We start from the raw sequence: 536387 nt of genomic DNA, 5'->3' as shown, positions 1-536387 counted from the left end.
GTCAGTCAGTCAGTCAGTCAGTCCTCCCAGACAGTCAGCCAGTCAGTCCTGCCAGAACAAGCCAATGGCAGAAACCAGGGCACCTCTTGCAGAAACCAGAAGTAAGGGGTTCGGAGAACTCATGAAGGGGAGCAATGGGTGGCCAGTTGCCTTGTTACACCTGCCCTTGTCCATCTGGTTCTCCTGTTCCTAAATGACTTTTGTAGTTTAAATTGCATTATATTTCCATGCAGGTAATTTTGAAATGATAAACAGGAAAATAAACATGGTATATCTATTTGAGTACATATACATGTCTACATAATGTATCTACATGTTTAAAACTTCATCTTAAGCATCAGCTTTAACACTGCATAGTATTCTACCAGATGTGTTTAAGCTGTCCTCTGTTCATTCAGATTTATGTGAATGTATTTGTGCATAATCTGGCCATTTCCCAAAGGTGGATTCCTAGAAGTAGGACCATGTGCTAATGACAACTTGAAGATTGCTGATACATACTGTTAAACTTCCCCCAGGAAGTCCGTACCAGTGTATGAGAACTCTGCCTTACTAGTCTCCCCAACACTGAGTATTAGCAAAACTATACAAACCACCCCAACCTTCATTTACAAATACGATCAGGCAAAAAAAGAAACAGCAGATGTTTGAAAGAATAAATTTGCACAAATGAAAAGAACCCAGATCAATAAGTAGAAAAACTAACTCTGAAGAAATCATATGATTCAGGGGAAGGAACAGAGCTTTACAATTTCTTGTTCATATCCTCAGAGAAATGTGAGAAGATATTGAAACCATAAAACAAACTATAGGCTGCTATGAAAAAAAAAGCAATCATTGAAAAAGACATTTCTTGGTAATTAAAAAAAATAGGGTTTCCAAAATGAAAAATTCAGTAGAAGTTGATGCCAGATGCCCTTATGGAAATCACCCAAAATGTAGAGCAAGAAAAAACATTAGAGTGACTCGCTGCCTGGTCTGGCCTGTCTGAACACAGAAAAGAAGGCAGCTTCCAGAAACTAGTGGAAGAAAGGTAATGAGTAGGTGGAGAGAAGTATGTGGATGGAAAACAGCCACGTCTTAAACAGAGTCGAGAGAGCTGGCGCATCAGGGAAGAGAGGTTTCTATGCATCACTTAGGGTTAGAAATTAACCAGCAGAGGAATCAAAAGTACTGGTAACCATCAAAACTGTGGGTGAGCCGAAGAGATGGTGTAGTAAATTCCCCTTTATCAATGAGATAAGGGATGCTGCTGAGATTTTTTAATCCAGAATTTAAGGTGTTTGCATACGATTGAGGTTCTAAAGATCATCACCAGAAACGTTACAAGTTAGAATCTTTCATTTTAATTTCAAATTATTACTTAATGTGTACTTTCCCATGGTACAGTCTTCTGTATGGCTGGAATGTTTCACTAAGTGTATACAATTATTTTATAAAAATACAGATTACATTTTGCCAAGTCAGGATGACTCACCAGGCTTTTTCAAACATGCAAATGTACTCTTACACTGTCTAGAAGCAATGAACTAGGCGTAGTGTACGAGGCTGCACGTGGAAAGAGAGTTGGGGGCTAGCCTTTGAAACCTGTCCCTTCCCATTATTTGCAGGAGAGCCCTTTGGGGAGCCTGAGAAGGCTTTAAGAGATTCTGTGATGCTTTTCCACGGTGGATCCATAGCTGTCAATAGGCGGGAAGCATACATCTGGGGCAGGGGACAGAGAATCTCGTTGTATTTGGGGGAGTTCGTTGGAGGGGACAATAGGAAGTAAGGGCAGATAGCAGAGCAAGAGGTGAGGCCAGAACTGTGAGGTGAAGGGTCCTGAAGGTGGTTAAAAGGTCTAGATTTTAGCCACAGATTCACTTGTCAGAATTTATTGAAGAGAAGGAGAAGACAAATTTAACAGATAAAATACTTTTAAAAAAACACACAAACCTTTTCTGGCTCTCACCCAGCACTATTTATTTGTCATGGTCTTCTGATGATAACCAAAAAAAAAAAAAATCAGTATTTTATTCTAAGGCTTTATGCCCATAAAATTACTCAGTCCCTACCACACTGAGATACACACACTCACCTGTGAATTACTCCTCTGCGGGAAGAAAAACCTTCGCCTGCAATGAACATCTGTTGGCTGGCCCACAGCTACTCTACGAATAGTTCAGTTTTTAGGGACCCCGCACATGGGAACCTTTTTGTTATGTATTTTTCCTGGTTGTCCATATTAGAATGACCCAGAGGCCCTGTGTCCAAAGTTACTGGAGAGCAAGCTCAGTGGGGACTGACTTTGGACTCAAAATTACATTTCTATCATGTTTATGTTGGAAGAGCATAATCTCACCCCTTGACTAAAGCTTCCTTTTTTGATTCGATCATCTTATGAAGTGATGTGGATAAGGTTTAAAAACATTTGCTGTCTGCTAAAAAGAAAGAAATACAGGGCTTATCCTGGCAGAAGAACAAGACATACGTAGAGTTATCAGTCCCTCCACTCTTTCAAACAAGCATTCAGAGGCCACCAACGTGTCTCCCCCAGACAGTCCAGTGAAAAGCAAGGGCCCTCCCTCATCTCAGAACTTCCAACACCTTACCTCCCTCACTGCAGCTACTAACATACATTTTTAAGTGAAGCATCCCTTCTAAGTTTATTCTTATGCTGGATCAAAAATAATGAACTAGATTTATAGAACTGTGAAAGTGTCACCCATAGGAATCCAAGAAGTAACAGATGCCCAGAACTTGACTCTTTCCTAAAACATTCTCCTTTGGTTCGAGGACTGGGAGAAGGCTACATCAGGGAGTGTCATTTTAAGAGAACGGCAAGAGGCTTTGTGTGACCCCCTTGCCATCTGGTTTACTCGATTGCGTCGGCCATCATTCTCACCTGGCAGCCTGTGAGAGCTCCTTGGTTATGCAACCTGGAAGCTGCCAGCTATCTCGGATTAGGTACAGGCAGAGACTAGCTTTTAAAATGATTTCTTGGACTTTAGTTTCTTTGCTTCCTCCACAGCCATCTGGAAGAAAGTGGTGCCTGCGGCGAATCAAACTTCCAGACACATTTTAATTAAATAAGAATGATATTTGGAACATGTGTTTCTATTAAAATAACGCCTGGGTCAAAGTGGGTGAATGTCTCCGGTTGCCTTCCCAACCACTCGCAATCCTCTTCTCCAAGATCTTAAGCGATAAATGGTACCTTCACCACTGTGTTGTGGGGACAACTTGTCTTGCCGTGAATGCATCACTCTGTGGGTGTTCCCCATGAGTGAACACAATGTCAGCACACGCCCCTGCAGCTTGTAGACACCAAAAACAAAAACAAAAATCAAAACAAACTCCAGAATCCATGGGCTGTGTGGCTGCCCGTCATGCTGAATAACTTCAAAGAATACTGGCCAAAAATGCCTTCTCAGAGGATCGGGTGTCTTTAGAAGTGTTATCAAGATGGAAGCAGCAGTTATTCAGTGTCCATTTCTGGGGAATTTGATTTGGGCTACAAACTTGGACAGGGACAGCGGGCACAGACTTCTTGTCAATTTCATATTTGAAATGAGAGAGAAGTCACTGCTTCCGACTTGCATGGAGAGGATGCGATTTAAAAAGCCTTTCTATTAAAGAATGGAGGGTTTTATTTACAAATTCAGGGGAAATTGACTTGAATCTTCAAGAGATGTCATGGGTTAACTTTTAGGTTCACAGCGTTCTCCTGATGAGAATGCGTTCCTCTTCTCACTGCCATCACTGAAAGGAACTTGCACAGGGAGTTTAGATTCATGCTCTAACGGTTTCTCAGGTCCAGGCAGGGCAGAAAAAAAAGTGTATGTTTAGCCCTTTTCTTTTCTAGGCAAAAGGGAGGAAGGAGCATTTAAGAGTGTAGGCTCTGGAGTCAGACCAACCTGGTGAAGGTCCCAGTTCCTCAGCATCCTAGCTTGACCTTGAGCAAGCCACCTAACATCTTTTTCTCGCTGTTTCCTCATTTTTAAACTGACAATGGAGCTAACACCGACGGTGTAGGTCCGCTGGGAGCTACTCATATAGTATATGGAAAAAAAAATGCTTAGCAAGGTTCCTGACTCCTTACTGTTATTTTAAACCTCCACAACCTCAACTGTAAAGAGAGGATAATTATTTTGCCCGTCTTACCATGTTGCACATAACATTTGCCACCTTGTTTGGTGGGTAATAAGACCTTGATAAATATTAGCTGTTATTTATTACTCTGACTTTGCAACAAAACAGCAATTATAATACCGAACACAGCCTGCAGAATGACCTTCAGAAACACTGCCCTCTAGCGACACATCTAAACCTCCCATGTTCCCCCCTAGGTTGGAGGCTCTAGTTCTACGCCCTTTTCTATTTCAGGTTGATGCTATAGGTTCTGCTCAATCCTTTAAAGGCGCGCTTTGGAAAGAGTGGTCCCTGCTGGCCTCTGCTGCCCGGGCAGGGCAGCGGGGAGCTGGGTACAAAAGGAAGGATAACACACCGGCAACATGAGCTCCGTGTGTCCTCAGGTCCTAACGGTCCATTTGCTGCTGTTCTCACTGTACTGTTGACCTCAGCCATAGACACAGGGTTTCCTTAAACAAACTCAACCTGAATGATAATGAAGAACCAATGAAACAGCAAAGCACAGAACTATCTTGGGCATTACTGCACTACGCCACGGCACTGTCGGATCACTGTGGGCTGCAGGGGCGGAAGGCTACATAGGAGCCCTGACCTTTACAGCAGGTCCTGTGTGAGTGGAGCCCAGGGAACTAAGGCTTATTTAGCAGAAGTGCACCTGGGTGCTGCAGAAACCACTGGCTCCCCACGGCATCCAGGTGTTCACGGACCAAGATTGCCCTAAAACAAACCGGGCAGTTTGGACCCCATCTAAAGCAAACGCAGCAATGCAGTAGCTGAGGGCAACCTCTGCATCACATGCTTGCATGTCATCCGTTACATTTTTATGGTCTTGCTGCTGTTGCAGGAAGCACACTGGGGTAAAGAATGTCTCCGGCTCTAAATATGGAGGGAAGTCCGCAATTTTATAACGACTCTTTAGAATCTTTTGCTGCTATTACCCAGATAATAAAACCGAAGTGTCTGAGAGTAGAGACAAAGAAGGAGGTGGGGCCTGTATTGCCTAGATTTCTATTTCCACTTTCTACTGGACGTTTTGGTTTGGGACCCTGGCATCCAAGTCTTGGCACCATCCTCACTTCTCCCAGAAGCCTCAGCTGGCCTTTTTATTAAGGTCCAATTTTCCAGTGGTTTTCTTATTGAACCAAGTGCCCACTTTCTTAGCACTTACCGCACTGCATTACATGGGGAGTCTGGTTGTTTAATTAATGTCTCTTTTGTGCACTTGACTTTGAGGTCCATGGGAGCCAGGGCCCTGTTTGCTTTTGCCTAACATCACATGCCCAAATTTAGGGCAGGCCTGGCACAATGCAGGTACTAAGTAAATGAAGGAAATGGAAGATCATTCATTGCTGGCAGTTAATGATGCTCAGAGCTAAAGCTGTCACTGAGCAGAAATGGATGTGGCCTGTCGTAAAAGACCTTTCGACCCCTTCACTGCCCATCCCTCCTGACTGTCTCAGGGAGATCAAGGTGCTCAGGGTGAAGCATTGCACTGCTGTGCCAGAAGAGGGACAAAATGCATTTTGCCAGAAAGGGGAAAGCAATACCTCATTCTTCTTTCTAAAACCAGGACCTGGCTTTTAAGGTTTCTGTGAGGTGACAGTGACTTTAACTCAACTCCAAAAGTAAACTTTGAATTGGGTCTACATGACTAATTCAGTATTATTTTGGTTGTATGTAAGTAGTTGCTGAAACAACTTTCCCCCTAAAAGATAATTCAACACACTCTACAGGTCTGATTACAAGGTTATGGCTCACATAGAATGCTGCCCTCAGGACAGCACGTGACAACCATGCCAGTCAGGGCTCCCTGCACTGAGAGAGGGAAGGCCGGGGAGGGAGACACAAAAAAGCAGTGAAGAATCTCAAACAATAAACTTCAAGTAAAAAAATCTGTTTCAGGATTATATACTGCTGAAGTCCAATCACAGCCTCATCCTTTCGATCTACAACAGAAACATCAGGCCCTGCTAGGCTCACCTATGTTCCCCCCAAAATTCATCAAGTATTTTTAATAAGAAAACAAATGGGGTTAAGGAATAAAAGAAATGGTCAACAAACAGCTGCCCTTCCTTGGGAGGAATATGGAATTATTGTTCCCTTCCTTGGGAATAATTATTCCATATTTCCTGTAAGAAATCTGTCTTCTCAGCCTTGTGGGTTAGGTAGGGCTTCAGCCCATCCAGCCTGCCTGCTGGCCTTGGACATTAGGTAAGAATAAGCGTATCAAGTAAAGCCTACGGATGATACATGGAAGGGAAGGGCAGAGAGAGAGAGAGAGAGAGGCCCTAGGTTCTTAATGATAGCATTTGAACCACTATATCAAGACCCATCTAAAGCCAGCCCTACCCCTGGACTTTTCTGTTATGTACATCTATACATTTTCTTTATTTCTAATAGGAAATTGAAAAGAAATGATCCTTTTTCTCAAGGAAATTACATCCTATTTCCATGAGGAACATGTTACACTTGTCATTGTAAAAAAAAAAGAAACTGACTTCTTACTCTCTAAAAATGAAATAACATTTTATTTTCGGAATATTTTTGGTGAAGAGAAATCATTTAATCTGCGCTTGAGGTGGTCCAAGATAAGCATAGGAAAAATATTTATAGATGTTCTTTTTAACAGTCGGTGCTACAAACCAAATGACTAATAAATCACAGTGTATTTTTCTGTGCTGCAGAGGGTTGTGGCATACAAAGAACTCTAGTGCCTTCAGCCTAATGAAATACTTACGATGGGGTCAGATAGCACTAAGGGGGCAATTAAACACCTGACAGCAATAGTTCTTTAGGTTTTGTTTGATTAATGAGTACAATGATGGTCTGGTAGTCATTATCTAGTGGTTAGAAATGAGTGTTAAACTTTCTGGCAGCCACATGCAATGAGTAATGTCCAAAACAGCTCCAACTGGCTCCAGGAAACATGACCTATATAGGCTAAGGAATTTTAGAAAATCTCGATCAGGAATCAAGGCAGGACCTTAACTACACTGAGCCCCATTACATGCTGGTTTCTAAAAGATTAGCTCTTGATTACTTACACTCTTCCTTAGGAGCTTCTCTTGTGAATGTGAACAGCAATGAGAGCTCAAAAAACATCAGTGTATGGGACTGAGTTTCTGACACTCCATGAGTCTCACATCTTACGTCTGAGTTCTAAGATGACTGTGCTATCTCACTAGTAGATAGACTCTGTCTTTTTTTTTTAACTAGATTTTTTTACCTCTATGATGTGAGGACTTTTTAGACACAGCTAGGATCTAGTGCTCCTGTAAAACGTGTTCGCTCAGTGCCTGCGTGTCCAACCTGCCCTGTGAGATTAATGGCGCTCATGACACAACTAACCCACCTTACAGACGCAGTGAATTTACTTCAACGTAATGACCTTTGCTCTTTTGTATCTGTCATGTTCTGAGTAATGTAGTTGTCTTCATTTGTATTTGAGTATATGTATCACATTATCCCCACATCTTGGTTCACCAATCACCTGTGTTGTTTTAGGGAAATAAAAGGAACTGTGTTATTATCCAGTGCTGATAAAGGAAATTAGTCTGAAATTAGAGGTCTTATAAATTTCCTGACAGATTCCTGTTTCAGAAAGCTGATGAACTAGAAGAACTGGAGGGAGAAGATAGAATGAATTTGGTAATTCAACAGCTAAACTATCAAGGCTTGTGAATGACCTTAAAAAAAATCAACTTTGTTTTTGAGTGTATCAAAACTTGAGGTTTTGCGTACATGCAAGTTATCCCTATAAACTATACCTTTTGTTAATTTTCATTTGACTATGCTTTCTTGAGTGGGACAGAAAGGGATGAAATTTGAGTCATTTTACCAGGAATGTCCCCAAGACAAGGTTAATTGACCCTGGAGGTAAGTGTATGCTTGCCTCTGTCATAGCATTAGATCACTCTACAATTGCAGTTACTTTTTAATCTGCCTGCTTCTTACAAAGCTCCTTGAGGATAGCAACCATGTTGTAACACACAGAATAAACTCAATAAATATTTGTTCAATTAACAACTAGGATTTACGCAGAAGCGAAATAGGGAGCCAATTAACTTTACAAATTCCTTAATAATATATATTACCAGATGTACTTAAAACTATCTTGCAAAACACTTGATTTGAGGTGTCTTCCTATTGGGTGGATTCTTATGCTTTTTTGAAGCCAACTATATTTGAACTTATATTTAAGGAATCCCAAACTCTTTGTAAACATTAATTCAAGGAGCATCGTTGAGTTCTTGCTCTGCGCAAGTTTCCATGCTATGTGCTAAGAAAACATGAGTTAAACACAACTTCTACCCTCGACCATTAGATGGGAAAATAAATTATTGTAACATAGTCTGAGAAGGATAGTGATGCATGTGTAAAATACACACTTAGCCTAGAGGAGGAAAGCTTGCGCATGCTCAGATGCGTCCAAAGACTCCCTGACAGAGGCCACATCTTAGCTGAGGTTTCAAGGATGAGGAGCCGGTGATTAATGAATGAACAGTGGAACGAGGGGAGGGAATCCTCCTGTGCAGACAGAACAATATGTGCACAAGTACAGAGACAAGGAGCATCAGATTGGAGACAGACGTGCAAGTGGGGGTGTGTTGCAGAAGGTGGTTACAGAGGCAGGCAGGACACGTTGTCATGCAGGGCCTTGCCGGACGTGCTAAGGAGCTGCACGCAATTCTACAGCCAAGACAGGGACAGCCTCATATTTGTCTTTTAGGAAGCCCACATCTACGGCAGGAGGAGGATCGGATGAGAAGAAGACAAAGCAGGAAGTTTACAAAAACAAAATCCGAGACAGCGCCAGAGGGAATGCGGAGGGAGGGATGGACTCTACAGGTCAATCGGCAGAACTTGGCAGAAAGTGTATGTGGGGTGGTGGGGAGCATGACACTAGGTTACAAGCATCTCGTTACTTTTGAAACAATTTAGACAAGTTCTTTTGTGTCTCCCCTGATCAATAGAATTATCTGAGGAGTTGTTTAAAATCCTAATGCCCAGACCCACAAAATCAGCCTTTCTGGAGGCGGAAGCCCACGTCTGCCTGATTCCAGTGTGCTCCAAGACTGAGAATCACTGGTCTAGACAGAGATACTTCCCGCAAGCTACTTGTGGAGAAAATGAGAGCTTGAGTGAAGGATGGAAGTCACAGATAAGAGGAAATAGAATCCAAGCTCCCGATTTCCATCCAGGGGCCGGACCACCAGACGGACTTACACCTGGGACTGTCAGCAGATCCCAGACCTGAACGGACAAGTCCGATCCGCGTGTTCACTCACTCACGCTCCTGCACGCCCAATACTGGCAGAAACTGACTAGACTGAGAAATAGAAGATGCTTCACTCCCTAAAACAGTGATTCTCAAAATGATAACTGATTGGGAAGACATATTATTTCTAAACGTAAAGCCAGAGAACATATAATACAAGATATAATTTAATGGTCAAAGCATTTACCAAGTCACAGGAATTCAGAGACATGAGAGTGAACTTGGGAAAAGATCACCTGGGGAGGGGACAAGACTCATCAAAATGTAAACTTGTAATTCCTAACTGTTTGAATTAAAAGTGATCCCCCTCTAAGATCCATGGCCTTAAAAGAGATAAACTAGAGGTTGTAGGGGATGCTCAGTGCACAACCCAGGGGAATAACAATGTATGTCACCCACTGATTTATTATGTAACTTCATAAATCATGGTTTATTAATTCTGCAAAAGCTGCTCCCAGGAGCTGCATCACAGGGCTGAGTTATTGGAGGAGAACTTCGCAGGCAAACACGGCAGCACAGGGAGTGCTGAATGAACGACACACTGAAAGAAACAAGGGCAGAAAAAAATTGCTGGAAGAAAACCTATGACTCCATTTAGGTGGTTCGAGAAACTGTGATTTGGGGAAAATGCTCCTTTGAAAATCTGTGTGTTTCAGTGTATGTGAGTTTGTGCATTTAGCCGCCTGTTCTGCTGAGGAAACCAAAGGTAGATGTCCAGGTTTTGTCTCCTGGCCTCCGGGAGGCGGGATGAAGTGTGTTTTACACCGAGTGACGTGTCATCCATCAGAAGGCTGCTGTCACTCTGGGCCTTGATTGATATCCCAAATCCTTGGAAAATGATGATATATTATTCCGAATGTCAGTTTCCACGTAACTGTGGTGCAAAGGTTTTAAAGCTGAAAGGAGCCTTCAGAAAGATCATCTAGGAAGGACCCTATGGTCTTTAGAAAAGGAAATGGAGACTGGGGAAAACTGTGAGCCTTGGCCGGGATCGCACGGCCAGGCCCCAGGGAAGTCGGGACTGGATTCCAGGGCTCAGATGCACAGCAGTGTCCCTTCCCCTGATTGAGCTAATGTCTTCTTCAATTAGGCTGGATTATGCCATATAGATTACTGCACTTGCTAGACAACCTCATTTATTACCCAAAACAATGCAGGATGTTAGGAAGACTGTAACACAACAGAACGGTGATGTGCTAGGCACTGCTGCTTATAAAAAAGTTACGGGGCAAAAGCTCAAGAGAATAATAGGATTAAATGGTTTGATCTCAACCAGCTGACAAACAAAACTGTGGAGTAAGCAGGGAGATTGGTTGAAAAGCTATTTGCAAAGATTTCAAACTTGTTTGGCATCATCTAAAATATTTGCCACCTATTTCAAAATCTTGGATCATTGATTTCCTTATGATTTAACCAGATTCACATGCTCAGCCAATGACAAATATTTCTTTCATGCCTGCTCTGCACTCTTTAATCCCATTCTCAGTGATAAGGAAAAGAATACCCCAAATTTGTTTGAATTTGCAAAGCAAAATTAGCTAAAGATAAAACTTTATAATACCCACAAGATTAATGTTTCCAATATAAGATGCTTATTAACAGAGAGCATTGACTTTCTGTTCTAGATAGATAGATAGATATGTACAAAGATACAGGTGTAGACATAAATATACATATATATGTACGTGAGGGTGTATATATCCCCTTAATCTTGACTTGGTTCCTGGAGCACAAAGAAACCAAGCTATTAAAGAGTAAACTTTTCCTTAATTTGGGAATATTAACCCATTAAGTCTATTTAGAAGCTGAGAAATTCTTGGATGGGACAACCTTTGAACAAAAAGTGAATGAAAATGCATAATTTAGTGGATTGCTTATCACACACTACAAAAGTAAACCTTGATTGAGTCAGATCAGCTTTTATTTAAGTTCACACCTTTCAGCAACAAGGTCCAGTGCTTCCAAATTGTTTGCCTTCGGATAAAGTTATATGAAGCTAGGAGACCAGGTTACTCTGCAGAGGGGTGCATCTCAGAGAGTCAAAACAGTGCCCTTTGAGCAATTGGAGGAGGCAGCACCTGTCTGGACTGAATTCAGAGACGTAAATGTTTGTCTGGACCGATGCTAGTGTCTGAAAGACGACTGGTAGTCAAGTATTCATGTCGGTCCTCTTAAAACAAACTAAACACACAAATAAAAACTTGTTTTTCCTCATTGCTTAAGTAATATATATTCATTTTAGAGTAATAAGATAATGTAAGATAGTGATTCATAAAAATGGGAAGAACTCACATTCCTATCACCCACACAGATAGGTACCATTATGCCGAGTCCTCAAGCCCCACATGTATTTTTTTTTTCTAAAGGGGAAACTTGGGTCATATTATAAATTTCATTACTTGCTCTCTTTTTTTCTCTCCAAATACAGAAATAGTCCCCATTTATATAGGTTTAAATACCTGTATAATTTTCCTTTGCAAAGATGTATGCTTCTATTTTACAAATCCCCTAGTGCTGAGCATTCTGTTTAGTTTCAATTTTCTAATAAAATAAGCAATGTAGAACGGAATTTCTTTGTAGGTAAGTCTTAAAACAAATCCATGACTTGTCCTATTCCTTAGGATACATTTTAGAATTCCTAGCTTAAGAAGATGCTAATTTTTATAGCTTTTGATATTATTTCTACCATACTTTGCGGACAGGTGATACTAAAGAAAATCCCACAATGCTGCCAATGGTTTAGTTTAGTCTTTGGCAGTTTGACAGCAAGAACTCAGCAGAGGGTATTGTTGTATTATAGGTCCTCGTATTAAATGGGACATTCAGTGAGAACTTGTTTCCCAGATAAGCCATGACAGTGTAACATCACAGTGCTCCGATATGGAGGCACGTACGACGGGTCCCTGCCCTCAAGACTCTCAAGTCAAGAGACGACAGCTAAAAAGCACCAAGCCTACAAAGAACAAAGGACAAGTTTAAGGAGAAGCTATTTTTAAAGAGAGCCGGGTTAGTGCAAACTGTGTGCTGAGCGACTTTGCCTAGATCAGCCGCAGGATGGACACTTCATGCAAATGAGTGCCTGGGGCTACTGAAGCTCATTCCTCTGTAGCTCTGAGCAGGCTGGCAGCCGGCTGCTTAAATTTTAGTAAGTGATTCGTGTCTGCATAAAGGAACAATGGAGCAGTAATTTTTCTTTTCTAATGGTCGATTACAACTGTCCTGTATGTGCACCGATAACAATGCATTCTTGCCCATCCACATCTTTGAAATGCCCTCCTCCCACGGAGGCCACTGACCTGGGTTACGCAAGAGTACCTTGTTTTTGTTATATTGGGGCCCCGTGTTTCCTGCAGGTATATGCGTCATCACGATTTTTTCTCCTGCTTATGGCTATTTTACAAGATTAAAAAATGCATGTGAAGCACATATCATCAATCCCCAATGTCACTTAACACAACCGTGTCTGTTTATGCAGCTGCTGACTCCTGAGATACCCTCCTGAGAGGGGGACAAAAGTTCCGAATGTACCTTTTTATAAATCCCTGGATAGGACACAGGTCGACTACAAAAAAATTCAATATTTTCAACTCAACAAGCCTTGCCAACAGGGGCAATGGCTATGCACACACTGGCCAATAAAAAGATCTCTGCTTCAGGCATCCTCTTGAAAGCAACAGGCTGTTTGGAAAATAGGAGGTATTTATTTGTTCTAAGGAAACTGGAGTTTTGAAGGGTTGCAATACTTGGCCCTCATTGTTTGGTTTAGTTTGTGAATAACAGAATCTGGACATCAACCAGTTCTTAGTGGATCTTTTTAACTGGAATTTGTAGCATCTCCCTACCCCGGGGGACTTCCTTGCTCTGCACAGCTGCACTGGCCCCCACCCACTTCCTGCCTCAAGTCCTCCTGGGGGTGCTTCAGGCTTTACCCCACTTCCTCTGCCTCTTGCGAAGCAGCTCAGGAACCATAGTTTCCATCATTTGCATTGCCTGACCCAATAATCCCATGCAGTAGATAAACAGATGAGGGAGCTGTATGATCAACTATCAGGGACCTGTCAGAGGGCCCCGTCATTTCTGAGGGGCCACACGGCACTCTGTGCCCTTCTTATGTGGGAAGAAACTTCTCTAGCAATCAGTCAAGAACAGGCCGGAGGAGAACTTTCTGCAATGACCTCTGCTGAGGGACGGGAACTTCCGTCTCGGCGGTGGGGTGGGAGGGAGGCCGTCAGCGCCCTCCACTGGGCTGTCCCCAGCTCTCACCAAGCTCCAGGTTTCTCTTACATTTCTTTCAAAGATCTTCTAGTTAAAGGTTAGTTTCTTTCATTGTTGGTGAAGTTTGAGGTGTGAGGGGAATTCTGTTGATTATGGAAGATCAAATCCATTGTCACTCAAAATGCACGTAGTTGGTAGAACTGTGGGGAGCAGTCCGAAAAATGTCTGTCCTCCCCAACCACGTCCTATTTCACAATGAGCTCCTGAAATTCCCCTATGACTGTTCCTGACCATAAATAAGTTCACCATTTCTTACTGTGTCCATTCAACCAATAGCTCTGGAGCTACTTCTCTTCTGGACACTGAGTCTACAGCAGGTGCATGAAGCGACATCCCTGTGAGTCCCCCCACCTGCCCCCTGCCCGGCCCCCAGCTCCCAGCACAGCAGGTTATCAGGTTTTCCTCTTCCTGGCACCCGGGGGCCTCCCTGTGGACCCCACACGCAGCCTGAGGGGATGATGGAGACCAAGTGTGTGGTAAATGGAAGTTTCCCCCAGAATTTCCAGAATTTCCCCTAGGTAATACTGCCAGGCTCTACCCATTTACATAGCAATGGGTATTTACCACAGTAGGGCCTCCAGGCAAGGGGTGTTGGCCATTCTCTCCTCCTAGCCTTTCCTGGCACCTCACTGGTCTGGTGCCCATCAGACACCAGGGACCTGCCCTTGGCGTTCTGCAGAAAGGGGTGGGCAGAGAGGTAGAGGGGAGCGTGCACTGCAGCCAGAGGGGATGGGCAGTGAAGGGCCTGCCTAGTGAACCCAAGAAAACTGTGAGAAATAAATCCCTTTAACCCAACCTGTCCTTCCCCTTGTCTTACTTTGGTTTCATGAGATTCACAGGAAACTTGTCCTGGGAGGAGAACCCCCTTCCCCCAGTGCTACCCCAAGTTTGCTATAGCTATGGGGACTGCTCTACCTGGGGCTGTGGGGCACATGGGGAAGGAGGGACAGGGATGCAATGAGCAAGTTACTGAGCCATTTGGGAGGACCAGAGGCTGAGGAGGGGGTGGTTTCCAGCAGTCCTGGACTGAACTCCCACAGTGGGGTGTCGGCAGCATTTTGGGGTGAAGTTTGAGTGATGCAGGAAAGCAGGGTTTGTTGAGAAGGACTAGCCTAGGGTTTCTGACTTGGCAGCCTGCAACAAGATTGACAGCCACTCTCACCGCTCATATATTTACCTGCAAAGCACTTTCAGCCTGTTGACTTCCCCCTGCTCTTGTTCCTTAACAGTCTCTGCCACACGGCAGCCAAAGGAACCTAAAAATGTGTCAACTCCTTCTCAATACGTCCACTGGCTTCTTGCCACACTTAGAAAAAAATCTAGGCATTCACCTGCACTCCAAGGTCCCAAGTTAGCAGGTCCTCAAATCGCCTCTCATCTCCTACCACTCCCCTTTCTCTTGCTCAGCCACGCTAGACTTTTACTGCTTCAAGTATTCCTACCTCTGATGTTTTCTTTGTCTATTTCTTCCCCCCATTAAATATCCCTTGGTTAGACTTAGGACTCTATTCGGACCTCACCTTCCCAGAGAGGCACTCTCTGACCACTGCTATCGAGAATAATACATACTGACTCTCTTCATCCTCTTTCGCTGCTTCGTTATGTATTTCCTAGCACTTATCACCAGCTGCCATTCTACTTTTTATCCATTTGTGGTTTGTCATACTCACCAGAGCATAAGCACTATGAGAGCAAGGGTCAGCCTTCTGGCCACTATTCTCCCTTCACTGCCTAGGACAGTGCCTACACATAATAGGGAATCAATAAATACATGATGAATGACTAAATTAGCCAATTAATTAACTAGGTAATACTGTCAGGCTCTATTCAAAAAATTTATCTGTTGAAAGATTTGGATTCATATGTGCAATCAATCACAGAACTATTTAATCAGTGTGTACGCGGTGCTAATCTTATGCTGATTTCACTTTTCTCTAGCTAACCAAACAATGCAGATGACTCATTCTGTGACTGAATGGAAACGTATTAGTCATTTAATGTAGAAATAGTACTTCACTGTGATGGAAGTTAGAGGAGTAATAGGTCATTTAAGATGCATAAATGGGAAGAAAATACCTTCATTCATTCATTCATCCACCCACTTATTCAAGAACAATGAGTCGGTTCCTTCTGCACACCAAGTTGGATGGCGAGTGGTGCGGATGCGTGAAAACAGCACATTCAGCCCGTACCCCTCAGGAAGCCAGGAGTTTCATGAAGTGTCCATTCGGGCTCTCTAACAAAACGACTATAGGCCAGGTGGCTTATAAACAACAGGAGGTTATTTCTCACATGTCTGCAGGCTGGAAGTCCAAGATCAAGGCACCAGCAGATTTGGTGTCTGATGAGAGACTGATTCCTGTCCTCATAGTTGGCCATCTTCTTACTGTGCCCTCACATGGCAGAAGGAACCAGAGGGGTCTCTGGAGTCTCTTTTATGAGGGCACTAATCCCATTCACGAGGGCTCCACCCTTATGACCTAATGACTCCGAAAGGCCCCACCTCCAAATACCATCCTATTAGGGGCTAGGTTTCAACATCATATGAATTTGTGGAAACAGAAACATTCAATCTATGGCAGACAGATAAACTAGACAAATACTAGGAAATCAATTGATTAAATTGTTTAGGTGCTAGAACGGTGGCTTACCACATCCCCTGAAAGGATATGATTGTGGCAATTCAACCTGTTGTAGGGAATAGAAAAGTCATCTCTAAGGAAGTGACATCTAAAACTGAAAAGGTAAGAAGTGGCTACCTAAGTCAGGAAGATGGGGGAGCAGCATGCTCCAGGGCCCCGAGGTAGACTGGAGTTTAGTGTGTTACAGAAAATGGAAAGAAGATCCAATATGACCTGAAAACAGAGAATGAGCAGGTGCAGGATAGGAAATGAGGTCGGTGATAGGAGCTGGCTTGTGGGGCCAACAGAGGCACATCAAGAGATTTAAGAGATGGTGACATGATCGTACTTGTCTTTTAAAAATATCACTTCGTCTAGGGTGTGGGGAGTAGATTGAAACACAGCACAACTGGAAGCAGAGAGACAAATCGGAGCGCTATTTGAAGTAATCAAGACAAGGTGTTGTGACAACTTGGACTAGCGAAGTGATGGAGTGGATGGAGAAAAGTGGACGGATTCTAAAACTATTTAGGAGGTAAATTAGAGTTTTGTAACTGGATATGGGCAACTAAGAGAGAAGAAGGTGTCAAGAGTGGTCCTGTCTGTTATAAGTTAAATGGTGCCCCCTCACCCCATCCATTTGTTGAGGTTCTAACCCACAGTACCCCAAAATGTGATCTTATTTGGAAAGAGGCTTACCGAGGTAATTAGTAAAATTAAAATGAGATTATACTAAAGTAGGGTAGGCCTCTAACCCAATATGACTGGTTCCCTTTAAAGGGGAGATTTGGACACAAGACATGCACACAGGAGAATGCCATGGGACGAGAAAAGTGGAGATAAGACAATGCACCTACAAGCCAAAGAACGCCAACCGATGGCCAGCAAGCCGCCAGAAGCCAGGTGAGAGGCATGAACAGATTCTCACAACCCTCAGAAGAAAGGAACCCTGACCTTACCTTGGACTTTCAGCCTCCAGAACCACAAGACAATAAATTTCCCTTGTTAAAGCTACCCAGTGTGTGATCTGTTCCACTGACAGCCCTAGAGAAACGATATATTGCCACTGTTCCAAATCATGTCCCGTAACAGGATGCCCACTGAAGGACAGTGGGCAGGCCTGCAAACACCTTTTCTCACCTCTCTTGCCACAAAAAAACCTCTGCCTATCAAAGACTTTCCAAGAGCAGACTGGGGAATCAAATGCATAGCCTAGAGAATAACTCATCTATACATCCATCCATTCATCCAGAAATAGCCATTCAACTAGTGTTTCCTTGAAACCAACCCTGGTTCAAGATCTGGATGAAACTGGAAGTATTATCCACACGTATTGAAAGAAAGCACTTGTTTGGGGCGGTCAGGAAAATTATAGCCAAAATCTTGGATGCAGTTAAACAATGAAAAAATTTGGCTGACCTCCAAAAAAGCATTCCTAATAATAAATGCTCTTATTCTACAAAGAGCTTCCCAGAGGAAGTGGTAATAATCCCATAGTTTGAGTCACTGGAAATTTTGCCGGGCAGGATATTCAATAACACACTTTGGGGAACAATCTTAAATTATAAAGGCGAGGAAGTAGGCTTACTTCATTTTTCCATCTTTATTTTCTATAAAAGCTCCTTGTGAGGACTTCCACAATGTGGGTGGCCAAAGTATAGTCGCTGAATGCTACAGTGGAAAATGGATCAAAATGTCATGTGCTCTTTTCACTCCTATTTCTGACTTTTGTTTGCAAGACTGATCCCCTGGCCTCTTTCTCCTCAGCATTATCAATTAATATGTTCCATTTTTCCATATTTCCTATTAGTGTCTTCGTACCTAAATTTCAGAGGTTTAATTAAGATATGGAAGCTACAGACACACATTTGTGTTCTGGGTTCACACATCTTTTGGTGTACCTATAAAAATCATCTTTTAGGTGCAAACAGTCAAGAGATTTTGTCCAGTTCCCATGTCTTTAATGAGGTTTTAGTATCACCTCATATTATCAGCAGGAAATTAGCAATAAGATAATCCTCACATTTTCTTGTGAAATGCTTACATTTTGTGTTTAAAGAACTGAGTTTTAGCTTCCTGGCAACTATTAAATTGCTTCACAATCTATTTCTGCATTTCCAGGTGTCCTAAACGGTGGGGAAAAGAGGGCAATCTTAGGGATACTAACTAGCCCAGAGAAAAATACAGGAAAGCTTTGAAAAGGGGGTCTCCTTCCAGACAAACTGGCATAGAGGAGGCTGCAGGGAACTCAGTCCTTAGCAAGCAAATTGTACAAGGCAAGGGAAAGCTTGGAGCATCAAAGTTTTGTTTTGTTTTAAGAAATCAAGAGGCTGCAGCCAGTCATTTTTTCAGTTGCAGGAATATAAAAAATTGTCATTGCTGCTAGACTGCTATGGGTTTTAAGGACTGTCAGATTTTCTATCCCCTTCTTTACTTCTCCCAAACACATCCTGTAATAGGCATTACACAATTAAGTCTGGACGCTCATCAGCTGTGGGAGGGAGAGGGTCAGAGATCCTGGAAGCATGCAGTCAGTGACACTGGCTGAAGGTATGCATTCGTTTCCTAGTGCTGTTTTAACAGTTTGTCGCAAACTTAGAGGCTTAAAACAACACACATTTATTATCTCACAGTTCTGTGGGTCAGGAATCCAGGCTGGCTTGCCTGGTTTCTAGGCTTACAGTCTCACAAAGAAAAAAACCAAATGTTACTGGAGGAGATCTGCTTTCAGCTCATTCCGATTGTTGGCAGTTCCATGTGGTTGTAGGACTGAGGTCCCTATTTCCTTGCTAGCTGTTGGCTTGGAGTGATTCTTAGTTTCTAGAGGCCACTGTCATTCCTTGGCTCAGGCCTTTAGCTTCAAAATCAGCCGTGGCAGGTCAAGTCCTTCATGCGTTTTGAATCTCTGAATCTTCCTTTCTACCTCAAGTCTCTTGTTTTCCCATTGCATCTCTTTAAGTATTCTGTGTTCCTCTTGTAGTTTTAAGGGTTCATGTGATTACACTGGGTTTACCAAGATAATTTCCTATTTGAAGGTCAGCTGATTAGTACCCTTACTTACATCTGCAAAATGCCTTCCTAGCAGCACCTAGCTTAGCGATGATTGATGAGCTATGGATGGAGATCTTGCAGAGGCATCTTTAGAATTCCGTGAGTATGAGGAGCATGCCAGGGACATGGCTTCGGGCCCTCTGTGTAGAACAGGATGTTAAATCATCTCTTTTGCTGCCTTGGAGTTTCAAGAGGCTCTAAATATGGAGAACTAAACAGCAGGTGCCAAGCACTCCCGCATCCTAATGAGCTGTTGGACACATGCTAAGCGGTTATAAAATTGGTCGAGCCACAGTCGCCCATCTCCCAGTCCTGCTCTCTGGGAGAAGGATCCACGGGCACTGAGACTGTTTCAGAGAGTGTTGTCAGTGTGGGGTGCATTCTGAGCTCATCAGCACCCCAAATGAAGGAGATGGGCAAGCTGCCTTCCACTTGCAGCCGAGGAAATGGGGTTTCAAGGCAACCATTCGGAGAATTTGATGCTCATTCCCTAGAAGCTGAGGAATGCAGAAAAAGTTATGTGACTTAGGCCTGGCAAGGTGAAAATGAAAGGCTTCCCCTGCCTGACGGAAGACGGAAAAGCCACACCTACCTTAGGAATACCCTGTACTTCCGAGTTTGATGGGCGACGAGAGACACTTTGAATTTCCCAAGGGCTCAGAGTGGCCCTATGGACAGAACCAGTCTTGGATCCTTTTAAAGAGGACTCTGCCCAAGAGCACCTTTTAAAAGGGATGAGATGGCCTAGCAAGGAGGCAGGTGACTGAGAGGAAAGGCATCAGAGCCAGCCAGGGGAGGGGATTCTAGGAGAGAGAGGTTCATGGGGGAGAGGGCGTCCAGAAAACCCATTGGGCAGTCCACAGAAAAAGAATCAGAATTTGGAATCTGACATATTCGGAAAGCACCAACCCCAAACCAACTGCATCAGCAGAGCCAGGCCATCCTCTGCTCGTTTACCCTGTTGTACCTCTGCTACCACTGGGGACATGCAGAGGACAGAGGGGAGCAGCAGCCCCTGTGAGCTGGAGGAGGGGGTAGAGTTGATATCAGAAGAGACTTTGTGATTGCATCCTTATTGCGCTGGACTGGCCCAGCCCTGGACTGGAAGAACTATAGCAGTACCCTAAGATTTCATCTATGGCTAAGCAAAGAACTATTTCACACAGAAAGCTTAAGAGAGAACAGTGATAACAAATAAAATCGGCTTATGTCCTCTTAAATCAAGCTCATTCAAGAAAACAGTTAGATGTTTATGTGCCTCATTAACTATTGCCATCACTTTTATACCAGAATCATTATTTTAATTGTGATGAGGTCATGTCTCAGCTTTCTCTTTACCTATTTAAACAATATTCATTCATTTAACTGGATACTCTAGTCATCTTTGAGCATCTCCTGAAAAATGATCTCTCTCTGACCTTCATTAAGCCAAGATAGGTGGAATTATCTTGGCTACAGGTTTTGAAACTGCACTCTAAGGGATGCTGAACAAAATGGCCCGTTATTTCCAGCTTAAAAAGTTATACAAGGAAGGGTAGCTTTCCCCAAGGTCTCTTTGCCTCAGTTAACAGGTTAAGTTTGAATCTGATCAACCCACTACCAGCTCTCTACCCTCACAGAGCCCTTCGCCCCACGTAGAGACAACTTGGGAATATCACTCCGCATCTCCTGTGGTCACCCGTGATCCCCTCCTCCAGGGACCCACCTTCACTTTACCTTTACTACGTTCCAGCCTTACTTTCCTCAAGTCTGACAAGTACAGGCCTTATTTTGGAACCCCTATCCAACCCGTCTCACTCCTCCCTGATACGCAAGGCCTCTGCTAAAATGTCAGTGCGGTTTTGACAGAAACACTACCATTGCTGCATATCCCAGAAGGATAAACTTGGGAAAAGAACACCGCCATCAGAGCACAGCTCAATTTACGCACCACAGCCATTTTTGACAGCTATAAACCTGGCCTGCAAATAGAATATTTTATGGCTTATCACTACCTTTAAAGTGCTTTTTAATAGACTATGTAACTGAGAAATATAAAAGTGAATTTTAATTGCCCATAAATGAGTTTTTAAGATACTTAGGAATATCGGGCATATAAAATGCAGGTGATTAGATGAATTATGCTGCTCAAACTGATACTTAATTTAAACGGCAAAGAGCTATTATATATATACATATATATATAGTATTAAGACAAAATTCCATGAACTGAGCACGAGGCCTGTTTTATTTGTATCCTGAATAGGCACAGTATCACCTTTCGTGTGTAACAGTATCACTATGGATGGTGCAAAATCATGCAGCTGTGTGCAACAGAGATTTAGGATCTAGACGCATTTGTCAACACCTTCATGCACTTCGTCATCCATTATTGCACAAGGCTTTGACATTTACATTCTTCTGACTTTATTCAGTGTGAACCACGCCTTTTCTGGCTTCTTCTTTGTCTTATCATCTCCCTGCGTCTCCCTGCTTCTGTTTCAACTCACCAGAGGAAGAGCTTAGAATGGCAATTAGACAACCCTTCACAACGTTTTTCTCCTGCCCTTGTACCATGTCAGATCGTCAGACTGCCCTGCCCTGCAAGCCATTTTCTCATGCAACACATTCAAAGTGAGCGAACCCGTGAAAGTATAAAACCCTGGGCCTCTGGCCCATCCTGGCCACTGGATGCCAATAGCAGCTCTTGAGTGATGCTTGGGTCTCTGCTCAAGACCTTTCAGGGAAGTCAGTATCCAGTGGAATGACACTTGCAAGGCAAGATCGGGACAACAATTTTCATAAATGGGTCACAAGAAGATTTCTGGGAGTCATGAAAATGCTTGATAGGGAGACTTGAGCTAGTCCTGAGGCTCCAGAAAGTTCCCCTGAGAAACGGACATCCAGTCTGAGACGCGGAGGGAAGTATGTTACCCAGTATTGAGTAGAAGAACATTCCAAGCTCTTCAGCAAGAAGGAACATGGAATGTTTGAGGATCTGGTCGATTAGTGGGACTGAAAAGAGATGGTGGGGGAAGGTGGTGGGGCCAAAGCAAGAGAGATTCAGATATTGCAGGGGGACAATTAGAAAGAAGCGAGAGTGGATATGGAGAGAGAGTCTAAAAGCCATGATGATAATCGGGTACAGAAGCGATGTTGGTTTGGACTCGCCTCATGACAGAAGAGACAGCAAGGGAAGGACGGTTAGAAGGTACATGGGACACTGATGATTAATTGCACATGGTGGGTGAGAAAGAAGAGGACACGTCTGACTTACACACTTGGACACGGCCATTCACTGAGCTCTGTATGGTCGGTGGGGGAAAACTAAGGCGCCGGGGGTGGAGGGAAGAGATGAGGTCTGGGCTTACTGAGGCTGAAGTACTTATGAAATATCCAGCTGCAATGCTGAGTAAACCATTGGCCTCGGGCTCAGAACAAAGACCTGGACTGGGAATATAAATGGGATGGTAACTAAAGATGTCATGTGAAGACCAGGGTAAAAGAGGTTCCCTAGGGAGTGCATATAGAAAGAAATTAGATTTTTAAAAAGAAGAGAAAGAAAAGGGTCTCTGACAAGCCTTAAGGACCTGGGTAGAAGATAACATGTTGGAAAAGCTAGAGTTGGGAGGATACAACAGCAAAATGCTGTATCCCAGAAGCCAAGGGAGTGGAGAATATCGGAAAAGAGGAAATCACCAGCAGAATAAAGCATAATGAGGATTACAAAGATCTATGTAATTTAGGGACAGGGAGGTCTCTGGGGATCTTACCCAGAGCCATTTAGAGAGTAAACAGCATGAGTAGGAAAATAATAGCATGAGTTCTTAGTGCTTGAGAGCTGAGCAAGTTCATTGCATAGACAGCATTTTGGAGTTGGTGTGACCGGACGTCTGGTTTTATCCAAGATAGTTGCAGGTTGGCCTGCTGTCCTGGAGAAAGCATCAAAAGCTCCCTCCTTCACTCACAAACGTGTCCCGTCTTGAGGGATAAGTCATGCACCACACTGTGTGAATGGGCAGGGGCATGGTGACGGAGCAGCAGTCCACAGCTCTCCGGTCCAAAGGGGTGGCAGCACAGACCTGTGCACGAAGCTTCCTTTGAAGGCACACACGGCTCTGAGTGTAACTGTCAGTTCTGCCCCTTACTGGCTGTGGGACTCTGGGCAAGTTTATGTAAACTCTGTGCGGTGAGCGGGACTAACATTTCAGGATAAATGTTTCCTGTAAAGGACTAACATGTGATGCTCAACCAGGGAGTTCCCTTCTCTTCGTTCCCTCTGACTTATTCTTTAACAGTTATTACAATGGTTCTGTTTCATTTCCTTCCCTCTCCCTACTCATCCAAGAGTAACTCAAAGACTTTTGAAAGAGGAACTTTTTATTCCATATTTCTAATGCGCACCATGTTCGCATGATGTTTCTCTCTTCAGAATAGTTGGTGACCTGGGCATTGTACTGACATCCAACTCATTCCTGTCCATAATTTTCAACAGGTACTTATTAGCTGTTGCTCAGTGGAATCTGTAATTTTCAGTAAGTAATTTGCTCAGTAGACTATGCATCCCATGCTGGAAGCACTGCAAAACACCACAGAGGTATATGATGTGATGCTTGTGCTCAAGAATAGTTTTCTGTAGCGATACAACATACTATGCATAATATTTTTACTGCAACTATTCCTGTCCCTTCTGCTAATGACTATCATTTACTGAGAACCTTAGACATATTGTGCTAGGCAGCTAGCACATCTTACCACATTAAATCTTGACCTTGTGCAAGGTATTATGCTATTGTTTGATTTTGCAAATGAGGAAAACTAAGGTTCAAAGAAGTTAAACAAACTGCTCATACAACTCCCAAGTGTCCAAATTGGAGTCTGAAATCCTGATGTACCTAATGCCACAGCCCATGATCTTTCCATTTTTCAATGGAACACAGAACAAATAAAATATCATCTCAATTATTTCACAGTTGAATTAATATGCTCTTTATATATGGTTTAAATGTTCTAAATGAGAAGACAAAAAATCAATTTCTAAAAGGGTAAGGTGACTCTAAGTATGTGTCAAAATAAGTGGGACATTATAAACAGAAGTCAAAGTGTGTACTTACTAAGGATGCAGACACTAAGTGCTGGCTGGGTCCAGGAAAGACAGAGAGTATCCACCCCAAACCAAGGCAACCATGCAAGCTGTTTGGAGAGAGGGGACTGAAATAGTCTGGAAGAATATTTTATGCAAGGGATTGTTTAAGATAAGCAATGAGCTTCAAACATGTTAAGTTTTACCCAAGGATTTAGATGTATAGATTTTCAGCATCTCTCATTGCCTGAGCTTTGACTGTTTAAAGCAAATTTTCACTTTACATGCCCTTGACATCCATGGATGGAATCAGCCCGGCTACATTCTAATAGCTCCAAGTTTACCAGAAATCAACTCTCAAATTTATAAGCAAGCATAGGTGCTCAGGGTTCAAAATGACAGGGTTCATTGCCGTTTACCAATAGCACATCATTTGCTTTCAGCTCCTGCCTCTAGCACTGAGATGGTACACAGCCTGTTGCATGATTTAAAGTGTCCACTTAGCCCCTAGCTGAATATTGCTTGACTTTCATCACTGCTGGAAGGTCGCTTCAAGTGCAGACTCGGCCACTGTGGCATCTTCTGCAAATCCGTGCTGATTCACAGCAAGAGTGCCCCACCCGGACCTCGAGCCTTTCATCTGAGCAAGACCGCAGCTTTTCCTGGCGAAGATCCAGCTCTCTTCTGCTCCTGTGGCGGGTGTGCCGACAGCGGGGCCGGAGAGGGAAGTCCAAGGAAGCATTCGATTTGCACTGGGAGGAGGGCGAGGGTTGAAATCTGCCCCATAAAACACTGTTGCAGTTCTGCCTGCTCGGGGCACAGGGCCGCATCAGGGGTGGCGCTGTGGTCACACCCGCCCTGTCCAGCCAAGCAGGCCCCATTTTTACAGGCAAGCCTTCTGGAAAATGGAAAATGTTGATATCATATGGGTGTTGCCTTTCTGCTGAAAGCAGGCGGGCTGTTCTTCTCCAGCCTGTATTCCATGGCAGTGTGCTGTGGATCTGTGGCCGCTTTCACAAGTGGACTTGAGGCTGTGGGAATTTTTCTAAAGGATTTTTCTCCCACCACAGTTTACAGTGAACATAAGGGTACTGTCAATATTTTCTCCTAACTGCCACTTCTCCATGTCCTGTGGTGTTGATGCCTCCCCCACGGCACCCCCAGGCACGCTGCGGTAGTAAAACCTACACGAAAAGGTGCTCTTTGTTGTACTTGACATACACGGGAGTAAGCTGTCCTGCAAGGCCTTCAACGGAGGGCTGTTTTTCATTCATCTTATCATGTTTGTAATTACTTAGTCATTTGTGTAGTTTCTAAATACTGTCTTCTTCCCCACCATGCTGTACACTCCAATGAGGTCAGAGACTATACCTGCCAAGGTCACACTATATAGATTCAAAAACTTGTGTTTTCTGGCACACACTATGGATGAAATGTATATCCCATTTATCTTCCCCACCCCCAACCTAGGCTACCAACTTCACAACTAGGTCAAGATTGTGAAAACATACGTAAATATGAAATGCTTGATCTTTAAAAATTTTTTTCAGTTTTTTGGAAAATTACCTCTAGGTATGGAGGAAAAGTAGGTCAAGCCTTTTGGGCCCAAACAGAGGAAGATGGTTGATCTCAGGCAAACTTGCTGATGATTGTGATGTATTTCGAAGCTGTGTGAACATTCCAGAGAATGTTGTAGGTATTAACTCGCTAGTCAAACCACAGAGAAGTCATGTTTCTGTTCCCACCTCCTTAATTTGCATGGATTTGTTTTCAGAGTTCCAGCCACTGGTTGAATCAGACATCCATACAATAGTTATTTAAGTCACCAGCTCACTACAGAGTGGGTGACATGTTCGCCATCAAAATCAGAAGTCAACAGGCCAACACCAAACTCTTTATCAAAATGTACATTTGAACTAAACTTAAATATTGATCTATTCATTTATAGAATGAGAGGCCCTACAAAATGGAAAATCATGTTCTTTCTATAAAACTTAGTAAGAAAGAGGGTAATGTGCAAGTATTAGGCATCTTGCCGTGTTCCAGAAACTGTTCAAGGTGCTGCATCAACCCCCTCAACCCCACCCCAGGGGGCCTGCAGGCAGAGCTCGGCACTGCAGGGTTACCCCCGAAACTTAAGATTAATGGATTTGCTTTGCTAGGCTTTGAATTTGCTTGAGACCCATCACCCCTTTCTAGTTTCTGACCTCTCCCTTTTGTAATAGAAATATTTTTCCTATGCCATCCCACCATTATACTTCAGAAGCACAGAACTTGTCTGGTTTCAAGGTGCACGGCTGCAGAGAATTTTGCCTCAGTGTATGATCATACCTCCAGTCTCTTTGATACCTGATTTAGATGCCACTGAGGTGGCACTTTGGACCTGAGATTGATGCTGGAATGAGTTAAGACTTTTGAGTTTGTTGGGAACGGGTGAGTGTAGTTTGCTTATAATAAGGACACAAATTTTGGGGGGCCGGAGAAGGGAATGTTATGGACTGAATGGTGCCTCCCCAAAATTCATATGCCGAAGCCCTAATACAATAGCACTGGTGTCCTTATGAGAAGAGGAAGGAACACCGACGGCGAAAGGCTAGGTAAGCACCCAGTGAGAAGGGCGCTGTCCACAGCCACGATGAGGGGCCTCAGGGGGATCAACCCTGCTCGCTGTTTGATCTTGGACTCTGAGCCTCTAGACTTGTGAGGAAATAAACATCCGTTCTTTAAGTCACTCAGCCTGCGGTGTTTTGTTAAGGCAGCCCAAGGAGAACAACGCATCATACAAGTAGTAACACTCATAGTTTCTAAAATCAGTCCACCCTTCTAGACAATTATTATTATCCCATTATCAACAGTCATTTCATGCCCCCCTAGTGGGCAACCACGTAGCTGGCCATACAGAACTAAGAGACAGTAGAAATTAAGTCTATAATCTCCTTAGGACCCAAATTATACGAAAACAATGGTCTTCAAGATACATCTGGGTAAGAATAAAACAGCTAACAGCCATGATAAGGAAAGAAATAATGAAATTCAAGTAACAACTAAGTAGAAAAATCTTTCTCTTTTGCTTTGGAATATATTATAGAATTTTTAAAAGAGTTATTAGTCTTTTATTTGAACTAATGTAAAATGTCTTTGAACTCACTCAGCCACACCAAACTGGTTAATGGAGGAAGAAGCCGGGCTTCTGTCCACATAATGGACCAGACGAAGCATTTGCTTATGAACAGTATGGAATGACTGGATTTGTACTTTGTGGGGTGTATGAAGTCGTTCTCTGCTAAGTAGGGAAGGCATTCGAGCAAGAGGAAATTTCCGTGAACGTGTGATGGAAGGGAGAAGAAGGTGTTGGGCAAGTGTGAGATCCCTGTTCTGTTCCAGGTAGATGCTGTTGGCAGGAAGGCCCTCCCAGCGCAGGGCTGGGGGAAGGCGTAAAACCTTTGTGCAGAGAACTACCAGCGCTCAAGAAGAGAAGTCAAGGGATGCGAAGGGCCCTTGGAGGTTTCCGAGGGCGTCTTCTGTTTCTCCATTTCCCAACCACCTTTTATAAATTTTGTGTACATATATATTTCAAACACATATGTTAGATTATTTATATGGATTTACTATATGTAATAATTTTATTTATATATATATAAATTTTATAGGAGACCATTGTAGGCTAGTACCGAAGGGAATAGTCTGTCAAGAGAAGGGAGTGAGGATTGCTTTGGGTGGGGACAACAGAGGAGGCCGAGTTGGGGCGCCCCGAGCCACCACCCGTCTGCACCCAAGCTTTTGTCCTGCGGGAGGTAAATGCTCCCAGGAACGGAACACAAGGTGGCGCTGTTGTATCTGCGCTAAACTAGCCGCAGCCCAGCCCTTAGAGCTGTTCCTAGATTTGGTCTGAAAGCGTTCAGTGCCTGAGGCTGGAAAGGAGAGGTTTAGCAGCGTCCCTACCGTTTCAGACAATTTCAGACAAAAAGCCAAGTAGAAAAGGCGCAGCACAGGAAGTTCCTTCCTTCTGTGGAAGCTTCTGGGGAAACCATCTCAACATAAAGTTAAAAAGTGCACATGGGTGCCTTTTGTACTCAGTCACCGAAGCATAAGACGCCAGGCCTGCAAGAGAGGTCGAGATATTATCCCACCCGCTTCCCTATTTTCATTTATGAAATGATCAGCCAATTACACTTTCTTCTTGGTTTTAAATTTTCTTAAGGAAGGAAATGGGGCAAATTAACGATCCCCAGTACCTGCCAGTTCTCCCCTCCGCTACGCTCCGCGCTTCCCACCCTCCTCTCTCCGAATTCACACGCAAGGGGTAGAGAGGATTTCAGCTGCAGGCCTGCCAGCGAGCAGCCTGGGAGGACAGGAAATCCGGGGGCTTGGGTCCCCTCCCTCGCCTGGACAGGGCAGCCCCAGATGGTGCATCTCAAAGCGGAGTGGTCAGACCCGCATCAGGGGGAGAGTTGGATCGCAGAACCACCGGGGAAGCTTTTTTTTTTTTTTTTAGAAAAAATAGATGCCTTTCAGGTTCACGTGCACAAAACTGCTCAATCAGAAAATTCAGGGCAGGGCCTAAGAATTGCACTTAAAAAACAAAACACAAAAATGAGGGATCTTTTTCCCCCGAAAAACCTCTTTGCTATCTCAAGTTAAGGACACTACCTGCAAATTCACGCACAGGCAGCCCGGCACAGGTCTCCTGTCTGGTGAGCAGGCACCACTAGGTGAAGTAACTTAAATCCCATCGCGGCTTGAACATTTTCAGGCATTCCCTATACTAATGCCCTTGAAAAAATTAAATTATCACAGGTCCAAAATGATTTCCTCCTCACTGGATCCCCAGTCCTTTGAACAATCAGTTGTGCATGGAGCTAAAACCAATGTTTTCTAAATTGTTTATAGCCACGAAACAGGAAGGTCCAGGACTATTACTGCAGTTACAAAGAAATCTAATAAGAACACAGGTGTTACATGAGCTATTGTTATATATACTATACTTGCTTCCTACATGCTATTTTATTTTCCTATAATTGTAAACGATGATTGGTCGAAATTTATGAAAATAGTATTGTGACCGTTTCAGAGTTTATTCTTCCAGAACTGGAGAGTTACATTTTTCAAGCTAACTATTTAGCCAGTATATAAGTTTATAAGTCATATTCTTGTCAAGTCAGCTGTTAGCAGATTCACTCACAAAAACTCCTCTGGGAAAATTTGGCTTTCTGACTTTTAGACTTTGTCTAATTTAGGAAAGTGAAATGCAATGACGATACAATTCAGATCATTCACACCCCAAACGTCTCCTCTGAAAAAATGAGATCATTGAAGCTACATTTATTTACTCTGGCTGATAGTATTGAGGTAATTAATTCTGCTTCCTGTTTCCCCTTTGCCAATATAATGTGACCTCAATGTTATTTTCTAAGTAACTCGATTAGGAGATTTGGCTTGCATACGCAACTCCTGCAAATGGGTAATTATTCTAGCAAACAGAAGCTAATACTTTTTGCAAGCCACAGTCTTGGTGTCATTTTCAAATATTTGGTTCTTATTATTTGCAGCTTAAAAGCCATTCACAAGTCTAATTGATTTGTTCCCCAGCAATCTGAAGATCAATGCTTCCAACCCCATGGAATGAATACATAAAATGATGCAAGAAGCCAAGATCAGCATTTAATTAAATATTAAGGGAAGTCATTGTTGGAGCTAAGCTCCAATAAATGCCTTTTAGGTAATCTGTCCATTCGACCTTTCAAACCACCTCTCAAAATTTGTCCCAGTTACTACTGTTTATCAGTTATAATTTCCATATTCCTCTGCTGCTCCATCATTCTGTTTCAAATTATCTCTAAGCCTGTGATTCGCCAAATAATTACATCTGCATTTCCCTGATTTTCCATGAGTCTGTCATCCTTTCAAGATCACTCACAAATGCATTTGTCCCCTTTATCAGAAGGACACCAGCGCCACAGCTCTTTGTCTGCTGCAACTCCCAAGCCCAGGGCATAAAAACAGCTGTGTCCTCTAGAGTGCTCTGAACCATTCAGAAAAAAGGTCTGTCCCGGAATCACCATCATCTGCAATGTCTTCTCTGAAAGCAAGGCACAGGAAAAACCTCCAGAACCGTCAGTGACCTCATGAGGCACAGAAGAAAAGAATATATGCTCACAACAATACAGCGTTTCTTTCTTGTACGGTGGGGACTTCTTTGAGCCCTGATTTTTGTTACTGGACTTGGGCCTGGTGGTGTGGTCGCTCTGAGTAGGAGGAAATCTGCCTGAGGACTCAGCATTTTGCATCTTGAAGCAGGCCATCTGCTTTCAAGGCCACCTCTGAGTGCTGTCTCCCAAGGACCACCGAAGATGCGTTCTTCCTGCAGGCTGAAAACCTTGCTCCTTCTATGCTCAGAAGCCCTCCTCAGTGCTGTGGGTGAACCGGAGGTCACGATGTCAGATAGCAGCTCCTCAGTCAGCAAGTTTTTAGCTCTGTCCTTCATCAACTTCCCGAACTTCTCTGGCTGGAGAAACCTCACCTATAAAATGAAAACCCTATCTCCTTCTCAGAATTGTTTGCATGGAAATAATTCAATGAGATGCAACGCTCTGGCACAGTCTGTAAGTTGTGGCTGCTGCACGGATGTCAGGAGTACTGGCTGTTGGGAAAGCCCGGACCTCAGGGGCACCCAGCAAGCAAGTAGTGGAAAGAGAATGTTAAATCTTCTACATGTAGATGTTCAAATGAAAACAAATGAAAGGCTATTAAGCCTTCATGATACTCAATACACAAATTAAAGCTGATGCCTTTTCTAGGTCTGCATGTGAAGTGGTCACGGGACTGGGTACCTGGGACAGGGCCACCAGAGGGGTGACAGCGGTGTCCTCACACATCTGTAGGCATCCTCACATTGCAGCACGCTGTTTGTGCATGTGCCATGTGGCGGGCAGAATAGCAGCCACCCCTGAAGATGTGTGTGTTATAATCTCTGGACACTTTGACTAGGTTTCCCCCTATGGCAAAAAGACTCTTTATAGATGTGAGTAAGTGAAGGATCAGGAGATGGGGAGACCATCCTGGATTATCTGGCTGGGTCCAATGTCCTCACCAGGGTCCTTCTAATAAAAGAACACGGGAGCCAGAGTGTCCTAGTAGAAAGATGTGACAACTGAAGCACAGGCCAGAACGAGATGATCGCCGGACAGGCCACAGCCCAGGGAATGAGGGCACCCTCTGGAAGCCGGAGCCGTCTGGGAAGCCGCATGGCCCTACAGCCTCCGTGAAGCACTCAGCCCACCAGCACCTGAGTTCAATCCAGTGAGACCCATTTGGGGCTTCTGACATGCAGAGTGGTACAATCATAACTGTGTTGTTTCAAGCAAACTAACTTTGTGGTCATTTGATACAGGGGCAATAGAAAACCCACATTCTGTTAAGTGGGTTTGTAAACAGCAGTTTCTGGTTTTAACTAAACTGATTGTCACCAAATGGACAAACGTCCTCTAAAGTGATTCCTACAGAGAAACCGTTGCTGAAAGACAGCTCTGATCATGCAGGCCCAGGTGAGCAAGAAATGGCAGCGCTCAACTTGACTTCTCGTTCTGAGGTCAGAGCAATGATGATCTAACACCCTGAATCCTTTTGTTTCCACTACAATAATTTTTTTAAGGGAAGACAATGGTTTTCATGTCATGAATACCTGAAATAAAAGTAATATGATATTACTTTTAACATATGTTTTCCATCTCTATGAAGTCTTTTTTAAACTCCATGAAGTCCTTTTTAAAATTAACCTTTTTACTTCATAATAATTATAGAGCCACTTGCAGTTGTAAGAAGTAACCCCAGCACCTTCCATCCCATTTCCCCTAGTAGTGACATCTAGCCTAACTATAACTGCAATATCACAACCAAGACTTTGACATTGATACAACTCACTGGCCTTATAGATTTCACCAGTTTTACATGCATTTGGGTCTGTGTATTTTTTGTACTTATATTTTACATTTATACAGAGGAGAGAAATGTGAGAATGTTCCGTGGACAACCCAAGCCAAGTAGCACTGAAAGGAGTTTTATAAGAAATCAATACAAAAAAAAACTGCATGCAGTGTTTTATCACATGTGTAGATTCATGTAACCACCACTAGTCAAGTATACAATGATTCCATCACAAGGTCCCATCACGCTACTCATCTATAGTCACATCTACTCCCCTCCCCATTTCCTCTTAATCTTTAGCAGCCAGTCATGTTTCCAGCTCCATAATTTTGTCATTTTAAAATTATTACACAAATGAAACAATTTACTACATAACTTTCTGACACTGGCTTTGCTACATGCAGCACACTCCCGGTGGGATCCATCCAAGCAATTGCTTCTATTAGTTTTTTCATTGCTGCCATATCAAATCACCACAAATGTGGCTACTTAAAAAACACACATTTATTAACTTGCATTTCTGAAGGTCAGTCGGCCCCTCGGCTTAGAATCTCACAAGGCCTAAATCAAGGCCTGCATTCCTTTCTGGAGACACTGGGGATGAAACTGTTGCAAGCTCATGCAGGGTGTTGGCTAAATTCAGTTTCTTGCAGTTGTAGGACAGAGGTTCTCACTCCCATGCTGGCTGTCAGCTGGGAGACAGTCTGCCCAAGAGGCTGCCTGCATCTTCTTATGCTTTCCATGTGGCCCATCCCCAGCAGGAGCAGATGAGACCCTCTGACACTTGGAATTTCTCTGACTGGTCGCCAGTTTTTACTATCTTAAGTTGGGAAAGAAACCTGAAGGCCCGCGTACATTTCTAATGTGGCATTAGCTGACGTTCCCTGGATCCATTAAGAATTCCTAGACAATACTCCCTATAAAAAGATTTTTCCTTTTATTATACATTGGACAGCAATTTACGATCAGGGCTACAGCTTGAAACCTGAGACGGCCACAGAGGAAAGAAACTTGAGAATGTTCCATGGTCCACCGAAGCCAAGTAGCATTAAAAGGAGTTTCCCAAGAAATCATTCATTCATTCAGCAAGCATTTACTTACATAGTCAATGCACCATGCTACCTGTTGTGACCTCCGATACATACAGTCCTTGTCCTAATGGAGGCGCAGCTCAGCGTAAAATCCAGGTCAGCGAAGAAGTAAATGCAAAGTTGTGTCTCAGGGAGGGGACAGAGCACTTGAAGCACACACAGGGCATGTGTTTGAGTCAGGAGTCATTGGGATGCGAGATACTGAAAGTCACTAAGGGTAGCAAGCACTGGCAATTTAATATACGGGCAGAGGTAATTCTCAGGACACCCAGCAGGTAGGAAGTAGAGCTGTCAGGAAGAATGGCAGCTGGTTTCCGGTTCTTTATCTTCCTGAAGCATTGCGGTCTTGCACATTTAATTTTTTCTGCTCATCTCTTTCACTTTCTGTAACCTGGCATTTATGATTATGATTATTGTTATTCTTCGTTTCTCCAGGCATGTGGTGAACTATGGAATCCCCACTGGAGCACCTCGGCGGAGTCTACGTCTTTTCCCTTTCCTAATATGAAGTGAAATGGATTATTATCTTAGGTTCCAAGCCAGATTCACAGGAGAGAATCTGACTGGCTTAATTTAGCTTGTGCACCCCTGTGGGCTAAGACACTTTTAAATTAGAGCGACTTCAAGGGATGTTATAGGCTGACTAGGGGGTTTGGGGAGAACAGCCTAAGGAAATGGCAACTAGCTGAGATGGCAGGAATAATTTTATCAAAAGCTGGGAGAGAGCACAGCACCCGCGGAGCCCTGAGAGTTCGGAGTGGCTGGAACTTAGGGTGGGGGTGGAACAGGAGACAGATGAGAACTTGAGCTTGAGAGGGAAGAAGAGGCCAGATCTTTACGAAGGACCTTGACAGTCTCGCTAAGGGGTCTGCTCTGGTGAGGTGGTCGCCCACGATATAAACTTTAGTGCTAACAATGCTGTCCCCCAGATCACCTCTTGTGACTGTACTGATTCTAATCACATCCTTCAGAAGACTAAATTAGGATCCTTTATTTTGGTTTATGGCCATGTACTTTCTCTCTGTTGTCTTCCAGTAACTACCCTTTTCTGACCTTTCTCTGGATCTTGCTTGAGATGCAGGGATGCAGAATCATGGTTTTGCATTGAGGTGGAAATATGTTTAGTTTCCATTACTTCCAGGGATGTCTAACATGTCTTCGACCTGTCTGAGGTACTGGGGGAAAAAGTCTAATACCTGGACTGAACCGTCTACTTCCATTCCCAGAAGAGGATATAAATAGAGGAAAAAACAAACCAAGGCATTAGGATAATTTGTGGATTTTCAGTTTTCATTCCTTTGAGACTTAACCCCAAGCATGACTCAGAAGGTCATAAGATAACAACTTGGAAAATTCCATTTCATAGCGATTTCTCCTAGAATAAGGGACAATAGGCACTGTGATAAGAGATGCCGACAGAAGAGATGCCAATTTAGTTACTTAAACTTGGTTTGCATAACTTGTCTCGTACAGGACATTCCTGTGTTGTGAAATATGTGGTGACAATCTCCACTCCCACCTCATTTGTTGAACTATACAGGCTTTTCCAGACTGTTTCTTCATGTCCATCAATCGTGACTCCAAGTTGAACTGACTTTCTACTACCAGTCTCCCCTCTTCCATGTGTTTGAATTTTTCTATTAGTGTTTCCAGTTGTACCTTCTCATTTTCACCGTCCAATAAGCCTTGGTTAGAACTGGCTTACTGAATTTCTTTCTCATCATTTTATCTCTGGACTGCTTAAAGATACTTTACTGCACTCAGAGCAAAGAGATTCAATATCTATTTAAGAAATCGCTTGGAAAGGGATAAACAGGTAGAGTGACTTTTAATGGTGGCTTCTTTGCCTTCCGGGGCTTGGGCCAGGGTCAAAGCAAAGTCAGGTTTAGGTAGGACTTTTGCTACCTTGTGCCAAACAAGAGTACACTCCATGGAGTTAACCCTCCGGAGGACAGCATGAATGGCTGTCACCTCTTTGTGCCCTGAAGCCACAGGAATAGCCTCACTGTGGCACAGGTTCTCTCTCCCCTTGTTTCTGGGCGTGTGACTAAATGCACGTCCAGGGGGCTGAGTGAGTGCCTGCTCTGGGATTTCTGTCTCCCTGCTTGAGAAAATAGAAGTTAACTAATTCTCTGGCGAAACAATGCTCTTCTGGGTAGATCCCTGGGGGCTAACCATTTTCAATAATTCAAAACGAAGCATCAATTCCAGTTTAGAGAAGAACTGGTTCTCACTGAAATGTTGACTTTCGAACTTTAAGAATTTGAATCCAAGAGTAAAGGACTAGAGACACTTTTTAACCTCAGGGCCAAATGTTGGAGCTCTGTTCTGCTGCAGTTTTTCCTTAGCAAATGTTTTGGTGCTGGCTCCAATCTGTCACTGAGCTGACTTTTACCCAAACTGGCACTTCGTGAATAATTCATATTTATGGAAGTACAAAGTCCATGAAAAAAATATTATTTTTGCCACTGACTTGAATAGCCAGGATATGTGTCATCCCTCAGCATTAATTTTTGATGGCTTGCTCCTTGGATAACAGAAAATGAGGCCACAGAAGGCTGAGAGAGCAAAATATACTCTTCCTTTTATACATGGAGATATACAACTCCAGTTTTCTCCAGAAAATATAAAAGAACATTTCGCTGAACACATCAAGAGCATCTTAGAGAAGGAACTATGGCACCAAAGAGTGACAGAGCCCAAACAGATGAGACTGAAACCAAAATACGACGGATACTTCAACACTAAACAAGTACCAAAGAGATTAAACGCTCATTAAGCTAAATTCTGCTTTGTATTATTCGCAACAACTTTCCCCTGAAGGATTTCAGGGGACTTTCCAGATCTCAGGGATATAACCCAGCAAGCTTTCTATTACATTATGAAATGACATAGTACAAAAAAGTCATAAATACCTTCTTCATTCATGCATCCAACTTCATTTTCATTTTCTCGATTCATGAGATAAAATCTCTCTACTGTTGTGGTTTCACTGGCTTGAAAATAAAAAAGAAATATAAACACACAACCATAACAATATAGAGTTTTCAGTTTTCTCTATTTTTTATTTAATGCAAACAATCCTAAAACAGATGATTTCACCATTAGCTCTTTGTTTTAAAAATATAAGTAAAATAAATGTGCATATGTATATATGTATTTTTCCTATCCTACACTAAACTGTAGACTTTGCCAGGCTGTGGTAGGTACTCATCTTCAAGAGTATGACCAAGGGGGTTCTCCCTTAAAAGATGAAATTTTCAATCATGATGCTAAGAGCATTTCCTTAGGAGTAGAGCAGAGAGGCATCATAACATGGAGCAATGATTTGCCAATTTGCAGAATTCACACAAAAGGCAAGACTTTGTGATGGTTCTGAATGTTTAGTTCCAAGCCAATTCTGTGTTGACAGACAGGGCAGAGAAGCTGATTAACACCATCTCGGTGGCGTAGTGTTCTCAGATATTTTTGTTGCACTTAAAAAAATGAGTCTGCTGTTTATTTATCAGGCATGAACCACACACACGATGGCAATCCTTCCCTGTACTAGTGATGCCCTGGGCTTGCCGGACTGGCCTTTTTAGGAGTTCTGGGGCAAAACATGCTTAGGTTTCTCAAACAGCATTAGTCCCTTGAGGAATAAACAAGTACCCATGTCCTCATTTTCAACAGGGAAACTGGGACAGGAAAAATTAATTTATAGCTATATCTCTGTTTAGAAAAACAAAAAATAGAAGAGGAAAAAGAGACAGTTTTCCAGATAATTGATGTGAAACCATGTGACATTTTGATTTGTGTAACTGTTTTAATATACTTTGTATTTGCAATTCGTGTTTTAGTTTTAGGGGCACAAAAGGATTAAAATATTGAGTATTTTTTAACTTTCTAATTCCACATTTCAATTGCCAGACACCCTTAAGTTATTATAGGATAGAAATATAGCCAGTAATGGTATTTTTAACCATATGTAAATTTCACTGTCTTCCAAATCTGGGAGAAGAAATAGAATACTGTTACGCTTGAAAGAATAGTTTGTAAGGTTAAAAAAAATCATTCATTTGCACTCTGGCTTCATGAAATTGACATGACAGAAGAAAATCTAGAAGCAGGAGTAAATTGGTAGTGAATTGAACCTCACGGCATCATTAAACAGGTGTATCTGACCACCCTAATCAGCAAACTCTAACTTGAATAATGAGAAATGCAGAAACAATGTGTATAGTTTTCTTTCTAAATGAATAAATAAAGGTGAATAAGGAATGGACCATGATACTAAATGGAAGAGCTGAAACTACAAAACTCTTAGAAGAAAACAAAGGAACAAATATTCATGACCTTGAGTCAGGCAGTTGTATCTTAGATATGACACCAAAAGCAAAAGTGACAAAAGAAAAAAGATACATTGGATTTCATCAAAATTTAAATCTGTTGTGCTTCAAAGGAAACCACTAAGAGAGTGAAAATATAATCCACAGAATGGGAGAAAATATTTGCAAATTATATGTGTGAGGAGGAACCTGTAACTAGACAATCTAAAGAACTCTGAAATTCAACAATAAAAATAAATAATTTAATTTACAAATGGGCAGAGGATTTGCATAGGTATTTCTCCTCAGAAGACATGGAAATAGCCAAAGGCCAATGAAAACAAGCTCAGCATCATTAGAAATTACAGAAAATCAAATTAAAACCATAGATACCACCTCCCACCCACCAAAATGACTAAAATAAAAAAGATAGAAAATAACAAGTGTTGATGAGGATATGGAGAAAGTGTAAGTCAATTGCTTCCATTGCTGGTGGGACAGTAAAATGGCATAACCATTTTGGAAAAAAACAGGCTTATAATTCCTCAAAATGCTAAACAGAAAGTTACCATATGACCCAGCAATTCTATTCCTCAGTGTATACTCAAGAGAATTTCAAACATACACAAAACCTTGTAGCTGAAACTTGATATCATTATTCATGATATCAAAAACTATAAATGACCCAAATAACATCAGCTGATGACTGGATGAACAAAATATTGTACAGCTGAAATTTTATTTGGCTATAAAAAGTAATGTGAAGTACTGATGTATTGCAATATAGATGAATCTTGAAAACATTATGCCGAAAGATGGTAACACAAAACACGATGTATCGCATGACTCCATCTATATGAAATGTCCAGAATAGACAAATTCATAGACACAGAAGTATAGCAGTGATTTCCAGGGTCTAGGGAGAGGAAAGCATGGGGAGTGACTGCTAATTGGTGTGGGATTTCTTTTTTGGATAGTGAAAACATTGCAAAATTAGGGCTGATGGATATATGACTCTGTTAATATGCTAAAAACTACTCGTGTTCACCTTAAAATGGTGAGTTTTATGGTATATGAATTATAATATGGCAATTTTATTTAAATTTGTGACTGAGTCCAGTTTGAGTGGCTGAAATGTGGGGCAGAGAGAGTTGCAAAATAAGTGTGACCAGTTCCTTACAGGGTACAGAATCTTTACTATGATTTCTTGAAAGAATGCTCTGAATTCATATTCTGTGTTCCTGAACTGGAATGACTCTAATATATTCAAAGTATAAGAAGAAGGGGTCACTCTTCTGAGGAAATTGGGCAATACCTTCTGAACACATGAAAAAGGCAGCAGGTCACTCCATGCACTTTGCATAAGTTAATGTTTGAAATCAAGTTGAATTCCAGAAACTGTGAACGTCAGCTTAAAGCACAACAATCCATCAGAGCGCCAATCAAGTTGGTTTCTGCTGTGAACTGACTTCTTTCTTTGGAGTAAAAAATCACATTCATTCAAACTCAAAAGACTTTGAATCAGTTGCTTATGGAATCATGGATATTTGTATTAAACATATAGAATCTCACCGATAATATATACCATTATGTATTACATATGTGTATATCACACACACACATACACACATATAAATACACACAATCTTAGAAATTCTAAGTGAGTCATCTGGAGTAGTCTCAGATAAAGAATGATTTTGCTTAAAACTGGGACTAAAAATGATTTATTTATTCCTTTGGAAAAGCATAATCATTGTACTTAATCAGAAAAAAGTTATTATTACAACTGTTGAGAATAAGCTATCACAAAGATGTTTTCCTTTGCTCTTGTCCCTGGTATAAAGTTCTACAAGTCTATGTGAGCATGTTACCTTTTTAGTTTTATTCCAAATGGTGTTCGGGGGGCGGGGGTAGAAATTTTTAGTTCTAAAGTGACACTGGCAAAGATTTCATAAATTTGGGCAACAGATGGTGCGTAGTATTTATGAGCCCAGTTGTTGAATGCTTACAAAGTGACTCATGAGCTGATAGCTGTTTATTGAAGGGGAGGAAATGGCTTTCTCTTGTTTAAAATGTTGTTGAGCTGCAGAGAGGAGGCAAATCTCACTCAGCACTCAGTCTGTCTCCTTTCTAGTTTTATTCACAACAGGCAAGGTTTCTTTTGTTCAAATTATTTATCGCATCTAACTATTCTTTTAAGAGTTTTTATATCCTAGGCCAGATTTTTACTCCCAGTGAAAGATGCCTGCAATGTGTTTGCATGACTATGCTGTACCCTGTTTTCCATATATAAGAAAGCATGTCCACATACGTGGATAAATTCATTAAATTTGCTTGTACATCATATTTGATTTGAGTAAACCAGACTGTTAATGTTTGGGTTTCTTTTCATCACAAGACGAAATTAAAGTGGAAAATGAAGGAGTATAATGCTATTCACAGATTCTGAATGACAATTGGTGATGAGGTATGTGGTCGGAGGGTGGGGAAAGGGTTTTAGCAACTCTTGGTCATTGAAGTTTGTAGGTCAAACACTATACATGTGACAATGATGTGATCTGAATCTTGACTATAGCTGGTGACTATCGAAGGCTGCCCTGTGGCTTATATTTTGGAGTAGCATTATTATGAGCATTGTAATACGGGTGCATTTTTGTTTTAATTGCCACTATTATTTTTGATAGTTAAGGCCCTTGCCAGACTCAAGCTGATGGGAGGGTTAAGGGCACTGAGATTGTAAAGAGGCAGGGAATTCTCAGATCTACAGTCTAATCTTTGGGGGGAAATGTGAGAACCAAAGATTACGAGTTTGATGTTCAGGACTGAAAATGGAGTGAATACTAAAAAGCCCAGATATTTTAAGATGACAGGCTGAATGTATTCATCTGAATCTGCGGTTCCTTCTCTGCCTGCTCCCTCCCCCTCTGCAGAGCTGTGTGACACTCCGCAGGGGAAGCTGTTGGAGCCTGCTGTGTGAAAAGCTGCTTGAGGAACAAGATTGTCATTCTTCCCCAATAGCAAAGATGCCTAGATATTTCATGTTTAAAAAATCCAAGTAGCAAAATTAAGTTGATTGTGGCCACCCAACACTAGTCCACCTCTCTCCCCAACTTTAGAAGAGCCCTCTGACCTCACCTGCTGTCAGGGAAAAGGATGATATTGCTAGAATCTTTCTAGCCCAGACTAGACTTGATTTTGCATTCTTTATGGATTTGGGGTATGAAAGTATGCAAAATCATTTCAAACTCAAGTTTGGAATTAAGGGAAAAGATACAGTTTGCTACCTTTATGCGTGTATCATTCAAATTATTCCTTGAAAATTATACCTCATTTTCTAAGGTGTCACTTCTCCATGGCAGAAAACTGCATAAAGGCGCCAGGTCTGAGGTCTGAGACTTAGTATATAATAATTTTGGACTAATGGTTCTGAATTCCGTGTTGTAAAGTATATTCAGATCAAAGATAAGGGCCAGGTCATTTGCCATCCACAAAGGAGAAATCTCATCTTCTAGCTGGTGTAGCAAACTATGACCTGAGAGCGACTGCCTATAATATTTGCCATCCTAATCATTGCCATGACTGAAACTATGACCTGACTGAATAGATGGAGGCACCTCTTTCTTCCTGAGAACTCACACAGGTGCTGCTCAAGGATGCTTGATGCACGAGACCAAAGAAGGGAATCAAAAACCCATTGCACCCCTGAATAGCCTGCCAGCTGCAGTCAAAGCGTAATTGCTTTAGCTGTGACGTGCTAATAAGTTCAGGATTCCTCTTCTGCAATAAAGTTTCATATCCTGGATGCCTCTCTCACTTCTAGTTCATTTCTGGTATAGGAAGAGAAAACAGTAGTTTAGTGTGTTCAGGGATTGAGCCCTGCAAAAAGTGTCCACTGAAAAGGAATTTCTGCACAAGGACACCTGGAGAGAGAGGATGTTTCACTCTTACCCAATAATCTCTGGTTCCCAGGCCTGGATAGAAAACAAACATCACTATTTCCTGTTCTTTAACATGGAGATCGTGCAGGATGTGGAGGAAGATTAACTGAGCTGATGTAGACAGGCCCTCAGCATGGCACCTGGCTAATAGCCTGTGCTCAATAAATGGCAGCAGCATCTATTTTGCTCTTATTAAAATTAATCAAAACAGAGACAGAACAACAACTCACTGTTATGGGAAAAAAAAAACATTAGGAATAAAGAGACAAGGCAAATGTAATCCCTTGCTCTACCTTTTGGCATTTATTGACTTCAGAATTAGATGAGTCATTTAAAAGAATTATAGAATTTGAGAGCTGAAAGGCACTTTATTCATCCATTTGTTTAACGAACATCTATTGAGTACCTACCATATGTCCTTGGTGGATATGGAAAAATGACAAGACACCGTCCCTGGACACCGTCCCTGCCATCGGGGGACTCACACCCTAAAGGGAATGGCTTATGGACGATGATGCGACAGGCGAGAAATGCAGTGAGAGGGACGTGCAGAATGTTTAATGGATGGAGACTCAACTCAGTCATTGACCTGTGAAGTCCTCGTGGTTAGGCAAAGCTACCCGGAGTTTGTAAGCTGAATTATATACATGATGATGGAAGGGTTCGAATTTTTATCTATAGCTGCTTAGAAAAGTATGTAACTTGCCTAGGATCATAATGAGACAGGTTCAGACCTTCTGGGGGCAGGCAGTTACCAAAAGCCAATGGGAAGACCTCGTGATCCACGGTCAGGAAAGGCCCTGCTCACTAAAGCCAGATGCCTGCCTTGGGGGACTAAGACCACCTGTGACTGTCGAGTCCTATAAGGCAGGGTTGAAGCTCAAGACCAAATATCCAATAGTAGATAATATTTTGGCAAGTAGCAATAGTAGGAATTCCAGTCTAATCCAGAAGGTGGATAATATTAGGATGTGGTTCTGGGATATAGTGCATTCAGAGTCAGACTCTAGTCGGTGATGGAGAGAATGGAATATGGAATCTATCTCCTGGGAAAATCTGAACCCTTAGGATGGATATCAACAGCCCTAGATAAGCAAGCTGTGGTTTAGCTAAAGCCTTAGAGGGTTCCCCAGAGCAGAAGGCATGGGATCCACAGGCTGTGGAAGGGGGAGAAGTTTGGAGACCATTGCTAAGTATTAGGTCAAGATTGTGAGGATGTGGAATGAGCAGGACATGTTCTCAACCACTCTCATCACCTGGCCCTGTGTGAGGCAAGGCCCTGGCGCATCTGATCCTAGCTCTGGACGGTAGTACACATGGATCAACTTACTAAAGGGTTGATTTCTGTCTCCACTGCATCCTTAACAAGACATAAGGTGATGCTAGCAGAACTTAACCCATTGGACACGCAGATACTAGTGTTTATCCAGAGCTGCTAACTGAGTGCATCTCCAGTTTGCTGGATACCCAGTGCAGTGTCTGAGAACAATTTGTGTAGACCTATGTGCATGATGGAAGGATATGTGATATGAAACTGGGAGCATTTGCCAAGTGCCTGGGTGTATGTAAAATCCCTTCTAGGAGATAGTGAAGGAGTCGCTCTTGAGAAATCATGTAATTAAAAACATGCTTTTGGATATGAGCTCTTTGAAGCCTAGGTTAAGGCTTCTGAGGGTCCCACAGGCCTTCCTCTGAGCTTGCAAACCAGCAGATACCATGGCTGGTTTCCACCACTCACCAGCACTCTATCACTTGCCACTGCAGCAGGCATCACAGCTGCGGCGGGCCCAATCCGCACCCCCTACGGGGCGGGCACTCTCCTGCACCTCAAGGACGCAGAGGATCACAGTGTGGATGAGCTGCTCACGAGCTGTGCTCTCACAGTTTCACATACAATCATATCTTTCTGCACCAAGACTTTATGCTCACTCTCGCACTACTCATTTTGGGCTATTAGGATTGTCAGTGTAAAATTACTATTTTAGTGAGCAGCCACTATGTTGGGTATTTTAGAAATATTAGGTTGAATCTTTGAAACAACTCTATGACCCAGGCAGAATTATTAGCTCTATTTTGTAAGTAACTAAACTGAGGCTCTTAGAGGTTAAACAAATGGCCCCTAGAACCAAGAACTAGAAAGGAGCTCATCTACTTCTACTTGATACCCAACCCAGTGCTTTCCCGTCACTATCATAGTTTCCACACATTTGTCACAGGGCCTGACCCACCATTTGGACAATTTCTACTCTGTAGCAAGGCGCCCTCTAATGAACTTATGGACACCCTTTATTTCCTGAGATACTTAACAAAAGCAAGCAGGAAAATATAATAAAATGAAAAACAGGTTAAACAGAAAAGCCCAGTGGAAATAAATAAAAGGACCCTTTGTAGATTACCTACATACATGTAGCTGGGAGTACCAATTACACATACGTGTATTACCTGTACACACTGTCAAAATGATACAACTTCACTGGACAGGAAAAAAGGTGGGAGGCCTCAGCCCGTTCACTGGGTCTCTGAAAGCCAAGCCAATGCCATTTTCCACAAGAATGATCTCAGACGGGAGTGTCCAGGGCTGGGATCTGCCCCACTGTGTTCCCTGAACACCGCCGGGCAGACCCAGAGCTGCTGGTGTGGAAATGCAGCCACGGTCCCCAGAACAACTTACTTTGAGAAGGATGCTAAACACGGAGCCAACTCACATGTAAAAACGCAGGGTGTCCTTCACTTTTCCAAAGTAGGTCCTCTTACCCCTAGGAGAATGTTAATACTCCTCTTTTTTTAGAAATGTTCCCTTTTTGGATGAAAAATGTTCAAAGCCAGGGCAAAGCAGCCTTACTTGAGATAATTCAGGAAAATAGCTCCAGGGGGTGGGCGTTGAGAGGAGGTTTGAAAAACTGCCGAGAAAAACACAGAAAGGCTATCTTAGAATCACTTCCTTGGCTCTGGGATATCTCTTTGTTGTGCGGTCAAGGCAGCTATTTAGGGGTTTTTATGACAAGTCAGGGAAAGTCTGACTTAGTGTTTCCTGGGGAAGGCGAGCGGAGAGGGGGTGCGGGTGCTCTCGCGCCTGGGGCCGGGGCGGACAGAGATCTCCACCTCGGGCAGCCAGCTGGGGGGATTACAGTTCTGGGGTCCGAGGTGAAAAAAAAGCAAGGTTTGCTACAGGGAATTTGTGAAGCTTTTGATATGTACATTCCCAAGGAAATGAGACCCAGAAATGGAAAAGCCGCCCCCCCCCTTGGGAAAATCTCTCAGATCAGAATCAGTACAGGAGAGCTCGTGACCAGCACTGAATTCCTGTCCACCTTCCCCTCTCCGCTCACCTCCCAATGAGACAGGGACCATGGGTGTAGTCAGAGTAGGGTGAGGGTGGAATATTTACAGTCAGAGCAATGTAACAATGGGCAAAGAAGTTCCCAAAGTCTGTGCTAAGCATTATGCAAAGTTAAGGTCACACTAATTCTCTAGGGTAAAGATATAGACATCTTCAGTGAGGTCAGTTAAAGGTCAAAAGGCCAGGAGCAACTTGGCCTGGAATGTTTGAGTGTTCTGCAAGGGTATCAGCCTGACCTGTGACCCCACTGTCAGCCCTGGCAATCAGACTATGACCCAGCCCACCTTGAGGACAGGGCAGGTGGTACAAGTCCACACCCCTAAGCCTTTATTTTGATGTTCTCGAAAAATCCTCAACAGCCTATAAAACCCCCTAGACCATGCACCACTAGGGGCTCTCTTGTCCCCTCCTGGCATGAGCCAGGAACTCTATTCTCTCACTTTATTTCTAAATAAAAGCCTGTACCTTGCTCTCCTACCTTGAGTGTTTGTGAAGCTCATTCTTCGGCTTCGTGAACAAGAACCCTGGCATCACCAATGCACAGCAAATACCCATTTGGGAGCACTCGGGTAATATGTGCTCCACATCTATGGAGAGTCTGTTTTTCCAGACAGGCTCTGTGTCCTTTCTGTTATCCTGGGGAAGGTGCCAGCCTGCCTCTCTCTACCTCTATCCTGTTCAAAATAAATGAGAATTGTTCTCCAGCTTTTCACAAGAGATAGACTACAGCTGTATCAAAGTAGAGATACACACACTACTTCCAGAGCCATGGGGGAGAGGAATTTATTTTTTCTGGGAAACAAACTTGAGTATGTCTGTGACTGTAATTTTTTTTGGTCTTCTTGTGGCCAGGAGGTGACACATGTTTATAAATAGCTTTACGCCATTTTTATCCCCAAATCCACACCTTTCATCTCACCCCTTGAGGTCTCTGTAGAAAAGGTATTAAGGCAGAAAATACAAGGATGGCAATACAGTAATACATTAGAGGTGTTTCTTTAGCTTATATAATGATGTAGATTTGCCCTCTCTGAAGGTGAGGTTTAGAAATATGGAAGGAAATAAAAGGGATTTCATAAAACCTGGTGAGTTTTTAATAATCTCTTAAATTCCCCTGAACAGGGATCAAGGTTATTTTTCATCTGCAAGGAGAGCAACTTCACTCTTTCCAGGCTAAAAATGTCATGGTCAAAACTATTATTGGCCACAAGACCTTGGCAAAATTTCCAGAACAAAAGTCAAATATAGAAAAAAAAACCCTTCAGAATAAATAGTAAAGTACACATCAGAACAGAGTTTCTGAGTGTGGAAACAAACAATATTCCATAGTTGACTGTTTCTGCACAATTATCACATTAAATGTCACCATACCAATTAACTTCTAAACCTAAAACACATTATTCAGGTTTTCTACCCAGTACAGAAAAGGAAACTCCAAATATCACAAATCTGTGTCAGACATTCCTCAAATTGTTCTCAAATAGATTTTGTTTAGAATAACAAGAAAGTTGGTTTTCTAGGCATGGTTCTAGAAATAAATACCACTAGGGTATCTGGAAAAAAATGCCAGTACCAACAGGGTGTCTCTTTGATCCAGGAACTCCGTAATGAGAGGTTCTTAAACATAAAAGATTTGTGGTCACTGCTGTCAAACACCGCAACAGGCTGAGTTAGATTAAAGAAAGCCTAAAAGGCATATCTAGGTTTGAAAATCTAGGAAGGAGCCGACAAACTGATCCAAATGGCTGCTGCTTCCTACGGTGTCTGGATCTCCAACATCAGAGTGGTGACCACTCATTGGGGTTCTCTTTATTGTGGGATCTTGGCCATTCAGAGGCATCCTTTGTCTCAGGAGCTTGCTTAGCCTGGGCAGGAGCCACTCACGTAAGGGGAACACAGTGAGAAGAATTAAGCACTTACCTTACCTACTTATTTATGGCCAGGCACCTTCCTGAGATAGGGGAGAGAGGAGCTGATGACTAGTAACCTAGTGTAAGAACCAGCTGAAAGCATAGCTAGTCAGCAGCCATCTTTTTTTCTCTTCTATCTACAGAACTGAGTATTCTCCGGACAAGTGCCTAGGAAGGGCCGGGCCTGGGATGTGGTCTTGAGTGTGAGAGAAACGACCCTGGCTTTTCAGAGCTCTTATGGAATGCGGGGAAGACAGGCACTAACCAAAGCATCTCAAAATGATTTTTTTCATGTTAAGTGTTAATGAAGAACAAGATGTGATGGGTATATGGTTTGGGTATCAATCTACATGGGGATCAGAAGGTTTTACTTAGAAATTTGTGTTTATTTTGAGATGGAAGTCTGATAAATGAGTCAAAGTTGGATAAAGAGCAGACAAAGGTTCGGCCTAGCAAACGTAAAAGGTATTGGTCACATGACAAGGAAACTCCCACTGGGAGAGCCTTTCTTTCTCACATGTCTTCTCTGGTTTTATTTTCTAGGAAGTTTCTACTCCCTCTAACTGGCCCCATTGGCCACCTAGCACCTATGTGTGTGTGTGTGTTTTAAGACTTGGTTTTTTTAGAGCAATTTAAGATTCACAGCAAAACTGAGAGGAAAGTACAGATTTCCCAAATGCCCTTTACCTCCACATGGGAGCCTTTTAAAATAGGACAGAATCTCATCTTCTTAGGGCTGGTGCACTTAAGTGTCCAAGCACCTAGAAACGGGTTAGAATAAATAATCAGGGCCATATGGGGCTTCAGCATCCCCGTGATTCTAGATCCTTAATTCTGTAATTACAGGTTCTTTTTTCTTACTAGCAGGACTGAAAATAAGGCAGGAGCTGGCTTTAAAGAGTCAGAAAGTTTGGGTACCTGAGCAGGAAGGGAAGCCCCTCTTCCAGGACCCGTTCTGGTCTCGCGCAGGCGGAGCCCCCAGACATACTCACCCCACGAGAGCACCGCCCCTGGCAGATAACAGCGATGGCTTTTGTGCCTAGGCTCGGCAAGGGTGAACGACCTCAGGCGGCACTTAGGTTCAGAGCTGAGTTACAAAGCTCAGCAGAAAAGGAGACGTGGGGCCGGACCCAGGAATGTGTTTGGAGAGAAATCACCTCAAACTCTGCTCACCTGCAGTTGTGTGCCCAGCCACTCGGTGGGTGAGCCGCAGGGCTCGAGGGGTTACAGGTGGGGTCCCGCGTGGGCCTGTGGGCTCGGTCCTCTTCCTTTTACCCTTGACCCAGCTGCATGTCCTGCGAATCCTTATTTTTTGTCACCTGAGGATCCTGTGAAATCTGACACAGCTCAAAGTCCATGTTTTCCTTGACAATGAATGCATGATACCCTTGCAAGTGAGGACGTCTTTTGATGGGCAGGAATTATGACCATTAGGGTCTGAATAATGAAAATTAGTAAGAATAGAATTGAAATAAATAAGAATAATTTATTCTTAGGATTAAATGGCAATATTCATAAAGCTCTTAGAACAGTGGCTGGCACTCATCTACATATACGTACACAGACAGGGAGCTCACCATGGAGGGGGAAGCACACAGTGTAAAAGCTGTATTTATTTTTTGAATAAATACATATAATTCTGAATTGTAGCCTGGGCACTTTCCTCCTGTCAGTTACACTTCAGACCAAGACATCAAAAATCCATTTTTTTATTATGTGTTAAATCTCAAGTACAATGAACTGAATAAAAGAAAGAGAAGTCTTTGAGAACGTTAGTCCTACATGAAAATCGAAGACAAAACGTCTTGCCAATGGGTTTCAGCCCCGGGCAAGTTCACTATGGATTCAATGAGACCGAGGAATCACAGTGAAACATTCTTGGGGTGAAAGGGTTTATACTCAACTTTATTCCCATGGTGGCAGGTCAATCACTGCCACCCGTCCACTCGAAGCGAGTCTGCATGCAGCAAGCCCATCTCTGCCTCTTTATGCTAGTGAGCACCCCTAACAATTCCTACCCCAGCAAGCACCTCAAGCTCAGCTTTCCTGCAGCCGTGCCACCATGTCTCCCAGAGCACTCTGCGGAGCTCTTTATATAGAGTCAATAGCAACGCATTGCCCACACGTGTGCAGTGAGCTAGCCAACCAGGGCCAGCTGAGAATCCTGGCCACAGGAACCTTCACTTTATCCACAGCAAATAAGAGGCCTGAACCATAAAAATCAACACATTAATATACTCGACGCTGATTAGAGCAGTGCCTCATAAATTTAGATAAAATGGGATTTACCTGGAGAGCAAAAACGCATGTGGAACATGTAATGCTTGGCTAAAAAAAAAAAATATTTTTAACTGGCTTAGCTATAATACTAAAAGTGAAAACTAGAATCCAGTATCTTAACCCTGGATGTCAGCAATTGCCGGGTGGGGCTGTGACCTTCCCAAAGGAAGACTCCACAGTGCCCATAGTTCCTCATTTCTTAATTCAAAACTGCAGGAAATAGCCTTTGGATATGCAAACATTTGTTCCTGATCACCGGTCCCTCTTCTAGAAAAAGAACAAGAGCTTTAAAGTCGCCTTTGGACAGGCCCAGGTGGTTAAGGCCTACAACAGGTTTCCCTCCCCCCAGGAGCTGGGACCCTGCTGGCGCTGGGCCACCACACCTCTTCTGGATTTATTAGAGGGTGAAAGCCAGGTGCTGATAACCTACGTCCTGCTTCTCTGTCTCGGTGGCCAGCCACGTGGACGAGTACTGAAGAGTCACTCGAAGAACCACTGCAGCCGCCTCCAGTGGCTGGGCTCACTGGGGGGCTCACCATGGGAATAAAGTTGGGTATAAACCCTTTCACCCCACTGTTTCAATTGTCTCCCAGAAAGCAGATGTGGACAGGAAGGCCTCCAAACGTGTCTGGCTGCCACGGGGTCAGAAGGCTGACAGGAATTGTCTGGGCTGCTCACTAGCGTAAGAGCTGTGGGTCACAGAAATGGGACCCCAGTGAGGTGCCCCTGCAGGCTTATGGCTCAGGGAGCACCTGATTCACCAAGTCTCTCCATCTCTGCAGGGAATGTGTAACTGGGGTGGCTGGAGGGGTGTTATGAGAACGGCTGTTTGAAGTCCCCCTAGGCATGCGCTCACAGGGCAGTCCACCTTTCCACGCAGAGCTCATTTGGTTCCAGGAGGAACATGAGAAATCTGTCGTTTGATATCGGGACGAAGGAAATAGGAAAAAGGAAAGATGAGAAGGAAGAGGGGACTGGCCGGGGCAGATAATAGGAATTTAGGGACTGCTATGATTTATTGCATCAGCTCTCTTTTGACAGGAACTGTGCCGGGCCCTTGATTTTCATTATTGTGTTAAATCCTTCCAAAGACCCCATGAGGTAGACGTTCCTATTTAGTTTTGCTGATGAGGAAATCGAGGTCCACAGGGGTGAAAACACCTGCCCACCCAAGGGTGAAAACTCAGGTCTGCCTAACTCCACAGCCCCCATCAACCTCATCCCCAACATGCCATCTGGAAAATTCTGGAAAGCAGCCTTCGTTAAAGACTGTTGAGTTAAGAGTAGAAAGCAATCAGTCTCACAGCTAATAGCAGCTCATGTCCTGAGGTGGGGTCTAGACGTTTTCCTTTGCCCTGGCAGCCTGTAGACAAAAATCTACCTTCTTGTCATATCAAATGAGTTGTTTGAGAAGACAGAAAAGACTAGGAGCTTAAGGCATTTGAAGAGGACACTGCCTGGGAAGAAAGGACAGTCCCAGAGGCAAGGTCAGAGGCCACTGTGATGTCAGGTCATTGACCACGAGGAGCCGCTTTAACCGAGCAATCTTCTGCTAGACTGGTAGTATTTTAACAGGAAAAATAAAAGCATTGGGAAGGTTTGACCTCCTTTCACTTCAAAAATGCAGGTTCTGTTTATAAATTGTATCCTGCCCACATCTAACCTCTGGCAGCCCCAAACCCAGAAAGTCGTGACCTCCCAAACTCTGCTGTGTACTGGGGTGCAAGTCTTGCCTCTCCACAACCAGCCACAATTCTCTTGTGACTTTCACCCCCATTGATAGTTTGAAACATTGTCACTGTTTCAATTGTCTCCCTTTTACAGATGAAGGAGGCGAGTCACGAACACTATCCTTAATAACAGACATAAACAGAGAATCCCATTCTTTGCTTTACAACCGCATGACCCGGTTTGTACAGCAAATTCTGGAGGTGCTCTGGGTGGATGAGCAGAAGGACAATCCACGTGGTGAACTTGTCAGTGCAGCTCGTTGTGTGTTTAGAGCTTTTCCAGGGGCACCGCTCTGCAGGGACAAAGGGTTGAGCAAATTGGCTTTTCTGTGTCTGGCGTATTTTGGACTTTAATGGGGAAGATTACACTTTTTAGAGACAATTAAAGTGCTCCTTGCTGCAAATAAATTCGAGAGCTCTCCCGGGAAAAAGGATCTTGGCCTTTAATGAGAAAGAGAGATGTTAATTGGATATGTCAGCAGTTTTCATGTTTCAGCTGTGGGTTTAGTTATAGCAATGCTTGGTTCTATGCCATTGGAGTCACAGTCAAACTCTCGGATGGCTACTGCACTTCTCTCGGCCCCTGAAGCCTGGGGCCCCGTAGGAGAGGGATGGAAATGTTCCCAAATTCCTTGCCAGTGCTGCGGCCTCCTTGGACTCGTGCCACACGCCCTTTGCCCTCTTGGACTCTTGCTCTGTCCTGTTAGCCCTTCCCCTTGCTCCTCGGATTTCTCAGGGCTCAGTTACCCACCTCTAGCCCACCTTACTTGTTTATGCAGAACAGTGTGGCTAAGAGCAGCGACTGTGTAGTCAGACTGCCTGGGTGTGAACCCCAGTCCGTCTGTTTGTTCTGGCTTTGTGAATTGTATGAGATACTTAACTTCTCTACGGGCTTCTTGGGAAAACGGTGATACTAATAGTACTTTCCTCTGTCACGCTCACTTCCTTAGAGGCTAGTGTCAGCTTAAGGCCCTGAAGGCCATTTGGACTAACAAAATGGATGCTGAGGCAGCGATACCACAGTGTCTCTTAGCTAAAGTCAACACTAGGAACTAAGAAAAAGAAAGACAATGCTCAAATATATCAGATAACAAATGAAACAGGAGACATTACAGCTGATAACACAGAAATACTTAAGGATCATAGAAAACCACTATGAACAATTATATACCCATCAGTTACATAACAGAAGAAACGAATACATTCCTAGAAACATACAACCTGAAGTCTGAATTTCTAGCTTCTTTTAAAAAATGAGAAGATTGGGCATAATTCAGCCCACATTCCAATTAGGATCAATTGCTGTGGAGTAATAGCTCTTCACAAGCATTTACGTCCTGTTTCTGAATTTGTGCAACTCCCTCACTTTACAGAAAGAGCAACTGGGACCCAGACAGAACCTCAAGATTTTCCTGGGCTTGAACCTGGTTGTGCAACCAGAACCAGAAAGAACTTGAACACGGGTTTCTCTGCTGCCCTTTCTGCTTCAAGGCGCTGTCTTTCTCTCTGCCTCACCTCCATGACTAACGGTTCCCGTGATGAACCTCTTCAAGCTAGTGCCTAGCAAAGACCTCAGAAGGCACGAACGGCATCCAACTCTAAGTGAAGTGTAAGTCAGGGCTCAAGTCTCAACATTTGGATTTTCAAGAGGTTTGATTATTTAGGTTTTTTTTTTCTCCCAACCTCTGTTCTTTTCAGTGGCATGTTGTAGCAGGTGGATGTGAAAGTAACAGCAGATGTTTTTCTGATCATCGTACGTCTACATCCCATGAAAACACATGGGCTTCCTCCTGGTGGTGACTTCTAGTTAGCTAGGTGGGGAGAGTCCACCTGAAATATTATGCCAGTGCCACAGATGGATGCAGTAGATTTTCATTTTGCCCTCGGACCTGGAGGGACCTAGTTAACAAACACGATTGTACACTTGTGACTGTGAGCTGCATTCCAGTAAAGCATCCCGTGGGTTCATAGGGAGTAGGGATGTTCTTGGGGGACACTTGTCTCAGTGGAGACATGGAGTTTTAACTAGGGAACCCTCACCCCCACCAGCCACAGCAGTAGAACTCCACGAGAAAGCTTTGTCTCTTTTCTCAACATGTTGTTGAATTGCGATTAGTCTTTCTTGTTCCCCAGGAAGCTAATCAACAGAACAATTTCCTCTATATTTTTATGAATAAGAGGCCCATCCCTACAAAAGCATGCAAACTTCAGATTGGCTGGAGCTGTTTTTTTTTATAACCCTTTTCTCCCCTGGGGGAAGCCTGGGACCTCACAATGAGGTGCTTTGTGAGCCTCACACCAAGGTGGATTCAGCATCTCTATCGCAAAGAGCAAGTGCAGATGGTGACAGGCTGTCACGGAAGCCACTTCCCACATGGGCTTCTCCCGACCAGCCTGGATGTCTGGGAAGAGGCGGCTGGTTCCTCCTGGTGAACCGGGTGCTATGACAGATTAGACTTTTACACAAGAAAACAAATCCTGCACATTTGATGTACTGCTTTAAACTTAAAGACCTCTTCAGACCTGAGATCGTAAGGTAAGCAGCATTCAGCCGCAATTCTTGAACTTTGAAACTGTGTAATTGGAGGACATTTCTTGAGATTCTTTGTTGTTTAATGTAAAACTTTTAACGTGCTGCCTGTCCGGCTGCCCTTAATAATAAGAGCTCCTGGTCAAACATACACACACAGTTCTGATTTTAAAAGACCAGAAAAAAAAGAGCCACTATTCAAAAAATAAAAATTCTTCCATAATGAAATTGTCACGGAATTTGTTATACTTTTAAATTTGCCTGGAAGAGTGGTAGAATCCAGGATGGGCTTGGCTTTCTCTTTGCTGTCAGTCAGCGTAGTCAGGATCCTTTAAAACAAGGTCAAATTATCTTTGCCACTTGAAAATGGGTCTGTGTGCAGGTCAAATCCCATAGGTTGTAACCAAATGTCAGTCCAGATCCGCGGATCTTTACTGCAAGGATGGCTTGGTGCTCACCTAGGCATGGAAAGGGATTAGGTAAGAGTATTTTCTGCTGCAATGGTGTTGGTTGCTGCCTGGCAAGACATGAAAATGTGCTGGTCAGGTGTTGCTGTGTGCAGGCTAGGTCCCTGTGATCGGGGCAGCTAACATTGGAAAGCTGGAAGCTATTACCATGCAAACAAACCAGAGGTGTGTCCAATGCAAAATCACGTAGAACAAGTTCAACATTATATAAGGCAATTACTTGTCTAATGTGGTTGACGAAATTCAGGGTTTCTGTAGAAGTTTACAGGAACTTTTAATGATTTTGTTTAAGTTTGATCAGGCCCAAAGGCTGGAATACTAGATGCTTTTAGCTAGCTAAGTGATCCATTTCACTGTAAAATATTTCTCTGTTGTACGGGAAGATGAGATGTTGAATCTCTTTGCGTGCTCTGGAGACGGTATAGGAGAAGCCCTACTCTGTAGCCACGCTGCTGCTTTAAATCTTTGTGCAGATGTTTCTGTTTGCCTGCTTCAACCCCCCGTCAGTTGCCTGGGGATGAGTTAATCGTGGGTATCACAGACTTGCCCTGAGATCTCCAAGCACTTTGTACCCTTTCACTGCCAGCACCAATGCACAGCCCCAGAAAGTAATCAAGATTCCTGCTCATTACTGTCTGCCCGACCTGGGATAGTGGGTTATGGGATATATATCAGCCCCCCGGAGCACATTCCTGTTCTACAGGGTCCCTCCGGTCTCCAGGCTGAGAAGGTGGTCCCACAGGTCCTAAAGCCACCCCCACGCCCAGGCCTTCTGCCTTTCAAGTGTAAGCTGCCTCCCCTGGCCCCAGGTGCTTCCACCCACCGAGCCTTTGGGCCACATTACTGAACAGCTACATGCAGTTTAGACAAGGTACTCATTCACTCTAAGGATTAGAAGGTTGAAACTACCTTTGGCCTGAAAGAAAGAATATTTCTCCACCGGGCACCCAATAAGGAATGTGGTGGCTCCCTAAGAATTTTTCTCCCCCTCTTGTTGCTGTTTCTTGCTCGTCTCAGCAAACATTTTTTAAGCAGCTCCAGCAAAATGTAATGTTGACGGTCCCTAAGGAAATGAGGCTGGGCTGTGGACTTTGGGCAGCCAGGACACCCACGATACCCGACTTGGAAGGGTAAAGCACTGGGCTTGGCTGGCATTCCAGCATCCCATTGCCTTGCAGAAAGAGTTATTTTTAAGCTTGACAACATCTTTACACATCTGCAATGCAAATATCCTGTATGTGAGAATAAATATTTAAGCAATGTGTGAGCTTCACCGACCAGACACTAGATCATAGCCATTCTTAGTAATTCCTTTTCTTGTTCTAATAAAAATTAAAAGCAAAAAAAAAAAGGGGTGTGTGTGTAGTGGGGAGGTGGTAGAGAGGAATAGAGAAACAAAGGTGAAATAAATTGCCTGTGCCAGCTCAGGAAAAATTGCCAATCCAGGGGACCAGAAAATTTTGCTCAGGATTTCTCTATTTCTTTTATCAAAGATGACATCACCTTCACTGGCCCTTGTGTTCTTCATCTTTGACAGTTCCAGGGGCTTTTCCTTGTATCTGTGCTCGGACTCTGGTTTCTCAGCATAGGAACATTTGGGGGGGCAGTTCCCAAAGGACAGGCGAAGGCACCGGAATTACAAGCGCGTGGAATAAGAACCCTGTGTCACTTTCACAACAGACCCTGATGAAATCATCACCCTCACAGAACTCGCACTTAAGGGATGTCTCATTTGCTCTAGAGCTAATAGCTCCCTTTATTTTTGTTCTAATCAGAACTGTTGAGAGAAAGCAAAATATGGACACAGATACATGAGGTATAAAAAGGGTTGCAGGGGAGAGGGTGGGGAGAAAAAAAAAAAAGGGTTGCAATTCTGTCCAGTAATACACAAAAATGACCAACTTTGAAAAAACATTCACTGGCATCATTCCCTGGAACCTAGATTGCTTTTAGGAAGAAATTTTCTGCTTGACCAAACTGCTTCTGGTCAAATTGCTCTTAACCAAATTAAATCTGACACAATCAGTGGGATACAAGAGTTCAAGGAAATACAATAGACAAAATTCACATGACCTTTGGTGGAGTATTGCAAAATTCCTTCATGATATCATTGGAGACAAGATTAAGAAATATGAGCTGAATTAGGCAGATTGATAATTGTTTAAATGAACATACCTAAAGGATGTTTCATTGCAACAGGGGTGGGGGAGACAGTCTGGTGGCTTGCAGCAAACTATTTTTGGTCCTATCCCAATAAATACTTTCATCAGTACCTTGATAAGTATATATGTAATGAATCACTGGATGTAAAGTCAAAAAGAATGATACATTAGTATGATGACATCATCAAAATCCAAATGGATCCTAACAGGTTGCAATAATGATCTGAATCCACCTAGACCTACCTACGTAACTATGATAAATATAAGGTTATATACTTTGGTCCATAAGCATAAATGTGTAAGTATTCATTAGAAGAACTTGTATTTGCGGAAAAAACTTTAGGGTTTTGGTGATACTAAGTTCCATATGGTATAGACAAAGAAGGTGATGTGATCTTCGATGTCATTGTTAGAAGTATGAATGGATATGCTGTATGCCAAGCCCATGTCCTCTGAGCTAGCTATAGTGCAAGCCTGTAGTCACAGTTCCATCTGTGTGATTTTTGTTGCTTATGAATACACATACCATCCTTGACTACCCTTGAACCCCAGATGGACCCATCCAGATGATGACTTCCCACTTCCCACTCCAAAAGATTTTATTTCAATGTTATTTGGGTATTTATGGGTGACTGTGGAGAGGAGGGTAGTAGTTAGTCTGGCAGGGCAGGAGAAATCTTCACGTTTCTATAACATTAAGAATAATGATTAGATTTTGCGGCAAAGCGTGGTAGGACGGTTAGGGCAGGGACAGGGTCATATAAGAAAATACTCTTCAAATCATGACAGTTAATGAGCATCAAGATTTCCAAAGGAGTAGAACAAGCTGTAGAAGTCTAGAAGGACCCAGGGAGTGCCAGGAGATGGTGTGCAAGCCACCAGCTAAACGCTGGTGTGAACACCCTCTGCAATGATGTAAGGCCTCGGGACAGAAGGGACACCAGCGGTGAGCTGGCTCTTCTGCCTGACCCACTGTTGAGACTGTTCATCTCTTTGGTGGAGCCCTCTGCATCCCGTGTGATTTGTTTCTACAAAGGCTGCTTTCCTGTGTCTGCTCCCTTCTCCCACCTGCATTTGCAGTCACTGCACTGGTTGGAGGCAGCCTTTACTCCCACCCTGCAAGTGGTTCTCAACAGGCTGTGACTTCCATTGTTCTTAAGTCAGTGTCACTGGAAAAAAGGTAACACGTCATGTGGTTTGGGTTTAGATCCAGGCCCTGCCACTTGCCTGCTTTGGGTAATGCCGTTGAGTTTCCTCATGGTAAAACTAGAGATTGTGCTAGTATTAACCTTTAAGATTGTCATGAGAATTAAATAAAATTATGCCTGGTGTCTGAAACACTCAGTATAGTTTTGAATTGCTACCATGGTTGGTTTCAATTATCCCCTCTGCCAACCCCGCTTACGCCTGAGCTTGAGCAAATACTGATGTAAAGTAGCACAGTGGCGTTCAGGGCTGGAGCAATCATGAGGACGACACGACCATCACTGCAATAAAAGAGGGGGCCCAGGCAGCTTCTACAAATGGTGTTCAGAAGGCAGTTGAAGGACAAGAGAGGGCAGAGTTTCCGGCCACTGCCTCACTCAGGCCCACGCAATATTCTCTCCGGTCTCCATCTGGAACCTACTGCTCGGAGCAGAAAGCCAACCTCCTTGACTTGAAGAGGACCTGAGCCAATTCCTGGGATATTCGGGGACTACGTTGCAGACAGAAATTCTTTTTTTCCTGAAATCTTAAGAGAATAATGTACTCAGCGTCCTTGTACGTTGCAATACAGCTTGAACAATCATTAACTCAGTCAATCTTGCTTCATCTACAGTTTCCTAGGATGCCCACACCCTGACGTTTTTTTATGCAAATCCAAGGCATCGTTATTTTATCTATAAGTATTTCAGTTTGTGCCTTGAATAAGACTTGATTTTCACACTTTACTTTTTTTACTCAGGCCATGTCCATTTTTGATGGATATTTAAGACAATTAAGTCCAAAGTGCTTCAGCGCAACAATTATTCAGCATTCATTAAAAATGGTAATTTTGTGATGGATCGCATGAAGAATACTTTTACCAATGAAGAGTTATCAAGCTCTTCTCACATTTTTATATCTCTGAAATAGGATGAATTTTACAGTTGATGTCAAGTGACAGTTTAATTGACAGGGTTATTTTTCTTTCTTCATACATAATATATAATCACCCATCTCAGAGGATGATACCTTAAAATGAAGAAATGCAATAGTTGGGAAGATAAATACACACACACACACACACACACACACACACACACACCTAAAACTATGTACTTACCTGCCTGTTCACACTCTTTCCTATACATGTCTATATGAACAAAAAACATAAAATAAAGTTCAATTAAGTACACAAGTTCTGAAAGAGCAAAATAGGTATTTCTGACACCTTAGGATATAAACTGGGAAGTGGAAAGGAGGTAGAAACCACATAAGCATTTTATCCCGAAGGGCACAGAAGCATACCTAACAGGGCATATGAAGCCTGAAATTCTCAAGACAGAGTTGTCTGCAGTGTTAAGGTTTCCAAAGTGAAAATCCCCCTTTCTTTATCATCACTGTGGTCCTCTCTCATCACGTTAGCTTTCAAAGCTTTTTAAATAGAGGTAACAGACATGCATGGTGTGGTAAATATGAAAAGAAAGGAAAGGGGAGACGTGTGGTGGCCCCAAGGGGCTGGGAAAACACATCAGTTAGTCAGATGTGAAACAGCTGGTGCATTTATGCAACTGCACTGTCTCTGTATCAGCTGGTTTGACAGGCAAACAACATCTTTTGGACATTTTTAGAGCTGTGTGGCAAACAAGATTTTTAAAAGCCTGCTATGACAGGGTGTCCAGGATCTAGGACCAGCTGGGTGACTTTGGGCAATCAGTGGAGGATTCTCTAAGCTTCATATATAAAAAAAATAACAGACTAAAGAACTTACTGGTTACACTAGAGGATAAGCTTCACGAGGGCAGGGATTTTTTATGCTTGTTCACTGCTGTTTTTCCAGTACCTAGAGCACTGTCTGACACATAGTAGGTGCTCCATAGACGCTGAATGGTTGAATGAATGGATGGATGAATTTTAGTTCCCAGACTCTGGGACAAAGGCTACGGAAGAGAATTTATTTCTAGTAACCAGAGTTGGTCCAAGAATGCTCACTAAACGCTGTTTAAATTGAATAGGTAATGTTGCCCATATCTGTATATGATTTAATGCTCTTCAGATATACATAGATTCTCTTGTGGTTAATACAAATTTTAAACCATATAATTAATATTATGTAACATTTTGTGAAATTCTTCAGCAATATAAGCAAACACTATATAGCACTTAGTTTGACAGATACCCTAAGCACTTTAAATGTGTTAGCCAATTTGCTCTTCACAACAGCCTAGGAGGTACATACTTTAATTATCCCTATTTTGCATGTGATGACATGGAGGTAAATGGGTGAAGAGAAGGAGATTGCATTCAAATTCGAGCAACCTGGATACAGAGTCTCTGCTCTTAACCACCAAGCTCTAGTAATTATTGCCAAGGAGTCTTCTTTCTAGCCCAAGTAATAACTCCTAAAATGACGTCAAGATCACGTCCAGCTCATAAATGCTGTGATTTTATATAGTAACTCTTGATCCATATATTAGTAGCAGTAAAACACGCGCACAAAGTGCATTCACAGAAACATTAGCTATTTCTCCTGAGCTCCTTGGAGGTGATATATACATTTTCCTCTGGTTAGAGATTAGGAGGATTTCCTTTGTTCAGAGATTAAGAAGCTGTGGCCTGTCATTCCAGAAATTCTGCCAAAAATCATGGGGTCAAAGGAATGTGTAGACCTTACAACATGGCTTAGTCTCATTTTAGCAGCAGTTTCTCTTCCTTCAGGGGCAAGTCAGGTTATTGCACGTCTTGGTTTATTCCAGGTCCCTGTAGTCAAGGTCAGAGTAAACTGGCACATTTAGCCCAACAGCTTACACTGAGCCAGCCCAGTGACACTGACTTATGACCTTTCCCCTTGGGACCCTCATTCACCATTAGTTATGATGGCCAAGAGACCCTAGAGAGAGTCAAAGCTTGGAAGTCATTTTACTTTTAGACTAATGGTTCCCTCTTCCTTCATTTCAGATCAGTCTTATCTCAATGTCTTCCAGTTGGTTAAGCATGACTTAGCCTCATTGTTGGAAGAAAAATAAGAAAGCCAAAATAAAGATACACTTTCTCCTGTGAAGGAGAAAAAATATGCTAGGCAGCAATTACTCCATTGTCTTAAATGATCCTATTAGGCATAGTCTTTCCATCAAAATGAACCGGTACAAAGCAACTGTCAAGACAAGGAAGCTGGTGGAAAAAAATACTGTTTTCAGTAAGCTGCTGGTCCAAAGAGATGATTTAAACGTTCTTATTACTTTCTTTGAGGTACAAAAATAACCATTAGTTCTTGATCATAACAAGATCAAATGTCTGTGCTTTGATTTTCGTATGTATCTGTGTATTGATTTTCTTATTTCTTGTCCTTAACTTCACAACTTCCTGAACGTTTAGTACCATTAGATCAGGAGATCTTGACATGTTTTTTTTTTAGATCATATACTCCTGGAGAACCTGAAAAATGCCACAGTGCCACGCCCTCGAAGGTTTTCATAAATTGCACAAAAAGTCAAGGGGTTCAGGTATTCTCCTATTCCCAATTCCACTCAACAAGGAATAGAGAAAACATGATAAAAAAAAAAAAAACCTTAGCTTAAATAAGCAACAGGGATTTGCCTTTGAGGAATCTGGGTGGTGTTGGGTGCTTCGCTGATGGGGCCTGACCTTGCAGTGGTGGGGCAATGACGCAGACCCCGCCACCCTGGCTGTCCTGTATGCTCAGCACCATGATAGTCACAACATAGCTTATAAACAGCTTCGCCTGCCCCGGTGTGTTGTATCCGGTGTTGCCAGGTGGAGTAGGGCAACGCTAAGGGTGGTAACAGAAGTGTAAAGCGTGCAACGGACTTGCCCCAAATCACAACAAAATAGAAGAACAAGATAGAGGGCCAGGACTGAAGCAGTAAGCTGTGAGTGTCTTACAGAGAATGTCCATCAGGTTCAAGGTCGACAGCAGTTCCATATTTTTTCAGAGAGAAAACCTCTAATGAAATGTACTCTGCGTTTGACCCCTGCTGTTGATTTGTTTTTTCTCATTATGACACCAAAAATTCAACAATTCTAAAAACGAATTGATTGTGTCTCCTACTAAATCCTAATTTAGTGGATGTTACGTGCGATAACAAGCCACAAAGAGAAAAATTACGTGGAATGAAAACAGCCCCCTGCGTAGTTTCACTTGGTGGACAAGGCAGGGGGATGGAGAAAACAGAGCTGGAGAACCAGCGCCTGTTCCGCCCGCACAAGTCCTTCCTCCCGGGGGCCCAGGGTCGGCTGGAAAGGCCTTACGGTTGCTTGGGTCAGACAAACGTCTGTGTTTTATCTCTGAAGGGACAAGGACAGACAGCAAATGAGGACTCACCTCCGTTTGCACAGGGCAATGCCCACCTCCTTTCCTGCCGAGGCAGCCCTTGGTCACCTCCCTTTTGGTCATAAGCTGCGGGCTCTCTTCAGAGAGGGCAGGGGAGCCTTGTCATTGCTAAATTGGAGGAGGGACAGATGCTGCATTATCCAGTGTAGGCAAGCAGATGAGCAGCTGATCTCACTCAAGGAGTTTGGAACCACGGGCCCCTCATTTCTGTATTGGAGAGCTTTGAACTAGATCAGGTCTGAGAGAGCCAATCGCCTCCCTCCTTCCTCGTCGCCTCTTCTCTCTTTCTCTCTCTCTATTCGGAAATTGCAAGCAGGGAAATGTATTTGTACATAGTTAAGAATTTATTGGACCCCCTCTCTGCCCTGACAGGCTAGATCCTCCTCCAAACCATGACACAGGATTTCATCACTTTGGGACAAACAAGTTTCATTCTACAGACTGAGGAGATGGGTGTTCAAAGGGTTAAGTTTGGGGAGAGGCAGTTTGGAAGCTCGAAGTGATTTCTAACGATGCCTCCTCTCAAATACACCAAACCGCCTTCCTAGACATTCCTGTTGGGAGGAGTGGCTGAGCTAAGGGCTGCATGGGAGTGGGGGTACACATGAAGGCCACCCCAATGAGGATACATGGAGGTGCTTTATGCAGAGTTGACTATAGCAAGGGGGTCACCCCCCATCACACGCATTTGGCCGAGACTCAAAGGCAGGTAGAGGAGTGGAAAACCATCAGAGTGGAAGAAAAGGGAGGCTTAAGGTGTGTCTTGATTGGAGGTGTTGGCATGTGGAAGCTGCAGGAGGGAAGGCTAGCTGGCAATGGGACATCCTATGAACATTTTTGGCTAATTCGTCCCAAGTTAGAAGCAGGGATTAAAAATCGGGAAGGTGACCGTCACTGGCCAAGTTCCGACTGTTCTGGGCCTATTGCTGCAGAGGTCTGGGTTCAGCCTCCTGGGCTTGTGGCTGTGGAGGTTGTGCATTGGAGCCCTGCCATCGCATATGGTCTGGCCATTGTCAGTGTGCATATTCAGCATTTCCTCATGCTCTTAAAATTCATAATAAAAAAATTCACAACAAAAATTCGATGTGCATATTTCATCTTTTGCACAAACAAAATGTACAGCGGCTAAACATCCAGTTTGCTTACAGCACAATGGACCCAAACTAGACTCATCCTGGACTGTGTACAATTCACACACGTATGCTATGGTCTCTGTTTGTTAGCTACAAATGTTGAATATATTCTTTCTCCAAACAAAGCAAATTACTGGAATTACAAGCATAGTTGAGATAAATATTTTGAGGTGATTTTTTTTGAGTCTCATGAGATGTGGATGAAAAGAGAAAGCATATTTTGAATTTCTGTGTTAATCTGTCTTTCTTCCAAGGAGATCAAATCCCTCTGCATCCTTCTAAGGGCAAATATAAAAGCAAGATCCCTTTTACAACTACGTACATCAAAGTTAAGGAGGAACTGGTCCAACATAAATAAAATGCTGATATACTGTAAATTTATTTTTGGAACCAGTGTAAAGCTCTTACTTCAAGGGACATTTTTCTCTGAATATTTTTCATTTTGTAGTTTAGGTGTGTTGCACACTTCTCCACATAACTATGAAATACAAAATAAGAATCCACTGTGTACGAAGGGCTTTCTTTCACATCATTAATTTCCTTACCATTGAATTTATCTACCCATGAAATTATTATTCTTTAAAAATTTTATTTAAGTTGACAACTAAAACATCGTGTTAGATAATTTTTTTTACCTTTTAAAAACACTTGCATGTAACATTTCATTCGTTAGAGTTCTATGAGAATGTAATATCTCCATGCCCTACCCTATCCCCACCCATCCCCTACTCTTTGGCTAGACGTTTGGAGCAATTACAGTTGATCAAAATTTAATTTTTGAAAAAATGACCTTGAGTGTGATTTGAAAGGTGCAAAAAGGTAGCTGTGATGCCTCTGTCTTGTCCCTATTGCGAAAGCAAAAGCCTTAGAATGACACCACAAACTTAGCACTAACATTTTTATCCCCAGAGACTACGCGCCTGACTTTTCCCATTGCTGAGCAGTCCTCTAGAGCCCAGGCAGGCACCAAGACCACAGCCGAGACGTGAGAGCTCACAGGATGCTCGGGCAGAACTTCCTGCAGTCTTCGGGGTCTGTGATATTGACTCCCAAGTACTCAATAGATCTTCTTCACCTCCCTGCTGGGTGCTGGGGCAACATTTTTCCCTTCCAGGGACCTCTGATGGAAAGATGCAAGGAAAAGAGCAACAGGGTATATTTATTTCATCATGTTGCATTTTGAGATTTTATATGGCTAACCTGGAGATGATTCTTCTCAGCCAATGAGGAAAAGCCCTTGAGAGAGGATCGGCTGCTTTCCAGGGCGGCTCTGCAGCGAGAAGGGACAGGACCATGCACCCGGGGCGATGCTCTCTTTGTGTTTGCAAAGTCATCGCGTGAGGCTTTATTCCTGCAATTGGACTTAACTGGATGAACCCATTTTACATTTGCCCTAATAAGCTTTGTGACCATTTAAAAAATCATTACCATCTCTCTGAGAGCAGCTGGCGTCAGCTATTGCTCCGATGTGAACAAGACCGTCTCAATAGCCCTCACAGATTTGTTAATTCAGTCATTTATTCAACTACCCTCCTGTGAGTACCCTGTATCGATACCAGCGTTTTCAACAGAATCATGGAAAGGGAAAGAAGGAAAGGCACAAAAATGAAAAAAACAAATTACTGTTTTCTAGGAGCCTAGAGTCTAGTACTGAGATAAGGAAAGCAAATGGGGCAAGGGTCATGCCCTTGTAAAATCTCCTTAGCCCACCTTATTCCTGTAACTTAATCTATAGGCTCTTCTTCCTCTTTTTCCAGCCCCTTAATCAATTAAGTAACTTTGTAATCAGGACAGGAAACAGACCTCCGAAGTGTAAATGAACGTATATGGATACAGAATGCCGAGATCTGAACCAACACACCAAACTAACCCCATTCTGAAGACAAAACTTCAAAGGAATTATGAATCACCTGTATGCATCATGCCTTATGCTGACCCTAAAGGCCCTATAAAACCCCAAACCCTCCACTCTTAAGCCTCCTCTCTGAGGTCACCTGCATGCCCATCTGACTGTGTACCGACTTGTATCAAATAAACTCCTGTTGCGTAAGCCCACTGCACTTCTCTCTGAACTCTTTTCCATGATAATAGATGTCTGTCACTTTGCTATTTCATTCAGTTTTCTAGTCACAGCACAATCCTTTTCTCTTGCCCTGTTTTATTTCAGACCAGTAAGGGAAGTGGAAGTTCTCAGAACATAATCTCAGTCCATCCAGTGCTCCGCGGCTCCCCCAAATCCTGGGGTGGTAGGGGCTTAGTTCCCATGCTGTGCAGATTCAAGCAGACACTGGACACCAGGTGACCCTGGCTTTAGGAGCTGGCAGGGGATGTGCCCGACGCTGAGCAGGAGTTGGATGAGCTTCCCTTTCCTCCTTCTCTTCCTTGCTCTCTGATGTCTATTCACAACTACTCTTGGTTTAACAAATTCCTTCCTTACCTACACTCTCCCGACCTGGTCAAGAATTCCTTCTCGATCAGAGTCAAGAATCCTGCCCTGTCTGGGTTATGGTTTCACCTGCCGTGCAGGGACAGACCCCCCTGGGATGCGGCCCCCCAGAGACAGCGCAAGCACTTCCTTGTTAGCTGATGGTCGGATCTGTCATTGTCATGTGATCGTTGTATCTTGAAATTAACTCTTAAATTTAGTGTCTCTTTTCCCTTTTTATATTAGCATAACAAAAATATCCCAACCCCATTCATTTCTGCTCCAGTAGCTCTTCTGGGATAAGGGTAAGTTTTTATGGCAGAAAGAAAGCTACAAGGTCAAATTTTTGGAAAGTTAGTCTCCCTCTCTCTCTCTCAATAGGAATAATCATCAGTAACTCACAGGCTTTTCCTGAAAATCAAAGGAGATAAAACAGTCATCCAGCATTGTTCCAGAGGTGCAGAAGGCACTCAGTGAGTTTGTGTCTCTCCCTACAGCAAAAGGGAAAAAAGAAATACAACTCCCTCTCCATGCACGGCTAAGAAGCCTGTTTCCCACTCTTTTCTCCATCTCAACCAGGACACTTACATATTCATTTCCTCCCATTGCCAGGAGAGGCTTCCTCAGTTACATTTCTGGGAAGGGCATTTACAAGCCTACCTGGAACCTGGGGATCTGTCCTCTGAAGGGGCTCATGATTAACTGACAAAGTGACAGTCATCTGACAAATACAAAAGCCACCTGCCAAAGCCAACATTAAATGACAAAAGACTCCAGGTCTCCCGTGCTTAGATACAGAAGGAAGTGGTGTGTTTCCAGTGAAATATTGAAGGGAACCGCCAGGCTGCTGGGTGAGTGAGGCAGGCAGCCATACCATTAGTGCCGTTTTCCTTCCTGATTCAAGATACACTAACACCCTCATTTGCATGGGCTATTAGAAAATTATTTATATTCTAATTACAGGCTATTTGAATATTGCATTTATATTCTAATTACAGGATCTTTTGAAAGCTCATTTATTTTCAAGAGCCGACTGTGATTTAAGGAGAAAGGGGCAGCAGTCAGAAGCTTTGGGTACAACCAGACTTGCTGAGTAAAAATCAAAATGAGAAATGATGCCCAAGAAACAGAAACCACTGACATTTGTGGGTCTGTTAGGGGAAAACTAGACAAAACCACACAGAAAGAGGAATATCTTTCACTCTAATTGAAACAGCAACTCATGGTAGATTGGACAACAGCTTTAGGACACTAGCAATACAACCCACCATCCATCCTTGAAATCTCTCCCCCAAGCAAGACCCCCAGATAATTTTTTGCACTGCAAATACTTAGGCAATACTGGGGGAAAAAAATAAGCACATATACAAATTAGTGTTTTAGGGAAAAAGATTTTGAGATCAATGTCTGGACTCAGTAACTGCATTTTTGTAGAATGTGTTGGTCTTCTGTACAGGCGCCTCGGATATAATGTTAGGAGTTACTAAAGTGTTCATCTTAGAAAGAAGTACAGCACTAGAACCACAAAATGTGAACAGTGCCTCCTCTGAAATCACACAGGTGCTTCCCCAGCTTTTTCTTAGCGTCCTCATTTTTCCACTCTTCTGTGTCCCACTGGGAGCATAAAGAAAAACAAACAACAAAAACCACTGGACAAAGAGTTGAGAAACCCGTGTTAGAGATCTGACTTTGTCACTGTTGAGCACAGTGGCAATAGGCAAACTCCTGTGGGAGGCCTCCTCCGACCCACTGCTGTGCCCAGGGAGACTGGCTCATTCCCTCCCTTCTGCTGCCCAGGTAGCCATTTTGGAGAACTTTGCTCTATTGCAATGACTTGCGTACATGTCTGTTTTCTCTACCGCTCATGAATTCCTCGAAGGCAGGGACCTTGTTTTGCTATTAGTGAGCTTCATGAGAACAAAGATCATGGCTGTTTTCAGGCACCTGTGCACCCCCATTTCCAGGACAGCCCTGGCACAAAGCAGAGTTCAAGGGCTTGGACCTGCTTCCCCATCAGCCCAATATGGCCATTGCCCAAGTATTCCCATGACTGACCTCTGCCCTAAGCCTCTTTAGCAAGGCTGCTCTGACCACTAGTTACTAGTCACCCTCCTAGTGCCCCCAGCCTGTCACTCTTTCTATCCCTTGGAAGCCTTTGTCATTATCTGTTGTGGTCTTATCTGTTCACATGTTTCATGTTTACTTTCTTTTCTCCTTGGAATGGTCAACTACATGAAGGCAGGGAGCTTACCAGTTTTGTTCATTATTTTACCTCCAGAATTTCAAAAAATGTCTGGTTCACAGATATTGGCAGAATGAGTGAGTCTGTTAACTGAGAATGAATCTGTTAACTGTTATAAGCTCAGGGGGTTCCAATCAAACACAATCAGTCTATAATCTCTGAGTTTAAGGAATGGAAAAGTGGTTTCTTTTCACAGAATACCTGATTTCCACAGGGCCTACAGACGTATGTCTATAGAAGGGCACCTGTTGCAACACTTCAGCCGCTGGAAATACTCTGCGTGTGCCTCCCGCCAATGTCCTCATCCTTCAGCTGAACAGAGCAACGCTGCCTTATTTTAGGAACACGTAATAAAAGCTCATATGGGATGTTATCTGCCCATCAGAACTCTATATTTTTATTATTAGTTGCTATCTCATTATCCTTACTGTTCTATCCTTGTCTGATTTTTTTGAGAGAATGCGGTTTTAGGGACACACATATACATAGAGTTAGTGGCAACAATAAATCAAGTTGAATAGAATCTAGGAGTTAAACTATGGAAATATATATCAGCCTCATGTAATTTCTGCAGAACTGAATGACTTTCTGTCCTAAGAATTTCAACTAAATGAGTTGCTCCTATATTTCAGGAAGTAAAGCCTGTTGATATGATATTTCCAAATGTGTAGGTTTAATAACCTTGGAGGAAGATGTATCTCACACTGAGTTTCCAAATCTACAACTCAAAACAGGGTAAAATATACAAATATGAAGGAACCCAGATTTATTCAAACATATGAGAACTAGACAGGAATAAATATGTAATGGAGTCATTAGATCCCCAAGAAGATAGCTAAATAAAATAAATGAATTAATAAAAATATAAATTTGGTTAAAGTTGAAAATTGATAGCTTTGAATATAAAAAAGATAAAAGAAGTACTAACACTATGATTGAAGTAAATCAAATTCTTATTTAAAGAAGTCTGGAAGACTGAGTCCAATACATGGTGTTTCATAAATATCACATTTTTTTTTTTACCTGTTAACAAACTTGACCCTGCAAAAATCAAAATTCAAAACTCAGACCCTCTTCTTTACAGTTCATGTGAATCTTACACAACAATGCAATCAAACCAATTCACCTCATGTTTTAAATGACTTCCTGGAAGCAAATTATCGGGGTTAGCGCAAGTTGTAGCTTCGGTGAATTTCTTTCCATATGATAAAATGTCTGAGTTGATTAGGAACTGTCTGTCTTTCAGTCTAAAGTAATCATCAAAGCCCTTGAATACACTGCAAAATAATAAGCATGAACTGCTAAGAAGCTTGGTAGAAAATGTCGTGCAAGTTGAAAGTTTGGTGACATGTCGGTGTTTCGTGCAGATTGGTGAGACTTTAAAGTGGGTTTCCAATGAGCAGCAGGGGCAACAGGATGATATTTATATTCCAGGCCTTTCAAGTTATGATACAGAAACTGGGCATTTTCCAGATGGCTGCAGGTGAAAATGTGTCTTGTAGATATTTACCCCACACTGAGAGCAAGTTTTGCTCTCATTTACAACCTAGGCCAGCGGAGAGCACTTTGAGGGTGCAGGTCACCCAAATGACTCCGCCACTCACCCTCAAAAACCTAAACCGACTCTGTTTCCTGTAATCCAGGGGTGGAAAAAATTGTTGAATGGCACAGAGTCAAGAATACAGGCTCTGAAGTCCCCCTTCCATCATTCAGAGCACACCGCCTCCTACTGGTGGCAAGCCCTTGATTAGTTTTAATTTATCTGCGTCTCAGCCTCACCTCTAAACAGATGATGGCAGTGCCTACCTCAGAGGTTTGCCATGGGGCTTCAGTGAAACAATGGTGTCTGGCATGTAAAACACTCCCAATGAAGGAAAATGAGTATTACTCATCCCTTCATGGTGCTTTCAGGAATAGGGTTGCTGCTCACAGTCTGAGTTGAATGTTCCTTTCAGAAGGATGCAAACAGAGCTGCCAACCGGGGCAATGAACCTGGGGCCCCAGTGACCCAGCCAGTGTTTTGACATAGGCATCTTAAAGCAGCAACAATACCCTGTTGTCCTGACTCATTTTTGAAGATACAGTTTCCGGATAAAATAGCAGGTGCAATTATTTCCTGTTCTTCACATGGGAGAAGAGACTGCTGAGAAAATTAGCACCTTTCCCACAGATGGCACTTCAGACTTTGACACAGAGAGAAGGTGTAGTATCTGAGTTTCCTGAATAGTTCTACAATTGGGGTGCCAATATCCCAGGTTTCCAGGGAGAGTCCCAGTGTGTGCCTGTTGCTCTGGTATCCCATGGGTTTAGCACTCCATTTGGCTCCTAAAAATGTCCCCGTTCGGGTGATGCATTTTCTAATTTCCCCACTCAAAATGCAATCTCAACATGAGTCTGGAGAGAGAAGTTGCCGAGACTCCAAGTCTTTCTTTCCATGAGAACCAGGCAAAATCTTATTTCTTATATTCTTTAAATTAGAGGCCTACGGGGAAGGCGTGGGTCAGGATCTCCCCCACGCATCACAGCTGTGTTCACTCCTATGTTCTGAGCGTGTACAATGAGCAGTGATCTCATGAGTGTGCTAAGGGCATTGAATCCATTTTCTTACAGCTCTGCGAGGTGGGTCTCTAATTTTCATTCAGTGGGTAAGAAAATTAAACCAAGAATGTAGAAAAGGAAATGGAAAGATCCAGGTTCAATAACGGAGTTCAGTGACCCGGGACAGCCTGGCTCCGTGGTCTGTGCTGTGTTCTGGATTCTTCAGTACATCCTGTACACGGAGGGCAGAGTTCACAGGTGGGCCCTGTACAAGGGTTCCCTGAGGGAAGCGTTCTCTCTAGCGAAGCATTTCCTAAAGCAAGGGGAAGGACTGGGCTCAATTTTTGAAATAATATCATCCCTTTTGTTTTATTCTGTAATGTTTGGTAAAATAAAAACTGTGTCTCAAATGTCCCTCTTCGGTAGTACCTTTAGGGGAGGGCTGGCTCCTGGCTGCCTTGCCCTGCCCTTCCCTGCAGGTCTTTCGCCTGCCAGCCACCAGCAAAGGGAAATCATGAGGGAAATGACTAGGCCCACGCAGAGCGCACCCGGCAGTTCACCTCATCACTCCACCCTTCATTTGCAGCTGACCCATTTCCCTGGGGCATGAGGAACATTGTTTTCCTCTCTGTCACAAGGGCAGTCCACCCATGTGAAAGAGAAATAGGAGAAAGGAATGCATGTGTGTACGTGTGCGTGTGTTTAAAGAAAGGCAAACCATAATTTGGATCATTTAGTTTTGTTCCAACACAGAAGCAGTGCACTGAATTGATTTGCCTCTCAATGACTTTTTAGACTCCTTTTAGGATTCTAGACCTCGTGAAAAGGATTTTTGGTGATATACAATGGCTTTGAGGTATCTATTCAAATCAAACTTCTGAAAAAAAAGTTTTGGAATAGATAATCTTTCAAGTGTACTTTCTTTTTTTATTTTATTTTGGTATCATTAATCTACAATTACATGAGCAACATTATGGTTACTAGATGCCCCCCATCATCAAGTCCCCACCACATTCCCCATTACAGTCACTGTCCATCAGTGTGGTAAGATGCTGTAGAATCATTACTTGTCTTCTCAGTGTGGTACAGCCCTCCCCGTGCCCCCCACCCCCTACATTATGTCTGCTAATCGTAATGCCCCTTTCCCCCCCTTGTCCCTCCCTTCCCACCCGTCCTCCCCAGTCCCTTTCCCTTTGGTAACTGTTAGTCCATTCTTGGGTTCTGTGAGTCTGCTGCTGTTTTGTTCCTTCAGTTTTTTTTCTTTGTTCTTATGCTCCACTTTTCTTTTGTAAATCAAACGTTGAAAATACCATGGGGTTGTGGATTTAGGGATAGTTCTGCAGTTCTAGGAAAGGCCCATTGATAACCATGAGGAACAGTCTATATATTTACTAGACGGTTTCTGCCACTGGATCATTAAGGCGTGCTTTCCCTGTGAGGTTACTGATGTGTTAGTTCCGAATTTAAAGGAGTTCTGACATGTCTTTGGCAAAGCTTCCAGATGCTATGGATTGCTGCCACTCAGAGTTCTTTCCTTAGGGCTGTACATCAGGTTGTAGCCTGAATAGAGGACATTAAAAGGTCTAACTTTCTGATATAAGGTAAGAGGGAAATGAGGTTACTGAAACAGTCATATTTGTATGGTGGCCATCTTTTAAGGAAAATTCTTCTCGATATTTAAAAACTATCCTTAAATTATCAAATGTGGTTTTGCCCTCTGGCAGACAAAAGAACAGCGTTTTAGAATAACTCAAGGGCCCATTTGACTGAAAGCTGCAAACAAATGCGGTCTTGTCATCTCCGGATCCTCCTGAAAACTGTGCAGAGTTCAGAGATGGAACTCCAAGGCAGTGCTCAGGAGGGAAAAGGAATTGCCCACTGTGCCAGCTCGCTTGCCAATGCCACCGCAGGCTGCGAGGCACGGTCAGTCAACTGTTCCCGGATTGTGTCACCCTCTCTGCCTGGCTTTGGATGCTAAAGTCTTCCACTTTTTGCAATGGGCTTCTACATAAAATGATTGAATAATGAAACTTAGAACCAGCCTAAGAAGAGAGCATGTAATCACATCCGCCTATTTCCTTTGTAACATTATCCGAAGATGCATCAAACATAAGCTAGCTGTTCTGTGCAGCAATTACATTTTTTAAATGGTGCCAATCATTCATGTGCGTTCCTCACAGAATAAAAGGCTGCAGAGGCAATCTAGGAAAGACATGAAGCAACGAATGTGCTTTTTTTCATTTTTCTCATGGTTTAAGATCCATTAAACTGTATGACGACTAAGCAATACACAGGAAGGTATATTATTGAATATATATATATATATATATATATAATACATATACAAAGAGAGGGAGGGAGAGTACTTAATTTTGTTTCTTTGTATTAGGAACACCTCAAGTCCATTTTCTGAGGAACGCAGATGGGATACAATCTATGATACTGTTTACAAGAATCTTCTATTAGCTCTAGCATTCATTTAGAACTTCCACTTACGTGCCATAAAAAAGAGGGTATCATATGGTTAAAGGTAACCATCTAACCATCAAATCTTATGGTAAATAACATTAGGCAGCATTTAGCTGACAAGAGGAAATTAGAATGTAAGGATTTTCTAAGTGCCCAGAAGGGCTAAAATGCAATGGATGGCATGGCTGAATAATATAGCTAATATTATCAAGCACCATTTTGTCATTACCGTCATTTACAATTCAACACACCCCTCTTAATAGGAATTAAATGAATCTTTCGGGTAATTGCAGGGTAAGTCCATTGTGTGAAATGAAAAACTACTACCTTGGGTGAATGAATGACACTCTTGCCCTTGTGAAGCAATGAGGGCGTCATTTTCCAGCACTACTGCTGGGTTTATGCAGGTCTTGGGTTACCATTTCACTGATTTTCAGTCAGTTCTGTGAATGATCACTACATGCTTGAAAGATGTTATGCTTTGCTCATTGCCTCTTCAATAAAAATGAAAAAATTACAATATAGGACATCATGACATAGTGATCAGTACACAGAAAACCATGAGACTTTATCCTTGTAGAAAAATAGGTAGCTACTAGATTTATTTCCCTCCAAAATATGCTTTTCTAGCAAAGGAAAACTGCAAATAACAAGGTTGGTAAATAAAATATATACCAGTGAAGAGAAATGATAGTTGGTGGTAACTTTGCCCACATTATTTTCCTAGAAAAGCTTTGGATTCCACTTTGATTCCAACTGATTTTCTGCACTTGAGGAATAAGACATTTCTGCTTTGGAGCTCAATTTCTTCCTAGACACATCCAAGCTGATATAAAGATATCTAGGTAGATTATAATACAGTGAAATGGAAAATAGCCTACAAATGATTGTCTGAAAATGATTCATGGCTGTAATTTATGTCAAAAAATAATTCTGACAGGATACTATAGACTAACTCACAAAATTCTAAATAATATCTCTGGCCAAAGTCATGTTAAATATCTGATTCACTGGTTCATTAAGGCCAGAATATGCAGGAACATGATTCAGAGTAAGTAAGCAAGAGCCTAAGACTAGCCTTAATAACTTATTTATGTTCTTTGACTTTAAGTAAATTGCCTGTATTGTGCTGATCACACATATTAGCTATAAATTGACAATGTCACAATCAACCTACATCCATTTGTGACATTTAGTAAATTAAACTGATGAGTGCAAATAGCGATGATTTCATTCTGATGAAAAAAATTGGTTTCTTTCTGCAACACTATGATCGGGATTTATTATTACAACCATTGCCTAATAAACTTTACTGAGAAACAAAATCAAATTCTTTTTATTTAGTTATTTTTATTTTTAATTGAAATATACTCGATGTACAATATTATATTGATTTCAGGTGTACAACAGTGACTCAACAATTACATACATTACTAAATACTTGCACAATAAACGTAGTTGTCACCTGTCAACAAAGATAGTATGATATTATTGGCTATAATATATTGACTATTATTTTGTGATGGATGATTTTCTTTTTACTTCAGATGTAGTGGAAATGTGTTCTCATGAAGGTATTCTTTCTTTCCACTATCGTAACCATGATTTTGACCATGATTACTGTTGGCTACTCACCAGACATCATGAAAAGATTCTAACCTGGTCTCTGAGTATGGCATTTTGAAACCTGAAAGTGTTCATATCAACATATCTAAAGATATAAGGAAAAATTAGCAGCTTCTAGCATCTTAATTTTCATTCTATTCTAGAAATGTAAGACTTCAACTAATCCAAGTGCAACAAATAGAACTGCCATTGAGATTTGATTAAAATAAATAAGCAAACCCAAATAGTTCAGGTTAGTTCTAAGCAGCTGCATTTTTTAGTCCAAAGCTCATAGCTGTGTCCACCTATCTGGTACAATGAGTCATAGGAATCAGCATTATGACGTGGAGTGCTAGCATTTCCTTAGTCATAAACAAGATGAAATCATATCTCTTATATACACTAACCACCAATGTAAGAATATGAAGAGGATATTCTAAATCCTTTTAGAAAATAAAACTGAAATCAAACTCCTTTTATTCAATATTTATTTTTATTTTTAATTAATGATAAATAATATTATATTGGTTTCAGGTGTACAACATAATGATTTAACAAATACATTACTAAATGTTCACATGATAAATGTAGTTGTCCGTCAACAAAGATATTATAATTTTATTGACTATATTTCCTATGCTGTACTTTCATCCCCGTGACTAATTTATTTTATAACTGAATGCTTGTCCCTCTGAATCCCCTTCACCTACTTCACTCACTCCCCCTCCTTCCTCCCCAGTGACAATCACCAGTCTGTTCTCTGTTTTTCTGAGTCTATTTCTGTTTTGTTTGTGCATTTGTTCATTTATTTCTACTTGATTTTGTCAACATTCTAGATAACTGTGGTTTTGATTTAGCACAACACCTGGTTATTTTGGGAACTCAATCAATGGTTTTGAGGATGGTGTATATTAGATGAAGACTAAAAATGCATGTGGCATTGTGAATCCCTAGTGCTTCTGCTAACCAAGGATGATGGGTAACAAAGAGAATACCAAGGAAGAGCTGCCTAAAGGTCATAAAGTCAGTGTGATGTGTTTAACACTGCCCTGCACTGATTACCACTGCGGATCTTTGCCACACCGGAATGACGGGTAGGGGGTCTTGGAATCTAATTTGCAAAGGCTGGAACATGTGTTTAAATGCAAACTTGCATCTCAAAGGAATTCATAGTGAATGCCAACTGACTTGTTTTTTGTGTAAGAAGATCCGAATCCTTCTTCCTCAGGAGTCTGGGAATGTATTACCTACAACAATTAAGACAAGGTTAAGAGAGGTGTTAGAAAACAGATATTCCCTCCTTGCATCTAGCATATCATAGCCAAGGAAGTGATGAGCAACGGTGAAAAAAGATTAGGATTGTGGGACTCTCAGATTCTCAGGACACAATTTTACAAGCAAATGTGTGTTTCAGAAGGTAGCAATATGGGCTAGAACCTATCTAGTCCTATGAAGAACAAGGTAAAATCCCCCAAACTTGGGTGTCTATAAAAACTCTTCCCCGTTATTTAATTTTTTTTCACACTTTACCCTTGAATAAGACTCTCTTAGCAAGTCAAAGGGGGTAAATGTTGTGAGGGACTTGCAGAAATGTCATTCAGAACTCAGGATGGGTCTTGAAGAGTGGTGTGTTGGGTCGCTGTAGGAAAGATAAATAACTACACCTCTGCAGGCACAAGCAATATGTAGTGGTGGCAGCAGGCCCATTGGAGTTCAGTACCAGGAAATTACCTTTTCCCTAGACTTTAGAGTAAATCTCTCCTAGGGGCTAGGAAAGTGGTGGAGTGGTAGAAAAGAGGTCTCAGAGTAACCAAAACAAAATCTCTTGGGTCTCATTAAAATAAACGGAGGGTAAGACGTTTTTGCAGATGTAAAGAAATGAGAGGAGCTGAGCCTCCCTGGCTAATGAGTGGGGGACCAAAGGACTGGGGAATTTGCAATCTAGATCAGCAACTGCTTTCTTGGGAGGGGCGCTCTGGGAAGCATTGCATTTCTCTGCTCCTCTGGCATCTTACCTTTAAAGCAAGCTACTCAAACTTACCTCATGGGGCAGCTGTGAGGAAACATAATAAAAGCAAATCTACAAAATTTATATAAACGTGAAAGAGCAGCAAGGCCTGGAGGATTGTATTATGTGAGTTCTACCTGATTCAATAAAAGGCTTTCATTTGCTTTGACGTGCATTTGATTCCTTTTATATCCATAAACCAAATGATGCTGAGCTTGTATTACTCATCTAAAAGAGTTTGCAAACCTTGTGAAATTGGGCCACATTAGAAACAAATTAAAGATTTACAACACAAGATAGTCTTTCTGATGGAATGGTGCCAGAGAGAGACACAATGAAACATTGAGACAGCTTTGAGTTTTTTTCTCCAGCAATTCCTTGGCTCTTGGGAGTTCCAAAACTGATGTTAAAACTCAGCAGTATTTCTTTTCTTTTTGTTTTATATTCTTACCCATATCAAGGTACCATCTTGCTGAGCATATGCTTAGAAAAAAGAAAGGCATCTAGTGTCATCCATCGTTCTGAGATATGTTATTTATCTAAATGAAAGTAGATTTAACTTAGAAACTATAATGTTCCCTAGAATACATGCATATTAGTTTCTAATTGCTTTCTAATTAGTTTTTTGTAGACTAATTGTAGTCTAATGAGTTTCTAGTTTTGACAATAAAGTCACCGTGAAGGAGTTGAGTATGTTAAGGCCAAGCGACAGATTTGTCTCTGTCCTGAGATCTCTGACAAACGGGAACATAAAAGACTTCAGCCGGGTAGCAGTGTTTTCATTTTTAAATAAGACGACAATGAGAGCAGTTCTTGGCAATTTTGTTATTAGTTCAGTGATGGAGGTTCAGCGTGGCTGTTAAAGTGGGCACTTTCTTAGCCTTCCTCCTTCAGTCCTTGAAAGTCCTTGATTTCTCCAAGATACCCCTTCTGCACGCAGAATGGGTGGAGTTTTGCAAATCTGACTCTGATTGTGTGAGGGTGAGGTTCCTGCTAAGTAAAAGCCAAAGTCAACTGCCTTAATGCTTATTAGAACAGGTTCATTTCAATATAATTCTGAGAAAAGAGGAAGGGACCCATTCTGACTCACGCTGAATATTTCAACTTGAACTTGGAAGTTGCTCAGAAGCAACTTTCTGGTCTGGAGGGAAAAAAATGGCTGAAAGAAAAGTGAATAGGCTATATATTAATGAATACATTTATGAGTGCCATGTACAAAAGAGAAAGAATAGAGGCATCCCTGGTTTAATTTCTGGGATAGACAAAAGGATAGCAGCCCGCTTACAGGGGTTCTGACAGGTGGCACTTGTTCTTGTGTGGTAGGAAGAACAGTTATAATCCAGGTCCCAGCTCAGATATCAGACAAGTTGGATGACTCTGGGCAAACTCCCTTGGTTTAAACTAAATTGTCCATAATTACTCTGGCCAAACTGATGGTGATAAAAACATACATGGGGATAGAAACCTAATTCAGCCCTCCAGTTACTTACATCCAAGTAATGAGATTCACTTATTTAACAAACACCACTGAATATCTAATGTACTGGCCTTGGGGCTCTCAAAGGAAATAAAAGGTACAACTGTGGTGTCCCTGTCTTCTTTCACAGATATAAGTTTATACACTAGGTCCACTGTTGGGCAGGATGTTAGGGATTCAGATATGGGTAAGGAAGCTCTTGCTGTTGAATTGGATGGAAAAGAAAAGAGTTCACAATGTTCCATTTCAAGCACAGTGACACAGATGAGCCCCGGGGGGTATGACCATGCAACAGCATGAGAGGCAAGATTGCTCTCGGGGTAGCAGACACTGCGGCTGAGACTTGAACGTTAAGTGAGCTGTTTTCACAAATATTTTACTAAGTATCTTCTCAGTACATGCCTCTGAGTCATTCACTGGATTGCACTGCTGCTCGGTGCTCCAGCCTATGAATATATCACAATTTGTTTATTCCGTTGAAGGACATTTGGGGTATTTCTAGTTTGGGTTGCTTGGTCTGCTTCTAGGTTGAGACTGTCATGAATAAAGCAGCTGGGAACACTCTTGAACATGTCTTTCTGTGGGCATACATTTCCATTTCTAGGGGTGGACTTGCCTGTGGAACGCACATCTGCCAAACTTTGCCAACTACCTCACGTTCATTTGCAATGTATGGGAGCCCCAATTATTTCACATTTTCTCCCACAGTTGTTCTATGTCTTTTTAAAATTGTAGTCATTCTAGTCGGTGTGAAATGCTATTTTGGTTTCGTTAACATCTCATAGGCACCTGGGTACTGTTCATTTCGTTCAATATCTTTCCTTTTCTGACTGGATAATTTCTATGGCTCTGTCTTCATAGACCCTTTCTTCTGAGGGTAAAATCTGTTTTGAAGAGCATCTAGCAGATTTTTCATTTCAATATCACATGTTTCAGTTTTGGCATTCTGTTTCGAGCAATATTTATTTCTTTGCTGGTATTCCTCATATGTTGGCTTATTATACTTTAAAGTCTTGAACATATTTATATTGCCTTGTTTAAAAGTCCGTACTTCCTAATCCCAACATCTGAGCAATCTCTGGGTCTGTCTTGTTGGTCTTGTTTCTTGTTGCTTTTTTTTTTGCCACATTTTCTTTCTCTTTCTCATGTATAATAATTAACAGATTCTGCACTCAACATTGACATTGTGGGTAATACATTGTAGGAAATCGAGTTTACAGTATCTTTCATTAAAGGAGTTACATTTTGTCTGGCATACAATTAAATTACTTGGAATCTTCTCTGTCCTTTCAAATGTAGTCTGGCTGTTTGTCAGGCTTATCTCGTCCGGGTTTGTCTTCAGTCCCAGGATATGACCCTTATCTGGGATGTGGTCTTTGCTCATAAGATATGATGCCTTGGGTGTCTGAACTAAATGCTCAGGATCCTCAGTGATGTCTGCCACTCTAACTGGGCCACTTCTGTCTTCCAGCATTGTGTAACCGTAACCTCTGCCTCCTATTTTGTTTTCAGCCCTGAAACAATCATCCTTTTACAGTTCTCACAGAATTTTCCCCTCTGAATGCACAGCCTAGCCCTCTGCCAAGGATTCACCAAAAACACATGCAATTTCTTAGGATCCCTGCTCTCCTCTGATCCCTCATTTCTGGAACCTGTTCTGAGAGTTTTAGATGCTTCAGTGTCCTGAACACTCATCTTAGCCTCCTTCTTAGCAAAATCATTGTTCTCTGTTTGGGCTCTATCTCCCTGCATGGTAGCCGCCAATCGCCAACATGGCCCCAGTGGGAAGCTAGGACAGACATGGGACTCATCTCACATTTCCTTATGTCAAGAATTGTCTGGTGTTCAATGGTTACAGATTTCATATATATTTTTCCAGTTTATAGTATGCCAGAGAACAAATTTGGTAGTAGTAACTCTCGTCACAGCTGGAAGAGAAAGGCTCACTGTTTATTTAATTTATATCCTTAATGCCTAGCTTGCAGTCCTTCAGTGTAAGATGGATGGATGCATGTATGAGCCGATGCATGAACAGTTGAATTAATGGAGTCATGAGTGGAAAAGACTTGTTAGGTTTTTCCCCAACATTATTTTGCCTCCGTAGCACTTTCACAATCTAACATGATATATTTTACTCTTTCTTGCTTTGTTTTCTTTTTGCATCACACCCACTAGAATTTAAGTGTCTCAAGGACATGATGTTTATTTCCTTTGTTCACTCATTTATTCCTAGTTCTAGAATAGCGACTGGCACATACAAAGTACTCAATAAATATGTACGATCAGAGTTGATTGATAGATTTTTAAGGATGATCTGGTTTACTTTTACAGAAACATGCTGAATAATGAAGTAAAGTTGAGCAGGTATAAAATCTGTGAATAGATAGTCAACACTTTTTTAAGAGTCATTTTTTATTATTATCCTATCATTTTGACTAACAACCAGAATGTTCATTCCAGTTCTACCAACCCTTTTTCTGTCTCTTACTACATACACCAAATATCCTTCTGCCCTAGAAACTTTGGTGTTCCATTGGCTTGGAACCATCTCCCTGCTCTTTGCATGAATGACAGCTCCTTACATCATTCAGAACAGAATTCAAATATTGCCATTTCAGAGAAGTCTTCCCAGATCTAGAAGAGAACCACCCCCACTCCCAGTTTCTCTCTATCACAACACCATGCTTGATTTTCTTAAAAGAACCTATCCCTGTCAATCATACTATCCGATTTGTACATATTTATAGTTCTGTCTGTCTTCCCAGGTGATAGACTCTGTAAGAGCTGGACTCTCATGGGACCTATTCTAATACCCAGAACCTACCATCCTAGGCTCTCAAGAAGGTTTTCTGATTGTAGGTTTCCAAGATGGCCCCCATGATCTCCACCCCTTGGAGTTACCACTATGATTATGTCATGCAACACAGCAAACGGATTTTGCAGGTGTAATTACGGTTACTAGTCATTTGGGTTAAAGAAAGGAGACATGTAATCAAATGAATCACTTGCACACCTTCAAAGAAGAGAGTTCTCTCTGGTTAGCAATTGAAGAGAAAGCCAGCGATTCCAAGTGCAAGAAGGATTTGCTGAGCCGTTGCTGGCTTTGAAGACGGAGGGCACCCCTTGCAAAGACCGGGGAGCTGCGAGGAATTGAATTGAATTGAATTCTTCCAATAACCACATAAACTTAGAAACAGATGTTTCTCCATGGCCTCCAGTTAATTCCGCCTGGCTGACACTTTGATTTGGCCTTGTGAGAACCCAGTCGAGCCTGTCAAGACTTTTAACCTGCAAAACAGCGAGGTAAGGAATGGCCACTACTTTAGGCTGTTAAATTTGCGGTGATTTGTTATGAACAATAAAAAACTAATAAGCATTCAATAAGTATAGGTTCTTTCCCTCAACACCATTATCATGCTACCTCAAATAATTTTTTAGAAGTCCTTATATTTTTCCAAAACAGGACAATATTTAGGTAGTCCCCTAATTCCCAGGTTACTACTTGTCCATTTTATGGTCCATTTTCCACCTGCTACCCTCTCACTGTTAGGGTTTCAAGGCTCTGATCTGATGGATTTCAATAGTATCAACCGTGAACCTCATGGGGATGATTCTTTTTAGATAGCCCCATGTTAGCCAAATTCTAGCTCTTCATTTCATCAGACTGTTAAGCATTTTCTTCCCCATCTTCATGGTATTTTAAAATTAGCTTTCTGAAGCCAAATCCTACTTCCGCCCTCCCTGGGGAGTTAGGAAGGAGAGGCCCTGAGCGCAGCAGCACCCACTGACATGCTGGTGGGTGTTAACTGTCCTACTGGGGCTCCACACTTGGATTTGGAGACAACCTGTCTTCCCTCTCAGCCCTCACATCCACCCCATTAACAGCTACAGTCAGCTTTTGGCTTATAACATCTTCCCATCTGTCCCTTCTTCCTATGCTCATGCCTAGATAAAGTCTCCTAAATATTCTCAATGCCTCTAAACTCTCTCTTCCCCTATCCATTCTGCACCATTACATTGTCTAAGACAATTCTTTCTTCCTATTCAAAAACCTTAAACGACTCCCTATTGCTTGTAAGAGATAATAAACATTCTTTAGCTTATGAGCCAAAGCTCAAAGTAATCTGGTTCCAACATATTATGCAACCTCATTTCTCAAGCACGTCTCTATTTATCGTGCACAGTGACCTAATAGAATATTCTCTGTGCATGCCATCCTGTTCCTGAGCCCTTCACCATGACATAATGGCCCTCCACACCACGCCTCCTCTCAATTTCCTGCAGCACTGACACTTTCTGAAAACCTGTCATCAACTCAAGCGCCTCTTCATTCTTTAAGTGATCTGATATCACTCCTCCGCTATGTACTATATAAGCACCGGGTATACACTGGTAGCTTACTTACAAGAAGAGAAGCAAACCTGATGAGCACCTACTATGTGCCGGACAGTGTGTGCTGGGCACCATCATCTCATTTAATCTTTACAATAACCTCATAATGCTGTTGTACCGACCCAAGCTCACACAACGAGGTGATGGAGGCGGGCGTCAACCCCAGGTGACCTACATTTAAAAATAAAAGCAAAACAATAACCCAGCAGTGGAGTAAAGTAAGCCAAGAAGACAAGGATTCCCTGCCTGTAGTTCCATTTTAAACTCCTCCGATGGCACTGATAAGATCAGGTCGTATTGCACTTGTTAATACAAGTCTCCTATTTCCACATCTGCATCCACGTTCCTTTAGGATTTCTTCTTCTTCCTCCTGCGCCAAAGCCCCTTTTCCTGGTTCACCTTTACTGATCATTCAGGTCTCGAATGAAACATCCTTTCCTCAAGAAACCTTTCCTCATCGGCTCTAGTTACATCTCTCACTGTACATTGTACTTTTTCTGGGTAACATTGTTGCAATTTAATTAAAGAATATTCTTGTAGTTACATATTTTATTAAGTCACAATATCCAGGTAATTACTTCTTTAATCCCTAAAGCATGAATGAATTTAAGAGTGGATACCACATCTCTTTCCTTCACAAGTATATTTTCAGGACCTCCCACAGTAGCTGGCTAGTGGTCAGCACAATTTAAATATTTGCTGAGAGAATAAACAGTTTCCCAAGTGCCTAGGACAGTGGCTATATCACAAACCTTTCTGTGCCCTGCCCACACTATCACAGAAAACATTCTCTTTTTGGTGAATTGACAGAAGGATGGATAGACAGATGAAAAATTCTCAAAAGTCCCCTAGTCTGAATTTCTGAGAATGTTCCAGCCTTCCAAGAATGATAAATACATGGAAGACAGAGCAGAAAGTTTTATTATCTAATATTCTTTTGTTGCTGAGTACTTAAACCACCAGCATCCTACCTGTCCCTACAGATTTCACTGCAGACATTCTCTCCCTTCCTACTTTACTTCTTCTAATTCTGGCAAAAAATGTGTCTTTAATATGCTTGGCATAGCTGCCTCTGCAGAGTTAGAAAATGTTAAATGCAATACAACATAAATAATACAAATAATGAATACTACTATGTTAACATAAAGCTGATTCATTTGAGGACTAGCAGCCTCAAATTTTGTTTCAAAGAAATTAAACACTTGGAGATATTATAGATACACACAGTTAAACATTCATTGGTCTGAATAGTACAAGCCATGCAAAATTTGTTTTCTGCCATAGGTATTTTCATCTGAGGTTAAACACCAACCACACTGAAAGGCCTCTTTGTTTGGGTGCAGTGTCATGCTGTTGGCATGGTACCTAGATGTCAAGATGCTATCTCTGGCATCGTGGATTTAAACAGCACCACACTTCACAGCAGCTTAATTGTGCTGTTGTTTTAAAGACAGATTTGTGCCAAAGATCTGGTGCTCTGCAGAGGGTGCCAGATGGTACCCTGGAAAGCCTCTTCTGAGAAATAGGTGGGTGTTCCAGCTCACCATCCTGCCCAAAGGTGAAGCCTTGGGCTCTGTCCTCTCCAGAGAGGAGTTCTCAGTGGAGAAGCACTTTTCTGAGCATGGAAAATATTTTTCTTCCATCGGTGCCAAGTGCATAGTAAGCACTCAAAGATATGACTTATTGATCTTTGAAGTTAAAAAATCAGTATCTCCTGCCCAGTCTCACTCTGAGCATCAGCTTCCAACTGCCAACTCAGCAGCTCTTCTGGAACCTCTGCTGCTTAAGAGTCAAAGCAGAGTCACTGATTCTTGTTCACTCTCCCAAACCATGTCCTAGGCCAAATCAACTCCCACCCGGTCCTCCGTGGCTCTGCAAATGGCCACTATCTGCCTAATTGCTCAAGATAAAGGCAGCGGGGTTCCCCTGGATTGCTCTTGCTCTGTAACATCCCACTCAAACCCACTAGTGAGTTTTCTTAACTCCACCTCCAAAACACACCTCTAACCCAATCACAAACCCTTCTCTGACTGATTCAACTGTGGCCCAAGCCAACATCCTTTCTTGCCTAACTGGCCTCTCTACTTCTACTCCTGTCCCTTCAAAGTCCAATTTCCACGTAGCAGTCCCGGCATAGGAGAACCCCCTCTGCTACCCCCTTCCCATCACTCTCCACTCCGCAGCCACATGGCCCTTGTCTTTGACCCTCCAACACCCTGAGCCATTCCAGGTTCCAGGTTCACGGGCTTGGCACTTGCTGGTCCTGCTTTTAAAAGGTTTATCTGTCACGTCTATGGGGGACTTTTCCTTTCTTGTCTTTCAGACAACATTTCAAACACATGTACTCAGATTGCCCTGCCTCCATGGCCTTCCATCATATTATTCTGATTTTTTTATTATTTTTCATAGCACTTGATTATATCTAATAGTATTATTTGCTCACTACGTGTATTGTATGTGCTGCATGTCTCTCCACTAGTTTGTAAGCTCCTTGAGCTCAGACAGTGACTTTGCCAGTCACTCTGTGTCCCAAACATTTAGAAGTGTGACTAGCTGGCTGGCTAAAAATGCAAAATGCAAGCTCGTCTCAGTGGGATGAAGCATTTCCCTGAGTCCTGATTCTGACATGAAGCTGCCTTTTATACAGAAGTATGTGGCTAGGGTCAGCCACAGCCAGGATGAAAGAATCAAAGTTCGACTTTCCAGAGGAAGAAAATACAAAACTAAACTAAACAAAACAGAGACAATGTGTCCACAGATAAAAGAAGCCCTTAGGCAGCACTTGGATGCCACCTGAGGTCTGACTTCCAAGGGAATTCTGGGTGCACCTAGGGAAACTGGGGCAACAGGCACCCAGGCAGCTACCTCTCTTTTGCCAGAGCAGCTCTGCTTTTATCTACAGTATTTTTTTTTTAACTGTAATTGGCTTCCGCAAAAGGGGATGTCTGATAAATAGGATTCCTTCACTGGAAAAGAATGTGACTGTTTAATGCATTTAAAAGTCCTCTTCTGAGCCTCCAAAAATAGATATGAGATGAGTTTCTGATAATCCACACTTCTCCCTGCTCTCTGGCCCCACTATTGCTGCCCTAGTCGAGACCCCCTCCCCCTTCCTTTGGGCCTGACAGTGTCTGGGGGCGTCTCCTGCCTCCTTGTGTGTCCCTTCCGACAACCCTTTCTTCACTCTGCTGTGAATGAACATCACTGTTCCATGCCCGACTCTGAGTTGTCCTCCCCCACCCACCCGCTCCCCTGTGGCTCCCCGGGGGGGTTTGTCACAAGGACTCATGTTACACTCAGCTCCCTGGCCTGTGACCACCTGCCCCTGGCTCCCTCCTCCCCCAGTGTCTCTGTCACCAGCACACTGCCCAGAACAGTCACACTTGAGTTTTCCCCGGCTGAAATGCTTCCTTCTCATGCGTGGCTGTGTTCTGGCTATTCTCACACCATTTCCACGTGGACTTGCTAGTGGAAATCCCACCCGTGCTCCCTCGGGCTTCCGCACTTGCCACCCCCACCCCACCTTTCCTCAGCCTCAGGGACATCATTTCCCTTGCCCCCTCTGCCCACACGCGTCGTTTGCATGGCTGCTGTGACATTGTGCCAGCCTGTTTTCCTCTCTGGACTGTAGAAACAACCTGTACTCATGGGGGAAGATAGGATTGGGAGCAGAAGAATCCGTGGCCGGTCCCCCTTCAACTCAGACTGCTTCTGTGAGCCGGGACTTACCCTCTCTCAGCCTCAGCCTCTTTAACTATAAAACATATACAGTAAGATCTACCTCTTGAAGTTGGTGTCGGTGTTGATGTACATGAAATTAATTTGGAAGCCATAAATGTGAAGTATTTCTACTCCTCTGTGCAGCCTGAGGCCAAGGACCATTTTCATCCATCTTTGTACCTAACCCCAGCCCCAGTGCATGCCGGCATCTCACAGAGGTCCATTCATTTACTACAGTTCTGAGAAAAAGAGAAAGGACTCATTCTGATTCAGACTTAATACCTCAACTTGAACTTTCAAGATGCTCGGAAGAGCTATTTCTGATCTGGAGGGTGGGGGTGTGGGGGGTGGGGAATGACTGGAAGAAAAGCTATTAGGCTGTTTATTAACTAACAGATTGCTTGGGGGTTTGTCCAGGTGAGCCTCTGATAAGACCACCATTAAGTTAGGACTGTTCTGGGTCTTTCCTGTGTTCTGAGAAGTCTATCCCCCAGGAGTTCTGGGAGCTTCCAGCTCAAAAGCCCTTTGAGAAAGAATTGGAATGAGGCATTTGCACTAAGTCATGTACAAGTTTGTCTGACTGCCAGGGTGTACAGCTAGTCAGGAGGAAAAGGAACCGGGCTTCCTGCAGTGACACTCCATGGAGAAGTCCTGAAGGATCGTCCGGTCTCTGCAGCCAGGCTTGGATGATGCAGGTGGTAGGTGTTTCAGGAGACGCTGTGCTTGTCTTTCTTCTGACCCACCTTCTTTTTCATCCTGTAGTGCTGGGCCACCGTGGCTGGTCACTCAGGTTGTGCACTGAACAAGAACATACATAGGAAGATATCATTCACATAATAAATTTGCACATACTTGGCACATCCTTTTTTGCGTGTGTGCAATTTTCTGCCAAAGAAAATTCAAATGTCTTAAGGAATGGGTGGGACTTTTCATTTAGACTAGAGGAGGCTCTGGCAAGGCACCTTTAGATGCGGAGGGCTGTTGAGGGTGGAAAGAATTTTGTCATTAGGATCCCATGAATCCTATTTAGGATATCCCTGCCCAACAGCCGGTCTGAGGCTGTGGAAGGAGTTTCCCTACTGATAATGGTGGGAAAAGTGCCAGAACCCAGTGGTCCAGAAGAGACTGCCTGAGGCCTGCAAGCAGGAAGCAAAGCCGGACAAATGTGGGTCTGTAGGGAGCGTGGAAGTTCCCAGGCTGGGGCAGGTGGCCTGCTTGTACTGCCCTCTCATAGGGCTGAAACTCCCACCATCAGAGCACATCAGAACCAGACCATCACTATGTCTTTCTTCCCATCGAACCTAGGAACAACTCTTTAACGGCTATCATTGTGTCTATCCTGCACATCCCCTTAGAACCTAGCGCAAGTCCTGGTGCATCGGACTTATTCACTAAATCAGTTGATTTAGTTGTTGACTGATGCCTAGTCTTATAAGTTTTATCCAGGTTTCCCATTTTCTCCTCATTCCTTTGTGTTTTCTCCCCAGACTTGGGGGTTTTCCACAAGACGATAACGTTTTCAGCAAACAATATAAACCATCGCTCAGCACACAAGTTAGAAAAGAGCATGGCAGGAACCCTGCGGCCCAAAGAGGAAGTCTTCTTTCCAGCACCGGGTCTCCACCCTCCCTCCATCTCCGAGTCATCAGAAGTCATTTCCTACACCCTAAAATTCAGGACATTGATCAAGTCAGTTAAGAAGCTTTTATTGTAAGCTTGCTGAGTATAAAGGACTGCCTTTTACTCTGGGAAGGGATTCAAAGTCTTCCCCCAAAAATGCCATGCTTGTCTAGCTGTCCGCATGCAACCCCTCTGGCACTCTGACCACAGCCCTAATTCAGGTTTATGTGCCAGACACAGAACTTCCGCCTTTCAGATTCAACAAGGTCTTCAGACCACGGCTGTCTTGCATAATATGGAGCTGCTATCAGAGCAGCTAAGGGTGTATTTACAGTGTGTTTGGAGAACGCTGTGCAAAGAATAGGAGGTGTGACTGGCTGGGAGTTGGAGAATTGACTTCCATAAATCTAAGACCCCAAAAAATGCCTTTTTTGTTCAAATGCTGGAAAGAGTTTCTGTCGACCTTTTTGCTTCATTGAGATTTCTTTTAAGTTTTCCTGGTAACCAGAACCAGGTTTCACAATGTGTGTCGCCCCTGGCGCACGCCCGGGGAGGGAGGGCAGCTTGCTATTTCAGTAACCGCCCCCCCCGCCCCCGCCCCGCGCGCTGCGAACCGGGGGGCCTGCCAGCAGGTACCCTGCCAAACCAAACAGGAATCAGTGCGGACAATAGGAAGATTATGTGGTGGAAATTGGATACCCCGCAATGGGGAACCCTGTCAATTATATTTAGTTGCGGCGTCTTCCCCGCCAGACCACAGAGCCAGCCTTCGCTCCAAGCATTCAGAAGACGCCTTTGAGCGGAAAGGTCAGTGGGTGGAGCTGGAACAGGGCGCCTTTTCTCTTAGAACTTCCTGTGTGTCTTGCTGTCTGGCCACGAATCTTTTCGCCGCCGCTGTGCCCTTCATTCACACCAGTGTCAGAGCCCCCGGTGCTCCGGGAGCGGAGAGGGGGCAGAAGCGGGGTGCGCACAGGGGCGGCGAGGGGCTGGGGGCTCGGCCAGCGCGCTCCGTGCGCGGCCCCGGGGCGGGCACTGCTCACCCTCCTCCCTGCTGCTATCTGCACCCTTCCTTCCACCTGCAGGGGAAGAAAACCAAAAACAAAACGAGTGTCAAACACACAAAACACCTGGGTTTTCCATGGAGCACTGCACGGGGTAAGCGCACCGGTCCACTCCCAGCGGCCCGACTGGCCCCTGGATGGATGGTCACTGTTGTAAATCTCAGGCCGAGGGGCGCCTGTCCCTTGCCAGCCGCCTGCCAGGCTGGGCCAGGACCCCTGGTGTGGAGGATGGTTCCAAGCCTGCGCTGGAGGCCACAGCGAGCTCTGTGCTGGGTGCATCCCTCCGTGTGAAGGATTCTTGGCTCCCTGGGTCCTCTTTTTTTAAAATGCAAAATCAAGTAAGTTCCCGTTTTAACAATGAAACAGTCCAGAGTACAACAAATAACAAGACCCTCATGTACCCATCACGTGATGTGTAGGTGTTCCTATTACTGGAAACAGATCTTGTTCGTTGTTTTGTTTAAAAGAAATAAAACTTTGAAGATACAGTAAAGCCCTACCTTCCTGCCCCTCTTCCCCAGACAGTACCTCCTGAGATTGGTGTGGATCATTGCAATGTGGCTTCTAGACTTTTACCATGTGGTTTTATTCATATACATATGTGTGCATTTGAACATGTTGCATCTTTTTTAAACTTACATAAATGATAAATTTTATATTTTTCAAATTTTTTATGCTCAACCCAATGTTTTTGAAATGTATCAATATGAATATTGGTGAATTTAGTTTTTAAATTGTTTAATATACTTTAAAATTTAAAAAAATATGTTTAAATCCCATCTCCTATTCAGGGGCATCTATTCCCCCCAACCCTTTTTTTAATTACAAAGAATGCAGTCAACCTGCTTGCACATTTATCCTATGTCTAGTGTTTATTGGTAGACCCTCAATAAATTAGAAATACAATTGCTGAGCTGTGGTTGAATTTCCACTGGCAGATTGCTCTGAGAGGGCTATACTAATTTACAAGCCCACCAGCAATGTCTGACGTTTTCACCAAAACTTGGTGCCAACAAATTAATTGTGTTTGGCTGATCTGAAGGTTATAAATGGTACCTCCCCATTTTATTTTTCAATTCCCTGATAACTAGTGAAATTGAGCATATTTTCATATGCTTTTGTCCTTTGCTGTTGTAGCTTTTTAAATGGTCTGATCATATACTTGCCAACATTTCTACTGTGTTATTTATTATAGGGATTCTTCTATAAATTTGGGATTTATATGTGCTTCCCATCGATTTCTCAGTGTATGATTTTCACTTTGTTTATGGTGTCTTTTAATTTTTTTTTTTGAGAGGGCATCTCTCATATTTATTGATCAAATGGTTGTTAACAACAATAAAATTCAGTATAGGGGGGTCAATGCTCAATGTACAATCATTAATCCATCTCAAGTCTAATTCTCGTCGGTCTCCAATCTTCTGAAGCATAACGAACAAGTTCTTACATGGTGAATGAATTCTTACATAGTGAATAAATTTTTACATGGTGAACAGTACAAGGGCATTCATCACAGAAACTTTCGGTTTTGATCACACATTATGACCTATAAACAATCAGGTCAAATATGAATATTCGTTTGATTTTTGTACTTGATTTATATGTTGATCCCACATTTCTCCCTTTATTATTATTATTATTTTTATTTTTAATAAAATGCTGAAGTGGTAGGTAGATGCAAGATAAAGGTAGAAAATATAGCTTAGTGCTGTAAGAGGGCAAATGTAGATGATCAGATGATCAGGTGTGTGCCTATGGACCAAGTATTAATCCAGGCTAGACAAGGGCAGCAAGACATCCACGGATGCAGAAGATTTCTCTCAAAGCAGGGGGGGTGAGGTTCTGAGCCTCACCTCTGTTGATCCCCAAATTCTCACCTGATGGCCCCCCTGCGACTGTGCCTGTCTTAGGTTGTTCCTCCCTTGAGGACTCTTACCCGTCTCTGGCTAACCAGTCATCTTCCGGGGCCATACAGGGAAATGTAAAGTTGGTAAGTGAGAGAGAAGCCATATTGTTTGAAAAGGTTAGCTTTTTACTTCTTTGCAGATTTATGCCCTGTGGCTTCTATGCCCAGCACTTGTCTCGAGGTATCTTTACCACCTGGAGGAATTATGATACTCGGTAAATTCGATATGAGGCACGAATTCTATTTAAGGGTTGTAATTAGGAAGAAAGAAGAAAAGCTACAGATGTAGCATATGGAAGGAAACATGGGAGGATTGATTATTTCTTTGACATATCTTCTTGCAGAGTACCTTAAGTATGTATAGGTTTTAAACTACTAACTAATTTGCACACACATATTAACATAATAGGAATACGGTGACATAAACCAAGCAAATCTATAGTTACCATCCATCTCCAGTGAAGCCAAGAAAACCATTTAGGTACCCTAGGCATTTGTGAAAATTTGTCTATGATATGATGGATATTGTCCAACTGTACTTGAACAGTCTGAGAGAAGTCAGACAAATTAAAGCAGCCCATTTCTGGGATCTGTTCACATCCCGTATGTTCTTTTAACCGTAGATAGTCTATAGTCATAAGATTTTGGAGTGCTACACCTTGCACCCCTCCCAACTCCTGGTTGAGTTCCAACAGTACAGATCCGGTCAGATTCGTTGTCTCACTGTATGCACATGCCAGCCTAGACAGCTCCCTCCTCATTCCAATGGCAAGTCCAGGAAACGGTGGGGTGGACGCAGCCACAACCGCAGCATCATCTGGATCCCTGTGGAGGCTTTTTGATGATCATCCCCCGGCACGAGTCCTCCAGAGAGTGCTGATGCCGGAAGCTCCTCCTCATATCGTATCTTATTTCATTTTCTGGGTATCCAAGCTAGGCCTTGATCTTCTGCATAGAAACAAACAGACCCTTTGCCCACACTTTGACATGCCCTCTATACCACTGTGCAGAACTCATTGGAGGTCAGCACACAGTAAATGCTTTTTTTTTTTTATTAAGAGAAAGGAATATTATCAGAAAAGAGTACCTCCATAGCTGATCATCTGACACCCTTTAAGTGATCAACATTAAGGATATTTAAAGCATGCGTTGATCTTTGATTTACCAATAGTTTTATCCTATCAAGGAGTAAGGTGTCTTTTAATTTTTAATGTAGTTAAAATTTACTTTTTAATGTAGTTGAATTTATAAATCATTTTCTGTTTTATCAGTATTTTGCAATTTTTTATAGTAAAGAATTCCTTCTTTGGTTCTATTCTTCCATGCTTTATTCTGATTTTTTTAACTTCAGTCTTTAGACCATCTGAGGTGAATTTGTGTATGTGGATAAAATGAAGGTCCCTGTGGCCAGGATTCCCACCTGGCCCTGGTTGGCTAGCTCACTGCACACGTGTGTGCAATGTGTCGTTATTGACTCTCTATATGCAAAGAGCTCCGCCCAGTGCTCTGGGAGACACGGTGGCAGGGCTGCACAGCTGCAGGAGAGCAGAGCAGAGGCTGGAGTGGTGGCAGCACCCAGGACAGAGATTAAGACGGCTGTGTGGGCAGAGGGGCCCAGAGTCAGAAACCAGCTTGCTGCATGCAGACTAGCTCTGAATGAATAGGATTTTAGTGATTGACCTGCCACTGTGGAAATAATGCTGGTATAACCCTTCCAAGAATGTTTTACTGTCATTTCGTCAGTCACATTGAATCCATAGTGAACTTGCCTGGGGCTGAAACTCATTGGCAAGACAAGTATAATGAAATAGCTTAATTTTCTCTTTTTATATATGGATAATCGATTATCCCATACAATTTGTTGAAGAGTATATCCTATCCTCACAGATTGATGTCGTCTGCATATTCCAAGTTTCCTTGTATTTGTGGTCTATTTATAGATGCTCTCACTGATCAGTTGTCTATATTTTTAAAGTTCCGATAGTTTTATTAAAAGTCTTATTATAAATTGTTTGTCTTTTTTTCCTCCTCATCTTCCTCCTCCTACTTTTTATTCTTCTAGATTTTCTTGGCTCTTGTTGGCTTTTTACTTTTCCATAAGATTTCAGAGTCAACGTGTCCAGATCCTCGAAAATTCCTGGTGAGAATATGACTGCAGTTATATAGAATTTATGAATTAATTTGGAAAGAATAGACACCTTCATAATACTGAGGGTTTCTATCCATGAAAACAATGTATCTCTATCACTACTGTCTCCTTTTATGTCATTCAATGAACTTTCATAAAAGTTTTCTTTAGGAATATTCCACATTTTTGTTAGATTTACTTCTAGACAGTTTATCAACTTAGCAATAAATTTATATTCTCTGATTAGTTGTTGCTTATTTTTACTCATGCAAATAATATTCTTATATTATTCCCAGGTCTTAGTCAAAATCCTGAAGTCCTTATTCTAATAATTTGCACAAGTTCTAGGCTTTTGTAAGTGGGCAGTGATATCAATGGTGATGGTTTTGTCCTGCTTCTCTGATACAGGATTGTAACCCTGCCCACCACCTCCTCCACCTGCATCTTCAGAAAGAAACCGATGGTTGGGAAGCTTTCTCATTCCCCTTGGGAAGCATGAGAAAAACATGCTTTTGTTTTATTTTTGATGTGGACATCTATAACAGATCTAAAAGTTACCTTTTAAGAATGTTCCTGTTTTTTCTAGTGGGGTACTAATTTTCCTCTTCTCATGACTTTTTGTTTATTTTTCAGCCCTGGCTTTTCTTCATCTCTTAAAGTAATGATTTGATACTTCTCACCCTCAACTGTTGTTGTAATATATTAATAAAATACCCAAATTTAAGACTTAATCATATGCAGGACTTGATTTTCTAACATATTCTCTAGAATTTTTATATTTATGGTTATGAGTAAGACTGGCCTGTGGTCGAATTTTCCTGTACTGCCCTTGTCTGGGTCAGTCAAGAGATTATGCTGACTTCCTAAAGTGAATTGGATTATTTTTCCTGTTGGTCTGATCTCTGCGAGAGTTTGTGTGGAATAAATGTGATCCATTTGGGAGAATTTGCACATAAACCATTCTGGACTGGAGATTTCTTTTAGGGAGGTATATTTTGAACCATATTGTAACTCCAGGGGGAAAATAAGTTCCCAGTCCAGGGCAGATAACCTTTGAAGCCAAAATCAGTTAAAGGGAGAAATGTAGTGGAAGAATTTATTGCTTACAAGCAGTCACCCACTTCTACTCCACAGGTCTCTCAGGACCCAGCTGCAAAAAAGGGGGCCCCACCAAACCACTCTGGTCCAGATACACCCTCACTCCCTGACTCTTACAATCACTGATTGTTGTGGAAATGGACTACTCTCCACCCCTTGGAAACACCTATTGACATGGGGATGCACTAAGGCCAGGTGAGAGATTCTGGAAATACTGCAATTTTACCCATGCATGGCTGTGGGTCTGCTCATATTTCATATGTCTTCTTGAGTCAGTTTTGTTAAGATATATTTTTCTAAGGCAGAGCTCAATTCATCACAGGCAGTATTGTAAAATGCAAAATGGTGTGCTTAGATGTTGCTGTAGTGTAAAAACTGCTTTCACAGGTACTAAGTACTTACTCTCAGTTTCTATACTTATTTCATTTCAGACTGGTAACCAATAACTTGCAGAACAGACAGCTGACCATACTTTGAGTAGCAGTATTCTAGGAAATCACCTATTTGTCAAACTTCTCAAATCCCTTAGCATAGAACATGGTTTATGATAGTCTCATATTATCTTCAAGCATTATTATTATATGTGTATTTTTATTGTTCAATCCTAGCAACAGGAAGTGTGGGATAGTGGAGATTTAGTCAGAAGCACCAGCTTAATCCACGACCTTGGCGTTTATGATTTGGGGGCAGGTCACTTCTCAGAGATTCATTCTCTTTTGGAAGTTTAGGTCAGAGCTTTTAACATTTTTTTCAAATCCCTTCCTCCTCCAGTGAAAAACATTTCTTCAAGTGAAGCCTAACTGTAAAGCATATTAAAGAGGCATTGCATTCCCCACCGTCTCCCTCCTCCAGGAAGCCCTTAAGGGGCTTCACAAAGCCCCTAGGGACAGCACAGTTGGCTACTGCCTGTTTACCTTGCAAAGGTTTTAGGTGAAGCTTCCTTGAGTTGGCATCAAGCCAAACAGCCAATAAAAAAATCAGCCAAAGTGATTGCATTAAGCATGGTTTCCTTGAGGCCAGAGAGAGCCTTGCAGGTTGCCTAGCAACAGAAATTAAGGTCTGCTGGCCACAGCGGAATGAAAAACATCGTTTGAAACCTGGGAAGAAATGGTTAATTGAGCTTAACCCTTATTCTCTGTCATGATTACAATAGAAAGATCCAAAGGGCAACAATTTTCTAGCTCTCCACTTCACATGGCAGTCACCCACCAAAAGACAATAGTGGAATTCCCATTTTATTGAACATGGAAGGTGCTAGCAACATCTTTGTTTCCTCCATCCAGGTTTTACTTGAGGAAGGAGAGGGATAACAATGTAAACATTTCCCTCTTTCCTACCACAGTACGTACAGGAAGATATTCAAATGCAACGTTTGCTTTTGGTCTTTTTATTTTTTGTTTGTTTTGGGCTGTTTCAGCACTTTTACCTTTGGCAGTCCTCTCCCTGTTTTGTTTTTTGTGACATTGGCTTTTGTGAATCCAGATCGGTAACTTCTAGAATGTTCCACACTCTGAATTTATATGATTGTTTCTCCATAAATTGATAGAGGCTGAACATTCTGAGCATGAAAACTACATAGGTGGTATTGCATACTTACTGTATCTCATGAGGTAGCAGGTAAAGTCAGGTGGTTTCCCTATTGGAGAGGCTATCTGACCATGTAGTTAAGATGGCGATTACCAAATGTAAAGGTACAATTTCCATTTGTAATTCCTAAGTCATCTGCATTGGGAAACTTCGAGATCATAAGAACATTCAGTTCCATAACCTGCCAGTCAATGGTCTTAGCATCGGTTGTTGATCTTAACCTTGCTAGAATCATTAATAATAATGAGAGTTGAAAAATGAAGAATTGTTTTTAGTTCTATTCATTCATTCCACATTTAATTCTATTTATAAAGAAGATTCTTCTCTTTCTCTGTCTCTGTATCTCTCAGTCTCTCAATGTGGTTTCTCTGTGCTTCCTGTCTCTCTCTCATTGCTATTTTAGTAGTCACTGCACATTGTCTCTAAACCTTGTTGTTTTTGATCTAAATTGCTCCATAAAAAGGCCTTCTTTTGGAAAATGTTTGTTGTTGTCAAGGCACAGTGATTTAGGGTTATTTATTTGTCTGTGGTGTCTTCCAAAAGCTTATTGAGGAGGGTAGAGTCAGTTACTTCACCTGAGCTTCTATGAGCGATGTTTTTATTTATTAGTAAGGAAGTTGGTGAACGATGTTATTAAGTAACTCATGGAAACAGAGACATGTCAATAAACGAAAAAAGGGAGTAGGAATCTTTTCTTTAAGGGTGTTGCTGAAGCCCTCAAACTTATTTGATTTCAGGCTAAAGAAAAGAGTTTGAGATGTGTTCCTTGGAAGTCCTTGGCCCCTAAATGAAAGGGTCTAGTTCCAGTGCAGAAGGAGTTCACGGAACATATGAAAGGTTGGCAGGCAGTGTTTCCTTAATTGATGTTTTTTCAAATAAATTAATGAGGGCAAAAATAAACTTAGTTTGGGTCAGGATGCTTGAAATAAAACCAAGCACAATAGGATAAGAATGGAGCTATTTCCCAAGGGAAGTTGAAAAAGAAACCACTGGATGATTTTTTAACTAAAGTTGCCACAGTTGAAATTCCCTCCTTGTAGATATCGCTCCCAGGAACTTTCTTACATCAGGGCCAATTGTGAATATTCTCTTAGTTTGTTATACAGGAAAGAAAGCTCTTGAGATCCAGATTTCTTATGATAATGAATCATTCAGGGCCACTGCTTTCTCTGCATAGATTTACAAGTAAATCATTCAAAGATGAAAAAAAGACCCAAATCCTGTCTTGTGACATCTCCAGAATTTCTGTCTAGAAGTTTAAGGATGACAGTTTAGGAGCTAAGAGACTCGTCATGGAGTTGTGTTTGCATTTCAGGCGAAGGGTTTTTTACTTAGTTTATATATTAAAGGTCAATTAAAAAATCAGCAAAGGTTTTTGAAAATGACATTACTCATTCTTTGTCCAAGAGTGTGAAAGTATCAGTTATGTTCATATCACAAAAGGGGGAGAAGTTGCCAATGGAAATTATGAAAAAGCCAAAACTTTTCTCTTATCTGGTACCGCCACTATTTGTATACTTGAGGACCTTAGTCTTAATAGGGGTGGTAGATGCTGAAGCAAATAATTATAATAAAATATAGTATTAGAAGGGTAGGTGACGTTAATGAGTTAACGGTGCTAAAATCATTTGAGTTAGAGCCTTACTCACTAGGGTGCAATGAGATTTTCCTTCGCAAGCATTCCGAGACAGAGTTGGATTCAGAATTTGACAGAGTTGGATTCAGAATTTGGTCCTCTGTCCTCTATCCTTTTATTTCTATCCTCAACTCAAACATTCATAGGGAAACTTCACACTTGTTAAACCAGTGTTTTCTCTTACTTGCAACTGTTTAGGGAGAACTAAATTTAAAGGGGTCATGGGAATGGGTATAGGGTACAAAATCTCTAAGGAATAGAGGTCAAGAAATGATGAGAATACTGGCTTAGCAGAAAATGACTGGATTTTGAGCTTCTTGAGGGCAAGAATAAAATATCATTTATCTGTATTTTACCAGTGTCTACTGCTGGACCCACCACATTGGAGGACAAGGTAGTGTGACTTAAATGGGAAGAATCGTGATAATTCTCTTAACCAGGAATGTAGAAATTCAACAGAGTAATTTTTCAGTGATAATATATACTGAAGTATAGACATTCCATTATGCTATATATATAATATATCACTCTGTGGGTTTACAACCTAAACCATGACTTAATGAAGTTTAGTAGAATAACACGTTTTGAAAGGATATAAATATAAATCTAATTTAATGACTTAACCTTTTTACTTAGGGCTTTTTGTCCATAATAAGAATAACAAAAACATCAACAATTAGCCTTTGAAACAAAATGATTGAAGGAAACATAACTTTTCAGTTTTCTAGGATGAATATATGCTTTTTCAATGTATAAGCAACTCCTAATGACAACAGTAGCCATCAGCTTAATAAAGCACAGCTTAGAACAAACTGCCAATTCACACATTGTGTGTTGATTCACTGATAGGCCTTGGACTTCAGGCAGTTGATTAATAGCTTTAAGAGCCTATGATTTCAAACTACAAAGCCCAGAGAGAAATAACACGCTAATAGTAAGCAATATATGAATGAAGAATTGACTATTCTAACAGTAAGTTTCAGCACAATTTGTAGAGATCCAGGTAGAAGCTATGTTTGTTTCTTCGTTTTAACAGAGGCATCTTGCAGCTGTTTGTAGTTTGTAGGAGAGGTTTTCAGGGTATGATTAAATCACTGGGCCTTAAAATCTAGCCATTTCACAGTTGCTAAACACCGTGCCATGCTGACACGAGTCCTTTCCAAATGACTGGTTTATTTTTCCACAATAAACTGTAACCAGGTTTTTCACTCCCCTGAGTGAATCTGTTCTTTAGGGTACACAGTAAGTCATTTGTTTAAAGAAGATTCTATCGGTATATGCACATCCATCTTATATTCAAGATTTTCACTGTTTTTAGAAAGACTTAGGTATAATTGAAATTAAGGGTAATTTCCTTCATAACCTTAAAGAATTTCAAATTCTGTTCTCATTATAATTCAAATTACCTATTTAAAAAAACCATTTAAACCTAGTGATCCATTTTATTTTCAGCTCATCATATCTTTATCTAAAACATTATATTATGCCAGGGAGAGGTTGTGAAAGTCATTTAGTGGATTGCCACAGTTGATGTGTTTCTCTAGATGATCTCCGTACTCAAGTCTTACTGGGTAGGGGTTTTCTACTTTCTATTGGACTTTTATGCACTTTTTCTCCCCCAAACTTATAAGCTCTCTTTCATAGATGACAAAATAACGTTCTCTGAAAACCCCATTTAGTATAATCAAATTCAAATTCCTTTTATTATCTCTGAAGTACATACAAAGAGGAGAGTGCTGACATGATACTGCTCAATATCAGATTTAAAAAGTAATTCTAAAACAGTATGGAGGCTCCTCAAAAAATGGAACACACAGTTATCCTATGTTCCAGCAATTCTACTTCTGAGTATGCACCCCAAAGAATTTAAAGCAAGGACGTGAAGGTGGTTCGTACATCCGTGCTCCCAGCAACGTTATTCACAATAGCCAAAAGATGGTTTACCCAAACAATGGAATATTATTGAACTTCAGAAGAAAAGGAAATTCTGGTAATGCTACAACATGGACGCACCTTGAAGACATTTTGTTCAGTGAACCCAATCAGTCACAAAAGGACAAATACTGTATGATTCCACTTATAGAGGCAGAAAGTAGAATGGTGGTTTCCAGAGATGGGGGGAGGGGGAGGGGAGTTAGTGTGTAATTCATACCCACTAAGTTTGATAAAAAAGTTCTGAAGATGGATGGTAGTAATGGTCGCACAATATAAATGTACTGAATGCCACTGAACTGTAACTTAAAAATAATTAAAATTGGCCCAATTAAAAAAATTAGAAAGTAGTCCTATTTTAGTAAAGTCTGGTGAAAAAACTTTAAATAGTACTGTTTTAGCAAACTGTGCTCCTAGAGGTTATTTTAGCTTTTGCGGGATTTTGTGAGGCTGCCAGAAATGAGATGATTAAGGCAGAAAGAGCCTTGGCAGAGCTGGGACTTCAAATAAGACCTCTAGTGGGGCTTGGTAGGCACCGTCTAAAGACCACGATTTTTCTGCAAGGCTCAGACCTTAATGAGCATCTTCATGGTTAGATGGGGAACAATTATGGGGATTAGAAGCAGGTGCTCCTGGAAGAGCCCAGGTAGCTGCTGTAGGCCCTGGGGTAAGAGAGACGGGGCTGATCCCACCTCCAGAGACATGGGACATCCTGGGCAGTGAATCCTGACATAGAAATCCCATCCAGAGACTGGGACACACGGTGGTGGCAGGGGCTGGGGAGCAAGTATAGGAAGAGCTGGTTCCAGGAGCAAGGGGGAACTCATGGGCACTTGGGGCTCATGTTCAGAGAATGTAGTCATTTTGGCTGTGAGCATGACCTCTTAAATCCTACCTAATTTAGGCAAGACCAGCATGGGACTGAGTCTGCAGGTGGCTGTCAAGCAAGTCTAGCTATTCCAGAGGAGAGGATTCGGAGGTCGTGGGTGCAGAATGGGTAGAAAAGCTCAAGTCAGATCCTGAAAGTTTAAAGAATGTAAACATCTCCCACTCCACTATCTGGCTGAACACCCGTATCAGATCTTTGGCCCTGGGTGGGTTGGCCCCTCACGTTGTTGAGCATCTTTGCACCTCTTCCCATTCCCCTAACCACATCATGATCCCCATATCCCGGTGGTCTTCTCTTTTCTCTGCTTGGTGTTTGAGCTCCGTATCCCCAGGCTAACCCCCTACCACCTCCGGATCCACACCAGCCTGCTCCCGCACAAAACTTTCTGAAAGGGCTGGACCTTTAAGTGCTGCTTTCACTCTACTTGGTAGGAATTGTGTAATAAACACTTGTTGAATAATGTTGAAAACTTCCCCACCACATAAAACTATCCCAATGTATTGTTTCTCAGCTTCTCAGTGTGTCCTGGTGCCAGAGAACTGGCCTGGGAAAGAATCAGAGTCTCCCTAATAACAACTTCTATGATCTTAAGCAAGTGTCTCATTTCTTTGTTGCCCCCCCTTGCAAAATAAAATGAATTTTTAAAAGTCCTCAGAAAAGCATTCTAGTTCCAAAATGTTGAATTGTCAGAGCTCACAACTGTACAGCTGATATCTGGAATCTTCCATTCTCTTGTAAATAATTGGTCTCTGGCAAGGGCAGGGGGCCCTGGGATTCTATTTCACTGCCAACCTCCTAAGCAATACAGGGTCCCTTTCTAATCATCTTCTGATTCTCAGTCCCTCCAGATCTCAGGTCTGAAATAAACTTTTGAGTTTTTTTAGGAAGCTACAGTCAGAAACAAATGAATTAAACATATGATATAATAGTTTGAATACTGATGTTAGCTTTAAAAACGATTTTTATTTATCAAATACTAAAGATTTTATCCATATGCATGAATAATGAAAATTTCATCTTTTAAGGCCAAATGCTTGAAACCTAGCTATTGGTCTTAAAGCTAATGAAAAGCGTAAAGCCATTTGGTTTCGTTGCTTTTTAACTAAAATAAAGTGAACCAAATTCTGATTAAGCTTTGGGAGGGAAAAAAAAAACCTTCAGCATGGATGACAAATTATAGGCCAGATATTAGCTTCCTATGATTCAAAACCATGTTGCTAAAAAGCTGGCTGCCAGCAGATCTTTAATTACTATTATTAGTAAAATGGACATACAACCCTAATGTGTAATATGGATATAGAGCACACAATTAATATAAAATGCATACTAAAAGAGTTTTAATGAATGAATGAGCATCAGTATTGCATCAGCTTTCTCAAGTCAGAGCTTAAAGCTGTCTGAATAATAGATTTTTATGTTTCTTTTTTTTGTCCTCCATCTATCTCAGGGCAAGAAATTAATTTTTCTTGTTCCAATGTCATCCCTAGATTAATGACCGTCATATGTGGATCCTCAGATGCACAGCCATGTGTAGCTTCTGAACAATGAATAGAATCATTTTTCTCACAGGATACAATTACGATGGGATATCAAATAGATTATGATGTTTTTTTCTCAGAAAGAAAGACTGTCAAATTTGTTCTGGTGGCAGTGGTGAAATGAGACTTAGAAACACAACTGCCTCTCACTTCCGTCAGCCTAGCTTTGTTGTGGATGCCATTCCAGTTTAGAAAACCTACAGTGACAACAGGACCTCAGTGCAAAAAGAAAATAAAGGTCCCTGCCCCCCAGGCACTGATATTCTATAGGGAATATATGACGCCAATAAGAGCCACTGATCTATGCATACAACACATGCAAAGAAGCATTTTTATTGAAAATGAGTTTTCAAACTGGCGTTTCATCCTTTTTTTAAAACATATAAATAAGATGAAGTTTGAACAGAGAGTTTTCTTTAATAAAATTCCTACCATGTTATTCCAGACAATCACCATGAGCGTGACCTTCCCACCTAGAAGTCAGGGTGAAGAGAGTGAATGTGGAGCCAGAGATCCCGAAGATGTGGATTCTGACTACTACGTCTGCCCTTGCGTTGCAGTGAACCTCTGCAGCTCTAAGGAAGAACATGTAGGAAAGCCTCTAAAGGGGGTGCTAGTGACAGGAGCCAGCATGTCTTAAAAATGAATGAACACAAAATTCCAAGCTTAGTTAGACTATAAAGAAATTGCAAGCATTCCATTTTAAAGGACTTTTTTCCTTAATACTGCTCTGCTATAAAGGTGCCAAGAACCTTTTTTGTTTAATTAATGTTTGGAGAAAATAACTTTTGCCCTCAAAGCCTCATAGGTTTAATGCCCCATCCACATGCTTTGGGAATTCAAATTATTTTTTTCCAACGATGTAGGGCTCTGATGTATGAATAATTGGTCCGAGAAATAGAACAGATTGCCAGATTTAGTTCAGAAATCAGTAGGGGAAAAGAATGGTGTTGAGAATCGAGAATCCCTTTTAGTTAAGAAGTTAAACGCGTCTGTCTCTTGCATTAGACTGCTGTATGAATCCTGGGGTCGCCAGCACCTGGTTTATTGTAGGTGCTCAATAAAGTGCTTGTCAAAGGACTGAATAATAGTTCACTGGGGGTGAACAGGTGAAAGAGCAAGTGAGTGAAGAATGAATGAACGAATGAATGAAGATTTAGCAGGAGGTACATTTAATACTGGGGGGCAGTGATTCTTGAACTCAAATTGAAGATGAGTAAATGCTTCTTAAATCCAGTCTGACATAACATTCGTAATGTGCTACTTCTGGCCCAGGGCCTCCTCAAGTTCCTTATTTCGGTCCTGACAATGGTGCTGAAAAGAAGCAGTTACCTTCTCTATTTTTAAGCCATTATCTTTCAATCAACTTTTAATTACCCTAAAGGAGGAAAGCAGTGGTGCAGACAACCCCCAAATCTCTTGTTGGAATGCATGATATGATGCTTTTCACAGTAGTTTGCCTTCCTAATTATGTTTGGATTAGGTTTCTAATGTTCTTCCTGAGAAACCCCTTAGCAGAGAGGACAGCAGGGCACCCAGCTCAAGAACACAGCGATCAGGGGATTGAGGTTGGCTTTGACTGACCCATCCCTTCACCTAGGCCGTCCTTTTAAAAATGCATCGCGCTAAGCACTTTGAGGCATTCAGAGTCATGGCAGAGTTTCTGGGTTCATCATTTATTCAGTGGTCACCACTGAGAATCTATTAGAACATAAGTACTTTTCTTGGGGCTTCAATACAGGGAGGACGAAGATACAATCTTATATAATGAAGAATGATACAGAGGCTCCGAATTCCAGGAACTCACTGCCTACCCAGCAAGCTATCGGTGTGTGACCTTTATCAATGCAAGGCAATATGTGCTAAATAATAAACGGGCCACAGGAGATGGAAGAGAAGAAGAGGTCATTGAAGGTGGGAACAGAAAGAAACTACAATGGAAGGGTGATTTACGCTGGGTCTTGAAGGTAAATAGCATTTGAATGGGTGGAGAAAATTCAGAAAGGTTCTCTAAGACACTGCTGTCTAATGGAAACGTAATGTGAGCTACATATACAAATTTAAATTTTCTGGTAGACAGTTTTAAAAGCTTAAAAAGAAGTGGGTGAAGTTGCTTTTAATAATAAATTGTATTTAACCCGATATATTCAAATACTATTATCTTAACATGTAATCAACATAAAAATCACGAGATATTTTACACTCTTATTTTGGGATAAGACTTAAAAATCTGGTGTGTATTTTATACTTGCAGTACATCTTGATTCAGACTAACACATTTCAAGTGCTTCCGTTCAGTCTTATGTCACTAAAGGCTGCTATATTGAGGAGCATAGTTCTGGATTCTTGTTTGTCCAACTATGGTCTGTGGATCAGCTGCCTTGTCAGCATTTGGAAAAAGATTAGAAATGCAAAATCTCAGGCTCCACTCCAGCCCTGCTACATCAAAATCTGCATTTTAAGAAGATATGCAGGTAACTCCCACATGCATCAAAGTTTAAGAAGCGCTGGTCTAGGCAGGGAAAAGTTGTGACCAGCAATCTGGAGCTGGGAATGCTGAAGAAATGTGTAAGCTCCAGCCATGGTCAGAATGTGTGAGAAGTAGGACTTAAAGGCACCTGGGTAGTTTATAGGGAATTTGATAAAACCATTTTAATCTTGAGTGTTCAGTCTTCAAAATGAAACTAATACTGTCCATCTTGCAAGACTGATGTTAAGGATTAGAGACAGTGTGATAAAGTGTTGACATGATGGTCCTAGTCATGAAAGCTTTATATAATGCCATTACTGATGGGAAATAGACGAAGAATAAATAGGGCTGCAAGAAATTTAACAACAAAGAATGTGACTGAAACTCTAAGACAACTGACCAAATAAGGAGAGCATTAGTGCTGTCACATGTCAGGATTCTGTGGAATTGGCAAAAGTCTCAAACCAGAACTAATGTCAAAGTAGGTTCGCAGAAGGTAGGGTAGGAGACAGGAGTCACACATCATGCACGTAAGCCCACTGTGGTCACCCCTCATCAAAATACGTTGCACAACTTTGGACAACTGGTTTACCAAAGAATTAATGAGACTGAAAGGCTCAGATAACAGGTCCTTAAGCTCATTTTCCATCTGGCCCTTTCCCTAAGTTGGCATGTTGGGTCTAGACACCTTATTCCAGCTGTCAAACTGCTCAGTATGTCTGGGAATATTATCCAGCTGTAAGGTGGCCCCGGGAGCTAGAAGCCCACTCATATTATTGCTGCAAGATTAACAGTCCCTCCCTTCTTCTAAGGACTGTGTATCAAAAATCTCAGCTGTGTCCAAAAGGAAAGGGGCTGGGGAGTAACTGGTAGATAATGGAAAGATTGGTTTGGGAGGCACAGGATCATGGGGGTCGCAGCTGTAGCTATGCCATATTAACTAGCTGTGTTTTCCTAACTCAGAAGTTCCATCTGAGGCTTCAGCTTCCACGCTGATAAAACAAGGAGCTTTAATATGTAAATCTCTTCTGTCATCTCCACTTGTATTTTTATTTGGCTTTTTCCAATTTTATTTTTGTGTGTGTGGTAAAACATATATACCATAAAATTGAACACTTTAGCCATGTTTAAGTGCACAGCTCAGTAGCATCGAGCACGCTCACATTGCTGGGCAGCCATCACCGCCCACCTTAGAACTTTTTTATCTTCCCAGATTGAAATTCTGTATCCATGGAACTCTGACTCCCCATCCACCCTCCTCCAATCCCCTGAAAATCACTATTCCGCTTTCTTTTTCTCTGAATTTGGCTGCTCTAGGTTCTTTGTATAAGTAGAATTATATAGTATTTGTCTTTTGTGACTGGCTTATTTCACTGAGCATAATGTCCTCAGGGTTCATCCATGCTGTAGCATGTGTCAGAAGTTCATTCCTTCTTAAAATTGAATAATCTCCCATCATATGTATATACCACATTTTGTTCCTCCATGTCTGGGGGCAGTGGCTTGTGGTTTGAAGATCTGGGTTGCTAGAATTCACAGTAGTGGTGCCCAAACAGAGGAATGGAAGCATGGGTCAAATTTCTGGGACTTCTGGGGTTAGTGGTCCCTTGCTCTAAACACCAGAGAAGAGAACAGGACACAGCCAAGATAATGCTTTTGGCATAAGGCTGACTGAGGCCAGAGTAGAGTCAGAGGCCAGAGAAAAGCTGATCTATCACAAGGCAGGGAAAATGTAGGCTCAAATACTGGAACCACTAAAAGGAAGGTCTAAGGTGGAGCTCGGCAGACTGGGGAGATGCTGAAGCCCACGGGGGCTGCACGAGAAGTAGGACATGATGAGGCACATTAGGTCCTCAGTGGGTATATAAGTCAGAGTTTCTTTGGTAGGAAGATCATCCCTTGAGCTTGACGTCAAGTTTCAACCCTTATTCAGATGAGTTCCCAGAGTCCAAAGGTTCACACCGTCAACAGTATCTGTTTCCCTGTGCCCCATTTACATTTGATAAATCTGTGCACCACTGGGCTTATGAATTAGTAAATTATTGCCAGTTAGGAAATTATGGCTAAGTAGTGAATTTGCTTAAGCTAACAGTGACGGTTTCTGCGAAGTGAATATACTGACCAGCCAGTTACTTCCACATAGCAGCAGCAAACACAAGGCAGTGGAAACCATTTCCCTGGTGTGCTTTAGGCCTGTGAAATTCATTTGCTTTGAACAGCGTCCCAAACAGGCAGTTCACAGAAAACCTTCAGGGCAAGGGGAAGCAGAGTTGAAAAAAGTGCCCGGACTCATTCCTGCTGTCCTGACTTTTCCAGGAAATGTTTGATGAATCGGTAGAAGCTGACACTGGGCAAAGGCTATAAGAAATGTGATCCCTCTCCTTGTCATAATCTCACTGCTGTTCTATGGCAATTAGAAATAAATGTAGGTTGCCAAGCTCCTCTTTGAAAAGAAAAATATTTCTCATGGCCTATTCAGAAACTTTTGTGAGAAAGAAGTTAGGTTGAGGGTCATCACCTCAGGGCATTCTGAACATTGTATATCCTTTGCGTTGTACCACAGGAAGTCAGGGCCCTACAGTTTTTAAAGGCCTGTTGGCATGTTTTTAACTCTACCCACTTCTGTTGGGCAAAACGTGGGGAAGAGAGGACTTCTAGCCATGTTTGAGGGTGTCACACTTTTAATGTTCAGATCTCCATACTCATCTGTCTAAGACAATGTTATGAAGGAAACATAGACTAATCAAAAACATTCCAGATTTGCATATCCAGCTTTGCCACTTAATAGCTATGTAGCCTCAGACAAGTTAATCTGTCCGCTTTCTCATCTTTGTTTGTACACTGATGGTTGGTTGTGCTGTTAAATGATAATGTGCTAAGAATGACTAGTACATAGTAGATGTTCAATAAATGCAGCAACCTTCCCTTACTGTTTTGTTAAATTTAGGAGTATCTATTAATTCATTCATCAAGTCTTTTAGTATACAAATTCCCATTCATATATATGTGACTGTTATTATTGTAGTCGGATACAAGTCTTTATCAAATCATTTATTGTCAATATTTGTTATTATCTTTTCCATGAAGTACTTCAGCATTAAAAATAATTCCTCCTGAGTTCTGTAAAATAAATCAATTACTTTGTGTTATAAATACTCATAGTCTAAAGTTATGTACAGTATTTGTACATAGGTTGAAGAGGACATGAGTTAAAACACCAGTTTCATAGTGCAACAGAAAGCAAGTGTGAGGACTAACAAATTCAAGTGGATATTCTGGTAAACCCTTATTTTTACACAGGATGTAATATGGTTACTCCATTCTAACTAATTGCCAAAGCAAATTATAGAATTGATTGGGGCCCATTAAGAGTTCATAACACCCTAAAAAATACATTGACTTGAATACTTGTCAAGTGTTTTTATTTGGCGTTTCTCAGATCTACTGCAGGGTTTTGGCAGAAGCTTTGGGTGACTATCCACTGAAACTTCTCTAACTGTTACATTTTAGGACCACAGTTCTAATGAAAGATTGATAAATACTAAACATTGAAATAGTCTGACAATCATTCTTCTGTTCTTAAAAGCTAAATGATGGAAGAAATGAGCATGAAGAGTTTAATTTAAAAATTAATTGTCCAGAAAATTTTCTATTTTTGATGTATTTTAATAAATCAAATTATATATATATATATATATATATATATATATATATATATATATATATATACACACACATACATACATACATACATACACACTTGGTTGGCAAGTACTGCATTAAACAGGAGAACCTGTATCTTTAAGGCCATTGAAACGGCAATTTTTCAAGGAATATTAAAATGGAGCTTCTTCAGAGGTGGGTTTCGTAATAAGTATTCATTTAATTATTACGGTTTTGATATCTCTTTGTATTTCCCTGGGGGAATTGGATAAATATATATGTATGTGTATTTCCTAATTTTGAAGTAATGATATTACGAGTCTATCTTAGTGATGGAAAATCTGGGCCATGCTGGCCTTGGATCAGTTGATTTCCTTCTTTTCTGTACAACTCATCCACGTTCCTCACACCCTTAAAAAATGTTTGGCTTGTATGTGGTTTTTAAAACATATTTTTAAATTAAGACTATTTTTAGTGCAGGATTAGGTTTACAGAAAAACTGAGCAAAAGTACAGAGTTCTCACATACTCCATCTCTCGCCTTCCCCTCTCCTGGTACTGTTTAAGTATCACCAGTGAGCTTACCAGAGTTGCAATTACTCAGCTCTAACCCCAGTTAGAAACTTTGGGGTTAAAGCCAATCTGTTCTAATAAGCCTTCCTGGGACTTCCGATGCATGCTGTTTGAGAACCACTGCATAGGAGAAATGCGCAGAACAGTCCAGTTAGTAGGTGTTAACATCTGAATTCTCAAGGGAACATTACTTTCACTATATATTTTGATACTCAGGTAAAGCACCCTTCCAATAAGACACTGAGAACAATCCTACAAGCTTCCAAGGAAATCTAGGTACTCAAGCAAAAGTTCACTCTCAAGGGAGAAAATATATTGATTTTGCTATAGAGAAATGTTTGATTATACAAAATATGCCACGTAAACATATCTATATTCAGTCTGAGGGTTTCTGAGGCTACAGAAATTTCCTTCACCTATTTTTAAACCAAACAGAAGCTTGTCTATCAGACGCCCATCCAAGCCACACAGCCTGGACCATATTCCCGCCAAGTGGGACGTGGGGAACCCGGTCATTCCAGACTAAGGAACTGATGCGGGGATGCCTGGGAGGGGGCCAGTGAGAGCAAAAAAAAAATGCATTTTTAACCCCCTGGGCTTGAATTAGAGAAAGAACTCAATTTCTTCTCCATCCAGAGTATAGTTTGCAGCTCACACAAGCAGCTTCCGCTTCCAAGTCCCGCAGAGTCCCGCGCGGGAACGACGCAGGGCGGAGACCGGGCCCCTCCCTTCCGGGGGGCGGGAGACAGGAGAGCCGGGGCCGCGGTTTCTCTGGAAGGTTCCGAAAGGAGCGCGCGCCCCCTCCGCGGGCGGCAGGAGACTCGGCACCAGATGGCGCTGCCGCACCGAGAGCCGCGGCCTGGGCAGCTGGGACACGGGAAGAGGCGTCACCGGATCCCTTCCTTCGCGGCCTTCGCCGGAAATACGCGCCGGCGCCAGTCCCTCGTCCCGGATATTAAGACTTTGGGAGGGTTCCCGCGTTGGGGTGGGGCTAGAATCGGAACCGAACGGCGACCGTCGGCCGCGGGCGGAAGCTCCGGGCGGTGCCAGGGAGGGCGGGCTTCCGGTGCGCGAGCCCCGCCCGGGCGGGAGCGCGAGGGGGCGGGGCCTCGCCATGCGCTTGCGCACTTGGGGGCGTAGTCGCCGCCGGTGTGTGCTCCATTCTTCATCTTTGCACGTTTGCTCGCTGGCCCGGCGGGGCGGAAGTGGTGGCGTAGTAGGTTTGGTTTTTCCTTCCTCCCGCCTGCAGGTTTTGGATTTCTAGCTGTGAGTCAGGTTTCTGGAAATATTTGTGGAAAGTTAATGGTATATGAGGTAAACACTGGAGCTGTAATTTCCCTTGACTCCAGCGGTCCGGGGCCAGCTGGGCGCGGTCCCGGCGCTGGGCGGACCCTGCCCTTCCCTCCAAGTCTCTCCCCAGCCCGCCGGATCGCCCTGGTTTCCTTAAGCATCACTCCCGAGGCGGTGGGGATGTCACAAGGCAAAGACCTCGGGCAGCTGGACTGTGGGGCCCAAAACATTTTTAGATCATTTAAGGAAGCGTGCCTTTTGGCTTTTTAAGCAGTGTTTCAGGAATTTAGGGAGTTCGTTCACATTTCCGTGTTTGTCAGAGTATGCCTTTTATGCACGTGTGTTTTATGGTGTGGTCTTGGTCTACCAAATTTTCTGTTTTTCAGCTAAAAGAAGGCCGCTTGTATAACGCATTCCAAAGGAAAATTCTGCCCTTTTACAAGGTACAGGCAAACCACTTTGAATAGATGGATTGTAGCAACTCATCAGTGCCCTTTGTTTTGTTTTTAGATGTCAAATGGAAGCAACCAAATGCTTTGCGAAAATAAAACGTGTGCATCTGTATCCACTGTGTTTTGCTTTTAGACTGTAATTCTGCAAGTGTCAGCTGTAAGGGGCTCACTTTTCCCAAGAAATTTCTTTAGATTTGGTAAACACTTTTACTTCCGTATTTCAGAGCTCTTTCCAGCCTGTACTTGTGACAGCCCAAATGAAAGAAATAGAGCCTTTAAGCAGATAAGTAGAGGAACAGGAATGGACTGGGGGATCCAAAAAAGTTAGATTGTGTCTAGTAGCCAAATGAGGACATTACCATTTTCTAGAAAACCTTTTGGTGGTCTTGGCAGTAGGTTGTGTGAGGAAAGCTGCTGTGGCTTGAGGAGTGCCATGACGTGCTCATGTGAAAAGTCAAGGAAAAAATGTGGGCAATATTACAGTATCATCTAGACTGACCGGAAAAATAGGACAAGCAGGAAGCAAGACGTCCAGGAAAATAAAGGAAAGAAGCACATAATGGAAAATACTATAAAATGTGAAATAGAAGGTTAGAGCTGAAGATGTAATAGGTATGAAAAGACACTAACTTGGAAAACAGTACAGGAAAAATAGGTTTTGGATGTCATATTGAGTGTGTAGAAAAAGGACTAAATTCATTTCATCATTGGGTGATTCAGCTTTGGATAAATTGTGTTTAATTGAGGGAGTGCTTTATTTTGCCACCATTATGCTAGTAATTTACAGTAACAGCTCTCCACAGTTTAAAGAATCCATCAGTTCACATTGTTATCTATTTATTTATACAAATTGTGGCATTTAAATCACTTCCCTGAAAATACTTCAGTTCGTTTGTTCCTGAGTACAAAACCCCGATCCTGGATGAACTATTGGGTTTATCGTTTCTATGCTCGCACCCAGCAGCTTAACAATTGGGTGGGCCTAGTAATCTCCCACCTAAGGAGGCTGTCCACCTGGTACAGTCATCGCACACCTTTTCTCCAGTTACTTTGCTGGATTCTCTTAAACCACGTATTTCAGTCATTCTCCTCCCTCCTGAAATTACCAACTGCCTCAACTAATGATTTTCCCTTTAACTTTATTAAAAAAAAAAAAAGTTGAGCCTATGCCAAGAATTCTCCCATTTTTCTTCTCTACCAGCATCTGCACTCTTTAAGCGTCTTCCCTTATTTAGAAGGATAATGGTTCTTTTTATCAAATGTCTTCACTTTAGCTATTTGCATGGGGTGTATGGTTAATTGCATTTTTGTGAAGTGTGATTAAAACTTATGCCCATTTTGAAAATTGAGTTTTTCTTTTTGAGTTGTAGAAGTTAATTACATAATTATATGCACACTTTTTTCTTGTTATTGCAGTATGATTAACATACAGATAGCTGTAGGTATTTAATGTATATGCATGATAAGTTTGGAGATAACTACATCCATGAAACTATCACCAGGATATTTGCCATAAACATATCCATCACTTCCAAAAGTTTCCTCCTGCCCTCTTTATTTCTACTTTGTGATAAAAACACTTAACATAAGGTCTACCCTCTTAGCAAGTTTCTAAGAATTTCATACACTATTGTTAACCATAGTCACTGTGCTTGTACAGTAGATCTCTAGGACTTACTTATCTTGTATAATAAACTTTGTACCCCTTGACTAGTACCTCTCCATTTCCATTTCCTCCTGTACATTTTTTTTGTCATAAGTTGCATTGTGAATATTCTTTGCCCTGTTTGAGACCTGTCTTAATTTTCTTAATGTCTTTGAACAGCAGTTTTTTTAAATTGTACTTTTCTAGGAATTTGTACATACTATCCAAATATTGAAGTTCATTAGCATTAGTTGTAAATAAAATTCTCTTAGTATTTTTTAATAGTCATAGTATATTTGCATTTAGGCCTATATTGAAGGTTAAATTTTCTGTATGGTACAACAATAGGAGTTGATATTCATATTTTTAAAAATGAGAATCTAGTTCTAGCAGCACGTGTTGAAAAGAATATCCTTTCCTCCATTAAATTATCTTGGTGCCTTTGTGGAAAATTAATGGATTTTCTGAATCTATTCAGTTCCAATAGTAACTATATGTCTATCCTTATGCTACCTTATCCAGATTTCTTTTTTCTCAGAATTGTTCTGCCCATTCTAAGTCCTTTGCATTTTAACATAGATTTTAGAATTGATGCTTCAACTTCTAAACAAGCCTGCTGAGTTTGGTTGTGATCCTGTTGAATCAGTTGGTCAGTTTGGGGATAATTGACATTTTAACAATACTGAGTTTTCCATCTATGATCACTGCATATCTGTCCATTTATTTTGGTCTTTAATTTCTCTTTCTAGTTTTTAGGATACAGGTCTTGCACATATACTATTCAATTTATTCCTAAGTATTTTCATGTTTTTTATTATAAATGTATTTTGAAATTTCCAGTTTGAGTCATTGTATGTTTCAGTTCTAGAATTTTCATCTGATTCTTATTTATAGATTCTACTTTTGTGAAATACTGAAGTCTGTGCTTAATAATACAATAGGTTGGATCATCTATGGATGTGGTTTCTATTGCCTTTTCTTATTTCTGTTTCCTGACAGGCCCAGAAATTCTTATAGGATTGCTGTCTTTTTCTTTTTATGGAAAAATTACGCTCCAAGTGATGTTTTTTGCTTCCATTAAGGATTTGCTTTTGTTTCTCTTAGGGAGCTTGGCCAAGAGCAGAACACCTTAATTTATATGGTTTTCAGTCAGTTAGGCCTGGTCTCTTTAGGTTCATTCTTACCCGTAGGGTGGCTTTTTCTGTATTCCAGAGAAAAGCCTGAGGTGTCCCAAAGGCTGTTCCTCCTTGGTTGTCCTTGAACTCCAATATTTATTTTCTCAGAACTATGGGACTCCTAGAACCTGTTCTCGGCTTTCCTGTTCCATAGCTGCCACTTGCTGAGTGACTTACCAGTCTCTGGAGCAGCTTCCAAATTGGCACATGAATCAAGGGGAAAAACAGTTGAATAGGGTTAGACTGTTTTGCACTTCTGTCCAGGATCTTGCCCTCTCAAGACAGTATCACAAAAGCCCTTTTGCTGTGTTACGCAGCTCTTCTAGTTCTTCACAGTTAAGAGGATAAGTCTGATTTAAAACAAAAGAAAACAAAGTCCCTAATTGGCAGAACTGGAAATCCCTCTCAGTCTGAGTCTCAGTGATACTAATAAAGGTTAGTACCCTTTTTCTGTATTGGTGTCACTACTAATTGTCCCTAAATATTAGAAACAACCCAGGAGACATGCCAGTGGCTTTCTGTCTTGCTTCTGGAGGTGTCTCTGGGGTCTCCTAGGAGTGATACCCTCTTGCCACAGACAGGTTCCTAAGAAATACTCTTAGTTCTTTTTAGAGTTTTCCTGCCTCTGTCTTCCGCCCTGCGTTCCTGCTAAGGGCCCAGGATAGCTCTGCCTCTACCCAAACCAAGCATTACTATGCTGTAGCTTTAAATTCAATCTGTCACTTTGGTACTTTTAAATTTTTAAGTACATGTTCCAGTTAGGCAGGCAGAAATGAATCATTTTGTAATTTTTTACAGATATCAGTAAAGAAATACATACTCCCCTGACAGACAATGGATTTGATTTCTTACTGTAATTTCAAGCAATAATTATATAAAACATTGCCCACCAGTTTATGGTATACTGTAGAAGGTTCAGAATGGACAGGACTTAAGCCCAGATTCTCCCACTTCTTGTGAAGTGGAATTAAGCAAATTATTTAAGTTTCCTAAGCCTCAGTTTCCCTGATCTTAAAAAAAGATGTCTACCTTCCAAGGTGATGGTTGGGTTAAAAAAGGTGTTTTTTGTAAAGTGCCTGGCACATGATAGTTTCTGTTATTAGGCATAACATTATTTATGTAGAGAGGCAGTTTTAACTTCAGGGGGAACTGGTCAGCCATAATTTGTCCCCTTGGCAGCAGTATTTCAGAACCTATAGTGTTTCCAGATTTCTGGTGATCCATAGTTCGCTTTACTCAGTAAACACTTAACTGAACTGCTATTAAATAGCGAACAGTGCGCTGATACACTAGGATGCGAAAACACGGAAGCAGCAGCTTGCCTCACAGCTATGTAGACATCGCCTGTCCATTGTATTGAAAGCAATGATCAGAACTGTTCTGAAAGTTTTATCACCCATGGGGTTCCTGTTCAGGACTGCAGTTGCATTCTCTTGCTGCTATTTAATGAATCTTGAATAATTTTTGTTACTTAGAATAAAATTTGCTCTGATAGAATAATCTAGAATGAAGTTTAATGTAAAGCAGCTCTAAAATGTATTAACTTCCAAGGGGATTTTGTTCTAGTAAACCAATAGAACAGTATGAGTCCAGTTCCACCATGTGGCAAAATGGAACCTGAGCTCATGTGTCCTCTGGCATATTAACAATTATCCTGACTTGTCCAGAGGTTGGAGGAGTGGGTGTTATCGAAACATCACAGGAAGCTGTGTTCAGTGTGCTGGCGGAAGGCTTTCCTCTTTCTTTAAAGAGGAAAACCAGTTTTACAATTGAATGTTCATAAAAAGAACTGCTAGCTTTTTCCTTGTAACTGCTCTCCAGATTGTTGTAGCTCAGAGGTAGTTGTAAGCCCCTTCAAAACACACGTCTTCATTTTTTATCACATTAATGCTCACATCCATCCCTAATGTCTACCTAATTCCTACCCTACTAAGGGAGCATGATAGTTATGCAGGAACTATGGACTGAGTAATTTTATAATCTCCTCAGATCCAGTAAGAGATTGACCTGTGATGAGGAAACACCATTCAAAACTGAATATTCTATTTTCTGAGGCTTGTCTTTTGGTGGTTTGTTTTCATTTTCTAAACATGTAGAATAAACAAGTGTAGCTTGGAACAAATAACATTTAAAAATACCTTATAGTGTTGACCATAAAATTATCCAAATCATGTTGTACTGATGAAATTTCCTAATTTCCTTTCTTTAAAAATGCGTGTGTAAAGAAGTCATAACAATACAGTTTTGTCATCTTACTCACCATTTCTGTCTTGATGTGTCATTTTGTTTTCCACATTTTAGTTGCCCGTTCTCTCCCTGTATGACTGGGATGGGCGATTTAATTGTATGTCTTCTGTAATGGGGTAAACGTGGCTTCCTTGTTCTCTTGGAACAGTCACCTATTGACTTCATTTACATGTACACACAAGCAGTGAAATGTCAAGTCTAAAGCGGCTTTCCCATAACCCTGCTCTATTCATGTCCTAAAAACCCCCAAATGCTCTTCCTTCAGATCATGATGAGGTCAAGCTGGAGTGTTAATCTGACCTCTGTGTGATCTATAAGGGATTGCTCAGTCCTATTACATTCCAATAGTGTAAGTATAGATCTCTGGCAGTCATCTTGCCTTTTATAATGTGCTTAGATGGGATCAGTAAAACAAATGTCCCTTTTATTTCCATGAATAGGGTCATTGTGGAGAACGAAGAAGAAGCCATAAATAAGGGTGCAGCAATCTCTCTATCCCGAAAACACAAATAGTCAGATTGAGGGCTGGAATGTACTTACTTCAGCTTCTGAGATAAGAGGAAGAATATAAGTTTCTTATGTTCAAAATGAAGTTGACCTTAGTACAAAACTGCTGATTTATTCTAAGAACTACGTCTCTACCCCGCTTTGTCATATCCCTTTAATTCATAAAACTGACTTAATTTAAAAATCAAAACAACACACTGACATTTTCTCTCAATGATCTGCTTCTGGAGTTTTATTTTTAAGTTAATTGCCTTTGATTGTGGTAAAACTTAAATTACAAAATGTCTTTTACTTAAGTGTATTAATTTGAAATTGTTGCTGTTCAAAAATAATTCCGTATAACTCTCCCTAAAGTGCTTTTACATCATAAGTACTTAATCATCATCATGATAGGATATTTAATCAGCTACTCTACCTACACTGCCTTTAAATGATCAATGTCAACATTCAAATGAAGACTTGAGGCTAAAATTTCCAGTTAGTACCTTTTTAACTTTTTATTTTTGGCAAGGCATATTCAGATGTATGGAATAATGAAAACCCATTTTTTTGCTTCTTGTAGTTTTTCTGTAATTTGGGAAAATTATTAGATTAGAAAAGAATGATGTCTTCTTTCATCAAACACTGCATGTAAATTTTCCCTACTATCCATCTTTGGGGTTTGTGTTCCTTTTGTACTGAATAGTTTGAATGGTACACAGTAACTTACAGACTAATGAAGGGAAATCCAGTTTTTATAAAATAATGTTAGAATACCCTCTCTCATGATATTTCCAATAAGCACCAGTAATTAGATTAAGAAGAAGGTAAATATAACCAAGACCATTGAAATATTTTATATTCATTTTTAACAGTTTTTCAGCAGTTGATTGTGGAAAAGAAATATATTAGAAAATAAAATGTTCTTTTCTGCCTACAAAGCAGTGTAAATGATTACGCACTTCTGTCATTAAAAGTGGGGAAAAAAATCAAACATCCAATTCAAGTATCTTTAAAAGAAGGATTAAATGGCTCAATTAAATAATTGAGAAGCATGAGACCTTTTTAAAAACGTTTAATTTGAAAGTCTACCTGTGGAATTCACATTTAAATCCAAAGAGAAAACATACCTTCTTTTCTTTCTTCGTCACCAGCTGTTTCCCTTGTTTTGTGCAGAATACTCTCGCGCTGCCTGGAGGAAGCTTCACACGCGGCAGCGCATCATCCTGTTACCATGAACCTTTCATTGAGCTTGAGTGCCATTCCAAAGAAGATACTCTCATTCTAAAAGCCTGATACCCGAAAACAACATTTTTAAAGGCTTGATGCTTTATGATAAGAGACTCCAGGGCATCAAATAGAGACCTTCTAGTAATAATGAGAAATCTAAGACTAGAAAAAGTGAAAGTTGACTAGTAAAGGATGCATTCTCAGGGTTGCTGATAGGTTTTCATTGCCTACCCTCAAAGGATTCCTCTTGTGACATCCTAACTCTAGTTATTGATCAGTCATAAAGTATTGAAAAATTCTAGGCACAAAGTTTTTTCCAGTATCCTGATGAGTATAAAACATGTTATGCCCTTCCTTTCTAGGACCTTTGAGGATAAATAGAGGAAAAAAGACACTCATCTAATAGAAAATACCTTATAATCAAGTGAGGTGGTATCTCAAACTGTGATAGCAGTGAAGGGCATGATAATACGAACCACCATCCGTTCAGGGATTAGCATGTGCCTAGAGCTTTTCTTCAGGGCTGGACCAGTGTTGAAAGAATTGGGGGAAAAGACCCAAGTTTATATGGCCACTACTGTAACAATCTGGAATTGGCATTCTTGGGCTTGACTGATATTTAAAGTGGGCTCTTTAGATTCTTCTGCCTGGAATCTCCAACTATAATATTCTAAGAAGAGCCCTTTTCTCAAATGGTTATTTAGGACTTCAGCCAACACTTAGCTATGGGTGTCTGATGAACTGACCCCACCAGATCTTTTCTGTTGAGGTCTGATTGCCCTTTTGAGTGGCACTCTCCTTTAAGTATATCTCTTGGGCTAAGTAGTCCCTTTTAAGAGACTTCTTGGCTGGTTTCTTCATCTAGAAGACAGGTGTGTGTTTCACAAAAACCACTTGTCCTTCCTTGACCTGGCTCCGTGTACAAGTACAGTTAGCTCCTAACATGGCTGTTTCTCTCTGCAACCTTAAACGAACATGACCCCTAATACAGTTTTACATTCCTCATGTATGAATCAGACTAACTCATAATCCCATGAGATGCACATAAACAATTACTCAGAAGTACAATTTTTTCGATCACTTCAATGACATAAATGTCTCATTTTCATGAAAATAATTTTGTACATACATCACTCTTCACAAACCTCAATTCTAGGTGTATTAGGAGCTTAAGAGTGAAAGTCAAAACTTTAAGACTTTTAGAATGTTTTTATGACCTAAAAATAGAAGAATTTCTTAAAGAATGCTTAAAAAAGCACAAGCCACACAAGAAGAAGTAAAGGGGCTAGAAGAAATGCTAAAAACTGTCATTCAAGGAAACTTTTGAAATAAAAAGGGTTTGAGGTCACATATTGACCGTTATACCCAGATGGACTAACATTAAAACATTGTGGTACAATTACAGGGTTTTAAGGAAAGATAAAATATTCCTTGAAAATCTAGGAGGAAAAATACAGGTTGGTAGTAGGTTATAATTAGATAATCAGACTTTTTAGGAGCAATACTTTATGCTCAAAGAAAATAAGATTCTCTTATTTCTTTAGGATTCTCAAAGAAAGAAAATATAAGTCAAGCATTTTGTACCCAGCAAAACTGACTTTCAAGTGAAAAAGGCAGAAAGAGTGTTTAGCTCTTTATGAAGATTCAGCTAGAGAATGAGCTTCAGGTAACCAGTGACCAGAGAGACATCAACATAAGGACTGGTGAGCATTCAATATATAATTCTTGGTAGAAATAAGAATAAATGAAGGCTAAGAGGATAGGAATATAATATATAATGGCTAAAAAAAATGGGGAGGGAGGGAGAATTGGGGAGAGCATAAGAAAAAAAATAGTGTTTTTAGCATTCATGTTGGTGATAGTATTGTGATCTTGAAACTATTTGTAATAATCTGTTACTATGGGTAATAGGTAAAGACAAAAGAGTAATTATGGGATATTCTAATTCCACCGTAGCTATGTCCTTGAGAATCAATATTCTTAGTGGAAAAAGAAGGTGAAGGTGAAACAAATGTCAGAGAAAAAGTTCTGTAGTCCAAAATTTGAACTGGAAGTATCAATGTGAACTCTGAAGTACTTCTCTCTCTTTCCATTGAAAACAACTAGAAACATATGCCTAATCCCGTAGCAGTGACTACCCTATTGGGCAGTCTTGAAATACAGTTCTTCATTCAGAGAACTCAGGGCTTCAGGGGACGAAATGTACAAAATGAGCCGTATCAAAACACTACTGGGGTCTCGAGAGACAACTTGAAAAGGCTTCTGTTGGCCAAACATAGGACCATTTGAATTGCAATCATGTGAATAACTGTAATCGATTGAAACTTATCAAATATATTTAAATCCATGAGTTCATAATGATATTAAAAAAAAAAAAAACAACAATCACTTTTAGGATGATAGGGAACCCATTCATTCTCTTGGAAACTAATAAATGATGTGGAAGACTCAAGCATTTATCCTGCTTTCTTATGAGCTATAACACTGGGTAACCAAAGAAGAAATGAGGAGAAATATCTCTGTATAAATATATTCCAACTCATAAATGAAAAAAGGAATTACAATATTACTGTGTTGCAAGTCCCAATGAATTAATAAATGTGGGTATTTAGCATCAATGGCTGCTAATATTAGAAAGACAATCACACATTTTATACCATTTGATGGAAGCTCTTAGCACTACCTGTAGGTCTTGCCAAAGGGATTGAACTCAACTGATTCAACTGTTGTTTTTCCAAAAAAAACAGAAGACGAGCAACAAGTTAAAATGTACTATTGAGCATGCAGTTTGCAACATTCAGTCTGGAAAGCTCATTGGAGTGCAAACAAACTCTTGGGTTTTTCAGCAGATTAAAATGTAGCAAAAGTAAGTTATAGATTAAAAGAGTTAAAAGATAGTAAAAAATAAAAAGGGGCTAGATTGAACTTTAGCATCTAGAAAGACACATTTGACTGATAAATCTATGAAAATGCAAGGAAATAATTACTGTAAAAGTCAGGATAACAGTTCCTTACAGGAGGAAGGAGGAGCTTGCAATTGGTTTGGAGCACATGGAGGGGTTTTGGTTGGAGTGAGTGGGGGACAGAGTTCTGGGAGTTTGGCTTCTTGACCTGATGGTAGTGAAGAGGGTCTTCACATTTGATTATATGCCATGCATCTGTTCTGTGTGCTTTTCTGTATTTCTACTTTATTGCACAACTAAAAAGGTTGTTTTGAAAAATCATTTGCAAAAAGGGGAGGGGGCAGAGGCAATGGGGAGCGGAGCCCCAAAGGAGAAACGTTGGAATATTAATGACGATGACATAAATGACTTTGATATTTATGTGTCTCTCTATATTTTTAACTTTCTCAGTAGTAAAATACAACAAAGAAAACCTGCAGGGTTCCCATTACCTACAGAGGAGAGTCAAACTCCTTAATAGGTGGCTTCTTATCTGGGGCCCCATTTATCTTTCATACATCATTTGCTGCCATTATCCCCTGGGCACCATCAGATGGAGTCAGATAAAAACCTCACTCTTCTTTGAACATGCTGCATTCTTTTTGTGCTGTCATGCCTTTGGGATTCCCTTCCCCTGAAATACTACTGATCTTTCTTCAAAACTCAGTTTAAAGGTTATTTCCTCTATGAACTCTTTCTTTTCCCCAGGCGGAATTATTTGGACTTCTGTGTTCCCATATCATTTTGTATATACTTTGACTGAAACCCTTGTAGTAGTATCTGTCTACATGACCCTTTCTCCCTAGGCTGGAGCTCTTCAAAAACAGGTTATATTTATTTTTGTTTTCCCACTGTTTGGACAGTGCTTGGCCTATAAGTGAATGAATGAATATAAAGAGAAAGGAATTGAATGGCTCCAAAAGTATTTTGCCTAAGGAAGCCACTGGGTGCAGGGAAAAGAGGCAGATGCCTAAATCAGTGACGTCTAGGCAGAGAATAAAGCCAAGAGACTACAAAACCTTGTCCTGTATGTCACTATGAGAGGCACAACTGCATTAACAGGAGTCTTCTGTGTTCTCACATTTCATGCTTTATTCTATATCCACCTTCAGCGGATCACACTGAGGGATTTGGAAAAGACATTTGTGTTCTCCAATCAGCATGGCAGTGACTTTCTTAGTCTGTTTGTGTTAGGTCCCTTTTTTACAGTATTAGGAAGGCCCTCAGGGAATATAACACAATTAGAACTCTGGCTTCCTGAAGTCCTAACAATAGCTTGGGTAAAATATGGGCCAAAAAATAAAAAAGGAAGTAACAAATAATACCCTATTAGCAGGTTCTATTAATATTCCATTTCAATCCAATGAGGTGGCAAAGGCGTTGAGAACTTAAGTCACTTGCTCAGGTCACAAGACAGTAAACAGTGGAGCATGACCTGAGCAGAGGCAGTGGCAGTACTTCCCTACCCTGAATGTGAGCCCTTCTAAAGAAATGGTGGTTATCATTATTGTGATGGAGAAGAGGAATCGAGTCCGTCCAGCAGTAGGAATATGGAAAACTGGGAGGCCCGTCTCAGATAGATGTGGAATTAAGTGTATCCTTCTTAATCTAATTAAGCAGGAAGAGTCAATTAGTCTCATTTATAGGAAGAACAGATAGAGACATTGTCAAAAATGAATTCAATGCAATTATTTTAGCTCGGCTCAGGAGACTTTCACATGTGCTTAAATTTCTTCTTTGTGTTTTTACTGTTCCCTGAAGGTTAATTATACGAGCTTCTATTTTGAGATACAGGACAAATCTACTACCAGAAAAATAAACGGCACTTGGACTTCCCAGTCTGTGCATCACTTTGACTTCAGCTCACTTCATTTATATTTAGGGCCAAAAACTGATTTCACGTTATTTATGCCTATTGTTGTAACTGCATATTAATAATATTTTATATGCTTAAAAATATAGATGTTTCTTTATAAATGTTGTGCTTTCCTCTAAAAAACTAAATGTGATGGTCTTCAGTTTCCAAATCGGTTAATTAGTAAAACTCTTTTTTACAGATGAGGATATTAAAGAATGACATGCTATACTTTCAAATAACACATAAAAACCAGAATATTATTTATTATATTTTAGAAATGTCCTAGAATTTTTTAGGTAAGAGGATTACCTGTATTTCCATCTTTCTTTCTTTTTTTCTGAAATGAGCGAGATGAGTAAAATAATTTGCTCTTTGTCTCTCCTGGCCTAGGCAGTCATAAACAGTGTACTACTCCATTCATATTTGCATAAATGTAAATATCTTATCTTGGGAATTTTTTTCCCCTAAGCTCTCTATATATGAAGTCTGAGCAAAGATTAAGAAGAGAGTTTTCTTATTGGTTTCCTGCAATTCTATGTCATGGCTTGGTTATATGTAGAAAACATTCAGTGATTATTACATTAGTGAAGTCTAATATTCTGGGGCTAATACCTATACACAGCAACCTTTGGGAATGACTGTACGGATAGCATTAAAATTTTTTTTTTGTTCAGGAGGAAAACAAAGAAGCATTTTTAGTAATGTATGAATTACAAAAAGGAAGTAATGGATAAAGACTGAAAAAATCCATATCCGGAAAAATCGGCAACTATTTTCAAAGGGGAGGTATAAAGTGTGAGGGAAAATTCCTGTTCAATTATTTTGTAGTTACAAAAATTCCAAATTAAGCGGTTAAAACTATAGGCTTAGAATAATCCAGTATTGTAGTAGAGGCCAAAATATAAAAGAAAAATTCCAATTAAAAAAATGTTTTTCTATTTTTTTGTTCCAAACAGGGATAAAACCTAATTAAATATTTCTTTGGCCCTGTTATTTTTTTTTTTCCAAAGAAGAAAACAGTTCTCTTCCTCCTGGCTACCGGGGCTTCCCATTTGTAATGTTTCTAATAAAACACTTCAAATGGCTGTCATTTTTTAAAAACTCACATCTCTTGATCCTCAGAACAGCCCAGAGGCAGAGAAAGTATTATCTTCACTTTTCTGTACTTTTACAAATGTATTATTCTTTTATCTATTCATTTACCTGTCATGTACTAGCATAATAATCATTAATTCATCCCTTACCATGTGCCTGGCACTTTTTGAAAAAAAGTGTTTTACATGTATAAGCTCCTTCCGATCCACTTAGAACAAAGCATTGTTATTTCTGGTTTTGCAGAGAGGCGGCTGAGGTACAGAGAGGTAAAGGGATTCGTCAGTAGTTACATAGCAAGTGAGGCACAACTGGGCTTTGAACCCTGCCCACTAACTCCAGGGCTGGCATTTTCAATCACTCTCCTGCTCTGTAGCTGCACAAGTCATATTAAAGCTTATGGTCTTATGGAAGAGACAGTCAGCGAAAAACATGGAAACAGTTACTTATTCATTCAACAATTATTCATTGAGTGTTTACTCTGTTTCAGACACTGTGATGCTTGGTGGTAAATTAGACCCTGTCTTTACCCCCTTAGAGCTTATAATTTAATATAGAAGCTGTTCATTAAGCAAATTATAATAGTATTATGATACAAATGAATGTCTTGATAGAGGAGGTGCAGGAATCCACAGAAATATCTACAGGGGGTGATGTAAGTCTTCCCAGAGGCAGGTAGTGAGGAACTGAGATCTAACAAAGGAGTTCACTTGTCTGCCTCCCCACTGGGTCTGTGTGACCAAGTAAATCCTAGGCTCTTTCCACTAAGTAACATAAATAAAATTAGGAACAGGAAAGCAGTGGTACATGAAATAGTTTAAAAGTGCAAGAATCTATATAGGTCTGCTGATAAATTTGAAAGACTTTGTAAAAAGCAATGCTATATTAAAACATATATTGTCAAAATTCACCCAGGAGTTACATACCAGAATAGACTGAAAACCAGTGGGAGAAATTAAACAAGTTATTTTAAAAAAGTACCTCCCCTAAGGGCAAGTTTTATCTGTGAGTTCTTTGAAACTTTCAAAGAATGGGTGACTCTCACCCAATATAAATTTTTTATTTCTTATTTATAAAGATGCATAGCTTCCATATTTATGAAACTCACGTCTTGATGCAAAAACTTGACAGAGGACAAAAATGAATTTGGGTGCAAAAATACCGAAGAAAAAACCAGCTAACCAAATTCAATAAGATTAAAAGGAATTGCTTATCATAACCAAGCACTTTTTTGACACAGTTCATGAGTTGGTGTCATGAAAATAAGGATGGTTTGAGTAACTGTAAATATTACTATAGTTTGTTGATAAGTCCAGTTACCTAAAGGCATTTGATAAATTCCAACATTCATTATGATAAATCATCTTAAAGAGTAGAAGGGTATTTTGACAATATAATACAGTAATGCATGGTTGGCTGAATATTATTAGATTATTATAATTCATAAATTAAGAGATTAAAGGAAAAAATTTTGATCATCTTAACAGGTGGAGAAAATGCAGTCGGTAAAGTTTTGTATCCCTTCATATTAAAATTTTTTATCAAAAGAATGAAACTTCCCAATTAAAACAAAATTTAAAAAACCCTATACAGTCATTGTCCCACTTAAATGAGGAAGCATTGCCAGCATTCTCCTTCAAATCAGAAGTTGAGATCAGGGTGTTGTCTCTCACCACCCTTAGTCAATACTGGCCGGAGGTCCTAGACTAGTAATAAGGAAAATTAAAAAAAGAAAAGTAAAAGGAGTGGAAGGCAAACAAAACTATCATTGGTAAGAGTACAGAGACAACCGTCCCAAATATACATATTTAGTAAGAGTCCTTACAAATGTTTATGGATGCAGCATCGACTAAGAAAAATCAGTTGAATTTCTATATACCAGTAACAACGTAGAACATGTAATTTTCCAAGAGGATATTATGTGTAACGGTGTCAAAAATGTAAAGTGCCTTAACATACATGCAGTCAGTGCACTACGGAGCATACCCGAGCCTGGTTGTAAAGGTCGATTCCCTCCTGAGGCCACAGCTCCATTTCCTGGTCTCCACAGGGATCCATCATCTGTTGGGCTAAAAGGAGCTGAAGGAGGGCCCACAATGGAATAGACTTGCTGGGATTGCAGGGCAGGCTGTGGCTATGGGGCGGGGCAAGGCTATAAAGAGAAAGGGGGGAGGGGAGAGGGAGCACAGACAGCTTAGGGACCTCTGAGAGAAATCAGGAGATCTCAGCCTTCTCACGGGTCAAGCAACTGACTGACTCTCTAGGAATTCTTTTACAAAGTCAGACCAACAAGACTGACCTCACCATTGCTGGGAAGAAGAAAGTCAGAGAGTATGTGTGAAAGTATCGTACACAGGATCTCGTGTTTAATATTCGGTCGCTGAATGTTAATTTTTTCTCAATATGATACAGTACCTAACTTCCCAAAGAAAAAGCGCTCTGTCCCCGAGTCTCTGAGTTAAAACAGCAGTAGTGTAACCATGGGGCTTTCACGCAGGGCCAGACAACTTGCTTGCTGCATAGGCGCCAAAGCACCTGCATTTTCCAGGTGAGCCCCCAGCAGTGTCCTCTGGGCAGCTTCCACACTGGTCTGCACCGGCCAGAGAAGGGCCATTAGCAGCCATCAGGAGAGTGCAGTCCTCACTGGTCACGTCAGTGGCTGACTCATTGTATCGTCAGCTCTACTGGCTGCCTGTTCAATACAGTCTAATTTTTTCACTGTTTTTCTTGAATTTAATAACTTTCATACCTTTAAAAGTCACTGTGTACTTGAAGTAAGGCATGGATGGCCCCATTAGCTTCTTCATGGCTTTTTCTCAAGGGCAGAAGTGTGTTCACACTCTCCTTTGTCTTTCAAACGCCCTCTCAGACACATTTTTGAGTTAGCAAATTCCTATTAGAAAGAATGAATCATGAGATTCTCTCAAAAAGGTAAATATATAGAACATCTAACAGTGCCTGTCAAAGAAACATCAGCTACCACTGTCAGCACCATCTTATTATTATCATCACATTCGGTTCTTCTCCCCGCAGGGCGGGGGGTTGCCTCAAGCAAAGTATGAGAATATAACTTACAAGCAAGCACAGTTAACCACTCTGCTCAGACTTGGCGTGTTCCTGGGTCCTTGTGTTCCATGGTCAAATATGCCAGGCGCAAAGAAGTGTTCAATAAGTATTAGGAAGTATTGTTTTACAAGTGAATAAACTAAGAGTGGAGTAAATTAAGTCCCAGGTTATATAGCGAGTGTTCAGCAGTGCCATTCACACACGAATCTGTTTATTCTAGATTTTTTATTCCCTTCCCACAAAGAACAATCTGATGTTTGATTAGAAACATTTTAGTTAAATGAAAAATTCACATTCCAACCTCTCCTGCTTTGGCACAACTTGATGCTATTTCCAGAAGGAATAGACCAGAACATTGCAATAGAGGCTTCTAGGTCATTTCTATAAGGAGTTTGGACGTAATGAGATGAGGATGACTTCCAAGTGGTGGGAAGAATCTTTAGTAAGACAAACCTAACTATGCCAGTTCAATAAGAATTTATCCAACATTCTGGGAAAGGACTTGACTGTGTCTGAAAGTTAAGGCTTTCTTTCTGTTAATGTTTTTAATCAGTTTAGCTCCATAGCTAAACTTCAGAAATATAATTTTATCATTTGTTTCCTACTATTACAAAATCTATAGATTAAAATATTAAAGCTTAAAAGAAAAATGTAGCTCTGTGTGAGCCACATCTTACTATTTCAATTCTTAAAACACCTTTGGTTTTTGCTTTTTAAAAAGTTTTAAAAAGTACGTATTTTACCTTGGTAGTTTAAAATTACTTTTAGTTTACAAACTTACCATTTATAAAAAGTTTTCAGGCTTTACTAAACTGAATTCACTGAGCCTAATCATAAATATCTTTGGAAAAATTATTAATAATTAGGCATATTCTCACATTTTATGTTTATTTTCAAAACCATGATTTTAAAAATATGTTTAGTGACTAGTTTACTCAAATTATTGCCTAGGAACAATTCTTCATGTATGAAAAAAAAGTTAAAAAAATTTTTTTTCTACAGAATTCTATAAGCCTGAAGATTAGGTTTTTTTAAATCATCAGAAGAAAGGAATTTGTAGAAATAAAATTCTTTTTATTTCTGTAGCTCACATTAGACTCCAGAGTCTTGATGGTGTGCTAAACCAGATGTCAACTGGAGCTCAACCAAAAACTAAAGCGAGTAGCTTGGTTACAGAGTATTCTGGGTGGAGTGTTATGTCCTACTTGGGCGGTGAAGTCAGCACCACATTCATGCATTCTCTATTACTTTAAAAATTTTTAATTTAGCATGAAGTTTGATTGGTTTTTCAATATTTGTGATTTGGAATGAAAACATATTGTTGCTAATATTTATAAAATTGGGACAAGTGCAATCAGTGATTTTGTTAACGTAAAATGATTAGTTCATTGCAATACCTGAAGACATAGCAGTGGATTGTATGCCCTTCAATTAATTCATTCATTATTAGTGAAAATTCTTGCTGCAGTTGGAAGTCTCCTTGGACTATTAATGACTTTCCTGTTGGGATGGTCCATAGCCCACTGTTCAGGGTTTCAGAAATGAGCATCAGGTCGGGGAACATCTGCAAAACAACAGCTGCAGACATTAACTACACTTTAAATAATTGTCTTTGTCCTACAAAGCTAAATAATACCCAGGGCCTTTTTTGTTATGTCTTTTAATACATTTTTAATGAGGAAAATTGACCAGCCTTTCTTATAGATATTTTACAACTTTTAATCTTTAACTTTTTTTCCAAATCCCTAACATTTTTTCACATTTTTTATTGAATCTGAACGTCCAGCCTTATAAATTCTGACGAGTGTTGGATATAGAGGATGTTAGTAATAATTGGCAAGATTTTATAGATTTGCTTATGGTTCTTGTTCTTATGATGCTTTGGCTGCTTTACAAGGTAAAAAAGCAATAATAATTTTGCTAATAAATATAAAGGGCAAACATTATGTGTCTTCCTGATAGGAAACAGCAGAAGCTTTGAACATTACCTCAAAAGAGGTAATTTAAGAGATTACTTACAAAGCTATGGGCAGGTTAAGGGAAACCAAACCAACAGTTCTGAGATGATCGCTCAGCAGGATGGTCGTCCTTCGAAGAGGAATGCATCCCCAACCAGATTGCAGGCTGACGGGGCAGAGACGCAGGGTGGAAATACCCATCTCTCTCCCTCCCAGCTTCTCACTTCCCAGTGGGGCCTCCCACTGGCTGACTTCAACAGGAAGTCCAGAGGGAAGGGCGCTCCCTTAAACTATCCCTTAGAAATTGTGCCCCATGAAGCAAGATGGAAAAGAGCAGAGAGTAGTTCTACAGGGTCAAATAGAAAATACTTAACACACATTAAAATAAAGATAGCATGGTCAGCCACCATGATTAAGAGGCGGGGGAGGGCTCAGATAGGGACCTACCTGCAAAGCTAAAACCTCCAGCTCAGCAATGCCCTTAGGAGTCTAATGTGAGCCACAGATGTAATGTTACATTTTCTGACAGCCACTTATAAAAGAAATAAAAGGAATAGGTAAAATTGATTCTATTCATATATTTTATTTAAATTCATATATCTAACATGTTATCATTTCAACATATAATCAATACACAAAAATCACCAATGAGATAGGACTTTCTTTTTCGACTCTGATCTCCTCAAAGTCTGCTGTGTATTTGACACTTACAGCATCTCTGCCCTCAGATGAGGCACATTTCAAGTGCTCAATAGCTGGTGTAGACAGAGCTGCACTAGGTGGTCAGCCAGGAGGAAAGTCCTGATGATAACCAAAAGCATTCACTCATTCGTACCCTCTTTTTAGTAATTTTTATGAATAAACAATCTTATAGAACCTAAGGAAAACTGCCTGTGGATAGTTACTCCCAAGAAATAGACCGGTTAAGGAAGGTTCATGTGACTAGGATAGAATTTGCTGAGTTAGGCTTCGGGTAGGTAGAAGGGGGTCAGATTTTACTTTAAATTAAAGGATGAACTTGGAGGTCATTCAAAGGTGATCTTGGTTTTCTTGAGTATATATAAAAAAAAAATAAAGATCTGTTCCCAGAACAAGAATGGTAGTAAAGGTGAACTCCAAACAGTGATTCTAAAAACTACAGGAATGTTTGAACCTGGAAGGCAAAGGGGAACATCCTGAATCTACTATTCATAACTACTTCCCTGAGGTTGAGTGAGCCCCAAAATCTCCTTTCTGCAATGGAAAAAAACTGTATCTATATGAAGTGCTTTATTAATTGTGAAACTCAAAACTATGCACACGTGCATTATTGTTACTGGCCAAAGAAAGGGCTGTTCTGTGGAGATGGGCTCTCAGGATGCCTACCAGGAAAAGCCATCATCCCAGAGCATCATTCAGTGTTGGAAATTTTTTTGAATTAATTAATTATTTTGTTATCATTAATCTACAATTACATGAAGAACATTATGTTTACTAGGCTCCCCCCTTCACCAAGTCCCCCCCACAAACCCCATTACAGTCACTGTCCATCAGCACAGTAAGATGCTGTAGAATCACTGCTTGTCTTCTCTGTGTTGCACAGCCCTCACCGTGCCCCCCACCCTCCAAATTACACATGCTAATCATAAGGACCCCTTTCTTTTTCCCCACCCTTATCCCTCCCTTCCCACCCATCCTCCCCGGTCCCTTTCCCTTTGGTAACTGTTAGTCCATTCTTGGATTCTGTGATTCTGCTGCTGTTTTGTTCCTTCAGTTTTCCTTTGTTCTTATACTCCACATATGAGGGAAATCATTTGGTACTTGTCTTTCTCCACCTGGCTTATTTCACTGAGCATAATACCCTCTAGCTCCATCCGTGTGTTGCAAATGGTAGGATTTGTTTTCTTCTTATGGCTGAATAATATTCCATTGTGTATATGTACCACATCTTCTTTATCCATTCATCTACTGATGGACACTTAGGTTGCTTCCAATTCTTGGCTATTGTAAATAGTGCTGCGATAAACATAGGGGTGCATCTGTCTTTTTCAAACTGGGCTGCTTCATTCTTAGGGTAAATTCCTAGAAGTGGAATTCCTGGGTCAAATGGTATTTCTATTTTGAGCTTTTTGAGGAACCTCCATACTGCTTTCCACAATGGTTGAACTAATTTACATTCCCACCAGCAGTGTAGGAGGGTTCCCCTTTCTCCGTAACCTCACCAACATTTGTTGTTGTTTGTCTTTTGGATGGTAGCGATCCTTACTGGTGTGAGGTGGTATGTCATTGTGGTTTTAATTTGCATTTCTCTGATGACTAGCGATGTGGTTGGGAAATTTGCTCCCCAGCTGGGTAACAGAGTTAGTGGAGGTGAGGAGGGACTGTCTTTCTGCTGAGGGCAGTGTTAGATTTATTTTATCACAACATTTGTTACCCATTTTTAGAGCCTCCAGCCCATTACTCTCATATGTTGAGTGTGAGGGCATGTATAGCTCAATAATTAGGTTTTGTTTCCCATCAATGTGGGCTTTTGTTGGCTTCATAAAAGTGATAAATGGCTCTTCTTGGATACACAAAATAGAGATTGGCAGGCAATTTAATGTTAAGATTTCCCAGTAGAACCATCACTACCAACAAGATCACACGCTGACCCTCCTGTACTAAGAAATGTCAAAAATAAGGCCACGATTTTTATGGTCCCCATTTTCTACTGCTCCAAAGGCTCTTTTCTGCCTTTCATGCCTCCTGTGCCAGCTAGAGCTGCATTTCCCTGCTTGAATCCCTTGGAGACATAACACGGATGCTCCTGAAATGAGCCATTTCAAGCAGCTCCAGGTTTTGCAGAGACAGTTGTGCATGTGAGAAAAATTACTTTCTCGGAAGCTGGTTTTGAAAGACACGCAAACATCCTTACATCAGGTGCCATTGGAAATTAGCGTGCTCAGGACCTTTTACAAATCGCATATTCTGCAGCACTACTGTCGTCATAACAGCATGCATGTTTTCTCACACGTGATCCTGTTTGAGCTTCACAATGACCTTGGCAAGGCATGTGAGACACTTTGTATTGTGATTTTTTTTTTGATACTGGATCTGAAGCCCTGAACATTTGAATGACATGACATGTCACATAGCTGATCCTTAACATGACCAGCACTCCAGTGCATCCTCTCCACCACCTCATCTCCTGTTTTATACCTTTGTAAGTTGTGTTTTCCAGGCCACGCAATCTGGAAGCAATAATTGTAACCATAAACATTCATTCAAAGGCTTTGCTTCATTTTGTTATAACTTCAACCCTACAATTTCTGCCAACCATTTTTAAGAGTCTTGGGGTCTTTTATCCCCCTAGGAGCCTTGGCAGGGATGAGGTGTGGAGACAGGAGTTCACAAATATTTGGGACTTGAATTTGATGGGTTCCATGGGAGCAGACACCGTTTAATGATTCAGTGATCCAGGTGGAATCTGTGATGTCATCTACCACTGCCTTGTATCACGGGGCATCCGAAACCTTCCAAAGGAGCTGAGGCTGCGCACGTGTTCTGCCCCCTCACTTGTCTGGTCCACAACGGACTGTCTTCTGCACAGCTCTGAGCGCCAGCTGCAAGGTCACCGCTGAGTGGGGAAGTGCCCTTTGCCCCCACCCCACCCCCAGCTTCCACTGTTACAAATGTGGTTAAACACTGCCCTCCACAGTCTTCCTGGAAACGTCTCTTTTTACTTTTACACCCTCTTTCCTGTGTTTGCCTCTCCCTGAGGGACATGCACACAGGCCGAGCCAGAGAAGTGCGCTGGTCACAAGCCGCATGCTGTTCCTCCAGGTGTTGCATCCTCCGGGGATGCCCCGCGGAGTTTAAACCCAGCTAGCCTGCCTTTAGATGAGTTATTTCCCTGCATACGCTTAGATCCTCAGCCCACAGGCTCCGCTGGGCCTACCCTGCCTTTTTTTCCTCATTGACCAGGTGCATCACTAGTTGAGATTATCAAATGAAACCTCTACATCACAACTGCTGGAGCAATTTTCCCCAGACACTCCATTTTCTCAGGTGTGTGTGTATGTGTCTGTGTGAGTGTGTGAACACCAATTGAATCAAAGTCAGATTCTTCTGCCTGAATATCAAGGTCCTTTACCAATTATTCATTTTATCTTTTGTTTTCAAGCCCCTTCCCTCACAGGAGGCCAGAGAGAATTTGTGTGTAATGGGTATTTTCCACATATATCAATGGGTTATTTAAGTCAATGACAAGCTATGGGTGACAGATTAGAGACTGATTTTCTTTCTTAGGTATGTTTCCAGATATTTTTATTAGTGCTTAAAATATTTTTCTTCAAGCTACATGACTATTGCTGATCGTCAGTCTTTTTCCATCTTCTCTTCCTTAGGAAACCCTCACTAATTAGCACAGCGTTGTGTTGGTTATTAAGCAAACAAAACTGGCTCAGGAGCTCACACGCTAAGGAAGGTTATAGTGATTTAGACCTGTTCAGTAGAAGGACATGTGGATCCTTGTGTAAATACACATCTTAGCATGAAAAAGAATCTGAACTTAGTGTGAGCATTGGTTTTATGTGGTCTAGAATTTAAGACTGAATCATGAGAATTGCATATCCAGGGAGGATACGGCCATGTTAAAAAAATAAATCAGCACTCACTTCCTTTTTGGAGAAACTTCAAGAAGGAAATGAGATTTCCTACAGTCGTGCTAAGAGGAGGAAGAAGTTGAGGTTTGTGGAGGCCACTGAGTCACACAGTGATTTGTGATGTGAAATCTGCAGCTCCGAAACAAAATGAGACATTTTTACAGGTGTCAGAGATCAAAATGAAAACTGTATTGCTGATAAAACTAGACTGCAGACCCTGCCTTGGGCCCCAAGTCGCCTTCCTATTTTCCCCTTCCCTTTATCCCGAGTAGCACTTACCCACTGGTCGCCAGCAGATCAGCTGGACATTTCTAGGCCTCCTCTACGGAAGAGGGGGGCTGAGGAAGGACCGTCAGAGAGCTCTTCCAAGGGGGGCTGTGAGCAGAGTGGACTGCACAAGCCTAGTGACTGTTCCCTAGCCCACCCATCACGTAAGTGAGGAATTAGGAGACATTTTCCATAAAGGGCCAGAGAGCAAATATTTTCAGTCTTTGAGACCATATGGTCTTTGTTGCACCTGTTCACCTCTGTTGTTGCATGAAAGCAACACCATGTAAATATGTAAATAAAATGAGGATGGCTGTTGTATTAGTTAGAGAGGGCTTCCATAACAGAAGAACCACAGAACAGGTGGTTTACACACCGAAATGTATTATTGTCTCACAGTTTTGGAGGCTGGAGGTCCAAGCCCAGGGTGTGGGCTGGGTTCTTTTTTCCTGAGGTCTGTGAGGGAGCATCTAGTCCAGGCCGTGCCCCTAGCTCCTGGGGTTGCTGCCGGTCTTTGGTGTTCTTTAGTCTGTAGACACATCCCCTTGATCTTTGCCTTCATTGTCATGTGACATTCTTCTTCACATAACTATCTCTGTCCAAATTTCTCCTTTTTTACAAGGACACCAGTCATATTTGATGAGGGGGCCCTCTCTACTCCAGTATACCCAGTACATCCCATTATATCTGCAATGACCTTTCTGCAGCCTAAGGTCACATTTGAAGCTCTGGGGGCAGGACTTCAACATGTGAATCCAAGGGGCACATAGTCCAACTCATAACAAGGGTATGAAATGATGAATCTCATATAATGTCATGTGTCAAGACCTATTTTTTTCCCAACCATGTAAAACACATGATGTCTGTGGGCCATCCAGAACAGGTCCGGGCTGTAGCTTACCCCCTCTGAGATAAACCACTCCTTCTCCAGAGGGGAGGGCTAAGTGCGGGAGGAAAATGTTCCTCTGGTCCTGATCTCTCAGGGGCGTGAGTGGGAGTTCCCTGCCCTCTGTGGAAATGAGAGGTGGGGGGGCATTACAAGGGTCCTGTATCGTTTAGCCCAAAGGACCCTGGCTAGCGGGAGACAGAATGGGAGGCACTAGGAAGGATGATGGAATGGGCAAAACAAACAAACAGACAAAAACAAAGGGAAAAAAGCCAGGAATATAAAATACATGAGAAAACCGAGGAAAGGATTGGTAAGTATAACGCACAGTCCTAATCTTGGGGTGTTTAAAACACACAGTCCTATAAAGAATTAATGAGAAGGAGGAGCTGACATAAATCCACAACTTGGAAACCTGGAGAGAAAGGTCACGCACAAGTCTAGACCAAGGTCACAAGAAGGTGTCTGAAGCACTCGCTGATTTTAGAACAACAAAAAGGATGAAACAAAAACCACCTTTCTTCATTCTAAGGCCTCTATCTCTTCTCTGAGACTGTTTTTCCTGAGAGCTTTGTGATGTTTTTATAGTACTTTCTACTCCACAGCTCAGAGGAAATGCAGGTGAGACTGATTTCCATTGTAAAACTTTGCCCATCTAAAGGGTGGGTTAGTGTCGGTAGACAGGTATCCTTGTAGCCAGCAGTCTGCTTTAGGCTCTAAATTTCCTGTGATTGATCTTAGTCTTTAGTTTTCAGTGCTTTCCAGTTACTATATGTCCTTTATTATGAGCTTTTATGAGTCAACAGATGACTGGGTGGGGGGAGGGGGGAATCCTTTTAAGGGACGTGACACCCTCACCTGCTTTTCACCTGGAAAACTAAAATCTGCTCCAATGTGAAGTCAAAAACAGATTACATGTACTTTGTTCTTTTAACCCTCCTCCTGGCACGGCCTTCATGGATTTATAATTTAACAAGGGCCTCTGAGCTTCAATTAAGGGTCAGTTTTTCCTATAATAGCCATAAAAAGACCATTTCTGCATCTCTTACAAAGCTTTTGTTAAAGACTGTCAATTGTATCATTTGGTATTAGTGTATGGAGAGCTAGGTAATAAGTTATTCCTAGACTTTAGTGCTAGAATTAAGATACTATCTCTCTGATGAGCTATCTCCTTTAATTAAGATAACCATCCGATGGAATTTTTCAGTACTCACATTGCTTTGCGTTTCAGGAGCTCAGTACTTGATTCCAGCAGTTAAGTCAGCTTAGGATTTTCATTTCAACTCTCTCCTCAATCACTTTATGATTTGGATCTTTCAATTTTTAACTTGCTTTGTGGTTTTAGTTTATATGAATAGTGCCTTTAATTGCAAAGAGACACACAACTTTTTTGAACATATGTAAGATATAAATAATTAATGATTGGTTTTCATCACTTTGTCCAGGGGGATTATCCTGAATACAGATTTTTGTGACCTTAGTTGCTTTCTAATGCCACCTCAGGGCACAATGATGTTTTTTTCTCACAGATTCCTGAATCAATGATTTCTCTCCTCAAATGCTATGTATGTTAAGGAAACAAGTGCTTGCTGGACTCCAGAAACACACAACAGCTTTTTAAAAGAAGAAATAATTATTTTAGGTGGCAGTTCATTTATTTGTCTTTGAAAAAAATTAAAATTAAATGAAAGTCACTTTATTTGGTTGTGTTCATTAGGATTCCTTTGCTTGAAAATGACAGAAGCTTAACTCAGATTCATTTAAGTGCAAAAAAAGGTATTTGTTGGCTCAAATAATTTGGAAAGCCAGAACTTACCTGTATAGCTTTAGGTACTGCTAGATCCAGGAGCTCAAACTAAGACTCTTCCATTCGTCTGTCTGCTTTGTACACTAGCTGTTGGCTCCATTACTGGTCAGGCTCCCCCGACAGTGTAGCAAAAACGACGAGTAATACTTCTGGGTTTACAGTGATTGTACTGGCTGCTGGCATTTCTGGTGAAAACAACACAAAATCTGTTTCTCAACAGATCCAACAAGAGTGCCAGGGAGAGTTTCACTGGCTTGGCTTTGGTCTTGAACTTAATGATTATGGGTGATGAAATCGATTACTTACTTGGCCCCAACTCTTGAGATGTGTCTGCTCCTAAAGCCGAGAAGGTGGGATCTGCCCAACACAACCACTTGGACCCAAAATGGGGACAAGATAGTTCCCAAAGAGATTCCAGGCTGAACAAAACACAGGTTAGCTGCATCTCCCATTATGCTTCGGTCCCTTGGCTGCCCAACACCTATCTATACCTTCTTTCCCCTTTATGAAATTTCCCATATGGCCCTGGATAGTGTAATGCAAATATACCTCCACAAGGAAAATTGCCCCTACCTGTACCCTAAAGGAAGACAATTCCTAGGTTCATGCAGTTACCACTTTCAATTTTAATCCCAGAATTGCTAAGGGTATTTTTCGTGGCTGGGTCTAAACATAGCTCCTCATGTCTAGGCAACCTCTGGCTAAATGGTATATTTATGTATATCACTGTACGGAACCCTGCCAGTTAACAGTGGCAGAGAGAAAGCACACGCTGCAATGGAACTTCCACTTGGAAAGGGGAGAGAAGGGCGAGCACTGAGAGTGACCTCAGGCCCCTGTGATCTCCTGCTGGAAAGACCGAGCAAGGCCTTCCTGACCTGGCGGGGGAGGGAGTTCTTTGTTTACTAACCTGGCTGGCCTTCATGGCCCTCTGGGAGGAGCTGCCTTCTGTCCTGCATAGCTACATAGCAGCTGGACATTGGGGAGGATCCCATCCTAACAGCTATAACATGGCAGTTCCTCCATCCTGTTGGTACATGTTTGGGGGCTGAAATCTGCCTTGTGCTTTGGACATTCTTAGGTCTGTTTGGTGGGCCTTGGCAATGCCACTGGCTCTCCTGATAGAAGTGTTGGTCTCTTTATGTGCTGACTAGTCCCTGGATTGACTCTTGCGTAGTCTGACCCACCGCTCTGGCTGCAGCCCTCATGAGTCCTCCTCTGAACATCATTCTCAGAGCTAGTCAGACAGCCGAAACTGTAAATGCAAAGGTTCCCTTTTTGGCCTGAGCCCCCTGCCCCTCCCACAGGGGGATGCAGTACTCTTGACAGGTAGGATCTACAGTGCATGTTGACCTCCTCTTGATCCAGCAGCAGGGTCAGCCGCTTGGACTGAGAAGGGCAGGGGTTGCTTTTTCTATGAAATGCTCAGTCAGAAAGCCGATGTCCTCCACATTGATCAAGTCACCATAAAGAAAGGAGGTGAATACTAAACACAATTCACTCTTGGGTATATACCATCATATAATGGTTGAACATACACTATTTCTGTAGGACAGCGGTTCCCAGATATTTTGATCTCAGGATCCCCTAACTCTTAAAAATATTGAGGACTTTAAAGACCTTTTGTTTGTGTGGGTTATAGCTACTGATACTTAGTATGCTGGAAATGAGAAAATTCCTATATTAAAAATTAGAACAGGAATTTAAAATTACTTCCAATAAATTCATTTAAAAAAATAATAAATATTTTATTTATTTTACAATATTTTAATGAGACACTACTGTGTTTAGTGAGAAGAGTTTTACATTTATTTTAAACTAGCTACTTTGTCACCTTTTTCACATTTTTGCAAATTTCTCATATCAGGCTTAATAGAAGACAAATGGATTTTTATATCTGCTTCTACTTCAGTTTATTGCTATATTGTTTACAGAAAAGTATATTAAAAAAATCTAGCCTCAGACAGTTATGTAGTTCGACAAAAGGAAAAATATTTTAATAGCCTTTTTAGATAATTTGCATATTCATTTATACTACTCTAAAACCCATACAAGTGGAAGTTCTTGACATGTAGAGTCTGAAACCATATGAATGAGCTTTTCATATCCTATTAATGAAAATCTGTTGGTCAAATTTTCCCTTTGAATGTATCTTTAACCATGTACAATTTTGTATCATAATGCCTCCCTTATTTAGAAAATGTCAGTTATGCAGATCTTCCAAATATTGATACATTTCATTATATAATATCAAAAAATCACATTCATTTACATCACACAAGTCTCGGTAAAGTCTTTAAATATTTGGAAGCTGTCAAGCTCATAGTGTTGGATACAAGTTTTCCAGGATTCAAATTCTCTCTTAAAAGCTTGAATTTTATCATTGGCAACAAATACTCACTTTCCTTTTAAGGATGGTCTCCCTTTGTTAATTTTTTAGAAGATAATTGTCAAATTCCCAAGTAAAAATGGTCCTCCATGGAAAAAGCATCTCGTTCAGCTTGCAACTCAATCATACATGCATAAAGCCAACCATCCTACTTTCCTGCACAATAAAACTGCTTTATGCTTACTTTCAATATTGTCACACAGAGTATTAAAAAGATGTATACTCAGGGTTGAAGTTTAATAAAATAATTTTTACTGCTTCATCAAGGACATTCTTTTTTTTTCCACTTTTTTTTTTTTGAGAGGGCATCTCTCATATTTATTGATCAAATGGTTGTTAACAACAATAAAATTCTGTATAGGGGGGTCAATGCTCAATGCACAATCATTAATCCACCCCAGCCTAATTCTCATCAGTCTCCAATCTTCTGAAGCATAACGAACAAGTTTTTTACATGGTGAACAAATTCTTAAATAGTGAGTAAGTTCTTACATGGTGAACAGTACAAGGGCAGTCATCACAGAAACTTTCGGTTTTGATCACGCATTATGAACTATAAACAATCAGGTCAAATAGGAATATTCATTTGATTTTTATACTTGATTTATATGTGAATCCCACATTTCTCCCTTTATTATTATTATTATTATTATTATTATTTTTAAATAAAATGCTGAAGTGGTAGGTAGATGCAAGATAAAGGTAGAAAACACAGTTTAGTGTTGTAAAAGAGCAAATGTAGATGATCAGGTGTGTACCTGTAGACTATGTGTTAATCCAAGCTAGACAAGGGCAGTAATACATCCACAGATGCAGAAGATCTCTCTCAAAACAGGGGGGGTGAGGTTCTGAGCCTCACCTCTGTTTATCCCCAATTTCTCAACTGATGGCCCCCCTGTGACTGTGCCTGTCTTAGGTTGTTCCTCCCTTGAGGAATCTTACCCGTCTCTGGCTAACCAGTCATCTTCCGGGGCCATACAGGGAGATGTAAAGTTGGTAAGTGAGAGAGAGGCCATATTGTTTGAAAAGGTTAGCTTTTTACTTCTTTGCAGATTTATGCCCTGTGGCTTCTATGCCCAGCACTTGTCTCAAGGGATCTTTACCACTTGGAGGAGTTATGATACTTGGTGAATTTGATATGAGGCACGAATTATATTTAAGGGTTGTAATTAGAAAGAAAAAAGAAAAGCTATAGACGTAGCAGACGGAAGAAAACATGGGAGGATTGATTATTTCTTTGACATATCTTCTTGTAGAGTAACTTAAGCATGTATAGTTTTTAAACTACTAATTAAATTGCGCACACACATTAACATAATAGGAATACAGTTACATAACCAAAGCAGATCTATAATTACCAGCCATCTCCAGTGAAGCCAAGAAAACCAGTTAGGCACCTTAGGCATTTGTGAAAATTTGTCTATGATATAATGGGTATTGTCCAACTATACTTGAACACTCTGAGAGAAATCAGACAAATTAAAACAACCCATTCCTGGGAACTGTTCACATCCCATATGTTCTTTTAACAGTAGATAGTCTATAGTTGTAAGATTCTGGAATTCTACAACTTGCACTTCTCCTAATTCTTGGTTGAGTTCCAATAGTATAGATCCAGTCAAATTTGTTGTTTTACTGTATGCAAAGGCCAGCTTAGATATCTCCTTCTTCATTCCAATGGCAAGTCCAGGAACTGGTGGGATGGATGCAGCTACAACTGCAGCATCGCCTGGATCTTTGTTGAGGTTTTTTGATGATCATCTTCTGGTATGAGTCTTCCAGAGAGTGCTGATGTTGGAAGTTCTTCTTCATATTGTATCTTAGTTCATTTTCTGGGAAGCCAAATTAGGCTTTGATCCTCTGTATAAATACAACCAGACCCTTTGCCCACACTTTGATATGCCCTTTATACCATTGTGTAGAACTCATTGGAGGTCACCACACAGGAACTGCTTTCTTTTTTTTTTTTTTTAAGAGAAAGGAATATTATCAGAAAAGTGTACATCCATAGCCGATCATCTGACACCCTTTAAGTGATCAAAATTAAGGATATTTAAAGCATGCATTAATCATTTATTTACAGTTAGTTTTATCCTATCAGAGAGTAATCCCCCTTCTCTTTCTTTCTTTTTTTTTTTTGTTATCTTTAATCTACACTTACATGAAGAATATTATGTTTACTAGGCTCTCCCCTATACCAGGTCCCCCCTATAAACCCCTTTACAGTCACTGTCCATCAGCAGAGCAAAATGTTGTAGAATCACTACTTGTCTTCTCTGTGTTGTACAGCCCTCCCCTTTCTCCCTCCCCCGCCATGCATACTAATCTTAATACCCCTCTTCTTCTCCCCCCCCTCTTATCCCACCCTACCCACCCATCCTCCCCAGTCCCTTTCCCTTTGGTACCTGTTAGTCCATTCTTGGGTTCTGTGATTCCGCTGCTGTTTTGTACCTTCAGTTTTTCCTTTGTTCTTATACTCCACAGATGAGTGAAATTATTTGGTATTTCTCTTTTTCCGCTTGGCTTATTTCACTGAGCATAATACCCTCCAGCTCCATCCATGTTGCTGCAAATGGTACGATTTGCCCTCTTATGGCTGAGTAATATTCCATTGTCTATATGTACCACATCTTCTTTATCCATTCATCTACCAATGGACATTTAGGTTGCTTCCAATTCTTGGCTATTGTAAATAGTGCTGTGATAAACATAGGGGTGCATCTGTCTTTCTCAAACTTGATTGCTGTGTTCTTAGGGTAAATTCCTAGGAGTGGAATTCCTGGGTCAAATGGTAAGTCTGTTTTGAGCATTTTGATGAACCTCCATACTGCTTTCCACAATGGTTGAACTAATTTACATTCCCACCAGCAGTGTAGGAGGGTTCCTCTTTCTCCACACCCTCGCCAACATTTGTTGTTTTTTGTCTTTTGGATGGCAGCCATCCTTACTGGTGTGAGGTGATACCTCATTGTAGTTTTAATTTGCATTTCTCTGATAACTAGCGATGTGGAGCATCTTTTCATGTGTCTGTTGGCCATCTGAATTTCTTCTTTGGAGAAGTGCCTGTTCAGCTCCTCTGCCCATTTTTTAATTGGTTTATTTGCTTTTTGTTTGCTGAAGAGCGTGAGCTCTTTATATATTTTGGATGTCAAGCCTTTATCGGATCTGTCATTTACAAATATATTCTCCCATACTGTAGGGTTCCTTTTTGTTCTATTGATGGTGTATTTTGCTGTACAGAGACTTTTCAGCTTAATATAGTCCCACTTGTTCATTTTTGCTGTTGTTTTCCTTGCCCGGGGAGATATGTTCAAGAAGAGGTCACTCATGTTTATGTCTAAGAGGTTTTTGCCTATGTTTTTTTTCACGAGTTTAATGGTTTCATGACTCACATTCAGGTCTTTGATCCATTTTGAGTTTACTTTTGTATATGGGGTTAGAGAATGGTCCAGTTTCATTCTCCTACATGTAGCTGTCCAGTTTTGCCAGTACCATCTATTGAAGAGACTGTTATTTCACCATTGTATGTCCGTGGTTCCTTTATCAAATATTAATTGACCATATATATTTGGGTTAATGTCTGGAGTCTCTAGTCTGTTCCACTGGTCTGTGGCTCTGTTCTTGTGCCAGTACCAAATTGTCTTGATTACTATGGCTTTATAGTGGAGCTTGAAGTTCTCAGGATTGCTTTGGCTATTTGGGGTCTTTGGTGTTTCCATATGAATTTTTGAATTATTTGTTCCAGTTCATTGAAGAATGTTACTGGTAATTTGATAGGGATTGCATCAAATCTGTATATTGCTTTGGGCAGGATGGCCATTTTGATGATATTGATTCTTACTAGCCACGAGCATGGGTTGAGTTTACATTTCTTAGTGTGCCCTTTAATTTCTCTTAAGAGTGACTTGTAATTTTCAGAGTATAGGTCTTTCACTTCTTTGGTTAGATTTATTCCTAGGTATTTTATTCTTTTTAATGCAATTGTGAATAGAATTGTTTTCCTGATTTCTCTTTCTATTGGTTCATTGTTAGTGTATAGGGAGGCTGCAGATTTCTGTGTGTTAATTTTGTATCCTGCAACTTTGCTGTATTCTGATATCAGTTCTAGTAGTTTTGAGGTGGAGTCTTTAGGGTTTTTTATGTACAATATCATGTCATCTGCAAATAGTGACAGTTTAACTTCTTCTTTACCAATCTGGATTCCTTGTATTTCTTTGTTTTGTCTGATTGCCATGGCTAGGACCTCCAGTACTATGTTAAATAGCAGTGGGGAGAGTGGGCATCCCTGTCTAGTTCCCGATCTCAGAGGAAATGCTTTCAGCTTCTCGCTGTTCAGTATAATGTTGGCTGTGGGTTTATGATATATGGCCTTTATTATGTTGAGATACTTGCCCTCTATTCCCATTTTGCTGAGAGTTTTTATTATGAATGGATGTTGAATTTTGTCATGCTTTTTCAGCATCTATGGAGATGATCATGTGGTTTTTGTCTTTCTTTTTGTTTATGTGGTGGATGATGTTGATGGATTTTCGAATGTTGTACCATTCTTGCATCCCTGGGATGAATCCCACTTGGTCATGGTGTATGATCCTTTTGATATACTTTTGAATTCGGTTTGCTAATATTTTGTTGAGTATTTTTGCATCTACATTCATCAGGGATATTGGTCTGTAATTTTCTTTTTTGGTGGGGTCTTTGCCAGGTTTTGGTATTAGGGTGATGTTGGCTTCATAGAATGAGTTTGGGAGTATTCCCTCCTCTTCTATTTTTTGGAAAACTTTAAGGAGAATGGGTATTATGTCTTCTCTATGTGTCTGATAAAACTCCGAGGTAAATCTGTCCGGCCCAGGTGCTTTGTTCTTGGGTAGTTTTATGATTACTGTTTCAATTTCTTTGCTCGTAATTGGTTTGTTTAACTTTTGTGTTTCTTCCTTGGTCAGTCTTGGAAGGTTGTATTTTTCTAGGAAGTTGTCCATTTCTTCTAGGTTTTCCAGCTTGTTGGCATATAGGTTTTCATAGTAGTCTTTAATAATTCTTTGTATTTCTGTGGAGTCTGTCATGATTTTTCCATTCTCATTTCTGATTCTGTTGATTTGTGTTGATTCTCTTTTTCTCTTAATAAGTTTGGCTAGAGGCTTATCTATTTTGTTTATTTTCTCGAGGAACCAGCTCTTGGTTTCATTGATTTTTTTCTATTGTTTTATTCTTCTCAATTTTGTTTATTTCTTTTCTGATCTTTATTATGTCCCTCCTTCTGCTGACTTTAGGCCTCATTTGTTCTTCTTTTTCCAATTTCGATAATTGCGATGTTACACTATTCATGTGGGATTGTTCTTCCTTCTTCAAGTGTGCCTGGGTCGCTATATACTTTCCTCTTAGGACTGCTTTCACTGTGTCCCACAGAAGTTGGGGCTTTGTGTTGTTGTTGTCATTTGTTTCTATATATTTGTTGATCTCTATTTTAATTTGTTCGTTGATCCATTAATTATTTAGGAGCATGTTGTTAAGTCTCCATGTGTTTGTGAGCCTTTTTGTTTTCTTTGTATAATTTATTTCTACTTTTATACCTTTGTGGTCTGAAAAACTGGTTGGTAGAATTTCAATATTTTGGATTTTGCTGAGGCTCTTTTTGTGGGCTAGTATGTGGTCTATTCTGGAGAATGTTCCATGTGCACTTGAGAAGAATGTATATCCTGTTGCTTTTGGATGTAGAGTTCTATAGATGTCTATTAGGTCCATCTGCTCTACTGTGTTGTTCAGTGCTTCCATGTCCTTACTTATTTTCTGCCCGGTGGATCTATCCTTTGGGGTGAGTGGTGTGTTGAAGTCTCCTAAAATGAGTGCATTGCAGTCTATTTCCCTCTTTAGTTCTGTTAGTATTTGTTTCACATATGCTGGTGTTCCTGTGTTGGGTACATATATATTTAGAATGGTTATATCCTCTTGTTGGACTAAGGCCTTTATCATTATGTCGTGTCCTTCTTTATCTCTTGTTACTTTCTTTGTTTTGAAGTCTATTTTGTCTGATATTAGTACTGCAACCCCTGCTTTCTTCTCACTGTTGTTTGCCTGAAATATGTTTTTCCATCCCTTGACTTTTAGTCTGTACATGTCTTTGGGTTTGAGGTGAGTTTCTTGTAAGCAGCATATAGATGGGTCTTGCTTTTTTATCCATTCTATTACTCTATGTCTTTTGATTGGTGCATTCAGTCCATTTACATTTGGGTGACTGTTGAGAGATATGTACTTATTGCCATTGCAGGCTTTAGATTCGTGGTTACCAAAGGTTCAAGGTTAGCCTCTTTAGTATCTTACCGCCTAACTTAGCTTGCTTATTGAGCTGTTATATACACTGTCTGGAGATTCTTTTCTTCTCTCCCTTCTTATTCCTCCTCCTCCATTCTTCATATGTTAGGTGTTTTGTTCTGTGCTCTTTCTAGGAGTGCTCCCATCTAGAGCAGCCCCTGTAAGATGCCCTGTAGAGGTGGTTTGTGGGGAGCAAATTCCCTCAGCTTTTGCTTGTCTGGGAATTGTTTAATCCCGCCATCTTATTTAAATGATAGTTGTGCTGGAAACAGTATCCTTGGTTCAAGGCCCTTCTGTTTCACTGCATTAAGTATATCATGCCATTCTCTTCTGTCCTGTAGGGTTTCTGTCAAGAAGTCTGATGTTAGCCTGATGGGTTTTCCTTTATAGGTGACCTTTTTCTCTCTAGCTGCCTTTAAAACTCTTTCCTTGTCCTTGACCTTTTCCATTTTAATTTTAATTTTTGTGTCTTGGTGTTATCCTCCTTTGATCCTTTCTGTTGGGGGTTCTGTGTATTTCCGTGGTCTGTTCGATTATTTCCTTCCCCAGTTTGGGGAAGTTTTCAGCAATTATTTCTTCCAAGATACTTTCTGTCACTTTTCCTCTCTCTTCTTCTTCTGGTACCCCTATAATACAGATATTGTTCCTTTGGGATTGGTCACACAGTTCTCTTAATATTGTTTCATTCCTGGAGATCCTTTTATCTCTATGTCAGCTTCTATGCATTCCTGTTCTCTGGTTTCAGTTCCATCAATGGCCTCTTGCATCTTATCCATTCTTCTTATAAATCCTTCCAGAGTTTGTTTGATTTCTGTGATCTCCTTTCTGGCATCTGTGATCTCCCTCCGGACTTCATCCCGTTTCTCTTGCATATTTCTCTGCAGCTCTGTCAGCATGTTTATGATTTTTATTTTGAATTCTTTGTCAAGAAGACTGGTTAGGTCTGTCTCCTTCTCTGGTGTCTCTGTGATCTTGGTTTGCCTGTAATTTTGCCTTTTCATGGTGATAGGAATAGTTTGCAGAGCTGGGACTAGTGACGGCTGGAAGAGCTTCCCTTCTTGTTGGTTTGTGGCCTTCCTCTCCTGGGAGAATAGCGACCTCTAGTGGCTTGTGCTGGGCTGCTGCACGCAGACAGGGCTTCTGCTTCCTGCCCAGCTGCTATGGAGTTTATCTCCGCTGTTGCTGTGTGTGTGGCCTGGCTGGGGCTGCTCCTCCAAAATGGTGGAGCGTTGGAAGGGGAGCGGCCGGAGGCTATTTATCTCCATGAGGGGCCTCCGTGCTCCCTGCTGCCCAGGGGGTGAGCGTGCCCAGAGATCCCCAGATTCCCTGCCTCTGGACTAAGTGTCCTGCCCTGCCCCTTTAAGACTTCCAAAAAGCACCTGCCAAACAAAATGACCACAAAAAAAAAAAAAAAATGGCCACTCGTTTTTCTTTATTCTCTGGCGCCAGCCTTGGGCACCCGCTCACCGGACTTGCTGCCCTGTTTCCCTAGTATTGGGGTCCCTATCCCTTTAAGACCTCCAAAAAGTGCTCGCCAAAACAAAACAACAAAAAAAAAAAGAAAAAAAGAAAAAAAAAAAAGGTGGCCACTCGCGTTTTTTTTGTTCTCTGGTGCCGGCCCCCGGTACCCGCTCACCGTTCTTGCTGCCCTGTTTCCCTAGTATCCAGGGCCCTGCGCATGCACTTTGTCTGCATTCTGGTCCGGATGGCTGGGGCTGGGTGTTCAGCAGTCCTGGGCTCCCTCTCCCTCCCTGCTGACTCCTCTCCTCCCGCCCGGAGGTGGGGGAAGGGTGCTCGGGTCCCACCAGGCCAGGGCTTGTATCTTACCCCCTTCGCGAGGTGCTGGGTTCTTGCAGGTGTGCATGTGGTCTGGATGTTGTCCTGTGTCCTCTGGTCTCTATTCTAGAAAGAGTTGTCTTTGTTTTATTTTCATAGATAAATGTGGTTTTGGGAGGAGATTTCTACTGCTCCACTCACGCCCCCATCCTGGCTCCGAGTTTCAAGGACATTTTTAAGTGAAACTTGTACACTGTTACTCCCCTGCTGGTGCAAGGCCTTGAAGAGCACAATGACCACAGGTGCAGTCAGGGCCACTTGTGTAAGGATCACCAACTTTACTCACCACTGTTTTGCACTATCAGTACAAGTATTAACATAATAAAAATGTCAAATCTCTTTACAACAGCATTGTAAAGAGATAACTTTGACCTCACAAACCTCCTGAAAGTCCTCAGAGAGCCCCAGGGATCTGCAGGACACACTGTGAGAACTGCAGCTATTCTTGTAAGAATTGAAATAAAGACATTTTACTGAGATCCATCATAGACCCATGTGCATGAGCCTCTGGTTTGGCCTGTCTCCTGATTTTTATCTGTCATTTTTGTCATTGTGACAACATATCAAACTAGACTAGCTCTTCTGTTCTGGATTTCCTTTGGAGAGTTGTTGCAGGGGGAGCGGTAATCAATTTAACTGAAGGAGTTAAGTCAGGAAATATTGATCCCTGGCAAGCTTGTTTGCCAGACAAATTTTTTAAATTTCTTACTTTCCTTTAAGATGTTTAAGAATGCTTAAGAATAATTTTAAGAAATAATATTAATGTTTTGATACTTATATTTATGCAAAACCATAAATTTTCCTGGCTAATAAGATTTAATTTTGTCCATTATGAAATTTCATTTCTATGAAATGGCTATGTCTTTCTCTAAAAAGTTTTGTGACTTAATCCTATATGAATTTTTAATAACTTATTTAATTACATGCTGAATTTTTTTTTTTAGGAATAGAGAAACCCGAGTTTAGACTCCAGCCATACCATTTGCCAACTAGTTGATGTTGGATTTCTAACCATCCTGAGCCTCAGGTCCATCATGTATAGAAAAAGGGGTATTTTGGATCAATGCTATAATGGTGTCATCAGTATGAATCTTAACGCTCTGTTTGCCACGTAGAAGGCACTTAATTTTCATTTCCTTCTTTCCATGCATTTACTTTCCCTGCCCATACTTGCAGGAGCAACAGGCTTTCTCTGCGTTAGGATGGGAGGGTTAGCATTCTCCGTTCAGGTCTAGCTGCACACCCCAGCTGCCGTGAGCCCTTATTTGGACAGCAGGCTTCCTCTGAGAGAAACCAAGGTGCAGGATGTAACTGAAGGTCTTTGCTGCAGAAGTAGACCTTTCTAGCAATACCTCCAATAGAGCAATCACTGCCACCGTCTTCCTGACGTGATTCATCATTAGGGGAACACATGGGGAATCTGGAAGGGAATCAGGGCGGGTGGAGGAGGGAAGTGGGATGAGGCGGGATTTCTGTGGTTGTCATTTAGGTCATTTCATAAAACTTTTTTTCAGTTGTTAATACTCTTTTCCTTGAAGAGCAAGCATCCTATAATCACAACATTTATCTGACAATCCTTAAAACAAGGTTGTCATCCACATCACACAAATTTAATAACTAGAAAGTAAATACATGCCTCTGTATCATGATCTTAGAAACTAGAATTATAGTTAGAACTTCTGTCTTCACTGTTCATGCTGCCCTCATGAGAGAATCCGTGCTGTCGTTGTTCCGCTTTATTAATACTTGGCAGCCCTTGATTCCTTTTACTGCTACATATATAAGCAAAATGTTGGAAGAAGTCATCTCAGCCTGAGGCAGAAAGGATTTCATCAAGCACTCTATCGAGTGCATCTGAAGAAAAATAACAAGCCAAGAGTACCCAGAATGAATTTATTCAGCAGCAAGCAAAATTGTTCATTGATCATCTCTAAAATATTCTGCTCAGATGCTGTTCAGGCTAATGCTTAAAAAGGCACATAGCTAAATGATATCAGTTGGACACCAGACAGCACAGAAAAATTCTCATACATACAAATATTCAGAACTATGGAAAATTATCCATCCCATTTCCCTTTTCAGGTGGTTTTCTGATTCTTAGCTTCATTTGGACTCTTTTAGAAATTGCGTGATTAATTTTACGCATTAAATAATGTAAATTAGGATGGACTGACAATTTGGCCTGAAAAGAAAGCTGGCCGAGGTTTCAGGAAGCTTGGGCTCTCAGCCTTATTTCGACTCGAAAAGCTTGTAGACTCATTCCAATCGCTTAACTTCTCTTAGCCTCATTTCTGTCATCCATGAAAACAAGAGTATTGGGCTAAATAATGTCTGAGTTCATCCATGTGCAGTGTACTCATAATAGTGTAGTTGCAATAGGGAGAATTTGGTAGTATTTCAAAGTTCCTCTCTCAATTAGTATTTCTGAAGGATTGCATATGAAAATATGAAGGAGGCACAGTGAATGTGTTCTTCGCCATTTTATATCATGACGTGTGGACCATAGCTACATGTAGTCTTTCCTGTTCACCCCTCCTTATCTTTCTCTGTCATTTTCAGCATTTTTAATTTAATACGAGAATCATTTGTCTTTAATCTTACAAGGGTGTTACTTGGAATTGTCATTTTATATGTATTACTTGGGTTCCTATTATAGCAAGCATTTAGCCTCATTCAGTCTTACTGGTTATCTAGTATAACTAAAGGCAATCTTATCTTTTTCTCATTATAATAGCAGAGAGCCTATTATCTCTATCTCAAAAGTGCAAATATTTTAAAACGTCGGCTTCATTACACACAGAAATGTTCTGAAATAAAGAGACCCTAAGAATACCTAATGTAAAGTGATTACAAGATTTTGAATTTGAATCTATTTAACTCCCACCCATATCATTTCCCTTACAACCTTTTTGTGAACAGGGCTAACAACATTTCACTCTTTGGTACAAATTGAGCAGACAGGAATTATAAGTCCCTACAATTAAAGCATAACAGTTATGATGTGCTTCTAAATATTTTATGTTGGTTTAAGGCTTGTGGGTAAAGGTGTTATTTTTCTCTGTTTGCAAGGAAATAGAAGCTTTAAAACTTCAGCTCGATTATGTGGAAGTGTCAATACATCCTAGTTGGTTTTACTAAAATTGGTCTGTGAAACCACAGCTCTTTTTTATTGGACACTATTTTAATGACTATACTTGTAACAAGTTTGCTGTTGTTAATGCACCCTGTTTAAAGGGCTCTTCATTTCATATTAAAGAGCCTTGTATATCTGTATTTGTCAGCTGCCACAGTGTAAAGCAACAGACAAGAATCATAAAAGTAACCACGTATCATCCAAATCATTTATCATTTCAGTATTTCAAGGATTACACACTTCAGGAAACCCTTCCACATTTAACCTCATCTTCACCAAACTCAGTCCTCTCCATGGAGAGTGGGTCTCATGGCCCTATGAGAAGACATGACAACACCCAGTATATTTGTCACTCATTGGATGTGAAAACATGGCAATTAGCTCTGAATAGAGGGAGACAGACTGATGGTCTTCATAGCAGATAATACATAGAATAAGTAAATCAGCTAATTTGACCACCAAACGAACTTGAAAGGTTTTCATACTGAAGAGACAAATAGATCAGTGTGAAGTTAATTAAGAGGGGTGACTTGATGGGTTAGCTTAGTGATTTAGCACTACAAGCTAGTTTTCCTTTAACTATTTTTCTGCTCTAAGGAAACCTCACTTTATCAAGAGGGAGATTGCCCAGGGATAGTCAGCAGAGCCTAAGCTCAGACTGTGGTTGGGGGTGAGATGCTCATTGACACAACTTGAACTCAGTTGGCTGATAGTGGGAAATGAGATGTCAGGCTCAGAATAGTCCCATAGGTGGTCCTCTAGACAACGGACATCATTCAGAGAACAAATCACACATTTAGTCCTCAAGGAACGGAAGTAGACTGTATGTTTTTGGTTACGTCTGGGTGTCTAGCACATAACAGCAACATACATTTGAGTGTGAAGTAGCATTTTTTCAGGGCAGCAGTTAGATGAATGATTTTGGAAACTTAAAGTTCTCAGAATATGATGGGACTCGTTTGAAGCTGTCTAATTAAGCAAGCATGTTTTGTATTCTTCTCAAAGTTGCTAAGGAAAGCCACGGTCTATTTTTCTTGTCACAAAAATGAATAACCACAAAGGAAGTCTGGTGAAAAAATAAGCTCAAACAGATTTCTCTTAGAAAACATCTGTTTCTTATATACCTGGAGTTTAGTTGAGAAAAATGGCACTTGTAGGACAATAGCAACAAGAGTAGATTATCACGTATCAAAATATATCCTGAAATGAAACTACAGAGTCTAAAAAAGTCAAAGATACAATAGAGTTTGAAATTTGCCATTTGTGATTGAGAAAAAATGGCTCACATTTTTTTCTTCGTTTAAAAACAGCAATGAATATTTATCAATAGCAGTGGCAGCATATGAATTTAAACGCACTTTTCTGTAAGTACCACTCTTCTAGGTATTGTACAAAAAGGGTTAACAGACAGGAGAGCCATTTGGGTGCTGAACACTTAAACCCATACTGTATGTGCCTGGACATACAGGTTGATTTGGACAAAGGAATAATTATGACATAGTGTCTGATGTGAATTATTACTTGAGTAATAATATTAATATTGCAATAATAAGAAGGGAAATTTCATAATCGAGTAGGATGATATGTTAGGGAGAGATTTGCATATGAAGAATGAAACCAAGAGGAAGTTTCTACCATAAGAATAGTTTGGGAACTGACCAATTATTCTAAATAATTCCATAATAATATTGATAATAGTAACAATAAAAATGAAGCACTTTATACGGAAGTATATTTACTATGCTACTATAATTTCCTATTTTAAACTTGCTTCAAACACATTATCCTTTATCTGGAAAAAAATGATAAAGCATTAAATATAAAAAGACTTAATTCACGATGAAAATGGATTTAAGTCATCCATTGTAGAAGAAAGGTAAAATACAAAGAATAATACAAAACAATTCAAAGACCATCCATGACCTTCTTCTTCCTACCAGCTTTTTTCAAAGGTAATATATACACAGCAAGCATTTCTATCCTGTTTAGAAGATGGAAAAACTGAGACCCAAATATTTAAATATTTTACTCAAGACTAATAAGAAAGTAAGTGATCCACATGAAGGAAGTGTTCACATCTTTCAATCCTTTAACTTTAGGTCACGCTGCCCTTGTAAATATTTATCTTTTACCCTTGAGGGCTTCTCAAATAGTACCATGTAGAGAGGGGCTGATGTTATTTGTTAGCATTTCTGTAACAATTCTCTAATGCAAAACACAAGTACCTCTTTCCAAAGCTTTAAGTGATATCAAAGAAAACTTGTCAGAATTCTCAATATTTTTCAATTTGCAGGTACAATGACAAGAATGGATAAAATAGGGAAACAAGTTGATTTCTCATTTTATTCTCACATACTGTATATTCTCTCAGCCTTTTCCATGATGTACAGGAGCTGAGCTACAAATGTCTGGCATTGCTACACGTGAAAACCAAGCTCACAGTGAGGCCCAGAGCTAAAGGAAGTGTGGGCAGGAAACAGAGTCACTGAGTCATGTCGTGGGAATGTGTGGCTAGTGAGCTCTGAAAGCATTTGGCTAAACGGCACTGTTGATTTTGGAAGTTTTGTTGTGGGAAGCCTAAGTAAAGTCCTTCCCTTTTGGGGTACATCTGCTTTTATGTTTTCAGCTGTGTTTAGTGGTTTGGGCTAGGTCTTTCTATCTTTCTCTCTTTTTTTTTTTCTTTTGGTCTGGCAACAGAGCAAACCTTGAAATGGTAAGCTCTCTAGAGTGCATCACATAAGCTCTGTGGCAGCTGTCCTGTCTTAAGTGACCAGCTGGTCAGCCTTATTTTGCTAACTACAGGGGGGAAAAAGGAGCCAAGGCCTCCAGTTCAGTCAAAAAGCTATTTTGCCCAAGTGTCCATCCAGTCCTGCTGGGGTTACAATCCTACCAGCCAATTCTGTTGGCCCCTGTTCTATCACCAGCTTTCTTCTCCCTGGTGTAGACAATGACCCAATGCACTGGGTCAAAATAAATTGCAGAAGCTAGTGCGAAAGCCAGAGGAAGGAGGGCAGGCGGGCCTAAACTCTGATGGTTCTGTTAGTAAGTGCTTTTCATGTGCGCTTACACTTCCCTCCCTCAGGAATGGAGCTGCCCAGTGCCCCTTGGCCCTGGCTCCTGGCCCACCTTCCAACGCCTGCATCCATACTGCCATTAACCCCTGTTCTTCCAAGTGTTAGTTAATTCATTCAATTCAGCTGCTGTGTATGAGCGGCATAGTAAATGTCCCAGGGGCTGAGGTACAGAAGTAAAAAACGATGTCTCTGTCCTCTGAGTACTAACAGTAGTGATGTAAGAAAACAATACATGATGCTAAGAAAAATATATAGTATGCTGAATGTCAATAAGTGCACTGGGGGACCCAAACATATATGGTCAACTAATATTTGATAAAGGAGCCATGGACATACAATGGGGAAATGACAGTCTCTTCAACAGATGGTGCTGGCAGAACTGGACTGCTACATGTAATAGAATGAAACTGGATCACTGTCTAACCCCATACACAAAAGTAAATTCAAAATGGATCAAAGACCTGAATGTAAGTCATGAAACCATAAAACTCTTAGAAAAAAACATAGGCAAAAATCTCTTGGATGTGAACATTACGACTTCTTCATGAATATATCTCCCCAGGCAAGGAAAACAAAAGCAAAAATGAACAAGTAGGACTATATCAAGCTGAAAAGCTTCTGTACAGCAAAGGACACCATCAATAGAACAAAAAGGTAACCTACAGTATGGGAGAGTATTTTCACAAATGACAGATCCGATAAAGGCTTGACATCCAAAATATATAAAGAGCTCATGCTCCTCAACAAACAAAAAGCAAATAATCCAATTAAAAAATGGGCAGAGGAGCTGAACAGGCACTTCTCCAAAGAAGAAATTAAGATGGCCAACAGACACATGAAAAGATGCTCCACATCGCTAGTTATCAGAGAAATGCAAATTAAAACCACAATGAGATATCACCTCACACCAGTAAGGATGGCTGCCATCCAAAAGACAAACAACAACAAATGTTGGTGAGGTTGCGGAGAAACGGGAACCCTCCTACACTGCTGGTGGGAATGTAAATTAGTTCAACCATTGTGGAAAGCAATATGGAGATTCCTCAAAATGCTCAAAATAGACTTACTATTTGACCCAGGAATTCCACTTCTAGGAATTTACCCTAAGGATGAAGCAGCCCAGTTTGAAAAAGACAGATGCACCCCTATGTTTATTGCTGCACTATTTACAATAGCCAAGAAATGGAAGCAACCTAAGTGTCCATCAGTAGATGAATGGATAAAGAAGATGTGGTACATATACACAATGGAATATTATTCAGCCATAAGAAGAAAGCAAATCCTACCATTTGCAACAATATGGATGGAGCTAGAGGGTATTATGCTCAGTGAAATAAGGCAGGCGGAGAAAGACAAATACCAAATAATTTCACTCATCTGTGGAGCATAAGAACAAAGGAAAAAATGAAGGAACAAAACAGCAGCAGAATCACAGAACCCAAGAATGGACTAACAGTTACCAAAGGGAAAGAGACTGGGAGAATGGGTGGGAAGGGAGGGATAAAGGTGGGGAAAAAGAAAGAGGGCACTTCAATTAGCATGTATAGTGTGTGGGGGGCACGGGTAGGGCTGCACAACAGAGAAGAGAAGTAGTGATTTTACGGCATCTTACTATGCAGATGGACAGTGACTGTGAAGGGGTATGTGGGGGGAACCTAGTAAACATAATGTTCTTTCTGTAATTGTAGATTAATGGTACCAAAATAAACAAACAAACAAACAAATAAATAAATAAAATAAGTGCACTGGGGGGAAAAAAAGGGAAAACAAAAGCAATATGGGGTGGGGAGTTGGTAGAAATGGAGAGTTTACAGCTCTAGATAGGGTGGTTGGGGAAGGCTGCCCTGAGGAGGTGGCATTTGACTCAGCATGGAGGGGAAGCGACTGTGGTACTTGTACATTCAGGACTGGTGCTCTGGAAGGAATTGTAGCTCCTTCTGCCCCACTTCCAGGTAAGCAGCTAACCCTGGTCGCCTAATATGCTGATGAATATAGATCCCCAAACTAGTTCTTTTTTGAATGTATCACGCTGTCTGCTGAGGATCCTATACCACGTTATTCCAGGTCTTGTGTGGTACCAACCTGCTAATTGTCTCCTAGCCTCTTCCACTAAGCCCCACTTTGGCCTCAAATGCAGCCAACCACCGGCCAGTTTTTGTGAATGTGATGGAAACTTTAACTTGGGGTGGGGGGGTGCTAAAGGGTTAGAGGTCGAATAAATCTTATATTTGGATTTTCTTTATTTTTTTCTTTTTTCAAATGTGCACTTTGCAATGTTTCATACAGTTGATACAGGAAATAACACACTTTTTAAAAAATTGGTAAATTCTAATTTTAAAGTAATTTTTAGTTTATAGAAAAACTGAGCAGAAAGTACAGGATGTTCCCAAATAATGCTTAGCCCCAAGTGCCCCCCCACCTCCCCACCAGTTTCCCCTATTATTAACCTTTCTTTAGTGTGGTTTGACTATGGCTATAATTTACATTAGGGTCCACCCCCTGTGTTGTACAGTTCTGTGGTTTTTGACAAACATGTAACCAGCTTTACTGATCCTGTGATGACATATCCACGTGTGGTGTGGATGCCAGGCACTCTGCCAGTGGAGATATTCAGATATAAGGCATCACCACCACCTCAAGTTGCTGTCTGTGAAATAAGAGAAGCTCCCAAGTGAACAAATGCAGTCAGTGCTGTTTGGCTATGACATTGCTGCTGGAACACAGAATTCAATTCAACCTGAGGCAGTGAAAGAACGTTTCCCAGTCAGGTAATAACAAGGTAAAATACAGAGAAATGAAAAGAAGCTAGCAAGATGACTAAGGTATTCTGGGAAAAGGACACCAGGTGGGCAAACATTCAAGAGTGAAAGAACCTGCAAGCTTCTGCTCCTCAGTGTGGCTAGAGCAGTGTGTGCCCAGGAGGGTGACAGGAGACGGGCGAGAGATGGACGCCGGAGCCCGTCATGGGGGCAGGCACTGCCAAGGAGCTTGCATTTATGCTGAGGTCTTGTCATCACGGAAGGGCACCATTAGGCTCGCATTGTCCAGAGATCGCTTTGGCTGCGTCGTGAAGACTTCACTGGAAAGGAAATCACACCCAAGGCTTGTACAGTCATCCAGTCATTCAGTTGTTCAACAATGATTTACTGAGGTCCTACACGTTCCAGGCCTATGCTAACCATGAGCAATAACAAAATAACACAACAAAAAGACCATATAAAACAACAATTTGTTAATCAAAATAGGAAGGGGGTGGAGTGAGTGGGGGGAGGCAGGTATAGTAAGAGGATGGAAGTCTGCCTTGTGTGTCCAGATTAGTTACTTTTGAGGAGGAATTTGCCTATTCTATTTTTAAAAACTTTTTGATGAAGTGTCATATGCACTTCAGTAGAAGAATGTATTTTGGAAGTGTCCACCTTTTCATTTACATACTTTTGCAGCATCTAGACCAAAAAAAGAACAGCACCAGCCCCCAGAAGTTCCCCTTCACATTTCCATCCAGTCACTAACATTCCTTAACTACTAATGTTAGTTTTTTATTCGTTTTTTTTATTTGTTGAGTAAATACAGCATGAACTCCTTTGTGTCAGCTTCTTTCACTCAACGTTAGTTTTATAAGATTCATCTAAATTGTCCCGTGAGACAAAGCACATTCATTCTCCTTGTTGTATAGTATTCCATTGAGTGAATATACTGTGATTTATTTATCCATTCTACGTGGCTGGATATTTGTGGTTTCTAATTTGGGGCTTTTACAGTGAGCTTTGGTGCACATACGGTTCCTGGGCGCATCCAGGAGCGGCGTTCTTCAGTCGCAGTGTGTACATATCCAGTTGTGTGGGTGCTGCCAAACAATTTCTGCCAGTGCTTTACCAGTTTGCACTTGCACCCCACTAAAATATGTTTGCTAGTGTCAGTCTTTCTCATTTTAGGCACTATGTGCCATGGTATCACACTGTGATTTTAATTTCCATTATCCTTGCTGACCAACAAATTTGAACATGATTTCATATGTTTATTGGTCATGTGGATATCTGTATGTCTCTTCAAGCATTTAGTTCATTTTCTATTGGGGTCTTCAGTTTTCTTTTGATGTGTAAGATATACTTGAATTTATATGTATTTATAAAATGTGTGCATATCCTCTCCCATCCTATGGACTGAGTTTTCATTCTTGATATCTTTTGGTGAACAGAAGTTTTAAATGTTAATGTAGTCCAACTCATCAGTCTTTTTATGCTGAATGCCTTTTGTGTCCCATTTAAGAAAGCTTTGACTTCTTCATGGTCATGAAGACGTTCTTTTACATTTTCCTCTAAGATATTTATAATTTTACTTTTTCACATCTACATCTGGAATCCATTTGAAATAGATCATTTTTGTGTGTGTGTCCATTTTCACCAATTCCTAAATATGTTTTCTACTTCACACTGGAGAGACTCAATTTATTTATTTTTCGTTTGTTGGGGGCAAGGCCCATACCAAGTGGGTGTAGTGGGATTAAAGGGAGTGGAGAGAATGTGGTCAGTCCTGATGAGGAGAATGTGACAGGTGTAAGGCCCTTTCCCATCTCATCTCTCCAGTGAATGTTTCTTTAGCAGTCCCACCCAGTGTGTTTTCTGTCTCTTTTGAAATTTGACAGCACTTATTGTCTAGACCAGAGCTTCCCAGCTTTTTCATACCATGATACTTAGGGAAAGTAGCCTTGTACACAGTGTGACCTACCAGCTCCACTCCTAGATGGATTCAGAAACCCATCTGTATGTGCACCAAAGCTCTTGTTATAGAAGTTCCCAGCAATGTGATGGTGCTGGTCCAGGGACCCCACTTGGAGAAGCACTGCCTGAACCTCGTAGCTCCCAGCACAGTACCTTTAAACACTGATGGATTGCAGTATCTTTTGATTGTGTGAACGAGTCAGTGAGAGAGGGAAAAAATGATAACTCTTATTTATCCTTAAGGATTTGATGTAAATACCTACTCCTCTGTGAAGCTGCCTCTTACCCTTCAAGCCAGATTTAACCTCCCTTTTTTCCATATTATCCCTGAAACTTATAACTATATTCATTGGTGCACTCCACACATTTTACTGTAATAATCAGTTCACAGACACATCTAAAAAGTATGTATTTTAGAGTCTGACAAATATACCTTCAAATGTGAACTCTGACACTTAATAACTCTGTAATACTGAGCAAATTACTTAACAGCTCTGATGTTAGTTTCCTGTTTTAAAAATGTGGACATTACTTATTCTGGATTTTGTGTTACATAAGGGCCTATTGTAGGACTCCTTCCATTCCAGACATCGACCCGTCTCTCTGGGGCAGGGTGCTGTCCTACTCATTTTTGTATCCCCTGTGTTTAGCACTGTGCCTGGCACATGGTACATACTCAGTAAATGATGAATCAACAAGGCAACCAGCAAGCCTATGTATTTTAGTCCTATTTTTTTTTCAGATCCTATAGTTTCATTTCAGTGCATGTTTATGGAGAAATTACCCAAGGGTCGAGCCTCTGAGGCCATGTCCCACCCTTTCAAGGAATCCCTGAGCTGCATGAGTTTGAGGTAGACTGGTGTCTCCGGATACCTTTGAACCAGGAATGAGCCAAAGATATACTAAAATTTAGACAACTTCACATTGCTCTTGGACTTGGCCAGGACTAAATTGGAGCCCAGGACTATGGAGAAACCACAGGATGAATAACAGCTTGTCTATACATATTCTCTTCAGTGTTAGACCCTCTCCCCTCGCTTCAAGAGCCTCAGGTCCCATCTTCACATACACATGACTATACACCATCCTCAATGGATTGGAAAGCTGAAGATCTGAGGGCATTTCCCAGGTGCATTTTTGCTGCATGACGGCTTGTTGCATGTTTAGTTTTCAGTATCAAACAGTAAAGCTGCACTGAGTTAGTTACATAGCTGTGTTGGTAGGCGTCAATAGTTCTCAGCTGGGTGATTTTGCTCCGCGTCTTCCACCCCCACTGGAGGACAACGGGCACCGTCTGTAGGCACTCTGGGTTGTTATAAGTCACAGCTGGGGTGGGAGGCGCCCCTGGCCGCTTTGGTAGAGAGTAGGCGTGCTGCTGACGGTCCTGAGCAGGACAGCCCCACACCCACCAGCTCCGCAGGACAAAGGGTACGCCAGCCTCAAATGTCGGTGGTGTCAGGGCTGAGAAATTCTGACATGTGTTTTCCTTCATTGTAATTAAATTTTGGGGAAAAAAATTACACACTGATGACAATGTTCTAAATAAAAAAGGCTGGTTATGAGAAGTCTACCCAAAATAAAAAAACTGACCAAATCTACACTCTTGAGGAGATTACCCTATAGAAAGGAAAGGCACCATCCGTTTTGTAATTGGATGAAAAGCAAGGTGAGTATAACATAATTTCATTTGCTAAGATTTTATTTTAGAAGTGAATTCATACACATTGTGTCTATCTCTGAATAATTGACTTTTATATAAAGCATTTACAAAGAAAGCATATTCTTTCAGTATAGTTAATTTTATTTCCTATTTCAGCTATCCAGAAAATAGTAAATCTAGGTTAGAAATGTCTGTAATGCTCCTTGGCTTGTGAATGCTGCAAAGAATTGCATTGATTTTGAAAGGGAGGTTTCTTAGGGAGGTCACTTTATTTTGCTTTAAAAAATGAAATATGTTTGTCTTCATTGCAGATAGGCATAAAATCAGCTGGGTCACATGGCTTATGCCCAAAGGAGCCAGAAAAAGCAGGGCGCCTAGTGTGTCTGCGCGGTGAATGCATCCCCTCTGGTGATCAATTACTTCTGAAACACAGCCATGCACATGTTCTATTTTAGAATGGAAAAGAGCCCTCTGTGGGAGTATGAGACATTCCTTCCCATTCTGAAGGAGAACTTACACTGTGTCCAGCAAATAAAAAAGAATTGGGAGTTTCTTTAAATTGATCTGTGTGCTTAGAAGGTAAGGATGGAATATGGTGATTCAGCCACCTTTGTGATGCATTCACAGGATCTGGCTGCTGCCCTGCATGGCTGGTTTCTATTTTTGCATCATGCAGACAAATCTTTGTGGGGTATTGCTGCAAGCAGATCTCCGCCTCTCTGTATGTGCATGTATGGGAGGGTGAGTTTGTACTCTTACCTTTTTCTGTGGGAAAAAAAAAAGCATTTGGCTAAAAATCTTATGCATATTTTAGCTAGTGGTGACTCTAAAAACAGGAGACCTGGTGTCCTAGGAACATCACCTCCCCTGCTCCCCAACCGCCTGGAATAGATTCTTTGGGATGTTAGGGCCAGGTTCCCACCTCTGTCAGTGTCATTAGCTCTTTGTAAAAGATCCAAGTGATCTTCAGCCAAATGTCTCGATTTCCTCTCATGTAAAATGGGATACTAGTGCCTGCTTTTGTCATCTTAAGATCTTCATGTGCAACTAATACCTTTATTAAATGTTCTTACCCCTCTGCTCTGATGTTACCTCTTTGCCAATGTTTCCACTTCACAATTGTGTACTTAATGTCCATGGAAGTACCTGGTAGACTTTGTTCCTTGAATATTTGTTGAATGAAATATGTTATCTCAGTTTTATAATAATCTCTATTGATACTCAGGGTAAGGGGGATTCTGTGTGAATTAGACTTCCAGTGAGTCAATAAGCCAAAAAATTGAAAATATCTCTCAAAAGTGTCTAAAGAGAGAAAGCACAGCACCCTAACTTTGATTTTCAAATTGTTAGGGTTCACATGTGATAGGTGAGAGGGCATGATATAGTACTGGTTAAGAAATGGGCATTGGAATCAGGCAATCTTGGGTTGAATCCTGGTTCTGAAACTTACTTGTAATGTTGCACAGATTTCTGGAACTATGTAAGTACTCCCGTTTTGTTTTCTATAAAAGAGGAATAGTAATAACATTCCTTAGAGTGTTTTTCTGAGGATTAAATGAAGGTAATTCATATGAAGTGCTTAGCACAGTACCTGACACATAGTAAATCTGTAAATTAGGTAGGCTGGGCTTGATAACAAGTAGAAGCCCCAAATAAGTTATGACTCAACACCTTAGTTTGAGGCACCTTTTTTGATTAGTAGGTGGCTCATCTTTACTTAGTATTAGAAAGGGAAGAGTAAAGAAGGCCTTGGACATCACTTCTGCTCAAATCCCATTGGTGTAAATCACTCATATGGAGAGGAAAGAACAGAGGGTTGCTGAGTATTACGAGTACCAATGGACTAATTGAAGGGAGGGAGCAAAAACAGATAAAAACTAAAGATAGAAATGTTTTTTAAAAATGTAGTAATATCAGTGTCTTTAATATAAATTAGGCACGAAGGAGGGCAAGTAGGATGGGAAGAGAAAATGATGAATTCTGATTTAGAATATCGAATTAGAGGTCCAGAAGCACATGCACTTGGGAAGGTCCCTCAGGAATCGGGGGGTATAGGATTAGAGCTGGAGGAAAGAGTTCAGGGTGGCGATAATTTCCTTGGGAGTCATTCACACAGAACCAATGGTTATGTCCCTGTGATGAGCCGCATTCGCTAAAAAGACATAGCGTCAGTTTTAACTTCCCTTCTTTCTGGATCCTGCCACTAGTTTTGTGTAAGAAGCAAAAGTCTGGGACTCCTTTGGCTTTTCCAAAAGGTGACTGGAATGTAAAGACCTTAATGGCTGTCTCCTTGAACAGCAGTTCAAGATACCCTTAAGTCAGCCTCAGAAATTAGAGAGTCCAAAAGATGTAATTCAGACATGGTACCAAATATATTTGCCATCTATAATGTGGAGATAGTAAAAGCATCAAGTATCTACCTCATTAGCTGTGAAGATGGAAACAGATGGTACAGGTAAGCGTGTGTTTGGCACCTGGTAAGTTCTCCCACCCTGCTTAAGTACTTCCAAATGATTTTCATTATTATTACTGTGCCCTCAGCCTAAGTGCACAACCCAAAGACATCCAGTCTGAGACAGGTTTGATGAGCACCCTCATTTGGTCCTGGAAGAGGGTTCTTGTACTGTGCTTAGGTGACTCCCGATTTCAGTGTGAACCCCTGATAGGGATCCCCCCCCACCATTTTCTACAAAACAGTGAGTTTTCAGCAGATTTCCCTTCTGTGTAGCATCCTCGTAGAAAATGAAAGGTTCTGTTACGCAGCCATGGATTGTTTTTGCCCTTGGGAAAATTCTGGTTCTAATTTTTGCTGTTATGTAGACCACAGGTCAGGAAGAAATGCCAAGTATGAGTTTCTCTTTGGGATTGTCCTAAATTCGCTTCTTTAAGAACTTCAAAAGGCTTTTGAGTACACAGAATCCTTCTGGTTCCCAGAGTACTTTGCGTTTTTGTTGCATTTTCTGCTTAAAAGCAATTTAGAGAGATCAACTAATGATGTAATATCACGCTGCTTCGTTGGGTTTTTGTTTATAGTTACTGTTTTCACTTCAGGATTTTCGTTTAACTTCTATCAGCTTTTGGACTTTTGTATGATATTAGTATGCAAGTACATTAGGCTTACTGAGATAAAAAAGCATAAATAGATGGTAAGCACATTCGTTTCGTGCACGTAATGTTAAGGGCGTAAGTCTAAAAGTACTTTCTAAGTCCTTACTAGAAGCACAGGGGAGCATTTTATAGTTTATTCTCATTTGTTTTCTCATTTGTTAACCACATTAACCTAACAGCTGACAGTAATCTGGTTATGGCAGTGCGAGCTTATGCACCACTTTATTTCCTTAGGAAAAATAATATGCAATATACAGAGTAATTGGCCGATTTTTTTCAACCAACCTGAAGTGTGTCTGTTGTGTAGCTCGTGTCAGTTCTTCAGGTAGGCAGTGAGAAGGGGTGTGGCGTGAATTCATACCAGGCAGGCCAGGTCCTGTAAATGCCATCCTGAGCGCAGTGGGAACCTGTTAGGGAGCGGGGAGGAACATTATCTGCTGGGTCTGTATTTTCAGATTACTCTTGAAGGGTGACTGATCATAATACAAAAATGGGAACAGGAGAACCAGTAGGTCCAGGCACAAGGTCATGGGGAGTGGTGGAAATGACATAGAAATAATGATGGTAGAAATACAGGATAAGGGAGGAAAGCGGGGTGTTGGGTACACTGGATACAGGGAATGAAGGAAGGAATCAAGGATTATTCCCAAGGTTTTGACTTGAGTAGCACTTTTACAGAGATGGGAAAGACCCACGGTTATAACAGCCCCTGTGATCTGACTTCCTGCTAGGCTGGGGTCTTCTCACAAGCAGGTACCATAGCACCTGAGGTGGCATTCAGCACATAGTAGGCATTCAGCACGTTGCTTTAACTGAATTAAGAAGTGAGTGTAGTATCACTATGCAGAAGCGGCCTAGGGGCAGGGTGGGGTGGCGTGGGGGTGGCAGGGTTTCTGTGTCGGCTTTACGGGCCAAGGGCCATGCCACCTGGAGACAGATTCCTTCCACCTGTGAGCTTGTGTTGTGTTTGATCAAAGAAGCTTTGGGGGGGCATGTATGTAAGATAATCGGCTTGCTGTGTAAGCGGGATTATTTTGTGCTTCGTTTAGCATATCTTTCTGCTTTAACCATACATGTTTCTTAAAATTACTACTGAAATGTTCAAATATAGACAAAACTATAGGGACTGGTATAATGAAACCCAACATATCCATCCCATTGCTTCAGTAATTACCAAGAAACTAGTCTTGTTTCATCAATATTCCTCCCAGCCCCTTACCAGCTTAATTTGAAGTAAATCCCAGATTTACACCATTTGATCAGCATGTATTTTAGTAACTATTGACCTCCTAATACTTTATTGCTTGCATATATTCTAAGACCCCAAAGGGGTAAAACACCAGTTCGCACCCCACTGCACAAAGCTCGAACGAGATGAACTGTGCCTGCACGTTTCTGTTTGTTTGGCTTTGCGTCTCTTGGCCTGTGTCAGCACAGGCACCAGGTATCTGACTGTGTCACCATGGTGAGTTATGTACAGCTGTTTTCTTCTTTTTCCCTCTTCGATGCTTCCAGAGACTAGGAAATCGTTTACTTACTCATTTGTTCACCGACTAAGTACTGGCCATTGACTGAAAGTAAGGCACTCTGCTTGGCACCTTGAGAGGCATTTTAAGATGGATTTCATTCCTGGAAGAAAGAGTAACATCAGTATAAGTTGAGAGGCAAAGGGCAGAGTGTCTGAACTGGGAAATGGGTGCCTGAGCAGACTAGACAGAGTTCAGGGTTTCCCCACCCCCCAGGAGGCAGGTGAGCCCTGATTAGCACACGCAGGTGGAGAAATGACCCTCTGCCAGGGGAAGCACCACCGTAAAGGATCAGAGGCAACCATCCCAAAGTTTACAGAGGGCGGGGAGGAGTATGCTCTGTCTTCAGCTAGAGTGAAAAAATAATTGTAACTCACGGGGCACTGGACAGAGTACTCAAAGGGAAGAGCTTAACTAATGGGGAAATTCAGCCCTGGAATAAAGGCTGCTCTGATTCCACAAAACAAAGCTTTAAAGCAAGCTTTGGAGAAATTAAATCGTTTTCATCTAACTTAACTGAATCCCAGAACAAAGCTAAAGAATATTTATAGGAATACAAAAATGTCAGCATCAACAAGGGAAAATTCATGAAAATTGGCATCCAATTAAGAGTGGCCAGGACATCAAGGAAGCAAGCAAATATGACTCATAATGAGGAGAGACCTTAATAAATAGAAGCGTACCCAGAAATGTCCCAGATGATAGAATTCTTAGACATTTAAGCCATCTATTGTAACCACATTGCATGTGTTCAAGAAGCTAAAGGAAGGTTGATCATGTTAAGTAGAGACATAAAAGATACAAAAAAATATCCAAAGTGAACTTCTAGAAATGAATATGGTAAAAACCACAAATGCATCGCACAGGACTGATTGCAGTTGAGATGCTCCAGAGGAAAAAGACCACCGAGTGAAACTGAAGACGTAGAACCATCCAAAATGAACCACACAGAGAAAAAAGAGTGCGGATGGGGGGAAGAAAAAGCACGCCTTGCCAAAGAAGAGATACAGATGGCACATAAGCACAAGACAAGTACTCCGTATCATATGTCATCAGGGAGATGCACATGAAAACAGCAATGAGACACCACGACACACTTATGAGAATGACCAACATCCAGGACACGGAGGGCAAATGCTGGGGTGGGTGTGGAGCGGTAGGAACCCTCATTCGTTGTTGGTGTGAATGCCAGAAGCTACAGCCACTTGGAAGGCAGCTGGGCAGTTTCAGGCAGTACTGAGCATCCACTTGTAATGCAGCAATCGTGCTCCTTGGAATTTATCCAAAGGACTTGAAAACTGACGACAAAAACCTACAATCAGTGTTTAAAACAGCTTTATCTATAATTGCCCAAACTTGAAAGCAACCAAGATGTCCTTCAGTACATATAACAAATAGATTAATAGATAAAAAAAACTGTGATAGGCTCAGACAATGGACATTACTCAGTGCTAAGAAGAAATAGATAAATAAACTGTAATACATGCAGACAATGGACATTATTCAGTGCAAAAAAGAAATGAGCTACTGAACCACTAACAGACATGGAGGGAACTTGAATGCCAAACTGAGAAGGCTCCGTACTGTTCGATCACAACGGAATCAGGACATTCTGGAAAAGGCAAAACCGGTACCAGGAGGTCAATGGTACCAGGAGTTATGGGAGAGGGAGAGGCGAGTAGGCAGAGCACAGAGGATTTCTAGGACAGTGACTCTGCTCTGTGTGGTCCTGTGATGGTGGATACATGGATGCATTTGTCTCGCCTGTAGAACGTACAACACCAGGAGCGACCTCATTATAAGCCATGGACTTTGAGCAATGAGGATGTGTCAGTGTAGGTTCAGCAATTGTAATAAATATGCTACTCTAGTGGGGAATGTTTATTGTGGGGGAAATTGTGTGTGGACAAGGGTATATGGGGACTCTCTGTACCTTCTGCTCAATTTCACTATAAACAAACTTTCCTAAAAAAATGATATCTATTTTAAAACATCAGTTATCTATAGGATAACTTCAAGCAGCCAAATATACATGGAACTGGAATTTCCAAAAGGAAAGAAAAAAGAGGAAAAGAGGAAAAACTGTTTGAAGAAATAATGGCCTCATTTTTCCAAATTAGATGGAAACTTCAAATCAATAGAACCAGGATCCTTAGTGAATTCCAAGCACAAGAAATTTGAAAACTACACAAGGTGCCTTATAATGAAATTATTTAAAACCAACGATAAAGAGATAATCTTAAAAACCATTCCAGGAAAAATGACCCATTCCATACAAGGGAAGAAGATAAGAATGACCTCAGATTTTTGTTTGAAAACAATGCAAGCCAATGGAGCAATATGTTTAAATACTGGGAGAATAACTATCAGACTAGAACCCTACACCAAGGAAGGTTATCTTTCAAATAAAGGTAAATAATGATTATTTTGTGCACAAAAAGACTAAAGAATTCACCAACAGCAGACCTGCACTATAAGAAATATTAAAGGAAGTCCTTTAGGCTGCAGGAAAATGATACCAGATGGAAATCCGGATCTACACAAAGAAATGAAGATCACTGGAAATGATAAATATGTGGAACATGTAATTAAAAACATTTTTAACCTCTTTAAAAAGAATTATTTAAAGCAAACACAACAACAGTGTGCTGGAGGGTTTATAAAGGATGTCAGAGTAAAACACATGATAGTAATAGCACAGAAGGAGGGGAAAACGGAAGTATAGTGTTGAAAATTTTATATACTGTGCATAAATTAGCATTTTAATTGAAGGTAGGCTGACAAAGCAAAAATTTAAACTGTAACCTAGAGCAAGGACTAAGAACGTAATCAACAACAAAACAACAATGAAAACCAAAGAGGTATAGCTTGTAAGCCGAAATAAGGAGATAAAATGACACCCTAAATATTTAAATAGTAACGCGAAAGAGGATAGTTCAATGGTGAAAAGATCGCCTCTCCAGCAAATGGTGCTGAGACAAGTGGATATGGATATCCGTATGCAAATGCAAATAAAGAACTCTCAGAATTCAGTAATGAGAAAACAGTCAACTATTAAAAAATGGACAAATGATTTGAAAGGTACTTCATCAAAGTAAGTATACAGATGGTAAGTAAACAGGGAGAATAGACTCCACATGGTTAGTTACCGGGGAAACGCAGATTAGATCCATGAAGGATGAAGTACCACCGCACACCTAGTAGAACAGCTACAGTTAAAGAGACTGACTACGCCATGTGTTGGCAAGGGTGCGGAGTACTTGGAGCCCTTCTCCACTGCCCATGGGAACTTAAATTGTACCACCTTTTGGAAAACAACTGGGCCATTCTTGAAAAGTTAAACATGCACATAGTGTGATTCCATCACTCCACTTTCATGAGAAAAAGAAAATATCCATACAAAAAATTATACGTGAGTGTTCACAATAGTTTTATCTGCAGGAGTCAAAAACTGCAGACAAGCTAAGTTTATTCATTCAACAGATGAATGAATAAACAAATTGTTCTGTCTCTGTACAGGGGAGTTCTACTCAACAGTAACAAGGCATCTACATTGTCCTGATGCATAAGACAGTATAGATGAATTCAAATGCCTTATGCCAAGTGAAAGAAGCCAGAAAAAGTAGAACATGCACTGCAGAATTCCATTTATATAAAATCCATAAAATGGATTTGATGCTGACCACCTGTATGTAGGTCTCTCCATCTCTTAATTTTCCATTTGTATTTTCCTTCGGTGGTCTTCTTATCAAATTGTATTTTTTAAGGAGGTATATTGGATGTTCCTTGAATTCTTGCAGTCCTAAAACTCTGTTGTTTTTATACTTAATGGTACAACTTGATTAGGCCTATGCTTCTGGGGTAACATTTTATTTCCCTAAAACCTTTGTCAACAAATGTCTAGTTTTTTGACATTGAGGGTTCTCACCCAAATGCCTATGCGATTCATTCTTTAGAGGAGAATATGGTCATTTCAGTGGAACTTGACTTGGCTTAGTTAATGTCTGCCAAGAGGCAGAGATATCAACGTAGGATTAGACATGCAAGAGATTAACTGAGAAAGGGGACAGGGAAAGGGGACAGAGCCTCCATCCTGTGCAGGAGGTCTGGCACCTGTGGGAGGAGAGAGGGAAGGAGGAGGCGCAGACAGCAGTGTAATTCCAAGGAAGGTGTGGCCAGGCCAGTGGGAAGTCCTGGAGCAAGTTATCTGCAGATAGTGTCCTGCCTCTGGCTAGAAAGGGCTGGTATCAATACTGCCACCAAATTCATTCACTGGATGGGAGCAGCCTGCAGGAGCTCAGCCTCAGCACTATGTGAATGTGGGACCTGTGGGGGAGCAGTAGCTTGGTAACCAGAAGAGCTGAGCAGTGCAGGTTTTTATAGCTGCCACATGTAGGAAGCCCTTTGAATTAGGAGAGGAGCCATTAAGAAAACACAAGGAAAAAGAATCATCTTTCATTTGTTCAAGGACTGTCTATTTAGCTTGTAGGTTTCACATCAGAAACTTAACTGCATTATCCTTTAAGTTTCTTCCTGCTACATTCCTTTTGTCCTTTTCATTAGCTCAAGACCTTTATGCAGAGGTGGGCAGAAACAGAGAAGCAAGAATTCAAGCCATTTTGTTCTGCTGTTGAGATCTGAACAGCAGGATCAAGGATCCTGCCTCCCCACCTGTATTTTTTAAACTATTTTTGGGGAATGTTCTTCTTTCTTATTTTTTAAATGGTAGCATGCAACAGATTATTTATACAAGTGTGTTTGTCTAAAGATGACATTGTATTTTCGTAGGTAACAGTTTTATTAAAACCCCAGACCTCCATGAATATAGATAAAAATACTATGTTATATTATTACCTCCTACACGTCATCTCTTAGTGACATTTTGTGAAACTATTGATTTTTCTGTGCTTTTCAAATTCAGAATGAAAAGAATGCTGCAGACGAACCAACATCACCAGTGTTTTCTTCCATAACCAGAAGAAAACACATTCTTAAGGCCCATTTTTATTTCTTAAAGCACCCAGGAACCCTTCAGGAAGTTGCTTGAACCGGGGCCAGACAGAGGAGCAGGTTGTCCAACTTGTGACATTTTCCAGGGTTGTGTGTTCAGAACCTGGTGACCCAATTCTTCTCTTTTGGCCTGTATTCAGCTAAACAAGTCTGGGCCTAAGTCATCAGGCTTGTGAGGCATTTTCTTTTAAACTCAAAACCACTCTTATGAAGAAAATGAGGCCTTGAATGAAATATGCCACTATAATCCTCTATAATCTTAAAAGCTGGCAGCACTGGTTTATAAAAACAGGCCTGAAGGCCAAGGCAAACAGGCCTATGAAGCAGCCAAACCCAGAGGGATGTGGCCCAGGGAGGCCCGCCACGGGGTAACAGCCAAGCCAAACTCTTGATTTTGGTTTCTTGTCTATGCACACCTCAAAGTGAGGTGGGGGGTATGGTCACCAACGGCCAGAAGTGGAATGTGATAAAGCGACTCCTTTGCCATACCTTCTTCAGCGGTGGACAGTATTTTGAAAGTTAGGGATGAAACTGAATATACTAGCTGAAGAGAAAGATATTTTCATGTAGATACCCAAAAATGTCCCAGGTTACTTGTTTATTTAGAATGCATAGATTAAGCATATTATGTGCCCAATGTGGTCCTAGATACTATAGATGAGAGGTGGTACACGATTTTTCAATTTTGTCGTTATCTTCCGATGAGGCCTATGTTACTCCATTTTTACATGTATGGAAACTGAGTCTCAGGTGAGAAAAGTTGCCTAAACCGATGTAACTAGTGAGAGTTGGATTTGAGGCTGAAACCCAGTGAGTCTAATTCATAAACCCAACTGTTTCTCATACACTCTAATGCCTTAAAGGAAAGAGAGGCAGGTCTTAATTTTCCAGTACTTACAATTCGCTCTAGGAGAAAAGATGAGTTTGCAAAATAACTAGAGCATAGTTTTACATTTATATAAGTTCTAAATCTATTTGAGTGTGAGACTACAGTCCGAGTGCTGAGAGGGCATGGAAGAGGGGAGCATTAGTGTCGCTTCTCACATGATAAACAGATTCCCCCGGTGCCCCCTCTCCAGCTTCCGCCCTCCCTCATCCTGGCCTTCACCTCCCTATAAAGCCTAGAGGCCCTCAGATGTGTACGCCCCCAGCTGTCTGCCACCACTCCCTGCCCTAAGTCCGCATCAGCTGCCACCCTGTCAGGGCGCCTCAGTCAGCCTGTCAGCACCCACCTCCTTGTCTTCTTCCCCAGCAGGCCCCGTGCTGCTGGGTGCAGGCCTTGGGCCCCTCAGGAACTCCTTGTCACCGCAACTGCAATCTACACTGAGTTCTTTCTCCCTGGGCTCCGAATGTATTGAAATCTCTTCTAATTTACAAAAGGCTTCCATCAGACTGTCCGCTGAGGCTCCTATTCCTGAGGCTTCGCTTCCTTCATCCTTTCTAGGTCAAACTTATTGAGATGAGATTACTTTACTTCCCATTTAGTCCTTAACTATCCTATTCAAATTGCTGCCCTCAGGCTCTAGCCAAGGTGACTTCCTAATTACTAATTTTCAGTATTTTCAAAGTTGTCAGTTTTCCATCTTTTCCTATGAACCTATTCCTCCTGGTTAGAATCCTCCCTTTTCCTCTCTCTTCTCTCTGGCTCCTTTCCCTTGGTCATTCCCTTCAGCCTCACTCATAACATCATGCCCCAGGCCTTTGTCTTTGCCTCTCCTGGTCTCAGTTTAATCACACTTTCCCAAAACAAGTCCATCCTCTCTCAGCCCGGACTTCTCATGGACAATCCATATTCACTCAATCCACACCACTTTCCTCCACTCACCTTCTTTACAGAGCCCCAACTGTGTGTCCCAGTCTCTACAAACTCAGTGCATCTAAAACTAATATTCCTTACCTTATACGTCACGTCCCTCACCACCTCCCCTGCTGCTCATCTTCATCCTTGAAATGCCTCCGTGAACCCCACCCAGAACACCTCTCCCAGCCCCCTTCCCTGCTCTCAAGTCCCTCCTAAATCTGCCTCATACCGCCAGTTCCTCACATACAGTCTAGCCCAGGACCTTTTGTTTCACCCAGTCTTGGTCTCTTGTAACAGTGCCCGGACTTGTATCCCATCCCTTTCTCCCCCCATCCATTCCTCATGCTGCTTCTGGATTCACCATTAAAAAACCTACATTTTTGGAGTTTTCATCATCCGTAGATTTCATTCCCAACTCTCTAGTACAGCACGCACGCTCCTTTGTTAGCCAGCCCGTTCCTTTATTTCTAACTCCATCACTGTATTCTCTTCCCCATTACTGATTGACGGCAGTCCTGGAGTACTCACCCTCTCCTCTGCCCCTTTCCTTTGTTCATGCTGCTCCTTCTCTTTGGAATCCCCCTGTCCCTCTTGCTCTCTTTAAGATTGTTCTTTAAGAGTCATTTCAAGTTGTATTCTCAATATAAACCTCCCCTGATTTTCTCCAGGAAGCCCACTCTGCCTTTCTCTGTGCAGAAGTGTGCCCTGCACATACCTCCGTTGGTGTACGTGTTCCTAGGATCACAGCCTTGTTGTTACGGGGCTGTCTTCTGTTCCAAACTGCGATCTCATTCAGAGTAGCAAACTGAATTTCATTCTAATGCAGCTCAGTTTTTAACAGCACACCTAAATGTAGTGCAAGTTCTTTCACTATAACTTTAAAGTGTTCTTAAGTGTTAATTGCATTTACCTATATCAGGTAATTCTGTATCATAATACTTACTGAATAGCTTTTTAGTTTGCTTGTGTGTATATGTCATCTCTTCTCCTTCTAGATGATCAGCTCTTGGAGTCTGTACTCACCCACAAATTATCTTAGGGTGTATCAGTCCTTGCCTAAAGTGAGATTGTGGAGGCAAGATATTGGGAGTAATTTTTACTAGGTCTGTGATATTGTTACTTGGCTAGAAAATCCATATGTAAATTATTAAAACACTTTCTATGATTATTAAAAAATTCTGAACTAAATGAGGGGAATAAAATGTTTGATTTTGAGCTAATAAATTCATGTTTCCATTTCTCTATTTCTCACAGATTAATCCAATGGTTTTGCTTTCGGATCTTTTGTTTGTCACTTTGAGTGTCTCATAATGTAATCTTTCTGTTCTTACTATCTAGTCAATGCTTGTGTAAGTGAAGTCATTAATTTTCAATTCCTCTAACAACATTTAATGAAAATGCCTATGATATATGTCTTATACTAGTATATTTATACTATTGCTTTGATGCCTCCAAATAAGCAGTGACATCTTCTAGAGGACAGGGTCAGGAGCTGGCATGTCAGAATCAATCAGAGTCAGGGGGCAGCCCAAGTCCAATGTCTAAGTTGGAGCAAAACCGTCAGCACAGGATCTAAAGGGAGGGACACAGGAATTCTGAGCAAGAAAGACAAGAAGACTCGTATTTCAGATCCGTGGTGCAGAGACAAGACGAGCATGCGGAGGCTTCCATGCCTGTCTGGCTGTCCCAGCATCATGCTCAGCTGCTGCTTCATACAGGCTCCTGGCAAAACCTGCCTTGAACTGAAGGATTGGTCAACTTTGCCTAGAAAGAATGGCATGAAAGATGGAACTTTTTAGGCCCTTAGGGTGTTTCACATTTCTGGAAAGCTTACTTCAAATATTTATCCAGATGCAAAAGTCTTGGATCATTGTTTTAGAATGAACTTTATTAACTAAACTGGGTCCAGGAAAATGCTATTCTCAGTTTTGCTTTTAAGAAACTTCATTTTCATGTGATGCATTCCTTTCTTCCTTCATTTATTCATTTCTGGGACTTGGTCCAAATCTTAAATAAAACATACACAGAAAGAGAGAAAACCAGGGGCCTCTTTATGTAAACTAATCAAGAAGGAAATGAAGCCACCCAAATGTGGCCTATGCCATCTGTGGTCTGTGATAAATAGCAAAACTGCCCTCATACTTTTTCTTTAAATGTTAACTGTAAAATATAAAATCCTTTTTATTAGCACCAGATGTCAAGAATGCTTATTAAAATGCCATGGTTTATTAAATAACATCATTTTAAACTCACTGAACTAGTAAAGACCTTTTTTTTTCGTTTAGATTAAATGTCTGAAATTATGTATTACTCACATCTATTCAAACATGTGAATACCAATATACATATACCAGAATTTAAAATTAGGAGTAGAAAGATTTTATACATCATGAGCTGAATTGAAATATTTTTAAATCTGTGAAAGTAGATTTTCATATGACTCTTAGTTTAAGATTGGGATTTTTATGGAGTACTGAAATAAGCATTACTTTATAACTCAGGTCTAGAGGAATTCAGGGAAGACCAAATAAAAATAAAAGAGTAGATTTTAAATTGTATAAAATTGGATTCTCTCTTTTTCAGAAGCTTTTTCTTTAGCTTTCATAGCATAGTTACTTGTGAGGAAATATGTTATCTTCTGTGTCTCTTCACATCCTCACCAACTAAGAGTTACTACAGGTTTCTCTCAACCTGGGTCAGGGAAGGGATGGCTTGGAACCTGTATATAGAATTTTTGAAGATATAACAATTTTTAGAAACTTCTCTGCAAGGCCATACTTGAATATTTTGAATTCAAATTTAATGTCAGTAAATGAGAATTAAGCATGGTAATTAAGGAAAATTATATTTTCATTTTATTTCTTCATAAACTGATACTTTGGTTGAACCTCTACTCTTAGCAGGGCTCCTTGAAATGACTCTGGAATTGCAGATTATAATACTTTTAAACATTTCCTCTTTTTCTTTCATTTTTACATATAGTTTATATATGACCTATTAGGTAATACCATGAGAAGGTTTAGGAAAAAGCTTTTGGAGATGTAAATTTACCTACATCCAAGTCAGTCAGCCTTAAATTATTTGGGCTGAAGTCACTGTGTAATACTCAGATCCTTTATATTTATCTGAGGAAACTGACTTTCTAGTGGTAATCTGATGATTAGCCAGATTAAAATTAGGAGTAGAAAGATTTATACATTATGAGCTGAATTGAAGTATTTTTAAATCTGTGAAAGTAGATTTTCATATGACTCTTAGTTTGAGACTGGGATTTTTATATAGCACTGAAATAAGCATTGCGTGTTGCTACTTAGTCATTAAGCTAAATCAAGGTCACCACTGAATATAATTTATTGAGTTTGAAATCAGCAGGTGTCTTCTGGGCAAAGTAAAAAACAAACAGTAAAATGGCTTAGGTGTTTACCTAAGAGTTTATTTACTGTGGGATTTTATCTGCTGCCTGGGCTTTAAAGGTTTACTATGAGGGCATTAGGAAAAAAATGGCCCCTTTGTGTTTCAAGAGCAGCAGGTGTTGAAACAACTTTCTGGTTTAATTACAATAGTTCTTAATCTGTTTACTGACTTGATTGATCATCCAATGCCCCAAGGACCATAGCCTCTAAATAAAAGTTTATCTGCATGTTTTTATGATTATCTGGTATTGTTGTGTTCATTTAATCTGCATATTTGTCTATGTGGGCAAAAGGTACATGTCTGGGTATATTTATTCCAAAGAGCAATTCCATTTTAAATCCAGCATTATCATAAAACAAATTCCTAAAATGTTGTTATTCTTAGACTGTTCATGTGAACATGAATTTATAGTTACCATGGCTTTAGAGATGTTAGAAAATTAACATCTTCTGGGAGATCTCACCAAATGAAGCAAGTGACTCTTAAACACAATTCACGGGAGTTTACTACAATTTATTCTTGAGGTAATTCTAATAGTTCTAGAATTCCTACATCTCCAGTTTGGATGATTTACCTGACCCCAGCCATCTGTACAACAGAAAGGAACTGCCAACCATCCAGCATAGTGCTATCAATGAATATTTCTGTATATTGACTAAGCACTCAACAAATACTTATTGAATAAAATATTGAGAAAATACATCAGTGGTCTGGAGACATTTAATCTAACTATCCTGACATCAGTGAATGACATTTTCCCACGTTCTGCTACAAAGTGTACCCTTCCATCTTTATTTTTCTGGAACTGACTATAATCTAGTGTCTCCTTAGGTAAGTATAAATAATTATCTCCAGGTCAGTAGCAGTTCCTTTATTGCCTGACCATAAGTCATATTTTGGATTCTGGAGATAGTAGAGATATCTTAGAGATATCATATTCTATGAATGTGTAATATTACTAGGGTCTAAAAAGTTCCCACCCTATTATTTGGGTCTCCAAACAGAGGGGCTTGCCGTGGAAGGTAGTGGGAGATTAAACATAACAAGTTGCAGTAGAAGTGTGTGCATCTAGGAATATTTTTGTGTGTCCTTTTAATCATGGAAAAATACACATAACAAAATTTATTTTCTTCACCATTTTAAGTGTACAGTTTATTGGCATAAATGCATGAGTCCTTGCTGTAAATATACATTGTCATGCGACCATTCCCACCTCCATCTCCAGAACTTCTCCCATCTTTCAACACTGAAACTCCGCACCCGTTAACAACAGCTCCCCATTCCCTCCTCCTCCCAGCCCCTGGCGCCTGGTGATGTTTAATGAAGCTGATTATGCTAAAATATTGCTGTCCATCCATACGGAAATGTACGGTCATCATCTCATTTGTGAATATTTCAGAACTGACATATGGAAAATCCATAGCATAGAATTATTTTTTGCCTCATCGATTTTCATGGGAAATGAACGTCCCTACCTCTGCTTCTAACTTTTCCTACTATTGAAATAGCTACATGCACAACGGGTTCATTTTCACGTATCTCCAACACCTTTGGACTTTAGTAATACTTCGCAAAGATTTGTAACTTTTCAAGAACACTAACTTTTGTGGCTTTAATGTCAGGCATCTAATTTCTACTTTTCTTCTCATCATGACACTTATGAACACTTTTCTTACTCCATATACATTTATATATTTGTCAGATTCAGACTCTGTGTACCTTTTAATGCAACATTCTATATTTAGAACCAAGTAATACTCAACCATACCTTTGCCAAGTACTCTTTTTTACCTGGGTACCCCTATTTCACCAGGTTGCATTGGTTTATTTTAGAATCAGATAATCTGGCTTTCAGGTCTCCTGTCAAATATTATTTGCTAGTATTATTAACATAGGAGTAATTCTTTAGCTCTCAGGCTCAAGCACTGGTTGAGGAATCCTACGTACTATGTTGTGTTTCCTTTTTAAGTCCTCAGGCTGAAATCTCTCTGCAGCAATTGCTCTTAGCTCAAAAGTGAGAATTTTAAACAGCCCTACTGGGTTATTTCTATGTTGTATGATTATAAAAACATGATTATGTCACTTCGAAAATGGTTCTAAAATACTATGTTGTGGTCACAAAACTTATTTCACTTCTTAGTTTTGTTCTCCTTGCTTTCCCAAGTCAGATAGTCATTAAATAAATATGCTTCCCAACCAAGTCAGAACTCTCTAAATATGGTGTACCTCTGTAGTGGGGCTGCGTTCTTCTTAGAGCAGTAAGTATCGACTTCCTTGGTATTATTTGAGGGAGTGTTCCCCTCCTCTGCATGCACGGTCTAAGTTTTGCTGTTAGACATTCAGTACTTGGCCTTAGTCATCAGATGGTCCTCTTTAAAATGTGAATATCCCCGGAAACAGCAACTGCTGTCATTGTTGGTCACCAGCTGTTTTGTGGATTTGCTTTTACCCAGAGTAAGCATGAACAGAGGCATAGAATAGGGTGAGAGAGATAATTAAAACGAGGGAATGGGGGGGAACTGTGGTATCCAGGACAAAGCATTAAGTGCATCAGTGTGTGCCTCTGTCGCCCCCGACTCCTGCACAATACTACTCACTTGGTACTTTGAAAAAGTTAATAAATTGTAAGTCCCTGTTTTTTATTATTCCCTTCAGAATAATCAACAAATATTTATTGTGTGTCTTGCCCATGCCACACTTGCTGCTCAGCACATCACACGAATTATTGTGCTTACTTCTCAAAGCAACCCCATTTGACTGATGAGGAAATGAGGCTCAGATTAACTTGGTAACTTTCTTAACGTCACGCCACTAATAACTGTCTTTCTGATTGCTAAGCTTATGATCTTAACCTCCAAATTATATTTATTTTTAGGGCAATGGGGAACCATTGAATGGTTTTAAGAAGAAAAATGACATGATTGAATTGTATTTAGGGAAGATCACACTGTATGTGACTTGACTAGACTGGTGGGGGATAAGACTAGAATCAGGCTAGAAGTTAGGGAGCTGTTGCAATTATCTAAGTAAGACCTGAATGTTGCCCAGGAACTGGCAGTAGGAATGAAACAAGTAGATGCATTCAAGCAAGATTGGGAGTAGACGCCAACAGAATGTACCTAGAAGGACAGGAAAGAGTCAAGGATGATTCCTGAGGTTCTGATTTGAGCCGCCAGCTAGATGGTTGTTTCAGTCAGCTTGGGTTGCTTAACAAAAATACTGTAGACTGGGAGTCTTAAACCTCAAACATTCGTTTCTCAAAGTTCTCGAGTCTGGAAGTCCAAGGTGAAGGCACTGGCAGATTCAGTGCCTGGCCAGAGCCTGTTTCTTGCTTTGCAAATGACTGTCTTCTCACTGTGTTGTCATGTGGCAGAGAGAGAGAGAGAGCTCTTAGCTCCTCATCCTCTTACAAGGGCACTAATCCCATCTGGGGGCCCCACCCCACAACCTCATCCAAACGGAATCACCTCCCGAAGGCCCTGCCTCCAAATACCATCACACTGGGGATTAGGCTTCCACATGTGCATTTGGGGGGACCCAAACATTCAGTCCATCATGATGGCGATCCTATTTACTCGGATGGAAACACAGAAAGGAAAGGGATCAGTTTAGGGCTGGGTGAGTGTGTGTGTATGAGGGGTGGACAGTGTTGAGCTTCACACACAGAGTCTGAGGTGTCTGTGAAATGTCCAAATGTAGATGTCCAATAAGCAGTTTCCTGTATTGGCCTGGACCTCATGGAAAGAGACATGGACTGGAGATATAAACCCATAAACCCAGAGCTCATGAGAATATGAGTGCAAAGCAGGGAGAGAAGGCCCTGCACCAGGGGCTGACCAAACAAAATGAAATAAAAGCAGATGAAATCGGCATGCAAAGGGGCCCAGGAGAAAGAGAGCCACCAAGACAATGAGAAGGAACTGCTAGAGAGAGAGAGACAAGCAGTGGACAGAGTGGGAGGACAGAAGCTCAGACACAGTGTCAGGAAGGGGGACAGGGAGGGGGCACTGTGCTGCCTTGGCTGCTGCAGTTACTGAGAGACAAGGGGAGGCAGGCCTGGCTTGAACAGGGAGGAGGCTGGCGGCGTGGGGCCAGTGGAGTAGAAGAGAAATACTAGATTTCAGTCCTCTGCTTCCTAAGTGGATGCATAGTGTAGTGTCAGTCTTTACACACAGAAAAATTAATGTAACCTATCTTCCTTGTGAATGAATATTTTAATTCTATTACTCCAAATGATTTATGCAGCCTTAAGATCATTCAATCCTCATACCCAAGGGAGCATTTTATTTTTTTTCTGAAAGCCACTGATTCTAATTTTACAATCTAAGTTTTTTCTCAAACTCAATGATATTTTTCTTGATGCAAGCAGTATAACTTTGAGATATTAAGAGAATTGTGGTTTTTGTTACAGGTGTCCTCTGACAGACCAAGTAAGGAGAGAGCAGGTAAGTTTCCTTGATGAGTAGTATGCTGTGCTATTTGTCTAGAAAGGTTGTTTGAAGAGCCCCACCTAGCTACTATAAATTTAAGCATGCTGTAGGTCTTGCTGAATAATTGAGAGTCACAGTTTGATGTTAAATTAGAACATGGCCAGTGCCTTGAAGACTGGACTAGTTCACTTAGTTTTAAAATAGCTGTCATGCAGCTGTATTCTGGGTTTAGTTCCCATTTTGTACTGTTGGTTTCACACAGAAATTCCTTTGCATAACCATTCTTTATCTTAAAATATGTACTATGGATTAAGTAGGAACTAAATAAAAGATTGCACCTATACCCAAACAGCTGCCTAAAAGAGGAGCCCTCTTGACAATAACAACAGGTAGCAATTTTTACTTGCATAGCCTCTGTATTTGGAAATGTTCTGTGTAAATCAAAATATTTTACAGCTTAATTTATTGAATTTATTCCAATGACTACATAAGATAACAGCCAACAATTCCCTGAACCACCACCTCTTACCAACTGTTTAGCAGCTGTTGTTTTATTTGAATAGCTCTTTATTTGAGCAGTCCTGATGGGCACATCACTCTGAATCATCTCATTTGTCCTTACTTCATATGGTCACTTAAATGCTTATACATAGAACGAAACTACTTCATAAACCTTGTGTGATTCATTGTGCATATTATTCATATCTTGAAGGCTATGTGTTTCTGGAATAGTTCAATATAAAATTAAAACTTCTCAGAGTTTGTATCTTTAAAGGCTGTTTTTGAAATAATCTTGTCAAATACTGCTATTAAAAAAATGATACTATGATGCTACCCTTATGTGGAATGGTAATCATCATTATTTTCAGGTTCTTTTTCTTTAATCTGTTGGAGAGCCAGTTTTAGTTTATTATTCAGAAATCCCAGTTCTTTGATCTCGTGGGGAGATTTGTAAGGAGACCTTTACACTGGACCACCATGCAGTGACTGGCTGGGCCTTCATCATGAAAATGTCTCCAGTGAGTGTACCGGGCCCGCCGGCTGTACCACTGACACCACCAAACAAAATTTGCTCCTGCTGTTCTGTGAAACGCTTGTAGCCTCAAGTATGCAGAATTTTCCCCATTGCACTTTTATATTTGAGACTTTATGTACATAACCCTCAACTACCTGACACCTAAGTGAGAAATAAGCAAAACCCCCTTAAAATCGTGTGAATGTGACCCATTTGTAAATTATGCCCTAAGTGGAAGCCTCTGGGCTTCATATCTCTTGTTAAAATTCCAGCTCACATTCAAGGACTTGATATTGTTTTTACGTCAGCAAAGAATGTGCTTCACTCCAGAAATGACCAAATGAGGAATTTATGCAAATGAGCAGCATGTGAAGGTTTTAGATAAACAAAGTGTTTCTCCTGGAGATCTGATAACTAGAATGTGATCATCTATTTTCCTTTTATCACAAGCATGTCCAACTTGTTATAGTTAAAGGGTATTTTCCATTATATAAAAGCTGCAGTTAGGAGAATAAATAAGAAACAACTGCAGTGAAGGACAAGTACTTCCTGGCTAGGAAGGACAAGTACTTTTCTAGAAAATCTCCAATGGGGAGGTTTAGCTGTGGGGGCTCTGATGTGGTACAAAGTGCTAGATTGGATGTGGAGCTTACCTATGAGTATTCAGGTATCATGCAGTGGGGGGTTAGTCTACATGAGACTGAATTTTTAAATTGCTCATCCACTCTGCAAGCTAGCATTTTATTTTGGCAGAAAAAAATTGAATAGGCAAGGAGACCAACAGAAACTTGAAGAGTCAAATCAGTTTTCACAAAAATACTTATGGAAGCACTCTGGGAGTAGGAAATATTGGTAAAGGATGTCTGAGAACAATTTTTCTGCACATGTAAATCAGAGGAGAATTGTTGAAGCCTAATTCAAATTTCCATGCAAATGCAAAACAGTCCATAAATTTGAGTTTTTTTTATTACAATAGGCGTCTTTTATTAACCTTATCTTTCAAATTAAATAATTTTCATAATTTGTATGTTTAATAGTCATTCCTTTCTGCTGTTTGTAAAATGTTAAGTCAGCTCCCTCATTTCTGTCTTTTTTTTAAAAATTAAGGTATCACTGATATGCACTCTTGTGAAGGTCTCACATGAAAAACATTGTGGTCACCCTACATTCAACCATATTATCAAGTCCCCCCCACACCCCATTGAAGTCTCTGTCCGTCAGTGTAGTAAGATGCCACAGAGTCACTACTTGTCTTCTCTGTGCTACACCGTCTTCCCCGTGACCCCCACCCACACCATGTGTGCCAGTCATAATGCCCCTCAGTCCCCTTCTCCCTCCCTCCTGACCCACCTTCCCACACCCCTCCACTTTGGTAACCTCTAGTCCCTTCTTGGTGTCTGTGAGTCTGCTGCTATTTAGTTCCTTCAGTTTTGCTTTGTTGTTAGACTCCACAAATTAGGGAAATTATTTGGTACTTGTCTTTGTCCACTGGCTTATTTCACTGAGCATAAAACCCTCCAGCTCCATCCATGTTGCAGCAAATGGTAGGATTTGTTTTCTTCTTATGGCTGAATAGTATTCCATTGTATATATGTACCACATCTACTTTATTCATTCATCTACTGATGGACACTTAGGTTGCTTCCATACCTTGGCTATTGTAAACAGTGCTGCCATAAATATGGGGTGTATATGTCTTTTTGAATTTGAGATCTTGCTTTCTTTGGGTAAATTCCTATGAATGGAGTTCCTGGGTCAAATGGTATTTCTATTTTTAGTTTTTGGAGCATCTTCCATATTGCTTTCCACAATGGTTGAACTTATTTACATTCCCACCAACAGTGTAGGAGGGTTCCCCTTTCTCCACATCCTCACCAGCATTTGTTGTTCCTTGTGTTTTCAGTGTTGGCCATCCTAACTAGTGTGAGGTGATCTCTCATTGTGGTTTTAATTTGCATTTCCCTGATAATTAGTGACGCAGGTCAGGTCCGTCATTTCTCTCTTGACTCCCCATCATTGCTTCTTGGTTGAAGTGTCGAGGACCTCTGTATGCTTTCCCAGAGAAGGAATACGGCAGCCCGCCTGAAGAGGCCATTTATACCTGATGGAGGTGTAACACGACATAGAAGGATGTGACCGTGACCCAGCCTTACTGTTTCCCTTGTGAAATGATTCCTGATGAGTCTTTCTTGTGCATTAAAACTACCTGTTTCACATTTTCTGCTGGTCTTAGTCACTCGTGAGAGCTCCGTGTGAAGGAATAGCCATGCCAGGCAGAAAAGCGGAGGCATGATGAGGTGGTCTAAAGGACAGTCATGGTTAATTGCCTTCACGAATAGATTAAGAATGTCACTAAATAACCACATTCTGTTCTAAGCCATTTAAACTGTCTAATAGGACCCAAAGATCTCAGTTTACTGATGGAAGAACCATCTACTGTGGTATCAGAAGACTAGATTATCTGAGTTCACACCTCACATGCTGTGGTCTTTGTTGGATAAAAAGCCAAAACAGAAATGAATGGTATATATCATGATATGGCTTCCCGAATGGAATATAAGCTATTTATTTTTGAAAAGTGGATATAAATGTTCAGAAGTATAGGCACCCATTAACAATTAACCCAGGTAACTGTGCTTGACATAGTCAGTCTTTAAATTCAGTTTCTGACTGTTTGTATTTTTCATTTCTTCAAATTTGCAAATACGACACTAAAGCCACATTTTAGTATTGCTTACTATCAAGAATATTTGAATCTGCCATTGATATCCTGTTCTTAGTATGAAATTAATATTTCATTTCAAGACTGTACACCTCTCTCTTCCATTTAGTAAACCATTTTCAAATAAAGCCTAAGGAAAAGAAGATCACATCTGAAGAAATGACATTTTCTTCCCTCAATCATTTCTCAAGGGTGACAGGACAAATCTAACAATTTCAAAAGAGGCTTTTGGCACTAGCTTCTCACGCTTTCTGAAAGTCCCATAAGTACTTTCTGCCTGCCTAGTTTCATGTATGGCAGTGTCTTGTGAGACCCGTTATCAAGAACATGAAGGACACGTCACAAATAGAATTTCCCAAGTATGAGAGCTGTAGAGTATGCAGGGGACAAAAGGTCCAGCCAGACCCAATGGACATGACCAGCAGCACGGACAACAAAGTGTCACATTCCTCTCTTGTGCTGTAATTTAATTGTGGTGACAAATGCCCAAGCCCAAGGTACACTTGGTACCCTCACCAATCCCAATTGGAAATTGTAGGTTCATTTTGTTTACATATATATATATGTATTTACTTTTTATGTTGAGGCATGTACAATAAAATACCCAAATCTTAGTGTCCCGCTTGACACATTTTAACATGTGTGTGCACTCACGCAACTACCGCCAAGATCAAAACATCAAACTTTCTCACTATTTTTTTTTCCCCTGGAAATGATAACTTCACTTCAATTCATCAAGCGTTTATTGAACATCTGTTGTGTTCCAGACACTGTGCAAAGTATTAGCAAAGCAAAGATAAATGAGATAAAATTTTCCCTCTTGCAAGAAATTCACTTAACTTAAATCCTCTCTCTTAAGATTTATTCACTGAAACCGGAGCTTTTCTGTAAATGTGTGACTATTCAGTGAAATTTACGATAACATACTGCTAAGTTTTAAAATTGTGATTTGTTGTGGCTATGTAGAGAGAGGCAGCTACTGTGCTGCAGCACTGTGCCCACAAGAGGCAAGAGGGAGACGCCAGGTGTGCCAAAAAGGGCCTTGGTCTTATCTGAATCTCATTAGTGTGAATCTCCATCAGGAAATGCAAGTGCTACATAGAGCTTAAGAGCTATATGCATCTAGTCAAAGTACATCTTTCCTTCCATATTTGATGTGTGCCACTTTATTCTGAATATTTCTCTGTAGCCTTTGCAAGCTGCCAACTTAATTACAAAGGGGGACAGGAGTGTGGTTTTGTCCACCAGTTCTACTCCTGGCAGCTGGAGTTCAAGATCTCCAGGGCAGGGCTTCCCACACATTTACAAAAGAGCTCTGGGCAGCAGAGAGACAGGGAAACTGCCAGGCCGGCAAATATGACATCTGTGTCAACTGAAGGTTTGAGGTGGCTTTCGCATTGCTCCTACTCCGCTGCAAAGGCTAGTCTGTGACTCTCAGCAAGGCTGTCTCCTCATCGTCCAGCTTAAATGCCATCTACTTTTCAAAGTCTTTTCTACCCACTCGGTTAGAAGGGGTTGACTCCTCCCCACATCAGCTTCTGTCTCTACAATCTCTTGTGTCTCCTTCACAGCACTTGTCAGAAGTTGTCATTTCTCCCCGCCCGCTTTAATTCTTCCTTTCCACAAGACTCCAGGGTCCGGGTCCTGTTCATGGTTTCACCCCTTGCCCCCAGCGGACTGCTGCTGTGCAGCACTCGAAGACAACTTGTCGGCTAAATGGATCTCTGAATAATTGTTTTGTATCAATATAATTAATTAAATGCCATCCAGAAAAGTATATATAGCAGAAAGGCTATTTTGTTTATCTAGTGGTTTTGTGACCCTGTGGGCACCTTGCTGAGTACCAGTTTGGAGAGGGTAAATGTGGGATATTAGAACATGGAAAATCGGTACTGATCGAGTGCCGCCCGCTCTCTGCCAGGCAAACATCCTGATACATTCTTTATGACCTTTGATTCAATCCTCAGAATATAGGAGGTCTTGTCCTCACCTCATACATATAAAAAAGTAAGTGTAGAGGAGGTTAAATTGCCCAGTGAGTGGGGAAGGTAAGCAGAGTACGCGGAAGGATCAAACATAGATCATTTCTATTACATTTAAATTTCTGCTGAATTTTAAGCATATTAAAGACATAGGGGGGTTCCTTAAAAGCACAGGAACATTATTTTTGCAAAGATGACTAGTGAACCTTTATTTAAGTATCTCCTTATACATGGTAATCTTTTATAAAAGAATTGAGCTCTGGAGACCAAGAGCAAAGCGGAGGAAGAGGTTTGGTCTCACTGTCGGTGGCGTTGCTTCCCAAATATCTCTAATGAATCTCGGGCTGAGCAAACTCCATTTGATAGAAGACCAGCCAGTACCTGGTTTCTCCCTTTCGTGGTCTTTGGGAAACGAGGCAGTTTCTCCTAGAAGACGGGACACTTGAAAAGATGAGATCATGACCAGAAAGCAGAACTCAGTTGAACAGTTACAATACTTGGTAGCTAATTTGTTGGCCACAGGGAAAGACTATTATCTTGTTAAAAGAATCCTTCTTTGATAGAATCAATAGTTTCCTCAGTCAGAGACACTGAAGTATCCATTTGCTTTGTTGCTCAGTACTGTTTATCTCAAATAATAGACCTTGGCTGAAAAACATCCCTTTAGTTTTATGTCTTAATTTGTTTCGTGATCTAAAAGGAAAAAACTGAAAATTTTTATTCAGTAGCAATATGGTTTTATCTTCTTATCTGCTATCTAAAAAAAAATGGGTCTCTCTACTTTTATGTACAGGGTATTGATTCCTTAAATAATGTAATTTTAATGTTGGCAATTAAGTATTATTTCATTCTGAGGCTCTACAATATACCCACATCTTGTAAATAGATTTGAGATTAGTCAAGGTTTATTTTTATTATTCTTGAAACAGCCATGTCTGTAAAAAGTGCATTAAAGAAAATACCAGCGTTAAAAGACAGCCATAATTTTTCCTTTTGAAATTGCCTTTTATAAGTTTGTTATATTCAAATACATAATCTTGGAAGTATTGTTCATGCACCATTATTTTCACTGCAATTTTAATAAAAATGGATGAAATCCCATGCAAAAATTAAAGTTATACTGACTGTAACATTACTATAGATGTGATGTGTAACTTTGATGTCTATTTATCTCATTTGGAAATACTGACAGATCCAAATGATTTCTCATGGGCCCAAGTTGTTTTGTGGAGCTGCCCCTTCCTCTAGGCATCCCTGCAATTATTGAAATGTGGACACTTTTATGAGATACTCTTCTAACCCAAAGGGCTGAGCATATGCTTAAAAAAACGGAGTATTTTTCCCCCACACAATTTTTTTACAGAAATTCAGCATTAAATGCTAGTCAACTAACTCCCACCACTTTATATAGATATCTTTTGTTAACATCCTGTGAAGAACGAAACAAAGATTCCAAAATCATGTTAGAATATGACTGCCTTCACCAAAAACTAGCAAGTGACAATTGCAGTTCCTCTCTCCTCCCCTCCCAGCACCCGAACTTTCCAGCACTACCTCCTCTCTGTTTGCCAACAACGCCATCCCCCCCTTTTGTTCTCCTGCACATTCGGCTCTTCCACACCTCACGGGAGATGGGAGGACAAGACCTTCCCTCACCTGTCCACCTGGCAAACTGCTCCTGCCATTCGAGAGGCAGATCAGAGGCTGATCCCTCTTTCCAACTTTCTCTTCATCCCTCAAGCCCAGTTAATCAGTCAGACACCTTCTGATGTTCCCGTTGTGGCTCCTCTAACATCCGACGACTTCCCCTGTCAGCTCCTTGCGAGAAGGTACCAGAACTTATTCTTTGTATCTCTGGTACTTGCACAAACTCTCTTGATAAGTTTTTGTCCAGTGAATGAGAGAATGAAATAATTATTCATTTTATATTTGTAACAACCCTGAGAAGTAAGCCATGTGGTTATTATCTTGACTGTACAGACACTGAGTTTAATAGGTATTAAATGATTTGTCAAAGTTTATGCTTCTGTTAACTGATAAACAAAATTAAGATCAAAACTTCAAATAATTTTTCTGAAACACTATTGTTTGTTGTTTTTCTTTCATCCTTCAAATTTTTTTCCCCCCCATGAACTTGATTTTTAGGTTGGTTATTTGGAAATACATATGGTCCCCAACAGTGCTGTCTAATATGAATATAATGCAAGCCATAAATGAGAGCCAAATACATCATTTAAAATCTATTAACCTCTTGTAAAAAAGTAAAAATCAACAGATGAAATTAACTTTAATAACATTTTCTTTAGTAAATATCTCACTTCAACATAAAATAAAAATAAAAATTAGTAATGCTACATTTCACTTTTTTACACTATATATTCATAATCTGGAGGGTATTTCATTACTTGTGGTACATCTCAATTCAGATCACTCATATTTCTAATGCCCAATAGCCACCTATGTCTGGTGGCTACCATTTTGGACAGCATGAGTTATAACATCATTTTTAAGTCACTCTGATTTGCTGTTCAATGTGGTCCTGTGGAGGGCAATACTGTATGAATTAATTCCAGGAAGTGAGAAAATGAATATCATCTTGGCATGGCTAGTGAAAATTTAGTAACTCACTACTGTGAGTTATAGTGCCTTTTCTTCCAATATTTTGATTTAAAATACTTACAGAGACTGTTGATTTCCTTAATGGAATTATTGGAAGCACTCCTACATTCTCCTGCAATCCAAAATATTTTTTATTTTACCTTTCTTAACAAAAGTAATGAACATTGTTTTTTCAGAGACGGAACCTATCATGGAGAGCAAGTTACTGAACTGTTTAAGCTTCATTTTCCTCTTTTGTGAACATAAAGAGCAACATACTTATTAGACATAATTATTATGAGGGTTGTGTGGAGTAATAGAGGAACAGTTCTGCATACAATGCCTACTTGAAGTCAGTACCTAGGGCAATTGCATACATTACTGTTATCAATAACAGCCCCACAAAGTTCTCATAATCATCTCCAACCACAACTTACACTTCCTGAGTACCCACATGATGAAGAATAAAGCATTTTAATGGTGAACACAAGTCCATAAACAGAAAAGAGGGAGAAGCCAAGTGTTCTGACTTTTAAGATATCGAAGCTCATTCTTTATGTGTTATCTTGGATAAGTCAAGTTCTGTTTTCTTACACATAAAATGTAAAAAGTGTTTTGTTACAATAACAGGAGTAGAGTGAACACTCAACAAATATTTCATGAACAGTTTTATAACAAACAAACACACTGTTTATTATGCTGAAAGGCAACTTATAGAGTAGATACACATAATTTCAAAAACCAATATAATGCCTTAAGTATAATAAGTGAAATAAACATAAAAGAAATTTGTAATCAAAGGATTATGTACTTAATTTGAAGCATCCAGCCTGATTACCTTAGAAGATATAGTGAAATAGTCTGATGCTTATACTGAATAGTTTTGAATTTTAAAAAAGTAATAATATGAGAAGCCATTTGATAGAAGAGTTATAGAAAAATGAAGGAATGGAGGCAAAGGTGGAATTAGAATAAAACAAGGGTTGGGATGAGTACTGACAGACCTGTGTGTGTTAACAGGCAGAAGAAAATAACCATGAGTAAAGTGAAGACTAGATGCCAAGACAAACTGTGACTGTTAACGTGGAGAAAATGAGAAAAATGAAAGTATACAAATGAGCGGGGCTTTGTTTATACGCAGTGTCACAATACAGGCGCACCTCATTTTATGGTGCTTTGCTTTATTGCACGTTGCGGATACTGCACTTTTTACAAAGTGAACTTTGGCCCTGTGTCGAGCAAGTCTATTGGTGCCATTTCTCTGCAGCATTTGCTCACTCCATGTCTCTGTTGTCTTTTGGTAATTCTTGCAATATTTCCAACTTTCATTATTATTGTATTTGTTAAGGTGATCTGTGATCAGTGATCGTGTCTCGTTGAAAGCTCAGATGATGATTAGCATTTTTTAGCAATAAAGTATTTTTGAATTATGTGCATTGTTTTTTAGACATCATGCTCTTGCACACTTAATAGACGGCAGTATAGGAAATAGAGTCAACGTAGCAGAAGCCTATAGTAGACATAGGTTTTATGTGCACAGGGAAACCAGAAAGTTCATTGGACTCACTTTATTGCGAATTGCTTTATTGCAGTGGTCTGGAACAAACCCATAATAATTCCAAGTTGTACCTGGAATTAATTCCCTGTGTTAAAACATAGGACAAGGTAAGAATTGTCAACCTTAAAAATAATAATAGCCAGTTATTTTACCAGCAAAAAGAGTTTATTTGGGAATAGCAGAGGAATGGCAATTCGAAACATGCAACCTACAGGCAAGTCTAAAGAGACAAAGGGAAGGTCAGCTTTTGTTAGGTCAGGAGGAAATTGGGGAGGGTTGTTTTAAACAAAAGTTTGTGGGAGGAAACAAGAGTTCAAGGTTGTGGCAGTTTCTCATTGGTTGCAAGTGGTGTTATATGTTAGTCATTGGCTGCTTTGTTACCGGGTCAGGGATGGATCTTCCTTCTTTTTCTTAAAAGCAGAAATTGAAATTCCTACTTGATCAATGTCCTCCCCTGTCAAAATAATTTTTATCTTCCTTCTTCTGGCTCTGCAGGCTGTACCCAGTGATAGATGTGTTAAAGCTCCCCCTTCAGGACTTTGCAACTCCAATGTAATTGAGGTTTCCTTTATTTTCAGAGAACAAAGCATCACCAAAAAGCTATCTCCTTCCTTGAAATTCTACCACATGTCAAGGCATGTGGTCAGTCGCATATTTTAAAAAACACTGGAGATAATCTCCTTCCACGTGCTACACAATATTGGGGATGGACTAGAAAAAGAAGCTCTACTACAAGAAGCTGTAGAGAAATTGTAAGCAATATGTGAAAATTGTATCGAAACACCTATGTAACTAAACACTAGAGGACACACACATAGGTGGCTGTATTTAACATTTTAAAATAATGACAAAGTAAGGCTGAATATTAGTCTTCCCACCATGTACATGGTAGTTTCATTGCTAGAAAACTCAGTGTGTATTAAAATCATATAAAAACAATCTTCTGTTTATATGTAAAATGGGATTAGGGTCTATTCTCAGAAGCTCAGATAACTTATATGACAGGGGATTTGGAAGTCATGTAGAACTCACGGCAATTCCTCACGGTTCCTGGGACACAGGCTGTCCATGGCTTTCAGGATGCTCCCCAAATTCTAGGTCAAGTTCCCAATCACTGCAGTAAACAAAAAACACTCCCCTCATTTCTTTTTGCCCCCCAAGATGGTGAAAGACCTCCATTTGGAACTATTGTTTTGGAGAGAAAGAGCACCCTCCCACTGGGGACTCCCTGTACATGTGCCCCCATCTAGCAGCATGCTCTGCATCTGGGGACCACCTAGGATGGGCCTCAGCATGCATGTGCTCCCTGTTCCCTCAGTTGTGTGGTACCAACCTTGGTGTGCCAGTTCTGATGGTCCCTAGACACTTGAAATGCTTGCTGGAGATGCTTGATGGCTTTGAAAGAATCTCTTTTCAAGGAGAAGGTGTAGGCTAGGCTTCACACTGCCTACAATTCTAGTCAAAAAAAGAAAAAAAACCACCATTGAATAAATGAATATACAATGCATTTTATTTGAATCATTACATATTTGGTGGTTTTTCTTTTCACTGAGCTCTTGTATAAAGTGAGACCACAATTTTTGCTCATCTTTTGAGTAAATTAGCTCCAAAACTCGTATCAAAATCCATCTGTCGTTTGATCACGATCAGCAGCTCAAATTAACAAACTCTCAGACTCAGATAGGATTTTAGTTCATCTTTAAAAGCCGTCCTTCAATTGTGGAAGCAAACCAATTTCTCTTCTGGAAAATTCACTAAAGGCAAGCTTGTCAGACTTGCCTATTTTCAGTAACATTGCAAGATTTCTGAAAGGTACACTTGAGCTATATAATAACATCCAAAAAGTTCACTTTTTACATATAAAAATACATCCGTATCTCTACTGTTTACGGTCATTTTGGACAACTAATTCCATGTTTTCTGTCAGGTATGAGTGAATCCAGAAACTCTGGCCATCAAATTCCTGAGCAGCCCAACTGCCACTTGCCCCACTCCCTTCCCCACCTCCCTGACAAACCCCACCTTACTCCCTTCCCCCACTACCTTATGCTTCTCTCCTCACAGGCTTCACTTGGGCTGCACGCAGGACATCCTGCGTGTGCCTTGAAGCCCTGTCTGGGCACTTAATCACTTCACTTTCAGAATCATTTTTTTTCACAAGTGCAAGGCAGGTGGAATGAACTGTAGTAATGTGCATAGAATGCTCGGCAGAGACCCTGGCACAGGGTAGGTAGTAGGTGCTCTAAAAGTGAGCTCCTTTCTCTTCCCTTTTAAGGTCTTCAACTCATAATCTGTAAAACCACTGTCTTTAAGACCAACCCAAGTTCCACCTTTGAAAATGTCCCTTGAGATCTCATTTGGAATTAATCATTCATTTACAGGTGAAGAAATTGGGTACAGAGGGATTAAGTAACTAGCTCCGAGCTTCCTGACTAGTAGCGGTAGAGCACGGATTCCAGCCAAGGTCATCTGGTTCTAACTGTGTGTTTTTGTTTTTTTTTAACTGTAGCAGAGGGTTTTTTTAAAAAAAACAAAACAGCTTTTTTTTTGAGTTATAATTTATTTGCCATACAATTTATACATTTAAAGTGTACAATTCAGTGGTTTTCAGTATATTCACAGAGGTGTGCAACCATCACCACCATCAATTTGAGAACATTCTCATCATTCCAGAAAGAAACCCCACCCCCATTAGCAGTCACTCCCCATTTCCCGCTCAGTCCTCCCCTCTAGTCCCAGACCACCATTAATCTGCTTTCTGTCTCTATGGATTTGCCTATTGTGGACATTTTGTGTGAATGAGGTCCTACCATATGTGGCCTTTGGTGACAGGTTGCTCCATAACCGTAATGCTTTCAAGGTTTTTCGTGCTGTGGCGTCTATCAGTACTTCATTTATATTTCCTGCTAGATAATATTTCATTGTATGGATAGACCACATTTCTTCTGTTTATATGTAAAATAGAATTAAGGTCTAAACGTTTAATTTATCTATTCATCATCTTACGAACATTTGGATTCTTCCCACTTGTTGGCTATTATGACTAATGTTATTATGAATATTCATATACACATTTTTGTGTGAATATATGCTTTTATTTCTCTTGGGCACATCCTTGGAATGGGTAAATCGTATGGTAACTCTGCTTAAAGTTTGTGAGGAACTGACAGACGGTTTCCTGAAGTGGCTGTACAGCTTAAATCCCCGTCAGCAGTGTTATGAGGGTTTCAATCTCTCCACATCCTCACCAGCACTTTTGATTATCTGTCTCTTTCATTGTAGCCGTCCTAGTGGACATGAAATAATATGTCACTGCGCTTTTGATGTGCATTTCCCTAATAACTAATAATGTTGAGGATCTTTTCAAGTGCCAATTGGCCATTTGTATATCTTCCTTGAAGAAATGTCTGTTAAATTTTTTATAAAAGACTTCTTTAAGATCAATCTTAAAATTGGGTTCTTTCCAAAGTGTTGAATTGTAGGAGGTTTTTAAAAATTTATTCTGTTATACAAATCTTTATCAGATGTATAATTTGCAAATATTTTTTCCCATTCTGTGGGTTTTCTTTTCACTTTCTTGAAGATGTCCTTTGAAGTACATTTTTTTTCATTTTAATGAATTTTAATGAATTCACATTTTTCTGTTTTCTTCATTATGTTGCTTACGTTTTTGGTGTTGTGTCTAAGAAGGCTTTGCCTACCCTAAACTGAGGTCATGAGGATTCCCTCCTTGGTTTTCTTCTAAAGGTCTTGTAGCATTAGCACTTACACTTAATCTCTGATCGCCTGGACTTAACTTCTGCGTGTGGTCTAAGGAAGGAGGCTGGTTCCATTCTTTCTGCAGGTCAATATCCAGTTGTCCCAGCGTCACTTGTTGAAGACTATTCTTTTCTGCACTGAGTCGACACTCGTTGAGTAACAGCCTGTGTACCGAATTTCCGTACTGCCCTGCTGTCATCGTTCCTGTCCCCTGCTGAGCAGATCCACTCATCCTCACAAACTGCTTTTGCTTCTTCGTCAGTGACACCACGCTCTTCCGTACTTCCCTACATCCTTCCAGTCCGGCTGGACCCCAGTTCTTGATCTTGTCTGCCTGCCAAACCCCTACTGTCCCTGAAGACCAGCGCAGACGGGGTTTACTTTGTCTAGCTTTTGTGGCTTTACCTCTAGTACATTTCTTAATCTTTTAAAATATTTTGCTTTTCATACTAGATCATTATCTAGTTACTGACATTTCCTCTGCTTTAAAAAAAAACTCTCATTCACTTTCTCCAAGCACTTGGCACAGTTTCCAGCACATGGTAGACACTACAGATACAAATCTGTCGAATTGAATTAATGAAAATGGCCTTGGCCAGGAATCTTAGGGCCTATAAGAAATTCAGGAAGATCCTAAAGAAATCAAGTATTCAATAAATATAAATTAATAAAAATGAAACTGCCACCCACAGCAAAAACATTATCATTTTTTCATGCTTCTGATAAATTTCCTGCAGACTTACTACTGCTGAGAATAGAGAAAGCTGGTGAAAATTTTACACACTGATAAAATATTTTGTGAGCTAACGTACTTTTCTAATGTATCTTCCAGACTGCATTGCTGAAAATATTTTAATATCAGTTATGCTAATGCCTATCTCTCACTTAGTTTTTATAGCATATCTTAAGAATGTTTTAGTTGCCGATCCTCACTCATTTTCAATGCATATGCTTTTGGCCATTATCTTTAAAGAAAATTGATAGATAAAGCTGTTTATGAAAACAACTTTATACACAGCCAAATGAAACTGAGGTCTGCAGATACTAGATAATAATAATAAAATGAGAGAAAGACATTTTCCCAAAGGCCGTTTCAACAACTGCAACCAAAACTCCTAAGTCAGACATTTTCATTTCTTGTAAATTTTCTTTAATTGATGTTTTTCAAATTAGAGAGTACTATACACTTGTAGAAACCAATGAAACAACATGATAATGTATAAAGTAAGTTAATCATCTCTTCTCTGATTCCTACTGCCTCTACGAAGCAACCGCTTTTGAACAACTTTTTGTTCACAATATTCCATTTTCTCTTACAAATATTTACACATCTATAAACATGCACAGGTATCTATTGCTGTGCAACAAAATATCCCAAAAGAGGTGGGATGGGGTTATTGGTAGCCATCTTTTCAGATAGTGTACCCCAACATTCATACCTAGAGGTCAGGTGTTTTGTTTTTGGGCTAGATGAAATGGAAGCATAATAATATGTTACTATTAAACCCTTCTTCTTAATAACATATTATAGATATACTTATAGATTAAATATATCTAATTCTAGCTATCTTCCTCTAATTTCTTTATGCATATTACCCACACATATATGTATGATTTTAGTGAACTTCTTCTCTTCTCTTTTTTAATTGCAGTTTTAGAATCCCTTTCTTCCTTCCCCCCTCCACAGTACCCTCTCTCTCGCCTACGTAAGATAACCCCTGTTGGTAACTGATGTGTTTCTTTCTAGACTTTTTACTTAATAGTTTGTGTAACTGTCTGTTGAACAAAAATAAGATCACACTGTGCATTATTTTTGCACCTTTTTCTCCCTCATTCAAAAATTGTCATTGAAACTCCAACAAATCAGCTGGTATAGAAAGATGGGGAAGGGGCAGAGAGAGACAGAAAACATTTCATTGCTTCCTTCCCCATTTCTATCTCTCTCTCTCTCTTTCTTTCTTTATCTTTCCCTTCCATTCCTAAAAAATATTTCTAACTTTTTATTTTGAGGTAATTACAGATTCACATGTAGTTATAAGAAATAATATATATAGAAAGATCCCATGCACGGTCTATCCAGTGTCCCCCAAAGATAACATCTTGCAAAACTATAGAAGAGTATCACAACCAGGATAGTGACATTGTTAGAGTCACGATAGAAAAGATTTCCTTCACTTCGAGGATCACTCATGTTCTTTTTTTAGCCACACCCATTTCCCTCCCATTACTATCCCTCTTTAACTTCTGGCAGCCACTATTGTTTTTTGTCTTTTCCAAAATTTTGTCATGTCAAGAATGTTATGCGCATGGAATCCTACCATGTATATAGCCTTTTTGGACTGACTCTTTTCACACAGCGTAATTCTCCTGAGATTCATCCAGTTGTGTGTCAGGACTTTGTTTCCTTTGGTTGTTAGTAGTATTTCACAGTGTGGCCTCACCACCATTTGTGTGATCATTCAGCCATCAAAGGTCATCTGGGTTGATTCCAGTTGGGATCTATTATAAATAAAGCTGCCGTAAAATATTCATGTAGAGGCTCTTATGTGAACATAAGTTTTTATTTCTCTGAATAAATCCCAGGAGGACAACTGCTGGGTGTACAGAAGTAAAGCTCACTCACCGATTAGAGGCCCAGCGAAAGAAACAGATCTGTTGGTCCTTGGCCTTCATCATTATTCTCATCATTACCTCTCCTGAGGTTTTTCCCGAAGATCTTCAGAATCTTCAGAGGACCTGTCGTGAGACTCTGTACTTACAAAAAAGCATGAACGTTTCTATCACTTGGTGACAAAATGTTTCCGAGAATCAGATGACAGATGTATGCATCTGTTCTTCTACTGAAGCCTGGACAGAGTCCGAAGTGCAGCTGACCGTGCAGATGGCGTCCTCATCAATACAGGATCACGGAACAGCCTCAGCCATTTGCAAATTGCGTCCTAAGTCACCCAAAACAACCCAAAATGCAAAGTTAAAACCAAGGAGTTTCAAAGCACCAATTCAGTTAGTTTACAGAATAAACTGGTTTAAAGAAGAAGGACAATGAGCAAAATGATTTTTCATTACGTGAAATACTCCTAAGGATAGTACTTCTGTACTTAATTTTCCATTCAAAGAAACCTTCCTTTTTCTATGGCTGCTGAAATCAGGAGCTCTCTTAGCTCATCTCCGAGTGGGAGATTCTTCCCACCTTCCCTGTGTTCCTTTGGAACATCTGCCTCGGTGTTGCCGAAGTGCATGCCAGGGAGCTGCCTGCCAGGATGCCCGCACCTGGGGAGGGCCAAACGGGAAGTCAGTGGCAGAAATGCATTTGAGGGGGTGAGTGTCTCTGGAGAGTGGACAGTCAACTGAAATTTCAGTTAAAAGTATGGAATCTGAAGTGAATCAGTCCACTTCTGGCGAATAGGAAGGGAAGTGGCAAAAGATATAACAGAGAGGATGAAACTAGCCTCTGCCTGCCATCTGCCACATGTATGCCTTTTATTCCAGAAAATGGTGCTTATTTCCACTAACAGGAGCTTATTCTGTTAGGGAGTTTTCTAAATTTAATTAAAAATCTGTGGTTTATTAATATCTGTTATTTCTAGTAAAACAAATGATATGATAAATCTTACTACGTCCCAATATCTTGAAGAATTCATATAGTTCAGGTCAGAAATGTTGCCATAAAACAGATAAAGTCATAGATACGGTAGTGGTAGGACTAGCAAATTAAAGAAGTAATCCTTTTGAAAACCTTGATAAATACTAAGTTATTGAGGCAGTTTTAATACTCAGAGCATTTGGCATTGGAGAGGCATGGCTAGAAAGAAACATCACATTTCTAGAAGTTGTAAAGAAAATGAATCACCGTCTTCCTTTAGCCAATAACACGGCATCCTACTGCAGTTTTGAGTTCGGGCTGCAAGGAGGCTGTGCCCCCCCTGCACAGTCTCATTCTAAGCACAGACAGCAGACCTTTTTGCCCAGAGGATGGAAGCGATCTGTGCGGATCTGGAAAAAGATGAGCTCAGGGCCGTCTGTGAGGCTCTTACGCCGCCCTGTTTGTGAGGATAGTTGAAAAGAGAAGGTTGAAATGATGTGGCTGAAAGAGCCTAGAGTTCTCCTCTAGTGCAGGCAGATGGTTTCAGCCACCCCTCGCAAGGGGTCTCCTTTTGTAGAGGAAGGGTCTCCGCCAGCCCAGAGGAGACAGAAGGCCAAGCCTTTTGGTGGGAGCTGCAGGTGGTCAGGCCAGTGACAAATCTTTGGTTGCCAAAAAGAAGTTTCTGGAAGGAGATAAAGCCTTCTGGCTGCAGGAGTTCATAACCTTGGCCTTTGGTTGGAAATGATGACAGCATCCTAACTCTGATTCTGTTGGGCTGTTACTCAGATCAGGCAAGATATCCCCGTTCCATTTTGTCCGCATATTGTCCCCATTAGCCACTTCGCTCACAATGAGCCTTTTGAAGAAGAGGGTGTATAGTAAGTTCCTGCTTTCTCCAGCTGCTTCCTGCTTCTACTTCCATGTATATGACCACTAATGTCTTCCATGACACCAATAACATGGAGGCGGTCGAATATCTTAGAAGATTGTCAGTAAATTGCTTGACATCTACCTGCCTAGTCATTTATCACAAGCATATTCCTAGAATGGAGAGGCACACACAGCTATTGATTTTTAGTAAGCTTGCATTAAGCACTTAACAGGAGACAGCAATACATTAGTAATCCCCTCAGCGTTCTTCAAGTTCAACTAAAGTGGCACATTAGAGGAATTCTGAGATGCTGTATCAAATACACACTGCATGGTGGAGGACACAACGGGGAAAAGAGGAGAAAGAGAACAATAAATGAGAAAACCAGGGAAAGTTAGACTGTAAGAAGAATGTGCTGGAAAAAGCTGTGGCTCTAAAGGTTGACATTTGTGTATAACATAAAGGGATGTTGAAATTCTAGAGTGCCTTCCTTCCTTGGTAACGTATTTGCACTTTCAGTTAAGACTGGTAAATATAAATGACTTAACCTTGTTCCCAGAAGGATGTTAGTGTGTCCTGACCTGCCATGTTCTGAAATGAATTTGCCTCCATTTGGTCAGGCAGGCACTATGCTAACTTCTATTGTCCGTAACCAAGTTCTGACTATAAGGTCCAGAGTGAAGAAAAAGGTAACCTCGTGATCCAGGGCTTTTCTTTGTCAGCAGAGGGGAAACAAGAGTAGAAAAATCTGACCATTCCATCCCCTGCCCTACGGAATCTGTAATTCACAGCTCAGTTCGTCACTGAGCAAGACATGATGATGCATTATGGGAAGGAGAAAACTTGCAACCTCTTCACTCTCACCCTGTTATTTAAGGACCATTCTCTTTACTCCCTCACTCATGGCATAGTGGTTAAAAGCACAGATTCGGGTGCCACACTGTTTGAGGTGGCACTGTGGCTCCAGCACACACCAGCCAGGCAACCTCGGGGAGGTGACATCTCTGTACCCTCATATTGTTGTGCAACCAATCTCCAGAAATTTCTCATCTTGGAAAACTGCCCTTTTAAGCAATAGCTCCCTTCCCCCACCCCCACCCTAATTCCTGGCAACCTGCATTCTTCTTTCTATTTCTGTGCATCTGACTACGGCAGGGGCCTCCTATGACTGGAATCATACAGCATTTGTCTCTTTGTTCCTGGCTCATTTCACGTAACGTAATGTCCTCAAGGTTCGCCAGTGCTGTAGCCTGTGTCAGAATTTCCTTTGCTGTTAAGGCTGAATATATGTCACATTTTGTTTATCCACTCATCAGTCAATGGGCACTTGGGTTATGTCTACCTATCCCTTTATTTTAAAGTAGCTCACATCTTATGAGACCAAGGTATGACGACTCATACGCTCGGAATGAAATTGATTTTGTGTTCTCTTTAAACTTGAGAATGAAGCCTATTTCCTGGAGATGAATAATCTGACTGTGGCTCATATGACCACAGCCCACTTTGTGTCTCCCATCATATGGGTTGTGCAATACGAATATGCTAAACAAGACTGAACTGTACACTTAGAAATGGTTAAGATAGTGGATTTTATTAACTTACCACTATTAAATTTTTTAAATAAAAATAAATAATAATGCAGATTCTGTGAGAACAGGGTGAGATTAGGGGGCATTCGCTACTGCAGTTTTGGTGAGAGTGGGTTTTCTTGGGTGACTTTGCTGTGCAGAATGAACCACCGCCTGCCATCTAGGTGCTTGAGGCAATGTTGTAGCCTCCAGACAAGCCTTCCTAAGATGCTCTTGGCTGCCACTTGAGAAGATAACAAAGCTCATCTGAGCTCAGAGGTAAGAATACTAAAGGCCCTCTGGGTGTATGTATAGTCTGTATGCTTTGAAAAATGCCTGCCCCGCTACAGAAATCATAATTTCCATCTGAATGACACTCTTCAATAGTATTTTTCATGATTATGATTAAGGTGTTTCTGTTACTGCTCAAGAAAATACCCTCACGATAGGAAGAAATGACTAAATTAAAATGGACAAAATTGCAAAGAGCCCAGGCGGCACTGTATTCGCCTCCCATTTCTATTGGCGTCCTATCTTTATAGCGCTTGAAGCCTTTTTCCTCCCTGACATGTTACGTGCAACCATCACCTGTGCGACAGAGCACTTGGGCTTTTCTCTGGTGGGGGGTAATGACCGTGACCACGGCGTAGACAGGAGAGGAGCCTGGTAATGGGGGTTCCCAGTGGACCTGAAGGAGGTCTCTATGGTGGACAGCAGGCCACTGCTCATCTGAGTTAGAATAATAGGTTCGAGCACCATGTGCCGTGAGTCTCTGTAGCCAGAAGACATGAAATTATTTCATGTGTGTGTTGTTGGAGAATGGTTTAAATTGGCTAAAATTGCAGTGGGAAACCCATATTCTGAGCTGCTCTTTCAAAGAAAAACATAGTACACCATTTTCTTCAGTCAGCTCAGCTGCCATGATTTCCTTCAAGTGACCGATGTCTCCAGCTGCTCCTCATTATTCACGGATTCAATATTTGTGAACTCACCTACTTGCTACAATTTCTGTGTAACCCCAAAGCCAATACTTGGGGTGTTTTGCAGTCATTCATGGGCAGGCACAGAACAGTGGCACGTGTCCCCAGCGGAGACTGAACAAGGTGAGGTTCTGCCTTCCTGTTTCAGTTCTCATCCTGCAAATGTGTCCTTTTCGTGGTCTATTTAGTGTTACATTTTCTCATTTTTGTGCTTTAGTTGCTGATTTCACTGTTTAAAACGGCCCCCAGGTGTGGTCCAAAGTGCTGCCTGGTGCTCCTGAGTGTAAGAGGCTGTGGTGTGCTTTTCAGAGCAGTGTGTTAGTGAAGCTCATTCGGATGTAGTTCATTGGTCAGGAGCTTGTGTTAATGAACCAACAATCTAGATTTAATCAGGTGTCTTTAAACAGAAACATGCAGAGAAAAAGATTATGTATGGATTGGTTGACAAGAATGTTGTGACCAGAGGCTGGCAGGAACCTGAATTTCCCCTCGAGGGAAGGACTCAATATTCACTAATTCAGTGGTAACAGCTGCCACATAGGACACAGTCATCTCGAATAATGAGAATATTTTGAAAACTGTTTCTGAGGGAACTTTATGCTACTTAATAAGAGAAACAAGCATAACATCTTAAACTATCATGTTTTTAAGCAAAATATTTTTCTTAGGCTCTGCCAGTTGTCAAACATGTTTATATATATATATATATAAATCACAGTCTCAGAAAGGCTTTGCTAGCCTTCAGTAGTACTTCCAATTTGCTTATATACATATTGGTAAACAAATCAGTATGGAGTAATAGTTAAGGTGATGGATTGTGCCGACATATAGATCGGAGTTCTCCCTCTTACTAGCTCAGTGATTGTCATGTCTCATGCTAGACAGGCAAAGTTAACCTGCCTGAAGCTCAGTTTTCTCACGTATGTAAAAGGGGATAATCATAGTACCCATTCACAGGAGTTTTATGAGCCTTAAACAAGACGTTGCACCAAAATTAATGAGTACAATTCCCTGCATATAGCAGTATTCAATAAATACGGGCTATTGTTATTATTATAATTATTATTTCCTGAGTAAGATAAAATGTAAGATTTGGAAGAAAATTAGTCTCTAAACTGTTTCATATGGAGTTTACAATTAGGACATTTGAGACAGCAGAGGAAGCATAATCATGGTGAGAAAAGATTCAGATGTTCTTTCAAATCTTTATTGTTTGTCAGCCTAGCGGTGGGGGGTGTCTGCACCCACATCTTTGTATTTATCATTCATTCAACAAATATTTGTTATGCACCCAAAACTATGGGACTGGAAGGCTGTCATATTACTTAAAACTTACATTAATTGTCCAAATCCATTAAGTTAGACCTACCTCATTCTGTCAACAAATGTATTACAAGGAGGACCATGTTTAGAAAAGGGCCAGAAGGTGGGATTACAGAGCCCTCGCAATCCGCAGAGCAGAGAGCGTAGCACGTCTTGTCTGCTCTGTGCTTCTCTTAGGGATCTCAAGAGCGTTCCGAGCAGTGGGAGCCCGGAGAGCATTTGCCAGCTTCCTCAGGTAGGCCGTGTGTGTGTGAGCACGGTGCATATGGAGCTGGGGAAGGAGGGTGAGAAGGTGCGCCTGTCTTCCACACAGTCCACTCTCCTCTGGGCAGAGCCAGGAGCCCTCCCAGCAGCATGAAAGGTCACACAAGCATGGAGGGCCATAAACTCACTGAGGCAGTGGTTCTCAGCCTATTTCCTGCCCCAAAGGGTATGAAACCCCAATGATCAGTAACAGCGGCTCGCAGGGCACTAATTCTTCAGGAGAAGATAGGATTGTATGTAGTGGTGGTGGGGGAGGCAGTTGTCAGAATTTCTTGGAGGCAAATTAACTTGACCAAGTCCCAGACGTGACTGGACACCACCCCTCCTTCCCTTCAGCAGGGTGTGACATTTCCCTCTCCCATTTCTGTCCGGTGAGAGAAACTTGCAGGTACCTTGTTATTTCACACAATGTTCAGTTCCAGCTCAGTGCCCACATTTGGTGTTTTCCTAGCTCTAGATGTTATTTTATTGTTTAGAGTGACTTGTTCTTAGTCATGCCTGTAGGGAGCTTAAGGGACATATCTTAGATTCTCTCTCTGGATCACTACCTAGTCCAGGTCGCCACCCATGCGTTCTTAACATCAGAAATACTCATTCCTGTGTAAAAACATCAGACCATTTCTGTTTAAGGCCCGAGATTTCTTCTGTTAGTATCTCTCTCTCCCTTTGAATTGAATAAGAGAGAAGCATTTTACTTTGATCTTCCTTGTTTGAGGAAAACACATCCTTTTTGGACTCTTGCCTTAAAAAAAAATAAGACTTTAAAAGGAAATAATACAGTTGAAAAAGGATTTATGCAAGCAGATCCCCAGTTCCTTTTTTGTCCTCTCTGAGTCTGCTGCTTATCAAGATGTCCTCGGCAGTCTCATAGTTTCTTCATCAGTATTCCAGGAGCTGTTGAGACATCTTTCCCACTATCTATGAAAAACGTACCTCATTATTATTTCAGTTACGCAAAACCAACAATTATCAGCCTCTTCTACAGATTAATGTTCATCAATAACGCTAGCTACTAAAGACAAAAATTTGCTTATGACTCAAGAGGCTTAAACAGAAAGATGCAATAGCATGTTCCTATTAATAGCACTTAGGGTGCTAGAAGAACCCAGGAGAGAAAGAGAATCAAAGTTTTAACTAGAGTTTACATAGAAAACTTAACTACCGACCTCGTTTTTCCTTGTCCGTATAGTACATGGAGGTTTCATGGCACTTTGGTTCTCTTTAGTAAATGTTTTCTATGTTCATGAGTTCTTAAAGTGTAGAGTAGAATATAATAATCTGTATCCTGTAGTCGGGTACCAATGGACCAAAAGATTTATTGAGGGACAATGACCTTAGGCAAGACGACTCTTCACACAGTGACAGTGTTCTATAATGATGTCATGTTTGGGCACACCCTTGAAATCAGGTGTAGGTTCAGCCTCTCATTAAAGACAAACTGTATCATGAAATATTTGTTTCTGGCCTATTGCACTTTTTATAAAATAATCCCAGGAGTTTAATGAGTTCATGGAAGGTGAATGCTCTTAAAATATATAGTACCAAAGTTATTTTTAGATGAGCATGGATATCCATGATGAAATGAATATTCAGAATAGTTTATTCTCTTGCTTATTTGCCAGGCATTCCCTGGACCTCTGCCCAAATTATCCTTAAAACAATTAGTATGGGAAATCCATAACTACCGCATAATCATCCTTCAGTCCACGCACAGATAAAATTTGCCATTTTTACAAGACCAAATGTTTTCCCTTGAACTGTCACAATGCATAATGAAACAACCTACCAAATCCTCATTTAAGGGAACCCAATTGCATTGCTTATAAAAGATAGTTCATTTAGTAGGTAGTTCATGATTTAAGACTGAAATTTTTATGCTGTGGTCCTTACCCTAATATTATCAGAGCAGAAGAACCATACAGCTTGTTTCTAAAGCAAACTTGTTTCCAGTATTCTTTTCTATGTTTTCCTGGTGTCATTGCTGTCTTGATGGTAGTGATTATAAACACTTTCTGAGCGCAAAATGTTGTAGGAGGAGATGTACCATTTGAGTATAAGGATATGATGCACTTTCTACCTGCAGATAATTTACTATTCTATAATTCTTTAATATTTGAAAGCATGAACTTGTCTGTACTATCAGGCCTATTATAGATTTTGATTGCATAAACACAAAGGTCTGTCATTTGGCTTTTCAAGTTTAATATTTTTGTTCACAATTTGAAGAAAACATATAACTACTCACCAATTTTTATATGTCACAAAGGAGAGAAATATAATAGATGTGAAAGATGATGGAATCATGATTCACAAATAGCCTGATGTGTTGGAACAATTGGCTTGAAACCAACAAGATGAAGTTCAATAGGTATAAATATAAGAGCATAAAAGCCATCAATGACATCTATTGCTAAAGAAAGATAATCAAATATTGGACTATGTATGTGTTAAGCTTCTCCAAGAAATCAGCACCAACGTGAGATTAAATTTGCAAGAATTTTATTGGGGAAATTGCCTGTGAGAGAATAAGGGAAGGGAGCCGGGAACAGCCAGGTGATCCATCCACCTGTGATGCAATTCTGACTCCTAGTGAGGGACAGAAAGGAGGGAAAGTTGGATGAAAGTGTCCTTGACTTCCCTGAAGTCTGATGAAAGTTAATCAAGGCATTGCGTGTCCTTGAGCCGAAGTTGACCTTCTGGGAGAGTTCTATGGCTCTCAGAAACGAGCTGCCTTAGTAAGCCTGCTGCTGGCCGTCACTGGCTAGGAGCAGCCCAATGGGAAGCACAGTCTTGGTATAAATGAAGCAATGAATGCATTTCTGAGTGTGACTGATGGATTCATGGCCCATTAAGGTGTCTGTAGTTGCAAGTCTGCAAGAAACATTCTCCAGGTGTTCTCAAGGCAAGTGCCTGCATAATTTGGCTTCTCAATTCTCCATCCCAGTTTTGCTTAGAAAAATTTATTAAAAATTTTTAAAATATGTAATTGAAAACCAACAAACCTGAGATCCTAAAAATGCAATCATGTTTTATGATTTCTAGTTTCAGAACAGTGACTGCTCACAGAAAAAAAGTGTTTAAGACCCAAGAATTAAATTTTGTTCTTTGAGGTGTGTTCATCTGCATGCACAAGTAATTATAGAATAATGCCTCTTTACATTATATTTCGAGCATCCATAGCCATTATATTTCGAGCATCCATAGCCATTATTCTCTTTTTGATGTTTAAACTGCCAACTCTTGTCAGTGGCAACTCTTTTAAGGGTGGCTCTGGGTCATTTGCCATATCACATAAATCTTTCTTTAAAATACAGATGGATCTTTTCTTTTTAAATGAATTTTATTAAAATGTTATCTACATACATGGAAATGTACCCATTTTATGTTTACAGCTTGATGAGCTTTGACAAATATACCTCCCATGTAGCCACCGTCACAACCAAGAATAGCGATCAAAGAAGTCGGCTTGTGCCGCTTTGCAGTCAGTGACCCCCCAATTGCAGCCCCCAGCAGCCACCGATCTGCTTCCCTCCCCTGTAAATTCATTAAACCTACTCAAGAGTTCACGTCAGTGAAAGCACTTAGAGTGTTCTGGTAGTTTTGGAAGTTTTTCACTCACATAAGGTTTTGGAGACTCAAACTGTGCGTTGTCTTTGATCAGAAGTCCATTCCTTTTTATTTCTTGACAAATATTTCCTCCCATGGATCTACTATGTTGTTTACTTGCCTCTCAATGGACTTTTGAGTTTCCATTCCAATTTATTCTGCTATGAACATTCATATACAAGTCTTCACAAGGACATATGTTTTCTTTTTTCTTGAGTAGATACCAAAGAGTGAAACTGCTGAGTTACATGGTTAAGGATGTAAGACAACTACCAGAGAACTTTCTAGAGTGCTTGTGCCATTTAGCATCCTCTCCAGCAATGGGTGAGAGTTTTAATTGCTGCACAGCCTCACTAACACTTGTGTATACTGGTGTCTCATTGTGATTTTAGTCTGTTTTTTCCTGGTACTAATGACACTGAGCGTCCTTTAGTGATTATTTGCATGCCTTCTTTGTGAAGTGCTTGTTCAAATGTGTTATCCATTTTAAATGGGATTCTTTTTAATGCTGAGTTGAGCAGTTCTTTACATATTCTGAATATTAATCTTCAGATATTTGTACTGTGAACATTTTTCGACTTGGTGGATGATTTTTATTTTCTTCACAATGTGTTTCAAAAGGTAGACAAATTTAATTTTAATGATGGAATTCAATTAATCAATTTTCATATAGTTCATAGTTTTATGTCCTAAGACTCCTTTTACAATGTTTGAAATCTTGGTAAAAGTGAAGCAATCAGTGCATGTTGTCTTCTAAAAATTTTATAGATTCAGCTGTTATTTCATCTATTTTGTGAATGTTGTGAGATAATGTCAAGGTTAATTTTTTCGCATATTGATATGAGATTGTTCCAGGACAAATATTGTTACCAATTGTCATAGCAAGACAAGTGAGGCCAGCTGCAAGATTGGAGTGGAACATCCTTTCTCCTCCTCAAAGGAGAGTTAACAAGAGTCAGGGCAGTTGTCTGAGTCTACTTTGTAGTACTCAGCCTGTAACCACCCCCCAATCCCTCCTCAATCACAGGCAAGAAAGTGGAGAACCATTTGTTCCCCAGTTGGCGGTGCAAATTGGTGTGCAACTTGCTGTGTTTGGCATTCATTCCCATAGATTTCTCCCAAATCCTGTTATTTGGCCCATGAGGTCCTCATCCTTCATTTCCCAGAAAATAACATTTCTACCAGCATCCCATTCTTAGCACCCAAACTGTGCAAATCAAGTAGCAATAACCTATGTGCAGTCTAACAAGTTGACCTGCCGTAGTTTCAAAGATGTTGGCCGATGACATGACTCCCAGGTCAGAGACAAAAGAACTTTATTACTCATGGCAGAAGCAGAGGCGGGAGTGTCAGTATCTGCACTATCTTTCTGAGCCCCAGTTCTCACCTACATACTCAGGACAGGGTGGTAATCGAGAGGGCCCGAAGTTCAGGGAACCTGAATATTCTATAGGGAAGTATGTCTGCCCCTTTGTCCCTAAGGGAGACACTAGCTCTGTCTTCCACGCTGTTTGCTATACAAACATCTGTGAAAAAAAGTCCAGAACAATTGTAGCGAAGTGCCTCCAGCTGCAAGGTATCCAGAAATGTGAGAGACCAACGGAGAATTGTTACTTGATCCTTACAGCTTTCTGTTTGTCCTTTTCTGGCCTGTGGGGTTCCTGTGCATCCCACTTTAATATTTAGCAACAGGCTCAAGGAGACCTATGCAGATTCCATAGCTTTCTGTCTGTGTAACTCCTTTCAGTCTGATTCTCTGTGCTATTAATTCCAGTCATTTCAGCTTCTTGATTTAAATGACCATTTCGCTGGGGTGCCCCACCCTGCGCCTCAATTCAGAAAGTGTTTCTGGAGAGAAAGCTGGGGTGATTGTAGGACTCACCTGATCTATTTCTCTTGTCTTGGGGATACAGCCCTACACTGTCTTCTTTATAATGTCTGAAGCAATTATTTTATAAATTTGTCCACTTTTCTATGGGATCACAAACCCAGGACCAGGTAGCTCAACATGGTAGAAGCAGGTGTCCCCATTGTTTGCTTATTTTTTTAACAGTTTCTGAGATAGTTATTAAAAATCATTAGGCTTTCAGTGACATATACATAAAAACTAAAATTAACTGCATACCAAAAATGGGACAGAATAGCAGAACACTTCTCTTACAGCATAAAATGCTTCCTTTTTCATGTGTACTTTCCTGAAGCAGAGATGCAGGCTGAGGTGCCTTTCTAGGAGGCCACAGGGTCCGTCTGTCTGCACTGAGGCATCAGGTTGTATGAAGGGTCATGAGGGGAAGCATTAGAGGGGCACCCCCTTCTTTGAAAAGGTGATTCATCCAAGCTGTTGGGAAAATGTCAAGTTGACTTCTGTAATGCTCTCAGGTTCATCATAGCGAATGTTTTAGGCCTGAAATGAAGTATCTCTTTCTTCCTTATTAAGTCAGGACCTCCAGTCCCCTACTGATTATGAAGAGTGGTGGCTGACTCCTTCGGGCTGTGGGGCTGGACCTGCTTCCCTGGGGTTGGCTGCACTGGTTCACAGCCCATAAGGCACAGTCGCAGGCTGAGGCTTGAGCAGGAGAGAAGTTTTCCGAGCATATCCTCTTATTTTGGCAATTACCTCAGGACTGAGTTAGTAGAGTAGGAAAAATTGAGGGAAGAGCCTGCCATTCATTTCACCAAGTCATTTTCCAAAATGAATGAGACCCCTGGTGTAGCGAGGGTGCCCTGGCTCACTTCTCATCTTTTTTTGGCTTTTATATTTCATCCCTCTTGCTTTTTTATTTCCAGCCTGATTATTTTCCATTATTTCAACTCTTCCCTTTCATAATCCTATAAAACCAATTAATAGCATTATAAACAGTATAAATGTATTGGCCAGGAATGGATTTAAGCTGCTTTTCAAATCTGTTTCATTCATTGGGTAGATGACTGAATTTTTCAGATCAGGCTAATGATCCATTTTACCAGTATATATTTAACAAAGCACCAATTTGTCCTTTTAATGTAATTGTTTAGTGTCCAAAAATGAGTAGATATTTAAAAAGTCAGTCATTTTGAACTATGAGATATTATGATTGGTGATTAAGGCACAAGAACACTACCAATGAGAAATTCAGACGTGGTTGAGACCTCTACCCTGCAATCCTCTCCTGGCCATAATTTCTTTCCTGAAAAATGAAGCTAAGCCAGTCACTTCACTCCACAGCTTGAAGACTTCTGAGGGTCCCTGTAGCCTGACTGAAAATATTAAAACATCTTAGGGAATAAAAGATCCATTACAATTTGAACCTAGTTTTAGCCTTCAACACTGTATTCTGCTATTGTCCCACCTCGGGATTCTACTGTTGTGAAATCACATTACACTGTAACCAGGTCCAAAGGCCTTTTCAAGATTCCGTGCCTTTGCTCGGGCCATTTCATCTGCCTGAAAAGCCTCTCTCTGAACAACGCTGGCTGCTCTTGCCAGAGCTATTTGCTTATTTTTCCTTACTTTTTTCTCACTTGTGCAGAAGATGAAATACGCCAGTAATCATATCACTGGCAGGTCCTTTGCTTTACCCACCAGAGAGTATAGAAGAGTTGGTTAAGGTAATTCTTAACCTTGACACCTCAGTCATCTATCTTATTGATCCACAGTAAGTCCCACCCCTTTCTAAGAGTTTCCACCCTAAATATTCCTAAAAATCCCCTCCTTTGATTACACAGACACCTTGAAAGTCCCCCAGGCCCCCCAGATCAAGGCAGGGAGAGAGGATACTTAACCAATTTTATGCTCCTTAAATGCTGCCAGGACAACTTTCTGCCGTGATGGAGATTTATCTGCACTGTCCAATAGGACAGCCACTGTTCACATACGGCTGCTGAGCATTTGACCTGTGGCTAGTGGGATAGAGGAAAGGAATTTTAATTAATTTACATATGATTTAAATAGCTGCATGTGACTAGTGGTTACCGTATTGGGCACTGCAGTTCTAGAATCCTCATAGGCCTGGAGACCAGCTCATGGGACTATTATGCCAAGGATTAGGCCTTTAATAGTAAAAAAAAAAAAAAAAAAAAGAATTTTAAAAAGTAGACATCTGGCCATAAAAATTAAGGCACAACTAAGGTCATGTGATAGCAACAAGTGCTTTCTTTGTCATTTTCAGGACTTTATATACAATTCAACCTACATCATTTTGCCCGAGTTTTCATACTGCTTAAATGTTCTATAGCCTTCCCTCTATATATAAATTCTGCCACTCTGGAATAGTAATCCTAATTTTCTATTTTCTAATTATTTCCTTATACCTTAATGAGTGTGCTCTATAGAGAGAACTTGTATCCGATGTTGTTGAGCTAATGGTTGGACTAGACAAGAAAGGTTACTTTAATACTATGTGAAAACATACAAGTCATCCCTAAATGAATTCAGTCCGCATTCAGAATGGTTATAATAGGGAAGGTATGTGGAAGTTAAAGCACAATTGTAGGTGTTAAACAGACCCAGTTATTCAGCCTGTTTAACTGTGCAGTTTCCTATCTATAAAATGATGAGGATAATGATAACATGTACCCAATGCAGTGAGTAAAGCCCTTAGGTTAGAGTCTGGCACAGAGTATTTAAATATTAACTGATACTGTTAACTCTAATGGTGATTATTCTCTTAGTATTTTATAGTATTCTCATTTGTGTAGAACTTTACAGTTGATACAGCATTTGTCCCACCTTATAAAAGAAAACAGAAGTTTGGACAATTTTAAGCAACTTGTCCAAGCAACAAATGGCAGAGCTGTCTTTATCCTCCAAAGCCCATGCACAGCCCACTACACTGTGCTAATGAACACATTTCTTCATTTCCAAATGCTTTACTTAATCCAAGTTTTAACAAGTTTTCCTGCTTCACAGGAAAACCCTCTCTTTAGATTGCCTCTGTTTCCAGCCACTATGCTGCTGTTGTGTTTTTAATTTGTTTCTTTGTGTCAGGCAAGCAAATGTTTTGCAATATGCAGTGGTGCCTTGCATAAGCATTGGCAAATCAGTTTTTTTGAAAAACTCTCATCCATATCCAAGAGCAAACACTTACGGTTTAGCCCTGAAAAGCCAGGCCAGCATCTGAGGCTGAAGCCCAACAAATGTGTCTTTGTCCCAGCTGATCTCAACATCAGTTATAAAAGCTCTTAGGCATCTGCCAAGAGCCTGTGCCCTGTTGTAGCTTACAAGTAAGAGACAAAGGGCTTTGGAGTAATTAAACAAAGCATGGTTTCTCCATTTTGTTTTCTCAGGACTCTCTCCTGTAATTTTTCAGGCCAGCAAAATTGAAACGGAAGTTAGTTGAAAGGTGGCCCACGTGAGACTTACAGGATTAGACTCCCAATCCAACTCCAAAAAGTGTTCCTGCCAGTGCATATTAGGCAGTAGTAAGACTTGGTTTCTCCTCTCAATTAGGCGGGATACAATGACGTGGTTAAATGAATGCAAAACTCGACGACTGCCTTCATTCCACCGCATGAGACCAAACACGATGATACGGCCGAACGAGCGTGGCCTCCTTCATGTCGGAAGGCAGTGTTAGTCTCTTTACTCTGTACAATTTTCCCTTCCACACTTCCAGCCTGCTTGGCATGGGGTCAGTGGGCATAAACACTGAGCAAAGAATGCGATGTCAAACACAACTGCGCTGCAGGAAAAACAAGAGTGGGAAAGCAAAGCATATCATAGGACGCTTAGGGTTCCTCTGAGCATTTTAATTTTCTGATTAATAAATGTGAATTCAACTATTGATCTATAGGGATGTCTGTACAATCATGAGCAGCTCAGTTTCTGGGCCTTTTTCTCTGCCTGCCAAAGAAGAAAGTTGAGGAAAGAATTCCCTTGAGAGAATCAAGTTCATATGGGTGTGTCAGCATTGTGTGAGAACTGGCCCATCCTGGAAAGCTGTGTGGTGGAATAGTCCTGCTAAAGCCTCTTGCAGCAATAATATCCTAGGGCATTATGCTATGAAGATTTTTCAGAAGATAGTTATTTTACAGTGGCTGGGTTCTTTCTAGAATATCTCATGAGTACTGAGGATTTTTCTTCAGGATCCTGCCAAGTGGTCCCTCCCACGTAGTGGGTAGGTGGTGCTCTGGAAGGCTGCTGGTAGACCCAGCGAGGGGTTCTCACAGCCTACTATCCAATTCAGGCTGGAGATGTTCGTGACGATAGTGAGTGAGCACTGACTCCAAACTGATGACATATGGGCTTCCCTCCCTGACCATTTCCTGAACTGTCCTGGGCGTCTTTACCGCAATACTTCCTGTTCCGTCACTTGTGAAGTCCAGCTAAGAGTCATTTGTAACTAATTCTGTCACATCCATAATAAGCTGCCTAGATGTGTTATTTCTAAGAAATGTTTCCAAGTTACGAGTTGAAGTCACACGGGTGTGCACAGCCTGTATAACCACTCCCTATGTACTCGGCACATTTATCTTGCTGACGTGATGCTGCTTTTGCAACATTACTTACAGTAACATTCTGGCCTGCAAAACAAATCAAAACTTTGAATCTGATTTAAAAAGAAATTGCAAACATTTCAATCAGCCAAGATTTCGGCAAATACAGTGAACACTGAAAGTCAAAACTGGTGATGCCTGACCTGCTTATTTTGAATTATTTATGGTTGGGTTTTTTGTCTTACCAGTCATGAATGTTCCTTGCTCTGATGTTCCTGACCTAGAGCAAGCAATAATAATGTTAAAATTTATCTAAATTGTTGTCCATTGCTTAAGATCTGGTCATTCGTTTTAAGATAAAATGAAGCAGTCCATTCTTTGTGAATGTTCTTAGCAATAATTAATGATGTCTTCCTGTATTTTTACTACACCCCAGACTCTGATGCTTTCTAGTCACTGACAGGGGTAAAAATCTATTTTTCTGTGCTTGTACACAATCACACACACAAACTTAAAAAATAAGCTTCTGAGTGGGTAAGAGACTTCAAGTGCTGCTGACAAAATAAGTTATGTCCTGGACAAGAACTGCAGAAGTAGGGACTACTCTGAGAAATCATCCTTGAGAATATTCTCCATACTTACCTAGAGGAGACAAGGGTACACTGTTTTTCAGAGAGACATTTAGAAGTGTTTTCCTCTGGGAGCAGTCAGCCAAATGAAAAGAACACCTGCATCATGGTGATAGATGGGTTTTCCCAGCATGATATTTACCAGAGTTAACCCTGTGTGGTTTAGCCTGGATTATTCTCTGAAGGGCCCCTAGAGAGGGACAGAAATTCCCTGTCTTCCTGGGCCAGGAATAATAATGCCCTCTCATGCTTGAGCATAGCATTCCTGGGGTGAGCAGTGTGTATGCCTTGAGTTAAATTCCCAGTAATGCTGTTAGGTTCTCATTGATCTGCCTTGATCCTCTCGTTTCTGTCTGTGACAAGTGATACAAATTTATGAAGTGGTAGATAGACAAGTGCCATCTGTCATTGTAAAATAGAACAAGGCTTGTGCTGCGAAAGGGGTAGAGCTGGTGCCCTTGGAATCCTTGACTTGTTTGAACAAAGTAGTCAGTCAAACAGACGATGGTACTGGGTAGCAAAACTCAAACGCTGTCAACACGCAGGCTTGATGATAAATCCTGCAGCAGCTGATCCCTGTCGATCAGCCATCCTGGCTGCTGTGCTGGGCAAAGTACCTGCAGAACTCAAGCCAAGGGAGGCTTTTGGGTTCTGATTTTGGAAAGGACTTGAGGTCCAGCAGTTCTCTTACCTTGCATAAAATTATCAAACATGGGGATTGTGTCTTCTTTTTCTTTTGTGTTTGTTAACAGTAGTTTGTAAAATGTTGTTTATACAGAACCTAAGAATCTTTTTATTGATGTTTCTGAGTGTTTTACATTTTCCAGCCTCTGACATCTTTCCTTTTATTCTAGATTTTATATAGGCTCCTTTTTCATGGTGGGAAGTGTTTGCTGCCAAAAGTGGCGTCCATACCTTTATTTTATCCTTGAACATAAGAAGGGTAGAGCATTCTTAATTCTGTTTCTTCAATTGAACTGTTTAAGTAAGACTAGGAAATAAGTCAGATCTTAAACAGTGTAACTTGAAGAATTCTTTGGAATAACTTTCAGACTTGTGAAGATACTAAGATCAAAGTTAGAGGACCTTCCTGCTTCCTAAGCATTATTGCCAGATTATTTTATACACGAGCAATATAAATGAAGATAAAATGAAATTAATGTGGAAAATGGGTTTTAATTGCAACTGATGTGCTCTTTAAACTATATGACCACGTAATAGAAATTTAATGGAAATAAAAGTTTTTATTTGTTCATCTATAAGTGATTAAATTGAGCATATGATTGGATTATCAGAGAAAGATTAACTTTTCAAGTGAATTAATGGAGTGTTTTCTTTTTTGTTCTTTGTAGTTTATGATAGGTAAAAGATTTGTAAACCCATTTCATTACAGTATGACAAGAAAATAAAGAGCTAAAGGTGGTAGGTGATGGCGAGGATGTGGTGAGAAGCAATCCATCCCCGCCCTGGCTCCGCTCGGCTCCCTGCGCCCTTCACCGAACAGCCACTCCTCCCTTCTCCCCGGAGCATCTACACTAACCGCGCTCAGGTGAAGAGGAAAAGGACCCCTTTCCTCCCAGAACCGTTTAACCGTAGGGTTATCTTCCGTATATACCAGTTATATGTGCCTTGTGTATCGAGTATTATCTTAGCAGAATCTCTACGCTCTGGAAAACTAACATATGAGGCAAAAATGTAAAGAGTCGGCAAGGTCGTAGGAGCTTGGGACACCAGAGTCACCAGCAGCAGGGCCGACGCAGTGCCACATGCGTGCCAAGATGCTTTTGGTATGAGGATTGATGGCGCAGGCCATGGCAGATCTCAGCCTGCAGGCGTGAGGAACTTTGGAACAGCTGCCAGGCTGCAGGGCGGAGAATCACAGAGGTTAATTCAGGGCCTTCTGCTTCAGCACGTCCGAGAGTCGGGTGTGCCTACGAGGTGGAGCGGCACTGCACGGCAGCGCATTACTGTCCGGACTTCTCCAGGAGTTCACAGGACACACACAGCCCAAGAAGGCTGGTTCTAGAAAAGGCGTGGCTTAGCCGAGCTCTGAAGGAATCTAACCCTGGAGGAAGACAGGAATCTCCCCAGCAGGATTCGAGGCTCTGCATCTTCTCTAGCAGCGTCCCCCATTGGGGGTGCTTGGCCTGCACCCCATGTCTGTAGGCTTCAAACAACCACCACTGGGCTGAAGAACTCCTCCCAACCTGCAGAGTTCCTCCTGCAAGACTCTTTCCTGTGGTTATACCTGCCCCTTAGCTCTGCCAACCTGTTCAGATATGATGCCTCTGCTCACAAGTTCAGGCAAGCCACGAACAATGGCCTCTTGCAGGCAGTTGCTCTTGATCTCTGCCCATTTACTCCAAACCCAGGCATTTTTGCTCAATTTTCCTTTAAGTCTCAGAACCCCAGCCTTGATATTTTTTTTTTCCAGTTACTACTCTTCTGCAGCCCAATGGATGTCCTTTGAGGCTTCTTGGACGTTGGCTCCCAACCCTGTGGGCTCTGCTACCACCTGCCTCGGGATCCCTCTGGGCCGGGGCCGAAAACTGTGGGGCAGTCCTGCCTTACGGAGGTGCACCATTTCAGTTCTAACCCCTCAGGCTTTCCAGACTTGTGCTTGTCCCTTTTGTAGCCTAGAACACACTCCTGTGCTTGGAGAACAGAGGCTGCCTGAGCAGATGGTGGAGGCAGGGAGGGCTTCCTGCCCTGCGAGCGCTCTGAGACTGGTGACCAGGTCTTTTCATTTTAAGTCTCCGGCACTCGGAATGGAATCCGGCACTGACTAGATGCTTCTGTTCCTGTGACCCCATTGACAGAGCAGAACTATTCTAGCCAGTTCAAGCTGAGGTTCCCTACTGTCGAGATTAAAACATTAGGTGCCAAGCCCTCCACTCCTGGCCTCAATTCCCAACCAGATACTAGGAGGCCTATGCAGAGCTTGCAGAGAGGGTAGTAAACATTTCGTCCTGTTCTCAGACCATCATCCACATCAAAGCTTGAAAGGTTGACATGGAAGGCAGCTCTGCTGTTGGTGGAGTGGTCAATGTGTTGTGCTTCCCTCTCACTTCAAGTCAGATAGGGAGACCCCCGGAACCCTGAAGCATGAGGGCACTGGAGAACTTGACCTATATTCTCTGTACTTTGAAGGGTCTAGAAAATGGTGCCTAATTCCTCTCTGGGGAAGAAAAAGGCAAAGGGCTGTGCCTTGAGCTGCTTGTTGTAAAGGGAGAAGAGAAAGAGGGAGACGTGGGAGGGATCTGCTCTCCTCCAGATGGCAGCGGGCACAGGTCCCTTGTCCTGGGCAGGACTGGACCTGACACCGGAAGCCACCATGCGAACCGCCAGTAGCAACTGATTGCAACGGCGGGGAGCAGGTCACCAGATGCCCAGAGTTGAGAAAGAAATCTAGCAATGTGAGCACACGGGGAAAGAATCTGCACTGGGAATCCTCCACATCCGGAGAGCACCAATGTGGATCTCATCTGACCAGCCAGCGCAGCACCCAAGACCTTTTCTTCTTCTGACCTCAGGCCCCTTCCCCACCCATCGCAACCTGAGGACCCCAGTGCAGTCTAACCATAACTGGATGGGGAAGGTGAAGGGAAGGCTGAAAAACAAGGCTGAGAAACAGGAAGGCTTTCATATGGGATAAAACTTGAAGCTTTTTATAAAGGCAGTGGACTGGATGTTTCCAACCAAGACAAAACATCCTTATGACTGCAGGTGAGCAGATTACTTTTAATCAGCTGTGTGAATCTGAACCATGGCACCTAGATTTCATCCAATGAATGAGGAAAAAGCACTTAATAAAGAGGGTTTGAAGACCAAATGTTGATAAAGATAAGCTACTTTGTGCTTCCATGCATCTGAATTCAGATGACAGAAATACATCAGATGAATCAATACTGAATTGATGAGTGAATGATAAATGCATGCAAGGAAATAGTCACAAAATGTAGTCTTATTATTCATTTTGACTCAAAACGCATTTAACTATAGGTTAGACTTACCAAAGTGTCTCCAGCTGCCCTACATCCTTGTTTTTGCTCTTTATTTTTATTTTGTAAAATAATTTTTAAATAATTAAAAAATTATTCATATTGAGATACATAACAATAAAATGTGCAAATCCTACTGTACAGCTTGATTAATTTTGATGTAGGCATACACTTACGTAACCATCACCCGGATCAAGATATCAAATATTCTTACTAATTTTTTCCCCTTCACCTATTTTGCCCATCATCCACTCTCTTCCTCTGTGGTAATCACCAATCTGTTCTCTTGTTTTTATGAGTCTTTTTCAGTTTTTTTTGTTTATTCATTTTTTTATATTCCATATATAAATGAAATTATATGTTATATGTCTGTCTTATTACACTTAGGATAATACCTTCTAGGTCCATCCATGTTGTCACAAATGGCAAGATTTTATTTTTTTTTAAGACTGAGTACTATTGCATTGTATATATGTACCACATCTTCTTTATCCATTCACCTATCGATGGTCATATAGGTTGTTTCTATATCTTGGTTTTTGTAAATGAGGCTGTCATAAATATAGGAAGTGCATATATCTTTTTGCATGAGTGCTTTTGTTTTCTATAGGTAAATTCCCAGAAGTAGATTTTCTGAGTCATATGGTGTTTCTATTTTTAGTTTTTTGAGGAGCCTCCATCCTGCTTTCCACATAGTGCCACCCATTTGCAATCCCACCAGAAGTGTATGAGGGTTGTCTTTTCTCCACATCTTTGCCAACACTTTTATTTCTCGTCTTGTTGATATTAGCCATTCTGACTGGTGTGAGGTGGTGTCTCACTGTGGTTTTGATTTGCATGTCACTGACAGTTAGTGGTGTGGATCACCTTGTCATGTGTCTCTTGGCCATCTGTATGTATTCTTGGGAAAAATGTCTATTCAGGCCCATTTTCTTGGATTATTTGTTTTTCTGGATTTCCATTATTTATATATTTTGAATATTAGCCCCTTATCAGCCACTTGCACATATATTCTCCCATATGGTAGGTTGTCTTTTCATTTTGATGGTTTCTTTCATTGTGCAGATTTTTAGTTTGATGTAGTCCCACTTGTTTATTTTTGCTTTTGTTTTCCTTGCCTGGAGAAACACATCCAGAAAAAAAGTTACCAATACTGACATTCAAGAGTTTACTGCCTGTTTTCTTCTAAGAGTTTTGTAGCTTCAAGTCTTATATTTAGGTTTCTAATTCTTTTTGAGTTTATTTTTGTGTATAGTGTAAAACAGTGATTCAGTTTCCTCCTTTTGCATGTAACTGTCTAGTTTTCCCAACACCATATATTAAAGAAACTGCCTTTTTCCCACTAAATATTCTTGCCTACTTTGCAATATATTAATTGACCACATAGGCATGCGTTCATTTCTGGGCTCTCTATTATGCTCCATTGGTCTATGCATCTGTTCTTGGGCCAGTACCATACTTGTAATTACTGGGGCTTTGCAGTATAGTGTGAAGTCAGGAAGCAAGATACCACCACTTTGTTCTTCTTTCTCAAGATTACTTGGGCTATTTAGGTTTTGTTGTTGTTATTGTTGTTGTTGTGTGTGTGTGTGTGTGTGTGGTTCCATATAAATTTTAGGATTGTTTGCTCTAGTTCATTGAAAAATGCCACTGGTATTTTGACAAGGATTACACTGAACTTGTAGATTGCCTTGGGCATTATAGCCATTTTAACAATATTAATTCTTCCTAGTAATATAGCATGGGACAGCTTACCATTTATTAGTGTCATCTTCAACTTCTTTCACCAGTCTTATGGTTTTCAGAGTATAGCTCTTTCACCTCCTTGGGTAAATTTATTCCTAGATCTTCTTCTATTCTCTTTGATGCAATTATAAATGAGATTGATCTCCTAATTTGTCTTTCTGTTAGTTTACTATTTGTATGTAGGAATGCAACAAATTTCTGGATATTGATTTTGTATCCTGTGACTTTACTGAATTCATTTACTAATTTTAGTAGTTTTTTGGTGGAGTCTTTATGGTTTTCTATATATAGTAACATGTCATCTGCAGATAGTGACAATTTTACTTCTTCCTTACCAATCAGGATGCCTTTTATTTTTCTTCCCTGATCGCTCTGATTATGACTTCTGGTAAAATGCTGAGTTTAAGTGGTAAGAGCAGACATCCTTGCTTGCTCCTGACCGTAGGGGAAACACTTTCAGCTGTTGCCATTGAGTATGACGTCAGCTGTGGATTTGTTTTATATGGCACTTACTATGTTGAGATACTCCCTCTGTGCCCATTTTATTTATTTATTTTTTATTTTTACATTATCCTATATTTTCCTTCTTAGTGAAGTCTTCTACTACATAAAAAATTAGTCTTTTTATAGGGATCCATTCTCATCTTTTTTTTTTTTGAGAGGGCATCTCTCATATTTATTGATCAAATGGTTGTGAACCACAATAAAATTCTGTATAGGGGGGTCAATGCTCAATGCACAATCATTAATCCACCCCAAGCCTAATTCTCATCAGTCTCCAATCTTCTGAAGCATAACAAACAAGTTCTTACATGGTGAACGAATTCTTACATAGTGAATAAGTTCTTACATGGTGAACAGTACAAGGGCAGTCATCACAGAAACTTTCGGTTTTGATCACGCATTATGAACTATAAATGATCAGGTCAAATATTAATATACATTTGATTTTTATACTTGATTTATATGTGGATCCCACATTTCTCTCTTTATTATTATTATTATTTTTATTTTTAATAAAATGCTGGTGGTAGGTAGATGCAAGATAAAGGTAGAAAACATAGTTTAGTGTTATAAGAGAGCAATTGTAGATGATCAGGTGTGCGCCTGTAGACTATGTGCTAATTCAAGCTAGACAAGGGCATTAAAACATCCCCGGATGCAGAAGATTTCTCTCAAAACAGGGGGGTGAGGTTATGAGCCTCACCACTGTTGATCCGCAATTTCTCACTTGATGGCCCCCCCTGCGACTGTGCCTGTCTTAGGTTGTTCCTCCCTTGAGGAATCTTACCCATCTCTGGCTAACCAGTCATCTTCCGGGGCCATACAGGGAGATGTAAAGTTGGTAAGTGAGAGAGAAGCCATATTGTTTGAAAAGGTTAGCTTTTTACTTCTTTGCAGATTTATGCCCTGTGGCTTCTATGCCCAGCATTTGTCTGGAGGTGTCTTTACCACCTGGAGGAATTATGATACTCAGTAAATTCGATATGAGGCACGAATTCTATTTAAGGGTTGTAATTAGGAAGGAAGAAGAAAACTTATAGAGGTAGCAGATGGAAGAAAACATTGGAAGATTGATTATTTCTTTGACATATCTTCTTGTAGAGTAACTTAAGCATGTATAGGTTTTAAACTACTAACTAAATTGCACACACACATTAACATAATAGGAATACAGTTACATAACCAAAGCAGATCTATAATTACCAGCCATCTCCAGTGAAGCCAAGAAAACCAGTTAGGCACCCTAGGCATTTGTGAAAATTTGTCTATGATATAATGGATATTGTCCAACTGTACTTGAACAGTCTGAGAGAAATCAGACAAATTAAAACAACCCATTCCTGGGAACTGTTCACATCCCATATGTTCTTTTAACATAGATAGTCTGTAGTTGTAAGATTCTGAAGCGCTACAACTTGCACTTCTCCTAATTCTTGGTTAAGTTCCAACAGTATAGATCTAGTCAAATTTGTTGTTTTACTGTATGCACATGCCAGCTTAGATATCTCCTTCTTCATTCCAATGGCAAGTCCAGGAACCGGTGGGATGGATGCAGCTACAACTGCAGCATCGCCTGGATCTTTGTTGAGGTTTTTTGATGATCATCTTCTGGTATGAGTCTTCCAGAGAGTGCTGATGTTGGAAGTTCTTCTTCATATCGTATCTTAGTTCATTTCCTGGGTAGCCAAATTAGGCTTTGATCCTCTGTATAAACACAAACAGACCCTTTGCCCACACTTTGATATGCCCTTTATACCATTGTGTAGAACTCACTGGAGGTCACCACACAGGAACTGCTTTTTTTTTTTTTAAGAGAAAGGAATATTATCAGAAAAGTGTACCTCCATAGCCGATCATCTGACACCCTTTAAGTGATCAAAATTAAAGATATTTAAAGCATGCGTTAATCGTTGATTTACCATTAGTTTTATCCTATCAAGGAGTAATCCCCCTTTTCTTTCTTTCTTTTTTTTTTTAATCTTTAATCTACACTTACATGAAGAATACTATGTTTACTAGGCTCTCCCCTATTCCAGGTCCCTCCTATAAACCACTTTACAGTCACTGTCCATCAGCATAGCAAAATGTTGTCGAATCACTACTTGTCTTCTCTGTGTTGTACAATCCTCCCCTTTCTCCCTCCCCCGCCATGCATGCTAATCTTAATACCCCCCTTCTTCTTCCCCCCTCCTTATCCCTCCCTTCCCACCCATCCTCCCCAGTCCCTTTCCCTTTGGTACCTGTTAGTCCATTTTTGGGTTCTGTAATTCCGCTGCTGTTTTGTTCCTTCAGTTTTTCCTTTGTTCTTATATTCCACAGATGAGTGAAATCATTTGGTATTTCTCTTTCTCCGCTTGGCTTATTTCACTGAGCATAATACCCTCCAGGTCCATCCATGCTGCTGCAAATGGTAGGATTTGCCCTCTTCTCATAGCTGAGTAGTATTCCATTGTGTATATGTACCACATCTTCTTTATCCATTCATCTACCAATGGACATTTAGGTTGCTTCCAATTCTTGGCTATTGTAAATAGTGCTGCGATAAACATAGGGGTGCATCTGTCTTTCTCAAACTTGATTGCTGTGTTCTTAGGGTAAATTCCTAGGAGTGGAATTCCTGGGTCAAATGGTAAGTCTGTTTTGAGCATTTTGATGAATCTCCATACTGCTTTCCACAATGGTTGAACTAATTTACATTCCCACCAGCAGTGTAGGAGGGTTCCCCTTTCTCCACAGCCGCGCCAACATTTGTTGTTGTTTGTCTTTTGGATGGCAGCCATCCTTACTGGTGTGAGGTGATATCTCATTGTAGTTTTAATTTGCATTTCTCTGATAATTAGCGATGTGGAGCATCTTTTCATGTGTCTGTTGGCCATCTGTATTTCTTTTTTGGAGAACTGTCTGTTCAGTTCCTCTGCCCATTTTTTAATTGGGTTATTTGTTTTTTGTTTGTTGAGGCGTCTGAGCTCTTTATATATTCTGGATGTCAAGCCTTTATCGGATGTGTCATTTTCAAATATATTCTCCCATACTGTAGGGTTCCTTTTTGTTCTATTGATGGTGTCTTTTGCTGTACAGAAGCTTTTCAGCTTAATATAGTCCCACTTGTTCATTTTTGCTGTTGTTTTCCTTGACCGGGGAGATATGTTCAAGAAGAGGTCACTCATGTTTATGTCTAAGAGGTTTTTGCCTATGTTTTTTTCCACGAGTTTAATGGTTTCATGACTTACATTCAGGTCTTTGATCCATTTTGAATTTACTTTTGTATATGGGGTTAGACAATGGTTCAGTTTCATCTCCTACATGTAGCTGTCCAGTTTTGCCAGCACCATCTGTTGAAGAGACTGTCATTTCACCACTGTATGTCCATGGCTCCTTCATCAAATATTAATTGACCATATATGTCTGGGTTAATGTCTGGATTCTCTAGTCTGTTCCATTGGTCTGTGGCTCTGTTCATGTGCCAGTACCAAGTTGTCTTGATTACTATGGCTTTATAATAGAGCTTGAAGTTGGGGAGTGAGATCCCCCCTACTTTATTCTTCTTTCTCAGGATTCCTTTGGCTATTCGGGGTCTTTGGTGTTTCCATATGAATTTTTGAATTATTTGTTCCAGTTCATTGAAGAATGTTACTGGTAATTTGATGGGGATTGCATCAAATCTGTATATTGCTTTGGACAGGATGGCCATTTTGATGATTTTGATTCTTCCTAGCCATGAGCATGGGTTGAGTTTCCATTTGTTAGTGTCCCCTTTAATTTCTCTTAAGAGTGTCTTGTAGTTTTCAGAGTATAAGTCTTTCACTTCTTTGGTTAGGTTTATTCCTAGGTATTTTATTTTTTTTGATGCAATTGTGAATGGAGTTGTTTTCCTGATATCTCTTTCTGTTGGTTCATTGTTAGTGTACAGGAAAGCCACAGATTTCTGTGTGTTGATTTTGTATCCTGCAACTTTGCTGTATTCCCATATCAGATCTAGTAGTTTTGGGGTGGAGTCTTTAGGGTTTTTTATGTATAGTATCATGTCATCTGCAAATAGTGACAGTTCAACTTCTTCTTTACCAATCTGGATTCCTTGTATTTCTTTGTTTTGTCTGATTGCCGTGGCTAGGACCTCCAGTACTATGTTAAATAACAGTGGGGTGAGTGGGCATCCCTGTCTAGTTCCCGATCTCAGAGGAAATGCTTTCAGCTTCTCGCTGTTCAGTATAATGTTGGCTGTGGGTTTATCATATATGGCCTTTATTATGTTGAGGTAATTGCCCTCTATTCCCATTTTGCTGAGAGTTTTTATCATGAATGGATGTTGAATTTTGTCAAATGCATTTCAGCATCTATGGAGATGATCATGTGGTTTTTGTCTTTCTTTTTGTTGATGTGGTGGATGATGTTGATGGATTTTCGAATGTTGTACCATCCTTGCATCCCTGGGATGAATCCCACTTGGTCATGGTGTATGATCCTTTTGATATGCTGTTGAATTCGGTTTGCTAATATTTTATTGAGTATTTCTGCATCTATGTTCATCAGGGATATTGGTCTCTAGTGTTCTTTTTTGGTGGGGTCTTTGCTGGTTTTGGTATTAGGGTGATGTTGGCTTCATAGAATGAGTTTGGGAGTATTCCCTCCTCTTCTATTTTTTGGAACACTTTAAGGAGAATGGGTATTATGTCTTCTCTCCATTTTATTTTTATTAGGAGTTTTTATCATGACTGGATGTGGAATTTGGTCAAATGCTTCTTCAGCATCTACTGAGATAACTATGTGGTTTTTATCCTTCCCTTGTCTCTGCTCTTAGCCGGGTCCAAACTCTGGTCCCTGTTTTTTAACAATTCTGGGTGAATATGCTTTTCCTCTCAGTTGTCAGTACTTCTGGCTTCTGCTCTCCTAAGTTTTTCAGTTGTTTTCTCTTGAGCTCATAGCTCAGGAGAGTTGTAATAAATCAGCACGTTGCTTTTTTTTCCTTCTCCAGATCTTTCCTGATTTACTGCTCTGTGGTTGTATCCAAGACTTTTATTCCATTCCTGCTTTCTATATTCCTATTCTTCCAAAGTAAAAATCTGTGATTTCCAGGCATATTGGATCCTTGGGCCCCAGGGACATGAACTGTTATCAAGCCAGATATGACTTGGAAAAAGGGTTGAATATGTTTCTTGGGTCTCTTCTCTGACATCATTACATCATTTCCGTTCCACACGTAGGTCACCTGCCCTCCACCTGCTCACTCTCTTAGGTCTTCTCATGGAGCCATGGGCATATTTAAAGAAATTCCTCTTCCCTCAGCACAGTAGACTCTTTCAGGGCAGAAGTCGTTGGGGAAAGATTTGAGAGGGCAGGGTGTGGGTGTCCTAGAGGATGAAAAAATTACAGAATTTGAAAATTACATTCCTGTAGGCCACAGTGTAATTGACGAACTATCAGGATCATTCCAATACATTATATTTTGAGTTCCTATTCTACAAATCAAATTAGGATAGTCTAACACATCTATGTTTGTGCTAAATTATACTTACTATAATAATATAATCATATACATAAATATAAGTGTATATATATATATACTTATATATATGTATTCTAATTCTATATAATATATGATAAGTAATATTCTAATTATAGAATTATACTTACAGGTTTATTTACTCTTATGCTGCAGTACTGACTGGGAGACTTTTTTAAGTTCTCAGCTTATTAATATTAATCCATTTGGTTAGAAAACATTTACTTCTTCAGGCCGGTTGACTCAGCATACTCCTAAGGAGCATTAAAATATTGATTGGCGAGTGTTTAACAGGCTATGCGGAGTGGTTTTATGGATTTAACAGTCTGCCTCCCGATTCTTGACTTGGCTGACAACATTAGAGAGCTCTGGCCATTGGTGTAGAAAACTAAAGAGAAATATTTCTCTTCAATGGTCATGAAGTGGTGAACAGCAAGGATTAAAGCTGGAAGAAGGGCCGTGTAGTCGTGACTGTCAATCATCAGATACAACGTGCTTTGACATGAAGGCAGACTCCCTGCTCCTCTCATCTGAGATGGCCTGTGACCCCACGCTCTGCAGGGCACAGTCCTTAAGGTCTTCATCTCTGCCTTAGAGCCGGGTTAGCCAGCCAACTTGCTCCCCAGGGATAATTCATCTTGCAGGCAACACATTAAAGCGAACCATTCAGTCAAAGTTTGAATTCCAGCCTCTGGGTTGCTTTGTTCCATCAGGCCTATTAATTAATCAGCTAACGATGTGCTTTGGAATGAGCAGCTTACTGTATACATTTAGCTGCCCAAACTGCAGGTCCCCCACCCCGCAACCCGACCACCGCCGGAAGAACTCCTCTGGTACAAAAGCAAATGCACAAAAGACAAAGGTACCAGGCTAGTGGGACAGGGGGATTACCGAAAGAGGGTTTGCAGTTTTGTTTTTCAAATGAAACACTAACCACGTGCTGTTTCCGCCTGTTGTCGGCCAGGTGCCTCCCCATGGAATTCCGCAGGAACTCAGGCTCAAAGGGAGTATCTGCTACTTGGGTGACTTTTTGTGGGACAACTGAAAGGAAACATGGGAGAAATACTAAGTGTCCTGTAGAGGAATCTGAGTATGTTTGGAAAGTGTGGTTTCCTGGGTTCCTTTTCATTCTTATATAATGAAAGGTCCAACTAGGCATCACCCATCAGCGCAGCCCAGCCCGGATCCATCAAGACCTAAGCATGCAAAGCACGGTCTTTGGTTTAATGCTCTGGTGCCACAGAGAGGGTGGTAAATTGGAAGAAACTTGGAAAGATCCCCAGCAGCAATGAAAGGAGTAGGGAAAATGAATTATGGAGCAGATTAAAGGACCAAACCACATGTAATGTGGTTAAGTGATAGTGAGTAGAAGACGTGGAGCTAAGTGCGTTTGAAGTGTATAAATGCCAGCGTGAAGAATTATATTACACATATAGAGAAATACTACCTAGAAGCTAGACATCATGGAATAAAATTCAAGGCAGGTAAGCTCAGGTTTTCATCAACTACAACAGTAATATTAATACCTAATATTTGAGAAAAATAAAGCTATTATCTCGATAAACTGTTATCAATGGACTAGCATTTCTTTATAATTTCAAATTAAAAATAGACTAAATTTTAGAAACGAGGTCTAGGCAGTAGCCAGTTTTTGAAGAGTCTCACTGTTTTCACTCTCTCAAACTATGAATTTTTAGAGTTTTCTAATCCATGTTTACTTAACATCTGTGGGCCAGATGCTGCAACACACCACTGAGCAGAAACAGAGGACCTGCCCTCACAGAGCTCATGTTCTACTGAAGGCACCAACGTAGACGGGTAAGGTGTGCTAATGTGCAACATAGGTCAAAGCAACAAACACAAATGTTATTCCAAGAGTAGGAAATGGTGACCTGCCCGTTCTGGGGAGGGTGGTTGAAGCGACATTTCAGCTGAGCCCTGAGTGGGAGCTATCTGTGGGTAGAAGGGGAGGGAAGGGAGAAGTGAGGAGGCAGGTGACAGCTCTGTGAGATCTTGGTGCCACCAGGGCCATGGACACATTTTTAAAAACTGGATTAGTTTAACTTGAGACAGGACTTGCTCTCTTGGAAGAAGTAAAAATTGAAATGCAGGGTAAATGACCTGCAGTTATCTAAGAGAACCCAGAGTTCAGATAATTCTGAAAGAACATTCTATTCCACATGACTTGGTGCCGTGAAGTACGATATGCTGCCTTAGTGATTCTGCAGTGCAGCGCGGTGTCTGGTCTGTGCCTTTGCACTGGGGGCTGGGAAGAGGTGCGTGCGTGTGGAGCTTGGTTTGACCCTCCCGTCCTCTGTGGCCATAGATATGTCAGTTCTCTCTATAGGAAACTGGAAGATAAGGTGTAGTGGAAACAGCTTTCCTAGGGGGAAATTAAAAGATGGTGTTTTGACTTTGATGTTAAGCAATAAATTTCTTCCTTACCACAAAAATAATACTAAAAATATCAGAGAAATGTAAAAGGAGATTCTTAATATCATATGACCAAGGAATTATCATTTCCAAAATTCTATGAGCATTTTCTCATGAATTTCTGAAGAAGTGATATGTAATCCATATACATCTCTCTATTTCTGCGCTAAATCGCTATTTATGTGATATGTAATCCATATGTGTACAGCCACTCCTGGGTCCTACCCTTATGCATATGAACATAGGTCAACTGTGAGGTGTTCAAGAGGTGTTCTTTGGAAGGGGGCGATGCAAAAAGCTCAATGATTAAGTTTAATAGACACTGGATTAAGCAAAGTTAAAGTAGGCTTCTTTACTGCCCAAGTGGTCAAAGTATTTAATGTTTTTATGTTAATATAAATTATAAAACCTTTGTATGGTAGTATAGGATTTGGCATCTCCCAACCTTATATTGTCAGTGGACACTATTTTTTCCCTTGAAATACACATTCCTTAGAACCTAATATTCCTAAATATGCATATAGGTTATCTAAAATCATGAAAAAGTCATTCCTGTTGTGGTTTTAGAATTTGCTTTCGCTTCATTTCCTTTGTGATCATGCCTACACTTCTGAGCTGAGCCTGGAAGGCCATTCGCTATCTGGACCTGGTCCAGTTCTCTCCTCCACTGCTTGCTCCCCTTCCCATTATTTTACACACTGGCCCCAAATTTCTCCCTCCCCTGCACACTCTTCCCTGTCCTCTGCCCACACCTGGCACAGTCCCTGCTGCCTGGAAAGCACTTGGCCCCTACCCTCTACCTCCCTCTGCTCCTGGCCCCACTTCGCTGGTCAAGGCCTGTCCCTTCCTCAAGATCTAGTTCAAATACCTTCTCTGGGAACTTCGTCTTTCTTCTCTTGTAGCACTCACACCATTACTTTCTCATGTATGTGTTTATCTGACCCTTTCCTGCCATGCCTCCCCCTGGCTGAATTTCTTGCCCCGGGGAAGGCAGAGACAGTGCCCAGTTTTGTATAGAGTCTGACCTAACAGAGCATCCAGCCCACAAAGGAAAGACCTGTGCTGACGTTACGAGCTTGAATTTGTGTGTGTGTGTGTGTGTGTGTGTGTGTGTGTGTGCGCGCGCGCGCATGCATGCGTGTGTGTGATAAGGGGATGCTCCACGTTTAAAGTAAGACACGCCAAGCCACAGAACATCTATCTGACTAGGAGAACGACTTGTCTGTCGTACATGCATCTGTTATTGTTCCTGTCATGGAGTATTAAAATTATGTGTTTCTTAGAGTCACGCAACATTGTCCTTGAGTGCAGAGTTCTGAGCATATTCATTTTTCACGCTTAACACTTAGTAATACCCAGGAAATGGTGCTTGAATTACGTGGGATTGAATCTTGCTCAACTCCTTACTTCCTCCCTTGCTGATGTAAAGATCGTCACAGCTAATGACGGCATGTGTGAACTTTGGGACCAAAAGGTCTGATTTCAGTCCCAGCTTTTCACCAGCTGTGTGGCCTTGGGCATGTCATTGAAGCATTTTATCCTTCACTTTGTCATCTATGAAGATGGGATGTTAATGTTGCCCACCTCCTATGGCTGTTGTTAAATCTATTCCATACTTACGTCTATTTCTACACATAGGCTATTTGTTTTAACTATCAAGCCTTCCAGGACAGAACAGACTATCAAGTGTTATGATATCCAAAGGCAAACCCTCTGTCCTTATAAATTCTGCTAAATGCCAAATCAGAGATGAGGGTCATGTCAGTGAGGGAGTCACTAAGCAAAGGTGAGAGTACAATTTGCATCGTGTAATTATAATCTGCCCAACCAAAACAATTCTAAAGTGATCTGATTTCCCAACTTTTAAATGTTGTCATACAGCTTCTATGAAAAATTCTGCAAGCATCAGGAAAAGTACTCTAAAGCATACTTTTAATTTGGGCTGTTTTACAAGATGCTTTAAAATATGTTATTTAATTCTCCTGGGAACTCTAAAGAAAACCAGATCTAGTTTTACAGTCCAACTGGGTCATGGTGCAAATAAATGACAAACCACATAGCGTATACTCAGTATTAAGTGCATGTTTCTAATCATAAACACAAGTTTTCAGAGAATGAAATTATTCCTGAGCATCCCAGTCAAGGGTAAAGGAGTAAGAGAGGAGGTGGAGCTTCAGGTGGGTCTTGTAAGACACAGGCGAGTGTGAAGGGCAAAGGGCAGAGGTTGGAATGCATTTGGTAGTTTGCCACCGTGTGGCCCCATGTGGCAGCAGAGGAGGTTCAGGCTGGTCCTGGGAGCTAACCTGGTAGTGTGAGCTGGAGCCGAGAGGGTTTGGAACGCCATGCTTACCCATGCTTGTGTCCCCAATTTTAAGTTTAATCATCTCCTTCCCTGTGAACACAATTGGCTAACAGGCTCCTAGAATTACAAGTATGATGGCCAAGGAACCCTGGAGGCCCCCCAGGGATCTACAGCCAGACAAAGGTTTCCCCCCATTAAAATAAAGCTTTGCTCAATTGTGTCATTCAACAAAGAATAACCCGTACCAGCAGGCATACTTCCAACTCTATCGAAGTAATCATTCAGCCACTAAAAGTTAGCAAACAATCCTACCGGAATTATATTGGTTATTGTGAATGGTTTTAATAACAGGACTTTGTTCATTTGGTTTTTAGATATGTTATTACTGATTTACCCATTCAATCAATTTCTGTTTATTCTGCTGGGTAAAAACCTACTCCCATCCCACCTGCTAGGTTCAGGCAAGGAAAAACCAGAAAAGAACTACATTGTAACCACAGAAGGTGATCACATACCTTCCTGCTCTGAGTTTAGGATTTTCCATGTTGACGTGGATTATTCAGAGCTTGTAGAATGTTCCCTGAAAGTATTACAAATAGCATGCATCGTCACCTTCTGCGAGTGGGTGTGTATGTGTGTGCATGTGTGTGTGTGTAGCAGGCAGAGTGTACTGTAGAGGGTCAGGATAGGAGTGATTTAAATGCTGGGTTAAGATTTCATTTAATTCCATGAGGTTATGGCAACATCTTCTATTGCCATGCAGGACTAATAGGCATAATAGCAGTCTTAGCGCTGACAATTCTGGAGAAATTCATTTTTATCTTTCAGAAAAGAACACTGTGATTCTCACTCAGTATCCTTAAGTTCACACCCATACCTCTTACTTCAGTCTTGCTTTCTTTATGTCTCCTCACATCAGAAAGGAGATGTACAGAAAATTTTATTTTTTTACTAGTACATGGCTCTTGTTTGCTACTTGAGATTTGTGAAGCACTCTGTACTATTTATAACCCATTCTCAGAATAATCTTGTGAGAAAAATTATGCACTAGTTAATGACAGAAAGTGAGATGCTGACAGGTTTTGCTTTATTTTGTTCCAAGCTTTCAGGAGCACCAACTATAAAAAAGGTTTTTTCTATTAACAATAAAAAAAAATGGCAATGAGACATAAATGTGCCAGCAAATTATCATCTGAGAATAAGCTGGCATCTCAATACCCCTTCTCATTTGCAGAATGTGGTGTAGCATCTTAGCACCAGCCCCCAGGGCAGAGTGCGGTGTTTCCCGAAGCTGACCCTCCTCTGTCCCACAGTGGCCACTTGTCCCAGACCTGCCTCCTTGACCTTTCAGCAACATCTGATACTGGTACCTGGAGGGCCCTTGACCTCCTCCTTCCCTGGCTTCTATCACAGGACCTTGGTACGTCTGTGACCTCTCGGACACTCCCCCACGGGCTGTGCTGGGGCCGTAGGTGTACATTGGGAATCTCTTGGGAAAACCTGACTGCAGGCTTGCTCTGATCATCAACATTTTTGCTTTTCCTCCTCCTGTGTTCCCCTGCATGTAGGCTGTCAGGACACACATCTCCTGCTACTGTGCTTTACCCCTGCTCGGCCCCCCTCTGTACCTTCATCCCAACTTGCTGTCTCAGACTTCACCAAACTGAGCCCAGCTTCTACTAACAGTCTCACTGACTCTAACCAGTCTCCCCAGTGCCTGTCTTTGCCCATTCTACTCCCGCTACAGGTGGCTGCCAGAATAGTCTTCCTAAGAGAACAGCTCCAGTAATGATTTCCCTACCAGACGAGTCCTATGGGTTCTCCAAGTACGTACAGTTTTCTAGCTTTCAAAGTCCTCAACCTTGGACTAATCTACATTTGAAGGTGTATACACTTGAGACCTGAGCTGCTCTAAGCAGCATTGAGACCACCTGGGAGCTTATGAGAAATAATTTTGGACACTACCATTAGAACTACAGAATCAGAATCTACGTTTTAGCAAGATTCCCAAGTGATCTGTGTACACGTTAGAGTTTGAGAAGCACCGCTCTGCACTTAACCTCTCAGGGGAATCACAGTTCTCAATTCACACCCCAAGATTCTCACCTCCATGCTTTGTTTATACTGGTTTCTTTCTGTAGGATACCTGCCCACACCTTCTCTACTCCCTGAAATTGTCAGTCTTCCAAAAGTAAACCTCAACCATGATATACTCTGTAAAACCTTTTCTGAAACAACTATTCTCTTGACATTCCCTGAACACCGTAGTATCTAGTTTCTGTCGTAGTGCTATCTCACTCACCTTGTGTCATAGCTATCCAGGTGATAATTTTACATACATGCTCATTTCCCCACTACATTGTAAGCCCAACATAAGCAGGAATGGGTGTTTCTTTTTGGTGGTAAAATACACATAAAATTTACCATTTTAACCATTTTTAAGTGTACAGTTCCGTGGCACTTAAGCACATTCACACCGTTGTGCAAGCACCATTACCATCCATTTCCAGAACTTTTCTCATTGTGCCAGACTGAAACGTGAACACATTAAACATCAGCTTCTCATTCCTTCCTCCCCTAAACCCTGGCAGTCACCATTTTTCTTTCTGTCTCTAAATTTGACTATTCCAGGGACCTCATGCAAGTGGAATCATACAGTAGTTGTCCTGTTGTGTCTGATTTATTTCACTTAGCATACTGTTCTTCAAGGTTTATCTGCTGTAGCATGTGTCAGAATTTCCTCCTTTTTTAAGGGTGATAATATTCTGTTGTATGTATCTACCAGTTTGTTTAATCCATTCATCCTTCCATAAACACTTCGATTGCATCCACCTTTTGATTATTGTGAATAATGTTGTGAATAACATTGCCGTGAATATGGGGTATGCAAATATTTGTCAGAGTCCCTGCTTTCAATTCTTTTTGGTATATACCCAGAAGTGAAATTGCTAGATCATATAGTAATCCTAGTCGTCATTCTTTGAGAGATCCTCAGAGTTCTCCATAGCAGCTACACCAGCAGTGCACAAGGATTCCAATTTTCCACATTCTCACCAACACCTATTATTTTCTGTTGTTTTTTTAAAATAGCCATTCTAATGGGATGCTTTTGAGATGGTATTTCACTGTGTTTTTAATTTGCATTTCCCTAATTATTAGTGATTTTGAGCATCTTTTATGTGCTTATTGGCCATTTGTATATCTTCTCTAGAGAAATGTCTATTCAATCCTTTGCTCATTTTATAATCAGGTTTTTTTGTTGTTGAGTTGTAGGAGTTCTTTATATATTCAGTATATAACCCTTTATCAGATATATGATTTGCAGATATTTTTCCCATTCCTTAAGTTGCCTTTTCACTCTCTTGATAGTCTTTTGATATAGGAACTGTTTTTATATCCCTATGGTGCCTTCCAATTATGTCTGATCAATATTTATATTTTTAATTTAATTGAGTCCTTGAGTGATTTATCACTATGCTTAAATTTATGACAAAATCTAACTAAATATAAATTAACTTTGCTTTAAAGTTATTTGGGATAAATCCAATGAGATTGAAGAACTTCATATATTATTATGAACATTTTTAGGATTGAGCTCTAGTAGGATATATAAAGGGAACTCCAAAACATGTACTGAAAATTACTCTTGTATGACAAGAAAGAGATGAGAAATTATTTGTTGGACAAGCACATGAAAGTTTAAATGCCTGTATTTGGCTAGGGGCTTTCCCATGATCAAGGACAGATGGGAAACAGAAAGTCACTCTGAAAGAATGAATTTTCTGGGAAGTGAGGATGTTTATAAAAATTCTAAATGTACCCCCAAAGCATGAATCTTGTTGGTCTTGTTCTAATCACATGTGTCATTGATATGACAATAGTGAATGAGAAAAGCTACTGAATATTTGTAGGATGGTAAAAAAGGGATAGTAGTTTCTTTATTTTTTCTGAATGCATTATTTGTCTAGCTTATAGAAGAAAGTTACTAATGATACATCTATTAACAATTCTGATTCTTTTACTTTCTCATATTGTGGCATTTCTGCTGTGTGATTTATTTTTAGTTCAAGATCTTTCTTCCACAAATTATCATCGGGCTGTAGAATCACATCAGTTGTGACGGCTGTGATCACGTGCCGTCTGTAGAACAGCTTAATGGAAATTCTAATCGTTCTGGTTGGTTCATATTTGAAAGGATTACGTAAACTTCTTTGAGTAATTAGCACAGCATCCCAACAAAGAACTAGTTGATTTTTTACAATAAAAGGTCAGGCAAGAGAAAGTCATTTGGAAAACATAAGAGATTGCTTTCTTGGGGTTATTTTTATTCTGATTTGCGAAACAACTTGAAAGGCATGAGTCAAGCACTTAGCATTTCTGGTGCAAAACATTGCTACTGTGTAACCGTAGTTCAATGACAGCATCTCTATTGGATTAACATAAGTGAGAGCTAATAATGAGCCATTCATGCACATATGTAGGTGTATTTAAGGGTCCGTGTGGATAGTTAACCAAGGTCATACGTAGTCTTGCGTTATAACTCTCTCTCTCTACCTCTGTACAGTCAACCCCTGACTTCATGATGAGTGATGCACTGGGAAGAAACTTTTTGTGCCAACGTTTTCTGTTTCAGAAATATAAAGGTTGCAGATTTCCCTCAACAACTTACATATAACACTTTAACCTTTTTCCTCCCCTGTCAATTGTTGACTCATTCACTAACCTGAGTTTTGAAGTGATTTATATGATTGTTTACATTAAAAGAGCTTAACAGGAATAGAGAGCAGGGAATCTACGGACCTTCCAGTTCTGGTTGCTTATATCTCTAGTCTTAGATGGGGCAGGTTTTTTGAGACAAGATCCATTGTTTTAAGTCTCTTTGGGCTTTATTTGGGACATAAGCAGAAATAAATTTCGTGACAACCCAATTTGAGTTCTGGAGTAGAAGCAGTGTGGCATCGTGTAAATGGATTACATTGAACAAGGAATCCATGTGTTTGTTGGGTGTCAAACGTGTACCTGGAATCGTATGATTTTGGGAAAGAAGCCCCAAAGGGTATCTTTTCTGGTTCTCTCACTTCATGAATGAAACAAATGAGAGCAGTGAGCTAAAGGGACTGACCTAACATTACGTGGCTCACTGACGGCAGTGCCGACAGGAGACCCAGGGCCTGGGAGCATCACAGGTCAGTGTCCTTGTTGCTGTCGCCCATCGCTTTCCTTCAGCTCATCCTTTTGATAAGCACCATATCAAGCAATCCCTGCCTTTTTCATCAGAGGAAACCATGGATGATGATGGAATCAGTGGGCTGTTCCTTTATTAAATATTGAAATTCTCCTTCTAGCCTTCCTAATGAAAGAAAAATACTAAAGATAGCAAGTTTTTTTGACAAGGTAAGATAAGGCTAGTGTGAAATTCTTAATGATGTCAGTCTGCAATACAAAACAATTGATATTTACGTACACCAGCTCTAGAAGGGTTCACGCTACAGTTTTTCAGAAAGGACATAATGTTCAGCAGATGTTTAAGCAAAGTAGGTATGAAAAAATTAGAGAGCTGGTATTTTCTGTAGTATGCATTCGGTCACCAGTGAGGGTGCGAATAGCCGAGACTTTACAAGAGTCCTCTTTGCTCAGAGGGCAGAAGCATTGACGTTGAAGAAGGAAAGAACTTGCGGACAGCTAGACCCTTCCTCCTCATGAGAAAGAGCCAGCTTAAGAGTTCTCTTAGCGCATTTTATATGTCTGTTTCCCAAGGGAGGGGATTGATCCTGACCTTTGAGACAGATTTTGGATGAAACTAAATATTTCTTTGAAATGATTATCACTTTAATTAAAGAGAATATACAAATTAGAGCAGAGCAACATTCAGAAAGGGTAATTTTGTTCTGCCTATGAATGCTACACAAAAACCCAGGTAGCCTATTAGATTAAAACTAAACACTAAGGTAAATCCAGGGCACTAAATAAAAAAAGGGTACACAAAGGTTTGTACTTTATATTAAGTTTTTGTTGCTGAAATGAATTAGTGTGAAAAACATTGTTCCGTATTGCCCACATCCAGCTAAGAATGAGAAAGGTATGGTGAAATTGAAATTCAGCTACCGTGGAATTAGCAGATTGTTGCTTATATTAATTTCTTGCTGTCCTTCTGAAACTAATGGTCCTATGCAAACCATTGTTGCCTATTTCTGAAGATCAGCTAAGAGTGAGAAAGATGGAAATTCAACAAAAGTGGCCCATAAGTACAAAAATTAATTTTCTCCTCTAGGATGGTGAAAAGAGGTTAAGTATAATTATTTATAATTGATAAATATAAAGGAGCTCATGGAGACTGACAGTCATATGTATCAGGCCCTGCTCTAAATGCTTTGTAAATAGGACCTTGTTTAATCTTCTCAACAGTCCTAAGAGGTGAAGAACATTGTTATCCCCATTTTACAGATGATAAAGCAGAGACACAGAGAGGCCATAACTTGTTCTAGTGAGTGGCAGAGCTGGACCAGAAAAGATAAATAAAGGCACGATCTTCGATAAAGGCCATGAACAATATACCAAAGCACTTCATCCTGTAGCTTACGCCCATTTCTAGGAATCTGAGCTCTCATCTGTTGTGACAATTCATCTGTTGAATATGAAATCAGAAGTACTGGAGAAATTAAAAGATTACAAATCTATCAGTATTTCTTGAATTACTTAAAACAAATATTTACTCAGGGACAATTATATACCAAGTGTGAGGATTCTTCTATTCATTAATGTTTTAAGTGGCTCCCCACATGGAAGGATATTTTTCTTTCAACTGCCTTTAAAATAAATTTTACCTAAAATAGATAGAATGTGTGTCTATGCATATAAACTTAGACACACATTCTTTAAACAAAGAGAAAGTAAGCTTTCAGGTACTTCTTTGTTTACAAGCCTAAAATAAGTGGCAGTTAATCAGAAGACATGTATGTCCCCAGTCTATGTGCAGTTTGCCTTGAACTCCCAACACCTGTTTCCAGACCATTAACTGTGCTCAGGACAGATACAAAGGTTTCCATTAGAAAAGTTTCTTGACCTACATGCGAGCCTTTGTGGAGTGGACATTATGCATATTTTCTGATAGCCACCGTCCAGTGCAATGATATGGAATAAGGATGATTTTTCAAGGTATTTGAAGGAAGAAAAGCTCAGTAAGAGGAATACACATCTTCACTGCAGAAAGCCAGGTTTAATCTGGCTGTGAAAATCAAGGAGTAGCTAGGGCTTCATCCACATCAGTACCAAAAGCAACAAAATGAACAAACAAAAGTCCACAGAGGCACCTGCTAAATGTCTCAGTGTACCAAGAAGTTGAGAATCATAAGTGGGAAAAATTATTTCCGACTTGGTGTCTGAGATGTCAAATGAGACCAAACGGAAATAAAAATGTTATCCCATTTCTAGGGCTGCCAGATAAAATGTGAACAATAGAAATACAAATATTGCATGGGACATATTTCTAGTACAAAATTACTTGTTGTTAATCTCAAATTCAAACTTAACTGAGCATCCTGCATTTTTATTTGCTAAATCTGGCAGCCTTCCTGACTCTCTGAGCCTGCGGGACACCCCAGCCCCTCCCTCACTCCTGCCGCTGCTTGGTCTGGGCCAGAGACCCCAGTAGGGGGTCTGGGGCAATGGGCTGGAAACTCATGCCTATCAAAGCCCCTGGAAGACACACCAAATGTTGGGCTGGCTCCGCATAATGCCTCTCCGGGCCCCAGGGTGGGTGGCCCGCTTCATGCCCACAGTCACAGCTTTATTTCTGTCTAGGATGGCTCTCATTCTCAAAATGTGTCTAGCACACTCTAGTTTAAGACCCGCCATAGCACAGGGTCTTTTGAAGTCATATTGCAACGACCAGCATCAAGCACAGAACCCACGACATAGTAAAGGGCCAATAAATGTTTACTAAACTCGAAGTTCTCAAAAGCTATTGTTGTTGTTGACATTTTCCTGCTAGTAATAGTAATCAGGAAACAGGGATAAAATTCTTCCCTCCTAGGCCCTCACTATTTATGTTTATTTTCCAAAGCCCATAAGGAAAGACCGAGTTGCACACAATGCCCATGCGTCGTGTGCCCGGCATGCTGTCTGGTGCAGAGGATATACTCAGCAAATATTTGTTGAGTGAGTGCATGAATGCTAATTATGGTATCTGAGTACAAAGGGGGCTGGCGTAAGACTTACTTACACGTTGCAGAAATCCCATATCATAGAAACAGCTTTTCTATATTATAGAAGCTGGGGGAGGGGGCCGGTTAGATGTTACTTGGTTCAGGACACGTTGAGGAGAAGAGTTGGGGGAGGGGTTCCCCAAGGAAGTGGGGCCGAGATTACTCACGAGTTTACTCCCCTAAGATAAGAAGTGTTTGAAGTTGGGGGAGAGAATGGGGACATGAGCCATACCAGACAGCAGTGATAGGAGGACAAAGCGGAAGGAAATAGCAAACCCTGTTATCAGAATTGGGAGGAGAGTTCTTACAGCTACTGGACCCTGGGCCCTTTTTCCAAATGGCCCTCAATCTAAAAAGTGACAGATGTAATTTCATATGCATTAGTTTGGGACTACCCATAGTGTGAGATGCTACAAAATTCTTAATTCCCATAAAATAGCAAGCCTTATTAAATATAGGCCAATTTAAAATATTTATCACATTCTACCAAAATATTTGATACAGGCAGGAAAAAATACTGTGAGTTAAAACTGAGTTTTCCCCAAATCTTCTCCAGCTGGTTTAGGGGATACAATAAAGTAAGATGGGTAGCTAGCTGCCATTTTATCCTGGGATAATTTTCTCACCAGAATGAAAGCAGAAATCAAACAGTTTAAGTAGATTTAACCATACAACACTCAAGATTTCAGCAAATGGGTATTGAAACCTAAAGAACCATTGTTAATATTTGAAGAAGTTGTATTGTTGTTTTTACTAGTCAAAAAATTTTTGTCTTTCCTTTTTTTAGAGTTACTCACCTTTGGGAGTGATAGTTTTAACCTTTTTTTTTTTTTTGCCAAGGCAGTTCAGCAGAATGCACAGCTATAAACGACACTGACTTTAATGGGAGCCAGCCTGTAAGTGGCACTGATGAACTGTTAGAGGCAGAGACCCGTCTTCAGGTTTCAAAACTCAGCTTGAAGCTACGACACATATATATGCTTTATTAGAAATAAATTAAAAGAAGATCCAGAAACAGCCAGAAATAATTCTTTTTTATATCTAATATACATTTGTAAAAAAAAATGGTAAAAAGTTAAGTCATTTGGGCTATGATATATCACAGCTCTGACCTGATGAAAACTGTCCTTTTCCCTTTTTCTTGATACATTGCCTACATAGCACAGAAGGGCGGCACAGGTTCATGCTGTTAATGCTGTCATTCATCATTTTGCTATATATTCATTTTAATGTATTTTTTAAGCAAACTTGGACTACTAGATACTTATGCAGTACTCTTTGACAGGACGTGGATAACTCCTGTCCTAACCTCTAAGAGTCCTTCATACAAAATAAACTTTTAGCTTGAATCCAAAAGGTTAGCTTTCATAATAGTTCATTTTTAAACCCCCAGCAATAAGCTCCTTTCACTAAATGTTGATATAATATCCGACCTATCAAACCAAAGCAGTATTTAATGCTTATGACAGGCATAGAACTGTGCAAATGTGCTGTTTTATAAGGCTTTAATCCAGAGATGGAATCATATGTACAGTGAACTTTATCTTGACAGGTGAATCAACTTATTGCTAAGTAAAACAGCCAGACAGTACTGTCCTTGTTATTGACCTGCAGGTGTTTAAAAACCTAAGGGAACTCAGGAGAAGCCTAATAGCATCACATGACAGGAATGAATGGTGGGTGGTGAAGAAGCAAAGCAAAGCTCGTTAGGTAGCTAAGCAGGTGCTTAGGAAATTTAAGGGCAAAAATGGAAATCTAAAATAAAAACAGGTGCCTGGTTAGGTTTTTATGGTCTGACTAGAAGTAATAAGAGAGCTAAGGTTAGGAACACAAAGATGAAATTAGTTATTTCTAAGAAGTCTTGGTTTGGAAGAATAAAATACAAGTTTTGGAGATAACTCTGTTCTAAGAATTCATGTGTCCAGATTAAGTCCAGGGAAATCCAGTGAATCTCAGAACAAACACATTTTTCAGCCTCAGAAGTATTTACTAAATCCTTCCAGTGTCTGACAGACTTCTATCCTCTATTCTGTCTTTTTTAAGCTAACATAATAATATTATTACTTAGCTGTATGATATTGTAATGTTGGAAATATTATTTGTAAGCATTTTTAACAATTTTAGCCCACCAATATACACATAAAAGCTGTATGTCGAATTGCTTACCAACAAGTTTAAGTTGTCTGTTTCTGTGATACTTACCAAGGGAAAGAAAACATGTAGCCCTAGGATGAAGTCTCCAATGAATAGCATTAAGAAAACACTTGCTTGAAATAAAATACTCAATGGGTGAATTTTATGATTTTTACTGAAGAGTCATAATATCTAAATGAATTATATCTTAATGAAGATATACAACTCATGAATATCAATTATATCTTAATGAAGATGTTACTTAAACACATGAAGTTGCCAAAAATAAAACTATTAAAGAGAAATGAGGAAAATAGCAGAAAAGATGAGTGAGTAGCTATAATCAATGTCTCAAGTGAAAGCTATTATGTTTTTTAGTCATACTAAGGAAAATACACTGACTAGAGTGAAGACAGAGATATATGTTTTCCTGGCCAGCCCCTGTCCTGCAGTGCATTTATAGCTCACAAGCACGATTTATTCTTCAAGCTACTGAAGGCTGAGGGATTACATCTTGTATTGAGTTCACCCATGACTTGTCTACAAAGCCCCTTTGCTGAAATACATGACATTTCATCCGCTAGACAACCTTGAGCTCACTTGTGGCTGACCCCACCTATATGGGGTCAGGCAGGAGGAATTGCCCACCTGGCGACCTTGCCTTACATCTCCTGGCAGGGCCTCCTTCTTCAGCCCCTGTGCTACCGTCCAGCATGGGGAGCCGTTCTGATCACAGCTTAACCCTGTACCAGTGACAAGCAGTTCAGGGACACTGGCTGTGTCTTCCTGATGGACATCAGAAGCATAGTGTTCTATTGCCTAGTGCCCTTTGCCCAACTAGCTTACGGGCGCTAAATAATCCCCTTCCAGGACCTCCTTTCCTGGATTCCTGGTGTGCTCTCTGCTTTCTCTATTAGAATGCTTTGAGGCTGTGGACTTCCGTGTGGCCATCACCCAGACCCTCTATTCCTTTCAGTCCCCCTTTCTTACTCTCCAGAGAACCAGGGTCCTTTCCTGCTTGAGGCTCAGGCGAGCCTGACTCAGTTTGCTTTTGCTGTTACCTCACGCTAACGTGGAAGGGGACCCACTGGTCACTACTCTAGGGTTTTTACCTTTACAGTTGCCTCTCTCCAGAGTAAGTTCTAGTAGGTCCTGTTGCTGTGCTGCTGACTGCGGTGCGGTGTCTTGGAGCTCCTCTCTGCGCCCTCTGGTTTCGTTTAAGGGCTGCTGTCCTGTTCCTATCCACACTCGACACTTCTTATTCCGTTCTTTCTCTTCCGCTCTCTCTTTTTCTTAAACTATTCTATTCTCCTTCTAAACCACTCACACTTTACTCACAAGAAAGCCCTACTTTTCCCTGAGATGAGACATTGTTGATGTTTTTGTTTTACAATACTGTATTCCCATTCAGAGTCCCAACAAGCTATGTTACATTCACGATACACTCTTACATATTAAACATAACCCAACCCATTTCAACTGTGTATTTCAGATACTGGTGACTCTGCATTTATATTTTAATACAGACGACTTTGGATTTCACCCCTGGTTTGGGTGAAGAAAGGGAGTTAACTTATGACAAAATTAGTTTTCTCAAGTGTGGAATGCAAGTTTGAGTGGTGGGGGAACCTAAGCAATGCTTTTAAGTTTATCAGCTTCAGTAGATATTCTAAAAAAGTTAGTATCATTCACCCATAAAAAGAAAAGTAACATACATACAGAATTTATCACTATTATTTCCTATTATTCTTAGTCACTTTATCAATGTGGCTTAGCACCTTTGTGTTCGTGTGCGTGTGCATGTTTGCCACTAAGTGCTAAATGTGTTAAATATTTCAGTATCTAAGTAGATAACACATGGGCATACCCAGCTTCTCCAGCCCACTCTTGAAACCCCAATTTCCAGTTCGTATTCATTCAACAAATAAACATTGAGCACTTACCATGTATTAGGCACCGTCTTCCATTCTGGGGAGACAGAAATAAACAACTCACTTCAAGGGGATCACAACCCAAGGGGACCATGAAACAGCTATTCTCTGAAGTTTAGGTACATCTATGAAAAGGGTCAGCCAATGTTCCAGGAAGCAAGAACAGGTGCAAAGTCACTGAGGCCCAAGAGAGCATGCATGGTGCAGTGAAGGGACTGCCAGCCTCTCTGTTTCTCTGTGAGTCCTCCGGCAAATATTGTTGCTGCTGAGGGCGGGAGGGAAGGAAGTGTGCATGGCTCATGCGAGGTCCCAGCACAGGCCAACTCACAGGACCAGCAAGCAGAGTTGACGTTGCTGGCAGCTGGGGGCAGCAGGAAAGGCGACATTCTTATTTATGGGTATTATTTATGAGTTTTTCTTAAGGATGAAAAAGTGTTAGATACAGAGTTGTGATGATTATACACTACAAATGTATTTAAGGCCACTGAACTGTATACTTGTGAAGAGTTGAAATGATAAAATCTTATGTATAGTTAGCACAGTAAAACAAATTTTTTTTGAGTGCACATGGGCCTTGAGGAGAGCTGCTGAAGTTTTAAGATGGCCACTGTGGAGACCAGGAACAGGACCCGGGAGAGACACGGTGGGGATTTCGCTGGCGACTCTCGCTCCACCCGTATCATGCCACCAGTGTATGCAGTTCTGGGATGTCCCTGACCGCCTGTGGTGGCCTGGATGTAAGAGTGATACAGGGGTTTTGTCAGATGGGCATGGAATAACCAGAAACCGAAATAGCTATGTGTGTGTGTAATGAGAACGTGGCTGAAAGGCTTAAGCCAAGGCTTAGGAAGGCATGAAGCCAAGGACTGGGGCTGATGAAGTGAAGGAAAAGCAAAAGCAAAGATCAGGAGACAAAATGAGGGATGCTGTAAGGATACAAGGTCGTTTTAGAAGCTGAGATGAAGGCTCCGGATGTGGGGAGCACAGCGCTGTGGTGGTGACTTCGGGTGTGTCTGTGGGAGCCAATGGGTGAGGTGGAGTTGGAGACAGGTCCCTGCAGTTGTTTGTTGAAGGATCTAAGCTCTCCAGAATGTACTGGACAAGATCATGTAGTATTTAGAAATTCCAGGCATGGCGTGGGCGTTCTGAGCAAATGATGTATTATTTGTTCACTCATCCCATCATTCACGGAGTGCCCACTTTCTACCAGACACAGCTCTGGGTGCTGGGACTCAAAGTCCAGAAAGAAAGACAGTTCCCTGCTCACTGGAATTTACAATATAGGAAAGGGGCATGTTGGGCAATAAACAAAAATAAACAAATACAAAATACCATGTGGGCATGTGCTATGGGCAGAGTTAGTGAGGCTTGATCACTGAATGGAAAATAAGAGGGGCTTGTTTACCAAGATGGTTAGGAAAGACCTTGTGATAGTTATGTTGAGAACTAAAAGTTAAGAAAATCCAATTCAACAACTTTTTTTCTGGAAGACGACCATATTCCAAGCATAATTCCAGGCACAGAGAATGCAAAGATAGATAAAAGGCACTACCACACAAGTAGAACAGAGATACCAACAAAATCAGTCAAATCCACAAAGATGTCCCAGGGCTCCAAAGAGGGCTTTGCATTTGTAATTTTTCCAAACTAGTGTAAGGAGTTTTTAAATGATGCCTGCAAAATATTTTGTTAAAAAATTAATTGTACCAAAAACATATTAGTGATGAATAGCCAGTGGGCATAACTGGAATATACAGAAAACACAGTATTTTCTCATATGGACAGAAAAAAATGTTCAACTAAGGGGAGCAGACAGAAGACAAATACATATTAAATGATAAGAGTAATTTCCATTGCTCCAGAAGCTCTTAAACATAGTAACTCACTTTGTATTCAGCACATTATCAAAAGGCACTGACAGGAAAACACTTCAAATGTAAAAATCAACTGCTTTTGAACTACTTCTGTTGAAGAGACATAACTTGAGATTTTCACTTTTTAAATATCAGAAATTGAAATATACTTTATAATGTCATTTACACTCCTTACAGGTTTGTTATAGATAACAAGTGTCAACAGAATTAGGTCTTTGTCTCATGGCCCCTCATTACCTCTGAAAGTATCAGGGTCTGGGGATCTGGGGGTTATTTTGTAGTAATCATTTCATTAAAGTGAGCTCAATGCCGGTAATTATTTTAGATAACCAGACTTTTCCCAGGGACTTAAGGATAGATTTGGATTCAAGTTCATTGTAAATTACTTCAAAGAATGATACAGGTTTAATCGTACTCCTGACAGAGATGTTTCTTTAGTGGTCTTAATGTATTGTCTGACAACCTCCCACATTCTACAAACAGGGAAGGAAGAACCCCATCACCTTCAAGGGACAAGGCCTTTGGTGGCTACACTGAGACCACACAACAGCTCTAGAGAATGCCAAGGGGGCCAGGGGGCACTCGAGAGGAGACGGAGATGAGCATTTATTTGAGTGTTGGTTCCGCACCTTAATTGCCACTGATCTGAATCAAGTCGTATAACTTTCCTGAGCCTGTTTCTTTGCCAGTTTTTGTTTTGTTTCTTTAAAGAGTGAATTCCTACTTCATGTGTTGTTATATTAAATAATGCATAGGAAGTGCTTTATCCTGGGTAGTGCTAAACTAGGGCAAAGGCTTATTCGTGAAAAAAAAATCCTAAAGAAAATGTCACATCTACTCAGATTAAATAATAAACTGGGAGTGACTGCTGAGACACGTCCAAAGTTTTCCTCTGGAATATAGAATATATGCTGCCTGTCTTTAAAGATGACGAAGGTTTGCTCACACATATGTGTGGAGTAAATATAATTGGAGTGGGAGGTCACTCCATGGAAGAGGGTGAGGGTCCCAGCCTCTGCCAACTCTCCGCACCAATCAACACGCTTAACTGGCCTTTGTCAGCAGTTGGAACACAGTCAGGGCCACTGGAGGAAACCTGTGCCACTTGGGGACAAAGACCCTTGTGGACTATGCACAGTTTTTAAATGCAAATAGGAAATGCACCGACTCCAAATGTAGATTCTCCCCAATCTTTCCTATTATCTGCAACACGTTTGATTTGGATAGCACCCTGTATTTATAAACTCTCACATATCTTTTCATTTTGATCAGGGTAGGTAGGATCAATGTTCTTTTCCGTGTTTGACAGATAAGGAAACCAATGTTTGGGAGGTTAAGTAGCTTCTACCAGTCCTACTGCTTCTGATGCTCAAGTTGAGACTTGAATTCTATTCTTACACCTCCCAAATTCATTGCTGTTCCCTACCACTCTTTAACGCTATTTAGAATTTGGCTGGACTGGAATGTCATGATAACTGTGGAATTTGTTTAAGTCAAATAATATTAATAATGCTAACAAACATTTGATGCACGCTCATTTATATGCCAGCCAGTATTTCACATGTATCAGTGCATTGATCCTTGCCAAAAACCCTACTAGGGAGGAGCTTTTGTTATCCCCCATTCGTAGATGCCAAAGCCGAGGAACAGAAAGAGACATGACTTGTCCAGACCACAAAGCTCGTAGGCAGGGAGCCCGGATGTGCACCCTGTTGTTGGCCTCCTTCCCCTGCTGCCCCTCTTCACCCGTCTGCCTGAGGAACTCAGGAGCACCAGGGAGGGCTGCACAGGGCACGTTTGCGTGTCCAAAACGTCCTGAGGTCTCCATCTAGGCTCTCTCTATACAGGCAGCCATGGCCAAAGAGGTGAATGGCAACTGACCAATTTGCCTGTATAACTGTAATAAAGTGTTGTGGGGTAGGTTTAATTTCCTCAGCCTTTAGGAAACAGGCTGAAGGATACCACAGGATATCTGCATGCAGATGGTAAGATGATTCCAACCATTTAGAAACTTTTTCAATCCAGTAGCCGGTGAGGGCAGAGATTTGTGACACACTCACCCAAGGTCTCCCATGTGGTAAGGATGTTTCCCAGAAAGGTACATGAAAAATATAGAGAGAAATCACAATATTTATGAACTCAGTGAAATGTTATGACAGGACATTAAGGCTCAAGCGCCCAGGCGTTTCCCTGTCTCCATGAGGAAAATACTAAGCATAGCCAGGCAGATTCATTGGCAATGCACAGCTTACAGCTAACACTAAATTTGTGTACAAGAAAGGATAGAGGCTGATGATATTTTAATTAATAGAACAAAATCCAAAAGGCAGTAAAAAAGTGTTAGCTTTAGAAGATGGGCAGATTCAGAGCATGGCAAAGGGGCACTAAGGCTTCCCAGTGGGACAGACACAGATCAGCAGCTGTGAGCTAAGGACCCGGCATGAAAAGCCAGCTTCTCCAGTACATTCTTTATGAGGAAATAAATAACGAGCGATAGCAGTTCAAAATCTCCAGTGACGAGACTGTGAAATGCAGCCTAAGGGACACTTGCCGGGAGAGCGCCAATGAGCTCGTCGCCCTTCTGCGGCGCGGTGTGGGCCAGGGGGATGCTGGGAGGAAGGCAATTCCCTGCAATCAAGCTGACAAGCAACATGAAAGAGTGGACCGTAACTATTGCTCTTGGCAGAGAGTTGTTGGCCTGCCACAGTTAGAAACTGGGTTCTTTTCTTAAGCATAGGCTTCTGACCCCAAAATACTCAGCAAGTGGACTGTAGAATGTGCCTTTCTGTTGTTAGGTATGAGGGTAATGGACAGAATGAGTCGGGCATGGGGGGCTGTAGAAGAAAAAGAAGTTAATGGAATCGCAGGGTCGTGGGCATCCTTATGCACAGGTGGGTGGGGGGCAAGGCCTGCCTATTGCTTGTGGGTTGTGTGTGCAGTGGTAGTGGGTCTTAATCATATAGAGTTAAGAGAAGAAGGAAGATTTTCTTCCCATTTGCCAAAGTTGTTCATCACAGTATTATGTGCAGTTTCTAACATTTAGGATGAAATGTCCAAAATCATGAGAGTTTTAGAATAAGTTATGGTATATCTATCCAATAGACCTTTATACATTCATTCAAAACTATATTTTAAAAGGTAACTTAATACACTGGGGAGATCCTCACAATAGAACGCCAAGTGGAAACAAATTTCAAAATTTAGTATAAAAGTCATTCCAATTTGTTGAAATATGCAAAGAAAAAAAACTGAAAAGGAAAATGTTCAAATGTTATGAGCTCCCCTCCCCGCCGGGGTCTTCACCTGAAGCCGATGACAAGACCACCTGCGTCAGAGGGATCAGGCAGCCCCCTACCCCTGCTGCTTGCTTCCTTCTTCCTCCCTGCCCTCCCACCTCGATGGAAGACGTGCCTCTCTTCCTACCCATGACCTAGTCCTGCGGCTGGGCTATGCTCACTGTCCTTTCCCGTCCCTGCAAGACTTTTTGTCAGGCCAGTTATTCCCTCTCTCCTGCACCCTCTCCCCTCCCCCTCTCTTAGGCTCAACCCTCAGGTCTCACCCTTCTTTAAACCAAACCACAGCCCAAACACAGTAACAGAGCACGCAGCCTCTGCCTGTGTCCTTTGGAAAAGGAGTCTTTCCTGAGCAGCACTAGAATACAGGCCCCCTCGGGCTCTCCTAAAACAGTCTTGTCAAGTTCATGCTAATTGTCTGGTTGCTAAATCTAATGGATGTTGCCAGTCATTGTCCTTCCTAGGGCACGGGGACGCTGCCACCCTGATGACCATTCCCTTCCTCGTGATGCTGTCACTTCACCCAAACCAAGACTGTAGAAGTCCTGGAAAAATGAAATCAGTGAATCACTATTTCTTCTAATCCACTCTGTCTCCTCCCCCTCAGCCCGTGCCCCACATGGCCACCAGGCTAGCCTTCAGAGCTCCACCTGTACCCCCTCAATGCAGGCATTCCCTGGATTTCAGTTCTCAGCCCCCTCTTTTCCCTCGGGCTTTGGTGTCCCTGGGTGATTGTATTCCTTCATGGTTTCAGCCCTCACCTCTCAAGGACCAACTTGGTGCAGACAGATAGTACTTGTGTTTAAGAGTGTGGCTGCAGACAGAAGTGAGTGTGACTCCGGGCGAGTTTCTGCCCCTAACATTACCTACCCAAAGGACTGTACTGTGGATTAAATGAAACCACCCACTTGGTACAAAGGAACGATTCGGTCAATGCTGCCACATCCCTGTCCTATCCTAGATATTTCCTCCAAGGAGCCTCTCCTGGCACCCAATCTGAATAACCTATTACTTCCTCTCATAGCATCCAGTTTAATTTTCTTTCTAACACTTACCACTTCTGGACATTTTCTTGTTTGTGATCTGTCTCCCAGGGAAATCTTGGCATTATGAGAGCAGAGGTCTTGTCTGTCTGATTCACCGGTGCACAGTCAGCGCCTAGAACAATCCCTGACAGTCACGCTCAATAAAAATGGACAGAATGATTATACTTTAGTACCATGTATCGTTGACCTTACTAAGGCATATTTCAAAAAATTTCCCTCTACAGCTGCTCTTTCATCTCTATTTCTGTGTTAGTCAGTGATACTAACGTGTGTCCATGTCTGAGAAAGGAATCAAGGAGCGCATCTGACTCCTCCCAAAGTCCATGTGTGGCTTCAGTCTTTCTCTGCCTCTCCATCCCTGCAGTACTGGGTTGGGTTCCTTTCCTTCTTTCCTCTCCAAGTTTCTTTAAAAGAGACTCACATATGAAAGCTGTTGCCCTCTCTCGGCTCTGTGTCTTTATACATTTTCTCCCCTTGAAAGTCCATCCCCTGATATTTTCCTTCACCTATCCTTCAAGACCCAGTTGGATGTCACCTCCTCCCAGAGGCCTTCCTCCTGTCCTGTGCAGTGGCAGGACTGCGGGACCATCTCCGGGGCCTGTGTCACTGAGCACTGAGTGTCATTGTCCTCTCGACACCCCAGGGTTGCTGAGTTCCACCTGCTGGGACTGGCCTTTTATTTCTGAATCCCTTGTGCCTTTTCTAGTGAAAAGCACTCAGTAGGATCATTTACTGACACGATGAATGTTCCAGCATGATCTCGGATGACTGGTTATTACTAGGGTCTGGTCCTTCGTAGGAAGGTACATTTTAATTATGTCTGTGGCAATGTTGCTTCATTGTCATTCATCATTCCCTCTTCTTGTATAAAGCATATTGATTTCACATTTAGAAGAAATGCATATTAAATATTACAGTACCTTATAAACACAGCAAATTATAAATAGAAACATTAATATCACTGTAATACTACCAGGCTTTTAGGAGAGTGCTGGTAAGGAAAGACTCCTTTTCCAAAGGACACAGGCAGAGGCTGCGTGCTCTGTTACTGTGTTTGGGCTGTGGTTTGGTTTATAGAAGGGTGAGACCTGAGGGTTGAGCCCAAGAGAGGGGGATGGGGGAGGGTGTAGGAGAGAGGGAATAACTGACCTGACAAAAAAGTCTTGTAGGGACAGGAAAGGACAGTGAGCATAGCCCAGCCGGAAGACTAGGTCATGGGTCGGAAGAGAGGCACGTCTTCCATTGCGGTGGGAGGGAAGGGAGGAAGAAGGAAGCAAGCAGCAGGGGTAGGGGGCTGCCTGATCTCTCTGAGGTAGGTGGTGGTGTCCCCCAGTGGGGAGGGGGAGTCCTATGGGGTTCAGCTTGAAACGGGGCTTGTAGAAATGGGAGTGGGTGCCGAGGGCCTGTAGGCAAGACTCCCAGTAGCCCCAAGGGTCTGGGCTGAGTTTAGAACTCTGCATCTGTGGGCTGCTTGTGCACAGCTGTGCAGTCCCCCCAGCAGGCCAGCACCAGCTGGGTGGGCAGGGAGCTGGCCTGCGCTGTGTGGCACAAGCTGCTCGTGCAGCACCTGTTCTGGGAACATCACTTCGGGCTTTCATCTGGCTTCTCTCGGATAGTCTTGGATTCGTGGACCCTTCTACAGCCAGAACGCCAACAAATTTGCAATGCCAGAATTTATCTCAAATTAGTCCTTTAAAGAGAACCCCTAATCCCTGACATCTGAATAGAAAGTATGGATTAAAATGGAAAAGCACTAAGGGCCCCAGGATTTTTAGAGCTAAATGACCGGTGCAATAGCTGGAATGTTCCTTGTGCTGTTCTATTCCCGTGCATATAATGTTACAACTACTGCTGCTGTTTGATTTAATTAGAGATCCTTTTTGAAAGTTAAATGCACAGCTTCTCTGGGAATGGAATTGTGAAACATTTTGTTGTTTTATTGTATAGCAGTCACTTTCAGATAACACAAATGTTGCTCTTTGCAGAGAATTTCGTTACTACTACATGCATACAAAGCAGAGGATGTAATCAAAAAGAGTGCTGGGCAAGAGTCCAGAAAGCAATCTGGGTTAGTGTGTAACTGGCTGCCATAGTTTCAAGTCCATTTCTGATCCATGACTTATTGCTTCATAACTGACAATTTCAGAGGTTTAAAAGGATACAACAAAAAAGCTCAATCAGTACTTTCTAGTTCATTCTGAAGTGTGTTTCACAGTGAACACACTTTATTATTTAAAGTGAGACAATAAGACTGTTATTACTATCATCACCCCCTAGTTTTCTACTAACAATAGCAACTGGTGGAGGGAATATTTACTGAAAGTGTAGAAATGTAGAGAGAATACTTCAGGTAGGTTATAGTTCCCATTCCTTAAATCAGCAGCATTTTATATAATAGAGAAATGACTAGACAGTTTAATTTTCAACCTTCATGTGGGGCATCTGAAATTTTTTTAAAACAGCTGACTGCACTTTGGTTCTCTGGCATTCTGGTACAAAGACATTTAAAAAGAAACACATTTCAAGAAAATGTACCGTTTGAATAATTCAGAAATTCTTGTGAAATGTTTCAGCTTCTCTCACCAAGCTAGAGTTGTATGAAACTGATTACATCCTTGAAGTACATCAGATGTTGTCCTAATTACTTTCTCTGAAGTCCTCCAAGCACTTTGGAAGCACAGCCTTGCGAATAGCAGGACACCCGGAGGTCTGAGCTAGTACTGTCTTCATCCTAAGAAGGCAGCTTCAGAGCCCAGGAAAGTGACTTGGGCACCACCTCGGGTATTTCTTAAAGAGCCAGTGCATTTCCTCACTCTTCCCTGCAGGAATCAGTAAATTTCTAATTACAAGCCAACTTTCTATTATTGGCTAAAAATACCTTAAAATTCTTCTATTTTCCTATTTCACTTTCTCACAATACCTACTTTTAAAGTGCATACAGATTTCAATGCTTTTCCAGGGTGTGCCAATTTAGTTGATGTCGTTTCCTCGTAGCTTGACTCAGTACTTATCAGTCACTGCCTTCCCACCCAATGGCTCTACAGGAGATGGATCATTTTGACTTTTTAAATCATTGTGATTTGATCGTGGATTGCAGCCAGGAAAATCATTTCATGGATGAACCCGTAAAGACAAACATATAAATACAGGAGCACCCGTACCGAGCTCCAAACCCATGTCACTGCGGTGCAGTGTCGCTGATCTCAAGTGACTCGGATTCAGGACTGCGGAGGAGTCACTGTGGCACTCGCTGTGGCACAGTTCACCACTTTTGTTGTGGTCGTTGTGATGGTGGTCTCTGGGGCTGAACTTTGGGAAGAAACTCTCAAGAAATGGGAGGACTGTGGTCCAGTCCCTGATGTCTGCGTGAAGCTGGAGGGGGTGGAACCTCGATCAGCGGGGGCCACGGGGCCAGGCCGTCGGGCGCGGGCGAGGCAGGGAGGCGGGGAGGGCGGGCAGGGAGCGGGGCAGCGGGAGCGCAGAGGCGACCCCTGCGCGCGGGGGCGGCCGCGCACCCCGGCCCGCGGCGCCGAGGAGCCCCGAGCGCGGCCGGCCCGACCCATGTCGCGCCCGCGGGCGTCTGAGCGGCGGGCGGCGCGGGGGCCGCGATGAGGACGGGCTGAGATGAGCAGCCCGCGGACGGTGCGGGCGCAGCTCCGGCGGTCGGGCAGCGGGCAGCTGCGCGCCTCCGCCGCCAGGGCCTGGGCGCTGCTGTGGGAACGCGGCCGCGGGCGGCGGCTGGCAGGTCGGTGCGCGCGGGGCGCGGGGCCGCGGGGCGGGGGCGCTCGGGGCCCGGGGCGGGTCGGGGGCGCTGACAGCGGCGGGGCCCCTGCGGCGCCATCCCCCCGGCAGCCGAGGAACGCGCGCCCTCCGCCGGGGCTGCCCCTCTCCCGACTCGGTCTGTGACGCGAACGAGCCCCCTGCCTGCGCGACCGCGGTCAAGACAAGGCGAGGGGACGTTGTGGGGGAGAGGATGTGGGAAAAGACAGGCGGGCAGACGTGCAAGCGGACAGCTGCCACCACCCCTGTCCTGCTGTGGGTCAGCCTGCGCCCACTCCAGGGCTGCCAAGAGGGGCCACCCTTTCGGAATCCAGTGCCCGTGCATCAGAGGAAGAGCACAGGTGATCACCGAGCCGAGGGGTCCTTAGGAATCCTTGCTCAGGTCGGAGCACCCGCCCCCTCTCCGCACCTACCCCGGTCCCCAGAGGGGGACCTTACTTCTGCGCTCAGGCTGTGGAGCCCGTTCCTTGTAGGGCCACCAGAGCAGTGAGTGGCTCGCGCCTCTACGAGGCTCACGCCGACTTCAGGGCTGGTGAGTCACCTCATGGACACGGCAAGCGGCCCTACTGCGCAGCAGAGTTCCTGTGTTGCTGGGCTTTAGGGTCCCTCTTCCCAAGTGCCAGCCGCTGGAAGGTGCTTCAGGAACTGGGGGCCAGTGTGGCTGCAAGAGCCCCTGTGTGGACCACCAGCGGAGTCTCTGGCTTGTGGCCTCCGCTCTCTCCAGCCATGACTCCTGACTTGGCCAGCGAGCACCGGGCTGGGAGAGAGGATGGAGAAGAAGGCAGGGAGGCTTGGACAGAGGGAAGGCTTCCCAAGGCTGGGACGGGAGGGTCCCCCTTCTCTGCGCTCCTCCCCCTTTTCCATGCTGTGGAACTGTGGAAATTGGCCTCATGTTCTGCCCTTACACCCTGCAGCCGCATCTGCTCCCAGCCTGGCAGCATGGCAGCCTGACAGCATGCTGGAGGAGATGCCCACAGTCTGTGTCCCCTTGAGCGTTTGTATTATCAACCCAACTGGCCAATGAGAAGTAAGGATCCCAGATGATTCTAACACTCAGTACTGTCAGCATAAAATGTCCATCCACGTTTTCTCTGTAACACAGTGGCCCCATGTAGTAAACACCCAAGAAACAGACTTTTCGGTCTGAACCCAGAAATATTTTGTGGCAACACAGTTGTTTTAACTGTTGATTTCTGAAGACCCGTAGGTGCATTGCAGACCTTAATTAATAACAAGTAATGATTTTCCTAGTTATCCTGCTAAATTGTGAAATCTACATGATGGAAAGTATTAGAGAGATTTTTGTGGTCTAGTAAACTTTTTGACTTCAGAATGTTTACCGCCAAAGTCTCTTTCATAGCTTCTGTTAGTTAAGTTTGTTAAGTTTGTTAAATCAATGGATCCTCTGGAAACAAGAAGTCTTTCCAGGAGAGCTGCCAAGGCAGTGCTGAGTTTTTATAGACGCTGAGGCCAGGGAAGACGGCAGCCCTGTCTTTTTCAAAAGGACCTCTAGGAAGGAAGGGAGTGTAATGCAGAGACTTGAAGCCATTAAGATTATCCACGGAAGTCATTTATTCACATGAATTGTAGATGTTGTAGTTCAGTTAAGGCAGTGGAGAGACAAGGTTTTGACTCTGGGAAATAAACCCTAGGTAGAGATTTTAAGATCACGAATGCATAGAAATTAAAGCTAAACGTGACTTCAGAATGGTGAGCATGAGCATTGTTCCAGAGTAGTGGAATTCGTTTTTGAAATAGTCGTATGAGATTTTAAAAATGTTCAATCAGAATATTAATATCTACTTACCCATAATCTGCTTACCACTCTGCTACCAGTGGATGCCAGCAGGCTGTTCAGCTAGGACCAAACAATCCTCTGGGAAGCAGGCTTCAACTCCTGCTTCTCAAAGCAGGCTGGGATGCTTGCCACAAAACCAGGCCAACTCCGTGAAGGAGCTTTTAGATGCAAATTGATTTTCTTGGGTTTTCTTGCTAAGGTAGCTCAAGTAAGGAACTTTGGCCATGAAACACTGAAATACTTAAGTTATTAATGTTGGCATCAACTCTGGGTGAGAGTGTTCATTTGTGAAAGTTTTCTTTATATGGTTCAGTTCACTGTATCAGAATAACCGACTGTATGAATGTGCCCCCAGAGAGCATCTGCCCTGCCAAGACGTGATATGAGGATATTGACTCTTTTTTTTCATTTTTCATTTTTTCTATCAGATAAAAGTTGTATGCTGGGACTTCCTTAATTTTCCCCACGTTTTTTATTACCTCTTAGTCAATAAAACAGTGTTCAGAGTACTTTATAACAAACTTGCGTTTGTTGTCTGGAGTATTCCAAAGGTATTTGATTCTCCCCTTCACTTTTTTATATCCTGAAGAAGGAAATCCTTATTCTAACTCACTAGCACTTCTTTTTGTGAACAAACATATTACCGCTTGTGGATTTCTGTGCTACCAGACCACATTTAGGAAGGAGAGGGTTATGCATAACTGGAAAAAGCATTTCTCAATGTTCACAGTGACACAAATAATGGCACCGGTGGAAGGGTTAAGGTATCAGTAATATTCACATATGTTCATTTCGTTGTGAAATGACACAAGGGAGTTATTACTAAAGAGGAACTGGTGTGGGGAGCTCTTCCTGGGCTTTCCACTTATGTGGTAGCTGCCAGATTTTCATCAGATTGTGGCATTTTTGACAGTGCATACTTCTTAATTTCCCAAGACTCTGCTCCTCATGAGGGTCAGCAAGAGCTTTTCTCACCTGTCACTTCAGTGTTGATTATTGTAATAATGGCGGTGATTGTTGTTTATTCCCAAGATAACCAAGTTAGTTAGCGTTCAAAGCAGGATTCTCATTCAGGTTGTCAGAAGTCAAAGGCCATCAGTGGCTGTTTTCTGTTACACACCACTGTCTCCTCCATAGGCGTTGTGGAGACACATGGACCTCAGAACTTTTCTCTAAGGCTCTCTTGTCACTTGCAGTTAGTTTAGAAAAGAATAATAAAGTTAACTGGAAAAATTCTATTTTCCTTGCTCCTGGAGTGACAGAGATGAGCCTATGCACCTGAAATGGTTTGTGCCCGAGTCATCCTATTGGGCTGGTTAGCGTATGGACGGACTTACAGAGACTTGGAACTAACAAACGGCTGTACGTCTAGCTTGTGGGGGTGCCTGTGTGTTGTGCCCTGCCCATCACCGTTGCTGTCAGGAGCCAAGCGCTGCTGGAATGAGATGCTGTCATACAGCCTGGATGCAAGTTTCCTTAAGGTGGGTGAGTGGCAGGCTCTTAAAGTCCCTCTCGGTCCCTAATCGGTTAAAATGGTGACAACTCTCAACTTTTGTAGTGCCGTATCTTTCTCTAGATAGAAGCATCCCCTTCAGCTTTCATTGTATCTAAGCAGCTTGAACTACTTCTCAAATGTTAAGGTCTGAGAAAATCCACATGAATTTTCTCAAGCTTTCTGCTCCTTTCTTTTAAGACCCCACTCTGTTTCAGGGGGAATGTAATCCACGTGTTTGACTCTTTTGTATCCACATAACAATATTTATGTTGCTTGTGGGCTAATTGATGTCTAAGGCTTCTGCTCTCTTTTAGAGTCTCATTTTAATTCACTTCTCAGACACAGGAAGTTATATTGGTGCCAAGGATAAACTCATTTAAAACACTGAGAAGTTTAATTCTGTTAGAAATGCTAATTCCACCAAATTTCAGGGAGGCCTTGTCATGTTCAGACAGGTTCATTCATTCTTAAAGTCAACAGGAGCATCCTGTGATGTGATGTGAACATGAGATTGGGACTTTAATACAAAGTAGGGTCAAGAATGGAACATGGGCCGTAAAAAAGTTCCTTATTACATCAGTGTCCTTCCTTTTTATTATAACTTACTTTACTATAAAGAACAGGCCATCCTATTCTGTCAAGATTTTTAATAAACATCTTTTGAAAGAGGAATACGTTTTTTTAGATGTGATTTATATTAACAACAAAAGAAAAACCTAGGTCAAGTAACTATACAATCAAAATCTGAGAAAGCACATCACTTACAGCAGGGTTCTTAACCATAGATACACATAGAATTATCTGGAGCCTTTCAGAAACATGAATGATCTGGCTGCCTCGCCGAGATTCTGATTCAGTTCAGACCTGGGCCTGGGGCCTGGGCCTCAGTATTTATTAAAGCTCCACAGGTGGTTCCACTGTGCACCCTGGTTTGAGAACACTGACTTACATTAACTACCATATTATAACTTGTAATCTGTAATTCTGTACAAGGTCATATTCTAAGCCCCTAAGAAAAGTGTAGCTTAGGGAGGAACAAAATTGTCATTTTACAGGGACAGAAAGAAGAAGAAAAAAAAAAAACACCGGTGTGCCTGGAGCATAATGTCAACGGGTGGCTGGGTATCTAGCGGGTTGGGGATCCTGTCAGAGGTGTGCGTAGGGTCACGTTATGAGATCGGATTGGACTTTGTTGCCAAAGCAAGAAATTTGGATGTGGTTCTGCATGTGATTAGAAGCAAAGGATTTTAAGCAGAGGAGTGACCGGACCTGAATAAAGTGGCCCTGGAGTGGTTTAGGTGACCGATAGACAATGACATGCCCCAGGTAGATAAGGATGGAATTGGAGAGAAAGACCCAGATATGGAGCAGCTCTTGGAAGTAGAGACGACAGTGCTGAAGGGCTGGATGTTAGCAGTGAGGGAGAGGGATGGAGGAGTCCCTGTTTGTCGCACCCTGGGCCAAGCTGGGGACAGCAGGCAGATTTGTGTGTGACAGTTGCAAAAGGAACTTTCTTTGCGTAAGAGAGATGAGAAGTGTGGAGTTCCCTGATGGCCAAATTAGGCCAGAGATACCTACTAGACACCCAAAAGCAAAAGTCAAGGAGCTGGATGTATAAGAATAGTTTTGAGAGAAAAGTCAAAGCTGGAGATAGAAATCTGGGAATTATTGGCATCTGACTACTGCAGAGTAAAGCCTTAGGACTGGATGGGATTGCTTAGAAAGAGATTATAAATAAGAAGGGGCCAAGGACCAACTCCTAAGGCATCTTTTCTTTAGAGCACAATAATTAGGCATGAACTATACATACATATATGTGTGCTAAATTTCTGGGGAATAAGAGAAAGAGCAACCTTTTCTAAATTGCACCATTCTTATAGCCGAACAATAGAAATGCCATATTGAATAATCTTTTGTGACAGATTTATTTATTCAGTCCCAGGACTGTTGATGAATAAAAGGTAATCAATGAATATGTCTCACTGATAAATATACCTTTTTAACTTAGAGATGATATTGCAAAGTTAAAATGAGAAATTTTAAATAACAGCCGAAGGAGAGACTTTTGCAAATGAAAACAATGTGTTACAACATTCCTGGGCTTTTCTCAGAAGTTTTGAATGTGTAGTCCTAAAATAGTCAAGTTGAAGGACAAACATTTTTGTCATGTTTGTAGTTGGTCAATAAGTATTTATTGAGCCATGGAATAGAATCCTTGTCAAAGCATGTTGGAACTATAGTGCAGGATATCAATTCAGTACTGTGGTTTTATCCTGGCAAAGCCCATGAATTTTACTATGCTGTTCAAATCTCTTAACTCATCTCTTTAACCAGAAATAGAGTAGGCTTCCAGAAATTGCAAAAGGGCGGTATAGAATGTGCCTTGACTACACGATATTGTATTTGTAAATCTGCTGTGTCAAGCCATCTTACATTCTCAGGCAGAATATTTCCCTAGTAACATTTTTATCTAAAATAAGAATTTCAGAATCTTATGGTCCTGTTATCTTGTGCAAGAAAGCATGTTTTATCTGTAATGTTTCCTCAAGGCATACTGAACACTAGAGATCATAACACTTTATCGCTAGCATTAAAGCACGAATCATGTGCAGCCCCATGAAAACAAATGCATTGCTGGCAATGACATTCCATTGGAAAGCCTTATCATCTGCTTCTTATCCTCTCTCCATCTGGGTAAAGGGGAAACATTTCTAGGTTCCTTGAAGGATCATCAAAAGTGTTTCCCATTGAAATGTAATATTTATCATTTGAATAATGTTCCGAAAGTACAAAAATTCTCCTATCTGGCAAGTGTAACAGTAAGAGTTATACCCACTCTTCTATCTTCCACTGCCTGGAACGGTGACATCACAAAGGCAGCAAGGTAGCGCTTCCCTCCTTTGACTGATGGTCAGTTGCGTTCATCACACAACTGTTCAAAAACAATGATGGATTGCTAACCCTGAGGCGTTGTCCCATGGTCTTGGAAATAAACTACAACTTCATTTCCATCCCAAGAAGACTTCATACCACAGACATGAAAGAGCAGCAATTGTTACAATAAAAATAAGTCAATAAAAAGCTCTTACCTATTTCCACCATTGTCTCATAGGCAGTTTTATCCTTTCTGGACAACAAGGCGATACTTTGTGCTGAGTTCTAGTTCTTAAGTTCTTAAATCAAAGCAATAATGACAAATGCAAGCGGGCCCTCTTAACCCCTTAGGGTAGCACTCTAGCAGTGGAAAAGGTTTGGAGCTGTTTGAGAGATCATTACAGCTACGTAATAGTGATTGACATCCGTAAAACGAGCATCTGTGCAGCCACAGTGTTGGTATAAACACTGGCCACAGCTGCGGCTGCAGTTCTGGGAGCAGAGCCCTGCAGGTGTATGTAGATGCATGTCGTTTCACTCTTGGTGCACAAGCCGTGGAGAGGAGGCTGGGTCAGTGGTGTTTGGGTGTGACAGAAGATGACTGGCGCGGCATCATCATCTAGTAATTAAGAGCAGCTATTGGAGCCAGGAAAACATGGGTTTGAATCATTTGTCTACCACTTGTGCAGTAGGTCCTTGGACAAGATAATTAATCTCATTATTCCTTAGTTTCCTCATCTTTAAAAAGGACAGTAAGTGTAGTACTTACCATATAGGGCTGTTATGAGGATTAAATCAGCTAATATTTTCAAAGCATTTAGCATAATGTCAAGTCCTTAACAAACACTATGTAAGAGTTTACTTAAAATACAGAAATATACATGCATATAAGTGGAAAATAGAGCAGCTGAGACTTATTTCCTGGTAGAGGAGATGCTTCTAAGCTCCAGCCTTAAGCCGCCCACCCATGCTCATACCTGCATTCATCTCCGTTGCTCCCATACCTTATGAACCCGTTCCAGATCCCATGTTCATGGACTTCCAAGTGCTAAGACACCAGTCTCAGTCTGTTTTTCTAAGATACAAAAATCAAATACTACATACATCGTTAATGCAGTTGGCAGCATCTTACAGAAATCTATTAGTGTTAAAGCATGAATCATTCATTATACTAACATTTTGTCTTTCTGAAGGATCATCAATTATAGTTTGTTCATCAAAATCACCATCAGCTTTAGAACTATGCAAGCAAGAATTCATTCCCATGCCCTTGGCCCAAATGGACTTTGACAGAGACCTAATTAAAATGGCAGAAGTTGGATTAAATAATCTCTAAGGTCCCCTGTAGCTTTAAAGATCAGGGAGTCTATAAACTAGACTATGTGTCTAAAGTAAACTTAGTGTCTTCAGCCTTAGTTCCCTTTCTATGTGGAATGCATAGAATGTTCCGATAGACACAGGAGGGCAGACGTTCAGAAGTATACCCCACCGTGCCTGCCGGTGTCCTTCCTTATGCTGTGTGGTTACCTAGCCGTCAGCAGCAGCAGCAACTTATAACTGGTACTTTCTGTCACTCAATCTACATCTGCCAGAATTGGAGATGGAACAAGCAGGGAGCAAGCTAGGGGTCCAGGGCCTGCAAAATCTGGAGAATCTCAACAGTTGTGGCACCATGCTCCAGCCAGACCCCAGGCTCAGAAGGGCCCCACACTTGCTTTAATGCTCTGCTGTTATCATCTTGAAATTATTAATAATTGTTGAGTGGAGGGCCCACATTTTCATTTCATACTCGACCTGGCACATGTTACAGCTGGTCCTGTACTCGGGGAAAGCCAGGCTCTTGTAGAATATGCCTTGATGTATGAGTCCATCTTCATTGGCGCTTTGGTGTTATTTAAGTAGGGTAAAAGTGATGGGTAATACCACAGGATATTAGATCTGAAAGAGACTTTGGAAGCCTTCCCTTGAGCGTCTATAATCTATAATCCATGTGCTCTATGCCCCTTGCTCTTGGGGAAGGACATCTCCTAGGAGAGAAAGCTTGTTAGTTTTATTTCATTGTCTGCTGATTCTAACAGCCTTGTTATGAAATAACGCAGTTACATTACCCCTGGTGTTGATGGAATTATACAGATTATATTCAAGTTATTACATATATTGAAACAAATGTTTTAGTTTTTTCAAGGTATCTCAGTATTTAGGTATAATAGAAGATTGGGACAAATTACAACTCTTAGTATATTAGATTTCCAGACCCAAGGATTGTTTTGAAAGCTTCTTATTAAACTGTTTCTTAATTAAAATTTTATTTACAGTACCCATAATAGAATAATTCATTAAACCACTACTATTAAAGCCATTAAGGCTATTTCCTGCATAGGTGTCACCTAAGGCCATTTACTCAGTAAAGGAGAGGTAGTGATAAAGCCTATCATTTATCACCAGGGATTTCCAACACGTATCTGCTAACATTTTATTTTGTCATTAAGTCCATCTGTCTCTGTGAACAACACTAAAGCTGGCCAGAGTCTAGCCTCTTAAAATTGCAAAGGTTAAATCTTTTTTTGCTAACAAAAGCTATACATAGACCTCCCCATTTCATGATGTAAAAAAACAGAGGAAGATACTTTCCTTCCTTTGAAAGTTAAGTTTACTGTGTAATGAAAAATATTTCTAGGCAACTGAATATAAAAAAGAGTGCACACATTTTCGTTTGCTTTTAAGCTCTTCAAACAGAAATGTATTTGCACAGCTCTGGATAGTAAATAAGTAGGCAGACTGTCCTCGTCAATGATTCTAGGCCATGTCGTAAGAAAGTAGACCTGCCTGGCAGCAGGGCCCTGGCACCAAGGTGGGCAGAGGTGGTGTTCCCTGCAAAGACAATCAGATGATGGTGGCTTGGGAAGCCCATTCTCTTTGTTTAGCTCTGAGTCCACAAAAGTGAGAGATATGTAAGCAGCTTAATCAAAGATCCCTAAGAAGATTTAGTTTCCAGATAAGAGCTCTGTAGCAGTAAATTAAAACTGAACAGTCATCAGAATTCAGAAATTCAAACTTGAGGTTTCACCCTGGACAAGGTCTCCTGTATCAGTACGTGAATGTAATGATTTACTCATGTATCTTTGCCCTTAGGCCACAGATCCTTCTAGGCAAAGGCTGATGTTTTCTTCACTCTGAATAGTCCACTTTGCCCTAGCGCAGTAGCTGGGGTACAGATGGTACAAAATTGAATGCCTGTTGAGTGAATGAATTTAATGGTCATCATAATATTAACAGCTACCCTGCATTAGACATTATCGGATGCCAGGCACTGAGCATTTTCTCTTGCATTTTCTCATCTGATGCCCAGGCTTCAGGGCAGGTACTATCCCTGTGAGCAGAATCAGCGGCTTGCTGTGATTGTGGAAAAGGGCTTCCTCAATGGGCTCAGGACTTAGAAACAACTGGAAAATGGTGCCTCCTCTTGGGTGTGTGGCTAGGTGAGGGCATCCTATGCTGAATTTCAGCCTCCATGCCCTCCTTGGCTGCTTGCTCTGTGTAGGGCACAGCTTGTGGCCAGTGGTCCTGGGTACAATTACTGCCCCCCCCCCCCCTTGTGTACAAGGAGACCAGGGCTTGGAGTGTGTGCGTAACTTGTTGGAGGCCCAGGATGACTACAGGGAGCTAAGACGATGTGGGAGGGCACGAGGCCCACGGCTGCCCAGGCTTGTGAGCTCCCGACGACTCCCGAGCCCTCGCCCTAGTCACAGTCTCTCATTCAGGAGGAGCTGACTGTCCATGGGTGTCATGGTAGCGGTATGGAACCATTTTCAGAGCCGTGCCTCAAGGCCGCCTCAAGGTTACCGCGGGGTACAATACATGGGAGCTGGTCACGCCATTCTAGCGTCCCAAGGCCCCAGCGATAACGATGGTGATGGTTAATGATGCTCCTGAGTATTTGTGGAACACTTGACAGCTAAGGGTTTTTCCGTTTCAGTAACAGAACCGTGGCTTAATATCAGTAGGTTCTCACAAGAGTCCTTTGAGGTGGGCAGGGCGGGTGCTGTGACCTCTACTACATTAATGAGACGAGTGGGGGTAAGAGAACGACGGGACTGCCCAGATCGCGGGGCCGGCGAGAGCCGGAGCGGCATGTGAATGCAGCCCTGCTTCCATGCTTGCCCTTCTCACTGCTGGCGCCCAGCGTGAGCTCTGCTCAGTAAAGGCAGCCGGTCGCTGTTATCTGTACCCATGGCCCCCAGACCTGAGCATCAGAACCACTGGAAAAGCATTTTTAAAAGTACAATCTCCTGGACTCCTCACCAGACCCATTAATCAAAGCCATCCCTAGGGGGCATTGCATGAGTGTGCATCTGTGTGGGGGGGGGGAAGGGGGATGGCGGGCTGGGGGGTGGGGGTCTGCGTTTTTACAAGCCTCCTAGGCGGTTTTTGCTGCTGTTTGTTAACAGCCTGCGCGGCGCTGGCCTCTCACCAGTGACTGAAACGGCTCTCACGTCTCACGGTTATTTCACGCTGCCCGCCTGAGCCCGGCGATGTCGCCCAGTCCTAATAGTTACATCTTCCCTCGGCCCACTTAGATTGCACCCATTTCGCAAGGACTGGCTCAAGACTTTCGTGATTTTGTTGCCAATGCCATTCTTTCTCATGGTGCCCATTCCCACTTCGTGGTGATCTCCCCCCTCTGATACCTGAGTGTCCCTTGGGGGGCTGGGAGGTGGGGTGGACGGCAAGAGCCTGCTGTGGATCAGGGCTCGGATTCAGGGCTTTTCTGCACGTCACCCTGTGAGCCGTCACAGCAACACGCTGAGGTCATGATTGTCTCCCCCACTTTAAAGATGGGGTTCATGAAGAAACTTGGTCAAGGCCAGTGGCGCTAGTAAGGTGACAGCGATGACAATGATTGATGGCGAGCACAGGGCTCACAAGCTGGCTTCGGGTCTCTCCACTGAGTGTCTCAGCAAGTGTCCCATTTGCAAGATTATTTTGCACCATAATAGACAAATTTTGTCTTATATTAAAAAAAATTTACCTCCTACTGTAACACACCTAGTAACATAATCTAGTTGAGGAAATTAAAGAATGAATGCCTTTTCTTACTTCTTTTGTGAATCACTCCCTAACAAGCTTCAAAAAGGTGAACTGATACTGAGAGAGATATGATATTTATTTATTCACACTCTCTAATATTATGAGGAAATCCCAGCTAACATTCTTTCCTCTTCTTTCTTTTAACTAAAAAGAACAGGAAATGTTACAGCACATGGAAGGTTTATAGATGATATTGCCCAAGCCATTTATTATATAAGAGCCGACTGAACATCAGAGAGATTCAATTAAGCTGTTTCAGGTTGCATATCTCATTAGGGATGGATCTGGAATAAGACTCCAACTCCAGGTCATAGCAAGTGACTTTTGGGATTATAGGGGAATTCATACCCCAATAATTAGCCACCCATTCATAAGCACAATGCCCATTTCTGAAATTAGTGTCAAGTACAAACTTCTTGAGGGAAAAATGGTACCTTACCTTTAAGAGCAAATCCTCCCCCAAGGAGGGCTAGTAAGTTACGTGGGCATCCTGACTCACTGCCGGAGGACTTTAAAGGAGGCTGATTGCTGTCTCCGAAGTGCTGGGTTTATCTCTGCTGGCCCCAAACCTGCCTGTCCTATTATGATCCCACCCCTCGGTGTTGAGCACTTGTCAGCTTTGTGAGTTTGTGCGAAATACCTTTTTCTGTCCCCCAGCCTTTGTCTAGGGTTTTTATAGCTAAAGGAAACTAATATTGCCTAGCATGTGTTGTTTTCCCATGATATGGTGTGGAAAATGGGGAAAGCATAGTTGAAATTTAAATATTAGTGTTTCATTGATTTAAGACAGAAATGTAACTTTTGGTCCATTTTTTTAAATTACAGAACTGGAGAAAAAAATGAGTGTTTTTTAAAAATTCCCCTAGATCATGTGACCTTTTTGTTTTTTTCATGGAGACTCTTAAGTTCTCATTCACTTAACTTATTTAACAAATATTTATTGCATACCTACCACTCCAAACACTGTCCCACTTCCTGGGGATTCAGTGGCGAACAAAACAGACAACATCAACACCTTCAGTGGAGCTTCCATTTGCTTGGGGGAGATGGATAATAATAAACAAATATGTACTATGTATTATAAATACTATGACTAAAAGCAATTGAAGGAGCTGGAGAGTGAAAGGGAGAGCTCTTTTAGATCCACTGGTCAGGAAAGGTCTCTCTGCGTAAGTGGTACTGGAGCAGAGATATTCAGAGGTCTGGGAGAAAGAATGTTCTAGGCAGAAGGAACAGAACATGCATCAGTCTTGAAGCAGGAGCACACGGTGTGTTTGCAGAAAGGCACAGATGCTGGCGGGGCTTGGAGCACAGTGATGGAGCACAAGAGCGGTAGGAAAAGGGGTCAATTGACAGCCAAGTCCTCTGCAGCCTTATGGGCTGGGAGGGAGCCCTGATGTGATCTTAGGTATAACTTACTGTGAACAATTACCTGGTTTACGATGTAAAAGTTGGAAAGAAAGGACCATAGAGGCTGATAGTGGAAGAGAAAGACTATTGAGAGGTCTCTCAGAAATCAAATTGAGTTCACGTCTCAGTTGTAAAAGAAATACTTAGTTGCTAGTCACATGAGAGCCCATTGCTTAATTAGAGGGAGGGAAAGAATCACCTCTGGTGCTCAGTTTTTTACACAGATGGGAGGAATTATCTGTTATGTTTCAGGTACTCTGCTCTGCTATGCACTGAGACTAAAAAGATGAATAAGATTTACCCTCAAGGACGTACGGAGAAGTGCAGTAGCCGAAGAGTATATACGATATAGAGGGTAGATCGCGGGATGGAGGATGAGCTTGGCCGGGTTTCGCAGAGGAGATGGCCCCTGAAGTGGGCCTTAAAGGAGGAAATTACACTCTAAGGAGGGGCAACAGCAAGCACAGGGAAGCACATGCAAGAGGCATGAAGCAGCCTAGGTAATTACTCCATACCGGGGACCTTGGGTCAAGGAGAGCCAGCGAAGAAAAGACTGGAGAGGTGGGCAGAGGCCAGACGATGAGTTCGTGGATCACATTCGTGACGTCGGTGCTATAGCAGGTGGTTTCTAACTGAGGACTTTATGATCGTGTAAATCCATTTTCCTTTCTTCCTTAGTGTTTGGCATAAGCATCACAAGCCCCTGTTTATTGTTAAATCCATCTTTTCTAAGCTATGATGCTCTACTTTAAAGAATAACCATTAGAGCCTCTTTTCTTGCCTGGGTGTTGGAAAGAATCTGAGGTCTTCTGTGACTTTTAAAGATGACTTTTGTTAAATTAGCAGGATGTACAAGAGCTTCTGGAATTGCCGGTTTCCGGCCCTGCTTCTTGGGGCTCTTTCACTCCAACTCTCCGCACAGTTGCTTTGAAAGTTAAAATGAGTGCCCAGAGCACAGGTGAAATATCCCAGAGACTTGGCCGTCCACCACCCCTGAGGTAAAGCCAATACGACCTCTTGATCAATTTTTCAGAAGGCTTCTGGGCCATAGTTACTTAGAAAGGACCCTCTGAAAAGAGACTTGAAATGGATCTAGAAGGCTGTATTTACTCATTCATAATCATTTAGTGATGACCTGCTTTAGGCAAGACTACATACCAGGTATGGGGTGGCAGGGGGAATACAAAAATGAATGGGATAGAATCCTTTCTTTCAAGGAAATCACAACTATGAATGACTTCTTATAATTTGTGTGAGAAGTCTTACAATTCTTTGACTTTAGTATATATACAGAATGGTTTTAGGTCAATAGTTGAAAAGGTTTTTCAAAATTTCATTAAAAATAGTTGAGTCCTTTTGTTCATCGAACATACTGACTAGAGGCAAGGGGAGAAAATGGCAGAAGAAAAGCACTAATTCACGGTGCCCACATTGAGAATCTCCACTGAACAGCCGCCTTGTGACAGTCACCCTTTTTGTTCACATGGAGTTGCTCTCTGGAGTCCTCCAATGTCAGTGGCAGCCTGAGGGCCCTTCAGATGTCACCAGGGCAATGATGAGGGAGTACCACACATGAAGCAGCCCCTCTGTGGCGTTTTTTATGAAAAGCATTGAATTAAATTATTGCATAACAATCCATCTGCATATGAAAGGCAGTGAACTGTTGGAGAACCCCCCGAAAACAACGCTGAGTTTGACTGCCACCTCCATCCATGACTCACTGGCAACCCTTAGAAATCTTGTTGTGACCCAAGTCCCCTATTTGGAATGTGGGAAATAGTAATACTGTACTTATGACCTCCAGGGCACTGTGAGCTAAATTAGGGAGATTGTTGAGATAGTTAGGGAAAAACTCCCATCTATCCTTTCTTTAGCCTAATTCCTCTTAACCCTTTCTTGGTCAACCTTTCCAAAAGATCCAGGAAGTTCCCACTCTGGCTGAAACCATTGCTCCCCACCGTGGCGATCCTAGCAAAACCAGGAATAGCTACGCTGAGTGAGTCCTTAGCACATGCCAGAGACCAGGCTGAGCACTTCCCACGCATTATTTTATTTCATCCTAATAATTGTCGGGTTAATATTATTAACATCCTCATTTTATAATAAAGACATTTAGACTCTAAAGTCTATTGATTCTTGGCTTAGATTCACAAAGCTAAGGATTGTTTTCAAGCAAAGATTAGAACCAGATCTGCCCTCAGACCTGTATATACACACTGGGTTAGAGGGAACTATATGTCACATCACATCCTCCATCACATCATACCTGGCTACTGCTTCATCTAGAAGCCATAGATAGACATCTTTATAGCATGAAAACAACTTCTACAGGCTACATATGTTGATTCAAGAAAGGCTGTGCAGGGGCAGTATATGAAAAGTAAATCACACGTGACGTGGTTTTCGGCATCATCAAACCAAAAGAAGACAGATTTTGGGAAATATACTGAATATTTACATCCAAGTGATATTGTCATTAGCAGCCCACCCCTTGATGCCGACGGTGCTGAAGCTCTTCCCAGGCATTTCCAGCTTACGAACCACACAGGAAAATGAGTCTCACTTCTTTTTGGTCGAATGTCAGTTTTGCATCCCCAAAGAAAACCGGTCACCTCACCAGATTTGGTGTCAAAAGACTTACCTGTTTCAAAGAGCATGTCCATTCCCAAGCCCAAACACATGGCACCACTAGTGTGTGTTTAAAAGGGTAGATTTCCCTGTCTTTCATAATTGTATTTATTTATTTACAATTATAAAACTTACAGATTATTTATAAAACTAACATGTTGATTATAAAACTAACATATTGGTTATAAGGAGCACCCTGAAACAACCACTGCATACTTCTGAAGTATACTCAAAAAGCATTTTGAAAATATTTCAAGTAGGCCAGCCAGCATTATTATTATTTTTTTTAATATGGTCTCCCAGGAGAATTCCTCTAATGGAGAAAGAAGATACATGGCTAGCATAGCTGTTTTTAAATGGTAACATTGCTTTATTTTCCTACATCTAATGTGATGTTTTAAGGTTGAAGCACTGCTTATGAATAAAAAGCAATTATTTCTTAGATGTACCATTTCTTTCAAAGAAAATTAAAATAACTACAACTTTTTGAGTGCCAGCTATGTACCAGGCACACAAGTTACTGTATTTAATACTTAAAACAGGCCTAGCAAGTCAGTATTATACTCATTTCTCATGTGATACATGAAGGCTTAGGACTTAAGCAAAATCTCATGGTTAGGGCTGTCTTCCCTTACAGCTTATTTGCTCAAGCAAGTGGTGGAAGAGAAACACGTATTTCTACTTGGGTGGAGAATAAACACACAAATTCAATCATAGAACATCACTAGAGTGTTAATGGACTCCTGGAACTAGAGGGAGAGATATTCTTAAATTACTAAATAAGGTCATCCATGTGCAGGCATTTAGACAATGTCATTTAATTAATTCTCACAAAAGAATTACCTGAGTTGCTTTTCCAATATACGTAACCTGGGTTCCACTGGTCAGGAAGTTGGGTTGAACCAACGGAGATCCAGGAACCTGCATTTTTAAGCTACTTTCCAGAGAACTGTGAGGCTACTGATCTGTGGGACCCCGTTTGAAAACAGCATTTTATCACACAGCAGACACTCTAAATGGGGTTTCCTTCACTCCCCTAAATGTCTGAGTACAGGAAGACAACCAAAGACAGTAGTTTAAAATGAGGGCTTGGCTCATGGAGTGTTGGGTGTGATTTATATTACTGTATGGAAACACACCAGAATGAAATTTCATTTCAAATTTGGCATCTGACCCTCCTGGTCACTTTATTAAAAAAAAAAATAGTGTTCTACAGATGCTCCGGTTGGACAAACCTCTTGAGGACTCGGCCAGCACAAGGAGCAGCTACAGTGATGCCAGGTGGGGAGGCAGGGAATTTCCTGTTTACTGGTTTTACCTATTTTAAATGATTTTATACATCCTGTGATTTTAGCAGTTGTTCTGAAAGGAAGCGCTTGTATTTAACTCCTTTGAAATGTAATGCTTGTGTGTTTGGAGGAGGGGAGGGGGGAGCTAAACCTTTGCGCTTTTCATGAACTAATAAATTGCATGTTCTTCCATCTTCATTTTGCGACTGTCTGTCAGAGAGCCGGTGTCAGGCTTCATAAGGCCGGTGATGAATTTCTCAGGTCTGTAAGTTATGTGTCAGATAGTTCAGGAGGCAGTGTATGCATTTAGGGGCTCTTTCCTCCCCTTTTCCCCCTGTTCTTCAGGAGTGTACTGTTTGGATAGTTTAATCCAGCCTATAATGAAATGGGCAAGATAAGGGGATTAAAATTTAAATTGTTCAAAGCACCTCACATAAAAAGGTTTTGTGAAGAAAGAGGCTCAAGATCCTAGATTTTGAATTCATTTTGAGTTTTCTGTATTCACTCTCTTTCCTTTGTATGTTTAGAATAATCAGCAGGTATCGTGGGCAGAACCGTTGGTCTATGACAGCATGTGGAGCGTGTAGGAAAACCCCTTTCTCTTCTGGAGCTACTGAGGCCTCATATGTCAGCCATTTGGGGGTTGAAAACTAAAGATAAGAGCCAGGTAACAAGAGTTAAGGCCCTTCGCTATCAGCACTGGTAGAAAATTGTTCTGGTTGCGCTTAAAGTGCAGTTGTACCCATGGTATCTTCAGGGAGAATAAGTGGCCTACGATACTCCAGCGAACTAATGGCAAACTTTTCTGAAGTGTAGCTTCAAAATTCTTCCAGCTTGCTTCTTGAAAAGAGAGGAAAGAATATATATATGTATATCACATATCATATATATTTTGATATACAAGGAAGAAAAAAATTTCAAGGAAGTGACCATGAAACAGGCTCAGGGCCAATAGGAATGACTGACTTTATTGCATAGATTGGAGAAGCGCCACATGTATTGATAGGAGATGAGGGCATAACGATCAGTCTGCAAGTGTTTATCAATACCTTCAATGTGCTCTGAAGACACGTGAAAACCTTTCTAAATAATGGAAGTAGAGGTTTTCTTTTACTTTAGGTAATCCAAATTCTTAATCCCTTGAAAACCTACACATTCCAAAAATCACGTATTAAGATCTCTTTATTAACACCTAGTAAAAAAATAAAAAGCAGTGAGGTCAGTGGGGGACAGGAAGCTAATGAAATACTAAATACCTCTCTCCCTGAATAACTTTCGTATTTCCAAGATGCTTTTGTGAATAGGTTGTGGGAGATTTTTTTTTAAATAGATGAACTGTCCCGATGACTACCTTGACTTTGAAGCCCAGTCTCTCACTCTCTGTTCAACATCGGCTTTTGGTTCTGTTTAATGTAGCTGGGTCATAAAGACACACATTTACAAATCCACTTAGAACTTTTCATTCTGGACAAACTGGGTACAGTTTCTAAGCTGGGTATCAGCCCTCAACCTTGGCATAAGGAGTTTTTGTTACGTGGACTTGAGGGTTGCCCAGCTGGGGAAATGCCAGCTAATAGATTCAGACAGATGGGTTTTGATGAGAGTCTACACTGTTCACACCCCTTTCGCAAATGTTTTCAAATATTCTCAAGTAACATACTTAACTCGAAAACAAATATGGATTTTGCTTATTTTAGAGACAATAGCTATGATTATCATTAGTAGAATATAAAAATATCAGTTCTGTTTGTGCATATTAGAATGCTAAATTCATGTCACATTATACCTCTAGATCTTTAGCTACCTCATACATACAGAGAAAACACACTTTGAATTTAAAACAGGCTTCGGCAGAAAATTTTTTCAGCTGTTGTGAAATATTGCGCTTTTTTTTTTTAAACATTCCTCCCCTCCCCACAAGTCAGAGTCGTCGTCAGCTGTGGAAATAGCCTTATGAAATCCCCAAGAGAAATGGAAGCAGATCTTGCCGTTTTTTTTTCTCTCAGTGGAGACTGTGAAACGAGACTGAAAGGGAATAACGTTAGAATAGAAATCCTACTGGCCCAAGGAACAACGGGGTGTTTCTTACGGGAGCCATTTTGTGGGGTCCAGGGGTCTCGTGATGAGCATGAGATACATCCCTGGCCATATTTTTTGCCAAAGCCCATCATTTCCAGGCATTGACTTAATCAAAGGCCAGGGAATTAAGTTAGAATATAGGAAAACAGGAAAACGGGAATGCAGGAGATGGGAGATGGTGTGCTGAAGTGTAAATGTATGTATTAATATATCGAGTTCTCTTTTGGCAAGGCACTGTGCTGGGTGTTGGGAAAGACAAGAGATCTCATAAAACCTGCAGTCTGGGGCATAGAGTGATCTTATAAAACAGATACACATTTAATTATTGAACTAGCGTGGACAGTACTACGAAGGGAATAAAGGGTGCTGTAGGGGAGTAGCGTGGGGACTGACAGAATCTGGAAGGTTGGAGGGTGCTTCCTTGAGGAGTAGCATTTGAGCTAAGTTCTCGAGTGCAGTGTAAATCCCCTCGAAGAAAGGATTGGGAAGAGCATTTAAGGCAGTGGGAACAGCAGTGCGAAGGCTCATAGTCAGGAAAGCACTTGAGTCAGAGCAGGGATTGAAAGAAACTAGCGTGGCTGGAACAGAGAGAATCAGTGGGGGACAGGGCTGGTGGGTGTCGTTACACAGTGTTGCACATTGTGGGGGGCCCTCTTCACATTACACTCTTCACCCACCATGGTGGCTCTGGTTAGTGTTACCCATTTTCTGTCTGGGGGAAAAAATATTAGGACTTCAAATTCACTCTCTTACTCTGTGACTGGTCTTATCTGTATGTCTATCTCCATGTCTAAATTTCTAAGTGAAAAAAGTTTCATTTTGGTGTCCCATAAGAAAATCATATTGTTGCTTGTTCCTAATGGCCTGGCAACTTCAGTTAATTTAATATCTACAGTGGCCTTGTATGTCTTTCAAAAACTAGAATATTAGTTCAAATTAATAGACGTGTGAACTATATTACTTTTCACATGACGTGTTGGTTTAAGTTTTAAATATGTCAGTGTCTTCTTTTTAACTTCTGGAAGGCCTGGTTTCAAAAGAGGAAAATAGATGAACTCTCTTGTACCAAAATAGAAGGCTTTCTAGATGCTGTTTCTGAATAGCTGTATAATGTTCCCGCTGCTTGACGTCACGTCTGTGTGTGCAACAGCTGTTATGTCATTCCTAAAACTCTACATTTGTTTGTATTTTAAGATGTTCAACATTTTTTTGAGCAGGTGTGAAGTTTTCATGAAAGGCATGAGGAAACCATGCCTTTCCCAGTTGCAAAATATAGTTTCTGGTTGATCTGTTAGGAAATGAAAATACGAGATACATTCTCCTAATTTTATGTTTGGTGATTTAACTTCTTAGCCGAGCTCTGTGGAGCACAGTGCAAACAGCAGAGGCTGGGCTCTCTTCACTTGGAGGGCAAGATTTTACCGATTGCATGGCTGTGAAGGCTCACATTACTAAGACTTTGGTGTGTTTACTTGTACACTGAATACATTATGAAGAAATAGAAGTCCTTCGTGTTGATTGCCATCATCAGACTTGAACAGTTATGTAAGTGAGGATATTAGATACAGTGGGGACTAGTCATATAAAATTGATAAATGAAGTCAATTTTGAAATGAGATCTGTGTTAAGCAGTTGCATGTGTGTTAATCTCAAGTCTGTGATTAAAGTGGTGAACTGATAGCGTCTGCTCAACACCTACTTTATTCAGAACATTCTTTGGTTCACAGGCCATAGATTTAAGAAAAGAGAGAGAACACAGTCTCTTCTTTGTAATTAATAAAACTTTAACCTGAAGTACAAAATACATGTCTTGGATGATATTTTCAAAAATTGCAAAAAATTACAAATAGAGAAAAAAATAAATTCCCGCTGGCAAGGATATCTTGGGAAAGAGATGAATGTGGCTTGGCCAGAGGGGAGATAAGTCCCATGAACTGACGTTTGCTCATGATGAGGTCCAGAGAGTAGGAGAGCCTGGCTATGTGGCTGCTGCTACCTTTCCCAGCTGTGTGACTCTAGGCAAGATGCTTTACCTCTCAGACTCAGTTTTCTCATCTGTACAATGGGGCTAATAACAGTTCGGTTGTGTGCATATTAAGTAAGATAATATATGCAAGGGAATGGTGATAGCATACCAAAGGAAGTGCTTAAAAAGTCAGCTTTATTATGATTCATGAGTAGGAATAATAGAAACCAGGGTTATGGGTATAGAGAATGCTCTATACAAAAGCAGAGGAAGGGACAAGCCTGCCTAGAAATATTCAGCTTTAAACATTAGAAATGTTATTTTCTAGCAAATAAAATGTATTAAACCTTACTGCAAGCACACAGTATGTAATGGTTTCCATGAAGCGGATTGTGTGACTTTTAAGTGTGCTTCCCATCCACCTGAATTAGAAATATGACTCGTCCAAGACTAACCTTTAACAATTCATTTGTAGTGGAAGGAAGAGTGTATTCACTCACAGGAACGTCAGGGGGTGACGACTTCCCCTGGAAATTCGCGAGCCCAGTTTACCAGTTAGAAGAGTATACAGAGAAAATTTATCTTTTGATAAGTTAAAAGATATCTGTGGGTAGAAATGTGATTCAGAGAAACATACATAAACTCTATAGTATAAGAAGACTTTGGGAATTCCCAGGTTCTGAGGAGAGCTGGGAGGGGGACCTGAAGCATTAGGGTCGTATTCAGGAGAAGGTCATTTTCTCACGCTACTTAGCTTGTGCCTACACACATGACAGCGAGAACCCTTGCGATTCCCTGATCCCAGAGGGGCAGGCCCCTGGCCTCCTGCTGTGTAGCCTTTGGTGCAGTGGGGAGCCCTAGAGGGAGGGCTCTTGGGCTGAGTATCTCAATAGAACTGACTCTGTTTCTCATGTAAAATAAGTAGCTCTTGTCTGGTATAAGGACCGAAAGAAATCAGTTTTGGGAAGATAATCATTAACTATATCATGTTCTACACTCCAGATATTTAATAACTGCTCCTCAATTCGAGAAGTAGCCAAAGGCTATAATCACCTTGTTTTGTTCTCAACACCTGTTCATATGCTCTATGATCAATGCCTTCTCAATGAAGGCTCATTCAATATTTATAGCAGTAAGCACTACAGTTACCCAACATTACAGAGGAGGAGACTGAGGCAACGGGAGCTGAAGTAACTTGACCAAGGTCAGCATTTTGTAAGCCGGCCCTCAGACTGGACGGTGCGGATCCTCCCACGGCGTCTCTCACCCACCAGGCCGCTGGGTCCCATCTGCGTGGAAAGTAAGAGTAAGGGGCATGCAAGATGTAGCTTCTCTCTGTTACAGTTGTGTACAAACATTAAGTCTTCGTATAGGCTTGTGAACTTTGAGCTCTGGAACGGAAGGTGATTTTAGAGGTCATCCGTGCGTCCAGCTCATTTTGCAAGTCCGAGAAGGCCAGTGACTCACCCAGCATTACAGCAATCTTGGTAGCAGAAATGTGCTGCCCAAGCCTCCTGATTCAGCGCTCTTCCATGCCACCGTGCTGTCCCTCTAGCTGCACAGGAGATAATGTAATTACTGTTAAAATCGCATTCTTTTTTAAAAAAAGTTTTATTGAGCTATACTTCACATAAAAGTCACCCTTACAAACTGCATATGTCAATGAATTTCAGTGTAGTCACATAGTGGTACAACCATCACCACGAGCTAATTCTGGAGCATTTTCATCATCCCAAATGCCTGTTAGCCGTCACACCCTGCTTCCCCCTCCTCCCATTCCTTAGCAACCACTGAGCTGCTTTATGTCTCTATGAGTTTGCCCTTTGGGGCGCATTTCATACAAATGGAATCTATAATAGTTGCCTCTGTCTGGCTTAATGCAAGGCTGTCAGGGTTCATCCACACCGTAGCCAGTATCAGGACTTCATTCCTCTTCATGACTGAGTAATATTCCATCATATGTATGTATTGCACTTAGTTTATCTCTTCATCTGTTGATGGACATTTGGGTTGTCTTCACTTCTCAGCTCTGTTAATGTGGGGGATGGAGGGCAAGGCCACCCATGGCAGTAGGGCTGTTGCAGCGGTTAGTCGGCAGGAAGGTAACAGCTTGAACCAGGGTGGTAATGAGAAGTGGTCTGATTGGAGGGCACTAGGCAGGTGACCATCAGGTGTTCAGGTGGGCTGGTTGTAGGATGACTCCTCAGGATTTGGTTCAAGATGCTAGGTGAATGGAGGTGCCATTTAGTGATATGGAGAAGCCGGAAGGATCATGTGCGGTTGGGTAGGCACAGAGTTCTGTTTGGGACATGTTGGGAGAATGAGGCCCAGGTAGAGACAGAATGCCACTAAGGTAGCGTCCAGGGTTCAGATGACCAATAGAGCCAGACACATAATTCTGGAAATCATCAGGTTATGTTCAGTGGTTAAAGTCAGGACTGCACAGGGTCACCTCGTCAGTGAGTGTGTATGGAGGTGGGTGTAAGGCAAGGAGGGAGCCCTGAGACACTACAACCTCAGAAGCTAGCCCGGGAGAAGCTCCATGATGAGAACTGAGGTGCAAGGAAAACAGGAGAGGGTAACGTCTCAGAAGCCAAGGGAAGAGAGAATTTCAGGAGGGAGGATGTGATCCAAAGTGTCAGAAGCTTCTGAGAGGTCAGGAAAGATGGGGACTAAGACGTTATCACTGGACTGGCAAGTTGGCAGTGAGCTTGAGCAATGAGGTTGCCCTGGGGTGGCAGGAGCAAAAGCCAGAAGGAGGGGCTCGTTTGGGAGGTCAGAGGTGAAGGCAGTTCATAAGTCCACCTAGGTGCTGTAGTACATGCTCAATAAACACCATTAAAGCATTTGATTTCAAATCCGTAAGGCAGCATAACATATTGGAAAGAGCAGAAGCTCTGGAATCAGACACACTTGAGTTCAGCTCCTGGCAGTATCGCCTATTGGCTGTGTCTTCTCAGTGACTACCCAAGTCTCTGGACCTTATTTTTCCTCATCTATGAAATAATACCAGTCATACAGCAGTGCTGTGGAGATTAAAGACAGTGAATAGCCCATTCTGGGACAGCTTCTCGCATGCAGTGGTCACCCTGTACAGTGTAAATCTTGTATTACTAATTTTATTATTTGCAAATTCACCAAACAAAACCAAGATTGCTAGTATTCTAGGTTACTTATTATAGAAAAATCCACAAACATATTATTTCACTTGGTCGTGAAACATATTATTTCACAAACAGTTTCCAGTGCTTCCTGTACATAAGGCTGAGCCAATCAGGGTCCTTTGAGGGCGCTCTTCCCGTAGCAGCCATCTCGAAGTCTCCAAAGGAAGTTTCTGTAGACACACAGAATGTGAAGTCTGGCATATGCAAATCAATTTACAGCAGCGCTACTTAGTTTTAATTCCTGACCCCTATTTAATGAAGTTGACCAGATGCTGAACTCTTACCGCATATTCTTGGAAAATCTCGGTTCAGTGGAACAATCTGATGAATTGGATGAAGTGGAGAAATGAAATTTTATCAGGAACTTCCATGTGCTGAGTCAAGTTTCTGCCGTTTCTGCTTAGCATTTGCTTTACTAAGAGGCATCCAGGGGAAACTGTGTCCTAGCTAGACTAGGCTTCTTTTAGTTCACATCAGTGAAGGTAGACATTTGTTTGTTCTTTGATAAGTTGTTTAAGAAAGTGTTTTATGTTGTTTCTCCACAAGCATGTTGTAAATTATACTCATCATTCAGATCTTATGTCAACCTTTGTAACTATCAGTGAAAGGGGAGGTTTTCCTAAACTAAAAATTGTGTCATTCATTTTAGCTCCGTCTCACTCTATAACCTAAATATTCTTAGTAATCACATATATTCTATACAGAATATTCTGCCAGATACTGTGATTATAAAAGACCTAACTTCTGGTCTCGAGAACCTGATTGTGAGGTATTGACTAGATGGGAATAAAGGACCCGTACAAGCTAGTATTACATGACACCAACTTTTGTGCCCTGACAGACCTGGGTTTGAATTCAGCTACCTGACAGCTGAAATGTTTGCTGAGTGTTCTGTGGATTATCATGAAGAGCCAAGAGATTAGATGAAGATGGGAACCTGGACAAGTAGATTGTGGAACGCTCTCCAGAATAGGAAATCGTCAAGATGAATTGTTGAGAATAAGTAGAAATTCACTCCAAGATGGGAGTGGGAAGGACCATCCTGGGGAGGATCAGCAGCTTGTGAAAAAGACATTTTAGGTGTGAAGCCATAACGAGTTGGAAGCAAAAGCTGTAGGATTACTGACCCCAGATCAGGATGCCCGAAGGACATACAAATGGAAATATTGAGTGACGTTGATGGCTTCTACTTATTGGTTCATGTGAACTTTTAATTAATAAAGAAAACATGTATTCATATTACATAATAATGAAATTTCCACTTTATTCTCAATTCCCTGTTTTTCTAAAACATATATCTAGGGCAATGTACTCATGATAAATTTAAAAAAAGAAACCTCCCCCCACCCCCAAATCTTCCCACTAATAACGTTTAAATTTTATTTGTTTTTACTAGCTGCTTATACAATTTTACTTATCATGTTCCCAGATAAGCTACCATGTTTTAAAAATAGCCAACAGCAAAATTTAGCTATTTTGCTGGGAGATTGAAAGGGAATTGTGGATTTGCGTTCAGAACTTCCAATTCTATTAACTAGGATCTAAACATTTGGGAGCATACTGCAGTTGGCTGAGGGAGAAGTTAAGAATGTTACTACCTAAGAAAAGACTTCCAATAGAAAGCTGGTAAATCTGGCTTAACAAATGAATCACTCTTTGTGGAATTTTTGCTGTCTATTACTACAAGTTGTGTTGCTACTTTGATCTGAATGAGGTGTTCCAAAATAAAACGTATCTGAGTCCAATAACAGGTATCCACATACTTAGCCAGCAGAAGTTCTGTTTGGATTTGCAGAGCAAAGCTATGTTGCCACATGTCTTCTCAAGGAAATTAGCCTTATTACGTAAACTGAGTCACTTAGCAAGAATAAGTCTCCATAGCAGAGAGCATAACACATACCAGGAAGTATATACGCCGAAAACATTGAAATGGGCAGATTTCTCATCTTCCTCCTGTTTAGTGCTGCCCTCTCTTGACTTTTACTTGTACCCTGAGTCAAGCACAAAAGCTGAAGTGCAGAATTAGAGAAAATGAGAGGATGGAGTTGGGGGAGGGGAGGGTGGGGGTGGGGGCCGAAAAAGGGGAGGAGCAGGAAAGGCATGATGTACCTTTTCAAGGCAGGAATTTAAAGGGAACATGCCCCTGACAAGGGAATTCCAACATGAAAGACTGTCTTCCCCAGCTAGGTGGCACCTAGAACCTATGATTGCCCTTCAGAGAAAGGGCAAAAGAAAAAAGGGAATATAGCATTTCCTCCTCAAGAGAAAATGAGTCCTTTCTCTTTCATAAATGCATGGGCTTAAATATGGAATCCCAGATTTGATAGTTAAAGCAAAGGAAACGTTAAGATAAACAGTACAAATGATTTATTGATTGGATGTTATTTATGGCTTTTAAGTATATTTTGTCAAGCAGAGTATGGATATTTCATGCAGTGCGTCAGGCACAACTTTCTAAAGACAATATCCATTTGTGCAGATAGGAGCTGCGTGTTCGATAGTGGACAAATCCTGCAGCATTTTTTCCCCTCTTGGTAATGACATTGTTTTTCAGGGATTCAGAGCATCACACCATCTTCTTTCCATTTAGATAGACCCTTGCAAGGTCATCCACGCGCAGTAAGAGCCTTCTGTAAGTAATCGGCCACCCATTCCGCTGCATTTCACCGTGGGGACCAGGATTGGGTGCCACCTTCAGCCCTATTTCCTATCACGGCTGTCTCCTCTCTCCAAGCCGTCATATTCTCTTGAACGTCTGATCCTTTATGATTTCCTCTCTGTGTCCCAGAGCCTCTACGGAGTCCAGTAAACATTTTTTTTTTTTGACTACGTGAATAAAGAAACAGGTAACTTCAGGCTGAAAGTGATGAAACGTGTAAATAATGTTACAACCTCAAGTTACAGTTTACAGAGCGCTTTCATGATCTGATTTAATACTCAAAATCATGGTAAGAAGGAAGTATCCCCTATTTCTATTCTACAAAAAAAGAAGAAGAAGTTCAGAGACATTAAAAAGGCTGGTCAAAAAACATAGCTAATGAAGCCACTTAGATGGGGTTTCAGCCCAGGTCTTCCCTGAATTCTACTTTTTTCTACATCCAGCTGCTGCTAGAAGCTTTATACACAATGAGTAAAGCTGAAAAGATGGTATCTAATATATGGAATTTTATTCAGAGTGAAATTGTATCTTTGAAAAGTTCAGAATATTAATAACATTTTTGAATGCCCACATTCATTTGGTTTATTATTCTTCATAAATATGAAAGAAGAGCCCGCGATGGAAGTTTAATATCACAAGAGACTTGGCAGTATTTTATTAACCTGCCGGGCTAGGTTGCCTGCAATGATGTCATTGCTGGCATGTGTCAGTCTGTGCAGATGCACTGAATGACAGCCTAGAGCTGTGTAACTCGCTCAGAGAGAGGAAGGCTGGAGGGTGCAAAGCAGTCCATTGTAATCCTAGGAAAATATAAAAATGCATTTCCCATCCCTTTTGCAATCCCATAATGATTTACGTTCATGTAATCTTGCCGTTAACTGGTTTATACCTGGGAGAGCCACCAGCATTCAGAAGGGTGTCAGCCCCATGTTCTCCCAGGAACTAAGGGAGTGACAGCTGCCTGCTGCCACCTAGACTTGCAGTTGAAAAGGGCAGAGATGTGTGCTCCTGCGCTCCTAAGGGTCCAAAGTCTAGGAAGTAAAAGACCTATGTCAGTCTATGTTGTTTCTCTCTTATGTCCCTCCCCCAGGAGGCCATAATATTTGTGGGCCCCACATGAAGGTTCTAAAAACCAAATCCGAGGTACATCATTTATAATACTTGTCACTTACTAGAAATGTGATGCTGTGCAGAGGAAAAATGCAAAATCAGGAATGTGCTGGTCCAGGTTGAAGAACATGCATTGTGCCCATCCTCAATCTCCCTCTTGGAGGGGCAGCTTTTACTCAAAAACAAAACAAAGCAAAAGTTGTCTTTCCCATTCAGTCCCGGTTTAGAATATTGATATCTCCTCATGGTTGTCTTTTCTGCTATTGTTGGCACACTCGAAAAGTTGCAAATTATAAAGAAACTGTGGCAGATATGATGAGTCGAATAGGAAATCCTATATACAGAACAATTGTTGCAGATTACCATAACCCTCCTGGCAGTGCATTTTAGGGTAATTGTTGAGTGTATTTGAACAAAACGACAGCTGCACGTGGCTCCTCTCCTCTGCCCGCCGTCTGCCTCACTGGCTCAGCCAGTGCCTTATAGATCTGGACGCTGCACCGCTGCTCTGTCTGCCTTCCTCCTCTTTGGCCAGGTGTCTCCTAGCAGAGAGCTGACTCACAGCCCTGTTTTCACTGCCGCCTCTCTTAGGAAGACGCCAGCTTTCCTTCCTCCCGCTCTGTGGCTTCCTCTAGGCTTGTGATCTGGCCCCACAGCTCCTTGATTTCCCTGCGAGCTCACTGAGAGTTCAGAGAGGGAGGAATGAGTGCCCTGTCCTGGAGAGCCCAGGGCTTGGCCTCGCTGTAATGTTGGACGGCTCTGTATCGGAGCTGCCCAGCTAGAACTTTCATGTTAGGAAAATGTACTGAATTCGTGGAAACTCCACAGTATGCCTTATACACAGCCAGTGCTTCCCAGAAAATCTAAGTTGCTCATCTAACATCAGTGTTAAATGCACAGTAAACTACTTGTTAGGGAATTGCAGGACTAAGCACTTGGTGAAAGAGCCCGGTAAGAGACAAAGTCACCATCATGAGATCCTTGATGGTCTCGCAGACCCCAGAGCTCAGGAAAGGTCGCAGCATGTGACCTCCGTGGACAACCACCAGGCACCATGTGGGGGGAAATGTGTACTCTTATAAGACAAATCACGTTGTGCCAAGACATTTGACTGAAAGTTGGACAAAATAAAGAGATTGACCTATCAGTTTAACTCCTTCAAAACTGAAAATATGCATTATTGACAAATGCTGTTTCAACATTAAAAAAAAATGTATTCTCCAAACTGTATCTTGCATCCATCGCAGGCATGTCGACTTTAGTACAGCCTCCCGACCGATTTTCTCCGTGCAGGACTTATGTGTAAGCACAGTTTAAAAAGATTTATCAAAGGAAGAAATAAGCAACGGCTAGTGGGGAAATGGGCTAATTCTAGAGCCACAGTGGCGGTTATTGTAGCAGGGGATGGCCATGGTTTAACTTCTCTCTCCAGAGGCCAGCAGTAGGGTGGGCTTTGCCAGATCTCCTGAAGCAAATGCTACTGTGAGGTTTCATTTGCAGAAGGACTATCGTCCTTCCAGAGGTAGAGGCCTTTTGTGTTGAGGGCCAAGAAGTCCAATGATGGAATGAAGCAGTGGAAGTCTGCCCAGACGCTTTTGTTAAGAATGATCCCTTTGGTAGAACTGACTAATAGAGAAGCCCCACAATCGCTTCTTTACCAGTCATTGTGTCAGATATTTGGTTGTAAATGAAAAGTATGTCATTGTCCGTGACCAAGAAGGTTCACATGTTTTTGTGTGGGGAAAGCGATAGGTGTAATACTAGCACAGAAGGATTAACATGACGTTGGAATCCCTAATGCCTGTCTTGGGCTTTAGTAGACCCAGGGTCTACCTCTGAGGTGCAGATGGAGAGGCAATAAGCCAACCTTCAAAGGGGATCCGAAGCTGTCCCCATATTGCTCGTCCCCCACGTGGGTGACCAGCCCTGCTGCTCATTTCCTTGGAAGCATGTGCTTTGATCCATCATAATACTTCATGGAGGGCGTTGTCATTCTTGTCACTTGTTAGCCTCCCCCATGCAGGGAGGGTCTATGTCTTTCATTTCATTATGCCTGAAACTTAGCATAGTGCATAGCACATAGTATGTACTCACTAATATTGCATAGTCGTTGAATTACTGAATATCCCCCATTGGTAAGACATTTATAATCAACATGGATAGGCTTGACCTACCCACAAGGACATTCACTGCTGATTTGCTATCCACTCTATGGACCGAATTTTACATTCTTGATTAAGAAGTTACATGCACACTCTGTGTAAAGTGTCTCCTAATCCCCATGCAGGACTCAGAGGTGTAAAATAAAATAGAGACTCCACCTAGCTCTAGTTTTATCCTGAGGCTTATGTGGAACACACCTCTTTTACTCACCCTGAATCACCATCTGTCAATTCTTTTGAGGGCTTAGTGACTAGGATACATACTGAAGGTGTTCACTTAGTATCCAGTGAAGGAATGGATAAATGACCCTACCTGATACTGGTGGTCAATTTGACACCAAAAGCTTGGGGCTGGCAGCTACCAGTGCACTAATGGAATCCTTTAAGCTCTTGGGCTGTTCTTCTTAGCCCGTTGTTGGTCAGCATGGTTTGTATTTAGCTGTAGTGTAAGATCCCTGGAAGCAGTTACTAAGTATATTGATCTTGATCACCACTGTATCCTCTGTCTCAAACACACAGTAGGTGATCGGTAATGAATGAATGAAGTTTTAATGTTTCCTTTGTAGTCTTCATAGAGGAGATGCCAAAAGTAAACAAAGCTGTGATAGAAAACACAGAATCAAAGAGAAATAAAACAAGGTATTTGGGGGACTCCCTTGTGGTCAAGATCATGTCCTATTGTGGAGGCAAAGTATCTTTAAAAATAAAATGTATAAATTGTAATAATGCTATGGGTAGGTCTTGAAGAGGCAGGTAGAACTTGAACTGGTGAAGGTGTCCAGGAGAGCATTTACTTCTACTTTCTTTAAAAAAAAACCCTCATTCTTCAAAGTTAAAGAATTCCTTAATTCAGAGATATGGAGTTTAAAAATTATACAGAATTCTTATCTTTATGTCTGCAGGGAAAATCAAGTATTTTTAAGTTGAATTGTTTTAATCACTTGGAATGTTGATGAATGGTGTTTTTTTTTTATTTAAAAGGAGGGAGTTCAGAATTTAATTATATGAAATTAATGGTAAGCGTTAAAACACATTCCTACAAAAATTTAAACTGTTTTGCTACCAATAAGACTCCAGCTCTTTTTTAAGAACTAAAGGCTGTCTAAATCAGTAAGATCTTTAAGAAAAATAATTTTACTTTTAGTGATAAATCATATTAACAATATGATGTAAGTAAGATAGAAATAATCAAAGCAATGCCTAAAACACTCACATAATCATGTAAGACATCTGTGGCTCCATAGGAAGATCAAAAACTTCAAAATTAAAGGCCCTCTGTGTGTGATGTGTCTGCAGGGAGCAGATTTCACAACCTGGGAAAGTCCACAAACTCACTTTCCTTGTTGATGAGAAGAAGGGATTATATTGGAACAGAACCTCTCAGAACTTGAATATGCCAGTCATCACCTGCAGGTCTTATTCAGTGCAGATTCTGACTGAGTAGGTCCAGGGAGCGGTCTGAGATTCTGCATTGCCAATAAGTGCCCAGGGTTTTCCCAGTGGTGCCAGTTGTTGACCCCACTTCCAGTAACAAAGGATTGGGAATGAAGTTTCCCGCTGCCACAGGATCCTAGGTAAGGTTTCCAGGTTTCTAGCATGACAACTTCATTAGCAGACATAATCTGGAATGGGTTGGTTCAATTCCAAGATGATTCCGAGTGGCATCCTCTTTGAATGTGCAAAGTCCTCATTATCACTTTACCACTTGGACTTAAAGGAATGAGCTTCCCTGGGTGTCTTTGGCATGCTGTATACTCTTCTCCCTTCATCCCCTCATCACAAGTGTCAGAACATAGTGGTACTTAAATACCAGTGCATAGAATGATATGCTTTGGGGAACTGAGTTTCTTTTAGGCATTAGGCCATCAGGTCTGGTATTATCTGTCAATCAAAAATTCTGATAATTTAGTGAGCCCTTCTCCGTGCCAGAGACTGTATAATGCAAGGTATGCATCAATTTCCTTGATTTTTCAAATGAGGACATTGAGGCTAAAAATGAAGGCTGGGGCCGCCCAGCCACAGGAGAGCCAAGATTTGACCCTAAGTCTGGTTGGTCCCCAAGCTTTGCTCTCGGCTGCACCCGGGCACCTCTCTGAGGGAGGCCCACGGCTGGGTCAAGAAGCAGTTCAAAGAGGTGCATGGGGTATCGTGGGCTTCACGAAGTTGTCGGTGAAGGAGGACACAAAGCAGCTAGAAGGAAGTGACCAATGACTGTTACAGGAATAAGTCTCAGGACTCCAGCGGGGGGAGGAGGCAGGGTGGGCAAGAATGGCCTGCAAAGGCTTCCCAGGAAGGGGGCTCTCGAGTTGGGTCTTGAAAAGCGAGTAGGAATTGAAGGGGCGCCGAAGAGAGCCTTGTGGGCAGTGGGGCAGGGGTGGAATCTCTTTCCCTCCAGACATTTCAAGGCTTTTTCAGGCAACAAGAAAGGAGTCCGGCCTTTCATGCGAGACAGAAGGATTTTTTATTTCATCCCTTTACCAGCAGGGGCCTATCAGTGTTTATAAATAACGTATCAGAACCATACTTTGGAAGATTACCTGCAACTAGATATGGGAAAAACTGGAACTGAAGAGTCAGGAGACAGAAATATAGGAGATAAGTTTCTTTATTTGTAAAATGAGGAAAAAGTAGAAACTACCTCATAGCGTTATTTGAGGACTTAGATATGTATGCAAAGCGCTTAGAATGGTGCCTGATGCATAGTGTTAAAAAATGTGAGCTGTCATTCCTTAAGCACTCTAGGTGTGAAGGAGAACAGGCCCAACGCCTGCATTTATTTCCATTTCACGAATATTAGAATCAGGTCTTCACTTCTAGAGCCTCTAAGTACAGTGGCAGGCATAGGGGAGGTCCTATTAGGTGGTGTCACTGGTGTCATTATCATTTCCCTTTCCCACGGTCCCTCCAGGCACGCGTGTGTTCGTGCCGTCCTCTCTGGAACCGTGATTGTCCCGAGAGCACCCTGGTGACATCCCTTCGCCTTACCGTTGCTCTGTTGCTCATATTAATCCTTCCTCCTTTAATTCTCCCCCGATTATTACGTGACACATCTTCCTGAGCATGCTCTCTGCTTGTAGGCACAAGTATGAAAGAAGACTGTAATCTCGAGAACAATTTAAAAATAAACAGGTGAGTCCAGGTTTTCCAAGAAAAAGAAACTCAAGGTGGAAATTCCGTGCAGAAGAACTCGACTGGCAGTGACAATGAGTTTTCACAAGCTAGTCCTGCTCTATACACCAGACTTAACATACAAAAGGAAAAGGCACGTTATGCCTCTTTAAGTAGAACAGAGTCCAATCTGGAAGAGAAGAGAGGAGATATGGTACAGGAAAGAGGGACTGGGGAACAGTCGAGGCATGGAGTTTCCATGCTTTGTCCTCATGGAGTAGTCAGATTCCCTCATGCAGATCTCACTTTGTTTTCTCACATGCAGAGGGAAATGACCACCCATCCCATCTGCCGTTCACCCCCCATTGCATCCTACCAGCATTCAGTATCCACCCCTGCGTGCCAGGCACTGGCCGAAGTGCTGGGATACGATAGTGAGCAGAAACACACATGGTCGTTGCCTTCACGTTGTATCACGTTGGATACAACCCAGGGGAAGAGGCAGATATTAATCAAATGTTTATCCCCTGCAAATGTCACAGTGCAGCTGTGACAGGCTGCAAGGGCAATGTCCAGGGCGCTGTGTGGGGCTGCAGGGAGCCAGGGAAAGTATCCTTGAGGGAATGAGCCTGGAGAGGTAGAGGCTTATGCCACCCTGCGGGTACTTGGTGTTGCTGCCCAAGAAGAGGAAGCAGCTGTCAAACCCATGTCCCTGGACCCCGGACAAGAAGGAAGATGTGGTTATTCAGGCTGCGAGGAGAAACAGTGGCAAAGCCAGACAAGGCCCTGGTGGCCCTTTGAAGGGACTGTTTGAAAGGGTTGTTTCCATCATCAAGTGAGAGGAAGGGCTTATATTTACGATTTTAAAATCTTCAAAAATTAGGAAATGCTGAACAAGTGGAAGACAATTTCATTATCAGGGTGAGTATTGTCTTTCTGAGCTACACCAAAGAGAACTGCACCAAATGCCTTTAAAGCTCTTTTAAAAAGAGCATTTATTCGACTCAAGGAATCAAAGAACAAAGTGGGGCTGTACACTAAGTCATAAAATACTCTCCAGAGAGCAGCCTAGGCATCCACCTGTTGGCTACATAAAATGCTGGTGATTTTGTAAACTCATAAACTCTTAGATTGGAAAGGAACCTTCTCATTAAGCCATAACATTTCTGACTTGGTCAATCACATGAGAAATTGAGAACCTCCAGGGATGAGGCCCTCCTAGCTGTCGAAGGCACCCTATTCCATCTTTGTCCTTTGAACTTAATGCAAAGTTCCCTCTCGTGTTTTGGATCAGAACCTGTAAGATGTGGATAGGGGCGGGAGGCATTAATTTTACAGGGTGCCAGGTGCTTCATGTATATAATCTAGTTTAATCCTCACAGACTGTGAGGCCTAACCTCAGTTTTACAGATAAGAAAACTGAGGTGTAGAAAAATGAACTAGCTTTTATTGATCCAAGCATATATAGTTAATAAGTAGCAAAGCCTGACTTTGACTGCAAAATCGATGTGACTCCAAAGCCACGGTTCTTCTGGGCGTTCTAGAACTGTACTCTGGAGCCATTTAAAATATCTTGACAGTTACAGCATCTTTTGAAAATTGGAGGAAATCTAAAGACCAATGCTCTAAAAAAAGTGAGCACATGCACACAATTTTGCAGAACCTTCCAGAGTTGTGTTGGCTCACAGACCACAAGTTAATAGACCCATGCTGTTATGGTCACTGGTTAGAATGCAAGCTTCGTTAGGACAGAGATGGTTGTCTGTTTAACTCACTGATGCCTTCCCAGCACTACGAACATTGCCTGGCACAGAGTAGGAGTTGGGAAAATACTGGTTGAGTAAGAGTGATTCCAAAGGCCTGGCCCCTTTCACTAACTGCTTACAGCAGGATGATAAAAGTACAGAATATGGGGGTGGGTGGGGGGTGCCTCTGTGCAGAATCCAGGAGAAGCACAGAATGACTTCCCAGCCCTGACCACAGGGCATCCAAGGGGCCCAACATGGGATTGCCTGGGTCCAGACTTGAGAAATTATGTGCTAAGTTTGTTTTCATTTTCTTTGCTTTTTAATTTTCAAGTTATTTTCTCTCCTTCCACTCTCAGAAAAGGATAGTGTCTTTAATAGTTTCTTTCTGAATTACAACTTGAAGTGCACTAGTAAAATTTGTACTTCTGAGTAAAATTTTCAAGAAGTATATGGATAAACAGTATAAAGACCACTTTCTCCAAATGCTTCCCTGTACTACCACTCTATTATTTAAACGGTTTTGCTCATTGTTGAGAGGGTAGAACATTAGTATGCTTCTGTGTTTTTCTAAAACTGAAGAAAATATTCTCTCTTAGAAGTAGTTGTGAGGATATTTTATGTTATTCATCCCAGGTTTTAAAACAAGGAGAAGATGGAAAGACAGTTTCTTAGATCTAGACATTAGGTCTCTGCAATTGATAGTTCTTAGCTAAGCACCCCCAGTGAATTTTCCTTCAAAAGGCAACATTCAAGAAGTGTGTTTTTTTTAACGACTTTAATTTTAATTGGTTTAGATTCTGATTAGTTGACACAGAAGACAGTTTCTTAGATCTAGACATTAGGTCTCTGCAATTGATAGTTCTTAGCTAAGCACCCCCAGTGAATTTTCTTCCAAAAGGCAACATTCAAGAAGTGTGTTTTTTTTTAACGACTTTAATTTTAATTGGCTTAGATTCTGATTAGTTGACACAGAGTAGGAGGGGAACTAATCATTGTATACACTTGGTCTGCTTATATATACGTGAAATATGTGTAAACACATATAAACCATGTAGATAAGGAAAGGGAAACCTCAAGGGACTAACCGGAAGACGTAGAGCTGGGGTACATTTGTGTTTCACAACAGGAGAGTAATACGGTGGAAGTGTTATCCTGAGAAGCTAACTGTTGTGTGGAGTTCAGGATAGAAGGAGAGCAGGCAAGAGTGGACACAGAGACACAAGCCGTCCTGTCAGAATGAATCGTCTGAGCAAGACCACTGGTCCCTACATGGTGCAGGGGCCACATTCCAGCAACACGACCAGGAATGGCTGTGAGAGGAGGCACTGAGGAAATACAAACCATGTCCGATAGTATCTGTCATTTGGGTGCATATTTTTCTCATTCCTGTCTTCCATCTCCAGGGTGTAGAGGCCCTTGGAAATGAGTTGAGGGTGAGGCCTCTTTTCCACACCTCCTGATGCGCATCACTGCTTAGACTTGATCCCCTCGTTATGTAAGCAAAATAACCAGTCATACGACAGAATGTTTGGAAAGTACAAAAGTCAAAGGCATCAGTCATAGTTCTAGCATCCTAAAAAATGGTCATTGTTAACTTTTCAGTGTGTTTTCTTCTAATGTTCTTATATACCACACCATTCTGTGCCCTGCATTTTTAATTTGCAACAGTACACTGATTGGTTAACAGCATGCCGTGGGATTGGGTTTCTGAACGTAATGCATATTGAGAAGCAAGCCAAAAGCCCTGAAGACCCCAAAAGTTAAAGAATGAAAGAGGGTATTTTAAGTTCATCAGAGCCTAAAAGTAGCTTTTGCTATGTTCTGCCCTTCTGTGCAGTGAACGCATTTTTGGTGCTTAGTAAGTATTTTCCTGTGATTGATTAGTGTTGAGTCATCTTGGTGGGGCAGCAGGGGGAAGGTAGCCACGCCCAGCTCTCTCTGTTGTCCTTGGTCTGTTTAAACAGGTCTGTGTCATAAGACACAGTATGGTTATGATGTGCTCCCAGAGGTTGGCCAGAGGCCACTGTGTGCTCTGGTAAACATCAAGCTCTGAAAAAAAAACTAAAATGAGAACTCTCAGGACAGATGCTGTGTATTTATACACACACATATATTCTCAAACAGAAAGGAGCTCCCCCAGAAGGGCTTCACAAAACATGTATAACAGTGAAGCAATACCCCTTTCTTCCCTAAATTCAAAGGAGCAGCAGGCTAAAGAACCTTCAAGGGAAGCTAATATGAGTGTAGGTTTGGAAACCTACTTGGTCTTTAAGGCAGAATTATACCGATTTTGAAAGATGATCAACAAAGGGTGGCTCCCCAGTGGCAGGGAACCATTTGACGCGTAGCTGCAGGACTTCACACATACGCTGCTACAGTGAGCTCCCTGGTAGACCCCTCTTCCTTCTGCGCAGCCTGTAACTCCTGAATTCAGGTTGCCTTCTTAGTTCCTTAACATTATTGACCATCATCCTTCTTCTAAAATGACTGTTACCTCCAGGAGACAGCTGTGGCTGAGAGGTATCCCCCCACTTGAGAGCTTTGGTGGAGAAACTAAAGAATGAATCAAGAGGAACGTTGGGAGAAGTCGTGAGGTCTCTATTACGTGGTGGCTTGAAATATACTCCATCTTATTGATTTAAAAAGGGCACAGAGCATAGGAAAGTACTTATGTATTGTTCTTCTCTTCATGGACCTTCCCCCCAAAGTACTGTATTCCCCTCTTCTCACCCAAATGCGCATCCCTCCAGGCTTAGCTCTACCCTTCCTGCTGCACAGGTAAGTCACCTCCTGCCCCCACACACTCCTCCACGCACCTCGGCCCCAGCACCTGAGATGTCATCCTGTATTTGTAACTGTCCTCAACTTTGGCCATTATAAACCATACTGTTGAGAAGAGGGCCAGTGTCACATGCACCTTTGTGCTGTTGGTGCCCAGCACTGTGCCTGGCATGGAGTATGCATTCGAAATATTTAACTAGGAAAGGGTGAGAGAAAAGAAGCCGTAACAGGAATTCATTAGTGGCTTTGTCTCTATTTATGGCAAACAAGATGCCAGCAAAAATCATGTTTTCATTCCACCAGAGTCACCTTGGGTTAAATCTTTGCCCACAGTCCCAAAGAGGAACCTCCCCATGATGCCCAGTCACCAGCATGGAAATGTGTCTCCCCAGTCACCTCCAAGTCCCACTGACATTGGCCTCTAAATATCTCGCTACCTTCTCAAATTCCTAGTGCTTCTCTCTTTATGGGATGTGTGAGATGTGTTCTGATACCATCGCTCCTCCTGACACCACTTTCCATTCTTTAAAGTGTAGATTGATGGCCTTACACAATGACTAAGGAGGGGAAATATGCTATCATATTCTTAGTATACCTGAATTGAATCCAAACATATGTGGTTTAAATGTGTAAGAAATGCAATTGCGTTATTATTCCCACACCCTTATTCTTCCACAGTTTGTGGGCCATGGTTATTTCTAAACTTGACTCAGTGCCCAGCTGCTGCGTGACAGACACCAGATGGGAAGCAATTGTGTATAGTAATGGAGACTGGGTCTGGGGCTACAGGTCAGCCTAACAATCTTTATGATGGTGTACCTTTTATTGGGCAATCTCAAACATTTGCAAAACAGATAATGTGGGGAATTAATGAAGGATTTCCCAAAGAGTCATAGTAAGATGTCTTTAATGAGGAAGCTTCCTTTTTATATTCCAGTTATAACCTGAGTCAGCCTTAAGAAAATGTATTCACTGTTGTTCAAGGTGGGGAGGGAAGGTATAGAATCTAACCTGACGTAAATGAGGGTAAGTCTCTAAATGCAGACAAATTCTACCTAGGAGACTGAAAGATCCCTTCTAGTAATCTAAAGAAACACCCAAAATGAGCAATTACCTTTATTTTTCAATTAAGGCAGAACTACCTAGGTTTTAGAAAATATCAGACAGGAAGTATCTCCAATAAAATTATTGAAATAATTATTAAAAGATGTTTATGGTAGTGAAGAAACACAGACGGCTGATAACCCAGATGCAGTCTGGATCTACGAAGAACAACTGTTCCGCTTTGTCGCTGAAGGCCCAGCAAGCGTGCTTATAAAATTTGAGACTGATTGGAAGTTAAGGGTTAGCAAGTTTTTCCATGACTTTTAGCCTCTCTCTGTGGATCAAGGGTTGCTGATCCCTCCAGGCCCCCTACTTTTCTCAAGGCCCCCTAAACTGCCCTCTGTCGGATGGTCAAAACATATACTCTTGCCACTAACCAGCAAAGAGAAGTGTGTATTTAAAGCTCTTAATTTGGGGAGAATAAAACCTTGGATTATCTGCTGTCCAGTCCTTATCCAACCCAAGTTGTTGTAGCAGCCATACCAACAACACTATTTATGATGATGATTGCCTAAAAAATATGCATCTAGTCCTCTAGAAATTCTTAATTTCGTCCTTGGAAAAATTCAGATCATCCATTATTCAGTTATATACTCAATCATCCAACCAGTTGTTACTGATTTCCTTCCGTGGGTTGGCCTTTGTGGCAGGCACTTGAGTATAGAATGTGAATGAAACAGACACAGTCCAGACACAGCACTGTACTGACAGGAAAGGGCAGTGCAAAGGTCAACGACCGAATAAATAGGTAATTACAGATTTAGAAAGGCTCTATAGAGCGAACAAGCGAGGGGGTTTGCTTCCGCTTAGGGAAAACGAACAGGGATGGTTGTCCTGGGGATGTACCAGTGACACTGACACTTGAAAGCTGAGAAAGAGCCAGCGATGGGATGGACTCCATGAAAAGCATCCGGACTAAGGAGCAGCATCTGTGGGAAGAAGGCAGGAGAGCAAAGTGGAGCAGGCTGGCATTGAACGGGCATGGCTAGTGGCCATGTTTAGTGTGGTTTAGCCATGGTTAGCAGGAACAGGTTGTGCAGAACCTCGTGGACCAAGCAAGGATTTTGTTGTAGGTGCAACAGAAAAATTTTGAAGCAGAAAAGTGATACAGTTCAATACATAGTTTAAAGGATCACAGAGTATAGCATACTTATGCTATGCTTTTGGGGAGCCCTCATAGAGATTTTCCTAAATAGTGCTGTTATCATGTTACTGACATTAAAGGGTACAGTTAAGAAACCATGAACTAAGGTTTGTCACTATATGTAATACTTGGAAGATCTGATTCTTTACGAGGACCCAGGAAATTTTCCCTAGTGGTCTCAATACCTGGTGATCTGTATTTATCTGAATCACCGTGTTGTTACTGTCATGCAGATACACTGAATTTCATAATGCGTCTTGTTTCCGTTTTGCTTTGTCACATAGAATCACATTTTCAACCATCTCCCGCGAATGTGCAGGGTTGTATGGCTTGTATTCCTGTGAACTGATTTCAGCCTTGGCTTTATTATTTTCCTACTCTCACTTAACCTTTTTCCAAACTCATTTAACTTTTATTTTATGCCCGTAAATTTTCCGTGCTACATCACTACCCAAAGAGCAAGGCAGAATTAAATAGTTGGAGGAAAAAAATGAGGTATTAAAAACACTTCAATAATTCTAATAAGTCAAAAGGCTTCTTCTCATGTTTGGAAGGTCATTTGTTAAGTACAGGATAGCTAACCCTCAACCCTCCCTTAACAGCAGATTTTATGAAGATATATAAACACCACACTGCTTAAGCACTTCGACTGCCTATAAAACAGTACGGGGGAATAGAGGCAGCCCCCCACCCCCACCCCAGTACCTCACTCTGGCGGAGCGGTGAGTTTCTACACTCTCTTCCCTGGCAGACTGTCCCTGGAGCCAGGGACCACACAGCATTCACTTTGTATCTTCCCCACCTACTGCAGCGCTGTGCTGGCATTCAGTCAGTGCTGAATTAATGATTGAGTAAGTGTAGATTAAAAAACAAAAACTGCCCATAACCTGAGACAGGACCGGTACAAGTGTAGCGCACCCGATGCAGGTCACAAGGAGCCATGTTTTTAAGGAGGTTCTGAGAGACTTGGGTAGAATCAAAGGGCAGCAATCAGCTTGCTATATAGTTAGAAGCTGTGCGGTTTGATGGAGAAGAATGTTTAGCCTACAAAAGATTCTTATAAGGGGCCGTGTGGCTTTCTACAAACATCTGAGGGGCAGGCCTATGGAAGAAAGAATAAATTTGTCCCGTCGAACTGCAAATGGTAGAAGTAGAGCCAGTGGATGGAAAATATGACGAAAAACGTAAACAGCTTGTGTTCCTTGGTGAGATCATTACATAGGTTGGGTATTAACTAATTGATCTGACAGCAACATGTACAGTAGTTGAGTGGCTGGATTAGAAGATGTTTAATGTCCTTTCCAAATCTAGGATGTAAAACTTTATGGCCCTCGCAGTGGCAATGAATAAATGGATTCAATATTAGCATGTAACGAGCTTATCTAATTAATGTGCCACATAATGACTATTCACAGGTATTAACATGGCTCTTAATACTAAAGGTTTTTGCATTAGTCATAAAAATGTTTCTGAAGGCAGTAGGTTTTGACAGAGAGAGAGAGTAGGAAATCGCACAGTTCCAGATCTTTGGAAAGACTTAGAAAAGTGAAGAAATTTCAGTTTGGCAGGAATGGATGCGTGCAGGCAAAGAGCCCGGGACTAGTCAGACCGGATCGCTGGCCACATGAACAGGAGCTGATGTGCGAGTCCCCAGGGGACGGCATGAGGGCAGAACACAGAGAAGAGGTTGATCAAAGGCAGAATAAAGGGTATCTATTACCACCCATACGTCTTTGCAGTAGGAGCTGGACTGCAAATGGAAGACACGGTCCAGAAGTGGGGGAGCTGAATCAGAAGAGAATCCACTCTGAAACCTTCCATGGGGGGTCCTGGTCATGGCCACGAATGTAATACCGCTGGTCATTGGGCATGGGGTGCATGCATATTGGGAAGACTGACTGGTATAGAGTTGGGCACATAATCAAAATCAACTGGTGGAAATCCTCAAAATGAGCTTCAGAGGCCACAGGAAGAAGGCTTTGGCATGGACCCCACAACCTTTGGATTCAATTTATTGCAAAAGCTGCCCTCCAAGTAGGTTCTGCTTTTTTCCGCCTGCCACTTGTATCTCAGACAGTTTCCTCCTTGGCAGAGCTGCCTGGCCCCCTCTGAGCAGGCTGACGGAGAGGCTGGAATGTGTGTGGAGGAGGAGAGGGAAGCAGGGAGATGAAAGCACTGTGAGCCACTCCTGGCTTCTGTAAAAGCGCCCTCGCTTTTCTGCCATGTGTACACAAGGTTCAAGGGAGCACAAATCTGGAATCATCTATCAAAAGACTTGAAAATTTTAAATCCCACACGTTTGGTTTAGAGGCCAAATTTCAGAGTTTTGACTGTATTTGGAGAGTTCCAAATACAGAGAGTTTCCATGGCATTGGGAAGACATGCCATTGAAAAGCCAAGACAATGTGTGGAGTTAGCCTTGAGGAGGAGCAGAAAGCAGAGGACACACAACAGCCTGCCCTGCAAAAGAGAAGTCATTAAACAAAGAGGCAGTCGAGCTGTTTCTCACTTTGGACTGGGGTGAGGTGGGGGTGCGTCTTCAGTTCTCAGCCTTGGGTTACTCCTAAGGGACCATGGTTCTCACCCACGAATTAAAGGCTCTGGGCTGTGTATCTTGGTCTCTAGACGTCTGGATCTCAACTATTCCATAGCTAAATGGAATGTTCCATTCCAGTACCACATACAAATTAAATAGGACTAAGAAGGTTTTCAATATATCCTTCCAAAATTTTCTCCTCTACCCAGTTTCCCCAGAAACCTTTCAGTGCCACAGTTTTTCCTCCCTGTCCTTCACGTGTGACAGTGGGAGGAGTTACAATACCATTAGCTTGGAGGTACACAGTGGCTCTCTGCTTGATTGCAATATGACTTGGGACATCGCTTCACCTCTGGGAGGCTTTGTTTCCTTGCCTACAAAATAAGATACCACAGAGGGTTTCCTGGCCTGAACTAAATGACAGAATGTAAATAGCCTAAGGCTTAGCACATAGTAGGCACTCAACACTGTTAGTCCCTCCCCTTCCCTGTTAATTGCCCTGTTTGGTTGCCACTAGTCGTCTATTTATCTTATCCCTGAAATTGTCCGAGGGAAGACTGCACTTGATGACCAAATTAGGAAAGAGGAAAAGTAGGTGAACACTAAAAAGTATGCCATCCATTTTCCTCATTTTTAAAGGAATCTAGCAGCAGTCTTGGAAGATACACTTGGGTTTCCAGCACTCTCACCCTCTCTGGTTTCTTCAGAACCTCATCACTGACCAGTGAAGAGGCAGGTTCTGTTGGTGAGATGCATGGAGGACATCATCAGCCCCGGGAAGATCGTGAGCAGGTCCTCGCCTCCGCATTGACCACAGGCAGAGCGGAACTGCCCACCCACTACTGATTTGGTCCGTCACTAGGACCAAGTGCTGAAAAAAATTCATTGAAAGGTTCAGGTTTCACAGCAATGCATTAGCATAATACCAGGCATTAGTGGCGCTAATAGGAAAATAATGGTACCTATCTACTTTAGATATGGTATTTAGGATACACAAAATGCCAAACATGATGAGCAGTTGCATGGATTTATAGATACTACTTGAACCATAAAATAAATCTTGTACCTGAAATAGAGAGGACAGAGATGTTGATGCATAGTCCTTCCTAGATCCTCTTACTAAAACTCACAGATTTTGAGAAAAATTAGGCTTTATTCTAACTTGCTTTCCTTTTAATCAGGGAATACAAATTTCCTTTTTTGCTTAATTTACATTCAATTCTTGTTCTTCACTGCCAATTTTCTACCAAATACTAGGTTTCACATTGCAACCGTTTACAAATATCAAAGAGTACATAATCATGATCTTGATGTTTTCCGAACAAACACCTCAGAACTTTCAGCATTTTCACGTGTTTATTATTATGCAAAAAGGTGACATTGTGTTTTTTTGGTTTTGTTTTCTTTTTTAGTAACCATGCCATAACACACTGCAGTGCTTCTGGGAAAGAATCGTTCCATTTATTTTTAAAATGCAGCCAAGTTAGCAATGAACTACAAGATTGGCATTAGGAATGGCCAATATATTTCACCACTATAAAGCAACTACGTATTAATTTCTTTCCTTTCCCTTGGCTCCTGGAACATATCCAAAGGTCCCAAGTCCCATACTCTTTTGTCACTCTCCACTCTTCTTCCATTCTCTCCCAGTGAAAAAGTGATACCTGCCACGTGTCTGGCTCAAGCACATGGTTTACGGCAGGGATGTCCCCAGCGTTGGACTATTAATCCAAAAAGCATGTACACAAACTGGCTGCCCTTAGCATCTCATCCGATGGCAGCCAGGCTGGAGCTGAGCTTGGCAAGTGGACCTTTATTCACAGGTATCTAATATTGCAGTATAGCGCTAACCCTGTCTGCCATTCATGCGCATGCATCTGGCGTACCCGACTCCCTAGATCTCAGATCCCTTTCACCTCCACAAAGGATGCCCTGGGACAGAAAAACCCTGATCAAATCCTAAGTAAGAATTGTAAAGAAACCAAGTGAGCGCATCCTTTTCTTTTCAGCTGTGGTGCCTGCTGAAAACCTAACACCTGCCTCTTCTTGCACCATTATCAGAAGGGGCTCACAATTGCCCTGAGTGATAGCATATTCTAGTGTAGGCCCTAGAGACCTTTAATAACTTGTTTATTTCCATAGTGGGACAGTAATAGGAGCGAGCTGCTTCTCAGAATCCAGCCAGCAGGAATTCCCACAGGGAAGGCTGACCACTGTGAGTCACAGTAATGAGAATTGGGGTCCTAATTTGAGTCCTATTATACTTTTAATTGAGAGTTTTTCATTACTAGGGCTCTAAATCTCAGGCCAAGCTGCGTTTCAGTCTGAGTCAGTCAAATGTAAGAGGAACTTGGCCACACGCTTCTTTTTCAAAGGACTTTATTCTTTCAGCCCCAGGCTCAGAATTCGATAACATGTTTTCTGTGGACGTTTTTCTCTTCACATCAAACAATATAAAGAGGAAAATCGGGGTGGGTGGGGGGATTCTATTACTCCCATATGTATCCTTGGATGTTTCCAGATCAAATTACTCAGGTTCCTCAACACACGCTCTGGTTCCAGATTTCCACACATGTGGCCACAGATCCTTCTGCAAAGCCCTCCCCAGCCTCTGCTTGTCAGAGCCCCACCCATTTTTTTTAAAAGGCCCACCCAAGTGCCTCCTTCTCTGTCGGTTCTCTTGTCATCACCCCCATCAAAACTGATGTTGTTCCCCCAACACTCCGGCTGTGTCTCATTGAGCCACCTTTCACAGTACGCGTGTATTAAGAGCTTTTGCACCCCTCCCCTATTGGTAGTAGCTTGGCGGCAGTACCTTTGCCTGACTGCAGCTTCCCAGTGATCTACGACAGCGTCTTAAATGCGATAGATCCTTCATAAGTACTTTGCTTCTTGGTGTTGAAAAGGTGAGGAAATAGAAAAAAATCACTTAACAGTTGTGTTCATGCCCTTTGCCTCTGCGTCTCTTATCTGCAAGAGCTCTCAACTTTCCACTGCGGAGGGTCAGGAGTCCGTGTATTTACTCGGACTGTTAAAGCCCTTGACAGTCTATTTTTCACTGGAAAAGCTTTCTGATTCATTTCTGCGTCATGAAGGGCGTTTATGCTGATTCGAAGTAGTTTTCCACGGGAGCCCTTTGCCGGGTGGTCCTTGCTTACCTGGCTGCAGCCGCCTTGGAGACAGCGAATGTGCTCTAACTTTTACAGCCTGCAAGGTTTCCTGTGCCCAGGGGCTTGCTCCTCGCGGGCTGCCTTGCCCCGTCGCCGCCCCTCTCTATAGGGGGCGCGGTTGCTGGTGCTCAGGCAGCGCCGAGGCCCGGCCGGTGCCCGCCCCGCGCTGTCAGCCTCGGCGGGGGGACCGGCGGCGGCGGGGCCGCCTCCCCGCGGGCTGGGCCGGACTGCGGCCGAGCCCGGTCCCCTGTCCTCCTCTGATTGGCTCCCCGACGCCACGTGAGGGCCAGGGGTTGGAATTCAGCACTGTGGCTTTTGGCACTCCTTATTCTTTTCAAAAATCGCTGGGTCTGTTGAGCTCTGCCGGGCTGGGCGCCTTGCTCTGAGACTGAGCCCGGGCGCAGACGGGAACGGCCGCAGGGCAGACCAGGGGGCAGAGGGGCATCTGCCGCGATGTTCAGTCAGGGACCCAGGACCCCAGCTTCAGGCTGCTACTATCTAAATTCCATGACACCTGAGGGCCAGGAGATGTACTTGCGATTTGATCAGACTGCGAGACGCTCTCCTTACAGGATGAGCCGGATTCTAGCACGCCAGCAGCTAGTGACTAAAATTCAACAAGGTGAGTTGCCGGTAGTGGAAGGCTGTTGCTAATTCTGGTGTCTGTTGCCTTCATTTCATGCTAACCCAGTGTTCTCAATTACTGTTTTCACTTTACAATGTATGGATTTCTGCGCCACGCTGCATGTTACCTTTTAGAAACAACTTTAGGCAGGAGTTTTAAGCAAACAGTGTCAGCACTTCGCTGCCACATAACTCAACATAAAGTGCACAAAAAAACTTCACAGTAGGACTGTGAATCATAAGTTTCAAAATGTACATGTGCCTACAGAATAAATGAGACAAGTTTACTCAACATGTGGTTTAGGAGCTTTCTAGCAGTTTCTCTCCCAGTGTCACATTTAAAACTTGGACCCTGGTTTACTGACTTGGGGTTGGGGGTACTAACTTCTCTCTCTACCTTACCCAGAACCTTTAGGACACTCTCAGTGACCAGGAAAGTTAGAATTCTATTCTTAACGCCGTCAGGCTGAAAACTAGGATCACATCCTCTGCCTGTGTGTCTGTTTGTGTCAATAGTTGGCACTGATATGTTGATACTGATTTGTATTGATATTTGTTGATATTTATCTGGGAAAGGATAAATAGGTCTGCTAACCTCAAAACAAAGCCTGTGACCTGTACACAGAAGCTCCGGCCTCCTAAGGCAGAGAGGATACTGATTACAAGCTGTTGGAGATTCCTTTTGTTTTCAGAAGAAAAAAAAAATCAACAGCGTGAACATTACTAAAAACTCATTATTCTCAAAAATAGTTTCAAACATGCTCTTTATTTTAGGATAGGTCTGTAGAAACGGGAGATGAACATTTTGACAGAACCCCTAACTGATGTCCATTTAAAAGGCACACCTACATACCCACTGGGACACAGTAAGTTTGTGAAGTTTATGACCACACCCCTCTCAGATTAAAAAAAAGCTAAATTATTATATTGGTGATACTTAAGTTCACCATGAATTTCTAGAGCCATTATACAAATGCAGTTTCCATTTAATTAAATGAGTTGAAGATTATGTTGAATTTTAGAAGGGAAGTTGGGCTTTGTAATCTTGAAAATCTTCTTGTAATGTTCCCAGAAGGAACAATATGTATTCTAGTGAGCAGCATTTGATGAGATTGTTTCCTTGGAAATTAGAATTTGTTTGTAAAGGTTCAGGAACTGGGTATGTGTGAAGGATATTAGTCCTACATACCGGTTTGATTTCAGGAAGGATATTATGTCATTCCATAAACTCTCTGTGCAGGTCTTGATTGAATAGAAACAAAAGTAATTATTTCCCTGCAGCTTGATTTAAAAATACACTAGGCTTAGAATAAGAACCAGTTTCATTTTAGCTCTCAAGATTTTTGACAATGGTGTTTTACCAGATGCTGTCATCATATGGACATAGGGGCTTGGTAAATGTTTGGTGATGATTTATAATCTGCAGTCTGTATATGTGCACCAGCATGCCTATAAAGTGTATTATGTTAGAAACATTGCATACAAATAGTTTGAAGTTGCTTTGCAAATCTCCTTCAATGTATTTATAATGACTGATTTAACCAAAAATTATTTATGTTCTTTTCGGTTTGGAGAGTATTTTCCCACTGAGGATTGAAGTTATGATCATTGAAAGAGTGCTCTATGTTTCATTTTGTCTAGTTAGATAATTTGAGCATTCTCACCTTTTTATATTGGGCAATGAATTGTTTGAAGCCAATGAGTACCTAAAAATTAAATGTGACAATCAAGATCAAGGGCAGCGTGAAAGAATTCCCACAGTGTAGTCTTTAGGAACTTATTTGTTAATGTCATACTGTTGTTTAGTAAGACATTTTGAAAGAAGCAAAGAGACTTTCCTGGGTTTACTGTATTAGTAGATTTGTTTACTGTCGTGGTAGATAATACCGCTTGAGCATCTAGCATGTTTGCAGCACCACTCTTAAGAGCTTTATATGTATTTCAACTTATTTTATCCTCAAAAAGAATCCTTATAGGTAACTAGTATGATCGCACCCATTTTAAAGGTGAGAAAAGAAAGGCATATTGCATTCACATAACTTCTACGAGCTACATAGTGGAGCTGGCATTTGAATATAACTCCAGAGCCCATGCTGCAGAGTACACCAACCTGCTTTTTAGTTCTTGTAACGAGTGCCAAAGTACTGGTTTACTTTGGATTCTGGTTGCTTTTTGGATTATATAGTATGCCAAAGACATTTCTTTGGGTCTTTTCTACTCAAGATCCAGCATGAACCATAGGACAGAATCAAAACTGGTCGGTCACTCTGAGATTTGTTCATCAGGCTTGATTTCTCTAATGGAAGCAAAGTGTAAAGCAAAGTTCGACCTTCCCTGAACAGTTAGCACCCAATAGTGCATGATGTCAAGCTATTTTGCTAATGGCCCATAATCATTCAATTAAAGCTTATCCCCTGCATATTAAATTAATGGCATCATTATTTTTCGTAGCTCATATATATATTGGTATCTTACAATGACAGCCACATCAATAAAATTATTTGCATTAGTCTGCTATAGATCTTTCGAGGAAAATTTTGCATTGTATCAATATAATTGATATATGACTTACATTACTTACCTCATTCTTTACAACCATCCTCTCTCATGGCCATTGGGAGCAATACAAACGAGAGTCAGTTGCTCCCCACTGACCTTATTACAGTGAGATAATCGTTGAATGGCATGGACATGATTCAACAGCAGATACACTCATGGGAGGGGAAATCAAAGCAGACAAATAAAAGAATCTTTGATGATGCATAGGATCAGAATTAGTTGCCCAAACCCAGGATGAATCTAAACTTGCTCATTTTAGCGTATGCTGCAAGTACGCAGGCACCATTTCTCTAGCCTTCTTGGTAGTTCTGGGGTTTTAGATCCAGTTAAAAAGAGAAGTTAAAGAAGAGCGTTGTTTTGCAAAGTGAAAGTTGACTTTAAGTCATACTGCCCATAACCCCTACCCCCCAGTCCCGCTGAATCAATGGGGAGATTGTGGGGAGAGGAATGAAAATAATAATGGTTCTCCTTACACTCCCTGGCAAGCCCTTGAGAATGGGTAAGGGGAGGGTGCTGAGGGGGTGTGGCAAGAACGTGTGAGGTCACGGGAAGGGAGCCAGGGGTCTCAGGTCATGATTCGATGGCTACTATTTGTTGACCACATGTGCAGTGTATTTGAAGTCGATGTACACCTTATTTGGAAAATCCAAATCTAAGCAAATACATAAATGTGGTTACTTGCTTTGTGAAAGGATTCATCATGCTCTTGAACATTTCTTTAAAACTTATTTTAAATCTTCAAGACAGCAAGCCAGAGACCTGACGGTAAGGAAAGCCAACTGACCCAGAAAAGGACACGGGGACGCCAGGTTCATTTAGACACTCGCTCATTCTTTTACTGTGACCAGTTTCAGAACTTCGCTGGGCCTTCATTTCTTGGTGAGAATATGAGATGGTCAGACTGACTGCTCAGGTGTGTTCTGGTTCTCAAGTTCCCTCTGGAGCTGAGGCAGGAACTCCTTGAACAAGAGTGTGCAAAGTAGGGGAACTTAAATCTGAAGTGAGAGCAGCAGAAAAGGAAGCAGCGGGTTTCTGATGTGGAGTCGATCCGTGGTTTATCGGTGCTCCACGACCTGTCAGGGAAATGGGGAAGTGGAAACCGGACTTTAGTTCTACCTCTGCCGCTAACTCATTGTCACGGCTTTTCTGGGTATTCTTCCTTCTTCCATAAAAGAAAGGGTTTGGATGAAACACACGTGAAGTTCCCATCATCCTAAAATCCTGGGATTCTGTGATCACATGTGTTACTTTAAGGGAGAGTCAGTTCTTACGGATATTGTCCTTATTTTGTCTTTTGAATTCTACCTGGACATGTTTCTCTGCATAATACCGTCATTATAATTTAATAGGAAGTCCTCTTCTGGACTATCTCAACATCAACATAACCTATAATTATAAAGAAACATCTGAAAACCTTTCTCAGGAGTCCAGGACAGTAAAATGGAGTTGCCGTAGAACTTAGCCTAGCTCGCGGATTTTAGGGATCAGAGAATGTCCGTGTATATGTACCCCTGTTCTCACACCAAGATAGACATCTTTTCTTGATGGAAAATGCAACATGTAAAAAATTTCCCTACTAAGGGAATTAGTGAAAGTTGGACCTGTGTTTTCATTGACTTTTATGTGACACTATTTCCAGAGATGGCACCTGGGTTGAACTTACTGGAGTGGAATACACTGTCCCTTTATGATCCCAGGGGGTGGAACTGGGCATGAGTGCTGTACTCTCTGCCGTTACTCCATCAAGGCACATGGCATCTTGAGAATGTGCCTAACCTCCATGGTAGCATCGCTCACCCCTGGAGGATGAGGCTCCCGCCAACTAGGTAGCATCAGATGAAATTAAACAATCATTTGCCCTTTTGGAATCACCCTTTCTCTGTGTTTAGTACTTTATTGCCCAACTGCTTGCAGAAACAGAAGGCGACTATGCTGGCAGAAAGACACATGGGCACAGAAAATGGGGAGAATGCATCACTCATGCATTGCTCAAGTTCTTTTTAAAGACTATGGCAACTGTCAGAAATTCACATTTCATGAATCAGAGCCTTTTCCTGTTCATCCTGGTGACTGAAGGGCAAGCACATAAAGGATACGGTTTAACCAAAAGTTACAGGAAAATCTGTTAAGTGAATTAAGTCAACTAACTTTGAATAGCACATAAAAATTATCACATAGTAACACTGTGAGCAGTCAAGAAGTAAGTGCCAGTAGGAAATTAGCAAAGAGCAATACACTTGTCCACATATAAAACTTGAGAGTTTAGCTTGAACCTAACTGTGACTTCCATAGCTGCATGCCACTGCTTTTATTAGCTCTGATTTTATAAACACACATCCCAGATGCAGGCAGTTGCCGAATTTGGATTTCATGATATTAGTTTAAGTGAATAGAGATTCATTTTTTTTCTCCTTTTTTCTCCCTTAAATCAGTGTTTTAATCCTTCATAAATTCTGGACTCTGGTCAACTTTTATAAAGCAAGGTTCCTCATTTCCTTAGAAATGTAATCTTGGCAGATTTAGAAGCACAAGTTAGAGGGGGGAAATCATCAATAGTGTTCTGCAATATCAGCTGATGACCTGAACAGATTTAGAAAGAGAGAAAATGGTAAGTGGATTTTGGTATATACGTAGATATCTATAAAGGGAAATAAATCAGCTGGGCTTTAATGGAGACATGAGTCTTTTCACCGCGTTAGCTGTGAGAACATAGTGCTGGAACTAGAGAAGAAGACAGAAAAGACAGGAGAATACAATCATGAATTGCACACCAGATTTTTGAATGAAGTAAGGATCATGTAAGAATCATTTTCTGTCTCCTTAGGGACAATCTGAATGTGATCGGTGTGGGGAAAGACATCATACGCTAATTTACATTCTACTTTGTTACCTAAAGGATTTGAGGTAGTTTATAAAAGCACATATAACTCAGGTAAGATCAGAGGATGATGTATCTGATGAAGAGAAATATGTAGGTCAGTTACTATGATACGGCTAGGAAGAGATATTACATAAAAATATAAAACATAAGGCCCTGAATAATTATTAAAAGTGGACTGCAAGTTTAGCTTGAGCTTAATCTAAGCAAAGAGGAAAACGCCCTCAGATGAAGATTTGCCATGTCCATAAGGTAAAAACATACCAAAGCAGCTTTTCCTGGGACTTGATATTTGGAAGAATCTTTCTCCCAATAACTTGATATTCAAGAGCAATTTTTTATACAGATCTCATAAAAGGAACACTACCAGCCATATGGCTGGTGCTTTTAAACATTTCTACCATGAATTCAATAGCAAGTCTCTTAAAGCATCTTGCAGTGATAGTAGAAGCATATCCACAAATTACATAGAATTCAATAAAAATATTTGGGAGTGGGATAGGTGGAGAAGGTTCAGGTTTGCAATCCTTTGATTCTCTGGCTTAATCTAGAAATGGCATGGAGACTATCTCAAAACACTTTCTCAAAGTAGGTTCACAGAACACTAGCCCTGTTAGAAATGATATTCAAGGAGAAAACGTTTCCGTGGTTAGGCAATTTGGGGGGAATGCTGCATCCCCTTTCTCCTCCTGGAAATTCATACATACCAAAGTCTCCGAGAAATCTTACAGAAAGTAGTTTAACTTTGTTAAAACTGGTATATTTCATCATGAAACCATTTTTCACTGGATACCAGGAAGTGACATGTTATAAAACCAACATTCCCTAGGGAACGTACTTTGGAAAGGCTGACTTAGGATTGTGCAGACAGCCACAGTGTGGTTCACTCAGATAACTCTCCTTGAATATATTTCTTGCATGGAGTGGACAATAGATAGTTTGAGGTCGTATCTTGGAGAGGAACATTGCAAGTATTCTTTATTTTCAAATACGGAGAGCTCCATATGCTTTAAAAATCATCCGGGAAAGGCAGGATAGACATCTTTTTATAAGAATTAGCAACCAAAGGAAGATTCTAACCTCATTAGGTGGCCCCTGAACATTTGTCAGGCAGAAAACTGAAGGAGTTGGTACGCAGGCAGAGTTAGTTAAGTATAATAACAAAAATACAACCAGACTTCAAATAGCTCTACAAGATAGATACTGCCGGAGTAACGGAATTGCTGCTCTTTAGCTCTGGATTTGTCTAACCTATAATAAGCCTGCAGTCCTGGGTGCCTTCCATAGGGGTCTGCCATTCGGTAGCTAATTCAGGATATTATCACTGCTGAGTTAACATAAAGCTTTTCTTTGTATGACAGAATAAAGTGAACTGATAGATGATAGGTCATTTTAATTAATAAAATCTGTTTGGCTTAGTTGTTTAAAAAACAACTTTTCCAGAAAGCCTATAAATACATTCTTAAGGTATTTTTCCTACTGCTGGCAAAGAGATAATGCATTGATATTTGCATTATGAACAATGCTTTTTGGTAGAAATCTATAAAATATCAAAAATGCAACTGAATGCATGGGGAATTAGCCATAGTGGGCAGCCCAAACCCCCATGCTGTGAAGTCACGTGGGACCAGAGCAGTCACTGTAGAATGGGGCAGTCTGGGATAAGACAGCTTCAGGTTACCATGACCTTTCATACGCTTTGTTTGAAGAGATGTGAATTCTCCTCTTCGGAGAAGCTTAGGCACTAAAAGAGTTTAAATGGAGTGGTTGGAAAATAAGATCACAGAACGGGCAGATGCTCTTTGAAAAAGAAGATCAATAGAAATAAATCCAAAATGTCTGGCTAGATGCTCATGTGATTCCCCTTAAAGTGTAGGAGTCCTGAGAGTTTGGAAGGTCTGACAGGCAGAGCTCAAGAAAATGCCAGTGATTTGCATGGCCTTGCCTCTCTAACACTCTGATAAAACACAGAGGTGAGACCGTTCAGTGGAGAAAGAGTGGAGATTGTGAAGGAACTTGGCAGTCACACAGAAACCAATTTACACGTCAGCATTGTGAGCTGCATTCCGACCTTCCTCGTTCTGTACCATACATATGGATGGCAAGAACCTTAGACTGGTATTCAGTCTCTGTAAGCGAACAGTAGCTCTTCACAGGCATTTGGATTCCTCCAACGGCACACGGGAGAACAGGATGGCACGCATAAAACCATCTTTCCTTCTCAGAGTTATACTAGCCCAATGTTTCTTATAATATTTAAGATTACTATAAGAAACAAGAGAGAGTCACAATTCCAATAGCAACGGTATTCCAACCATTTCCCCCCTAAATAAGACTAGAGTTCTTAATAGTTTAAATCTTTCCCAGATGCTTTGAAGAACACAGGGCATTTCCCACTAAATGCATTTCTCAAAACAGAATAAAATATATCTCAGAGCCTTTAGACCTATGTCTAAACCTATTTACATAGGTCTGTATAACAGGTTCTTAGTAATCAAATCACCCTCACTTCTTGCACTGAGCTCTTTGGGTAGGAGGGTCTGATAACCACCCTTTCTCACATTCCTATCTCACCATTAATGCTCCAGTGTGCCAGCTATGCCTTTAGGAGGAAGGTCAAAGCCAGATATTTTTATACCGGCTTCCTGAAAGAAAGAGGACAAAATAAAATTTGGCTAGAAAGAAGAGAAATTGATCCTGAAGATATCTTAAAGAAGACTGCCAAACGATTCCAGGGAGTTGGTTCATCATCTGCGGGTCCCAGCACTGAGTGTGACGTAGTTCCACATTTGAGGTTTTATGTGTCACCACCCGTGGGGCCAGCCAGTCCTTTGGGAACGCTTGGAGCAGTTCATGACGTGGCAGCACAGAGCCAAGAGAAACAGGCATTTGCTTCTTGCCTTCTTCCATGACAGTCTTCTGGGAGTTACTCTGTTGACAGGATGTTGAAACCTGTGTTCTTAGGGACAAATAATTGAAACACATTGATTGAATTTCAAGAAACTTTTCTCCTCCTTTACAAATAGCCCCATGGGATCAAGAGTGTCCCAGGGACTCTGTCCATTCAACCCAAACCCCAAACTTTCTCCACCTACAGTTTGGAAAAATTGGACGCCTTTGGGGTCATGCAGCTTGAATATCAATTCTACCTCTACGTCCCCCTAACAGAGTGACCTTGGCCAAGTCACTTAACATTTCCAAGTTTCAGTTCCCTGTGGGCAAAATGGAGCTAATAATAGCCACTACTCCAGAGAATTGTAAGGATTAAATGAGAGAATATCATTAAACACAGAGCACAGTGCTTAGCACACACTAAATGCTAAATATAAAAAAAATGTATACATTTATACACCTATGTGTGTTTGTATATATATTTATGTACATATGGCCATTTGGGACTGTATCATCAAATCAAGAGTAATTATGTCCCCTGTACTGAGGTTCCTAAGGCAATCATACATACGTCACATTTTTGTGTCCTTGGAAAGTATCACAAAATTTGAAATGAAGGAAGTTCTTGGTTTTTTAATCTTAAACTGTACTGAAAGCTGTTACCTTTCCCAAATGTGGTTTCCTATGTACAGCAGCTATTCTCTCAGCTGCCCTGAAATGATGAGTTTAGGCCAGATTTCAGCTCATAGATGAACAGCACAGCCTGTGGATCCCCACACACCTTTTAGCAATAAAAAGGGAAGTTCTTGGCAGGGCAGTGTTTCTGGCCCGTGGGACCACTTGGAGGTAAACTGTGGAGCTGAGAGGAGGCAGCAGTCCTGGAGGAAGGCGGCTGTGCTCTCGGCAGCTCTGGCCAGAGTAGAAGGCCAGGGAGGTCAGCAGGTTTGGGGGTGGGGGGCAAGGCCGAGGCAGCCATCATCAGTCAGTCATCGGTGCTTATATCTGTATAGCTGATGGTTGAATCTATAATGTTTGAATTCCCTACCCAATTTGTTGTGATTTTCTAAACTGATAAATAAACTTTGAGATTTTTGTTAATTTCGTGGCAACTTTACAGTATTACAAGGATCTTTGTGTAGGAAAGTTCAAAGAGTAAGATAAACGTTCTGTCAAATGTAGCTAAATGTTCTAATGCCCAGCTAGCAATTTAAAAACTAAGCACTCTTTCTAATTCAAACAAATTATTTCGGGAACTTTCATTACCCATGCCCTCTAAGGATCTCATTCCTTTTAATTGAGGAATATTCTTCATAACTGTTGAATTCCTCAGCTATGAACGACAACGTACAGATATGATTGTTAACCTTTGTTGAAATGTGGTCTCAGAGTGGAATGGATCAAATAAACGTGGATTCTTTGTGCTTCATTTATTGGTGGAATATATATAGGCTTTAGGAAGCCTCCCACAAAGAATAGTAAAAACATCAGTTAGTACATGATGGCTTAAAGGTTAATTTGGAACTTTTGTCAAAGCCTTGTTTATAGGATGGAATATTTGATGTCTGTGTATGGCGTCCTGGAAACCTTGCAAAGCTATTGTAATAGTAATTCCTTCACCAGTATCATGCATGACAGCTTGTAGGGCAATCCCATATGCATTCTCCCTTTGAATACATGCATGAAATGCTATGACAATCCTGGTTTAGGAGCTCCGCCCCTAGAATCTGTCTAGAATCTGTTTTTCAGAGATGTGACAGATGCATATGCAAGTTTTCCTACCTTGAAATGTTTCTATTCTCATTGTCCTGAGTCATTCCTTTGGAAAAAGACTTTCACTTGGGTCTGTTTTTGGAAAAGCACGTTTAGCTGAGCAGGCCCTGTAGGCAGGCGTGGACTCACCTGATAGAATAAAAACCTTGGCAGTGAGCAATGGAGTTGTAAAACATTAACTGTAGAACAGAGATAGTTTCAGAGTCCGAATTTTTCCTTTCCCCTTCCGTTGGAAATAAAATTACTTCCTCACCTCCAGCCTCATAAGCAATTTCTGATGGAGCCATTTTATTTCGGTTTCACACGAGGCTTCTGCCACTGTGGTCTCCTCTTCCCATCTCCCTTAGCAGGGCTGGCCCTGGCCCCTGCACGCTGCAGTCTGGGAAGCTTACTGCTTTACTCCTACTGCAGGAGTGACATGGACTCGAGACAAGTTCTCAGCTCATTAACGGCCAGTCATGCTTCCATCAGGGCCGCGGGAGTCTGCGCAGCGAGTCATGTCCCCCAGACCGAGGAGGCATTTCCACTGGGGCACCCAAGTGAGGAGAAAAGCGAGAAGTTGGGCTTTGTCATAGGAGAGACAGGTTGTCAACATGACTTACTAAGATCTCAGTGCACGTAGGTAAAAGTGTTTGGGTCTGGGGATGGTGATTTGACTTGTAAATTTTATACCACAAATTCCAGCTTTTGCAATATTTACACAATTTTAAGAATAGGAACAGTTTTCCCTATAACTTCTCTTGTGGAGGGCTTCTTATCATGTACCAGGACTATTTTCAGCACTGCATATATTTAATTTTCGTAAAGACCTGAGAGTTAAGTATAATCATCTGGAAAATAAACATAGAAAGGCCTAATGCCCAAGGTGATTTTCAGATGAGTAAACAAAGGTTTGGAGAGTTCCTAGCTTCCCCGAAGTCACCTGGCAAGAAGGTGGCATAACTGTGCTTTGACTTCAGTCTGCATGATTCAGGAGCCCACGCTACCCAGCGCTGTGCGACCCCATCACCCTCACTGGGACCACAGAAGGTGGTTTGGTTCGTTTCTGTCCCATGATTTGAGACCTGGCTGCTCCTCCCTCCCCGGCCAGCCCTGCAGGTTGTTGGCTCACTATGCCTCCCACACCAGTCGCGACTCTGCCTGACTGTCCTGTGTACTAGGCACCGTCCCAGCCCTCTTAAAGGCTGGCTGCTCCTTCTCAGGAATGCCCTGGCTGCAGGAAATACCAAGGGCAGCAGCAGTCCAGCCTCTGGCAAGGAGTCTGGTATGGCCAGGCAGGAACAGGCCTGAGAGAGGAAAAGGACTGATTCCTCCCCTCCCAACCTCCTTTCCCTGCTTCCAACCCTGAAAATTGAGCCCTTCCTCCTAGAAGGTGCTGGCTGTGGAGTGCCCATCCTCCCCAAGTGGTCCTGGGCTCTCTGGGCCCATGGGCTCCCTGCCTCCATGACCTTCACAGCGGGCCTTTGCAGACCAGGAGAGGCAGGAATTCGATCAGACCTCTGCTGTTGGGACCCTAGTTCTCGAACTCATCAGCAGCAGAGTGGATAGAAAGCATGTATTGAACCAGGGCCTCCATTTCCAGAGAGGAGTCCTGGGTAAGGTGTTCCCCTGCAGTTTGCAGTCGGACCTCAGTCACGGCCAAGGCCTGCAGACCAGAATGGCTGCAGTTCTGTTCCACACGGGCAGCTGGCGAACAGTAGCCAGTCAGAAAAAAAATATCAACGTTCTGCCAACATCTGCTGTTTGTGAAATCTTGCCAGAAGCAAAACAGAATCAAAAATAATAAACAGACCTCCTCCCTTGCTACATGACTGCTATTTACATAAAGAGATGGATGAACTGGGTGTGTGTGTGTGTGAGAGAGTACTCAGGGCAGGGAAATTTTAGGGAGAAAAAATTCATTTTTGGGTGCTGAGTTGCATGTGATTTGAGGTTTTCTCGAATAATTGGGCTCCCAAAGGGACAGCCCATAGTATAGGTAGCTGTGCCTTTCCGGTGTGAGTGGACTCAACCGTGGATGAGACAGCCTGGCACGTGAATCACGTGCAGCTGTAAGAGTTCCGCGGGGGAAATGAAACCCGCAAACAAAGGAACATGGCGAGTCCTGAGTAGGCTGGTGATGTTTCCAGTAGAAAGAGAAACCCGGCCTGTACGGCAAACACGGGGAGCCGGAAGGCAGGAGGCCTGGCTTCCAGGACACCTCTGTGCCACCCCAGAGACTGTGGATGACTTTATTTAGCCCCTCAATGCTTCTGTTTCTTCATCTCCTGAATGGGAATAATATTAGCCCCTGCTTTCAGGAATATTCTCCAGGAAGAGAAAATTGAGGGGACACCAATTCAACCGGAAGACATGGTGCTCAGTTCTGGCGTGGCCACGTGATGTTAGGGCGCCTGTCAGGGACCCCTGCGCTGGCCTCAGCCCAGCTGCCTTACGGAGCAAGACCCACGTCCCCAGCTGGTCACAGAACATGACCACGCTCCCTTCTCTTCCTGGAATGGTAACTTATTTCACTCCTCAAGGACGTGGCATTAATGTGCCACTCGGGGGCTCTTGGTTTGTTTTTAATTAATTCCCAAGTGGACAAAGTCTACTCATTCTAAGCTTTATTTTATATTTCCTTTTTATGTAATTGGTACACCATGAGAAAATCTGTGTAGTTAATTAGGGTCATTTCAAACTCCAGTTTTCCCTCTTATTTTTCTAACATTTTTACTTCGTATTTTCACTCACATATAAAATACTGTTTCTCCCTGCATGAGTAATTTCCTGGAATCATGAGCAGAATAGAACCTTTTGAAGCGAAAGATGCTGTGTTATAGACTCAGGGACTTGGAGCAATCAAAGTACCGTGGATCGTGTGCTTTCCGAGTTACGGATTTCCAGTCTGTACCGGGCTTCTCGCCTCAGGCGACTATTTCGTGTGGATGGCTACTCTTCAGGCAGGGTTGCCTCGCTGGAGGCCTACACAAGTCGCAGGCCCAGCAGGCCGAGTTCCTCCTGAGTCTGAAGGGACTAAAGGAACCAGATGGTGTGCTGCCCAGATTACCTGATGGAGAGACGGACCCAGCGTGGTATGAAAAGTCTTAAAAAGTTAGGGTGAGGGAAAGGAACCCACCTGTGATAAACATATCCCTTTAAAACGTTTGGGTTCTGTTTGGTAGTTTTGACACCAGTTTTATTGTTCTGTTTTAAAGGCTTGAGTGTGCCGATGATGGTGGATTCCGGGAGAAAGAGAAATTAAACTATGGCTGGTGTGAAACTCTCTGAAAATTGTTAAGCCCTCTATAAATCGGATGATTATTTGGAAGGTAGGGTGTCTTGAATAAAGTGGAATTGGAAAGGGGAACGCGGATGAAGAGGGAAGGGGCTTGTTTGATGGAGAGCGCATGAGGGGCTTGCCAAAACCTCTTACCCCACCAAAGCCTGAACCCTAAGACTTCATCGACATTCTGTGCCTGAGTGTGAGACTCACTTCTCCCCACCACACACACGGATACGTGCTGCTCAGAGTTACCCTACGCCCTTGCTTAGCCGAACACATTTCTTGTTTATAGTTGGCTCTGCTCAATGATCAGCCATTTCAATAAATTGCCATGTTCTGTGATTGATGTTAGGAGTTTGACAAGGGAGTTATGAAGCCTTCAGATCCTTCGTTTATCAGAAAAAGAACTTCTCAGGCATTTTTCCCTTGGCTCAGAGAGGCTGTGTATTTTCTGAAACTTGGAGCTTGTAGATGCAACTAAGTACATTGCATACAACCATGGGCTTTGGTATTCTCTGGACCTGAAGTCAAATCCCAGTTCCAGCACTGATTAGCTGTGTGGTGTGAAACAAGTTCTATGACCTCTTTAAGCCTGTTTCCATGTGCAAAGTGGGAATGAAAGTAATACCGTCCATGCCCACTGTCTGGAGTTGTGGAATGAAGTGTTGTGGCCCGTGCAGAATGCTTTGCATAGCTGAGCACTTACGCAGGGCTCACTGTATGTTAGTCTAAAAAGGAAACACAAGAATATTCCACATCACCGACGTGGCCTGATGCTATGGAGTAACTACATGTGGGGAAGATAAACGATACCCAGGTTTGGAGCATTGCTTAAAGGGAAGCCAAGGAAGGGCTACAATCCTGGTGGACCTGAAATCGGAATGTCAGACATTCCCTCAGAGGAGAAAAACCATGACAAGGGCATCTTAGACCCTTTGCAAATTTAAACAAGGATCTTCCTAGTCAATTGGAATTTACCTCTGAAAACAGCTGCCGAACTCTGGGTATATCATTTAATATTTTTTAGCCCTTACATTGAGACCAATCCCCAAAATCTCAGAGTATGAACTTCAACTCTGCATGCAGTTGATGAAAGCATATGTAACTCTTAATCGGTCACATCTAACTGCCCCAAACGGAGCCCTGAGTCTCTAGGACAGTGGCCTTGGCAGTGCAGGCAGCTGGGAACCAGTCATGCGTCCTCCTAACTACTCTCAGAAGCTGTGGGAAGCTAAGCCCCGAGGAAACCTGTTTCCCCACCTTTCGCCACCCTCACATTGTCAGCCTGCTCTGCCGCCTGGATGACAAGAGCTCACATAGTGGGACAAGATACCACTGAAAGCCTACAATCCCCTTGGCTTCTTTTCAAAGTCAGCCTTTCAAGTCTTCTGTTTTTGCTAATTTTTGCTAAACACAAAACACCTTTGTGACCCATTTAGCAGGCTTACAGAGGGTGAGGCGCGTCGTGTCTTCACGCTTGTTCGTGGGGGCTCCTGGCCACTCACAGAACCACCTCCTGAGCACCTAACTCTGCTCCAGGTGCTGCTAGGTCCTTAGAACATAGCCACACATTAAAACACAATCCACACCGCGGCTTAGGTGGCCTTCAAACCGGCGCCACAGAGTTTTATAAGCCCAGGAAGGGGGTCTGAGCAGGGAGGGTGGCGGTACAGTGGGCGGAGTCTAGTTCTGGCTGCAGCTGTTGGTTGGTGGTGGTGCTGGTTCCCGTGTCTTGTTTCGTTGCTCCATGTGTATCCCTGCAGCAGAAGGCGTCCGGGCCGGTTTATCTGGGGGTCGGGGGGTGGTTCTCACTAGTTGTCTGAGGACTCCAGGGGTCAAGATCGTCAGGTTTTGCCCCATCGGCTTGCTGCGTGTCTCTCTTAGAATCCGAACAGCTGCATTTGGGTCATCCAGGTATATGGAAGTCCTCCCCACTGGTGGAAAGTGTGTTCCCGCTGTTCTCTGTCCTTGAGAAGTCAGGGCCATCGTCGGCAGAGCGCTGACCTCGGCGGGCCAGGGTGGCAGCAGATACCTCATGATATCAATGTTAGGAGCATACAGGAAACTAACACAATATTGAAGAGAGGCTACTTATTAGAAACAAATATCACTTTTTCCTGCAGTAACTAACTGTACTAGTGGAAAACCTAACATAGTCAATATTTCAACAAATATTTGTTCAAAGTCAGTTGTGTGCAAAGCCTTTGCTGACACTGTATGCAACGTAAAATTATATAAAACATGATCACTGCCGTCACAGAGATTATAGTGAAGTGAGATAACACATATATGTTGTCGTTAATAGCAACACTTCAAGGGAGCATTTGGTTCAGGGACTAACAGACTGTCAGAACACAGGTGTTCAGAAGAGAGGTGCACTGTCAGCAGGGCAGTAAGGTAAGCGAGAAAGGTCACCGGGTCTGAGCCGTGGAAAGTGGCTGCTTCCAGTGGGCAAAATCAGACCGAGTTATTCTAGCAGGGCCATGGGATGAGTTGAAAAGTATAATTTAAGTAAGTAAGAATGTAGTCCAAATCTGGTGGAGCTGGCAGTTGTAGGGAGTATACAGGGTAAGGCTGTAAAAGAAGTTTGAGATCAGACTGTGGCAAGTTTGAAATCTATTTGACAGGTAACAGAGAGCTCCTGAGGGTCTTTGACATAATAAGATGAAAACAATATTTTAGAAAGAGGAATACATGAACATGGTTTGAAGTGGCCACACTGAATGTGGAGAGAGAGCAATTGTCACTGAACACGTGTTTGTCCAGGCCCTGTCTAAATAGGATAAATAATTATCTTATTCAATCCTCATAGTAGTAGGTCCCATTTTAAAGGTTAAGAAATCAAGGATCAGAGGGCTTAAAGAAACATGTTTCAGGTAAAGCCAGGATTTGAACCCAGGGCTGTCTGACTTGATGTTCCACAGCTCAAGGCTCCCCCTTGCAATTGTTATTGATACAGTTACAATGACTACCCAAAAAAGTATCCTCAGGCATGAGGATTTTAACTATTGGCCATCAAGAAATGATAAATATAGGACTTAGTTCCATAAGTTTTCAGAATGGCAAAATTTTTATATGCTATAAAATTTTAATGTTTCCAATTACTAATTTATCTCTTCCTTGCTTTTCCCTCATTCACTACAAGAACCTATTAATTTGAATTTATTATTGTACCTTTTGCTAGAGGTTTTCATTCTACTGGGAGACACCTATTGAGTGATTTGTGTTACCAGCAATTCTTACTCAGTGAAGTCGGGGTCACCTTATGAAAGAAGTTTCACTGGACTGATGGAGCTATACATTTTCCTTCTGCTTGAGGCAGAATATCATATAATATAACCCTTTAAAAATATATTGGTAAGGAATAAATGAAATCAAATCTAATATTAAATGAATTCAATATGTGTGGTAAGAAGATTTGAATTTTAAACCCCTGGACATTACTGAGCTTAAACATTTTCATATTTCCAAAAAAAAAGGAATTTTCTAAGAGTGTTGTATTGCCCAAATGCAAATATAATTTAGTGCCTGATTTGAGAAATGTGAATAAACCAAAACACTAGTTGAACTGAGCCAGTTGGTTGAAATGGTCTGAAACCACAAGATTCATTTGTAGAGAAACCCAATGAACAGATGTCCCTAAAGGACACCTGTTCTTATTGATACCAAATTCTTAAACAGCCAGTCACTATTTTCTGGAGAAAGGGAATTTCAAATGTGAACTCTTCCAAAAGTTATTTAAAAATTTTTAAATATTTTATGAAGTGTGAAATAGCACATATTTGCCTCAGGCAGGTGCCCCACTGGTATTGAATTAAAAATACCCGGACAGCCACCTACATCTGCATTCTCGTGGCTCTTAGAGCTGGGTAGCTGCTACCCACTTTAGATGGGACCCTAGAAATCCAGTTTGTCTCCATTACCACACTCCTCCTATCAGTCCCTAATGTTGAGGCAGAAGTTACTTTTCATTTATATTCACGTTACTCTGTTGTTCTCTTACAATGGGGAACCATTTTGTTTTCCAAATAGTGGCAGAGAAAAGTATATATGGGGCAGATAGACTATGAAAGTTACCTGCTCCAATAAAAGTGGCAAAGAGAAAAAAAAAAAAAAAAAAAAAAAAGTTGTTTCAACTTCACCTTCACAAAAAGTCAATTTAGGCAACACAGATTAATAACATAGATTAATGGTTAAAAGTGTGGCTCTGAAATTAAATTACATGGATTAAAATTTCAGCTGTGCCATTTTCTAATTGCATGACCTTGAGTAAGTCAACTAACCTGTCAATTAAATTTTGCTACTTATTTATCCAAAAGTTTCTTGAGAAAAAAAAACTGGGGTCTTTGCTCTATGTTAGGCATTTTTAAATGAAGTTCCTTCTTGGCAAATAACACCTACTCACTTGAGAAATTTTCATCACAAAACAGAGTTGGGAAGAAATCAGCCCTCAGGTGTTTGGCCTGCATGGTATAGCCTTGTGATCAACTGACTTTAGTAACTCAAGCCAAGTAGTAAACAAAGAGTGAAACTGAATGTCTGTGCAGGACCCAGCTTTTGCAGCTTTTGTTTTTCAGAGCACTGTAACTTTTCACAGTCTTTGCCTTGAGCTTTCTGTTATTGGAAACATCCCTTTCTGTGGATTCTTTTGAAAGTTGTAAGGTTGAAGGCACCAGAGGGAGGGGTGAGCACGGACACTGATGACGTGCCAAAGTCCCCGGCTGTCAAAGTCCCCGGCTGCTGCCCCTTCCCAACCTGAAAAATGTGCCTTAGGCTAGCCAATCCTCACCCCACTGTAAATCTAAGCTCTGTCTCCCCCTATCTTCTTTAAAAACTTGCTGCCTGCCGTGCTGAGTGTGACTTTCCCAGCCTCCATTTCCGTAGATTGGGGAACATCGCCTGGGAATTGCGCTCAAATAAACTGCCTGGCCCTTTGTTGCCTCTCAAAAAAAAAAAAAAAAAAAAAAAATACCCGGACAGTATTAATAGAAAATTTTACTTTTCCGCCCGAATCGTGGTGCATATTGTGACTCTAGCCACAGGTTAAATCCCAATTAAATGAGATGAGTAAAGACCTTCCAGGGGCAGAGTTTGTGTGCATCAAGGGGGATGGAGCCATGGGGGAGAACTGGCTTACCCAGATGCCACCCTGACAGCGCTGAGTTAGCCCCCTGCACACATTCTTCCTTTTTCTGGATGCATTCTACTCTTTTGACGCCTGTTTAGAAAGCAAATTTTCACCATTTCCCTCAAGTCCAGTCTACTTTTATCTCTCTTCATCAAGATGGCTATCTCCGCAGATCACAGTGGGGAAAAGGTCACAGTGCATCTGGCTAAGTGTCTCAGCTGGGCAGGTCAAAGTCACATTTACTCCCATGACCGCTACCAAAAAGCAAAAGCTAGCGGTCACCGCCCAAGCTCTGGGTCGACGCCCAGTTATTCTCTAGGACGACGGGCTGCACCTGCCCCAGTAACCAGCTCCTGAGGGTTCTTGACTCCCCAAGAGTACTCTTCTTTCAAGGCTCACATTTAATGCTCTTGTCTGATATTTATACTGAAATCCAGATCTCCCTTTCCTGCTGATTAAGCTGCTCTGTACGTGGGTGGCATCAAAGAAATCTCAACCTGTTTATGAAGGAAGACCTATAGGTACCACTGGTGAAATGAGTGAGGCCGTGCCCACAGGCCGACCCGTTTCCTGGCTATTCCTGATGGGAACTCTGGCTGAGCTAATGCTACAAGAGCCAGGTTCCCCATGAACACATTATCTGAGTGGCAGTGGTCCAGCTTAGTGGAGGTGTGTTCAGTTACTGTTACTGTGTAGCAGTCCACCCCAAACTAGGTGGCATTGAACAACCACTATTGTGCTCAAGGGTTCTGTGGGTCAGGAATTTGGAAAATATGCAGCAGAGATGGCCAGTGACATCATCTGGAAAAGCTGGAAGGCTGGAGCCGATACCCTCGGTGACCTGGTTGTGAGTATATGAATAGTTCCAGGCACTATTCTGCATGCACCTTGTTTAAGCCCCATAACTCTGTGTAAAGGAGAATATATTGCCACCCCTACTCTTTGCCTAAAAGTAGAACAAAGTCCAGAATCCCCAAGGGTTAGGGCTGGAGAAGATGCTCGCAGGGAGGCCAAATGGTTCTCTCTTTTATCCCAAACCTCTTTTTCAGAAATAAACTGAGTTCTGTCATTTCACTTACAGCTCTTTTCTTTACTGCCACCCTGAATCCTTAGGGATAAATTGAAAGTTTCTGGAAGCTGTCTTATTAAGAAGTTAAAGAAGTTGGCATTCTTTTACAGTAGTGGTTCTCAAGCAGGGGCGAAGTTTACCCTCCCGGGATAACTGACAACATCTGGAGATGTATTTGATGATCTGACTTCTAGTAGTAGAGGCTGGGAATGCTACCAAGTATTCTACAAAGGGCCGACCAGCCCTCTACAGGAAAAAACTATCTGGTCCCAGACCTACTACCACTGTTGGGAAACCCTGCTTTATAGGGGGTTTTCATAAGCCCCTTCATAAAAATGAGGAAACAGGGGCTCAGAGGAGCTAAATGACATGCTCAGGATCCCACACTGTTAAGTGGTGGAGCCAGCAGTTAGACAACCGCCTTGAGACGCTCAGGCTCGGGTGCTCCCCTCCTTCTGGCCCTTCACCTCGCCCGGCCACGCGCCTGGAGAGAGAGAACTTGGAGGCGGAAGTGGTTTTTCTCACTTCGCTCCTGTCTTGGGGGGCGCGAGGGCCACCACACCCATTGTAACGAGCTGAAGTCACCAGGGTGGATGTTGTGCTCCTGAGTTTTTCTTCCCCTTTCAGGACACACATGCAGGGCTCACACTGGCATCACTAAGACTATAGGTTAAGGCATGAGTGGGAATTGGGTTGGAACCTTCCAGAATGAGATGTATAAATAACACCTGATAAACAGGAGCACAGTGTGTGTGTGTGTGTGTGTGTGTGCGCGGTCTGGGTGTGTAGTGGGAGGGCAGTAAGATCTTATCTGCCATGACAAGCCAACAGCTAATTACTTGTAATTTCGGAGATAATTGTTTTCTCATCCTGCAAACATGCCGAACAGGAAATCAATCTAAACCCCAGAAAGTTTGACCATCTGCAGACTGTCAGGAAAGAAACAGTCATTATCCCCGTGGCATCCCATCACATGTGACAGGCAAGCTGCCACCCCCACGATGGGGCCGTGCACGCAGGTAACCGGAGAGAAAACAGTGCAGAGCGGCTAGCAGAGGCTGCCCCAGGCAGAAGGGGCCCCGCTCCCTATCGACACCTGATTGATGCCACCGGTGCAGAGTGTCTGCCTTTGAGTCATCCTTTCTGTGAGACCCATTCATCACTTTGCATTCCACGTCAGGGCAAGAGCTTGCTTCCGTCTGCGTTGGACAAATGAGTCTTCAGGAAAGAGATGATAGTGAAAATGCCAGGCAAATGTTATCTCCAGTGAAAGTCTTGGCCATCTCTGCTCGGTCTCTTTGGCTTCCCAGTTTGAGGCAGTATCTCTTCATTTCCAAAAGGGCAGGTAAATACAATCCAGATTATTCACTTAGAGGAAGTGGCTTCCGCTCCTATCTTCTCGCCGCTCGTGGGCACCAGTTCACCATGGAGAGCCTCCCAGGGGCGGGCAGCAGAGCAAAAATAAAGGGCTGCCCTGCTTTCCCCACTCAGGCAGTCACACATACAGTGTTTTAACTGTTCTGGAAAGAATGAAGCATTCATAAGCCATTCCATTTTCAAGAAAAAAATTTCCTGTGACATTTTAATCCCCTTTTGTGCCTGAGCACTTTTGGAGTCGTCTCCTGCCAGTCATCTTGAATGTTTTGTATCTTTCCCTTTTAGCTGAATTGCATATTATGAGCCATGACCCACAATAAAAAATAATGCCACTGTTGATTGAATGAAAGTCTCGTTCTTTGGTTTATTCTGGGCTAGAGGTCAGCATATAAATACTGACTTCTGAAAGTCCAAAGACATTATCTGGTTGCAGCTTATGTTGGGAGAACAAAAAATGATCTATGAGATGAAAACGACACCTGGGATTTCCAGTGTGGCTTATGTTTCTCTGAAATATTTTCTGTAAATGATATGACTGGCTGCCATCACATTTTTCCCAATGTGAAATCTGGCTTATTTCTGAGATCTCTTGTCTGCTTGTGGAATTTTTGTAGACATTCTATGCCTAAATCAGTCTTTCTCAGCCTTTAGCACCATTGATATTTTGGGGCCAGACAATTCTTTTTATGGGGGCTGTCCTGTGCATTATAGGATAATAAGTGGCATCTGTGGTTTTTACACTTTAGATACCAGAAGTTTCTTCCCTCCAAGTTGAGAACCAAAATTTGAAGTAGTTTCTGACGTTTCCAAGTGTTCCTAAGGAGGTAAAATCGTCTGAGTTGAGACCATTGATTTGGCAAAATTTTAACACGTAGCTACAACTGAATTCATTCCTTTCTTCATTCCTCTTAAAAACATCTCTTGAGGGCCTACTGTGTGTCAGAACCTCTGGAGACTGTAAATTGAGAGATGAAGAGATCATAGGTCTTGCCCTGCAGGGACTTGCAGGGCAGACAGACATCAATCTAAGTAATTACATCAGGGACATACTCTAATAAAAGTATGAAAGACTCTGCTTAGAAGGTCAAAGGAGGGATCTTAACTCTGCTTCATGTTATCAGACCTCCTGGAAATTCTTGATTCTCTATTCATTCAGGAACTACCTGTATTTTCAGGAAGGAAAAAAATCCTGTTTCCCAAACCATTGTACTAAAGAGATACTCAAAACTATGCCCGTGAATTCTTTTATATATGTATTGGTAAGGTCAATTTAGATGATCAAATGTAGATAGAAAAAAATGCCCTAGTATCTCGACATTAAGTGATGTATAAAACATGCACACGAGAGCTTCTGAATGATTCAGGTGGGTATTGCTGGTTTCAGGGGCTAACAGAGCCCCGGACCTTGGACAGTGTTCAGGCTCCGTCTCAGGGAAGTATCTGCCTGAAGGCAGTTTTCAACCTTTGTTCAGTACCAACTGAAAAAGTGGATGTTTCCACTGCTCAGGGCCTCAGATTTGCTAAGTTCCCCATCACCTGGGAAGGACAGTAAAATGAAACTGCAGGAAGCCTGTCCCAGCTGGTGAAAGCGCGGGCAGTGGTTGCCTGCTGGCTCAACATCCCCTCCTCCCACGGACACCCAGCTATATATGAACAGTTTCCCCTGGAAAAAACCTGAAAGTTGGTGGAGTGATCCCTTCACATTGGGAAAATGAGAGGAAAACCACGTCAAAGTGGGTAAGAAAGGTCGAGACACAGCGTCTCCATAAACCCACAGTGACGCACAACTGGGAGAGAATTCAGAACCCACAGCTTCTCCCTAAGGAGTGAAAGGTGCATATCTCACGGGCACCTAACTTTTAAGACTGGCCTCTGAGAGATGCGCCCTCAAAACATCTGGCTTTGAAAACCAATAGAACTATGGCTCTTTTTTTCCCTATTTTCTTTTCCTTTTCTTTTTTTCTTGTAATTCGTCTTTTCCTCTTTTTTTTTTCTTTTAAATGAGTGCCTTCTCTGCACTCCCCGTCTGCCTTACCCCAGCCATTGGGTGCCATCTTCCAACTCCCCCTCTGCCTGACAGAAGCTTCTACACGTCTGGTACTCCAGTTTTTACATCTGGTGACCTGGTTTTGTGGCTGCCCCCCCAGGGGATGCCCTTTGATTGCCTGGTTCTTGGAGGCCAGAGGACTTGTGCTCCTAGGTCCCATGAGACAGTCACAGTCAAAGAGATAGTTCTTGGCTGACTACCGCTCCCGGGGCACTGCACAGAGAGCAGACAGAACATGCCCCCGTCTTTCTGAGAAAGAGGCCTATTTGCTTGTCCAGGAACTGTGGCCTGAGGGGCCTGTTTCTGGTTTGGAACACTGACAGAGGCCTGCGGGGGGGCTCTCAAGAAACAGGGGCTAGTGAGTGAAGTCTTTGCCCTCTCCTTCTGTCTCACTCCAGCATTTCTGTATCTTACAGGAGAGCTTAGACTCTTCTCTGGTGCCCTGATTTTTGTGGCTGCTGCCAGGGGACAGCTCTACATTGCCTGGCTCTGATGGCCAGAGGGGCCTCTGCTCAGAGTTGCCACAGGACTGTAACCACTGAAGAAAGAGTCTTAATCAGCTACCATCCCGGGGGCACAGCAAGAGGCAATCGGCCCAGGAGCTCAGACTTTCTGGAAAGGGGCCTGTTAGCTTATTATTATAGCTACACCCTGAGGGGCAGGCTTCTAATTAAATGCATGTCTAAGAGCCACCTGTCAACTTCTCATGAGACCTCAGAGGGTGGGCATATTCACCCTGTCCCTCTGCCACACTCTGAAGCACTAGCATATCTCAGAGCGGAGCTCTTATGTGTGTCTGGTACCCCAGGCTTTACATCTAGTGCCCCAGTTTTTGTGGCTGCCACCCAGGGGACAGCCCTTGATCACCTGGCTCTGGTGGCCAAGAGTGACTTGCATTCCTGGGTCCCACAGAACTGTAACAATCAGAGGCAGTTCTTGGCAGGCTTCCACCCTGAGGGAACTACACGGACAGCAGACTGAAACATGACCCCAGCCTTTCCATGAAAAATGCCTATCTGCCAGTCCTGGAGCTTCAGCCTAAGGAGCTAGGCTTCAGCTTTGGCACATTTCTAGAGGCTATAGAAGTTCTCTCAGGAAACACAGACCAATGGATGCCATTTTGTGCTCTTACTCATGACAGCTCACCAGTATCTCCCAGAAAGAATCTTGGTACACTTGTCTAGAGCTGTCATTTTGCAGCTGCTGCCCAGAGGATACCTCCAAATTGTCTGACTCTTTGGGCCAGTGGGGCTTGTCCTTGTGATGCTGCAGAACTGTGTATATTTACATTCTTTAAAAGCCGTTGCCTGAGGATCTGGCTTGTGGTCAGCCTGAATCTAGGTGCTGATTGAGATTCTCCCTTTTGGGATACCACCTTGTCTTATCACATCCTCAACTTCTGGGATCTAGTAAAAGTAAAATAGGCTTCTTGGACACAAAGGCTTGAGAGACAACTAAGGGCTAGGGCAGTGTCGAGTGATACATTTCATCTGCTACACTTCAAGACTGGGAGAAATGGGTGTTTCTTCTAAGACCAACACAGAAAGTCAAACAAAAAGAAGAAACAGAGGAATATGTTCTAAACAAAAGAAGACAAAACCTTAGAAAAAAACCTTTAATGAAATGGACATAAGTAATTTACCTGATGAAGGGCTCAAAGTAACAATCATAAAGATGCTCATCAAACTTGGGAAAAGAATGGATTAATGCATTGAGAATTTAAACAAACAGAAAATATAAGAAAGTTCCAAACAGAAATCACAGAACTGAAGAATGTAAGTAAACTGAGAAATACACTAGAAATGTTCAACAGCAGACTAAATGAAGCAGAAGAGAGGATTAGTGAACTTGAAGCTAGGGCAGAGGAGCTCACTCAATCAAAGCAGCAGAGACAAAAAAGAATGAAAAAAAGTGAAGATAGCTTAAGGGACATATGGAACAACATCAATAAGACTAACATTTGCATTATAGGAATCCCAGAAAAGAGAAGAACAAAAGGGGGTGGAAAACATATTTGAAGAAATAATGGCTGAAAAGTTCCCTAACCTGGGGAAATAAAAGATATCCAGATCTAGGAAGTCTAAAGAGGCCCAAATAAGATGAATCTAAGGAGACCCACACCAAGACACTTTATAATTAAACATCAAAAGTTAAAGACAAAGAGAGAATCTTAAAAACAGAAAGAGAAAAACAACTTGTTACATACAAGGGAACTCCTATAAGATTATGGGTAGATTTTTCAGCAGAAACTTTGAGGGCTGGAAGGCAGTGCCATAATATATTCAAAGTGCTGAAAGACAAAAATTTCCAACCAAGAATACTTTACCTGGCAAAGTTATCTTTCAGAATTGAAGGAGACATAATGAATTTTCCAAATAAGCAAAAGCTAAAGGAGTTCAACTGACCTTAAAAGAAATGTTAAAGGGACTTCTTTAAGATGAAAAGGAAGAGTACTAATTAGTAACAAGAAAATATATGAAAGTAGGAATCTCACTGGTAAAGGTAAATATGTAGTGAAGGTAGTGGATTAATCATTATAAAGGTTAAAAGTATGAAGGTTAAAAGAAAAAAGTAGCAAAAACAACTATAACTACAATAATTAGTTAAGAGGTGCAGAAGATAAAAAGGCATAAAATGTGCATCAAAATGCAAAATGTTGTGGGAAGAGTGAAAATGTAGAGCTTTAGAATGTATAAAGCATAAGTTGTTATCAACTTAAAATAGACTGTTATAAATATAATTCATAAGACTTATGGTAACCACCAAGCAAAAACCTATAGTAGATAAACAAAAGGTAATGAGGAAGGAATCAAAGCCTACTGCTAAAGAAAGTCATCAAACCACAAAGGAAGATAGCAAGAAAAGAAAGAAACAGAGAAGAATTACAAATTATCCAGAAAAAAATTAACAAAATGACAGTAAGAACATACTATTAATAATTATTTTAAATGTAAATGGACCATAATCTCAAATCAAAAGCTATAGAGTGGCTCAATGGACAAAAATAATCTGTATGTGTACAAAAGACTTACTTAAGACTTGGGGATGTACACAAACTGAAAGTGAAAAGATGGAAAAATACATTCCATGCAAATGGAGACCGAAAGAAAGCTGGTATAGCTGTACTTATATCAGATAAAATAGACTTTAAAACAAAGACTGTCTTAAGAAATAAAGAAGGGCATTACCTACTAATAAAGGGGTCAATTCAATAAGAAGATAAAGCACTTGTAAATATTTACTCATCCAACATAGGAGCACCTAAATATATAAAGCAAATATTATAGACTCAAGGGAGAAATAAACAGCAATACAATAATAGTTATTATATTACTTACAGCACTTACACCAATGGATATATAATCCAGATGGAAACTCAGTAAGGACACACTAGCTTTAAATGACACATTAAACCAGAGGGTTTAATGTGTTAATGACACATTAAACACATTAAATAATATACACAGAACATACCATCCAAAAGCAGAACACACATTCTTCTCACATTCATATGGAACATTCTTCAGGATAGATCGTATGTTAGGCCACAAAACAAGTCTTAACCAATTTAAGAAGACTGGAATCATATCAAGAATCTTTCCAAACACAATGGTATAAAACTACAAATCAATTTCAAGAAGAAAACTGGAAATATATGGAAACTAAACAACATACTCCTGAACAACCAGTGGGTCAATGAAGAAATCATAAGTGAAATAAATATACCTCAAGACAAATGAAAATAGAAATCCAACATACCAAAATATACATGCAACAAAATCACTTATAAAAGCATTCATAGAGCTAAATGCCTACCTCCAATAAACAACCTAATTTTAATCCTCAAGGAAATGGAAAAAGAAAAACAAAGGCCAAAGTCAGCAGAAGGAAGGAAATAACAGATCAGAGCAGAAATAAATGAAACAGAAAGATAAATGAAACCCAAGAGCTGCTTCCTTGAAAAGGTAAACAAAATTGACAAACCTTTAGCTATATTCACCAAGAAAAAATAGGATTCAAAGAAATAAAATCAGAATGAAAGAAAAGATATTACCACTGAAAACACAGAAATGCAAAAGATCATAAGAGACTACTCTGAACAATTATATTCCAATAAATTGGGCAACCTAGATGAAATGGTTGAATTCCTAGAAAAATACAACTTTCCAAGACTGAGCCATGAAGAAATAGAAAATCGGAACAGACGGATTCCTAATAAGGAGATTGAATCAGTAATTTTAAAACTCCCTACAAACAAAAGTCCAGGACCAGACAGCTTCACTAGTGAATTCTGTCACATTAAAAAAAGAATTAATACTGTCCCTTTTCAAACTCTTCCAAAATGCAAAAGAGGAGGGAGCACTTCCAGACTCACTTTATGAGGCCAAGGCCAGCATTACCCGGATACCAAAATCAGAAATACGACAAGAAAAGAATTACAGGCCAATAACCCTGATGACATATAAGCAAAATCCCCCAAGAAAATATTAGTAAACCATACACCATGATCAAGTTGGATTTATTCCAGGGTTTCCTGAATGCTTCAACATCTGCAAACCTATCAACTTGATATACCACGTTAACAAAATGAGGGATAACAAACATATGATCATTTCAATAGATGCAGAAAAAGCATTTGACATAATTAAACATTTATGTAAAAAACTCTCAATAGAGTAGGTATAGAAGAAATGCACCTCAGCATAATGAATGTTCCTCAATGTAATGAATCAACATATGTGAAGCCTTTATAAAACCCACAGCTAACTTCATACTCAGTGGTGAAAATCTAAAGCTTTTCCTCTAAGATCAGAAACAAGACAAGGATGCTGATTCACCAGTTTTATCTGATATTGTATTGGAAGTGCTAGCCAGAGCAATTAGTAAAGAAAAATAAATAAAGGCATCTATATTGGAAAGGAAAAAACAGCATTGTCACTATTTTCAGATGACATGATACTATATATAGAAAATGCTAAAGACTCCATCAAAAAATTATTACAATTAATAGTTAATTCAGTAAAATGGCAGGATCCAAAATCATTATACAAAAATCTACTGTGTTTCTCTATAACAGAAAGAGAAATTAAGAAAACAATACATTTCCAATTACACCAAAAAGAACAAAATACCTAGGAATAAATTTAACCAAGAAGGTGAAAGACCTGTGCTTTGAAAACTGTAAGACATTGATGAAATAAACTGAAGAAGACACAAATAAATGGAAAGGTGTTCCAGGCTCCTGGATTAGAAGAATTAATATTGTAAAAATGTTCATACTACTCAAAGCAACCTACAAATTCAGTGCAACCTCTATGAAAATTCCAGTGGCATTTTTCACAGAAATAGAGCAAAGAATTCTAAACTTCGTATAGAACCAGTAAAAACCCCAGCAAGCCAAAAGAATCTTGAGAAAGAAGAACCGAGTCAGATGCATCATATACTCTGATTTCAAACTATATTGCAAAGCTACGTTAGCCAAAACTGTATGGTATCGACATTAAAACAGACACGTAGATCAATGGAATAGAACAGAAAGTACAGAAACAAACCTATACATATATGGTCAATTAATTTATGACAAAGGAGCTGAGAATATATAATGACAAAAAGATAATTTCTTCAATTAAAAAGAACTGTAATAAAGAAACATAACAGCTACATGCAGAAAAATGAGCCTGAACCACCACTTACATCATACACAAAAATTAATTTAAAATGGATTGAAGACTGTTCTGAATATAAGACCTAAAACTATAAAGCTTCTTGAAAAAAAACATAGGTGATACTCTTTGACAATAGTCTTTGGTGATGATTTTTTGGATTCAACACTAAAACAAAGTCAACAAAAGCAAAAATAAACAATTGGGACTACATTATACTAAAAAGCTTCTGTACAGCCAAGGAAATCATCAACAAAATGAAAAGGTAACCTACTGAATGAGAGAAAATATTTTTAAGTCATATATCTGATAGGGGTTAATATTCAAAATGTATAAAGTATTCATACAATTTAATAGCAACAAGGAATGAACAATCTGATTAAAAAATGGACACAGGATCTGAATAGACATTTTTCTGAAGAAGACCTACAGATGGCCAACAGGTACATGAAAACACGCTCCACATCACTAATCATCAGGGAAATATGCAAATCAAAACCACAATGAAATATCTCGTTCCACCTGTCAGAATGGCTATTATCAAAAAGACAAGAAGTGACAAGTGTTGGCGAGGATATAGAGAAAAGGAAACCATTGTGCACTGTTGGTAAGAACATAAAGTGGTGCAGCCATTAGAGAGAATACTAGGGATAGTCCTTAAAAATTAAAAATAGAACTACCATATGACCCAGCGCTTCCATTTCTTTATGTTTATCCAGAAAAAAAAAGAAAGAAAACACTTAACTCAAAAAGATATGGGCCCCCCCCCATGTTCTTTGCAACATTATTTATAATCACAGATATGGAGACAACCTAAGTGTGCATCAACATATGATTGGATCAAGAAAATGTGGTATAATATACCATGGGATATTACCCAGTCATAAAAAAGAATGCTATTTTGCCATTTGTGACAACATGGATAGATAGACTTTGAAGGCATTATAGTAATCAAAGTAAGTCAGATGGAGAAGAGAAAACTGTATGATCTCACTTATATGTAGAATCTTAAAGGAAAAAAAACTCTCATAGATGTAGAGAACAGAATGGTGTTTGTCAGAGGTAGAGGGTGGGCAAAATGGGTGAAGGGAATCAAAAGGTACAAACTTTCAATTATAAAATAAATACGATAAGGATGTAATGTGCAGCATGGCAACTATAGTTAATAATACTGTATTGCATATTGTCAGTCCCTGTGAAAATGAAGACAGACAGAATGAATTTTACCCATGTGTACCTCAAAAGACAATTACTCTGATCAATTCCCCCACTTATTCATCGAGTGTTTCTTCAGCACCTGTTTCAGGCTGGCCAAGACAAGGCCAGGGCGTAAGGGCATGCCCCTTCAGGAGCTCCACTGTAGCTGGGGCAGAGGGAATGGAAAGATAGAGGTCATCGCAGCACAGGGAAACAGTACCACGGCGGGTGTCTGTGCAGGATGCAGGGGGACCACACAGTCCGCACTAAATGCTTAGGGGAGGCCTCCAAGTAAGGACATGCTCCCCTGACTTATGAAGGAGACACCCAAGCAAAGATAGAAAAGAAAGGTGCTTATAAAGAAATATCTACCTGTGCTATCATGTAGCAGTGTGAGAAAGCAGGATCTGTTCTTGAACTGCAAATTAAGGAGAAACCTTGTTGCCTTTACAGGGAAGCAGAGGCCTGGCTAGATCACTGTGGCCCTGTAACGACTGTGCACATATAATTCCTTGTCACTGGTGCTCTTTCTAAATCAGTCTGACAGAAAGTGTATGTGGCTCTATTTGGTCCTTGTGTAGAAGAACTACATATGAAATTGAATTGAAAAATCTTTCATTGAAAACTGCCAAGAATGATGCCCAGAAATATCCTGTACTTTGCATTTCGGAACAGACTGGAATGTTTTAGTGATCCACCCTTGTGCCTTCCAGCGAGAGGATCTAAGCACTTACATACTGCAAATTAGGCTGTTCCTTACTGCCTTCTCCCTTCCTGATCTCTAGAATGCAAGATTGCAAGGGCTCTTCTGATAATGTGTGCCTGTACTATCGGTCTTCGTAGCCATTTAAGTATTTCTAAGTTGCATGGAAGTGCACTTGCAACTTGCTTTCTTTGTTTCTTCCCCAACTGAAAACACAGAACAATTGCTCTGCAGCAATTGTTTTTTAGGAAGACAGTCAGGAAAGCACTGGCTCCAGGGACGTAACGTGGGAGGGCTAGTGCGGGCTTCAGCTATGCCTGACAAAGGAGGAGCCTGATCCTCCTCCGCAACAAGAACCCCGGATGCTGAAGACAAAAGAAGATACTTTGAGTAAGAGTATCTTACTCAAAGGAGATTTGCAGCTGAGGCACTGTCACACCAGTTTAACCTAAGAGGCTGATAAAGGGGAACTGTCCGTTTCCAATGAATGGGCCTTATCACATGAATATAAAACAAAATGACTAAATGAAGCAGCTGGAAGATTATAGTGAGTTTTAATTATCTTTTAATAGCCAAAGGGCTCTTGCCAACACCTGCTGATAATCTGTCAGCTGTTATATGCCATACAATCTCCGTTTATGAGTCTCAGCTGTTACCAATTGGAAAATATATTTACAGCGATGATCTTTTCTTGTTAAATGCAAATTCCCAGAGGTGCTCAAGCTGCAATTTGGCCTCACTGTTTTGTTTCTGTTGCCCTCTTGCGTGGAACTGAACAGGCTGGCAAAATCTGATCATAATAACCACCGTCCCCCTTGTTAATATTTTATGATTCTCACTGTAAGATGATCATCTCAACCTGCGGAAGGTAAGGGTAAAATCATTTCTGGGGCTCATAGGTTATATTTCTGTGAATTGCCTACAAATCATTTTTTAATGGTAATCCACATTTTTTCCAGATCGGACTGTCTCCTTCTCCTCTCCGTAGGTGTATGCTGTAATGTCCGTCTCGTCTCAACCCTCTCCATTAACAGTGCTTAGCATGCGCTTCACATTCAGTCCATGTTAGACGGAATGAGAAGGCTTTTGAATGTAGCTCCACCTACCTACTAAACATCTTGCTTTTACTTCATTGACACTTGATTTCCCTGCTTCTCTTGACTCCTCTTACGAATGTCTTTGCTAGAAGCTCTTCTCCCTCCCTCCAGCTCTGTGTTCTCCAAGATTTAGTTCCCCGTCATGGCTTTTAGTACTGGTTTCAAAGGAATAATTTCCAAATCGACATCTGCGGGTCAGACCTTGCCCCTCTCTTCCAGTTCCCTATTTCAAATTGCGTAACAAACATCTCTCATTGTATAATCATTGTTACTTCTAATCAGCAAGTTTAGTAGCTGAATATATTAATTTTCTGTCTGGAAACTTTTCCTATTTTGGTGAGGGCCTTACCTGTTCTTGATAAGAAACCTCTTGATCTTCTTGATAAGAAACTCAGTCATTTTTAAAATTTCTCTAACCTTCATCTAGACGGCCTAAAGATGACTCTATAGTCATCTCTAAGCACTGCCATTTTTGTCTTCAAAGTATCTTGGGAGATTGGCACAGGGTTGAATTATTCTTTATTGTCACTGCAAACATTGTGGTTCGAATATACAAACTTCTCTATTTACTTTCAACTTGAAATGTTTAATTCATAAACAAATTATACTTTATTGAAAGCACCGATAGATGGGGTTAGCAGCAACAGGTTATCCGTTTTGTTTCTGCCAATATGTTTGTTAACAGGCTTGTCACATTTAAGTGTGACTAGGAAGGATTTTCACAGTCATTTTGAAATGATTCTGGTCTGATAAGTGCAAAAGCAGTTACAGTTCAAAGTTTAAAAGCAGTCCAAAGTTCTAATAAGAAAAGACCTACAATTACCATTGAAACAAAGTAGAAGTTTTTAAAAACATTGAAAGGTGAGAAAATGCATTGCATATAGACTCGGACAGATCAGTGTGGTAGTTTTAAACTGTTGAAGAACTCACGGTTTTGGAAGGACTGGGAGTAAACCAGGTAGTAGGTAAAGAGCGCAGAGACCATGTGACCAGCAACAGATGAAGCATGCTGACAAAATGGAAGCCCTGTTGAATGTATGGCTGGAGGAGCAGCCTCCGCGCCCTCTGCGCAGGCAGGAGCCTTCCCCGGGCAGCGGAGCTGGCAGGGCGCAGTGGATGAGATGCACTTCATCCGGCCTGGATGGTTGCTTAGGTACCACACCTCCTGAGATCTGCACATCACAGTGGCCTGGCCCCGGGCCGGCAGCAGGCTTGAGGCATGTGCAGAACTTGGCACTCCAAAAAACCGAGTTTTGCAATTTAATCCCTTTGTTGTTGTTGAGCACTCTTAGGCCCAGTAATATTTCAGTAGGCCGAGTTACTAACACAGTTGGAAAGTGGTCAGATGAAGTGGACCAAACTTATGCATCTCTATTTCTATTTAATAGGAAAGTCAACCTGAATACATGTACTCTTTCTTGGGTGATCATGAAGGGTCTTACATTACCTGTAGGCCATCATTAGGAATGTCACGTGGGGAGAACATAGCAGAAGGGCCACTAACAGCAGTGCTAATGATAACACCAAAGGAAAGGTTGGGAGACCTAAGCCGACCCTAAGCAAGTCAGCCGTAGCAACACAGAGTAGTGACGTCTCACTGTATCCACGGTGTCACGTCCACTTCTCTCGGTAGCACTGTCAGAACCTACTGTCCGGAGTCACCTACTCCCATTCACTAGGTTCAGATGTCTAGCATGTCAAATTATCCTCTTTGCAGGGCTTGGACCTTGTGCTGTGCCCTTGACCTCGGTCCACTATGCAGCCCCACTACCTTTTAAGAACTACCAAGAATAATAGTGCTTTCTCAGGATGGGTACAACCAAGACCTGGTCTCTCTCCTCCACAGTTACAAGTGGACATTTGTCTGTATGCCATGAACCAGCCCCTCCCTCATCTGGAAAAACTGTGGCAAAGAGGAAGGACAAGGTAGACAACTCTTGCTTATTTGTTGATGAATAGGCATCCTTGGACTCACTCTGGCTCAGACTGATTTTTTCTGTCTCTAGTGACCTCAGAAAGAGGTCTTTTTGACAGAAAGAGAGCATTTGTCTCAGTGAAATAAATTACCAGCAAGGCTCACAATGCCATGAACATCTTCCTTCCCTCCCATTCACCTCCTTATGGAGACTTGGGGAGAGTAGGCAGGGGTCTGGTCGATGGCTGTCGAGTCTGCAAGCTTTGGAAGAAGGAATTTGGCCCCAATTAAGAATGGCTCTCCTTAGAGATTGGGGCATCTGATGAATCTTCATCTGTAGCCTGGATAATAATACTGAATGTCCTGCTCACATCAATTTGTAAAATATATTAGTGTTACAACTGAATATATGTGCTAGTGAGATGATGAATGGTGCACGGAGGGTGAGCAGTTGACCCAGTTTCACAAACTGATCGCCAGTTGGCAGCCCCCTGGAGAGGTGGGCACAGAACCCTTGGGTACTATAGCAGAGGTGGGCACAGAACCCTTGGGTACTATAGCAGACCATTTGAAAGTTCCCTTTTATGTTTTGTTTATTGCACAGTGATTTGCATCGGAGGAGGGCCTTTATTTTTATCCCTTTCCATCTGGATAAAATGCAAACATCATCTTTAGGTTCTTACTGTTTTAAAAGTTTAATTCCAGATTTTGATGCTACGCTTATAAATCAGAGATAATGCTTGACAAAAATCAGTACAATTCACCCCCTCTATTGAGTGGGGTAATTGCTGGGGTTGCAGGAAATGCACAAGGCCTAGTGTCAGCAGAGCTGGCCGAGAAGGCCACCTGACCTCACTGCTGGACAGACAGCCTCACCCTTCACAAGACGTCCTCCTGCCCACCAGCACTGAAGTTACATCCAAACATCATGGTCAAGGTCACAGATAAGTCCTGTGGCCCATGTCGGGGGTGTATCGCTTACGAACTCAGAGCTCAACCTGAGTTCTGTGTGTTCATTGAAATAATTCTGTTTTTCCTGGAGGAAACATTTAGGCCTAGTTAGCTGCCCCAGTTGGAAAGTGATCAGCCATGTTTACCCTGTCCATTGGCTTAAAGTATTCTTAGACGTGGTTTGTGTTAAGATGTATCCTTAACTGCAGGAAGTTGAGGAGTAAGCTAAGAAGAGTGAGCATAGAACCATAAAAGCATGATTGAAAGCAGGCAATATAGCAACTGTGTTTCTCCCAGGATCTCAGTTTTAAAAAGTCAAGGTGTGCATAGCCATCTCCTTAAGACCCCAAGGCCAACCTTTCTGCAGGACTGTGATGAGGTGGTGGGCAGAGACTGAGTGCGGTGCTCTGGGGGTAGAAAGGTAGGATTCCTTCCCATTCTCAGAGGTACCATATGGCACGTGATCTAGATGTCAGGGAAACATTGTATGATGGTGACCTTTTATGTTCCTAAAGTAATCTGAAAATATGAAAAGGATGGGCCAGATCCTCTGTTTGGCTAGGGGGACGGGCCGAGGTGGGTGGGACAGAGACATTCTTCTCTACCCCTCCGACTCTCTGGTTGCTTTCATGCAAAGGCAACACGCTTCTGTCCTTTCCAACCCTCCCTGTACGGCATACCGGCAGGACCATAGACTTCTGTGACTTGCCTGGAATCCAGTTTAAGTGGAAAAGTACTTTCAGATGTAAAGCTTGCTAAATTATTTGATGTGAGAAAAGTTTTAAAAATACCTAAACAAACGTTCTTCCGGATGAGATCTCTGTTTGTTTGATTTCAAACAATTTGCCTGTACTTCAAGTGAGACGCGTACATACCTGCAGGTCAAAGCTATGTAGAGAGACAGAATTAGTTTTCTGCTGGCCGCTTCGATATCATGTTGGAAACGTGGTGTGAACAGCAGCTCTTGAACGTTGGGATTTATAAAGTGAGAACTATTCAAAGCTGAAGCTGGCTGTTCAGCACATTTAAAAATATGTGGAAGGGAGAGAACGAAGTGCAGCCAGTAGAGGGGAAACCTGAGTCACTTGTGTGGTTGGAAACAAATGACAGAGGACTGTTGTGCCGCTATTTCAGGCCTCGGAGTGGAATGCCTGGCACTCGGTTCTCGTGCTGCAGAAGCAGCCTGTTGAGGCCCTCCGGCCATCCTGGCAGGCCTCACCCATGTCTGCATCGTCGAAAATAGGCAGGATGTGGGGGCGTGGTAACCGGGGAGGGATTCAAGGCGGGGCGTCCCAAATACAGAGCAACTTCTGAGAGGTAAAAGTTACTCAAAGTCTCTCATGAATCATATATTTAACCAGAGTAAACTGAATTAGAAGATAATGGTGTTTCCTTCTCTTTTTTAGTCGTAGAGGATCATTTATTACAAAGGAAATACTAAATACAGTCATGACATAAATGCCTTATTTAAATGTGATTATTTTTATAGCTGTAGCCTTTCAGGATGAATAAAACTTTTTGATTTGATTTTTAGGCTCCATCGGACATGTCCACAGGTAGAGTTTTGTGACTTAGTCAATTTTTGAAAAGGAAGGGAATTTACTTTTGAAACTGTGTTCAGGATTAGATTTTACTTGTTGAAGCAGCAGCATTATTCATCAAGCTGAGTAGAGTGCCAAATCCGAGGTTTACAAAATCCCACGATGCCCAGCTGCCATTAAAAATGTATTTCCTTATTTTTTACCATCAAGGGGAGAAATAAACAAACGTATAATATGCTGTATACTTCCTACAAACAGCCGGTTCGACATTTTGGTGAAAAGAGAAACTTTTGGCAGTATAATCATGGGTGTTCATTTACTAAGCATCTACCAGCCTGTTTCTTACGTCACTGACATAACGGTGTTCTGTGTACTTCCTCTTTGAAACTACAAAAATAAATGACACTAAGACCAAAAGCTCTGCAAATTAGTGGCTGTTCAGGCTGCAAACTGGACTGAAGGCACAGGGTTTGCTCGTGAGGACCGCAGCTGGGGAGGATTGATCACCCTGAGCTGGCACACTGCGTTAATAGATCTCCCACGGTAATGACATGATTCGTTTGGAAAGAGAGGCAGTGCCCAGCCCCTCCAGGGACCTGAGGGGGCTCAAAGCCTTGCAATGTTGTGTGGTCACACTAGCAGCCCAGAGAGTGGAGCCAAGATCAGCCGATCAGCCTGCAGGGGGTCCCGCCTCCAGGATACGAGATGTTTGCATGTACATCATCTCCTTTAACTCTCAGGCCAGTGCCATGAGGTCAGTATCATGATGTTTTACCCATACAAATATGAGGCTCAGAGACATGAAATAACTTTTAATGCAAGCATCTTAGATTGTAAACTCGGCATCTTGCTTTTCCCTGAGCTCATCCTGTTCTCGTTCCTACCTCTACAGGGTCTTCCTTCCCTTTCTTTCTGGGTCCTGTCTCCATTTCCCCTGACCTTTTATTCATTCATTCATTCAAAACATACTGAGCTTCTCCACCATACCAGGCCCTGTGCTCGATGCCAGGATTCAGCAGCGTACAAAACAAGCGCCTTGTCCTCATGCGGGGGGTAGGTAGTCTAGCAGACAAGAGCAGAAATGTGTTCAAATAGAGCCTAAGGGGCATTGGGGGCGGGGTGCAGGGAGCAGCTAGGTGGCACGTGTAGAAGGGGTGCTTGCTTCCTGGGGAGGATTGCTGGTATATGAGTTGGCAGACTAAAAGTTAGAAAAGATTTCAACAGGAAGGAACAATGAGCCAAAACCACTGGTTGAACTTAAACAAGAATAGATGTAAAGCCCTTCATTTAGATCTATCATTATGTAAATATGGAATGGGAAAGGCATGACCTCATGGGGCTTCAAGTGAGATTTGATACCCCAATAATATCAAGCAATGATTTAAAAAGGATGCAGCCTGAAGTTGTGTCTGTACCAGCTTGGATTCTAAGACAAAGGTGCCAGTACTTCCATGTCCCATCCAGAACTCTCTACAGGGCATTTCTCTTTTAGGGTAACACTGATTACAGACAGTGTATAGGGAATTTTCAGCTGAGACTACATGACGTATAGCGGAAGAGCATTGGTATCCCAAAGGAACTGACTTGCCTTAACAACATCTTGTGATATCTACTTCCCAGAATGTTTAGGGTATAGTTTTCCAGAAATATGTTTTCACTATATGAGTCTGATTGAGGAAACAAAATGGGCATGTGCAAAATCGCTATATAATGGCAATAAGATAACAGCAAATTAGTTCATGATGGCATTGGGAGCAATCAAAGAAGGGGGAGTGTGAGGAAACGGAAAGAACACCGGCATCAGAATTAAACACATGGTCTGAACACCAACTATGTTTATGTTAATTTTGATAGAGACAGTTTACTTAACATCTCTAAGCCTTAATTTCCTCGTTTGTGAATTGGTGTTACAAATAACTGCGTCGCAAATTTGTCACAGCAATTAGAAATAATGTTGGTAACTTGCCCACTGAACTCTGGCATCATGTAGGTAGCTAAGGAAACCCTGAGAAAAGAAATCATTGAAAGAAAAGGGGGAGACAGGTGGAAGAAAGGCTTTTTAAGATGCATCCTTAAGAAATCATGGGCATGGCTTGACTTAGTTTTGAAGAAACCCATTACAGGCAGAAAAAAAAAATGACAAAGTGAAAATAGAAGGTCAAGAGTCTGTATAGGTGTTCTGTTTTCTCTTTGGTCAACCAGGCCACCATCTGATAATGTGTTTTGTTGAGACTGAACTACATTGACAGCTGTATGTGACGGGTGATAATCACTGGGTGTATGTTGATTTCCATGCTCCTAAATCTTCCCAGCATTTGGGGAATGGTGTTATCTTGTTATCAACTTGTTTTTCTCATTTTAATTTATAAAACTAACAGTCATTTAAGGCCATGTAGAACGTCAAATGTTTTTTCATGAGAATTTGCGTGAAACACATTTCCTAGTGATAGAATCCTATCAAATGTACTACTTATTTCTTCTCCTTTATCAGCAATATCTGGTAAGGGGACAAGGAGTTTTGCACTGTATTTTTTTTTTTATCAGAAACTACTGCCCTGTTCATTAGTGAAGAGCAGCTTATTTAAAATTTGTTATTTTAAAGCAAACTAGATAATATGTTCAACTTTCAACTTGCCACCCTAAAATCTGAGACTAGGAAACATTAAGCTTATCCAATAAATTCAACTAATAATGTAAACTATTGTGTAATTCGGGTGTTTGGGGTTAATACAGGAAAGGGTATTGGTGAGAAAGAAATGAAGTCCTTGGAGAAATGGAGGAAGAAGTGGGGCTAGGAAAGAGCAAAACGGGAGGAATGCCAAACAAAGAAGAGAACGAAGAAACAAGAGAAGAGAGACAGAAAAAACAGGGAAGAAGAATAGAGGGGTGGGTGGAGCCAGTGGGGAGTTGAGAGGGGTCACTGTGCTTCCTGCCGGGGGGTCCTGGCTTCCCCATCCCCATCAGGAGGTCACTGTAGACTGCAGATTTAGGACCAATGTCTGGGGGTTTGGTTGTGGGAAGCGGGAATGCAAATCTCTAACACGTCATCACGCGCCGGGATCCTTACCGACATCGAGATTTAAGTATCACCTAAAAATCCCTTTGTCATGAATCATCTGTGGTTACATTCCTTTCTTCCTTTTTTTCCCTCCTTCTTCTTGATAGTAGTCTTGACTCCTTCGAAACTCAAGACCGTGGTAGAAATCTAAGTTTAAAATGGTGTGTGTCTATTTTTTCAAACTTAAATGTTTTGCCTAGTCGGGTCTTTAAGTACAATAATGTAAGGACCCCTCAGAAGCTAATGTAAATTGACTGAATGGAAAGTCACTTGCATCAGGGGTCCCTAACCTTGTGGGTACATTAGAGCTGTTAAAACGGAGGGTGTCTGGGCCCTCCAGCTGGGGTGCTCTGAGCTGTAGTCTCTTATTTTTCAAGTGCCTTGGGTGCAGCCAGTGGTGAGAGCCATGCCTTTGGAAAGATAGCAACAGAGCGTGTGAACCACGCTCCAGGACTTATCAGCAAGGGATCATACAGCCTACGTGTGTCACTGGGACCGTATGGTTTTGCAACTTGCTTTTACATACATTGGTAAAAGCTTGGGGTCCCTTGAAAAATGTTATAAATGACTGGCTCCAAAAAAAAAATGAGAGGGTTCTGGTAACGTGGTGCCCTTGTCATGGAACCGGGGTTCAAGAGCCTTCCTGCGGAGCGGGTTCTTGCTTCGCACCACTGAGCACAGGGCTGTCGTGTCGCCTCAGGGCCCGCGGACTTAAGCACTGGCTCCTCATCCGGACCTTCCCTCCATTCTCATCTGCCTCCTGGCACCCTGGCGCCAGCCAAACTCAGCCACAGTGTGCTTCTTCTTCCGGGCCTTTTTCCAGCCATTCCCTTAAATTAGACCAATCTATGACCCTCCCTAACCACATCCCCATTATTCCATCATTGTCTATTGAAATTTTATCTGTCCTTCGAGGCCCTGCTTCCATGAAGTGGCCTCAATTCTCTTGCCAACAGATACAACAATCCTCTTGTCTTTGACATCTCTCTGCATGGCACTGCGGTCTCTTTCTCCTCTCTCCCCCTTTTTGCTTTATGGTCATAAATGCTTTTATCTTGCTTGTCCAATAAGCTGAGTGAAGTTTGAGAAAATCTTACGTATCTTTGGATCGTCTGCTAGCCCAGTTTTCTACACAGAAAGTGCTCAACACATATTTATTTAACAGAATTTTTAAAAATTAAAAAAAGGTGTTGATTGAAGTATAAAGCTGACTGAGGTATGAGACTAAAATTTAGACAGGCGTGGTTATTAAAATCAGCCACTTTAAGAGACACTTTTCTCCTCCTAGACATACAGAGTCTGACAAAGACATAGCCATAAGAAGCTCACGATCTTTAATGCGTTCCAGCGGACGTTGAGTAGAGATGTGTGTGTATGTTTCTGAGCCCACTAGGTACATGCAACATGAATGAGTGGGTTATATTTTAGCCAACCCTACCTTAACGAGCACCACATATCTGCCTTTTATGAAATGTGACAGCTGCTTATTCATCTTAAGTCACTTCCCTTTGGTTCACTTTGATGCTCATGTCTTAAATTGTAACCCTGAGATTTACTATCTTTTGTTTCAGAAGAAAGACAAAGAATTTTTGTGTATAAATACAGTACAATTGCCCTTCTGCCCACACACAGAAAAAAGGAATTATAATCTTTAAGAAATTGCCAAACTCAAATGTATTCTTTGTGATGTTCCCCTGGATAATAGGCCCAACCGTCCCCCCACCTGCACCTTCCAAATATTCCCCACTTGTACAGCAAAAAAAATGTAATTGTTGTCCTTCGGCCATATCTCTCTTCTGCTGGCACACAGGAACCATCAGAGTTTAGTTAAAAGTAGAATCAGGCCTCAAACTTCCCAGTTAATTTACTTTTTTTTTTTGTAAAAAAGAATGAAAGAAAGAAATCTACTTAGAAACCGAGTATCTGTGCAGCTTTCTCTTCATGCAAAAGACAAAGAATCTTTCCCTTATGAGGACAGAATGACAGTTCCACTTATCTTGGCTGCTCAGAAATTAGATCAGTGACATATTTTCTGTTGAAGAAGAAACCTTACTTTAGTGGCTAAATTTCATAATCAATCATCTGAATTTCAGATCTGCCCCCGCTCTCAAGCAGGGACCATTATGTACTCTGTACATTTCAATTAGGTTGTGATAAAAAATGAGCAGCTCGAGGGCCTTAGTTCATTACTGGTATCCAGCCATGTTTTCCTTTGCTAACGGACATTCTGGAAGCCTCTATTCTGAGCATGATCACCTTAGGGTGCCCACAGAATGTGGCCCCGAATGATTCAATTACGGCTGAAAGTCATTCTCTTCCCAGAACACGAGACTCTAGAAGCATCTCTGCAGTCTTATGCATTTACAAGGTATTTTTTCTTTCATAAACGTTCCTGCAAGGATGTAAGTGCAGATTAGGGTTATGTTCTGTTTGATTTCTCACCGCTGTCTCTGTTCTGTCTGATCCGCTTTTATGATATGAAACTGCGAATACATCATCCGCAGTTTACCAACCCGTGAGTTTATGAATGAGTTGATTCGAATGAAGAACATTTGCCCATAGAACAGACACGAAAGCATGCCGAGTTTCCTGCTGACCCACAGTAACCCACTGAGCTCAGAGTGAAACTCAGCTATCTGGTATTAATAGTTCCCTGTCGTTTCTAGCAAAAAGGAACTGATGTTTCAAATAACTTTAAAAGTCTGGACCTGCCTAGACTTGCAGCAGTTTCTTCCTCCTTGCTAGTGATAAGGAGATTCATGCCGTCTCTCATCAGAGGCAGCTTCATGTGGTATATTTGAACGTGGGGGTGAATCCGTTACATCGCTGTGTTGACAAACCGCTCCAAACTTAAAGACTGAAACCAACAATCACTTACGGGTTCACGATTGTGCATGTTGGCAATCTGAGCAGGGCTCAGCTGGTAGTTTCTTCTGCTGGGCTCAGCTTCGGGCCTCCCTCACGTGCCTTGTGGTCGGTCTGGTTGTTCGCTGGGCAGGTCTCTCCATGTGGTCTCTCCTCCTCAAGGAAGCCAGCCTGGACTTCTTACCTGAGAATTCCAAGAGGGCGAGCATGGAAATTAAAAGGCATCGTCAGCCCTAGGCTCACACGTTGCACAGCATCCCTTCTGCTTCATTTGCTGGTCGGAGCAATTCAGCCGGCCAAGCGCAGATTCAAGGGCTCTTTTGATGAGAGGAGCGGCAAAGTCATACTGCAAAGGGCTGGTTGCTGGTATGGGAGGAGGGACTGCAGCTGACTTTGTAAGGCGTCGACTCCGAGGGTATTGGAGTGGAGTGGGGAGAAGGTGAGGACTGGTCAGCCCGTGAGAAGGTGACTAATAACTTTGAAGTTCAGAGGACCTGGATTCGGTCCCATTTTACTGCTTCCTACCAATGTGATTTTAGAGAACTTATTAACCTACTCAAGCTTAAGCTTCCGCATGTCTTGTGAGAATTAGAGTTAATGTTTATAAACCTACCTAGCAAAGTGACAGTTACACAGTAGCTGTCAGTGATTATATTACTACCGCCTGTATTCCCCCTTACCTGGAGCACGTTTGTAATCAAAAAGGCACAAACTTCAGGCATCTCTGCCTGGATGCTTGTCAGCCATCTCAAAATCAGCTCATCCACAGAGCACCCATTGACTATTCTCCCTCACCTCCCCCCTTTCCATTCACATCTCTCACTGTACCCCCTTTCCCAGATGAAGGTATGTCCCTCCAAATAATTGCCCAAGGTAGGGGTCTGGGAGCCATGCACTCCATTTTTCACCTCTGCCTGTTGATACCTGCCTTCCTTCCTTAAACAGACATCTCTCAGACACCTGAGATGTCCCCGGCTTGTCATGTTTGGGTTTGACAGGTAAACGAGGTCATTATAGTTCCTGCCCCCAAAGAACTGGTAATCCAATGACAATATGAAAATCTCATGTTCTGTGAAAGAAACAAGATGTTGTGAGAAAAAGGAAGGGCACTGGGGTACCTGATTTTCCCACCCTTCCACAGCACCCCAGCTGAGCCGGGCTACCCCTGTCCCTGGCCTAACCACTAGTCACCCAGCAACAAATCTCCCCTTTATGGTTCAGCCTCTACACTGTTGCTAGAGATACTTTTTGGGGAAAAAAAATTCATCTTTAATCCCGTTCTTAAAAATCCGTATGGCCCATGGGTTTCAAATCTGAAGTCCTCAAGGCGGCATGAAAGGCCCTTCGCTCTTGGCCTCATTCAGTCGCTCCCCCACCCTTCACCCTTCACCCTTGCGAGCTACGTTCCTACAGTTCCTTGAACGGGCATACCCTTGCATGAAACGGTGACTTCACTTCACAGAACGTCTTTACTCTGAGATTCATCTCTTTGGTGCCTGCCTCTCCCCCAGCCACACAAAGTTACTATTTACTTTTGTACTTCGAAGCTTTATATCATAGTAAATGCTTAATAAGTGTTTGTTGAGTGAATGCTTGTGGAGATGGTCAAAGTAGGAGGCAACGTGCTTCAAGTGAGGGACAGCTGAGTACGGTCAGTGTCCACCAAAAGTACCACGAGGAGGAAGAGGAGACACCTGGCGCTGTAGAGGGTGGGGTGCGAGGGGGCAGCAGCCTGTCTCATTTGGCAGCAGAGAGGAAACAGGAGTTACTGTAACCAGTCCGTCAGAAAGGAGTGCTGCAGAGCGGAGAAGTGTTTTCTGAGCCTGAATCCATGCCTCCAGAAACCAGCACTTTGGTGCAGGACATTGATGTTATTTGTGTAGTGCAGTGAGCAGTAATATAGAGCTTCTACCTTACGGGGATTAATAGACCTTGCAAGCTCCAAGAACAGAAAAACAGACAGACTCACAGTTAAACCTCCAAATATATCAGACCTCATACATAATTAAGAGGTGTTTTTAAAATAGGTTTAGCTATACAACTGTTATTAATTTCATACTATTTAGCTTTTTTAATTTTTGTATATATTCAGACTAAAATCACCTCAAAAATAAGTCTGAAGCAGAACCCAAATTGTTTTATCACAACCAAAGCATTTATTTTAGTTTAGCCTTAAGGCAAAGCTCAGTTTGCCATTTTATTCTATTACTTTATACCAACTCTGAAGATCCGAGTTATTTATTAGCTAGATTTTAAATACTCAGTATGTTGCTTCTATTCATTGTATTATTTTATCATTTTTGTCTTTACCAGCCTCTATCAGTTCTAAGAAATAACTTAGAGTCTATTTACCATGAATGGAGGTCTCTTTTGACATTTTAGATAGAATCAATGGTCTTAAAATGGTTTATAAAAAATTTCACACCCATAGCTCATGGTATCCTCTCAACAACTTTGTGAACACCATTTCATCATTTATAATATGATGTTAATAATAGCACCCTTCCAAGGCATCCAGGTTGGAAGGAAGACATAAAAGTATCTCTGTTCATGGGAAACATGATCTTATATGTAGGAAACCCTAAGGACTCCACACACACAAAAAAAAAACCTCTTAGAACTAATAAACCAGTTCATCAAAGTAATAGGGCGCAAAGGCAACACAAAAAATCAGTTGTGTTGCTATACACTGCTAAAAAACAATACAAACAGGAAATTAAGAAAATAATTCCATTTGCAATAGCATCAAAAATATAGAATACTGAGAAATAACTTAACCAAAAAGGCAAGACTTGGTATACTGAAAACTACAAAACATTGCAGAAAGAAATTAAGGCAGACACAAACACATGAAAGACATCCCTTGTTCATGGATGGAAAGACTTAATACTGTTAAAATGTCCATACTACCCAAAGTGACATACAGAATCAGCACAATCCCTATCAAAATCCAATGGTATTTTTTTCAGAAATAGGAATAAAATCCTAAAATTCATGTGGAATCTCAAAGGATTCTGAATAGCCAAAAGAACACAACTACAGACCTTACCCTTACTGAATTCAAAACATAATACAAAGCTACAGTAATCAAAACAGAATAGTATCGGCATAAAGACAAACATATAGATGGATGGAATAGAATAGAGAGCCCAGAAATAAACTCTTACGTATGTGGCCACAAGTGATCTTCAACAAGGGCTCTAAGGCTACACAATGGGAAAAGCATACTTTCTTCCACAAATGGTGCTGGGAAAAGGATATCTACATGCAGCAGATGAAGTTGGACCCTTACCTTATATCACACACACACACACACACACACACAAGTGTTTTAAAGACCTTATAATAAGATCTGAAACTGTAAAACTTGTAGAAGAAAACATAGGAGAAAAGCTTCATGACCTGGGATTTTGCAATGATATCTTGGCTATGACACCAAAAGTACAGGCAAAAAAAGCAAAAACAGACAAATGGGACTATATCAAACTTTAAAACTTCTATGCAGCAAAGGAAACAGTCAACAGAGTGAAAAGGCAACCTATGGAATGGGAGAAAATATTTGGCGACTATGTATCTGATAAGGGGTTAATATGCAAAATATATAAAGAAACTCCTGCATCTCAACAACAACAAAAACAACTTACCCAATTTAAAAATGGCAAAGGACTTGAATAGACACACCTCCAAAGAAGATACACAAATGTCCAAAAAACAACTGAATCAAATGCTCAACATCACTCATGATCAAGGAAATGAAAATTAAAACTGCAATGAGATATCCCGCCTACCCATTAGGGTGACTGCCATTAAAAAAAAAAAAGAAGACAGCAAGAAAATAAGTATTGGTGAGAGAAATTGGAACCTTTGTGCCTCATTGGCGGGAGTGCAAAATGGTGCAGCCACTGTGGAAAACAGTATGGAGGTTCCTCAAAAACTTGAAAATAGAACTACCATACGATCAATCCAGCAATCCCACTTCTTGGTATGTATCCAAAATGGAATGAGAAAGGATCTCCAAGAAATGTTTGCACACCCATGTTCACTGCAGCATTATTCACAATAGCCAAAAGGTGGAAGCAACCTAAATGCCCTTCAACAGATAAATGGATAAAGAAAATGTGGTAAATATGTACAATAGAATATTATCACCCTTAAAAAAGAAGGAAATTCTGGTATTGAGTAAACCTCATTTCACTTGGTCATTCAATACTACGTGAAATAAGCCAGCCACAAAAAGACAAATACACCACGATTCCACTTAGGTGAGGTACCTGGAAACAGAAAGCAGGATGGTGATAGATTGCCAAGGACTGGAGGAGGAGAAAGTGAAGGGCTGTTTAACAGATAAGTTCCACTTTTGCAAGGTGAAAAAGTTCTAGAGATCTGTTGCCTGACAGTATTTATATAGGTAACACTAATGCTGTACTCTTAAAAATGGTTAAGATAGTAAATTTTATGTTATGGGTTTTTTCACCACAAGTAAAAAAAATCCTCCTACCACATGGGGACATCACAGAATTAAAGAGATAATGTATATAAAGCACTTAGAATACTGCTTGGCTCATACTATGCACTTACATGTTGGCTGTTATTATTGCCACTTAATTAACTCAAGCCCAAGGAGGGTAAGTGACTTTCTCAAGGTCCTACAATTACTAAATGACGGAAGTGGACCTTCAAGTCAGGTTTCTCACCCCACAGTTCATGGACTTTCTACTATTCTGTGCTTCCTAAAACTGTACCTTACCCCCTTAATGGCAAACATTTAGGTCCTGGGTTCCTAAACCAAAATTTCGAAGTCTAGTCTTTTCCTTACTAACCATTAAAAAAGAAAATGAGAGATCAGTTTTTAAGGCTATATGCTCTTTTTCCAATGTACAAATTGTTATCACCCACTTTACCTTTTGGGGGCAGTATATTCATTTTCCCCAAATCTTTCACCTCATTTAACCTCATCTGTGTTCTCATTTGTTAGTGAACCTGTCCTAATCCATTAAAGTGCCTCTGGGAAAATGAATCTTAAATCTTAACTCAGTCTTTAGTCTTACCAGCTGGCTTTGCCTTTGAGACTAACCAGAAGTTGGACCAACAAAGAAAACTTCCAGGGGAGCTGGGATTGTGTCTGCCGTGATTACTGTTGAATTCCCAGGGCTTTATGTGGTGCCAAATTTATATATGAGGGAATAAAAAAAAGGTAAAGGCTATTTTAAACAGAATCTTAGAGTATCTGAGCTGGGAGTAATCCAAAATAAACCACAACTTGCCAGTGGACAAGCTAGTCTCAAACATACTTCTCCTGTCTACTGCTATGTTCATAAAAAATATCCATCAGTTACTGCGTATGGGTTGCATGAGATGTGTGCCTGAAGGTCGTTTGAGCCACCTCTTTCTGTGAAAATGCTGTCGATGCTACTGAAACAGTTCTCCGAATCTGGCATACTCTGATTTTTATCACCCCATAAGATGTTTCATTTTATTGTAAGCCACAAAATACTCTTTTTCAACCCAATTAGTTTATTGTAAAAGCAAAAATCATTTCAGGGGAGATACAATGTCTTCCAGAGTATCAGCAGAAATTATGGCAGGCTTTCTCTTAGGAAATTTTGATAAGGGTGGTCAAGCGGGCCTTTCAAGGGTAGGGAGGGTAAAGGGAGGTAGGAAATTTTTGATCAAGGGGCCACACTGATGAGAGGTGTGATCCAGGAATGTTTTATCTAGCACCAAGTTATAGGATTACCTGGAGAAGCAAGATCCTGGAGACAGGAAGACCAGAAATGGAGTTGATTGAATAGCTCAGGTAGGAAGTGGGGCTCCTCCAGCGCATGTCAATGGTGGAAACAGAAAGGAAAGATAAGATATTACAAAATAAGGCTTGTTACCCTCTGGAAGGCAAGGACCAAGTCTTAGATGTCCAGCCCTGAACACAGCACCTTCAGCTGGTGGGTACTTAATATACAGATGCTTTATGAATTTATGAACGGGGTGAAAGTGAGCGCCAAGAAGAAACAAGGATTACAAGATGGCCTCATGATATGTTTTTCTCTTTTTTTAACCTGGTTAGCTGAGAATGGCTGTTCTATTAAGAATACTGAGCATGTCAAGAGGACCAATCTAATTCTTAATTCTTGGGAAAGATGATGAGTTGAGTTTGGGTCAGGGTGGCAATTGGAAATCTGAGACTGGAACCTGGGAAGAGGACATGGGTGGAGTTTCAGGAGGGGTTGAGAGCGCAGGGGGGAATTAGCACGTCACAGCAAGTGGTCAGTGTTGAATTCCTTGGTGTGGACGAGATTGCAGAAGGCTGGTGGAAGAAGGGAAGAAGAGGATAGGTGCAGGTCTTTGGGGAAAGCATATACATGAGAAGAGAGAGAAGGAAGGAAACCAAGTAGAGAAAAGAAAAAGTAACTTAATATTTACAAAGGAAGGAAGAATTTCAGTTCGATACAGTAGTTGACAACTATTTGATTCTGAAGAGGAGACTGAAATGCTCATAAGTGAATAAATTTGTGCCGACCTCAGAGGATGCCCATAAATTAATTTCTAAAAATTAACACATTGTGTAAGAACACTGAAGAAATCTGGGCAGCTCCCTGAGTCAGAGTTAGTAGGCATGGGCCCCTCTGACCTTGAGGAATTGAGACCCAGTTTGATCCTTAATGGGGCTCATCTCCTGCCCCCTCCCGCCTCCCACCGCCCCGCCGAAGTCAAGCAGCATAAAAATTAGAGGATTCGGGTTGCTGAAGATTCTCCTGTACTTAGTAAAGTGCTTTCCTGCCTAGCTTCCCTATTCCGCTCAGCCTCCAGTGTACTGCTAAGGAAACAGGGCTCCCAAAGAAGATGGAGAGGTTCTGCTTTAGTCCTCACAAGTTTGGAAATCTCTTCCCATGTACAAAGGCTTATTGGGACTACCTGGGATGAAATGCTAAGATCTGCTACTCAGCAAAGGAGATTTTACTCAAAATCTCTGACACTGATACCACCATGCATGTGCACCACGCCCCAGGGTCTGGCCCCTTGTACGTCCTTACTCTTCTCCACAGAAATACTAATAATGTATGATGTGTGTGAGGTGTGTCCTGCTTGATACTAGTGCAGAGGATGTAAATGAGTTTCCTGTTGAGAACTTTGGACCATGCCTTACTGGCCAGCCTTCAATTCTGTCCTCTGGAAAAGATGATGTGATTCATTTCCAACAGTTTGAAATACTCTGCGATAGAATGATTGTGTTTTCAGAAATCAGAAGACACTGGGGGCTCTCCAGAATGCCATGGGATAAAGATAAAGCACAAACTGTTCACAATTCAGTGAGCTCTCATCATTTTAAAAGAATGGAATCACTGGAAGGTGTGTGTGTGTATGTGTGTGTATGAAAACTAGTTTGCATTCTTTTTTCCCTCAGTTGAACCATTTCTAAACTTTTCATTTAAACTAAGACTGGCCTGATGTTAATTTGCAAGCTGAACATCCACATTTCCTAACAAAGCTAGCTTTCCTGTTAGAGCATATACACCACTTTGTGGTTCTCAGACTTCAATATGCATTAGAATCCCCGGGAAGCCTGGTTGAAACACAGATCTTTATGCCTCACCCCAAATTCCTGAGTCAGTAAGTCCGGGGTGGGGCCTAAGAATTTGCCTTTATAGCAAGTTCTCAAGTCAGAGGTTCCCAAACCATTTTGGTTCGTGGTACCCTCAGTGTCTTAGTAATGTTTTCACTGTGCCCTTAGGTAGAGCTGCCACACTTAGCTGGAAACCCTATTTCTAGATCTAAAGAAATACCTAACAGTGCCATTTATTAAGTTGTTAGATCCAAACAACTTAAAAGGTATTTCTGTCCTAACAACTTAGTAGGTATTAAAACATACCCTTAAATTGAAAGAAAAAATGTTTATTTCAATATTAATAACCACAATTCCTTAATAATGGGATGTATACCTGGCTGAATACTGCACAGCTTCTCAAACACTGGAAGCAGCTTGGGCTTTGCCTTCTAACCCAGCAACTGTCAAAGACCCAGTTTTGCAAAGATATGGCATCATGGACAGGAACATTGTTAAAAGGAGCTCATGTAGAAACTGCCAGCTATCCTGGGCTGGTCATTTGCTCGGTGTGACAGATGTCCGGTGTTGCTTTGGGTCCCTTGAAATATTAAAATATTCTGAGGCACCCCCGTGAGTTTCCTGCAGTGACCCAGGGCTCCTCAGAGCTCATTTCGCCAACTAGGTCTCAGCTGTTACTGATGCCAGGAGCTCGAGGATTCCACTTTGAGAGCCATCGTACATATGTCCCAAAGAGACCTCAAGGCAGGTGTTCTCTGAGCTTTTGCGCATTTTCTTTGCCAATACTGAATCTCTCTAAAATGTTGAAAATCAAGAAATGCAAAAAAACATAGACAAATGTACCATGAATGGCTTTTTATTTTTATAGCAGGAGAATTGGATAGGGAAGGAATCAGAGAATGAACAAAGCGACCACAGAAAAGATTTCTACATTTTGACATTAGCAACATTTACAAATACACGCACTTGCCATGGAGCATTTAAAGGGCAATTTTCTTTTTCATGGCATTTTTCAGTCATAACTAATGAAACCAAACAATTCCAGTGAGCTTGGTAATGATCAATGTCCTTGCTTGACACACAGGAACGGCTCTATCAGATGAGGTGACTTGCCTTAGGCCAAAGAGAGCTTACTTTATCAATCACAGATTTTAGCTTTCCTTAAGAAACAAGTTATAAGAAACCGGCCTTGCGTTTCACTTTGGATTCCCTCAAGCGTCACAGTTCATTTTCGCCGAAATCTTATATGGTGGGTGAAGAGCAAGTGGCCCCATTTGTCAGAAGTCCGCGGCCTATTGTAGAGGAGTGCCAGGGGGATGCGTTCCTGAAGCACTTGAGGGAACCCAGTGCCCGAGAGGCAGGCGCCGGGATGAATTTGAAGATGCTCACTCTAGAGTGGGGAAGGCTTCTGGGTACCTTTGAAAATAACTAGCACTGGGTTCTTATCCTCAGGTGCACTTTCTCAGAAGAACAAAATTCAAAGCCCCTTGAGGACAAAGGGACAGAAAAGTCAGGTCGTGACAAGAAAAGCAGGTAAAGGTCAATGACTCTCCATCAGGAGGGGCAGGTGTGCAGCTTCTGTTTGATCAAACCATTGCTTCAAGTGGGGGCCGCCCGGAACCGAGGGTTTAAAGAGCCTAACCAACCTAGCAAATATTTCTACCTATACACTAAGTTTTTAGCTATGTGTGTGTATGAATGTGGCTCTTTGTGTCTCCGGCTCCTCCGCAGTGCCTCTAACTGCCCTGTCGCTCTGCAGCGCTTGATACCCACGGCTGAGGTCTCTAGGGTATGACTGCAAGATTCTGGGGGAAAGGAGAGGAGATGAGTGGCTATGAGTTGAACGATCGCTTTTGGATCTGTCCTGCAGTGGATGAGATTCAATATACTAACCAGTCTAGATGACTGGACAGAGTAGACCTACTAAGTGACGCTGAGTCCCTAGGTTGTTACCCTCTTTAAGTTTTGGGTAAAACTCAGTCATCTCAAAAAGGGAGAGAGATGCCATGGCCCTGGAGTCAGAAAACCATCTCCACCTAGGATCCCAGCTTTCCCTCTTGGGGCCAGGCACTCAGGCCATCCTTTACACTTGCAGTTTCCCACCTGGTGGGTCTGTACGAACCTCAGAAGTGAGGTAATGAATGGGGTAGCATGCTGTGCTTTATTTTGCTCCCTTCAACTCAAGATGGTGCTCCAGGCCCCAAACTCCCCGAATCTGCCCCTTCTCCGATTCCTTACTCTCACATGCGTGTGCCCATGGTGCCACAAAGCTGGCCTGAGCCAGTCAGCACGTGTGCCTGGCGGGAGTCCTAGGACTGTGAAGCTGTAGGGCACACATCCACCCAGAGAGCCACTCAGCCAGCACCCGTGTGCCCAGCCCTGCGCTTGTCTCTGCCGTGCCTCGTACAATATGCTGGTGCGGCTCTGGGGTCGGGGAGCATGTTCCCAGAGCAGGGTGAATAAAGCGGTGTGACCAACATCCGTCTAAGGCAAGGCCAGGTCGGGAGAAACCCGTTTATGGCTCATGATGAGTCCCTGTTCCATTCCTCCCCTCTGGCCCCTGGTCTTGCTCCCCATCTCTTCCATAATTGCCCCTGTGCAAGAAAGCTGGGGTGCTGCACCCAGACTAATAGCATACAGTGACACCAGAAATACAGGTAGCAATAAGATTGTGATAACCCTCAAGCCTGAGGATCCGACTCAGGTTCAAAGTCCTGCTCAGATTAAGTCCATAGCATGTCCATTCCACAGGAGGCCAGCAGCTGAACAGGTAGGGGGCAACCCACACACTCAGCAAGACTGTGTGAGAAAATGACTTTGAGGGCAAAAAGATACATGTTTTAATGACACCAGCATAGGTAAATCCTGCCCATCAGGTAGGATGCAGGCAAGAGAGTGGTCCTGTGATAGGACAGTGGCAGGAATGGGGCCTTGTCCTGGCCTAGCATGCCAGACCTTTACCCTCTCCCTGTGGGAGTTACAGATGGGTCAACATATAAGGCTACAGGAGGTACATGCAACTGGACACTAAACAGATGCACAGTGAAAGGTTGGGCCGTCCTGCCTAGTTATCTTGACCACCTTCCAGAGGGCCTTATGCACAAATGACCACTGAGTCAGCATCTCTGGGGTCTTGCCAGCCCACTCATGACTGCGCCCAGCACACTGCTGCTGAGACCATCCCCCACCGTATCCTACCCTTGAGATAAATGCCAAGTTCTAATTGTCCTTTGTAGTCCATGTATTCAACTGAAGGATTTCATGGGAGCCAAGGCTTTTGAGTTTAAAACTGGGATGATAGATTACTTTATATATCACCAACTTAAATTCTCTCTCCTTCAAAACAAATTGTCCCAGTCTCTCCAGTAGGAATTGAGAATTATTTTCTCTTCCTTATATGCCCACAGCATTCCGATCACACCCTCTGTCTTAGCCCTTCTCACGTATTAAAATTCTTGCCCAAGGATTTCCGTTTCCTTCACCAGATCGTTAGCCTCTCACAGCCGAGTCCTTGATTCCCTCACAGTGTCTAGCTGGTGTTTGTACATCAAGGGTGTTGAAGAGCGCTTTGCTTCAACCAAAGAGATTCATCATTCAGATAACAAAATGAATAAAAGCTGACCCTGGGCATCATAATTGACTAAATAAACAGTGTTTAGAAGAGATAATGTGATTCTCAAATGAATCAACATGAGAATAACAGGAAATGGGCTGAGGTTTCAGCAAAAGAGAATTTCGGATATCAAAAAGCAGGCTTTGACTGGAAGGATGATGGCGGGAAAAAAATCTGATTATAGCTTGCTGGAGATTATGAATTCTCCACTCTCAAAACCATTCAACATTGTCCCACCATCCACTCAGCATCTCAGTTTAAAATGGAGATATTCTGAAATCAGGGCTGGACACAGTCATGTCGGAGGCCGTCTTCAGGCAGGCGTCTGCATGACACCCAGTGGGTGAGGATGCACATTTCCCATGTTTCCACCAGAGGCGCCACCCGTTTTTCTTTTTAACCAAGGTAAGATGTGCATGTACTGGCTAATTCCTGTCCAAGCTGTCATTGTTTCAGCTTAGGAATCAGGAGTGTGACTGTAAAGCTAACTGGCAGCAGATGATACCACATTATAGTTGAATACTTTTCCCACAAAGGATTTATGTGGAGACATTAAGACTCAATGAATTGCCATTTGCTCTGCTCTTCACTAAAGAAGGATGGCTCTGAAATCCTTCTTCCACCACGTGCCCTGACCATCTGTTACAATCGTTGCAAATCCACTTCCAGGATCCGTCCTGTCCCCCTGTGTTCTTGCACATCTTTGAAATGCCTCTGGCAACCGCTCTGCTCTTCAGCCAAGCCACCGGGAAAGGCACAACAGCTGCGGGTCCCCCAGGGCCGGTCTCTGCTCCATTTGTGGCAGCAGACAACAAGGGCCAAGCCACTCTCCAGAAAGGCCTGCAAACTGTAAACCCATTAAGGCTTAACTCCCCGGGGACAACAAAGGACTGGCCTTTGAATGGGAGCTCTGTGTGGGATCTCAGAGACCTCTGGCACCTGGGCCCTCCTCAGGGCCAGGGTGATCTGTAGGGAAAGTTACAAGCTGCTGCGGGAATATTTTCACAGGTTTTCCAAACAAAGGGTTCTTTCTTCAAACCCCATACAACTCTTCTGATTGCTAATTAACCAAACCTAGTGAAAAACCGGCCATTTCTGTAAACAGAATAGAAATGTGTGTGTGTGTGTGTGTGTGTGTGTGTGTGTGTGTGTGTGTGCGCGCGCGCGCGCGCACATGTTTGCGTGTCGTGCTGTTGATGTGCTTTCTAAGGTGTTTTTGTTTGTGGCCTTTGAGGAGGCAGTGACATGAATCTCGGTTAAAGGTTTGACAAGGTGGTAAGGGGACTGTCCAAGGCCTCTTATCTCTCCTAGTGGATTTTCCTGTGTGCACGCAATCTTCCAGCTATCTTCACATATCAAATCTGTTTCATACTTTGCTTGAACTCACCGTCTCTCCCCTGAGAGTTATTACGAGCCTTGCCCTGGCCGCCCAATCTCATCTGCCTTCCCCTGTTTACTTCCATGGAGTCGCTCTTTAGGAAGTGGCTTCTCTGCGCATCTGTCTTAAATTACGACATTGTTTACTTTCCCAGAGCTTTCCCTCCCAGGAACCTCTCCTCTCAGTCGCATGCCTTTTGTATTTAGTATGCACTTGAAGATCTGAAAGGCCCCTTCCCCAGAGGCCCCTACAGACTGCTGGCAATTTTTATAATGCCCACTTCACCACTTGGTGCGTGCTGCCACCTGGGCACAGCCCGCCGGAGCCTGGGGGCCTTTTGGAATCGTAAACGAAGCCTTCAAAACCCTCCTGTCTTTTCAGTTTGCTCTTGCAGCTTAAAGCGAGTTGCAGTTTCACAGTTGGGTATCTTTTGATTTTGAAAGAGTATTGTATTTTGTTTATTCAACCCACAGCTTTGGTGTACATTGTGAGATTACTTATCAATTCAATCTTTGCCTTACTGATATTTGATCAACATTTCTTATTTGTGTAAATTCTGGCCTTTTTGTTTTTGAGACTGTGATAGGGGAAAAAGCTCTTCACAGGCCTCTAGCGGACATGTCGTGGAACTACAGGAATCTTGTATTCAAATGTATGACCCGGTGTGTAGTGTGGCCTATACATACTAGGCAATCCCCAAAATAGGTTCTCCATTTGATAGTTAACTTAGCAGTTTGACAGTGTGTTTGAAGGCGAGGAAATTAGGAACACTGGTGAAATCAAATTCCTGGTTGACTTTAATCACGACCGTTGCCTGTTGTCAACTGAACTGAGTTTCCTGACTAAACAGTCCATTTGGTCTCATTTAAAACAGTAGCTGAGGTCTAGCTTCAACTAGTAATCTTAAGTCAACTGTTCTCTTAATTCATTTTTATCAATGATTTCATCAAGAATTTGAAATTGCTATTTTAATAGATTGATAATTCAAGTATTTCCTCTGAAAAGAGTTGAAAAGAACGTGCCTTTATAAAAAAGTGTGTGGGGAATTAATGTTATCCAGAGGCAGCCCCAGCCTTGTCCAAAGACTGACAGCCACCAGGCTCTCCCCCAGCCGTGACTGGTGTTCCGTGAGCCCCCCACGGACTCTCCAGGCCACCAAGGGAGTTGCTTTTCTGTCCCTTTCACCTGGTGTGACTCCGCCCTTCCACCCACACCCCTCACCCCCACAACCTCATGAAAATCACATCCTTACAAACCCAGGCCAAATTCTGTTTCTTACTTGCAGACTTTCCCCCTTGGTCCACCTGAGAGAGTTAAAAACCAGCTCCACCTTGTTCACTGTTGCTCTCTATGGCACGCTCCGTTCGTAATTTAAGTTGTTTGGGGTCAATTTCTACTGCCAGGCCTTGAGCCTTCCCAGAGCTGTGCGGTGTTGTATTTTGTAATCAATTCATCACCCATCCGCTGTGCCTGCCACAGGCCCTGGCGCTTGGTGAAGATGTGTGGAACTGGCAGCTGTTCCTTGTGGTCCTCCTAGCCAACCCTGCCGTTAGGGAAGTGCGTCGTGCCACATCGTGCCTTTAGTGTCTCGGTTTGCGTCCAGCATCCTCCCTGCTCCCGCCCCACAGTCACTTCCAGCTGAAAGTGAATTTAGGGCCCTGAATTACCTTTTCCAGGGTATTTGAAGTATTAACTTAATGTTGAACTGAAATGAAGTGTTTTGCACGAGTATTAAATGACAACAGAAATGTCAAGCAACTACACTGGGGAGAGAGTTGTTTTGGGGGATGGGGCACCCAGTTCCAACACACTGTAATGGCTTGTCGCTGCTCCCTGGAGATTCAACTGGCTTCGCTCTTTCACAGGAGGGCCTCCTTAGCACCTTTTGAATTATACTTGCGAAGTATTTTCAAGGTACTGGTGTGGAAAATGGTTCTGTAATGAATTAGCCCTGCGTTTATACCTGTGTAGAGTTGAACCACCTGGAATGGCATTTTGAGCTGTATCTAAGGACAGTGAGATCATGGGGAGTCCATTGCTGTAAGACAGACGTTGATCTAGGGAGAGAAGAGGCTGAAGGTAAAGCTTTCAAGATGACTCTGTGGATCGCCCTCCACGGCACTGCTGTGGGACACGTTGAGCCTTCACATCAGAGGGCTGAGCGAAGCTCGTAGGTTGTGGGTGAAACTGATTGCAAGCAGCGGGTCACCAAGGCCTTGCATAGTGGCCCTTCAAGCGTATTGAAGTGGAGGGGAGTTCACTTTCCTCAAAGAGCCTACTTTGTTTTTGTTTCATTTTCTTGGGGCCTGAGGTTCTTAATCTGGCAACCTTTGTCTCTAAAACTTCAGAAATCATAAGAAAAGTGCTTCTACAATATGCCATAAGTTCAATGGGGAGAGCTTTAGCAATAGCCTTGAAAATCCAAAAAAGATTAAGAGGTACTGTTTTAAGAGATGGTTGAAAGGTAGTATGTTTTATAGTGTGGGTCAGATGAGTAGACTTTTGTCTAAACATTGCCCGGACTAGGCTGAATATTGCCTTTTTACATGTTGTTCAGTATGTTTTTCTTCTGTACCAAATATTCTTGATTTGAATAATAGAACTATATTTGAAAACACTATCTAAACAGTCTCTCGCTTTTGGCAGTAGCCTGCAGTAGCCTTTTACCAAAGACTTTCTTTGCTTGTATGAGTCATAAGTGAAGGAATTAGGTAGGTTCAGAGAGTGATTTATCTTAAAAGAATGAAAGAACTCAAGTAACATTGACCTCTAAGAATAATTTGTTTGGAGATGGACAAGCCGTTTGGTGCAAGTGCTACTTCAGCCATATGATTTTCTAAATTTGTAATCAAATATTGCCATTAGTCATAGAAAGATAAACGGGCGGATAAGATTAAACTGTACATCTAAACATTCGAAAATACAAATAATCTCGGCAAAATGAGGCTAGAGGGCAGACACATCCTAATACAAAGGGATTTTTTTTTTAATTAAGGAAAAGATTTAGAGAAGAACACAGGGCAGTATCTTATGAATTAATAAAAGGGTGTCAAAGATTCTCATGCTTGATGAAATGAAAATGCTAAGTGTTTAATACCTCTAAACGCAGGACACGGTGATACGTCACACATCCAAAATTCCGTGACGTGCTGGCGTCGACTGTATAGAAAAGCTTGTAAGCCAAGTAGCGTGGATGTTATGCACCAAATCCCTTGGGTTTTAGTCAGACAACGGCACCTCAGATCCCTCCAACTTGGCTTATTTACCCTCACTATTTTACAAACAATTCTAACGAGTTTAGCTTTCAGGACTTTAAAGGGTTAAAATCTAGAAATTAGAAGGAGAAGTGGGACTGTGGATATCAGATAGCAGATAGAAGTGGTGGCTGAGTTATCGACCACAGTACATATGAAGAAAATATTTGTGAAAAGCCAGTCTGGTTCAAATGCCCCACACAGCTTTCTGAGGTAAGGGTATTCTCACTCCTCATATATTCCCGATATTTGACATATATATTTAATATATTTTTTATGTATATTCTTAATGTACATTTGTTAAATAAATTAACATTTTGATACCAAGAGGATCATAATACTATATCTGATATTTGTATTGTTGATCCTTCATGATGAAGAAAACATTAAATTATATACGCTATTTTATTTTAAAAGAAAGAAAAATATGTAACCACTTAACAAGTACTGCTGTCCAAAAATTCCTTTAATTTTTTAAAGTTTAAAAGCACTGCTGTTAAGTTCTTAGATACCCATGCACAAACCTCAGTTATCCTGAAATACCTCATTTCCAAAATGTTCAGCTTTTACTCCCATTTGTTCCTGAGAATGAGATGACTTAAATGACTATCTGACCAGGTAATCAAAATTTAGATGAATTATATCACTACACAAAGTGGAGAAGGTCTGGTTATATTGAGAAGAATAGTTTTGAGAGAAATGTTTAGGGGCAGTGATGTGTGTGTGTGTGTGTGTGTGTGTGTGTGTGTGTGTGTGTTTCTATCAATGCTTTTATTGTTTTCTGAAGAAATGCGTATCTAAAAACAGGCCTGACCATAAAAGGGAAGATGTAGTGGTCATTAGCACTATTTATAAAATATGCTAACATAACCCTCCTGCTAGGCTTGTGGGGGGAGTGTAGTCCTTTTTGAGGTCAGACGTGGTCCCATGACGTGCTTTGGCTGATGAAAGGCAGGTGAGGTGACCTGGGTCACTTCCAGGTAGAAGCTTTAAAAGGCAGTGTGTGACTTCAGTGTCCCCTTCCTGCTGCTGTGGTGATTGTTGAGATGAAGTTTCCAGTAGCCCGTGTTCCTTGAGGGACTAAGATGAACCAAAACCATAGCCAACGCTTAGTGGACTCACAGTCAGGTAGGAAGTACACTTGTGTTAAACTGGTGAAACTTGGGGGTTTGTTACTGAAGCGTAACTTAGCCCATCCTGACTAATACAGAGCTGACTATAAAGATACAGAGTATCCTCCAAATCAAAGACCAGAAAATAAGCATAGCCAGGGTTCCTGGGAACTGAAATGAAGACCTAGAAAGATCAGAGCTGTTATCTCCATGTCATGGCCGCGTGATATTTCCAATCTTTGCTTTTCTCTACAAGTGTTGGTTATTTTCAGTCAATGAGTCAAGCAACGTCCTGTTCTTCCTCACCCTAGATATTATCAAATAATAGCTATCTTTTCTCCCTACCATGGATTCTAACTGTGTTCTCGGTCACCCACTTTAGTTTTCCCAGGGCAGGAATATGATTGATTCAACCAAAGCTATGTTATGACCTCCTGAGTTAGGCATCCTCTCCTACTTTGCAAGTCTGTGGTTTGAAATTTTAGGAAATTCCTAAACCTAGAAAAACTAATAGTTAGCATTTAGTGATCATTTAATATGTACCAGGCACTATTCTAAGTGTTTACACGTGGACTTATTTACTTTTTCAGCAACCACATGACATATGGATTATCATCTTTGTCATTTTACAGATGTGTAAACTGAGGTACAGAGAAGCACTAAGTAGCTTGCTCAGGGTACACTTCCTGGAGTTATCAAGGCAGGATTTGACAACAGGCAGTGTGGCCCCAGAGCCCACATTTTTAACTACTACATGTAGCCTTAAGGTTTTTTTAAGTATATTTGTTCTGTACAGCCAGAAATGTGTTACACATGAGCTTTTAAAATGTATCCAGGTTGTTTTAGTTTTATTTTATGACAGCAATGTAAAAACACTATGTTTGAAGAACCGAGGTTAAAAGTAGGTATTAACCTCACAGTGTATTGTCTGAACTGCTGTCCTCAGATAACTCTTAACATTTTTCTCCAGACTCTCAGAATTGCCAATAAATTACTGGGTAATCTAGGACAAGTTGAATGACTTCCACCTAGATTTTTTTTAGATCTTAACTAAATTAATCTGTGGTGTATTTTCAGAAACGGACTTCTGTAGTAATCCCAAAATAGAAAATGGATTCCTAACCCCTCTTTCCCTTTGAAAGTCATTGTCTCTGCCAATCATTTAATTTATCAGGGCTTCACAGACCGGTGATCAACACAAAATTAATTCAGTCTTAAGAGCAGCCAACCTGGAAATACTAAGAACTACAGCAGTTAGACTCAGGGCCACGTTCCTTCAGATTCCCGAAGCCTCCTCTCTGTGGTGTTAGTGTCCCTCATTTCCAAAGCGAAATTTTGAACATTTTGCTGGCCGCTAAAAATTTCAAATGGCTGGGAATTTTTAGGGCTTTGCCATTAAAATATGATATGGATAGCACACATACACATCTTTTTCTTTCTTCATCCCTACCATACAGAACTAATGAAGAAAAATAGAAACGAAATAGAAATGGACATTGGACATGAATGTGCTGTAGGGAAAGACAGCCAGAGGTACTTCTGGAAGTGTTCTGTAATTGCTATTATCATACATTACCCTCGTTTTTAAATGCTCGTGATTTTTTAAGCCAAACATAATTTGTCATTAATGTGATTTATAGCAGGAATTAATTCAAAAGAACATATTGAATACCTTCTAACATCAAACACATACTAGACGATGCAAGAAAATAAAAGATGAATGAAACTCATCTCCTAAGGAGCTCACAGTTTAGTGCGAGGATATCCCCACATGTAGATAAATACGGGTGAGTACTCTAGGATGGGATCAAATAAAGTACATGAGGCAGGGCCAGGTTTGTGGGCATGCAAACCTGCAGTTCTGTGACAGGGTTCCACACAAAGGTTGATGACGATATTATTCAGGCTTAAGAAGGAAGGAAATTCTGACACGTGCTGCAACATGGCTGAACCTTGAAGATGTTGTACTCAGGGAAACAAGCAGATGTAAATGGACAAATACTGTGTAACTACACTTAGACTAGGTCCCCAGAGAGGTCAGATTCGTGAAGAGAGGAAATAGACAGGTGGCCGTCCCAAGGGCCGGAGGAGGGGGAAGTGGGGAGTTGTTCAATGGGGACCGAGTTTCAATTTGGGAGGATGAGAACGTCCTGGAGATGGTGGTGGTGATGTTTGCACAAAGTGAATGTATTGAATGCTGCTGAAATGTATACTTAAAAACACTTAAAATGGTAAATTTTCTGTTATGTGTGTGTTTTCCCACAATTAATTTTTTAAAAGTGATGATGGCTGCTTTCTTTCCAGTTGCATATGCTATTGAATTGCTCTCCCAAGGCCTAAACGAATGCTGGGAGGGGGAGGGCCTACTGTTTTAATGCTTGTGAAGATTGTTTCCCTCTAACGCCTCCCCCGATAGTCAGATACATTTTTTTTTTGTCTATTCTTGCATTCTCTATAAGGACTTCTTTTCTATGTTCTTTTTTCTGCTAATGTAAAAGTGCTATACTTTAATCCCTGTTGTTAATAGTAGAAAAGATGAATGGTGGGGTGACCTATTGGAATCGGAACTTGGATAACCTTCAGTCATGTTTTCTAAAGATATCATGTATTAAATACATTAACTTTATAAGCACCGTCTTCTCCCTTATAGCTAATACTAATTGTCTATAATCAGCTAATACTCAGTGTCTGGAGCCAACTAATACTCATTGTCTAGTACCTAAGATAATAAATAATTACAGATATTTCCCCCAAAATTTCAGATGGATATGTTTCTGAGGAAAATCATTCTCTTATTATTTTTTAGCCATTAAGTTTGCTCCATCACCTGGTTTTCATGTATGTTCATCAGTTATATGATCCATTCCTTCATTTGGTTTATGTTTGAGTGACTGTGATGGGCTAGGCCTGTTCTCCACTAAAGATACATCAGTGTGCAAAGCAGGAAAATATCCCTTCCTCATGGAGTTTTGATTCAGAGGAGAGCTGAACAGTAAACTAAGTAAGTGAGCAAATAGTATGTTAGAAGGTAAAATGTGCTCTGGAGGAAACATTGAAGCAGGGACAGAGGTCTGGTTATGACTTTTGGTAAGGCGCCCCAGGACAATGACTTAGAAGTGGCTCCTCTGGCCATCGGTGTTCCAGTCTCGAAACCTGCAGCTGTGATTTCCATCCTGGACCTTCCCCTGCGCCCCTGTTCTGCACTCACACCCTTGAATCACGCTGGACTGTGTGGTGGTCATCCCCCTCCATGCCACAGGCTTCTTTTAGTCATACTATATCTAGCCCCTAGCATCTTATGTAGTTTTCTGTGTACAATGGATGTGATTAACACATGTCTCTTAGATCCCAAAAATGAGAGCGGGACCAACATACCTTGTTTATTTCCAATGCCCTTACTTTTAGAACCACTCAAGTCCCAATGTAAGAAATTGTCTTGCATGTGTTCTCAGTGTTGTCACTGCCATATGTTCAGCACAGCCGAGGGTAGAGTGATGTGACGTCCTATGTATTTATCACAAAGTGTTGTTCTCTTGTTAATACTGAAATCCCAAAGCCAACTTTGACGAATATAGAAATTGCTATCTGCCCTCTGCTTTTCACAGACAACTAAATGAGAGATGAGTAAATATGTTATAATAATGTCCTCCGGAATTGACGTAGTACCCCTGCTGTGTTAAGATCTTTGCAGCATTTCTTACAATATTCTGTTTAGCAGGAGGATAAACAGGTTGCTGCAAGCCAGACAAGTGAAGGGAAGCTGAGACATCACGGAAGAATAGCATGAGCTTTGGAATTACGCGCTTGGGAGCAAGATCTTGATTTCAATAGAGAGCTTGCAACTTTTGTGTAGCCATTGACAGCACTTCAATATGAGTTTCAGTTTCCCCAGCTGTAAAATGGGGATGAAATGAGATTTTTGTGTGTGGGGGTAATATAATGTGCTCTAAGCTTTGCCGTGAAGTAGACGCTTCGTAACTTACTCTCTCTAGTCATTCTCTTTAGAAATAATCACTTCCTTCATTGACCCGCCTCGCCAGGCTGAGAGAGCGTCCTGAAGAAAAGAACCAGGCCTTATTTATCTTTGACCCCAGCATAGTTCCTGTGTTGAGAATGCAGTAAAGCTGCATTTTTAAAATAAAAGACTGTTAAGCTTAATTTGGGAGCGATTTTTAACGCAGGTGTTTCTTCTTTCCGGCTGGGCGGCATTCTCCCCAGCAAGGGTTGCAATGTCCTCTCTCGCTCCCACTCTCTTTCGGAGGTTTCTCCTTGAATCTTTCCGTTTTGGGAAGAGCCATCTGGTGACAGCCCCATCACCCAGCACAGCCACGAGTGAGGAAGCCCCGGTGGGCAGGTTCTCCTTGGCTTGGACGGCTCTGTGGCCTCCTGCCCCTCTCAAATATCATCGTGCCCTCACAGCAGCCACACTGGCTTCTTGCCCAGAAAATAAACGGCCCCTTTCTCCCCACTGCTCAGCCTGACAACTGGCATATTTTGCAGGAAAAGGCTGGATAGAGAATGTTTTAAAGAGGCCAAGCAACGGAAGCAAGAGGTAGGGGACTGAAGTCATGTGGGTGGGGATGTGTCCAGTCCCCCCCACCCCACTTCCCAAGTGGTATGTCACCACTCAGTTTGCTCATGTCACCAAAAACAACGAGCTGGGGAGATGGGACGTGTCTTTGCCAGCCATAGTCTTCACCCAGAGAAGCTGTCTGGTCCATCTCTGTGCTTGAGATGGCCTGCGCTCAAATACTGTAGGGAAATGATTCTGTGTCTTCCTTTGAAGACACCTAGAAAGCAAGATTTCTCTATTTCCTAGTCTTTCATCCCCATAGATCTCCCATCATGTCTAACCTATGAAGCAGCCACATCTCCCATGTCCGACAATGTGATGGTCAAAAGAACAGTATCGTGAGGTTCGGTATAAAAAAAAAAATCTTGATATATTACAGAGTGAGTGCTTAGAGGTCACCTAGAGAACACCATGTGGACGGTTGGCTAAGGGTTAGAATAGAAGGTGAACCATTACTGGTTGGGCTTTGTTTTGTCTTGCAGAAGTAAAACCAGAATTAGTCTTGTGGGGTTCAGATGGGCTAGGAAGAAAGAAGCTGGGCTTCAAGCATGGGAACACTAGCCTAGAAATATGTCTGCTGAATGAAACACATGGTCTTTTTAAAGAAGAGTTGAGTGAAAGCAACATCCCACCCATCAGAGGCCAGCCTGGCCCAGTTCTTTCCAGAATACAACTGAATTCCCTGACACACTCACCTCTGGGAAATACTTTTCCTTGTTCTCTAAACATATTCCTTCCCAAGAAGCAATGGTGTATGTGTCTCAAGGGGAAAAACTACAGTTAGAATCTAATGCTTCCAAAGGATTTAAGTGAGGTTTAGTTTCTCTGGAAACTAGGCTCTTGCTGGTTGTCATACACATTTTTCGTTATGACGTTAGTAGTGCCTGAATCTCCTGGCAATAAAGGCCGCCTTGAAGCTCAAAATATAGTCGATATTTTAAGGCACATCCTAGTTGTTTGATGAACTCATGCAGTACACAGCACTGGGAATGTTTTCTCTTCTCCCATCACGAGAGGTGTGTGTGTGTGTGTGTGTGTATGAGGTGATGGAAAAGACAATCTGGGATTTATTAAAAGCTAAGGTTTTTCATAAGTTCTGAAGTCACTGGAGGTTGGAGCTAGCTGGGGGCAGTCGCCACTTGGAGCTCATGTTCCTATGTCAGATTATGGGAGCACTGCAGTAAAGCAGCTAATCTTTTGCAGCCAGTACTGTTTGCCTGTGCTGATAAGTGTGATTAACAACTTTAAAAGTCTAATACATTAGCAAATGCCTTATAGCTGCCAGGAATGCTCATGGCCACCCGCGCTTCACAGCAAAATGAAAAACAAGTTCAGGAGCCTAGGATTCCTGAACCTTCTAGATAAGTGTGCCTCTAAGTTTGGTTTTGAAGTTGGTTTCAGTGAAGCCATGGAGAGCTCTTGTGAGAAGGCCGTCAGATATGAACCAAAAAAATGCACAACGTGCTCTTGCATTGAGAGGTTGTAAAGAGATGATGTCCATTATGGTTTCAGAATCTACTTCAGATCTGCTTTTTTCCTGAAATTTCAGAGTGAACTTTAAAAGAGATACCAGATTTTTTTAGAAGTTTGCATCATCCAATATTTGAGAGTAACTCTGAGTAAAAGTCAAAGCTCTGGGCTTCATACACATTGGATGAGACAATGAGTGGTGACATCATCTTCAAAACAGTGGGAGAAATTCAGTTTAGCAAGTGATCAGCGTGGGTTGACCAGGCTTTGTTCTTGGAAAAGGCAGCTTCTTTGTTGATGTCTATTAGCATCATAATTAAAGCGACCTCTGTGCTGAGTGTTATACAAAGGAGTTGTGCATTTCTCTGCCCAGAATTAAAGACAACACTGTTGAAAATTTCAGCCAGTTTTAGAGTTGATGATCAAGGTTTACAGATCAAGCGCTGGTAGGTAGTAGTGGTGGAAGGGAAATAGAAGCCTAAAATAGTGTTGACAGTTCTGAGGAGTAGAATGCCAGCTTCCAGGAGGCAAATCTATTCTTCTAGAATTGTCAGGAGCACGGTGTGTGGAATTGGCATCTCCCCAACAGGTAGTTTACCCTTTCTCACTGCTGTTGACTTTCTCTGGTCTGTAGCTGCCGAATGCCAGGACCTCACATACCTTCCCTCCCACGAGAGAGCCAGACAGGTTCCATTGCCTGGTCACACAAACCCCAGCCAGCTGTCCAGAGCATCTGATGTGCAGGGAAGATGTGGATATGATGGAGATGCTTTTTTCTTTGTTTCCATCGCTTATAACCTTCTGAGCCTGTTCTGAACACATTTCTTCTACCACAAGATTTTGTTTTTTCTGTTTTTAATACAGCTTCCCAATGCAGGGTTGCCTTTTTGCTGACAAGACCTTTACCCTAATTTCTCTCTCTCTCTCTCTCTCTCTCTCTCTCTCTCTCTCTCTCTCTCTCTCTCTCTCTCTCTCCCTCTCTCTCTCTCTCTCTCCCTCTCTCTCTCTCTCTCTCTTTCTCTCTCGGTTATAGAAGCTAGAAGTTTATAACTTTTGGAATTTTACAAATACTGAAATAGAAATCCTCTATGTACAGTGGAACATCCACATAGGTAAGGCAGTGCTGACATTTTCAAACTGTACCCAATGTGGAATTAAGTTCTTACCGTTTACATTCCACGTACAGCTGTCATTGCTTCTCTGGCTCCGTTTCAGACCCTCACGCTGTAGATGTGCTGTCAGATTTCTCTTAGGGAATCTTTTTGGATAAAGAAGCTTATAAACTCAGGGTTGATGACCCAAAGAGCTGAGCCAATCACCTTGATTTGCTTCTAAAGAAGAATTTGACAGAGAAAGGAGGTAGGTTGCCTTAATGTAAAAACAACAGCTTCACAAAACTCTGCATTTGCAACACTTACAGCAAAGTGAACATCTGTAATTTTATAACGAAAGGTAACATTTTTCTCCAGAAAAAGGAAGGCGATTAATCAAGGTAGGAGCTGTGTGATTAACTGCTAGTCCTGTTCAGGACTGAATGTTGCATGCTAGGAAAGGGATTTGTGCAGTTTGCTTGTAGAGCACCCTATAAGCGTGGGTTCAGATTTCAACATTACCTTGGGTGTCTGCTCCTGAGATTGCAGTGGAGGCTTGCATAGTGTCCTGAGACCCTGAAAACTACTCATTGCAAGTTGAGGCTGGGCTCCCTGGTGCTGGGAGCGCGGGAAGTCGCAGCCCTCGTTCTGCGCGTCTGCCGCCTGCCCTTCCCAGTCTGCGGGAGCCCCACACACTAGCACCTGTGGCCTCGTGCTGACGCTTAGAATGCACGTGTGCCCACGCGCCTCAGCATCCCGTCTGACACGCTCCCGTTTCCACCGCCATAAAGCAGAGCGACGCCGCAGTAGAAGGTGATATTTATTTTCTGCTTAAAATAAGGAAGAAAAGAGGCAGGCATATTCCAGACACCTGTGTGCAGGCTAAAGGGACAGTCTGTTCTCTGCAGCTAGTAGAGGCATTGAATTCTACTCAGTTTTTTCATTCACTCGTTCATCTGTCTGGTCTACTGTGTTGCCCAGGATGTTAAAGTACTGGAGAGGAACAGAAGGGACAGATCTCTCGGCCTCAGGGGGACGGGGGGGGCACCCAGGAAGGCACAGGGGTGTTTGTGGCTCTATTTTGGAGCTACTTCATTGGTCTGGCTTCCCTGGTACAAGGTTTTTCATCAGATAGTCACTTGGGTTCCACTGGATTAAGCTGGTAGCTTTCTTATTTGTTCATCTGAAGATCTCTAGGACCTGTAAGTGAACAAGATAAGTCTTTGAATAATGCATGTAATTAGACTTTATATGAAAAGAACTATCTAATGGGTCTGAAACATGGATAGATATGTACATATATGTATAGATATGTGTAAAAAGGTGTGTGTGTGTGTGTGTGTGTGTGTATAAACTTGGAAGATAGACACTAAACTGTTAATAGAATTACCTCTAGGGGGACAAGTAGAATTAGGGGTTGGGAACAAAAATGGACTTCTGTTAGAATTTTTACCATGAGCAATATTTGGTGTAATTAAAATACATTTTTTAAATATTTTAAAGGTTATTCTTAGTAGTTATTAAAAAGTGCTCGATGTTTCTGGACTTCACCTTGTGAAGATAACAAAACAATTTATTAAAAATGAGTGAATCCCACAGGAGAGGAACTTTATTTTCATATTTATAATTATATTTATCACAAAATGCAAATAATGTCTTTAGGGGTGTGTAGAAAAATATGTTTCTAATTCCTTTTTGCCAAGAATTCGGCAAGTTTCTGAGAATCCAATAACTAAACCTGATGTGACCGAAAGAAACTCTTTGTCCTTGGGCTCTGTGGTCAAAAGCAAACTTTGGAACTTTTGCTGATCTTCTTAAATGTCCTGTGGGCTCTATGCCCCCTACTGTGTTGTGGGTTTTTTTCTGTATCATTAATATACAGTTACATGAGCAACATTATGGTTACTAGACACCCCTCATTAGCAAGTCCCCACCACAAATCCCATTACAGTCACTGTCCGTCACCCACACTGTCTTTATTAGCAAACTAAAATAGTCCTATTAACCATGCATAACTTTTAGGTTCTTTTTGCTAATAATGGCAGTCAAAGGAGAAAGTGTGAAGCAAAAGCAGGTCAGCTACTCTCCCCAAAACCTCACAACCAAGTCGTTTTGATAACCAAATGTAGGTCCAAGTTCTGTCAAATGTATAGACATTCATTAACAAGCAAACACATAGCCCCACACATGAATCGATTCACGTAACCTGTGTGGAGGCCCGAAGAAGTCCCAGCTCTTTGCTTTCTCTTTAGGTGCTTCCACCACAGCCTTACATAAAAAAGTCAGGAGAGTACTACACTGATGGACAGTGACTGCAATGGGGTATGTGGTGGGGACTTGATGATGGGGGGAATCTAGCAACCACAATATTGCTCATGTGATTGTATATTAATGATACCAAAAAAAAAAATTAGGTGAGGCTTGAGTCAAACACCCAGATTCCAGATTTAATAATCCTCATAGCCACACCAGGCAAACAGACCCCTCAAGAAATGGCTAAGTGAACTAAAATAATTGATGTGAATTAAAATGCTAAAAAACATTGGTCATGCACGACCCTTACATTCTTTTTCATAGAAAATGGCTGCTGAAGAAGTTTTGAAGCAGAAGAGGGTCAACTGCTCTCTTCAAAATCTTACAACCAAGTCCTACTGATAACACATCTAGGAACATTTAGGAATTTAGACTGGGAATTATCACCAGAGATACGTGTAAAGTCCTTACTAGATGTTTACACTGTAGCACTTTGAACCCATCAGATTTCCTGAATTCTACCAAACACACTTATTAACAGTGATGATTTTCACCAGTTGAAACCCATTTCTGTCACTTGGAGTGCTCACTGGCGACTTGATGGACAGATGGTGCCAGTAAGGCCTTTGTCAGCAGATTCTTAAATACTGGCTCGCTCTACAATACCAGCTAGACTGTCTTAGGCTTTGAATGCTTCGTTCGATGCTAGCAGCACCCGGATTATAGCTCAGCCTAAGGAACACATGCATAACACTGCACCATGCATTCTCAAGGGTTTTAAAGTAAATTACAGGGGAATGCAGCAGTTAGCTCTTCTTGAAGAGAATTCTATTTTTCGAACTGCGATTAATCAGATTCAACTCTTTCCATGTAGCTGTGATCACCTAAACTTTAAGATTCTATCTATGGAATAATAAAATGTATTGAATGTTTATGCCAGGCCCTCTTCACAGCATTTTACATTGATTAACCCACTGACTACTCCCAACAATCCCAAGATGGTACTGTTAGTATCCATTTAACAATGAGAGATCTCAAGGAATTCATTCAAGTTCATGCAGCTGGTACCTGCCAGAGTCAAGATGAGAAGCCAGACATTTGGGACATGAAGTGCCGTGTCTTTGCGGTACTTGAGAGAGAACGTGCCCCTCTCCGTGAAGCCATGCTGCCCTCACCCACTGTGAAATATCGCTCTTAATTTGCTCTTGCACAGATTCTGTGTACCAAGCAATTGCCTACACACTGTTGCATAGGAGCATTTCTTCCCTTGATGAGTGTCCTCCTCTGTGGAGTCCTCATTTCTGCAGCGTATTCTCCTCTCTGCAGAGCTGATGAGGAACATTTAATAGTCAGGCCTGTCTCTCTGCAAAAAAAAAGAAAACAAAATCCCCAAGGAGCTGTACCCATGCCTCCAGGATACCCCCTATGGTGCCCTTTCAAGCAATGTATGGCTGCTGTAGACCCCCAGGGTCTGCTATTGAAGTTCCAAAGCCCTTCTATAAGGCTGGACTTCACTTCTTGTTTGTGGTTACTGAAGATGTCCCGTAACTAAGGAGAAAGGGACTGATGATTGGAACATCAGTCCCTGGCTAACGGATCACAAGACTGAGGTCCAGCAGGTCAGTCCCCATTACGGCTGTGCTTGGCTTGTGAACAGGCACTACACTTACACCTGGGCATGGCTGTTGCTTGTGATGCTTACCTGATTTCTCTTGCCCAGAATTTGATAAAAATAGGGCACTTCAGATGCACTTTAGTTCCATGGATTGTGTTCCTTTTCAAGTACTGACTTTCCCAGGCACATAGGTATTGTGACCATGTGAACATGTTTCATTTGGACATGAAAGTGAGCAGGGCTGGGTCAGGTCAGTTTGGGGCACCTTTAAGTTGGTGCTTGTGGGCAAAGCCTCCACATATATTTGCGTAGGCGTAATCTGCACAACTTTTGATTGGCCTTATTCTGGGGAAGACAGGTGTCAATCTGGATGAGAATCCAGATCCTGGGGTTCCCCACCCAGTGCTTATTCCACTCCCCAGTTATTTCCTTCCTTTGCTGTGAATTTACTCCCTGCCTATGTCTTCTCTTCTGTATACACTCCTTAACCACTGGCAACCTGCTGTCTGTTACCAATACTCAACAAGTGTAGCTGCACATATTTTAAATGGCTGCATAGTATTTCATAATATGACTGTAGCATAATTGTAAGTTCCCTTTTGATGGACATTTAGGTCGTTTTCTATCTTTTGCAACTATAAACAATGTAAAATTACAAAATAGTGCTGAAATAAAAATGTGCATATGTTTGTACATCTATCTGCAGATATCTTCAGCAAGGTCCTCAAGGTGGGGTCTTCTTGGACTCATCTTCCCTGACCCCTGTTACACCTGTACAGTTGCCTCTTGTACCCTTCCTTTATTTACCCTCATCCTTCAAGTTTAAGCCTTTGTGACCTCTTATTAAAATTATTGTAGTAGCCTCCTAAGTGGGCCAGTACTATCTCCTTTATAATCCATGGTAAACGTGGTTTCCAGACTTTACTGCTCAGATTATGTCACACGTGGGCTCAGAAACTTCCAAGGGTTCTCATTTGCCGACTGAACTCAGCAACACCTCCCCACCCCGCTGCCAGCATTCCAGGCCATGCCGCGGGTGCTTCCGCCTGTCTCATCCTCTGTGACTCTCTGGCGTGCTCCCCAAGCTTCAGCAGAACTAGATGCGCTGCTGTTGCTCAGCTTGCCCGGTCTCTGGTCTCCCTCTGTGCCTGGAACCCCTTCTCTCCTCTGTGGGTGTCCTTCTCTTCCAGGTGCCCTTCCTCATCTCTGTCTTTGCGAATCCCTCCCAAACGTGAATGCTACCTCCCTAGTCACGCTGTGTGGATTCACCCATTCCCATTTCCCAAACCAGATTGACTTCCCCTTGAGCCCCAGGTGTGCTCTCCTGCTCCTGCTGGCCTCCGATGCTGTTACCGACTGCAGTCATCGGTGCCATGGTAAGGCGGTGGCTGGAGAGCTGGGAGGCCGCCTCCTCTGTGGTGTCTGGCAGAATGCCTTGCACAGTACAGCAGTCAGAAAGCTTCTCTTAGATTAGAGCTTTGCAGTTGGTAAATTCTCTTACTCATATTGGTATAATCCTCCAGCTCAGGGGAAAGAGGCCACACACCTGGGATCTTTATGGAACTGGGTGAGCTTTCCAACTTAGTCAGGACCACAGAAATGCACTGGTAATGGGGCGGCCCACAGGTTAGGCACAGGGACCCATCTCATCTGCCTTCCCTTCACCTCGGGTCCACAGCTGCCCCGGACACATGGAACAGGGGTCCCACTAGATTTGGAAAGCTGACTTCTTGGCAAGCAAGGACTCCCCATTTAGGAAGAATTTACCCCAACAATCCATGTACTTTCATTACAGGATGTTTACAGACGATCTGGTCCTTGACTCACCCTCATTGTCAGCAGGATGGCTTCTCAAGGAAGGAAGTAGGGACTGCGGGAGTCGGGGGGGTGTAGACAGCTGCGCCAGATCAGGGTCCCTGAACAAAATCCCCTTTCTCTCCAGTGACCCAGAAAGCCTCTGTCCCTCCTAATGCCAACCTCACATTTGGGGAGACTGCCGGGACACACATTCTTAACCTTGAAGTACCTGGTCTTCCAGTGTGAAGCTCAGGCTTCTCACAGTCGTCTATACTCCCTCCCTGAGAGTGCGGAATTCTCATCTAGCTCAGTTTCTCCCTACTCATTTATTCAACGACCTCTGATGTGTTTGTCCCTCCCCTTAGGGGCTCCACAACCTACAGCAGGTGACAGTTCCAGGCCTGTGTGAGAATGTGGAAGGGGAACCGAGGTTTCCAACTTTTACCCCTCAACCGCTCTCTGACCTGTGCTTACCGCACATTCCCACTTAGAATTCCGATATCCACAATGTGAGTGATCACTACCGTCAGCACGCACTTCATACCCTGCACATTATTCCCACAATCCTTTTATTATTAGCGCTCTTTATCACAGGCTGTGGCATTTAGGTTGGTACCATCCTTTGCCAGATTAAATATTCATACTTAGGCATATTCTCTCTATTGTTGAACAATACAAACTGAAAAATAACGAAGTGTTTTATCATGTTCATTTAATCCTGCCATCACCTGCGAGGTCCCCAGAGCCTACTCGGCGCCTTTCATGTTCTAAGACACTGTCCAAGAAGCAAAGCTGAGACTTGAATCCAGACCTTGTGACCCTGGATCCCAGTATAGTCTTCAAATCCTTAGCCATATCTCTCACATGTGCTACTTGCTCTAAATGGCAGCCCCTCGCCTGGTAAGGTTTGGTCGCTGTTGACTGTGCAGTACCTGGAAGCCTAGAAACGCATCCTTTGTCCCACTGATTCACAGGGCAGCCCCGCGTGGCACGTTCACCTGTTAGAGCAAGCTTTTCTCATCTGGAACCTGAAATGCATGTCATGCATTCTCTCGATTCACCAGTTTATCTGAAGTATAAAGTCTAGCAAATCCTGTCCTTTGTGTAACGTCCTCTGGATATGCATGACACCTTGTTTTAGGATAGACACGATTTGTAACATACTACTTTGGCATTTTCTCCTTGGAACCGTTTGTTGTAAAATGTTAAAAATTTTTTCGATGAATGTGCATGTGTGTGAGTGCACATGTGTGTGAGTTTCAGTCCTGGGCATCTTCTTTGGAGTCTCATTAGGCATGGAAAAATGTGAACCTGGTTTAAAACTCTTCCTCCCATCCTGTGAAGCTTCCGTCTAACTTAAAATGGGATTTGTTCTATAACATACATGCTTGGCGCTGGTGTGGGGGGGCCCTAGGAGAGGATCGCCCCTCTTGGTTTATGAAAGACTGGCAGCTTTTTCCTCTACTATGTGCCGTAACTGCAGAGCCAGATTTAAAAGAGAGGATTTGTAGGAAATCCAGCTGTGAGTTTTCGTTTTTTTCCTCTTAGAGCCGGAGGCGGGGCCACGGCCAACCTCAGAGCAGGCACACCATTGATCAGGCTAGAATGATGTGGAACAGTCTCACAGACAACAGCTAAGCACAGAGGAAATATTAGCTGGCAGAGATAACGAAGAGGAAATGCTCTGTGACGGATGCACCATCTGTCAGTTTCAGCAGCAATTTTCAAGAAAGCAGAAAATGAAATGAAGAGCGTGGTTTTGTTTCAAAGGTACAGCTCAGCCTAAGGACATTTTTAAACACAGTAAGTTGCTATTGCATAGAAAAGGAGGTTCTGGTGGTGGTCTAAACAGCAGAGAACTTCCTGTTTGCTCTGAGTTTGGTTATCAATATATAAGGTTTTCTTTGTGGTGTATTTGATATTTCGAAGGACATTCTTTTAAAAGAACTTGAAGGCGTGCCTCTCATTCTGATTATTCACTTCAAAAATATTTGAAAGTTACAGTAAGATTTATTTTACTTTTATTTAACCTTGGAGAATTGCTTTTGTCTCAGACTATAGATATTGATAGAGGACTTTCTTATTTTTTTGAACCATGGGCACAATTATTTGTATCTTTCCTCAAAGTCAATTTAGTGAGAAAGTGCCCATCTCTCAGATTTTAGAGACTGGCGGAAAGTGCTGTCTATTGCATGTTTGATTCCATGGCATTGGTTATATGCATATCCATGAATATGACCTAGACTTCTGCATGTCTTCCAGATAATGTTACTGGGTTGCCATAGTTTTTAAAGGAAACTGCTTCTGGGTCTTCTTTTTAATCTATTTTTCTCCAAAAGCCTTTAACCCTTTTCCAGAGCATAAGCTACCATATAAAATGATCCTGCTATTTATGTTTAATACATTTTCAAATGTATTCGTTTTAAAGCAAAGTTGGACTTAGGCTGTATGATGCCGTATGTTACATCTAAGTGGTTTGCATTTGATGTCGCATGTTGAATGTTTTATGAGACCCGGATTTGTCTAATTCCAAAGTGATCTCAGGCAGTAATTTGGGATGATCAGCTTATATAGTAATGCCAAAAAGTTTTCAGGGGGACCACAGGAGCCCCTCTGTCGGAAAAAAGCAATTCTCTTGCAATTTACACAAGGCAAAAAGGGACTTATTTTGGCCTCGGCATCAGTTGTCTAGGCCAACCCAGAAGTGGAAGCACTGGCTGTAAACTCGCAAAAGCAGAAACCGCTCAGAGTTATGGCCCAATATGGATGTCAGAACTTTGTAGCATGTGTGGGAAAATGGCCGCAGTCCAACGTCTGGAATCATTTATCTTCTGGTAAGGCCTGGAAGACAACTGTTTTATGCATTTTACAGAAATCCTTGCTGATTGATTGCATTTACATAGAACGAGTGCAGTGGCTGATGGTGGGGACAACTGCAGGGTTGGGGGGAGAAGTATTGATCTATTTCTGCTTTTTCCGGCACCCCGGTCTCATTAGTGCCCTTGGCACCTTTGAATGAGATTGTTCAAAGTATGGTTTCTATGGGGCCCTGTTCACACGTTTCATAATAAATGCCACATTGATGTCTTTTCTTATTGGGGGAGTCATAACTGAAAGTTGAAGGTTTCGTCTTACTGTTTTTTCAGTAGCTGAACCTGTTTCCCATAGTCTAGATTTGAAGAATGAGAAGAAGAAAATCTCAGTAGACAGAGTTCCCTGGGGACCCGGGGCAGCTTCTGCAGGCGTTTAGAGATGTGCACAGGGTATTGTCTGTGGAGTCCTGGAACATACTGGGCTTGGTGTATCTGCTTGTCTGTGTGGAGGATATCAGCTGTGCTGTGTGAGCTGACTCACATGTGCTGACATATGCTGACATGGGACAGGCTAGCACCCAGACTTGGGTTTCTAATATGTGAAAGAATATTTGCCAGTTTCTGACAGTACCCACGTCAGACCTCATGAAGACATCTTGAATTATCACAAGGACCGAAGTAATAGTCCAAAACCTTGGATTTCAGCCACTGCCCTTATGCTGCCTAACTTGGTGACCTTGAGGAACATAACTAATCTTTTAATCAGTCTATTTTGGTCTTTAAAATGTCTCATAGAAACATTTCACATGTCAGTACAAAATTTATAATGTGTCCATTAGCTTTTTGTATGTATGTCATTTATGAAATCACCTCCATTTCCTTAGACATAACTCCACCACACTGGAAAAGATGAACAGCTCCAGGTCACCAAAAGCAAATTTCCTTATCTTATATGGTAATGCTTTTGTTAGCAGAAGCCAACTCAAAGGTACCTGCGCTGGTCTTTTTCTCTCTGTGGATTAATTATCCTTTGATTTTTCTCATCACAGTTCCTAGCATTACAAAAATACTAGTCATTTCTTCAAACAGGTTGAAGCTTTAGAAGCTGAGATAAAACTGGTGCAATATTCCTTTTGTTTAGTATAGCTGAATATATACAAGGTTTTAAAGTCCTAATGTAAGGAAAACAGCACAAATTAAAATACATCTTACATTTGATGTATATGCATATATCATATTTAAATAAAGATGTGCTTATTTATGTGCTTATCTTCATATAAGATATATATATATAGAGAGAGAATCTTTCCAAAATATTCCAATAAAAGCAACAGTATATAAAATATTAAAAGTAATAGGCACCTTTAGTGTGTCTTCATTTTAATCCATTTCATCTTAAGTGAAAAATATCATAGCAGATTAATATCATGCAAAGGACACCAGAAGTCAGAAGTCAGACTTGCCTGTCTCAGCTGCCATTACCACCGTGTTCCACACAAAACCTTCCCTGTGGGCACCATTCACTGAAGTGTGAGGCATGGGCTGCCCTGGGAGCCACCCCACTTAGCTCTGAGACCTTGGACAAGTCCCTTGACCCCACTGACTCATAGGTCCTCTGATGCAACTTGGGAATAAGAATGTACACCATATCACACAAGTTTGTTGAGAGGGTCAAATGACGTGAGAGTACACATCACAATGTTTGAGCACTGTAAGGTCACTAACTGCTTCCTGGAATATTCCTTTCTTAGTAAATCCTGCCCATCCTTCAGAAGGTCCTCTTAACACTTTCCTGAGCTCCTCAAAGGTGTGCCCTCTCCCTCTTCTGAACCCCTCGTCTAACACGTGAGTAAGTGGCTTCTTGAGTCCTGGTCCCCTTACTATGAACTTCTAATAAAGCTCTTACCTGATTCTACTTCGTTCCTTATTAACATCTCTCTCTGCCTCTATCGGCTCCTCAAAGACAGGGAATGCGCCCTGTTTCTCAGCTTGCCTGGTGCTTACCATAGCTTCTCATTACTGGCCAGGGTTCAAGAACTGTTTGTTGAATGAACAAGTCAGTCTTTCCATAGCTTTCTGAAAATTTTATCTTGTTTGTGATATACTGTAGTCACACAACTTTTGGGACAGAATCCAGGTACCCATTTGTGTGTCAGAAATAATTGGACTATTACAGTAATAGCATATAGACCATATAAAAAAATAGAACGTGAGATTTTAACAACAGAAATTGCCAGTAAATAAACAGTTAACCTACTAGTCATATCTGAGTCCTCATTACACTTAGCTAACTAAAAATTTAAACTGTCAGTCAACTGTATCTCTGGAGAGAGTCTTGAACGATGTGTAGCTACATGTGTTTTAAAAATAAAATCTAGCCATTCTATTGAAAAGAAGTTTGGCAATATTTATCAAGACTTCTTAATCCAGTAATTTCCCTTCTAGGAAATTAGCCTAAGGAAATAGTAAAGAAAAAACAAAACTAAACAGACGTTTCTGAAGAAAGATGTTTAACATGACATTATTCATAAATAATATGAAAAATGGCAAATAAGTGACCAGCATTATTTTAATAATGAGAATAAAGTTATTAATAATCTAAAGGTTGCCTGATGGATTACATACTAATTGTATTCACCTACAGCCCACCTCTTTTTTTTTTTAATTGAAGTATTATTGATACACAGCTTAGAACCAAGGATATACTTGAAGTGATCAAGTTTAGCAACTTTTTACCAGGCATCTAATTTTACTACTATCCTTTTTCTAATTTAGAAAATGTTGGAATTAAGATAACCTTTGAGGCCAAAGTTTGAAAACTCCGAAGGAATAGTACTCTTGGCATCAGAAGAGGCCCCAAAGGCCTATCTCACCCATTTTCATTTAAAAAATCACTGAGAGACAGAAATCCAACTGGTTTAACTTTTCTCCTGAACTGAGGTTTAAAAACAGTTTAAAAAGGGAAAACTTGAGTCTCCTTGTTAAGTGGCTATGAAGAAAAGTATGTAAATTGTGGAAGCTTTTTATGATCCCTTATTTAATCCCTTTTTACATGGAACAACTGGCAGAGGTAAAACCATTTTATGGAAGTTATATCAGGACAAACTGCAGGAATACTGGAAGTCACCTCCGTTCATGTCAGGGTCACATGGACAGGTGACCACTGAGCTGGGTTAGAAGCGCCACTCTCTTGTGTTACAGTCTCACAGATAAACGGGTCAGGGGCCTCACCACGGAAACAGACCATCCGTCACCTACCTCTTTGTCCAAGAGGGGAGCTTTCTTTTTTCAGTTCTTAGAACAAGACTCAAAATGCATTCACACTCATAGCGCCGCCCCCTAAAGTTCTCAGCTTGCTGGTGGGCAGGAGTGTGCCCTTCCCGGTCTGTCCATCTGGCCTTGCAAATGGCAGAGGAGCATGTGCCCTCTTTGAAGAGCTTTCTAAAAGGTCCTGCTTGGTGAGCTGCAGAATATGTGAGGCAGGTCCCCCGCCTCAAAGAGTGCCCTGTTTTTATGGTGAAGGAATGCCAACCTAAAAAACAAACACAGACCCAGTAAGCAATAGACAAATCAACCTGTCACCAAATGGGCTGCAGCCAAACAGACGTGCAGTGTCAGGGCGTCAGGTGGGACAGAGGGAGCAGGGCGGGTGGAGTCCTTGGGGGGGAGCTTTCCCTTCAGGAAGCCTAAGTCTTCATCACCAGGAAGGCTTCCTGAGGTGGCCTTGTGCTCAGGGAAGCTGTCGAGGCCTGAGGAGAAACGTCTTCACGGGGCTGGCCTGGCAGCTTGCACCTTGCCTGGGGCTTCCACAAACAGAAATGGACAGCACACGGGCGAAGCAGATTGGCTGTGCAGCTGGAGCCGGGCCAGGCTGGTTATCTGAGCTACAAGTGAATGAGACAGCAAGCTGGGCTGGGAATCCTCCATCCCTGGTGGTCTTACAGGATGCCGAGGGAGGGCATGGGTGCCTTCCGCAAACCAGAGGGGAAGGAGGTCCAGATGGGTGTGCTGTTACCCTTCACCCTCTGCAGAGGGGCCTCACAGGGCCTGTTTATTCTGCACGTGGCTAAACAAAAGAGGACTCTGTCTGCACGTCTTGCTCCTGGGTCTCAAATTTAAACTCCCTCTAGTTCCTCAGTGAAGATTCTGCTATAAAGCTTCTTGGGATTATTGGTTCTCTGTTCCCCACAAGAAAACAATGATTTAGAACAATCTCTTGAAACCTATTGTTCTTTCCACATGTGCTTATTATCCTGCATACGAGCCCATTTGTCATGGGCCTGGCTAATGACTAGCTACGTACATTATGGGGACAGGCCTGGAGAGGAGAAACCAGCAAAAGCAAATGAGACTTGAATTAACCATAAATCACTCCCTGAAAAGTACCCTTATGTAACATGGAGGCTTCCTGACTACCTTACTTGATAAAACCACAAAAGAGTTAAACAACAATAGTTGGTGCTCAGTTGAAATAAGAGCAGTTTAATGTTAGCCAATGATCGCACCCCAAATTAAGCAACCTCTCTGTGCCAGGCATTATAGCACATAGAAATAAGATATCCATACCTTTAGAGTTTATCGTTAAAGTCTCCTATGGCATGTTGGTGTAAGCGACAATTTTACTTTTCTTGCCCGTTTCACTGACAGCCACTTATTTGGTGTTGGTCTGTTACTTCTGTTAAGGGCCTAATACTTGTCTCAAAGTCCACTGCTATAGTGACATCACGTATTTCATTTCAACAAACACCTGTTGATTATCTACCATGTGCAGGGAGCCATGAAAAGGAGGCACACCTTTAAGGTCGTGCTTAGTTCCCGTCTTGGGCACACATATGGACACAACTCAAGGGGGAGTAATTCTTACACCTACTAGCGACATAAAGCAGTGCACTATGGGGCACAGGTCTAAATCTCACTGGAAGAATGGGACAGCTTCATGAACGACATGGCATTCGGGCATGGGCTGGAAGCATCCATAGATTTAAGTAGAGGCGAGGTAGGAAATGGATATTCTACAACAAAGGGACGTATGTCTACAAACACAGGTTGTTTTAAAGTGCTGAATGTATTCCAGAATAAATGAGCGGTCCCCCCAGCATTACTAGACCTTAAGGTTATGGAGAGGGGGCTGCACTGAGAAATGGGGCTGGATCTCTGAAGGCTTTTAGATGTGACTTCATAAATCACACGTAGCTACTGACAGTTTATGAGGAGAGTAGTGATTTAGGATGACTGTTCTCATAGAAGGGTGGATGGAGAGGAAGCCGTTTACGGGTCCACTGCAGTAATCCATCTACCCACCTATCCATCCATCCATTCATTCAACAAATCCTGAGTATGGCTGCACACCGGGCCCGGTTTAGGCTTTGGAAGTACATCAGGGAGCCACGTGGGAAAACAGTTTCCTGCCCTCACGGAACTTAATGTCCTAGTAGTGAAGACAGGCTGAGCAACATGAAGAATGAATGCTTATTATAGTGATAACTGATAAAGAGAATGAATAAACCGGGGTAAGGTGGTATGATATGAGCAAAAGGGTTAAATGTAAGTTTTGTGAATTGGTGCCCAGGGAAGGCCTCGTGGAGAACTGACTTGAGGGAAGACTTGAAGGAAGGACAGTGAAAGGGGGTTCGTGGGGTCTGAAGCAAGGGTGTGTCCAACAGAGGAAACAGGAAAGGTGGGGGCTTTGCTTCAGGGTGAGCTGAGGGGCCACACAGTTGACTGATAACGAGGTGGTGTGGGGCAGGGGGAGGCAGAGAGAGACGAGCTCTTCCAGCCAAGGTATCCGTCTGAATCTGGTGGGTTTGGTTAATAAGTAGTAAGTCAAAGATGGTTTGGGGAGGGAGTTAGTTACCCTGATGACTGAGTTTGATGTATTTGGAGCTGAAGCAGGTTTTGCAGGGTGATGTTGCTGGTCACACCAAAGGAAGAGGTGAAGTTAGCTAAGGGGGAGTAAGTAGCATGGTGTTTGGGCTGGAAACTGGAAATCTGGGGCCAAGCTCTGGACCAGCTGCCAAGAGGACTAGGAAAAGGACCTGACTGGCTATGAACGTAAGGACTGCTGAGCGTTGTTTTTAGCTTCACTGTGGTTTCTCTTCTCAGCGAACATATATTAGCACGTACGGTGTGAGCAGATCTGAACATAGGAGGATGCTGACTGACAGAAGAAAGAGAATACTTGTAAATATGTGAAGTTTGTTCCTTTATTGGGAAGAATGAGATAGCATAAATATTTAACTTCTCACAACAAACCCTCTTGTGACACAAACAAGTTTCACTGGGATGATCTTAAGAGGTCTTTTTTTAAAAAGAACCTTTCTCTTTCCTTTTCTGTAGCCCTGACTTACGTAAAACCAAACAGCTGCATTCTTCAATAAGTGGCCCTGCCTAACTCTGTCTGTAGGAATGAGTTTACAACCAGCGTGCTTCTAGCTGCCTCTTGAAATGGGTTGTAGGGCTGCTGAAAATTCTAATCCCTTCAGCTCTTCGGCTGGCTGAGCAGGGCCTGGGGACCCCCAGGCTGCAGTGAACACCCGATGTGGGCCGTGCTGTAAAAAGGTTGGGAAGCGCACTTGGCCATGGTCCTACGACATGCCTGCTCTGTACTCTCGGTCCCTAGCCCAGTAGCTCCTCACTTGTTTGAGTGCATACTCCTGTCGGTAACAAGTTTGAGCAGTGCCCCCAGCATACCCATCTGTATTTTATAGGTTACATGCATGTTCCACTATCACTTTCTCAAGTCATAAAGGCTAAAGTTCATCAACAATTTCCTGTATCCCTATAGCAGATCCTCTTCCAGCTGTAAATTATCCCAACTGACATCTCACCTGATCAGTATATTTTCATTGCTCTTTCCTTGCAGATGTGATGTGGCAGTGCTGGGACATGGAAAGCTCAGCTTTGTCCCCTGCTATTTGACCACTCACACTCTTACTATCACCTTCTCCTGGTTTCTCTGCAGGAATCTTTCAAAGCTGCATTTTGTGAGGGTTCGTTTGGTTAAAAGTAGGCAACATATTCCATATACCCTGTCTGCTGCATATGCATCAACTGCGTTACAACATATGTCGTAGTACCTCAAAGGAGCATGTCCATGTGACCGTCATGCCAGCCCTCTGTCCTTACGATGCCCACCCTCCCCCAGAAACCGCCAGCAGGCATGGGACTTAAGCAAGGGCACCTTGTATTAAATCCTGATATTTGAGTACTGGCATATACTATAATATAATAATGTAATACAATAATATATAATGTAATACAATAATGTAACTACAATAATATAATAATGTAGTTAACAAACTGGCATAACAATTCATTTCTTAAAATATCTAAAACACTTAAATAAAGTATGTAAAATAAACACACATAGAAATTTCTAAAATAGTCATCTGCACCCCATTTTGAAGTCCATTACCCTTATGTCCTATAAATATCCATTCCCTCCCTCCTTAACCTCATAGTAAAAGCTCTTAGTTATTATGTGCTTCTTATCTGCCAGCTGCAATACAGTAAACATCTCATTTCATCCTCACAGCCACCCTTTGAGGCAGGATTATTATCTGCATTTTACAAATGAGAAAACTGAGGCTCAGAGAGATTCATTAACTTGTCCAATATGGCACTGCTTGCAAGAGACAGATTTGAAACGAGATCTTTTCCATCTCAATTACTGCCTTCCTTCTCTTAGGGTCTGGGGTCATTTCCATTCTTGTGTCTAAAGAATTCAATCCTAAACAATAATGAATTTTGAGTTCTCAAGACACTCTTTGCAAAAATACTGTTGTGGGCGCTACATGTTGATTCCAGCCTTTAACTGTAGGACCACCATGCCTGGTTTGTATCCATGCCACAGATCTGGTTGCTATGACATCCCTCGTGTTAAGAAAATGTTTGTCAGCTCCAGGTGTCTGGAATACCAGGCATGCTTACTGAGAACTGGGTGACTATGAATAATGATTGAGCAAGTTAAGGAGAAGCAAGCTGAGAGAAAAACATAGTCTCCACCGACTTCGACGAAGGAGGCCAGGGATTTACACACTGTATTTCTACTGCTACAAAGCTTCAGCTTTAGTCAGCTGGGCTGCAGAGGGTGGCTACCTCTGCAAAGATGGAATAGAAGGCCGCCACACTAGCCTCTCTTCCAGGAGGGAAACCAATACTGCGTTAGAATACATGAATGCTTTGAACTGGTAAAATTAAGTTGCCACAGTCAAAGTGGTGGCAGGATTAGGCATCTTAATTGTTGGTCCTTGATTTAAGTCGTCTCCTTAGTCAGAATCTATTCTCCTTGACCATGATTATATCCAGATAGTATTCTTTTCCTGTAAGCAGGGAAGAACAAAGGAAAATAAATAAAACACAGTTTACTAGAATCTCATAAAACTTCTTGCACAAGAAGTAAAGAAGCATGGGAAAATATGACTTCTTTTATAAAAACAAGTTTTTCCTTGAAGTCACTACAATATTGTAGTTAACAACATATTGGTATGTGTATATGTTTATACAAGAAGGGACTGTCTCATCAGAAAAATGTGACTCAAAGTCTGTATAGTAGCTATGGTCATTTTTTTAAATGACTAACAGCATTTATAATCTCCTTTTTCAAAAGGAGTCTAGCATTCATTTCTCATTAAAAGAAACAATCCACTAAACTTTCTCCAAAGAAACCCATATCTGGGAGTTCCCATCTTAATTCTGCAGTATTTTGAATTTGTCCTATATTCTGCCCCAAACTAACCAAGTATTACAGAATTGAAAAGTTTTCTATTAAAAAACACACAACTGATACCTAGTTTATATTAAGGCAATTTCATTTCATGCTAAATAAATAAATGTGATGTTTAAATGTAAATATATTTCCCAATCTGAAACAAATGCTGGTTGACCTATTTCATGTATTCTTAGCATAAAAGAACCGACATTTTCAAGATGCATAAACCAGGGTTTTTGTGTTGCTTTGTTTTAAGATTCAGTCAAAATCTTTTTTTAAGTGAGCAAGTTAGTCTCCTTAGTAAACTGATTTCACAGCAGATTATTTCCACAGTGATATAATAGCCAGCTCTCCATATTTAAATTAAGATATAGTTACAAAATCATTTAATACATCATTTTAAGGGAATATCTGTTTTTAAAAGTGAAGTATATTTATGGCTCAAAAGTCATCCAATTTTATTTATTTATTTATCCGATTATTAGGCCTGGGCTGCGTTCATTGCCCCATTCCTGTGGCTTTCTGCTGAGTTGAGTCTATTGACTGTATATCCAGATCAAAGCAAGAAGGGCCAGGAAGAGCATGTTTCTGAGCTCTGACTTCTGCAAGGCAAGAATTCTTTCTTTTTCCCTATCTATAAGTGAGAATAAGCTCTGACAATCTTTGAGGTCTCTGGGATAATTCTGGACCACTTATTAATAGTAAAAACAACATGAAAACCCCAGCTTAGAGGAACGTTATTGCTTCAGCTCTGAGAGGGAGAAAAGCATAATCCCACTGTACTTAGCTACCAGGGCCATTTGAAATTCTGACTGCCTTGATAATCACCATGGAGCCACGAGTACTTAGCTGGCAGGTTGCTAAATTTAATTAATAGCACAGATTGCAGGATAAGCCTCCCCATTTATTGCACAGATCTGTGTCCTTTCTCCTCCTGCCACCCCCATCAGGGTCGTCTCTGTGGTGTCCTTGTGTCCCTGCTGCAGGCTGTGTGCAGAGGCCGGCAGCAGCACAGGGCAGGCCGACTCTGGGCAGCACAGTGTCCTGGAAAGGTGGAAGGCTGCAGGCTGGGAGGATCTGGGTTTGAATCCTGCCAGTCACTGTTGTGTGTGTGTGTACCTTCCCACTGCTCAGCTCCAAGATGGCAATGATGTCTACCTCAAAGAGTCAGGAAGGTGTAAGGTCATGCAGCGAAAGCCTGGTGCTGTGCTTTATCTGGGGGTCTGTCCTATAAAAACACTATTATCATGCTGCCCTCACTGCTACCGCTTCTGGTGGCCTCTTCCAAGGCTCTCAGGCTTCGCTCTGCCAGGAACCTGGTGTTTCCACTCAGAACCTTCCACAAGGAGTCAAGTACTTAGAAAAACATGGCTGCATGGTTTAGCTTTTTCTCCCCTCATTCTCGTCAGAATTTGAGCGCTGCCATGAGGTGACTCCTGTTTCTGCTCCTCACATTCTCTGGGACAGTGGTGGCTTGGTGACCTTATTATTTAATGGCTGATTAAGGCATGAGTAAATAAATGGGGAAATTATGTGAATAAATGTGTTTTCCTTTGCCTTGGTTGCTTTTTTAATTTGTAATTTATACTCTACCTTCTTTCACAAGGGTTTGGGAAAGCTTTGCTATTTTTTTTTTTTAATCTGCGTATTCCCAGTTGTTATAAATGAGGACAAGAACTGGAGCGGAAGTCCTTACTTTGACCTTATTATGTGACCTGGACACCTGATTTATCCTCTCTGAACTTGGCATTTGCCTCCATAAAATGGGGATGATAATACCTTTGTAGAGGTTAAATGAGTTGCAGTATATAAAAGTATAACTCACGTAATATCGTGCCTGGCACATGATATCAACAATAGCATTGCTGGTAACTTCCAGCACAACACTGAATGGCACACGAGAGGATTAAAGCAAGAACCCAGTGAATTTTGTGTCCCTGTGAGCCTTCTTCATATAATTTATATCAGGGAGAACATTCCTGAATACGAATTTTAAAAACTGTACTTTTCTAGTGGTATTTATTTCTAAGAAAACAAATTGCAATAACAAGCATGCATGATTAACAAAGAATAATGGAACAAAAGTTACCAATATACTGTTTTGGCCTCTCCATAGCTCATTCCCTGTTTTAGACTTTAGACTTTACTCCAATTACAGCACATGTTTAGCGTCAGTCAAACCGCAAAATGCCTAAAGCTTTCACACACTCTAGATTTTTTGTGTTTTTTTGGCCTTTTCAATAATAACTGTTTAAAAGTTGCCAAAAGTTTCACCATGCCACTATGTGCGTGACGCTGCGTCAGCTGCCATGGGAACTGCTGAAACACGGAGAGGCCCTGCTCCCAGATTCCAGGAACTGAATTTCGGAGAAAGCAGTCCAAAGCCGTATGCACCAAGGGCCAGACTGCCTGGCTGATTTGCAGGCTGAGTGCATGCAGGCTTTCCCAGGCATCTTAATAACTGTCTGATAACCGACTGCCTTCAGAAAGACCCTTCTGTTCATCTCCCTGCAGTCGGAATCCTGTCTGTCTTCTTGTCTTTATTAGAATTGAATTACAAAAACAGAGAGAGATCAGCAGTGTTACTTTTAAGGATAAAATTGAAAAAAAATGGAACCGGTAGGAGTTGATGTCCAGGACAAAGACCCAGCAGCTGAGGCTGTGGTTTCTTGGGATGTTTCACTTGCTGTGTCAGAGACCAAAGTCTGGAAGCATATAAACCATTGGGACTACAGCTCGTCCACAGTGCTTTCCTAGCAACAATGTTAGACTGACCTTGGCTTTCCTAGGACGTTCGTGTGGGTTGCTTGGACTCAGTTAGCTTGAGTGTAGCTCTGTCTACAATCATGCAGCCAGCATATAGGTACAGTTTATCTTCCCCAGAGGGCTGTGACATTGTTTCAAAGTGGCATTCGTCTCACTGATTCCAGATACTATTGACATAACATGTCATCTTCCAAATCATAGGATTTTACTGCATTATAACACTCAAAAAAGAGACCTCATTTTACTGCTGAGAAGATGGCCACCCTGGAGGTTAAAGTGCTTACCAAGGTTACCCAGCTGGTTGGTCACTTGGTCTAATCATTTCAATTGGCCTCTCTTGACTTGCATTTGGAGCAACAGCTTGTTCTAGAAAAGTTTTGGCCCTTTGCATTTTTTTCTAATTTCTAATATACACATTTTTTTCCCAAAAAAATCAATAGGAAATTTTTATAAACCTCTTAGGAACAATAAAAGACAATTTTTTTTAATTAAAGAAAAACACTCAGAAATTACTTAACTGACTATATAACAATCCATAGTGGACCAGTCATCAAAGCTTCCTAAAGAAAAATACACTTAAAAAATGAAAATCATTTAGGCACTTTTTTTTACATGATTGCACTTTAGCATATGTCATAACTTATTAAATAATGCACCTTGTAAATTGCGTACAAAATTTCAGAGTCTATTTGGAAACTTGAGTATATTAATGGATCGGAGTAACTATTTTTTTGTTTGTTTTGAATGCCTGGATTTTTTTTTAAGTGTGTAATTTACATTGGGCACATTGAAAAATGGGTCCAATATTCCAACTGTACCCCTTTATTTTCATTCTATCACAGCGGTGGTGCTAAGAGGCACAGGCTGATATAAAGTACAACATTTTGCTTTGAATTAGTCTTCCATCCACAAAATGGTTCTCAGTAAATCTTGAAGGCATTTTTTAAGGCAAATTAAAATACAAAATAAAAGCCCAAAGAAGCATTCATCAGCCACAGTGAACTTCGGTCAAATATTTATTCACTGGTTAATGGGAACTTACTGGGTGATCAGCTGTGCCTATACAGAGACAAGGTTGTTTTATCCCAGAGAAGGGTGGGAAACTAAATTTTAAAATAACGTAAATCTAAAATTAGATTTGGGGTCATCATTTTTTCAAGAGTATTTAAAATGACCCAGAGTGAGTTGAAGTTGAAAGTAAGGTGACCTTTAGGTCATCTCAGTCAATGACTTGCATTGACCTCCTGCTAGAAATCCCGAATACCTAGGACAGGACAAAGACAGGGAGTAGAAGGTGCAGAGAACCATTTTGTGGATGGAAGACTAATTCAAAGCAAATGTTGTGCTTAAGAAGATGAAATTGAGAAAGGTATTGAAAAACGGCTATGACCTGGCCACTGTCCATCATCAGGGTGCCAGTATAGAGCAGGAGAAGCAAACAACAGATTCTTTCTTTGTTAAAGGGAGGCTCATATACAGCAGCCATAATCCCATGGAAGCGCCCTAGAGAACTAATGCTGGACGGGCTCTCCAAGGACCAGCCAGAGAGGGTGACTTACGACTGGAGTTCTTCCCTTCCTTCCTCCCTTCCATTCTCAATTCTGCTCTTCTTTCTTATAACTAAAACTTGATTAGATCCAGTCATCAAATCCTAGTGTTAAAAGATGCCACTACTCAGGAGATTCCAACCAAATTATTAACAGACCTGCTATCACCTCTTGCAAATATGCTAAAGGAATGTTTTAAATCAGGATTTCAAACTCTTCCTAATGATTTTATGAGACATCCGGCTGTTTTTCATGTTACTTCTTACCATAGGAAGAAAGGAAATGAAACATTTTTAAGTGACAAAAGAGAAGCATAAACACAACGTGTGGAATCATTGACTTATCCCTGACAGACAATAAATAAGCTGCTGTTCTAATATCTACTCAAATAAGTTTAAAAAGCAAACACCAAATGTTACTTCACAGTCTTAAACCTAGGAGTCAAGATTAACCTGAAAACAAATACAAATGTCCAAGGGATTTGTGAGTTTGGGGATTAAGGCAAAGTGCCCTCCTGCTTGTCTTTTTCATGGAGTCTGACCTGGGCAAAAAGTTTCTTAATGAAGAGAACATGTAGCAAGGAAATTTTCCTAGTCAGTATCCCCTCCAGGGCCTGAGACTGAAGTCTGGATAATCCCAAACTGTTTTTTAAACCCATTTGATCCTCTAGAGCTGATGAGCAGTGAAATAAATCTGTTTGGTCAGCTGAGATTGGGTTTATTTTAGGGGACATGGAGCACAGAATTGAATCTTTTTCAAAAGAGATTGTTTCACAATCTATCTTAGTGTGGGGTATATTGGAAGGTGGTAGGTTTCCATGAAAACAAAAATGGATATAAAAAGAGTTTTTGAGTCATAATTAAAGTGGAATTGATTGCATGTATACATACATGTGTAGTAGCAAAGCATACCCAGAAATTTTTCTCAAAATTAATTTTCTGTGTGCATTTTGATTTTTCATGTGCATATGCATAGAACTCATTCAGCATTTATTACTCTAACCCTGGCCATGTGTCTATTCTTTCCCAGGCATAAGGTGGTACTGGAGATTGAACATCAAATAAGGCAGAGGACCTTGCCCTCAAAATGTTATAATCTCAACCAACTATATGTTTGTTTCCCACTCACACTGGGATAAGACACAGTTCCACATCCAGACCGAGTGAGCTCCCCCAGATCATCACGCAGTGTCTGAGGTCACCTGGGCATTGGCACATCCACTGGTGAAAAGAGAAGGGGAGTGGGTGGCAGAGTGCCTGGTAGATTCACCCACATGGTAACCACTATCTTGGTTTTGCCCAGACCTCTTTCACATGGCCTGCTGCAAAGGCTGCTGGGTCTTACATTCCACCCATGTGTCTGTTAAATACTTAGCCTGTCTCTGCCACAGTATTATTTTAAAATTCTTAATTTAAAGCATTTACCATACTAAAAATATCCCTTTATTAAAAACTGACGTAGAAGGCTAAGACTCTTATACTACATCCAATTTATTAATATTAATGACAAATAGTGATGCATATTTCAAGAAAATAGATGCCCATCCAACTGTTGTCAGGCAGCTGCATTGGGAAGGTCTCTCCCTGCACACTGGGTGAAACATCAGCTTAAATGGGAGAGGGTTCTTGACTCGGATCAAGAAAGAATTCTTGAACAGGTGGGACAAGTTCAGGTAAGGAAAGAATTCATTAAAACGAGAGTAGCAGCGAATAGCAGCAGCTATGAAGGCAGCAGAGAGCAGGGAAGAGCAGGGGGAGGAAGGGAAAGCTCATTGAAGTCCTGCTCGGCACAGGGCAAGTCTCTCACCAACTCCTGAAGCCTGGGCCACCCCAGGGTTTGGGGGAACCATGAAACTCCGGTTGGCATGAGATTATGTTCTGAGAACTTCCCAAAGGCAAAGAAAGGAGATTTCTGGGCAGGCGACTAAAGAGCATGATCATACGATCATACAACTGCAGACCTGTCCAGGTCACCCAGGGGACAGGAACTTGCAAGCCCAAATCCGAGATCTCAGTGGTCCTTCCTTACTAGTCTGAGGTAGAACAGAGAGAAGACTTGCGCTAAAGTCTAGAAAATTGAATGAAATAGCAAAGTAAACAAGACACCACTGGAAGAACACAGAGACAAAAGACAGTAAGTTGAGCAGTGAGAATTCTTTATTTAAAGCAAAGTACACACTCAAAGAATGGGAAGTGAGGGCAACCTCAGTGAGGAGCTGGGCTTAAAGGCTTAGGATTCATGTCTTTTAAGGATTTCAGGACTGGGGCAAGGGCGAGGGGGCCGAGGCTTGACATGTGGTCTCATGATGTCTGTCTCTGGTGAGAGACATTGTGTCACCATGCACAGACAGTCCTCCACATATTCTGTAAGATAAACTTGAAATAAGGAATTTCTTGATCCTGTTCTTCTCCAAGATAGCGGTTACCCTCAGGCAGTGGAAACATACCATTCAGGCCCTGCCTTAAGATAGGGTCAGTGGTTAGCTAATTACCATAGATTATGTTAGGAATCTTACCTCCTAAGTCCCTGGGTTTTAAAATGGAATCTTAGCCTTAAGTTGGGGTCCCTCCCGTTCTTACTATACTATTTATATCTCAACATTTTCATCATAGGCAGGAAAAATTTATCATGATGCTTAGTCCCATGTCCGTACTGAACCCTGCAACCACTTATTTTCAATTAGGTCTCAGATTTGCCCAGAATTTTCATAAATTTAAGGTTGATGGATTTGTTTTTTAGTTCTTTTACCCTCTACCCTTTGAGGTTGCAAATAAGCACTGGAAAGATAGAGAGTGGAATCAAGATCCTAGAGTTAAACCAAGTTTTAAATAATGCACAACTCAGGTCATCATTGTGTCAGCCATAATTATCTCCTAAAAAATCAGAAGTCGGCAGGGCTTGGCCGTTCACTCTCCAACACAGGGATGGGGTGCGAGCCTCCTCTCCCTGCTGCCCCCTCTCCCTCCCAGTGCTTCCCATCACCCCTTCACCCCCCAGTTCAAGGCTCTTACAAAAGGGGAAGTTTAGCCACAAGTTTAAAGGACAGGAAGTGACTCATGATCCCCCCCCCACTCCCCAGGGGTGAGGTGAGTGGGTAGTAAAAGAAGACTGGGAGAGAGAATTCCAGATTAGAAAAGTAGCCCAGACTGGGAGAGTGACCAGGGCTGGAATTTCAGAAATGACGATGACATCAGCATTAGTGACACTCCCCCACTTTCCGAGACAAGCATCGCAGAGTACAGCTGTGCATTGCTTCCTGTCTAGTTTCACAGAAACAAGAAGGTAACAATATGTGAATGAAACCTAAGGAGAATGCTTGTGGATCCTTGAAGTATTTCAGAGGTCTCTGGCAGAATGTATTGGTAGTTTAGTGCTGTCTGGGTTTTGCTAAGAGAAACCATTATGCCAAAGAGAATTTTAAAATCTAGAATTTAGTAAACCTAAGGGATGTGGATTTTTTTTTTTTCCTGTTTGGGGATTACTTATTTCAAATTCTCTAAATTTACGGATACCATTATTGCACTATGAAACAAGTGAGTTTATGGAATCTGTGATTAATAATATACGGATTAGGCTGTGCATAGAAACCATACTTGATGGAGAAGAGAGAGGCATACAATTTAAAAGAGGATATGAACATGGGCCGTGAGGACCTGCAGGAGGATCTGAGGGTACTTTTTGTTTCAAGAAGAAGGAATTCTTTTAGAAACATCATCTTGGGTACTTGTAGTCAACGGTGGAATGTTTTAACCTGCATTTATGTTCTTAAAGGGCATGTAAGAAAAGATTTGGAAATTTCAAACAGAAGATTAACCATTGGGGTTACAGTGTAACTCTTGAGCTCTTTATGAATAGAGAATTCTGTTGGCTACTAAGGACTCCTGTTGATACTGTGAGTAAGTGGAACATACTCCATCCACCCTACGTTTTAGTTAAATTTAGAGGTTTGATTCATTAGAAAGTTTGATTCTTTCTGTTCCAAATGGAATCCTTTCTCCTTGTGACTGTATTTTGAGGCTATGATGCAAACCCATGGAGTTCCTTTCTAATGTGAAAGAAAACAATGAGGAAAGGAAGTGTGGAGGTGTGGAATTTTAGCTGATGCTTCACAGGTCATCACTGGGGAGCAGTGAGGTCCTCCCCTGTGAGTGGCCAGAAGCACTTAGTCCTTGTAAATTTCTTTGAGCCTCAGTGCTGGAAGCTTCCTCAGTTTGCCACGCAAGCGTTAATCAAGCCCCTTCAGGGTGTTGTGCGCTGGGCTGGTGCAGGATATGCGAAGACAGTGCCTGTGGAGAGAAACAGAAAAGCAGAATAACGTGAAAATGCTAGTGCCAGGTAAGTGCTGGGCCGCCCTTGCTTACCGTGCGGGGCCGGGGTCATCTTACCTCGTAACCCCCTGGTCATCACAGGGGTAAATCTAGAGCTGGGGATTACAGAAGGAGAGAAGGAAGGAAGATTACGAATTAGCTAGTCAGATGAAGCGACAGAAAGTCATCCCAGAGTTAGGAAGAGTTCCCACAGGGAACAGAGAGGATGGGAGTGGAGGGAGGTGGCAGTTTAGGGACCAGCAACGGGTTCAGTGCTGTGGTGTCCAGGGTGTGTGGGCCTTTGGGGTGCAAAAAGGACATGCCAGGAACCCACGGTGCACTCAAGAATTGCATGCTGTCCTCAGAAACTTGGGTTTTACGTTGGAGGGATTTGAGGGCCACAAAGGGTTTTAAGCAGGAATGAGTGATCAAATGCGAGTTCTATCGCCAACGTCATCGTTGTCGGCTATTGATTGGATTCCTGAATAACATGCACAAATTGCCATCAGAACATAAGATTTCCTGCTCGTTTAGGAGAATATGCTCAAGACGGTCTTTGTTTTCAAGCCAGTACTTTAGGTTGCTAAGCAGAGATTCTGCCTCTGTCCTATGATCTTAAGCTTTGCCAACAGTCAGCTGTCAATGGCTTGTGTGTCTCTGGGTCGGTCAAGCCAGACTCCTGGGTCCTTCATAATGTGGCTTGAATGGAGTAGGAATTAGCATGAATCAGAAATGCCCATGTTTTCTGATGTTCAAGGAGGCTGTTATTAAAGCATAATAATAAATCATCTCTCTAAAAGTGAGATTTCCTTTTTCAATTTACATTTGAGCCTCTTTAGCTCAGCAGTATGCACAGGGGCATAAGTAGCTGCAGGATGATACATTTTCTTGCAGCAAAGGTTTTCTTAAACTTGAGAGAAAACTTTTTGTAGTAACATAAATGTGGGCAGGTTATAGTCTTCTTTGAGGTAGGTGGCTGCATCAAATACATTCGTTGGGGGTATCTGCTTATTTTCTTCTGCCATTTGAATGTCAGTGGAAAAATGTGAAAAGCAGTCATTTCAGTTAATAATAATAGCTCCAAGTTTTAAGTGCCTGCCCTTTGTCGATTCACGTAATTCATTTTGTTCAACAAATGCAAACACAAAGTAAAGTCCAAAGCCCTGTGCCGGGGCCAGGATGGCAGCACAACCTAAAGGCCCTTCCTCGTCCTGGAGTTTCTCTAACATCCCGGAAGAGCCCACGCAGCGTTATGCCCGTAGGGCAGGTGAGGAACTGGAGACTTGGAGATGCAGCACAGCGGGCGCAGGGGCCGCCGCAGTGAGCCCGCCCCGCGCTGCCCTCCACCGCCATGCCTCCTGTCCGAAAGCCTTTGCTCTCCACTTTCCGTCTCCTTTCTCTGATCTGTTCCTGCCTTGACCTTACCCGTTAAGGATACTCATTCCTTTCCCCCAGGTCTGTCTACTTTCCTATCTCCAGCAATGGACAGGAGCCATCAATTATCATCATTTATCATCAGATACGCCCATAAACAAGCTTGTTTTTCTGTTAGTCATTCACAGTAGCCGTAACAGCCACAACTACCACAAACGTGTATTGAGCCCCTACTGTTTACAAATTCACTGTGCCCAGACTTAAGGTCTTCAAAGAGATGGAAGTCATGGGTACATATAACAGGTCAAATAGCAAGTCAACTTAGCCAGAGATCATGAAGTGTTTAGAAGTGTTCAGGGAAGGCTCCTTGGCAGAGGTGTCCAACAAGCTACACCTTTATCCCAGAAGAGTGAAGGGGAGGGTCTTCACGGCAGACCCAACTCAATCTAATGCCCATTAGAAGTCATTCTGTACATTACACATTTTCCCTCTGTTCATGAAAACCAGATAGTCGTAACTGAGTGTGGTTACATTTCAAGAGAAAGGTTTACTCTACAGTAGTGTGGTTGCATTTCAAGTGAGGCATTGCTCTCCTTCAATTAAAGGCATACCCACTTCCCCAGGGGTACCATCGTGGACTAGCTGGATGAGCTGAGCTCCCCGGAGGTCTGAAAGGGGCAGGGTCAGAGAGCTGGACCTCCTCTGGGGCATATGCAGGGAGATCGTGGTGGTCCAGACTGAACCATACTTCACATCTACTCAAGAGGAGACCTAACCTGTTTTGCTCATCATCAGAACTATGCTCCTTCTCCCAGAGTCCTCCAGACTGGGGATTCCTCTGGACCAAATCTGACTTCCCAATGCTATTCCAAATTCATATCCAGAAGTCCTCTAAGCTGCATGAGATTTCATGTCTTTGATTTGCTACCAAGATTGGGCCGGGCACTCAGCCCAGAGTCAGCCCCAGCCACCGCAGTAGCAGGCCTCTCAAAGGCAGTGGGACAGAATGCTGCCAACACTCAGCCTTCTCTGCTTAAACCAGGAAAGAAGGACTAAAGCAGGAGAGCTTTTCTAGGGGGCCGAGGTACCTTCACCCAAGACCTTTGACTTGCAGTAATCTGGAGGCCCTTGCTGGGAATAAATTCAAGGAGCAAGTCATTCTGATGTGGGGTTCATGCAGAGCAATGTTGGGGAAAGATGAGTGCTCAAAAGATACCTGGAAGAAATGCAGGACCTCTGGGGTCCTCTGCAATTCAGCCGTCGCACACTGGGTTCTGAGTGCTTGGCCAGATGATGGGGGTGCAAAACGTGAATCAGGCAGCTTTGTGCCTTGAGGAGCTTTTGGTCTGATGGGGAGACAGACGTGTAACAAGTGCATGTCAGTCTGAGCTTGTCAGGACTGGAATGGATGTACAGAAGTCCCAAGAAGAGCAGGCTAGCGTGGGTTTCAGGAAATGACGTCTTAGGTGACTCTTGATAGAAGACAGATGAGAGAAGTCAGGAGAAAAAAAAGTAGGAGGACAGTGACAAACAGAGGAGAGGAGACAGCCTAAGCACAGGAGTGGACATGAGGCGGCACCAGGGCACTAGAGCACTGCCAGCAGTCCCGGGCACCTGGCGCAAGGGGCTGTGAAACCCTGGAAGTAGGTAGAGGCCCGGTGATGGGCACCCTACAGGCCAGGATAATGGGCCGCAGTGGGGGGGGGGGGGGCGGGCGCAAAGCACTTTTAAGGAGAGTGAGTGCATCTTGCAGAGGAAAGGAAGGCATGCCTTGAAGCAGGGAGACCTTGCAGTTTTCCCGGGGACATATTGAGGCTCTAAAGCGAGGGAATAGAGGTGGAGGAACAGGAATCTGAGAAACACACTGAAGGGAAGAGTTGAGCAGGTCTCCGGCTGGGTTATGAGAACGGAGAAGGCGGGGACAGGAGGAGCCTAGGAAGACCCCGCCGCCCAGGGTCAGACTCTCAAACTGTGTCCAGTGTATTCCTCGCTTCCCCAGATGCTTATCACTTAACAGTGTCATCCAAGACAGTGTTCTCCGAGTGGGGGTCATTTCTTCTAAGTAAGTTAGTGCGTATACCCAGCAATTTTTAATAGAAGAGACAAGAAACAGGAAAGAAAATGCCAGGGGCATTGCATGTATATATAAAGTGTGCTTCCTACTTTGCAAAACTCTTTTCAGCGTCTGTGTGTGTGCGCACGTGTGAGTGTGTGCATGTTCACAGCTCCAGGAAGTGTATTTCTTACTAAAGATAGTAGTTGAAACCTTTGAAAATTCTGTAACGCCCTTTTCTAAGGTTGTGTCTGATTATTCTCAAGAATGAACGTGTCCTAATTGGGTTTGATGATCTTAAAAAGAGAGAGTGAATCCTTTGTGGGAAAACAAGAGAATCTTTTCTCACTGTTCATCTTCAAAGACTAAATCTTGTGATAATCTGTGCCCTTGGAATTTCTTAGGATTCCAGGCAAAGGGAAGGGAAAGGGGATGCGAGCCAGCAGAAACAACTCTCTGGGTCAGGGCTGGGACAGTGTCAAATGCCCTGCCCTCCAGAAAATGCAGGCAACATCAAGATCTGCAAAGGCACTGCTGCCCAGGGGCATCCGGGGACATGTCTTCCAGAGATGGAATCACAATTAGAAGAATAATGTCACCTTATTTTCACACAGGATTTCACAGATTGCAAATTATTTTCACAATACATGTTCCCATATTTACAACAGCCCTGTGAGTTTGGAGGGACCTGAATATCTGAAAAACATTTTGGCTGTTTATTGGCCTATAAATATTTAAAGCTATAAATATTTTCCTCTTGATATAGCCATTTATTGTTTCAGTCAACATTGATTTGCAAGGCCCGGGGCTAAGACCTGGATATGCAAAGATGTGATCTGTTTTCCAATCTGGTATTGTGCACCTGCACTGCCATAATTTAAGAGGATACAGAAATCTACATATTTAAGGATGTTTGCAATTTTTCCTATATGTTTACATAATGTATGTGTAGCTATAAGAACCCCTAGTTCATGCATAAGTCTAGGTGAGACAGACTTCATCTAAGATATATGTGTGTGTTAATATGTATTTATTGTTCCTTATTTTGGAGAACCAAAGATTCAAAGAAGACCACTTTCTAAATTTTCTGTTCAGCATTACCTATAACTTGAATAATCATAAAACATTAGTCCTAATCATTTTAAGCAAAGAGCAAAAATTTCTTTGCTTTTAATGTTAATGATTTGAGGTATTTGCATGGTATTTGAATTACTTTCCTGGTTGCTCCTCATGAAGCAGACCCCTAATATACACCTAAGATATTTTTAATACTGGGAATGACCTTGATAGTAAGCCTGTCTGGGAGGCCCATGACCTCTTGAGGTCAGTGACCTCTGGATCCACATCAACCATCAACTTTTCCTGGTCACTACTCCACAGGAAGCCCGTGTTCCTTACTCACAATTTACTTACTTGTTCAGTTTTTTTTCCCCTCAGGACTTGGAACAATAATCTTCTGAAGGCAGTTCCCTTAATGAAGCCTACATGCCTGATACAGATTTCTTTCCCAAGGTCTTGATGTGTTTTGTATGTTTAAACACATCTTTGCCCTTGAGATCCCCACGTGTCAAGCACATGACTGCTAATATTTTACTTATTAATTGGTAAGCCCATCATAAACTGTAATCACAAAACTGTCTTCCCCAACCTGGTTTTCATATCCTAAAAGTAACAGCCTGTGAGGCCCTACAGCTATTTTCAAAGTGTCATATTTCATTTATGACTCTCATTGCATCTTGTGAAATAGCATCATATTATATGAAGCATGACTTCCTGCAATACATTACTTAACAGAAAGGGTACAATGAAATCTGCTATAGCATGTGGAAAACGAATTGCCTGTAGATTCCTGTCTTAAGAAGAACCTTGATGTAGGGGACGGGTGGCATTTGACCCCAAAGCTGTCCTGCAGACACAGAGGGAGGATGAGTGCATGTAAGCATCTAGTCTAGGAAGACACCAAGGTCACAGCTATCCCAGCTTCGAAGTCATTCGGGGGGCAGAAGAGGGGTTGCCGTGGACAACGTCAGTCAGTCAGCCACCTTCTGGATGAAATCCCACTGCTAAGCTTGTCCTAGTCACCTTATCCAAAGTGCCCCATCTTGTTCTGAGGCCTGGAGGACTTTATCCTGCTCTGGAGGACTTCTACTCCCTTGGGTTGTAGTGATGCCTGGACGTATCTTTTCCTTCCTTCCTCGTCTCAGAGACTTGCAGGCAGGACCCTGCCACCCACAGCCGGCTTCCCCTCCCGGCGCTCCCAGCAGGCTTTTCACATCCTGGGCACCCAGCAGATGTCTGTTGAGTGTGAATCAGTAGGATGAACGCCTTCTACATCTGAAGGCCAAATGAAGGAGAGTTGAGTGGAGAGAATCAGAGCCCATTAGAATGGCTGTATTCTATTGAGGGGCAGTAGCAGTGCGTACCTCTGCTGTAGCCATGGTAACAAACATGCTCCAGGTACCGGTCTCATCCCTGCACTGGCAGTAAGTCATTTCAGCCTTACAGGAACCCTTTGAGTAGGCACTACAGTTTATTCCCGTCTTTATAGATAAGGCAGCTTACCTATAAAGGCATGCTGAAGTTAACCTATCCAGGGCCATGAAGGTAAGGAGAGGCAGAGCCTGGATTTGAACTCATCCTTGCTTCGAATGGCTTTATGCCACAATACCACTTCTGCAACAGTCTACGTATACCCTCAAAGAAAGGAACATTTTCTGAACAAATTGTCAGGCTCTTTTTAAAAAGTTAATTCACAAAACTAAATATTCAACAATAGAAGAAAACCTGAGTTTTGTTTAGGTAATAGATACGCCACCAGTTAACAGCAAAATGAAATTAGAATATATCTTCATTTTCAATTCCCCTTTAAAGCAATAACACTAACCCTGCACCAAAACAAACCTCTTTTGTTCTAAAGAGATGCAGTCTTGGTGAATTGGCTAGTTTTAGAAATGTGGGTCACATTTTGCTTTTGATTATTTAAGAGATTTTGGGAGTCATGTAGATTACAAATATTCATCTAGTCATTAAAACAAGATGGGGAGTTTTCTTTATTTGGTCTGCTTGTTTTGTTTTGAAGTGTAACCTTGAAACTTCAGCAACACCCTTTGGAAAATGTGAGTTTATTACATAAAATTTCAAAATGCATCTTTGAAATTATTTAAATGCATATGCAGAAGGTCAAGGGCAAGTGGAACAGCTGTTCCATTAAATCTCCACTTTGCAAATACCAAGAAGGAAGAGGTGGGAACATAGTCCAAGATCTAACCTTAACTCCGAACTTCCTGACTTGTGTTAGTTTAAGACATCCCTGGAGCATCATTTAAACATAATTCTGGTGTATGAATAGACTTCCTTTTGGAATTTCCTTTCTGAAGTCTGCTGGGAATATAAATCGAAACCGTATGAGATGTGTCTTAATTCAGAATGTAAAATAACATGAGGAACATCAACCCAGAAGCAGTCCCTGGGATACATTCACCAGGATGCACGTTCCGGTAAAGTTCTTTATTTAGAATGAAATCCTCCAGAGCGCTGGGTTTATTATTTTTTAAACCATGATTACAGGGTCTGAAGTGATCGAAGAAGATGCTTTTTAAAGTAATGGCAGTAGGAATGTTGCTCAGCCACCCACAGTGTATGAGAAGAACGTCTGTGGGCGTGGCTAGAGGTGCAAAATACGTTGTCAAGTGAAAAAGATGGCGATTTTATTGAAAGATCATGTGAAGTAGATAGTACTGGATCCATGTACACATCTTCATAGAGAAAAAGAGAGGCTGTATCCCAGCAGAATGTTAACCAATCTCTATGTGATAGAATTATTGTGATTTTTCTGTTCTTTTTTTCTTTGTTCTTTTTTTCAGATGTTCCGAATCTTAGGTTTAGAGTTTGCTACTCTTCTGTTAAGTGGGGATTTTAAATCACTTTTACCTCCTATTCAAGTCTGTTCTTAGAGGAAATAATCCTTTCATGCCTGAATTCAATGAGCATTTGGGTAGGCATGTTAGTCAAGACCATCATTTTGACTACATTAATAAAAATTGCCATATGCCCAAACCCCGTCAAATAATTCAATTACACGTATATTGTACAAGGTAGGGTCACCTGGACTCCATTTAGAAGTAATTGTGTTTTTGCACGACACATGCTTCTGCCATTTCCTGCTGTGCTCTTAAACTTAACATTTGAAGAGGTCCAACTACAATTCTGGGATGACAATTACTGAGGCCCAAAGACTTCATAAAATTAGAAGCTATCTACTATACAAATTGAACTATTAGGAGACTTGAAAACTTTTATTACACTTTAAACTTCTAAAACTTTTGTATCATTCATGCACGCTTTTAAACCCATTTGATTGCATTCATTGTGAATTTATGGAATGCCTGAACTGATATATTGACTTTAATGTCAGTATGCCACGTAGTTAGGTCATTGGACGGCAGAAGTCTTTAATGTTATCGCTGCGTCTGATGAAAAAGAGGGCTTCCAGCATGCAAGTTGTTCCGACCTCTTGAGTTGGGAACTTAATCTGCCCCCGCCTTAAATTCGGGTAAAGCCATTTCAACTACTTGATCTCATTTTAAATTGAATATGTACTGTCAGTGTCTATTAATGATTTGCAAAATACAAATCCTATTACTTAGAAAACAAACCTGTAAGCTCAGCAGTCTCTGGGCCTTGAAGAACATAGAGAAAAAAATGAATCCAAAGCTGAAAAACTAATAAAAACTTAATTTCTTGACTTTGGCCCTGATTTGGGGGACAAGTAATATACGCTTAGAAAATCATTCACAGAACTCCTGCCAGAACAGACGATTGGAAAGCATTCCAGAAAACCGGCAAAGGCGTATTGAAAAATCCCCAGTAAATATTTTATCCCATAAATATTTACAAAGAAAGCACGTACATACATCATCAAGGTTTTATACATGTAGTCAGATAATAAAATTGCCCTTGAGCTGTGCACATCTTTTCTTGGGAATTAATTAAGCAAACCCTAGTTTTGATGGTGCAGGTTTCACAGTTGCTGAGAATTAAATGCACAAAGTCTTAGGCTGGGATACAGAAGCTTTGGTGATGCTGTGCGTTTGCCATGCCATCCTTACAAGGAGTGAAAGACTTGAAAAGAGTCTGTTGGATTCTCGGGGTTATTTTAATCCATACAGATTCTGTGCTCCTGCTGATGGCTGCATGATGCAATTTTCTCCGATATCATGAAAGCTTTTGGTGAAATTGGAGAACTCAGAGCTACCAGAGTGGGGCTAAGCAACTGAAATAGCAGATAAGCCTTTACAAGTATAGACATGGAGGTGTGTCTGAAAATAGATATAGAAGAGTTTGATTCCCTCAAGGGGTGCATAACATTTTAAACATTTAAAAAATTAAAGTCTTAAAGCAGTTCAGGATAGAAGAGTACCTATCCAAAGCCCAGAAACCTGGCTTCCTAACCGTATGGGATTTGTCCAAAGCAGCTGCTCTTTCCCAGGCAAAAAGTCGTCAGCATGACATGTGAATATGCAGAGCCCCTCCTGATACTGGTAGCGTGGCCAAGTTTGTGAAAGTTAAAGCCTTTGCTCCCAAAGGCCAACATTCCATCAGCTACCAAGGACTCTTACTCTCCACCTTTCCAAGAGAAGCCAAAGAAACCAAGTTAGAAAGAGACGGAGAGAGAGAGAGAAATTATCTCCAGAATTTCATACGCTTGTTCCAAGAAATGTTATTCAAGACTATTAGCTTGGTGGGTCAATATGGAGGAACTTTGGCTAAGGCCTGCCAATCATGACCCCCTTTCTAATCATCCAAATCAACTCTCTGTGCCCCTACCTTGCATTTCAGTTGCCTAACTGCCTCTGTCTTGAAGAATCTTTTGGGATTTAGTGGTAGGCAGTGGCTCCAGGACTTCAAAGAGCTGGGGATGTTCATATGCTTGTGTATGCATGTAGCCTCCCTGAGAAATACCACAAGCGCCTGATGGGAACAATCTGTGCAAAATTAAGGAAGAGAATAAAGAGCTACTCTGCCTCATGGAAAACTTGAGTCAAAACAATCTGGTCAGAAACTATTTGGCGGGGCGAGCATCTATTTTTCAGCCTTCTTTTTCTCTGAGATTGATTGGAGGAAATTGTAAACTTTTTCCTTCTTTTATACTAGTAGGAATATGGGCATGGAGAATAGTATTTGTATTCCTGAGCACTTTTGTTGATCAGTTGCAACTGAGCTTCTGATTTTCTGTGGTGTGAGTCTATACATGTATATGAGAGAAAACGTGTGTGTTTGCGAATGTGTGTGCATGTCCACACACTCACACATGTGCATGCCTGTGAAAGATGAGCAAGGGAAGGATTGTCTGCATTTTTTAAATTCATATAGGCCCTGCACCGGAGGCAGGGGAGCAGAATTCCAAGCAGGAATGGTTACTGAGCCTGACTGTGTTCACTTCTATGACACACTCGTGGATATGCAGCAACAGCTTCAAGTCGAAATAAAGACCCATAGTGCACTCCATATGCTTTGTCTGTTCGATGACTAGCTGGCAGCTGTGTGAAATTAGCTTATGCTGGATTATGCCACTGTGACACATTGACCCTCCAGTTGTAGTGGCACAAAACAACAGGAGCCTATTTCTTGCTCGTATCGCATGTCAGCAGCTGGTCTGCAGCCGCTTTGTTCCCTGTTCCTTTCTGGGACCCGGGCTGAAGGCATGCCCTCTGTCCGAGACGTACTGACCTCACGCAAAGGGAAAAGGGAAACCAGAACAACTAGGTGATGGCTTTTGAGAAGGCCCGCTTGACTTTGGTATGCATTACTGCTGCTCCATTTCACTGGTCAAAGTGGATCATATGGCCAAGCCAGACGTCAGTGGGATGGCGAGTACATGCTTCCCGCTTGGAGGAGCGCTGCAAGCTACATGGCAACGGGGAAGGGAGTCCTTGGGAACATAGAAGAACATGTGTGCATGTTTTCATTATAAATTTAATAAATTAATAACAAATATATATGTATGTGTATATATATATACACACATATATATATGTATGTGTATATATATATATACATATATATATGATCTCCAACAAGGCTGAAAAAGAGTGATAAAAAAGAGTCCCCCCTTGAGGGACTAAGAAGTGACCTACCACTTGTGTATAGATTTGCTTGATCCTCTTTTAGTCTGATAGAAATTACTTTTAAATGACTAGATTTGCTGGGAATCCAGCTTGCAAAGTTATTTTTAGGCCTGAGAAATAAGGCTAGTGTGAAGCATGGGTGATGGGTTATATGTCTCAGCACATCCGTGACCCTTACTTTCAGGAAAAAGTACCCGTAAATCTCTGTTGTAACTGAGTACAATTAACTGTCACAGGGGTATATGCACCATCCAGGTTTCTCCATTTATGCTTATGTATTAGCCAACAGCAAGAGACTTTGCTATACATCAAGGAAAAAGTTGCCTCAAGTAATGGGGAGATAACATGGATGTTTATCACTTTGTTCACTGATTTGACTATTCAGTGATTAATAATAGTCTGATGTTTATTCTAAATAAGCTCTATGTTAACACTTAGTAACTTAGACTATCATGGAAAGAAAATGTTATGTGCACTAGAAAGAATTATGCTTCATATACATTTAAGACTTATTCAGGCCTTTTGCATGTTGCAACAAACATATTATCTAATTCAAAGTGTGCAAAAATATGTATCCTGACACTATGATATGGGCTCTAAATCAACGTCTGTTATTCCTGCAAAACTCAGTGTTGCATCCTGCACCTGTGATTAGGGTATAAAGCTCTCCTGGGAGAAGGTCTGTGTTGGTGGTGGTGTATGGTTCTATGGAATATTAATGACTGCATCATCCATGTCCTGTGTAGCCGGGATGGATACTCTGGCATTGATTTTAACTGGCCCTAGTGTAGGGCCAAATAAATACATGTTCAGCTAATAGGGGCGTCACTTGAGAAATTCCATCTGAAGACAAAACAATCATTTGTCTTAAGGAGTATTAATAATGATGCCAACTCAGCCATATAAAGCATGCTAAGCCAACCACCGTGAGCCTGTTGACATGTTAATACCTTTGATACACTTCAATAATAATAACTGCAGCCACTGCAGACATTCTGTGGCAGCCGAGTGACCCATCATCTTTCAGAAACGATGCCCACCATGTTAGCCAGCCAAAATGAAGAAACTAAGTACCTACTTTTCTAAATCACATGGCAATCTGTGACGTCTTTTTTTCCCCTACTTCTCGGGAGTACCATAATGAACACTTCAGGAAGAAGGCCCACTTAAATGGGTGCGAGTTTGTTCCTCAGAATTCCAGGAGATTTGCCAGAACAGCGTAAGTACATATGTTTGTGTATAATGATTTCATAAACTTGCCATGGGAGACCAGACCAGGTTCCTTTTAACCAGCTCATTTTCTGATGATAATAAAATTTTATTTCGCCCAAATCTGAATTTTTGGTCATGTAGAAAGAATACTATTCCTTTGGGGTAGCTATGGAAAAAATATCTGCTGTGCCACAAATAACATAAACCAAAAAAAAAAAAAATGTGCTTAAAAATGCTTAGCTAGGAGGACGCACTGTACCTAGCACTCTAGAAATACCAGTTTAACAATTCACTGAGACCGTAACGTGAGAGGAGCCCTACAATGGGTGGCAGATTTGCTGTGCTCAATATATCTCCTTACTTGATTGAGGCCTCTCTGGAAACCTCATCCACCTGACTGTCGCCAAGCACCACTAAGTGATATTTCTTTAAAGCAAACAGCTAATAAATCCTTTCTAACCCTTACCAACTCCCAGATTTCTCCACAGTCAGTCTTTGTTGGTGAAGTTCTACTCAACCGTCTTCTCCTGGCTACCTGGGTGTTAAAACCTCCCGTCAAGGGAATATAATTGATAGTATTGAAAAATGAAAAATTAAAAAATAAACATCTGTCTCAAAACAAAGCATATTTCCCATTTTTACCAACGATACCATTGCAACGGAAAATATTCACAATGTATTATGATGTGAAAAAAGCAGTCACTGGAAGATATTACTGCGATTACCATTTTGACAAATAACATACGGAATTGTGTGTTAGTAATGGGACAAGCTGATTTTTTTTTTTTCGCTGTGCCTTTCTGTGTTTTTGATAAGGTTTCACCACTGAGCATGTGTAATAAAGAAACACGATATGCTTTTTAAAATCAGCGTCACAGGCCGTGGTTGGTTTCCATAATGACATTGATGGGCAGCTCCTCGGGCACCCAGTGAGCCAGCCTCCCGTTTCTGGGTCTGCCCCTGGACAGGGGTCACATCACGTTCTAAGCATGTAGGAAGGGCATGTGAGGCAAAATGAGTGATTACCTTCAAGTGGGATCACACATATGTGGTCCAAGATCATGCCTAGTGCAAAACCATTTTCTGGATTTATTGTTGAGTGAAATTTTTTGTGCAGGTCAGGCTACTAATTGAAAAACTGGGTATCTCCCTTTTCAACCAGTTGATTTCAGCCCCCACACAACAGCTGATTTAAGACCCCACATCTCCTTGGTCTCCTGGACTAACGTGGATGGGGTGCCCATGTGGACAGCAGCCAAGGAACGTGGCTGGGGTTGACCAGGAGTGTCGGACCCGCCAAAACTCCGTAGAAGAGGCTCTTAACGCAGAGAGGGGCTGTTTTCAGGAGAAGTGGGGAAAGACGTTGGGGAGGGAAAAATAAATACTTGCTGTAGGGTACAATGGAAATGATTTTTACATATAATAATTACAAAAATTCCGTTGCAATCCTATCAGGATACCAAGCCAAACGGATGGCATTTTCTCCAGGAACAGTGCCGTCACAGCAGGCCCACCTGCCCGGGGTGTCCTCTGGCTCCAGCCTGCATGTCCCTCTCTCACCTGATGCTTTGCCCTGGAGCAAAGCAGGGATTCTACACAGGAGCTGCTACAGGGGCAGGTGTGGGTTGCAAATGGAGAACAACAAATGAAAGCATCAAAATGTGATTTGAATGGCCCTGAAAGCAAGACCTCAGTTAAGGGCTTTTGATACTCTCCTCAATGTCGGACGGACTCGTTAGGTAGGCCTTTGTGAAGGGATGACTCTGGCAGTGAAGATTCCCTAGTAATTCCCTAATCGTTCTGGCCTCTGAAGGGAGATAAGCCCTAGGGAAAACCTTAGCCTTAGGCTGCAAACTGTTAGTAAGGTCTCTGGGGAATCAGTAGACATGGTAGGGCTCTTCTTTTCACTCTTACTCACCTTGAGGGGCAAAGTCAAATTGGACAGTGGCTCATTATACCCCATTACTTTGTTTGCTTTGTCACTAAATGATAAACAAGTTTTCTTGCCCTTAAATTGAGATAGCTGGGTGATGGACCTGCAGCTAGGGTAGGGGGATGTGTCTGAGCCAATATTTCAGAAAGATACTTAGGTGTGCAGCTTGCCAGTGAGGAGCCTTCCATGCTGGCTGGCATGTGGCTTCTCACTTATGTACAAACTGCAGGTTTTGTTGTCATTTGACTCTGAGACTTAAGAGCTAAATGCCTCCCCATTTTAAAAATCAGCTTATTTAGGGTTTGATTTACCTGGTTCTGGTTAAGATCTGATTATTCATGTTTAGGTATGGGTAGAATTTCAGTTCACAGAATTTTGTCCATGTTGCTCTTGTGAAAAAAAATAAAATGGAGTTACTTAGCCTTTTAAATAAAATCTCCCAGGCTGCCTGAGCCCTGTTGCACTTCAGCCAGAGTCTTCAGTTCCTGAAGGAGGTGCCCACCTCTCCCCCATTTCATTATCCTGCCCCCGCCAGGGCTAGTGGCGTGCACGCCTTTCATAGGATCATTTCCCACTCTCCTGTGAGCTTCCTGTGTAGAACCCCTGCTTTGCACGTCTCCCCTATTTATCCTTTGCAGTCTGTCTACCCAGGGCTTCCCTGTCTAATACTACATTTGTATAGTGGTAAAAAGAAATACTAAAATAGGAACAGGCATACTATTCATGCAGTTCAAGTAGAAAATATAGAATTCGGTGCTTCTTTTTGACTTGCCGACCCATGACTAAATTTAGAGCATAGCTGCAAATGAGCTATTTCCTCATTACTAACCACTGTATTATAGTGAAGTAGAAAGCAGATCTGACACTTGAAAATTTAGAAGGCAACAGCCCCTCTCCAGCTGCCCTCACTCCCCAGGATTTCTACTGGTTACAGTCAGAATGTGCACCTCCTACTTGCCCTGAAATCCTCGTGTGATTTTCAGAGAGGAAGCCTTTATATAAGGACTCTCTAACAAGTTCTAAATGGAACTTTCGAGCCAAAGGAGAATTGCCTTTGTGCTTTTGGCAGGGGAAGCCCAGGTTAGCCCATGGGGTCCAGTCCAGCTACAGGTCGTCAGCTACAGGGGTCTCAGAGACACCCTCCTGATAGAAATGCTTTACAAAGCATTAATTTCCAAGCTGGCGCCCCAGGTGTTTCTGAATAATGCATACACGGCAGGAATGAGCACACAGTAGGTCTCTGCTGGTCGCCGCTATGTAAAAAAACCTCACATCAGAGAAAACACTCGAGATTTAGATATTGTTGATCACTGGAATGCTAGAAGAGGCTGGCAGTCTGGAACAGGGTCGCCACAGGCTGTTTCCCCAAGCTGAGGGACAAATGTCAGTCTGTGTCTATTCAGATCAGTGGGACGGGCTGTAGGTTTTTGCTCTTCCCTTTGGGGCCTCTGCAGGGTCTGGCCTTTGGTCTGTCTTCTTATCATATATATACCAGAGAAGCTCTCCCCCCTTTAACATTATGCTGCACAGACAGAAAGCTTTCAGCATAGATAAACAGGCTCAGACCCACAGCTGGTGTTAGTGTAGCTCGTGTCCATGCAGTGCCCGCAAGAACACCCTGTCCCCTCGGCTTCGGCTATGGGGAAAAATGGACATCAGAGTAAATGGAACTACGCTGACCTGGGCCGCACACCAGCAGCAGAGGAAGGGGCCGGGGCCCAGACCTGTTAGGATAGGCTGTTGCGCTTTGCTTGGCGAAACTGGACTCTTGACAGATGAACTTCTTTTCCTTTGCATTCATATTTATCTAACAGAGTTGGGAAATGATCTGGGATTCACAAGGTCAAAAAGTGACCCGGTTCACATGCTGCGGACTCCTCCCTTCCCACACCACTGCTTCTCCAGGCAGGTGGTCCTATACACTGCTGGTCTGTCCAAACCGAAAACGGTCACCCAGAGGACATCTCAACCTCCTGTTGGGCCCTCCGAGCTTCTCGCAGCCCATCAAGTCCACGTCTCGGTTCTGGATCATCGGCTCTACCTTCCAAGCTGCTGTCTGCGGCTTGACATCCTTCCAAGACGCTTGCTGAATGAGCATCTTGTTGGAAGGCCATGGGAATGAAAGCCATGAGCAAAGTTAGAGAAATAGTAATATGCTGGATTTTTGTAATACCTTTCTTCGTGAGAAAACACATTTTCATAGACTACCCAGCTGTGTTCTTTCTTTCATTATCCCAAGAGTGAAAAATTAAAGGGATCTTGGGTAAACAGTCTTTCAGCCTTATCTTGGAAAGTTAAAAAAAAAAAAATCATTAAGAAAAGAAAGGATTGTAAGGAAGTATTTCTTCCTTCCCCCTAGTCCCTTGGTTCCCTGCTGTATAAATAAGACATTTTTCCCTTCCTGAAACTTGGCCTTTGTGTTCTATAATCTGTGGTTTTGTTATTATCCAAATACTTATGGATCGACATTGCAGATAATCCGAGTAGACACATAAGGAGGACCTTTGTGATACCTGCTCATTTTACACCCATTTCTAGGTGGACCTACTTATACAGACTTACCTGGGAACAATTCTGCTTTGTACTAACTTGCACAATGCTCACCAGTTTCCCCTTGATTAAGAAGGTAGAGTTCTAGCGTGTGGCCTTGAACTCACACATTCCCCCTTCCTTGTCTTTTTCAGAAATTGAGGCGAAGGAAGCATGCGACTGGCTCCGAGCTGCCGGGTTCCCACAATACGCTCAGTTATATGAGGGTAGGTTGGCCTTCCATTCACTCTTTACCACGAGAGCAGATTGCAAATGAGCTGCCTGTGTTCTGTGCTGTTGTGATTTCCAAGTCTTTGTTCTTCGCAGTCTCTTGGCCTCAGCCTTTGCAATGCCCACGGTTTATGCTGATGCCAATTTAGAAATAAATACTGCTTTCCAAGCCTGCTCTGCCTTCTGCCCCGCTTCTCACGGTGCCCTCTGTCTTGTGCCCTCTGCTGTCGCCTCTCTGTCACTGAGCAGGCTCTGCCTCTTTTTCCCTGGGTTCTGCCACCGCCACCCTCTGCCCGTCCCCCCTTCTTCTTTCTCCTCTTTTTTCTTCACTACTCTCACTTCTTTGGAAAGTACAATAAATCAGCTGTTGATAAATTTTCAAGAAAGTACAAAATGAATTCTCCTGGGACTTGTCTTCAGTTCTGTTTACTTTCTATAAAAAATTTTGTAAGATATAAACCAGATTGGATGTGATTGGGGTTGGGGCTAAGTAAGGTGTTTTTCTTGCCAGCGTCCTGCTTCCTTTCATTGATGTTTTAATTGATAGTTAATAAACTTATACACTCACACCTCACTTACATGAAGTCATAACCAAAGCCTCTAACTACTTCATGGATCGTCCTCATACCGGTGAATGAGTTAAGATCCCAGTAGCGGCAGGTGCACATCGGGATAACCTGAGGATTTGTTTCTGAAAGTGCCCATTAGGAAGGCTGAGCAGAAGGTGGACTAGCTGCCCGGAGCCTGTAGCAGCAGAGCAGGCACTGCTGGGTGCCCAGAGGGCAGGTGGAGGCAGAGGGTGCCGGGATCCTGAGAGCAGGCCCCAGTGTGAGGGCACAGCTGGCAGGGGACAGCTCCCAGGGGGACAGCCGGGTGGGGGAATGCCCTCACCTCGCACCCCATCCCCTCCTCCTCCAGCTGGGGCTTCGCCCTGGCCAAACCCAGGAGGAAGTTGACACGTGTGTCCCCTCGAGTGCCATCCACACAGGTGGTCCTCAGGGTGCATAACAGGGCAGAGAACAGTGGAGAGTAGATCTGAGGGCTAAACAGAGAGTATCTGGCACACTGGACAGTTTTGACTTCTCTTCCATGACCTGAGGTTTTATATAAAGGATGGAGGGAACCAATGAAATTAACCTTACCACTGGGGAGTCTTCATCACTCACCTAAAGCTCGGTTTTATACTAAAAATAATAAAAAAAAACACCTCTTCTACTTCGCCCCCTTCAACTCCGTGAGGATAAAGGAAAGCATATCTCTGAATGCACTCTGACATCTAGAATCTGATAAAAGTTTTCATAGAATCATATGTAGCCTTTTAGACAGGGAGGAGTCTTATTATTTGGGTCTTAGCAGCCCGCACTCCCACCCCCACCACCAGTTTACTGGGGGTAAAAGAGAAGCCCAGAAAGGTAGAGTGACTTTGCCAGGTTTAAAAGGTAGAAGAGAATTAAAGTCACAGACTTTTGAGGCCAAATGCAGTATATTTTCTACTATTATGTGTCCTCAGTTTATGATTTATGTAATTTAGACATGAAGTGTCCATAAATGGCTAAGAACTCAAGATATCTCATGAGTAAAAGGAACCTGTTATACTGTGTTTAAACTATATGCATTGAATACATGTAATAAGAGCAAATACTTATATAGAGCTTACTATGTACAAGTCCTGTTCAAATCACTTTACATATACTATTGATTTATTCACAACACCATAGGATAGGTGTTATAATTATCATCGCCCCATTTTACAGATGAGACAACAGAGGCCCAGAAGTGGTTAAGTGACTTGGTCCCCATTCTACAGCTCACCAGTGGTAGGGCCAGGGCTCGATGCCAGGGCAACTGGGCTCCAGCATCTGCAGTCCGCATCACGCCGTGTGGTCCCCCTCTAGCCCAAGACAGGCTTCTTCAAGCACCACCTGGAATTCACTCACATTACTTTTTTCACCAAAAGAGAAATCGTTTCTGTTCCCAACTCACATTAAGATTCAGATACCCTTAGATTTATTATGATTGGCAAGGTGGAGACAGTCCAAAATATAAAATGAGAGAGACAGAATGGGAGGATAATGATAATGAATTGACATCATCTGTTCGATTAACGTGGCTTTTCTTACAATTATTTCCAGATTTTTACCTCCACGAATGAGGTACCTAAAATCATCACCGTGTTTTGAGGCTTGCCCTTGACCTCCAAGTCTGGTGTGAACCGTCTGTGGGAGGAAATGGTGATGGTGGCATTTCTTCTCTTAGACTGAGTCAGTGTTTGAGTAGTTTGTGACACTCTCAAGTGACTCAAGATTTTGCTACAAAAGAAAACATTTGAGGACATTGAACTTAGGGCATTTTTGGAAATTTCCTTTCTGAAGGAAAAAAACTTGCCACACTAAATATTTCATGAACCAATCAGGATAGAAGTCGGCAACCTACACCTTAAATGGATGGTAGAGTGTAAAGCTCTTCTCCACACAGGCAAATGTCTGTGATAACGATGAGCTATTCAAATGCAGGCACTTAGTTTGCAGACCTATCCAAGGTCAGGCACTTGGTTATTCTCATATTTCACACTTCTTTTGTGCCCTTAAAAGCATTTACAGTGATCAAAGTAAAGCTGCCGCTACCTTAAACATCACCAACACACCCATCAATGGGAAGGAGCTGCTCTTAAGATCAGTCATGTGTACAGGAACTTGGTGGTCTGAAGATGCTGCTCCCCATTCAGATAAAACAAGGTGCATAAACCCCTTTGTCTCTCTCTTTCTCTCTTTCAGATTCACAATTTCCTATCAACATTGTGGCTGTCAAGAGCGATCATGATTTTCTTGAAAAGGACCTTGTAGAACCTCTTTGCAAGTAAATCATGTGACGTATTTTTGCTTCTTTCAGTTGTTCAGTCTCTAGTAGGTTCCACTATGTAGAGGGGCGAGTCCAACAATTCCCAAGTATAGAATACCTACTGTGTGCCAGGCATGGGTCCAGGTTCTAAGTATGCTACAGTGAGCATGACCATCAGTCTCTGGTTTCAGGGACCTTAAATCCTAGTAAGAGGCTTCAGAAAGTAGCCTGGGGAAAAGAAAGAGAGAGTGAATGAGAGAAAATGAGAGGGAGACGGAGAGGTTCTCTCAGAGGTGTTCAATGCTATGAAGAAAGTAAAAGAAAAGAAAATGAGGCCGTTGACAGTGACTGGGACTCTGGGTGATTTAGTGGGAGGAGGCAGCATGGCGGGGGGGTACGGGGGTGCACAGCATAAGTGATCAGGGAAGACCCTGAAAGCTCCATGAGTGTGTCAAACTTGGCTACATTTTTTGCAAATTCAAGTGATCAAACCAACAACTATGCAAACTCAACCTGTATCAGCAACCTGGAATATTTAAGCCTTTGCTATGTGATAGATGCTAGGAGAAGACAAAGATGTATATCTGAATAGTTCCCCTCAAAAAACTTACAATTTGCTTGGAGAAATCTAGTTACGAAATAAAGGACGCGTACATGACCAAATAAGTAACAAGTATAATTTGGGTAACAGTAAAAGATGCCAATGCAATCAATATCCCCAAATAATTAAATGCTGCCTGCGAGGTTGTGTGAATCTGTAGGAATTTGAAGTTTCCTGATGAAAGAGCTGGAGAGAGATTAGGCCTGGAGATAAATATTAGGTACAGGAGGTGAGTCATTTTTCCAAGGTCACACAGAAAGTTATGGAATAAACTTACTTTAAAACATAGTTCTTATAACTTGCAAGTCCAGTGTTCTTCTTAGTACATTCTGCTCTTGACATAAAAAAGATGGTAGTGCAACAGGAAAGTAATAAGAAAACTTTTATCAAGTTAAGAGAGACCAGTGTATGTTGGGATAGTTTTCTCAGGTTTGCTGAATCTTCAGATGCAGTTGTGTTCTAGTCCCTCCATGGGTCCTATATGAAGAGGAAACGGATTTGTGTTAAGAAATGATCTTTGAATGTTCAAGGAAAACAGTACTGTGGGTTTGCTGAAGTGGGTAGAAGAGCAAAGCATTCTTCAAATCACAAATTGCAAGAATGGGCACTTTGAACTAGAAAACAAACAAGCCCACCCTGCCATTTGTGAGAAGAAGGGATGGTTTAGTTGTGATTCTCTAAGTAATGAAGTGGAAAAGCTGTGTTTTCTCTCCAGGGTACCAGGCACACCCAAAGCAGGAGTAGCTCCTTCCTCATGAGCATCCACCCAACTCAGAACCAGTCAGATGCTTCTTTCTGACTATTCCCTCTTCATTTTAACCAACCCTATTTTTACTAGTTGACATTTTTATGTTTTTGTTGTATTCTATTACATCATCATTTTCCCCCATTTCCCCGTTGAATTTTTTAAATTTGTGTTTTTTAAAATCCAGATGTCATATATACATAAAGTGGATGTCACTATTCTCAGTTTAGTTTTTGAGTTTTGATAAATGTCTGCAGCCACATCACCACCAGCACAACCAAGATATAGAACAGCTCCCTCACTCCAGAAACTGCCCCGGTTCCCCTTTGTTATCACCCTCTACCCCTACTCCTATCCTCTGGCAAGCCCTGACCTGGTTTTGTCTTCCCCAGAATGCCATATAAATGAAATCATATAATATATAACCTTATGCGTCTGGCTTCTTTCACTCAATAAAATGCCCTTAAGATTCACCCATGTTGTTACGTGTGTCAGTCAAGACAATTGCTTAGATTGGTTCCATTGTATGGACACATATACTACAATTGGTCCATCCATTCACCAGTTGAAGGGCTTTTGAGTTATCACCACATTAGGTGGTTATAAAACCACTGTAAACATTCATATTCAAGTTTTTGTGTGAGCAAAAGTTCTCATTTCTTTTGGGTTAAATTCTAAAAATGAGATTATGGAGTCCCTATGATAATTGTACTCTAACTATTTTATAAGAAATCACCAAACTTTTCCAAAGGGACCATACCATTTTGTCTTCCCACCAACAATGTCTGTGAGTTCCAGTTGTTCTGCATCTTTGTCAGCACTTAGTATTGTCAGTTTTTGTTCTGATTGGTTTTTAGCCATTCTAATTGGTGTCTAGTGTTATCTCATTGTGATTGTAATTTGCATTTCCTTTATGAGCAATGATGTTGAAGGTCTTATCATGGGCTTATTTGCTATCTATGTATCTTCTTTGATAAAACATTGGTTTCAGCCTTTTGCCTGTTTTTTTGAATTCAGTTGTTTTCTCATTATTGAGTTTTGAAAGTTCTTCATATGGTCAGATATACATCTTTTGCCAGATACGTATTTTGTAAATATTTTCTGCCGGTCTGTAGCTTGCATTTCAATCCTTTTAACAGTGGCTTTCACAGAATAGAAGTTTCAATTTTTCTGAAGTCCAGTTTATCCATTTTTTTCATATTTTTAATGTCATGTCTAGGAAATCTTTGCCTAACATAAGATCACAACTATTTCACCTTAGTTTTTTTCTAGAAATTTCAGTTTTATGATTTACATTTAAGCTGATGGTCCATTTCAAGTTAATTTTTTGTAAGGTACAAAGTATGAATCCAGTATGATTTGTATTATTTTTTTGCTTATCAGTGTTCAACTGATGCAGCACCATTGAAAAGATTATGCTTTCATCACTGAACTGCCTTTGCACCTGTGTTGTAAATCGATGGGCCATATATGTATGGGTCTATTTCTAGACTCTATCTACTTTTCATATATCTATGTATCTGTCCTTTTGCCAGTGTGACACAATTACTTAGCTTTACGTATGTCCTGGAATCTAATAGTGTGAGTCCTGCAGCTTTGTTCTTTGCCAGAATTGCTTTGTTTCTCCGACTTCCTCAGACTGTCCATATAAATGTCAGAGACAGCGTGTTGATATCAATTTTTAAAATCCTACCGAGTATTGATTTGGATTGTGATGAATCTATACATCAGTTTGCGGAGAATTGATATCTTAACAACATGGAATCTTCTGATTCATAAATAGGGTGTATGCCTCTATTTATTTAGGTCTCCTCTGATTTTTTTTCAACCCTGACTTATATTTTTCAGCATATGGATACTACATATCCTTGAGAGCACATAAGAATTTCATGTTCTGTGGTGCTATTGTAAATAGTACTGTTTTTTTATCATCCGATTTCCAATTGTTCATTGCTAACATATACATTTTTGCACATTGTCCTTCTATCCTACAGTCTTTTTAAACTCACTCATTAGTTCAGTAGCTTAGTCATGTATTCCCAAATTTTATTCCTAAAATATAAATAAAGGATTACATTGTAAAACAAGAATAAAAGCTCTATTATATATATTTTTAATGGGATTATAGGGGCAAACATTGTTTCTGTGCTCTTCTATTCATTGGATGACGTATGTGGCTGAGTGGGCCAAGCTCTGAATCTCAAACATGTGGGTGGTAAGTCCTTATCTACTCACTGTTGCACGGGATCTAAGATGTCTTGACTACACTCTGGACTTCTCCATCAAAGTCTACACTTTTTTTAAATTGCCTTTCAGACATGTTATAGAGATGAGCCAATACGATTAGTGGGAAGTCATTTAGAGATTTGAGGTTCTGAATGATAATGCCAGTGTCAGCCAGAGAAATCAGGAGGCTTTCTCTTGTACGGCCCATAACGCATGTCTGATCCAGCCCATCGCGGGGACCATAGAGAAGTACTGCCAAAGCCTTACTGCGTAAACAGAAGTGCAGCAGTGCTGGACACCACAGGGCCCTCCGTCAGGGCCCAGCTGCTGTAAAAATGGTTAGAGTGGCAGGAGATTGTTATAATTGGAATAATTCTTATGACAGCTATGTCTCCAAAAATATTATGAAGTAAGAAAAGCATTTGGCTCGAACTGTGTGAGCTGAGATTCTTGGGGCCCAGGGGCTGTGGGGAGAACAGAGGCCAAAAGAGAGCCCCCATGGCAGTGGGGTGGACCAAAGGAAGCAGGCAGAGTAGGGGGAGCAGGGCTGGAGGAGGCTTGACTAACGTGGAGCTTCCTTCCCTTCATCACAAGTTCCACCAAGACACCAATTTCTCTCGTGGCAAATAGTGGAAAGCGGGTAGAAGGAAGACCTCCAGCCTGAGGGGAAGGACAGCACTGAGAGAACTTTGGAATCCATAAGCAGCTGATTAGCCACTCCCCCACTCACCTGGTATGTAATGACTGAAGCCTGGAGAGCAGGAAGGTGCTGCGGTCACACTCGTTTTCCTCCTGGTGCACTGCAGGCCCAGTGACGGAGCTGGCCTCCTGCTTTATTTTTAAAGCTTTGTGGGCTGTACATTTCCCGTGCATATTTGACCTGCCGAGCTAGCGCAGAATCATAAAGGAACCACAGCCAGAGGGCAGGTCGCTTCTGCCAGCTGCGCAGAAGAGCAGAGAGCTGAAAGTCTCCTGCAAACGTTGCCCATGACAAGAATCGTACTCACCGTTGGTTTCCTGACAGTGTCTCTCCTGTGTAGACAGTTAATGTCCTAGGTCCTAAATTACACTTGGATTGTTGTTGAGCCGTGTGAACCTCTTGACTGGCTTGGATAAATAAACTGACTGAGGATGTCAGAGGCAGGGAGGAACCAGGCCTGGCCTCGACCACGTGGATGTCTAGCGCTCATGTTTAGTCCTTGGACACTAGACAGGCCTGCTGGTTTTGCTGAAGGTGTCAACTTCCGGGAGTGTGACCACGTCTCACCATTGCTTCTGCGACTCTCATGGTGCCAGCACAGAGTGGGCGCTCTGTAAATATCTGTCACTGCAGTAGAGCGGTGCAGTTTCTGTTATTTTAGCCACCACCCTTCTAATGCTGCTTTGATGTTTTTTGATTGAATTCTTAATTGAAGAATATTTTCCCCTGTGAGTAATGAGAAGCTAACTGCAAGTCTAAGTACCTCAGTGAGCTAATTGACAGTGTGTGTGGTGATATCAGAATGTAGGGAAAGGAAAAGGGCCAAGAGAGTTTGTAAAACTTTGTCACCTTTAAGGCAAATTGCAACACATCAAAGCTCTTGAATGAGATTTTGAAGGAGAATCAGTACATTCTATTAGCTCAGTACATTCTATATTTGCTCAGACTGCCGACGTAGTCTGCCCTGATGCTCAAGATGATTTGTGAATTTCCAATTTCAAAGCAGGTCAGTAAACCACCTTATGTTGGTAATATACACTCATTAATTATAGCATGTATGAGAAAAGGGTGTTCCCCTTGTTGAGTACTTTTTCTTGGAGATTTGGAATCGGTTAGGATTATACGGGGCATCTATCACTGCGCTTTGTATTTAAAAGGATCATTAGTGAGTGACAGTGATTTCCTGTGGGGCAGGGGAGAGGGGAGGGGAGAAATCTGATAAAAATAATATTTATAATTTATCTCTACACATAAAGGTGCATCTTTGAGTGTGTCAAATAACAACATTAAATAATGGTAGTCTTTATGAATATTGGTATATACTTTAAATATTTTCCCTTTTTAGAATATTTCTCACAGAAAATATACAGTATTATGTATTGTGTCAATGTCATATAATAATATGTGACAATTAACTGGACTGAAGCCTTGGACAAACCATTGAGAGATATGAAGGTCCTGAGAGGGGGTGAGGTCCCTGGTCCCCAGGCCAGGCAGGGGAGTAGGAGGCGACCAACACTGAATGGGCTGCACATCACATCCGGGGGCAGTGAGGGGAGGGCCAGCCCCAGGGCCGGGCGTGAGTGCTGCTGGCCGTCCATCCCCCGGCCCCTCACGGCCTGGTGTCGCTTTGCGCGCCATCTCTGAATCTCCCTCAGACACCCCACGCCGTGGCCCTCGCTTCAGCCTGGACTAGTTCTCACTGGAGAAATTACCTGGATCAAGTGCCCCTGCTGTGAGCAGGTCAGAGCTGAGGGCAGGGCACCCCGTCTGCCTTCTCTGCTGCTGGCATATGTGAATTTAAAACTAGTCAGAAAATCCACAAACTAAAGAAGCCTAAGGAAACCTGGACTTTTTTTTTTTAAGTTTTTAACTCTTGGACCACCGCTGTCTCCGACTGATTTGCCAATGGAACTTATATTCTTCCTTGAAGCCGTAGTTGTTGGAGCACATAGCTTATTGAAAATTATTTTCCGGGGCTCTAATGTACGGAATGCTAACTATAGTCAATACTACGTAGAGTATATTTGGAAGTTGCTAAGGGAATAAATCTTAAAAGTTCTCATGACAAGGGAAAAAAATTGTAACTGTGCGTGGCTATGGATCTTATCAGAGTGGTCATTTCCCAATGTATCCAAATATCAAATCATTATGCTGTGCACCTAACACTAACACGATGTTCTGTGTCAATCGTATCTCAGTAAAACATGTTTATATTCTTTACAAATCACACAGTTCCACACATCCATCCTGTTCACCACCAAAATCCACATGTGCTTCATTTTCTCTGCGTAGCTGTTTGCATAGCTGCTTCTGTCAGGGCTGGGCCTGTTTCTCCCCTACCTCGGCTGATATCCAGGGACACTTGTCTGGGGGTTTATTGGCAGGAAGAGAGGTCAGCATTTCTGCTGCAGGAGGACCACCTGCTCAGAGAGCCGAGAGAGTGAAAGGCTCTGTGGAGGCATGGTCTTCACTGGCTCCGTGGGGGCAATGTGACAGCTGCTTGTGGACTTCTGATTACACTCTTTTCTCCCCTGGCCCCGTAAAACCCTCCTGCGGAGGATTTTTGAAAGGCCCACCTGCTGAGTTGCAAGCCCGACTTGGCTGTCTGTCCTCACTGGCTGCCTGCTTTGCAGATTCTGTTCTGCAGCTGGGCGGTGGGGTGACCCCACCGGGCCCTGTGCTCTGCTGCCCACAGGGGGGCAGCTCCTGCTCCCTGCAGTGTGCCTTTCATCCGGCCCCTCTTGGGTGACTCTGTTTGGGGATGTCTCTGAGGACCGCGCCCAGAGCACTGCTAAGCAGACAGAGAGCCAGCCAGCGTGCGGCCCTGACCCGGGAGCAGGGTGAGAGGTTCAGGCCGCGGGCAGCTTTCATCAGTCGCATGTCAGAGACAAGTTCGTACCTCTGCTTGTTATTCCTCGTGCCTTTGGCAGGAGTATTAAAAATATCACAGGAAACTGGCCGTTAAGTCAGACTGGGAGACCTCAGGGCCAGTCTGAAGCCTGCCAGTTTCTTGTAAAATATGCGTCTAAACCACGAGGAAAGACGCCCTCCTCTACATCCATGGGCAGAGGGCTGCCCTGTGTACGTGCCTCCCCAGGCTCCTATTGGGATGTCTCCTCTCAGGTGGGCCCAGACCACCCTCCCCATCGCCCGTCATTGCCCTGACACACCTGCACACAAGCCCCCAGCCCTCCCTGCACACACCTTCCATACCTTTTCCTGGTTCTGCCTGAGGTCCTGCCCTCTGGTGTCCCCTCTGGAAGGCTCTCCCCGTGTACTCTGAGCGGCCTGTGCGCAGCTCGGTCCCACTCTGCCCACCGCCTCCCTCTGGGTCAGGTGAGCTGGGACGGGAGGCACCTTCCGCCCATGTCTAAGTTCTCACCGCCGGGGACTGTGTCTTATTCAGAATCATGGGTGTTAGGTGTCTCGTGCTGAGCAAGAATTCAGTAAATATTTGTTAAACTGGGCTGAAAGAAAATAATCTGCTAGTTCACAAATTATTTTACTGTTTCTATAGGTGAGAGAATATTATGTGATGATAAATTACTCATTTTCTCCACAAGGTACCCTAAATATCTCTCCTTCCTCGCTAAACTTCTTGAAAGAACTCTCTGGGCTCATGGTCCGTCTTGACCTTCACGGGGTCTGCTCGCTTCTCAGCTATCCTGTCTCAGGCTTCTGCCCCTTCTAGCCCCTCAATCCACAAGGCATAGTGGAGATTTTACATCACTTGCTCTTTCTTAAATATTCGATACAACTAACCGCCTACGTATGCCCTCTGCACAACATCTGTGACTTCCACGTTGCCACCTGCAGCTCGTTCCTGTGGACGTCTGGCCTCTCTGACTACACCTGCCTGAACTGCTCCTCCTCTCTGGCCTGTGCTCAGACCCCAGACTTTCCAGAGTCCTGGATTCTCCCTAGATGACTGGCTTCGTCATTATGTCCGTTCTTTGTGTATCATCCGTAATGACCACTCCCGAGGGCCCTGAAATGTCACACACCCAAACCCCAGCTTGGTCTCTTCCCCAAGTCCTGGCTCCTACCGACTTCCCTATTTCACTGTCTGCTGGGTCTGGTCACAGAATAACGAAAGCCTGAAATTTGGAAGCTGTCCTCTCCCCCTCTGCGGCTTCCACATCCGTCAGAGACCAAGCCTAAGCGCCACCTTTACTTCATCTCTTTGCAGTCTCCCCCCGAACTATTGTGAACATCTCCCAACTGTGCTTAAATTCATTCTCCATCTCGTCACCAGTTGTGCTTCTAACCTGCAGTCCAATCACGCTCCTCCCCTGTCTGCTGTCCTTCAGTAGCTCCCCATTGCCCATGGATTGCTCCTACATCTTCGTCTCGTCCCTCCGTGATCTAGCCCCTGCCTGTCTCTCCAAACATTCCCATTGATATACTTGCGATTCCTAGACCAAAGCAGGCTATTTAATGTCTGTTTGCTTTCCATGTAACTCCATAGGCAGCAAATTGCTCTTAGTCCCTCAGCCTTGCTCAAATGTTACCTCCTCTGGGAGGTTTTGTCCTTGTGTGCTGGGGGAGTGAGTCCCTTCTTCTCTTATTCATCATATTTACAGCCCACATGGGGCTATGAGCTCTTCCAGGGCAGGGCCACATCTTGTTCACGTCTGCATTCCTGGCACCCAGCCTTGTTCCTGGTACAGTGCGCACTGTCAGAAGCACGGATATTGGCTTCTCTCCTTATTGACTTTCCCGTTCGATCCTCAGGTTTCACTCTTAAATTGAGACTCCTGACTATTTGCCCTTTACTAATGTATTAGCCCTTCCTAAGGACTCTGAAGATAGCAGTAGAAATGACCAGGTTCTGGTAGTGCCACTGTGGGCATTTCTTCTGAGAGGATCCGCCTGCTTTGCTTACGTTAACACATAAATCCAGTTTGCTCAAGACACCAAGCGGACAGGCTTCATCGTGTGGCACAGATTTTCTCTTCCCATGGAAAAAAAAGGCAAAGGGAAGGAAATGACCGTTTATTGAAAAGCCTGTGCCAGGCACATGACATATGCTCTCATTTCCCAGGCCCTCCTGAAAGTCTTCTTGGGCAGGCGGAGAGGAGACATTGCTGGAAGGAAGGTGCCCTTAGCTCTTCTGCCAACTCATGTGTGGCTCCCTTGAGCAAGTGTTCCTCTCAGATCCTTATTCTCCTCATCTGAAAATAAAAGGGTCATACCATCCCTGGAGTCTGCCAAGCCCTAATGTTTCCGTAGCAACATTTACTGAGCGGATTCCTGCGAGCCAGCTCCTGTGCCGAGCATTCAGGATGCAAATAAGATACAGCCCTCAGCCTGTCACATGCAGTGGGAGAGAATAATTCTGTTATTCTGACTATATAAGGTCTATTGTGACTATATGAAGTCAATCACTGATGGGACCCATGTAGACAAAGTATGTTCCATTAAAAAAGAAAAACCTACTGAGACCATCATGTATAAAATTTCCTCTTAGGCTTTATGAAGATTAGAATAAATTGTAGTTCCTGCCTCAAAAGAGGCTCTAACCCAGAGGGAGATGTACTGTTCATGCAGCAAATAAAATTAACTTTATAATCAAAATTGTTATTCACGCAGGAATAGTTTTCCCGGCATCCAGTGTTAGACCAACTCAGATTATCTGAAAGGTTTTGCATGACTGATCATTGAGAAAGAGGTAAACAAATATTGATGCTAAATATTTGTCCTAAATGCCGATTGTCTTCACTCACAGCAGAAGTTCACAGTGTTTTCGGTAAAGTGCTCTGAATGCTTCTGTTAGGGGACACGTCCCCTTACCTGGGGCTGCCAGTCTTTAGAGAGGCATTTACATCTCTCCGGGACGTGTGCTTCATTCATTTGGTATTTTTGCAGAGTCTAGTCATTGTTTATTTTACCCTGTGTAAGATAAATCACAGACTGATGCTGGGAATGTCTGCCCAGTTTCAGACCACCATAAGGAGTGTTTTCTCTTTGTCTTGTTTCCCCATCTTAACAAATCCCCTGTTTCTTTTTCCTTCTTTTAGCCTTACTAAGGTATAATTGACAAAAAAAAAAAAGATATTTAAAGTGTACATGATGATTTGACACATGTATACACTGTGAAAAGTTGTACGTATGATATTTGGAATCGTGTCCAGAATTTCTAAGGTGCCGTAGGTATTGAGAACTAATGATCAAGTAGATTGGGAATGAAAGAAAAACAGATCACTTCACAGCAGTAATTTCAAAGTCCGAGAAATAAAATGATTTTTAAGTGAATAAAACAAAGACTACATCTTTAAAAAATAGACTTTATTCTTAGAGCCATTTTAGGTTCACAGTGAAATTGAGCACAAGGCACAGAGATTTCCCCCTGTACCTACACATACACAGCCTCTCCAACTGTTTGCATTCCAAACCAGAGTTGTACGTTACAATTGATAAAGCTTCACTGATGCATCATTATCACCCAAAGTTGAGAGTTTGCATTAGGGTCCATTCTTGGTTTGCATTCTGTGGGTTTTGACAAGTGTGTAGTGACATGTATCCACCACTATAGTATCAGACAAAATAGTTTCACTGCCCTAAAAAGTACTCTGTGCTCTGATTATTTATCCCTCCCTTTCTGCTAACCCTCAGCCACCAGTGATCCTGTTATTGTCTCTATTGTCTTGCCTCTTCTAGAATGCCATCTAGTTGGAATGATATAGATGTAGTCCCCCTGGGATTGGCTTCTGTCACTTGGTAATATGCACTTTAGATTCCTCTGTGTTTTCATGACATGACATCTCACCTCTTTAGCACTGAATAATATTCTGTTGTCCGAATGCACCATCATTTATCTATTCACCTACTGAAGAACATCTTAGTCGAAAATGTCAGCTTTCACAATTATGAATAAAGCTGCTATGAACATTCCCATGCAGGTTTTTGTGTGGACATAAGTTTTCAACTGCTTTGGGTAAATACCAAGGAGTACAACTGCTTGATTCTATGGAAAGAGTATGTCTGATGGTAAAAAAGCTGCCGAACTGCTTTCCAGAGGAGCTGTACCACTTTGTGTTCCCACCAGCAATAAGTGAGAGTTCCTGCAGCTCTACAGCCTTGCCAGCATTTGGTGATGTCAGTGTTTTAGGATTTTCCCATTCTAATAGGTGTGTAGTGGTATCTCATAGTTGTTTTACTTCATGTAATGACAAACTATGTTAAACATCTGTTCATATCCTTATTTGGCATCATTGTATCTTCTTTGGTAAGATGTCTGTTCAGATCTTTTGCCTATTTTTTAATTGAGTTATTTGTAGTTGTTCAGTTTTAAGAATTCTTTGCATATTTAGATAATAGTCCTCTATCAGATTTCCTTTTCACAGATATTTTCTCCAAGTCTATGGCTTGTGTTCTCACACACTTGACAGTGTCTTTCACAGAACAAAAGTTTTTAATTTTAACAAAGTCCAGTTTATCAATTATTTCTTTCAGAGATCATGCCTTTGGTGTTGTACCTAAAATTCACCACCAAACTTGAGATCATCTTGATTTTCTGTTGTCTTCTGAGAGTTTTATAATTTTGTGCTTACATTTAGATCTATGATCCATTTTAAGTCTTGTGTGTCTCTCTTTACAGCTCTCTGTTCAAATATTTTGCCCATTTCAAAAGTTAGGTTGTTTGCCTTATTATGGAATTAAAATTTTTCTTTTGTGTTCTGGATACAAGTCTGTGAGATACATGTTTTGCAAATATTTTCTCCAAGTAGAGGAGCAATTCAAATTAAGATGCCAGCAAATATCTGAGTTTAGGTGAGGTAAAAGGATCCAAATCTATGTAGTTAAATCTAGTTAGAGTCTCTAGGTTTAAAAAAATTATAAATAAATGTCCTGTGAGTATGTCAGAAAGAGTAAGGCATATTCAAGCATGCAGTATATAAAGGATGAGTCCTTTGATGTCTTTTGTATCTGCAGTAGATCAAAAGCTTTTGCACAGAACAAACTGGTTTGTTTGTGCTTCCAAGCCACAGTGGAAGAACAAGCTTGTTAGATAAATAACTTATATAAATGACAGATAGTCCTTACCTAAACAAACCTGTTATAGAGCTGCCAAGTGAACAACACCAACTTATTTAAGCTCTTATATATTGGACCTTCCATATGAGAATATATAATATGTGTGTGTGTGTGTGTGTGTGTGTGTGTGTGTGTGTGTGTGTCTATTATATGAGTCTCTCTCTCTATACACACACACATATATATATAATTTACTTCACATACCACTCATAACTCTTAGGTAGCAATATTAACACATGTGGAACTGGCCAAGAAAATAGGCTAACAGTTACATAGGAGCAAAGGCCAAGAATGTACCACAGATAGTTTCAGACTAATGATCAGCTTCTAATCCAGAGCTGCTTATTGTTTTTGACACTTACGAATGTGTCATCAATGGCTAAACTGGAAATGGTTGAAAATGAAGGGGAAGTCAGCAAATTTTTTTTTTTTTGAGAGGGCATCTCTCATATTTATTGATCAAATGGTTGTTAACAACAATAAAATTCAGTATAGGGGGGTCAATGCTCAATGCACAATCATTAATCCATCTCAAGCCTAATTCTCAACAGTCTCCAATCTTCTGAAGCATAACGAACAAGTTCTTACATGGTGAACGAATTCTTACATAGTGAATAAATTCTTACATGGTGAACAGTGCAAGGGCAGTCATCGCAGAAACTTCTGTTTTGATCACGTATTATGAGCTATAAACAATCAGGTCAAATATGAATATTCGTTTGATTTTTGTACTTGATTTATATGTTGATCCCACATTTCTCCCTTTATTATTATTATTATTTTTATTTTTAATAAAATGCTGAAGTGTAGGTAGATGCAAGATAAAGGTAGATAACATAGTTTAGTGCTGTAAGAGGGCAAATGTAGATGATCAGATGATCAGGTGTGTGCCTATGGACTAAGTATTAATCCAGGCTAGACAAGGGCAGCAAAACATCCACGGATGCAGAAGATTTCTCTCAAAGCAGGGGGGTTGAGGTTCTGAGCCTCACCTCTGTTGATCCCCAAATTCTCACCTGATGGCCCCCCTGCGACTGTGCCTGTCTTAGGTTGTTCCTCCCTTGAGGAATCTTACCCGTCTCTGGCTAACCAGTCATCTTCTGGGGCCATACAGGGAAATGTAAAGTTGGTAAGTGAGAGAGAAGCCATATTGTTTGAAAAGGTTAGCTTTTTACTTCTTTGCAGATTTATGCCCTGTGGCTTCTATGCCCAGCACTTGTCTCGAGGTATCTTTACCACCTGGAGGAATTATGATACTCGGTAAATTCGATATGAGGCACGAATTCTATTTAAGGGTTGTAATTAGGAAGAAAGAAGAAAAGCTACAGATGTAGCATATGGAAGGAAACATGGGAGGATTGATTATTTCTTTGACATATCTTCTTGTAGAGTACCTTAAGTATGTATAGGTTTTAAACTACTAACTAATTTGCACACACATATTAACATAATAGGAATACGGTGACATAAACAAAGCAAATCTATAATTACCATCCATCTCCAGTGAAGCCAAGAAAACCATTTAGGCACACTAGGCATTTGTGAAAATTTGTCTATGATATGATGGATATTGTCCAACTGTGCTTGAACAGTCTGAGAAATCAGACAAATTAAAGCAGCCCATTTCTGGGATCTGTTCACATCCCATAAGTTTTTTTAACCGTAGATAGTCTATAGTCATAAGATTTTGGAGCGCTACAACTTGCACCCCTCCCAACTCCTGGTTGAGTTCCAACAGTACAGATCCGGTCAGATTCGTTGTCTCACTGTATGCACATGCCAGCCTAGACATCTCCCTCCTCATTCCAATGGCAAGTCCAGGAGACGGTGGGCTGGATGCAGCCACAACCGCAGCATTGTCCGGATCCCTGTGGAGGCTTTTTGATGATCATCCCCCGGCACGAGTCCTCCAGAGAGTGCTGATGCCGGAAGCTCCTCCTCATATCATATCTTAGTTCATTTTCTGGGTATCCAAGCTAGGCCTTGATCTTCTGCATAGAAACAAACAGACCCTTTGCCCACACTTTGACATGCCCTCTATACCACTGTGCAGAACTCATTGGAGGTCAGCACACAGTAACTGCTTTTTTTTTTTTTTTTTATTAAGAGAAAGGAATATTATCAGAAAAGAGTACCTCCATAGCTGATCATCCAACACCCTTTAAGTGATCAACATTAAGGATATTTAAAGCATGCGTTGATCTTTGATTTACCAATAGTTTTATCCTATCGAGGAGTAATCCCAATCCCCCTTTTCTTTCTTTCTTTCTTTTTTTTTTTTTTTTTTAATTTTTAATCTACACTTACATGAAGAATACTATGTTTACTATGCTCTCCCCTATATCAGGTCCCCCCTAACAACCACATTACGGTTACTGTCCATCAGCTTAGCAAAATGTTGTAGAGTCACTACTTGTCCTCTCTGTGTTGTGCAGCCCACCCTCCCCTCCTCCCTCCCCCCATGCATGCTAATCTTAATATCCCCCTTCTTCTTCCCCCCCCCTTGTCCCTCCCTGCCCACCCATCCTCCCCAGTTCCTTTCCCTTTGGTACCTGTTAGTCCATTTTTGGGTTCTGTAATTCTGCTGCTGTTTTGTTCCTTCAGTTTTTCCTTTGTTCCTATACTCCTCAGAGGAGTGAAATCATTTGGTATTTCTCTTTCTCCGCTTGGCTTATTTCACTGAGCATAATACTCTCCAGCTCCATCCATGTTGCTGCAAATGGTTGGATTTTTCCACTTCTTATGGCTGAGTAGTATTCCATTGTGTATATGTACCACATCTTCTTTATCCATTCATCTACCGATGGACATTTAGGTTGCTTCCAATTCTTGGCTATTGTAAGTAGTGCTGCGATAAACATAGGGGTGCATCTGTCTTTCTCAAACTTGATTGCTGTGTTCTTAGGGTAAATTCCTAGGAGTGGAATTCCTGGGTCAAATGGTAGGTCTGTTTTGAGCATTTTGATGAACCTCCATACTGCTTTCCACAATGGTTGAACTAATTTACATTCCCACCAGCAGTGTAGGAGGGTTCCCCTTTCTCCACAGCCTCGCCAACATTTGTTGTTGTTTGTCTTTTGGATGGCAGCTATCCTTACTGGTGTGAGGTGATACCTCATTGTAGTTTTAATTTGCATTTCTCTGATAATTAGCGATGTGGAGTATCTTTTCATGTGTCTGTTGGCCATCTGTGTTTCTTTTTTAGAGAACTGTCTATTCAGTTCCTCTGCCCATTTTTTAATTGGGTTATTTGTTTTTTGTTTGTTGAGGTGTGTGAGCTCTTTATATATTCTGGACGTCAAGCCTTTATCAGATCTGTCATTTTCAAATATATTCTCCCATACTGTAGGGTTCCTTTTTGTTCTATTGATGGTGTCTTTCGCTGTACAGAAGCTTTTCAGCTTAATGTAGTCCCACTTGCTCATTTTTGCTGTTGTTTTCCTTGCCCGGGGAGATATGTTCAAGAAGAGGTCACTCATGTTTATGTCTAAGAGGTTTTTGCCTATGTTTTTTTCCAAGAGTTTAATGGTTTCATGACTTACATTCAGGTCTTTGATCCATTTTGAGTTTACCTTTGTGTATGGGGTTAGACAATGGTCCAGTTTCATTCTCCTACATGTAGCTGTCCAGTTTTGCCAACACCATCTGTTGAAGAGACTGTCATTTTGCCATTGTATGTCCATGGCTCCTTTATCAAATATTAATTGACCATATATGTTTGGGTTAATGTCTGGAGTCTCTAATCTGTTCCACTGGTCTGTGGCTCTGTTCTTGTGCCAGTACCAAATTGTCTTGATTACTATGGCTTTGTAGTAGAGCTTGAAGTTGGGGAGTGAGATCCCCCCTACTTTATTCTTCTTTTTCAGGATTGCTTTGGCTATTCGGGGTCTTTGGTGTTTCCATATGAATTTTTGAATTATTTGTTCCAATTCATTGAAGAATGTTGCTGGTAATTTGAGAGGGATTGCATCAAATCTGTATATTGCTTTGGGCAGGATGGCCATTTTGACGATATTAATTCTTCCTAGCCATGAGCATGGGATGAGTTTCCATTTGTTAGTGTCCCCTTTAATTTCTCTTAAGAGTGACTTGTAGTTTTCAGAGTATAAGTCTTTCACTTCTTTGGTTAGGTTTATTCCTAGGTATTTTATTCTTTTTGATGCAATGGTGAATGGAATTGTTTTCCTGATTTCTCTTTCTGTTGGTTCATTGTTAGTGTATAGGAAAGCTACAGATTTCTGTGTGTTAATTTTGTATCCTGCAACTTTGCTGTATTCCGATATCAGTTCTAGTAGTTTTGGAGTGGAGTCTTTAGGGTTTTTTATGTACAGTATCATATCATCTGCAAATAGTGACAGTTTAACTTCTTCTTTACCAATCTGGATTCCTTGTATTTCTTTGTTTTGTCTGATTGCCGTGGCTAGGACCTCCAGTACTATGTTAAATAACAGTGGGGTGAGTGGGCATCCCTGTCTAGTTCCCGATCTCAGAGGAAAAGCTTTCAGCTTCTCGCTGTTGAGTATAATGTTGGCTGTGGGTTTATCATATATGGCCTTTATTATGTTGAGGTACTTGCCTTCTATTCCCATTTTGCTGAGAGTTTTTATCATGAATGGATGTTGAATTTTGTCAAATGCTTTTTCAGCATCTATGGAGATGATCATGTGGTTTTTGTCTTTCTTTTTGTTGATGTGGTGGATGATGTTGATGGATTTTCGAATGTTGTACCATCCTTGCATCCTTGGGATGAATCCCACTTGGTCATGGTGTATGATCCTTTTGATATACTGTTGAATTCTGTTTGCTAATATTTTATTGAGTATTTTTGCATCTACATTCATCAGGGATATTGGTCTGTAATTTTCTTTTTTGGTGGGGTCTTTGCCTGGTTTTCGTATTAGGGTGATGTTGGCTTCATAGAATGAGTTTGGGAGTATTCCCTCTTCTTCTATTTTTTGGAACACTTTAAGGAGAATGGGTATTATGTCTTCTCTGTGTGTCTGATAAAATTCCGAGGTAAATCCGTCCGGCCCCGGGGTTTTGTTCTTGGGTAGTTTTTTGATTACCGTTTCAATTTCTTTGCTCGTAATTGGTTTGTTTAACTTTTGTGTTTCTTCCTTGGTCAGTCTTGGGAGGTTGTATTTTTCTAGGAAGTTGTCCATTTCTTCTAAGTTTTCTAGCTTGTTGGCATATAGGTTTTCATAGTAGTCTGTAATAATTCTTTGTATTTCTGTGGAGTCTGTCGTGATTTTTCCATTCTCATTTCTTATTATGTTGATTTGTGTTGATTCTCTTTTTTTCTTAATAAGTTGGGCTAGAGGCTTATCTATTTTGTTTATTTTCTCAAAGAACCAGCTCTTGGTTTCGTTGATTTTTGCTATTGTTTTATTCTTCTCAATTTTGTTTATTTCTTCTCTGATCTTTATTATATCCCTCCTTCTGCTGACTTTAGGCCTCATTTGTTCTTCTCTTTCCAATTTCGATAATTGCCATGTTAGACTATTCATGTGGGATTGTTCTTCCTTCTTCAAGTGTGCCTGGATTGCTATATACTTTCCTCTTAAGACTGCTTTTGCTGCGTCCCACAGAAGTTGGGGCTTAGTGTTGTTGTTGTCATTTGTTTCTATATATTCCTTGATCTCTATTTTGATTTGTTCATTAATCCATTGATTATTTAGTAGCATGTTGTTAAGCCTCCATGTGTTTGTGAGCCTTTTTGTTTTCTTTGTAGAATTTATTTCTAGTTTTATACCTTTGTGGTCTGAAAAATTGGTTGGTAGAATTTCAATGTTTTGGAGTTTACTGAGGCTCTTTTTGTGAGCTAGTATGTGGTCTATTCTGGAGAATGTTCCATGTGCACTTGAGAAGAATGTATATCCTGTTGCTTTTGGATGTAGAGTTCTATAGATGTCTATTAGGTCCATCTGTTCTAGGGTGTTGTTCAGTGCCTCTGTGTCCTTACTTATTTTCTGCCCGGTGGATCTATCCTTTGGGGTGAGTGGTGTGTTGAAGTCTCCTAAAATGAATGCATTGCCATCTATTTCCCTCTTTAGTTCTGTTAGTATTTGCTTCACATATGCTGGTGCTCCTGTACTGGGTGCATATATATTTAGAATGGTTATATCCTCTTGTTGGACTGAGCCCTTTATCATTATGTAGTGTCCTTCTTTATCTCTTGTTACTTTCTTTGTTTTGAAGTCTATTTTGTCTGATATTAGTACTGCAACCCCTGCTTTCTTCTCACTGTTGTTTGCCTGAAATATGTTTTTCCATCCCTTGACTTTTAGTCTATGCTTGTCTTTGGGTTTAAGGTGAGTTTCTTGTAAGCAGCATATAGATGGGTCTTGTTTTTTTATCCACTCTATTACTCTGTGTCTTTTGGTTGGTGCATTAAGTCCATTTACATTTAGGGTGACTATTGAGAGATATGTACTTATTGCCATTGCAGGCTTTAGATTCGTGGTTACCAAAGCTTCAAGGTTAGCTTCTTTAGTATCTTACTCCCTAACTTAGCTCGCTTATTGAGCTGTTATATACACTGTCTGGAGATTCTTTTCTTCTCTCCCTTCTTATTCCTCCTCCTCCATTCTTCATATGTTGTGTGTTTTGTTCTGTGCTCTTTTTAGGGGTGCTCCCATCTAGAGCAGTCCCTGTAGGATGCCCTGTAGAGGTGGTTTGTGGGAAGCAAATTCCCTCAGCTTTTGCTTGTCTGGGAATTGTTTAATCCCGCCATCATATTTAAATGATAGTCGTGCTGGATACAGTATCCTTGGTTCAAGGCCCTTCTGTTTCATTGCATTAAGTATATCATGCCATTCTCTTCTGGCCTGTAGGGTTTCTGTCGAGAAGTCTGATGTTAGCCTGATGGGTTTTCCTTTATAGGTGACCTTTTTCTCTCTAGCTGCCTTTAAAACTCTTTCCTTGTCCTTGATCCTTGCCATTTTAATTACTATGTGTCTTGGTGTTGTTCTCCTTGGATCCTTTCTGTTGGGAGTTCTGTGGAATTCCATGGTCTGTTTGATTATTTCCTCCCCCAGTTTGGGGAAGTTTTCAGCAATTATTTCTTCAAAGAGACTTTCTATCCCTTTTCCTCTTTCTTCTTCTTCTGGTACCCCTATAATACAAATATTAGTCCTTTTGAATTGGTCACATAGTTCTCTTAGTGTTTTTTCATTCCTGGAGATCCTTTTATCTCTCTCTATATCAGCTTCTATACGTTCCTGTTCTCTGGTTTCTATTCCTTCAATGGCCTCTTGCATCTTATCCATTCTGCTTATATATCCTTCCAGGGTTTGTTTCACTTCTGTGATCTCCTTCCTGACATCTGTGATCTCCCTCCGGACTTCATCCCACTGCTCTTGCATTTTTCTCTGCATCTCATCCCATTGCTCTTGCATTTTTCTCTGCATCTCTGTCAGCATGTTCATGATTTTTATTTTGAATTCTTTTTCAGGAGGACTGGTTAGGTCTGTCTCCTTCTCAGGTGTTGTCTCTGTGATCTTTGTCTGCCTGTAGTTTTGTCTTTTCATGGTGATAGAGATAGTTTGCAGAGCTGGTACGAGTGACAGCTGGAAGAGCTTCCCTTCTTGTTGGTTTGTGGCCTTCCTCACCTGGGAGAATAGCGACCTCTAGTGGCTTGTGCTGGGCAGCTGTGCGCAGACAGGGCTTCTGCTTCCTGCCCAGTTGCTTTGGGGTTTATCTCCGCTGTTGCTGTGGGCTTGGCCTGGCTGGGGCTGCTCCTCCAAAATGGTGGAGCCCCGGTGGAGGGGGAGTGGCTGGGAGGCTATTTATCTCCGTAAGGGGCCTCTGTGCTCACTGCTGCCCAGGGGGTTAGAGTGCCCAGAGATCCCCAGATTCCCTGCCTCTGGTCTAAGTGACCTGTCCTCCCCCTTTAACACTTCCAAAAAGCACTCTCCAAACCAAAACAACAACAGCAACAATTAGAGAGGGAACAGAAAAAAAAAAAAAAAGGAAAAAACACGTGATTTTTTTTTTTGTCCTCAGGCGCCAGTCCCAGGCACCCGCTCACCAGTCCCACCGCCCTGCCTCCTTAGCACCAGGGTCCCTGTCTCTTTAAGGCTTCCAAAAAGCACTTGCAAAAAGAGAAAAAAAAAGGGGAAAACCGCGCGATTTCCTCCATCCTCAGGCTCCGGTCTCAGGCACCCGCCCACCGGTCCCGCAGGGAAAAGCGCGGGATATTCTTTGCCCTCAGGCACTGGTCCCAGGCACCTGCTCACCAGTCCCGCCACCCTGCCTCCCTAGCACCGGGGTCCCTGTCCCTTTAAGGCTTCCAAAAAGCACTCGCCAAAAAAAAAAAAAAAATACCACTCCGGTTTCTTTCCACGCGCCGGGAGCCGGGGGGAGGGGCGCTCGGGTCCCGCCGGGCCAGGGCTTGTATCTTACCCCCTTCGCAAGGCGCTGGGTTCTTGCAGGTGTGGATGTGGTCTGGATGTTGTCCTGTGTCCTGTGGTCTCTATTTTAGGAAGATTTTTCTTTGTTATATTTTCATTGCTCTGTGTTTTTGGGAGGAGATTTCCACTGCTCTACTCACGCCGCCATCTTGGCTCCGCCCCCAGTCAGCAAATATTTTTAAGAAAATGAGGGGCATGATAAAAATTTGAGAAGTAGAACTGGTTTCAAAGTGAAACATTTGAAGTGGTAGTGAAACCAAGTAAGAGACCATCATCTGACTCTAGGTAAAAGATGAGAAGGGACTGATGAGGACCGAAGGAGAGACAAGATTTCAAAAACGTCATGGAGGTGTGACTGACAGGACTTGGTGATCGAATGAATGTAGATCTCGAAAAACAAGTCTCAAGATGAGTCTGTTTCCAGTTCTGGTTTCCAGTCCTGCTTGGTGATGCTCTTAATCAAGATAAGTAGGACATTAAGTAGGAGAAACAGTTTGAAGAGCATACAGTGAATTCAGTTTTGATAATTGAATTTGAAGAGTCAGCAGGATCCCACAAACAAGTGAAATTAGTGAGTAATTAAAAATGTTACCGGAGCTCTGGGCTAGAGACAAAGGATTGGGCATAATCAAAAATCTCATTTATTTTAAGATGAGGTAAGATATTTCAGTATATCCTGCAGAGTAAAAAGACCAAGGACTGCAGTCTGACTTCAAAAAAGTATTAACAGCCAGGGAGCAAGTACTGCTTGGTGACAGGTGGGAGGCAGGAGTGTTTAGAGAGGTGAGATAATTCATAATCTTGAAGGCCAATAAGAGTTTCAAGGTATGGTGACCACTGCTACAAATAGGTCATTGCTGAAAAGAAACTATGGAATTTGCTGATTAAAGAGTCATTGGTCACAAATGGAAACAGCCAAATGGCCATCAGCAAGAGGATAGGTACACCAATTGCACGTTTTCACACCGTGGAATACTACTTGGCAGTTAAAAGGAGTAATTGCTGCTACTCTCAGCAACATGGATCAATCTCACAAACATTGTGTTGAGTGAAAAAAAATCCAGACACAAAAAAAAATACATACTTGTATGATTCCATTTATATGATGACCAAGAACTGGCCAAGCCAATCCATGGATGATAGAAAACAGAAAGAGAATGTCCCCAGGGGTGATGGCAGGGGATGTGATGGGGGAGAGAATTAACAGTAAAGGAGCACCAGAGAACCTGCTGATGTGAAGAAATGTTATTTACCTTATTTGAGGGTAGTTACAATGGCTAAAACTCATTGAGTTGAAAGCTTAAGGTTCAATGCACACACAACCAAAATACAAAAAATAAAGATAAAAATCATTGGTGAAAGATGGGAGATCGGACATCTGAATGTGCTTGTTTCTAAATTCCCACAGATTTACAGAGACATTTCTTTACAAAACCAGATGTCCATAAAGAGAGATCACAAGTACATTTTCAAAGCAGAAACACAGAAATATGTGGTAGAGGACTTAGCACACTCTAGAAATAAAATCTAAGCGGTTGGCGGAGGAAGTCATAAAATAAGTCAGTGTGTGCTACAGAAACCCTAAAAAAGCTCGAAAATGGGAAGAGAGGTTGAAGATGGGCTAAAAAGAAGACAGTCACTTAAAGTTCTGTTTTATAGTAGCAAAAGCCCTGAATTTTCTCCCACAGTCTGTATCTATGCCTTCTCTCCCTGACCACCAACCAGCACAAGACTAGAAGTATATAACCAGGAGAGGCTAAAACAGAGGTTCCCTAGACCGGGCGACATCAGACATGGAAGAAGGTGGGATATTCTGTTGAAAAGGGGGCTGCAGGTATAGCCTAACTACCTTCCCAATATTGAGGTTTCCAGAAGTATTTTGTAACTCAGCTCCAGAATATATATCGGCAAACACGCTCAAGAAGGTTCTGAGAAACCTGAGAATCTCAGTTCTGAGAAATATGATCAGTTCATGATTTAAAAAAAAAAAAAAGTGCAGCAAACCCCCATTAGAACAGCTCAAAAGCCTCTGAGAAAGACATCGCCAAGGAAATTAAAAATGGACTGATGTGTTTTAACACACTTAGAGATCCAGGCAGTTGGGATGTGTTTAAGTTTGGATTTAAGTGTAGATAGTAAGTAGAAAACTAAGGAGGCAGAGGAACAGGTTGCTCATGAACTACTAGGGAAATGAAAAGTTGAGGAGGAAAAAAAAACATAATTAGAGTGTTATATACAGGTGAATACCCTTTGCATGGTCATAATAAACACTGCATATTGATTTGCCAAAATTATGAAATTAGGATACAACTGTCATTATAAGAGGTAAAGGATGTGAATGGGGGCTGAGGGGTGGAAATGGGTAGAAAAAAATCTTCATTTTTTACATTTTACAGCTCTTTGTTCAAATATTTTGCCCATTTTAAAAGTTAGGTTGTTTGCCTTATCATTCAATTTAAATTTGACTCACACTAAAAAATCAGGAAACATCAGCATAAACTTGCTATTTTGGGGCAAACAGCCAAAGAAACAATTGAAAGAGTTTGTGCCCCAGGAATGGTAAATGGAAAGGACACAAGGGAGTAAACATTTGACTCTTCAAACCATAGACATTCAGTCACTATGATTTTTAAAACTTAATCCCATCAAACAAAATAATAAAGGTATCCACAAAGAGAAAATTTCATGAAATTAGACTCAGTGGGTTGAAGAGTGAATGGAAATTGAGACTGTCCTCTGAGTAGGATAAATAAAGGAGTGATCGGTGGGGAGTATGGTCGCTTGATGGCAAGGTAGGGGTGAAGGAAAATTGATAGTTTGCTTGATTATGGTTGTTTAGGTAGCTGATGGGTTAGCCAACTTGTTCAAGATAGAGATGAGCTTAAAGGGAAGGAAGTCAGTAAGACAGTTTGTTCAAGAGAGAAAGAGAATAAATGAGGGGTCCAAGTCCAAGGGGAAGTGGTGGGTGTTGAAATCAAAACTAATGGTAAAGGGTTAGCTTCCAAAAAGAATAGGAATGTCATTTTTTTTAATGATGAAGGAAAAGATGATCAGAAGAATCTGTGTATACTAAGCTACCTTTCTGTATTGGCACTGGTGGCGCAGTCACCTGTGGAGGGACTAAGATCTTTTTCATGATCTGAGATTGAGAGCCAGCCAGAGAAATGAAAGTAATGCCGAATAGCAATTTGGGGAGTCCAGCTGAGGATGAAAATCAAAATGTATATATTAGTCTGCATGGGCTTCCATAACATGACACCATAGACTGGGTGTCTTAAACAACAGACATTTCTTTTCTCATAATTCTGAAGGCAGGAAAGTCCAAGATCCAGGTGCCAGCAAGTCTTGGTGACTTGGAAGGATTCTCTTCCTGGCCGGAGGACAGCCACCTTGTCACTGTGTCCTCACATGGCAGATTAAGAGAGCGTGAAGTCCCTTCTGATAAGGGGCCAGGCTGTTGGTTCAGGCATCTGCCTTATGACCTCATTTAGCCTTAATTACTTCCTCTTCCAAATACAGTCACATTATGGGTTAGGGCTTCACATAACTCAGCTCATATGTGTAGTTCAGCACTGCAGTGTGAGTTATTTTTCTGATTATACCCAATAGCCAAACAGTGAGAGAGAATAAAGATGGTTGGATCGATCCACAGCATGATAGAAGATCAAGCCGGCAAACGAATTGAAGGGCTGGTGAAAATTTGACTGAAATGATTGATGAGGGGCTCCAAATACAGTGGGAAGAGAAGCCAGGAAAGGGCCAGGGATAGATGAGGGAAAGCACGAGGATTGGCAGGCTTCACAGCAGAGCCGTCTCAGGTCTGGAGGCTGGAGAACAAACGGGAACCCTTCCCCAGCGTGCCTCCTGTGGGTGCGGTATACTTTCTTGGGATATAGCTGGTTGTTTCTGCACTTTCAATTTCACTGGCAATAGATGAGAATCATCAAACTGGAAAGAATATTTAGGCTCGTTAGTGGTAGCAATCATCACATTTTTCTTTCTTTTTAGACGACTAAATACACTGAACAAGTGTGCCTCAATGAAACTTGATGTGAACTTCCAAAGGAAAAAGGTAGGTGTCTACACCTTACTAAGACCATGGCTATACCAATAGCAGAAGCGTGCATTCACAGATTAAAAACACCGTGAACTTAAGCAAAATTCTGAAATGCCTGATCATCTATATTTGTTCTCCAAATATCCCATCTTTTCACAGTCATCATAAAGAAATCCATTATGAACCCAGGCTGATCTGACCATTTCACTTTGCTTTATATCAGAGGGTTTGCATGAAGGTGTAAAATGTCTTGATTCTTCACGGTAATCTTTCCAAAGTTTGTGTAGTTGTAAATAACCTCTTCATATCAGACTCAAATTCTCCATAGTGAATCGTAGAAGAAGAGAACCTAGAGAAGAATCTCTGGGTCCATGCCTTCTGCTTCATTCTTTCCAATAGCCTTGTAATTCGAGTACATTTCAAAATGCATTCATTCTCAGGCAGGACCATTTCATACCCGCTGAGGGAGTCGGGGGAGAGAGTAACAAGAAGGTCCTGAGGCCGCCCCATCTTCTACGTTCTCCCATCTTAAGCTTTTCTCTGGCCCCAAGGAATTTCATTCAGGCATAAGAGTCATTATGCTTCCATCTCTAAGACTCCGCATGTGCTCTTTGCTGTGTGTGATGATAAGACTGGCGATTGTGGTTCTGAGATAGAGCTGCACTTGGTCGAGCATTTGCTGTTTTCCAAGAGCTATGTGAGTACTTGCCGTACGTGATCTCATTTAATCACGGAGATGCGATTCTCTGTTTTCTACATAAGGGAAGGAAAACTTGAACAGCTGAAGTCATTTGCCCAGATCTTTCAGCTACTGGCAGAGCAGGAATTCAACCTCAGGCATGGCTAACTCCGGCCCGAGGCTCCTGACCGCTGTGCTGAAAGACCTCTCTTTCTCACCGAATTGATCCTTTTGGGAAATCCAGAATTAAGATTGTGAACTGCTTTTTACATTTCACATCTCCAATACGTAACAAGTCAAGCCTCAGTATATTTTGAAGAAGCAGAGAAAACATCTTTGAGTCAGAAGAAAGTGTTCTTTATCCCGGTCTACACAGAGAAATCATTAAACCCGATGGGTTTCAAGTCACTCCAGAGTAACCTAATCTTTAAAAATAACTTTAACCTGAATTTCTGCTCTAAAATACCACCCCCAAAAAAAAAAAGCAAATGAATTTTGGTTGACCTCACCTTAAAAACAATTTTGGGTTTGAGCTAGAAACCAAAGATTTAAGCCAAGGGAATAAAATGGTGAAAAACAATATCCAGAGAAATATTAAAACATGAGCAATTTGTCCAGGCCAAAGACAAATTAAAAATGTGGGAATAAACGTCCCAGCAGCTGTCCAGTTGAATAGACCCCTTGAGAAGCATGCATTTTATTTGAAGCCCGAGGGTCAGATGTTGTTTTGATTGTAACACATGGTTCTTATTAAACTGAACACAGCCACGCCTGTGTGTCTCAAGAGCGGCTGCTCTATATGGCTGCTTATGCAGTTCTTTAGCTAGTGTATTATAAAATAAAATGCCACAATCTAATGACATGATTTGTTTTTAACCAAGCGGAGTGATTGGATTCTTACCTTATCACTAGCTTCTCTAAACCTAGATGTGAGATAGGCTTGAATAACATTTGTTAGGCTACTTATGTGTTACTGTCACTAAAGCTCCACTGTCAATTGGTCATGTCCATGTTCTGACATTCTTAACGTAGTCCTTCTGTTGGGTCCCTCACAGCCCCACTTAACTGCAGGCCTCATGAATGCATGCGCCTGAATAAAGATTGCTTTCCACACTGTAAACTGGGGAGTTATGGCCTGAATTTTCAAATAAATGATTCCAATGTGTGGTCTCCACCCACTTCTGCATCTCAGTAATGACCAGCATCTGAGGCAGTTGTCTGAGCAACTATTCAGGAGGCCCTGCGCGGTAGCACGCTGTCCATGGTCTGCCCCTCACCCAAGTCAGAGGCTGGTCCTTTATTTTACTGCAAAAAAACATAAAAAGTAAATACAGGCTAGGAATAAGCCAAATGATCAAAAACAGAAAGCGAAACCTGAGAACATAGCACCCCTTGAAGCTTCAACCAGGTTTGGAATGAGTTGAATTAGAAAAAAAATAAGACAGGAGCATTTTTTCTAGGTATGTCCCCATTTCAAGCAATCCAAGAAATAAAAATGTAATCCTCATTGCTAGTCTGCAAAGGCACAAGAGAGCTTAATTCTGCACAATGTCATTCCTAAATGGCCTACCTGTCCAGGGCCACAATCGTTCCCTCCCTTCCAGGCCAATGGGCCTGTGAAAGGGCTCTGCATTCTTGCTCAGCAGAGGCGAGTTTTGAACCCAGGTATTTCTGGCTCAGAACTACCCCCTCCTTGCCTTTCAAAGACATTCAAAAATGCACTGGAGTCTGAGTGACCTTCTGCCCCTTAGCCTGAGACCTGGGAGAGTTTCCTCACCAATACAGTTTTATATTTCTATTGTTTTTAGAAGAAGGATGTTTCTTGCCCTGTGTACTAGAATCCGCAATTTATTTAACATCTTCATGGAAACTTATCTTAAGATCTCTTGTAGTGAATCCATGACTCTTAACTGCTCTCCTTTGCATTTTTTTCTCAGTTGATCTTGTTTAATTCTGAAGGTTTTGGTGGGTCGACCCAAGAAAGAGAAAAAAAGCACACAAAGAGGAGGTGGAGCCTCATTCATCTTAGTTAGGTGTGTGCTTTTCTCATCTATCGAATGCCACTTGCAAAGTCCTGGGAAAAATCAGATAGTGCCACAAGACTTTCTCTTCGCAGAAGAGAAGAGGTGCTTGAGGCATTCACGATTGCCTTCCCTGGGTCTGTGAGAGGCCGTGCACCTGGCTGAAAGACCTAGAAAATCCCAACCAAGGAGGCATTTCTGGAGAGTCTGGGGACCCCAGGGTGCAGGCTCCTCACCCTGCAGCCCATGGCAAGTGGCACCTTCGTGCTTCCAAACAGCAGCCACAGCCACTCAACTCCACTTAAGCTGAATGGACGATGAGCTTCTAAATGTCTGTGCCACTATGTATTAGCCGCTCTTTCATAAGCTGTGGGCTCACGTGGGCTTCTATGTCCAGCATAAGATAGGGCCTCATTCCTCTGAAACACAAAACCAACCACCTCCCTTTTGCCCTGTCTGGGTGGCCTTTGTCTCCGAGGAATATGATTTCAGCTAAGAGTGTTCTCAGTTTTTAGAAAAAGCCAAACATTAGAGCTTCATCTAAGTTAAAAACTCCACATCACATGCACTAGCTAGTGGTTCTCAGAAAAGCGTGTCTTCTTCATCACTACCTATGAAATTCACACTTGCCTCCTGATGACCTGGAAATTCCCTCATTATGTCAGTGTTTATGGGATGGGATTCTATTCAAAGCTGACCTCACAGACTGAGGAGTCCGATAAGGCCTTCTGTTAAATGAGACAGGAGGACGTGCCGTAGATCTCTTCCTCACCTTAGATTTCCCAGGAGAGAAAGAGCGACTTCAAAAGAAGGTTCTGGTTGAAGTCACAGTCTTAATAAAGCTCTCTGAAATCGTGACCAGAGGCAGAAAGTGGCCCAGGAACCATGACTAATCGCGCCTTGCAGCCAGCATCTCCTGGCCTGGGTGCCATCAGCATTTCAGAGGAGACTGCAGCTGCCGCCCCAGGGCCTGGCCTCTTCTCCTCTACCCCTGCCACTGCCTTTCACACCCCCCACGTCTCCCACCAAGTAAACACCTCCCGACAGCTCGAAGAGCAGAGGTAAATGAGAGAAAAATGACATTTCAGTCCAGCAGTCACTTCGCGGTCACTGTTCCAGTCTTGAGTTGTGTGTGAATGTCCTGGGACTGTGGGATCTTTGCGTTGGGAGGAAGGGATCTTCTGTCCACAGCAGGACTAACTTCTTAGAGCATCCCACGTGGTTCACCCAACCTCTTGTGAAAGCACCTCGATTACAATGGGTTCACCGGAGTGCAAGGCAATTTCTTGCATTCTAACTACTAGAAGTCTTCCAGACAAGAAGCCAAAAGCTGATTCGATGTAAACTTGCCTGTGTTCTCTTCCAGCTCTTTTCTCTGGAGAAGCACAGAATGTGGGCTTCCCCTTTCATACAGCAACCCTGGATACCTGATTACTAGCCAGTTTCTACAGTTATTTCTCTCTGAAATAATGCATCCTGTCCATTATACACTCTGGGTTATGACCAATCAACTAATCTTGAAATGTCACACATTGTAATGTGGACGTCCTATGCACAACACCCAAACTGGTATCTACCCTGTTCAGGAAGATAACTCCACTGCTCATGAATTCATGAACTTGGATAGCACAGCTTTTTGAAATGGTGACAGACAGCTTTCATGCTTATTTCAATGTCTGGATTTATCTCCTTGGAGAGAGTTTGGGGACTGGCAACCCCTTGACCACACTGTGAGTAACACTGCTCAAGAGTTGCCTGTTTCTGAACCGAATTATCCTTTGCTTCATCCTTCACAGCTGGGTGTGGTTCCTAGATCCTTGGCCATCCTGATTACTCTTCTCTAGAATTGCACCCCTTTCCATGTGCCCCTCAAAATGGGGCACTTAGAACAACAGCCCAGTTCCTGATGTATGTGACCAGTACAGTTCCAACCTTGAGTCTTGAGGTCCATGCATGTCAACTGCATTCAAAAGGTGGTGCCATAGTTTGGTAGCCACCTTACTTGGGTAACTTACCATTTCATTTTAAGCTTAAATATGCTACAGCTCTCAGAACTACTCATCAGAACTGCTGTTAAACCTAGTCGATTCCATCCTGCCCATGCATCCTATAGTTGATTTTTGAAGTTAGAGTCCTTATATTTTACTTCATGAAATTTCATCTCATTCAGGTCATCCTCCATCTGCTAAGATCTTTATAATCATCTCAGTCCTACCAGTCTTGAGCCATGATAGTCAGTTTTATATTGCACTTTAAGGTTCACACGGCATTTTCACATATACTCCTATTTGGTTCTGTTGACAAACCAGGCCTTGATGTGTATTATTATGATGTCCATTTTACGGTTGAGAAAACTGAGTCTCAAAAAGGGTGCCTTGCTCAAGATCACTTAGCAAGTTCCTGGTGCCATCTCCACATTTTGAAGACATTAGTTCTCCCGGCTCATTCAAGTTATCCTTAGAATGTCCATAGCTTTGAGGCATGCTCCAGAGATCTCTCCTTTTGTGACCTCTTTGGTGGAGTTACTCAGCCAGTTACTAATAAAACTTTCTAGCATCCAGCGCCCTTAGCCCTCCTGCCACAGCAATATCATGAGATATTTCATCAGTTCCTTTGCTGAAATCCAGACACTCTGTGTCCGTAGTATTTCCATGATCTACTAAACCATAGAGATAGGAGAATCAAGTTAGTTTGGTGTGTGCTTTTCTCATAAATCCACCAGACTTCTGGAGATTTCCATTTTGCTTTTCTAAATAATCATACTATCTGATGTTAGCCTCAAAAAGTAAGTATCAAACAGATGAAATCTGGTCATCTCTTAAACACTCAGGACACTTCCACCATTATTACCGGGGAGTCTGCTCCACGCCTGATAGTCTGTGGGCCCTGCAGGTATAACAAAATTTAGACTCTAATGTAGTATGTTTTTCATACTGTGGATCGTGGTCCATTGGTAGATTGTCAGATTAATTTGGTGGGTCACAAATAACATTGTTTAAAAAAATCGAACAGATTAAACTAGATTATAAAACATCAGAGTACAAATGAGGATAATCATTAGAGCATGAATTTATTTGTTTATTTGGTATACTATGTATGCATGCCTTGCATCACAGTGAAAAACATATTTCTTATTGTATGTCACTGCAGTTTGAAAGATCCTGCACTACTGGGAAAAATAATCAGAGAATTATGTCAATACCCTTTGGGACATACTGTGATCACTGTATGCACAAGGTGTAAGGAGAATGGGTGGTTTTTTTTTTCTTTTTTCTTTTTTCTTCGTTCTGTTTTGTTTTTGTTTTTTTTAACTGCTTTGGTTTTTGTTTGTTTATATTGGTTCAAACAATCTAAATATTGCACAGTTTCCCTGAACTGTTTGCCTTTTTTTTCCCAGGAGTTTACCACTTTTCTGCATACCATGGTTCAGTTGTAAATAACTTCCTTTGCCCAAAGCTAGTATAATAAGCTCTTAGAGCCTCGCAGACAGGCACAGGGTTTCCATTCCCAGTCCATAGTGCCCAGCTTGGCGTTCTTTCTTAACCGAAATGAAAGAGGCCTTATCCAGCTCATACGTGGTTTGCTGGCTTCAGTGACCAGGCTTGAACGAGCTGCAGAGAGGGCCTTGCAGCCGACCCTGAATAGTATAGTTTCTATTTTTAAATACCTATATTTTCTTTAAAAACATATCCTCTCTTGCCTTCTCAAAAACTGTTTGCTAAAAGGACATTTTTCAGAATGCTTACTTACCATCAATCTCCCCTCACTAGCCTCCTGAAACATGATATGAAAATCTAGCAACTTCTACCTGCAGCCTGTCATGGTGCCTGCTCTATAAATGGCGCTGGGTGTTGGCTTTAATATCAGTCACAGGGAGAGAGGAAGCAGGAATGCTGCAAAGGATAACTCTGCATCCTTACAGGCGTATAATATAGTGATTTGACACTTACACACAGTGCTAAATGCTCACCACTGTAAGTGTAGTTACCAGCCATGAACTTACAGAGATGTTACAATATTATGGATGTATTCCCTATGCTGTACTTTTTAACCCCATTTTATAAGTGATAGAAACTGACTTTGGAGAGAGAAAATAACTTGCGTGCAGTCACATAAGCTCTCAACTGGTACTGCTAGCACTTAAAACCAGGTCTTCAAACCTATGCCAAGGTGAAATAAAATAAACTTTATTCAGTTAACAAAAACACACTGAGCAGTTACTATATGCTTGGCACTGGGGAGGATATAAATATGAATGAAACGCAGAAACACAGCCCTGCTCTTGATGAGCTCACACACAACAATTGTGAGTGGGTGCGTGCGACCTGAGTTTGGGGTTATCATAGAACAAATGCTACAATAGCTACAATAAAGATCTGGTCCAAATGCCACAGGAGCTCAGGGGAGGAAGCAGTCATCGCCTCAGAGGAGACGGCGAAGGCTTCAGAGAGGGTGCGACATGGGAGCGGAGTTCCCAGGGGTGCTCAGGGGCCAGGAAGGACATCCGCGGCAGTGGGGACCGGGCCCCCGTCTTAGGCTTTCTCCTGTAAGAGCTGGATGTGAGGGATGGTTGTGGGCTGGGGAGCAGAGTCGGGGAAATGGGGAGGAGCAGCTGAAATGAAACAGGAGAACAGCATTGCAGTCAGGTTGAAAAGGCTTTGAATGCCGTACGGAAGGCTGCGAGGAAGGTCAAGGGAAGCTGAAGGCTTTTAAGCTGGGAAATAAAATGATCATCTTTGGATCACACTGTGGAAAGCTGTTTAGGTGAGGAGGGCACTGGAGACGAGGGTCCCAGCCAGGCTTTTACTGTGACAGAGGCAGACAGTGCTACCAGAAACCTGCACAAAGAGAACGGCAGTGCAGATACCAGACTGGAAAACCATTTCAGACTTGGGTCCTGGGAATGTGCATGGGGAGGAGGGGAAAGAAGCTGATGATTCAATTCATTTTAGTAGGAGAGCATTATTTATATGCTGTTGGTTAAGGTCCATACTGGCCAGGAGGGATTTGCAAAGATAAACAAGGCCACCTCTGACCTCAGCAAACCCAGTCTCTCATCTCTCAGGGATGCATATTCAGGGAGGACCCAGACTCAGAAATGTGTGAGGTGTGGAGCGTCAGGTGGGGGCCAAGCGGTGAGGGCCGGGGCAGCCCGGGGATGTGTGTCCTGCCAGAGACCCTCAGAGGCAGAGTTCATTAAAAACAAGAAGTCTGGCCAAGCAGAGCGGCTGGGTTGGACTCTCCTCTCCGATGCCCTGGATCGGACCAGTGACCTCCAGGACGCCTCCCAAGTTTCCACTCCCAGGAATTCAGTAGATAATTTTCTGTTAACTTGTACAGGGAACATATGGATATATGGTAACAACTGAGTTTGGGAGGCCAAGATAAGGAGTATTATGTTTGAGAAACATTGACTTTGAGGTTGAGGAGAGGGAAACTGAAAACGTGGTCCTGAGGCTGAATGGAGAGGTTTCTGGACAGAAGTAAGTGCCTTTTAAGGCAGGACTGAGTTTCCATGCGAAGAAGAGAGCTGCGGGTGTTTTCCATTTAGACTGTCTAGTCAGAAAGTAATTACACCCTCTTGATGATCAGTAAGGCAACCTTCTCAGAGAGGGAGGGAGAAACTCTGAAAATTCAAAGGCAGAGGGTTAGGAGACCCTCCCGCCACTGGGGAGGACGCGTCCAGGACGAGGAAGGATGGTGGCAGGATGGGGGGAGGGTGTCCGGGGAGCCCAGGGGGCGCTCGGGAAGGGAGGGAAGAAGGGGAGGCAGGTGGGAGTGCCCGCTGGGGCCTCCCTTTCATCCGAGGGTCACCCTTGCTGTTTTCCAGGGCGACGACTCGGACGAGGAAGATCTCTGCATCAGTGACAAATGGACTTTCCAGAGAACCAGCCGCCGGTGGTCCCGCGTGGACGACCTGCACACGCCGTTCCCCGGAGGAGACAGGAACGGGTCCTCGGGGGACGTTAGGATGAGAAGCACGACCAGCACCGAGAGCCTCCTGACCGACCTCAGCGAGCCCGAAGTCTGCTCCCTGCACAGTGAAGGCAGCGGGGGCAGCGGCGGCCACAGCCAGCCAGGCGGCCCGGGGACCGGCCAGCCCTGCGGGGACAGCCCGGCCATGCTGGACGCCGCGGTCGTTGGCAGCAGCCTCCCGCAGGCCCCCAGAGATGTCCCCGGCTACCCTTTCCTCCCAAAGAATGAGAAGCCCGCCAGGACCAGAGCCAAGTCATTTCTGAAACGCATGGAAACCCTCCGAGCCAAAGGAGCTCCGGGTAGGCACAAGGGGTCGGGCCGGACAGGCGGCTGGGCCATCAGCGGGCCTGTGCTGCGGCAGGGGCCGGAGGCCTTCACGGCCGTGCAGCGCGGCCAAATCCCGAACGGAGATCTGAGCTCGCCCCCGGCCTCCTGCCAGAAAGGGCCCCCGTGCCCCAGCAAATCGAGCACGGAGAGCGCCGGGTCAGAAAACAGCCCTGGTGGCCCGAAGGAACGCAAATGCCAGGAGGCCAGCAAGCGCGGGGGCATGTACTTAGAAGACCTGGATGTGCTGGCTGGCACCGCGCTGCGGGAAGCAGCTGACCAAAACCACACACACGAGTTCCATTCCCAAGAGAACCTGCTAGTGCACATTCCCAAGGACCACAAACCGGGAACGTTTCCCAAAGCACTCTCCATCGAGAGCCTCTCGCCATCAGACGGCAGCAACGGGGTCAACTGGAGGACCGGTAGCATCTCCCTGGGCAGGCAGCAGGGCCCTGGGGCCAGGGAGCCCACGCTCGCAGCGCCCTGCCACAGAGCCAGCCGAGTGAGTATCTATGACAACGTGCCAGGCTCACACTTGTATGCCAGCACCGGAGATCTCTTGGACTTGGAGAAAGATGATCTCTTCTCTCACCTAGACGACATTCTGCACCACGTCAATGGGCTCCAGGAGGTTGTAGATGACTGGTCAAAAAACATCTTGCCAGAACTGCAAACACAAGATGCATTGGTTGAAGAACCTGGCTTATACCCCTTCCCATCTCCTAACCAGTTCACCTTAGATTTTGAAGGCAACTCCGTCTCTGAAGGTCGGACGACACCCAGTGATGTGGAAAGAGATGGAACATCTCTTAATGAATCGGAGGCCACTGGGGTCAAGGAGAGGAGGGATTCTGGTGTGGGTGCCTCTCTGACCAGGCCAAACAGGTGGGTGGCATGATTTTGTGAAATGATTTTTAATCCATTTCAGAATGATTGCAGTCTGTTCCTTTACTTAACAAACATTTATAGAGCACCTGCTAAATGCCTGGCACTGTTCTAAATGATATGCACGGTTAAGAATCACTTGGACAGGAGTATGTCTTTTGTAGTGATATTGTGCTGACTGAACCCAGTTGCATTCATTTCTCTGCATGTTTACCCTTCAATTCAGTCTCAGCCACAGGTTCCCAAAGGAGTTTTGTGCTTACGTGCAGAGCGCGTTGCTAGGCAAGGAAGGGCACCACTGCTGACGGGGCCCGGGGCCTGTGCACAGGAACGTCCCGTGACCTTGAAACAATATTAATTAACACGTCTCTGCCCCAACTTTTAAACCTTCTAAAAATCCTGAGAAATTTATGAGATCTAAGGTGTGTGCCTCAAGCTTATCTTGGCTCTGAAATACCAGTTACAAAGGACACACAAGCTCTTTTACAAAGATGGCTTCAGAGGCTCCCTGGGACAGTGGCTCTGGAAGGCAGTAGGAACAGTGGTATGGGCAGGGAGTGCTGCAGGAGCCCGTGGAGGTGGTGATGTCCCTTGGGGCTCAGTGACAGGCCATTGCTGCAGGAGGGCCTCGTTTGTCCTGCCACCTGCAGGCTCCGACTCAACACCAAGCAGAGGATAGAAACAGGACGGCGATCTGAAATCGCAGAGACAGTCTGTCTCTCCCTCTCTCTCTCTCACACACATACACACACACGCACACACACACACACACACACACGCATGCTGTCTCAGCTGCCTTCAGTACTTTGGGAGCAAATTTAGCAAGAAACAAATAAAATTTATCATGCCACTTATTTCAACCTCTTAATGAAACAGATAATGACTTTTTCCACATTCATCAGACTTGGAACAAATGGTTTCTTCTGTTTCACCTGTACATTTGTGTCTTCTGTTCCATTTGCTTTGTGATTTTCTTGGTTTGGCAACTGTTTTGATTAGCTCCTTAAAAGCCGGTAGCATCCCGTGTCTGCCAATAACACGTCCCCTTTGTGACCGGCTTCTCTGACGGTCTTTCCGGTGAAGGCGACTCCGATGGAATAGCTTCCAGCTCTCGCACCAGCCTCAGCCATCCCCGGCGTCGCCCCACATCAGCAACCAGACAGCCGGCCAGCTGAACCTGCTCCAGCGTTTCTCACTGCTTCGCCTCACGGCCATCATGGAAAAACACTCCATGTCCAACAAACACGGCTGGACGTGGTGCGTAGCACATTCGCTTTGGGTTCGGGGGCGGGGGTACCATTCGTCCTAGAGCTGAGTAGGGGATCGCAAAGCCTTCAGTACTTAACTTCTGATTTCTGAAAAATCCGTTCATGCTGTGGCCGCCGATCTTCTGAAAGTAATGCCTAGGGTTCTGCCTCCCCAGTAGGTGTCTGGGCCACTGCAGCTGGGGCCCAGCACAGCCTGCTGGCAGCACTGCTTTATTTGTGGCTCTCTGTCAGTTTCCAGGGAAAGCAGTCAGCCTCCAAGGAGGAAAAACGACAAAGGATGATTAATTGTGAACAGAGGAATTAAAAATAAACCGGCCATAAAATAATTCTGGCAGTTTGCAAAGAAACATCTGTCCCTTGTACCTTCAGGGTCAAAGCAGAACTCAGCTCTCAGAGCATTGATTCATTCAAGGAGCATTTAGTTTTCCAAACACATTTCTGCTTTTATTTCACTGGCAAATAAAAATGAGAGTATCCAGGAAACTTTTATAATAAGGATTTGACGAAAGCCTATGCTGGAACTTCAACCTATTTTAGATGATTTGGTGGATTTGAAAAAAATATACCAAGTGTGGCTAGTTGTCCTATATGATATATATATAGAAGAATCAATAATGCTTTTATAAAAGTGCTTTAGAAAGTGATCAATTGTGTGGTCAAATCACTATATGCTTCTGAATTGAAATTTCCTTTTAAAAAAGGGCTGCTGGTTCTTAGGAAAGTGAAGCCATCATCAAGAAATGGGCTGCCTCGTCCCTGCCCTCCTTTCTTCCCCAGCCCCAACCAAAATTCTCCTTGTTGTGGTTTTTAAGTTTATTTTGTTTTGTTTTGTCTTATTGAGAACTTTTAAGAAACACTTGAGAGGTTATCAATAACAAATTGGAAGGTTGTCCACTTGACTTGAAAACAGAGCCCTAAACCTGTTCTGCTGACGTGACTCACGCTGTTTAACAGTTAGAGTCTAACACAGTCAAGGGGCACACGTGGTCCATCCACGTTATGCAGTCAGTTAAGAGAGAAACGTGCTCCCACAATGGCCTGGCTTCCCGGGTGCTAGCTCTCACAGCCTCTCCCTGCAGGGCGTCCCATGAGGCCCCCATGACCTGGCTCCTGTGAATTCTAGGTCAGTTCCAAAGTTCATGAAGAGGATGAAAGTTCCCGATTACAGAGACAAGACCGTCTTTGGCGTTCCTCTCATCGTTCACGTCCAGAGGACAGGACAGCCGCTGCCGCAGAGTATTCAGCAAGCACTGAGGTATCTGCGCAGCAACTGCCTGGACCAGGTACGGGCGTGAGTCCCAAACACAGGCGGGATTTACAGAATGCCAGGCAGAGCCATCTTCCCGGTCAGGACGGGACGCGCCTCGCCAAAAATAAAAGGCACTGTGATCTTTATATATCCGAATTTAATTTAACCAAACCATGTCTGAGTCAAGCTGTTGAGGACGTTCCCTCCCTGGTTGCTTGAATGATACCTGGAGGGACTGCAGAAAGGTAATGTTTATAGTTTGCACCTGTGATGTCTGATTTCCTTTCCCCAGAAACTGGGAACTAAGCTGTCACTGCATTTCCTTTTTAATTATTGTCCCAGTGTCACCGCTGATTTCACAACATTCTTTTATCCCTGCTTTATTTATTTTTTTCATAATGAGGTTTTTTAGCTCCCTTAATAATTTTTTTGAAGCAGCACCGTGACCAGGAAAACTTAAACCAAAGACAGGTTTATTTACATCATTTTAAAACGTGCAAGTAAAATAGGCATACAGTATCAGCCCAATCAAACATCCCCTCCTCCTGCAGAATTGACTAAACATTTCAAACTAAACAAAATATTCAGAGATCATATTCTGTCTCCTGGACTGTTTGGGGCCAAACGGTCTGTGATTGGATCCTGTGACGGGCTGTGATTGGAACCCCCCTGTAATTTACTAAGCCAAACCTTTGCTCCTCCAAAATGACACCCGTTAGTTTCATAGACAGTCTGTCCAAAGTAAAAGCCATCACACTTAGTAAATTATAACCTTGAGTCACAGGAGTAGTTTCAGGAAACTATCTGTGAGGGCTTTTGTTCATCACACTCTTTAATAATGTGTGATAATCATGCCAACCTAAGATTATGTGCACTTTTTATTGATTGCCTTTTGTGCTTATATTCAGTGGACAGGAATGAGCTAAGGAATGCTTGTATCTGCCCCAGTACTGAGATCACACTTAGAATCAGATACCTGTTTTCAGTGGCACGGAATAGGGGTAACTTCTTTGCTCAGTGCCATCTCTGACTGAACTAAATGCATGATCCCGTTTTCCTTCCCCACTCCTAATTTAGAGAATATACAGAGACATACTGTTCCATGTTCAGATGACACAGCAGAGCGCAGGAGTGGTTGCTGTTTTGTAGTGATGATGGCTGTTCATTTTTTGCTAAAGGGCCTTAATAACTTCCCTGTTATTTCTCAGAAGGAAGGGCAACAGACCACTTTTCTAAAACTATAATGCTCTTCTTGGTCAGATGCCCCATCATTAATCGACTTGTGAATAACATCTCAATAGAAAAAAGAACAATGAATCCAGTTACTTATGCACTAATTCTTTTTTTAATTTTAGAGCTTTTACCAAAAGCATACATTATTCAAAGGCTATTTTACTGGGAGAACTTTTCCGGATCTTTATATGGGTGAATGTTTGGAAATACCACTCTAATCTCTTTTGCAACCCTAAGACTATTGCAACCATGCCTTTGGCATAGGACTTTGTGGCCTCAATTGTACTTGTGTTGGTTTGTTAGTATGAACCCAAGATCGTCTTTTGTGGAAGGTGAACTTTTATTCAGACACATGGTCATTTCAAGCTTCTCAATTTTCATAAATGTCTGTAAGACTCATCCCCTCTCCTAGCTGGCTCTCTTTGAGTCTTTAGCTCTGCCTTTAACCAAGCAAGAAGATATTTTGTTCCAAACAGTCTAATAAGTGGCCAGCAATGCTTATCAGCAAAAGCTGTGTTAAAAGTGTTTGTTCAGAAATATCTAAAGGAAATGCAGTCCATCTATGCCACTAGTTCAATAATAATAACCTTTCTCAAGTGCCCAGCATGTTTCAAGCCATCACTGAGTGCTGTGTGTTCACTGCCTCATTTAATCCCTCATCCACCCTGGGCCATGTCATCTCCTCGGCAGCAATGGTGGGGCCACTTGCTTGAAAATATGGTCAACTCCAGAGCCCAAGGTTTTAACTCTGCACTCTACTGCCACCTAGAATTGCTTGTTAGAATCGCTTGTCGAGTGGACTTGGGGTGATGCCCTCCCCAGCAGTGAGGGACACTTTGAGAAGTGGCCCTACACAACTCTTTGATGAGTCCACGATAAGGATTTTGTTGGTAATGTTGATCATTATGCCATACAGTGTTCTTTCTGTGAGAACAGAAGAATTTTTTTCTGTGGTCTCAGCAACTAAAAGCACTGTGGTTTTGGGGGACAACTGGCCTATTTTTGTTATATTAAGGACAGAAGACTCATTCAGTTGGATGTTTTCCTCCCTATACTGGCTGCTGGAAAGGTTGGGGCCAAATGTGTGTTCCGCTGGAAGTAAATATGTGTGATTTTTTGGTATGAATTTTGTGTTTCAAACTCATTCCTAGTTTCTGCTACCTTTTTTTTTTTTATCTTTCTTTGCCTTTTGCACTTCTATAAAAAAACCATCAATTTTCTCATCTAGTATCATTAATGTATTTTATGATCATTTATAGATAATTATAAGCCACCTTGATTTCTTTCTTAAACAAGGTTGGGTATGAACAAACGAAAAGATTCACCACCATTTAGTCTTTAATGTAGAATGGAATCCAATCATGTCCCCTGTAGTTTCTTAATAATGTGTAGCACTGGTACCACCACAGTTATTGGGTCCAGTCTGCTGTTAGAAGCGAAAATCGTATGAATGGACACAAGGATAGTGGGTACCAGTATCTTCTCAATTCCTACTTGCTGGCTTATTCTTGGTCTTCATATCAAGCCTCTAATAATATTTTTAAATCTGGAAGAATGTCACATATGCTGGCAAAGCTTTGTAGAAACCATACTCATTTCAAGGGCATCAACACTGATTCTAAGTGTAATTAAAATGAATAAGGCAGCCCTTGTCTTTTATCAGTCAAAAGTAAGTATCTGTACGATGTCCACGGGGCTGTCACAGAGGCCAGTTACTATGACGTTATGAGCCCCTCAGCACCTGCAGAACTTCCACCTTTTATGTCCCTCGCGTGCGTCATCACAGACTGTGGAACATGCACGGAGGACACTCGTCTAGTCCCTGGGAAGGGGGAAAGTGGTCATTGGAAGGGACCAAGGGAAAACTAGGGAAACGTAATGAAGAATCAGAGAAAACATGGCTCAACAAGAAGATGCAGAGAGATTTAGGAGCAAATAAAAGCAAATGAACCAGGAAAGAAAGAGTAACAAGCCAGGAGCATTCATCACACCGGGAAGTGCGTGTTCTTGGCCAACAGCTCCTCCTTGGAACGGAAAAGATTCAGGTGTGCACAGGACCCTGCGATCATAGCCCAGGACAGTGGAAGACCAGAACCTCTCAGAAAATCCCTCCCCTAAACCACATTTGACTGCTGTCTGTGCTGACACCATCTGAAGACTGTCCCAAGGCTTTGCTCTTGATCTCGTAGAGAAAGGCTCCCTGCAATGAGCTGGGCCCTTCCTTTCATGCTAAGCATTCATCTCAGACATAGGCATTCAACACCAACAGTTGAATTGAGCCCCGCTGAGCCCGAAACATTGCTGACATTTCACCTCCTACACTCCCCAGTGCAGAACGCTTTAAATGTGATGAAACCCAGTGTATCCATTTTTGCCCTTGCAGCTGGCTGCAGAGGAAATAAGGAAGGTTAGCCTTCCATTATGAACCATGTGTATTCACACAGAGCAGTGTAAGAGGAGCCTGGCTTTGTTGGCTGTGCTTTTTATTTCTGCCTTCAATCAACCGTGCGCGGGAGGATAGGCGCTGCCCGACTTCTGATGGATGTGAAGTTCCTGCAGTCAGAGGCGCCACCTCCGAGCTCAGAAGCAGAACCCACTGCTCTCTGAGCCCGGGAACCTTTCTCCTTCTCACTAAAACCCACCCCTCTTCATTAGCTGAGCACATTCCTGAGGAGGGATCGGGGGTCCTGGGAAACACACTCAGTCCGGAAGCGATCGGCATCAGCGGGATGCCAAGGCAGAGATCCGATGTTATTTAGATGGTGTCTGAATTCTAAGGCAGCGCGCATGCCCAGCCTCTCCTTCTGCGGGAGCAGTAAGTGTTCAAGTCCAAAGTTTGCTGGAAAGATGCCTCGAACTCGGGCCAGTGTCCTCCCCCCGTCATTGCCAGATGGGTGACGGTCGGGGGCCTGGCTCCTTAAACTCTGCCTTGAGCCCTTGATTTGTCGTAGCTGGGTTTTCTGGCGGAAGACAAAGGAAAGTAAATGAGACCAAAGAAACACTCCTCACTCGTCCCTTTACCTCTGAAATGAGTGGTCACATGCAAGGTAGGTGTTTTTAAATGGATTCTGCAGTACTGACCACCGCGCTTCCCTTCTCAGGGAGGCGTTTGAGCCGTTCCTTAGAGGCGCAGGAGGGCAGGACCAGCTGTGGAACTCGCGGGCCTTGCTCAACATGAAAACGTGAGACCCCCGTTCGATACATTGTTAAGAATTTCCAAGCGGTGACAGCAGAGCATGAAACCACACGTGGGCCCCGTGGGACTGCCCCCGGTGATGGACACAGAGGCAAATGAAAGACACGGCCCGCTCCTCGGGAAGCTGAGGGCTGGGACGGCAGCCCAGCAGTGGTGATAGCAGGGGTGCCCTGAGAAGCAACGAATTTTAGAATGGTTCCTCCAACCCTCCATTTTTGACTTGGGGAACAGAGATGTTTACCCAAAAATGCAAATTTTATCACTGCTTTGAAAACTTTTCAAAGAAGAAATGATGGCTGTCGATCATTCACGTGACCACCCCTGGTTGTCCTAGGAAGGCAGGTAGGAGAAGCTGCTTTCTCTGTTCTCAGGGTCTCCACACCGTGGGGGGTACCTTCCACTCACTGCGTGCGGGGTGTTTCCACCACAGGGAACAGGAGCCCTGTCCCTAAACGGCTTAAGCGACAGGAAGCGCATGTGCTCACAGCGGCGGGAGTCAGGAATTAGAGCGTGCCAGGGTTAGTAGCTCTTCCATCAACTCGGGGCCATTTTTTGGAGACTGGGGTTCTTGCCATCTCTCCCTTCTTTCACCCTCAGCTCCTACATCTGGAATCCGGTCTGATGTCAGACCACCTTTTCTTCATTAAGTTTGGGAAAGAAATTTCCTTCTGCATTTCCAACAAAAACTCTCTGAACCCACAGATATTTCCCACGTGCTCTGGAAGACAAGGGCGGGACGGGAAGGTTATTGTCAGAATCTGAGAAGGAACCAACGAATATCTGACAACCCTCTGGACACCCCAGGACATCCACATCAGGACAAGCAGCTCGGAGCCCGCAGCTGGAGGGCTCCAGACACGTGAAAAATAACTAAAATAACGATATTTGCTGCAATGAGAAAGAAACTTGGAAAGAAAACAATACAAAGAAAACACGGCCGGGATGTGTGTGTACATGTCCATCAGTGCACACCCAGAAGTGAAGCCAGCAGTTCACACACAAATGCTCGTCTGCTTTAATCTCTTCCTGATCCATACTTCTCTGCTGTTAAAAAAATAACAGGAATTCTCAAATGGAATACTACCAGCTCACAGGAGGAGCAATGTTCGTGAGTCACACTTAAGAATTCACCTCCAGGGCATGGCGGTTGTGAGAACTCCGGTGCAGTGAGTCCCGTGGCACAGGCCTGGGCTCCCTTCCAGAGCTGGTAGGGTTGAGATGTAAACAAATGGAAGCTGGATCTCACTTCAGGAATCACTCATTTGACATCTTGAATTTTTCTTTTGACAGTGCATGCTTTCTTCTCATGCACTTTGATGAGATTTGGAGCACTTGCCAGAGGATGATAAATGTTCTTTGGATTCTTCTGGAAGAGTCATCCAAGTATGGCAAAGCTTTGTGTTTTCTAGACATTCCAAACTTTAAGAATAAAAAAGAAAGCAGTTAACGTTTAAAGTGACCATATGCATGAATATCCTGATCTGCAGAATTAGGGTGATAAGCCTCGGAATGCCAGGAGGTGTTAGGAAGAATTCTGTCACTACTGCCCCACAGAGCAACAGTGTAAAAATTTCCCCTGCAGTCCACTCAGCTGACATATGCACAAACCTGGGCATTCTCTAACTGCTTGGAATTCTTCCCTTGCTGTTACTGTCATTTGAAGGAGTTAGGGCTGCTCCCCATTTATAGCAACAGCTAGAGGGCTCTGCTCAGACACCTGAACTTGGGCTGGGGCACACCTGGCACACAGAGCAGCCGGTGAGACGGCCTGGCGCCTTCTCCAGGCGCAGGAGGAGGAGGGCCGGCCGACTCCAGCGGCCGCTGCTTACCTGTCTGACCACTCAGGAATGTTCTCACTGTGCTCTCGGAAACAGGCCAACGTGTCAGCCCTGGCAGAGTGAGAGAAGTGGAGATTGAGGACTGAATGATGGGCCACGTTTTGAGCAACTTGGTGCCCAGCCAGCGTTTAAAAATAGCAGGCGTCTCAATTTGCTGTAAGCCAGAGGTTCCTGGAAGCTGAGTACTTGGTCGGGTAAAGACAAGTTCAGAGTGTGGAGAGTCAGCCATTGCAAGGGTTTGCATGACACGGGGTTCTGCTCCTCCACTTCCCTGTTCCTGTCAGGGGCATCATCTCCCCAGTGCCTTATTGCTCCATTTATTTGTCAAGCAGAGGAGGAGTCTAACCCTAGGAATGAAAAAGGCCTCAGACAGTGTCTGGAAGTCTGAAGCAGAGCCATTCAGGAACCACCCAGGAAGCATTCTCACTGGATTCATTGCTTATACACATAATAACTAACCAGGTAGAGCAATGGATGCCGGGTATCACTGGGGGAATCTTGCAGACCTGTGCTCCGAGGGGCACTGGATGTGGTCTCCCGAACTTCCACTGACCAAACTTTCTCGAAAGGCCTACTAACATGTACACACCAGAGGGCAAGGAATGTGGCCCGGTCTGCTCACTGGTGACTCCCAGCCACTCTAAATGTGCCTGACATGTAGTGTGTTTAATCATTACTCATTGAATAAATGAGTAAAAATACTAGCATCTAGTGTGTTAGAAGACTCCGCAGGTTATAAGCTCAGGCGCATGTATTTTCTCATCTAGTCTCCATGATAGACCTGTGGGCTGGGCTATTACTCTTATTTCATTCCTAGGAGAGGAAGTCCTGGTGGCCAAAGCTATCGCCTGAAGTAGCTCAACTAGAGATTTGCAGTTTCCTGGTCTAAGTGATGCAGTGGCCGCTCAGCCAGTCCTGGTCCCACACCTTTTTGTCACCCCCAAGATGCTTGCCTTAGGAAGACAGTGTCTGGGGCAGAGGTGACCTCACTAACACGTCCCTGTGACCTGTTTTAGGTGGGTCTTTTTCGAAAATCGGGTGTGAAATCTCGAATCCACGCCTTACGTCAAATGAATGAGAACTTTCCTGAGAACATCAGCTACGAGGACCAGTCCGCTTACGATGTGGCGGATATGGTGAAGCAGTTCTTCCGGGACCTTCCGGAGCCACTCTTTACCAACAAGCTCAGCGAGACCTTCCTCCACATCTACCAGTGTAAGTGGGCACAGGGCAGACCCGCCTACCCATGGGCACCCGTCTACTTGCACAGATCCCCATAAATGAGTTTTAGTTATACAAGTAATACATGAATCCATAGCAAAGTACATACAAGTTATCACTCTAGGTTCCTCTCCAGAATTAAACTTTGTTCACGGTTTGACAGGGAAATCTCTAAGCCATATTTAATGCGTTTGAAAATACTTTTCTGACATTAGTATCTTCCTTCTCAATAGGGTTTTGTGTGAAATCTAAAACTAACATTCAGTGTACTTTTAATAAACTTAAAATGAAAAGGGGACACAATAGAATTTATTTTGTATGTAGATGTTTTTTAACATGATTTCATTTTTTTAAAGTAAGTGTGTCCTTGGGAGCTATGAACTTCAAAGCTGCATATGTTAAAATGACTGGAAATAAAAAGTAAATATATTTCAATGCAATGTATTTTCATTGGTGAAAAGTAAGCAAAGGAAAACATGACTGGCGCTTAATTCAAAGAATTTATATTTTCATTTGGGATTTTTTTAAGTGGCATTAAATTGCTGATTCTCAGCAAAGCCCCTATAATTAAAATAATCATTAACTATAACAATTTTTTATTAAAAAGCATATCCTGCTAAAAGTAGTTGCAGAGTGGGATAGTAGAAATTAACACATGACTCTTTTCTGGATACAATGTTATGATTATAAATTATTTTGATGGTTCAAATCCCAATTCTTTAGAAAATAAAACTAAACAATTTGGCCTGTGGACATGGAGTTTTCAGCAAAATATCCCTGAAATGGACCTCAACATGGGGCTGATGCAGTTTGAAGATCACTGGCAGAGAGAATTCTGTACTGAATGTGCTGAAGAAGTCTGCAATATTGCAAATTCAAAAAGGATTAAAATAAGTACCACTTGTAAAAACAGGATAAAGAGGTGACCCACTGAACAAATATTATTTTGTCAAAGTGAATAGGTTAAGTTAAATGAATGACACGTGTGGCTGGAGCCCAAGCACGGGGACTCGTGACATTGTTGCCAAGATTGAGCCGCACGTTTCAGCTAAGCCTCTGCTGGTTCAAAGTCCATATGTGCATTCTACATATAATCTCTTCTCAGGTTAAGGTGGGCATTAGTCTAAGGTTAAAGCCAGATGATTTCCTAGAGATAAATGCCTTTGGTCATTTCCCAGACTCACCGGCAAGAAACAGGTCAAAGGGGGATTTATTTTAGGTGAACAAGTGTTTAGTGCATGCCGCTATGTGCAGGGCCCTGTGCTGAGCACCACAGAGCCTACGGGTGGGTAAGACTTACTCTCTGCTTGTAGGGGTCTTGTACCTAAGGGAGACAAGATGTGTGCATGAATAACTGCAGGTCAGCAAGAGTGGGAACTTCCATAATCAGGTTATAAAGAAAACCCAAGGATGCTGAGCTGAGGAGTAGGGCTGGGGGAGAGCAGCCAACCGTAGGTTGAGCTCTGTGAGGAGCTCGTGCCCAGGGAAGCCAATGGCCTGGGCATGTGCCCAGAGCACAGGGTATTCGTCTGCCTGTGTACGATACAGCACCAGGGAACACTGAACAGCTAGGCTGGGGCCATACCAAGTGAGGGCACCATTAGGGCAGAGACTGTATACTTGGCTCGTTGAGCATGGGGAACCCTTGGGTGTTGCTTTGAGGGGGTTACCAGTTAGATGTTCTCATCTGTAAAGATAGAACCATCAGGATGGTTGGCCAAAAGCCATCCACGTGCTCACAATCTAGAACAGTCTAGCACACAGATCTAGAATCCTCTCCTGAGAGCCTAGGAAGAGGCGGGAACTGCAGGTGTATCATGTGCAGCAGAAGCTCAAAGACGATAGGACCAAAATAAGTGCGACATTTAGGGATTAATAATTGACCTCCAAAAAGATTTTTAGTAGAAAATAATAGAAACTATGTTCTGAGGGATCAGGGAACCAGTAAGTAGAACGGGGGCTGAGACAGCATGTTGCCATGACAGATGACTCTTCAGAAACGTCAGCACAGAAGAGAAGGTTGGCAATGTATAGTTAGACAACGTATACACTAGGCATCAGACCTCAAACAGCATATTTTAAAAACAGTCCAGTGGCTCGATCTGAAGTTATAACACTTCACTGCCAAGCCTGAAGTCACTATAGCCTCTGCTTCTGCTTCAACACAAGCAAGAAAAAAGATCTTGCTGTGATTTGAACAAAATGGCTCTTCTTTAGTAAATCCAGGTCTATCTTGTGAGAGTGCAGTGGACGAGGTGGGGTGGGGGTGGGTTGTAGAACGCTGAACACACGGTCAGGTTTTTCCAGAAATTTGGATTTGCTGGCCGACTGGGGTCACGAGGATGCCCAGCCTCCCCTGGGGTGTGTGGTGACAAGAGGGGCAGGTGCTGGGCAGAGGGTCACACCACAGCCCCTCAAGAGCAGCAGGCTCCCAATTTTTTATGATGCACCCCTTCCAGCAGTAAATATCTGTATACTTATTTATTTTTAATAATATAAATATACTGTGATGTGTTATGCACATTATAAACAGGTCCAATCAGTATTTTTAAAATGATAGAAACTTAGAGAAAACCAACACCATTAGTAGTTCTTTTATTTTCTCCCCACACCTCTCAGATCGTCACGAGCTCCTTCTCCACCCTACTGCAGAGATGAGCTTGAGAATGTGGAATTTTTAAGAAAGACAACAGTGTTAAGCGAGCTTCTGGTGGGGTCTTTCAGAGAGAGAGGGATGGGGTCATGGGCAGGCCTGGAAGACCCTTAACAAGATAGACAGGGGGCAGCAGAAGGCAGCCCCCAGCACCCATTTCCTGGACTCTCCCCTTTTAGTTCAGTGTTGGAACCAGTGTCTTCAGAGCCTGCAGGACTAACACCCTCCCCCACCCCCAGGGCCACCCTGAAGGAGAACAGCCCCCCGAGAGGAGCCATGTGCCCTCTGTGGCCTTGGGGAGCCTGCTTCCTCCTGCCTACACACAGCTCAATGCCCGCTCCCCCAGGACTGCAGGGCAGCTGTCACTGGGGCACCAAGCGAAGCCAACAGTGTGCCTCCCCTGCACCGAGTCCTGTGTGACAGGCAGAGAAGGGTGGTTTGGCAGACCCTCAGGGGGTGGACCCACCAGGGCACAGCCAGCTCAGTCCCGCCCCCCACGGCTAATCGTGACAAGCTGGCATTGCGGCCTGGCTGCTCCACTGGGCTGGGAAAGGGGAGGCCATCTGCCCCTCACGCAGCGATTCCAAACCCTGTCCACAGAGCCCAGGGCATGCTGAGGGGGCTTCACAAGCCCACTGACGGGAGGGTGGCAGAGGGAAGCCCGCGGACAGCGCTCCCACCCATGACCAGCTTCAACCACAGCAGAAAAGTGATTTGAAAACAGATGAGCAGGGGCACTGCCCAGAGAGAATGCAAAGCCTGGGCCCCGGGGATCCGTGCGCGAGGCCGTGGGGTTGGAGTAGGCGTGCAGGGTCCCCAGCCCGGCTCCACCTCAGCCCTCGCATCTGCTCCCATCTTTGCGCGGCTGGGCCCTCGGCGCCTCCCTCTGTGATGGGTCCCCAGACCAGGAAGGTGGAGCCTGCCCGCCCCGTCCAGCCGGCTCTTCCTGCGGCCGCTCCTCTAACGACCCGCTCCCCCTTTTCCGCAGTTGTCCCCAAGGAGCAGCGGCTGCAGGCGGTGCAGGCCGCCATCCTGCTGCTGGCCGACGAGAGCCGGGAGGTCCTGCAGACGCTGCTGTGCTTCCTGCAGGACGTGGTCAGCCTGGTGGAGGAGAACCAGATGACGCCCATGAACCTGGCCGTGTGTCTGGCCCCCTCCCTCTTCCATCTGAACCTGCCGAAGAAAGAAAGCTCCCCCAGGTGGGTTTTTCTCGGCAGCAGCAGCCACCTAAACCAGGTCCCTAAAAAAAAAAAAGAAAGAAATGTCTCATGTCCTGTTTCAACTTGAGCATTTGTCAGCACTTAATTTATAATCAGAGAATATTTCAAGGTGACCTAATGCGTGTGCTCAGACTCACCGAATTATCAGAGTAGCCCTGAAGGGTGTCTGGTGCCATCCAGAAAGCCTGACTTTTGTTTTGTTTGCATGTGTGACTGGGAAGGAGAAAAAAGGACACAACATAGTATGTGACAGTCTTTAACAGCAACCACAGAAAGGCTAGATATAAGGCTGAAGCAGAGAGGCGTGCAATGAAGGAGTCTGGGAAACTTGGGGGAAAATGGGTGCATTTCTCCCCCAACCATTTTCCCTGCCCTTGTGTTTGGGCAAGGCTTTAATCATTGTGAGCTGTCAGACGCTTAGCCTGACTCAGAATACCTAAGATGTGTGGTCATTGTTCTTATTTGGAAATGAGAAAGTCTAGATAGCATCTGAGTATGAACAGAACACAAAAAAGGTGAGCTCTGCATTGTGAAAAGCTCTTTGGTTCGGGATCTGTTGAGGACACTGAGCTTCAATTACAGAGTCATACAGAAGAAATACGCCACCGGGAAGCCAGACCAGAAGGACCTCAGTGAGAACCTGGCCGCTGCTCAGGGGCTGGCGCACATGATCGTGGACTGCGACAGGCTTTTTGAGGTGAGCGAGAGGCGTGGGCTGGCTCCCTGTGGCTCTCAGAGCTAGACAAGACCCTTGGCATGGTTGCCACCCTTACAGCTTCCAATCTGTTTGCTCCTGATTTTATAACGATGGTAGTACACTCCATACTTCTGTTCTTTGCCTCCAAGAAATGTGAGGAGCTAAATAATTGGGGTTCCAACAGTTAAAAGCACCTGGGGTTCCCAAGATGCTAGTTTAAAAAAAAAAAACAGTACATCACCTTCAGGTGCCAGGTTCAAGGTCAAGCCGACCTGTTATTATATTTGATTTTACCCTGGGACTCGATTAGGTTCAATAGCTGTGTGTGTGTGTGTATGTGTGTGGGGGGGGACGTGTGTAGGATCTTGAGCGATCCCTGTTAACTAAAAGACCATAACAGCTTATGAATACAGCCACATATGTGTTAAAGAAGTGAGCTAGACTTCTGGCACACTTTTGTGGTAAAATCAACATCTGTAAGTAGGAAAAGTGTGCTCAAAAGGTGAAGCTATTTCTAAGTCACCCTTGATGCTTCCCTTAAGTCTATGTACTTGCAGTTTCCTAAGCCCTCAATTTTGCCAAACTGAATAAAAATACATGAAAAGGAAAATGCAAAGAATGAATTTGGGACGTCACTGCCATGTTTTAAATAAAAATATGGCCCTCAAACATGTCTGTGTTTCCTGACGTGAGGAAGCCCCTCACTCCAGACTTGTCACTGATACTAGAAAAACGTCTCCAGCCTGCAGCCCTCAGCCCGAAGGCCACACTACGGGTTTGGGCAAATGGCTTTGCTTTCTGGAACTATCAGTCTCATCATTTCTTCAGCTCGGTGTGTTGCATCCCTTGGTTCAGGTCCCCCATGAGCTGGTAGCCCAGTCTCATAACTCGTACGTGGAGGCCGACATCCATGCTCCATCTCTGGAAGACCTGGGGACACGGCTGGAGGAGGGCGGGGCGACTTTCCACACCTACCTGGAGCACCTCGCCCAGGGCCTCCAGAAGGAAGCCAGGGAGAAGTTCAAAGCATGGGTCACGTGCTCCAGCACGGACAACACAGAGCTCGCTTTCAAAAAGGTAATCTTGGGGGTTGGAAAAAAATCACCCACAAAGAGCCACATCTCGTCATAATAGCACCAGAATCAGAGAGGGTTAGAAGGGTGCCCGGCACACAGCAAGCAACGTGTATCTTGGTGGCTATTATTTTGATCACCGTGATTGTTATTCTTTTAAACTTAAGTGTTTAACACTTTAAAACGTCCTGACATTTCTGGCCTGAGGCATGCAGGTTCACCCTTTCAAGTTCCCCGAGGGGGGATGGTTTTCGGATGCGCAGCGCGGTGCAGTGGGTTTTGATGGAGGCAGTGGCCCCCTTCAGCCTTTGACCGTGTCCTTCCCAAGGTGGGGGACGGGAACCCGCTGAAGCTGTGGAAGGCTTCCGTGGAGGTGGAGGCGCCCCCCTCGGTGGTGCTGAATCGCGTGCTGAGAGAGCGTCACCTCTGGGATGAGGACTTCGTGCAGTGGAAGGTCGTGGAAGCTCTGGACAAGCAAACCGAGGTCTACCAGTACGTGCTGAACAGCATGGCGCCACACCCTTCCAGGGACTTCGTGGTTCTCAGGTGCGTCTGACTCCGGGGTTTAAGATGTTCTCTTCCAGAAGCAGGTTAATAGCTGCAAATTAAGCATTTCCTGGAGTTCCACACCGAGGGGGGCCCCCACGTGGAACATGGAGCAGGTGCTCATGTCTCCCCGTGAAACCTGACTTCGCTGCGTTGACGCCCGACCTGCTGCCTCTTTCACCCGATTCACAGCACTGCTGGGCCCTCCCACGGCCCCTCCTCTGTGGAGCGTCTGGTTTATTAGGCCATAAGTATCTTCATTTTCTCAAAACAGAGTCCCGGGAAGGACTGCTGTTTGTCCAGCCGCTCTTTCTGCCAAATTACGCAGATGGAATCTGCCTTTCCCGTGAGGCTGTCTTTCTGCCCTGGGGAAGCAAGCCTTCGGTTCCCGTGACTCCCAAGGCCAGAGTGTGTGTGTGTTTTGTCCAACTTCATCTGCACAACTTCAAATGTCCATGTGTCTTCACGGCACATGGGGAAATTGGCACAGCCCTGATACCCAGGAGGATTTCAGGGCCTGACAGGGCATGTGAGTCTTGCCTCTCCTATTGAAATACTGCTTCTAGATAGAGTTACGGGTTGAGCTGGGGACCCCTACACTCTGGGCTTCGAGGGGGATCCTAACCAATGATGGGAAGTTTGCGCAGTAAAGCTGGGCACGTGGGCTGGTGAGTCGGTACCGAATCAGGAAGAACAGGGCTTGAGGATGTAAAGAAACCCAAAGAAAATGAAAATCACTAAATCCTTTCCTGGTGGTGATTGATGGCAAACACTGACTCTTCTCACGGAGGAGCAGTGTGAAAGGACTCGCTAGTGAAAGCCCCAAATGTCTATTTTAAAGAGGTTTTTTTTTTTTAGGAAACTAGTGTCAATGGCAAACTAAAGGTTGCTTTTCACATGGGCTATTTTTGCCTTTGGAATGGGTCCTTGGGACCTTGAATTTTAAGGACCACTTTTTCTAAATATATGTGTTGATCTTAGCACCCTTGGGGTCCTGGTGGAGCATGTGGGCAGTTAAAGGGTGGCTTATTATGACAGTTTTGGGAGCATTAGTCGTCTTACAGAGGTTATGGAAGTTAAACTACACACCTTCACTCCTGCAAGCAGCAAATCAAATTGTTCTGTTGGGGTGGCAGCTGTGGGGAGGGGGTCATGCCGTCGCAGCCTCTTTACTGCCCCTCCTCCCCCGCCCTCTCTCCTTCCATCCATCCAGCAACCCCACCAGCCTGCTGTTTCTTAGTCTGCCATCCACCACTCCCTTGTGCCAGGCGTCACTGAAGGCTCTGGGGATACTGCAGGGAACAGAAGAGACCAGAGCCCTGCTCTTTCGAGGTTTATATTTATTAGGAAGAGAGAGTCCCTAAATAGTAAGTAAGGGATAAAGAGTCACTTCTCCTAGGAGGATAAGTAAGCTAGGAGGATAGTAAGGTGTGGATCTTAAATATAACCTCAGTGCACTGACACTTCGTCTAAGAGTTGAAGGAGAAAGTGTGTGGGTCATAAGCCTCTGAAGGAGAAAACCTAGGCACTCAAGAGGGTAGATGATGAACCGGCCATGGTTCCCACATCAGGAATCCCTTGTGGTTATGATGCCAAAAAGTAAGAAGTGAGCAGGTCACAGAGCTGAAATTTACCCCGTCTTCAAAGCGTCTCCCTGTCTCAGCACCAGGATCACTGGGTCTCCTTCTCACTTTATCCCCCCCTGTCATTCCTCAGGGGCTTCCAGTGATAGTTACCGAAGATTTTGCCATTTTATCCCCATAAATCTGTACAACTTTCAGGCTTCAGTATTAATCGCATCATCACGCACAAAAGGAGAACGGTCACACCCACGGGCATGCTGCCAGGCATTTGTGTGTGGCTTGCTCCTTCCCAGGTTCTTGTCAGGCACTTGTAATAGTTTCTCTTGCTGGTGTGGTCAGAGCAGACAAAGCTGCAGATGAGATGACTAAGGAAGGGCACAGGGCTTGTGGCATCAGTGACTGGGACTGTGATGCTGAAAGCAATGTCCTGCGGTAGACAGTGTTGTTACACACAAGCTCTCATGGCTCCTGACTTGCATCGACAACACCCTTCAATGTGGCAACCCCCTCTGTGCTCGAGCAGCTCCCGTAACAGGGGACTGTCCCTCCCTCCTGATAGGGCCCATTCCATTTTTGAAGCGAGCACACTTCAGGATGCCTCTTCTCCGTATTGAACAGAAACCACCTTCATGTCTTTGACTTCTGGAGTCAAATCACCTGTATTTAGGTCTTCTCCCCTTCTAGAGCAGCTCAGGTGTTTGAAGACAATTAGCAGTCCACAGGTGTCTCACTTCCTTGAAGCTGAGCATCACAGTTCATTTAGCCTTCAGGACTTGAGTGGAGCATCACCTCCTCCAGGACGCCTTCCCCTGTGCCTTCCCTTCCTTCCACGAGATCCCAGAGTGCTCCCTGCATAGCCGTATCACTGCACATACCACGGTGTTTTAGAGTCTTCTTTTTATGTCTGTTTTTCCTCCTGGGCTGTGTATCTGTGTGTCCTCAGGGGCTTCTCAGAGCCTGACCCATCCATGTGCCCCACACACGTCTGCTGAACGAGTGAGTCCTAATTCCGGAGCTGCAGGACCAGCGCTTCAATAATGGGCAAGAGCTTCTGCAGCTGGAGTTTGGGGACCCAGATGCAGATCTGAGAGAGCCTTGCTTTGATCTGCACTATATAAACTTTACGCACAGTCACAGAGAACCATTAACTTAACCCAAGTAACTAGGACTGGAATCTGAGCAGGGAAATACAAGTGTAAGCCTCAGCGCTGCGTCCCGGTTCTTGCGTCTCTCTTAGCCGTAATTCTGATGTGTGGGCTGTTTTGCACAGGACGTGGAAGACTGATTTGCCCAAAGGAATGTGCACTCTGGTGTCCCTGTCTGTGGAGCACGAGGAAGCCCAGCTCATGGGTGGCGTGCGGGCCCTGGTGATGGATTCTCAGTACTTAATAGAGCCCTGTGGCTCCGGCAAGTCGAGACTGACCCACGTCTGCAGGATAGACCTGAAGTAAGTGGGACGCCCAGCCCTTCCCCAGGGTGGCGGGCACGGCCGCGGAGTCTCAGCTCGCGGGCCGCACTTGCCAGGACGCAGCTGTCATCCTGACTTCTCATCCCACTATATTTTTGTCCCTCATTGCCATTAGCTTTTGTAGATGATCACTTATGTGTCCCCTCTCTGTTTTCCTCTTCACCACTTTCCCTAAATTTCTGACTTTCTCCTGCAGCCCTCGGCTCTTGTTAATTTCAGTTTTTTGCCCCCATATATATTTCTGTGCTTCTTGCTCAGAGAAAACACAGGCAGTAGAGCCAGGCACGGCCTAGGCACTCCATAAATACGGGTCCCCCGTCCTGTGTTACTCTTATGCCCGCTCTTTGCGCTCCTTTGTCAGGAAACTAACAAACCCAACCCCTTCAAGTCCATGATGCTGAAACTGATGTGGCTTGGGTAGATATAAAGTGAGCTTTCTCAGTAAATTCTAGAATGCAGTCTGAATCTTCTCTGAGGACACGGTATTATTTGAAAGCACCCACTGAAAAGATAGACTGAATACTTGGCCAAAAAGGCCTTTCTAAGGGATCCAGTGACAGAACGAGGCTGTCCCGTCCCCGAGCCGCAGCCCCACGTAGCGTGCATGTGTGCCGGAGGTCGGGGCAAACGGCCCTGCCTGCCGTGACAAGTGGCTGGGGTTTGGACAAAGATTGCCTCACTTCCTTTCTGGTTTTTGTTCCCACAGAGGTCACTCCCCAGAATGGTACAATAAAGGCTTTGGACATCTGTGTGCAGCGGAAGTTGCCAGGATTAGAAACTCTTTTCAGCCCCTTAGTGCTGAGGGTCCAGAAACTAAAATCTGAGTTTTCCCCAGTGTGACATCAAACTCAGGGAAGAGGAAATGAAAGCAAATACTTGTGGGAGAGAGTGTACTTTTGAGAAAGCGAGAGAGAGAGAAAGCGAGAGAGAGAGATGGGCATGGTTAATGCCTAAAAATGGAGACACCAAAACGTCAGAATGTTGAAGATATAAGAATTTCTGAGAACTTTCCCAGCCTTCCTGGAGACGGCTGTGTCCCTCCTAATATAATATTTCTAAAAATCTGAACACTTATCTATGTTACTTAAAATTAAATGGATTATTCTTTGTGCATTGCCTAATTTGCTATTTAAAGGCTTCTAAGAAGCGTATTCTGAACTGTAAATAAATGTATGTATAGCATATGTATATATGTGTGTAAATCTCTATCTTTACTGTATATATGTAAAATACCAATTTTATATACAAGTGCGTATTTGAAAAGCAACCCATCTGACTCAGTGAGTCCCTTCCTCCCGTGGTTCTTTCCAAGTTGCTCTGGGCCCGTCCCAACTGTCCTGTAAGCTGAGCAGAATCTGCTGCTAACACCGAGGTGTGAAAATGTGTTTAACCAAAGATTAGCTAACCAAAGGAAAATGACTCTGAAAGGGTCTGCGTTGATGTTAGTTTGCGTTATTTGAAAACTGAGAACAGAGGGTTGGAAAAAGCGAGGACTAGAATATTTATTTATTCTGCTTAAAAGTAAAGAAGTGGAAAAGCGAGACGTCATTACCGAACTGAAGGCTAGGCTACCAGCTGCCAGTGGGCCGGTCAGATGCAGCCTCCATGAAAGGTCAGATGCCCGGGGGCCGCAGAGTCGGCCCAGGGACTGACACAGACCTGCAATTTCCCTTCTGACCGAAGCTGAAACGATAGCCTTCGCATATTCACAGCCAAAGGGAACCTCTGTTTCGTCAAGTTTTCATAGATACGTTGTATAATGTTCTCGAATGTCATTCTATTTGACCAGTGACCTATTTGGTCACAGTTAATTGGCATTTTCTTACCAAAGTATTGCACTGAATTTAACTCTGGACACCAGACAAAGGGAGCCGGTCCTTTCAGGTCCTGAACCATTGCAGGTTCAGGGAGTTCTTATTTTGCTACATACGATGCTGTTAAGATATAATTCATTAACGTTCTGCAATCTGAAAGACAGGGTTTTAAACTAACATAAGACCAAAACTATGTTCTTCAATTAGTTTTAGAAAATATGAACAGGTTTGTTAATACCATGTTTTTTCATTAGCCAGTCAAGTTACCTTATGCATATGGCCCAACCTTATTTATTATTGTATAAACTAAGCAAAGTGACTCTCCTTAACCAACTGCTAATGAATTTAAGTTGTTGTTTTATTATAATTCAACAACTGTAGAAAGAAAGATAATTTATTGTGTTTGGTTTGAGGGAGAGAGATTTTCTCTGGTAATCCATGAGAGATTGGTATCATAATTTAGCAACTGGTATTAGAGGAAAAAAAGAAAAACTTAAATGAGTGTCTTTCTTTTGTCTTTGTTTTTTGTTTTTGGTCTTGTATACATGTATGTAATATTTGCTCTTAGCAATGTGCAATTCTTTTATTGAAAGAAATAAAATGCTATATACGAGTTCTGTATGGTGCAAGAAAAATCATACTGTTTGAATTATGACCTAGGAATATTTCTGTCTCCTTGCCTACCTAAAAAGTGGCAGCAAACCCATAATTTTCCAGTTGGCCAATGCTCTGTGAGCAAACCAAATTCACTTCCGCCATAAGTCTTAAGTTTAACCAACTACACTGGATTATTTGACTATGCAGAGACAAGATCATTAGTGAAATTTAATCTAGCTTAACGCCAGTCCTACAACCAGAGATGAGACCCTATATTTTTGGAGAATATGGTAGGCACCCCAGGATGAATGGTATTGTGTCACCATCTTTGCTGTGTGCGCTTATCACCTGGAGACCTTGTTCAAATGCAGACTCATTTAGGCAGTCTGGGTGGGCTTGATGGATCCTGCATTTCTAACAGGCCTCCGAGATGCCTGTGCTACTGGCCCAAAGACCACACCCTAAGAAGCAAGGACCGAGAGGATACTTAAAACCGAATAAAAATAAATATGACTGTGTTTCTGGCACCCATTCTCTTCAAATTACCTGAAGTTTTTATTTTTATACACATAGTAATCACATCACTGCTGCATAACAGCACAGTGCAGTGAAAAAGAAAAAAAAGGAGGGAAAAGACTCATCAAGCTCATTTGTCAAATACCACAGTGTTCATTGTTATCTTGCCAATGGAAATAAAATATGATATTGCATTTAAATATTATATTTATACCTCATGTATATTTTTACCTCAATTGTTGGTGTCCATCATCAGTTGTAAATAAATAATTGCCAAGGTAAATAAATTTATATACATTAAAAAGTTCCTATTTTCTATAAAATACATGTTGATTTCCATGCTTCACCCTGTAAGTAGAAAACCAACTTCATGAAGAAGAAATGAAGGCAGCTTGCCACAAGCCTGACTCCTCTGTACCACAGTCATTATTTCTTCCAAATACGAAAATGTTATTCATAGACATTCACTAACTGTCTGGGTGTCACCATGTGTTTAGCACTGAAGTGATAGGTGGGGATCCTTTTTACATGTCATTGCTCTGAAATTCAATACTATCAAGTCATATTACAGTATTTTTGTCAGAGATTCGGTAAACTCTAGCTGCATTTCATTTTCACTGAGTACACAAATCGAGACCTGATGAAGGGACTTATGCGCAGACAGAGTGGCCGCATCTGACTCTGAGCCTCTCGCCTGCACTGTACTTGGTCTGTGCTATACTTCTAATAGATAAGAAGGGAGCCTTACATAAGCCAGCAGGAGCTTCCAAACATTCTCAGCCACAGGCTGAAAACGCCACGGCAGCTCTGAAGACCATCTGCCCTCCTAAAAGTTATCCAAACTCTGCTCTCTGCTCAACTGCCTCAGGCCTTCTCCCACTATTTTCAAGTCTTGCTTTCATAGGCCTAGAAGGAATTCCACTGCCTCTTTTCCTCTTTTTTATGAAAGAACATCTAGTAGGTGCAAGCTATAAGTGTCCTGGGGCCCCGGTCACATGAATTCAAACTTAATTCCAAGCACACTTCATGGAACTCTTAGGTCTAAAACGGGTCTACTTCTGTCTTTTGATATTTGGCCACAAGAAAACTGGTCATGTGACCTCTTCTTTAGAAGATAATTTAAAGGGTTAAAATAGACCCCAGCCAAGTGCCGTGCCACACACTGACACAAACGCTAACTTAATGTCTGCTGACTGCCTAAGAAGTTAAGACAGGAATGCCTGAAGTTTCAGCATTGTAATGTTGCAAAGCCATGAGCTGAACTGACCATGTGCACCTTCTTACATGCCTTAGGCACATTGCACCCTTTTAAATATTAAGGAGTATTTATCTCCATTCTAACAATCCCACCCCACAGGCCACTGGGATGGCTCCTAACCCACATTCTCCGTGTACACAGCTAAGGCTCAAAATCCCAAATACTACTGCTCTTCTGAAGCAAGATTTCCTGTGTGATTATTAGTGAGATTTAATCCAGTTTACATGGTCCTACTTAGGAGACGGGACCCTACATATTGAGAAAATATGATAGGCACAGAAGGATGGATGGCATTGTATCACCATCCATGAGCACAAATCACCTGGAGATCTTGTTCAGAGCAGACAGATTCAGGGAGTCTGGGTGGGCCACAATTCCGTGTTCCTAACAGGTCTCAGAGATGCCCGTGTTGCTGGCATCATTTGCTCATGCAGAGCACATTCACTGGACACTGAATAGAGGGGACACTTGGCAGGCAGAGGTGCTGATGCTTCGTCGTGAGGCTGGAAGCCAAAGAAATTTTGTCCCATTACCCACGGTCAGGAAAATATCAAGGCCTTCTCAATGGGTGTTTTATTATAAAGAAATCCTGCAGATAATTGTTTGTAAGAAATATGTAGTAAGTAAGGCATGTTTAAATAAAAACACACATACAAAACTTTGTATGTTGATTGGTTGACAAAAATGCGACTGCAGGCTCATAGGAACCTAATCCTGTTTTTCTGCTAGGAGCAGTGGTTCACGCTAACTCACTGTTCACAGCAACTTTATTGAGCAAAAATACTGTGAATCGACTGTATGTCACTGTTCCTGCCCCACACCATGTCTTCTGGGGGGACAGAAGCCACAAGTGTCTCCCTCCCCGTCTCACTTGATTCCTCTGTGCTTACTAAGCAACCTCCTGAGTCTAATTTTGCTCCTGCCCAGTCAGGCTCATGGGGAGCTAACACCCGTGCAGGGCTGAGAGCTGCCTGTGGTCCTCAGAGAAGAGCCGTGGTGATCGGGGAGGAGGAGCTGGGCAGAGAGATGAGTGAGAACCCTCAGAGGGGGCTGCCAGGGCACAGACAGCGTCATTCCATTCCCCACCCTTCCAGCCTGTGTCTCCCTGAGCCACTGAGCCAAACCCCCTGAGCAGACTGCTTAGCAGGGCACAAGCAGCCGCAGAGATTACTATTTCCAGCCATACTGGACGTTTGCATGACTGGACGTCCTCAAAACCAAGAGTGCATACATTGAGGTAGAATCCTCAAGAATGGACGTCTGTGGGCTCCAGAGGGTGAAACACCACATCCCCTTTGTAAGCAGAGCCTCAAAATCCAGCTGTTCGCAAAGAATGGGTGCTCAGAGCAGCAGTATGCAAATTAAAATTCTGGTAGTCATTCCTCTTATCAGTATTTGAACACCTCTGAATTTAGATTAAGGAAAGGGTTATGCAAAGTGGCAAAATGCAGCAAGGAGTCTTTGTCATTATTGTTTAATGTAGCCCTTCTCCCAGAAAGTACTCCCCCCGTAATTGGCCGGTGGCCCTACAGCGACAGAACAGTTCCGAGCAATGTGTCAACTGTAGTTTCTGAGAAACCTGAAACTTCCTAAAGCCCATATCTTTCTTGTAAGGACCAGCTATGAAAAGCCTGTTCTTAAATATTCTATCTTGAACATCCACCCTTCCTCTACCTTTGAACCTCCAAACCTCACATTTATGCAAGGGCCAAAGGAGTTTACTGAATTCTGTTTCTAACACACAAAAAAAAACAGTTCCTCTCGGGGCACCCAGACTCCTCCGCGAGGGGCAGGCAGGGCGGGACTGTCGAACAGCATCTGCAGCGGAAGAGGACGCGGCGCTCCCCGAGAAGACAGAGAAAGGAGCCCCAAGCCAGGGTGGCCTGGATCTGCCCGGCCCATCCAGCTTCGAGAGAACTGAGTTCCCGTTCCAGGATTTAAATCAAGCCTCACCGAAAAAGTACAGTTGCTTTCGACATTCATGACCATAGCAGTGGGTTTCAACTAGCTACATGATCTACCAATAGCAGAGATGGAGGGTCTTCACAGAGACCCTAAGACAAAAGAAACCAAGGAGAAGGTGGCTCTGGAAATGAAGAAATACCCCCAGGAGGAAGGTAGGGATCAGGGGCGGGAGGGGGAAGGCGTCGGTCGGAGGCAGACCCAGGACGTCAGTGTCACCACCCGCTGCAGCCGCTCTTCATTCCCCAAGTGAGTAGGTGGCGGTGAAGAGCTGGTTTCCTGGTTTTATGGGCTTTCCCAGTGTCAAGAGGTCTCATGCAAAGCCTTTTACGGGTAGGGATTCCTGCTTCTCTTCCTTGTATGCTGCAACTCCAGGAATGAAGAGAATCCTAACTATTCAGAAGTTCACTTGTACAGATTTTGTTAATTAATTTTTTTAAAATGCGGAGCTGAATCAACAATTGGCAGGTACATTAAACTGGGAGGCATGGAAAAATGGCTGTGCAGTGTTCTTTCTTTTTCTGCGGCATGAACACAACCTGACAAATGGAGGGATAAGGGCACATGGAGTGTGGTGTTTATTTAATAGGCTGCAAGGATGGAAAAGAACTCCCCCCGGTTCTGCCAGGCGGAACGTAATTGCAGACAGAATGGGAGCTGCAGGAACACCAAGGTGAAAAGTCAGGCCTTATGAAAAAGGGACTGAAAGCTCGCCGGCTTTCATTATTCCATGAAGAGAACATAAATGGGACTCATGCTGGCCTTTTCAATAGTTGAGATCCCTCCCTCCCCCCTTCGTTTATTCCTTCCTTCCTTCCTAAACCAGTACCTAGTGTTGTAAACAAATACATGCATTCAGAAACATATATATATATGAAGTGACATACTTTCTGTCATTATCTTATTTACAGAAATGCAGTGTTACACCTTTCTGCAGCTAGATTCTCTCACTCAATAATACTTCGTAGACATCCCAACCAAGCCAATTGGTTTTGCTGTAATTCATCCTTTTGAGTAGCTGCATAATTTAAAATTTTTTTTATTTTGAAGATTGATTCAACCTTTCCTCTACTCATGGGGATTCACCTTCTTTCGGAATAATGCTGTTGTAAACATCATGGTACATATATTCTTATGAAATTGTCTTATGTTTCTATCTCTTTGGAATAACTTCCCAGGAATGAAACTGGTGGATCAAAGTGTATGTGAATTTTTATTTTTAGAACATATTGGCATACTGCAACTTAAAAATGGCCATAACATTCAACCATAAGAAGAAAACAAATCCTACCATTTGCAACAACATGGATGGAGCTCGATGGTATTATGCTCAGTGAAATAAGCCAGGCGGAGAAAGACAAGTACCAAATGATTTCACTCATATGTGGAGTTTAACAACAAAGAAAAAAATTGAAGGAACAAAACAGCAGCAGAATCACAGAACCCAAGAATGGACTAACAGTTACCAAAGGGAAAGGGACTGGGGAGGATGGGTGGGAAGGAAGGGATAAGGGGGTAAAAGGGGTATTACGATTACACATATCATGTGGGGGGCGGGGACAAGGGAAAGGCAGTATATAGAGAGAAGACAAGTAATGATTCTATAGCATCTTACTATGCTGATGTACAGTGACTCTAATGGGGTATGTGGGGGGGAACTTGATAATAGGGGGAGTCTAGTAACCATAATGTTGTTCAAGTGATTGTACATTAATGATATCAAAATAAAATTTTTTAAAAAATGGTCATAATTCATATTTCATTTTGACATATTCAAATTATGGCAGTACCTTTTCCTCTGCTTCCTTTCCTCTAAAGAAAGTGATAGTGTTATCATTCTATTATGTTTTTGTCAAATACATGGTTATCAAGGGATATGACTGCACATTGTTACTTTAATTTGCATTTGCTTGATTACTGATAATTTTGAGTACTCACGTTTATGGCCATTCTATGCACTTTTGGAAAAATTATCCATGCATATCTATTTTTTGTTATTTGTTGCCAATTAGTCAGAACTTACGGTCTTTTAAAGATATTAGCTTTTTATCTTTCACATGTGATGCAGATCTATTTTAACTCTAATTTCTCGCTGGTCTTGCTTAAATCTATAGCTTTCAATTTCTCGTCTTGGTTAAGAACAGTCTCCACTAACACTAAATTGTACGGATAGGCTCCCAGATTTTTTTCTGTTTTAAAAGTAAAGTAAGGTGTTTATTTCTAAATTTAAGCAATTCTTTCATTCATCTGCTCATTGATTAATTTTTGGATTTAATTCTTTACATTGAAGTCATCAGTTATCTGGTATTTATTTATATAAATGCTGAGAGAAGTGTACGTTTCTATTTTCTTCTGGATGGATGTCAGTCAAGCCAGCACCTTCCTTTGCACAGTGAATTGAAATATCAACTTCATAATAGATTAAAATGGCATGTATTTTGGAATCTATAGGCTTTCCATTCAATTCCAATGCCCTAATATTGATTATAGTGGCGTTTAGTATTTTAATATCTGTACTCACTAGTTGTTTTACAATAAAATTTACTGCTGTGCTTTCATGCCTTTTCTCCTCCTTCACCCCCAACTTCTAGATTTCTCTGTCCAGTACCTTGAGTTCCAGACTATTATTAGAATGGCCCTCACACGGTTCTATTTTGAGACTTCTGCAGGGTCGTTAGCCTGCGTGTCTGGTCTGCTGTGGCCCATGTGGGCTGGACGGCATGCACGTTGCTGGCCATTGCCTCTTTTCCTCTCCAAGCTCTCCTCTCATCGATGGGGGTGCCGCAGTCGGAGGAGTATCTGCTGGCATCCCGGAGGCAGGACAGTACCCTCCCTGGAGCACAGCACAGTCTCCCTTTACTCCATCCTGAAAGGGAATCACGTTCTGAGCGGGAAGGCATCAGGGGCTGCATCCTCTCCTCTCAATAGTCAGATGCTGCATCTGGAACGTTGAATGGCTGCTGGATTCTTTAACCAACTGGTTATTTCTGTCTTTAAATTTGTCATGGGTTCTTTTCATTCGTGGAGTTTGGGGATTTTCCAGACTCGCTTCAGAGGCGTTTATTCTCATCCCTTCTGCTTGGAACTTGGTGCATAGACTCAATTCGCACCTTCAGGTCTTTCTTCATCTCAGGGATGTTCTCTTCTTTTATTTCTTTAGCCACTGCCTCTTCCCATCTGCTCCTTTTCTCCTTTCTGAATCTTCTTTCAGTCACATATTAGTTCTCCCAGATACAGCCTCCAAAGTTATTTTTTCTCAGGATTGTCTTCTTGATTTTTGCTCTTTGCATTCAGATATTACTTCCAGTTGAACTTCCAGGCCACTATGTAGCGTTGTTAGTTCAAAAGTCATGCAGAAAATCTTTAAAAAATATAATTGAGTACTCTTACATATCTCTATAATTTGATTCAAGTTTTAATCCTTTCATGTAAGGGCTTTTTCTATGTGTTCTGCCTGTTTTTCTCACTCAGGCTCCTGGGTCCCCTCTGAACACGGGGGCCTGGGCACAGCTGTTGGAGTTGCTCCAATACCGCCACAGAACGGCGGTCCTCGCAGTGTGGCCTGCAGAGCCCCGGAGGCCCCAGACTCTTCTCTGGGGATCTCCGAGATCAAAACCCTTTCATAACAGCCCTACATGACATCTGCCTTTTCCCCTGTGTGACAGTCACCTGGATGCCACAGAAACGATGTAAGAGAAACTACTGCTCCATTCGCATGAATCAGAACAAGGTCACCAAAATGCATCAGCTGTCACTGTCCCCTTCACTGTCATGTACAAGAAAATGAAGAACTAAAGACGAGTTCCTAAAGGTCCCGTTGCAATAAAAGGCAGAGCCAGGCCCACAGCCAGATCCCCTGCCCGGCATCACAGGCTCCGGGCCCCTCTGCAATCCCTCTGATAAACCAGCTCTACTTCTGGACAGAAGGAGAAGCTGGAACTAAAAATAGACATAAAACATACAGTACTTTTTACAAGAGTAGTGACTAAGGGGAAATAAAAAAGAAAGAATATATTTTCCTCAGGTTTTCTTCAAGCTTAAGGTCATCCAACATCTAAGGTGCTCCTTGGGCGACTGGAAAGAGGTCACGAGGCCTGGCCAGGCCCCACACCGGAAGGCAGTGCGGATGGTCCTGACATGACTCGGCCCAGCGGGAGCTGGTCACTTCCTCTGCTCCGGGCTGCACGCTCACCAGGATGAAAAGGGAACTTGGGGACCTTTGGCGGAGAACCTTATCCTCTCGGTCTCTTCTGTAATATCATTTCCTTCTTCTAGAAGCAGGACTGCACACCTGACTGGAAGGGCCCAACGCCAAAGGAAAATGAAGGCCCGTTACACCAAAAGCAGGAAGACGTGTTATTCAGGGTACTAAAATATCAAAACTTCCCCTTTAAAAATATTTTGTTACTTACAGAACGGTCGTAAGAGTAATTGTGACACATGAGTAACAACATAAAGTTGCAAATTTAAGAAACAATGTTTTGGTGTCATTTTCCATCATGTGATGACACTACTTTATTATTGCGGTATCTTGAAGGAGCATATGATTTTTATGGCTTTTCTGCAAATTTATTAGATCTTCAGAATTATAGTTTGAGCAGCTTTATTTCTAATAGATACAATTTCATGCAATATTGGTTACTCTTGCAAATGCAAGATTACAATTTTTGATGACTTTTAATTTTGAGAAGGATCTTTCTGAATATGCAACTGTGACCGACATTATTAAGAGTATTTTATAGGCTCTGACAACATTGTTGGGATCATTCCAATATTACATTGGGATAAATTTCTGATACGTTGTATCAAAACGTAAATCTTGTTACATCTAAAACTGATGATTGTGGCAGAATAATTTTCTAAAAGATTTAGCTCTCTGCACAAATGCGTTTCACAGAAGTCTGAAGTTAACTTAAAATGTAAATGTACACAATGTTATTTGAATGTGTCCTCTGATATTTCCTCTGACTTGTGGAACTGGAGCTGCCCCTTCTGCGGTGGCCACTGTCACTGCGATCTCTCTGGACCCAGGTTCTGTCCTGGCCACCACCCCACCCTCAGGACCTGACCTCCCCTGGGGCATGTGCTGGACATCTGGTAGAGCTCCATGCTGTGTGCTCCCATGAGACCACAACCATCCATGTGTGTGGGCTGCCCGGCATGGCTCCACAAACCCATGTGCATACTACATCGGCCCATCAGAACCGTCACAAAACACGAGTTCAAAGATAAAGTTACATGAGTTTTAAGGCGGTCACAAAATCGTAAACCAAGCTCAAGGCCCTTCTCAACCCCAGGTTCTGTGTGACAAGCCATCCTACCTGGGGGCCCAGGCACATTGCAATGGTAATTTCTGTTTTTCCACCCACTAGTGATTTGGGTTGGAGTGTTGAAGGCACTTTTTTACTGCCTATCTAGTTAAAGTAATTTGTCTTATAAATCTGCCACTTGCAATCTCTCCTCTGGAGGGTTTATGCAGCTCTCAGAGCTACCAATTGTCTGTCTTCTCCTTATAAATCAGTAGGTTACCTTTTCTAGGAATCCAGTGTGAACTTAACTTTAAATAGTCAGTAATGACTTAAATTAGTTGCTCAATCTTTCTGAGCACCTAATTTTGCCAGGACTGATTAGCTCAGGCATAGAGAAGCTCTGGATTCATCGACTACTTAAAACATTATGGACATAAATTCAGTCCATAGCGTAATTCACAGTGAAAGTTCCGGAGCAATCCTGCTCAAATTCTATGTTACCTCTGCTTCCGTGCTGTGTGCCTTTAGCATGTTATTAGCAGCTCAGTTTCTCATCTGTAAAATGGGGATAGTAACACACCTTTAAAGGTAGGACTTGACAAATGTTTTATTATTATTATTATTATTATATTCAAGGTAAACAGGGTTCAGTCTCTTAGCTTACAGCAGTGATGTTCCTAAGAAGACAAAATGCTAGTTTTGACTAACAATATTTTGTATAAAACATAGAGCATGCCCTTAAATAGAATTCGTGCCTCATATCGAATTTACCAAGTATCATAATTCCTCCAGGTGGTAAAGATACCTCGAAACAAGTGCTGGGCATAGAAGCCACAGGGCATAAATCTGCAAAGAAGTAAAAAGCTAACCTTTTCAAACAATATGGCTTCTCTCTCACTTACCAACTTTACATTTCCCTGTATGGCCCCGGAAGATGACTGGTTAGCCAGAGATGGGTAAGATTCCTCAAGGGAGGAACAACCTAAGACAGGCACAGTCGCAGGGGGGCCATCAGGTGAGAATTTGGGGATCAACAGAGGTGAGGCTCAGAACCTCACCCCCCCTGCTTTGAGAGAAATCTTCTGCATCCGTGGATGTCTTGCTGCCCTTGTCTAGCCTGGATTAATACTTAGTCCATAGGCACACACCCGATCATCTGATCATCTACATTTGCCCTCTTACAGCACTAAACTATGTTTTCTACCTTTATCTTGCATCTACCTACCACTTCAGCATTTTATTAAAAATAAAAATAATAACAATAATAAAGGGAGAAATGTGGGATCAACATATAAATCAAATACAAAAATCAAATGAATATTCATATTTGACCTGATTGTTTATAGGTCATATTGCATGATCAAAACCGAAAGTTTCTGTGATGACTGCCCTTGTACTGTTCACCATGTAAGAATTCATTCACCATGTAAGAACTTGTTCATTATGCTTCAGAAGATTGGAGACTGATGAGAATTAGGCTTGAGATGGATTAATGATTGTACATTGAACATTGACCCCCCTATACAGAATTTTATTGTTGTTAACAACCATTTGATAAATAAATATGAGAGATGCCCTCTCAAAAAAAAAATCTCAAACATAATATAAATTAGTCATGAAAAGGCAGCATAGAGAATATAGTCAATAGTTCTGTAACATCTTTCTGTGTTGACAGAAAGTAACTACACTAATGGGGGTGAGGATTTAATAATGTAAATCACTGTTAAATCACTGTGTTGTATACCTGAAGCCAATATAATATTGTCTATCAACTATACTTTAATAAAAAAAATTTTTTTAATTAACAAAAAAAACCCCAAAAAAAACATAGAGCATGTTCACTACTGCTCTCTGAAGGAGTCTACGCAGGAGCAGAAACACAAGGGCCGTTGCAGGGACAGCTGAGGGTGTGGGAGTGTGTGTGAGTGTGAGAGTGTGTGAAGAAAATGCTCTGGGTCTGCCTATGACCAACCCCGTCCTTACTTGAAAGCAGGCCTTGTATGTCTGTGTAAACAACCAACACATACACAGGGTTTTCAGTTGATTTTGGGGGTGGCTCCCTCTTGTTTACATGGCTGCTGTTAGGAGAGCTTTAAAGGGACAGTACAACTAAGCAGCAGGGACCACAGCACCTCTGCTTGCCCACACAAGACAAAGAACAGGCGGTTTTTGAAGGTGATGTTTTTTTAACTGGGATGAGGTTTTTTTAACTTAAAGCCTACCTTATATCTGGTTGTGAAATTGAAGCACAAGCCGAGAGCATGGTTTGGTGAAAAGGAATATTCCAGATTTAAAAAGAAATTCACTTTTAAGTGTCTTCAGCTTTGCTAGTACGGACTAAAAGGTTCATCAGGATTCATTCATCAACCCTATATACCAGTAGATAGGCACCGCATATAAAATTAATTTCTTCCCTGATAGACTTTATAAACTCAGTGTGACCTATTGCAAGGAAATTACATCATCAAAAAATGATGAAATCAGAACATTTCATTCAATTCCCCCGTGAGTTTTGTGTTATAGACTATCTGCAGGTGCCTCTGCTGCTAAATGAGGTGACTCTGGACATGTCACCAAACCTGCGTCCTCCCTTTGCTCATCTCCACCCGCCCGTCCCACCGGGACCAGGGTCAGCTGTCCGAGGCTGCGCCCCATTGTGCTTAATTCACGCTTCGCCGTCTTTACTGCCAGCTGTCTTAGCTGAGATCTGATGAGAGAGCCCGAGCAGGGAAAAGAGGAGCCACTTGGAGATTTTACAACAGGGGGAATGTCATGCGGAGAACTGGTTACAGGGGCCACGGAAGAGCCGAGAAGCCCACGGGGGATGGTGAGAAATCCCAGAGGAGCAACAGCAGGAAGCCACTAGGTCCCTGAAGCTACAGGATAGAAGAGGTGTTCCCAGACCCCAGGGAGAGGCTGACCCTGGAGCAATAAATGAGATGCAGGGCAACATTCCAAGCCCATTAAGCCAGAATCCCTGCAAATGGGACCAGGCATCAGTGGGTTTTTGTTACAACTCCCCAGGCGATTGCAGTGCAACCAGGCTTGAGAACCACCGCTTTAAAGCATCTAGTCAGAATGTGCATCCCGGCTATTGCATCTCCCTGGACTGGGCAGATGAGGGGAGAAGGGATATTGACACACCATTGCTCCAGGTCCAGAAGGAGAAACGAAACGTACCAGTAGATCAGTCAGCCAACCTGCTCTAAGCTACCTTGGACGGAATATTTGTGAACTGGATTTGATTGACAGAACTCGCCTTATAGGTAACTTTAGTAATGGCTTTATAAAATACACTAAAGAGCTTAATGTCTATTGAAAGAAAATGATTAAATATCACACTGTATGCTAATTACAGTAAACCATTATCAAGCACAACTGATGCGCAAGGTATTTCAAATACACACAAATTAACTAGAATAGAATATCCTGCTTAATAACTCTATTAATTTGCACATATTAAGCATGTGTTAATTATTTGTTGAATGAACTAACCAAAGGCAGATTAATGTTCAGTTTGATATTATTGTGATTTTTGTATTATAATTCTTTTAAAATGGATAGTCCATAATGATACATGTAATGAGTCTATTAACTAGAAACAAACATCTTAATATGATCTTCTTTTAAATGACTGAGAAGGTAGTTTTAAGATTTTGTATAGCCCTGGGGTAATCACTATGAACACCAATTATCATCATAAATATTATTGTTAAAGAGAAGTCTGACTGGCAAAACTCCAGGTATTAAAAGTCAACTGAGCGTCAGCAAGTGGCAAAACTGTTCAGTCCTTTTAAAGAGCCACCTGTAATAACTTTGTACCCCCTTTTCATTAAGCATCTATTCATATAATAAATGTATATTAAGCAATTAATATGCATCTTAGGGAATAACAAGACCAAGAAGATGAAATACCTGCCTTGGAGCACTTCAGAGTCTAATGCGAGAGATGAGACAAGCACACAGGTCCCAAAAGGAGGTAAAAGGGGCTGATTACAGTGCTCACTGAGGCTGAAGATGACCCGGCCAGAGGACGTGGGCAGGGAGATTCGAGAACAAATGCCAGTTGGTCATGGGAAGCAAGGACAGGCATTAAAGTACTTGGAGAGAGAAACGAACTGCAACAAAATGGCATTTGATACGCAGAATGGACACAGGCCAAATACCCATTTAGGGATTATTGGAAAAGTCTAAGCAAAGGGTTCAAAGATGACAATTACAGCAAGTATCCAAATGAAGGGTGGACGCTCAAAATATTAGAATGAAAATAACCCATAGAAATTCATGTCTGGATGTCTCCAAGGGTTGACTGGGGGGAAACTTAAGGAAACAGAAAGAGGTAATTCAAACTAAAAGGTTCATCAGGATTCATCAATCAACCCTATATACCAATAGATAGGCACCACATATAAAATTGATTTCTCCCCTGATAGACTTTATAAACTCTAAGTGTGACCTATTGCAAGGAAATTACATCATCAAAAAATGATGAAATCAGAACATTACATTACATTACATTACATTACATTAAAAGGGAAAGACAGTGAATATTCCCCTTAAGACGTATCTTACTGAAGGCTAGAGATACATCCAACAAGAGACGTCCACCATGAACGTACTGAGAATGCCGCTTGTGAAGTCACTTTCTTATGATACTGTTATTGTGTAACTATTCAGAAATAAAGCACTCACTTGGCAATTGTATTCCAAAATATTGTAAATAAAAATATAGATTCCTGCATTAACACAACATTCATAAAGGCTTTCAAAAATAGCAGGGCAAGTCATCTTTACAACGCATCACATACATACTGTTTCCACTTCATTTTAACAAAGCCACGATGGTGATGATATCGGTCAGGATTTTTAGGCTGATGTCAAGATCAGCAGCTCCCCTGGGACCCGTAAGAGAGGGGAGAACAAGGAACACTGCTGCCCGCAAGTTAGAGACACAGACAGACAGAGAGAGTCATGTCTTACCCAGGCAGAGACTCCCGAGTGGAAACCACCTCCAGACCCAGTGCCAGAGCAGGAAAACCTGAACTGTAATGCGTGAATTGCCAGAGGCTCGGTGTGGACAACTCTGAGTTAAAAACTCCAAGGAGACCCACTCAAACTAAGCCAGAGCCTTCTGTTCTTAACAAGGCCTGCCCTCGGGGAAACTCGTTAACTAGAGCCTAACCTGCTGGGATTTTATCAGAGCCCAGCTGGCCTGGGGAAGGAAAATACTCAACTCCAGGCCCCTCTAGTTTTCCTGTCGTCCCGGGTGTGGTGGGGGCAGGAGGGCAGGGAATGGAGACACACTTGTGAAGCTGACAGTCCAGAGGGAGAAGCTCACTAAGTGACTAAGCCCTAATCACAGGCTCTCAAATACTTCCCCTCCTCAACAACTCACCCCCCACATCACTGAAGGCCTATTTATAACAGTTCCTTTTGCCTGGTTCATCCTGTTGGGCCAAGAAAAATGACAAGGCATACCAAAAGGCAAAAAGCAGTTTGAAGAGACAGAGCTAACATCAGAATCAGACATGGCAGGGATTTGGGGATTATCAGACTGCGAATGTACAACCACCATGATTACAGTGCTGAGGACTCTAATGGGTCTTCTTGCCTGTGGGTCTGAGCCCCGGGCAAGTTCACTATGGATGCAATGTGACCAGAGAAATTGACAGCAAAACATTCTTGGGGTGAAAGGGTTACACCCAACTTTATTTCCAGGTGGCAGGTCGGTCACTAAAATCCCATTCACTCAGAGCGAGTCTGCAGGCAGCAAGCTTGTCTCTCCCCTTGCCTCTGGGCGCCTCTGTCTGCACAGCCATCCTCTGGTCCTCTCTGCCTGCACAGCCATCCCACACAGTCATCCCACACAGCCATCCTCTGGGCACCTCTGCCTGCACAGCCATCCCACACAGTCATCCCGCACAGTCTGGGCCTCTCTGCACAGTCGTCCCCCACAGCCACCCTCTGGGCCTCTGTCCTCGGTGCTGCCACACTCCAGCCTCTGCTCTGCTCTCCTGCAGCCCTGCAGCCCTGCCACCATGTCACACACTGGGTGGAGCTCTTTATATAGAGTCAACAGCCATGTATTGCCCACAGGTGTGCAGTGAGCTAGTTAACCAGGGCCAGGAGAGAATCCTGGCCACAGGAACTCTCACTTTATTCACATGGATAAATTAGACAGCATGCAAGAACAGGTGGGCAGTGTAAGCAGAGATGGAAATTCCAAGAAAGAACCAAAAAGAAATGCTTTTAAATGGGCTTATAAGTAGACTGGACATGGCTGAGGAAATATCTCATTAGAAACTTCCAAAACTGAAAATCAAAAAAGAACAATGACCGGGGAACAAAAAACAAAAACCAGAGCAGACTGGCCAAGGATGGTGGAGCAATCACAGAAGGTACCGCATATGCACGATGGGAACACCAAGAGGAGAAGAGAGGAGGGAAACAAAGAAACATCTGAAACAATGATGACTGAGGATTGTCCCAAATTAATGTCAGACACTAAACCACAGATCCAGGAAGTTCAGAAAACACCAAGCAAGGTAAATGCAAAAACAAAACCAAAAAACTAGGCACAAGAAATCTTACCTTCACAGGAGCAAAAATAAGAATTATATCCTTCTTCTGCCCAGAAACCATGCAAGTGAGAAAAGAATGGAGTGAAAAGTGGTAAAAGAAAAAAAAAATCACCAACCTAGAATTCTGTAACCTGCTAAATTATCCTTCAAAAGTAAAGGATAAACAAAGACTTTCTCAGGCAAATAAAAATTGAGGGAATGTTCCCAAACCTGCCTTGCTAGAAATGTTAAAATGAGTTCTTCGTAGAGAAGGAAAATAATATAGCTCAGAAACTCAGACAATGAAAAGAACATCAGAGAAGGAATAAGTGAAGGAATAAATCTTTTGTCTTTCTTGTTCTTAATTGTTCTAATAGATAACGGTTTGTTCAAAGTAATAACAGCAACAATGTATTATATGTGCTTATGTACATATATTACATATATGTGTGTGTGTGTGTATGATTATGTATGCTTATATATAAGCAAAATTAATGACAGCCAAGGGATGGAAGGAAAGATATATGATTGTTATTGTAAGGTACTCACACTACCCAGGAAGTGGTACGATGTTATTTCAAAGTGGACTTGGATTAACTGTAAAGGTATATTGCAAATTCTAGGACAACCACTAAAAAAATGTAAGGAGTAAAAAAGGAGTATAACTGATATGCTAAGAAAGGAGAGAAGTGGAATCAAATAAACTGCTCAATTAAAACCATGAAAGAGATAAAAAGAGCGGTAAAAAAAATAGAAATGTAGAGCAAGGGCAACAAATAGTAAACAGCAACAAATGTGGGAGGTATTGATCCAACCACATCATTACATCACTTTGAATGCCAAAGGTCTAAATGCACCAATTAAAAGACAGAGATTGCCGAGGCGGACCAAAAGATAAGAAACAACTACCACCAGCTGTCTAAAAGAAACCCACTTTAAGTATAAATATAGAGAGAGATTAAGAGTAAATGATGGGGGAAAATAGAGCACACTAACCCTATCCAAAAGAAGGCAGCAGAGCTTAGCTCATTTTAGGATTGTTCTTTCTGCACACACTGTAATGCTTCACAGCTTTCATCACTGGGCCCACACCCCCAGTCCCTGAGGTCTCCCCCTGCCCTTCCGGCTTCTTCACCAACGCCCTCCCCGGCACCCTGGACCTGTGCTGCTTCTCCTCCAGTACAGCCCTCGTGACACACACCACGATGCTCCCACTCTAAGCTACTGAACTCTTGACATTTCCATTCCCCGGCTCAGTCCCCTTTGTCTTCTGATCTTCCACATTTTCTTGCATCCACCAAATCCATCCTTGGCTACACTCTTCACATAACCCCAAGTTTCTCAATGAACACACTGTCACAATCACACAGGAGAGCCCCCGTGCCAAACCCCAGGTGCACAGCCCCAGGTGCACAAACCCCAGGTGCCCCAAGGGCACCTGAGAAAGTGGGGCCTGTGAGGCAAAGGCCCGGTCATCTGCATTTAGAAAGTGCACCTGGGGGCCCCAGATCCACAGGCCCTTCCCCCCCGCTGCCACCCCATGCTGCAAGCCCTCCCTGGCCCCCTGGCTCCCCTCTCCTCCCTCCTTCCTCTCCAGGGGGACCACTGCAGCCAGTGCCCAGCACTGTGGAAAACCCTGCAGTTCCAGCACTGCCTGTCAGATGGATAAGGACCCACTGTGGTTTCTTTGATGGGTTATTAGATCCATGATGGGCACGGACAGAATAAGGACATTTCAGAATGGTACCAATTTAGAATAAACTCTTGTTCATTTTTCATCTGTTGTCTTTTACTAATGGAATATTTTCACCTGACAACTAATCTTTCTCTAATTATATATCCGTTTTGCTCCTCTGTGGCTTACCATTACTGCCCCTGTATTTTGAAGGCTTTGGGCCATTTACCAAAGACTCATAATACCCATAATTTAAAGTGAAAAAAACTATAAAATCTTCATATTTTAAATGCAACAGCATGGCCTTGAAACACCATAGAACTTGCAGTCTAATAATCTGGAGCTAAATTAGCCAAAGCTTTGATTCATATGCATTTGGAGATCAAAACAGGCTGAAATGTCTTAGGCAACCTCATGTGTAAGGCCAGACATAGTCAGACAACAATGGCTCCAATATTGAAAGGAAAACAAATTTTACAAACTAATCGATTGGGATTTAAAAGAGAAAAACATCCAGCCTATGCCAGCATGTTATTAAGGAGCAATGTTTCAACTGCAAATAATTTATGTAAAGTAAATAAGCTCATTAAAAGTCAATTCGTTTTACCATAAAATAAGCATATTGAAAGATTATGACCAAAATCAGAAACTCTATGAAAGATTTTTGAATCACATAAAAATTCAGTTAATGGGCCTTCAATTATTTACCAACTAAATAACACAAATTTCAGTGTTTTGTCTGTGTCATTAGATTGTTTCAAAAGAACAGATGGTGCAACATACTGATATAGAAACATCTTCTGCCAATTATCCTCAGGATTCAATAAATCCATCATTTTAAAAATTTGGATCCAAGAAAATAATCTAGTATTAAGTAACTGTGAAGATTGATTTTTTTTGTTAAGTCAGTTTTACCAAGGGCATTCTATGAAGATGTATATTCAAGTCACAATAAAATAACTGAGGGGCTTCAGGGTGAATAGTCCCTGGTTTTATGTGACTAAGCTCTCAATATATGATTAACAAAAATTCACATGCGCATTAAGAATAAATGGAATTAGTCTAGAAAAAAGAATGTCTAGAGTAAGGTACTTTATTTACGGAATACTGAGTCTGTTCAGCACTGGCTGTACATCACGCCCAATTCAAAGATGAGGAAATTGAGGCTCGGCGACATTGGAACGTGGGCCTTGCTCTTTTCTCTCTGTCTTTCTGACTCAATTAATATGTAGGTTGAAATTATTTTCTTCTCTAACCTATTGAGTCAAAGAAAGGGCTGGTATATCAGTCACCACTGTCTTCTGGAGTATAGCAATTATGTCAAGAAATGGGATTTCACCATACTTCAGGCATCCCATCACAGTCATTAGCAGCATTTGCACCTTTTACTCAAGGTTCTTTATGGTTTTTCTTGACCTTTTCCTCCTTGATGTTAAGCAATGGGTATTTACCACAAATGTATAAAACAAATGTTCCAGGAAATGCACTGCGAGACACCAAACTCCATCCAACAAGATTCAGTGGTTAGAAAAATGGGAAAAAATAATGGGTCTGAGAAAAAAACTACATGTCCTAGGAAATTATTAAATATTTGGAGATGATGTAAAGGGATTCATTCTAGAAGATGAGTTCCCTATTCATATTTGCAGATAAAGAACTTAACCCAGTAACTTAATCCTTGCGGATAAAGAATTTAACCCAGAACTTAATCCTTGCAAACAGAAGGATTACTAATCTGCTGAAGGAAGGACAGTGTGAAAAATGAAGAAACAAAGTTAGTAATTGGCCCAGATGTGATGACTTGGGAAAGCAGTAAATTTACTGCCTTGCTACCTAGAAAGACAAGCTATCAAAGGTCATCACATGCAAGCTTATCATTCTCTTCTCTAAATACATAGAATTGAAATGAGTGACATCAAACACATAACAGTTTCTGATTCTTGACAGTCCCTATCAAATCCGTCTCTGGACTGATGATGTCAGTAAGATAATTCTGTTGTTCATCTCTTCAGTGATTCAGTCCCACATTTATGCAACTAATCGACATTTAGTGAAGAATATTTTGTATCAGACACTGGGCGACATACTGAAAAACAAAACAGAACAGACATGGCCTCTAGAACCCAGGCCTTCTTGTCAAGGTTGGTCCACGTCATCTAAATTAACGTTTTCCTTTCCAGGCAGAAGTCTGAGCAGCATCGTTCAATATTAAACATTAAATAGAGATGCGAGGGAGCAACATAATTGCTCTCCTAATGCAGCAAGAAGCAATTTGAATTGTAGACGATATGAAAAGAAAAGAAGTTTAATTTCACCTCTGAATTACTACCATATTCACAAACAGGTTGCAGAAGACTTCCTTCCACAGAGATGTTTCTAAAATATTTGTTTTAATCAATAGTTTAGTCTAATTGTAAATTTGTATGTCAATTATTTCTATGGACTATAGAGTTTAGAAGATTCTTTAAAAAGTTTATTCTTCTAATTGGTTAAAAATTGTGGACATCTTAATTATGCTGTTAATTAAGTTAGTAGACCAAGTCTTGATTTATAGACCTGCTGTCTGGTTCAGTAGCCATGAAGGACTTACAGTTCAGCTGGTCCAAACTGAGCTCAAAATGTGGGGCGCCTGTATACAGCACACACCAGGTTCTAAGACTTAGTACAAAAAATAAAATAAAAATCTTTATTTTTATATTGATTACATGGTTGAAATGATAATATTTTGGATATGTTGGGAAAAATGAAAGTATTAAGCTTCATTTCTTCTGTGCCTTTTAATTTTTTTAATGTGACTCTCCAAAAATTTGAAATAACGCAGCTTGCATTCTATCTCTGCTGCACGGCACTGTTATAAATAACAGAAAGGAACGGTTCTTTCAAGGCATTAGTAGATTCTAATTACTGTCTGTGGAGGACAAAACTAAAATGAAAAATGTCCTTAATGAAGCTGAAAAACCAGCCTTCCAAACCAAGGCAAAATGAAACCAGCATACCTGATTGGAAGGAAGGAACCGCGGAAGTAAGGGTACAGATGTGGCAGGAATTAGATAAGAGGCTGCAGGGAACCACACAGCTCACCACACAAGGCCCCTGCAGCGCTGGCTCCACGACTTAGTAAGAGCTGTGGGAGATCCAAGGAAATGCTGTTTTGTTTTGTTTTTAATGTGAACTGGTGAAAAAAACCAAGGAGCCTTGAGTGTAAAACAGGAAGCCGCGTGGGGCTCAGCAGAGACAGCTAAGAAATGTGCACACTTTGCCCACGGGGCCCAGAAGTCCTGCCTCTCCAGCCCCGCCCACTCTGGCCCCGCCCTCCGTGGCCCCACCCCGATTCCCTCTTGCCCCGCCCTCCCGCTGCCCACGTTCCTGCCCTGCTGAGAGGTTCTCCCTCTCCCAGCCTGCAGTGACCACCGACCTCCTCGTACAGCCTACGGGGTCTCAAAGTGAGCATGTTGCTTTCATGGTAACTTGGTCGATTTTCAGATGTCATTTCTCTCTGGACCTGGTAGTCTCTTTTTTTGTCCCTTCCAGCCCTTCTTCTACTTTGCTGTCTCCTTGTCTGAAATTCTCCCTCAACTCAGCGCTGGGGACATCCTGGGCCCCCTCTGCCGCTACCGGCTTTCTGCTTTGCAGTTTCCTCCTCTGAAGCAGATCTTTCTTCACTGCTCTGATCATATTCTCTGTGGTTTAGTCAACTGAAAAAACAAAACCTTTTTTAAAAGAAATTTATCTAGCAACCAGTCTTATGATTATGAAGGAAGGCGAAGTTGCAGGCAGATTTATTAACAATACTTTATCAAGGGACCGAACTGTCTCCGCACAAGGACATTAAAGTTGATATTGTAGCAAGAATATGATTTTTAAGCAACATTCATTATTTAACAGTAATTAATAAGAGACTAGTCTGACGAATACTTAAATAAGTTGTGATAAATTCATAGAGTGGAATTACTCTACAACTATCAATGATAAGAAAAATATTCAACACAGCAGTCAAGGTCAGCAAACCGCTTTTTCCCTGCAGTTGGCAAAGCACCCCCAGCTCGCGCCTCCCCTCCTCCAGGCTCCTCTGTTACCCTGCACATGCCCAAATGACACACAGCGAAATAAGATAAATTGCTCCCCTTGCTGTGCTCAGGGCTCAGACCTTGGGAGATGACCCCCGCTCTGAGCCTGCCGGTGTGAAATAAAATCTCAACCCTCCTAGACCTCTGAGTGCTGCTTGGTTCTTCCGTCAGTGATCCAGTTCAGGTTTTCCAGTATTTTCCGTAACATTTGGTTCCCTGACCAGGAAACCCAACCGCACTGGCCCATTGTTTCCACGGGTTTGGGGCAACGGCGGGGCGGTGACGGAACAGAAGATGGCCACGGAGAAGGCGCGCCCTGCCTGATCCCTCTGCAGTCTCCCACCCCGCCCCGCTGTTCCGGCCAGACTCAAGGAGGTTTGGCAGGTGAGGACCTGGTTCTGACGTCAAATCCGGTAAGACCCTGGGGCCCCCAACCCAGCCAGTCCCACTCATTGGGGTGGAAGGGGAGCCTGATCACTTCCCAGAGACTTCTTAGAAGTCTCACAGGTAGACATTCCCTGGGGAGGGGGGGAATGTTTAAACTCTGGTCAGAGTGTGTGAATGAGTGTGCAGGGCAGCTGAAGCCAGTCTGCACTGAATCTGTGATTCCACGGCCTGCACTCCGGAATCTGTGTGGACCCTCATCCGCATTCACGGTCAGCCGCCACAACATATCTGTGATTCAGCTTCAGCTGACATGGCCCGGGACTTACACGGGTGCACCTTAGTCAAGGCTGACCGAAGTCTCCCAGAGGAGCGCGAACAGACGGGCATCCGACTGGTCTCCTCTCTAGAGGAGGCACCCCTCCCTTGTCTGTCATCACAGCACCGTCCACAGATACATCATGGGGTCAGGGCACAGCAAACCCACAGTTCTCAACACCATGATCAAAAATTTCAGGAATTAATTTTCAGAAAACTACAGAGGAAAATTAACTCCTGGCAGGTTGAAAACCTTGTGTGCATCCATATAGCCCACCTTTAGTGCAGGGTGACCTCCAGAAAGGACCCTATATGTCCCAAAAATCAGCCAAGTCTGAGGGGTCATCACTAGAGATCCAGGTCAGCCTAAGCGGTTCCCATGCATTAACTCCTGGTTAGGAGCTGCCCAGACCCTTCTTCCTTGGGTGCGATTCCCTTGCAATGGGCAGGGACAGGGTAGGGTCTTAGTCGCCTCAACAAAGCAGCCCACAGGAATCAACAGAAGCCTGAACCTCTGCAAATTCTTGCGGGTGATCCAGAGGAAGAGCTAATACTGCCCCCACCTTATGCACCAACAAGACTGTCAGCACCCAGCCCCTGGTCCCGGCCACCCTGCCGCCATCAGCCTCCCCGCCAACGCCAGAACCAGTGGACCCACTCTCCATGGGACCAGCAGCCAGACTGCACCCTTGGCCGGGAGCAGGCACCCTTCCAATGCTGGGGCAAGAGACGCGGGAGCCTGAAAGGTGTAATGAAGATGGGACCATCCAGCCTGGCCGATCCATGCTTTACTACCAACCCTTCTCCGTGACTAACCTCCTCAATTAAAAACACAACACCCTGTCGGAAAAGCCACAAGCCCTGGTTGACCTCATGAAATCCCTCTTCCAAACCCATCGGCCGACCTGGAAAGACTGCCAACAGCTTTTCTGCACCCTGTTCAGAGGAGGCAGCCAGGGTCCTTGATTGGGGTGCATGGGCTGAAATCACTGTCCCCAAGGAGGGCCCCAAGTGAGGCTTCACCACCTGAGGAACAGCACCAGATCCGCTGATATCATGACGCCCTCCTCCAGGGGATCAAAGCCAGGTCCAAAAAGCCTATGAACATGACCAAAGTATCTTCAGTCACTCGGCAACCAGGAGAGTGTCCTGGGGACTATTATGAACTGTGTGAAGCTTATCGCATCTACACCCCCCTCAATCCTGAGTCCCCAGGGAGCCCACTCGTGGTCAGCACCTCAGTCGTAGCTCAAGCTGCCCCAGACATCAGACAAAGGCTCCAAAAACTGGAAGGCTTTGCTGGGATAAATATCACTCAACTGATTAAAATTGCCAACAAAGTATATCTAAACAGAGAAGTTCAGGCTGACAGAGAGGCTGAAAGAAAAATGAATGAAAAGGCCAGCCTCCTGGCAGCTGCCCTAAAAGAAAGAGATGACCAAAGGCAGAGAAAAGCTGGCCACCAAAAGGGGGAAGCCTAGGATGCCCCTAGTCAGGAACCAGGTTGCTTACAGTGAAGAGAAGGGGCATTGGGAGAACGAATGCCCCAACTGAGGCAAAGCCCTGAAGCCCGGTCGCTGCTGGGAGGAGCCTCACGGAGAAAGGCTTGCTGGCCTGGCAGGGACAGACTCAGCCTGACAGGGACCGGGCTCTCTCACGCTTGGCCCCCATGAGCCCACGGTCAGCATGAAAGTGGGGGGACAACACACGACTTTTATGGTTGACACAGGGGCAAAACACTCTGGTCACCCTCCCTGTAACCCCCTTCAGTAAATGACTGCAACTATCCTTGGAGCCACCAGGACATAGCAGTCCAGCAACACTTTTGCCAAGCCCACCAGTCTGAAGTTGGAGGCCACAAGGTCTGACATGAGTGTCTCTATCTGCCCGAGTGCCCCGTTCCCCTCCTCGGCAAAGATACACTCTCAAAGCTCGGAGCCCAAATAATTTTTGAACCAACTGGACGCACCAACCTCTACCTAAACCCAGGCTGAGAAGAGCCGCGGTCCCTCGTCCTGGCAATAACCACACCCAGGGAAGAGGACTGGAGGCTGTTCTGTGCCCAGGCCCCTCAAGTAGCCACCTGAATGCGGAGCTGCTTCCCCTCAGTATGGGCTGAAGACAACCCACCTGGACTTGCTCATAACCGAGCCCCTGTCATTGTAGAATTGGCTCCAGGGGCCCAGCCACAGAGATAGCGGCAGTGCCCCTCTCACAAGAGGCAAGAGCAGGCATCTAGGAGCACGTGACCAGACTCAGAGAGGCAAGCATTCTAACCGAGTTCAGTTGCCCTGGAACACCCCACTTCTGCCAATTCAGGAGGCCAGGAGGAGGGCACTGGCCTGCGAGCCATTAGCAGAGTGACCTTTCTTTATACCCGGTGGTCCCAAATCTGTATACCCTCCTCAGCCAGATCCCGGGGTCTGCCAAATGGTTCACTTGCCTAGACTTAAAAGACGCCTTTTCTGCCTCTAGCTGGCCCCCCAAAGCCAGCTTTTGTTTGCCTTTGAATGGACTGAACCGGATACAGGGCGGCAGATACAAGTAACATGGACAGGGCTTCCACAAGGGTTCAAGAACTCACCCACTCTCTTTGGAGAGGCATTGGCTGCAGACCTCACCAGCTTTCCAAGTGGAGCCACGTGCTGTGCCCTCCTGCAGTACATAGATGACCTCCTCCTTGCAAGTAACACCCAGGAAAATTGTGCAAAAGGCACAAAGGCCCTCCTGCAACTCCTGTCAGACTCAGGATACTGAGCCTCATAAAAAAAGGCACAAATCTGCCAGCAGCAAGTCTGGTACTTGAGCGTCCTCCTCACCGAGAGAAAGGGCACTGGGGCCGGAGCAGAAAAAGGTCATTAGCTCCTTACCCCAGCTCCAGATGAAGAAAAGCATACGAAAGTTCCTGGGGGCTGCCGGGTTCTGCAAAATCTGGATTCTCAGATTCTCAGCAATAGCAAAACCCCTCTACAGCCTCCTGGGAGGAGGGGGGGCAAGACCGAGAACCCCCTGTCTAGACAGAAGAAGCAAGAGCCACCTTCCTGGAAATAAAGGCTGCTTCAGAACGGGCACCAGCCCCAGGCCTGCCAGATACAAAAAGAAGCCTTCTATCTCTTCATACATGAAAATAAAGTAGCCCTCAAAGTTCTCACATAAACTGTTAGACCCTGGCAGCGGCCAGTTGCATACCTGTCAAAAAAAACCTAAACTTATTGAGGCAGGATGGCCACTCTTCCTCAGGACACTGGCAGTCACAGTTCTATTCATTTAAAAAGCAGATAAACTTACCCTGGGACAAAAAATAAATGTCAATGCCCCCCATACTGTTGTGTTCCTCTTAAACACACAGGGACACCGATTCCTCTCCAACTCTCAGCTGGCACAATACTAAAACCTCTCAAGGCTATCTGGCTCCCAAAGAGTAGCAATTCTGCCTTGTAAAGAACACCAAAAGGAAAACAACCCTAAAACACAGCAGAACCACCTGCAGATAAGGCAGCTAAAACAGTGGCCAGTAAAAGACAGATAAAGCTCCTTCCCTCACCACAGCCCTAATACCCCCAGTGGAGGCCTCTCCACCCAAGTACACTGAAAAAGAGAAGGACTGGGCCATGGCTGAAGGAGCCACCCTAAATTTAAAAAATTAAAAGAATAAAATGATTGCTGCCTGACAGACGCATCTTTCTCCCAGCTGCAACCAGAGGCATCTAGTCAGCAAATACCATCAGCTCACCCACCTAAGAAAAACTGCACTAGAAGCCCTCCTCAAAAAGCAATACTACATCGGCCAGTTGCCAGCATTACTAAGCTGAGCAGTAAGTGAGCAGTGCATGACGTGGGCCAGAAATAATGCTCAATCTGCACCGCAACCCCCACCAGGTGTCCAAAGAGCAGGAGTTGCCCCCTTTGAAAATCTTGAGATCAACTTCACAGATGTCCAGCCAAGCAGAGGACTCAAATACCTTCTAGAAATAGCGCGTACATACTCTGGGGGGGGTCAAAGCCTTCCCAACCAGGACAAAACAAAGCCAGGAGAAAGCCAAAGTCCTCCAGAGAAAAATTGTGTCCCAGATTGGCCTACTGTCTACAATTCACAGTAGCAGTGAACCTGCTTTTGTAGCAGATGCAATACAGATTTTAACTAAATCTCTCAGCATTACCTGAAAAACCCACACTGCCTACAGGCCACAAAGTTCAAGGAAAGTAAAGCGAATGAATCGCACCCTCAAAGGAACCCTAGCTAACTTTTGCCAAGAAACTGGCCTCCCGTGGCCAGACCTACTGCCCCCGGCTCTCCTGCATGCTCGCTGCACACCTGGGACTCAAGGCTTTTCCCCTTTTGAATTAGTGTGTGGACACCCTCCCCCATGTCTAGGAAGCCTCCCAGGGAACCTACACCAGATAGGAAATAAGGGAGAAAGAGAACAGCTCCAAGCCTTAAGAGCCACCTTAAATAAGCTGCAGCAATAGACCACAGAAAGAGCCCAGACCTCCTTAGGGACCCCGGTACATTCCTTCCAGGCTGGGGACTCAGTCTGGGTCAGAAATTGAAAGAGACCCCCTCAAATCTCAGTGGACTGGCCCCCACATTGTTGTTCTAACAACTCTTACTGCCCTCAAAGTTACAGGCACCACTCCGTGGGTCCATCATTCCAGAGTGAGAAGGGCCCATACTCCAGACAAAGAAATACATCAGTGGAAGGCCCAGCCAGACCTCCAGATCCTCTCTGTCTCTGCATCTGACGATCACGCTCTGACTACACCTGCGCGCCGTGGATCCTGGCCCTCGCGGGAATGGAATCTCTCATTCTGGGCGTTAAACTCTCTGCTGCTGCGCCCTCTGACTAAACTATTCCTCAAAAAGTTACCTTTCTATTGTCGATTAAGTAATCGTTAAGCTGTTTTGCTATGCTTACCTGTCTCTCCCAGCTGAACTCAAGTCTCAGCCTGCATTTCCAAAGCACCTCCGTTATAATGTCTAACTGTACAAAAGTTATAAAGTGCATGGTCATCACGCAAGGGAGCTGTTCGCCCCGGCCCTCCACCCTTAGCACTGGTCCTCTCTCACTCAAATGAGCCAGCCTGAGTGTAATGCTCAGCTGCAAAAATGAATTAGGACTGAGAAAAACTAGATATTTTTTGTTAAGCACAGACTTATCAAGAATCTGAAGGACTTGTTTCAACTTGTACACATAAGGCCCATACAGCCAAATGCATAAAAACATAATCGTTTGTGTTCTTCACAAAGTACTCAGGACTTTGACGAAAAAGTCACAAGGAAAAAATCCTAGTTCAAAGCAATTAAAAGTGTAAATACAAGCCATTATAACCCTATCATAAACCAAAAAGAAGATGCCCCCTAAAACGAAGTGTTTAAAGGGGCATCAGAAGGGAGAGCGATCAAGGAAAATATTCAACACAGCCATCGAGGTCAGCAAACCGCTTTTTCCCTCCGGTTGGCAAAGCCCTCCCGGCTCCCCCCTCCCCTCCTCCGGGCCCTCTGTTGCCCTGCACATGCCCAAATGTTACGTATCAAAATAATATAAATTGCTCCCCTTGCTGTGTCAGACCTTGGGAGATGACTCCCCTCTGAGCCCGCTGGTGTAAAATAAAAACCTCAACACTCCAAGGCCTCCAAGTGCTGCTTGGTTCTTCCGCCAGTGATCCAGTCCAGGTTTTCGAGTATTTTCTGTAACATTAAAATCATGCTTTTGAAGACTAATGACAAAGGCTATGCACACAATAAAAATTTATGAAGATACACAACTATGTACCATATGATCTGACTGTAAAATAAAATGCATAGGCTATGTTAATAGTGGCTACCTCAAGGTAATGAGATCACAGCTAATTTTTTTTATAAATGGTTTATGAGTTTTTTTTTTTTTACAATGAACATAAATTACTCATAATCAGAAAAATATATATACATAAAATAAGCTATTATTCTCTAGTTTCCAATTTTAGTGAGTCCAATTTTTAAAAGAATACCATCTACAGCTTATCTTTCATGGAAAAAAAAATAACACCTCTAAAGATGATACCCAATACAGTACAGTATTTCATTATACACTATAACGCTGTGTCAGCAAGATTAGTTATGCCTGACATGACAGTGGTTTATCTTGCCTGATATGATATTAGCTTATCTATAAAACAAACATCGGGACCATCTCCAACTCCAGTATAATAGAAAGACTGCTCTGTCTGAAAATCAGCAAGATTTATTTAAGGGACATTAAAGGTTAAGACCTAATTAGCCCTCCCTAGATATCAGTAGCATGCTTCAGTGTAAAATTTCAAAGCAAATCTTGTTCAAAGTTAGTTCCACAGAAGTAGCAGCAAAAATATAAAATGGGCCTCAACAATCACAGAAAGAAATCTTCCAGTGTTACCAGATCAAATATTTCTGACCCTATTAAGAATTTTTAAAACTGAATTCAAAGAAAATATGGTACATTCTAAAGACCAGAAAGTGGAGTCCCTGTTCATGGGGTGAGTTACTATTTTGCTCATATTTTCTCAGGGAAAGTCACATCATTCATTCTGAGATGTGTTCTAAAATAAAAGGGTTTCTAAACAAATCATAATGTTGGTCATAAGTAACTGTTCTTTCCCCCTCCCCCCAAGAGTCACTGCAGTGGAATGCATTTCGCCATCGGTTTACGCTTCTTGAAGAACCCAACTGTACCTGGCTCGTGTTTATTTTCCTGCAAACATTTAAAGTCCTCTCTGTGCCGGCCCATGAAAGGCCCCAGTGACACAAAGCCTTAAGAGACCCAGGGTTTAATGGGCACCTCGAGAGTCACATAAAACAAAGTTCTAAAATTTTTTCTACTAAGTAGATCATTGGCCAGATATGTAAATCAATGTTAGCAGCATTTGATGGAAACTCTGCTTTTAAAAGGAACGTTCCAGCCTAGGGCCCTCTGTCATCTCACCTATATTCTGCCATCTTCTTTTTCAAGAGAAACTTGGCTCAACAGAGACCGTTAGGCGTATCATGGCAATTGAGAGATGGTTGCTTGGCACTTAATTTCTTATTCTAATATTTGCAATTATTACTTCAATATAAACATTGCATTTAGGAATGGGTACAGATAAAAAATATTCCTAACCTTGTCATTCAATTTCTGTTAAAAGTATTACAAAGTGGGCTCCATTTCTTATGCCTTTGTTACAGAATGTGTTGCAGAAATAATGGCCCCTGTCAGTTTCCTGGTCATGCCCCAAAAAGAACAAGTCCAGGCACTACTCACATTATTCAATATTTTACAGTCACCTATACTTGTTTCAAAATCTCCTCCATAGGCCACAAATCAGAGAGATGAAATCTACAGTTTCCTGACACTGAGAAGTGCAAATGGTTAACAGCTGATGTGTGTGCATCATTATTTTGAAATAAATGAATAGGAAAATGTGCTTCTTCGCCTTTTTTTCATGCTTTAAACTACTTCGCCTTTTTTTCATGCTTTAAAATGTTTATTAAATGCTTATTTAATTTTTACAATAACTGTGAGGTAGATTCTATTATTGTGCTTATTGATGGCTGGACAAATTAAAACAAAAAAAGTTATATCATCTGCCAACTGTCAAACAGTACCTAAGTGGCAGTCTGTTTCTAACCAGTGCTTTTAACCACTCTATTTAGCCGTATGTATCCCATATAACCTTTGCCTCTAAGGGATATAGCAAACCAAAAGTGTGCATTATTTGTAGGCCCTGAAAGTCTTAATGGGACACAGCCTAGCTTATTCATCTGTGTACTGTCCACGGCTGCTTTCAAGCTTGTATGGCAGAACTGAGTGGTTTTGACAGAGACCCTACAGCCCTTAAAGCTAAAATATTTACTATTCTGGCCATTTACAGAAAGAAGTTGCCAACTCCTGCTGTAGAGTCATAGTTAGGCCTCGTCAAAGCAGTTCCTTTGAGTGAGAACATTTTCCAAGCACCTGAAGGTATGTTTGCACAGGCCTGTGTGTGCTGGCATGAGACAGGCCCATATGCATCTGAACTTAGCTTCAAACTGATGTCACACATTACAAGGGACCTTAGAGTCTTCTGTGAATAGGGGCACCAAGAACCAAGAGGTACACTATACCTAAGTTAGGAGAAGAGCTAATACTAGCCTTTTGACTCTTTTTAAAAATTAGCTTAATGAAATAGGTGTAATGAATTCTAGAAGAGACTTAAAATTGACGTTACATCATTCTGAGGTTAAATAAAATATTCAGTCAAAGAATTAACTGCAGAGCCTAGAAATAGCCAATGGGCATGGGAATAAATGCCCACTCAGAATCACGGAGCTTTGCATTTTATTTAAAGAGCAAATGACTGTGGCAGGTGACTCTTGCCTGTAGCCTGTTTGCTGCATGTATGTTCAAAAGATTATAAGGCAGTAGGACTTTACCTGCAGATGATCAGAGCCAGTTTACAACTGAGCTGAACTAACCCAGGGAACTGTCAAATTTTTACTTCAGGTAAGTTTTGCAATGGTGTGACAATAATTTCAAAAGGCTTGAGTGGAAGAAATATCCATGTTTTTCTCTTCTCAATTTTTAAAATAGGAGATATAAAATGAGCACACAAAAAAAAACCATTGACCATGAACTATGTCTTTTAGGCTCATACAGATTATTTGACGTGGCACCAGAAGGATGTTCTGGGAACACGAGTTACCCGTGCAAGCCTGTAATTGCCTCCCATTAGCAAAGCACAGGGTAACATATGGGCTGCCCTGAGCCCACAGGACAATGAATGACACTCACATTTATTTTCAATGAACTTCCAAGAGATGCTTTGTCATACTTCACTGTGAACTCATGTTCCTTCAGGGCTAAGTGCACTATCACGGTACTGTCACCCTACATTGCTATAACTAAAATTTCATTTTTGTATCATATCATGTTTTATATTGATTACATTAATCCTGTCTTAGATTTATTTGTAGGTCATTACATAACATCTGTCGTATTATCTTAGTTCCTATTTTTTACCACAGTGGCTCTTCCCAGATATATTAACTCTTTTATTCAGCAAACATCCTTTGAAGTTATATATTATAACTCAATGCATCAAGCTCCCTTAAATATCTACAATGAGCAAAATAAACTCTCTCTTTTAAAAAGCTGAGGATGTTGTACATAAACGCAGTGAATTCTCTTAACGCAAAGAGAGCGTGTGCTTTGCATTTCCTGCTGCATCACACAGGACTCTGCAGACCCCGAGACGTGTCACAGCGGCCAATGGCACGGGCAGTCCCCAGCGGCGTTTTCTTTTCCTTTGTGTATACAGTCGGCAAGTGTGACGATTGGACTTGACAGCTTCAGTTTGGAACAGAGGAAACCTGGCTCTTTGGACCGACTTCTGGTTCTGGTACTAAAGTTCAGACACTTGAATAAATGACCATGGAGGAAAATAAGGCACTTTCTTTAGACTGATTCCAATACCAGGTCTGGAGCGCTGGGGACTCTTGGGGCCAAGTTCTGCAGGGTCGCGACCTCCCGGCTGGGGAGCCGCGCCCCGGGGACGGGCGGCGCGGGCACGGCACCCCGGGCCGGCTGCTCGGGCCGCCCGGCGGGGCCCCCGTGGGGCAGCCGCGCCCCGGCCCCGTCGGGGACAGAGCCCCTCCGCGGCCCTGGGGGCGCGCGGGCCCCGCCGGGACGCCGGCTGCCCCCGAGCCGGGACCGGCTCCCAGCGCCGCGGCGCCCCCCGGGCAGCAGGTCGCCGGCCTGCCCGCGCCCCCTCCCCGGGCGCTGCGGGCCCCGCGCGGCGGCCCGGCCGGCGCCCCCTGGCGGCCTCCAGGCGTCGGGCTCCCCCGCGGGCGCCGAGGGCACACGGACTGGGGCGGCGGCCGCGCGCCACCCCCTGCCTTTCCTATAGTAGTAAAAAATAAGAGAAAGAGAAATAACAAAAGCGAAAGGTAGAAAAGCCAGGAAAGCCAGTAGAGACTTCCGGGTGTGAAAAAAGCTGCAGTGGGCGCACAGGGTGAACTCCTCCGGACAAAATCTGCGCAGCGTTTCAGGACCTGGGAAGCCATTGTCGTCAATGATTTTCCTGTAATGCTTCATGGAGGGTTTGGGCTCAAACTGATTTGCAGCGTAACGGAAGAAGCCGAACTTCGGGGCCGTGCGATCACTAAATGAATAAGCAAAGTATCCACGAAGATTGATACCATCCAACGTATAGGCTAGAAAAACAAAAGGACGGGAGAAGAGTTATTAAAATATTTTGCACACAATATTTTACTTTTCTACAATCTTGGTGCATCAGGGAAAATTTCAATACCATTTAATAAAACTTCGGACTCAATTAGATTTCATCAGGAAAGGCTTCTTTTAGGTGAATAGGCAAAAAGGCAAACATCAAGACAAATAGCGAACTACATTTACCATAGTAGTTTTTTTTCATAGCTAAACCCACGTGATGTACTTGGGTTAAATCTCCATGTCCACAGCAAACTAAGTGTCCATCAGCAGAGGAATGCATAAAGATGTGGCTCATATACACAATAGAATACTATTCAGCCATAAGACACAAACAAATCCTACCATTTGCAACAACATGGATGGAGCTAGAGGGTATTATGCTCAGTGAAATAAGCCAGGCAGAGAAAGACAAGTACCAAATGATTTCTCTCATTTGTGGAGTACAACAATGAAGCAAAACCGAAGGAACAAAACAGCAGCAGACACAGACTCCAAGAAGGGACTGGCGATTACCAAAGGGGAGGGGTAGAGGGGTGGGGGAGGGAAGGAGAAGGGGATTGAGGGTATTATGATTAGTACACATAGTGTGGCCGGGATCATGGGGAAGACAGCGTAACACAGAGAAGACAAGTAGTGACTCTGTGGCATCTTACTACACTGATGGACAGTGACTGCAGTGGGGTATGAGAGGGCTCGATAATATGGGGAGGGGGGGGTAGTAACCACATTGTTTTTCATGTGAAAGCTTCATAAGAGTGTATATCAGTAATATATTAATTAAAAAATTGTACAAAAAAAAAATCTCCATGTCCATGAAGCAGGCAAGGCTGCTAGGAAGCCATCTGAGATGCAGGACAAGACAGTCCATGCTTATCTAAGCCCCAAGTAGATGCTTCGGAGTTTCAGTCTTCCCCTTTTAGCTGACCTCCTTTATCCCTGGGGAAATACCAGCTTTTCGATGGCAAGGAATGGCTAGCACATGGCACTGAGGATGCCAGTGAGTGTGTCTACTTGAGACTTTCTATCAGGCGTCACGCCCTCGGGTGACAGAGCCTTCCAGGCCCAGCTGTTTCAGGGGCTCCTTACCTTTCAGAGCCTCGTTGACATAATTCTGCGTGTAATACACCCTCAGCTTGTCGTGGGCTGCCTGTGGGTCATCATCGATGCCATTGGACAGCACGTACACGGGCAGGTCTCCGTACTTCAGCTTTAGCCAGCTCAGCACCCTCCGCAAGCCCCAGGGAACTACTGCCACCTGGCTGGGAGAGTTGAGCCAGGTGCTGTCGGTCATTTCCTGCACTTGTAGGTAGTCGTTATACTTGACTGGGTCTTCTTTCTCCCAATCTACAAGGATGGTGGTGTAATGGCTCAGGGCCAAAAAGTCAAAGGAACCCCGGATTAGCTTTTTTTCATCTTCAGTGAAATACGGTAGAAGGAAATTTCTTTGGTTCAGCCACTCCCTCATCACCTGGGGATAATCTCCGGAACCAAAAATGGGTTCGGCCAGCCAGCCAATGTCAAATTCCAAAACCCTTTCTGCCACTTCTTTGTCCTTTTGGGAGAAAGGGCAGGCCGGCTCTATCCAGTCGGCCTGCAAGGCTATGGATATCTTACCCTTCTGAGTGCGCCTGAACTTCTCATCGTACAGGCGCCAGGCTAACGCATGGGCCTTCAGAAGATTGTGCCCTGCGCTGTAGGTCATGTTCCAAGTGGACGGCTCGCCTATTGTGACCCAAAACTTGACGTGGCGGCCAAGACCTTTAAAGCACAGTCCGGCATACTCCGCAAAGGCCAGGGCGGTGTGGGGATTCTCCCAGGCGCCGTGCGTGGCCAGGGGCCGTGGCAGCTCCTGGTGCAGGGCAGCGGGTCGCCACAGGGCCACCACGGGCGTGATGTTGGCACGCAGGAGCTCACTGACCACGCAGCGGTAGTAGCGCAGGACCGTGCGGTTCACCTGGGACTGGTTACCTAGCGGCAGGATCAGAGCCCAGTCCAAGGAGAAGTGAAAATGGGAAACATGCATCTGCTGGAGTAAGGAAATCTGGGGTCCGATGGCCGCAAAGTCAATGCAGTAGGACTTCCTCCTCTTGGTCACGACCCCATCCACCCTAATAAACCTCTTACTGTGGTGCACATCCCACAGGTAAACATTCTGGTCCGTAAACTGAGACAGAGTGGTGTCCACCTAGGAGGAGCAGAGCAGGCATTAGCTGGCCCTGCGCCAGTCCTGCAAGAAGTAACGCAACGCAATTCTTTCAGCGAAACTAACAAGCAAGAAGGGCAAAAATGGAAGCCTAGATTTCTAGCTGACGGGTTAAGCTCTTTTTCATAAATGGTGAGTTCCTGAAGAGAACATCCCACTTTTTGTAATGCCCATTTCTTTTACCTATAGTTTTCTCTAACTCTTGAACTGTTCAGCAAGAAATCTGGATTTTTGAGGTCACTTCAGATGACAAACGTTTATGATTCTCACACATCTCTGGTCAGCATTAAGCAAGCAGAAGACATTTGCACAGTTTTTTTTTTAATGTAAGACATCACTAATGAACTAGAAAAGAAGAACAAATGAGGTCCAAAGTCAGTAGAAGGAGGGACATAATAAAGATTAGAGCAGAAATAAATAAAATCAAGAAGAAAGAAACAATAAAATCAATGAAAGCAAGAGCTGGTTCTTTGAGAAAATAAACAAAATAGATAAACCCCTAGCCAGACTTATCAAGAAAAAAAGAGAGTCTACTCACATAAACAGAATCAGAAATGAGAAAGGAAAAATCACTACGGACACCACAGAATTACAAAGAATTATTAGAGAATATTATGAAAAATTATATGCTAACAAACTCGATAACCTAGAAGAAATGGACAACTTTCTAGAAAAATACAACCTTCCAAGGCTGACCCAGAAAGAAACAGAAAATCTGAACAGACCAATTACCAGCAAAGAAATTGAACTGGTAATCAAAAAACTACCTAAGAATAAACATCTGTCCAGATGGCTTCACTGCTGAATTTTATCAAACATTTAGTGAAGACCTAATGCCCATCCTCCTTAAAGTTTTCCAAAGAGTAGAAGAGGAGGGAATACTCCCAAACTCATTCTATGAGGCCAGCATCACTCTAATACCAAAACCAGGCAAAGACCCCACATAAAAAGAAAACTACAGACCAATATCCCTGATGAACATAGATGCAAAAATACTCAACAAAATATTAGCGAACCGAATTCAAAAATACATCAAAAAGATCATCCATCATGATCAAGTAGGATTTATTCCAGGGACGCAAGGATGGTACAACATTCGAAAATCCATCAACATCATCCACCACATCAACAAAAAAGAAGGACAAAAACCACATGATCATCTCCATAGATGCTGAAAAGCATTTAATAAAATTCAACATCCATTCATGATAAAAACTCTCAATAAAATGGGTATAGAGGGCAAGTACTTCAACATAATAAAGGCCATATATGACAAACCCATAGCCAACATTACATTTAACAGTGAGAAGTTGAAAGCTTTTCCTTTAAGATCAGGAACAAGACAAGGATGCCCACTCTCCCCGCTTCTATCCAACATAGTACTGGAGGTCCTAGCCATGGCAATCAGACAACACAAAGAAATAAAAGGCATCCAGGTTGTCAAGGAATAAGTCAAACTGTCCCTGTTTGCAGATGACATGATATTGTACATAAAAAACCCTAAAGAATCTACTCCAAAACTACTAGATCTAATATCTGAATTCAGCAAAGTTGTGGGATACAAAATTAATACACAGAAATCTGTTGCATTCCTGTACACTAACGATGAACTAGAAGAAAGAGAAATCAGGAAAACAATTCCATTCACAGTTGCATCAAAAAGGATAAAATACCTAGGAATAAACCTAACCAAGGAAGTGAAAGACCTATACTCTGAAAACTACAAGATACTCATGAGAGAAATTAAAGAAGACACCAATAAATGGAAACACATTCCATGCTCATGGATAGGAAGAATTAATATTGTCAAAATGGCCATCCTGCCTAAAGCAATCTACAGATTCAATGCAATTCCTATCAAAATACCAACAGCAGTCTTCAATCAATTAAAGCAAATAGTTCTAAAATTCATATGTAACAACAAAAGACCCCAAATAGCCAAAGCAATCCTGAGAAGGAAGAATAACGCTGGGGGGATTATACTCCCCAACTTCAAGCTCTACTACAAAGCCACAATTTGGTACTGGCACAAGAACAGACCCATAGACCAATGGAACAGACGAGAGAGCCCTGATATAAACCCAACCATACCTAGGAATAAACCTAACCAAGGAAGTGAAAGACCTATACTCTGAAAACTCTGTGAATTAATATATGACAAAGGAGCCATGGACATACAATGGGGAAATGACAGCCTCTTCAACAGCTGGTGTTGGCAAAACTGGACAGCTACATGCAAGAAAATGAAACTGGATTATTGTTTAACCCCATACACAAAAGTAAACTCAAAATGAATCAAAGAACTGAATGTAAGTGATGAAACCATAAAACTCTTAGAAGACAACATAGGCAAAAATCTCCTGAATATAAGCATGAGCAACTTCTTCATGAACACATCTCCTCGAGCAAGGGAAACAAAAGCAAAAATGAACTCATGGGACTACATCAAACTAAAAAGTTTCTGTATGGTAAAGGACACCATCAACAGAACAAAGAGGCACCCTACAGTATGGGAGAATATATTTGTATATGACATATCTGACAAGGGGTTACAATCCAAAATATATAAGGAACTCAGATGCCTCAACACCCAAAAAGCAAATAACCTGATTAAAAATGGGCAGAGGATATGAAGAGACAATTCTCCAAAGAAGAAATTCAGATGGCCGACAGACACATGAAAAGATGCTCCACATCACTAATCATCAGGGAAATGCAAATTAAAACCACATTGTGATATTACCTCACACCTGTTAGGATGGCCAGCATTGAAAAGACTAAGAACAACAAATGTTGGTGAGGATGCGGAAAAAGGGGAACCCTCCTACACTGCTGGTGGGAATGTCAGCTAGTTCAACCATTGTGGAAACCAATATGGAGGTTCCTCAAAAAACTAAAAACAGAAATACCATTTGCCCTAGGAATCCCACTCCTTGGAATTTACCCAAAGAATACAATTTCTCAGACCCAAAAAGACATGCACCCCTATGTTTATCGCAGCACTACTTACAATAGCCCAGATATGGAAGCAACCTAAGTGTCCATGAGTAGATGAATGGATAAAGAAGATATGGTACGTATACACAATGGAATACTATTCAGCCATTAAGAAAGAAACAAATCCTACCATTTGCAACAACATGGATGGAGCTAGGGGGTATTATGCTCAGTGAAACAAGCCAAGCAGAGAAAGACAAGTACCAAATGATTTCCCTCATTTGTGGAGTATAAAAACGAAGCAAAACTGAAGGAACAAAATAGCAGCAGAATCACAGACTCCAAGAAGGGACTGGTGGTTACCAAAGGGGAGGGGTGTGGGAAGGCGGATGGGGAGGGAGGGAGAAGGGGATTGAGGGGTATTATGTTTAGTACACATGGTGTGGGGATCATGGGGAGAACAGTGTAGCACAGAGAAGGCAAACAGTGAATCTGTGGCATCTTGCTGCACTGATGGACAGTGACTGCATTGGGGTCTGGGTGGGGACTTGATAATATGGTAAATGTAGTAACCACATTGTTTTTTCATGTGAAACCGTCATAAGAGTGTATATCAATAATACCTTAATAAAAAATTTTTAAAAATAAAAAAAGACAGCACTAATGATACGAGACTTTGCTTTTTAAATAGGAAAAGATAAAGCTGAAAATCTGTGTTAATCAGAAAATGAAATTATATTTAAAGTTAAATCATGCTTCTTAAAATCAGATTCTAAATTGGGGTTTCCTGTGGGTAGAGGACGTGCGAATTAAGTCTAAGTATTGCCTTTTACTGGCTTCAGTGTGCACGACAGAATTCAACAGATTCAACCCGGCTGATGGGAGAACGTGATAGAGACTGGAAATAGAGGCAGTATAGTCTTCCACCCAGAATGGGATATTTTACAAGAGTTTAAAATTTTTTTAAATTATTTTTCTGGAATGATCATGACAATAATGGTTCTCAGTCATCTGACATATAAGCCTCCAAAATGAGACTAAATGTTGAGGAAATGGGAACACAGTGAAAAATCAAAATCAGACAATCCTCCCTCTACATGTAACCTGGGTGGGGGTGGGGTGCACACTGAAGGTTCTGCTGCCCAAGGACCTGCTGCCTAAGCTAGTTTTCTCCTCAGAAATAACCAGGCTTGAGCAGGTTCATTGGTTTGGCCCCCTTTATAAAGCGGGGGTCAGACACACCCGCCCCGGGGCTCCAGCAGAGGTCTCACTGCATTTTACAGGCCTGTTGCAAGTGAGCTGCTGTTTCTCTTCTGGGGTCAGTGCTGTTTATAAAGGAAAGTAATAAAAGCCAGCGTATCAGAGGGAAATTGCTTTTTCTGGAGAATTGTCCCTTATAGATCACCCACGAATGCATTTCCCCTAATTCTGTGGGAATGCTGTCAGAACTATTTTTCTAGCGAGATGCACCCACAAATCATGTCTCCTCGCCTTTCCGAGAGAAAAATATTTGCAGGCTCTTTTGAAAGTGTTTATAGCTTGAAGGAATTCTCTGAGTTATTTTTCTAGAGCTCTGAGTTGACTAAATTTGTAAGCTTTCTGCCATCACTGTTCTAAAACAACAGCTTTTATTCAGTCCATTTAAAAACAAATACGAGCAACTAAACTGTAATTGCTGGGGAAAATCTATTTCCCAAAAATACAGAACATTTAGAACTGAGTATTTAGGTTAAATTCTATCTAACTTCCATTAATTCATTGACTTATTTCTTAATAAAAAATGAAATAATAAAATTGAACTTCTTAGAAGAAATGAGTATAAAGTATGTATTTAGTGTATGATGGAAGGAACTTTCTCCTAACAGCAGCCAATGTTAAAGAAGCCCTAAGTCCCCAGTATGCAACAATTTCTGTACCTATATTTACTATGAGCATTAGTGGTTATGGGAAAATGAACCTATCAGCTGGGAAATTAGGTCCAATTGCAGTGACAATCCGTGTAATAAGCCTACGGTCAGACGTCAAACATCGGACAGGCGGCGTGCTTAATGGGATAGTCTCTCTAAAGTTTTTCAGGTGAAATGTATGCTTCATTAATATAAGAGTTTGAAATACTAGCCAGGAGGGAAAAGATAAATATTAATGGTTTAAAAATCACTTCTCAGGACGTTCATACTATATATTAAAAGTAGAGAAGACTTCTTGTAAACTAAAGCATACATATACACTCCTCAGAACTGCCCTAGGAAAAACTTGTTTCACTGTGTCAGTCAGGAAGTTGGCTTGGGAAAGGGCACTGCCAACATAATACCAGGCTCAAGGTGGAAAGCAGGAAGAATAAAATAGAAGTTGCAGCGTTTTCCCACTAGAGCTTCTGGAGAAGCTCACATCCACCGTGCGTTTGGGAGTGATGTAAGTTGGGGTTTCATTGGTTCTGCGTAGGAGAGGTCTGGGGGTCCCTGCTGGGTGGAGGGGTGATCCTGAGCTGAGAGGCAAAACCACAGTGCAGTCTAAGAGCAAAGGTCTGGGGCTGACAAAGGGCTGGTATTAGAACAAATTCTAAAACAACTGCTGCTAAGGAGCCCAAAAAGAACTCTCTCCCCATCTCCCTCCCTCTTCACTGCCTTACTTGCTGCGTCTGACCTGAGCTTCTCTTCTCTCTTGAGGAAACAGGATGCATTCTGCAAAATTCCTCCGTCCTTACCAGTTCTCAAGGCAAACATGGTGCTTGGATGGGGAGCGGAGCGGGGGAGAAAGCCCCCCTCCAACGTCCCGCTCTTCCCTGTGTGGACACCGTCGGCACAGCAATCCTGGCACACAGTTTTCTTCAGCAAGGGCTCAACTGAGAATGACCTGCCAGGCTTGGGCTGCTGTCCCAGATCAGGGCAGAGCAGGAGCCCTCAGTGACGAGGGGCCCAGGGCCCAGCAGGGCATGGGGCATGGCAGAAGGTCAAGAGAGAAGACAAGGGCCAGGGACCAAACTCCCCAGACGCAAATAAAGGAAGGAGGGACCACGGAGGGATCTCCCTCCTTCCTTCCATCTCCCTCACAAGCACTTCTGCCCCTTCAGATCCGACTTGAACGCACTGTGGATCCCACTTGCAGGAAAATTAGGAGAGGGAGGCTCCAAACAGCAGTGAGCCAGGGGAGAAGACAAGACAGAGGGAGGGAGACCCAGGCGGCACAGGACGGGGCTGAGGGCTGCTGTCATGCTCAGCCAGCCTGGCTGACGCAGCGCCCCTTGGTCGTCCAAGTGAAAGAAAGGCATTAAAACAGAGTCTGCCCTAAAAGTACCTGGAGTTCTGAAAAAAACATAAGAATAATGCAACCAGCAAAAAAAAAGGTATTAAGGATGATGTTCATTTATTTCCTTATGAGTGGGAGATTTCAATTTGTTATGTACAAGTAGACAGCAACCCGGTTCGACCAGAGGGTCTTTCCTCAGACCCAAGCATTCTTCCAAACACTTCTTTTGAACTGAAGGGTACCAGAAAATACAGCCCAAAATATGACCATAGGAATTTGGGGCATGGCACCCCAAAACATGCCCTTCACTATGTTGATCATTTTGAACTGCAGGCACTTGAAAAACAGCAAGTGCATGGAGAGGCTGTCTGTGAACTCTCCTCATCTGCCTACAGACAGGTCCCTCCAACAGGGACTCAGTTGCCATCAGTCCCCTCCCTGGGTGTCTCATCAACCAGGGAAGACTGACTCTTGTCACAGGAGAGGAGATGAGAAGTCAACCGCACAGCCAGGCACACGCTGTCCCTCCCATCCCTCCCATCTATTCTTCTGAGGGCCCCCCATCCGCCTTTCCTAAATATCATTTACTCTCTCCTTAGAGATTTGTATCCCTGCCTCCCTTTTCCCTTAAGATGGAATTTAAGCCTGAATTTTAAGCCACCTGGGGGGTTATCCATTTTTTTCTCTGAGCATCTCCCTGCATAAATGAGGTAGACATGTAATAAACTTCTGTTTGTCTTGTTAATCTGGTTTTATTACAAGGTTCTCAGCTAAGAACTCAAAAGGGTAGAGAGGAAGTCTTTTTTGCTCCCCTACAGAACCGGTGAATTAGCTAAAAGCACCCAACATGCCAAATCCCATTGCTTGTCTATGGATACTGACCTTCCTCTATTTCTATTTTCTCACTCAGACTGTTCAGCAACATCTCAGCACCACGCTGCTCACTTACTACCACACCCTGTCCACCCTATCCTGTTATTCGTGCACCCATCACTGCGCCTAAATAGACTCCTTGGAAAACAGGGGTCATCTTTCTCGTCTCAGTGTGCTCTGCCCACACCACACTGAGCACGTCAACGAACAACGGGCTTCGTACATGCTGAGCCTCCAATACGTGCTTACCAAGTATTCAGTCAAACTCTAGAAAGCAAATCCCTTTAAAATTGGGAGAATTAAAAGTAATATTGAGGACTCACTAAGTAGTAGGTGCTCAATAAATACCGGGTGACCATTTTGCAGAACTTCCTTATCATTTCAGTGACCATTGCTGAAATGACACTCCAAGCAGTGAATCATTGCAGCAAGCGTTTTCATTCTCAAGGTATTTCCACAAGCTTGGGAGTCCACAGTTATGCCCTGGGAGGGCTCTGCCTGTTGTTCCTGCCTTAATCTCATCTCAGCCCCTCAACTGAGATCTCAGATACATTTGGAAGTCCTGTGTTATACCTTGCTTAGGGAAGAACTCAACTGCTTTAAAAAGGATTGAACAGCACTGTCTTAAAAAGAGTATTTTATCTTTTTACTATCTTATCAGATCTTAGATTCCTGTCTTTTTCATTTGTTCCCCTTTGGAGCTGATTTAAAACGTAAGAGGAAGCTAGGACGATTTTTGAAGAGAAGGATGCAGCATTCAAAACTGTGCCCTGAGTGAGCTCGTTCAGGAACTGTGTTTAGCCCAAAGCATGGACAGTGTGCCAGGCAGCCTAAAAAGGAAGCACTGCTTACTAGCGACAGGGCTTGGCGACACACTGCTGATGGGTCTCGTCGGGCTCGCTTACCTCAAGGTAGTTGTCAACAACTCCCCAGGCAAAGTCACAGGCAAATGTGCCCTCGAGGGGTTGACTTTCAGGTAGAAGAGGGAAGCCGTTTTTCTCTATCAGCTTTTGGTAGAACAAGGCTGAAGACTTCGGCAACAACTTCTTATCCTGGCTTAGAAAGTCGATGTAGAAGAGTCCACGTCTGATGCTGTAGCCTCTGTGCCACTCGAAGCCATCCACGAGAGACCACGCCGTGTACCCGATGACATCCACGCCGTCCAGCCTGATGGCTGCAAAGGGAAGATGGTGCAAGAGCAACGTGCTTCAGGAGGGCTTTACTATTTAAGGAAATGAAGTACGTATCATGCGTATTGTTTGGTAAGCCAATGACCTTTCTTACTGACAAAGGCTCTAATCGAACCTAGATAACTCTGCAAATTAATGTCTTCACAAATGGCCTTATCCCCAATAACTTTTTACTTGGATTTCCCTTATTTCCAGGGGTACTCTTCCAGCCTGAGAAGACGTCGTGTTCCACTTTCTACCCTAAGCACGTCAGCATTGTGCCTGATGAAATAAATGAATAAAGTTTTTAAAAGCACGAACTATTTATTATCTTCTCCAGAAAATGCTGATATGCCTTGTTCCTTAAAAAGTGTTTTTATTCAGTACAAGCGATAAAGAACCCAGGAACATATATATACAGAGACCTAGATATCCTAGGAGTTACTTAATCCTTAACATAATCTAAAATCTACAGTAGTAACCCTGAAAGCAGAGTAATTTCACACATTATAACCCAGTCTCTCATTTACAAAATAAACTTTAAAAATTAAGTTCCTCAAGGCCCCAGATGAGAAAGGCGTGATGCAAATCCATTCAACTATTGCCACAATAAATTTCTACATGACAATTAGAAACTAATTGACATCGTTTATCACAGATCATCTTAAAGATTTTTTCCTTCGGTGTCTTTTGGTAGGAAATAAGAATTTTAGCCTCAGTCCTACCTTTTAAAGTTTCCATTATGAATTTTTTGAGGTAATACATATGTTTGGCATCCTCCCGCTTAGTGGTCCCGGAAACAAACCAGCCATTTTCCACAATAAATATTTGGGGGTGGTTATATTCCAGGTCAATCCAGGAGAGGAGCTGCCTCAGGCTGGGGGATTCCAGCTGGCGGAACTTCATGTGAGGGTCCAACAGCTGAAAACTCAAGGTTGGTCCGAAAGAAAGGGCAAAAAAGTCGGCTGTTCCCTTGATGAACTTTTTCTCAGATTCAGTAAAATCAGGCAGAAGAGACGAAAGATTATTCTTCATACTCTCAGGATAGTCGCCATCAATAAATATGGGTTTGGCAAACCAGCCTAGCACAAAGTCAAGAGATTTTTGACATTCTTTGATGCTGTGGTCTGTCATTCCTCGAGGACTAATCCAGTGAGAGCTCAGGGCGATGGACACTTGGCCTCCCTGAGTGGGACGGAAAGACGCATTGTAGAGATGCCAGATTTTGGCATGAGCCTATGAAGAGAAAAACCACCGTCAATCTATCTCTGATTGGGAGGGAAATTAGAATATGTATTTGAATCCCAACTGTAGTTGATATCTGTTTCTCATCAAGCCTAACCTAATGGCCAATCCCACAATGTAAAAGTCACTTGGAACCAATAAATTATTTCAGAGGTGGGTCAGCCACGGTGAGCTGCTACCAGACAGGAATTATTTCCATTGTTTTTCAGCGGCCAGTGGAAAATGTGCATTTCTTGGGTTGAATGTGTAGTGATTATTCACACTCTGAAAAGTTAATAGAGTAAGAATTTGTTATAATATCTTACTGCTTAATTGACTTTGGATTATGTACTTTTTAATTACTAGGCTTCGTGAAAAGAAAGAGTCCTGCATCTGTGATCACACCAGGAATTTCTAAATAGGATTATATTTTTTATCCTAAGAGACTGGGAGTTTTGAAGTTGGCTCAAGCTGCTGGGAGCCAATTTAATATTTTGCATTCATCTCCCATAGCTAAAATTCTAACACCTGTTCTCACAATCTTTGTTCTTCTCTAAGGAGAATCAGTGCAATAAATTAATGAAGCAACCTTAATATCTAACCTTGGCCCGCCCTCCAGAATTCTGGGACAATGCTGGCTTCCCAGGGGGCCCAGAGTACAAGGTACAAGCCAAGAGCAAAAGTCGCCTACGTACAGCTTTGAGGAGATCAGTTGTCCATAGTTAGTCAGCACTCGGCTGGGAGTTTCCTACAGCAATGAAACAGGCTTTGCTTCCATAAAACCAACTTTATAAAATCTTACTGACTTCTGGTATCTTGTTTTCATTTGTTCCCTCTTTATTTACAAACAAGAGTGAGCATTATAGCTTTGTCCTTCCTCCCTTATTTGAATCATATTTCGCTTTGCTTTTGAATTCCTTGATTTACACTCCCTATTTTTCTACAAACACCAGGGCTGTTTATCAGCCATCTACTCACCCCAGATATCTTCCTTGAAAACTCTACTGCAATTCTGTTTGATTCAGACTCCCCAGAATGATCATGCCAGTTTTCATTCCACTCCCTGGGCCTTCAGGAGCACTTTCAATCCATAAGCCAAAGATCCTCACATCTCCTCCTAAATATTCTACTCTTGGTTCATGTCAGCATCCCAGAATGGCGTCATCACCATTCTTGCAAGTTCAGCCAAGCATTTCAATGGAAAAAAATAATTTATGTCTAACTTTTCTTTTTAGTTTCTTAGTAAATATCTACCATGCTTCATTTCACTGAGTGCATTTTTTCATAACCTGAAGCAGCTATCTCTATGCTAAGAAGAAAATGGAGAATAAAATCTTGATCAGAATAGTGGCATTTGCACATGTGATTCAAGAAACCGAGGCTTAATCGTGCTACGCTGCTAGCTTAGTGATGTCTCCTGCTTTTCTTTATCTTCCTCATTTATACCACCCTCTCTCTTTCTTTCCCATTGACAAGATGTTTTAACAGTTTAACAGAAAAGAAAGGGAACCGTCCAGGCTAGTACTCAGGATGCTGGACGATGGGATTTTCCTAATTTGACCCAACTGAGATCTACACTCTTATCCTGAATCTGACAGACGTACCTCTACAGGACATGTGCAACAATGTGGACTGCAGGGGTCAGGCAGGAATGACAGCAACTCAACAGCTCCCTAAGCTGGGTCAGTTTTTCAAGTAGCTGAAGGGTCATACCATAGAATTGTCTGTGATCATGGGCCATTCTTCAAACCCTAAGTACTTTGACATGGCTTAGTGGACGTTTGGTGAGAACAGGAATGATGTGGGCTGTGCAGAAATGCACGTGTGGTCTTTGAAGTCAGGAGAAACTCCTGCTCTGTCACTTTTTTGTGTGCCTTTGGCCACATTACTTAACCTGGGCAGGTGAGACTAACTTCCTTGTGTCTCTCACAGGGCTGTTACGAGGATTAAATGAGAAAATGTATGTAAAACAACCAATACAGAGTTTGCACATTGCAAGGTCTCTATGAATGCTTATTCCTTCTCTCCTTAAAGAATGGGCAGGCCAAGAAGGAAAACACAGCAGGTAGAAAAAACACCACCTGCTAAGGAATTCAGCCCAACAGCAGCAAGGTGATGTACACATAGGACCTGATGTTTGGATTAGGAGACACCTGGGTTTGGACCCCAACCCCTCTCCCCTCTGCCAGCGTGACCCTCAGTTAGTAACTTTGTACAGATGGGAGTAGCATATACTCTCCTGTACAGACATTGTAAGGATTAAATGATAGGATGCAAGTGAAAGTGATTATATTAGAGAACTGAATTGGTAGCATTGGGAAGTGTAATGGTTAATTTTATGTGTCAACTTGACTGGGCTACAGGACTCCAGAGAGCCGGTAAAACTTCTGTGGAGAATTTAGCTAAGCTACTCATGTTATTGCTGCCTCAGCATCTGTTTTTCAATGGATAGCCAAGCAGCCAGCCAGGACCTTAACCTGACACTAGCCCCACATGCAATGCCCTGCCCTAGACAGCAGCCTGCAGAGTCCCAAGCAACTGTAGGTTCTTGATCTGACCTCACCAACAGCCCTCATGAGCAGTCCCCCTGCCTCCCAGCACCTGTATGCCTTAAGGGCACCTTGGATAAGGGCCCTGGGGGGCTTACCAAAACCCCTCTTTAGGGTCTAATTTGACCAATCTGGTCTTAGCCCAGCACCCCCAAAGCACTCCATCCACAAACCCTAATAAGGCAGGTCTCCCAGGTGCTCTCTCTCTGTCCATCTTCTGCCTCAACCTCCCCATTTGGACCCTCAAGGCCGTGTACTTCCTCCAGGACCTGTGGGCAGCAACCTTCTCTATTTCAGTTTCTTTTGTGGTCTGTTGTTGAACCAAGGCTCACTATGCCGCATGGTGTGCTCCACTTAACAAATGTTAATTTAATAACAAAACCACAACATTATTTCTGAGTGTGCCTACGAGAGTATTTCTGGAAGAGATTAGTATGTGAGTTGGTAGATTGTGTAAAGAAGGTCACCCTCACCAATGTGGGTGGGCATCTCCCAATGCACTGAGGACCTAAACAGAACAAAAAGGAGAAGGAAGGGCGAACGTGCTCTCTGGCTGAGCTGGGACATCCACCTTCTCCTGCCGCTGGACGTTGGCTGTCCTGGCCCTCAGGACTCGGGGCTTGGACTGGGACGTGCTCAGCTGGCTCCCCTGATCCTCGGGCCTTTGGGTTCATATTAGGATGACACCACCTGCTTGCCTGGACCTCCGGCTTGTAGACTATGAGACGTCCGTTTCCATGAGATCTACATGACCCAATCCCTAAAAATAAATCTTTCTATATAGATATAGAGATAGATAGATAGATGATAGATAAATAGATAGATAGATGATAGATTAGATAGATAGATAGATAGATAGATAGATAGATAGATAGATAGATAGATAGATAGATAGAGATAGATAGACAGACAGACAGACACCCTCTTGGTTCTCTTTCTCTGGAGAACCCTAATACAGAAAGCACCTTAGATATCATTTGGCTTCTCAACTCACCCTACTGCAAAACCCTCCATTTGCTCTCTTATTTGACTGCACTCTACAGCAGCAGGCTTAGTGGTCCCCGGGCGCACAGCATCTTTTCCCCCAGCCCACCTGCCCCTCAGAGCTGCTCGTCCCTCCTCCGGGGGCCTCTGCGTCTCAGGCTCCTTCTCTGACATCATCACGCTAGGTAATGACGCCCCCGTGCCCAGACTGAGCCCCCTGAGGAGGTCCCTCACCCCTTCCCTGCCACGCAGAGGCTCTGCTGTCTGTTAAGCTAAACTGAACTCTACTTTATCACCTCTTCGTGAGACAGTTCTTTCCATTTTTAATGGTAGCTTTGAGTAATCAACCATTGTGAGCAAGGCGTAAGAGGGTCACCATTTAGGATGTTGCAATGACTAAGGATGATTAACAGGGAGACGGTTATGTACGGTTTTGCATCGCTTTCTAATTATGTCAGGTATGCTAATCCTATAAGCCTGCTATTTTAAGATTAGGATTTAATAAAGCTATTGACAAGGACTCAGGGAAATAATTAAGAATATGAGTAAGACTATTCATCTAAATAGTATGTCTAACAGCAAAATATTGAAAACAATTGAAATTTCCAATATTCAAATATTTATACCCATATATGTATGTTTTAATACCTTATGGCAGGACTAAAGGTCTACAATGACTCAGACAATATAAATGCAGAAGGGTGTCTATAAACAGACCGAAATGTTTCTAAAACACTAATTGAACAAAAAGTAGATCACAAATCACTAAGTAGAGTCAATAGCATTTCTATTACAAAATAGTATGTACACAAAGATCTAGAATGATTCATAACTTGTTAAAAGAGGCTTTATAGCAGGATTGTGGGTGGTATAATTCTCTTCATTTTGCTTTTCTATATTTTTTCATTTCCTACCATGTACATGCTTTGTAAGAAAGCTATTAAAATTCAAAAAAGGAAAATAGCTCTTAAGAGTTGATGACAGGCCCTGCTTGAACTGTCCATGATGTTTATTTGAAAGCTGTGGTCTAATTAACCCTGATTAATTGTTCTTTACCCTGCCCTACTGTTGCTGTCTCAGATCCCAAGTCCCAGGCACACTGACCCCTACATGCAGTTCTGAAATCCCCAGGCCTCCATGCTTCAAAACTCAGTTCAGACATCACCACCTCCAGGAAGCCTTCCCTGACCTTTTCCTCTCCCCACCCTTAAATGTCCATTCTGTGTGTCTCTACAGCTGGCTTATGTCAAAGACCTTAACCATATTAGGTTGCATTTGTTTAAGCATCTAGATTGTAGGTGTTTCAAAGGCATTCATTAGATCTTTCATCTCTCTAGTCTCAGACTCCAACAAAGTGCCTGGGGCAGAATAAGTATTTAATACACAGATATGGAGAGATGAAGGCTGGCAGTAAGAACCAGATCAAAGGGTCTGTGACAGAAGGAAACATTTTTCAGAGCAATGGCAAACTCATAAGATACCCTGGTTGTACTTTGTTCCTGAGACCTTGAAGGACAGAGAATGTTCAGTCACACACTATTAAAAAATAAATGAATTTAGATGTTAGCATGGCTGCTCTCTGAGAATAATACTGCATTGCTTCAAAATGCACTAATGATCCAGTTTGAGGCATAAGACTCGCTGGTGTGTAACATCCTTCTTACTTCTTTCCCAGCCTCAATGTAGATTTTGAAATCTAGGGTCTGAAAAATCTAGAAAAAAATAGATCTTGTATATCTTTCTACCAATCACCTAGTAGCACCAAAATCGGGAAGTCAAGCAAAATACTCTGAATTTCATGGCACATATAGACATTTTCTGTCTGGCTAAATTGTAAGCTCCTTGACACATAATATAGGTGGGTCACGGGGAAGGCAGCACAGCACGGAGAAGACAAGCAGTGACTCTATAGCATCTTACTGTGCTGTGGACAGTGACTGCAATGGGGTGTGGGGGGACTTGGTAACACGGGTGAATGTTGTAACCACAATGTTGCTCATGTGAAACCATCATAAGATTGTATATAAATGGCACCTTAATAAAAAACAAATTTGTAAGCTCCTTGTTATTTACCTACTTGTAAACCTTACAGAGACAACACATAGTTTCACACAAATAAGATATTTAAAATGGGAAGTGGGCCCCATTTCCACTCCAGCTTTCTGCCTTGGGTCATGTTCCAGATCTAGGTGAGAAAAATGAAGCCCAAGAAATACACAGCAGTTTTTGCTGAAATGTGAAGGCACAAGTCATTGATAAGGACTGCAGAAGCAGGTCACCATCTTGACAAAGGAAGGTTCCAGAACTCTGCACGGGGATTTCCTGAGGGTCCTTCGTAAATACGCATAAGGTGAGACTCCGTAGGGCCTAACAAAGAGCAGCTGCCACAGGTCTGAGAGCTGAATGCGAAAGGTTGTGCAGAGCTGAGACTGCAATTTAGGATAGCCACAGTAAACAGATGCAACTGAGCATTTCAGACATTCATCTGAAACCCAAAAAGCTCACAGCTGATGAGTAAAGACAAAACTGAACAGATCAGCTCTAACCAAGACTAAAGCCAAGCCTGGCAGGCCCAAGAGAATCCTTTGGTAATTTAACTGCTTGGCAGAACAAAATAGCACACCCTTTAAAGACAACACAAGCCAGACTGTGTCATGTATTATTTATATTGTCCAAGGTATAACAAAAAGAAATGATGACATCGAAACAGCAGGAAAATGAAAACATTAAATAAGAGGGGGAAAAGTACTCAAGAGAAACAGAAACCACAGCCAAGATGACTAAGAAGGATTTTAAGTTAGCTATCACAGATATGTTCAAGGATTTCAAGGAAAAGATAGATATCAAGAGTGACCAAATAGGGAATAGCAACAGAAAAATAGAGAAACAAATATTCTAGAACTGACAAGTAAAATATATAAAATGAAAGTGTTATTGAATGGGATTAACAATAGCAATTCATGATAGACAATATAAGGATGAAAAATATCATCTCTAAAGAAACCACAAAAATATATTCAAAGTTATACCTAAAACACCAGTAAGATAAGGAAAATTAAATACTAAAAAATTTGATTTACCCAAAAGAATGCATAAAGAAAGAAACAAAAAACTAATGGGACAAACAGAAAACAAACAGCAAGATGGTAAACATAAACCCCATTATATCAATAACTACTCAAATAAAAATGGACTAAATGTCCCAAAAGACAGATACTATCAAACTAGATTCTGAAAAATAAGTTTCAGTTACATTCTGTGTACAAGAAATACACTTTAAATATAAAGTCTCAGACAGACTGAAAGAAAAATGATGGAATAAGCTATATCATGAAGAAGAGATAACATGAAATAAAGCTGAGTAAGAAGACAGATGGTGGCAGGGATTGGGATGGGGGAGTACAGTTTAGATGCAAAAGGCTTCTTTGAGGATGCATGCTTGAAGAGAGATCATTATCAAGAAAGGATAAATGAAGGATGTAAATAAGATGTGTAGAGGGGACAGTCCGGGCAGAGGATCAGGCAAATGTAAAGAAAGATCTGTGGCCAGAAGGGAACATGGCCCATTGAAGGGAAAGCTAAGGGAATATCTCCTGTGACTGCTCAGACACAGTGAGCAGTTGCCAGTGATTGACAGGCGTGGGAGTTAAAAGGTCCGGCTGGGCCGCCCAAAACTGGGATGTGGAGCTCTCCCGGGGGTCAGGCTGAGATGGCAGCCTCGCTTCCTTCTCCCCTTCCCCGGTTCCACTCTCAAGCCCTTACTGACTTCTCCTGCAAGCACCTCCTTGCTTCTGGGGGGGCTGCACCAGATGGACCCGGCCTCGCCGAACCCAGCAAGGAGTTAGGATTTTATTCTAAATGAAAGTCACTAGATGGTTTAGCACCATGGTTAACAGCGTGGACCCCGCCAGACTGTTCTAATTCTGCACCGTTACTGGCTGGGTGACCTCGGACACAAAGTCTAACTCTCTGTGCCTCTGTTTCCTCATCTGTAAAAGAGGGACAACAGAGCCTTATGTTCACATCCTTATGAAGATTAAATAAATCGATACAAGGGAAACACTTGGAACTGTGACTAGCCAGGTGAGTTTATTATTCAAATGTGGTAGTAAACTAACTTGATCTATGATTTTTATAAGATCACTGGCTGCTTCGTGGTGAATAGACTCTGGGAGGGCAAGATGGAAGCAAGGAATTCAGTTGAGCAGCTACTGCCAGCAGCCCAGGCAAAAGATGATGTTAACTGGACCAATGGAGATGGTGAGAAGGAGCCAGTTAGGCCCTCACGGAAGGTGGAATCAACAGAACTTGCTAATGAATTAGATGTTACATATGACTAGGGAAGAGAAAAAAAGAATCAGAGAAATCAGAGAAACAAAGAAAGCAGAAAGTAAGGGATTGCAGAAGGGAAGTGAACAAGTCCTCTTTAGGACCTGGTTTGACATGTCAATAAAGATGCCTGGTTGGTGGCTGGGAATATGAGTCAAAAGCTGGAGAAGACATGGATGGCATCAACCATCACTCACATTTCAGAGGCAATGCTGAATGCACCACCTTTTGCTATTTTCCTTATATGTTTCTGTAAAAAATTGAGATGGAATCATTCTTAAAGGATTAATTTAATCCTACAAGCAATCTTAATTAAACTGACTGAGACCAATGGTTAAACAGCTGAAACACAGCCTTTAATATAAAATCACTCAAGCAGCTAATTTGTGTCTGCTCCCTACCCAAGAAGAGGTCTTGAGATGTTGTTTTAGTTCTAAATTAAAGGTCAAAGGACTAAACAGATTTCAGAGAGCACTGACGATTCCCTTTTCTCCCTTCTGGCAACCTTTCACCACAACTTCAAGAACAGTATCACGATTGCAAACTTAAAAGATGTGCTTAGAAGACTGCTACCTGTTCTGTTACACAAGGATGCCCGCCAACTAGCCTAATGTTCACATTAATGGACCAAGTTACTCCTCGTATTTCTACCAGCACAGCAACGTGGATTATAAACTGCATTACTTCAGAGAGAATTTCAAGCACAAAGCAGCATGTAATGAAGCACATAAATAAGTTCCCCCAAAGAATCATCATAACGGTTAGCCATACAAATAGCCATGAGTCTCTGTGTGCAGTTCCTCCAAAGTTACCCAGACCCGTGCCCAGGACCTCACATCCACTTCCTGACACACAATCAGACAAAAAATATGGAACTAGGCAGCAGCTAGGGTCCCTTGCCTTTATTTTGGACTTCTTAGCAAATGAAGTAGGTAGAATTTCTAGCTCAAGCACCGGCCTCCCACAAATGAACAGTACAGTTTCATACTGATCACCCCCTAACCTGGCTCTTTGACTACAGTCACATCAATTTCTTATTCCCCCTCACCCAGGGCTGTACCTTCCTTAGATGACAAACCACCAAACCTGAAATGACATTCTCTTTTTCCTCTATTATCTACATCCCCCTCTGCTTTCTGGTTTAGATTGGCATCTTCCAAGCAGTCCCTAATCAACCCACTACTAGTGCTATTTTCCCCAGTTACTCACTGAAAAAAATCTTACTCTTTTCAAATTCAGCTCAGTTCTCTTTTGGCTTCCCGGATGGATTTAGGTGTTTCTTTCCCACCACACTCCGAACATATTGTAGTTCGAGTCTATATCACAGTTCTTAACAGTTCTTCACAAATTGGTGCCCCTTCACCATGACTGTACACTCTTCGTCTGCAAGAGTTGAACTGAAACAACCTGAACATCTAACAATATTCACTTACTTATTATTAATTTGTTCTTTAAATCAAATATTTACTGAGTAGCTATTATGTGCCAGTCATCATTTTTAGAATCTCTGGAACAATCTAACACAGCGACAAGGATTAGTTGAAATAACCCAGAAATTAGGAATTAAATAGAACAAAGTATTTGTTTGCTGAAATCATCAATCATTTTGATAAATTATAGTTAGCTATAAAGCATGTGCAGTATTCCTAATTTATGGAGTCCTGTGTACATACATTAAATATACATACATAGGACAAGATGCAATTTCAACTCCATAATGAATGACCCAAGACAGGTCAATGAGAAACCTTCCCTGAGATGTTTCTGCTGTAACAGAGGCAAGTTTCTCTCCGATTTGTAGAGCGGAAGAAAGTAAGTCTGGAGTTGTTGACATGGCAATAGACCCTCTGCAGTGAGATGTCAAGAAGTCAAGCCAAGCACGTGTGTGTGTGTATCTGTGTGAGAAGAAAGATTGCCCTCCTTGATGGGAATGATCATTTCCAATTCCAATTCCTATAGTCCCTGGAGCTCTTCCCCAACTGTGTAAATTATTCCAGGGTCCTGGTACTACGTTCTTCCCTAACCTAGTTTCAGTTTGGGCTGGTCATTTATAAACAGAGAACTCCTAAACACGCATGTAACCGAATTTGAGATTCTAAAAGAACTCACTCAGTTAAAGGCATGCTTTTACAACTAGGCAAGACAATGGCCAAGAAAGAATTTTTAAGTCACTGTGTAATTTTGGAGTTTTGCCACTTAGGATCATTTTGTCGAGATTTTTTCCAGAAATCTGGTTACATAAAAGGCCTTATTCATTTGTTTTTAAATAAATAAAAACTTCCTTCAAACAATGTAAAAATGACTTCATAACTCACTGTGGGTAAATAATAAATCAGAAGTTATGTTTCTTGCCTCATTAATTTATCTGTACCAAACTAATCAACATCAGTTAAATCATTCTATTTAATATTAAATCATGCTGCAATGAAAATCCTTCCAAATCATGGATACTAGGCTGTTAACCAAATATCTGGCTTGTGACCAGAATTCATCTAGTGCATTAATCACACTGTTATTGGACACAGAGGAGATCAAATTCTTGGTTTTTATATCTGTTTTCCTAATAGCAACAAAATGAAGGAACAGTATAGGGGAGATAACAGGTTAAATGAGAAAGAGACAAGAAGATGAAGGACTCAGATAAGGGATGTATTCACAAGGTCAGCAAAGTATTCTGTGGTTTTTCAGTTACATGGGATCTTTCCAGTAAACAGCTTTATTATAATCGCCAAAGTAATTCTATAATACGTTCATGGAACAGCTCCTCTGAGAATGCAACAAATTGAGAAAAGTGTTTTTCTTCCATAATAGTCACCTTTACTTACTAAATAGTTGACCTCTGCCTGCTCACCTAACTCGCCTGCCTTCAATTATTAACAGCAGATGCCAACCGACTCACTCTCTCTGAGAATTCAAGGTCATTTATCAGCTCACAGGCTCATGGAGAGCTCTTTGCTTTTGAAATAACTCAATTTCCTTTACCTTAGAGAACACCTTTCACCTAAAGAAAAAGTGACATGTGCGTGTGCAAAGGTTTCTACGTTGTCAGACTGGGTCAGATTACAGAAATATGAAATACGTTTCACGGAGAAGCCGACGATAGAAAGTAATCTGCTCAGCCTTTTCCCCTCGTTCCCATCTGACTAAGGTGGTAACAGTTTCTCCATGGTCTTCATTCAAGAGCTTTCATACTACAGATCCCAGGGGCGAAATCAAGTCATGAAAAGTTGCAGCAATTTTGAAAATTCAAATAGGACAGAACTGAGCAGCAAAAACCAGAGGGCACGGCATACAGTCAGGGTGAGGAACAACTGCTTCCAGCAACTTCTGTTTCTGAACTGTATGTGTCAACATGCAAAATGACTTCCTTACTGTGGAGCAAGGTCAAAAGTGTTTGAAAGTCACTGAAGTTAAGGGAAATTTTCATTCGGCAAGTATTTCTTGAGCACCTACCATGCACCTGGCACTGAAGCTCTGGGATACACCAGGGAACAAATCAGACCAAAACTTCTGCCCTGGTGAAGCTTCCATTTTAGCAGGAGGAGAGATGAGTAAACAGCAAGCATACAAACACTAACTATAACGAATGTGAGAAGGTGACCCATAAAAAATATTATAGAACAGAATAAAAGAGGCCTAGTGCTAAGGAGAGGAGACGTGATATTTTTTGGTGGTGCTCACAAGAATCTTTATTTTCTTTTCCATAATATGTTGTGCATTGAGTCTTCTCATTTTACATCTCTGCAGGACGAACTCTGTATGTGTTCTCATTAGGCAAGAATCAGTTCTGTTAACATCTGCCCTTACAGAACCTAAAATACCTGAATCCATCATGAATGATAAAATCAAAGGCACACTCCCTTCTGCACCTCCAGAAAGTTGAATCAGAGAATGAGACGGACCCAGGCCGGGCAGCTCTAGGCCTCAGCTCATAGCTCCATTTCCAAGTCTAGGAAAATGGATCCTTACAAATCTCCCCTTGTGATTATAAATAATCCCTAAAGATTATTCTTCATCACACCCAGAAGCCAGTCTCCCTGAGTTTAGGTTAGATTCATTTGCAAATGAATCTCCTCCTTTAAGGGGCCTTAGTGAACATCTAGAAGCCTCCTGGCCTGGCAGAGTTGAGCGACTACTAAATGCAGAGAATGAGCCTCTGTCTGGGGATTGTGTAAGAAAGTGCATTTTCAGTTGCTACAATTCTGCCCGAGGGCTTTTGTTTGTTTCTCTCTCTTGTTTTTTAAGTGCTCTTCTAGGGTCTTCTTTTCTGAAGCTAAAGAGCAAACTCAAGAAATTCATCTTCACACATTTTGCCTGCAATACCTATACATTCGGGGAACATTCTCCTGTAGGCCCCCAGGAAGCGCTGGGGAGGCAGGCAGCAGCCCCCTCTACTCCCCCCTCCCCCCCCCCAGGCTGTGTTGCTGGGAGAAACCGTTCCAAGCGCCTCAGGGAAAGTAGCTTCTGAGCATAGATAGGCTTAAAGGAGGTGAGGGAACTGGTTCTGCAGATCTGGAGGTAGAATGGGGTGGAGAGAACATTCCAGGCAGAAGGAAGAGTCAGAAAAAAATTGCTCCAAGGCCCAACAGCAAGACCTTCAGCAGTGGCTGGGGGGTGGGGGGTGGGGGTGCAGGGGCAGAAGTCAGAGTGGAAGCAGCCAACAGTGTTGAACACCTGCAAGGGTGTTTCCAGAACAGAGAACCAACTGCAGCAATAATACAACTGCAGCAATAATACGGCTGCTTGATCTGTCTTCCCTGTGACGCAAGGGAAAGTTTAAAACTGCAGGGATTAAACATGAAAAGAAAACCAAAAAAAAAAAAAAGAAAAGAGAAAAGCTTTTTAATCAAATTGTAAATGACACTGTTTTCTCTCGCCCATCCTCCTTACTTCCAGAGCAGCAATAAACACAACGGAACAGACAGGCAGCGTCTGCGCGGGTTCCTCCTGAGAGATGGCTGGGTTATTCTCATTTTTCAGAAATGAAAATTACACAGGAAAAAATAAGAGCTCTGCATCAAAATGCAGTTTTTCATACTACGGGTGATTATGTAATCATTATTTCACTAAGCAAATACTCACTCAAGGGGCAAGTTATTATGGCACAGATACACAGAATGATTGGGGCACAAGGCTGGAAGCAGAAGGCCCTAAGGATTTTTCCCCTTTCTTTGATATTTCCATCTCTTTGTCACTTTATACTACCTACTTCAGGGTCATCTGTGTTACTTGACTTTTCAGTTCTTTTCCTAAACATTTTATTTCAACAGTCATACGGCTGATGTTCAAGAATTTTTTAAATTACAACAGGGATTCAGAGAAAAGAAAGATCTTCCTTGCTGAGAGAATCTTCATGTAGGAGGAGGCTTCTAACCCACATATTGGGAGATATGCAGGTCCTAGGGAGGTGGACAAAGGCATTTCAAGCTGATCACTGAGCCAGGGGATGGCCTATCTTTGGAAAACACATTTGCCTCAGCAAATTAGGCTTTGCAGGTCAATGATCTGTCTTTTTTTTTTTTTAGTATTCTCCGCTAGTTCCTTTTTCTGTGTGTATTTAACTTTCTGCATAATGTTTTTCGTGGCTTGCTTTTCTGTTTATTTTATTCTCTCTGTTTCATGTTGAGCACTTTTCTCAAATATCTTTTGATCTTGGCTGTCCATTCATATCTAAAAGAAAAGTACTAAAAACTGGTCAGAATTATATGCATGGGAATGCCTTATAGAGAGTACACGATCCCCTCTGATTTGCCAGGAAGCCAGTTGTTTCATTAGGGGACCCACCCCCTAATGCCAGTAGGTGAGATCTTTATTTTGGAGCCATTCGGGATCTTCAAAGAGGAAAAAATATATTCCCTTTTCCTTAATCATTAGAGCATCAAAACACGCATGCAATATTATGCAGGGTGGGGGGAAAAAGCTGCCCCAAAAGAAGGGAAATGTTAGAGTGAAGACAGATGCCATCTGCTTAGAGTGAGGAGGCTCTGAGTAGTGACAGGAAGTTTGTAGGTACGATTCCAGTTGAGCCCCATGTCCGTCTGTGTCTCACCCCCCATCCTTTGCTCTGTGCAGCGCCCCAAAGTTCTCTTTCCCTTACAATTCCTCCTGGAAGTAAACCTCTAGTCTGGGCCTGCGAGTGGGGCCAGGGGGTGAGCATTCTCTGTGATTACATAGATTGTCTAATGATTTGATAAAGACCTGTTTATCTCGTCTAATAAAATAAGCCGAAATGAACATCCATTATGTATTTAATATTGCAGGATCCACCACCTGGCACTACCCAGCCCCCACATTAAGGAGCTCTATGCTCAGAACTTCACGTTCTCCAACACAGGGAACCATTTGATTGGGGGAAATGCCATTGTCTGTGAGCACCACTCTGGTGGAAGGTGAACTGTAGACAGGCAGAGCCCTGGGCGAGAACCTCAGCCAGAGGAACATGGACGACGCACACGGCAGCACGTGGAGCCGTGGTCCTGTCAGGGTTTTCAGGGCAGCCAGATGCGGTAGGTCAGAGGTTACCAGCTCAAAATCTATGGAGAAGATTTGTTTGGCCTTTGTAATGCTTTAAAATATTTTTTTTTGAGATAACCTTTAAACATCAGGAAATTTCACACAAAATACTGAATTTCTAGCCTCTTTTGAAATCACAGAGAATCTGGCAAGACCACACGTCACCCCTCCTGACAGGGATTTCCTTGGGGCAAATGCTCACCAAAGGTCACGACTTTTCCTACCCCTGGCCCACTTCACTCAATTAAAAAAACCTGTTAGGCATTACACGTTGCAACAGGTCACTCAGAAGATCCTGAATCAGTCAAGGTGTCAACCCACAAAGGACTTCCTCAGCAGAACTGAATCTGCACGTAATGGAATCTGGGATTACAAACCATGTGCAATATGTCAGTTGTATATTAAGTACAAGCACCCAGTAATATTTGATTGATTGAACTTATCCATATAAAAGAGATATATTTCTAAAATCAGTTTATTACCCCAACACTGCACTCTGAGATCATGGACTATGATGGTTTCAATTCCCTGACTTTCTTAATCTGCTATACCTATTGGGTCTTCTGAGGCACATCATTCCTGCCCATGTCTTCCGGGTCTTTCTCAGATTGTCTTTATCTGTCTTGAGGCATCAGTTTCACTACTGTCACCAGCATTCTGGGTTCTATAACCTCTTGTCCTTCTATCATATCTATCCTCAGACCATATTCTTGAACTTGGACCCTTATTATTACAGGAAGAAAGGACACCAGGAGTCTGAGTGCCATTCCAAATTCATCATCTCCAAGAAAGGTCCAGCAAAAGAACTCACAATTATGATTGTGGGACAGTCATCAGTCACTTTGAGGGATCACAGAAAATAAAACCCTTAAAAAGATGAAATTTTTCTTAATTACAAAGGGGAAGAAAATGTGCATTTCGGAAACAACAGACCCATTAGAAAAATTCTGTTAAAGGGTTAATAAAAATACGTCAGTATCAAGGAAGAAAAGATAACAAGGAGGTAACATGGATTCATAAAATAAATCTGCCAAACTAGACTCAAGGAAATTTTTATAGCATTGCATAGCTTATCTGGGAATACAATAGACATATCTCTGTATGTAACAATTCTGACACTTGCTAGACTTTCTTGAGATATTCCTGGGGTCCACAAGAAAAGGAAGATATATGTAAGATGGTACTGCTGATGCTTGAATAACTAATGCCTGAATGACTATATTTTAGGAGTATTTATTGAGTAAACACAAATTTACTGGTCACTTATTAGGTGCCAAACACTGATAGATGTTTGAAACATTGATTAATGAATGGGAGTTTTCCACTTGAGGGAAGGTGATTAACAAGATCCTGCAGGGTTTACTGATAGTCCCATTTCTTTTCAACATCTTTATTACCAGAAGGAGGAAAACCCACAAGGCATGGATTTGAAAATTTGGAAAAACTCCAAAGTTTGATTCAAAAAAGAGCTCTATGGGCTGAAATGCTATAAATATGTGCTAAAACTAGCAAAATTGTGTTTTAAAGTTATGGCAAAAGTATTTTTTTTCTTTTTCTTTCAATGCAACTTATAACAAAAAATGACAGCCCCCCATATTCTCCCCAGTTCACTTCCCTGTAACCACCTTTGACTCTTAGGACTTGCAGTTTTGAAATTTACACATTTCCATCCTTCCATACTTTAGACAGTATCCATTGACTTCCTATCATGGTAGTGGGGATTTAGCACTCTTACACTGCCAATTTAGTTATATAGCAGGTTTTGATTTGAGTAGCTAGTATTCAGTACTGACATTATTCTGTCGACATGACAATTAATTACAGCTAGGCATTCCAATGTGGTATTTAAGATTATGTTTTCTTTCTTATTTTTGTTTTCCTTGAAGTTAATGATTGCATTGGTTTTTCATTTCCTTGGTTTTCTTTGTGCCTGTGGCTAATTCTTCCAATACTTTCCACTAGCCTTTCAGCACAAACTTCTACAAGGTCACCTCAGCCTCCAGTATTTTTCTTGGAGACACACTCTGGAATCTCTCCCCCTCTGAACTGGTTGTGCTCAGTCTACTGCACAGCTGACTATGATTCATCATCACGTTTATGGGTTAGACCTACTGTTACGTATACCCTACGTCTTCTTCCTTCTTGTCCCCATCATGTTAAATGGGGTTCATCCTCCAATAGCTTCCTGATAAAAGGTTTATGGAAGATTTTTTGAGACTTTGAATGTCTTGAAATCTCATTATTGTTATTCTACCCTCATGAATGATTGATAGATTACATAAATATCAGATTCTGGTTGGAAATAATTTTTATTCCTGTCCCCTGACTGGCATTCCTCACTGGTCTTTGTGGCAGTCACAAAAATGTGCTATGCTCCTGCTAGGAGGTGAATAACTGACTGCACACCAGTTGCTACCCCTCTGAACCTACACCACCACTTCAGCCCTGAGGCCATGCTCCTCAAAGGTTTTCCCTTATGACTGACCTCCACGGCAAGTTGTGAAGATGGTTAATAGAGCACACAAAATACAAAGTCATGATCCCTTGCTCCATTCCCGTTGACAGCCCATGTTCAGACCTGTATGAACCCCACTGACTGGACAGATGGCCATGTCCCTAGGGGGAAGGACCCCGTACCACGACAGCAGGTATGCTCTGTAATGATGCCCCCAGCACTTTGTATTCAATATGGAAATCTATGGCCAGTTTAGGAAATGTTTTTGAATTATTTCATTTCCTTTCTCTTTATTTCAGTTTCCCATTGCTGTAAAGCCAACCACCCTAATAAGGGAACTGAAGTAACAAGCACTTATTATTTCTCGTGACTCTGTGGCTTAACTGGGCAGTTGTTCTGCTCCCTGTGATGTAGCAGAGGTCACAGACAGAGCTGCATTCAGCTGGGAGCTCAGTGGGACAAGAATGTCCAGGAGGGCCTTTGACCCCTGCAAGTCTTTCTCCACGTGGCCTCATGTCTGTCAGTCATCCAGCCCAAAGACCAAAGCTGGCTTCCAAGAGAGAGTGATCCAGAAAGAGAGGTTCCAGTGTGAACACTTACCAAGCTCTTGCTTGCATCACACGGGCTACTGCCCACCTAGAGAACAAATCCGGCTGTCAAGCCCACAGTCTGTGTAGGACAAGGACATGGGGCACGAATACCGAGAAGCAGGGTTTCGTGGGGGCCACAGGCGTGACACTCAAGTGCACCCCCCACCGGGTCTATTCTTTCTGGAACTCTTAATATCTGAATGTTGGCCCTCGGACTGTTCCACTAATTTTCTTACTTTTCCCCACTATTTCCATCTCTTTGCCTTGTTGCTATATTCTTAGACCAATTTCATCACCTTAATTTTCCAACCCTCCTATTACATTTTTTCATTTCTGCTATAATGTATTAAATTTGCACGTGTTCTTTTTACTCTCCCTATTTTGTTGTATTATCTTATTCTTATTTTGCAGATGCAATATCTCCCCTTATATCCTGGGTTTCCTCATTTATTTTTCTTCATTGAGGTATAATTGACACATACATTATATGAGTTTTAGGTGTACAACGTGATGATTCAAAATTTCTATCATCTGTAAAATGATCACCACAGTAAGTCTAGATAACATCCATCACACACAGTTACGATTTTTTCTTGGGATGAGAACTTTTAAGATCTATGCTCTTAGCAATTTTCAAATACACAGTACAGTTTTATTAACTATAGTCACCATGCTGTACATTATATCCTGTGACTTACTTATCTGGTAACTGGAATTCATATCTTTTGATATTTTGTTTTTCTTTTCTCTTTAGCTTTTTTCTCCCTGTATAATCTTGGGTTCCTCTTTACAGAGTTGCTTTTTTTTTGTTTATTTGTGTGGCTCTCAACACTTCATGTTAGAGCCTTTCTTCAGGTGTCTGTGGATCCTTGATTGGCTGCTCATATTTTAGAATGAGAAACTAAAGAAACACCTGATTGGAGGGTCTGAGCATGTGGGTGGGGTTTGCTGACTTGGGGCCGCACTGCCAAGTGCTGTCTCTACCATTTGCGGTGGAATCTTTAGAATCGGTGTCTTGGGTCTTTCTGCCGCTGCTCACCAGATTCCCTGGAGAACACCTTCCCAGCCCCTGCCTGGAGGTGAAAGTCACACCGCCAACTCTGAGAGCCCCAGGACAGGGAGAGGCTTGGGGTGGGAAGGGGTGCAGAGCTCAGCTTTCAGCTGCGTAAGTGTACTTATGCCTTATTTTCAGGACCATGCTCATGCCCTCAAATATGCCTGTTGACCCTCTGTCTGAATACTTTCCACTTTATTCTCTCCAGAAAATTAATTCCTAGTTTTCTCCTTGAATGGAAGAAGGGCAGATGCCCACCAACGAAGGAAGACTGGGGGAAAGGATCTAGAAATTTAGTTGTTTCTTAAGCAGCACCTCGTTTTAGCACTGTCTCCTGCACTCCCAGTCCCCAAACATCTGGTTTTGCCATCTCTGAGCCTCTTGAAGACTCTACAGTTACAGGATGGGTTCTTGGCTTTTCCCACTGCCAGGTTGGCAGACGGCCTTCTCAGGTCCGCTAGATGAGCAACGCTTGTCCGTCTGCCTTTCAGCTTCCAAAAGGCTGCTGCTACTCTGCACTCTCCATCGCTGTGGGATTTCTCCCCCCTCCTTCCTTCCCTCTTCTTCTCCCTAGACCCCTTCTTTCTCTTTTTTAAACAGTTTCTTTACTAAAGTTTAATGGGTTTTGAAGAGAGAAAAAAAAAAACAATTAGGTAAGTTTAACCTGCCATCTTTTCCCAGAGATACCACTTACTGTTTCTCCATCACAAAAGCAATACATTTTGCTTACAGAAATAATAGAAAATCCAGATAACCAGGAAGAAAAAAAAATCACCTATGATCCCACCATCTAGAAAACGTTGACATTTTCCTCTTTCCCTTTCACATCTGGGGGTGCAGGAGGGGACGTGCCTTCTTTCATCCAACAGATGTCCGCCGCCCCCTCTCTCCAGGCCCCGTCAGGCTCTGAGAATCATACGGAAAGTAAAATGAACATGTTTCCTGGCATCTCAAAGCTGAGGTCTGTTGGGTGAAGACAAATCATTTGAATGAAATGTACTAAGTATTATTAGAGGCCAGTACAGGGGTTTATGGGAGCAGAAAGCAGGAATAGTAAATCTCGGCTTGGGCATGTCTGGGAAGGGACCTGGGGGGAAAAGTGGACACAGAGAGCCCAGCACAGCCAAAGAACTGTGAAGAGCTCACCTTACTCACACGTCCTTGAGCAGCAGAAATACGTACGCAATGTAACATAACTGGCATTTTTCTCTTAACATATCACATGCAGCTTTTTAATCACCATACCTTTTTAATAGCCGAACACTATTCCACCATGCCCGTGTACCACCCGCTCCTTTAACTGACCACCTTGATAATATTTAGGTTATTTCCCATTTTTAAGAATTACCCACCATCTGCAGTAACCCTCTTTGCACATTCAAAATGAAATTTATGAAGATTAAAAGTTCGAAACTAAACAAATGGAGATGACAGGGGAAGTCTGGCTTCACAGTAATCCACACAGGGAAAATTGTAAAAGCCGGAGAGGTTTTAGCTGAGTCCTAACTAATCCAAATTCTCAGGGAGGCGACAGTCAAATCCATTAACGTCTTGGACGATGTCAACGTGGTTCAGTGTCCAGAACAAGAAATGAGCGCCGAACATCTGCAGCAGCTAAAATTTGTTCCATGCATCAAATTTTAAGAGACGCCTTGGAATATTCTAGGCTTATTTCTCCAGCTTCTTGCCCTTGCAAAAACTTCCCTTCCCCCCTGAGGCTTCCGCCACTCCAAGTAACCAGCCTGTGGTGTGAACGGCCACATTGCTTCACTGGCCTGGCCTTGCCCAGGGGGCTGTCTCCTAGGCCTAAGGCCCTTCCTACTTTGGGGGTCCACACCCCGGCCCGCCACCTACTTTGGCAGTGAAGTTTCACGGGAGCACAACCAGCCCATTCCTTCTGGTGTTTTCTTGCTGCTCCGACAGAGTGTATTCTAGCAGCCCCTGTATGATCCGCAAAGCTAAAACCCAGCCCTCTACAGAAAAAGGTTGCCAGCCCGTGATCTCATCAGTGTCCTTTCTTCTGACAGCTCCCCCACCGCTACTGACTCGCCGAACCTCTAACCCATCCCGCCCTCCTTGGTGCCCACACTCTACTTAGTACTTAATTCTATTAAGACGCTTCCACATTTTAATGTAACTACTTGAGGACCTTCTCTCCCTGGCCTGAGGCAGGCACCTTTCCTTATCCCTTTTTCTATGGTAGCATGAGATCCACCACCCCAAACTTCAGACACTGCCCCCCTCTCCCAGCCCCAGCCCCTCCTGTAGCTGGGACAAGCCTGCAGCTCAGAGCAAGGCCTTCTGTCCTCCGTCGGTGCAGGAGGCTCAGAAACATAATTCTGGCCATGAAGGGGCTGGAAGGGCCAGGAGATTGGTTCACGGTAAACACAACTCACGCTGGGTAAGCTGGAGGAAACTGAATGTCTCATGCCGCCCAAGTAGTGCACTTTGGTAAGAAAGTATCCATGCTACAAGTTGTGTTCGGTTTCAGGTAATTTCAGAGAAGATATACCTGAGCCCAAAGCACCAGGCCCTGACCCCCCTGCCCCACTCTGCAGAGAGGGCAGAAAGGCCTGAGAGAGTAAAGGGGTCCAGGCACCCCGGAAGAACTCAGGTCAGTGGGGGGAAAGGGTTGGAGGGACAGGAGCCTGTGCTGAGGAACCCACGGAGGAGGGAGAGCCGTGGAGGAAGAGGGAGGAACATCTCCCAAAGGGCTTCCCTGGAGGCCACGTGGGGTCCTGCCCAGCCCCTGCCCCCACTGTGGCTTTAAAGCCACCCCCTGGGCCCTTACAAAAAGAACCAGAGAATACACCTCAGGAGCCAGGGGACCCTATTCTCTTCAGGATCCAGGCCCCTAGCCCTCAGTCGTCCACACCCATCTGCAGCCCCTTGCTAAGGACGACGGGAGGAGGCATGCCCCACAGGCACCTGAGACATCGTGTCCCTGGAAGACCATGACCCTCCCTGCTGGGGGGGCAGGAAGGACAACTTTTCCATCCCCCCCCCCCCACTGACCTTACCCTCCAGTGTAAGCTACAGAGCCCTCTCAGGGGTCACCTCTGCATTCTCAGAACTCGACGATCCACCAACCTGCCACGCAGCCGGCTCCCAAGCCCTGGGTCCTAACTGCACACCCGGCTCCCTCTAATTCTTCCAGGAGCAGATGTCAGCATGAAGGAGAAAATTCATAGGCTAGAAGGGCCTTTCCAAATGTTTGAAAAGCTGTCTCATGAAAAAGCAATTCATTTCACTCTTTGAGATTTTACGAAGGCCAAGAGCCATCAGGGTGAGTTGTGTACAGAGGCAGGCTTCTTTCAATGTAAAAGGTTAAGAAATGGGAGACTTGGGCGGAGTTCAGCAACTCTTGCTGCAAATAGTTGAGTAGGAGCTAGAGGATCCCAGAGGGCCACTGCAGGGAGCCTGTCGTGGAGAGAAATCTGACCTAGGATTTCCCCATCCCTTCGAATTCTAACATTCTAATTATCAAATACCAGTGTACTTCTAGACCTGAAAACAATCATTGTTTAACCATAGTACTTAAACTGAATGTACATCACTGCTTTCAATTTATTTTGAGCATTTTATCAAACTATAAAGATGCTGTTTCATGGAGGATATTCCAACATTACTTCAAACAATAATGTTATTAATAAGAAATCTGTTGACTGGGACCACAGAATTCACTAAATATTTATCTTCAGTTTAGTCAATACATCAAATGATAGCAGTCATAAACTTTAGTGTATTCATTTTAAACACCAAGTTGGGCCCAAAAAAGGTACTTGGCAATATGTTTTATGTAAAATAGGTTATTTCAAAAACAATTTGAAAAATCTCTGGTCAAATAGTACTGAAAAACTTGCAGACCCACTGAATCTCCCCCCACTGAATGCTACAGGTTTCAAATGAAGACATTAAGTGAGACAATAATTTCTAAAGCATTTGTCTAATTCCTTTCTTCTAAACAGCTCAACAGGACCATTTCTCAAGTACTTTTGCTTTTTTTATTATTTTTGACAATAAATTCATACTTCACCTTTGTAGAGCTCTTTGCATTTTCTAAGACATGTTGACATCCATGATTTTGTTTCAATTCTACAATCTATCTGGGAGGTAGAGAGTTTGGCAAAGATCACTGGCTGTCCAGAGTGACCTGTTCCCACCTGATTGCAGCATAGCAAGTATTCGCTGAGCCAGCAGCTCTGCAGCAGACAATCATTCCCAGGCTCCTTACAGCACGTGACTGCATCCTACCAGCAGGATGTAAGTGGAACGGATGGTGCAACCACCAGGTCAGGCACTTACAAGGCCACATTCTCTCCCTTCCCCTCTTTCCATGTCCACTGGATAAAATGGGTTATTATTTTTCCTGGAAACGCACAAGAGTCATATACCTATCTGGGAAGGATTTTTTTTCCTGTTCTTACTCTTCAAAACTCATTCCCTGATAATTGTGTGAGAAAGCAGACCTGTATGTACTTGGTCTACGAGAAAGTAAAAAGGACATATTGAAATAGAGATTATTTCACACCTATTCATTCATTAAAAATTATATCAAATATTTCCTCTGTGCCAAGGACTGAGACGAGCACTAAGAATTTTAAAATAAATACGATGTATCAGCTGCGACCTCAAGGAGCCACAAAGGAGCACATGATCCACTCTCCCTGTTATGATCACAAAATGGCAGAATTGGAGTCAAGTCTTGAATGGCTAAGTAAGTTTATCCCTAGACAGAAGGGGAGAAGAGGTGTAATGATCTCTGCAATTAAATTTGTAGCCATAAAATATCAAGAGAGAGTACGTAAAAGGTAGATTACACTTGTCTGTTTAAGTATAGCTTACAAGTATAACTTGGCAGTTTCCTGAGAGGATGTAGACCTCGGAGGATTCAGTAACATTATGTATTTTTACTCACCCACTCCTTATTTCTTGTCCTCCCAATAGGCCTACATTCTGTACTCCTACACCTAAAATCTCCTCTCTGCCTTAAAAAGATAACAGTTATTGAAAGAAAGGCACCTTCTGTACAAATTAATTATGTTAAAAGTCTGGCTTAGAGCAAGCATACTTTTTGCAAAATTAAGATAACTCACAAGAGCTCTGTGCAAAGCCATGAGTAACTACATACTCAGTTACAGTTGGGCATTCATTCATTTTTGCACTGAAGTAATGCACACTGACATTATTTGAATGCTTAGTAATCTGTATTTTCCCTCTTTTCTTCACCTCAAACTAATTGCCATTGTTAAACGGTGCTATGGTTTTTAAATTATTTTATTAGTTCTTTTCCTATTCTTAACTTTTTTTCTTTGACTTGACTGTAACTTCAAAAAACACTGTATTCAATGAGATATTCAAAGAAGAGTGAGTCAAGCTCTTGGGGGGATATTTTAACAATCGCTGATTGAACACACTATTGAACTCAACAGTTACTCTATAAAATCTATTGTCTTTCAACCCAGTTGATTATTCCATCCATGCACCAAATGCATTTTAAAAAGAGAGAAGTTGGTAAAGTGCTTCCCAAAAGTACATATCATATATAATTCAAGCATGTATCGATTAGATAAACTGCCTGCACTTATTTGGGGAACAAAATTTCAACCAGATAACAAAATCAAGTCCATATATGCACCTTATTAGGCCAGCCGAGCCACTTCTCTCACCTGCCATCCTGGAAATGTCACCATGTTGCCCAGTAACTATATAGATGGGTTTTAATTGTTGGAAACCTTTACAGGGGAGTTGCAAATACAATGATACACTTTAAATTTTTACTGAAAATGTCAGGTCAGCCCCATTATGTTTACTGATCCCTCCTATCTGGTTAGGATGTGGTATTCTCTGCCCTACCCAAAGGTGGCTAGGAAGACTGATGGAGAGAGCAGATTCTAGGAGCCTCAGTTGGCAAAGGCAAAGCCGGAAGCCACTTACCGAGGACCTACCAAGGGCGAGATGGCACTTTAGGACAGATGAAGTGACCACGGTCTCCCCACTTAGGGACTGTCTGGCTAGTGAAGTGGTCAAAGGAGGCCAATGGCTAAATGAAAGGAAGGGTGTGGAAGGAGGCCCGGGAACAAAGCATTGTGGGATTGCATAGAAGGAAGGGATGATGTTCAGGCACAGGACCCAAAGGGGTGTAAGCTGGTTCTTAAGGAAAAGGTAGGATTTTAACAAAGAAGGGACTTTGTCTATTGGCACGTAATGATGTCCTTGAGAACGTCCCTCGTGGAGCACTGCTGGGGCGCAGGCAGTCCCAGCACGAGGCCACGCACTATCCAGGCAGCATCTGGCAGGGACCTGCACCCGCAGCTGCGCCTAAGGGGAGAAGTGGCTGGGTTCTGGATACACCGAAGGCAGGCAGAGCTGTAGGGTTTGCTGACAGATGGAAAATAAGATGCGCAAAAAAGGGAGGAGTTCAAGTCTGGGGCTCAAGCCAATGAAAAGACAGAGCTGACAAAATGCAGACAGAAAAAACAGGAGTTTGCTCTCGGATGTGTTACATGCGAAGGGTCTGACGGACAACTGAGGGGACAAGCCGGTCATCTATCCAAGCCTGAAGCTCAGGACAGACGTTCTGGCTGGAGGCTCAACGTCTGGAGCCATTAGGATCTAGAGAGGAGTCCAGGTGATCACTTGGAGAGCATCGAGAGGAGGCCCGGGACAGAGCCGTGGACACTCCAGTGCTCCCAGGCGAGGTGGGAGCAGTAAGCGGAGGGGACTGAGAAGGACCTGCCTGTGAGCTGAAGGAAGAAGCCGGAGAGCGTGGGGTTCTCGAAGCCAAGTTGAGGATGTGTGTCAAGAGGAATAGAAGCTAGACCGATGGGCTGGGGCACGAGATCTGGAGACACCACGCTGACGTGGAGCCTGCTCCGTACCCGCCACGCGTGTGTTGCACATTCATGACCAGAGTGTTATCGTCTAGCCCCACCTCCTTAAGTCAAAACGTCGTTTCCCACAGGTTCCCTGTACAAATATTTGCAGGACTCCCTGGGGGGCCCGTGTGCACTTTCAGCTCATCCTGGTCCTCTCAGAAACCCACGGGCAGAGCAAAAACAGAGGCACTGCTGGGCTGGACTCCCAGCCACAGGTCTCAGGGTGAGAGTTCTGGGAGCTGTGAAGGCACAGCAGACCCTCTCCACGTCAGAGTGGAAGGTGCGTCCTGTCTGGGGTGTACGCATGTGAAGCAGCCAGGGTCTCAGAGCTCTGCAGGGCAATCCTTCTTGCACACATACACCCACACACACCCACACATAATTCTTGTCAAGGTTTACCCCAATACCAGGAACTCACAAAAGAACAGAGCCCTCCATTTTGAAAAGAGCCCGCCTTGCTAATCCTGCAGGTTGTTTGACCTACTCCCTGTAACTCCCAGCCAGCAGACAAAATGACTCTGACCCGGGGTGGGATTTCCAGTCTCCCCAGATGGTCTCCTTAGCCCTCCTGTAAATTAGTGGAAGCACAGAATGGAGTGGGGAAGGGACACTGGCCACCTCTGTCCTTCACCAGCATCAGATCCCCAAATGCAAATGAATATGCTAGGGGCTCAGTGGCCCCTAACTGCAATATCTAAGCCCCAGCTGAAACGCTGACCAAAATGTTCAATTACCAGAACCTACAGAATATGTTTGAACTGTTCAAATAAGTTCAAAAACTTCCCTATCCTTCCCCGCAATAGATGCACTGGGAAAGAACCTTGAAAACAGAATGAAAATATGGCATATGGAAACCACCTTTGATAATGACAACTTCTTCGCCACATACAAGAATGATTAAATTCCAAACCAAAGAAATCTGAAAGCAAGATTAATATTTTACAGCAACTAGCATTTCATTTCAGCATCAGCAAAACAGTGTCTGCCTGTTACTAATTTCTTACGAGTACAAAGTCCACTGCATGGCTGGGAAGGATGGTTAGTGTTTGGCAAGTTTTTTGTGGAAGGATATAAAAATGTAACTGGAAGGTTCATCAAAGGACCGAGAGTAGGCACAAGAATCAAACACACGTTGATTATTTAAACTGCCAGAGTGCCAGAAAACTCCCCAATTCCTTATCTTACAAGTGAAATGATCATCTAAATTGCTCTAATAATTGATGACTTTCCTATACATACAGATTACATGCACTCTAAATATAGAACACACATGATTTAAATCTACAGTAGTGATTCTGCAGGAATAGTCTATTAGGTCCTGCAGCTGGGCCACGAATCTCTTGTATGTTTCTGGTATGAACTGGAATTTGCTCATGTTTCCTTCAAAAGAGGGGCCAGTTCTTCCCATGGTTTTTCTATCTCCAACCGTAAACAGGTGTTTAGGGTCTTGTGATTCCTTAAAAGGATTGACAAAATGAGCAAGTTTATTACCATTTGCTCTAAAATATCTTAAGGAAAAGATATGTATCAATATGAAATAACAAAAGTCAAAATCTTTTTGTCAAACAAACCCAACCTTTTATGATCTGTGGTAGCAAACAGGTGTGGCAGAGGTGACACACGATCTAACTTAGGGCGTTATTACAGCATTATCAGCAGCGCAGGGCACTGAGTCAACTCCATAACCCAGTACGCTTCTGCTTCCATTTATCTAAGACTTCAGCTGAAAGTGTGTAGACGTGGTCTTTGTCTTCAGTTTGTTCAAAATATGTGGTTTAAATATAAATTTAAAATTAGGTCTTCTAGTAAGCCCACGAGTTACCAAAAGTCATACACGTAAACACTTTTACTAAAACGTTTGCACAAACCCAGAAAATACTCTCTCATGTTACAAAACTCCCTACAAAGTGTACCAACAACTGACATTACCGTAAATGAGCCCTCAGGTCTGTGGGACCTTTGCCAGAACATTAGTAAAGGAGAAAGTGGAGGAAGAATTATTTGGGAGACAACTTTATCGTGGTATAACACTATTTCCTGCTGTCAACATTTATTAAGCTTTTTGCCACAAGGGTGCTAAAATCAGTGTTGTCAGGCTAATAATTTCATCCCCAAGGAAATCCTTTCAACTGGAAAAAGCGCCTTGGAAGTACAGTTTATATCACACAATTTACACCACCCTCTAGTTGTTTCTGCGTTTTATGGCTAGCTTTGGTTACCATCGTACAGTGGGTCTTCAGGGCCCTGATGTTTAAGTTTAAGGTTGGTGGATGCAGGAAGAACTTCAGAAGCAGTTTAAACCCTGCTCCCCAGGTGATGCGATTTTAACCCTTGGCATTTGCTGCCATGTGGACTTGTGCCCCACACAAGACAGAGTTTACAGGACTGACACTGAACTCCTGACACCTGCACAGACTCCAGCAGACAGCAGCACTACAGGCGCAGCCTCCCGACACACCTGTCTCTTTCATCCATCCTGTTTCCTATGCTCCCCTCAGCTACTGCTGGTAAATCCTCCCTGCTGCACCTCTGGGAATCCCTCTGCAGCCGGAGAAAGAGATGCCCTCTTCTCACTGGAGAAAGTGATTCTGATTTCTTTTTTTGACAAACAGGCTCAAAAGGCACTCACCGGCGCGCCCACTGCGGGGTTTCCCTCCCACTCCCAGCTCCGCACCTTGGGAGGGAAGCCCCAGCTGCTCGGGCCGCCCCCTCGCGAGCCCTGAGTGACCTCACAACATGCTAACTGGGCTCAGGCACCCCTCCTGCGCCTGGAGACTCCGGAGGCCCCCTCCCCCTGGTGGCCCTCCGCCTGGCCCCTCCAACTCACCAAGAGGAGGTTGTGGGCCACCAGGTAGCCAAGCCGCGGGCTGCCCCTGACGCCGGGGGCCAGGCGCCCGGTGGCGTAGCCGTGCCAGGCCACCACGTAGGGGTTGTCGATGGTGATCCAGTACTTCACCTGGCGGCCGAAGTGCCGGAAGCAGAGCTCTGCGTAGTCCCTGAAGTGGTCCGCCAGGGCGCGGTGGGCCCAGCCGCCGTAGGCGTCCTGCAGGCTCTGCGGCAGGTCCCAGTGGTACAGCGTGACCACGGGCTGCACGCCCAGCGCCCGCAGCCGCTCCAGCAGGCGCCGGTAGTAGCGCAGCCCCTTGTGGTTGGGAGCGCCCGCGCTGCCATTGGGGAGCACCCGCGCCCAGGAGATGGAGAAGCGGTAGTGCGTGACCCCGAGCTCGCGCAGCCCCTCCGTGTCGCGGAAGACGTTGTTGTAGCCGTCGCTGGCCACGTCCCCGGTGGCGGGCGGGGACGGGGACGCGGATGGGGCGCCCGACGGCGGGCCGGCCTCCGGGGGATCGCCGCGGGGCGCCGGGGTCCGGTGGGTGAATGTGTCCCAGATGGACGCGCCCTTGCCATGCTGCCGCCAGCCGCCTTCTGTCTGGTAGGCGGCGCTGCCCACGGCCCAGAGGAAGCCGTCGGGGAAGGTGTCGTGCAGGGGTCCCGCGGCCTCGGGCGCCGGAGGGTGCGCGAAGCGGGCCCAGGTCTGCGCCCCGTCGCCGGGCTCGGCGCGCAGGCGGCGGGCGCCCAGGGCCAGGAGCAGCAGCAGCAGCGGCCGCGGGAGGCGCGGCGGGGCGCGGGCGGGCATGCTGCGCGGAGCCGGGGCTGGGCCGCCGCGCCCCTTTATGCCCGCTCCCCGCCGCCCGCCCCCCGCCGGCGCGCCCCCTCCCGGCCCCCCGCCGCCGCCGCCGCCCGGCTGGCAATAATTACCTGCGAGCCGCTGCCTCCCCCGCCCGGAGCGGGGGCGCCACCGGCGAGCGAGTGCCCGGGGGGAGCTGCGCGCAGCGGGCAAGGTGCAGCCGGCGCCGCTCCGGGCGTCGGAGAAAAGGCACCTGTTCCTCGCTGCTCCCGGGAGCCGCGGAGGATGCTGCGGCGGCACAGGTTCCCGCCGCCGCCTGCTCTTCCCCGTCCCCGCGCTCCTGGGAGCAGCGGGCCGCCGGTGGTCGTCGAGGAGGGAAGGGGCCACCAACTTAGCCCCCAAGTTTGGCGCGAATCTTTGCGACCCTTGCGGGGCTGCCAGTCGGGATGCACCTGCTCTCTGATTTCGCCCACTGGGAAGCCGAGGAAAGCTTTAGAGTGACACGTCTAGAGCCCGGGAGGAACTGGCTGGAATCGCACCGGCGAGGCTGGGTGGGGGGGGGGAGCGAGGTCAAAACTTACCCCAAGACCATTAGACAAGGTGCACGGTGGAGCCACCCCACTGGATGGCGCGCGCACCGGGCTCCGGTCTGAGAAGCCTTCGGGGAAGACCAAGGAGGTGCGTGGGCTGCCCTGAGACTTTGTTTTACTCTTTCTCTAACCGTTATCTTTTAACCATTTCAAGCCCGCACCTGCCCTTTATTTGGAGTTGGCAGAATTGCTTGGGGAATTTCAAAGGACAGCTGTCCATTGTTCTAAGAAAAGGAGGGAAGGGAGGGAAAGAAAGAAAACAAAACACCAAGGTTTTGACGACTTTAAGTAACTGTCATTCACCTCTACTACCCTTTTGCATCTTTTTTATGAATGTCACATGTTTCAGCTTTCAGCTCTGGCTTAGCAAATACTATGTATGCAAAGTTGTGCGTGCAGCCCTGCTGAAACCAGAGGGCTGGGTCCCACAAATGCCACCTGAGCTGCGGAGAGAAAGGGGAAGAGGGATTTCGCCCAAGCAACCCCGTCCAACCTCTGCAACAAAATAGAGTCATGACGTTTTTCCAGTTGCCCGAGTCCTTTTGACAGAAGTTGTGGAGGTGAGACAGGGACCATGGGCTTACACAGAGTTGGGTGAGGGCCTCTGGAAAAAAAACAAAAGCGAGATAATCCATTGTGAGATTTGCTTTGGCCTACAGGGGGGCCCAGCTTATTTTCTAACTTTACCCAAGTGCTGCTTTTCTTCCTCCAGCCCTAAACAAATGATTTGTTGCAATTTAGGCAATGTAGCAAGCAAGCCCAAAACAAATAGTTAAAACAGGACGGATTCCATCTT

General features: G+C 42.3%; 2 protein-coding genes and 4 long non-coding RNA genes across 15 annotated transcripts; 2 read left to right on the top strand and 4 right to left on the bottom strand.

Moving 5' to 3' along the window:
• Positions 1 to 13967: 13967 nt before the first annotated feature.
• On the top strand, positions 13968 to 17310 carry LOC140844027 (uncharacterized). Its single transcript, XR_012122182.1, has 3 exons — positions 13968 to 14021; positions 16684 to 16840; positions 17086 to 17310. It is a non-coding gene; the product is annotated as an uncharacterized lncRNA (long non-coding RNA).
• A 15549-nt stretch (positions 17311 to 32859) lies between these two features.
• Positions 32860 to 48235, bottom strand: LOC140843954 (uncharacterized). Its single transcript, XR_012121985.1, has 4 exons — positions 48101 to 48235; positions 47920 to 48014; positions 36348 to 36428; positions 32860 to 33931 (listed from the first exon to the last, which is right to left on the bottom strand). It is a non-coding gene; the product is annotated as an uncharacterized lncRNA (long non-coding RNA).
• Positions 48236 to 74600: 26365 nt separating this feature from the next.
• Positions 74601 to 89785, bottom strand: LOC118971127 (uncharacterized). The gene is made up of 4 exons (XR_012128005.1): positions 88386 to 89785; positions 85700 to 86436; positions 80540 to 80814; positions 74601 to 75288 (listed from the first exon to the last, which is right to left on the bottom strand). It is a non-coding gene; the product is annotated as an uncharacterized lncRNA (long non-coding RNA).
• STARD13 (StAR related lipid transfer domain containing 13) lies at positions 87884 to 462891 on the top strand. Of its 6 annotated transcripts, XM_073229140.1 has the most exons (17): positions 87884 to 88065; positions 93488 to 93646; positions 117808 to 117966; positions 177148 to 177181; positions 402938 to 403009; positions 405788 to 405869; positions 430583 to 430646; positions 439162 to 440519; positions 441603 to 441776; positions 442911 to 443070; positions 450320 to 450518; positions 454166 to 454376; positions 454980 to 455094; positions 455950 to 456171; positions 456496 to 456713; positions 459567 to 459743; positions 460471 to 462891. In XM_073229140.1, the coding sequence occupies exons 7-17, from the start codon at positions 430614 to 430616 to the stop codon at positions 460586 to 460588; spliced, it is 2985 nt and encodes a 994-aa protein (XP_073085241.1). In that variant the 5' UTR covers positions 87884 to 88065; positions 93488 to 93646; positions 117808 to 117966; positions 177148 to 177181; positions 402938 to 403009; positions 405788 to 405869; positions 430583 to 430613; the 3' UTR covers positions 460589 to 462891. The 6 variants fall into 6 exon arrangements, with proteins under 6 accessions (XP_073085241.1, XP_036868255.2, XP_036868245.2 ...); XM_037012360.2 differs by lacking the exons at positions 87884 to 88065; positions 93488 to 93646; positions 117808 to 117966; positions 177148 to 177181 and adding an exon at positions 248550 to 248750; XM_037012350.2 differs by lacking the exons at positions 87884 to 88065; positions 93488 to 93646; positions 117808 to 117966; positions 177148 to 177181 and adding an exon at positions 294411 to 294720.
• LOC118971339 (uncharacterized) lies at positions 361554 to 374886 on the bottom strand. Of its 5 annotated transcripts, XR_012128000.1 has the most exons (4): positions 373791 to 374886; positions 372483 to 372756; positions 364068 to 364362; positions 361554 to 361946 (listed from the first exon to the last, which is right to left on the bottom strand). It is a non-coding gene; the product is annotated as an uncharacterized lncRNA (long non-coding RNA). The 5 variants fall into 5 exon arrangements; XR_005059745.2 differs by lacking the exons at positions 372483 to 372756; positions 373791 to 374886 and adding an exon at positions 370587 to 371069; XR_012128004.1 differs by lacking the exons at positions 372483 to 372756; positions 373791 to 374886 and adding an exon at positions 370688 to 371069 and having other exon boundaries at positions 364068 to 364327.
• A 28733-nt stretch (positions 462892 to 491624) lies between the features above and the next one.
• Positions 491625 to 535010, bottom strand: KL (klotho). The gene is made up of 5 exons (XM_037012585.2): positions 534204 to 535010; positions 505526 to 506036; positions 504537 to 504805; positions 495459 to 496557; positions 491625 to 494353 (listed from the first exon to the last, which is right to left on the bottom strand). Exons 1-5 carry the CDS (start codon positions 535008 to 535010, stop codon positions 493596 to 493598), a joined length of 3444 nt encoding a protein of 1147 aa, XP_036868480.2. The 3' UTR covers positions 491625 to 493595.
• Between the last annotated feature and the right edge of the window lie 1377 nt (positions 535011 to 536387).

This window comes from Manis javanica, chromosome 1 (assembly GCF_040802235.1).
Source record: "Manis javanica isolate MJ-LG chromosome 1, MJ_LKY, whole genome shotgun sequence".
In the NCBI taxonomy this organism is placed as follows: Eukaryota; Metazoa; Chordata; class Mammalia; order Pholidota; family Manidae; genus Manis; species Manis javanica.
The sequence above is the reverse complement of the archived record's forward strand: the minus strand, read 5'-3'. Positions and strand labels throughout refer to the sequence as shown.

Coding starts and splice junctions, on each gene's coding strand:
- STARD13 (XM_037012350.2), top strand. CDS start 294,552: ATGTTCAGTCAGGGACCCAGGACCCCAGCTTCAGGCTGCTACTATCTA. Junction 441,777..442,910: donor AACAAACACGGCTGGACGTG/GTGCGTAGCACA, acceptor TGTGAATTCTAG/GTCAGTTCCAAAGTTCATGA. Junction 456,714..459,566: donor AGGGACTTCGTGGTTCTCAG/GTGCGTCTGACT, acceptor TGTTTTGCACAG/GACGTGGAAGACTGATTTGC.
- KL (XM_037012585.2), bottom strand. CDS start 535,010: ATGCCCGCCCGCGCCCCGCCGCGCCTCCCGCGGCCGCTGCTGCTGCTG. Junction 506,037..534,203: donor TGGCCCACAACCTCCTCTTG/GTGAGTTGGAGG, acceptor TTCTCTTCATAG/GCTCATGCCAAAATCTGGCA. Junction 504,806..505,525: donor CATAATGGAAACTTTAAAAG/GTAGGACTGAGG, acceptor TTCCCTTTGCAG/CCATCAGGCTGGACGGCGTG.